The 563,741-nt window shown below is 37.5% G+C and overlaps 2 protein-coding genes across 2 annotated transcripts; both read left to right on the forward strand.

The window, feature by feature from the left end:
• Positions 1–11,065: 11,065 nt before the first annotated feature.
• Lrrk (Leucine-rich repeat kinase) lies at positions 11,066–442,540 on the forward strand. The gene is made up of 34 exons (XM_090380151.1): positions 11,066–11,167; positions 25,723–25,825; positions 31,811–31,851; positions 42,518–42,683; positions 74,584–74,619; positions 97,310–97,433; positions 101,668–101,812; positions 116,630–118,333; positions 138,847–139,192; positions 157,579–157,793; positions 161,725–161,996; positions 170,433–170,553; positions 172,906–173,073; positions 182,386–182,508; positions 190,683–190,932; positions 213,491–213,620; positions 240,062–240,156; positions 268,138–268,260; positions 268,605–268,801; positions 271,770–271,775; positions 278,864–279,888; positions 295,654–295,801; positions 311,678–311,791; positions 321,712–321,804; positions 325,787–326,038; positions 340,359–340,613; positions 353,243–353,365; positions 368,532–368,733; positions 387,671–387,756; positions 395,501–395,595; positions 404,349–404,639; positions 422,192–422,373; positions 438,969–439,088; positions 442,197–442,540. The coding sequence occupies exons 1-34, from the start codon at positions 11,066–11,068 to the stop codon at positions 442,538–442,540; spliced, it is 7,797 nt and encodes a 2,598-aa protein (XP_090236277.1).
• A 46,621-nt stretch (positions 442,541–489,161) lies between these two features.
• Positions 489,162–489,752, forward strand: LOC150081304 (general transcription factor II-I repeat domain-containing protein 2A-like). The gene has a single exon (XM_090380152.1). It carries the CDS (start codon positions 489,162–489,164, stop codon positions 489,750–489,752), a length of 591 nt encoding a protein of 196 aa, XP_090236278.1.
• Positions 489,753–563,741: the final 73,989 nt, after the last annotated feature.

The raw sequence follows: 563,741 nt of genomic DNA on the forward strand, positions 1-563,741 counted from the left end.
GGGTCTAAAAATCAATTTTAGCAAGACCGAAATGTTGTCTTCAGGATCAGGACACACTCTAAATATTGATGGTTTTAAAACCAAACAAGTTGATATATTCAAAAATTTGGGATCAATCTTACAAAGTGATGGATCATCCCAAGCAGAGATCAATAAGAGAACTGCAGATGGCAGAAAGGCTATTGGCATGTTAAATTCTGTTCTATGGAGCAGAAATATTCTAAATAAAACAAAGAAACATATATTTCAAACGATCGTACAAAGTCTTTTATTGTATGGAGTGGAAACCTGGATGTCGAATAGGCGAGGGGAAAACAAATTGCTCTCCACAGAAATGGATTTTTGGAAATGCTCAGCAAGAACTTCTAGAAGAGACAGAAAACAGAATGAAAACATAAGAGAGAAAATGGAAGTGAAAAAGAATATTATTGATACTATCAAAGAAAAGCGTCTAACATGGTATGGATGTGTAAAATGGATGCAAGAAACCAGATATTCAAAGGCTGTTCTGGAATGGATACCTCCAGGAAAAAGAAGAGGAAGACCTGGGAAGTTATGGATGGACGGAGTATGGGAATGCAAAATAGCCTGAAGTTTAACTGACAATACACCTTGAACTGCACTTTATGGCGGGAAAAAATTCCTACCAAAAAATAACTTGTAGGCTGAGGAAACTCATTGTAAATGGAAACATAAACGACATTGATGAAGGGATAGAGGGCGTGATGTCTAAATTTGCAGATGATGTTAAAATTGGTAGAGTAGTTAATGATCACTGTAAAGCTGAGCTTTTTCAGAGAGACCTAGATAGACTTCAGGAATGGTCAGAAAAATGGCAGCTATGCTTTAATCCAACAAAGTGTAAGGTATTACACCTGGGAAGCAGTAATCCCAAAATAACTTATTTACTTGGCGGAGTTCAACTAAACCCAGTACTGGAGGAAAGGGACTTGGGTGTTACGATACAGTCAGACATGAAATTCTCTGAGCATTGTAAACAGGTTGCAAGGAAGGCCCACGGTGTCCTATCGATGATCTATCGAACTTTTGCAAGTAGAGATAGGGACGTGATAATTCCATTATATAAGGCTTTGTTAGACCACACTTGGAATACTGTGTTCAAGTATGGAGACTGCACCTAACCTAAAGAAAGACATCAAGTTTCTTGAAAGGGTGCAAAGATGGGTAACTCGCCTGGTGAGATCGGCAAAAGGGCGTCCTTATGAAGAAAGACTTTGAATATGTGGGTTGCAGAGTTTGGAAACTAGACATCTTAGAGGAGATTTGATTGAGGTGTTTAAGGCTCTGAGAGGCATCAGTAAAATGAATGAGGATGAAATTTTCAAGATTATAAATGATGCTAGAACTAGGGGACATAAATTCAAGATATGGGGGGAGATGTTTAGATTGGACTGCAGGAAGTTTTATTTTAGCCAGCGAGTTGTGAATTACTGGAATAAGTTGCCTACACAGGTGGTAGAGGCTGACAGTTTGGGGAAATTCAAATGTCATCTGGATAGTACCTTCGGGTGAGGGAAGCGCATAGGATGATAGGTTTAATTTCCTTTTCTTTTATTAATAATTATTATTTATTTATTATTATTTTTTTTATCATTGTTTTATTTGATTTATTTATTTTTTTTTTTTGGCTGGTGCAGCATAAGCCATAGTTTTTCTTGCACCATGCGGCCATTACTAATACTAATAAGAAGAAGATATCTGCATTTATGTTGTCTATAATGATTGCTTTATAGAACATTTAATACTTGCTCACCCATTCCATCTCACAAATTTGATTGGATACTATAATATGGTTACAAAGGAGTTGGATGCAAAAAATAATTTTGATATAATATACTTGGATTTTAGGAAAGCTTTTGATACTGTTGCACCTGGAAGACTAGCGTACAAGTTGGAGCAGTATGACGTTAAGGGCAAATTGCTACAATGGATAAAAGGATGGTTGAGTGGGAGAAGATAGAGTGTGGTAATCAGTGGACACTGCTCTTCATGGACTAACGTTATTAGTGGAGTCCTCCAGGGTTCGGTTTTGGGCTCATTGTTGTTTTCTGTATTTATCAATAATATTGATGAAGGTATATCAGAGTTAATGTTCAAGTTTGAAGATGATACGAAGGTTGGCAGGGTTGTTGATGACAGTAATGATAGTACACTACTGCAACAGGATCTAGAAAAGTTGAGCAGATGGGTTGAGAGGGGAACAACTGAAGTTTAACATTGACAAATGTAAAGTACTGCATATGGGTAGCAGTAATCCCAGAGTGACATACCAACTGGGCGGTACTACACTCAGGGTAGAGGAGAATGAAAAGGACCTGGAGGCAATTGAGCAGTGCAGACAAGCTGCAAGAGTAGCTCATGGTGTCTTATCAATGATATACAGGAATTTTGCTAGCAGGGATATGGAGGTGATTGCCCTTGTTTAAGGTAAGGCAATGGTCAGGCCACACCTGAGTTCTGCATACAGGTCTGGCAGCCTCATTTTAGGAAGGATGTAGAGCTGCTGGAACAAGTACAGAGAAGGGCAATGAGATTGGTGAGTGGAACAAAGGGTTACTGTTACCAAGAAAGGCTAAGTTCTGTAAATTGCAGAATCTGGAAACTAGGCACCTGCGAGGTGATCTAATTGAGTTGTATAAGGATTGAATGCTTTGGGCAAGCTCAGTACTGATGGGACTCTTTCTCTTGCTCAGATTACTCACCTGAGGGAACATAAATTTAAATTGAGGAAAGACAATTGTAGAGTGGATGTGCAGAAATTTTCTTTTAGCCAGTTGATGGTTGGAACAGGCTTCCATCTGTTAATGGAGGTCAACAACTTAAATAAGTTCAAGACAGAACTAGACAAACATTTGTAGTGAATGGATAGGTGAAATGGGAAGGTTTTTTTTTTTTTTTTTTTGGGCTGATATTATATAAGCTTGCTTCCTTGCATCATATGCCTCTACTAATGCTAATGTTATGCTAAATCTGCATGTAGATTCCCTCATAATACTCTTCAAAACCTTTTGATTTGTGGCATATCCCCATTCCTTATTTAATTTAGTTTCCTATTATCTGGCACCACAGACGTTTGCTAGCATGCATAGGTTCTGAATCTGGGGAAGCCTTCATCGTGTTCAGGCTGCTTTTGATAAGAAGCATACCCTCTCCACCCCAGTCCCTTCTATTTTGTCCTATGCTTCCTAACTACATAATACTTAGCACAATGAGTCTTATTATTCCTTATTTCTGGATGATACCATGTTTTCACTAGTATTAGATTGAAGTCATCCATATGGGTGACTTTTGATGTCAATCTGCTCCTAATTGATTGGAATAAGTTGAGGGAAACTCACAATGGGAGACAAAATTTTTAAATAAACTAGTTGATTATTTGTACTGGCATGTTAGAGAAAATACTAAGGGTAAGAATATTCTTAACCTCATCATTACTCATGAATCAGATTATCACAATGCTTAAAGTAAAGGGACCATTGGCCAGTAGTGATCACACAGTTGTTAGCTGGAAGGTGAAGAAAGATGTTTTGGTAACAGTTAAAGATAAAGAGATGGCTTTTAATTTCAGAAAAGGGGCATGACAGTTTAAGGCTCTACACGACGTCTATTAATTAGGCAGATTGTAGAGGGTGCGGGTATGTAAGAATCATGGAATACCTTTAGAGAAATAATCACATCAGGCACGAACCCATATATACTGTTAAGAAAATATAGCATGAGCAGGATGCTTAAATGGATGAATACACAGTTGTCAAGTCTAATAGAGAAAAAAGAGATAGCATGGGAAAGTTACAGAGTGAAGAAAAGTGTGAAGTCTACAACAGCTACAAGTTGATGTGTAATAGCACCACAGATAAGGTTAAGGAGGCCAAGACTGAATAAGAGAAAGCACTGGCTAGAACAGCAAAGAATGGAGACAAGGAGTTTTTCATGTATGTGAATACAAAAGGAGGAAACAATCAGATTGGACCCTTGTGTACTGTGTGCAGGGAAAGTCTTAGATAACCCAGCTTGTGGTGCTGGTGAATTGAATAAGTATTTTTCTTCGGTCTTTAATGATGAAAGGCCCTTCGAACTGAGGAAAGGCTGTGCTAGTGAGGCTTAGCCATATGAAATTAGTGATTTCAAAATTACAGATGACTGTTCATTAGAAAAACTTTCGAGCCTAAAGGAAAGTAAGGCTTTAAGAGTTGATGGCATATACCCAATAATTTTGAGAGAGGTGGCCAGAGAGTGTGTTGAACTACTGGGGCCAATTATGAGGGCATCATTGGATGTGGGAAAGATTCTTTTGGATTGGAGAAGTGTGAATGTATTGCACTAAATAAAAGATGGTTCTAAGAATGAAATCAGTAAGTACATATTGACTAGTCTTATTGCAATAGTAGGGAAAATATTAGAAGAAATGGTTCAGAGTTTATTCTGAAGGACACATTTTAAGGACTTTTTTTTTTTTTTTTTTTTTTAGCTAACCCTGCTAATTAATCTACTAACCTTGTAAATTTTTTTTAACCAACCTGTTAAGCTATTTTGATACAGTTACTCATAAGCTAGATGTAGAGAACTACAAACTGGTTAGTCGGATTTCAGTGTTAAGGAAAGTCTTAGATGAAATGATAAGAGCACAATCCAGTGACATTTAAATAGAAATGGCATGCTGAAGGACATAAAACATTGTTTTTTTTAGAGAGAAAATCTTGTATAACTAACCTGGTAAGCTATTTTGACACAGTTACTCATAAGCTGGATGTGGAAATAATTTCAACATAGTTTATTTGGATTTTAGCAAAACGTTTGACTCAGTCCCTCTTGAGAAGTTACTGTATAAGCTGAAATAATGTTAAATTACTAGAAAGATTCTAAAGTGGATTTCAGGGTGACTGCAGGGCAGAAGGCAGAGGCTGTGATCAATGGATATTCTTCAGTTTGCGTAATGTCAGAGGTGAAGTCCTCCCATGGATTGGTTCTTGGATCACTGTTGTTTCTGATTTTCACAAATAAAATCAATGAAGGGGTAAAGGGCATGATGTCAAAATTTGTGGACTATGTACAGATTGGGAGAGCCATTAAGGATCAGTGCCAAGCAATACTCCTTCAGGATGACTTGAACAGTCTTCAGTAATGATCAGAAAAGTGGCAGTTGTGTTTTAATGCAGCAAAATGCAAGGTCTTGCACTTGGGGAATATTAACTCCAAATAATGTGAGTACAACAAACATCTGTACAGAGAAATAGTGCTCCACCAAATCAGAATGTCTTATAATGGGGGATTTTAACTTTTCAGATGTTGACTGGAACTTGTCAGTTGGTCATTCACACACTAGCAAGACTGTTGTGGATTTATTGGATGACTGTTTTCTATGGCAGTGTGTTAAAGAGGCAACGAGAGAGAGAGAGAGAGAGAGAGAGAGAGAGAGAGAGAGAGAGAGAGAGAGAACAATACTCTTTATCTGATTATCAGCAGTGATTTTTCATGTGTTCAGAATCTGCAAATAAAAGAACCACTTTGTGGCAGTGATCACAGTGAATTGATGTATGAATTATTTAATGATGTAACTACCATCAAGGGTAAGAGAAAGTATTTTTGCTTTTATAAAGGAGACTACCAGTGGTCAAGACTGTTTTTAAATTCTGTACAGAGGGGAGCAACTAGTGTTGTTGCCAACAGCACATTCCAAATGGGAAGTATTCAGGGAAATAATCATATAAGCTGCTAGGCTTTTCATATGATCTAAGAAACACAGTTCAAGGCTTAGACCTAAATGGCTGTCAGGTTTCAGGCGGTCATGAGTTTCAGGTATTGAAACTTATGGCAGAGAAGAAAAATGTGTGGGATGCATATAAATTATCAGGTGATACAGAAGCCTATGGTAGATATAAACCAGTCTGCAATCAGAGTTACAAAAAAAGGTTAGGCAAGCCAAGGCAGACTATGAGAAGTCTCTGGCAAAGAATGCCAAAAAAGCAGCAAAGACTTCTTATTTTAACAGTAGGAGGATGGGGCTGAATCACATTCATCCGCTCGATGTTGATGCTTTCACTGTTGATGACCCTGCTCAGGTTTCTGACAGGCTGAATAGGTTTTTGCATCTACATTCACACAAGGAATTCTTTAGGGGGTGGGGATGCCAGATGTTTGTCAAACTCTAATAACAAGCTAAATGATTTTGTAAAAATTGAGAAGAAATTGGAAGAGAAATTGTTGAAGTTGTACATAAAAAAAGCACCTGGAGTGAATGGGATCTATCCAATTATATTAAGGGAGGCAACAAAGGAGGTAAGCAAACCCATAGCTATAATTATGAGAGCATATTTGGATTCAGGAGAGGTCCCTGTGGAGTGGAGATGTGCTAATGTATCCCTAATTTGCAAAGGAGAAATCAAAGGGTGACATGAGCAATTGCAGACCTGTTAGCCTAATTTCTGTTCTAGTGTAGTTACTGGTTTAAGAAGTAATGCAGGATCCTCTAGTAAGGAGTGTAGTTATATTTCAGTCACAGCATGGGTTTGTTAAGAGATCTTGTCTGACTAATTTGATTGGATGCTATGATGCAATGACAAAGGAACTGAATGCAAAAAATAATTTTGATATTATACACAGTACTTAGATTTCAGGAAAGCTTTTGATACACATAAAAGACTGCTATACAAATTGTAGTGGTATGGTATTAATGGAAAGTTACTGTTATTGGATGGTTATCAGTGGATACTGCTCTTTGTGGACTGATGTTATTAATTGAGTCCAAGGGTTCAGTGCTGGGCCTATTGTTGTTTTTTGTATTTATTAATGATATTGATACTCAGGGTAGTTGTGCCATTTGATATGAAATTATTTGAGCAGTGCAGACAGTCTGACAGGACAGCTTATGGGGTTTTGTGAATGATATACAGGAACCTTGTTAGTAGACATAAGGAGACCTATTGTACAAGGCAATGGTTAGGCCAAATCTTGAGTTCTGCATATAGATCTGGAAGCCTCATTTCAGGATGAATGTATATCTACTGGATTGGGTGCAGAGAGAGGCAGCAAGATTGGTGAAGAGAGCAAAAGGGTGTGGTCTTACTAAGGAAGGCTTCACTTTCTGTAACATTTGGAGACCAGGCACGTGTGAGGTGATTTGATTGAGGTATTTTAGGGTTTGAATGGATTGAGCAAGCTGATGGAATTCTTTCTCTTGCTCAGACTATACAAATGAAAGAGTATAAATTCAAATTGAGGAAGAATTGTTGCAGGACAGATGTGTGGGAGTTTGTCTTTAGCCAGCAGGTGGTTGATCATTGGGAAAAAAAAAAAACTTACATTATTTTTGTGGAAGTAGGCAGTTTGAATAAATTCAAGGAAGACCTAGAGAAAATCTTGGAGAGGATGGATGAGTGAGGTGGATAGTTTTTTTTTTTTTTTTTTTTTGGCTGATTCTCTTTAAGCTTGCTTTTTTACATCATTTGCCACTATTTTTGGAAAGTTGGTAGGGTTGAATTAAAAACATTAGAGAAAGAAAGGGATCTAGGAGTTATGATACGGGCAGATACAATGTTTTCTGAACAGTGTAAAGAGGCGGCTAGGAAAGCTCATGGCATCCTATTGATAAGTGGGGGTCGTAATCCCATTGTATAAGGCAGTTGTAAGACCACATTGGGGGCTTGGAGGGAAACAGGCATTCTGTGTGTTATCAGACACTTAGTCTAAAACATTAATGGATCTAATATCTTTCTATTTTAGAAGATTTAGGAGAAATCCAGTTGGCCTGCCTCCCTAAAATCCACTCTTGCACACCTTGTTGGTAAGCCCTGTTATGTCACTTTGGTGGCAGCGAATGTGTAGAGTGGTTTCTCTTCAAGATGCCTGGTTAGAGTGAACAGGAAAATACCAAATGCTCCAGAAATTTATTAAATATGACAACACAACAAAACAAATGGCCCTCAGTTCCCAGTGGCTTTCACTCTCCCTCTTATGGCAGCAAGAGGATCGAAGTGGAAGCAGAGGGTCCAAAGAATCGCTGTGTTTGACCAGGCTGCCATGCACAGAAACTGAACTTGGCATGTTACAATGTAATATTGCTCATCGGTGAAGAGAAGATGTTAGAGCTAGAAAAGGAGTTAGAAAATGTGAATTGGAATATCATCAGCTTGGCTGAAACAAGAAGAAATGAATCACTTATAAGTTTATCAAGTGGAAATCTGTTGTGCACCAATGGAAACAGTGAAAAGAGTGAAGGTGGAGTTAGCTTTATAGTCCATAAAGGTATAAAAAACATCATTTTGGAATTCAAAAGTATATCACCTAAGGTGTCAAGATTACTACTTAGGATTTCTAATAGGAACAAACTAAAGGTTATAATGATATATGCACAAACATCGAGCCATGATGATGAAGAGGTTGAAGAAATGTACACTGAAATTGAGAGATTTCTAGATGAACAGAAAACTCACTACACGATCATTGTGGGAACTTCAATGCTAAGGTTGGAAAGAGACAAAACAGCAAAAGGGGATGAATCAGATTGGTCCACTTGATATTGATGGGTCAACTGTTGATGATCCTGCTCAGGTAGCTAACAAACTAAATGAATATTTTGCATCGACATTCACACATGAGGAGTTATTCAGCGAGGGGAATGCCAGAGGTGTATTCAACTCTAGCAGTAAGCTACAGAATCTTGAAATAACTGGGAGTAAAGTGGAGGAGAAATTGTTGAAGATAAACACAAGAAAGGCACCCGGGGTGGATGGGATCTATCCAGTTATATTAAAGGAGGCAGCAAAGGAAGTAAGCAAACCCTTAGCCATAATTATGAGAGCTTCCTTGGACTCAGGGGAGGTACCCACAGACTGGAGATGTGCAAATGTGACCCCAATTCACAAAGGAGGATCAAAGGCTGACACAAGTAATTATAGACCTGTGAGTTTAACTTCTGTTCCAGGAAAATTAATGGAAGCACTAGTTAAAGAAGCACTGCAGGATCATCTAGACAAGACTTCAGTTATACCCAGCATGGTTTTGTTAAGGGGAAGTCTTGCCTGACCAATTTGATTGGATACTATGATGCAGTCCAAAAGAACTGGATGCAGGGAATAACTTTAATATTATATACTTGGATCTTAGAAAGGCTTTTGATACTGTTGCACATGGAAGACTGCTGCACAAATTGGAGCAGTGTGGCATTATAGGCAAATTGCTGCTATGGATAAAGGGGTGGTTGAGGGGGAGAAGACAGAGAGTGGTAATCAATGGACACTGCTCATCGTGGACTAATGTTATTAGTGGAGTCCCTCAGGGTTCAGTGTTGGGGCCATTATTGTTTTCTGTATTTATAAATGATATTGATGATGGTATATCAAGCTTAATGTCCAAGTTTGCAGATGATACGAAGGTTGGCAGGGTTGTCAAGGACACTACTGAAACTATGCTGCTGCAACAGGATCTGGAAAGGTTGAGCAGATGGGCTGAGAGGTGGCAAATGAAGTTTAACATTGACAAATGTAAAATACTACATATGGGAAACAGCAACCCCAGAGCAACGTATCAACTATGTGGTACTACACTGACAGTGGTAGAGAATGAAAGGGACCTGGGGGTGGTTGTTCAGGCAGATATGAAGTTCTCTGAGCAGTGCAGATGGGCTGCAAGGGTAGCTTATGGTGTATTGTCAATGATATATAGGAATGTTTCTAGCAGGGATAAGGAGGTGATTATTCCCTTGTATAAGGCAATGGTCAGGTCACACCTAGAGTACTGTATACAGGTCTGGAGGCCTCATTTCAAGAAGGATGTAGAGCTGCTGGAACGAGTACAGAGAAGGGCAACAAGATTAGTGAATGGAACAAAAGGGTGCTCTTACAAAGAAAGGCTTAAGTTTTGCAAATTACAGTGTCTGGAAACTAGGCACCGACGAGTTGATCTGATAGAAGTGTATAAAACCTTGAATGGTTTGAGCATGCTCAATGCTGATGGGATTCTGCCCTCTTGCTCCGAATAATCACCTGAGAGGGCATAAATTGAAATTCAGGAAAGACAGATGTAGGATAGGTGTGCGGAAATAAATACAATAATGCCTTTAGCCAGCGGGTGGTTGGTTGGTGGAACAGACTTACATCCCTTGTTGTGGAAGTTGATAACCTAAATAAGTTGAAGGCTCAAGTTGGACAGGTATTTTGAACGAACAGAGGGGTGAAGTGGAAGTGTTTTTTTTTTTTTTTTTTTTTTGGCTGATGCTGCTTTCTTGCATCAAATGCCTCTATTAATGCTAATGCTAACACAGAAATGGAAATGATAGGAAATGTTGGAATTGATGAAAGAGGTGAAAGACTTGTGGAATTTTCAGAATCTCGAGGAATGAACACCTTTTTTCAAGAAAGTGGACATGGAAGAGCCCAAATAGATTAACAACTAATGAAATTGACTAGCAAAAGATATATTATGAATGACGTTATTGTTCTCAACAAGGTAAATGTTGGAAGTGATCGCAGAATGGTCACGTTGCTAATGCTCCTAAAAAAAACCAAATAACAATAACCTCTGACCGTTTGGTCGTCCCGGAGTGTAAACAGTAAATTTTTTTTTTTTTTTTTATAAGGTAATTCCCTTTATTTTATTATGAAAGTAGCAGATATTTTGGTGGGAATTTGGCTCCTTGAATGAGGGGTCACGTGTTTGCATTGCTGAAGGTGAGTCTTATTTGTATTATTTTATTTTATTTTAAACATTATGGTGGCATGGTACTCAGGCAACAGAAACACCTCTTGCCAAGCATAACTTTGTGCATCAATTTGCTTATTTGGTTCATGGTAATTAGTTTTTTAATTTATACAATAGTTTCTGTTGGTGATTTATGCTTCCTTATTCTTGTGAGGAAGGATGAAATCAGTATTATAACTAATGTAAATAAAGTCCAAATAACAAAGTTAAAAAGTCAACAATATAAAATGCATGTAGTTTTTTTACTCTCTGCTTTAAATTTGTGTGCATATATGTGTGTGAATATAAATTTAAAGCAAAAAGCAAGAATAATATATTTTGCAATGAAAATTATATTCTTTGCAGAAAGATGTCTGAAGAAAATGATGAAGATTTTCCTGGAAGACTTTTGCACCAGGCAGCTCTATGGGGAAATGCCGAACTTTTAGAAGATCTTCTTCATGGTGAAATGGTAATTATTTTCACAGTTGTCTTGGGATAATATTTTTGTTTATTATATTGCACAGATAAGTTATTTTTGTCCAAGATTAGAAAAGACATTGTAGGAAAGGTAGTACTTTTCCTGCAGGTTCCTTCATTTTGCTTGGAGTAGTTTGGCTGTTAGACTGAAAGCAACATATAATGGCTAATGATTAATTTATTTAATCTATAAACTTTATTCCTGCTGATAGGTTTTCTTATTTATATCACTCTTCAATTTTTTTCTGTCTTAAGTGGAAAAAATTTTAATGTCTACCGTCAGGCTTGATTATGTATTTTAAGAAACAATGGCGATGTACAACACTCATTTATCAGCTGTGCTGCTCATTCATTGCCTAAACTACTTAATATATATATATATTTTTTTTGATTTGTTTACCTCTGTTACCATGTTAAACTGGTGAAATGGCTGTATTGGGCAATGTAGTGACAAAAGTGATTATAGAATTATGTAATTTTTTAAATTAAAAATTAATTTATTCTGGTTAATAACATAAACTCATTTTCCTGTCAGGATTATTATAATGATATACAGTATTTGATAGTATGAACGAGAGCTATAATGCTCAATACATTCAATACGTTGATATCAATATTTGTAAAAGAATAAGAGAAGTTTACCTCAATAGAATACGTAGAACACTTCCGTATGATACTCTCCAGAAATTAAAACAAAATCGAAAATCTTACTTAAAGTAAGAAATAATTAACAATAATTAAAAATCAAATGAACACAATTAAAAATCAATGTAACACAATTAAAAATCAATGTAACACAATTAAAAATTAAGTAAAAAATTAATTTAATGAAAAAAAATTGCAAAACGATGTTACATTGTTATATATGAATGTAAACGTTGAATACACATTAGATATTCTTTGGGATATGTTAAATAATAACTCGATACAGATTAATTATATGAAGCTTCCTATTAAGGAAATTTTTCACTTAATTAAACTCTTAGTTGAAGCCAACTATATCACCTTTTGAGACAAAGTATACAAACAAATTTTTGGTTTGCCAATGGGATTAAGCCTGAGTGGCCTAATATCGGAGATATTAGGCCACTCAGGTATTATCCAAGACATTTTACATTCGTTTAATAATATTCATTCTAGACTCAAATTTACATTGGAGAGGGAGAATATGGATACTAAATCATTAAATTTTCTAAATTTCACGCTTACTCGGGATGCGAATAAAATCCAATTTAACATATATCATAAATCTACAAACACTGGTATGCTTCTGCATTATAACAGCTATCACCTGTTCACCTACAAAAGATCGATTATCTTTAATCAATTTCTCAATGAAATATTCAACGACGGAATCCGCTTTGGGCTCAGAAATACAAATATTAACCAGCAGATTCTTAAACAGGGGTTACCCACTTGCTACAATAGACAGAATTAGGGTACAAGCTAAGGATAGAATACAAAAAATACACCAACCAACAATAATAATATCAAAAAATACTTTATTTCTGTCCCATATGTTGAACAGTGGCACAAACAACTTAACAGATTCTTTAAAGATACTGAATTTAAAATTGTAGCCAGGCCAATACGGAAATTACGCACTCTATACTGAACAATCACTCAATCCTTTCCTCATTCGCAACACAAATAACTGACCTAGTATACAACATTTCTTGTGGTGATTGCGACTCGTCTTCTCAGGGTTCTACGCGGTTCCTCTGAATTTTCATGTTAATCAACACGCAGCCTCAGTTCATGCTTCTCGTTTAGCAGCATCAAAATTAGCCTTTTATGCTGTTAATGAAAAACATTTTTTTATTTAACGAGGCCAAAATACTTAGTGTCCACTGTAATTATATGGGACTATTAATTGCTGAAATCGCTGAAATTAAATTACATGAGAATTCTGTTAATGTTCGCCGGCCATATCTAATCTTTGACTCGTGGTCCTTTACATGCATGCGCGAAGACAAATAATCCCTATTTAATTTTCATTCCTGTGATCACGACATACAGTCAAAAAGCATTGTCAGCTTCAGGAAGGAAAATCGCTTTGCAATTTTTTTCCAGACATTAAGAGTGTTACATACAGCTAAATGCCAGAGAGGCAGAGCTCTCACCCTTTTGGGGGAAAAAAAATTAGCTGATATTCCTCAGTTCACATAATTCTCTCAAGGTCAAGATAGATTATTCCATTAATCAGCATTTTCAGAAGGAAAAAATGAATGAATAATGTGATTGTGATGAAGCCCGTACCACATATTGACCTTCAGACTATCACCCATTTTTTTATAGACTGCATGTGGATTCTCAGACCCCCCCCCCCCCATATGCAAATGTTGTGTCAATTTACGTGTCCTGAGACATGAAAAGTTGCTTCATCAGGCAAGCACACTTTTTGTAGGAAACTGTTGTCTTCAATTAACTGCAACATTGTAGTGGCAAACAAGTCACATGCTGGCCTCTCTGTTAGTAATAACTGCTGCACCATTTGAAGGGACAAATATAGTCAAATTATAGACAAATAATTATGTAAAATATATATATATATATATATATATAATATTATTAGTATAAAATACAATAAGTAGTGTTTATGCATAGAAATAAACTAATGAAAATACGGTGTACCCTGGAAGTGATATACATTGTGAACGAAGGGGAGAAGAAAGGAACCGGAAAAAATAATTGTAACAATAGAAAAGTAAACCAAATGAATTTTTTGAAGAAACGACCAAGGTGGAGATAGCATTGCAGAGTCTTTCATAATTTTTGTGTCTTCATCAGAGGTCATCCACCAAAATCATGAAAAAGACAGCAATGCTCTTACTTCTGTTTCCGACATGCTCTGTATGTCAAAGTACACGTGCGAAAGTCCACGTGGTAATATCAATTTTAAATTTTGAATAAAATTTTAATAAAATTATACCAAGTTTGCAATTACATAATGTGTTAATAAGGTATTGCATACAGAACACGGATGACCTTACAGAAGTAAGTGGAACGCTATGAAAGTAGAAAAAGCAAAGACAAAGGCAAGGAAAATCCGAATGACAAGAACTTACCGCTATAGGCCAGACTGACAGAATTCGCTCCCAGGGTACACCGTATTTTCATTAGTTTATTTCTATGCATAAACACTACTTACTGTATTTTATACTAATAATATTTTATATATACATTATGGCTGTAGGGTACTTTTGCGATAGCAGTGACCCTGATCCATAATTCATGTTATTGTAATTCTTAATTTTCTTCCCCCCTATAGCATATAACTTCTCTATTGCATTATTCTTGATGAATATATATACAGTGCTTTTTTTTTGGGACGGCACCTTTATTAGCAGTGACGTATGGCATTTGGATGCAATGCACTTCGAAATTTGTAATACTGTATTCTGTAAATTTTTTTCACGTTTACCTACTATTCAAATAAGCTTAAAATTATTTAACTAAATTTGCATTTTTTACTGTCTATTGTTAAGATATTTATTATATAAAACTGTATAACCATTTTTATAATTCTAAATTACTGAGTCGGACCTCTGTTTAACAAAGTCCTTTTATTGTGAATTATTTTGAATTCCCCTTGGAAGTTACATTTAAAAAAAAAAGTTTTCGTTGAGCGAAGAAAATTTTCATATAGCGAACGGATTAGGAGAGAATTAACTCGGTACGCACTGTTCGCATTTCTGGCAATTTTATATAATAAATATCTTAACTGTCTATTGTTAAGATATTTATTATATAAAACTGTATAACCATTTTTATAATTCTAAATTACTGAGTCGGACCTCTGTTTAACAAAGTCCTTTTATTGTGAATTATTTTGAATTCCCCTTGGAAGTTACATTTAAAAAAAAAAGTTTTCGTTGAGCGAAGAAAATTTTCATATAGCGAACGGATTAGGAGCGAATTAACTCGGTACGCACTGTTCGCATTTCTGGCAATTAGTGCTGCTCCACGAATTAAGAGAGCTAAAGGGATTACCATTCTACAACTTGGTGGTACCTGGTAAAACCTATCCAACTACCTGTCCCACATACGGAGAAGCTGGTCAAGAGTGAGCAGTTCAAGGTGTATTCCCAATGGGCTCTGGCCCACCTTCTACTGCAGTGGTGTTCAACCTTTTCCTGTACAGTGGCCATATTCAAAAAAATTATCATACCTTTTTCCATCAACTCATAAAAAGTTGAACACTTGGTGAATCCTTCCTATCTTTTAATAATAAGACAATTATGTTGAACCCGAATCGGGGAATTTGTAGCAGCAAGCCACAAAACACATTACATTTTCTCTTGAACAGTAGTCATTTTGTTTTATGACATACTACAGCATTTCCACCAATGATCTATGCAATACATGGAAAACAAACTTTTTGAGTTATTCTTTGTAATGAATAAAACTACATCTATTATTTCATATCAGGTCAAAAGTAATGTACATTTATAATAATGACGACACCCTGTATTTACACTGTATTTTTCAGACATCCTGTATTAAGTATATTTCAAAGCACATCACTTTACCAACAATCACAATTAGGTATAATTATGTCTTTTATATAAGAAAATACTGATGGATCAGAGGAGGGGGTGCACAAAAAATTCTCGAACTTGGGTGGTACATACCCTTGGCAAATTTATGACTTTAACCCTGCAGTGAGTATGGCAAAAAAAAGTCACACGAATGAGAATGCCATTTCATTGCATGCAACACTCAATATTTTTGGGAAAAAGTCAAGACAGTTTAAAATGATGCACTTTAAAATTTCATTTCTTATTGTGACACTGCATTGGATAAATAAGAACAAATAATATTTGGCACATATTAAAATTCATACTGACATAATTCTAATTGATAATTTAATATTTAATACACAGTGGTGGTGGTGTTCAGTATGCAACCCCACATCTGACGATGTTACCAACAGTAAATTCTAAGTGGGAAACATTCAAGGAATAAATCGTGGAAGATACTAAAAGTTTCATACCTATTAAGAAATATTGTTCAAGGTTTAGCCCTCAATGGTTATCAAATGAACTAATGAGACTCTTGACAGAGAAGAAAAATGCATGGGATGCATATAAATTATCAAGTGACTCAGAAGCCTATGGCAGATATAAGCTAGTCTGTATTCAGGTCATAAAGGAGGTTAGGCAGGCAAAGGCAGATTACGAGAAATCTTTGGCAAAGGATGCTAAGAAAAACAGCAAGGATTTCTTTACTTATATAAACTCTAAAAGGAAGGGGATGAATCTGATTGGTCCACTTGATATCAATGGTTCGACTGTTGATGATCCTGCTCAGATAGAAAATAAACTGAATGAGTATTTTGCATCTACATTCACACATGAGGAGTTATTAAGGTTTGAAAATGGCAGAAGGTTATCAAATTTGTAGCAGGGTGCTTAATGATTTTGTAATAACTGAGAGCAAAGTGGAAGAGAAATTGTTGAAGTTAAACGTAAGAAAGGCACCTGGGGTGGATGGGATCTATCCAGTTATATTAAAGGAGGCAGCAAAGGAAGTAAGCAAACCCTTAGCCATAATTATGAGAGCATCCTTGGCCCACCTGGCTATGGAGGGGCCAGGTGGGCAGGAGCAGTAGTGCATAGCACACACTTCTTGATTAGACCGGGGTTCGAGCCTGTGACCAACAAATACGGAGGATGCGGAACGGTCAGAGAATGACCACCGCATATCCCCTGAGCAATATGGCCTTAGTTGCTAATGCTCCTAAAAACCAAACAACAACAACAACAACAACAACATCAGGGGAGGTCCCCACGGACCACAGATGTGAAAATGTATCCCCAATTCACAAAGGAGGATCGAAGGGTGACACGAGTAATTACAGATTGGTTAGTTTAACTTCTGTTCCAGGTAAAATGATGGAGTCACTAGTTAAAAAGATGAATTGCAGGATCATCTAGACAAGAATGCAGCAATTTTTTTTTTTTTACAGTGCTTGCTAGGCAATTTTCTGCTGCATATTTGCAAAGTGGCCAGTCGTACAACACCATCACGATGTTAAACACACAATACTGTATACATTGTGTTTGGCATAAAGGTCTTCTAAACAGGCTTCCATCTTATGGTTTGCCAACTGTTTTTAGTAATTGGTTATCCAGTTTTCTCTCTGATCGCTCACTGAGGGTGATGGTAGATGGCTCTCTGTCTTCTAACTTCTCCACTAATGCCGGTGTCCCCCAAGGTTCAGTTCTTTCCCCAGTCTTTTCCTCTTGTATATTAATGACCTTCTTCCATTGACTGGAAATCCTATCCATAGTTTTGCCGAGGATAGCACATTGCATTCCACTTTCCATTTTGAGAAACTTTGTCCTGCTCAATCAGCTTCAACTTCTCGAAAATCTGCTACCAATTCCTTAAATGCCAATCTTCAGGTAATTCTCCAGTGGGGCAAAGACAACTTAGTTGATTTCAACCCTTCTAAAACTCAGTCTTGTCTTATATCTCGCAGAAAGGATTCTTCTGCTCCTATGCTTATCTTTAGTGACACTCCGATTTCTAGGCAAAATGATATATCTCTTTTGGGGATTACCCTGACTTCTAATCTCTCTTGGCTTATATTGCTTCCTCTGCATCTAAACAACTTGGTTTTCTCTTTCGCTCTTGGCGTTACTTTTCTTCCAAACAGCTGCTCACTCTGTATAAATCTCAAATCCGCCCTGCCATGGAATATTGTTCCCACATCTGGGGTGGTGCCCCCAAAACTTCTCTCAGGCTTCTTGATTCCATTCAGAAGAGGGCAGTTAGGTTAATTAATGATTCATCTCTAACAGAGTCTCTCCACTCGCTTTCTCATAGACGTACTGTTTCTGCTGCATGCCTCTTCTACAGATACTTCCATGCGCACTGTTCTTCTGAAATGGCTTCTATAATTCCCGCTCTCTCTTTTAAAACAGTCCGAACACGTGCTGCCACCAGCCAACATCCATTTACTGTCCAACTTCAAACCCACAGAACCAACTTTTCATCTTCCTCATTTATTCATTCAACTGCCATTTTCTGGAACAACCTTCCTTCATACATATTTCCTGAAAATTACAATCTACAGAAGTTCAAGTTCAATGTCAACAAATATCTTCTTTCGTCTTCTCAACCTCCAACCCAAGCACGGTACTAAGTACTATAGGTTCTAATACCTCTCGTGTTTGGGGTTCACATAAAAAAAAAAAAAAAAAAAACATGACTGACTGCAAAGATTGATGTGGATTTTAGAGTGATCTAGGGAATCACCTAGATAGAAATGCATACACCACACTCCATGTGTAGAGCAGTGCTGTATTATCAAATTTTTGTTAAAAGAGAAAGTGAAACCAGTTGAAGTTCTTTCCAGTTTATGTATACACATTTTAAAAATTTATATTTAATGAACATATATACAAATGTAAATTTTTTTTGATATTTTGAAGACAAAAAACATTAATTTTTATTACAATAAAACTTTAATTGTTCAAAATGCCCTCCACAAATTCCTCCAATAGTTGCGGTTTGTGACTGTAAACCCAGTTTTTTAAGTATCCCCAAGAAAAAAATCTAAAGGGGTACGATCTGGCGACCTCGGAGAATATTCAAAAGCACTCCCTCGACTACCTATCCAGTGATCATGAAATTCATTGTCAAGATAATTGCACACAGCTGTATGATAATGTGGAGGTGCACCATCTTGTTGAAAATACACCAATGTATCTGCAAACACGTCTCTGATTTTTGGTACGGCACAATCAGTTAATATATCCATATCATTTTTTCCATTAACAGTGCCATTGAATCAATAGGGACCAATTATTCCACACGAAGAGGCGACTCCGTAGCCAGGTGGACAGGAGCAGCAGTGCATAGCACACGCTTCTTGATTAGACCGGGGTTCGAGCCCATGACCACCAAATACGGAGGATGCAGAAAGGTCAGGGAATGACCACCGCATATCCCCGGAGCAATATGGCCTTAGTTGCTAATGCTCCTAAAAAAAAAACCAAACAACCACATGAAGAGAGCCCCCATCCACACAGTAATGCCTGGTAGATTATCTTTCTGCAGAATGAAGTGTGGATTTTCAGTGGTCCAGTAAACACAATTGTGACAATTTATATGGCCATTCATTTTAAATGTGGGATCATCTGACCACAGTATTGTATCCTGAAAAGCACGTTTTTCACCATTTTTTTTAATGTACTGCTCACAAAATTGCATTTGTCAATCCAGATCACATTGTTGGATTGCATGCACTAATCGAAGTATAAATGACTTAAAGTTTAATTCCTTCATCATTCTAAAAACACTTGTATGGTTTAAACTTAGCTCTTGTGAACACTGTCTTGTTGGTTTTCTTGGGGTGTACAAGATTGCATTTCGTACAGCTTCAACGTTTTCATTACTTCTGGATGTCCTCTTCTTGCCACATGCTAAGTTATTGATATTTTGAATGGTTCTATGCTTTTCAGATTTATCCTGCAAATGCGTAATTGTTAAATATGTGGGCTCTTTTGTTCCCTATCGTGATTTCGAAGCATGCTGAACTTCATTGCCATATTAATATTTCCAATACCATTTTATAATTGCCTTTCTTTCTTCAAAACCTAATTGGATACTCTCCATTGTTTTAGAAGTATTTATAAAATAAAAAAAAAATTAAATCATTGTAAAAAAATTGTCTATTTTTAAGCTACAAAATGAGTTTAAGAAAATTAAATTGGTGCATATTATTCATTAAATATAAATTTTTACTGAGTCAGCAATTTTTCGTAAAACAATTAGGTGCCGAGGAATCGTTCTGCAGATCCAAGAATTTATTCTGTACTTCATCAGGAATGCTGGCTACATTCAGGGAAGTAGAGAATGGGTTTTGTACCAGTGCAGCTTCTTCTGTAAGTTCAGGGAAGTACTGCTGAAATTCCTTTTCAAGGGATTCAAGGTACCCAGTAATCTCCTCCTTCAGATTCTCATCCAGTTCACCTTCAGATTCCTCTACTACACTGCAGAGTTTTTCAAATATGGCAATGTTTCCAAGATTTACTTTCCGGCACCAGTTTTGCAGCTTGGATACAAATGCCTGAAGATTGTTTTGAAATTGGATAATGTATGTTTCCTTTCCCTGAAGTTTCAGGTTCAGCTTATTTGGCTGGTAAAAAATGTCTGCTAAGTAAGCAATCTTTTCTTCCAAGCTTCATCATTAAAGTAAGCCACAAAGTCATGTTTCCCTTGCACTTCCAGGAACAACTTGATTTCATCTTTCAACTCAAAAGACACGATTGACAATATTTCCTTTCGACAGCAGTGTAGCAGCAGTGTATAAAAGAAGAACCTCGTGATCAGAATTCATGTCTTTACAGAGTTCTTTAAACAGATGGGTGTTGAGGGCTCCAGATTTTATGTAATTCACAATTTTGATTAGTGAATCAAGTGGGGAGCAAGTTCTTTCAAGTTCTTTTTTGAAAGCCCGACTTTGACTCTAGCATAGCTGGTGCTCCATCTGTACAAACCCCACAGATGTTTTTCCACTGTAGTCCTCCAGTTTCAAAAAAAAGTATTTATCTTCTCCATAATATCTTCACCTTTTGTAGTAGTTTCAAGTGCACTACAAAACAGGAACTCTTCTTTGATGTCATCTGAATGAATATATTTCACGAAGACAAGCAACTGAGAACATGAACTTACGTCCTCTGATTCATCAACTTGAAAAGAAAACAATGGAGAAACTTTGATTTCATTCAAAACCTGCTCTTTCACATCTACAGATATATCTGAAATGCGCCTCTGAATAGTATTATTGGATAGAGATATTTGTCGCATCTCTATCTCGCTGGCTTCCCCAAGAATTAACTTCACCATCTTCAACATACAGGGTTTGATGACCGTTTCTTCAATCGTGTAAGGTTTTTTTTTTGTTTGGCAATTTCCAATGCAACTTCATATGATGCTGCTGTGCTCTGTTGCTGAAAACTTCCTGTAGGATCAAGTCTGTGATGTCTGAGATCAGTTTCATGGGGTTGAAAGAACTCCAAATCCTTTTTAGTATATTCTGAATGCTTTGTCTCTAAGTAACGTTTCAGTTTTGAAGGTTTCATAGATTCAGCATTGAGAATGACATTGCACAAAATGCATTGTGGCTTCTCTATGCCATTGCTGATCAAGGTGGTAAAGCCAAATTTTATATAGTCTTCTGAATATTTAAATTTTTTCTCCATGGGTACGGATTTAGCACGGACAGATGACGACCTACCAACGCTCTTTAGATTTTAGAAAATGCAAGCAGTAGCTAACCCGCGCTCGACAACAAGTGGCTGGTTTCTATCATGGTGCCAAATAAAGGTGGTTGGCTATTGGTGAACTAAGTTCACGCCGGTTAAGAGAGCAACTCGCCTTTATTCGACGGTCCGTATTCGACAGTCTGTTATTCACACATCGAGACACTGATTAAAAATGAATTTTGATATTGAATTCTGCATCATGGTAAATATTTTTTTCAGTTTACTATTTGTAACATAGAATTTTATTCTAATGATAACACTGCATTTGTATATTTTATTTTTAGGGAGTGAATCAAGGTCCGCCACGGCGGAAATTTGAAAAAATATTAAAGGCCCGCCATAGCAAATTTTTAAAATAATGTAAAATGTTTAATATGTATGAACATGGCTGGCTTTCAATATTTTTTAAGTATCTGCTGTGGTGGACCTTAAGTCACTTCCTTTCATTTATCAAAAATTTGTGTTACAACCACTAGTAGAATATTGCAGTGTAGCCATATTGAAAATATGGCTACACTGCAATATAAAAATAATTCCTATAAAAATAATTGCAACTAAAAATAACCACGGCAACCCCCCCCCCCCCCCCCCCCCGAAAACACTTTGCAACCCAGAGGTTGGGAACCCGGGGCTGTATTAGGGAAGAGTTGTTGTTGTAGGATTTTAGACATATCACTGACCCAGAGTAACTTGTGGGAGCCCTATTTACTCTGTCTGAGACAGTTAACTCCAGCTTTGATTGAAGAGGACTTAGATAAGAATACATAGATAGGAAGTGAATCTAAATTTCTTCAAATGAGCAAGTGACAAAACCACTATATTGGAGGCCTATGGGGAAGAGACCTTGTCATGGCATGAATTTACTGTATATTTGTATGCAGCTGATTTTGGAACACAGATGACCTGTTGTGCATGTTATTGCAAAGAGAGTGTCATAGCTGCCAACCCCCTCTGGATTTACAGCGGGGCGCCTCCGTAGCCAGGTGGGCAGGAGCAGCAGTGCGTAGCACACGCTTCTTGATTAGACCGGGGTTCGAGCCCGTCATCACCAAATATGGAGGATGCGGAAAGGTCAGGGAATGACCACCGCATATCCCGGAGCAATATGGCCTTAGTTGCTAATGCTCCTAAAAACCAAATAACAAACAACAAACAAATTTACAGCGGAGAATCTATCCTTTTCATTTGATTTTGATCCCTTTTCTGTCTTGTCATCATAGCATAGTTTCCCTCTGTATTTTGCACCAATGTTACTCCAGTCTGCAAAGGGAATGTGAAAGACACAATAGGCAACTATAGACTAGTGAGTTTGACTTCGGTGGTGAAAAAGAATAGGGTCATTAATGGATCACAGCATGGGTTCGTGAAGGGGAAAGCTTTTGATATGATTCCTCATGAAAGTCTATTATACAGACCGGAAAAAATTGGGATTATTAGTAAGGTCATTCATTGGTCAAGGGCTTGCTAAAAGACAGGAGATAGAATGTTATTATAAATGGACATTATTCAGGATGAACCAGTATAGTAAATGGAGTCCATCAGGGATCAGTATTGGGACCACTTCTGTTTCTTATTTTCCTTAATGAAATTGATATGGAATACAGGGGAAGTTCTCAAAAGTTTGATGATGATTTAAAGTTTGGAAGGGTGGTTAATGACCACCCTTCCAAAGGTCAGTATTGGGTCCATTATTATTTTCTGTATTTATAAATGATATTGATGCTGGTATATCAAGCTTAATGTCCAAGTTTACAGACGATACGAAGGTTGGCAGGGTTGTCAAGGACACTACTGACACTATGCTACTGCAACAGGTCTGGAAAGGTTGAGCAGATGGGCTGAGAGGTAGCAAATGAAGTTTAACATTGACAAATGTAAAGTACTACATATGGGAAACAGCAACCCCAGAGCAACGTATCAACTCTGTGGTACTACACTGACAGTGGTAGAGAATGAAAGGGACCTGGGGATAGTTGTGTAGGCAGATATGAAGTTTTCTGAGCAGTGCAGACAGGCTGCAAAAGTAGCTCATGGTGTATTGTCGATGATATATAGGAATTTTTCTAGCAGGGATAAGGAGGTGATTATTCCCTTGTATAAGGCAATGGTCAGACCACACCTAGAGTACTGTATACAGGTCTGGAGGCCTCATTTCAAGAAGGATGTAGAGATGTTGGAACGAGTACAGAGAAGGGCAACAAGATTAGTGAATGGAACAAAGGGGTGCTCTTACGAAGAAAGGCTTAAGTTTTGCAAATTACAGTGTCTGGAGACTAGGCACCGGCGAGGTGTATAAAGCATTGAATGGTTTGAGCATACTCAATGCTGATGGGATTCTTCCTCTTGCTCAGAATAATCACCTGAGAGGGCATAAATTCAAATTGAGAAAAGGCAGATATAGGATAGACATGAGGAAATTTGCCTTTAGCCAGCGGGTGGTTGGTTGGTGGAATAGACTGCCATCCCTTGTTGTGGAAGTTGATAACCTAAATAAGTTTAAGGCTCAGCTGGACAGGTATTTCGAACGAACGGAGGGGTGAAGTGGAAGTAGTTATTTTTTATTTATTTATTTTTTTTTTTTTTATTTATTTATTATTATTTTTTTTTTTGGCTGATGGTGCATAAGCTTGCTTTCTTGCATCAAATGCCTCTGCTAATGCTAATGACCAGAAGAAAACCATTTTGTTTCAGAATGGCCTAGCTTGATTACACAACAGTTGCCACATTTGTGTAACTGAGTAGGTGAAAAGTGGCAGCTCAGCTTTAAAGTTTATATGAACATTGGGGAACAGAAATCCAGGAGTTGCTTATAAGTGGAGAAGGAGTGCGTTAAAAGTGGTTTGGGATGAAAAGATTTGGGAATTGCAATTCAGTCAGACATGAAATATTTTATGCAGTATAAACAAGTGGCTAGGAAGACATACTGTCCTGTCTGTGATAAATAGCACCTTCACAAATGAAGGTGCTATTTATCACAGACAGGACAGGAAAAGGGATGTCATTGTTCCATTATATAAGATGATGGTGAGATTGCAACTTGAAGAAAGACATTGAGCTTCTTGAAGGGGATTCAAAGGGCAACCACATTAGTGAAGGGTGCTGATCGATTACACATAAAGAATGGTTTAGCTGTGGGCTGCAAAGTTTGGCAAGCAGACCTCTTAGGGATCTCACAGAAGTTATTAGGCCCTAAAGGGAATTGATAAAACACACAAGGAAGGTATATTTTTACTGGTAGAAAAGAGAAGAACCAGCAGATACAAACTTTTGGGAAGTAACAGAAGGCTGGATCTCATGAAGTTTACTTTTGGGTTATGTGTTGCAATCCATCGGAATGAAATGCCTAGTTTGGTAAAGTTCAAAGCAAAATTGAATTGACACTTTTTGGCAACAGGAAGGTACAAGTGATAGAGCATTTTTACTTTTTTTTTTTTTTTTTTTTTTTGAAAGTAAATTTTTTATACTTACACCAATATCCTTAATGGATATTAAAAATAGTAAGGGACCCAACACCAAACTGTGAAGCACTACTAACATTAGTCCATGAAGAGCAGTGGCCAATAGAACCAGACTTGGTTCTGCCACTCAACCATTTCTTTGTCTATAGTTGTAACTTGCCCCCCTGTCTCTCACACTGCTGATATTGAATATATCAAAAGCTTTGCTGAAATTTAGAAATGTGATGTCAGAATTATTTTTTGCATCCATTTCCTTTTGTAACCATCTCATAGTTGTTAATTGGACTAATAAATTCATGCTGTGAATTTGTGAATTAACTGCATTCTTATCAAGTGATCTTATGTTGTTTCTGTCATCAGTGACTCTATTATTTTCTATGGTTGAGAAGACAGGTTTACAGGTAATTTCTCATTTTGTCCTTTTATCACTATTCCCTCCCCTTTTTGAATAGGAGAGACATTAGCCACATCTCCAATCTTCCTTGATTTGGAGATGTGCCTTGGATCATTCATCATCCTTGGATTCAGGGAGAAGGGTCCCTGAATCCAAGGATAATGAATATTTAATAATTAAGGCTAAAGGTTTTTTATTGTCTTTTCTACTTTTTATAATCTAATTGGATAGATTCCATCAGCCAAGGTGCCTTATTTACTTTTCGTTTCAACAATTTCTCTTTTTGCTTCATTTCAGTTATCATTAAATCATTAATGCAGACACTTTGGGTATTCTCATCCCTTGAAACTTCTGCATTTATTTTTTAACTGTCAGTATATTTTTTGTGTCTGATAGCCTAACTTTTCTTTTGTAGCTCCAGCACTTGAACGTTGCTGATTCTCAGGGCAGAACTGTTCTTCATGCTGCAGCAACAAATGATAGTGATACTTGCACAAGAATCCTTTTGCAAGCAGGAGGTATGTATTTGCACATATAACTGTTATATATATACAGGGTGTCTTAAAAATACACAGCATAACTTCAGGAATGAGTTTCTCATATGTAGACAATAAAAATATTTTATATCAATATAGTTCCGGAAATGCTTGGTTCCTGAGTTATTAACCGGAATGTCTTATCTCCCGCAGGTGATAAGACATTCCGATGATGAATTTCTTCATCACAAGGTACTGACAGAATCTGGTGGTTTTCCATTCCGACCATGTACTCAAATCAGGAGCACGCAGCTATGCACTTTATGTACAGTTTGGCGATGGCAATGCTCTGGAGGCTCGTCATTTGTACCACAAAAAGTTCCCAGAACAAAGATGTCCAGACAGGAAAACGTTTGAAGGTATCCATTGCCACCTTTGTGAACATGGGACCTTTACACCTCGTGCTGCCTACAGAGGACGATAAGATCTATGACTCCTGAAGTAGCGGGTTGGACCAACTGCCTGGCCTCCACGCTCACTTGATTTAAACCCACTAGATTTCTTCTTGTGGGCCATTTAAAGTCATTGGTGTATTCCACTCCAGTAGCTGATATGGAAACTCTCCACAATTGAATTGTGCCAGGCTGTGAGACAATACGAAACATGCCAGGAATTTGGCATCGTCTTCACAAGTCCATGAGACGTCGATGTGAGACCTGTATTCAGGCAGAAGGTGGACATTTTGAACAATTACTATAAGGTGATGTGAACAGTTTAAGTGCCATAGACAGACCTTCAAAACTCAGAAACCAAGAATTTCAGGAACTATGTTGATATAAAATATTTTTGTCTACATATGAGGAACTCATTCCTGAAGTTATGCCGTGTATTTTTGAAACACCCTGTATATATGCAATTATTTTAGAATACTGTATATACAAAATTATCATTTCATTGATATTCTAAATATCATTTAAAAATTATTAAAAAAAATTATTAAATGATTACTTCATAAAGCTTTGCTTACTCAAATAATTAGAGTACTTACTCAAGATGTGAAGATACATAAAACCTTCCTCAAGTTATGAAGAAACATTTTAAAATGTGAAGAAAAACTTGTTTAATGTGCACTAATTCAGAATGACTGCAGATAAATAGATAATTTATGCTTTACTATTGTCAACATGTTGCAACAATTTGCAACTTGCTATGAATTGCGATTTCAAGAAACAAAGCCAGGCCTGAACTTTTTTGATTACACCTCATATACATGTATATACATTTCTAAGTGTTTGGGTTCTGTGGAATCTATATGTTAATGCAGTAATATCCTCTTCATGACTTTTTTTTTTATTTATCACTTGTTTCCATTTCATCAATTTCTGGATCTGAATTACAGAGAATTTTTTTTTTTAGGCATAAATCAGACAATAGGGACCATGGATATGATTTCCCTCCTCTTAGTTTCAAAGCTACTTTCATGCTACCACCTATTAAAAATGTGTGTTATTAGTTGGAAACACAGATAAGAGATAACAGCATGTATTTTAAGATATCAGGGCAATTTGTATGTTAACAGACACATTGTTTGAAAATGTATTTGAAACAACTTTGAAAAATGTAAATATATGTATATACTCCAGAAAAGGTTAGTATGAGATGGAAGAATTCTCAATAGTGTAAGAGTTGACAATTGGCAGACAGAAAGAGCTTTGGGGGAAAAAATGAATTAAATTCAGTATGTCAGTAATTGTGATTTTTCATCCCTTTTATGAACTATCTGAATACAAGCAAATTTCCATGCAGAAGGAAAAACATCAGTGGATTAAGAGTGTAAAAAGGTGACACAAAACAGCAGTTAATGCTGGAGTGCAGTTTGAATAATGAGTGGGGAAATAACATAAGGACCTGGAAATTTCCCAGTATAAGTTTCTTTGTGACAGTATAGTGGTTTTACCACTTCTCACTCATTTGAAAGGTCTAGGTTCACCTTATTGCAGCCTGGAGGAATTCTTAACCTGGCACTAGTGATGAGGGACATCTCACAGGTGCCTCTTGATAATACTATTCCAATGGTAACCATTAATCAATGATTAAAAATCTAAAATTTTTTCTACATTCCTAAATACATAGTGTATATAATGTTTGGAGTCAGGTGCCAATGGTGGTTCCCCACATCTGCACCATAAGTAGTTAGGTACTTTGTGAAGAAGTACAGTACCACTGTAAATTCCAGAAAAAGTTTTATGTATGTATATAGTATTGGGTTGTGTTGTTGTGTTTTGGCTTTTGGCTGCAGGGTCCCTAGTGGGACTCCAAGTTTCCCATTCAGACTGCTGGGAGGTAAAACCAGGCTGCCCATTATTCTCTGGCTGGTCTCCACCAGGGTCACCTGAGCTTCCTGGATCAAGTTAAAATGAATAACCCTGAAGTTGTCAATATTGGCAACTTCAGGGTTATGCATGATTGTGTCAGCCTCCTCCCTGATAGGCATCTCGATTATGATGCCAGGATTCCTGGTCTTGCAAATGCTCTTTATCCTGATGATTTTGAACTGTGGAGCTAAGTTTCTTAATAACTGTATCTATAACTGCTTCACCACTCGTTTCAAGTTTAGTTTCATTTGTCAGCCGGATCACAATGAGGTTAGGCTGCTTCAGGCAGGTCTTCCTTGGAGTAGGTGCAGATGCAGTTTCAGTATGAGTCTTCAGCGCTTCAGAATATGAGTGGGGGCACTGTGACATTTGGTTTCCACTATGAGAAAGTCAATTTGAGCTTTATAGTGCTCATTATCTATATGTAGATTTAGAATGATGGTCTCCATTTTGCTCCAGATGTTTATTATGTTTCTTCTGGTTGCAGATATATGTTTGTTCTGGCTGCCCATTAGTTTGTTGGGTGGTAAAGTCCTTCATTTCAGCTCTGATGTGCGTGACCTGAGTCAAATCTGCATACCATCAAGTATGCAGATTTCTTTATCCTCTGTGTGTAATTTTGTTAAGTCAGAGATGACAAAATGGGAGATTTGAGAGGAAGAAGTACAACAGTCGATTTGGATGTCTCATAAATGGTAAACCCCAAGAATAGATAACATTCACAGCTATTGCTACAAGAAGTTCAGCTGCACACACACAGGCACATAGTTCAGCAGTTCACCCAGATAATAAGACTTCTTGACAAAATCCCAAAGTACCTGGCTCAAGGAATCACTTACCTGAAGGCTAAGGACAAAGACACCACAAACCCGGCAAAGCACAGACCAATCACCTCTCTCCCAACAATGTACAAGATCCTGACCAGCTGCTTAACTAAGAATATATCACACCACTTAGAGAGCAATAACATCATGGCTGAGCAGCAGAAGGGATGTAAGCAGATGAGCAAAGGATGCAAAGAGCAATTGACCATTGACACGACAGTTGTGGAATGTGCCGACAAGAAGCTCAGCAACCTGTATACAGCCTACGTCAGCTACCACAATGTCTTTGACTCCATGCCCCATGGCTGGCTGATAGTGACAGTGAAGATGTACAAAGTCAACATGACACTCGTACACTTCCTGATCACTATCAGAAGAGGAACCTATCAGGGAGATGCTCTGAGCTCACTGTGGTTCTGTCTAGCAATCAACCCACTGTCGACCATGCTCAACAACAGCAAGTACAGATATACCCTAAAAGAAGGGAAGAACCTGTATACCCACCCCTTCTCTCCTGAACTACTTAGATAATGTCAAACTCAACGCCACAAACGAGAATCAACTCCAACAGCTACTCTGGATCACTGAAGAGTTAAGCACTGATATCAGGATGACAAATGCAACAAAGACAAAAAGATGAGCAAAGAAGGCACTCCATGGCAGACACTGCAATGACTTCCATCAAGTCTACATAGATAAGATGGCTTCAAACGCATGGCTCACGAGCAGGAGGCTCTTCCCTGACACAAAAGGATTCATGCTCACCATCCATGGTCAGGTAATCAACACCAGGAGCTACAGGAAATACATTGAAAAGGACCCCGAGTGGCAGATGTCATCTGTCACTCAGGTTGATCACCCAGAAGGAGTATACTCACTGTCACGACCGGACCACCAGGATAATACATCAGAAGCTAGAGCAAAAATACTAGTTGATCAAAGAAAGTATACTGTGTTATAAGTACAAACCTCAGGCTATACTAGAGACTCCTACTTACAAACTATATTGGGATCATGCCATAATAACAGATAAGATGATCCCATACAACAGACCAGACATAACCCTCATCAACAAGAAGGAAAGGGCTACCTACCTGATTGACATTGCAGTGCCCAACACTAGCAACCCCCAGAAAACCTACAAGGGAAAGATCAGGAAGTACAAAGACATATGACAGGAAGTCAAAGAAATGTGGCATATGGAATAAGTAATGACCATCCCAATCACTGTGGAAACCACTGGCATGGTTCCAAAGAGCCTAGCAGCAGTAGGTCTCACAGAGAGTACTTGAATGGAACTCTAGAAAGCCACGATCCTTGAATACTCATAGGATAGTCAGAGAGTTCCTCAACCTACATGGACATAACAACCACTCCACGCACCTGGTACCAGTACCCATCATGGGATGGAAAAAAGCCATTAGGAGAAGAAAGTGATAATAATAATGATAACTGTTGGATTTCAAGGATAAAAATCTGTAGGTGAAGAGGGAAGTGAAGGAAAACAAGAATAAAGGAAAAAATAAAAAGTTAAATTACATGAAGGCAGAAGTTGTCTTAATATGCTTATTAAATTTGCTAATTCTGATGTGAATTTCAAATAATATTTCTACATTCAAAGAGAAATGAAGAGTGTTGCTATGAAGCAGCAAAACAATAGGACCTTTATTTACTTAAAATAACATTTCTGATTTTTTCAAAAAATGATAGCATGACTGGGCAGGGACTGCACGTGTCTGATTAAATTTATAGTTATTAACGTTAACACACTTTTCACAAGTTTATTGTTTTAAAAAATTTGTCTGTTTAATTTTAACTCTATATATTTTGTTTTAAATATCAACATTTTCATAAAGTATTCTTTTTTCTTTTTCATATTTCTGCTTTAATACCATCCAAATTAATAAACATAGGTTGCAATTGGAAATAAATTTGCTTGAAAATATATATTTATAATTATATAATTTGGACTACTCCCCTCCTTATTAGTCTAAATTAGAAGCTCTGAGCTACTATATGATTTCGAATTTGGCACATCACTCTACATCCAAAGAGTTAAATCCAAACTCTACACAGTTTTGATCAAAAAAATCCTGCAAATTCTGTGTGTTAAAAATAAATATCATTCTTTGCTGTTATTTTATTCTTTTACACTATTTTAGTGCCGAGTTTTAGTTCCAGTGTGCAATTTATAGTTCAATTTTAAGGCACATTCGCTTACATAGGCATAAGTGCCTGTGTATACAAAGAAAAGTTACATCTACAACAATTTCAAAGAAGTTTTAGATCCAATTCAAATTCAATAAAGTTCATAGCATGTTGGGATGAGAATAGTATACAATTCTCATCTTACAGAATGGTATACAATTCTACCCAACACATCATGAGAATAGTATACAGTTCTACCCAACACATCATGAGAATAGTATACAGTTCTACCCAACACACCATGAACATCATTTGGCCAGGTTTTGTTAAACACTTCTTAGAGAAGGTTTAATCACATTATTTGATAATCAGTTGCTTACAAATATTAGCTAACTCTCGTTAATTTTTTTTTTATTAATGAATGCGTACCACAAAGTATCTTCCCTCATAATCATGACTTGCATTACTATGCCTTTGATGACCATATTACATATAATATTTTTATTATTAAAAATAATGTTTATAATTTCAGTTTTAGTTTGCAATTCTAAATATAGAAATTAAATGATATTTAATTTTAATACTTAAGAGTTGCAAAATTTTATCATAGAGATTTAACTGAATTGTTTCTTTTCTAATTTATAATTAATTGTCTTAATGATATTCTCCTTTCACCCCAGCTGATCCAAATGTTGTTTGCGGTCCAAAAGGCCACAATAAGGTAAGTGTTGCTTATGTATTCTAGTATTTTTGTTGATGTTTAGTTTATTTTCATTTTGGTATGGAAAATTATTGGACTTTAATTTTATATGCCGATATACTGATGCAAGTAATGTATTTGAGTTGCTGAGAAATGAGCACTTTTCATACAGACAAATGAAATTGGGAACTTGTCAGGGACTGAAGTATCTAGTGATCTATAAAGTGATGCCCTTCCATTGGCTTGCTCCCCCCCCAAACCAGAATAGTTAAGTGCATACTGATCTGGTTTAAGATTTAGTTTTATTAGAAACTCCATTATCAAGGAAATGGGTAGAATTGTTTTTATAAGAAAAGGTGGACCAGAACCAAGGTGTGTTTGCCAGGAGTAACATTTGATGATGTTATCAACAAATTGTCAAATTTTAAGGAGGATAAAAAGAGCATTATTATTAATGTAGGGACTAATACATACATGTATGTGTTTGCAAATCTTCCTAGGCACGAGAAGAGGAATTGTTTGCATGAAAGCCTTGTGGATTAACTCTAGATTTGAGGGACTCAGCAAGGTTTTTTTGGGAGAAATGGAATTTGTGAGGGAATTATTTATTTGGGGGGAATTATTAGTGTGTTCTTAGGTAATCTCTGAGCAGCATGATGCATATATAAACTGTGTTATTTGATTAATAAAGCACTCAAACCTATGTCGGTGTAATTATGTTTATTTCGGATTTGGAAATATGTACATAATGGAAAATACCACGAAAACTTTTTCGTGGTATTTTCCAAATAGGAAATAAACATAATTAAACCAATGTAGATTGACATGCTTTATTATCTTCAAATTATTAGTGTGGCTTGCACTTATAAGAAGGAATCTTTTATTGTAGAGACAGAATGCATTTCAACAAAGGTGGTTCAATGTCATTCAGGGAAACTGCTAGTTAGATGAGACAGGGGTAATACGATATGCACACATCTTTTGTTTGTTCTTGTTCTTGTTTGTTGCCGCAACTTAATATTGGCAAGATGTATCAAGGGTAGCAATATTTCTAACAAATGGGAAGCTTGTGCTAGGGAAACAAACAAATAACTTCAAGGAGTTTGTCATAAAAATATACCTGACAAAAAAAAAAAAAAGACTGACTTAGTCTTAACTGTGTTTACATTAATATCAGGATTGTCATCAATAAAATGAGTGAATTTGAACTCCTGGTTAGGATAACTAACACTGATATAATTGGGCTAATGAAAAGGTGGTGTCATCCAGAAGTAGGAGAGTTTCACTATGGTATATATATACAATGTATTTGTAAATAATAAGAGAAGTTTACCTCAATATAATATGTAGAACACTTCCATATGATACTCTCCAGCAATTAAAATGAAAAAAATCAAAAATCTTATATTACAGTAAAAAATAATTAAAAATCATTTGAACACAATTAACAATCAATCTAATGCAATTAAAAATTAAATTAATTAAAAGAAATTTAACAAAAAAATTGCAAAATATTTTCTTCCTGAAAATCCTTATTAGAAAATAGAAAAATTCGTTCCTGTGATCACGACATATGGTCGAAAAGCGTTGTCAGTTTCAGGAAGGAAAATCGTTTTGCAATTTTTTCGTATATCAAATACAATGTATTTATAAAAAAAAGACAGAAGGGATGCAGAGTCATGCTTTTTATCAAAAAAAGCCCGAGCACATAAAAAGCTTTTGCTGATTCAGAAGTTACACCTGTCAGCATAAAAACTGTGTGGTGTAAAGTAGTTGGATGCAAAGGTAAAATGAGAGTGGAAGTTTGCTACTGTGGCAGTGTGAATATCTTATCATGAGTGATTTCAATTTCAATTTGTCCCTTATTGATTGGAACAAGCAAATGTAAGAGAAATCCCCACCACTGCAGGGGACAAAATTTTAAAATAAATTGATTATTATTATTATTTGTATCTTTATGGATACAAATAATAATAATCATCTAGTTAATACTAACAATAAGCACATTAGAGAATATATTTGAGTCACTCTCTGAATGCCAGAATTGGTAGGTAATAATGTCCAAATTTGCAGACGATATGAAGGTTGGCAGGGTTGTTAAGGGCACTAATGACAGTACGCTGCTGCAACAGGATCTAGAAAAGTTGAGCAGATGGGCTGAGAGGTGGCAAATTAAGTTTAACATTGACATATGGGAAGCAGTGACCCCAGAGTAATGTATCAACTCTGTGGTACTACACTGACAATGGTAGAGAATGAAAAGAACCCAGGGGTAATTGTGCAGACAGATATGAAGTTTTCTGAGCAGTGCAGATGGTCTGCAAGAGTAGCTCATGGTGTCTTGTCAATGATATACAGGAATTTTTCTAGCAGGGATAAGGAGGTGATTATCCCCTTGTATAAGGCAGTGGTCAGGCCACACCTTGAGTACTGTATACAGGTTTGGAGACCTCATTTTAAGAAGGATGTAGAGCTGTTGGAATGCGTACAGAGAAGGGCAACAAGATTAGTGAATGGAACGAAGGGTTAAGCCTTAAGCCTTTCTTCGTAAGAAGAAAGGCTTAAGTTTTGCAGAATACAGTGTCTGGAGACTAGGCACCTGCAAGGTGATCTGATTGAGGTGTATAGAGTCTTGAATGGTTTGAGTATGCTCATTGCTGATGAGATTCTTCCTCTTGCTCAGAATAATCACCTGAGAGGGCATAAATTCAAATTAAGGAAAGACAATTATAAGATAGCTGTGCGGAAGTTTTCCTTTAGCCAGGGTAGTTGATTAGTGGAACAGACTTACATCTTTTGTTCTGGAAGTTGATAGCCTAAATAAATTTAAGGTTGAGCTGGACAGATATTTGGAACGAATGGAGGGGTGAAATGGGAGTGTTTTTTTTTGGCTGATGCTGCATAAGCATGCTTTCTTGAATTATATGCCTCTACTAATGCTAACTCTTCAGATACAGCATTGGACATCTTCTGAACAACCTGAAAGCATTTAGTATTCCTTCAAAAATTGTCTGGCACTAAGTATTGATAATATGTCCGTTGTGGTATGCCTAAAAACTGGAGTAGCATCAGAAGGTGGTGTTACTCTTGTTTTTAGATTAATTAAAAGAGGAGTTGAGCAATTACTTAGTTCAGTTATTAGTTAGAATTGAGCAATTTATTATGAATCGCATCAACTGGTGAAATACCACCACTTTGCTTATTGGAGGCTTGAAGTGGTGAAACCCATGTTTAATTTAAATGAACTTGGATAACTCGTACATCGGGAAACCGCAACAGGAGACGATAAGTCATAAAGGCACATCTTCCTTGTGTGTAAAATTGTGGAATCTGGCATCCAGAGTACAGGCTTGTTGACAGAGGTGGAGGTGTCTTGTAAAAGAGATAGGGCTTTTGCTTCACAGTTGGAATGGTTTAAAACAACCATTTGATGTCCCTTATCTGCTGGTAAAATGACTATGGAATAATCCTATTTTAATGCATTGAGGGCAGAGATTTGACGTCGGTTTAGATTAGAGTTGACAAGAAGGGTATGCTTTAGGATTGCCGTAGTTTTCAGGCTAATCGCATTTGCAGTTTCTTCGGGTAAACATGCCAATGACACCTCAACACCCATGGAAGCTCTGTGATTGGGGGACTGCGTGGGAGAACGGCAAACTTCATTCCTAGGGTGAGTAGCTCTGTCGAGAAACGGTGCCTTAATATGGCGAGAGAGTTTGCGTACGTTAAAGAAACTGAAAGCTATACTGTCGGGAGCTATATGCTCCCAGAAGGGCCTCCCATGGTGGAAAGGTTTCAGTGGAGACATCAGACGAAACCCGTTTCAAAAGGTCCACACACGACCTTTTCAACTAAATTGTGATCCAAGAAAGCAACGGGAAACTACTTGGATTATCCTTCCCTTGAAAATTTCAATGATAGCAAGCAAAATAAACCACGGCCCCGAGTTTCGTTGTCCCTTGAATGGGACAGGGGTGCTAAGAATCTCCGAACTTGCGTCGAAGAATTTTCTGAAACTAGCTACATGGAACGTTAGAAGCCTACTACAACCAGGAAAACTAGCCAATGCTTTACAAGAAATGGAACGCATTAACATCAACATACTTGGGCTAAGTGAAACCAAATGGCCTGGAACAAAGAAGTTTATATCAAACGACCGGAGGAGAAGAGAACACCAAGCAGACGTACGGTGTCGCTTTCGTTGTCCACAAACAACTGGCCAACAAAGTCACCAGTTTCACCCCAATATCTGAACGAATTGCACTACTACAGTTAGCAGGTAACAAGATCAACCTGAATGTGCTCCAGGTCTACGCACCAACAGCGGACAAAGACGATCAAGAAATTGAATTGTTCTACGACAAGCTAAGCAACACTTTAAAGTCGCTGAAGAACCACGACATTACGGTCATCCTCGGTGACTTTAATGCCAAAATTGGTCAAGGAAAGCTACAAAACATTGTCGGAGAACATGGCTTGGGGACACGGAATGAACGAGGCAACAGACTCGTCCAGTTCTGCCAAGAAGAAAAATTTAGCATTGCCAACACTTGGTTTAAACTACCACCTCGACAACTATACACCTGGACCTCACCACAAGACTCTGACAACAATATCGTCAGGAACCAAATTGACTACATCTTAATCAACATCAGATATAAGTCAAGTGTCCTCAAGGCAAAAACTTACCCTGGAGCTGACATATCATCAGACCATAACCCAGTAATAGCAACACTACATATCAAACTACGAGCAGTCAAACGCACAAGCACAACAAAAAGAATGGACCTGGAGAAACTGAAGAACAATGCCAACAGGCGACAAGTACAGCTTCATCTCAACACTACAATCAGATCGATCGAAGCAGTAACAACAGATGTGCAAGCGTTCGGGTGTTCACTCAAACAGTGCATCAATGAAACAGCAGAAACCCTGCTAGGACATCAGGTGTTGAAAAAGAAACAACGGTGGATGACCCAGCACATACTAGACCTAATGGATGAACGGAGAACATTCAAAAGCAACAACAACCGGGAAAAATACAAAGAAATACAACAAAAGATCAAACAGGAAATCCGGAAGGTGAAGGAAAAATGGATGGAAGATCAGTGAGCAGAAATCGAAGACCCAATCAAGAAAAATAACAACTATAACCTGCACAAGAAGCTTAAAGAAGCTGGAAACATCTACAAACCGGCTCCTATCCCAAGCTTATATACGGACAGCAATCAACCTATACTAAGCAAACAAGCCAAACTCGACACCTGGAAGAGCTATATATACAATCTGTTCGGCACCAACAGAAAACCGGCAGAAACGCAACAACAAACACAGGAAGACAATCTCCACATATTAACATCTGAAGTGGAACATGCCATCCGAATAACAAAGCCAGGCAGGGCCTGTGGACCTGATCAGATTCATGTGGAACTGCTGAAACAACCAAACTACAGCAACATCCAACAACTAACGAAATGGTTCAATCAAATCTACAACAACAACGACATTCCATCCGAATGGCTCCAATCCATCTTCGTGTCCCTACCAAAAAAGGCTACCAGCCGGAAATGCGAAGACTTCAGGCTGATCAGTCTAATGAGCCAGGTGCTAAAAGTCTTCCTCAAGGTGATTCAGCAAAGGATAAGATGTAAGTGCGAAAGTGCACTAGGAAACACAGTTCGGATTCGACAGGGGACTAGGCACCAGAGAAGCAATTTTCTGTTTACAAATATTGCTACAAAGGTGCTATGAACATCAAAAAGACATTTATATATGTTTTATTGATTACGAGAAAGCCTTCGATTCAGTAGACCACGACCGTCTAATTGACCGACTGAGAAAACTTGGGCGTGAAAACAACGATATTAACTTTATTACAACTCTCTACTGGAATCAAACAGCCCGGCTTCGCTATGACAACGACCTGACAGACCCAATTCCAATAAAAAAAGGCGTCCGGCAAGGCTGCCCATTATCTCCCATTCTTTTTAACATCTATTCGGAAATGATCTTCGACCAAACACTGGCTGACAAGACCATCGGCATAAAAGTTAACGGACACTACATCAATAACTTAAGATATGCTGATGACACAGCACTAATAGCGGATTCAGAACAAGATTTACAGACCATCTTGAAAGAAGTGGAAATAGAAAGCCAAGCATGGGGGCTACGAATCAACAAAAAGAAAACAAAGGTGATGAAGGTCAGCAGGACTGCAAGCAAAATCACGATCAAACTAAACAATGAAAAATTAGAGCAAATACACCGCTTCAAGTATCTCGGAGTACTCATTGATGACCAGCTGAACCATGAGGCCGAAATCAAAAGTAGAATTGAACAAGCCAGGCAGGCATTCACCAAGTGGAAAACCCTCCTCACCGACAGAAGCTTGAACATCATGCTCAAATTACACACATTGAAATGCTACATCTGGCCAATACTACTCTACGGTGTAGAAACCTGGACTCTAACATCAGCCACTACAAAAAAGCTCCAGGCCTTCGAAATGTGGCTCTACCGAACAATGCTGAAAATCCCATGGACAGCCAAGATAACCAACATAAAGGTCCTGCAGGACATGCACACGGAACGGGACCTGCTCAAAACCATCATCAGCAGGAAATGCAAATACCTAGGTCACATCGCTAGGAACCAACAAAAATACCTACTACCACTCATCCTGGAGCGAAAGATCGAAGGCAAGAAACGCCCAGGCAAACCGAAAATGGCATGGCTAGATAACATCAACACCTGGCTTCACATGACAACAGCACAAATTCTACACGCAGCGCTAGACAGAGAACAATATCAAAACGAAGTCGCAAACGCCATTTGGCAGCATTAAAGAAGAAGAAGAAGAAGAAGGGTGAGTAGATCCAATTGCTCAGTAGACAAGCGTTTGTGACTTAAATTCAGCATTAATAGTCTACTGATGGGTTGTTTTGCTGGTGACTGGTGTTACGGGCCTTCCAAACTAATTTGTAAAATTTACTTTGCTGTCGAGAGCGATAACACTTGGATTCCCAAACTGCTTGAAAACAAAGTCCGGATCACTTTGGAATAAATGGAGATGGGAACTAGACTCCCAAGTTCGAGCATGGGGACAGCTTTGCTGCTGGAAGCTCCCTGTAGGTCATGGTGGAGGTAGTTAATCCAGATGTTTAAAGTCCTGAAATGGAAGTTCTGATAGGCACGTTGCATACCTCATTTGGAAATGGAGCTCTGTAGAGAAAATCCTTTGGGATGATGTAGTGAGTCTTGCACTGGTGAGCAAACCAGAGATGTTGGTTACCCCATGCTATAAAGATGAAGTGTTTCTGTAGCTTTACAACTACGCTGTAAGTGTGTTGGCTAAAAACAGTTCGTATTAATGAAAATAGGCCTATGGTTTAAGGGTTCGTATTAAAGATATAATAATGCAGTATTGCTGAGAAAATGTATAAAATAAAACAGGTTTGAAGAAACCTGTTTGAAAAAAAATTTTCTTTAATAAACTTGGGAGCAAGTTAAAATAAGATAAAAGTAATAAATCACAATAGCTTCGATAGAAGACATCCTTCTTCAGTTTTAAACATTATTACAAAAAGTACAGGTTGTCATGCTCAGCTATGGTGGTCATGTGAGGTGAAAACCGCGTGATACAGGTGTAAGCTACAATTAGTTGTTGGAAATAGAGGCTTGCGGTTATAGCTGCAACACTTGGCTAAGCTGTGTGTGTGCCAACGTTTGTTATTTTGGAGGATGGCTGCCTCAGTGATGGGATGGATGCAGCCTCCTCTGTTCTGGTTAAAGGAATCGCTACAATACAAGATGTGGAGCTATTCCAACCAGACACGGCAATGGTAGCAGCAGGATCAGTCGATAATCTCAACATCGTGGTGTGGGTTGATGTCATGCTGTGTGGACTAGAAGTGCTCAGCGATTGCTGAATGTTCCATGTCCGCAGAACGCATTGCTCATTATGATTTATTACTTTTATCTTATTTTATTTTAACTTGTTCCCAAGTTTATTAAAGAAAATTTCTACTTCAAACATGTTTTATTTTATCCATTTTCTCAGCGATACTGCATTATTATATCTTTAATATGAATTCTGAAGCCATAGACCTATTTCCATTTAATAAAAATTCAAAAGGAAAAATCTGTCTGTATGTAGAAAGGTATGGAAAATCACAGATTTTTATCTTTAGCCAACAGTTAAATGGGCCTGTTATTTTCAAGTTTCACCTCACAAGTCACCATGACTAGAGGGTTAAATACAGTTTATTTCATTTCATAAAGATAAGTATAATTTTCACATTGATTTATATGACTTGCATAACTTATTAATATTAATTTGGTGAAAATGTTTCCATATCTATCATTGATGTGTTTGTAAACTCAGTTTTCTATATAAAAGTATTACCCTTTGAAGAAAATATTCAATGTACATGTGCTGGCATACAAAGTGCATGTTTGTTTAAGTTGAGTGGATGCTGAAAAATTTTCCAAAAGCATACCTGCAGTGTTTTTCAATTTTTTTTTTGTGCAGTAGAACACTTTGGCATGGGTTAAAAATCAGAACACCATACCATATGTGCAACATTTTAAATATAAGCTTTGATTCATTCATTCACTTTCAATACAAAAACCTGTCTTCATGACTAGAAACAAAATAATTTGAATTACATCACTAGAATTTTTTTATATAATATGGTTTAGTATTAGCAGTGTCAAAGGATGCAAGAAAGCAAGCTAATAAAGCATCAACAAAAAAAAAAAATTTCCCACATCAGTCTATCTCCTCCAAAAATTTGTCTTTTAATATACATATACTGAGTATATTTTAAAGATTAAAATAATGATAATAATAATAAAAACACTTATACCACATGAAACTAGGATTAAGAATTTTTATTGAGAAACATCTCAGTACATACCCCTTAATGCTTAGAAGAGTATGTTTAAAGACAGTAACTATGTCTTATCTTCAGCCCTAATGATTGTGGAAAGCTTGCAGTTTTAAATCTGTTTTAAAAACCGGACCAGGTGTAATATAATAGATTTCATTGAAATTTGGCCAATTTTCACTGGTCTGACCAACTGCAGCTTTCTAATAAGCAATGTGGTAGGACTAGGCAATGGGAAATATCTATTACCTAGCACCCTAGAGGATTTGCCATTCCTCTGTGGAATATAAGCACATCATCTTAATTTAGTGCCCACATTATTTGCACTCAAGTGTAAATGATGTGGGTACCCAAGTGCACTTCGATGATCATTTGGAATTTTTTTTATTTATTAAAGAAGGTGGTCCCAGCCAGCTTTCCTGGCAACCTCACCATCTGTCGCAACACTATACAGGTAATTTCTAGCATAACATATACTACCACTAGTTGGTTATCATTTGGAAATTCTGCTCATATATGAGCAGAATTTCCAAATGAGGGTTTAGTGTCAAACAACGTTAACTACAAAATTGCATTTTCTTTTTGTGATAACTTTAGTTTTACTTTATGCAATTAACAATGTATATCATGTTATAGAACTGTATTTCTCTCTAGTACTTTACAAGTTAGCTTAAGCTGTGAGTACATTTCTTGTAAAGTGACAAAATGTCAAATGACTTTTTTTTTGGTTAATTACAAAAACATCAACTACAAAATGATTTTGTTGTTTGACACGTAACCCTTGATATCTACCTGAATATCATTATTTTATACTTCCAAGTACTTTGGAATTGTGATATGCTCAAGCCGCCTCTTCAGTAGAGAAAATTCTCCAAACAACTTATGGAAGCAACGTACTTTCATTATGTTACTTCTATAAATTGCCCTGTTGTGCAATTGTGAGGGTCTACTTAAGATATGATTCTTCTCTTAAGTGGATCTTAAGAAAATTCTCCTTTTCCTTTCTTCATAAAGAATTCCATCATACATACAACTGTTCCAATGATTATTGCTTAAAAGAAAAGTTTGTTTCCCTATGCCAGTTTCATACAATAGCCTTTGAAGTGTAAGAAAGTTATGCAAGAACTGAAACACAATTCAATATTGTAAACAGTACCTTGGTAAAGGGTGGATTTTCATCCTCTTAAATTGTCATTAAATTTGTTACTAAGCTTTAAATCAGTTTTAACTTTAGAAATGTCTGACTTTTGACAAAAATTGATATGGGATCACCAATACAGTTAAAAAAAATATAAAAATACTATTTAATGCTTGGTAAAACTGTTTGGTAAAATTTTAGTTATCGTCAAAATTACTTCCATCTACTGTTTAAATAACTTTAAAGTGAACATTTGATTTTATTGTTACATGGTTGATTCTTTTTAATTTTTTGGAATCCTTTTTACATTCACTAATTTAATTGCCTATTAACTGCCACATATTGTCATTATTACTGAATCTAGATTATGACCTAACTTAAAAGTACTGAAAGTACTGCTCATCAAAAATCAATTACAAGAAATTTGAACTATTTTTAAATTTTTTGTGGTCTGAGAGATGCAGTTTTATGGTTAATGGTTAAAAGGAAAAAAATTAGAGAACTGTTTGGAATCTCTCCATATCTGATTATTCTGTTTAAGTCAAAGCACTGTGTGTGGCCAGTAGTTATTTTAAATAGAATTAAACTGATATAAACCATATACTGTCAAGCTCTAATTCTTCCACAGTTCTTCTCATCAAGAATTTTGTATTTTCAGACTCCTTTACACATAGCAGCTGAAAGTGGACATGAAAAAATTGCTGGATTATTAATAGAATACCAGGCTGATCTTTTGGCTAAAGATAGCAATGGCTTGACTGCATTGGATCTAGCAGAAATGTCTAACCACAATCAAGTCATGGACATGTTACGTCATGCAGCAGGTGAGGCTACTTAGAAATACATGTTTGAAGTGGAATTAATTATAAATTTTTAATACTCATTCCCTTAAATTTAATTAGAAAAGCTATAAGCCCAGTCCTATAAAATAGACAATTTATAACTTAAAGTAAGTTATAAGTTGTCTGTTTTGTAAATTCTCTACTTTTTTTGCTTATGAAGTTAAAATACTCTTCTAAGATTCTTATTTAGAAAAGCAGAGAAATAAGCCCTGTGACGTACATATCCTCCTACCCTTCCTCCAAAAATACAGTTTGTTAAAGTCAAGTTTACCAAAATTGCTGCCGACCGGTTTAGCCGGGTGGGTAAAGTGCCTGCTTGGCAACCCAAAGGTCGCAGGTTGGAATCCTGCCTCGGGCTTGGATCACAGTACTGCAAAAACCTTGGGAGGTGCATTATGGCCACAGAGGCCGATGCGACAACAACTAACTAAAAAAAAAAAATTGCTAATATTCTTTTAATCTTTTAAACTTTTTTTTTTTTCGTTGACCCGTTAGTCAACTAAACATTAAACTTTTTATCCCTTGCATTTCTGCTAAACATTCTCCTGGTTAATACTGCCATTTTACTGTTCTGAATATTTAAAAATTTTTTTTCTAATACTTTGTCCACTCCACTAATTATTTTTGAAGTCAGTATGCCATTATGCAGGTCAGATATAAACTTTGGATTACCCTGTGACTGTTTAAATTTCCTTTCCATTATGCCGGTTATTTTTCTAGATTTAATTGACTTTCCTTATTTTGTATACTCTAATTAAATGTAATTTTAAAATTTTAGAAATTTAAATAGAATGACATTATTATATTAATTCAAAATATTACATTGTGTGCTGTATAAAAAATGTTTGCTAGCAAAAATTTAGACTTCTGAAAAAAAAAAAAAAAATGCCACTCTCATAGTCTCATATTTTGAACTATTTCCTTATAATCAACCTCATTACTGTCCCTTTTTTGAAGAGATTTCTTCTGAAAGAACATTGACACTTTTTATTTTACACACCCAAAGTTGAAACTTTTTCAGTTGATAATAAAGTAAATCAAGATCTGGAAAGTTGTCTGTTTTATTGTCATCTGTTTTCAGAAAAGGAAACAAGAAAAATTCACAAATCCACTCAACATGCTTGGTTTGGTTTGGGGTTTAGTGTCACATGGATTACATGTGTTTTGATGTGTTTACTTTGTTTGTTCCTTTTTATCTGTTCTATTTTATCTGTTCTTTTTATCTGTTTTATCTGATTAAATTGTTCCTTTTAATCTGATTCGTACTTCATTGGGTTAGTCTGTTGCTTATGTTTACTTCCTTAGAGGAGGTGTCAACGTGTTTGGAAAAGTATAGAACTATATGAAAATGTAAGAATACAGTAGTTACTTTGCTAATATTTTCATACTGTTCATGGTGAATATGCTCAGCATGTTGCTGATAGTCAGAGGGTTAAAATCACTCTCTGACTTGAAAAGAAAAATTAGGTATTTAATCTTACTTTGTATATGTTATATATATAATTAGGGTGAGATTAATATCTCATTATTTTAGCTAATGCTGTCTTTAGGTTTTTATTCCAAATATTTTTATAATCATTATTATAATTATTTTAATATTTAAAAAAAAAAAAGAAAAAAGTTATATCTTATGATTATGATCTGGAAAAATTGCCTGTGGGTCCGTAGGATGTAAAGATTAAGTTTGTATTTTGTGAGTGGAGCATAACCCTATGATGGTGGATCTTAGTCTTTTGTCTGATGAGTCACTCTTGGTGTTAAAAATACCAAAATATGTACCACCCATGAAGAACGATTATCACTGACTTGAATAGAAATTTCTCCTGATATGCCTTCATCAATATAGTAGTAGTAGTGGCATGTGATGCAAGAAAGCAAGTGTATGAGCTTATGCAGCATCAGCCAAAAAAAAAAAAAAAAAAATCACACCATTCCCTCCAAATGCCTGTCCAGTTCCTCCTTAAATTTATTCAACCTATCAACGTCTACAACGACAGATGGAAGTTTGTTCTGGCAATTAACCACCCGCTGGCTAAAGGCAAATTTCCACACATCTATTCTACATCTGTCCTTTCTTAATTTGAATTTATGCCCCCTTAGGTTCGTAATCTGAACAAGTGGAAGGATCCCATCAGAATTCAGCATGCTGAACCCATTCAAGGCCTTATACACCTTGAATCTGGAGAATAACAACAGGCCAAACTGAACCCTGAGGAACCCCACTAATAACATTAGTCCAAGAAGAGCAGTGCCCATTGATAACCACTCTATTTTCTCCCCATTCAACGTTAGCCTTAGGAATAACTTGCCCTTAATGCCACACTGCTCCAATTTATGTAGCAGTCTTTTATGCAACAGTATCAAAAACTTTTCTGAAATCTATAAGTATATAATCTAAAAATTATTTTTTTACATTCAGTTCCTATGTTACTGTATCATAGTATCCACTCAGATTGATTGCACAAGAAACTGCATTCTGTAAAAATAAACATGCATTATTTCTTTGATTGCTGACTCCATTATTTTCCTGGGAACAGAAGTCAACTTATAGTTCTGTAATTTCTCACTTCTCCCTTTGATTCCCCCCTTTATGAATGGGGGAGATATTTGCATCGCCAATCTGTAAGGGCTTCCCCGAATCCCAGGATGTTCATCAGCAGTTATGCTATTCATATCTATTGGACCAATTCCTTTCCTTCTGACATTAACATAAACAAAGCATAAGTACTCTATACTACTTTTTTTATTATTCTTACCCAAAGACTTCAGGTGCCTCCGTAGCCAGGTGGGAAGGAGCAGCAGTGCGTAGCACACGCTTCTTGATTAGACCGGGGTTCGAGCCCGTCACCACCAAATACGGAGGATGCGGAAAGGTCAGGAATGACCACCGCATATTCACGGAGCAATATGGCCTTAGTTGCTAATGCTCCTAAAAACCAAACAACAACAACAACCCAAAGACTTCTCATAATCTGCCTTAGCTTGCCTAATAGCCCTCCCCCTTTGTGACTTGATTGCAGACTAGTTGTGTACTTGCTGTATGTTTTTGTGCCCTCTGATAATTTATAATTACCCCATGCATTTTTATTTTTTATTCTCTGCCATGTGTCTCAATAGTTCATCTGACATCCATTTAGGTCTAAGCTTTGGACAGTATTTCTTAGTTGAATTTATTGTTGGTAATAACATTAGTTGGCCCCACTCTACAGAATTCAAAAACTGTCTGAGACCACTGTAGTCTCCTGTAGAAAAGCAAAAATCTTTCCCCTTACCTTTGATGGTAGTTACCTCTCTTGAGTAAATCCCACATCAATGCACTGTGATCAGTGCCACCTAGTGGTTCTTTTATCAGAAGATTCTTAATGCGTTGGGTCACTGCTGATAATCAGATCAAGAGTTTTGCTTTCCTTTGTTGCCTTTCCAACATGCTTGGCAGGGTTGTTAATAACAGTAATGACAATATGCTGCCGCAACAGGATCTGGAAAAGTTGGGCAGATGGGCTGAGAAGTGGCAACTGAAATTTAACCTTGACAAATGCAAAGTACTGCATATGGGTAGCAGTAACCTGAGAGAAATGTACCAACTGGGGTGTAACACTCCAGGTAGTAGAGAATTAAAAAGACCTGGGAGTAATTGTGCAGTCAGGTATGAAGTTTTCTGAGTAGTGCAGACAAACTGCCAGAATAGGTCATGAGGTCTTGTCAATGATATATAGGAATTTTGCAAGCAGGGATAGGGAGGTGATTATCCCCTTGTATATGGTCAGGCCTTATAAAAGGGGATAATCACCTCCAATGCTGCATACAATTCTGGAAGCCTCATTTTAGGAAGGATGTAGAGTTGCTAGAATGAGTACAGAGAAGGGCAACAAGACTGGCGAGGGGAACTAAGGGGTGCTCTTATGAAGAAATGCTTAAGTTCTGCAAATTGCAGCTTCTGGAGACTAGGCACCTGCGAGGCGATCTGATCGAGGTGTATAAGGCCTTGAATGGATTAAGCAGGCTCATGCTGATGGGATTCTTCCTCTTGCTCAGATTACAAACTTGAGGGGACATAGATTCAAACTGAGGAAAGACAGTTGTAGAATAGATATGCAGAAATTTGCCTTTAGCCAGCGAGTAGTTGATTGCTGGAACAAACTTCCATCTGTTGTTGTGGAAGTTGATAGCTTAAATAAATTCAAGGCAGAACTAGACAAACATTTGGAACGAATGGATCAATGAAATGGGAAGGGTTTTTTTTTTTTTTTTTTTTGGCTGATGCTACATAAGCTTGCTTTTCTTGCATCATATGCCTCTACTATTGCTAACTAATAGAAAGCAGTCAGCCAATAAATCCTGAAAGGTTCTGCTAGTGTGGAGACTGGTCAGTCTCCAAGTTTCAGTCAATATCTTAGTCTCCCGTAGCCGAGTGGTCAGGAGCGGGAGTGCATAGCACACGCTCTTTGAGTAGACCGGGGTTCAAGCCCCTGACTGCCGAATACGGTCGGTCTGCCAACCCGCACTGGACCAGCGTGGCAGATTATGGTCCATTTTCCCTCAGCATGAATTGTTGAGGAGGCTTCCATCCTGCAGTGGGTTGATAATGGCTGCACTTTACCTTTACCTTAGTCTCCCATTATAAGACATTCTGATTTACTGGCCCATGCTGTTTGTCTATATAACTCTTCATTATACTCATCACCATCATTTGGCCTGTTGTGTAACTATACTCCTACCCTCATTTTTGTTTTTCCAGTGCTTATGTCACACCAAGCTGACTGAACACCACACTGTCTACCTATATGAATCTGTGCACTACCTTAGAGTCTGTATGCTTCTTAACCAAAAGCATAACTCTTCTCCCTCCCCCTCCACCATCACCATGTTTCTGGTAGCCATTTGATGTCCCTAACACCAGTACTTCATATTCCTCAAATTTAGCCATTAGTGTACAATCAAGTTGTGTTTCTGCTCTTAGTAACCCTAATACAGCCCATGTATTTTCTTGTCCCACGAGGACCCTTAGCAGAACTTGCAATCCTCCACACCTTGTTTTTCTGGCTACTATATGCCAAAAACAGCCTCTCCTGTAAACAAGAACAGACGACGCTGTGAAAAATTCTATTCCGTGAATCTTGTGTGGTTTCTCCCCACCTGAAATGATTAATGTGGCTCTTATCATGTTCTCCTTCCTATTGTATGTGTGTGGGCACAATTGCAAACACTTTCAAATTTAATCCTAACTAGTGACTTTTCCTCAGCATTGCCCTATACCAGTTAAGTAAAATTGCAGATCTTCTATTCTTAATATGATTGGAGTCAATATATATTATAACACAGTTACTTTTTTTGGGCTCTTAAAAGATGATAACTGCTCTACAACATCATTAACTTTTGCCCCTACAGACTTACCCTGTTTCTATTCCACCTTTTTGCACAATATATTTCCTGTTTGTCTGACAAGTAGAGACACCAACAGTAGCTACCTCCTGTGGTGCCAGCTCTCTCTGGCTTTGGGATTGTCACTATGTTGATTGATGCTGGAGTGTAAGCTCTGGTATTGGGATGGAAAACTGAGAGTTTGATGGGTCACCCATTTTAATACTTTTGAGGACATCAGCCCTGTTCTTCATGCTCTCCTAAGCTCCCATCAGAATGCAGAGTTCATGCTTAATTTCTTTGTGCTCTTTACACCAAATGTGCATGTAAAGATATAATTTTTTGGCTGCAGATAGCCCACAAACATTGAACAAGTAGCACACTTCATGAAGCTGTTATTCACAGGAGAACTATCCTCTTTCCCCCCTCAAGCCATACCACCCCAATCAAGAGATCTTTGCTTTTCTGCTCTACCCTGAGGCATGATTTCCATCTAATTTACATTAAATTTAATTTGAGAATACCACACTAAACTGAGAGATATCTAAGTGTAATAATAATGCTATAATATTCACAGGTTGTGCAGCATTACCATATGTGTTATGCTGCAACATTAGGTTATAACATAATTTTAACTGTTATACAGTTACATTCATAATGTTATAAACTTAGTTTATAGCCTTAGTAAAAACACTTCTAATATTAATTATGCTCCTATAGAACTACAAAAAAAGGAATATGAAATGTTGATATGATTAACATTGCCAGTAATGGTAGAATTCCCTCTTATTCTGACTCTTGTTTTTATGAAATTTTGTGGGCCAAGTAAGAAATAATTTCACTTACTTTATCAAATAAACACATAATAATTGCTCTACTAATTTTAAACAAAAATATAGCAAAGAACAATAATTTAAATAATAAAATGTCTGCTTAGTGTAGTTCAAATAATGGTATCCACTTGGTTGTCACTAGTAAAGTAATTACATTGTGAGGTATGTGCAGTGTTGCAAAAACAATTATTTTATATATTATATTATTAGTAATTTGTATTTTATTTATTATTAGCAATTGATAACAGGATAATTAGTTATTTACTTTTCACTTCTATTAATTACAAAAAAAAAAGAAGTTAATTTGAGCAATAAAAATAATGTGCCTGAAATGTAACATGCTGTATACATACCCAACTTCTTTGCCTCACTGTTGGCTTGTGAAGGTTAGAATTAGCATTAGGAGAGGCATATGATGCAAGAAAGCAAGCTTATGCAGCCCCACTCCCATTTCACCCCTCCGTTCGTTTGAAATACCTGTTCAGCTGAGCCTTAAATTTATTTAAGCTATCAACTTCCACAACAAGGGATGGAAGTCTGTTCCACCAACCAACTACCTGCTGGCTAAAGGCAAATTTCCGCACATCTATCCTACATCTGTCTTTCCTCAATTTGAATTTATGCCCTCTTAGGTGATTATTCTGTGCAAGAGGAAGAATCCCATCGGCATTGAGCATGCTCAAACCATTCAAAGCTTTATACACCTCAATAAGATCACCTTGCCAGTGCCTAGTTTCCAGACACTGTAATTTGCAAAACTTAAGCCTTTCTTTATAAGAGCAACCCTTTGTTCCATTCACTAATCTTGTTGCCCTTCTCTGTACTCGTTCCAGCAGCTCTACATCTTTCTTGAAATGAGGCCTCCAGACCTGTATACAGTACTCTAGGTGTGACCTGACCATTGCCTTATACAAGGGAATAATCACCTCCTTATCCCTGCTAGAAACATTCCTATATATCATTGACAATACACCATAAGCTACTCTTGCAGCCCATCTGCACTGCTCAGAGAACTTCATATCTGCCTGAACAACCACCCCCAGGTCCCTTTCATTCTCTACCAACTGTCAGTGTAGTACCACAGAGTTGATACGTTGCTCTGGGGTTGCTGTTTCCCATATGTAGTATTTTACATTTGTCAATGTTCAACTTCATTTGCCACCTCTCAGCCCATCTGCTCAACCTTTCCAGATCCTGTTGCAGCAGCATAGTTTCAGTAGTGTCCTTGACAACCCTGCCAACCTTTGTATCATCTGCAAACTTGGACATTAAGCTTGATATACCATCATCAATATCATTTATAAATACAGAAAACAATAATGGCCCCAACACTGAACCCTGAGGGACTCCACTAATAACATTAGTCCACGATGAGCAGTGTCCATTGATTACCACTCTCTGTCTTTTCCCCCTCAACCACCCCTTTATCCATAGCAGCAATTTGCCTATAATGCCACACTGCTCCAATTTGTGCAGCAGTCTTCCATGTGCAACAGTATCAAAAGCCTTTCTAAGATCCAAGTATATAATATTAAAGTTATTCCCTGCATCCAGTTCTTTGGACTGCATCATAGTATCCAATCCAATTGGTCAGGCAAGACTTCCCCTTAACAAAACCATGCTGTGTCCGAGCTATAACTGAAGTCTTGTCTAGATGATCCTGCAGTGCTTCTTTAACTAGTGCTTCCATTAATTTTCCTGGAACAGAAATTAAACTCACAGGTCTATAATTACTTGTGTCAGCCTTTGATCCTCCTTTGTGAATTGGGGTCACATTTGCACATCTCCAGTCTATGGGTAGCTCCCCCGAGTCCAAAGAAGCTCTCATAATTATGGCTAAGGGTTTGCTTACTTCCTTTGCTGCCTCCTTTAATATAACTGAATAGATCCCATCCACTCCGGGTGCCTTTTTTATGTTTATCCTCAACAATTTCTCCTCCACTTTCCTCTCAGTTATTACAAAATTATCTAGCTCACTGCCAGAGTTTACTTCACCTCTGGCATTGCTCTTCCTGAATAACTCCTCAAGTGTGAATGTAGATGCAAAATACCCGTTTAGTTTGTTAGCCACCTGAGCAAGATCCTCAACTGTTGAACCATCAATATCCAGTGGACCAATCTGATTCATCTCTTTCCTTCTAGAGTTTACATAGGTAAAGAACTCTTTTCTGTTTTTCTTTGCATCCTTTGCCAAGGATTTCTCATAATCTGCCTTTACCTGCCTAATCTCCTTTGTGACTTTGTTACAGACCAGCTTATATCTATCGTAGGCTTCCATGTCACCCATTAATTCATATGTATCCCATGCATTTTTCTTCTCTGCCATATGTCTTTAGTTCATGTGATATCCATTTTGGCCTAAACCTTGAACAATATTTCTTAGTTGGTATGTAAAGCCTAGTAGCTTCCAAGATAAGTTCTTTGAATGCTTTCCATTTTGAATTTGCTGTTGGTAACATCATCAGTTGGTCCCACTGTATAGAATTGAAATACTGTCTCAGACCATCGTAGTTGCCTTTATGAAAGCAAAAATCCTTCCCTTTACCTCTGATGGTAGTTACCTCTTGAGTAAATTCCACTTCAGCACACTGTGATCACTGCCACCTAGTGGTTCCTTTTTCTGCAGATTCTTAATGCATGAAGAATCACTACTGATAATCACATGAAGAGTATTACTCTCTCTAGTTGCCTCCCGAATATGCTGATGTAGAAAACAATTATCCAATAAATCCACAAAAGCCTTGCTAGTGTGTTACAGCAAAGGACAGTAATCACTGAAGAAGCAGAGGAGGAACACCTGCAAAACATCTGATGCACAAAATTCTTGTAATATTTATATTCTAGAATGAGACAGAATTAAAAATATAAACAAAATTCAAATAGAGATTAAAGAAGGCTCCATTATATATAATTCAGCAAACATTGCTTTAAACAAAAAACGAAATGCAGATTAACAAGATATGATATCACATTCTAAAAATTGAGCCAAAACCAAACATGGTTATGGCTCGATTATGGCCATAATTTCGAACCAAACAATTCATAAAAATAGGAAATTAAATTTTGGTTATCAGTGAGCAAAGATATTGTTTATTGATACTATCAATTTTCACTTGTGTAATGCAATGTGCGGTACAATACTCATTGTTTCATCATTAATGAATGCTGCAGAATTGTGCCTGACACATTTTTCAGCACAATTCCATCTTCATTTGAGGAATATTTTGTGGTGCGTGTGCAGATGCATGAAAAGTTACACAGAAAAAGAAGTGTTTGTGAAAGTAGAAATGATTTACTGTTATAGTTACATCCTGGAAAAGAAGTGCTGACTATGAATATCATTTATGAGAAAAAGTCTTTTATATAGGTTTAACTGGATTTGAAAATGTCTGGTAGGCTAACTGAGACAGGACATTGTGATTGCTTAAACTGATCACTTATGAATTTTCCTGGCAAATCAATACAAATATGGTCAGCAGAACTTATCATACTGAGTGAGTTGAGAAACATTGATATGGACAGCAGACAACACTTTGTCTGCTTTGTTACACTTCAGGGTGCTTTCCACAACAGATCTTAACGTGTTATACTGTATCCCGATTAATAGAAAATTTATCTGGGACAAACTTTTGGGCAGATCACTGATAATCCTCCACATGTAAAGTGATGAGCTGGCATAACCAGCTAGTTTGTAATGTGATCTTACTTCTTTCCAAGTGGTGAAATTAACAGTGAAAAATATCTAGATATGTTGTTTTGAAATTTCTGAATTGTATAAGAATTCTCAATGAAATCGAATTACATGATGAAGTGCCAGTAAGTACAGTTTGGGAGTTTTTATCATTCACCTTTTGAGTACATCAGAAAATCTGGACCATTTTAGTGGCAGTCGTGGAGCCCTAATTTGATTTGTGGTCTTTGTCAGTGAGAATCTGTTTTAAATCAAGTGTTTTCACAAATAACTTGTAGAATGTTATTTGTTAACTTATTGAACTCTGTAACTGAATTGGCACAGCTTGACATTGTAATGAGTTAAAGGTGTGGTCTATAAAATATATGCATGTAAACTGAAATTTTGTTTCCTTTTTAGGTGATTTGGGACTTAAGGCCTACACTATTGGTAGTGAGATAAAAGTGAAGGCTAAACTGCATTTCACTCAGGTGTATTTTTAGTTAGTAGCTATTTTGAACAGGACAGAACATTGTTTCCAACATTTCTCATGCTGTAGAACATTCAGCATGAGAAGTGTCGCTTGACTTGATTTACTTTGTTGTGTAACGTCAAACTTAACATCTTCCACTGCGATAGACTTTTTTCATACTATGGCATACCAAAGTTATGGTTTCTAAATTTTTTTCTTTCTGCATTCACCTGAGAGACTTTCATATAGTGTTATTACATTTTTATTATAGAAGCCAATAAATTTAAAAAAAAAAAAGAGATTTAAAACATTTTCCTTTTGTAATTCCACATAGATTTGCACATCCTCTCACAAAGACATCAGTAGTCAGATCAGGACTGTGTAGCAAACATTAATTAAATTTTTTTTTTCATACTAATAACCCTATTTGATAGCTACCAAAAATTGTCATTAATATCTGGAGTATGACTATGGAATGATGAAGTGCTGCATCGCACTTGTTGAGAATCTCTAAAGCAAGAGTGGAGGAAGTCAGGAGTGGACAGAAGAGATGCTTTATGGTTCTTGATTTACTGAACACTTGTTTTGCCTTTACTTTTGCAGCAGTTACATGTTATTGTTTGATATTTAACTTCTACCTGAAAAGGGAGAGGCAATGTACAAATGTGAGTTTCATTAACCTGTGACACCAGTCCTTGGACTGGTGTCACAGGTTAACCACAAATTGCAATTATTACAGTTAGATTAACTCATCAGCAGTCATGAAATGGATTGTTCAGAATCCAAGAATACATGGCCACTTCAGACCAATGCACCTACATTTGAAAAATCAGCAGAAAAAAAAATATATTCACAATTGTTCACTTTTTTTGATTCTACTTTTATTTTCAATCTTTTCTGAACTCTTTCACTTCTTCTCTTTGAAACTTGACTTTCCCCAGTCCAGCTTTCCTAATAGTAAGATAATTTTCCTTGGTGATTTTAATGTTCACAACTCCAGCTGGCTTCCGTTTTCAGTCACACGGACCCAGCTGGTTGAGATGCTGAGGCTTTTGCAATTACTAATGACCTTGAACAGATTGTTCATTTACATACCAGAATACCAGACAATCTTAAACACAGAGCCAACACGCTAGATCTTTTTCTCACAAACAACCCTTCTAAGTACATAGTCAAGGTGAGTGGTCCTCTAGGGATCTCAGATCACAACTTGGTGATGGTTTCTTCTCCAATGGAGCCTTTCTCTTGTGACCATTCTCAACCTCGCGTTGTTTGGCATTACAATAATGCAACATGGGATGAACTGTGAGATTTCATTCCTTCTTTTCCTTGGTTGGATTACTGTTTCAAATCTTCTGATGCAAATGTTTGCTCAGATCGTGTCAGCAAAATTATTCTTGTAGGGATGACATCCTTTATTCCACACTCCACTTTAAAATCTGATCCCTTATCTAAACCTTGGTTTTCCAATAAATGTGCTAGGGCTATTCAAGAGAAGAATGTTTCATATTGTAATTGGCTTGTATCCAAATCTCCAGGTTCATTTTCTGCCTACACTAAAGCTTGCAACAATTGTAAAGCAGTTATTAATCAGTCCAAGCTAGATTTCAAACAAGCTAAGAGTACAAAACTTGCTTCTTGTCCAAATGGGAGTTGAGCATTCTAGTCTCTTGCCAAATCCACAACTTTTGCCCATCTCTATTCCCACCTGTGTCAAAACCAGATGGTTCTACAGTCTGTCCTCGTATAGCACGATAGTTGTGTTCTTAGAAACTCTCGTGCAATATAAACAACAGGCCCTATGGGAAAAGTGGGGTTATGTGCCGACCACCCAAGATTGAACACACATTTGGAACCAAAACATTACCAAACACAATAAATAATCGGGTAATTTTAATCGTTATAAAATACTTACGTATTTTATAACGATTAAAATACGTAATAAAAAATATAATATATTTTTTATTATAATATAATAAATAATAAAAAATGAATATTTTTTATTATATTATAATAAAGTATTTTTAGTATTTTTTAATACAAAAAAGTATTTTTTACGAATAAAATATGTATTTTATTCGTAAAAAATTATTATATTAAATAAAATAGTCGTAATAAAATACTTACGTATTTTATAATACGTAAGTATAAATTATAATACGTAAGTCATAATAAAATGCTTATGTATTTTATTACGACTATTACGTAATAAAATATTGCTAATGCTTTTGCTTCTATCGTAAGCAAACTTCTTTTTTGTTTGATTTTCTATCCAAACAGATGACAGCCGTTCCATCCCTTCCAATTCTTGTGTCTTAATCTAATGGATTTTAATTACACTTTGAGTTGTTCCCGCTATGAAAGTTGTTTTTATTTTCTCCGCATTCTTTGTAATTCTCGGCGTTGCCTCATTTAGGTCTGCAGCACGTGCAATATCACACAGTCTTTCATTTTGCTCAAAGCGTTTCACAATTTCATATTTTTTTTCTCTATCGACAGAGGCGGACTGGCCATAAGCCTTACCCGGGAAATCCCGGTGGGCCGGAAGCCGGTGTGATTTTGGCCATAAACCATAGTAGTATGAGGCCACTATAAATTTTCCCGGGTAAGAATTTTTGATCCAGTCCGCCTTTGTTTATCGATATTGCTTTTTTTTTTTTTTCTCTGAAATCTGCAGTGTCTTCACCAAGACGCTTTCTTTTCACACCTTTTAAGTATTTTACTAATTTTTAGGGAATAAAGCACAATTACAAAATGAGGAGGCACGCTTGATACACATAAACAAAGCTGTGCGCGGGTAGCAACTGAATAAACAACACCGTAAAGGCCGAGATACACTATTAACACCCCACATTTTACTAAAGCAAATTTCTGGGGGTTACTACCATAAAACAATAAAAACAATTTCCAGTTTTGTTTCTGCTAGTGGAATCTGTTATAAACTGGTAGTAAACTCCATCTAATTGCATTTGCGATTATACTGATAGCTGGAATTGTGTTGGTTTTTACGTTATTATGGTGAAATGTGTTTCCCCTTCACTGATATAAAACACATAAATACATTTTCAGAATCTTCTTCATTCCTATCGTGTTGCTTTCTGTTGGGGTGATTCTGCGTTCGACTGCCATTTCTTGTAAACACAAAGGCGAATCGTGCATAAGCGAATTCGGTTCGTGTTATATAAGATAACGTTCCCCTATTTATAAATCGTGTATGATCGAATTCCTGTAATGTAAACACGTGTTATACGAGGACCGACTGTATTGCATATTTAGTAAAAGATAAAGCTGACTTGCTACAATCCTACTTTTCTTCTAACTTGTGGATTGATGATCTTGGTAAACCACTTCTTACCATTCCCAGTACACTCCATTCAATGCCTCCTGTGGTCTTCCATCAAAAGGATGTCAGAAGGATTTTGACAAATCTTGATGCTAAGAAAGCTCCAGGTCCTGATGGTATTTCTCCACTTGTTCTCAAAACCTGTGCTCTTGAACTTACACCTGTTCTTTGCCGCCTTTTTTCACTTTCTTATTCCAAAGGTGTTTTTCCTTCTCCTTGGAAATTTGCCCATAACCAGCCAGTTCCTAAAAAGGGTGACAAATCCCTCCCATCCAATTATCATCCCATTGCACTGCTACTCTTTCTAAAGTAATGGATAATTTAATTAACCATGAACTTTTAAACTATCTAGAAACCTTCCATTTGATTGATGATCACCAGTATGGATTCCATCAGTATCGATCCACTTGTGATATTCTGGCTTATGTTACCCATTTATGGACAAATTCAATGGAAAAGTTTGGTGAAATTCAAGCAGTTACTCTTGACATTTCAAAGGGGTTTTTGATGTGTTTGGCATAAAGGTCTTCTATATAAGCTTGGAAGCTTCTGTTTTTTGTAATTGGGGTATCAAATTTTCTCTCTGTCACTGTGGGTAATGATAGCTTTCTTTCATTCTTCTAACTTCTCCACTAATGCTGCTGTTTCCCAAGGTTTGGTTCTTTCTCCCACTCTTTTCCTCTTGTATATTAATGCCCTTCCATTGACCAGAAATCCTATCCATAGTTTTCCTTATGATAGCACATTGCATTCCACCTTCCAGTTTGGCCCTACACAAACAGCTTCATCTTTTCCAATATCCACTACCAATTCCTTAAATGCTGATCTCCAGGTAATTCTGTAGTGGGGCAAAGATAACTTATTTGGTTTTAATCCTTCCAAAACTCAGTCCTGTCTTATATCTCGGGAAAAGGATTCTTCCACTCCTATGCTAATCTTTGATGACACTCTGATTTCTAGGCAAGATTATATATCTCTATTGGGGATTACCCTGACTTCTAATCTCATTTGGCATAAGCACATTACAAATATTGCTTCCTCTGCATCTAAAAAACTTTATTTTCTCTTTCGCTCTCAGTGTTACTTTTCTTACAAACAGCTGTTCACTCTGTACAAATTGTAAATCCATCCTACCATGCAATATTGTTCCCACATCTGGGGCGATGCCCCCAAAACCTCTCTCAGATTCCATTCAAAAGAGGGCAGTTAAGTTAATGAATGATTCATCTCTAACAAAGTCTCTGCACTCTCTGTCTAATAGATGTTCTGTTTCTGCTGCATGCCTTTTCATAGATACTTCCATGGACACTGTTCTTCTAAATTGTCTTCTATAATTCCTACTCTGTCTTCCAAACTAGTGGAACACATGCCACAACCAGTCAACATCCTTTTACTGTCCAACTTCAAAATCACAGAACCAACTTTTCTTCTTCCTCATTTATTAATTCAACTTCTGTTTTCTGGAACAACCTGCCTCAATGCGTATTTCCTGAAAATTACAACATATAGAAATTCTGTTCTAATGTTAACAAGTAATTTTTATCTTCTCAACCTTCCACCCACGCACAGTGCTAAGTACTATAGGTTCTAATACCTCTCATGCTTGGGGTTTTCATAAAAAAAAGAATAATAAATTTACATATTCTACTTGGTCATTGGTAATTAGATTAAATTTATGAATTGTAAGAATTTATTAATATAGTAGAAAATTGTTTATCTGAAATTCCAAACGGCAAAATAAATTATGACTGATATCAGTTTTAGTTTTGAGTGGCTCTCTAATTAACCACATATGTGTAATGGGTGCTATCAAATATATATACAGTGGACTCCCACTTTATGATTGGTTCACTGTATGATCAAATCACTTTACAATGGACTCTCCATAATAAAATACCACTCACCATATGATATGTGGTAAGCGCCGGTCATTGTGATTACGTTTGCGAATTGAATTTTAATTCGATTCTAATAAGCGAAAATAGGAGGAATATTATCCACAGGCTATACAAGTGAGGATATAAAGCACAAAATTTACACTTTATTACCTTACCAATTAACAAAAATGACACATGAAAATCGGAATTGGAAGAATATTTTCCACAGGTTAGCAAAATAAAAAGTAATTTACACTTATGTACATATCTTAATCAATACTTATTGTAATATGTACATACTAATTGATATTTCTGTTCACTGACTTTTTTTTTTTTTTTTTTGGGTTGTAAAATTTAAAATAGTATAAAAGATAAGCAATCAGTAAAAAGGCACACAGTGCACACAAACTGTAACCGACATGATATGTGCAAGTGAGATACGGAGTAACCAGTTTATGAAGCTTAAAAATTAGGGAAGAGAAGATTCTGAAAATTTATTTGTTTTTTATATGATTGAAGCTTTCATGGAAGGGGAAACACATTCACTAAATAATGTAAAAACTCACATAATTCCAGCTATCGGTATTACCGCAAATGGAATAAGATTGAGTTTGCCATCTGTTTATAATAGATTGCACTAACAGAAAAGCCCAATAAACCAGAAACTGCAAATTGTTTTATGGTTGTGACCTCCAGAAATGTGCTTTAGAAAAATAATACAAAGGCATTCAAAATTGATTCTTATAACCGAACATATCACTGGCACCACACCAAAACCACGAATGTGCAAATTTGGCACTTTTTACCTACATGCATTCTTGAGGTTATTTCTTGGTCAATTACATCCTGCCAAAGTCACGTATGGGCATTTCAAGGCCAAGTGGTTGAAAATATTACATGCATTTTCACTTATCTGTGAAAAAAACACTTCTTACCATGCAGATTCACGAATGTGGCACTTGCATTAGTTTGGCATGGTAAATACTGACAGAGTAATTCGTGAAAGTACCACTTTTGTGTTTTTGGCATATACAGTAGGGGGGGGAAGGCCAGCTCATGCATGCTGTTACATGTATGGTTTTGTTTGTCTCAGTTTGCCAATCAGTATTACTGTTTAGTTGTCCTTTGTAACATCTAGTAGTTGTTGGTGACTCTATTGTCAGGGAAACGGAAAACATGCTTTGTAAAAAGGATAGGTGGAATAGGACCAGGGTATGTCTGCCAGGGGCAAAGGTTGATGACGTTGTAGAGCGGATATCATCTTTTAAGGGCACAAAAGGTGATATAGTTGTACACGTTGGCACTAATGATATTAAGAGTAGGAGACCGGCGGAATTACTTAGCAAGTACAGGTCACTGTTGAAAAAAAGCCGTGAATTAGGGTTGAATTTGAAAGTGTCTGCAATTCTGCCCAGACACGATAGGAGGGAGTATATGATGAGAGCCTTGTCGATCAATTCGGCCCTGGAGGGATTGTGCAAGGCTCAAGGGGTAGAATTTTTTTCAGCCTGGACTGTACTTGTTAACAGGAGAGATTGCTTCTACAGGGATGGGATAGACTTAAATAGAAAGGGTGCAAGAATTTTTGCTGATGCTGTCGAGGCAATGTTAGGAGGGTCGGAAAACTGCTAGTTGGGGGGAATACAAGGACTAATAAATTAACAGTAGCCACTGGCAGAGGTGGAAGTGATTCTTGCACTGCTTCTATTGAAATGAGCAGAAGCCTGAAAAACAAGATGCAGGATATTTCAGAGACTGCTGGGAGTCATTGCGGTACAAGTAAACACATGGGTTGTGTTAGTGTAGCTAGGAATAGAAACAGGTGCATGTATACCTGCGTGTACACCAATGCTAGTAGTTTGGTAAATAAATTTGATGAATTTGAGGTATTGCTCAAAACATCAAAGGCAGATATTGTTGGGATATCAGAGACGTGGTGTCGCACAGATATAAGGGAGGCAGAACTGGAATTTGGGGAGTACAACGTCTACAGAAAGGATAGACAGGATAGGAAGGGGGGAGGGGTTATGCTATTAGTTAAGAAACACATAAAATCCAAGGAAGTGAAGCCAGTCAACATCGATGGACAGGGCAGTGTCGAGTCAGTTTGGTGTGACATAAGCATAGGGAAATCAAAATTAAGAGTAGGAGTGTGCTATAGGCCTAATGACTCTGATGAATATAATAAGATATTGTACAGGGAAATAGAGTGGGCCAGTAAATCAGAGAGAGTCTTATAATGGGGGATTTTAATTTCCCAGATATTGACTGGAATTTGTGGGTTGGTCACTCACACACTAGCAAGGCTTTTGTGGATTTATTGGATGATTGTTTTCTACATCAGCATGTTCGTGCGGCAACAAGAGGGAGCGATACTCTTGATCTGATTATCAGTAGTGATTCTTCATGCATTAAGAATCTGCAGATAAATGAACCACTAGGTGGCAGTGATCACAGTGTGTTGAAGTGGGATTTACTCAAGGAGGTAACTACCATCAGAGGTAAAGGGAAGGGTTTTTGTTTTCGTAAAGGCGACTATGATGGTCTGAGACAGTATTTCAATTCTATACAGTGGGACCAACTGATGATGTTACCAACAGCAAACTCAAAATGGGAAGCATTTAAGGAACTAATCTTGGAAGCTACCAGGCTTTACATACCAACTAAGAAATATTGTTCAAGGTTTAGGCCTAAATGGTTGTCAGATGAACTAATGAGACATGTGGCAGAGAAGAAAAATGCATGGAATACATACAAATTAATGGGTAACATGGAAGCCTATGATAGATATAAGTTGGTCTGTAACCAAGTCACAAAGGAGATTAGGTAGGCAAAGGCAGACTACGAAAAATCCTTGGCAAAGGATGCAAAGAAAAACAGAAAAGAGTTCTTTACCTATTTAAACTCAAGAAGGAAAGGGATGAATCAGATTGGTCCACTGGATATTGATGGTTCAACAGTTGAGGATCCTGCTCAGGTGGCTAACAATCTAAACAAGTATTTTGCATCTACATTCACGCATGAGGAGTTATTCAGGAAGGAGAATGACGTAGGTAAAGTAACCATTGGCAGTGAGCTAGATGATTTTGTAATAACTGAGAGGAAAGTGGAGGAGAGATTGTTGAGGATAAACATAAAAAAGGCACCTGGGGTGGATGGGATTTATCAAGTTATATTAAAGGAGGCAGCAAAGGAAGTAAGCAAACCCTTAGCCATAATATGAGGGCTTCCTTGGACTCAGGGGAAGTAACCATGGACTGGAGATGTGCAAATGTAACCCCAATTCACAAAGGAGGATCAAAGGCTGACACAAGTAATTATAGACCTGTTAATTTAACTTCTGTTCCAGGTAAATTAATGGAGGCACTGGTTAAAGAAGCACTGCAGGATCATCTAGACAAGAATTCAGTTATAGCTCAGACGCAGCATGGTTTTGTTAAGGGCAGGTCTTGCTTGACCAATTTGATTGGATACTATGATGCAGGGAATAACTTTGATATTATATATTTGGATCTTAGAAAGGCTTTTGATACTGTTGCACGTGGAAGACTGCTGCACAAATTGGAGCAATGTGGCATTGGAGGCAAATTGCTGCTGTGGATAAGGGGATGGTTGAGTGGCAGAAGACAGAGAGTGGTAATCAATGGACACTGCTCAACGTGGACTAATGTTATTAGTGGAGTTCCTCAGGGTTCAGTGTTGGGTCTGTTGTTGTTTTCGGTGTTTATGAATGATATTGATGATGGTAAATCAAGTTTAATGTCCAAGTTTGCAGATGATACAAAGGTTGGCAGGGTTGTTAAGAACACTTCTGACGCTATGCTGCTGCAACAGGATCTGGAAAGTTTGAACAGATGGGCTGAGAGGTGGCAAATGAAGTTTAACATTGACAAATGTAAAGTACTACATATGGGAAACAGTAACCACAGAGCAACGTATCAACTCTGCGGTACTACACTGACAGTGGTGGAGAATGAAAAGGACCTGGGGGTAATTGTGCAGGCAGATATGAAGTTCTCTGATCAGTGCAGACGAGCTGCAAGAGTAGCTCATGGTGTCTTGTCAATGATATACAGTAATTTTTGTAGCAGGGATAAGGAGGTGATTATTCCCTTGTATAAGGCAATGGTTAGGCCACATCTTGAGTACTGTATACAGGTCCGGAGGCCTCATTTCAAGAAGGATGTAGAGCTGCTGGAACGGGTTCAGAGAAGGGCAACAAGATTAGTGAATGGAACAAAGAGTTGCTCTTACGAAGAAAGGCTTAAGTTTTGCAAATTACAGAGACTAGGCACCGGCGAGGTGATCTGATAGAGGTGTATAAGGCTTTGAATGGTTTGAGCATGCTCAATGCTGATGGGATTCTTCCTCTCGCTCAGAATAATCACCTGGGAGGGCATAAATTCGAATTGAGGAAAGACAGATGTAGGATAGACGTGCGGAAATTTGCCTTTAGCCAGCGGATGGTTGGTTGGTTGGTGGAACAGACTTCCATCCCTTGTCATGGAAGTTGATAGCCTAAATAAGTTTAAGGCTCAGCTGGACAGGTATTTTGAATGAACAGAGGGGTGAAGTGGAAGTGGTTTTTTTTTTTTTTTTTTTGGCTGATGCTGCTTAAGCTTGCTTTCTTGCATCAAATGCCTCTACTAATGCTAATGCTAAAAGTGTTCAGAATTGCAGCTTTCTAATGTTCCATGTAAGTATTCTCTGGGAGGCCTGTTGCTGCTAGGTTCTCATGGAGACTCTTTGGTACCATGCCAGCAGTTGACAGTGATCAGGATGGCCATTACTTGTTCCATATGCCACATTTCTCTGACTTCCTGTCTTAGGTCTAGGTACTTCCTGATCTTTTATTCGTAGGTTTTTCTGGAGGTTGCCAGTGTTGAGTACCACTATGTCAATCAGGTGGGTAGCCCTTTCGTTCTTGTTGATGAGGGATATGCCTGGTCTGTTGTGTGGGATCATCTTGTCCATTATTATGGCATAGTCCCAGTATAGTTTGTGAATAGGGGTCTCTAGGATGGGCTGAGGTCAGGAGCAAGAGTGCATAGCACGCGTTCCTTGAGTGGACCGGGATTCAAGCCCGTGACTACTAAATACGATAAATATTTGTATTGACGATTTATTGTAAACTCTACTAACTTGGTTGTTGTGCCGGAGTATAAACAGAAAATTTATTTTATTTATTTACTTGTAATATGGTATTTTCTTTGATCAGCTGGTATATTTGCACTAGCTTCTGATGTATTATCCTCACAATCTGGTCATGTCTGTGAGTGTACTCTGTGTGATCACCCTGCATCCTGTGGTATGCTGGATTGTTTCTAGGGCCAGGTGACATATGTCATCTGTTATTCTGGAGTCCTTGGTGATATATTTTGTAATATTACTGGTGTTGATTACCTGGTCTTGGGTGGCAAGCATGGATCCTTCAGTCTCTGGAAAGAGCTCATCTTTCTTGGAAGCCATCTTATCTGTGTTGTCTTGATGGAGGTCATTTTAGTGTGTGCCATGCAGTGCCTTCTTCGCCCACATTTCTGTCTCTGTTTGAGTGAGATCTTGTTAAGGTTGAGCAGTGTGTGCCATTTGTCTCTCTTTCTTATAGCTTGGTGCTGTGTTTTCCTGGAAGTAATCATACAGGTTCTTAATCAACGTCTTCTCTTGTTAAATGAGGTCAGTTAATCCCCTCCCTCCTCCTTTACTGGCTATGGTCAGTCTCTTGATGGCTGACTTCAGGTGGGGTTAATGTCTCTTTGTCATCATTATCCTGGTTAATCTCCTTCAGCTTGGTGTTGGTCCAATCTGTGATCCCAAAGACATATGTTAGTACTGGGACAGCATAGGTGTTTATGGCTGTGACCATGTTCCCACTATTCAGCTTTGATTTCAGCAGACTTCTCAGTCTCTGATAATATTTCTCAGTCAGGTGGGCCTTGATCTCCTTGTGTTTTAACTGGTGAGCCTGCATCATCCTCAGATATTTGGTCTTTCCCCTCTGTCATGGCTTCAATCTTTTCACCAGTCTTCAGGTAGTAGTTTCGGCTGACTGGATGCCCTTGATGCAATCGCTGGATCTTGCATTTGTCTAGGCCAAATTGCATCCAGATGTCAATGCTGAACTCTTCAGTGATCTGGAGTTGATTCTCAGTTTGTGGCATAGAGTTTGATGTCATCTAGGTACCTCGGGTGAGTAAGATTGTAGAGGTATAGCTTCTTATTCCCTTCTTTTAGGGTATATCTATACTTATTGAGCACGGTGGATAGGTGGCTTGAGTAGACACAACCATACTGGGCTCAGAATATTTCCCTGGACAATTTCTCTTCTGATGGGGATCGCTGGTCATGATGATCTCAACCTTGATGGTAATCCTCCATTTTACCGTAGTTGCTTCTAGGAATTGGGCTCACATCTGGTGAGTATGGGCTTGGCACACCCAGGGTCCTGAGCTGGATATCATCATTCTTCTCTTTCTTGGTGATTCCCTTCTACTTCTGAGTCTTCTCTCTCTCTCTCTCTCTCTCTCTCTCTCAGGGTAACTCCAGAATTATTTTTTTTTTGGCTGGTGCAGCATAAGCCTCTGGCTTCCTTGCACCATATAGCTAATAATAATAACAATTGTCAGTGTAGGGTTGACTTGGTAGATCTTCAGTGTCTTTATCAGCCAGCTATGGGACATGGAGTCAAAGACCTTGCAGTGGTTGATGTAGGCTGCGTACAGGTTGTGGTACTTCTTGTAGGCTTGCTCCATAGCTGCAGTGTGAATGGTCAGTTGCCCTTTGCATCCTTTGCTCATTTCTTTACATCCCTTCTGCTGCTTGGCCGTGATGTTCTGGATCTCCAAGTGGTCTGATACCTTCTTAGTTATGTAGCTGGTCAGGACCTTGTACATTGTTGGGAGACAGGTGATTGGTCTGTACTTTGTCAGGTTTGTGATGTCTTTGTCCTTAGCCTTCAGGTAGATGATTCCGTGAGTCAGGTGCTCTGAGATTGTGTCAGGGTGCCGTATCTGGGTGAACTGCTCTGCTATGTTCCTGTGTGTGCAACTGAACTTCTTGTAGCAGTAATTGTGGATGTTATCTGTTCCTGGGGTTTGCTAGTTGTGGGCCTACCTATTCAACTGTTGTAGTTCTTCCTTCTGAACCTTCCATTCTGTCTTGTCATCCCTTGTATGTCCTTGGTTTTCTTCCATCCTAGATCTATCCAGGGGGAAGGATGGTCATTATGGCTATCATTGCTGCTTCACAGGTTACTCCAAAACTTCTCGAGTGCCTCCTGGTCAGAGGGGGGTCCACTGTCCTCCTCCATTAGACTCTCTGGTTTTAATCAGAGGTGTAAACCTTATCATCATCATCTTATGTATCCTTTATTATTATTATATATCCATTTTTCACTTTATTCTGTAACCAATTTATGTTATTTAGTTCGGACATGTTAAGGCATGGTGCATTTTTGCCAGTATGGGAAATTGTGTTGTCTAATGTACTACACCACAATAAAGATTTATTTATTTATTAGTATCCACATACATACTAATAAATAAATGGCTTTCCTACACCACTTTCTAAAGAGGACATAATTTGGTTCCCTTATGATATAAATTTGGTTTGAATCTGACTAAATGCATATATGAGCAGTTAATTCATAATTTGAGTTGTGACTATCTTGAAAGAATATGGAAGATTTGGCAGATTCAAATAAAAGTTCCTTTCACCTGGGTAACCAGGTACAGTAGACTCTCGATTTTCCAGGATAGATGGTAAAAAAATATTCCCGGTTAATCCAAAAATACCGTAAGTCCCTGACATACGTAAGAGATACGTTCCAGGACTTCTTACGTAAGTCGAGGTTTGCATATTAGCATTAGCATTAGTAGAGGCATATGATGCAAGAAAGCAAGCTTATGCAGCATCAGCCAAAAAAAAACAAAAAAAACCCCACTTCCATTTCATCCCTCCGTTCGTTCGAAATACCTGTCCAGCTGAGCCTTAAATTTATTTAGGCTATCAACTTCCACGACAAGGGATGGAAGTCTGTTCCACCAACCAACTACCCGCTGGCTAAAGGCAAATTTCTGCACGTCTATCCTACATCTGTCTTTCCTCAATTTGAATTTATGCCCTCTCAGGTGATTATTTTGAGCAAGAGGAAGAATCCCATCAGCATTGAGCATGCTCACTCTGGTATGCATGCTGGGGAATGACTAATAAAATATTGCTGCTATATCCCTGATATGCCAAAATTACAAAACCACATAATATCCTCAGAATAATGAAGAAAAATAGTTATATATTTTTAATTAGTTCAATTAAAAACTTTATTTGGGGACAGCAGTGAAGTAGCCAGAGTGGCACATAAGAAAAGAAAACATAAAAGGAACAAAAATGCATGTTATTGTACAGTACTATAAAAACTGGTATGTATTTTGTAGCCTTGGTTATTATTATAGTTGACCTTTGTTGGTGCCAACCGCTTCTCGTATTCTGTCTTCCTCCTTTATTGTATTCACCATTGCCACTGACAAATCTTAGGGGCTCACATCTGGTGAGTATGGGCTTGGCACATCCAGGGTTCTGAGCTGGATATCATCATTCTTCTCTTTCTTTCTTGGTGATTCCTCTCTTGCTCTCTCTCAGGATAACTCTGGAATTTTTTTTGGCTGGTGCAGCATAAACCTCAGGCTTCCTTGCATCATATGGCTAATAATAACAATAATAATAATCTGAATTCCGTGCGATACTTGTTAATGTTTGGTGGCCATTTTCATACATCCTTATTATTTTAATTTTCTGACTCAAATCAATCGCTCTCCTTTTCTTGATAGACTTACTAGTACCGCTGCCACTTATTCTCTTAGTCGGCACCATGATAACGATCAAAACGAAAATTTCTGAAAAGAACATTATTATTATTAGCTACATGGTGCAAGGCAGCCTGAGGCTTATGCTGCACCAGCCAAAAAAAAAAAAAAAAATCCCGAGTTACCCTGAGAGAGTCAAAAGTCGAAGGGAATCCCCAAGAAAGAGAAGAATGATGATATCCAGCTCAGGACCTTGGGTGTGCCAAGCCCATACTCACCAAATGTGAGCCCCAACTTCACAGGGTTATGCTATGTTCCTACGTAAGTTGGGGACTTGCCGTATCAAAAAACGTTCTGCAACCTACGGAAAAAGTATGGCGATAGATAAAGAACTTACCACGCTATTATTATCACTCCACGCAAGCCCACATTTTACTAAAGCATTTTTCTGGAGGTCACTGCCATAAAACAATAAAAACAATTTGCATTTTCTGGGCTTTTCTGTTAGTGCAGTTGATTATAAACGGGTAGTAAACTCGATCTTATTGCATTTGCGATAATACCGATAGCTGGAATTCCGTGAGTTGTTACATTATGGTGAAATCACTTGAAATCTTCAGTCATATAAAAAAAATTATAAATAACATAATGTAAGTCCGAAGCTACGTAAGGCGGGGACTTGCTGTATCAAAAAACGTTCTGCAACCTACGTAAAAAGTATGGCGATAGATAAAGAACTTACCACGCTCTACTCGCGTGTGCAATACGATGCTTCCCTTTATTTTTTACATTGTCGCGTATGGTTTGGTCACCAACATTATAATGGTTCTTTAGAGATTTAATGGATGCACCGTTTTCAAACTTGTGAATAATTTCAAGTTTTTGTTTAAATAAAAGCACAACTCTTGCGTTTGCCCACGTTTTCACGATTTCTGAACAAAAAAAAAAAAAAAAAAAGTTACTATAAAAAAAAAAAAAAAAGTTCTGACATGCATAACGAAACAAAATTTGTCCTTTTGCGGTGCGATGGAACACAACAGTCGACGCGACGCACTAAACATTTGGTCTTCTATTTTTTGAGCGGCTGGTGCGAAGACAAGATAATAGGCACACTAATCTCCTAATGACGCCGCTTGTTGCTTATTTACGACTTGCAAAACATTTGTTTATACCTATTCTAGTTATTACTTGAATTTTACGATTTCTGGTTGATTTTTTTTTTTTTTTTTTATAAATTTGGAATATTGAAGTGTCCCAGTTAATCCGATCCCGGTAAATCGAGAGTCTGCTGTACTGTATTTCTCTCTTCCCCATATGTCAGTTTACAGAGAAATAATTATACAGTTGTCAAATCTTGAAGTCAATTTTCGTGCCTATTTTACTTTATTAATACAGTATTATATTAAATTATTTATGACATTTAAATAAATTGTTCAGATTATTTTTGGTTAATTGCATCTCTTGGTAACTGACATATGTCTAATTGGTAATCTGGCGAGGGGAGGGCTAGCTAAGAGACGGAGGAATTGAGGGTTTACAATACCTAAGCTTGTAATTCTTCAAGGGGGGGCGGAGGACTTGGCCAAGACCTTAATGTTACATTTTTAAGTGATTAAATTCATTTTTAATAATCAGCAAAAAAATTCCACAAACTTAAAATAATAAAAGTGTTTTTATTTTACTAATTTATTACAATGTTTGAATTGAATTGCCGACCGGGCTAGCCGGGTGGGTAAAGTGCCTGCCTGGCAACCCAAAGGTCGCGGGTTCGAATCCCGCCTCGGGCTTGAATCAAAGTACTGCAAAAACCTTGGGAGGTGCATTATGGCCACAGAAGCCGATGCGCCAACAACTACAAAAAAAAAAAAAAAAACATGTTTGAATTGACTAGTTGCTTTTTAACCCTCACATCTAAATATTTGTAAATGTGTGCTCACATCTAAATGTGGCGCCCCCGTAGCCAGGTGGGAAAGAGCAGCAGTGCGTAGCACATGCTTCTTGATTAGACCGGGGTTCAAGCCCGTGACCACCAAATACGGAGGATGCTGAAAGGTCAGGGAATGACCACCGCATATCCCGGAGCAATATGGCCTTAGTTGCTAATGCTCCTAAAAACCAAATAACAACAACATCTAAATGTGAGCACACATTTACAAACACAACCGCATAGCTCAGTCACCCCTGGTCGTTGTTCACATATTTTTATAGGCCCCAAAAGTAGGAATGTGAGAGAGGTCCCTGAGCCAACATCAATTGCATTTGGCCAGGTTCTCCAGTACTCCATTACTTTGGAGTACTGGGTATCATCATTCTTCTCTTTCTTGGTGATTCCCCTTCTACTTTTAACTCTCTCTCAGGGTAACTCCTGAATTTTTTTTTTTTTTTTTTTTTGGCTGGTGCAGCATAAGCCTCAGGCTTCCTTGCACCATATAGCTAAACGGCGCCTCCGTAGCCAGGTGGGAAGGAGCAGCAGTGCGCAGCACACGCTTCTTGATTAGACCGGGGTTCGAGCCCGTCAGCACCAAATACGGAGGATGCGGAAAGGTCAAGGAATGACCACCGCATATCCCGGAGCAATATGGCCTTAGTTGCTAATGCTCCGAAAAACCAACCAAACAAACAAATATAGCACCATATAGCTAATAATAATAATAATTACTGCGCCACCGCACATTGGTATATCCAGCCTCGCTTATGGCCTACCTTGTGTGTGTTTGTGTGCGCCCGCGCGCACACATGCCATCCCACATGAGATATTGTAAAGTTATGTGCATAGGTCACATGGGCACTTTCTGATAAATTTTTTTATTTTTTTTATTAGCACATGTCAAGGATGGTAAGTAAATTGAAGGAATGCCATGGACAAAATGGCTAATGAAGGAGGTATTTCGGTTATTCTGAGACATACCCCGGGGGATCACGTCCGGTGAGTATGGGCTTGGCACACCCAGGGTTCTGAGCTGGATATCATCATTCTTCTCTTTCTTGGTGATTCTCTTCTACTTTTCTCTCTCTCTCAGGGTAACTAGAGAATTTTTTTTTTTTTGGCTGTTGCAGCATAAGCCTCAGGCTTCCTTGCACCATATAGCTAATAATAATAATAATAATAATATTAAGTTGACAACTTCCTAATACTATTTTTAAGCAGTTTCTGACTTTGAATTGTAAGGAGACTAATTAAATCGAAAAGGTCCGGAAATATCCATATTTTCACCGTTACTGTCAGCATGCATCTTAGATTTCATAATTTTTTTTTAATATCATGTAGAGAATTATTTCCATAAATTCACTTGCCTAGAAGGCGAACTTAGGAATAATAGTTTTTTTTTTTTTTTTTAGTATGGCTTTTTCACGAATTCATAGATGCGTGTCGGCAACTGGTTCGGCTGGTTCTGTTTATAATCCCTCAGATATCTTTTGGACCATGACGATTTGTCCCAGATTTCACCTAGTTACGTTTTCATTGTTTTTAACTTGCGCATCACAAAATGCCTTATTATGTCAGGTTGGTGTAGTTTTATTTCAAAGTTTACATTCAAAAGGTAGGAAGGTGATAACTCATATAACAACTGAGTTGACAAAAAAAAATATTTAATAACCTCCGACGTTGGTATCGTGATATTTTTACTGGTCCATCTGTTCTATATTCACGTAAATTTAATCCGTATTTATTTAAATATTTCATGTTTTAATAAATAATATCTTGTTTACATTGTATCAGACTCCGATGTTTTACTGCAGTTTGTGGTTTCTTTCGTTCAGATACGGTATTACTCGTGTCATTTGATTCACACTGCCTTCCGCATTCTTCATTGAATTGTTCTTCGAAATATTCGTCCAATTAACGTTTGCTTACATTTAATAGTTACGGTTTTATGCCGTTATATATTTGCCCAATATTTTCGTAGTTCTTTTATAATTCCGCCGATGTTTCAAAGCTGTTTTTTTTTTTTTCTTTCAATTCCACGAAATTGTTATTTATATGAATAAATTTGTCGGCCAAGATTAATTTCACATATTCTCCCCACCTAAAGCATTTTTTTCTTTGTATCCAGACAATTGCAGCAATATTTGTTATTCTAAAGAAAACGCAATTTGCCTTTTTTTAAAGATATTTACAATGGCTTAAAAAATGCAAATATTTTCTTTCCTAAGTGGAGCCAACCATACAAAGAAAAAAGGAAAAATAGCAACTCAATTTTCTATTTAATTAAGGAATTATTAAAAATAATGTGAATATTTTTTAATTCTAGCCCCCCCCCCCTTGATGGGTGCTAAAATTAAAAAAGCACCAGTAGCAGTCCTTAGGGAGGGTACAGCAGCTATGGTGCACTTGATTTCCAGATTGAAAATGGCCCTAAATATCAGCAAGGGGGCCCAGTCTATTATGCAGAGTGGGGCTTCCTTGCTGCTCTTTTCCCCAACATTGTCTAATTTTATCATTGTCATTGTGTTATGTGATCATCTTTTCATGTAAACCCCTGGCTTGTAACTGTAAAGGGTATTGTGTATGGTGATGCATCTTATGTATGTAATAAAGCGTTCTTCTTTTAATTCTTGCACCCCTGAACTCCTAGGATTGGTTGTGCTCTCCATACCCCACACTATAATCAGTGAAAGCCTTTATGATGCAGTTTTGTTTTATTGAGTGAAAAATTATGTTTAAGGAACCTTGGATAATAGTTAGAATTGTAAGTTCATTTTCAATGGCATTTGCAGTTCAAAGTTTCAAGCTTACTGTTTACTTTTTACACCAGGATTGAATACTATGCAAAGGTTTTGAATTATAAGTGAGAGCAGGTGAATCAAAAATAATATATAATTTTCATGAACAATGTTTGTTGATTACTTAGGAATGTACAGCATTATTTAGTTAGTACAACATATACTGTTTAGCAGTTTTAACTTTAGAGTATACTTTTTTTTTTTTGTTTGCAACAAGAAAAAAGTGTGCAACATACAAATAGACTGACAGAGGAGGTATTTTTTACATAACATCTTGAAAAAATGCCTACATAAAAAAAAAACAAAAAAAAAAAAAAAGAGGCAAGTTTCAACATTTTAGGTTTCCGATATTTTTATTATCATTTCAACCTTGGAATTAAAAGGTTATCCATAATGGGCCTCCGTAGCCGAGTAGTCACGAGCGGGAATGCAATAGCACATGCTCTTTGAGTAGACCGGGGTTCAAGCCCCTGACTTGAACCCCAGTTGATCTGCCAACCTGCACTGGACCAGCATGGCAGATTATATTCCATTTCCGTCAACATGAATTGTTGAGGAGGCTTTCATCCTGCAGTGGGTTGGTAATGGCTGAAGTTTACCTTTTTTTACCCATAACATTAATATAGTCTAACTATTTCAATGCATTAACATTACATAAAAAATGCCTCCTCTGCTCTGTGTATCAACTCTCAGAGTTTCTCTTTCTCGTGAATGCAACATACAAGTCCAGACTATACACAAGGTATTGAATCCCCTCTCCTTCAAAGCATCTTTTTGAATCAAGGTTGGACATGTGATATAATGAAACAGTGGGATTGGTCATTTGGGCCAGCTGCAGCCCAGTATTTAGTCTATGTGACTACAAGTTAAGATGTTGTGGGTTTCCTGTTAAAAGTTTCAGGTTTACTGTTCTGAGTTAATGTTGGCATTGGGGTCTATTAGATTTAAACAGGAAAAGAGCATAGCAGTCAAAAAAATGGTTACATAACTTCATCTTCAGAAATCTGAGATTGATATTTATTCACTTGTGCAGAATAAGGATGCTTTCTGTGTATGCTGGAAAGCTAAGATTCTGGTTCAAAATGATGAAATGGAATCAGTACATGCTGATATGTTTTGGCTGCACTAGTATGCATAATAGCACACCAGTGGCACTATTTAGAGAAATATATTAAATATTTTCACACATTTTCCCTCTGTACACAATCTGATAATAATCAACATTTATGAAAGTTTGTATAAGTTATGAATTTCATATAAATTTTATATTAGTCTATCTTGTGTATCACCATTTACCATTATTCTTCTACATTTAATACAGTTAACCTGTGAAAGTTGACAACACTTGGTGGGGAAGCACAACAAACATCAGAGAGCCATAGGCTGCTAGCTTGATATGCCTGCTCTATACTCTACCAAAATTTGACTGTATACTGTGTGGTATATCGTAATATTTAGACAAGATCAAGCTCCTTCCCTCCCCATGCTTTTTCACCACTCCTTCACTTAACTGAATAGCATCACCACAAAACATGTGACTGCTCCATAGCATATGAACCACCATTCTGTTGTTCTCCTCCAAATAGCAATTTAAAATGAGTTAATGCTTGTGAAGTGGTTTTTTATTGCTATTATCTTCAAAGAAGTAACTCCTTCCAGATTTCACCATTAAGTAAATTAAATTCAGCTATAATCGGTGTTATTTAGGTTTTAAAAAACAGATATATTTTGACTGAAATGCATTCCAGGATGAATAAGGTCAGTTTTCAAATTCTTTCATCTATACTTTCATGATCATTTAACCAAACAGATACTGAGGTAAGTTATTTAAAAAATCGCTCCTGCTATTTTTAATATTAGATTAGTAAAACACAGTAACTAGAAGTCATTGGGCTATAATTAATGTCAATTCTTGTTTATCTAATATTATTGCTGTTATCTTTGTTATGCCTTTTGCGATTTTGATCTTATTAGTATATTAGTTAGAGTATTATATTCTTTTTATTACATATGAAGTGCATGCTGCTTATTATGATTACAAATAATGTTATCACTTTTATGAAGTCCCAATCAAATTTATACTAATACACACATAATACATCAGCACTTTTGTTTATGTTATTTCTTTTTTCCCTTATGAATGTTTACGCTTGTGTAGTGGAAGTGATTATGTAACATCCCAATTTGTTCTTGAACTCTAACATGTTTCACTTCTAATTACTGCTGTTCCTTCTTATGGTTATTGGTGTCCTTACTCTGCAAAAGTACCGTATCTGTATTCCTACCAATCTGACTGTTTTATAGTAGAGCATTAACCCTTTTTTAATTCTTGATTTTAATATTTTATTTATGTGTTTTTAATGATTTGTGAGAATTTCCAGAACATTATGAGATTTTTATTTTTGCAGATGCATTATTTCTTGAAGAAATAATGCATCTGCAAAATACTTTAATTTGATTGTCCATTATTTCTTGAAGAAATAATGGACAATCAAATTAAAGTATTTTATATTGCTTGATTTTCATGTTTTCTTTGTCCACTTCCACCTTTTTATATATATATTTCTGCTCCAAATCAATAAGCAGTGCCAAACAGCTGCATTCTTATTTCATCTATTTTGAATTAAGCTGTATCCCAAAGTGATCACAATAAGCAGCATCCACTATATTGATTTTTTTTTTTGTTATTTGAGTGCTTGTTAATTTTTTAAATATTTAATATAGCAGAGCCACCGCTATTATGTACCACAGACAAATGTAAAACTATTCTGTATGTTAATTTTTAAAATTATTTTATTTATAGATGAACGAGAACTGAAACGACAAGAATTATATGTTGGTACGTATTTTGTACATGTATTTTCTTCATACTATAGATTTTATGAAAATATGAATTAAACATTGTTAAATTTTATTTCATAAATAATTTGTATTCCCTGTTATTACATAAAATTAATTACTAAAATTTTTGATGCATTCCAATTTTTATTTAATTGGAATAAATAAAAATTAATATTTACATAAAATTAATTATTAGAATCATAAGATTAATTATTGAAATTTTTTTGTGCACTGCAATTTTGATTTGCTTGTTTTCATCTGAATAGCCATTTACACTTCATGATATTGAATACCAGTACCACTGGTGGTGTGCACACTATTGAATAGTGGTAAGAGATGAAAATAAGCAACATTAACATTATTTACCCTATATACTAAAAAAAGAAAAGGTAGTATAAGAAAATTGTATTTTGAAGTTGTGGTAAAATAAATTTATATTTTTTCAATATTGTTCACAAATATCTTCAGAATAAGGATGCAGAAAACCAAGTCGCTTGCTCGAGGTGCAATGAAGCTAGGAGTGTAACAGTCCAAAAAATATATAGTGAGGAGCTTTCTTTGCATCATAATCATTCAAAATTCTTCTGACATCATTGTGACAGAAGACTCCAGGAGTCACTGTGTGGCAGGAGGTGGTTTATTAAGATCCTCAACACAAAAATAGAAGAAAAGTAGATGCTAGCAGGTCAGCTTTATCTCTAGCTGAGGTAGCAATAGAACCATCAGATTTTAAAAGAGGTGGAAGTACAAATAGGAAACAGTTGTGGCCAACAACTCTGGAAAGAGGCCAGAATATTTGACTACTGATGGACAAGAAGCAAATTTTCTACTCTTAGCCTGTTCAAATTCTAGTTGGACTGATTAATAACTGCTTTACAATTGTTGTGAGCTTTGATGTAGGCAGAAAATGAAGCTGGAGATTTATATGCAAGCCAGTTGCGATATGCAATATTCTTATCTTGAATAGCATTAGCACATTTATTGGGAAACTAAGGTTTAGATAAAGAATGATATTTTAAGGTGGAGTGTGGAATAAATGATTTCATCCCTGCAAGAATAATTTTTGACATGATATGAGCAAACTTGGATATCAGAACATTTAAAACAGTAATCCAGCCAAGGAAAAGAAGAATAGAAATCTCCCAGCTCATTCCATTTTGCATTCTTGTAATGGCAAACAACAGGAGACTGAGAATGGTCAAGAGAGAAAGGCTCCATTGGAGAAGAGACCATCACTAAGTTATGATCTGATGTGCCCTGAAGAACTCACATCGACCGTGTACTTGGAAGGGTTGTTTTTGAGAAAAGATCAAGAGTATTGGCTCTGTGGTTAGGATTTGGGTATTCTGGTAGAAGAATAAACAAACTGTGTGAGGTCATTAGTAATTACAAAATCTTCTGCATCTTGATCAGCTGGGTCTGTGTGACTTAAAAATGAGAGCCAGCTGGAGTTGTGAATATTAAAATCACCAAGGAAAATTACCTCACTGTTAGGAAAGTTGGACTGTTTTCAAAGAAAGCAAGTTCAAGAGTTCAAGTGATTAGTAGAGTTTGGAGGATGGCAGAAGGTACAGGGATTTTAAGTCAGGGAAGATTGAAAAGCGGAGACTCCAAATTACTAAGTGTCTGACAGGGAATATCATAGTGGACATGTGCACAAGTACCAACTTTGAACTAAAGACAGTTTTGGGATAGAGCCTGAAACTATGGAAAGATTCACTAAATGGACATGTTAGTGCAAACACACACACAGAAGAGTGTCACTCCTCTGTGTGTTGTAGATTCCCTTGCTTACATTGGTTCACAACTGGGTGGTCACTTCCAGTATACTAGATGTCTTATTTCAGGACTTGCACATTGGGGTTATACCCATCATTACTAATTCTTACCATTGTGAAGTTGCAAGCAGAGGATTTGGCTGCCACAAAGTGGCTGGACTTCGCCAAAATTTAGTCCAGTTGACTCAAGTGTCACTTAAATATCAGTTCTGTCAGTGTTTTAGACTCCCATGCAACAATCCCAGCTTGTCACAGCTTAAGAATGTGTGTGACAACTTCATTGTTTACTTAATGTCTTCTTAGCATGCATATGCAACACTTTGGTGTGCAATACAGTTTGTTAATTTATTTATTTAATATTTTGAAATTGTACCTTGTTACTACAGTATTTTCTTGGTAGAGAAACTGGTTTTTGCAATATTTATTACAGTGCAGTATACCATTATTACAACTGGGAATTATCTGAAAAGGCATAAATTTAAAATAAATAAATAAATATAGTCTGAAATCCATCAGTCTTGGATCAGGCTATTTAATGGATTGCAAAATGAAATTTATTGAGTAGTCTCTCATTGTATGACGTGATTTATGGATTTTTATTGCGATCTGTGATGTTATACAAAATATATAAAGCTAAAGCACAATGAATGCATCAGTGATACTGCAAAAAAAAACCAAAAAACACTTTAAGATCCTTCTATTGTATTTGTATTATGTATATGGTAAATGTACTTTCATTTTTCAAACTACTTTCAAGAATGTGTGGCGCAAATAATTTGGAAGCTCACTGTAATGAATTAATTTTGTGGGAATGCTAGCTGTTAATGGCTGCCTTTTTGTTTTATTGCCAATATATTAAATGAAAGTTTTACATTTACTTTATTATTTCCATTATGGTGTTAGATCGTTCACACAGTCAGTAGTACTAGACTTCTCTTTTCTTCTATAATTGACATATTTTGCTGACTGCTAACAAGAGTTGTATACTCTTGTTAATTCCTGAACCTAACTTCTTGCTGAATTCTGAATTGATACAGGATGATTCAAAATTCATGCAGCCAAAAGTATAAGTGTTAATTTATCATTAATAATTTGCTGGAATTTGATTCTAAATTGCTATAGTAGCAGAATTGATCATCCATAGATGTCCAAAAGTTGTTATATATTAGCTTTCAGTCATTAATGAGCAGCATTTATTTATAGTGAAGGCAGATCATCATTTTCCCAGGCACAACAACAACGTGTTCATGCTTGAACCTCTATGACCTCTGGATTTTTATCCTTTGGACTACTTAAAAGGAGTGGTACTGTATGTATTAACAACCTTCATGTGTTTAAAGAATTAAAAGTCATTGTTGAATCATAAATTTCAATGATAGCTATTCAAATGCTATGTAAAGGCTCATCAAACATGGTGAAAATGAGAAAGTTGCACAAGAAGTAAATTTTTTTGTGCCAAGGCCCAACCTTGTGAAGATACAGTACATCACTGATTATAGATTAATACTGATGTGTGAGTTGAAATTCTTTAATTGGTGGGTTTTTTTGTGTCTGTATTTATTATTAATGTTGTAAGTATCATAAAGGTCATCACTTGGGTTTGCATGCAATACTTCTCAGGAACAAACCAGTGGGAACTCCATTCAAGATAGAAGGCTACCAGCAGTAGGTATTAGTATTCCTTAGGTCAGGGGTCGGCAACCTGCGGCTCTTTAACTTTTAGCCCACATGTACGACAAGCACAGCTAGAGGCGGCGTGAATATAGCATTAGTTTCAACACAAGCCACAAACACTTCTCAGTTTAGTTTGCCTGCACGTTGCGAGCAGAGCACATGTATTGCAAGGTGTCGAAGGTTAATCGTTGTAGTGATGGCGAATATAAAATAGCTAAAACAGGAACAAAATAATATCCATCTGTACGTAGTGTTTGTGATAGGTACAGGAATTCATATTATGAATCACTTGACTTTTTAAATCAGTGATGTGGTATTATTAAACAAGTGAAATAAGAGGACAATAAAATTGCTATCATTTTTAAAATGTCAACACAAAAGAGAAAGCAAGAAAACCTGAAATTTAAGAAGGAATGGACTGAGTAGACACAATTCGAAATGGAGTTAAGAGGACATAAAAATCAAGGACATGTGGAGTGCAAGACTAAAATTGCTTAAAACTGAAATTGAGATTTTAGAGAGGCAAAAGTCTGCCCTTGCAATTCTTCACAAATGGACAGATATAGATGAGTTGAAAAAGCAAGACCAAATTGTGTTTGATGCGTGGAGTAACTTACTGGACACGTATATAAATTTGAAAATATTTGCGTTTGGATTTCTCTCAATTTTTGGTTCGATGGATTTCTGCGAGCAATTATTTTTGAACATGAACTATATTAAAAATAAATCAAGAAACCATCTGAACAATGCGAGTCTCAGCATGTTTAATGAAAATTACAGCATACTTTCCTGATGTTGAGAGACTCATTCAAGAAGTTCAGCAGCAAAAGGCACATTAATTCGTATAATTCGTACCTAATTGGATGTTTGTTACATTTTTTCAGTATTAATAATAATATTTCAAAATACATGTATATATATTATTTAATAAAGCGCCTTCCCACTCCGTTCCATTTCTTAAAAAACTCCCCCCCCCTTAGCTTGAGCTTAGGTGCATCTCTTTGGATTTTTTTTTTTTTTTTCAATTAGATCAAAAATGGTTCTTCAAAAAAAGGTTGCCGATCCCTGCGTTAGGTATTAGTATTCCTTCCCTTATCTATATCTCAAGTCAGTTGTATGTGAACCCACTAAGCTGGATTTGGCAGCTGATGTGTTTTTTATTTTAAAATAACTCCTGCTATGGCTGTAGAGGAGTTTAGTTGAAAATGTTCAGCCATATAATCCCCCACCATACGAATATTATGTATCTTGTGGTTTATATTTAACTTTTGTTCAAAATTTTATGCTAAAATTTTGAGCTGATTGAGCTGTTATCTCTATTTTATTTTAATAAATCAGTTAGTTTTCCTGCAGAGTAGCATTTGGGCATATTACTTGGCTACTGTTAGTTTTTAACTACAGAAGCATGATATTTTTGTTATTTCCACCACATTGATGTAATTTGCTCATTCTGTCTATTAATCATATACTTCATTTTGCTTCTGAACTTTCTTGTTTTGATTAACTTCAAAAATAATAAAATAACACTATACTCCCCAAATTAACCAGTTTATTGAAACCTAAAAGTGGGGATTATTCCACACCCATTTTCATCCAGTAACTAATTTGCTGACTAATGATTCTGGAAATGAGGCTATTCTGAGGCAGATGTTCATTAGCTTCCTCATAAATTCAGGGCTTTTTTTTGTGATAATTTGAGGGTTTTTTCCCCACTAAACAATCATAATCTGTAGTAAAGGAATCACTTTACTTACACAGATTTATTTATTTTTGTATTTACTAAAATATTTAGAAAGTTAAACATAAAGTGAAGTTGCCAGCATGAATTTTACAATATCACAGTAGTGGAAAGTTTGTAAACAGAATCAGTGGATAAGTATAATTCTTTTGTGACATTCTATGATCATATATTTAATATTGTAGTGTTCTTTAAATTTTATGGTATACCTATATAGCCACTCCTCGACTTACGTAAGGGTTGTGTTCCACGCAACTCTACATAAGTCGGAATTTCCCTAAATGCTTATGCAGCAAGTGCAAATTTGATTGAAGCAAAAAAAGAAATGTTCGACAAACATTTAAATAGAATTATTTATTCAATTTTTTTATCTCATGCACAGGAAAAATTACAAAATTTCAAAAGAGAGAGGAGACAGGCATAACGTCAGCAAGTTTTACCTTTCGAGCATCATTGCCAGAATTAATTGTCCAGCTGATAAGCATGCCACTGCAGAAGTTGAGGGTTGTGGAGATTTAGAAGGGGTTTTCCAACACATCACAAAATTTCTCTGCAGCCGCAGAATCAGCACTGGCTACTTCACTGCATACTTTAATGTTTTGGAAACCAGCGCAATGCTTGAACCTATTAAACCACCCGTTGCTTGCCACGAACTTGGCTTGGGGTTTGCCCTACCTATCCTGATATCTTCATAAATACTTCTTGCTTTTGCTTGAATGGCCATTGGACTCAGGGGCACTTGCTTCTGAATATGATTTTCCATCCATATTATTAATAGCTTTTCCATCTTCGATATAGCACCTGAACTGTTTTGTGATCACTGTTGATCTTAAATTGGTTGATTCTTTAACATGTTTTTTTATAAGCATACTGTCCTTTGAAATAGCATTCACTGTTGAAGCAGTGAGACTTAATTCCCATGCAATAGATGACAAACTTTGTCTTGCTTTGTACTTCTTAATTAATCATCTTCATTTCCAAATCGATTTTGTTTCGTTTCCTAGCACTGCCAGCACTTGCACTTTCCATTGATCCCTTTCCCTTCACCATTGTAATAAGTAAATAGGAATGAAGAGAAGATTCTGAAAATTTGTTTTTTATATGATTGAAGATTTCAGTGAAGGGTAACTCATTTCACCATAATACCATAACGTAAAAACCCACACAATTCCAGTTATTGGTATTATCGCAAATGCTATAACATCAATTTTACTATCCTTATATAATAGATTGCACTAACAGAAAAGCCCAATAAACAGGAAGGTGCAAATTGTTTTTATTGTTTTATAGTAGTGACCTTCAGAAGTAGCAAAAATTTCTACTTCCAAGGTCTTGGAACGAATTACCAAAAAAAAAAAAAAAAAAAAAAAAATGCGTTATTGGGTTTACATTACTATATTTTCACAGTACCTCCATTTATTCCTATGGGAGGTAAAATACGTTTCCATGATTTTTTTTAAGTTTGCACCGGCTGGCAAAAACTTACGTAAAGTCAAATTTCCATAAGTTGAGTATTACATTAGCCGGGGAGTAGCTGTATATTTCTATCGTTGCTGGGAATAGTGTAATATTATTACTGCTGTACTAGCATATCACATAGCATTAATGCAATAATATTCAAGTTTAGTGCTGTGGGTCTAATTCACTCTTTTAATTGAAATTATGCCTCGGACTAGGATGGCAAAGCAACATGATCCAGAGCAGTGGAGATGCTTGGCTTGGTGGGGGGGAGGAGAGAGAGAGAGAGAGAGAGAGAGAGAGAGAGAGAGAGAGAATCAACAAAGGTAGTACAGATCAAAGCCTTATCACTTGCACTATAATATAGTTTGCACACCTGACTGTAGCTGGACATATTGCCACTGGAGATGTCTGTGTAGGCCAGGTACAGAGGGGAAGGGGGATTAAATGGAAATTTAGTATTTTGTTGGACAAATTTAAGTGCTTGAAGAAAAGGATCATTACCTGGGAAGGAATTAAATCAGGGGGCTAATCAAACACTCAGCTGCCCACTGTAGTGTTAGAGCCCACCCTCATCTATCTGGCTGAACAGTGGGATCACCACGAGCAGGATGCACTGGTCCACAGGAGTGATTATTCTCGGTGAGTGATTCTATTGTCAGGGAAGTGGGGAATATTTTGTAATAATGATAGGTGAGTAGGACCAGAATTTGTCTGCCAGGGGCAAAAGTTGGTGATATTGGAGAACAGTTATCTTTTAAAGACATAAAATGTGATAATGCTACTAATGATCTTGGCATTGTTTACTTAAACATACAAATATGAGATATGTTGAGAAAAAAACTGGTAGTTATGGCAGAATTTGAAAGTGTCTGGGATTTTGCTGAGAGGGGGGGCAGGAGGAGGGAGTTTATGATGGGAGCTTTGTTAGTCAGTTCTAGAGATTGTGCAAGACTTTTTTCTCAGCATGACCAGTGCTTGTTAACAGACAGACGTTTTTTTCTCCAGAGATGCAATAAATACACTTAAATAGAAGGGATGTTTGCTGATGCTATCAGAGCAGCGTTAGGCGGATTGGAAAACTGTTAGTTAGGAGGGATACACAGACATAAATTTAATGATAGCCAGAAGCAGAAGTTAAGTTGATCCTTCTATTTTGTTACTATTTTGACGTGCATTAGCCTGAAAGGCAGAAGAAGGGGGACCTTACATGGCCTACTGGTGGTCCACGTGAGACCAGCAATTACCCGGGTTGTGTAAGAGTTATTAAAAAGTACCAACATGCATATGTACTTACTTATGCACTAATGCTAAAAGTATAGTAAATAAATCTGATTAATTTTAAATATTGGTTGAGTTATCAAATGCCAGCATTATAAGTATAACAGAAACATGGTGTCACTCTGATATCAGAGGTTCAGGATTTGAATATGGTGATTATAATGTGTACAGAAAGGACACAACATGATGTGGGGGCATCTTTTTTTTTTTTTAAGATGCACATAAACTGAAGGGTACAGCCAGTAGACACAGGTTGCAATTGAAATAGCAATTTTTCCAGTGTGCGAAAAAAACAGTTAAAGCTGACCTATGCTTGTTAACAGATAGGACACAGGACAATTATATAGATAAAACAGTGGGCCAGCAAATTAATGGTCCTTTAAGTTTGTTGCAGACATTCTCTCAGGTATGACAAGCTAAGGCTTGGTACCTTGAAGTCCAAAACACTGGCGGAATTCATATTTAGGTGACATTTGTAAGTTAAAAGGACTGAAGTCCGGCTGGTCTGCACAACCAGATCCTCTGCTTGCACCTTCACAATGGTATGACTGTTCATAACCCTGGATGTAACCCCCATGTGGAAGTCCTGAAATACAGCCCCTCGTATACTGGGAGTGACCATCCAGGTGTAAATCAATGTAAGCCAAGGTCGAGGGGGTGTTGTCCAAACTGCACAGAGGAATGCCACCCCTCTGTGTTACCAGGCAATATTAGGTACTAGATGATGCTCATCAACTGGTGCAATATTCCTCTTTGCTTATTGGAGACTTGAAATGGTGAAACCCATGTTTACTCTCCAGAACAAAGCTCTGGCAACCCTTCACCTCTTCCATCATGCAGTATGAATGACATTTTTTGAGGTTATGTTGTGTATCATGGCAAGATCCAATCTTCCTTACGTTCCTAGGGTACAGCTTTAATATGATGTTTGCTCTAGACAGCACATTGGACTGAACCCATTAGTAGCTCTAGGAGGCTTCTGGATCAGCTAGTGTGTAATCTCACTGCCTCTGCTCTACCTGGCAGTAATTAGAGGGAGTCCAAGTGGGGGGGAGGTGCATTATAAAGGCCATGTTATGTCAAGGAGCTGGGTATATTCTTGCTGTGTGTGTGTGTGTGTGTGTGTGTGTGTGTGTGTGTGTGTGTGTGTGTGTGTGTGTGTGTGTGTGTGTGTGTCATATTCAAAATTTATACTACTGAACACATCATGAATAGTCATACTGATGGGAAAACTTAACTGCAGAAATTCCAAACCTCCCAGAAACTTCCTAATTCATTTCACAAATATATGTGGTCTCAGTTCAGATCTCAGTGATTTACATTCCTACTTGCAGTCTGTAAAGTAGTAGTAGTAGTAGTAGTAGTAGTGGCACTTGATGCAAGAAAGCAGGTGTAGGAGCTTATGCAGCATCAGCCAAAAAAAAAAAAAAAAAAAAAAAAAATCACACCATACCCTCCAATTGCCTGTCCAGTTCCTCCTTAAATTTATTTAACCTATCAACTTCCACAACGACAGATGGAAGTTTGTTCCAGCAATTAACCACCCGTTGGCTAAAGGCAAATTTCCGCACATCTATTCTACATCTATCCTTTCTTAATTTGAACTTATGTCCCCGTAGGTTCGTATTCTGAACAAGTGGGAGGATCCCATCAGAATTCAGCGTGCTCAACCCATTCAAGGCCTTATAGACCTCAATCAGATCACCGCGCAGGTGCCTAGTCTCCAGCCACTGCAATTTGCAGAACTTAAGCCTCTCTTGGTAAGAGGATCCCTTCATTCCCCTCACCAATCGTGTTGCTCTTCTCTGTACACGCTCAAGCAAATCTACATCCTTCCTAAAATGAGGCCTCCAGACCTGTACGCAGTACTCAAGGCGTGGCCTGACCATTGCCTTATACAGAGGGACAATCACCTCCTTTTCCCTGCTAGCAAAATTCCTATATGTCATTGACAAAACCCCATGACCTGCCCTAGCAGCCTGTCTACATTGCTCAGAAAACTTCATATCTGACTGCACAATTACTCCCAGGTCTTTTTCATTTTCTACCACCTTAAGTGTAGTACCACACAGTTGGTACGTTTCTCTGGGGTTACTTCTACCCATATGCAGTACTTTGCATTTGTCAAGGTTAAACTTCAGTTGCCACTTCTTAGTCCAAATTATCTAGATCCTGTTGCAGTAGCACACTGCCATTACTGTCATTAACAACCCTGCCAACCTTCGTGTCATCTGCAAACTTCGACATTAAGCCTGATATACCTTCATCAATATCATTGATAAATATACAAAACAACAGTGGACCCAACACCGAACCCTGTGGGACTCCACTAATAACATTAGTCCACGAAGAGCAGCACCCATTGATTACCACCCTCTGTCTTCTCCCACTTAACCATCCTTTTATCCATTGTAGCAACTTACCCTTAATACCATTCTGCTCCAATTTGTACAGTAGTCTTCCATGCGCAACAGTGTCAAAAGCTTTCCTGAAATCCAAGTATATGATATCAAAATTATTTTTTGCATCCAGTTCCTTTGTGACCACATCATAATAACCAATCAAATTTGTCAGACAAGACTTTCCCTTAACAAACCCATGCTGTGTCTGAATTATTGCTGCAGTCTTGTCTAGATGATCCTGCAATGCATCTTTAACCAGTGACTCCATTATTTTACCCGGAACAGAAGTTAAACTAACTGGTCTGTAATTATTCGTGTCACCCTTCAAACCTCCTTTGTGAATTGGGGATACATTTGCACATCTCCAGTCCGTGGGAACCTCCCCTGAATCCAAGGATGCTCTCATAATTATGGCTAAGGGTTTGCTTAGTTGCTTTGCCGCCTCCTTTAATATAACTGGATAGATCCCATCCGCCCCAGGTGCCTTTCTTATGTTTAACTTCAACAATTTCTCCTCCACTTTGCTCTCAGTTATTACAAAATCATTAAGCACACTGCTACAATTTGATAACCTTCTTCCATTTTCAAACTGTAATAATTCCTCACGTGTGAATGTAGATGCAAAATACTCATTCAGTTTGTTTGCTATCTGAGCAGGATCATCAACAGTCGAACCATCGATGTCTGGTAAAGCCCCACATACTTTTACTGACAGCCCAATTATCGGTTGCCTCAACCACTGCTCATTTCATTATCCAAATTATTATTCACTGCTTGATTATTTTTGCTTCAAAGGTGGCACTTGTGCTCTGATAATCTCTGTCAGAGACTTAGTGATTTGCAACCTCTCTCTTTGAACTTCTGTGACTTAAAATCTCTCTACCCCAATTCAGTCTGTTGCTTCTATTGTTCACTCAACTCCACTAATCACTTGGAACTCTAACTTCCTTTCTTGAAACTCTACTTTTTCCAGTCCAGCTTTTCTGATAAGATAATTTTGCTTAGTGATTTTCATGTTCCCAACTCCAGCTGGCTTCCAATTTTTAAGTCACACAGACCCAGCTGGTCAAGATGCAGAGGGTTTTGCAATTACTAACGACCTCACACAGTTTATTCGTTTTCCTACCAGTATACCTGACAGTCCTAATCACACAGTCAACACTCTTGGTCTTTTTCTCCAAAACAACCCTTTAAGTGGTTGTTTTTGAGAACATCAGATTGCAACTTAGTGATAGACCATCAGTGGAACTTTTCTTTCTTGACTATTCTCAGTCTCCTGTTTGGCATTACAAGAATGCAAAATGTGATGAAGCTGGGAGAGTTCAATTTTTCTTTTCCTTGGATGGATTACTGTTTTAAACGTTGTGATGTCAGTGTTTACTCAGATCATGTCAGTGAAATTAATCTTGTAGGGATGAAATCCTTTATTCCACACTCCACCTTAAAATCTCATCCTTTATTTTTATACAAAGGACAAGATATACCCTTTATATAACCTTGATTTTCAAATAAATGTGCTAATGCTGTTGAAGATAATGATGTTGCATATAGCAATTAGCTTGCAATCAAATCTATCTCCTGGTTAATTTTCTGCCTACACCAAAGCTCACAACAATTGTAAAGAAGTTATTAATCAATGCAAACTAGAATTTGAGCAGGCTAAAAGTAGAAAACTTGCTTCTTATCTAATCGGTGTCAAGCATTCTGGCCTCTTGGTAAAACTTTTAAGGGCACAAAAGGTGATATAGTTGTACACGTTGGCACTAATGATATCAAAAGTAGGAGACGCAGAATTGCTTAACAAGTACAGGTCACTGTAGAAAAAAAGCTGTGAAATAGGGTTGAATTTGAAAGTGTCTGCAATTCTGCCCAGACACGATAGGAGGGAGTATATGACGAGAGCCTTGTCGATCAATTCGGCCCTGGAAAGATTGTGCAAGGCTCAAGGGGTAGAATTTTTTTCAGCCTGGACTGTACTTGTTAACAGGAGAGATTGCTTCTACAGGGATGGGATACACTTAAATAGAAAGGGTGCAAGAATATTTGCTGATGCTATTGAGGCAGTGTTAGGTGGGTCGGAAAACTGCTAGCTTGGGGGGAGACAAAGATGAATAGATCAACAGTAGCCAATGGCAGAGGTGAAAGAGATTCTTGCACTGCTTCTATTGGAATGAGCAGAAGCCTGAAAAACAAGATGCAGGATATTTCAGAGACTGCCGGGAGTCATTGCGGTACAAGTAAACACATGGGTTGTGTTAGAGTAGCTAAGAATAGAAATAGGTGCATGTATACTTGCGTGTACACCAATTCTAGGAGTTTAGTAAATAAATTTGATGAATTTGAGGTATTGCTCAAAACATCAAAGGCAGATATTGTTGGGCTATCAGAGACGTGGTTTCACACAGATATAAGGAATGCAGAACTGGAATTTGGGGAGTACAACGGGAGTCTACAGAAAGGATAGACTGGATAGGAAGGGAGGAGGGGTTATGCTATTAGTTAAGAAATACATAAAATCCAAGGAAGTGAAGCCAGTGGACATCGCTGGACAGTGCAGTGTCGAGTCAGTTTGGTGTGACATAAGCATTGGGAGATAAAAATTGAGAGTAGGAGTGTGCTATAGGCTTAATGACTCTGATGAGCATAATAAGAAACTGTACAGGGAAATAGAGTGGGCCAGTAAATCAGAGTGTCTTATAATGGGAGATTTTAATTTTTCAGATATTGACTGGAATTTGGGGGCTGGTCACTCACACACTAGCAAGGCTTTTGTGGATTTATTGGATGATTGTTTTCTACATCAGCATGTTCAGGAGGCAACTAGAGGGAGGAATACTCTTGATTTGATTATTAGCAGTGATTCTTCCTGCATTAAGAATCTGCAGATAAAATAACCACTAGGTGGCAGTGATCACAGTGTGCTGAAGTGGGATTTACTCAAAGAGATAACTACCATTAGGGGTAAAGGGAAGGGTTATTGCTTTCGTAAAGGCGACTACGATGGACTGAGAGAGTATTTAAATTCTATACAGTGGGACCAACTGATGATGTTACCAACAGCAAATGCAAAATGGGAAGCATTCAAAGAACTTATCTTGGAAGCTACTAGGCTTTGCATACCAACTAAGAAATATTGTTCAAGGTTTAGGCCTAAATGGATGTCAGATGATCTGATGAGGCATATGGCAGAGAAGAAACATGCATGGGATACATACAAATTAACACATGACACAGAAGCCTATGATAGATACAAGTTGATCTGTAACCAAGTTACAAAGGAGGTTAGTCAGGCGAAGAGATTACGAGAAATCTTTAGCAAGGGATGCAAAGAAAAACAGCAAGGAGTTCTTTACTTATGTAAACTCTAGAAGGAAGGGGATGAATCAGATTGGTCCGCTTGATATCGATGGGTCAACTTTTGATGATCCTGCTCAGGTAGCTAACAAACTAAATGAATATTTTGCATCGACATTCACACATGAGGAGTTATTTAGCGAGGGGAAAGCCAGAGGTGTATTCAACTCTAGCAGTAAGCTAGAGAATCTTGTAATAACTGAGAGTAAAGTAGAGGAGAAATTGTTGAAGATAAACACAAGAAAGGCACTCGGGGTGGATGGGATCTATCCAGTTATATTAAAGGAGGCAGCAAAGGAAGTAAGCAAACCCTTAGCCATAATTATGAGAGCTTCCTTGGACTCAGGGGAGGTACCCACAGACTGGAGATATGCAAATGTCACCCCAATTCACAAAGGAGGATCAAAGGCTGACACAAGTAATTATAGACCTGTGAGTTTAACTTCTGTTCCAGGAAAAGTAATGGAGGTACTAGTTAAAGAAGCACTGCAGGATCATTTAGACAAGACTTCAGCTATAGCTCGGATGTTGTTATTTGGTTATTTGGTTTTTAGGAGCATTAGCAACTAAGGCCATATTGCTCCGGGATATGCGGTGGTCATTCCCTGACCTTTCCGCATCCTCCGTATTTGGTGGTGACGGGTTCGAACCCCGGTCTAATCAAGAAGCGTGTGCTACGCACTGCTGCTCCTTCCCACCTGGCTACGGAGGCGCCCTATAGCTCGGACACAGCATGGTTTTGTTAAGGGGAAGTCTTGCCTGACCAATTTGATTGGATACTGTGATGCAGTCACAAAGGAACTGGATGCAGGGAATAACTTTGATATTATATACTTGGATCTTAGAAAGGCTTTTGATACCGTTGCACCTGGAAGACTGCTGCACAAATTGGAGCGGTGTGGCATTGGAGGCAAATTGCTGCTGTGGATAAAGGGGTGGCTGAGGGGGAGAAGACAGAGAGTGGTAATCAATGGACACTGCTCGTCGTGGACTAATGTTATTAGTGGAGTCCCTCGGGCTCAGTGTTGGTCCATTATTGTTTTCTGTATTCATAAATGATATTGATGAGGGTATATCAAGCTTAATGTCGAAGTTTGCAGACGATACAAAGGTAAGCAGGGTTGTCAAGGACACTATGCTGCTGGAACAGGATCTGGAAAGGTTGAACAAATGGGCTGAGAGGTGGCAAATGAAGTTTAACATTGACAAATGTAAAGTACTACACATGGGAAACAGCAACCCCAGAGCAACGTATCAACCGCCGCCTCCGTAGCCAGGTGGGAAGGAGCGGCAGTGCGTAGCACACGCTTCTTGATTAGACCGGGGTTCGAGCCCGTCATCACCAAATACGGAGGATGAGGAAAGGTCAGGGAATGACCACCGCATATCCAGGAGCAATATGGCCTTAGTTGCTAATGCTCCTAAAAAAAAAAAAAAAAACGTATCAACTCTGTGGTACTACACTGACAGTGGTAGAGAATGAAAGGGACCTGGGGTGATTGTGCAGGCAGATATGAAGTTCTCTGAACAGTGCAGATGGGCTGCAAGAGTAGCTCATGGTGTATTATCAATGATATATAGGAATTTTTCTAGCAGGGATAAGGAGGTGATTATTCCCTTGTATAAGGCAGTGGTCAGGCCACACCTAGAGTACTGTATACAGGTCTGAAGGCCTCATTTCAAGAAGGATGTAGAGCTGCTGGAACGAATACAGAGAAGGGCAACAAGATTAGTGAATGGAACAAAGGGGTGCTCTTACAAAGAAAGGCTTAAGATTTGCAAATTACAGTGTCTGGAGACTAGGCACCAGCGAGGTGATCTGATAGAGGTGTATAAAGCCTTGAATGGTTTGAGCATGCTCAATGCTGATGGGATTCTTCCTCTCGCTCAGAATAATCACCTGAGAGGGCATAAATTCAAATTGAGGAAAGACAGATGTAGGATAGACGTGCGGAAATTTGCCTTTAGCCAGCGGGTGGTTGGTTGGTGGAACAAACTTCCATCCTTTGTCGTGGAAGTTGATAGCCTAAATAAGTTTAAGGCTCAGCTGGATTATGCCTTCTCTGCTGTTTATGAGTACACCATCGCTATTCTTCAGTTTCAGTATCATTTGTCTTTCTGTATTACTGCTCATGGCTGCTGATTTAAATCCTTTGTTTTCCCTTAATGCTTGTTTTACTTTTCTTGTGTTAAATTTTCTTATGTCCTCTCTGAGTCTCTTTCTAATGGCTTTGCATAACTCAGTATACTCAATTTTCTCCCTGTAGGTGTTTTTCTTGCTCCATTTGTCGTCTTCCGTTCATCATGACAAGTGTTTCTTGACTAATTTTTTCTTCTTTGGATTTCTTTTTACGTATAGGTTTCTTGGGCTTTATCACTTTCAGAAAGTTGTAATATTCCTCATCGATATCTTGGTCCTGACCAGTCTGCAGAAGCTCAATCTTGTTCTTAAAAAGACATACTGCTTTTCTCCTCTTCTGTTATTCAAAGACCTTTGTATTATTTACTCGAGTCATTTTTTTCCTTTCTTTTGTTATATCTATATTAAGTGTGCATCTTACCATTCTGTGATCACTTCCAACATTTACCTTGTTCAGGACAGTAACATCATTCACGATATATATTCTGTTAGTTGTTAATCCATCATTAGCTATCCATCATTTCATTAGTTGTTAATCCATCTAGGCTCTTCCATGTCCACTTTCTGTTCACGCTTTTCTTGAAAAAAGTGTTCATTACTGACAATCCTTGAGATTCTGCAAATTCCACAAGTCTTTCACCTCTTTCATTTCTTTCACCAATTCCAAAATTTCCTATAGTTCCCATTTCTGCGCTGTTTTGTCTCTTTCCAACCTTAGCATTGAAGTCCCCAATAATGATAGTGTAGTGAGTTTTCTGTTCATCTAGAAGACTCAATTTCAGTGTACATTTCTTCAACCTCTTCATCATCATGGCTCGATGTTGATGCATAAATCATTATAACCTTCACTCCTTTCACTGTTTCCATTAGTGTACAGCAGATTTCCACTTGATAAACTTATGATTCATTTCTTCTTATTCAAGCCAAACCGATGATATTCTAATTCACATTAGAATATCATCGTCCTGTCGTCACCGATGAGCGATCTTACGTTGTAACAGGCCAAGTTCAGGGGCGCCTCCGTAGCCAGGTGGGAAGGAGCAGCAGTGAGTAGCACACACTTCTTGATTAGACCAGGGTTCGAGCCTGTCACCACCAAATACGGAGGATGCGGAAAGGTCAGGGAATGATCACCGCATATCCCGGAGCAATATGGCCTTAGTTGCTAATGCTCCTAAAAACCAAATAACCAACCAAAACCAGCCAAGTTCAGTTTCCGTGCATGGCAGCCTGGTCGTACCCATAGATTCTAAGCACCCTCTGCTTCCACTCTGATCCTCTTGCTGCCATAAGAGGAGGAGTGAAAGCCGCTGGGGACTGAGGGCCATTTGTTTCATCTTACTGTCATGTGCTGGAGGGTTTGGTCTTTTATTCTTCACGCTGACCAGGTGTCTTGAAGAGAACCACTCTACATGTTCGTTGCCACCTGTGACATAACAGGGCTTACCATTGAGAAGGTTTGCATGAGTGGATTTTAGGGAGGCAGGCCAACTGGATTTCTCCTAAATCTTCTGAAATAGAAAGATATTGGATCCATCAGTGTTTTAGACTGAGTGTCTGATAACACACAAAATGCCTGTTCCCCTCTAAGAGAAAACCTTGAAGACAACAACGGAGATGGACTAATGAAATTCATGAGTATGTGGGTAGTAAATGGATGGCCATTGCACAAAACAGAAGGAACTGGAAAGTTGCTGGCGAGGCCTTCATCCTGCTGTGGATTGAAAATGGCTGATGATGGTGATGATGATACTTATCTCTTCTCTTTCCAAGATAATGGAGAAATCCTTTTAACTGCCAACTCTTAAAATATCTTGACCTTCCATGTGATCATTGACCACCAATATGAATTCCATTTTATAAAGTTTTCCATATTGACTTCCTGCTTTTAACTACTCTTTTTCTTCCCCCTGCATAAGGTCAAGGTGGTTATCACTAATTTCCATGCTTTTTGCCACATTAGCATTAGCATTAGTAGAGGCATTTGATGCAAGAAAGCAAGCTTATGCAGCATCAGCCAAAAAAAAAAAAAAAAAAACCCACTTCCACTTCACCCCTCTGTTCGTTCAAAATACCTGTCCAGCTGAGCCTTAAACTGATTTAGGCTATCAACCTCCACCACAAGGGATGGAAGTCTGTTCCACCAACCAACCACCCGCTGGCTAAAGGCAAATTTCCGCACATCTATCCTACATCTGTCTTTCTTCAATTTGAATTTATGCCCTCTCAGGTGATTTTTCTGAGCTAGAGGAAGAATCCCATCAGCATTGAGCATGCTTAAACCATTCAAGGCTTTATACACCTCTATCAGATCACCTCACTGGTGCCTAGTCTCCAGACACTGTAATTTGCAAAACTTAAGCCTTTCTTCGTAAGAGCACCCCTTTGTTCCATTCACTAATCTTGTTGCCCTTCTCTGTACTCGTTCCAGCAGCTCTACATCCTTCTTGAAATGAGGCCTCCAGACCTGTATACAGTACTCTAGGTGTGGCCTGACCATCGCCTTATACAATGGAATAATCACCTCCTTATCCCTGCTGGAAAAATTCCTGTATATCATTGACAATACTCCATGAGCTACTCTTGCAGCCCGTCTGCACTGCTCAGAGAATTTCATATCTGCCTGCACAACCACCCCCAAGTCCCTTTCATTCTCTACCACTGTCAGTGTAGTACCACAGAGTTGATACGTTGCTCTGGGGTTGCTGTTTCCCATGTGTAGTACTTTACATTTGTCAATGTTAAACTTCATTTGCCACCTCTCAGCCCATCTGCTCAACCTTTCCAGATCCTGTTGCAGCAGCATAGTGTCAGTAGTGTCCTTGACAACCCTGCCAACCTTTGTATCGTCTGCAAACTTGGACATTAATCCCGATATACCATCATCAATATCATTTATAAATACAGAAAACAATAATGGACCCAACACTGAGCCCTGAGGGACTCCACTAATAACATCAGTCCACGATGAGCAGTGTCCATTGATTACCACTCTCTGTCTTCTCCCCCTCAACCACCCCTTTATCCATAGCAGCAATTTGCCTCCAATGTCACACTGCTCCAATTTGTGTAGCAGTCTTCCATGTAGGGTGACTAGCTCTGATTCATAATTTGCAGATCATCCTGAAATCTTTCACCCTATACATTCTTCCATTTCCCATCTGGTCTTTTATTATGAAATTCTCTACAGCCTGTGATATCCATTTAATATTTCCTTCTATGCTCAAGGCAGAAGCTCAACACCAAGCTTTAGTTCTGATAGCTGTTTTTTTTGGCTGGAAAAATCTACTTTTTGAACACCTGAGATTTTATCCATTGAAGAATTCCCTCTGTGTCTACCAGAGTGTCATCCCCTTTTCCTGTCCATCCTCTATTGAAGATCACTAAATTTGACTTTGTGTTCTTTGACCATGCTACTGTGCTAACAAATATTAGCTGGATTTTTATTTGAATTTCTTTTATAACCCTTATAAATGGACAATATCAAACTTAAAGTGAGTTTTTGCTTTTTTTCCCCCCTCTATCTTTATTTGCTATTGGTATTTGCTATTGGTAATGAATGCACCTGTTAGGTGAATTCATTCTTATCCATATTTGATCTTGTCTCTCAGATTATTGCTGTCTCTTTGTCAGCAGTGAAGAATTTAGAAGAATGGGATTTTTTCCCCCCCATTCTTCCCTTTTTTCCCATTATTCACGTTATGTGAGGCCCATTGCTAACTGTTGCACTGATTTTTCAGCCAGTAAAGTAGGTACAATGAAGTCAGGAACTGTCTTATTCTTATGTGGCGGAATATAAACTGTCTGAGTGGATTATAAAATATAAGATAATATAAAATTATAATATAATATAATCTTATATTAAATTGCATATAATATAAAAATGTGGAATATAAACTGATTTTTTTATGCTTCCATTCCTAATTATTAAATTAGACGAGGAAGCAGAGTAGTTAAGAAGATGTTTTAAAGTAAGAAATTTAATTTAAAACTTCTTGTAACTGAGTGTATTTTCCTAAAGGAGAAACTTTGTACTTTAATGTTAGCTCTTCTCTTGAGTTGCATTTCATTGTTTTTGCCATCATTATTTGTATTATTATTATTTTTTTTTTTTGGAATTAGTTTTAGTGTTAGCCATATAGTGCACAGAGGCTTGAGGCTTTTTCTGCAACAGCAAAAAATAAAAATTAAATTAAATTAAACACACTACCTGTTTCACTTCCTCATTACAAATTACCTGTTCCATTGACTTTTGAGTTACTTTATGACAAATATTGATAAGTTCTTATATAAATACAGGTGTTCATTTTAAAATGCAACTGGAGTTTCACTTCATAATTTTTATTATAAATACAATGAAATATGTAAAACACAATTGCTTAAATAAAGTTCATGCAATATGCTGGAAGTGCCCACCATTCTGCTGGATGCAAGCATTCACTTATTTCACTATATTTTGTGCCACTCGATTAAGAATTGTTTGATGTGTTCCTACAGTAGCCTCTGCGATGTTCATTTTCAGTTTTATAGTGTTGGGGTTAAAGTTATAAACAACTCCTTTGAGATGTACCCATAGAAAGAAATCTGGTGGAGATAGATCAGGAGAACTGGGGGGGGGGGGGGCATAAGTCTGTGAAATCAATCATTCTCGAAAAAAATCTCACAATAATTCCATTGTTGTTTGTACAGTATTGGCAAGTGGCTCCATCTTGCTGAAACCAGGAATACCTCTCATCAGCCTCAAGCAAAGTGATAAAACTGCATTAAAATATTTTGATAATGTTCTGATGCCACAGTGTCCTCAGAGAATATTGGACCAATAATCCTGCACTGTGAGTGCACACCAAACAGCAATTTTAATCAAATGCAATGGACTTTCATGATATGCATGAGGATTGTCCAAACTCCATAATTAATCATTCTGACTATTAACATAGCTGCTCAGATGAAACCACACTTCATGGGGAAAAAAAAGTTTTGTCTAACACTTGAATGTTGTTATGAACAAAGGCCCTAAACCAATTACAGTAACAGAGCTTAGCAGCATGATTGGTAGGCCACAATTTACTCATGGCATGGATGTGATATGCTCTCAGGTGCAGCAAATATGCACTACCTAAACAGATTATGTGCACTACCTAAAGACGTTCTTTTGTTGGGACAGTTTTCATGAAACCGAGCCTAACATCTTCTGACACATCGTTGTTTATGATTGTGTGCCTGCAATTATACTTTTGATTACACACAGACCCTATCTCTTTTATCTCTTGATAAAAAGGCAGTAAATTGTGGTTTTGTTTGGTACCTCCACTTCTCGGAACACTTGTTGGAAATCTTCTTGGCACAACACAACTGTGCAGGCAGATATGAAGTTCTCTGAGCAGTGCAGACAGGCTGCAAGAGTAGCTCATGGAGTATTGTCAATGATATACAGGAATTTTTCCAGCAGGGATAAGGAGGTGATTATTCCATTGTATAAGGCAATGGTCAGGCCACACCTAGAGTACTGTATACAGGTCTGGAGGCCTCATTTCAAGAAGGATGTAGAGCTGCTGGAACGAGTACAGAGAAGGGCAACGAGATTAGTGAATGGAACAAAGGGGTGCTCTTACGAAGAAAGGCTTAAGTTTTGCAAATTACAGTGTCTGGAGACTAGGCACCAGCGAGGTGATCTGATAGAGGTGTATAAAGCTTTGAATGGTTTAAGCATGCTCAATGCTGATGGGATTCTTCCTCTAGCTCAGAAAAATCACCTGAGAGGGCATAAATTCAAATTGAGGAAAGACAGATGTAGGATAGACGTGCGGAAATTTGCCTTTAGCCAGCGGGTGGTTGGTTGGTGGAACAGACTGCCATCCCTTGTGGTGGAGGTTGATAGCCTAAATAAGTTTAAGGCTCAGCTGGACAGGTATTTTGAACGAACAGAGGGGTGAAGTGGAAGTGGGTTTTTTTTTTTTTTTTTGGCTGATGCTGCATAAGCTTGCTTTCTTGCATCAAATGCCTCTACTAATGCTAATGCTAATGCTAACACATATGATTTCTTACCAAAACTTTGCTTTACCAAAAATTTTGTTCAAGAATCAGAACCATTTTTTTTTAAATCCAAAATTTGCATTTTTCTCTTACACAATACACCAACACACATCAATATTCCATGTTCCCAACAGCTCACTTGCTCACTGGTTAAACTCAGTCAGCTCTCTCTACCAATAACCAATAAAATCTTGCGCAAACAATGTTCGGAAACTGACAATTATGGGTTGCATTTTAAAATGAACATCCTGTATTTTCTTGAATTTAGAACAGAAGAGAAAACATTTTATATACAATAATATATAAGAATTTTATACAATAATACATAATAATTTACACCATTTATATTTACACATATAGGATGTTTCATAACATGTGGGCTGTGTTTTCAGCCCCCATGTTATTTCAGGTCCTGAACTGATCCTGAAAGCACAGCCCCCCCCCCCCCAATGTGAATTTTGAAAAATGGCACTATGAAGTTTTCAATAATAAAAAAAATAATAATAAATAAATAAATAAAACAAGAATAAGAAAATGTGTACCATGTACAAATAGCATTTTACTAGGTATGTATCTCATGTTCTTATTATTTTTATTATTTTTTTTTTATAGCTGAAAATGCCATAGCCATTTTTTAAAATTAAAAGCAGCCATGCTCTGTAGAATCAGATATATGTTTATATGAATATTTCTCATTGTTTTCGATCCTGAAAACACAGCCCACATGTTGTTTAACACCCTGTATATTTAAATATTTTGTGCAATAATGACAAAGTAAAATAATTCATGTTTATGACATTTAGTTTGATAACTGAAAATTTGTTTTTTAGCTTTATGGGAAGTGTGCAGCAAAGGAGATGCCAGTCGTTCCAGGAATATAATTCAACAGTTAGGAAAAGATGCAGAGACAGTTATCAATAGTACTCCAAATGGATGTAGTACACTCCTTTTCAAGTAAGCTGTATACTTTTTTGTAGTTTTAAAAAGTAATTTATTTTTCCAGTATGAATATTTTCTGTAGGGTTTTGTGTAGCTTGCTTATCTTGATTTCATTTCATCATAGACAGTTTAATAAAAAATGCTTTCATGGATTAATTTGTGTGATTATACAGTAAACTTCCAGTTATCTTGACAAATAGTGGGAGAGCATGGATCATACTGTCCAAGAAAGGTTTTGCCACACAAATAAAAATAATTGCTTCTCATAGAGATTTGACACTGAATCCAGAACCATCACTAATTTTTTTTTTTTTTTTTAAATTTTGTTTCAAAAATATTTGATATAATGTAATGTAACAGTGCTGCTGAAGGGATTATCTGTCTGATAAATGGCAGCATAATACATAAAATTAAATGAAGTTTGAAGGTGATACATACAATCTAATATGTCTAATATGCATGTGTAGTTACACTGTACTAGCATGTCAACAATTTCTTTTTTTTGTTTCGCATTTTTGTTACATTCCATTGTTAGGTTCCCCCAACAACTGCATATGTTGTTTCAATTACAAGGTTGGGTACCTCAATCGGCTCTGTTTTCCAGAGACATTTAGGTATGTTGCAATCACAAGCATATGTCTCTTACTTTAGTTATCATAAATCCATTGTATCTTGTCTTCCAGAAATTATGGAAATTTGTGAATGATCAATAAAATATTTACAATACAACACCTTTTATTTCGTAATCAATATATACAAATCAAAATACCTTAAAGAAACACAAAGAAAGGATATTTCACATAAAACCATCTACTGCGCCCCCCCCTTTAATGAAAACATCAAATATGGAAGGTATTAGAATTTATTTGTACTGTGTATGGATGTCTGAGAATACAGAAGATACTTTTTTACATTAAACTTAAAGATATTTGTTTTAGACTTACAAAAGTTGAAGGGATGAAAGAGGAAGAGTTGGTTTTATGAGTTTGCAGTTAGACAGTGGATGGATGCTGACTCATTGCACCGATATGAGTGGTTTCTGGAGCTTTGCTCTTTGTCTAAACATGGGTTTCAAGACTCCAGGCAAAGTGGGTTTTGCATTGGATACTGAGAGTCATCTATTGCCTAGTAATAAAGAAATTAAAAAGCTAAGCAAAATTATTTTGCTTTCAGTTCCTTTCTTATTGCATCATGGTATCCATTTTTTGTTGGTTAGACAAGATGTTGTTCCACCTGTGAGGTTTAGTGTAGGTATTGTCAGTGTCTGGGATGTTCCTTGGATCATTAGTCCTCTTTCCTTTCAGCATGCTAGTGCACTTTGTTCTGCATGTCCTATAGTGATGTGGTTTTAAGGCATGAACATTCAACTGCTTCATTAACCTGCTCATAGTTCAGTGGTGAACTAAATCCCCCCCTCCCCCAGATAACTAAACAACTGTATCAAACCAGCCATCTAACTTCTTTGGCTCCTTGCAGTGGCAGAACTGGTGGTATGGTAGTTCTGCCAATGTGAATAGCTCCAACCTTAATCTTCTGAACACTCTTGGAATGAAGTGGATTATCAGTTTCATGACAGGATTATTCGTTTCATATCAATTTTTGATAGCGGGAAGACAGTGTTAATTAATAGCAGTTTAATCCTTAATGAAACTTGGAAGGGAAGTAAGGGAAGTAATTTTCATTTCATAATAAAGCATTTCATAAATATTCAAAAAAAAAAAAAAAAAAAAAAAAAGAGGGACACTTGATTTACCCTTGGAGGTTAGTGTATCCTAGTTCTAAGAAGAGAAACAAACTCCTGATAAACTTTATAGACAGATGTCAGATGAACTAATTAGACACGTGACAGAGAAAAAAAATGCATGTGATACATATAAATTAACATGTGACACAGAAGCCTATGATAGATATAAGCTGGTCTGTAACCAAGTTACAAAGGAGGTTAGGCAGGCAAAGGCAGATTACGAGAAATCTTTGGCAAAGGATGCAAAGAAAAACAGCAAAGTGTTCTTTACTTATGTAAATTCTAGAAGGAAGGGGATGAATCAGATTGGTCCACTTGATATCGATGGGTCAACTGTTGATGATTCTACTCAGGTAGCTAACAAACTAAATGAATGTTTTGCATCGACATTCTCACATGAGGAGTTATTCAGAGAGGGGAATGCTAGGGGTATATTCAACTCTGGCAGTAAGCTAGATAATCTTGTAATAACTGAGAGTAAAGTGGAGGAGAAATTGTTCAAGGTAAACACAAGAAAGGCACCTGAGGTGGATGGGATCTATCCAGTTATATTAAAGGAAGTAAGCAAACCCTTAGCCATAATTATGAGAGCTTCCTTGGACTCAGTTTGCACATCTCCAGTCCATGGGTACCTCAGGGGAGGTACCCATGGACTGGAGATGTGCAAATGTGACCCCAATCCACAAAGGAGTATCAAAGGGAGACACAGGTAATTACAGACCTGTTAGTTTAACTTCTGTTCCAGGGAAATTAATGGAGGCACTGGTTAAAGAAGCACTGCAGGATCATCTAGACAAGACTTCAGTTATAGCTCGGACACAGCATGGGTTTGTTAAGGGGAAGTCTTGTCTGACTAATTTGATTGGATACTATGATATAGTCACAAAGGAACTGGATGCAAAGAATAACCTTGATATGATATATTTGGATCTTAGAAAAGCCTTTGATACTGTTGCACATGGAAGACTGCTGCACAAATTGGAGCAGTGTGGCATTGGAGGCAAATTGCTGCTATGGATAAAGGGATGGTTGAATGGGAGAAGACAGAGAGTGGTAATCAATGGACACTGCTCTTCGTGGACTAATGTTATTAGTGGAGTCCCTCAGGGTTCAGTGTTGTGTCCATTGTTGTTTTCTGTATTTATAAATGAAATTGATGATGATATATCAGGCTTAATGTCCAAGTTTGCAGACGATACAAAGGTTGGCAGGGTTGTTAATGACACAAATGAGAGTACACCGATGCAACAGGATCTAGAAAAGTTGAGCAGATGGGCTGAGAGGTGGCAAAGGAAATTTAACATTGACAAATGTAAAGTTCTACATATGGGAAGCAGTAATCCCAGAGTAACGTATCGACTCTGTGGTACCACACTGACAGTGGTAGAGAATGAAAAGGATCTGGGGGTAATCGTACAGGCAGATATGAATTTTACTGAGCAGTGCAGACGGTCTGCAAGAGTAGCTCATGGTGTCTTGTCAATGATATATAGGAATTTTTCTATCAGGATAAGGAGGTGATTATCCCCTTGTATAAGGCAATGGTTGGGCCACACCTCGAGTACTATATACATGTCTGGAGGCCTCATTTTAAGAAAGATATAGAGCTGTTGGAACGAGTATAGAGAAGGGCAACAATATTAGTGAATGGAACAAAGGGTTGCTCTTACGAAGAAAGGCTTAAGTTTTGCAAATTACAGTGTCTGGAGACTAGGCACCTGCGAGGTGATCTGATTAATGTGAAGAATCCCATCTGCATTGAATGTGCTGAATGCAGATGGGATTCTTCCTCTTGCTTAGAATAATCGCCTGAGAAGGCATAAATTCAAATTGAGCAAAGACTGCGGAAGTTTGCCTTTAGCTAGCGGGTGGTTGATTGCTGGAACAAACTTCCATCTGTTGTTGTAGAAGTTGATAGCTTAAATAGATTCAAGGCAGAACTTGACAAATATTTGGAGCAAGTGGATGGGTGAAATAAGGGTTTTTTTTAGCTTTCTTGCCTCATGTGCCTTTGCTAATGCTAAATGCTAATGGAACAGAATAAATGGATCTTGTAGTAATAACAAAGATAATGTAGAGTAATGAGCACATCTGGATATGTAAATATGCGCATGGAATACTTAATGCACACTGTTAATCCAGTGTTGATGGGTGGTTGTTTTACGATCTATGCTTATTTCATGTGGTTTGTCCTAAATCCATTGGTCGTGTTTGAAATCATGAATGCCGAAATCTACCATGATATTCTGGATATTTCTTCCCTACTGAATTGTAGAAATTCTGTGGAAAAGGATTCTGCCTGTTTTAACATAAAACAGTGCCTCATTCACACAATCAGATATTAAATTTTGATTTAATATCTGATTCAGTGTCGCTATACGTGTTGGAGGTGTGTATTTTTAGTTAAATAGCTCTGCATGATTTCAGTTGGAATGCTGTTAGACACAAATTTATAACCTTGATGCTTTACAGCATAATATATTTACCATATAATTTATCTTCCAGGGCATGTGAAGAAGGGCAGAAAAGTATTGTGAAATTGCTACTTGAGAATGGGGCAGATGGTAGGATACATCCAGTTACCAAGTATTCTCCATTATATATTTCTTGTTATTATGGCAGAAAGGACATAGTGGAGATTCTTCTTAAGGTATATAATCTGTTAAGTAATATTACAGTATTTTTATACATTACTAATCTTTTGCATCACTGGAAAATAAAAAAAAAGAAATAAACAAAATAATGTGTCAAAATTTAATATTGAACATCATGTCTTGTATCACTATTTTTAGTGAGTGCCTTTACTTCCCCCATCTATAGGTTACCTGTAGGTTATTTTTCCCATCTTTAAAACTTTGCATTTGATAGCCGGTTACATTTGTGTGCGTGCATGCTATGGGGGTTTAGGGGTGCATAAGCTGCTGGGACTATATTGCGCCTAGTTACATTTGATTGCAGGTTATTGATAACTGTAATTCCATTAACAGTAATTCCTTCTTTAGGCCCTTGTATTGGGTTTATAATGGTTTCGGCATAGAGATTTACAGGATAAAAGACAACACGCCTCCTTGCCTCACTCCTTTTTGGATTTGTACCCTGTCTGTGTTTTCTCCCTCTACTGTTGATTGCCACTTCGTGCTCTCAAGAATGTACCAACTGTGTGGTATTACACTTAGGGTGGTAGAAAATGTAAAAGACCTGGGAGTAATTGTGCAGTCAGATATGAAGTCCCTTTGTATAAGGCAATGGTCCGGCCATGCCTTGAGTACTGCATAGAGGTCTGGAGGCCTCATTTTAAGAAGGATGTAGAGTTGCTTGAGGGTGTACAGAGAAGGGCAGGACAACAAGATTGGTTAGGGGAATGAAGGGGTCCTCTTACCAAAAAAGGCTTAAGTTCTGCAGATTGCAGTGGCTGGAGACTAGGCACCTGCGAGGTAGTAGTAGTAGTGGCATGTGATCATCATCATCAGCCATTTTCAATCCACTGTAGGATGAAGGACTCTCCAACAACTTTCCTGTTCCTTCTGTTTTGTGGCATGTGATGCAAGAAAGCAAGTGTATGAGTTTATGCAGCATCAGCCAAAAAATAAAAAATAAATAAAAAAAATCACACCATTCCCTCCAAATGCCTGTCCAGTTCCTCCTTAAATTTATTCAACCTATCAACTTCCACAACGACAGATGGAAGTTTGTTCCAGCAATTAACAACCCGCTGGCTAAAGGCAAATTTCCGCACATCTGTTCTACCTCTGTCCTTTCTTAATTTGAATTTATGCCCCCTTAGGTTCGTAATCTGAACAAGTGGAAGGATCCCATCAGAATTCAGCGTGCTGAACCCATTCAAGGCCTTATACACCTCAATCAGATCACCGCGCAGGTGCCTAGTCTCCAGCCACTGCAATTTGCAGAACTTAAGCCTCTCTTGGTAAGAGGATCCCTTCATTCCCCTCACCAATCTTGTTGCCCTTCTCTGTACACGCTCAAGTAAATCTGCATCCTTCCTAAAATGAGGCCTCTAGACCTGTACGCAGTACTCAAGGCGTGGCCTGACCATTGCCTTATCCCTGCTAGCAAAATTCCTATATATCATTGACAAAACCCCATGGCCCCGGGTGCCAAGCGTATTTCGAGGCCAAGCGATATTCTGGTGATATATAGAGCGCTCTTCTAAAGTGATTGAAGTTATTTCCTTTTAAGTTCCTACGTTTCTACCAAAAGCCTTTCTTTTATAACTAGTTCTATACTTGAAAACCACAAGTTAGAACACAGAAAGGAAACACACCTTTCTTTTTCCTATATTTCTTGTTCTATTAACCAACTAACACTTCAACCGCTTGGCCTCCGAGCGGCACTGCTCCTGCCTCCCCGTGGCGGGGCCGGTAATCTGGGGGAAAAGTTATCCCCCAGGGCTAAAAGGAGCAACGATGGATAAAAATGAATATCCACCTCTAGAGCCTTCGAACTCAAGGCTAGACAAACCTAATGATGAAGACGTGAACCAAGCAAAAAGGCTCCGAAGAGAAGTTCAGTGCAATGAAATGCCAAACTTTCTGGTCATACACTCTCTCTCCAACCAACCTGTAGGCAAATTATCACCATTCGTCATCCAAAGATTTCTGGAATCGATTGCTGGAACACCAAAAATGGTTAAACGACTGCAATCTGGAGACCTATTAATTGAAACAGCCAACTCCAAACATTCCGAGTGGCTGCTCAAAACAACTACATTCGGTGGCCTGCCAGTATCTATTACTCCACACAACACCTTAAATTCCTCGAAAGGCGTTATAACCGAATGGGACCTACTTACAATATCAGAAGAGGAATTAGTTAAAGAACTGAGTAATCAAAAAGTAACCAACGCCAAACGCATAATGACCAAAAAAGATGGAAATCTCGTCCCAACTAGGTCAATCATTTTAACCTTCAGTACCCCAGATTTGCCATCCTCAGTAAAAGCTGGCTATTTAAACTGCCGAATTCGGGCTTATATTCCTAACCCGATTCGTTGTTTTAAATGCCAAAAATATGGACATTCCCAACAAGCATGCAGAGGAGAAGCTATTTGTCCTATTTGTGGTTCCAAGGAACATACACAAGCAGACTGTTCAGCATCAAGTCCCATTTGCCCTAACTGCAAAGAAAGTCACCCAGCATTTTCAAAATCCTGTGAAATGTGGAAAACAGGGAAGAAAATTCAAAAGTATAAAATTGAACACAAAGTCACATACCCTGAGGCACGCAGACAGGTTATGTTGACCATGCCCAGTCGTTCATATGCGTCTCACACTCGAAGCTTTATTTCAACAGCAGTACAAACAGATGTATCAATACCCCCTAGCACATCTATGGCTAATTGGGTTAAAAATACACTATCTAATTCAGGAAAAGACACACATCAAACTAAAACCAGTGAATCGACCAACACTCCAATCAGCATCCCAACTGATACTCGGACAGTCTCGCATGATAAAGAAAAATTAAAAACTACCAAAGACAACAAGAAACCTGAATCATCCACCAATAGTATGGAAGTAGATGTACACTCAGATCTTGAGGAACCCATACTAGAACTTCATGCAAATGACACTATGGATACTGGGCGCCCCAGCTTCCCAAAAAAAGACCGGAAAAAGTGCTCAAACAAAAAACAGTCTGATGAATCATCCTCAACTAAACCTAAATGAACCACAGTATCTTACAATGGAATTGCAGAGGTTTTCGTTGCAACACCGACGATATTCAATACTTAATTAACCGATATTCTCCAGCTGCCTTCTGTCTACAGGAAACTTACCTGACCTCACAAATTTCTCCTTCGATAAAGAACTATTGCCTTTATCGAAGAGATCGAAATACCGCTAATGCTGCCCATGGTGGTGTAGCAATCCTAGTAAACTCGAAGATCCCAACTAGACATATCCCAATCCAAACTGAAATAGAAGCTGTTGCTGTTCGCATAACTCTCCATAGTGCAATAACACTTATCTCAATCTACCTACCACCAAACCGTTCTTACTCTTTAAGAGATCTTGAAGACCTGTTTATACAGATACCTCCACCTCTCTGTATATTAGGGGACTTTAACGGGCACCACCCATTATGGGGTTCTCCCAAATTGGATAGACGTGGCCGACTAATTGAAAGCTTTTTAGAGGCACTAAATTTCAGTATACTCAATACTGGTGCACCGACACACGTACAGCTCCCAGCAGGACACACATCAGCAATAGACCTCACAATTTGTTCACCAGTACTAGTCCCAACCATAGAGTGGAATGTAATAAATGATCCCATGGGCAGTGACCACTTTCCAATAGTATGCAACTTTCTGATAGCAAAGACTCCTTCAATTCAACCGTGCAGAAAGTGGAAATTTGTCCGAGCAGACTGGGCAAAATTTCAATCGTCAATTGACCTTGATGAGGAAAAAATCCGCCTCCAACATATTGATGATGCCACAGATTACATCACGTCGCATCTTCTAAATGTGGCTAAAAATACAATACCACTATCAAATCCCCCGGGCCGAAAGCATCATAATTACTGGTGGAATGACAAATGCACCACAGCAAAGAGAGCAAAAAATAAAGCTTGGAATTTGTTTCGGCAATGTCCGAGCACAGTCAATCTTATTAACTATAAGAAGTTAAGGGCAAAAGCACGCTTCATACAAAAGCAAGCAAAGAAAGAATCCTGGATCCGTTTTGCCTCTAGTTTTCACAGAAATACTGATTCCAAAATAATATGGAAAAAAATTAGACAGCTGTCTGGTAAGTTTCCTACCATACCTTCTCCAATCCTCTCTTGGAATGGGAAAGATCTCTCTAATCCAGTAGATATAGCTAATGCTTTGGGAAATACTTTTGCCGAAATTTCAGCAGCAACAGCCTATCCTACCTCATTCCAAAGAATTAAAAACACTGAAGAAAAGCATGCTATTCATTTTCAAACTGCCCGTCTTCTCCCATATAACAAACCTCTGCAATATTCTGAACTTTTACATGTCATTAAAACTGCCCGCAATGGTGCTGCCGGGCCAGATGGGATTTATTATGTCATGCTACAACATCTTGATGACAAAGCTTTGCGCTGCCTCCTGGTCCTTTACAATCGCATATTTTTAGAAAATGTTTTTCCAGCTTCTTGGCATCACTGTACAGTTTTGGCATTCCTGAAACCTGGAAAAGATCCATCCAACCCGAATAGCTATAGACCCATATCTCTCTCAAGCTGCCTCAGCAAAATTCTTGAGAAAATTATCCACAGAAGACTCGTCTGGATCATAGAGTCGGAACAGTTAATGAGCCATAGTCAATATGGCTTTCGTCAAAACAGGTCATGCCTAGACCTTATGGTCAAGGCTGAATTTGCCATCCGTAATGCTTTTGTCAAACATGAACATCTAGTAATGGTTTCAATAGACATAGAGAAGGCTTTTGATACCACTTGGCGGTATGGTATACTTAGTGATCTTTACCTTCTAGGACTACGAGGCAACCTTCCTATATTTATTGAGAACTTCTTACATACTAGATCATTTCAAGTTCGATACCAACATGCCCTTTCCACAACTTTCATCCAGGAGGAAGGTGTTCCACAGGGATCAGTACTGAGTGCCACTCTTTTTGCTCTGAGAATAGATTCTATCACTAAGCAGCTTCCAAATACAGTTGAGACTTACCTTTATGCAGATGACCTTTCCATCTCCTGTCATTCTCAAAATATGAGGTCTGTTGAAAGACAGCTTCAGATATCACTTAATAAAATTCAACAATGGGCAAGCCTCAACGGCTATCGGCTCTCGCAGCAAAAAACAGTTGCCATCCACTTCTGTAGACAACGCAAACTCCATCCAGATCCTGAACTTCAAATTTCTAACATCGTTGTCCCAGTCACCAGCAACATCAGGTTTCTTGGATTAATCCTTGACAACAAGTTAAATTTCCTAGACCATATTAAAAATGTACGGACGTCATGTCTAAAAAAGTTAAACATACTCAGAGCTTTATCCGCCCAAACATGGGGTGCAGATCGTACCTCGCTTCTTCGTTTATACAGGGCATTAATCAGATCCCGTCTCGATTATGGTGCTCCTGTCTATGATTCTGCCAGAAAGAGTGTATTACGCTGGCTTGATCCAATTCAGCACAGTGCTTTGAGAATTGCAATTGGTGCATTCAGAACGTCGCCAGCACATAGTCTCTACATTGATGCTCATGAGCCCCCACTAGCTTTACGCAGGAAAACACTGTTACTCAAATATGCTGTAAAGATACAAAGTTGTGCCTCTCATCCCGTTCAGTCATACCTTTTCAACCCACCATTTGAAATCTTATACAGAAACAAACCTAGCATAGTAAAGCCAGCTGGTCTTCGCCTTCTTGAATTGGAGCAAGTTTGGAATATTTCCGTCCATTCCGTACAACAAGTAGCCACATGTACTCAGCCACCATGGACTCCTCCTCCTCTTCCAACCTGTGACTCTTACCTCTGTCAATGGAGAAAGAATACTTTGCAAGCATCAAATGTCAAACAAATTCATGCAGTTCACACTCAAAGATATACTGACTTCTCCCCAATCTATACAGATGGCTCTAAATCTAATTCAAATGTTGGAGCAGCTGCAGTGTTTCCGAATACAACTGTATCAGTTTCCCTTCCATCAGAATTTAGTATATTTTCTGCTGAATTATATGCAATCAAATTAGCTTTAGAAAATCTCTGTTCAGACAGTTCCTTCAAATCAGTTATTTACACTGATTCCCTCAGCTCAATCATGTCGTTATGTAATTCCTCAGATGAAGTCCACCCTATTCTTAATGAAATCAGAAGCTTATTACTGCAAATTAAAGAACGCAACCAACTGGTCACTTTTTGCTGGATTCCATCCCATTCTGGTATTTTAGGCAATGAACTGGCCGATAAAGCTGCAAAAAATCCAACTACTTTTGATTTAACCAATATCCCTGTTCCAGCATCAGATTATGCACTAACTGTTCATGCTGCTTGCATATCACAATGGACAGCACTCTGGCACTCTCAGACTAATAATAAACTCTTTCAGTTTAAACATGATCCAAAAATCTGGCACTCCAGTATCCGTACATCGAGACAAGAAGAAGTAGTCCTTTCAAGGGCAAGAATAGGACATACCCATCTGACCCACCTTCATTTACTCACAGGAGATGATCCACCACAATGTACACATTGTTCTAATAATTTGACAGTAAAACATATTCTTATTGGCTGCCCCTATTATAAACAAGCCAGAACTTCATCCTTGATCTCACTGGTTAATCTCCATAAACCAATAACTCTTGAAAATCTCATTGGTGATAAGGCAAATATTTCTGAATTTTTTGACTTTCTCAGGCAAACTGGGCTTTTCAATTATTTCTGATTTCAGATTTTCTTTTGATTTAGGGAAAACTCATGTTTTAATATAATAAGTGAATAGGCACATTATAGCCTTAGCAGCTTATGTGCCATTAAGCCTCCAGAACAACAACAACAACAAAACCCCATGACCTGCCCTGGCAGCCTGTCTGCATTGCTCAGAAAACTTAATATCTGACTGCATAATTACTCCCAGGTCTTTTTCATTTTCTACCACCTTATGTGTTGTACCACACAGTTGGTACGTTTCTCTGGGGTTACTTCTACCAATATGCAGTACTTTGCATTTGTCAAGGTTAAACTTCAGTTGCCACTTCTTAGCCCATCTTCCCAAATTACCTAGATCCTGTTGCGGTAGCACACTGCCATTACTGTCATTAACAACCCTGCCAACCTTTGTATCATCTGCGAACTTCGACATTAAGCCTGATATACCTTCATCAGTATCATTGATAAATATACAAAACAACAGTGGACCCAACACCGAACCCTGTGGGACTCCACTAATAACATTAGTCCACGAAGAGCAGCACCCATTGATTACCACCCTCTGTCTTCTCCCACTTAACCATCCTTTTATCCATTGTAGCAACTCACCCTTAATACCATTCTGCTCCAATTTGTACAATAGTCTTACCAGGGTACCTGCCCACCCACTGATGATCGGCCAATAGCCGTGAAACAGTGCTGTCTGGGTGGTGGTACTCAACTGAGAATAAGTAACAATAGCCTTCTCTATTAGTGAAGAGTTACTTATTCGAAGTAGTGCAATATCATGGCAACTCGTCGTGAAGGCAGAGCACAATATGAGAAAGAGCAAATGATGCCTACCACAACTACTTTGTAGTTCATTAAGAGTTATCTATGGTGTATTTAAACACCGATATTATATAGATACCAAAACTCTTAAAGTATTATGCCTTGTGCATTTATTTATTTTAAATATTGACATCTACACCTCTTGGCATCTCTCATATTGTGTGATTAACTTCACAACTGTGTCGTCATGGCTGCATTACCAGGGTACCTGCCCACCCACTGATGATCGGCCAATAGCCGTGAAACAGTGCTGTCTGGGTGGTGGTACTCAACTGAGAATAAGTAACAATAGCCTTCTCTATTAGTGAAGAGTTACTTATTCGAAGTAGTGCAATATCATGGCAACTCGTCGTGAAGGCAGAGCACAATATGAGAAAGAGCAAATGATGCCTACCACAACTACTTTGTAGTTTATTAAGAGTTATCTATGGTGTATTTAAACACCGATATTATATAGATACCAAAACTCTTAAAGTATTATGCCTTGTGCATTTATTTATTTTAAATATTGACATCTACACCTCTTGGCATCTCTCATATTGTGTGATTAACTTCAAAACTGGGTCGTCATGGCTGCATTACCAGGGTACCTGCCCACCCACTGATGATCGGCCAATAGCCGTGAAACAGTGCTGTCTGGGTGGTGGTACTCAACTGAGAATAAGTAACAATAGCCTTCTCTATTAGTGAAGAGTTACTTATTCGAAGTAGTGCAATATCATGGCAACTCGTCGTGAAGGCAGAGCACAATATGAGAAAGAGCAAATGATGCCTACCACAACTACTTTGTAGTTCATTAAGAGTTATCTATGGTGTATTTAAACACCGATATTATATAGATACCAAAACTCTTAAAGTATTATGCCTTGTGCATTTATTTATTTTAAATATTGACATCTACACCTCTTGGCATCTCTCATATTGTGTGATTAACTTCACAACTGTGTCGTCATGGCTGCATTACCAGGGTACCTGCCCACCCACTGATGATCGGCCAATAGCTGTGAAACAGTGCTGTCTGGGTGGTGGTACTCAACTGAGAATAAGTAACAATAGCCTTCTCTATTAGTGAAGAGTTACTTATTCGAAGTAGTGCAATATCATGGCAACTCGTTGTGAAGGCAGAGCACAATATGAGAAAGAGCAAATGATGCCTACCACAACTACTTTGTAGTTTATTAAGAGTTATCTATGGTGTATTTAAACACCGATATTATATAGATACCAAAACTCTTAAAGTATTATGCCTTGTGCATTTATTTATTTTAAATATTGACATCTACACCTCTTGGCATCTCTCATATTGTGTGATTAACTTCAAAACTGGGTCGTCATGGCTGCATTACCAGGGTACCTGCCCACCCACTGATGATCGGCCAATAGCCGTGAAACAGTGCTGTCTGGGTGGTGGTACTCAACTGAGAATAAGTAACAATAGCCTTCTCTATTAGTGAAGAGTTACTTATTCGAAGTAGTGCAATATCATGGCAACTCGTCGTGAAGGCAGAGCACAATATGAGAAAGAGCAAATGATGCCTACCACAACTACTTTGTAGTTTATTAAGAGTTATCTATGGTGTATTTAAACACCGATATTATATAAATAGTCTTCCATACGCAAGAGTGTCAAAAGCTTTCCTGAAATCCAAATATATGGTATCAAAATTATTTTTTGCATCCAGTTACTTTGTAACCACATCATAATATCCTATCAAATTTGTCAGACAAGACTTTCCCTTAACAAACCCATGCTGTGTCTGAATTATTGCTGCAGTCTTGTCTAGATGATCCTGCAATGCATCTTTAACCAGTGGCTCCGTTATTTTACCCGGAACAGAAGTTAAACTAACTGGTCTGTAATTGCTCATGTCACCCTTCGATCCCCCTTTGTGAATTGGGGATACATTTGCACATCTCCAGTCCGTGGGAACCTCCCCTGAGTCCAAGGATGCTCTCATAATTAATGCTAAGGATTTGCTTAGTTGCTTTGCCGCCTCCTTTAATATAACTGGATAGATCCCATCCACCCCAGGTGCTTTTCTTATGTTTAACTTCAACAATTTCTCCTCCACTTTGCTCTCAGTTATTACAAAATCTGATCTGATTGAGGTGTATAAGGCCTTGAATGGGTTGAGCATGCTGAATTCTGATGGGATTCTTCCTCCTGCTCAGATTACGAACCTGAGGGGCCATAAATTCAAATTGAAGAAATATAGTTGTAGAATAGATGTGCAGAAATTTGCCTTTAGCCAGTGGGTGGTTAATTGCTGGAACAAACTTCCATCTGTTGTTGTGGAAGTTGATAGCTTAAATAAATTCAAGGAGGAACTGGACAAACTTTTAGAGGGAATGGTTGTGTGAACAATTTTTTTTTTTAGCTGATGTTACATAAGCTCATATACTTGCTTTCTTGCATCACATGCCTCTATTACTATTACTGAGATATAGTAACCATAGTATCCTTAGTTCCTTGAGATCAATATTTAGTTTGTTCAAGAGCTGGAATAGGATATCATGTCTCAAGCAATTGAATGCTTTGTTAAAGTCAATGAAGCAGACAAATGTTTTGCTGGTGTTCAATTGCTCTTCCTGCCAGAATATTCAGAGCAAATATTGTTTCTCTTGTGCACCCCCTTTTTAAAATCTATCTGATCTTTTCCAATTTGCTCTTGTATCTTGCCTTCAATTCTGCATTGAATCATCTTCAAGAAAACTTTCATGGCTTATTGTTCAGTGACCTGTGCATTCTGCTACTCTTGTCTTTTTTTTGGTATAGGAATAAAGATGGATCACAGATAGTCAAGGGGTAGTTTTGCTACATTGAGAATATCATTGAAAATATTGAGGAGCTGTTATTTTCCTCTTGTTCTGAGATACCTGATCATTTCGACTGGGGTATTGTCAATCCCAGTTGCTTTGTTATTGTTCATTTACTTAATCACTTGCTCCAATTCTTCCATCAGAAAGTCTTGGTGCTCACCATCTGTTTGGGTGCTATAATTTCTTAGTTGTCTGTCCTCATCGCAGTATAGTTCTCTCAGATATTTTTGCCTTCTGTCCTTTTGCTATTGCTTGTTTATAATTTCTCTGTTATTTATCTAGAATATGGCCTCTTGCATGGTTTTTCTTGATGTTGCATAGTTCCTTCACTTCTTTGTGGACTAGATGTTCCTTATGTTCATTCTACAGATATTCAATCCTTTCACATATTCTCCTCCATCCTTATCTGTTTTGAATTCCTTATTTCCTTTCTATTAAAACTGTAATACATCTTATATTTTTCTTTATCTTTGTTCTTAAAGTTTTTCCTGTGCTCCATTAGATCTAGTATTTCACTTGTCATCCATTGCTGTTAGCTTACATAACTTGGTTAAATGGTTATTTCTGCACCACACACATTCAATTTGCCTCAGGATTACATTACTACAATACATACATATGTATGTATGCCATACCTCTCCAATTTGTACTGCTGTACAAATTGGAGAGGCATAGCATTAAGGGTAATCTGCTAAAATACATAAAGGGATGGTTAGTGGAAGATGACAGAGAGTGGTAATCAATGGACACTGCTCTTCGGGGACAAATGTTATTAGCGGAGTTCCCCATGGTTCGGTGTTGAGCACATTTTTGTTTTGTATATTTATCAATGATATTGATGAAGGTATATCAGGTTTAATATACAAGTTTGCAGATGATACAAAGGTTGGCAGGGTTGTTAACAACAGTAAAGACATTATTCTACTCCAACTGGATCTAGATAAGTTGGGCAAATGGGCTGAGTAGTGGCAACTGAAGTTTAACATTGACAAATGCAAAGTAATGCATATGGGTAGCAATAACCCAAGAAAAACGTACTGACTGTGTGGTACTGCACTCAGAGAAGTGGAAAGTGAAAAAGATCTGGGGGTAATTGTGCAGTCAAATATGAAGTTCGCTGAACAGTGCAGACAGGCTGCCAGGGCAGGCCATAGAGCCTTGTCAATGATATATAGGAATTTTGCTAGCAGGGACAAGGAGGTGGTTATCCCATTGTACAAGGCAGGCCACACCTAGAGTACTGTGTACAGGTCTGGAGGCCTCATTTTAGGAAGGATGTAGAGTCGCTAGAATGAGTACAAAGAAGGGCAACAAAATTGGTGATGGGAACAAAGGGTTGTTCTTACCAAGAAAGGCTTAAGTTCTGCAAATTGCAGCGCCTGAAGAGTAGGCACCTGTGAGGTGATCTGATTGAGGTGTTTAAAGCCTTGAGCAAGCTGAATGCCGATGGGATTCTTCCTCTTGCTCAGATTAAGAACCTGAGGGGGGGAGGCATAGATTCAAATTGAGGAAAGAAAGTTGTAGAATAGATGTGTGGAAATTTGCCTTTAGCCAGCGGGTTAGTTGATTGGTCGAATAAACTTCCATATTTTGTTGTGGAAGTCGATAGCCTAAATAAATTTATGGCTGAGCTGGATAGGCATTTGGAACAAATGGAGGGGTGAAATGAGAGGTTTTTATTTTTTTTTGCTGATGCTGTATAAGCTTGCTTTCTTGTATCGTATGCTTCTACTAATGCTAATGTGTGTGTATGCACACATGCGTGCGCACTCACACACACAATATTCTGGGATCTATTCTAGAATTCAAAATAAAAAAACTCAAACTTCTAGTTCTGAATGGTTATCAAACTATTGTTTGAATTTGAATTTTAAAATATGGCTATGGATTTTTGAATGGTAAAAAATAATAATAATGTATTTATTTTTTTTATACTGAATAAAGATGTGTGTGTGTATATATATATATATATATATATATATATATATATATATATATTAATGTATTTAGAGGCATGTGATGCAGGAAAGCAAGCTTATGCAGCATCAACCAAAAAAAAAAAAACCCGCTCCCATTTCACCCCTTTGTTCGTTCCAAATACCTGTCCATCTCAGCCTTAAATTTATTTAGGCTATCAACTTCCACAACAAAGGATGGAAGTCTGTTCCACCAATCTACTACCCACTGGCTAAAGGCAAAATTCCGCACATCTATCCTACATCTGTCTTTCTTCAATTTGAATTTATGCCCTCTCAGGTGATTATTCTGTGCAAGAGAAAGAATCTCATCAGCATCGAGCATGCTCAAACCATTCAAGGCTTTATACACCTCAATCAGATCACCTTGCAGGTGCCTAGTCTCCAGACACTGTATTTTGCAAAACTTAATCCTTTCTTTGTAAGAGCAACCCTTCGTTCCATTCACTAATCTTGTTGCCCTTCTCTGTACTCTTTCCAACAGCTCTATTTCCTTCTTAAACTGAGGTCTGCAGACCTGTATACAGTACTCAAGGTGTATACTGACCATTGCCTTATACAAGCGGATAATCACCTCCTTATCCCTGCTTGAAAAATTCCTGTATATCAATGACAAGACACCATGAGCTACTCTTGCAGACCATCTGCACTGCTCAGAAAACACACAATTACCCCCGGGTCCTTTTCATTCTCTACCACTGTCAGTGTAGTACCACAGAGTTGATACATTACTCTGGGGTTACTGCTTCCCATATGTAGTACTTTACATTTGTCAGTGTTAAACTTCATTTGCCACCTCTCAGCCTATCTGTTCAACTTTTCTAGATCCTGTTGCAGTAGTGTACTGTCATTAGTGTCCTTAACAACCCTGTCAAACTTCGTATCATCTGCAAACTTGTACATTAAGCTTGATATACCATCATCAATATCATTTATAAATACAGAAACCAACAATGGACCCACACTGAATCCTGACGGTCTCCACTAATAACATTAATCCACGATGAGCAGTGTCCATTTATTACCACTCTTTGTCTTCTCCCACTCAACCATCCTTTTATCCATAGCAGCAATTTGCCTCCAATGCCGCACTGCTCCAATTTGTTCAGCAGTCTTCCATGTGCAACAGTTTATTTATGAAACTATTTGTATGTGCTTCACAAACTTTAAATTTTTATAAAAGTCAGCTATTCTTGATAAGTATTAAATCAAGTGTGAAGCTTGATAAATTTATTTAAATGTCATATATTTTGATCAGTATTGATGCTGTAATTTCTAACTTGAACCGTTAGAATGTAATAGAAATCAGAGGTCTATAAAAAATTTCTGAGACTAACTCAAATAACATATAACTAGAATTACTTATACAGTATCCCCTTTAAAGAAACCACCTTGCAGCTAAGTAACTTCATTTTGACAATCTTATCATTTATTGAGGCATACCAGGAAATTTTCTTTAGGAATGGCTTTCAACATTCTCATGATTTCAGTAATGCCCTCTTTGTTGGCAAATTTTTCTTATACTTTAAGTTTTCAGTGACAGAAATTATGGGGGGGGACACAATTCTGGGGATTAAGGAAGATATAGTACCACAGAGACATTGTATTTTGGCAGATATTCAACTATACATCGGACTGTATGGAGATGTAGATAATTGCCCTCTTTGTTGGCAAATTTTTCTTATACTTTAAGTTTTCAGTGACAGAAATTATGGGGGGGGACACAATTCTGGGGATTAAGGAAGATATAGTACCACAGAGACATTGTATTTTGGCAGATATTCAACTATACATTGCACTGTATGGAGATGTAGATAATTGCAATGGAGCCAGGTGCAATTTTCCCATTGTTATTAGCATTTCCTTCTGACCAGTCATGTATACAGGCTAAACCTCTTGATAGAATATATACATGACTGGTGCATTTTATATCTAAAATTTATTTGTGTGTGTCAAATTTGGTGTTAAACTCAAGAAAATTACTCTAGGACTGAGAAGACCAAGTTCACTCAAGTTTAATCTGAGAAGACCAAGTGAACTTGGTCTTCTCAGATTAAAAATGCCCAACATCTCTCTCTCTCTCTCTCTCTCTCTCTCTCTCTCTCTCTTTCTCTCTCTCTCTCTCTCACACACACACACACACACACACACACACACTGTTACATGTGAAATTCTTGCTACTACCACCAAAATGGTAAACACATGACTGAATGCTGATTGTATTACCACTTCATTCAAGATTTGCAGCTATTTGTAACACTTTAATAAAACATCAGTTTCAGAACTTTTTGATAGGCCCTTGTATTACCCATAAAGTTTCCTCTCCCTTTAATTTCTCTCTTACTGTATATGAGTTCCCTTCTTAATTAAGAATTATTAATTATTCAAAAATAATTGAACTTTCACAGAATTTACTTTAAAGTATTTCATTGTTTTTTTATTTTCCCCCCTAGAAATTTCCTCACTTGGTGCAAGTAACAACAGTGGAAAAATGGTTGCCTTTCCATGCAGCAGTTATTAATGGCCATGTACATGTACTGGATTTGCTTCTAAAATTTCCATACCCTATTGATGTGATGCATAATTATATTGATAGAACTGGGCAATGGGAATATTCCTTTCCATTTGATATTAATGCAAAAGATGTCACAGAGCAATCTGCCCTTTATGTTGCTTGTTATGTTGGAAATCAAAGAATTGTGGATATGTTATTAAAATTTAGAGTTCAGGCTAGAAGAATTATTTCTGTTTCTGATAAAGAAGCAAAAAGTAATTCAAAAGAAGAAATGAGAACAAATTTGGTAAGTCCAAAGCGACAGATTGCAAGTGGACTTCAACTTGTTATGGCAAAATTGAGCTTGAAGAACAATACTGAATACAGTGAAGAAAGGATAGAATCCAGCATTAGTCCTATTGATTTAGATGTTTATTGCAATAACAATACAGAAACAGCCCTTCATGTTGCTGTAAAAAACAAACATCATAACATTGTTTCTGTTTTGCTCCAGAATGGAGCTAATCCTAATCTTTGTATTAAGCCATCACAAGAAGATATTAATCAGGCTCAGCAAGATGAATATGCTAGCACTGTTTCTACAGGTCTTGTAGAAGCATGCAAAAATAGAGATGGAAGCATGGTGGACTTTTTGATAAGATATGGAGCTCGGGATGATCACTGCAAGGCTCTCAGGGTTGCAAGTCGTTATAAAGATGAACACATTGTTTCCAGATTACTAACAATAAAAGCTCATCAAGATCCTGAGTTTAAAATAAACAAAAAAGCCTTAGATATAATACCATCAACTCATCTTGGTGGTTTACTAGGAAGTGTAACATTCAGCTCTATGTTTCCAACTACAGCAGTAATGATAAACTGGCATGGGCAAAAATGTCTTCATTACATAAGAGAAGAATGGTTAATCAATGCTAGTTTAGTTCATAATGTTAAACTAAAGTTGACACCACGCAATCAGAGTACAGCATTAGTTGCAATTACTCGCCTTGATATATCTAACAATCAGCTCACAGAACTGCCACTATGTATATTTCAAATGCCATCCTTAAGGATACTGAATGCTGCACAGAACAAAATATTTAGACTTCCAAAAGATGAACAAAAGATCCCTAGCTCACCAAAGATTAAGCAACAAGATGTTTTGCAGAAAACATCTGGCTGGTGCTGCACTGTTTTAGAAGAAATTCATTTACACGATAATCGTCTTGACAGTGTACCATCGTGTTTGTTTGAATTGTCTTCTCTTGTACTTTTAGATTTATCCAATAATAAGTTACAAACATTACCTTTCAAAATGTGGACTGCTCCGAAATTACGTGAATTAAATTTATCTCTCAATATTCTTCATGATCTTCCATCATTTCCTCCTCCTCCTGTTCGTTCATCATCATCAACAAAACTTGCATCATGTTCTTCTGAAGAACAGATTGCTACCTCAGCAGAATCCAGCCCTTGTCACCTAAGTAGTGAAACTACACCTGTAGATAATTTGGTATCATCTACCCCAAGGATAAGTTCTCCTCCTCCACCTCCTTTGCCTCCAGTTGTGGGAAGTGGCGTACAGATATCTAGTGACCAAGCTAGTTGTGTAAATGCTCAACAAGAACTTCGGCACCATAATATGTGGAGCCATACTGTTAAGGTAAGCCTAAAAAAATCATTTACTGAATTTAGATTTTTTTTTTCCCCTCTAATTTTTACTTCCTTGTTTAGGTATCTGGGGACTATTCAGATGTAAACTAAAGTGTTGCCATTGATAAATACAGTTACTAATACAATCATCATTAGGGCAGGCTGGGGTTCTGAAGCAACATGTGGACACTGGCACACACACACACTGAAAAATCAAGAACCTGTATGCTGCCATAAAACCTGCATGGTCCATTGTTAACTGTTATTGTGGTTTAGCTGCTGCAATACAGCAGTGAAATTGTAAACTCCTCTGGCTATAGTGAATATACAGTGTATAAATATAAATTTTAGTCACTGAACAAATGAGTGCTTTCCCTAGAAACAAATGTAACTGGGAGCTCATTGGGGACTCAAGTATCTTATAACCTGTCAAGTGATGCCCCCCAAATAAGAATAGTCAAGTGCATACCGCAATGGTTGAAAGTGATCTAGTTTTATTGGGAGACCAGAATCAGGATGTGTTTGCCAGGAACAACAATTGATGACATTATCAACAGATTGTCAGATTTTAAGAGGGGTAAAGAGAGCATTATTATTCATGTGGGGGGCTAATAATATTAAACAAACACAACTTGGCCATTTTTTGGATAAATATAGGACCGTGCTGAAAAAATGCCACGAGTTAGGTTAGAATGTGTATGTGTCTGCAATTCTGCCCATACACGATAGATAGGATTATATGCTGAAAGCCTTGTGGATTAATTCAAGACTTGAGGGAATCTGCAAGACTCGGGGGGGGGGGGGAATTTTTATCGGCGTGGTTCACACTTTTATGTAGAAGTAATCTATTTTGTAGAGATGGTATTCACTTGAACAAAGGTAGTGCAAGGATTTTTGCCAGTCTCATTGAGGATACCTTAAAGGTTTAGGAAAATGCTAGTTGGGTGGGATTGAGAAGGACAATATAGATCCGCATTTATATGAAGGCACCTCCATAGCAAGGTGGGAAGGAGCAGCAGTGCATAGCACACGCTTCTTGATTAGACCGGGGTTCGAGCCTGTCACCACCAAATACGGAGGATGCGGAAAGGTCAGGGAATGACCACTGCGCATATCCTGGAGCAATATGGCCTTAGTTGCTAATGCTCCTAAAAAAACCAAACAAACAAACAACAAGCATTTATCTGATGATATGGGTCAAAGTAATGGTTGCATTCACCTCAAGAATTCTTATTTGTTGCCACAACAGCCAATGTACGCAAGGTGTTCTGAATGTAGCAAAGTTTCAAATGAGTGGGATGTGAAAGATAGGGAAACAAGCCTAAATAACTTCAAGGCATGTATCAGGGTAGTAAACTATAGAAGAATACTTAGTCTTCACTGTCTCTAAAACAATGTCAGGAGTGTTGTCAATAAAATGGCTGAATTTGAACTCCTGGTTAGGACATCTAATGCTGACATAATAAGGCTAACTGAAACTTGGTGTCACCTGGAAATTGGGGATAACCAGTTCCACTACAGTACATATAATATATTTAGGAAAGTTATAAGGGGTGGAGGGGTCATGCTTCTTATCAAAAGCAGCCCGAGCATGAAAAGAGCATTTGCTGTGTCTGACGTTACATCTGCTAGCATAGAATCTGTGTGGTGTGAGTTAGTTGGACGCAAGGGTATAATGAGAATGGGAGTAATCTATAGACCAGAATATTGTGAAGAATATGAAGAGAAGCTCTACATGCAGATGGAATGGACAAGTAACTTCAAATATGTTATTAATGGTGACTTAAATCTGCCCCAGATTGATTGGAATAATAAGTGGGAAAGAAACTCACCTTGGGGAAAAATTTTTCTAAATAAGATAGATGATTATTTGTACCAGCACATCAGAGATAATACTAGTGGTGAGAATATTCTTGATCTCATCATTACACATCAATTAAATGACATAAATTAAAATACAAGAACCATTAGCAGGTAGCAACCGTGCAGTTATCAGTTGGAAGATGATGAAAGATGTAGCAGTAGTTAAAGGTAAATGTTTTAATTTCAGAAGAGGGGACTTGGACAGTTTAATAGATGCCCAATTAATGAAATCTATTAATTGGGCAGAGTGAGGGCGAATACACTTGAATTATGAAACACCTTTAAAGTGTAAGAACTTTTTTAAGTCTTACAGATTTATTTCTCTTAGTAAGAATAGTGTGTAGAAGTAAAGTACTTAAAGGAATACAGAAAACATCATTATGGAAATATTTCCATTAGTGGGAGCAGGCCTGCTGTAGGACACTTAAGGAATGTGGTATACAACTGTATGGTCAGGTGTGGAAGGGTTAAAATTAAAAGCTTTGGAACAATAGTTTAATCCCTTTATTACACCGCTACTCAAGGACACAACACTTAGTATATTTTGGGAAAGGACGTCGGTATGGAGCAGTTCAAAGGCATGTATCAGGAATGGAGCAGTTCCGTGTTATGTGAAAACCTGCTGATTGAGGTATAATTATAATGGGTTTTAATTGAATGCATACCAGAGAAACAGTCTATAAATCAGTGGGTGATCTAGAGGTAAAAGATGAAAGAGTTCCGTTGTGTGGGAAAAACAGAATGTGAGTTACTCACATGTGAGGAGAATGAGTTTAAAGAATAACACCGTGATTGGGTCAGATTAAAATTAGATAGGAAATAAATAAGATTTTTGTGCAAAAAGTTGGGGGTTGAGGTTGCTGTTGTAGTTCTGGGTTAAGCTTGTGGGTCCAGTCCTGGAAAAGTCTCACTATGTAGTGAAGAGTTCCGCCATGCACTACAGAGCCTGTTTTAGTAGCTTGTTGTGGGGGGGGGGGTAAAGAAAAGTTTCAGTGTTAGGAGAGAACATATCAAAAAGAGTAAAATAAAATGTTACCTGTCTTGTCCAGTTACTCCTTAAGCAGTAACATTATTAGGGACTGTTTAGCTTATCTGTTATCAGGCATGTTCCTATGCTAGAAGTTACTCTGGAAGCTGAGTAACAGGCCAGTCAGATAGTGGCCCTGACTTCAACTACTGATCTAGAGGTAAAAGATGATATGGTAATTTCCATCAGTATTAACAGAAAACTGTTCCAGAAATAAGGCAGTACAAGAGCTATATGGCAGACTTCAACTAAGAAGAGATACTTCACCTTGTTCCATGGAAGGAATATGCACAAGAAACCCCACCATGAAAGAGAAATAATGTAAGTCCTCCTCTGAACTGTGTTGTATTAGAAATGGTGCTTAGATAAACTTGTAGATTATTTTAGAGTAAGATTAAAGTTAAAAATATTAAGAGAAATTTAAGGAAATGTTTAGTATTGAGTTGGTTTACTGGTTGAAATTGTAAGGAATATTGATATTGCTAAATTAAGAAAGATATATGGAATTGGTAGTTAGCTTGATTTTTGTGAAAAGAATTGATATTGTTGATTAAGGGAAATATGAAGAAGTGACTTAGTTTAGTGTTTGTAGCGAGAGAGAGAGAGAGAGAGAGAGAGATTTTACATGTTAAATGAGTAGATTAAATGTAAATGAATGCCAGTTATGTATATACTTGTAAGTACAGCAATACCTCGCATAGCACTGATAATTGGTACCAAAACTGTTCTGTGTTATGTGAAACCCTGCTGATTGAGGTATACTTATAATGGGTTTTAATTGAATGTATACCAGAGAAACAGTCTATAAACAAATTATAAATCTATAAACAATTTGCGGTTGTTAGCCAATTAAAAGGATTTGAAATTAAAAATATTGCAAAAATTTTATTAATGAAAGGTAACATCATAAGAGATGAGAAAAAAGCTTTATTGTTTATTTAGGTATTTCAATACAAAGTCCAGTGAAGTCGTCTCTTCTTTTTCTCGGTGTACAAGTTTTTGACTGCACCTTAAGGTGCAGTCAAAAACTTGTACGCCGAGAAAAAGAAGCATCGAAACCCATCTTGTAAAATTTGCCATATCTTGATGCTACGTTCAACATCCGGATCTCCATTCATAATTGCCTTGTAGGCCATCTCACCCCCCTCCCCCACCGCCAAAAAACTTTCTCCAATTCTTCTGTTGAAAATTTTTTTGGTGCCACTTCAGAATTGTTTTCCTCTTCTTCATATGCAGTTTGCTCGTCAATTTCAAGGAGAGTTGTTGTTGTTTTGGTTTTTAGGAGCATTAGCAAGCTCCGGGATATGCTGTGGTCATTCCCTGACCTTTCCGCATTTTCTGTATTTGGTGGTGACGGGCTCGAACCCCGGTCTAATCAAGAAGCATGTGATACGCACTACTGCTCCTTCCCACCTGGCTATGGAGGCGCCCAAGGAGAGTTGCATCATCTAAGTCGTTTGCATGTGAGTCAGTGCAGTCATGTACATTGGCAGTGTCAAAAAGTTTAAAATCCCAAGTCTCTTCCGATCTTCACAATGTCTTTGGCAATTGTCTGAATTCGAATTTGTAATTCAAAACCAGTGAAATAATTTTCCAAATGGGGCAAAACATGCTGCCAAACAGAATGCATGTTGTTGTCAGCAGTTTCTAGCCAAGATGCAAATATATTTTTGATCGTATTTAAAGGAGTAAAAAGTAAATTGTGAAATGAAAAGCTATCACGTAGTCTTGTCATGATGGAATTAAAAATACTGAACACTGTTGCACTTTGCTAGTGACTTCCTGAGGGAAGCTATTGGCACATGTGCATGTGAGACAATAGAGTTGGCACTGCAGCATATATGTATGCATTCCTAAATTACAACAATGCAGCATATATGTAGAGTACACGTCTAGGCTATTGAATGAATTTTAATATGTACAGTAAATTTTTGACTTAAACTTAATTGAAAACCATGTTATAGTGAAACCCGTGCTGTTTGAAGCCGTGCTAAGCGAGTTATTGCTGTAGTCAGTTTTGTATAATAAATGACTTTTATAAATTTTGTGTCACTGCTCATGAGAAACTGACAGCTCACACACTTATCTATGCTTACATCCTTATATATATATATATATATATATATATATATATATATATATATATATAGTAACGAATAATGGTACTAAGAAGCTAATTAATATAGGGGGGAAGTGCCTGTACAAAAAGGATAATAATAATAGTAGTAAAATAGTAATATAGGTTATGGATCAGGGACACTGCAATAGCAAAACGTACCCTACAGCCATAATGTGTATATATACAATATTGTAAGTAGAACGCGTAAAGTAGATTTAATTGGTTTAAGTCTAATGAAAATACGGTATACACTGGGAGCGATATGTGGAATGAAAAAAAGGAAGAAATGGACAGGAGAATAAAATAAAGATAAGTGAAAAAGCGACCAAAATGAAATAACATTGCGGTGTCTTTCACAATTTCAGTGTCATCATCAGAGGTCATCCACCGAAATTATGAAAAAGACAGCAATGTTCTTGCTTCTGTTTTCGACATGACCTGTATGCTGAAGTGCACATGCGTAGTTGTCACGTGCTGTGAAGGCAAATTTTGATATGAATTTTGCATTAATAAATTTATAAGGGATGTGCCAATAAAAGTAGTTATAATACATAGTGCATACAGATCATGGATGACCTTACAGAAGCAAGTGAAAAGAATTGAAAAAACTGGATAAACTATAATAAAGAATATCAGTATAGGCCGGAAGAAAGGGACTTACCGTTACTTTGTAAGACTGACCAAAAGAACAGTATGGCGGGGTGCCGGTTTATTTATGTGGGGGAATGCTAGCGGCTTCTAGCGTTTCTTAGCGTTAGGTGTGGGGAAAAAAAAAAAAATTATGGTGTCTGTATAAATAGGAATGATATGAAATAAGGTAAAATTAAATATGATTACAATCTATACATGTTTAATACACTGTGTTAGGCCAATTAGTGGGTACAAGTTTTCTAGACTGTAAGACACCACAGAGGCCTAGTATATTGTATGTACGCTATATACATACTTGTTGTGTATGGGTTTAGTTATTAATTAAAGATTATGCTGTATAATTTAATGTCCTATAGTTTTTTATGCTTTAAGATGTTAAGGGCTTTACAGAAGTGATAGCGAAGATATGATTTAGGAAAATTGTTGTTAATTAGTTTATTGCATAGTATCTGGATGTTATCGATAGTAGTTTCTTTGTTTGCTGTAAATGGTAGCTATTCTGATGCTTTGCGTTAGTATAACGTTGGCATGTACTCCTCTAGAAATATTGGAGTTCCACTGTGTGAGGTTGACTATATTAAAGTTGAATTCGTCACGTTTGTTGTATAGGTTGATGGCAGCTTTGTTGTTTATTAATGCAATATCTAGATCTAGGAAATGGGCTGTAGTATCATTGTCCATTTCTTCCTCTTTTTCATTCCATATATATCGCTCCCAGTGTATACCGTATTTTCATTAGACTTAAACCAATTAAATCTACTTTACGCGTTCTACTTACAATATTATATATATATATATAATTTGTATTAATATTAAATTAAATTAAGTAAGTATAAATGGATGTGAAAGTTGCACAAGGTGCCTCACAAATTGGCTTTGCAATTCAGCCCATAATTTACTTAATTCATCATAACCTCTAGGATATTAACATTTTTTCACTTTCACTAATCTACTTCTCTTCTTTTTTTTCTTTCCTCACCCTTATAGTTACTGGCACCTTATGTAACTTTCATATCCATTTATACTTATTTAATTTAATTTAATATTAATACAAATTACATATACTCTTGCATCCTTTAATGCTGCTTTGCACTTTTAGGTGCATCTGTCAGCCCTATTTTATTGAAAAAAATAGGGCTCCACATATCTGTTGTATTACTTGTACAACGAACTTAAGGCTGTGTTTATATGGCAAGCTGAGAGCATTACCTTTTGTCGTCTCCATGGTGTGGCGCGAGCCGAAGAATCATTTCGATGATGGCTATTTCTGCATGACAAAAATAAAAGGTATTTCCAAAAAGAGTAAGCACTGCATCAAATATCCCATCAGCAATTAGGCCAGTGCCACATGGCCTAATTGCTGATGGGATATCTGGTTGCTGATGGGATATCAAAGAACTGCCACTACCTGTGCCACCAAAATCTTGGGGTATTGGAAGTAGTGATGAAGGTACAGAAGAAATCGTTTTACCAGATGTTGTGGAACCATGTACTTCACATATTTGGACTACGAGCCAGAAAAAGAAAAGGCCCCACACTACATTGAACCAGAAGAATTAAACAACTTAATCAGAGACTTGGGCTTACCCAAAGAGAAGGCGGAATTACTCGGATCCAGACTACAACAGTGGAACTTGCCAAAGGTACAAACATTACAATATACCTTAAGCGAAATGAAGAGTTTCAAAATATTTTGCAATGGAAAACAATATGTGTGTCTGCAAAGACGTCATTGGTCTTATGCATGAACTGAACATTGATCACAGTACCTCTGAGTGGTGTTTGTTCATTGATGCATCAAAGCTAAGTTTGAAAGCAGTATTGCTTCATAATGGAAATAATCATGCAACAGCCAAACACCACGTCGTACAACACTGGGACAAGAGAGATGAATATATTCCCGGCAAAAGAGATGTAAAGTATGTTCCATTGGTTGATCCACAAAAGGTTTTTCTTCTCCCTTTACACATCAAGCTTGGACTGATTAAGAATTTCAATAAGGCACTGGATAAAGAAAGCAGAGGATTTGCATATTTACTGAAAATGTTTTCAAATTTATCTCATGCAAAGCTGAAGGAAGGGGGGAATTTTCATAGGTCCTCAAATAAGAAAGCTCCTAAAAGATGAAGAATTTCAAAGAAACCTGAACAGCTGTGATACAAGGATTCCTTGGATACAGAAAAGAAGAGAATGAGCAACTGGTGACAAACTTGCTGAAATGTTACAAGAACATGGGGTGCTGAATGTCATTGAAAATGCATTTTCTTCATTCCCATCCGGATTTCTTTCCTGAAAACTTAGCAGATGTCAGTGCTGAACAAGGAAAGTGCTTCCACCAGGATGTATCTGCAACGGAAAAATGATACCAAGGTTGCTGGGACTCTGCCATGATGGGAGATTACTATTGGTTCCTTAAACGGGAAAGCAATCGGTAGTATAAAAGGAAATCATTGAGTGGGAAACATGTCTAAGTAACATATACTGTGTGTAATAATTACAACCATGTATGCTGATATTGTATAAAAACAAGAATTTAAAAAATGCTTTTGTCTTTTGATGTAGACATGACAGAAGTAAAAGATTGATATTTTCATAATCAGGACATTAATTTTGTTCAGAATAACCAACTTTCGTTCCAGAGGTATGAATAAAAAGAAAATTTGTTGGGCAGTGTTATCAATAATTAGCTGCATAATCATTATTTTATTTTATTTTATTTTATATTTTTTTTTTGCTAATTATATGTTTATTTCTAGGGTATAGCAATGTCTTTATAGGTTCTTATGGCCTGCTGAGTACTTTTATGCCAATATTTTAATACACTGAATACCTGTATAGTACCAATTATACTTTTACAATAGTAATTATATATATATAATATAAATTGAAATACCTGATCATGTATCAAGTTTTACTTTCTGTCATCAGATTTAATTGCATATTTAAATAGGATACATGTCAGATAAGGGCAGGCAAATTTGAATTATAGCCAAATTTGCCTGCCCTTATCTGATGCCAGTGACCGCTACTTGTATTTTTCATTCTTATTTAATAATTTTTTACAGGTCACTTCTTTTTAATAGTCTTTGTGATACCTGCATTGGTGCCTCCGTAGCCAGGTGGGCAGGCAAGAGCAGCAGTGCATAGCACATGCTTCTTGATTAGACCGGGGTTCTAGTCTGTGACCACCGCATATCCCCGGAGCAATATGGCCTTAGTTGATAATGCTCCTAAAAACCAAATAACAAACAAACTACCTGTATTTTTCTCTCTGCTTTTGCCATTCTGTGTAACTTACACTTCCATCTTCACATTTAACTGTTATATTTCTTGCAATATGCATGTATTTATATATATATATATTAAATGTCATTTAAAGTCAGAATTACAGTTGATGGAAAAATAGAAATAAAAAACAAAAAACAAAAATGAATAAACAAGGTATGACAAATGCACCAAAATGCACAAAGCAGCAGTAAAGGATACAAAAGTATATAAAAAGTAAGCATAGATGGAGGTGAGAATTACACAAAGTGCCAAGGACTAGAAGGGTAAGGCTAGTAGAAAAAAGAAGTAATGTAGATTTGAAAAAGGAAAGGCAATGTTAATATCCTAAAAGTTATGATGAATTATTAAAATTATGGGCTGAACTGCAAAGCCAATTTGGAGGTGAAGGAACTGTAAAGTAAAATTATTAAAACCAAATGATTAAACAAAATAAAGTAAAATCAAATAAAATAAAAGGTGGTAGAGCTGTCATCAGATATGGGTGGGCGAATTTAGATATAAGTCGAATACAGAGCAGGCAAAAATGCAGTCTGATGTCAGCAGAAGTAAAAATTGATACATGGTTAGGTAATTCATCAGGGGACTACACACAACCATGTATCAGGAACTACATTTCTATACTTGTAGAAGAATTGTGAAATTAACAGTAGAAGAATTGTGAAATTAAGCCAGAAAAAAAGAAAAAAAAATCAGCACATTCTTTTTCAATATGAACAAGGTAGTCCCAACGCAGTGTCAATGATATGAAAATTATTAAGGTCAAGTAAGGGTAAGGCTAAAAAATATATAATTAAGTGTTTTCAGAGTGGAAAAGAGGTTTTTAAAAATTGAATTACCTAATTATGTATCAATTTTTACTTCTGCTGACATCAGACTGCATTTTTTCCTGCCATGTATTCATCTTATAACTAAATTTGCCTACCCAGTTATGACATAGTTTATTTGGATTTTAGCAAAGCATTTGACTCAGTCCCTCATGAAAGTTTACTGTATAAGCTAGAACATGTTGGGATTATTGGAAAGATTCTATGACAGCTCAACCAAAACTCTACCACCTTTTATTTTATTTGATTTTACTTTATTTTGTTTAACAAAATAAAGTAAAAAATAAAAAAAAACAGAAGGAACTGGAAAGTTGCTGGAGAGGCCTTCATCCTGCAGTGGATTGAAAATGGCTGATGATGATGACTTTATTTTGTTTAATCATTTGGTTTTAATAATTGTACTTTACAGTTCCTTCACCTCCAAATTGGCTTTGCAATTCAGCCCATAATTTTATTAATTCATCATAAGTTTTAGGATATTAACATTCTTTTACCTTTTTCAAATCTACATTGTCTTTTTTTTACTATCCCTACCCTTCTAGTCCTTGGCACTTTGTGTAATTCTCACCTCCATCTATGCAAACTTTATCAAATCTTTATCAGACTTATGTATGCTTACATACATACATATATAATTGACAGTTCAAAATCCCTCAGCTGGAAATTGATATTTTAATGCAGTCAGATAGCTTGTGGACCTTAGTGCTTGAGAAGAGCTGTTGTACTAAAATAATAACAACAATTGCCACTGACTGCAATACTAAGGTAGAGGGAAAATAAATAATAAAAAGAGAAGACACCCCCTCCCACAAAAGCAAAATTCACAGAAGCCATGAATGCAAATGTACCATTAAGAAAATATTGCAGGAGGAGGATCCCGAAATGGGTATATGCAGAACTGGCCAGTCAGACAGATAGAGCAAAAAAAGATAGCATGAGATAGTTACAGAGCATTGAATAGTACTGAAGCCTATAACAGCTACAAGTTGATTTGTAATAGTACCACAGATAAAGTTGGAGAAGGCTGTATATATGCAAGCACTGGCCAAGAGAGCAAATAATGGGGATAAGGAATTTTTTATGTATGTTAATACAAGAAAGAAAAAAGTGAATCAGATTGGACCCTTGTGCACTGGGTGTGGGAGTCTTAGACAATCCAGCTGATGTTGCAGATGAATTGAACAGGTCTTTGCATCTGTCTTTATTGAAGAAACACCCTTCATGCTGAGAGGAGGCTGTGAAAGTGAGGCCGAGGCATATGAAATTGGTGATTTCAAAATTACAGATGACTGTTTATTAGAAAAACTTTCAAGCATAAAGGCAAGTAAGGCTCGGTGGGCTGATGGCATATACCCAGTAATTTTGAGGGAGGCCACCAGGGAGTGTATTGAACTGTTGAAGTTAGTTATGAGGGCATCTTTGGACTCAGGAGAGATTCCTTTGAATTGGAGAAGCACCAATACATAAAAGCGGTTCTAGGAGCAAAGTTGGTAACTACAGACCAGTTAGTCTGATTTCAATTGTAAGGAAAATCTCAGTACAGTAATTAGATAGATTTAGATAGATTAGGCATTCTGAAGGACACACAACATGGTTTTGTAAATAAAAAATCATGTTTAACTAAGGAAGTAGGCTATTTCAGCACAGTTACTCATGAGCTGGATGTAAGGAACAGTTATGACATAGTTTATTTGGATTTTAGCAAAGCATTTGACTCAGTCCCTCATGAAAGTTTACTGTATAAGCTAGAACACGTTGGGGTTATTGGAAATATTCTAAGATAGATTTCTGGGCGGCTGCATGGCAGAAGGCAGAAGATTTTGATTAATAGATATTCTTCAGACTCGTGTAAAGTCGGACATGGGGTCTCCCAGGGATTGGTTCTTGGACCACTGTTGTTTCTAATTTTCATAAACATCACTCGTGGAATAGTAATTTACACTTACCCTTGTGGAATAGCAATCCCAAAATAAATTACACACTCAGTGGGGTTGAAAATTAAAAGCAGTAGAGGAAGAAAGGAATCTGGGAGTTTTAATACTGCCAGATATGAAGTTTTCTGAGCAATGTATGTAAACAAGCAGCCAGGGAAGCCTGTGGTGTTCTATTGATGATTTATTGAACCTCATCCTGTCATAGTCCATTGTATAATGCAATTGTAAGGCCACATTTGGAATACTCTGTTCAAGTATGGAGATTTCATTCGAAAAAAAAAAAAAAAAGACATTGACCTTCTTGAAAGGGTCCAAGGTGAGATCTGCAAACGGGCACCATATGAGAGAAAGACTCTGAATATGTGTGCTACAGAGCTTGGCAACCAGGCACCTCAGAGGTGACCTGATTGAGGTTTATAAAGCTCTACAAGGGGTCAGAGCTCTCTCAGAAAAATTAGTAAAATGAATGAAGACAGAATTTTCACTGTTATAGAGAATTTCAGTACTCGTGGGCATAAATTCAAATTACAGGGAAAGACGTTTAGACTAGATTGTAGGAATTTTTTTTTTAGCCAGCAAGTCATTGATCACTGGAACAGGTTGCCTTCATGGGTAGTTGAGGCTGACAATTTGAATAAATTCAAAAGTCAGCTGGATAGTTACCTATGTGAGGTGGGAAGTAAATAATTTGCATTTTCATATTTATTTGTTTTTTTTTTCTTTGGCCAATGCAGCAAAAGCCTCTGGCTTCCTTGCACTGTATGGCTATTGCTATTACTAGTATTACTATTAATAAGCTTCCATCTTATGGTTTTCCAACTAGTGTTTGTAATTGTGTATCTAGTTTTCTCTCTGACTGCTCACTGCAGATGATAGTAGACAACTCTCTGTCTTCTAATTTATCCACTAATGTTGGTGTTTGCCAAGCTCAATTCTTTCTCTCACTCTTTTTCTCTTGTAATGAATGGCCTTCTTCTGGAAATTCCCTCATAGTTTTGCTAATGATAGCCCATTGCATTCTACCTTCCAGTTTGAGAAACCTTGCCCTGCACAAACAGCTTCACCTTGTAGAATATTCACTACCAATTCCTTAAATGCTGATCTCTAGATATTTCTGTGTAGGAATCATACTGATACTAGCTTTTTTTCTTTTTTTCTTTTTTTTTAGTATTAAATACTGAGATGTGTGGTGCATGCATGTGTGTGCTTGTTCTGACATTCTTAAATAATCATAATGTGCTCTTATAATCCCTACCTCCCTCTTCATTCAACATTGATGTATATAAAAAATGTATGCTTTTGTTTTAATGTGGATCAGCGGTAGTTATCATTTTTTTAATGACATTTTTAATACATCTTTAATGACCCTTCTACTCCCTTAATATTTTTGAAGACCCTTGTACCTTTCATATATTTTAAATTAAGCTAAACTAAAACACCATATGCAGGCAGTTCCTGCTGTAACAAATTAGTTGGTTTCAGAATACCATTTGTTAATTAAGTCTCCAAGAATAAAATAATAAGAATAAATAAGCTTGAAAGAAAAGAATAATGTAAGAAAAATTTGTTTATTTTTTTCTGAAATATATTATTTTATTATATATAATATATGCAGGTTGTCCTTGAAATTGACATCGATATTTATTAAGGTAATTGGTTCATTAAAATACAAGAAGAAGAGTCCACACTCAGTTTGAAGTAGGCACAATGGTTTTTGAGTTAATGTTAAACAGATTAGTGATGTCGTTTCCGCTTCTATCATTTTGCAAACATTGCGAAGTGGAGATGCAAATCAGATTGCTGAACAGAATGTTATGTAAACTTTTGTACTGTATTTACACGTGATGACAATGTAAGGCTGCAGCAAACAGATTGTTGCTCTAGTGCAGTAACTTCATTGCATGTATGGCAAGGAGAAGATCATTAATGTTAGCAGAATGTGCAGACATTCACTTTGTGTATATGAATGAAATGCTAAAGCTGTTGCCACTGAATACCAGCATCATTTTCCAACAAGGTGATACCCTAATTGGCATGTGTCTGTCAATGCCCAGTGTAATTTGGGGGAATGGGATGCAGTGTGAAAGGGCATCACGAGCGAGGCCAGCCCCGATCATATTCTACACAAGCAGAGGAAGAGGTGGTGGATATCATGACATTAGATCCCTCCACCAGCAAGAAGAGTTGCTGCAAGAATGGGTCATTCCAAAATCTTTGTTTGGCACGCATACTGCCCGTGTTCAGGCAGTGTGAGTCCTTCATGCCGATAGCCACCGCATACGTTTCCTACTATCCGGGTTTAACCGAGCGTATAGCTCGTATACTAAGGAATTATTAGACGCGCTGTGTGCAGCTCCCAGGTCAGAAGCTGCACACGGTCGTGTCACAGGTGAAAGACCCCATCTCACACGAAAATATAAGTGGGGTTGTATATAGCATCAAGTGCCCAGAGTGTGGGGAGTGTTATGTGGGGGAAACAAAACGGCGCCTCAAAGATCGTCTGGGGGAGCACACAAATGCGATAAGAAATGCGGATTATGGTAAATTCGCCGTATGGTAAAAGCAGTCATCACTGATCGGGCGCATAAATTTTGGGACCGCAAGTGGCTTGAGAGCCTACGAATTAGTTCTATTGAGAATAATATAAATAGAGACAGGGGTACATGCATTCATCCCCTCTTTGAGGCGGTAATCCTTGGAGGGGATGAACGTTTTCGCCTGAAACGCTCCCGAGCCGCTTCCGGTTCCAACATGTACGGGAACAGTACACGTTTACGTGAGACGCACCGTGAACCTGCTGGTATTTAATGAGGCACCGCAGAATAGAAGTGCACTGTTGAGGAAGAAGGCAGAAGCCTTTGAAAGCTTCAGTTATTTTAGCGCTTTTAATCTAGTATATTTTAATTCAGTATTTCGTTATCATTTTATTTGTACATTCACTGTAAACTACATTTGTTTTATCCTATCTTAATTCAGTATTTTATTATCAGTAATATTTTATTTGTATAATCACACTTATTTTGTTTTGTTTGATCTACTGTAAATTTAAATATAAAGTTTTTTAAGATTTTGGTTTTCGTTTTTACTTCAGTGGTTGGTGAGAAACGCTAAAAATCATAGTATTAAGAACAATACAGTGCTATTTGCAGATATATGGGATTCCTTCTCATGCAGTGTTGAAGCCTGTTTCCTGTCACTGTACTCATTTTAAACATCTTTTGTAATATTTCTTTTGATCTTGCTTCAGTTTGATTGCAGTACTAATAAAATTCATTTACTCCTGCTGTGTAATGATATTGATTTTCTGAGTGGTTTTCAATTCATAACTAAATTTTAATCAATGAACATTTATTGTTCTGGATTTATTGATAAAAATGTTGTGACATAAATAAAATGTTTCTAATTAAAGTAAGCTTTTTCTATGTGTATTTTAGTGCAATTGCATCATTTATACACAGCTAAATATAGATTAGCAAATTTTCAATAACGGCATCGTTTAAGTTACATCTCACATTGTGAATACCTTCACGACGAGTTGCCATGACATTGCACTACTTTGAATAAGTAACACTTCACCCGAAGGAGAAGACTGTTGTTACTTATTCTCAGTGGATACCACCACCCAGACGGCACCGTTTCAGGGCTGTTTTGTATTTGTGTGGGATAATAACTCGGCTATCCAGTTGTCCCTATTAGACTTAGAAAAGCAAAAAGATAGAGGGAAAGTAATAGTAGTGGAAGAGGAAAAGAAACGGTGTAGAAGAATGAAAGGGACAGTAACTCCTTCAACTCACACCACTCAAAAACTCATAAACTCCTCGAATAGGCAATGCTTCCCCAATGTTGTCTGGAAACTCCGGACATCATCAGGGGGAGCCTGATGATGTCCTTATATCATACACCATCAGGCATCTCTCATATTGTGAAGATATACTTCACAACTGTTTTGCCATCATTACATCACTTGGGTACCTACCCACCCACCCACCGAAGAAGGGCCAAATAGCCCTGAAACGGCACCAGGTGGGGCCTGATGATGTCTGGAGTTTCCAAGAATAGGTTGTTGTTGTTGTTGTTGTTTGGTTTTTAGGAGCATTAGCAACTAAGGCCATATTGCTCCAGGATATGCGGTGGTCATTCCTTAACCTTTCCGCATCCTCCGTATTTGGTGGTGACGGGCTCGAACCCCGGTCTAATCAAGAAGCGTGTGCTACGCACTGCTGCTCCTTCCCACCTGGCTACGGAGGCGCCCCAAGAATAGGTAACAACAGCCTTCTCCACTGGGGAAGCGTTGCCTATTCGAGGAGTTTATGAGTTTTTGAGTGGTGTGAGTTGAAGGAGTTACTGTCCCTTTCATTCTTCTACACCGTTTCTTTTCCTCTTCCACTCCTACTATTACTTTCTCTCTACCTTTTTGCTTTTCTAAGTCTAATAGGGATAACTGGATAGTCGAGTTATTATCCCACACAAATACAAATTAGCCCTGGAACAGTGCTGTCTGGGTGGTGGTATCCACTGAGAATAAGTAACAACAGTCTTCTCCTTCGGGTGAAGTGTTACTTATTCGAAGTAGTGCAATGTCATGGCAACTCGTCGTGAAGGTATTCACAATATGAGATGTAACTTAAACAATGCCGCTATTGCAGATTTGCTAATCTATATTTAGCTGTGTATAAATTATGCAATTGCACTAAAATACACGTAGTTCAATCTCTTTCGCAGCTTGAGGCTTTAAGCCGTAATGCATTAGAGTAAGCTTTTTCATAATGATTGCTTTCATAAATTTACAATTATATGTGAAACACTAGAATCAGAAATGATGTCACTAATCTGTTTAAAACTGTAACTGAAAACCCATTTTTCTTACTTCAAATTGTATGTAAACTTTTCTTCTTTTATTTTAATGAAGTTTTTTAGTAAATATTGACATTCCTTTAGTAAATATTGACATCGATTTTAGAACACCCTGCATAGTATATATTAATTTATTTGTTCTTGAAACATCAGTTACAGAACTTTTTGATAGGCACTTGTGTTACACAGTAGTTTCCTCTCCCTTCAAATTCTCTCTTTCTGTATATATAAGTTCCCTTCTTAATGAAATAATTGAACTTTCACAGAATTACTTACTTCTTTTTTCCCCTGGAGATTTCCTCACTTAGTGCAAGTAAGAACAATGGAAAAATGGTTGCCTTTTCATTCATCAGTTATTAATGACCATGTATATGTACTGGACTTGCTTCTAAAATTTCCATACCCTATCGATGTGATACATAATTATACTGTTAGAACTGGGCAATGGAAATATTCCTTTCCATTTGACATTAATGCAAAAGGTGTCACAGAGCAATCTGCACTTTATGTTCCTTGTTATGTTGGAAATCAAAGAATTATGGATATGTTGCTATAATTTAGAATTTAAGAGAAGAAATGAGAACAAATTTGTAAGTCCAAAGCAGCCGATTGCAAGTGGGCTTCAACTTGTTATGGCAGAATTGAGCTTGGAGAACAGTACTGAATACAGTGAAGAAAGGATAGAAACCAGCATTAGTCCTATTGATTTAGATGTGTATTGCAATAATTTCTGTATTGCAATAACAATGGTGCCTCTGTAGCCAGGTGGGAAGCAGCAGCAGTGCGTTGCACACGCTTCTTGATTAGACTGGGGTTCGAGCCCGTCACCAGCAAATACGGAGGATGCAGAAAGGTCAGGGAATGACCACCGCATTTCCTGGAGCAATATGGCCTTAGTTGCAAATGCTCCTAAAAACCAAATAAAACAAAAACAAGCAATAACAATACAGAAACAGTCCTTCATGTTGCTCTGAAAAACAAACCATAGAATAGAATGGTTTGTGTTTAGTTCCATAATGGAGCTAATCCTAATCTTTGTATTAAGTTATCACAAAAAGATATTAATCAAGCTCAGTAAGATGAATATACCAGCACTGTTTCTACAGCCCTTGTAGAAGCAAGCAAAAATAGAGATGGAAGCATGGTGGATTTTTTGATAAGATATGGAGCTTGAGATGATCACTGCAATATTTTTTCTATAAATTATAGAAAAATATAGAAAAAATCACAGTAAGAACATATATATTAATATTATAAACATAAAAACAAATCTTAACTTTCTTAAAAAAGTGTGAATGCTTCATTTAATTCTGTTGCCATAAGAGTGCATATTGCAGGACTTAACTGGTAGTAGTTCTGTAAGCTCGTCATTCCTCAATTTTTTGGCATAAGAATTTAGCTCATGCTGAAGAATTGGGGGAGGGAACTACATCTTAAAGCTCCACTTCTAAGTAATTATTTAGCAATCACTATAACCTCGGCTGCCACTGCTACCTGATTGGGTTCAGTGTTTCATAATTCACTTGTGAAAGTCAGACAGTTATTTTTTGTAATTCATTTGTATTGCTCTCCTTGATGTAAGACCATATAATAATCTTTATTGCATCCAGCACTTTGAATTCTCTCCATAATTTCCATAAGATTGGTGCATTTTCCCCATCAGATTCTGCTACTGCCTTCATAAATGTCCTCTTCAAATTGGGGGTTGGTTAGAATCCACCAACCCTCTCTCACTTATAGTAGTTGAAGTCCTGGATGGTCATATATACTTTTGCCGATTGTGTCATTCATACTGTCTCCTTGTGATAATAATGTGAAAAGCATTTTTCCACTTTTAAAAAGTATTTCTAGTTGCAATGTGTGTCACCATTATTGTTTGATGTGTCATTTGAAGTCCTTTCTACACTTCAGTCGTTATTGGCAATGTTGGTGCTGGGATCACACTTTCCATGTGTATAATCATGGCCTCAGTTCTCTTGAGGTTTCTCCATGACATGCCTCTTAGTAATAATTTACGGTATTTGTTTTAGGTTATTCATAATTCAGATGTTTAGGAAAGAACTTAGAAAAAAATCACAGGTTACGAATTATTGCAACTTCCATCCAAGGTTCTGAACTTTTTTGGTCATTCTTTCTTTACTTTACTGAAATCATTCTTTACTGAACAGCCAAGGATGATTTTTTTTATTTATTTATTTTTTTTACAACATACCCTTATTAATCATCCATATTTTGATGGTCCTTTTCAAAGTAGTCCCCATTTGATGAAATGCACTTACTCCAACGTTTCTGCCATTCTTCAAAACATGGTAGAAACCATTTTTGGACATACTTTTGAGAATTTCCTCTGACGTCTTTACAACTTCTTCTGATGACTGGAAACATTTTCATCACAGCTCTTTCTTTAACTTTGGGGGAAAAAAAAAATTGTAGGATGCAAGGTCAGGGCTTGTAGGACGGATGAGGAACCAAATTTCTGAGTTACCGTGTGTGTGGGGGGGGGAGGGGAATCACCAAGAAAGAGAAGAATAATGATATCCAGCTCAGGACCCTGGGTGTGCCAAGCCCATATGCACCAGATATGAGCCCCTGTGCTGGCTAAGTACTCGATGACAGTGCCGTCTTGGTCATTTGTGACAAATGTGATCCTGCAGATTGTGCAGCACAGTTCTCTAATAAGGTCCTGTAACAGTCATATGATGTGGCATAATATGCTGGTAAACCAGTCATTGAATATCAAAAAAGAGATGACCATAATCTTTCCTGCAGAAGCCACAACTTTTGCTTTTTTCAGTGTTGGTGATGACATAGACTTCCAAATGGAGCTTGTTGCTTACTCTCTGGGTCCAAATGATAATGTCTTGTGTTATCTGCTGTTATAATCTTGTGCAGAACCTCACTATTTTCAATTATCATCCATTGCAGCTCCTAACAAACCTCCATGCGAACTTTCTGTTGCTCAGGTGTGAGTAGTATCAGAACCTAGCATGCACAAGCATGTGTCATGTGCAAATGGTCACAGAGAATACTGTGCATGCTTCCTAATATTATTCTCAACATCTCTGCCAGTTTCCTTACTGTTATACAACAATCTTCTCTCATGATCACAGAAGCAGTGTTTATGATTTATGTGGCAACAGCAGTGGTTGAAGCTCTAGGACTGCTGATTTGTGATTGAATCATGGCCATCTTTAAACATTCTAAACTACCTGCAAGGATAGATGCAAAAATTTGCTTTCAGCCATAGAATGTTTGATTGTTGAAACAGACTTTCATCTGTTGTTGTGGAGGTGGGTATTTTGAATAAATTTAAGAATTAGTCAAATTATTAGAGGGGATGGACAGATGAGGTGGGTAGTTAAGGGTTTTTTGCTTGATGCTGGACAGATGAGGTGGGTAGTTAAGGGTTTTTTTTTTGCTTGATGCTGTATAAGCTCACTTCTTTTGATCATTACCTTGTATCACTACTAATACTACTAATTAAAAAATAATCAGTGATGCAGATTAAAACTGAAGGAATACTGAAATTCAAACTGATATAATTGTAAAAGATATGTTATTATTTTATTTATTTATTTATTTTTTAAATTTTAATTGTAAGATATTACAATATGTCCAAGCTGGTAAGTTTACTTGCCAACTTGATATCTGTAAATGCCGCCTTATATTGTGCTTGGAAAGCATCTTCAATCAATCTCCAAAACTGTTATAAGAAAATAATAAATTTTTTTATTTTGATTTATTTTAACATTACTGTAGATTTTAACTCTGTTTTATAACTTCTTAACTAAATAGCAGTAACTGAACATTCTTGTTTGAACTATTGTGAAAGCATTTTATACCAATGTTAGAATTAACCTAATTTTATTGTTTGCTGAAAGAAGACTTCTTGGAGTAGATTTAACATTTTATGATTAAGAATAATTGCTATATGGATATGATAATTTAAGTTCTTCCTTAAAGGTAATTGAAGGATCATTGGAAGAGGACTTGAATAAAGATCATCGGTGTCAATTAACAACGTTAAATCTTGCCCATAATGCTTATGAAGCTGTGCCACATATATTAGCATGTTTTGCAATTAATCTGTCTCGCCTAAATCTGAGCTATAATAGGCTTATAGACATGGGATCAGTAAGTAGTTTTCCTGCTGGCTTAAAGCATCTTGACCTGTCTCATAACCATATTCAGTCATGGCCTACTTTGAGAAAATTAGATCCTGAGATTACCCCAGACAGCATGACATGTTATAATCAGCATGAGGGCACTGTACCTGTCCCTACTAAGCCATCTTCTGGATTATCAACAGGTATTAGCTTTAATTTATTTTAAAGCTAATATTTTATTAGCTTTAAAATAAATAATAAATTTTTTATTTTCATAATTCTGTATTTTATTGATATGTTTTTGATGTTGTTATTGTAAAATTTATAATATGAATTGTCTAATTATAAATTGAACTTTTGTCACAAAAAACATAATTTCTAGATCGTACGTATAGCTTAGCTTAATTTTCAGCACTCACCTCATAGTAATCCGCTTAGCTGGTGGAGAGTTTTAAATAAATAAATAAATAATCTTTATTGTGTACAAAGGATGTATGCAATTTTACCCTTCACGGCAGGAATGCCAGGGGCTTCACATTGGCTGGTGTACAAAGGCCTTGAGGACGGGGCCCACATCGAAGTTCGGGTTCATCCCCCAGGGCCAACAATATAATACGTTTCAGTTAACTTATTCACAATATTCATAAAAATGTTATACAGTATTTTTGACATTATGTACAATATTATACAGACATCATTTTTACATTTATTATACTGCCACATTACTGTGCAGTTTGCCTGATTGGGTGTAGGTCATCAAGGATCTCCCTCCGGTATTTGCGGTCCTTGACAAATTTGTAGAGGTCGCCTTTGATTGCTTGTACTGTGATAAGCATCTGCTTGGGGAGGAAGCGGTTGCTGAGGGCTAGTCTGTTATGGTTGGCTATAAGGGTCGGAGCTGATCTCAGTCCGGGTTGAGGGATCCTCCAGCTGCACAGTTCCCATATGTTTGGCTCCGAGATTATTCCAGTGGTCATTTTGACAGTTAGGGCGAGGCGTCTTTCCATTATAAGATTTGGCAGTCGGGCAAAATTCAGTGCGGTTGCCATCGCAGTTGTTCTTTGCTGGGGTGGACGATGATGTTTATGTGTGACCCAACGAAGGAGCCAGTATTTGGAGGAGTACACACGCTTGATATTCGTGGGGGCTGCAGATGCCCATATTTCTGAGGCGTATAACACGACGGAGTATACAGAGGTGTATATGTACCGCCGAGTCACATCCAGATCCTTAACGTGAAGTAGTTGTTGTTTGGTAGTCCACCGCATTTTGCAGAATTTTGTTATGAGCTTGTCGATGTGGGGCTTGAAGGTCAGTTTGCAATCGAAAACTACTCCCAAGTCTGTTTGTGTATTTACCACTGGAAGGAGAATGCCATTTAGAGAAACTTGGACGTCAGTGGGTTGGTGCTTCAACGAAAAGACAATTTGGGCTGATTTTGCCGGATTAATAAGTAGTCCAAATTGATGGAGATAGGATTCTAAGTCGTGTAGCTTTCGATTGATCTTTTCATTAATTTTTGAGATATGTTCCTCCGGGTTGATCTGGGTGTGTAGCTTAATATCGTCAGCATAGCAGATTATGTCTTCTCTCTCTTGAACAAACGGAATAATGACTGCAGTAAATAATGCTCCGGAGAGGACTCCGCCTTGGGGAACTCCTGCAGTGATTTTTCTTGAGATTATATTTTGATCCGCTGTAAGGACAATGATTCTGTCTGATAGCAGGGTTGTGATAAACCACAACAAGTCGCCTGTTATATGGAAGTAATTTTCTAGGAGGTGAACGAGTGAGGGAATGCTGATTGAGTCGAAGGCAGCTTCCAGGTCGACATATGTAACGGCAAGTTCTGCTTTAGCTTCTAGTGCACTGAGAATGGTGCTGGTTATAGAAGTTAAATTGGTGACTGTGGATCTTCCGGGAATGGCATAGTGAATTTGTGGGGGTTTGTGAGGCATGATTTGATTGGTGATGGTTGAGAGTAATGCCTTCTCCATAAGTTTCAAGAGGCTGGAAGAGCGAGAGATTGGCCTGAACTGTTTAATGAGGGATGCAGATTGGCATTTAGGATGTGGCCTCACAGCATATCTGTTCCAGAGAGGGGGAAAGTAGTGCTGCATTAAGATACGGTTAAAAATTGAGAGTAGTGGATCGATGATAAACGTGCTGAGACACTTGATCATGAATTGTGGCACAAGGTCAGGGCCTGCAGTTGCGGTGGGTGGCAATCTATTCATAGCAGTTATAAGCTGCTTCCTGGTGATGCTAACGGTGGCGAGCATATCCGTTGGGATGTTGTTGACAGGTAAGTTGCCTGGATATGTTGGGGCCACATTGTTCGAGAACCGTGCAATGTAGTCCATCCATAGTTCAAGATCCAGTGTTTTAGGGATTCCTGTATGCCGAGAGTCGTAAAATGGTTTGCCTTTTTGTAGGGTTGCTTTTAGATGTTTTTTGATTGCAGATGATTTCTGGCGGTTGAACACTGCCCTTGCTCTGGAGAAGGCAATCCGATCTTGTGCAGTGCCTGACTCTTTCCATCTCTTATGCAGATTTTGTTTTTCTTGGAAGGTTTTGTTCAGTGGAGGCGTCCACCAAGCTCTTGAACGGGGAGTGATGCAGACAGTCCTTGTCGCTCCGTAGTTGGCAATGGTCCGGATCCACCTGGTCATGAGGTCCACAGCCAACTGGAGATCGCAATTGTTGAGAACTTCCCAAGGGATGGAGGATGCGGCTTCGAGACATCGTGGTGGATCAATGAATTTGGGAGATGTTATTATTTTTTTCTTTTTTGGGCCTTGAATATTGAAGTTAGGTGCGGCTAAGTGCAGGAGTATGGCAATGGGTTCGTGATCGGATCGAAAGAGATCGTGAGGGTTGTCTAAGAGGTCGCATGGTGCTGAGGAGAATACCAAATCTAAGAGATTGAGTCCTCTCGTGGGGTGGCAGTTGAGAAGGCTGATACCCAGTGAATCCATACTGCTAACGAGCATCCTACTAAGATGTGCGAGAGTAGGAGGAAGATTGAAATCTCCACAGACAATGTGCTTAGCAGAGGCGTGGAGGTGATTCACTAGCCAATGGATTACATCTTCAATGATATCACTGTTTGGACCTGGTGGAATATATACTGTTGCTATGTCTATCAAGTAGGTGTTAAGATTGAGGGACACCATGGCGGCTTCAAATGCAGGGGATTGGCTTACCACAGAATGTACCAATGAAAAGAGGGTGGTATTGTAGAGTATTGCGACTCCCCCTCCTCTACGATCTACTCTAGAGGAGCAGAGCATCTGGTAACCAGCCTGAGGTGCACAGGCAATGGAGTCCTGGCCATTCTCAAGCCACGTTTCAGCGATACAGAGGACATCCAGGGTTTTCGAGAGTAGAAGCTGTTCGACAGTGTCTAGCTTGTTACAGATACTTCTTGCATTTTGAAAGACAATTCGAATGGTGGTAGCCTTAGCAATCGGAGTTCGTACAGGTGGTAGGTTTCTTTTTTGGGGCCGCACTGGTCTATTGTGCGTTGTGATATGTACAGGGATATTAGAGACAGGTTTGCAGCCTTGGGAATCGACATCATAAACGGCTGGTAGTTGGATTGATTGATATGTGGACATATTGTTTCCCATAGTAGTTTTGTTCTCAATAGAATCATTTGAATTCTTCTGTGTTTCTATGGCTTGGCAGCTTGATAGTTTTAATTGCTATTGTATTTGTTGATGATTTTGGTGATTTATTGCGGTTCTTGGCGTCTGATCTAGGAAGGGTTTGACGAGAGTTCCAGGGGGCCATAGCCTTGGATCCAACACGAAGCTCATCATCTCTGGGTGGCAGGTAAGGATGAAAGATGCGTAAGTTGGGTACCTAGTTCTTCTCTGTCTCACATCAATATTTATACTGTGACGTTCTGCAAACATGGCCTTAATGCTGCCTGGTTTAGTAGTTGGTTCCAGTCGAGAAACAAAGATTTGCCCACGGGTCTGGACCGCTGTGATATTGTACGAATATGAGTGATTCCCCTTAATGGAGTGTTGTGTGCCACCTGTTTTCCCTCTTGGCTTCCACGTTCCATATTTTGATGGGTTGAATATATGATCCCGGTTTCTTTTGAGGGAACCTGTTGATCGGAGAAAAGAGACTTGGGCAGGGAGTGCATGCAGTTTGTAAGCCTTGCTGTTGGCATCTTTTGGATTTTATGATCGTCTTTTTGGCTGGTGACTACTTCTGCAAATGCGGGTATTAATGGACTCTTTCCAGTTTGAATTGTCTGCTCTAACATTTTAGGTTTGGTATTATTTAGGGTCGATACTGTAGAGCGGGCCACCTGAGAGATCTTCGAGTGGCTATCTCCGGTGATGTTAAATGCAGGTTTGGTAGAGTTATCTTCACTGAAATCTGCATCTTTCCTGTTGAGCTGATTAGTGGATTGTTCTCTTTTGCTATTTTGAAGGTTGGGTTCTGTGGTAGAAGGCTGGTTCACTACAGTGAATTTATTTGCAGCTACTTGTGCCTTGAGTTGTTGTACTTCTTCAAGTAGGCTTGAGTTTTGGGCTTTGATTTGCTTAATCTCATTAATAAGCATATTCAGCTGCGTGTTTATGAGCATTACATAATCATCACTTATCTGCAGGCAGTTTTCCCTGTGCATCAAAGTTGTTACCGTTTGGCAGCACTTTGTGGCCGAGGTAGCTACATCATATATTACTCCTCCAGGGAGTCGTGGAACGGCTGTGCTTTGCAACAGAGACGTGGAGGTAGCGCTGTCATCTGTGGGGGAATGATTGTCGGCATCGGCGATTTGTATCTGCTGATCGGAAGTTTCCGGTGTGGTGCTTATGCTGGGGTGTGGTAGGATGGCTTTATTTTTCTGTGCGGATGATGTAGTTTTGGTTGATGTGCAGGGTATCTCAGTACGTTGGGGAGGTGCCCTTGATGCACCGTTGAGGGAGTCACTGTCAGGTATTTCCTTGCAAGAAAGACATGAAAAATTGCGTCTCCGTTGCTTGTTCATCTTTTTTAAATCAATTTTGAGGCATGATCCACAAAACGAAGCGTAGCACATAACACAAATAATGCATAGGTCAGTGTTTAATTTGCATAATTTACATTCAGCTGTGGTGAAGACTTCATTTAACTCTGTCATATTTGGATATCTGATGGGAAATGCTCGTGTTTGAAGGTTTAACCGGCTGAATTAGTGGTACAGTATTTAGTTCAGAAAGCTTGTCACCGACTTTAGGAATGCAGTTAATCTGTTTCCGGGGGAGGGGGTGAATTTCCAGGAATTAGTAATTGACGCGTATCGCCAGGGCAACTGATCGCAAGTACTGTACTAACTTACAGCAGTGGAGTCTGACCTTGATCTGTAGCCGGCAGCGGTAAGTGGTGCTGGTCAATTTTCCGAGCGTTAATACAGCTTGATCATGTCCGATTATGAGATTCTGTAATATGAAAAGGAACTGCAAATAATAAATACCTGGGTGTCTTGGTCGCCTTGAAGTTGGTGTCTTCTTCTTCAGAGTCACTTGAGGAGTATAACGATACTAAAATCACCTTATAAACTAAGGCATAACTTCATTAATTTTAATGATTATTGAGAGCAACACACATACGTGACTGTACGGTCCGGCGCCACCTATACTGTGTTTTACCACATACATAGTGGTTACGGGATTCTAATAACGTACAGGGATTATGGGTTTAAAACTAAGTTGTGGGTTATAAAAAATTTTTTAAGAAAGGAAAGTGCACCTTCCATTCCAAGGTTGCCTAATTAAATTAAATTAAATGAAGAAAAAAATAGAAGCTAATAGTCGTGCACGAGCGGCTTTCGAGATTCCTCGTCTTCAGTTTGCTATAGTGGGAGGAAAAGGAGAGCGCGCTTGAGTTATGTACGGGTTGGGTTCCCGAAATGCATTTCAGTGCACGTGGAAACTTAATGTGTGCTAAATTCCAAATGGGGGAGAAATTGGCGGGAACCTTTTTGTTTAACACGTTGAGTGATGTATGGCGCTTAAACCATTCGATGCAGTACAACAGCAAAATTCGGGACATCAAAAATTTCCAACACGCGTGCATACTACCACTTTATCTTGAAACAGGCCTATGGGACTGGGAATTTCCATACTATAATAATTAATGATAGACACCAGCCAGGAATTAAACTAAAAATTTACTATACAATGAAATAATATACAATGAAATATGATGCAAATAAAATAAAACACTGATTAAATTATAGTTAAAATATAGTTAAAAACAATAAAATTAATTAAAATAAACTAGGTTAAAAGCGATAAAACAATACAATCTGGAGCTTTCGGAGAACTGCCGTCTCCTTCTTCAGCATACTACCAGTGCTACAACACATCCTTAAGTAGCCGGTCCATGGCACTCATGCACGTGATCATCAGACACATGATCTACATTCTCCATGCGCGTATCGGAAATGGAAGTGGCTCGGGAGCGTGTCAAACAGAAACGGTCATCCCTTCTGAGGACAACTGCCTCAAACAGGGGGTGTAAACGGATCCCCCTGTCCCTATTAATAGTATTGTGACTGGATGAACCGATTCGCAAGCTCTCGAGCCACTTGCGTTCCCAAAATCCATGGGCGCGGTCGGTAATGACCGCGTCTTCAGGGGAGATCCGATGCTGCTTTTCCCAGAAATGCTCTGCCACAGCAGACCTCGCATAGTTAGCAGTCTTGATAGCGGTCGTGTGTTCCCCCAGACGGGCCTTTAAACGTCGGCCCGTTTCCCCCACATAACACTCCTCACAATCCGGGCACTTAATCTCGTAGACCACATTGCTAGTATGGTCCTGGGCTACGGGATCTTTAACTTGGGATATCACTGTGTGCAACCTCCGACCCGGAAGTTGCACACAGCGAGTCTGGCACTCCCGCAATGCCCGTACAATACGTTCTGAAAGGCCCGGATAGTAAGGAATGTATGCAGTAGCCACAGGGGCAGGCCACTCCCTACGATTGGACTCAACCCTATGAATATATTTGTCCAAGACCCTCTGGGGGTATCCACATTTCCTGAGGTCTGCCGTGACTTTGCAAATTTCTATTTCCTTTTCTTCAGGGGTACTACAGTGGGTCCCCACCCTATTCAACAATGCCCTGGCTACACTGTTCTTATGATGACAAGCCTGTGCTGAGCTATAATGAACAAATTGGCCACGGCACATAGGCTTTCTATAGATCGTTGTTTTTAATCTAGATCCATCTCTGCTCACCAAGACATCCAGAAACGGGAGGGACCCAGCTTCTTCCACCTCCGAGGTAAATTGTATAAATGTGGAAAAGCTGTTGAGCATATTGAGCACCTCATCTTCCTTTCCCTTTTTTAAAATAGTGAAGGTATCGTCCACATATCTCCTCCACTCGTTCATGGGGAAATTCAACTGATGAAACACCCTAGTTTCCAGTTCCTCCATTGCCAAATTAGCCACAATGGCACTGATGGGGGAACCCATGGCCGTGCCATGGACCTGCTTATACATAACTTTTTGAAACACCATGGTAGTGCTTGCGAGGCAAAATTCCACACCTTTACAAATATCATCAATGCTTAGTAAAGATCTAGCACTAAAGCAATCATCTCGTTCCAAGGCCGATCTTACACAATGCACCCCATGTTCAATGGGGATACATGTGAACAAGGATACCACATCAAACGAAATCATGAGTTCGTCTTCACCTATAGATTGGCTTCTTATAAATTTTATAGATTGTTAGAGGAATCCGTGGTGGTGCGTAACAGGGATACTGGCAACTTTATTCATAATCTTAGTGGCAAACAATTTACCAGAGAACAGGAGGAAGTATTGAGCCTGGGTCCAAAGTTTGCTTTGGTTCCTGCCAGACCTCCCATTGCAGAGATAGCTATGGGAGTGGAAAAAGCCATCAACAAGTTACCTGTTACCCAAGCTGATGAGATACGGGTTAGGGTTGCGGCTATTTTGAGTCAGACCAGGACAGCACATTCTAATCTCAGTCATAAACATGAAAGAGCATTAAGACAACTCAGAAAAGATGAGGATATCATAATGTTACCTGCCGACAAAGGCAGATCCACAGTGGTACTGAATAAGGATGATTATTGTGCAAAAGCTCTGGATCTTTTACAGGACAGCAACATATATAAAGTTACCCATCGAAATCCGTTAGCTGGTTTGGAGAGACAAGTCAACAACATTATACAGGGATGGCATAAGGCTGGTAAAATAACCAAAGAAGTTTATTGGTCTCTTCATGCCTCAGGTTGTCGATTACCTCGGTTTTATGGCCTCCCAAAGACGCACAAGGTGGGCATTCCGTTGAGACCTATAGTATCATTTGTGGGTAGTCCCACTTATGCTTTATCTGGATTTTTAGCTGGAGTCATCTCTCCTATGGTGGGACGCTCCAGTTTAGTAATCAGAAACAGCAAGGAATTTGTGAACTTTATAAGAAGCCAATCTATAGGTGAAGACGAACTCATGATTTCGTTTGATGTGGTATCCTTGTTCACATGTATCCCCATTGAACATGGGGTGCATTGTGTAAGATCGGCCTTGGAACGAGATGATTGCTTTAGTGCTAGATCTTTACTAAGCATTGATGATATTTGTAAAGGTGTGGAATTTTGCCTCGCAAGCACTACCATGGTGTTTCAAAAAGTTATGTATAAGCAGGTCCATGGCACGGCCATGGGTTCCCCCATCAGTGCCATTGTGGCTAATTTGGCAATGGAGGAACTGGAAACTAGGGTGTTTCATCAGTTGAATTTCCCCATGCGCGAGTGGAGGAGATATGTGGACGATACCTTCACTATTTTAAAAAAGGGAAAGGAAGATGAGGTGCTCAATATGCTCAACAGCTTTTCCACATTTATACAATTTACCTCGGAGGTGGAAGAAGCTGGGTCCCTCCCGTTTCTGGATGTCTTGGTGAGCAGAGATGGATCTAGATTAAAAACAACGATCTATAGAAAGCCTATGTGCCGTGGCCAATTTGTTCATTATAGCTCAGCACAGGCTTGTCATCATAAGAACAGTGTAGCCAGGGCATTGTTGAATAGGGTGGGGACCCACTGTAGTACCCCTGAAGAAAAGGAAATAGAAATTTGCAAAGTCACGGCAGACCTCAGGAAATGTGGATACCCCCAGAGGGTCTTGGACAAATATATTCATAGGGTTGAGTCCAATCGTAGGGAGTGGCCTGCCCCTGTGGCTACTGCATACATTCCTTACTATCCGGGCCTTTCAGAACGTATTGTACGGGCATTGCGGGAGTGCCAGACTCGCTGTGTGCAACTTCCGGGTCGGAGGTTGCACACAGTGATATCCCAAGTTAAAGATCCCGTAGCCCAGGACCATACTAGCAATGTGGTCTACGAGATTAAGTGCCCGGATTGTGAGGAGTGTTATGTGGGGGAAACGGGCCGACGTTTAAAGGCCCGTCTGGGGGAACACACGACCGCTATCAAGACTGCTAACTATGCGAGGTCTGCTGTGGCAGAGCATTTCTGGGAAAAGCAGCATCGGATCTCCCCTGAAGACGCGGTCATTACCGACCGCGCCCATGGATTTTGGGAACGCAAGTGGCTCGAGAGCTTGCGAATCGGTTCATCCAGTCACAATACTATTAATAGGGACAGGGGGATCCGTTTACACCCCCTGTTTGAGGCAGTTGTCCTCAGAAGGGATGACCGTTTCTGTTTGACACGCTCCCGAGCCACTTCCATTTCCGATACGCGCATGGAGAATGTAGATCATGTGTCTGATGATCACGTGCATGAGTGCCATGGACCGGCTACTTAAGGATGTGTTGTAGCACTGGTAGTATGCTGAAGAAGGAGACGGCAGTTCTCCGAAAGCTCCAGATTGTATTGTTTTATCGCTTTTAACCTAGTTTATTTTAATTAATTTTATTGTTTTTAACTATATTTTAACTATAATTTAATCAGTGTTTTATTTTATTTGCATCATATTTCATTGTATATTATTTCATTGTATAGTAAATTTTTAGTTTAATTCCTGGCTGGTGTCTATCATTAATTATTATAGTACTACCACTTTAATAGCTTCAAAACTAATTCAGCAAGTACAGAACTAACACAACACATCCAATCTCAAAATCACAACCCACTCATCGATTCGGCCATCACAGTAGTTAAATTAAATTCTAGCTACAAAATCCTTGAAAACGAAGCCCTCGTCATCGAATGGTTTAAGCGCCATACATCACTCAACGTGTTAAACAAAAAGATTCCCACCAATTTCTTCCCCATTTGGAATTTAGCATGCATTAAGTTTCCACGTGCACTGAAATGCATTTCGGGAACCCAACCCATATATAACACAAGCGCGCTCTCCTTTTCCCCCCCGCTATAGCTAACTGAAGACAAGGAATCTCGAAAGCCGCTCGTGCGCAACTGTTAGCTTCTATTTTTTTCTTCATTTAATTTAATTTAATTAGGCAACCTTGGAATGGAAGGTGCACTTTCCTTTCTTAAAAAATTTTTTATAACCCATAACTTAGTTTTAAACCCATAATCCCTGTAAGTTATTAGAATCCCATAACCACTATGTATGTGGTAAAACTCTCCACCAGCTAAGCGGATTACTATGAGGTGAGTGCTGAAAATTAAGCTAAGCTATACGTACGATGTAGTTATTACATTACAGCACATAAGGACTCCTTAAAAAATCAAAAAACATAATTTCATATTTAAATTTTTAGCATTAGCATTAGTAGAGGTATATGATGCATAAAAGCAAGCTTATACGGCATCAGCCAAAAAAAAAAAAAAAAAAACCTTCCCATTTCACCATTCACTCCAAAAGTTTGTCTAGTTGTGCCTTGAGTTTATTTAAGCAGTGAACTTCCACAACGACAAATGGAAGTTTGTCCCAGAAACCATCCACTGGCTAAAGGCAAATTTCCTCACATCTATTCTACAACTGTCTTTCCTTAATTTGAATCTATGTCCCTTCAGGTTCATAATCTGGGCAAGAGGAAGAAACCCATCAGCTTTGAGCTTTCTCAATGCTGATGGGATTCTTCATTCAAGGCCTTATACACCTCATTTAGATCACCTCGCACGTGCCTAGTCTCCAGATGCTGCAATTTGCAGAAATTAAGCATTTCTAGGTAAGGGCAACCTTTTATTCCACTCACCAATCTTGTTGCCCTTCTCTGTACTCATTCCAACTTCTCTACATAAAATGAGGCTTCCAGACCTGTGTGGCCTTATCATTTCAAGGATACAAGGATATAATCACCTCCTTCTCCCTGCTAGCAAAATTCCTGTATATCATTGACCCCATGAGCTACTCTTTCAGCCCATCTGCACTGCTTAGAAAACTTCACATCTGACTGCACAATTACGCCCAGGTCTTTTTAATTCTCCACTATCCTGAGTGTAGTACCACACAGTTGGCACGTTACTCTGGGGTTACTGCTACCCATATGCAGTACTTTGCATTTGTCAATGTTAAACTTCAGTTGCCACAACTCAGCAGCCCATCTGCTCAACTTTTCAAGATCCTGTTGCAGTAGCGTACTGTCATTAACAACCTTACCAACCTTCATATTTTCTGCAAACTTGGGCACTAAGCCTGATATAGCTTCATCAATATCATTGATAAATACAGAACACGGCAATGGGCCCAACACGGAACCCTGGGGGACTCCACTAATAACATTAGTCCATGAAGAGCAGTTTCCATTAATTACCGCTCTCTGTCATCTCCCATTCAACCATCTTTTATCCCTAATAGAAACTTGCCCTTAATGTCATACTGCTCCAATTTGTACAGTAGTCTTCCATGTGCAACAGTATCAAAAGCTTTCCTAAAATCCAAGTATATGATACCAAAATTAATTTTTGCATTCAGTTCCTTTGTGACCACATCATAGTATGCAATCAAATTGGACAGACAAGACATCCCCTTAACAAACCCATGCTCTGTCTGAACAATAGCTGCAGTCTTGTCTAGATGATCCTGCATGCTTCTTTAATCATTGACTCCATTATTTTCCCCATAACAGAAGTTAAATTAACAGGTCTAACATACAAATTTGTGCAATAGCATCATGTTAATATGCAGCAAACTCTGAAATAGCTGAGAACGGCATCATTTTAGGTGTATCTCATATTGTGATGTGAATATCTTCACAACGATTTGCCATGATATTGCATTACAGATGGAACAAACTTCCATTTGTTGTTGTGGAAGTTGATGTTGATAGCTTAAATAAATTCAAGGAGGAACTGGACAAACTTTTAGAGGGAATGGTTGTGTGAAATTTTTTTTTTTTTTAGCTGATGCTACATAAGCTCATACACTTGTTTTCTTGCATCACATGCTTCTATTACTATTACCATAAGTAACATTTCACCAATGGAGAAGACTATTGTCACTTATTCTCAGCGGATACTACCACCCAGATGGCACCATTTCAAGGCTATTTGGCCTATCCTTGGTGGGTGTGTAGGTACCCTGGTGATGTAATGATGGTGTATGAAGTGAATCAAACTAAAACGCTTTTAGGGCTTAAGCCTTAGGCTGTGTGAAAGTTTAACTGACATACAAGTTTGTGCAATAGCATCAGTATGCAGCAAACTCTAAAATAGCTGAGAACGGCATCATTTTAGACTAGTTTTAGTTTAGACTAACAGGTCTGTAATTATTCTGGTCACTTTTTGATCACTTTGTGAATTGGGCATATATTTGCACATCTCCAGTCCATGGGGACCTCTTCTGAGTCCAAGGATGCTCTCATAATCATAGCTTAGGGTTTGCTTACTTCCTTTGCTTCCTCCTCTAATATAACTGGATAGCTCCCATCCACCCCGGGTGTCTTTCTTATGTTTAACTTTAACAATTTATCCTCCACTTTTCTCTCAGTTATTACAAAATCATTTGGCTCCCTGTTAAAGTTTGATATTCTGGCCTGCACTTTCCTACAGAATTCCTTATGTAGATGCAACTACTCATTCAGTTTGCCAGCTAACTGAGCAGAATCATCATCAATTGAACCATCAATATTAAGTGGACCAATCTGATTCATCCCCTTCCTTCTAGAGTTTACATAAGTAAAGAAGTCTTTGCTGCTTTTCTTTGCCAAAGATTTCTTGTAATCTGCCTTCACTTGCCTAACCTCCTGTGTTACTTGATTACAGACTAGCTTATATCTACCATAGGCATCTGTGTCTCCTAATAATTTTTACGTATCCCATGCATTTTTCTTCTCCGCCATGAATCTCATTAGTTCACCTGACATCCATTTAGGCCTAAGCCTTAAACAATATTTCCTAGTAGCTTCCACGATTACTTCCGTGAATGCTTCCCATTTATAATTTGCTGTTGGTAACATCTTTAGTTGGTCCCAAAGGAGAGAAACCCTAGCTTAATTATGTATCATGTAGACAACACTATCAGCAAAGTGGACCTTATTACTGAGATTTTTGCCAGAAACCCTTTCTCTGTTATGACCAGATCCAAGAAAAATCTCAACTGAATTGTGGAGACCACCCCAAAATTAGAAACATCCTTGACAATCAGAACAGATTGTTTGTTAGCTGGGCTTCACACTGCTTCAGACATTTTATTCCAGTGATGAAATGTTTTAATTATCTTGGCTTTGACCATGCTAGAAGCAATCCTCCTGCAAGAATCGTGCTGTCATTAGTCACATCTGTAAGGACTGGTAAAATCAACCTGCAGTATGTGCAAATTGTAAAATAGTGAACAATCCATGCATCCATTCTGTAAGAGATGGCACCTACACTATGTATAAACAAGCAGCCAATAACCTCCACTCTCAGACCAGTTATGGATCACAATCTTAAGCAATACACTAATAAGCTGCAGTTAGCACATATCAGTGCACAACATTCAGTATCAGTGGCTAATCATTTGACACGTTATGAGGGAAATGGATCTGAACCACTTGCTTCAGGAACCATATTGTGTTATGGGAAAGACAATTGGATAACTTCACTCTTTCTGGAAGATCCGAACTATGGATCTTACCTATAAGGGTGCCATCATTAGTCAGAATCCTGACCTGGTTGTTATGAGATTACAATCCTTTGTACCTTTCACAGCCTGTGTTATGATTAAAAGGGTGCATTGGCTGCTTGACATTACCATTGTCCTACTTCCAATACAGTGAAGAACTACAACCTTACATTGCTCAGCTGGAAAATGCTTATGACTTACTGGGCATAGGCATTCTTCTCATTGCGATGGATTTCACTGTCAGGTCTACACATTGGCATAATGAAACAACTAATCATCATGGCCACCTCTTGAAGGAGTTTATTGCCTTTGCTAGTCATCTTGATATTCTTAATGAACCCAGAAACCCTACAACACACGCTTCTGCCATTGAAGAATCCAATTCAGACATCACCTTTGTTTACTTCAGCACTGACTAGGCTAGAAGGATCTTGGATTGGAAAGTTCACAAATTGCAAACCAATAGTGAATATGCTTAGTCTCTCTTTTGTGATTGCAAACACCAGTACTCCTCCCCACCACTGCAGCCTTTAGGATGACAGATTTACTACCAGATCAGCTAAATGAGGCAAACTTGATTGTGTTATCTTAGAAAGAATCCATGTACTGCCCCCTCAGTATTATACCAGCTGAACAGGTTACAGAAAGCAGACTTTAACCAAGACCTCAAGTAGGCTTATAGCCTAACCATGAAAAAAAAAACCTGCCTACCCAGTAGCATGTCCTGGTGGACGCCCTGAGTTTGTGATCTTGAATGTCTGACTTCAAGCATGCCTGAAGGCATATCAGAGGAATTACAGGACCTTCACTTGTAGTAGTAATAGTAGTTGCGGCATGTGATGCAAGAATGCAAATGTATGAGCTTATGCAGCATCAGCCAAAAAAAAAAAAAATCACACCATTCCCTCCAAATGCCTGTCCAGTTCCTCCTTAAATTTATTCAACCTATCAACTTCCACAACGACAGATGAAAGTTTGTTCCAGCAATTAACCACCCGCTGGCTAAAGGCAAATTTCCACACATCTATTCTACATCTGTCTTTTCTTAATTTGAATTTATGTCCCCTTAGGTTCGTAATCTGAACAAGTGGAAGGATCCCATCAGAATTCAACCCATTCAAGGCCTTATATACCTCAATAAGATCACCGCGCAGGTGCCTAGTCTCCAGCCACTGCAATTTGCAGAACTTAAGCCTCTCTTGGTAAGAGGATCCCTTCATTCCCCTCACCAATCTTGTTGCCCTTCTCTGTACACGCTCAAGTAAATCTACATCCTTCCTAAAATGAGGCCTCCAGACCTGTACGCAGTACTCAAGGCGTGGCCTGACCATTGCCTTATACAGAGGGACAATCACCTCCTTTTCCCTGCTAGCAAAATTCCTATATATCATTGACAAAACCCCATGACCTGCCCTGGCAGCCTGTCTGCATTGCTCAGAAAACTTCATATCTGCCTGCACAATTACTCCCAGGTCTTTTTCATTTTCTACCACCTTAAGTGTAGTACCACACAGTTGGTACGTTTCTCTGGGGTTACTTCTACCCATATGCAGTACTTTGCATTTGTCAAGGTTAAACTTCAGTTGCCACTTCTTAGTCCAAATTATCTAGATCCTGTTGCAGTAGCACACTGCCATTACTGTCATTAACAACCCTGCCAACCTTTGTATCATCTGCAAACTTCGACATTAAGCCTGATATACCTTCATCAATATCATTGATAAATATACAAAACAACAGTGGACCTAACACCGAACCCTGTGGGACTCCACTAATAACATTAGTCCAAGAAGAGCAGCACCCATTGATTACTACCCTCTGTCTTCTCGCACGTAACCATCCTTTTATCCATTGTAGCAACTTACCCTTAATGCCATTTTGCTCCAATTTGTACAAGTCTTCCATGCGCAACAGTGTCAAAAGCTTTCCTGAAATCCAAATATATGATATCAAAATTATTTTTTGCATCCAGTTCCTTTGTAACCACATCATAATATCCTATCAAATTTGTCAGACAAGACTTTCCCTTAACAAACCCATGCTGTGTCTGAATTATTGCTGCAGTCTTGTCTAGATGATCCTGCAATGCATCTTTAACCAGCGACTCCATTATTTTACCTGGAACAGAAGTTAAACTAACTGGTCTGTAATTACTCGTGTCACCCTTCGATCCCCCTTTGTGAATTGGGGATACATTTGCACATCTCCAGTCCGTGGGAACCTCCCCTGAGTCCCAGGATCTCTCATAATTATGGCTAAGGGTTTGCTTAGTTCCTTTGCCGCCTCCTTTAAAATAACTGGATAGATCCCATCCACCCCAGGTGCTTTTCTTACGTTTAACTTCAACAATTTCTTTTCCACTTTGCTCTCAGTTATTACAAAATCATTAAGTATCTTGCTACAATTTGATAACCTTCTGCCATTTTCAAACCTTAATAATTCCTCATGTGTGAATGTAGATGCAAAATACTCATTCAGTTTGTTTGCTATCTGAGCAGGATCATCAACAGTCGAACCATCTATGTCAAGTGGACCAATCAGATTCATCCCCTTCCTTTTAGAGTTTATATAAGCAAAGAAATCCTTGCTGTTTTTCTTAGAATCTTTTGCCAAGGATTTCTGGTAATCTGCCTTCGCCTGCCGAACCTCCTTTGTGACCTGATTACAAATTAACTTATATCTGCCATAGGCTTCTGAGTCGCTTGATAATTTATATGCATCCAAATAAGTTTTTGTCTTCAAATAAGTTTTTAAGATGACTATAAATGGGTATATTAACATAATCTAACATGAAAAACAAAAGGCATGGTGTCACTTTATCCTTGGGGGAGTGATACATAAAATGGTGTGCAACGAGCTGTCAACCAGTGCCATTATCAACTCTATAATGGACAGTGGATCTCTTAAAACCACAAATTGGAATGACACCATGGAAAAGATTCCAGGTGCAATTGTCATCAAGGTTGACCTAATATTGGGAAGCACCCAACAACACATAATCATCACAGACAATGTAGATCACGCTCCTCCATTCATGGAATATCCTCACATCTCAAAAGATGAAGTTGACCTAGGCATTCAAAGGGTCAAGAATGACACTTCTCAGCTAGACCCCACTGAGAACAGATTCTCTTCTATGATCTTCTCACTGAACTCTTTAACTCTCTTGCTTTCAAGAAGACGACTTTCCTCTGTGTTGGAAGCACAGAGTCCTCCATTTTATCCCCAAGGATCATCCCACCCAGCTGTCTCAGAGGCATATCGGCCAGTTGCTTCCCTACCCATTCTGGGTAAGGTCTTTGAGCACTTGATCATCTCCCTGCTCGAGCAACCTTTTGAAGAAAAGAAAAGACCATGACCAGCTGCCATCAGTTTGGCATTAAAAGAGAAAAAATTCAATGATTGTACTTTCCTATATTCTACACATTCTACACACAGTTAATAACTTGGCAGAGCAGGCAGTATGTCTGTGCTGTTTTCATGACCAGTGAATCCAGCTGCTTCAAAGAAGTTTACAGCCAAGTTGCAACTCCCTCCTCAGTTACTGCTACAGGAAACTCACTATTTAGACCCTATATTATTGGCATACTAGATCTATTTATAGAGATTGCTTGCCATGTTCCATCAGTAGGCCCACTGCTAGAAAATATAGTTCTAGGTGAATGGCTTGCCTGCTCCTTTCCGGGCACTATGTGTGTTCCTGTGCTGCTGACGTGGTCCTCCTGTTCAAGGACTCCACTCTAGTTCTGCCCTGGTTGTTCATGCCACTGCTGTGCTCAGTGCACTGAATGAATAAACCAGTAGTGTAGATCTAGAGGGAGACCCTTGCATTAGTCTATGTACAACAAAAGCAGAACCATAATGCTAAAGGTTAAACTGGATGTACATAGACCCTCAAATGTCTGTCGACTGTGTCAAGTATCTGGGCATTATTCTGGATGACAGGCTGTCTTTTTTTTTAATTTTTTATACCAAATCTGAAATATGTGAAGGATAAATTCAAGGACTTCATCCCTATGATATCACACATCATAGGCACGGCACAATTGGGGGGGCCTTGAAGAGAGGTCACTCCAACTAATGTAAAAGCCTATTTCTTATTTATTATCTACAGGGCTGCCATCTCATTTGAGTAAACTAAGTTCTAGGGGAATTTACACTTAGTTACATACACAAGGGATCATAAATATAAATCAAGAGGGAATAATTGTAGACTGAATGTCCAAAAATTTTCCTTTAGTCAAAGGATCATTGACTGTGGCAATAAACTTTCACTTACTTTGTGGAGGCTGGAAATTTATCCAAATTTAAGGAAGAATTTGATTAATACTTGAAAGGAACAGGTAAATGAAGTGAGGGAAAAAATGATATTAGTTACTTTAGTTTTTAATTTAAATTTGTATTTATTTTATTTATTTTTGGCTGGTGCTACCTAAGCTTGCTTCCTTACATCATTTTGCTAAAACTAATATTAAAATTCATATTTAAAATAAAACATTATTTTAAAAAAATATTATTTTCATACATTTTGTATTTTAAAATAATTTTTAAATCATTTTCACAGTTCGCAATTCATCTCCTGGGCTTCACTCTTGGGGCTCAATGAAGTCACTTAGTAGTTCTCTTTGCATACATCGAAGGCACACAAGGCTAGAAAATTTACGAACCCTCATCTTAGCTGATAACAGACTTGACCGGCTTGTTCTTACAGTGGATGACGAGGAGGAAGAAGAAACAAAATCTCAAGATTCCTTAGATTCCAGTTCAACTTCAGGAAGAGTAAGTCACTACTTCTTTAAAAATAATAATAGCATGTAGAGTTTATTTTTTCTATAGCACAATATATATGAGGTGTGGCAATAAAGTTCTCAAACTGGTACAATAAAAAAGAACACAAAGTTAAGGAGCTCAAAAATGTTTTGTTTTTATTCAAAGTAATCATCAGGATTGAATGCTCTTATTACACCATTCTGAAAGTTTCTGAGAAGAATCAATGAAGGCATCCAAAGCGATGATGTTCAGTTTAGCAGTTATGTTTTCCTATGTCCTCAAAATCCAGAAATCTTCTTCCTTTAAGAGCAGATTTCACCTTTGGAAAGAGGAATATGTCCACTGATGCCTGATGGGAAGAGTAGGGTGGATGGTTGATCTGTACAGCACCATGTTTCATCAGAAATGTCTTCACGACAAGTGTGGAAAGGGCAAAAGCATTGTCGTGCAACAAGAACCAGCTACCTTTCTCTCAAGATTGTGACCTTACCCGAGAAATGTGTTTCTATAGTCTTTGACACATCTGTACTTAAATGCAGCATCGACTCTCTCTTTCTGGGTATAAATGCCTTGTGAATCATGCCATTTATCGAAAAAAATGATCAGCATTATCTTGATACTGGACTTCTGTAAACAAAACTTACGGGCCTTGGTGATGATTTTTGAAGTCCACTGCATGCTCTGACATTTTGTCTCTGGGTCATACTGAAACGCCCAACACTCATCTCCAGTGACAGTACAGTCGAAGAAATTAGAATTGTCTTGACAAGTCTGGATGAAGTCTTTGTGCGATGATACTCTTTGTTGCTTCTGCTCATCTTTGAGGCTGTGTGGCATAAATTTTCAATCTTTTGCTACAATATCCTGAACTTTTGTAACTCTGTCCTGATTTCGAGAGGTTGACAAATGCCTATTTCTTGGGTCATCGTAAACATCCTCACTTCCATCTTTGAACCATTTATACCATTGAAGCACACAGGTATAACTTAACCTTTCATCACCATAAGCAGTTTTTAACAGGTTAGATATTTCTGTTACGGATTTTCCCAGTTTAAAGCAAATTTTGTTATTCTTTTGTTGCTCCATTGCAAAATTATAACACAGAACATTAACCTACTAACAAAACTAGTTGTTACTTGCAACCTGTCAGTCTACTAGACATTCTCTGTGTCACCATCTGTTGGAGGAAGTTTGAACTACAACATACCATTTCCATTTATATTAAAACTTATCAAATGTGACTGCAATAGCACCAGTCCAGGTACTTTATTGCAACAACTCATGTATATGTAAAGTTTGGATAATTGAGTTAAAGTAACTTATACAATATGGAGATAGCAGTTTATAACAATTTTATAACATATAACAATTATGTAAAAAAATTATATGCCAAATGCACCTAAATGCGCTTAGCAGCTGCAGAGAATACAAAAGTATATATTTAAGGTTAAAGTAATTAAGCGAGAGATAGAGCTAACATATGGAATTGTAAAGAACACAGGGTGCTAAAACTAGTAGGGAAAGGATAGAGAGAGAGAGAGAGAGAGAGAGAGAGAGAGAGAGAGAGAGAGAGAGAGAGAGAAGTATTAAAGGTGGATGATAAGGAAAGAATGCGAAAAAACCTAAATGATATATTGAATTATAAGAAATTAAAGGCTAAATTAGAAAGCCAATTAGAAAGCAAGAAGGAATGAAGCTATAAAGCAAAAATAAATGATTAAAATAATTGCAAAGAAATAGCAAAAATCAAATAGAAGGTGGATAAATATATTTTAATGTTATAAAAATCTAAATATAAGAGAAATAAAAATTAAAATATTTGAAATATTTGATGCATGCTATAATAGATTGATACATAATGCAGGTATTTCATTGGGGGACTACACCCGATTTCAAATATTTGAAATAACATGAAGAAAGATTTTTTGATCTGGTGATTTATTAATATAAAGAATCTGTAAATGAGCCATAGTAGATTTACTTCATTCTGCAATGTGAAAGTGTAAATATACAAGATTATGTTTATACTCTGTGCACTAATTAAAAAAGTGATGGGAATGCACTGTGGATATATGCTGTGATCTGATTTGTGGATATATGCTGTGATCTGATTGAGGCATATAAGACCTTGAACGGGTTCAGCAAGCTGAATGCTGATGGGATTCTTCCTCTTGCTGAGATTAAGAACCTGAGGAGGCTTAGATTCAAATTAAGGAAAGACGGTTGTAGAATAGATGCACAAAAATTTGCCTTAGGCAGTGGGTAGTTCATTGGTGGAACAGACTTCCATCTCTTGTTGTGGAAGTTAATAGCCTAAATAAATTTAAGGCTGAGCTGGACAGGCATTTGGAATGAATGGAGGGGTGAAATGGGAGGTTTTTTTTTGGCTGATGCTGCATAAGGCTTGCTTTCTTGCATCGTATGCCTCTACTAATTCTAATGCTAAGAACATACATCTTCTTTTGATGCCGTCTCCTTATTGGAGGTTGGCGATCACCATGCTGTACCTCTCTGTCTTGGCAAGATGAAAAAGATCCTCAGCTTATCTACCAGTCCAGTTGCAGGTTTCTCAGCCCTGAAAGTTTCCTCCTCCCCATTCCTCCCTTTCCCTCTGTTTTCTCCTCTGTTATTACTTGGAGCAGTTTATATTTCTCATTTCTAAGGATGTGTCCCAGGTAGGCAGTTTTCTTTCTCTTCACTAAACTCAACAGTTCATGTTTTCTTCCAGCTCTTTTCAAGGCTTCAATGTTGGTGATTCTGTCTAACCAAGATATTTTTAGCATGAGTCTGTAGATCCATTCGTAGGCATCTATTTTGTTCATGCTAAATGTTTTCAGAATCCGGCTTTCAACTCCATGTAATAGTATGGACCACACATGGCATATAACAAATTTCAGTCTGATTGACAGATCTAAAGCTTTGTTACACAACATTATTCTATATTTTGTGAAGGCAACCTCTTGCAATTTCTTGCAACCTCTATTCTCATCTTTATTTCTGCTTCTGAATCTAGATCAGCATTTAGCCAACTACCAAGGTATTAACAAACTTAAATACACAGAAATCCAGGCCACAAGATATTCTGGTGTCATTTGATATTAAATTGATGTTTACAACAATCATCTATAAGATGCCAAGAACTGCCTCAAAAAAGAATTTAAGAAGACATCCATTTAGAATACATAAAACCTCTGTCCATCAATGATGTGTTTGTGGGAGAGTCATTTTAAATTCCAAGATTTTTTATGTGAGCAAAGATATTTTATGTGAGCAATTGTTTTTAATATAACCATTTATGTGATCAATTTTAATAGCCCACATTGTTTTGACATGAAATAGTTGATGACTCTGAGCACACTCCTCATTCAGTAAGTGATGCCTATTTTCCAGTGTTGTTATAAAAATCATTTATTACATTTTTTTTTAAATAGTGGCATGCTGTAAAATTTGTATCCAGGTTCAGAATTAACATAAAAGAATTAATTTAAAAAGTTACTTTCCTTTTATTTTGCAAAAATCAAAATAAAACCAGTATTATTAATATTATTAATTTTTAAAAAAGGTTCCAAAATACTTTCTTAACAAAATTTCTAGCAGAATAGCTGATCTATACAAGCTTTATGGATTTATATTTCTGTTTCTCAAAATTTCCTGTTGAAATCACCATAAATAAGTAAATTATTGGTTTTTAGAGGTCAAACCTTTTATAACAGCTGTGTGCACTTTTATCTTTGGTGTCAAATTGTTACACCAAATTGTATAACTCATTATAAACTTTATAAACTAACACATTTTTATAAAATAAGAGAAAGCTAATTATAATATTAAATCAGGCTGGATTAAAATGATTGTTTTTTTATTATTAACTAATTCACATATTTAATATATTTTTAATTATGGTCGCACCTTCTAGGAGAGTCAGACTATGATCCGAAGCAAGATCTTATTTCCCAATTTATCTATGTTGGATGTCAGTAATAACAATATCAGAGACGTTCCACTATCTGTTGCCGAGCTGTCTAACTTATCAGTTTTAAATGTTAGTGGTAATGCAGAAGTGTGCTGTTTACCACCTGAAATGGGACTTCTTAATAAGCTCTGGAATCTTAATACCCGAGGCTGCAGTCTCAGCGAACCTCTGAAAAGTATGATCGATAATAAAAAATATAAAACAATGGATGTAATAGGTTACTTGAAATCCATCCTAGAAGAGTGAGTAATTTTTAAATCCTTTTTTTATCTTACGTTTTAGGAAATATCTGGAAATTGCATATTTATTTTTCATAAGTCTTAGATTTATTTTATTTCTCTTATGTCCTTATGTATAATATGTACCTAAGTATAAGATGAGGTGAAATGTTGTATTATATTAGCATTTCATAAAGAGTCTCTCAACTGATCTCCTACACACACACACACACACACACACACACACACACACACACACACACACACACACACACACACACACACACACACACACACACACACACACACACACTTTATTTACCCATAGATCTGTATCAATCGAAAACAAGTTTATTAAATTAATTTTGAGATTTCGAGAAATACATTAATCTTGTAATTCAAAGGTTACTTTGTTAGAAGTAAAAAAAAAAAAAAAAAAAAAAACCAGCTTTTTTTTTTTTTTTTTTTTTTTGTATTCCTGTATTTGATTATTCATTTATAGCAGCATATTAGATTATTATATGGCCTATGATTATGTGGCTGAGTTATTACTTATTTCCTATTTATGTAGTGCACCGTAAATTAGATTCCCTGTAAACATGTCTCATTTGGAATTATGGAATCTGTATAAGAAATAGAATTTTAAAATTTTATTTTTTAAGTATTTGAACATTGCTGTTTATTACAATATTTTTACTCTAAAGTACAGCATTATTTAAAAAAAAAACAGGATAGTAATGCCGCATTTGCCATTTAAAATGTTTAACCTGTTTCATCCACTGACAATAGAATTGGAAAACTAAAAGCTAAAAAAAAAGTAAGAAAATTTGCTTGTGAAAAAACTGGTTAAATTTTGTTTTTGGCTTATAACATGCTTCGATTAAAATCCAGGTGTTAAAGTTTTCCTCTTATATCTTTGTTATATTGCAGTTGCACCATACGTTCTCTTTTGTGTGGTTTAAATTTACTTCTTTTGTAAAAGTCAAAACCCTCATTTTATTCTAACCTTATTTATAGCATATTTACCATTAGGAACACTTTACTAAATTATATTAATTTAGTGATCATTTATAAGCCAGTATATAGAACCACCAGTGGTATTTTATTGTTAATGGTCTACCAGTTGGAGCATCAACACAGAATGTGCTTTTTGAGAAGCTAGCACCATAAAGAATAGAGAAGAATTGACCCATCTTGTCAATGGGTAGCCATCTTTTTTGGATATTTGCCATTTTGTAAAAGACTTTCTGTTAGGTTTTTCCAAAAACAGTAATTTTTTGAATCAATGAAGTCCAAATGCCTTTAACATATACATTATGATTTAATTTTTATCAAATCCATTTCCATACTTTACACTCATATTTAATCACCAACATAGAGATGATTTACATTTTATGCACCATATTTATTTTATTTTTTCTTCAAGGAGGAAAAAATTTTCAGAACTATCTTAAATGAAACTACATTGCATTAGATTTGAAGACTAGTATTGACACCCATTCTTTGGGGGGTTAAAGTAGTTTCTTCTTGATGATATGCAAGGGTTCCAGTGTTCCCAACAAGCATCAGTGGAACTCTTCATCTGTGACCCATTTAAGTTCTGCTGTCATATTCTGTTCAGTTGGTGGAGTGTCATCAAATCTTTATCCTTTTCAGCTTTATTTTTAGTTTGAGAAAGAGAAAAGAATGTGTAAGCCAGATGAATATGGAGAATAGAGTATTATAGAAATGATTCCCCCCCCCCTTTTGGCTAAAAATTCTTACATGGAAAGTGCCGTGCGTGCAGGAGCAGTGCCATAGAAAAATCAACTACCATTTTCAAACAGCTGATTAGCATAAGCATTAGCATTAGTAGAGGCATTTCATGCAAGAAAGCAAGCTTATGCAGCATCAGCCAAAAAAAAAAAAACCCACTTCCACTTCACCCCTCTTGTTCGTTCAAAATAACTGTCCAGCTGAGCCTTAAACTTATTTAGGTTATCAACCTCCACTACAAGGGACGGAAGTCTGTTCCACCAACCAACCACCCGCTGGCTAAAGGCAAATTTCCGCACGTCTATCCTACATCTGTCTTTCCTCAATTTGAATTTATGCCCTCTCAGGTGATTATTCTGAGCTAGAGGAGGAATCCCATCAGCATTGAGCATGCTCAAACCATTCAAGGCTTTATACACCTCTATCAGATCACCTCGCTGGTGCCTAGTCTCCAGACACTGTAATTTGCAAAACTTAAGCCTTTCTTCGTAAGAGCACCCCTTTGTTCCATTCACTAATCTTGTTGCCCTTCTCTGTACTCGTTCCAGCAGCGCTACATCCTTCTTGAAATGAGGCCTCCAGGCCTGTATACAGTACTGTAGGTGTGGCCTGACCATTGCCTTATACAAGGGAATAATCACCTCCTTATCCCTGCTGGAAAAATTCCTGTATATCATTGACAATACTCCATGAGCTACTCTTGCAGCCCGTCTGCACTGCTCAGAGAACTTCATATCTGCCTGCACAACCACCTCCAAGTCCCTTTCATTCTCTACCACTGTCAGTGTAGTACCACAGAGTTGATACATTGCTCTGGGGTTGCTGTTTCCCATGTGTAGTACTTTACATTTGTCAATGTTAAACTTCATTTGCCACCTCTCAGCCCATCTGCTCAACCTTTCCAGATCCTGTTGCAGCAGCATAGTGTCAGTAGTGTCCTTGACAACCCTGCCAACCTTTGTATCGTCTGCAAACTTGGACATTAAGCTTGATATACCATCATCAATATCATTTATAAATACAGAAAACAATAATGGACCCAACACTGAGCCCTGAGGGACTCCACTAATAACATTAGTCCACGATGAGCAGTGTCCATTGATTACCACTCTCTGTCTTCTCCCCCTCAACCACCCCTTTATCCATAGCAGCAATTTGCCTCCAATGTCACACTGCTCCAATTTGTGTAGCAGTCTTCCATGTGCAATAATATCAAAAGTCTTTCTAAGATCCAAGTATATAATATCAAAGCTATTCCCTGCATCCAGTTCTTTTGTGACTGCATCATAATATCCAATCAAATTGGTCAGGCAAGACTTCCCCTTAACAAAACCATGCTGTGTCCGAGCTATAACTGAAGTCTTGTCTAAATGATCCTGCAGTGCTTCTTTAACCAGTGCCTCCATTAATTTTCCTGGAACAGAAGTTAAGCCCACAGGTCTATAATTACTTGTGTCAGCCTTTGATCCTCCTTTGTGAATTGGGGTCACATTTGCACATTTCCAGTCTATGGGTACCTCCCCTGAGTCCAAGGAAGCTCTCATAATTATGGCTAAGGGTTTGCTTACTTCCTTTGCTGCCTCCTTTAATATAACTGGATAGATCCCATCCACCCTAGGTGCCTTTCTTGTGTTTATCTTCAACAGTTTCTCCTCCACTTTACTCCCAGTTATTTCAAGATTCTGTAGCTTACTGCTAGAGTTGAATGCACCTCTGGCATTCCCCTCGCTGAATAACTCCTCATGTGTGACTGTCGATGCAAAATATTCATTTAGTTTGTTAGCTACCTGAGCAGGGTCATCAAGAGTTGACCCGTCAATATCAAGTGGACCAATCTGATTCATTCCCTTCCTTCTAGAGTTTACATAAGTAAAGAACTCTTTGCTGTTTTTCTTTGCATCCCTTGCCAAGGATTTCTCGTAATCTGCCTTCGCCTGCCTAACCTCCTTTGTAAATTGGTTGCATATCAACTTGTATCTATCACAGGCTTCTGTGTCATGTGTTAATTTGTAAGTATCCCATGCATTTTTCTTCTCTGCCATATGCCTCATTAGTTCATCTGACATCCATTTTGGCCTAAACCTTGAACAATATTTCTTAGTTGGTATGTAAAGCCTAGTAGCTTCCAAGATAAGTTCTTTTAATGCTTCCCATTTTGAATTTGCTGTTGGTATCATCATCAGTTGGTCCCACTGTATAGAATTTAAATACTGTCTCAGTCCATCGTAGTCGCCTTTACGGAAGCAATATCCCTTCCCTTTACCCCTAATGGTAGTTACCTCTTTGAGTAAATCCCACTTCACCACACTGTGATCACTGCCACCTAGTGGTTCATTTATCTGCAGATTCTTAATGCATGAAGAATCACTGCTGATAATCAAATCAAGAGTATTACTCCCTCTAGTTGCCTCCCGAACATGCTGATGTAGAAAACAATCATCCAATAAATCCACAAAAGTCCTGCTAGTGTGTGAGTGACCAGTCCCCATATTCCAGTCAATATCTGGGAAATTAAAATCTCCCATTATAAGACTCTCTGATTTACTGGCCCACTCTATTTCCCTGTACAGTTTCTTATTATACTCATCAGAGTCATTAGGCCTATAGCACACTCCTACTCTCAATTTTGATCTCCCAATGCTTATGTCACACCAAACTGACTCAACACTGCACTGTCCAGCGATGTCGACTGGCTTCACTTCCTTGGTTTTTATGTGTTTCTTAACTAATAGCATAACCCCTCCCCCCTTCCTATCCTGTCTATCCTTTCTGTAGACGTTGTACTCCCCAAATTCCAGTTCTGCATCCCTTATATCTGTGTGATACCACGTCTCTACTATCCCAACAATATCTGCCTTTGATGTTTTGAGCAATACCTCAAATTCATCAAATTTATTTACTAAACTCCTAGCATTGGTGTACACGCAAGTATACCTGCACCTGTTTCTATTCTTAGCTACCCTAACACAACCCATGTGTTTACTTGTACCGCAATGACTCCCAGCAGTCTCTGAAATATCATGCATCTTGTTTTTCAGGCTTCTGCTCATTCTAATAGGAGCAGTGCAAGAATCTCTTTCACCTCTGCCAGTGGCTACTGTCAATCTATTGGTCTTTGTCTCCCCCAAGCTAGCAGTTTTCCGACCCACCTAACACTGCCTGATGGTGTTGTTTTCATAACTTTTTCTCCCTGTCATATCAGAATCTCTTTATAATGGACCTAGTTTACCATTTGACTATTTTGAATAAGTTCACCAGGAATAATACTTGAATGGCAAAAAACAAGTTCACCAGGAATAATACTTGAATGGCAAAAAACAAGCAGCATTGTTTTCACATTTGACCAAACCCATTGTGCTTTTTTTTTTTTTTTTAGTGTGGTGACTTCCACTGAGATGGCTAGAATTTCATTTCCAGGTCATAGCCTTAAACTTCCTCCTCATCTCCTTCAACCCATGCACAGTACTAAGTACTATAGGTTTTGATACCTTTCATGTTTTAGGCTTTCATTCAAAAAATGCTTATCTTTCATCATCAGTAACAGCACACTTGGTGAAATTAGTGTCCATTTCCAACCTTCTTTTCAGCTATTCTCACAGTTCACAACAGGTAACATTTTGGTTATTATTCAACATCTTGGAACATATTTTGCTGACAGTCAGTGACTGTTAGTAAAATATGTTGATCCACAAGTAGAGTTGGTAAACTCCCCCCACACTTGTTCACTATTATGGTCTTCCCCCCCTCTCTCTCTGCTACCTCTTTTATAATAAATGAAATCTTAGAACTTTTTGATCAGACTTTTATATAGGTCAATTAATATCATTGAAGAATGAAGAAATGGCAGAAAAAGAAATGGTTTCTTTTATTTTAGTAGCTTATGGTGCAGATCCTTACTGAAAATGTTTGCTTGAACACAATCTCACTGTTAGATGTACTGATTATATATTGAACCATTATTTGAAAGGTATTCCTGCATATTCAAAATAAGATCACAAGTATGGAGCCAGGAGAATGGGTTCATCCATTCGAAACTAGTTGCAAAGAAGACTCATTCCACTTCCATTGAAGTAGGGAGATGATGAAGAGAGCATCGGGCAGGAGGTTTAGGTTATCCATTTGTTTATTGTGTGATTCAGGAAAATAAATTTTGTTAGTGGCATTTTCTTATGTATGGATAGGATAGTCACGTCATGTCACGTCACATCTCCTTTGCTGATTGTATTTTTTCATTGGCAATATTCAGTATCTTAACTGTTGTTAATTAACCAGTGTGGTTCATAGTGAGATTTATTCCATTTACAGAATAATGAAAATTGTAAAATTCTGAATTGAGATTTTTAATATTAAGAAAATCGCTACTTAAAAATTCATATTTTCAGTCTATTCAGATTGAATTCTGTTGAATTTTTATGTTTGTGCACATAAAGATAATTAAATTTTCTTTGGTACTTTGTCCAAATGATTTATTTTTCTAACCATGATATGCAAGTATAGAATCATATGAAAATTTGCCTCACTCCCTAAGTTGTGTATGGTGTGCATTTAATGGAGCAGTTGAAATAATACACTAAATTTAAATTTAACACTAAACGTTACTACTCTATTGGGAAAGTTCTCATGAGTGACTAAATTATATTTACAAAGGGGCTATCTATATGATGATTATAATAATACAGGCTTCAGAGCACACTAAATCAATCTATGTTAAGTGAAGGAGATTTATCCATAGAAATGTATATAATTTTAACTGGTTGACATGACCAGTGTTTCTGACTGATATTAAGATACCATTTCTTTATATAATATTAAATGTAGCATAAACATTTAAACCTTTAAATATAAACTAAAAATACTTAAATAAAATATAAATGCTCAAGGCATAATATATTATGAGTTTAAAATACACTATAAAATATCGGTGTTTTTCATTATGAGTTCACCCTAGTGAACTCATAATGAAAAACTACATAAGTAGTGTTAAAGGCATCGATTTAATTGTATCTCATGTTGTGACTACCTTGAATAAGTAATGCTTCACTAATAGAGAAGACTATTGTCTTCTCTATTGTGTGTATGTATTTTAAACTCATAAAATATTATGCCTTGAGCATTTATATTTTATTTAAATATAATCTTGCACTCCTTTTGGCATCTCTCTCATATTGTGGGAATAACTTCCCAACTGGGTTGGCATGATTGCAACACCAGGGTACCTGCCCGCCCACTGAGGATAGGCCAATAAGTGTTGAAATGGTGCTGTCTGGGTGGTGGTGCCCACTGAAAATAAGACTATTGTTTTTCTGTTAGTGAAGTATTACTTATTTGAGGTAGTGCAATACATGGTAACTTGTTAAGGTAGTCACAATATGAGATATACAATTAAATCGATGCAGCTGCTCATCAGACCACCCAAAATTGGATGGTCTGATGAACAGCTGCGGATTTATTTTGAGCAGCTGTGTATTCATTCTTTAAAAAAACACTCTCAGTACAAGGAGTTCCTTCCCCCCCATCCAGTTGAAAAATTAGCGATATAAAGCAAAACAGTATTGCTCGTGTATGTTTTATTTTAATAAGATTTAATTAATAACCTTTGAGTTTTAATATGTTATTTACCAGTCATAGTGTAAAGTATTGATTTTTCTTTTTAGTGATTTATGGATTCATTCCTTTTATCACTGATTGTTATATGGAAATGCACATACACAGAACCATTTTTTCAGAACATGTGTTACACATTATATCAAGATGAGCTGTCAGTATATGTTCAAGAAAACTTGCCTTAAAGTTATAGAATCTTTTATACATACTTTTAGTTTTCAGATTACTTAAAATTATTAAATGTAGTTTAAGAGTTTGAAAATGGGCAGGAATATTTTCTCACTAGGTCTCTGCTACAGCAGTAGATATTGAAGACTTGACTTTCTTTAGAGATGAAGTTCTCCAGAGAGTTATAGCTTGGCTTTCTTCTTGTTATTGATTATCCTGTAACAGCTCATAGCATTTTCAACTGTTTTACATACATTGAGGCATCTCTCTGTATCCACATTATTATGCGGTAGGAAAGGCACTCATTAGGCTTCTGGTAAGCCTCAGCTATGCTTTTAGTGATCTTGGTTGAGGGTGGGGACAAGTTCTTCCTTTCCAGTGTGCTCAAGGGTTGTCTCTTGTTCAATAGTCACTTCCATGATTTCTGCATTGCTTAAGTTTTCTTTCTGGTTCTCACCAAACTCACTTGTCTTCAGATTCTGTATCATCCAACGCAATATCCTTGCCAAGCTCTACCACATTGTTTTTAACCTTGATATCAATGTTGTGGAGCTTTCAGCACAGCCTTTTCAAAGCATTTTACACACTCCATTCACTGATTTTTGTTGCACCTCCCACCAGGTACTTACAGTTAGTGATGTGTAAGTGATGTTATTCCAGATTGCTGTGCTTATGGAGCAATTTGGAATAATGCCTCAAAGTCCTTTCTTCAAGAGAAATACTGGGATTTCATTTTGTTAGTTATTTACACACTCTATTTTCTTGACTTTTTTACCCAAGTAGGACTATAAATATTTATAGTTTCTTATTCACATTTTCTTTTTTGTTTCTAATTGAAATAGAGTGATGACTTTACCAATATTTTTCATTTGTACATCCCATTTTGATATTCCTTTAAAAACACATCAGGTTTTTTTTTTTTTTTATTTCCAGTGCTAAACCTTATGCAAGAATGAAATTAATGATAGTTGGAATTGAAGGCATTGGGAAGACGTCATTATTGGAACAGTTGAGACAAGAAGGAAGTGGAGCATATCGCAAAAAACCTCCAGAAGTTAGTAATATTCTTTATTTTTTTTTATATATAAATAAATAATTTAGAATTATTATTAATTAAATAGTAATGAGTTGGCACTATTCTGGATAGAACAGAGTGCAACCCTGGGGAGGATATGAAGAAATACAGAACACTATAGCTGGGGACAACTCTTACTACTCAGGTTCAACAGATTTTTAATATAACAGAAGAGACCTCAGACTTCAAGGTATACTCATATTGATAAATATTGCAACCACTGACTTGAACATTAAATAATTTAATTTAAAAATAAAAATACATAGGCATTAAAATAAAATAAACAATTAAGATTAATTACTATATTTAATAACCACTAATATACCACTTGAAATTAATAATATAATTTGTTAAGCTAATCACCCAAACATCTCACTATACAATTAAGGTGACGTTTCAGGCATCTTATTGATATCCATTGACGATGGGTACTGGTAAGATGCCTGAAACGTCACCTTAATTGTATAGCAAGATGTTTGGGCGATTAGCTTAATAAACTATATTATTAATTTCACGTGGTATATTAGTGGTTATTAAATATAGTAATTAATCTTCATGGAAAACGACCACAACGTCCTTCCCTAACTAAAATGAACAATTCTATTACGAACATAAAAGATATTAAAAGTGAATAAATAAAATCAAATAAAAGAAATAAAATACACGGTAAAGCAATTAAAAGCGATAAGAATAAATATATGCAAAACAGCAAATAGAATAAAAGCAATAAAATAAACAACATGCAAGGGATCTTTCGAGGCGTACAGGCCTCTTTCATAACCTACACTGAAGCAATGACAACAGCCATTCTTATACCCCAGAAGTTACAACCGAATGTATGACAATATGTGCATCGAGCCTGTGGAGATGGATGGAAAGGAAGGAAGGAAGGGAAGCCGATTTTAGCAGCACTGTGATCTTAACTCCCAGATGAAACATTGAAATATTGGATGTGGCTCATAATACACACCATTTATCATCATTAGAAGCCCTCCATATAGCTTGGATCTCATTATTAATCGTAATTCTAGAACCTGCATGCATCCTATTATGGAGGCCTTTATTCTGCATAATGATGAGAGATGGCAGGTAGATAATCGAATGAGCAGTTAGCGAGTACTGTGTTCAGAGACTGATGATTGGATGGCTGAGGAATGTTGACCTACTTTAGTTGACTTCTTCTTCTTCCCTTTCTTTCTTTTCCCCTTTTTTTTTTTTTTGCCAGGATCGACGTGCATATTGTTGTATTATCCAGTTGTAACTTCTGGGATGTAAGAATGGCTGTTGTCATTGCTTCAGTGTAGATTGAAAAAGAGGCCCACTCCTCAAAAGCTTCCTTGTTTATTTTATCACTTTTATTCTATTTGCTGTATCACATATTTATTCTTATTGCTTTTAATTGCTGTACCGCATATTTTATTTATTTTATTTGATTTTATTTATTCGCTTTTAATATCTTTTATGTTTGTAATGGTATTGTTTTTTATTTTAATTCCTGTATATTTTTAAATTAAATTATTTAACTTTAAAGTCAGTAGTTGCAATATTTTATCAATAGGGCTTGAATATATGAGGTGCCATGAATCCCATACTCTTCAGACTGCTGAAATCTCAGCAGAATTCTTAATTTTATTTATATTTCATGATCACTACACCTCTACCCTCCTCCTGTATATTTTTAGTTTTTATTTCTTTTAGTACTATTTTTTTTTAAAATTGATATACCGGTATGTATATACATTTTCAAGGTTGATTTAAGTACTTTTCAAATAACAAGTACACTACAAATCTTCCAATAAGTGCTACCATCTCTTATCTGTGTTTCCAAGTAATTGTAGACATGGTTTATAATAGAGGCAGCATGAAAATAGATTTTAAAATTGGAGGAGGAAGTTATGTCACACTTGTCATTTATTGTCGACTGATTTTAGCTTACAAAAGCAAAAATTCTCTGGAATTTGGTTCCAGAAGTTGATGATACTGAACCAAGCAATACATTAATAGATGTACAAGATAATATTACATCAACAAAAAAGAATGATTGTTTAATGAATTTTTACAATCATAAAAAAAATTCTTTTATGATTTTTTTAATTTTTTGGTTTAAAAAAAAAACTAATCTGAAAAAGGTTAAAGGAAGAAACACACTCACATGATGACTACTTTCCATACGACTGCTAACAAAAAAAAAAATTAAATTAACAAAAGGAATAACAAGAAAAAAAGACTGAAAATAGTAGGTATTTTTTTACAAACCCTTGCATTTTTTTTTTTTTTTTTTTTTATTATTATTATTTTTATATATAATTCTTTGAATAACTATTCTTTCAGCATTGGGCCAAAAGAATGGGTAATAAGAATATAAACTTAAAGACTGCAAAAGGTATTACTATTTCCACTGTGGGAGTAGATGTTGGAGATTGGACTTATGAAAAAAAGATTCGAGGACAATCCAGTCATGGACCTGTTACATTCAGAACTTGGGATTTTGGAGGACAGGTAAGTGTGCATGAATTTTACTAAAAAAAAAATAATAATAAATTATATGCATAATTACATATCAATTAATATAAAATTCTCTGCCATTATCAGTGATGTTCATATCATCAGTGTTGAATAATTTTAGCTGTTGGCTATTTAATTAAGTTACTGTATGTTGTAAGCTGCTTTTAATTATGTTTTTCATAGAAAACTGCAAATTTTGTTGGCTGGTTATAACAGTTAACTTGCTAATAAATTCATGTCGCTTGTGTGCTGCGATCAATAAATTAATAATAAATTATATTAATGCTAAGAAGATACTATTAAATCATATGCAATATTAAATAAGTTTATTTAAATGGTTACACGAGAACTAACTAACTACATTTCGAAACTCACCTGAATAACAAAGTTAGAATGAAAAATTACAATTTACAATAATAAATTACAAAATAAACTTATAATTAAGGTTTTAAATTGCATTAGGATTGAATAAAAGTATTTTAATTCAGAAGCAAAATAGTGTATTATAAGTTGCTAAAAAGCTGTATTACAATTATTACAAAGATACATTACAAAATTACAAGTAGAGGTAACATAATCGAAACTTTCATAGATGATCAACAACTGAATTTACTGAATACCGGATCTCACACTTATATCAGTTTGGGTACAGGTATCACCTCTGCAATAGACTTAACAATATGTTCTCCATCAATTTATCCTAGTATAGAATGGTTCGTGTTGAATGATCCTTACAACAGTGATCATTTTCCGATAGTATGTTCCATACGGGCACAATCAACTCTTACAGAAGGAACCAGAACAGTATGGAATTTTAAAAAAGCTAATTGGAATAAATATATGCAATTAATCGAACTGGATAAGCAATTAATAGAAACCCTGCCAATAGGTGATGCTGTCTTATATATCAATGATCAACTGCTAGAAGCTTCCAAAGCTACAATACCTCAAATAAGTAAGGCAAGGCAGGCACGTTACAACTCTTGGTGGAATGCAGAATGTGCAACAGCAAAAACAAAACAAAATCATGCATGGAATAGATTCCGGCAATATCCAACTATCGCCAATTTAATTGCATATAAAAAAGCCAAAGCTGAAGCGAGGGGAATTCAGAAAAAACCAAAGAAAAAGTCTTGGATCGTGTTCGCTTCCACACTTACTAGGAACTCAAATCCTGGTTTGGTGTGGAAAAAAATTTGGATTTTAAGTGGAAGATATCCAATTACACAATCTCCAATCTTCCATTGGAAAGGGCAGGACGTTTTTACAACAGACCAGATATCAGAAATTTTGGCTGACTCTTTCGCTTCCATATCAGCAGTTACAAGCTACAGCACTGACTTTCAAAAATATAAAGAGCAAGCTGAATGGAATAAGTTGAATTTCTCTACCAAGATATCTCATTCCTATAATCTACCATTTCTAAAAGAGGAATTACTTACAACCATTACAAAATTGCCTAATAGCGCACCAGGTCCCGATGGCATTTAGTATACTATGATACAACACCTAAACTCTGATTGTCTGGAAATCCTGTTAGCTCTATATAATAGAATTTTTCTGAACAACCTATATCCATCCATATGGCGGCATGCAATTGTCCTTGCATTTCCCAAACCTGGAAAAGATCCTTCCTATACATATAATTATCGCTCGATTTCACTGACCAGCTGCTTAGGAAAAATCCTTGAACGAATGGTGCATAATAGACTTACATGGTTGCTGGAAAAAGAGAATGTTTTATCACCCCACCAATTTGGATTTAGGAAAAATAGATCAACACTTGACTTACATGTCAAAGTGGAAACAAATATTAGAAACTCATTTATAAGAAAGCAGCATATGGTGATGGTAAATCTAGATCTTGAAAAAGCCTTTGACACAACATGGAGATTCGGAATTCTACGAGATCTATTTCAGTTAGGATACAGAGGACAACTTCCACAATTTATAGAAAAATTTCTTGCAGACAGAACATTTCAGGTACAATATAAAGGCTGTTTATCTACAATCTATATACAACAGGAAGGGGTTCCCCAGGGCTCAGTATTAAGTGCAACCCTGTTTGCACTGCAGGTGAACAATATCACAAAGGTTATACCACCATCATTGGAATATATATGTATGCAGATGATCTTTCCATTTCATTTCAATCACAAAGCATGAACACAATTGAACGACAGCTGCAATTATCCATAAACAAAATAGAAGTATGGACTCAAAATAATGGATATAGAATATCTGAGAAAAAATCAGTTGTTATACACTTTTGTAAAATGCATGGTCTTCATCCTGAACCGGTCTTATACTTAAATAAAATTGCTCTACCTATTGTTCAAAATTTCTCCTTTTTGGGCTTAACAATAGATAGAAAACTAAACTTTCATGAACATATATTAAGACTTCGAACTAGTTGCCTCTTAAAACTTAACATCTTGCGCACAGTATCTTCAATGGCCTGGGGAGCCGACTGGTCCACATTATTACTATTACATAAAATTTTGATTGGATCTCGTTTAGATTATGGATCTCCTATATATGCTTCAGCATGAAGGAGCATCTTACGTCGTCTAGATACCATTCACCATAATGCTCTCCGCATAGCTCTAGGAGCATTTAGAACTTCACCAATCTACAGCCTGTATGCAGATGCTTTGGAACCCCCGCTGCATCTTTGACGAGATTATCTACTGTGCATGTATGTGGAAAAAATATACAGTCAGCCACCGCATTCAATTTGGTCCATTATTCATGATCCACCATGGACGAGTAATTATGATTGCAAGCCAAATGAAAATAAACCAGTAGGACTGCGCCTCAGACACTTAGCTCAAGTTTGGGAAATACATTTCCAGCACATTTCTGCAGACCTCCTTGGATTCCGACTGTGCCTTTATCCATATCACATCTTACAAACAGGAATAAAAAAGAGATCTCTCCAATCGTTATACAGAAGCACCATGCACTGCACAGTTTTGAAAATAGAAACAGTCATCAGATTTACACGGATGGTTCAAAATCGAACAACTCAGTAGGTGCCACAGTAGTTTTACCGGAATATATTATATCTGTCTCCTTGCCTCTTGTTTGCAGTATTTTCACAGCAGAATTATATGCTATTAAACTAGCACTGGATGATATTACCCAGCATCAACTTCTACCTGCTCTAATCTATACTGACTCCCTTAGTGCAGTAGCAGCTTTACAGAACAGCAAATATTCCTCAAATTCCTTGATTCAGCATATCAAAAAACAACTCGGAGTTTTGCATAAAGCAAGAAAACAAGTGTCTATCTGTTGGATTTCCAGCCATGCTGGAATTCCAGGAAATAATCATGCAGACCAAGCCGCAAAAAATCCAGATCTTAATATACAAGATAACTTTCAGTTTGTACCATTTACGGATTATAGGGATGTATTTTGTACCAAATATACTTCCATCTGGAAACAACTTTGGAGGGACCAATCATGCGATAAACTTCGCAGAATAAAAAAAGATCTATGTTTGTGGCGATCTAGCTCACATACAAATAGACAGGAGGAAGTTATATTAACAAGACTGCACATTGGGCATACCTTCCTCACTCACAAACATTTACTTTTAAGAGAAGATCCACCGCTCTGCTCTGTCTGTCAGATACAACTTACAGTAAGGCACATCCTGATTGATTGTCCATCCTATTCAGCCGTTCGAACCACATCCTTCCAATCATTAGCAAACTTGCAAGCTCCTCTAACCATATAACCCTCTCTCATGTACTTGGTGACAAAGCAAACCTAAGTGAGCTCTTTATATATATTAAACATCTAGGAATAATAAATACACTCTGATATATCCATCCTAAATCATTAAAATGAATGTAATGACGCTGACAGACACATATTGGCCACAGTTGCCCTTGTGTCGTGAAACTTTCATACCAACAACAGCAGAAGTACAGTTATTATAAAGATATTAGAAAAGTGTAGTATTTTACAAACATACAATGCTGAAAGTAAAAATAAGCTAAGAAGAAGTTATTGTTGAAACACAACAGAAGTGAACACACAAACCCCAGATAGGTGACTTTATTTTAATAAAGGTCACTATCATGAATTTTTAATGAAGTACCTTAATTTATATCAAATGTTTTATTCATTTTAAAAGATGTCTGTGAAATTCTAGAAGTTGTGTTTTATAGATTTTGATCCACGTATTTTGCTTACCAACTATTTTTGGATGGATCTTCCCCAAAGTAGCCTCCTTGACACCATATATATTGATTTCTGCCAAAAAAAAAAAACCCCGAATAAAACAATGATAAAAAAATAATAATAATAATTAATAAAAGAAAAGGAAATTAAACCTATCATCCTATGCATTTCTCTCACCCGAAGGTACTATCCAGAAATCCTTTGAATTTCCCCAAACTGTTAGCCTCTACCACCCATGTAGGGAACTTATTCCAGTAATTTATAACTCGCTGGCTAAAATAAAACTTCCTGCAGTCCAATCTAAACATCTCCACCCCCTTCCCCCCCCCCCCCCGTAACTTGAATTCATGTCCCCTAGTTCTAGCATCATTTATAATCTTGAAAATTTTGTCCTCATTCATTTTACTGATGCCTCTCAGAACTCCTCAATCAAATCTCCTCTAAGGTGTCTAGTTTCCAAACTCTGCAACCCACATATTTGAAGTCTTTCTTCATAAGGATGCCCTTTTGCTGATCTCACCAGGTGAGTTACATGTCTTTGCACCCTTTCAAGAAGCTCAATGTCTTTCTTTAGGTGCGGTCTCCATACTTGAACACAGTATTCCAAGTGTGGTCTAACAAAAGCCTTATATAATGGGATTATCATGGCCCTATCTTTACTTGCAAAAGTTCAATAGATCATCGATAGGACACCATGAGCCTTCCTTGCAACCTGTTTTGCTCAGAGAATTTCATGTCTGACCATATCGTAACACCCAAGTCCCTTTCCTCCAGTACTGGGTTTAGTTGAACTCCACCAAGTGAATAAGTTATTTTGGGATTGCTGTTTCTCAGGAGTTGGATTAAAGCACAGCTGCCATTTTTCTGACCATTCCTGAAGGCTATCTAGGTCTCTCTGAAGAAGTTCAGCTTGACAGTGATCATTAACTACTCTACCAATTTTAACATCATCTGCAAATTTATCAATGTCATTTATGAAAATTAAAAACAACAGTGGTCCTAATACTGATCCTTGGGGAACCCCGCTTCGTACATCAACCCAATCTGAGGAATAGCCATTTATCACAACCCTCTGCCTCCTGCCCTGAAGCCATCCTGCTATCGATCTAAGAATTTTCCCAGTGATTCCAACCTGTTCCAGCTTATAAAGCAAGCACTCATGTGGGACTGAGTCAAAAGCTTTGCTGAAAGCTAAATAAACAATGTCGAAATTATTCCCTAAATCCAGCTCATGAGTGACCCTTTTAAAATAGCGAACCAGATTTGTTAAACATGATTTTCCCTTTACAAAACCATGCTGAGTATCCCTGAGAATTTCAGTTCTATCCAAATGATCCTGAATTCCACCCTTGATCATTGCCTCCGTACCACTGAAGTCAGACTGACAGGTCGATAATTTCCCACTTCACTCTTAGAACCACCCTTACATATGGGAGATACATTGGCACTTTTACAATCCAATGGAATCACCCCAGAGTCTAGTGATGCTTGCATAATTATCCTCAATGGTTCAATGCACTCACCTGCCGCCTCCCTTAAGATTATAGGGTATATTCCATCAATCCCAGGAGCCTTACTGGCCTGTAGGCTCAATAGTTTTTTCATTAAATAATCTTGCAAAATTTCAATATCATTAATTACATATATTTAAATTTCCCATTGCCACAAAAGGTTTTTCATCTGCAAATATCGATGCAAAATAACCGTTGAGTTCATCTGCAACAGCATCTGATGTATTTAATACTATCCCCTTTCCCTTACGTAAAGGTCTGATCTGGTTTGTCCTGCTCTTCTTAGCATTTATATATGTGAAGAATTCCTTATCCCCCCCCCCCCCTTTGCTCTGTTTGCTAGCGATTTCTCATAAACTGCAGATCATCTTGTAACTGTTATAGGCTTCAGTACTTTTTATTGCTCTGTAACTTTTCCATGCCACCTTTTTCTGCTCAAGTAATGTGGCAACTTCACTATTCATCCAATTTGGAACCCTCCTCGTGGAGTATTTTTTTAAAGGTAAATGCATTCAAGGCATCTGTGATTAATGTTTTAAAAGCATACCACAGTTCAATTGTATTCATTCTCTGTGCGATATCTACCCAGTTAATAGAGGCCATGTAGCACATTAAGGCATCATAATTTCCTTTGAAATAACCTTTGAAATTACATTGAAATAATATCAGAATTTACAAATAAAATTCTCCAGTTGCATCTGTAGAATAGTAAATTTTTAAATGAGATACAGGTAGTTCTCAACTTTACGAGTTAATTCGTTCCTTGCGTACTCTCTTAAAGCGGGAATTTATTTCCCATAGACAATGTTAAAAATAGGAATTACGTTATCAACAATGAAATTAGTTAGCTAATTAGTTTATGTTTAAACAATGATTGATTTATCCAAAGAAATGAAAATGTAGCCTGTAAAATCAAGCAAATTATAATAATAGAGAAATTATTCTTCATCATCATCATTGACTAAATGCACATTCGTTGATCACTCATTATTGGCTCGGCACAAGTTTGTGCTGAGCCAATAATGAGTGATCAACAAATTGAGCCAAACTTGACTCCTTATGTAACAAACTCGTTGGTTTGTTACACAAGGAGTCGTCTTCTTCAGAAATGCTTCGAGGCATTTATTTCCAAGACAATCTTCTCTTTTCTTTATAAATTTCAATAGCATGCATAAGCACTTTTTAATGGAATGCACAAATTGCGACTAACACGATTTGCGTGGAGTAACAAGTTTACGAAGCTTAAAAAAAAAGGAAGAGAAGATTCTGAAAAGTTGTTTATGTTTTTTATACGATTGAAGATTTCGGTAAAGGGCAAACACATTTCACAATGATATACAGGAATTTTGCTATCAGGGATAAGAAGGTAATTATACCACTGTATAAGGCAATGGTCAGGGCACATCTTGTGTACTAGAGTCTCGAGGCCGTATTTTAGGGAGGATGTAGAGCTGCTGGAACGAGTAACCCTAGGGGTTCACATCTGGTTAGTATGGGCTTGGCACACCGAGGATCCTGAGCTGGATATCATCATTCTTTTCCTTCTTGGTGATTCTCTTCTACTTCTCTCTCCCTCTAGGGTAATTCTGTTTTTTTTTTTTTTTCCGTTGGTGCAGCATAAGCCTCAGGCTTCTTTGCACCGTATGGCTAATAATAATAATAATAATAACCTAAAAACCTACACAATTCTAGCTATCGGTATTTTCACAAATCCAATAACATTGAGTTTACTTCTCAGTTTATAATTGCTTGCAGTAACAGAAAAATAAACCGGCCCAATAAACCGGAAAGTGCAAATTGTTTTTATTGGTTTATGGTCGTGACCTCGAACATTGTGCTTTAGAAAAATGTCACAAAGGCGTTCAAAATTGGTTCTAATAACATATGATAATGATGAAAGTGTAGTGCGTTTAATGATTTGAGTTGGTAACTAATACAATTTACACTATAAAAACGACCTTTTAGAGAGTTATATAGCGAAAATTTGAACTTCCGAGGTCGTGGAATGAATTACCAAAAAACAATGTGTTATTACCATATTTTCACGATACAATGGTAATCGATTAATATCGTAAACCGGGGTACACTGTATTGTATAGCTACACACATGGTTTGAAATGTGGTATTTATGAACTTTAACATTCATTTTTTGCATTAATGTTCATATTTTTGATTTTGTTCATACTTGAAGAAAACAAAAACTCGTGAAAGGGCTCTGCCTGTATATGAAATTTCTGAGCAATCTTAGATTAAAAATAAGACCACTATTTATTAGATATTCAGTGAATTCCTCCCTGTGTGTCTTAATATTTTTGCAATGGTTTATAGTTGTTAGAGTTTAAAATAATGAAAAGAAGTTTATCATTCTGTTTGTTATCTGTGATGAGTTTTATGAATGATTTTTAGTTGATCTTTTATAGTTTGGGAAGGATGTCTATGGATAGAGAATCCTTAACCTGTAGATTATTAATGAGATTGATACTGGACATAGTTGGGCTGACTGCCCATGAGCAGAGCACATTCTGAGTCCTTTATGGAGAAAACCCATGTCTGTATTAGATATATAATGATGCTTAATCTTCAGAATATTGTTATGAAACAATGGCAAAAAAGATCAGATCTTACCTCAGTATATATATATATGTATATATTTATGTATGGGAGACGGTTGCTGGAGGAGAATTGATAGTGGAGCAAGAAATTTGTGATCTATATTATATAAATCAAGAGCAGCCAACTTTTCTTGTGGCATGCCACGTAATTTGTTGGATATGCCTTATGCACCACCTAGGAGCAGATCTAGAAGCTACCAAAAATAATATCCCCCATTGAACAATGCTTAGCACCACTAAATGGTTTTGGTAACCATCTAAATGAATTTTGTGCTAAGCACTTGTAATAAAAAAAAAAAAATTAAAACAGTTTTATGTATATAAAATAAATTTAATATAGATTAACAAATCACTGTTCACTCATACAGAATCAATGTTTACAAGGAGCTTGCTAACTCTCCCTTCTTACCTGCACTAAATTAATGCTAAAGATCAGGGGTGGCCAACGAGTCGATCGCAATCTACCAGTCGATCGCGGATTTAATTTCGTTCGATCACAACGAATTTTAAATATACAGACATCCCTCGATTTGTGCACCTTGTGCAATGTAATTTTTGAGATGGTAGATCGTGGCACATTTTGAAGGAGAAAAGTAGATCGCATCACAAATTAAGTAGGCTACTCCTGCTAAAGATGATAAATTTCATGAGCTTAGGTTCCTATCACCAAAAATTAAAAAAAAAAAAAAAAATCTAAAATTTTTTTTTTTACTGCTAGAAATTATAATCTAGTTCTTTTACACTTAGATCTTAATTTCTGGTTTTTTTAAAATCAACTTTATGAGTTTTTGTTATTTTTTGAAAGGTGAGCAACAGACAACAGTTGTGTGGGCCATTTGTGGCAAGCATGCTACAGGTTGGCCTCCCCAAATATAAATATATAATATGAGTACATAATAAATAAATATATTTCTATATATATAATATTTTAAATTTCTTTTAAACCTTCTTTACAAATTTATAAGAATGTCTTAATTTACATATTTTAGAAAGAGTATTATGCTACACATCAGTATTTCCTTTCAAAACGATCTCTGTATTTAGTATTATGGAGAATTACTGATGGTGAGAGAGGGGTTGATGGTATACAGCAGTGGTTAGTTAATATACAGGTAAGAAATAACTTGTATTTATTTTTTATTTGTGTGTGTGTGTGTGTGTGTGTGTGTGTGTGTGTGTGTGTGTGTGTGTGTGTGTGTGTGTGTGTGTGTAAAATTTATATATGAGGTGTTCAAAAATTTCTGGGACTAAACTTATATTTGGAAAATGAAGCTTACCAACTATTTTTTGGATGGATCTTCCACAAAGTAGCCTAGCACTTTGTGGAATTCAGCACTTTTGCAACTGCAGGAAACATTTCTGATATTATTCTTTTGGAAGTGCAGTTTCAGTGTTGAGTGCTGAATAATTTCCACAATCATTGCAAATCTGTTAGTCTTCAAGGTGGATTTAAGCTTTGGGAGGGAAGAGGAATCAAAGGAAACTAAATCTGAAGAGTATGGCAGATAGGAAACCACAGTAATAGAGTGCTTCACAAGAAATTCTTGCAAGAAATGTGCTGCTAGGCTGTTGTCATGATGCAAGCATCAGTTCTGTGGAGCCCAATTTTCCAGCTGTTTTCTCCAAACAGCATTCCACAATCACCTTAAAACTCTTTCATAGTATTCTTGGTTCACTGTTGATGAGCCAGGACAAAAATACAAAAAGCACTATCTTTGCATTTCATCAAGATTGCCTTGCTTTTTTCTGGTCCTCAAATAAGAAACTCTTAGGAATAGTTTCTCATTGAAACTATTCCTAAGAGTAGTCCATGCCATCTGAGTGCAGTGAAGGATCTAATATACAGTGGTGGGCAAAAAAACTGCATCACTTGTGAATTTTACAAATAATGTCTTGCGCTGCATTGTTACAGAAATGTTCGAAATGCATTTCTTAGAAATCCAATAAAAAGACTCCACCTGATATACCTAATTGCCATAAATATCGTCCCAAAGAATAAAATACATAATTAATGGAAATATGACAATCGTGACAACTAAACATACATTTTATTGCATTACGTGTACAAACTGAAATGACAAGTTAATGTAATAGTATTATGTACTGTAAATCAGCAAAATAAGTCCTCAATATTTTGTTGTTTCTCCTCGAGCTGCAATTACAGCCTTGGAGCGATCTGGCATAGAGTTAATCAACTTCTGGATGTGCAGTTTCCCAATTTCATGGTATCACACCCCTTGAGTGCTTTCCTGCAGCTGAATATTACTTGTTGGCTTCTTCTGAGCAATTTTAGATAACATTATGTACCTACCAGCAATTTTCATTAGGATTCAAATCTGGACTGCTTCTGGGCCAGTTCAACACTGTAATGCCAACATCTCTGAGGTATGATTGCACCTTAAGGAAGAAAAATGGGGAAAAATATTGGAGTAAGTATGTTTTAAGCCTTGTGAGATGAGAAGACAAACTCATTGCTAAATCTAAATAGCATAGAACTTACCAATTTTGCTGTGTGGCAAGGTGCTGAACCCTGTTGAAAAATGCAGTTTTGGACCTCTGTGTGGTAATCCTAATAGCAGGTTTCAGGCATTCCTCAAAGGTAGCAGTGTAGCTTTCTGCATTCACCGTTCTGTTAATAAACTTAATTTGCCTCACACCTTTGCTTGTTATCCATCCCCGGACCATCTGACTGGCACGGAACTTTACAGTCGGTGTTATGCAGTCATGATGGTATGCCTCTGATTTTCGCCTTCTAACATATCACTTCCCATCTGAGCCATGCAGGTTGAATTTCAATTCGCCAGAAAAGATGATGGTGTCCCATTGCTCCTTTGTACATGAAACATGCGTTTTAGCCCAAGCAAGTTGCTTCTTCCTCATTTGTTGGGTCAACAAAGGCTTCTTCTTGGGCCAATAGGCATGCAGACCACATTCTGAAAGCTGTCTTTGAATAGTTCATGCACTTGTTTCCACACCAGAGACCATCTCATAGTCCAGTTTTACTGTAGATCAAGAGCAATAATGAGCGTGTATACCCTTCCAATGCCGTATTTATATAAATAGCTGATGCAATACCTTGCAATTACTGTCTGATGAAATAGAAGTGTTATCTGATGAATACCTTTGCTTTGCGACAAATAAAATGACTGTAATCAAACAATATCTTATACATTTCACTACAAATGTTACTTTTTTTTAAGGTGATACAGTTTTTTTGTCCACCACTGTAGAAATCCTTACTGTACTAGCTTTCTTTGTTTTCATAGCAAACAACACTTCACAGAACTTTTTTTTCTCTTAGCTTTTTACTATTCTCATTATTTTGTTAAAAGTAGGTGAATCTTTTTCATAAGGTTCTGCAACTATGGGTGAGGTATGTGTTACTGTATGTCCACTAGAAATTTGGTACATTGGGAATTTTGTTGAAGAGTGAAAGTGGGGAGAAGGGAATAGAGGAATTGTCTTAATCCTTTTGCAGTAATGAACTTCAATTAGATTTTATACTTCGCTGTTACATTTGGAGGAGGGATTATCCTTTTCTAGGATGGGAGAAATCCCTACCCCCATTGGAGGTGGTTGTTTTATACTCTGGCATTGTTTTAGAGTTGGCTCTAATACATCCAAATTGCCCTCAGAATCTGGCCCTTTAAGTTGCTCATTTGGATGATTAGGTAGATATGAGACAGCACAATTCCTAGTGTACCAAATTTCTTATTGGAGATGAAGTCGGACATGTATTGGCCAGAGTGGCAGATACACACACACACACACACAAAAAAGTGGAAAAAAAAAAAAAAAAAATGTGATAAACATATGGTAACCCTTCCACGTATGTGGGAGGGTTTCCTCAACTGTACCTGAAACAGGCCACTCCTTGGAATTCCAACAGCCCTTTACCTGTCCAAGCACAGTGCATTATCTACAGACTTCCCATCACTGTCATGCGATCTCCCTTAAGATTCACCTCTTTATGCCAGCTTTCCTTGTTCTTTGCAGCAAATACTCTGTTAGCTTTTTTATTTTGTTAATAGTAAGTGATCAGCTTAAGTTTTTATTAATATTTCACTGATGAAGCAAGCAGGAATGATTATTAATGCTTTATATACCAGTTAAATATATGCATTTCCAGAATACAGTCACTCCCCGATTTATGTAAGGGTTGCGTTCCACAGCACTCGCAACTATGCTCGCTGAATTTCATTGAAACAAAAAAAAAAAAAAAAAAATGTTCAACAAACATGTAATTAGAATTATTTATTCAATTTTTTTATCTTATGTGTGGGAAAAATTACAAAAATGTACAAAATTATAAAATTACAAAAAGAGAGGAGTCAGGCATAATATCAGCAAGTTTTACCTTTTGAGCATCGTTGCCAGAATCAGCATCTCCAGCTGATAAGCATGCCGCTGCAGAAGTTGAGAGCTATGGAGATTTAGAAGGGGTTTTTTCCAATACATCACACAATTTCTCTGCAGCTGCAGAATCGGCACTGCCAACTTCACCGCATACTTTAATGTTTTGGAAACCAGCATGATGCTTGAACCTATTAAACCACCTGTTGCTTATCACGAACTTGGCTTGGGGTTCGCCATACTTATCCTTAATATCTTCATAAATATTTCTTGCTTTTGTTTGAATGGCTATTGGACTCAGGGGCACTTGCTTCTGAATCTGATTTTACATCCATATTATTAATAGCTTTCCATCTTCAATATATAGCACCTGAACGCTGTTTTGTGTTGATCTTAAATGCATTGATCCTTTTAACATGTTCTTTTATACATGCACTGTCCCTTAAAATAGTATTCAATGTTGAAGCAGCGAGACCTAATTCCATGCAATAGATGACAAACTTTGTCCTACTTCGTACTTCTTAATTAATCATCTTCATTTCTAAATCAATTTTGTTTCATTTCCTAGCACTGCCACTTTCCCTTCACCATTGTAATAAGAAATAGGAATGAAGAGAAGATACTGAAAATTTATTTATGTTTTTTATATGATTGAAGATTTCCGTGAAGGGGAACTCATTTCGCCATAATACTGTAACGTAAAAACCCACACAATTCCAGTTATCAGTATTATCGCAAATGCAATAAGATCGAGTTTACTACCCGTTTATAATAGATTGTGCTAACAGAAAAGCTCAATAACTTGGAAAGTGCAAAACTTGTTTTTAATGTTTTATGGTAGTGACCTCCAGAAATGTGTTTTAGAAAAATATCACAAAGGCATTCAAAATTGATTCTTATAATGGAACATATGATAACAATGAAAGTGAAGTGCAATTTCCATTATAAAATGACCTTTTAGAGAGATAAATAGCTTAGTTATATAGTGAAAATTTCAACTTCTGAGGTCTTGGAGCAAATTACCAAAAAAAAACAATGTGTTATTGGGTTCACATTACAATATTTTCATGATAGCTCCATTTATTCCTGCAGGATACAAAATACGTTTCCACGATTTTTTTAAGTTTGCACCGGCTGGCAAAAACGTACGTAAAGTTGAATTTCTGTAAGTCGAGTATTGTATAAGCCGGGGAGTGGCTGTAATTCTCTGGATGCATGCGCTCCAAATAAAATTCATCTCTAACACATAGTTGAGGGTGTGATAATTCCCTCCAAACTTGTTAGAACCAGTGATGCTGTGTAATCTGTCTACAGGCAAGTGTTTTTTCAAAATTTAGTTGGACACTGGACACATGGGGATGAAAGTCATCCCATGAACCCAGTGGAATTCAAAAAACTGCCAGTGAATGATGTCTGTTATTGAACCTGCAAACTTAATTATCACTAAAAATTTTGTTCATGTAGCCCAGAGACCAAAAGCTACCAAACAGTTTGTTGCAGTTCTCATATTTAGCATAGAGAACTGTCTACACTAAGCAGTGATCTAGTAAGATAACATACTTTCAGACCATAGGTTTTCAAATTGGGTCCATGAGATTTTTAATGAGAGAAGTGAATTTTTTTTTTTTTTTTTGAAAGAAAGAATGGCAGATAATGCAGAAAAAAAATCTGGCATAAAGGCTTTTGAGATATAATTACAATATTTTAATATGGATTAAGAAGTATTCAAGATTTAGAATTATCTAGAACAGTGGTTTTCTAAGAGTGTTCCATGAAACCCTAGGGTTCTTCTACAAAGGTACTGCAAATGTTCCTTTAAATTTTTATTTAATATGTATACACATATTACTGCTTTTAATTTGCTGTTAATTATTGTTGTTTTTCAAGATATTAGTGTTCCACAGAAAATTTAGATTTGCAAAGGGCTTTATGGAAAACAGATATTCCAAAAGGCTCCACAGCAAAAAAAAAAAAAAAAAAAAGTTTTAAAAGCCTTGTTTTAAGCAGTAGTGATATTTTCTTTTCTGGTATTCATTTGTGCCCTTTGTACACTTGTCTAGTTTTTCTCATATTTTTAGATAATTCTCATAATTATTTTTCTCTTTAAAAAAATATTGGGAACATGCAGTTTGAGTTATTTTATGTAAATGTTGGATTGAGTTATTTTATGTAAATGTTGTTTTATCCAAATGTACAAGGTTTTACACATGTGCTTCAGAACAAAAAAAAAAAAAAAATTCTTCCATTCCACATTGGAGAAAGTACTCTTTGTTTTTTATTCAGGGTGTTTTTTTACCATATGATTTTTATGATGTGTGTGTGAAAGTTAGCTTACCATTGCATTACTTCAAATACAAACAATAATGCCAGCTGAAAGAACCAAAAAGCTGTATTTTCAAGAATTAAACCAAATAGAATTCAGATTATCCAAATCGTATAGAATGTCACACTCTAATTTCAGTTTTAAAATGCAGATGCCAATAAAAGCTAGTTCTCACAAGCTTACCTTTGAGATTGTATGTGAGTCTTGTTGTAAGATCTGGAGCTCATCTTTTGACGGGTTGTGACAAAAGAAAAGTTATATCCTTGGGAATTGCTTGTGGTACACTTCTTTGTGAACTTTTGTTCCTTCACTAATGAAAAAAAAATAAAATTCTGCTGCTGCTTGAGGTCATTCATGGCCAAACCATAACAGAAGTCCATTTCTGCAATTATGTAACTATACAACTAATAGAATTTGTAGCTGTGATATTTGTTGATCGTATATTGACATTCTGGGTGTCAAAAGTCTGTTCAGTTGTGATCTTAGAAAGGAGGGGGGGGGGAAATGTGTGCACTTTTCTTATGCAGAAAGGCAGAGAAGTGCTTTTGCCCTTTTGAATAAATGAAGAGTTATTTTATCTATGAAGAACAATTGTACTTTTTTTGGAGCTTTTAAGGCTTGAACTGATATTCCTTTTTGGCTGTGTAGTGGACTGTTACGCCATTGACACTTATGCTAACTTTCTGAGTAACTGATGAAAATTTTCATGTTGGTCATTGTTTGTTCAAAATATATTATAATACTAATTTATGATAACAATGGAAGTGGATAATTAAATTTTCTTTAATTTAATTAGGACCAAACATTGCAATTCTTCTGTAAGTCTTCATGAGTGGCTAAAAATATTTACAAGGACCTTTTTCATGCTGATTAACTATATGTTATCTATAAATTAGTTTCATGATATGGTGCCTCCATAGCCAGGTGGGCAGGAGCAGCAGTGCGTAGCACACGCTTCTTGATTAGACCGGGGTTCGAGCCCGTGACCACCAAATACGGAGGGTGCAGAAAGGTCAGAGAATGACCACCGCATATCCCTGGAGCAATATGGCCTTAGTTGCTAATGCTCATAAAAACCAAATAACAAACAACAACAATAGCTCCTTATTTGTCAAACCTGTTTAACAGTAAAAAGTTTCAATGAAATCAGATCAGTAATGATATACAAAAATCAAGGTTTAAAAAATAACAAAAAAAGTGAAATACAATACACTGAGTGATCACTGAATTATGACCACCTACCTAATACTTCATAGGTCTTCCTTTTGCCTTCAGTACAGCAGCTATCCGATGTGGCATTGATTCAACAAGATGTCAGAAGCGTTTGGGAGGTATGGCCAACCATACAAGCTGTGTGTAATGTGGTCAGCAATGCAGGTATGGAGGTGATTGGTGTATCCAGACGCCAGATATGCCTTTCCATAGTGTCCCACAAGTGCTCTATGGGATTGATATCGGAGAAGTTCGGAGGCCAGTCAGTATGCTGAAGTCAGAACTGTGTTCCTCAAACCATTCCTGCACAAGTGCCCAATGGCTAGGCACATTGTCATCTTGGAAGACACCATCGCCATTCAAGAAAAAGTGTAACATAGTGGGGTGTACACAGTCAGCAAGCAGTTGATAATAGTGGAGACCACTGATACGTTGTTCCACATGCGCCAGGGGTCCAAGTTCCTGCCAGTGAAACGTGCCCCACACCATACAACCGCCTCCACCAGCCTGCACTTTTGATACCATGCATGATGGATCAAGAGCCTCATGTTGTTGACACTAAATCTGTATACGACCATCCACGGTGTGGAGTAAATAACGTGACTCATCTGACCAGCACACCCTCTTCTAGTCTTCTAACATCCAACTCGCATGTTCTTTGCACCAGGCGAGTCTTTTACACTGATGAACCTTGGTTAGGAGAGGATGGCATAGGGGTCGTCTGCTGGTATAGCCCATACGTGTGAGTGTGCGATGAATGGTCATGCCAGATATGGTTCTGGGTTGGCCCTTGTTGTATTGGGTGATCAACTCTTTAACGGTGCTGTGCCTGTTCGCCTGTACGCGTTGTCAGACCCATCTCTCCCCTCTAACATCAACCTTTCGCTGACCTTTGCAGTTTTGCCGTCGGGTCATTGTTTGACTATTTTGACACCAGTCCTGGTACACTTTAAAAACGGTGGCTCTCGAACACCCCACCAGTTCAGCCGTTTGGGAAATCGAGGCACCAGCATGTCGAGCACCCACAGTCTGTCCTTTATCAAAGTCCGATGAATCTTTCCTTTTTATCCATCACGCTCGGAATTTTACTACCGAATGAACCACTGACACCTTATCTACATATATCGATAAGGTGTCAATTGACCTTATCTATATATATATATATAGATAAAGTCAACTAACTCCGCACTCTCGTACTTCACGTGGTCAACGGGTCACATTCAGTTTTCATAGGGGTGGTCATAATTCAGTGATAACTCAGTGTATCTTTAAAAAAAAAAATTTTGCGTTTGTGTGGGTGTGTGTGTTTTTATTTACTTCTCTCAGTGAGTATACTTTGTTATATTTTCCTGTATGTATAAAGTGGCTTAGTAATCTACAAGTGCAACTTTTTTTTAGGCTCGTGCTCCCAATGCTCCCGTTATCATTGTGGGGACACATTATGACCTAGTTAAGGAGCGATTTCCACCAGCATACTCTGAAGATTTGCAGCAATTGATTAGAGAAAAATTTATTAATATAGTTGATGCTGATAAATGTGGTCTGCCTAGAGTATTGGATACAATTGAAATAAGCTGTCGTACTCGGCATAATATCAAGTTGCTATGTAATCTTCTGTATGATTTAGTCTTTGATCTTAAATGTCCCGGTAAGTATGGGTATCAGTTATAATAGAAATAAGACTTTTTTGAGTTGTATACAAATAGCTCCTTTTTATTATATAGTTTTTCCATTTAATATGCAATTTTTTTTTTTTTTTCTTTAAATGAAAACCCCAAACACAAAAGGTATTAGAACCTATAGTATTTAGGACCTTGTATGGGTTGAAGGCTGAGAAGATGAGAGAAGTTACTTATTGACATTAGACTTGAATTTCTGTGGCTTGTAATTTTCAAGAAATGCATATGAAGGGAGGTTGTTCCAGAAAACAGAAGTTGAAGGAATAAATGAAGAAGAAAAGTTGGTTCTGCGAGTTTGATTTTGGACAGTAAGAAGATGCTGACTAGCTGTGGCATACGTTCAAGCTGATTTCAAAGAGAGAGGAGACAAACGTGATCAAAAGCCGTTGAAATGTCAAAAGCAACTGTTTGAGTTTCGCAAAACTTTTCCATTGAATTTGTCCATAAATGGGTAACATAAGCCAGTATATTCCCAGTGGATTGATAAGATGGAAGGATTCTAGATAGTTTAGGAGTTAGCAGATAGAGTTCTCCGTTGCTTTAGAAAGAATAGAAGTAAGTTCAGTGGGACAATAATGGGATGGGAGAAATTTGTCACCCTTTTTAGCAACTGACTGGGTGAGGAAATTTCCAAGCAGAAGGAAAAACCCCAGTGGAATAAGAAAGTGTAAAAAGGTGACAGAGAACAGGAGTTAGAACAGGAACACAGGTTTTGAGAACAAGTGGAGAAATGCCATCAGGACGTAGTACTTTCTTGCCATGAAGACTGCTCATAATTCTTGTGACATCCTTTTGATGGAAGACCACAGGAGGCATTGAATGGAGTGTGCTGGACATGGTAGAAATTGGTTTGCCATGATCATCAATACAAGAATTAGAAGAAAAGTTGAATGCTAGTATGTCAGCTTTTGTCTTTAACTGAAGTGGCAATAGAACTATCAGAGTTTAACAGAAGTGGTAGTACAGATGGGCAAAAGTTGCATCCTATAGCTTTGGCAAGAGACCAAAATGCTTGACTACTGTTTGGACTTGAAGCAAGTTTTCTGCTCTTAGCCTGTTCAAAAATCTAGTTTGAGCTGAATAATAATTGCTTTACAATTGTTGTGAGCTTTGATATAGGCAGAAAATGAATCAGAAGATTTTGATTCAAGCCAGTTGCAATATGCAACTTTCTTATCTTGAACAGACAGTCTTAGCACTTTTATTGGAAAACCAAGATTTAGATAAAGGACAAGATTTTAAGGTGGAGCGTAGAATAAAGGATTTCATCTCTACAAGAATAATTTTACTGACATGATCTGAGCAAACACTGACATCAGTAGATTTAAAACAGCAATCTAACCAAGGAAAAGAAGATTAGAAATCTCACAGATCCTCCCATTTTGCATTCTTATTATGCCAAACAACAAGAGGCTGAGAATGGCCACAAGAGAAAGACCATCACCAAGTTGTGATCTTAAGTGCCTAGAGGACCACTCATTTCAACTGTGTACTTGGAAGAATTGTTCATGAGAAAAAGATCAAAAATGTTGGCTGTGTGATTAGGATTGTTTGGTATTCTGGTATGTAAATGAACAGTCATAAGCAAAAGCCTCACCATCTTGAACAGCTGAGTCCATGAGACTAGAAAATGGGAGCCAGCTGGAGTTGTGAACATTAAAATCACCAAGCTAAATTACCTCACTGTTAGGAAATTTGGACTGGAGAAAGTTAAATTTAAAGAGAGGAAGTCGAAGAGTTGTAGGTGATGAGCAGAGTTGGGAGAATGACAGAAGTAAAAGATGAATTTGACAGAATGGGTTAGAGAGATTTTAAGCCAGAGAAGATTGAAAACAGGAGATTCCAGATTGCTAAGTCTCTGACGGAACATCAGAGCTGACATATGCACTAATACCACCGTTGAAGCAAAAGGATTCATACCGCCAATAATTAGGACAACTGAGATGAGCAGTGGTTGAATCAACCAACAATTGGGATTCTGTCAGAAAAAGTAAGTGGGACTTGGCAGACTTGTAAGTGGAAATGGACATCATTGAGATTGGAAAACTGAGACTACATATATTTGTGAAATGAACAAGGATGTGTGTGTGTGGGGGGGGGGGTTAGATCAGCTGCTGCTTGACAGAATATGACCTTGACAATGTCCCCTGCATACATGCTACCCGACTGTTGACAACGACCTTGACAACGACCCCTGCATACATACTATCCAAACTTCTTCCAGTCACTGTCTGTCATAGTAGTGGCAGTGAGATTATACACTAGCTGATCCAGATGCCTCCTAGAGCGTTAACAATAGGTTCTGTCTAGTGGCCAGCCTGCAAACATCATTTTAGAGCTGTACCCTCAAAATGTAAGGGAGATTAGATCTTGCATGATGCCCATCATAATCTGAAAAGACATCAACCATACTGCATGATGAAAGAAATCAGTTGGGAGGAGGTTGCCAGAGCTTTGCCCTGGAGGTTAAACATGAGTTTCACCACAACGTCTAATAAGCAAAGTGGTGATATTGTACCGGTTGATAAGAGAGTCATCTACCACCTAGTATTTCTATCCCTGCTTAGGTTGGTTCACACTTGGGGATCTGTTATTATATTATATTTCTGATATGCTAACAGAAATATTTTTGAGACACATAGTTGACACTGATTTGTTTTTATTTTCCCAGTTAAAGTAATGATCCAATTTAATTTACATTTTTGCTTAATGTAACCAGTAGCGCATGTGAATATGTAGTCCCCATTGCTTCACCAACAGATAGAAAATTGAATGCCGTCAAACAGTCTTTTTCTTGGAATATGCTATCGAGTTGTTTCCTTGTCTTTATTTAAACTAAGAAGTTTAAATTTGATTAAGAAATCAAGCCTAATGTCATTTGAAGTTCAACATGTTAGCAGTCACATACAATCATATTACGCTCACAGGCATGGGAAGGCAAGGGCTTAATCCCAAAATTAGATGCTTTGTAGTATAGGTATTTATGAATATCTTTTGCATATTTTTTTTATTCTCCAATAATACTAAATTGGGGCTTAGAGGGGAACAGGTATCCTGTGTGTTATCAGACACTCAGCCTAAAACACTGATGGATCCAATATCTCTCTATTACAGAAGATTTAGGAGAAGTCCGGTTGGCCTGCCTCCCTAAAATCCACTCATGCACACCTTCTCGATGGTAAGCCCTGTTACGTCACTTAGGTGGCAACGAACGTGTAGAGTGGTTCTCTTCAAGACGCCTGGTCAGCGTGAAGAGGAAAAGACCAAACCCTCCAGCAATGAGAGCACAACAATACAAATGGCCCTCAGTCCCCAGCAGCTTTCACTCTCCCTCTTACGGCAGCGAGAGGATCAGAGTGGAAGCAGAGGGTGCTAAGAATCTCTGGGTACGACCAGGCTGCCATGCACGGAAATTGAACTTGGCCTGTTATAACGTAAGAACACTCATCGGTGAAGACAGGATATTAGAGCTGGAAAAGGAATTAGAAAATGTGAATTGGAATATCATCGGTTTGGCTGAAACAAGAAGAAGAAATGAATCACTTATAAGTTTATCAAGTGGAAATCTGCTGTACACCAATGGAAACAGTGAAAGGAGTGAAGGTGGAATTGGGTTTCTGGTCCATAAAGATTTTAAAAACAACATTTTGGAATTCAAAAGTACATCACCAAGAGTGTCAAGACTAATACTCAAGATTTCTAAGAGATACAAGCTAAAGATTATAATGATTTATGCACCAACATCGAGCCATGATGATGAAGAGGTTGAAGAAATGTACACTGAAATTGAGACTCTTCTAGATGAGCAGAAAACCCACTACACTATTATTATGGGAGACTTCAATGCTAAGGTTGGAAAAAGACAAAACAGCACAGAAAGGGGAACTATAGGAAATTTTGGAATTGGTGAAAGAAATGAAAGAGGTGAAAGACTTGTGGAATTTGCAGAATCTCAAGGACTGTCAGTAATGAACACTTTTTTCAAGAAACGGGTGAACAGAAAGTGGACATGGAAGAGTCCAAATGGATTAACTACTAATGAAATCGACTTCATCCTCACTAACAGAAGATATATTGTGAATGATGTTACCGTCCTGAATAAGGTAAATGTTGGAAGTGATCACAGAATGGTAAGATGTACACTTGATATAGATGTAGGAAAGGAAAGGAAAAAACTGACTCGAGTAAATAATACAAAGGTCTTTGAAATAACAGAGGAGGAGAAAAAGCAGTATGTACTGGAACTTAAGAACAAGTTTGAGCTTCTGCAGACTGCTGAGGACCAAGATATCGACGAGGAATATTACAACTTTTTGAAAGTGATAAAGCCCAAGAAACCTATAGGGAAAAAGAAATCCAAAGAAGAAAAAATTAGTCAAGAAACACTTGTCATGATGAACCGAAGACGACAAATGAAAAGCAAGAAAAACACTGACAGGGAGAAAATCGAGTATACTGAGTTACGCAAAGCCATTAGAAAGAGACTCAGAGAGGACATAAGAAGATTTAACACAAGAAAAGTAGAACAAGCATTAAGGGAAAACAAAGGATTTAAATCAGCAGCCATGAGCAGTAATACAGAAAGACAAATGATACTGAAACTGAAGAATAGCGATGGTGTACTTATAAACAGCAGAGAAGGCATAATTCAAATAGCAGAAGACTACTATAGAGAATTATACAAGGAGCAGGGGAATGATGCCAGCAGTGGGGAAGATGGATTGCAAAGTAGCAACACGTACGACATACCCAATATTCTTCCTGATGAGGTAGAGCATGCATTGAAGAAAATGAAGAATCAGAAAGCCCCGGGGGAAGATGAAGTTACTGTAGAGTTGTTAAAATTGGGAGGAAGAGACATAACACAAAAACTGGCAAGGTTCTTCACAAAGTGCATTAGAAAAGGTGTGACGCCTAAGCAGTGGAATAATGCAATCATAGTTTTGCTGCATAAGAAAGGAGATAAATCAGAAATTGGAAATTATAGACCAATTAGCTTGCTATCCCACATCTACAAGTTGTTCACAAGGGTCATTACTAACAGATTAGAAAGAATACTGGATGAGAATCAACCGAAAGAGCAAGCTGGCTTTAGGACAGGATTCTCAACTATGGATCACCTTCATGTAATATCACAGCTAATGGAGAAAGCAAATGAATATAAAATACCATTATGCCTGGCATTTGTGGATTATGAAAAGGCATTTGACTCCATACAGCATAAGGCAATGTTTCGGGCACTGGAAAGACAAGGCATTGATACCCCATATATTATGATTTTGAAGAAAATATACGAGAGTGCTACCTCCTTTATTAGACTAGACAAAGACAGTAGGAAATTTAAAATTGAGAAAGGAGTTCGACAAGGAGACACAATATCTCCGAAGCTGTTTACTGCTGCCCTTGAGGAAGCTTTCAGAAGATTAGACTGGTCGCAGAAAGGAGTCAATGTGAATGGAGAGTACCTAAACCATTTACGATTTGCAGATGACATTGTGGTCATAAGCCATGATCCCAAAGAATTAGAGGAAAATCTTAATCAGTTATGCACAGCTAGTAAGGATTTTGGACTAAAGATGAATATGGCTAAAACAAAAGTAATGATGAACAAGTATGCCACAGAAAGGGAAATAATGATTGAAGGAGCAGTAATTGAAAAGGTGGAGTCATATACTTATCTGGGACAAGTTATTAGCTGTAATAATGATAAATGGCTGGAAGTCAAGAGAAGAATAAATTTTGGATGGATAGCATTCAGGAAATATAGTCACATACTGAAGAGCAATATCCCAGTTTGTCTGAAACGTAAAATAATGGACCAATGTATACTCCCCATCATGACTTATGGAAGTGAAACTTGGGCACTCACCAAAAGAATGGAAGAGAAGCTGAGAACTACACAGCGAAGAATGGAACGAATCATATTGGGAATAAGACTGTTAGATAAGAAGAGAAACACATGGATTAGGCAACAAACTCAAGTAAAGGACATTCTTATCAAAACTAAAGAACTAAAATGGTCTTGGGCAGGACACATAGCTCGAAGACATGATGACAGATGGACTAAGAAAATAACAGAATGGTATCCAAGAGGAGCTAGAAGAAAACCTGGAAGACAAAGGCGGAGATGGATAGATGAAATTCATGAGTTTGTGGGTAGTAAATGGATGTCCAGTGCTCAAAACAGAAGGAACTGGAAAGTTGCTGGAGAGGCCTTCATCCTGCAGTGGATTGAAAATGGCTGATGATGATGATGATGATGAATACTAAATTTGCTCTAAAAATGAAATATCATATTTGTAATGGCAATGAATATTATTATTATTATCACAAAAAGCAGCTTTTGGTATACCAGCTGTCTATTTAGATTTTTATATACTAGCTATCTATTTATTGCTGAAACATATGCTTTTAAAAAACTTATGGTTCAGCAGTAAATGGATAGTTCACTTTTTTTTCCTTTTTTTTTTTTTTTTTCAATACATGGGGAAGAATTCTATATAGCAGTATTATTTTCAAAATTAACCCTGTTAATTTTGAAAATAATTTAAAAGAAGTACAAAAGTAGAATTTTTTTTTTAGGACATTTATAAATATTTCAGAATTTCTCCCTCCATTACTTTATTTTGAGTAACTTACCCATTCTCCCATGTTATACAATTGCTTAACTATTGTGATGAAAAGGACACTTCATTGCATTAATTAAAGTAATTTATTTTGGAAAAAAAACTTAACTGAAACCTAACATTAAAGGTGGATCAAATTATTTTGTTATTATTCTGCTTACCTTCATCAGTTGGTAATTAACAGTATAAAGTTTTAGTTAACCAGTAATGTCTGCATTGCTTGTAAAATCTTACATGCTGGTACCTGGAAATGCTAAGAAACAAAGGATCTACATAAATCTAAAATTTCTTGCATGCATCTGTCCTGAAGGCTGGAACATTTAAAATTGTATATCTGGAGACTGTTCTGGAGTCCCCAGAGGAAAGGATGGAGAGAAGCTTGCCTATCATTAGGGATTATGGAAGTGATGTCAGCAGGTAGAGTGTTCATTGGCTGAGATGCTGGAGTGGAATGATTGGCTGTGAGCCAGTTGCCCTGCCACTAGTCATGTTTAATACCTTCCTTTCTACAGTACCAAAAACTATTTCCTCTAACTGCACCAAAATTGCTTTCCCCTGTTGGCACCCCAATTTATCAAAAAAAATACCTTTAGACGTGAATAAATTTGCATTTATTAATACTCTGATAACTTCTCTAGTATATTCTATATTATTGTCTACCTTAAACTTGTTCTTGACTCCAAAGTTAAGTCATTTTGTAGCATTAATCTTATAGACTGTGTGACTACTATGTTGGGTCCATGAAGGTTTTAGCTATACACAACCACCCATACAAAAATATGTAAATCAAAAATGTTACGTGGTGTATGATATCTAGAAAAGGGCATAAAACTGTATTGACCTGACTAATGCCAAAATTCATCAACGGGGGAATGGGCTGAATCTCTGACTTCTAAATAGATATGATTTCCTATGTGGTATAGCAAAGACAATGGCTGCACTAGTTGTGGTATCATTTGAGCCTCTAAGGATTGTAAAAATGTAGAAAACATCTGTGAATAGACACAGTTGCACCTAAAAATGTAAAGTAATACAGAGAGAGAGAGAGAGAGAGAGAGAGAGAGAGAGAGAGAGAGTGTAGTGCATCCAATGATCCAGAGGAGTAGACTAAGGCATTAATTGTACCAGTATATAAAAGAGAAGTAAAGCCAAATGTGGATATTACAGAGGGATTTCACTACTTAACTGCACCAGTTAAAATCCGTATAAGTGTAGAGAAGAAGGCCTAAAGTATTATTAAATGTAACTTGGGTTAGAACAGTCAGGTTTCAAGATGTAACTTTACATTTTCAGGGGATGCCAGGATCAAATATGCACACTGACAAAAATAGGTTATGGGAGCATAACAGGAACCTGTATTTAAGAGTTTTTAATAAGAGAGTATCTCTTATTAAAAACTCTTAAAAGAGCAGATTATCACAGTATCTGTGATAATCTGCTCTTTCAAATTTTAGAAAAATTGGTTGCAAGGATAATTATTTTAAGAGAAATAAAAAATATTGGAAAATGACTTAAGGTTAGCATTAGCAAGGGCACATGATGCATGCAAGAAATTTCACCATAATACCATAATGTAAAAACCTTCTCATTTCACCCATCCACTCACTCCAAATGTTTGTCTAGTTCTGCCTTGAATCTGTTTAAGCTATCAACTTCTACAACAACAGATGGAAGCTTGTTCCAGCAATCAACCACCGCTGGCTAAAGGCAAACTTCCGCACATCTATCCTACAACTGTCTTCCTCAATTTGAATTTATGCCCTCTCAGGTGATTATTAAACATGGAATGAGTTAGTACTTTATCATCACTTCTTTTTTATAATTTTTATGTATCATATAGCAAAAGATACAAGTTATTAGCAAAGTTTAGCATGAAGATGCAAAAATTTTGATCATAATTGTATGCAGATGATATTGTGCTGTTGAATAGTAACCTATATTGTCTTTAATTAATAATCTCTGAATAAAATAGATGAAAATTATAGAGAATATGGCATGAAAATTAGTTACACAAAAAAAAGTTATGAAAGACAAGGAAAATTAGGTTGTGAGTAATAACCAAAAACTGAAACAATTTAGTAATTCTGTGCATATAATTCTGAATCTAGGAACAGTTTTTAATGAAAGGTGGAAGATTAGACAATGATATAAAAAGTCTAATAAGTAAAGTAGAAAGTATAAGCCAGTTAAACAAACAAATTCAATCAGAGCAAAAGTGAAATTAGTATTAGTTGTGGCAGAAGTAAGAAAGCAAACTTATACAGCATGGCAAAAAAAAGTCCATTTTGTTTGTCTATCCATTCTGATATTTTGGTGTTATAATTCTAATAGTGTAATGCCAATAATCTGGTGTGGAAGTGGATAATTTGAACAAATTTAAGGAGAAATTAGACAAATTATTAGAGGGGGTTGGACTGGTGATGCAGGAAATGTTTTTTTTTTTTTTTTTTTGCTGATGCCGTGTAAGCTTGTTTCATTGCATTTGTCAGTCCTAATATTAATTTGTCCAGTCCTACTTTAATACCCACTTCCACAACAATTCTAACAATCAATTGTATTTGACTAAATATGAATTTTATCACTTCTAGTCCAAACACAGCCACTCCCCAGCTTACGTAATACTCTACTTATGGAAATTCGGCTTTACATAAGTTTTTGCCAGCCGGTGCAAGCTTACAAAAAATCGTGGAAACGTATTTTGCCTCCTGTAGGAATAAATGGAGGTATCGTGAAAATATTGTAATGTGAACCCAATAACACATTGTGTTTTTTTTTTTTTTTTTTTTTTTTTGGTAATTTGTTCCAAGACCTCGGAAGTTGAAATTTTCGCTATATAACTAAGCTATTTATCTCTCTAAAAGATCGTTTTTATAATGGAAATTGCATTATACTTTCATCGTTATCATACATTCTGTTATAAGAATCAATTTTGAATGCCTTTGTGGTATTTTTCTAAAACACATTTCTGAAGATCACTACAATAAAACAATAAAAAACTATTTTCACTTTCCGGGTTATTGGGCTTTTCTGTTAGCACAGTCTGTTATAAATGGATAGTAAACTCGATATTATTGCATATGCGATATAACTGATAATTGGGATTGTGTAGGTTTTTACATTATGGTATTATGGTGAAATGATTTCCCCTTCACTGAAATCTTCAATCATATAAAAAACTTCTCTTCATTCCTATTTAGTTATTACAATGGTGAAGGGAAAGGGACTAATGGAAACTGCAAGTGCTGGCAGTGCTAGAAAACAAAATAAAATTGATTTAGAAATGAAGATGATTAATTAAGAAGTACAAAGCAGGACAAAGTTTGTCATCTATTGCACAGAATTTGGTCTCACTGCTTCAACAATGAATACTATTTTAAGGGACAGTGCATGTATAAAAGAACATGTTAAAGGATCAACGCATTTAAGATCAACAATGATCACAAAACAGTTTTCAGGTGTTATATATATCGAAGATGGAAAAACTATTAATAATATGGATGGAAAATCAGATTCAGAAGCAAATGCCCCTTGAGTCCAATGGCCATTCAAGCAAAAGCAAGAAATATTTATGAAGATATTAAGGATAAATATGGCGAACCCTAAGCCAAGTTCGTGGAAAGCAACAGGTGGTTTAATAGGTTCAAGCATCGCGCTGGTTTCCAAAACATTAAAGTATGCAGTGAAGTCGCCATTGCCGACTTCACCTTCTGCAGCTGCAGAGAAATCTTGTGATCTGTTCGAAAAAATCCGTTTTAAATCTGCACAGCCATCAACTTCTGCAGCGGCATGCTTATCAGCTGGAGAGTTAATTCTGGCAATGATGCTCAAAAGGTAAAACTTGCTGACATTATGCCTGTCTCCTCTCTCATATTGTAATTTTATAATTTTGAAATTTTTGTAATTTTTGTAATTTTGTACACCTTTGTAATTTTTCCTGTGCATGAGATAAAAAAATTTGAATAAATAATTCTATTTACATGTTCGTCGAACATTTCTTTTTTGCTTCAATCAAATTCTGTCAAATTTGCTTCGATCAAATTTGGAAGTGCTGCATAAGCATTTAGGGAAATTCCGACTTATGTATAGTTCCGTGGAACGCAACCCTTACATAAGTCGGGGAGTGGCTGTATTTTTCAATTTATGTCCCCTTGTATGTAGTCATTCAAGAAAGTGGAAGGAGGCAATCAGCATATAGTTTACTCAACCCATTCAAAGCTTTAAGCACTTCAATTAGCTTACCTAGATTTCTTACTTTCAGATGCTGCAGTTTAAAGAATCCAGTCATTGTTGGTAAGAATATTCTTTTGTATCCCCCAGTTAATTGCTTCTCTGCACCCTCTCCAACGGATCTATGTTCTTCCTGAAATGAGGTTTCTAAACCTGTGCAATATTCTAGATGTGTCCTAACCATGGCTTTATATAATGGGATAGTGATTTCTTTCTTCTTTGGCATAGTTGTATATCATTGACAGAACTTAATGAACTGTTTCAGCAGCCTGTCAGCACTGCTTGAAGAACTTCACATTGCACTGTACACTTACCTCAGTCTTCTTCTTTTTCAGCCACCTTGAGTTTGGAGTTTGGTTTCATTTATTTAACTTATTTTTTTGTGTGTGTTTTTTGGCTCTGCTTTAGAATCTGTTTGTCAAAATAGACCTTAAAGCTGCTTTATATATGTTTGTTTTTGTTTCTTTTCTTAGGTTCTTATTGTTCCTGATGGTAGTATTTAAGCAATCATCTATTTTGTTACCATTATGTGCCACGGCCTCCATAGCCGAGTGGTCAGGAGCGGGAGTGCAATAGCACACGCTCTTTGAGTAGACCGGTGTTAAAGCCCCTGACTGCTGAATACGGTCGATCTACCAACCCACACTGGACCAGCATGGCAGATTATGGTCCATTTCCCTCAGCATGAATTGTTGAGGAGACTTCCATCCTGCAGTGGGTTGATAATGGCTGCACTTTACTTTTTTTTTTTTTTTTTTATGTGCCTGGTTTATGACTTTGGCCACTATTCTATTGCTGGTTTTATGTTCAAATTATGAAAATATTAATTTTCATATTTGCAATAATTTGAAATTCTTTCAAGATGATTTTCTGTTTTCTATAAAACAGGTAATACAGACATAAAAACTGATTATCTTTATTTTTTATTTTCAAAATAGTTTTTTTACTTTTAATACTTCTAAGTCAACATATGAAAATCCTCCTAAAGGATTATAAGATATAAATAACATGCACCATAGCACCATATGTAACCTACCCAGAAGCATGAATAGTTGCTAGACCCATTCTCCATTCCATTTCAACAAAAAATGTTTTATAATATTTATTTAAATTAGTTCCTGCTAAAATTCTACTTTATGATACTTTGCAATACATTTACAATACTTTGAAATGAAAATACATCATATTTATGTTTTTTACTGATTTAACTTGTTAATTTTATATTAACTTTAAAATTCATTTGCTCCAAAGTTTCTTTTATTTTTTTTATTAATTTTTTTTTTTTTTTTATAAGAATGCCATTGAATCTAAATCTTTACAATTTCTAGGAAGACATGTTTTTAATCTACCTTCATAAGCTTATGTCTTGGGGTTCATCATCATTACTATCTATGGAATCTTTATGTATATAATTTTCATTGTATTCATTAGCACTATTAGGGTTATATGTTTTACCTATTTCACATTCTGCAAGTTATACAAATTTATTTGTTTTTGTTTCATTTTCTTTTTACTTTATTCTTTCTTCAAATTTTCTTTGTCTGTCTTTCAGTTCTTTTAACATTTTCATTTTATTTATTTTTCGCTTTCATTTGTTATAAATTCAATTAAACTTTCATTTCTTCTTATTCTTGTGCAACCTCAAAATCAACTACAATAATTTTTCAATTCACTGATGCTTTTATTTTTGAGATACTTTTATTTTGATATTATATACATTTATGATGCTTTTATTCTTGCTTATACGGCAGCACAACCACTAAGTCAGAGGAGTTTACAATTAATTATTTTGATAGTGAATACAATCATTATTCTGTAATCAGGTCACAAAAGAGGTTAGGCAGGGCGCCTCCGTAGCCAGGTGGGAAGGAGCAGCAGGGCATAGCACACGCTTCTTGATTAGACCGGGGTTCGAGCCCGTCGCCACCAAATATGGAGGATGCGGAAAGGTCAGGGAATGACCACCGCATATCCCGGAGCAATATGGCCTTAGTTGCTAATGCTCCTAAAAACCAAACAACAAACAAACAGGTTAGGCAGACGAAGGCAGATTACGAGAAATCCTTGGCAAAAGATGCTAAGAAAAACAGCAAGGATTTCTTTAATTATATAAACTCTAAAAGGAAGGGGATGAATCTGATTGGTCCACTTGACATCGATGGTTCGAGTGTTGATGATCCTGCTCAGATAGCAAACAAACTGAATGAGTATTTTGCATCTACATTCACACATGAGGAGTTATTAAGGTTTGAAAATGGCAGAAGGTTATCAAATTGTAGCAGGATACTTAATGATTTTGTAATAACTGAGAGCAAAGTGGAGGAGAAATTGTTGAAGTTAAACATAAGAAAAGCACCTGGGGTGGATGGGATCTATCCAATTATATTAAAGGAGGCGGCAAAGCAACTAAGCAAACCCTTAGCCATAATTATGAGAGCATCCTTGGACTCAGGGGAGGTTCCCACGGTCTGGAGATGTGCAAATGTATCCCCAATTCACAAATGGGGATCGAAGGGGGACACGAGTAATTACAGACCAGTTAGTTTAACTTCTGTTCCGGGTAAAATAATGGAGCCACTGGTTAAAGATGCATTGCAGGATCATCTAGACAAGACTGCAGCAATAATTCAGACACAGCATGAGTTTGTTAAGGGAAAGTCTCGTCTGACAAATTTGATAGGATATTATGATGTGGTTACAAAGGAACTGGATGCAAAAAATAATTTTGATATCATATATTTGGATTTCAGGAGAGCTTTTGACACTGTTGCGCATGGCAGACTATTGTACAAATTGGAGCAGAATAGTATTAAGGGTAAGTTGCTAAAATGGATAAAAGGGTGGTTAAGTGGGAGAAGACAGAGGGTGGTAATCAATGGGTGCTGCTCTTCGTGAACTAATGTTATTAGTGGAGTCCCACAGGGTTCGGTGTTAGGTCCACTGTTGTTTTGTATATTTATCAGTGATATTGATGTAGGTATATCAGGCTTAATGTCGAAGTTTCCAGATGATACAAAGGTTGGCAGGGTTGTTAATGACAGTAATGGCAGTGTGCTACTGCAACAGGATCTAGATAATTTGGGCAGATGGGCTAAGAAGTGGCAACTGAAGTTTAACCTTGACAAATGCAAAGTACTGCATATGGGTAGCAGTAAACCCAGAGAAACGTACCAACTATGTGGTACTATGCTGTGTGGTGGTAGAAAATGAAAAAGACCTGGGAGTAATTGTGCAGTCAGATATGAAGTTTTCTGAGCAATGCAGACAGGCTGCCAGGGCAGCCTGTCTTGGGGTTTTGGTCATGGGGTTTTGTCAATGATATATAGGAATTTTGTTAGCAGGGAAAAGGAGGTGATTACCCCTCTGTATAAGGCAATGGTCAGGCCACACCTTGAGTACTGCGTACAGGTCTGGAGTCCTCATTTTAGGAAGGATGTAGATTTACTTGAGCGTGTACAGAGAAGGGCAACAAGATTGGTGAGGGGAATGAAGGGATCCTCTTACCAAGAGAGGCTTAAGTTCTGCAAATTGCAGTGGCTGGAGACTAGGCACCTGCGCGGTGATCTGATTGAGGTGTATAAGGCCTTGAATGGGTTGAGCACACTAAATTCTGATGGGATCCTTCCACTTGTTCAGATTACAAACCTAAGGGGGCATAAATTCAAATTAAGAAAAGACAGATGTAGAATAGATGTGCGGAAATTTGCCTTTAGCCAGCGGGTGGTTAATTGCTGGAACAAACTTCCATCTGTCGTTGTGGAAGTTGATAGGTTGAATAAATTTAAGGAGGAACTGGACAGGCATTTGGAGGAAATGGTGTGATTTTTTTTTTTTTGGCTGATGCTGCATAAGCTCATACACTTGCTTTCTTGCATCGCATGCCACTACTACTACTATTAACTGTATTTAGCATCTGTTTACAGACTTCAACCATGGTCCACTCAAATGTGTGTGAATTACTGCACTCTTACACTTAATCATTTGACTGTGTCAGCCCTCAATATCTACATGTGATTTTCTCTCATTTTTTATCAACAAAATTATTAAAATTCAAAATTACTCAAATTACTCGTGATTTTCTCATATTTTTTAAATAATAAAAATATTTATTTATTAATATTCTATTCATTAATAAAAATTAATTACTCATGGTTTTTCTAATTTTTTAAGAATTTCTAAGCTTTTTTCTGAGATTTTATATAATTGTGTATGCTTAATCTTTGAACTTTTAAGCGGTCACATTCTCCCTCATAATTATGTTTACTAAGGAGATAATTTTTTGCGTATACAGTGTGCACACTGTATGCTACCATCATCCTTTGAATATATGGGCAGAATTGTCCATCCTATGACACTGTAAAATAATGGAAATGGGAGTTCCAGTGCGATCGTACAAGTTTCTTTGACGAGCCAAGAGAAGGAAGGCCATTAACATCCACAGACAGTGAAACGGTTGCAAAGATTGAGCAGCTGATGCTGAGTGACAGATGTGTGACAATTCATTTCATCAGAAATGCAGTGGGAATAAGTTATGGATCTGTCCACGGCATTTTACATAACCATCTGCACACGTCTATGGTTTCCGCATGATGGGTTCCAAGATTGCTGATGCTTTTGCGGAAGCAGTGTCGAATGCAATGTTCTTGCCAACTGTTGGATTTGTGTAATGTGGATGTTGAGAATGTTTTTGATCGGTTGGGGACAAATGATGAATGCTAGGTGTACCAGTATGATCTGGAAACTAAAGACATATCAAAGCAGTGGAAGCAAACCTCCTCCCCACCTCACAAAAAGGCAGAGACCACTCCATCTGCAAAGAAGGTGATGTCCATGTTTTGGGACAGAAAAGTGGTTATCCTGAAAGATTACCTACCTCGTGGTTCCACACTTACAGGAGAATACTACAGAAATCTTTTGAAAAAGTTACTTGATGCTTTGAAGGTGAAAAGGCATGGAATGTTAACCAAATGTGTTCGTCTTCTGTCAGACAGTGAACCGGCTCACATGACCATTGCCACCACCAACTTTGTTGCCCAGTGCGGCTTTGAACTACTGTAGCACCCATCCTGTTCTCCTGACCTAACACCATCAGAACTTCTTGTTTCAAGAAATGAAGAAACCATGTCTTTGTGTGTGCGCGATGTAAGGAGTGTAAGGAAATCAGGCGACAACTCAGCGTTGTTATTCATTTTGGGCCTATATGAGAGTTTGAGGGACAGGGTGGATGCCCTCGAAGGAAATAAATTGAGGGGCCCATCAAGCTCTCAGCTGCCCACATCAACGCCAGAGCTTGCACTTGGTCATCGCGCAACACAGCGGCAAACCCCAAGGCAGAATGCGCTGGTCCCACAGGAACTATTAGTTGTTGGTGACTCTATTGTCAGGGAAACGGGGAACATGCTATGTAAAAAGGATAGGTGGAACAGGACCAGGGTATGTCTGCCAGGGGCAAAGGTTGATGACGTTGTAGAGCGAATATCATCTTTTAAGGGCACAAAAGGTGATATAGTTGTACACGTTGGCACTAATGATATTAAGAGTAGGAGACCGGCAGAATTACTTAACAAGTACAGGTCACTGTTGAAAAAAAGCCGAGAATTAGGGTTGAATTTGAAAGTGTCTGCAATTCTGCCCAGACACGATAGGAGGGAGTATATGATGAGAGCCTTGTCGATCAATTCGGCCCTGGAAAGATTGTGCAAGGCTCAAGGGGTAGAATTTTTTTCAGCCTGGACTGTACTTGTTAACAGGAGAGATTGCTTCTACAGGGATGGGATACACTTAAATAGAAAGGGTGCAAGAATATTTGCTGATGCTATCGAGGCAGTGTTAGGTGGGTCGGAAAACTGCTAGCTTGGGGGGATACAAAGACTAATAGTTTAACAGTAACCGCAGGCAGAGGTGAAGGTGATTCTTGCACAACTTCTATTAGAATAAGAAGCGACCTGGAGCGAGGGGTGTTGGGGGTTTCAGGGACGGATGGCAGTCATCCTGGAATAGTTGGGTATATGGGATGTGTTAGGGTAACAAGGAATAGGCATAGGAGCATGTATGCTTGCATGTATACCAATGCTAGAAGTATAGTAAATAAATTTGATGAATTTGAAGTGTTGGTCAAGACATCAAAGGCGGATATTGTTGGGATAGCAGAGACGTGGTGTCACAAAGATATAAGGAATGCAGAACTGGAATTTGGGGAGTACAATGTGTACAGAAAGGATAGACAGGACAGAAAGGGAGGAGGTGTTATGCTGTTAATTAAGAAAAACATAAAATCAAAAGAAGTGCATCCAGTTGATATAGATGGACAGTGCACTGTTGAGTCAGTTTGGTGTGACATAAGCACTGCGAAAGCAAAAATAAGAGTAGGAGTGTGTTATAGGCCTAATGACTCGAATGAGTACAATGAACAATTGTACAGAGAAATAGAGTGGGCCAGTAAATCAGAATGTCTTATAATGGGGGATTTTAACTTCCCAGATATTGACTGGAACTTGTGGGTTGGTCACTCACACACTAGTCAGACTTTTGTGGATTTATTGGATGATTGTTTTCTGCAGCAGCATGTTCGAGAGGCAACCAGAGAAAGTAATACTCTTGATCTGGTTATCAGCAGTGATCATTCGTGTATTAAGAATTTGCAGATAAAGGAACCACTAGGTGGCAGTGATCACAGTGTGCTGAAGTGGGATTTACTCAAAGAGGTAACTACCGTCAGGGGTAAAGGAAAGGGTTTTTGCTTCCGTAAAGGGGAGTACAGTGGTCTCAGACAGTTTTTAAATTCTGTACAGTGGGATCAACTGACGATGTTACAAACAGTAAATTCTAAGTGGGAAGCATTCAAGGAATTAATCGTGGAAGCTACTAGCCTTTTCATACCGATGAAGAAATATTGTTCAAGGTTTAGGCCTAAATGGTTATCAAATGAACTAATGAGACTCGTGACAGAGAAGAAAAATGCATGGGATGCATATAAATTATCAGGCGACGCAGAAGCCTGTAGCAGATATAAGCTAGTCTGTAATCAGGTCACAAAGGAGGTTCGGCAGGCAAAGGCGGATTACGAGAAATCTTTGGCAAAAGATGCTAAGAAAAACAGCAAGGATTTCTTTACTTATATAAACTCTAAAAGGAAGGGGATGAATATGATTGGTCCACTTGACATCGATGGTTCGACTGTTGATGATCCTGCTCAGATAGCAAACAAACTGAATGAGTATTTTGCATCTACATTCACACGTGAGGAATTATTACAGTTTGAAAATGGAAGAAGGTTATCAAAGGGGAGTACAGTGGTCTCAGACAGTTTTTAAATTCTGTACAGTGGGATCAACTGACGATGTTACAAACAGTAAATTCTAAGTGGAAAGCATTCAAGGAATTAATCGTGGAAGCTACTAGCCTTTTCATACCGATGAAGAAATATTGTTCAAGGTTTAGGCCTAAATGGTTATCAAATGAACTAATGAGACTCGTGACAGAGAAGAAAAATGCATGGGATGCATATAAATTATCAGGCGACGCAGAAGCCTGTAGCAGATATAAGCTAGTCTGTAATCAGGTCACAAAGGAGGTTCGGCAGGCAAAGGCGGATTACGAGAAATCTTTGGCAAAAGATGCTAAGAAAAACAGCAAGGATTTCTTTACTTATATAAACTCTAAAAGGAAGGGGATGAATATGATTGGTCCACTTGACATCGATGGTTCGACTGTTGATGATCCTGCTCAGATAGCAAACGAACTGAATGAGTATTTTGCATCTCCATTCACACGTGAGGAATTATTACAGTTTGAAAATGGAAGAAGGTTATCAAATTGTAGCAGTGTGCTTAATGATTTTGTAATAACTGAGAGCAAAGTGGAGGAGAAATTGTTGAAGTTAAACATAAGAAAGGCACCTGGGGTGGATGGGATCTATCCAGTTATATTAAAGGAGGCGGCAAAGCAACTAAGCAAACCCTTAGCCATAATTATGAGAGCATCCTTGGATTCAGGGGAGGTTCCCACGGACTGGAGATGTGCAAATGTATCCCCAATTCACAAAGGAGGTTCGAAGGGTGACACGAATAATTACAGACCAGTTAGTTTAACTTCTGTTCCGGGTAAAATAATGGAGTCACTGGTTAAAGATGCATTGCAGGATCATCTAGACAAGACTGCAGCAATAATTCAGACACAGCATGGGTTTGTTAAGGGAAAGTCTTGTCTGACAAATTTGATTGGTTATTATGATGTGGTCACAAAGGAACTGGATGCAAAAAATAATTTTGATATCATATACTTGGATTTCAGGAAAGCTTTTGACACTGTTGCGCATGGAAGACTACTGTACAAATTGGAGCAGAATGGTATTAAGGGTAAGTTGCTACAATGGATAAAAGGATGGTTAAGTGGGAGAAGACAGAGGGTGGTAATCAATGGGTGCTGCTCTTCGTGGACTAATGTTATTAGTGGAGTCCCACAGGGTTCGGTGTTGGGTCCACTGTTGTTTTGTATATTTATCAATGATATTGATGAAGGTATATCAGGCTTAATGTCGAAGTTTGCAGATGACACGAAGGTTGGCAGGGTTGTTAATGACAGTAATGGCAGTGTGCTACTGCAACAGGATCTAGATAATTTGGGCAGATGGGCTAAGAAGTGGCAACTGAAGTTTAACCTTGACAAATGCAAAGTACTGCATATGGGTAGAAGTAACCCCAGAGAAACGTACCAACTGTGTGGTACTACACTTAAGGTGGTAGAAAATGAAAAAGACCTGGGAGTAATTGTGCAGTCAGATATGAAGTTTTCTGAGCAATGTAGACAGGCTGCTAGGGCAGGTCATGGGGTTTTGTCAATGATATATAGGAATTTTGCTAGCAGGGAAAAGGAGGTGATTGTCCCTCTGTATAAGGCAATGGTCAGGCCACGCCTTGAGTACTGCATACAGGTCTGGAGGCCTCATTTTAGGAAGGATGTAGATTTGCTTGAGCGTGTACAGAGAAGAGCAACACGATTGGTGAGGGGAATGAAGGGATCCTCTTACCAAGAGAGGCATAAGTTCTGCAAATTGCAGTGGCTGGAGACTAGGCACCTGCGCGGTGATCTGATTGAGGTCTATAAGGCCTTGAATGGGTTGAGCACGCTGAATTCTGATGGGATCCTCCCACTTGTTCAGAATACGAACCTACGGGGACATAAGTTCAAATTAAGAAAGGATAGATGTAGAATAGATGTGCGGAAATTTGCCTTTAGCCAGCGGGTGGTTAATTGCTGGAACAAACTTCTATCTGTCGTTGTGGAAGTTGATAGGTTAAATAAATTTAAGGAGGAACTGGACAGGCATTTGGAGGGTATGGTGTTATTTTTTTTATTTTTTTGGCTGATGCTGCATAAGCTCCTACACTTGCTTTCTTGCATCAAGTGCCACTACTACTACTACTACTACTACATTGTGTGGACGCCGCTTTAATTTATCTTAGGAAGTCATCAGTGAAGTGGAATTGTGGTTTCAGGCAAAAAGTGCAGACTTCTATGATCAAGGCATTAAACAACTGATTCATAGATGGGATAAATGCATTACTATACATGGAGAGTACATAGAAAAGGATTAAAGTTCCTGTGATGTTTCACCTTATCTAGGGCTATTATTTCTAGATAAGGATATGAACTTTTTGATACCCCCTTGTATTTTTAATTCTGAATAAGTTTTTGATTTTGGAATTTATTACATACCTTCATTCCTTTTATTCCCATTAAACTTCTTACATATAAATTTGACTTTCTATGTATCTTCAAATAAACTGATTGTACTTTTCTTTCACATCCACATAAAACGGTTTTTCTATATTCATCTAACTTTTATGTCAATATTTTTATCAATTTATTCTTTTAACAATATGGATTAAATATACTGAATTCACTGCCATCTTTTTTTCTTACATTTATTACAGGTTGTTATCATATTTATAAGCATAGGATTTAGGGCTAAAAAGCCTCAAACTGCAAGAAGAGTTTATTATCATATAAATTAGTGCAATAGCAACATTTTCATATACAGCAAACCAACCAAAGTTGTGCAGTGGCATCATTATGTAACATCTCATATTGTGAATTCCTTTACAATGACTTGCTTATCTCCTTATACCTTGAATAAGTAATGCTTCCTCAGTAGAGAAGTGGGAGCCACCACATGGATGGTTGTTTTAGAGCTATTTGGCCTCTAATTAGTGAGTGGGTAGGTGACCTGATGATATAACAGCTGAAAACTCAGTTGTGAATTAAATTGCATATAAGTTGAAAGCATAGAAATGATGCTTTTACGCTAACTTATATGACAATAAATTCTTCTTGTAGTCTGAGGCCTCTTAACACTAAATCCTGTATGTATCAAACTACACTCCACTTGGCATTTCTCATATTGTAAAATTAATTTACAACTGGGTTTGTCAGCTGTTAAACCCTCAGGGTATTTGGTCCTTCATTGGTGAAGGACCAAATAGCTCTGAAACAGCCATTTGGTTGGTGGTATCCACTGAGAATAAGTAATGGTGCTCTTTTCTACTGGAGAAGCATTACATAGAAATGATGCTATTGCACTAGCTTATATGCCATTTATAAGATAAAGGCCGACCGGGCTAGCCGAGTGGGTAAAGTACCTGCCCGGCAACCCAAAGGTCGCGGGTTCGATTCCCGCCTCGGGCTTGGATCAAAGTACTGCAAAAACCTTGGGAGGTGCAATATGGCCACAGAAGCCGATGCGCCAACAACTACCAAATCAAAAAAAAAAAAAAAAATAAGATAAAGATTTTTTATAAAATTCATTTTCATAATGTGTACAAATAAAACATTTGGAGTTGTTTTATTTGTACACATTATTTAAGTGTAAAAATAAAACAATTGAACATAAATTTTATAAAATATTAAGGTGTCTAAAATGAATAAAGTTTTTATGTTTGTTTAAATAAATAATTTATATTTCCTTACCACATTCACATAATGATAGTTCTTTATAATCATTTAACTTTTTATGATTATTAATCATTAAAAATTATTAATAAATGGAAATTCTTAATTTCATAATTAATGGAAACATATGATCCTTTATTGATTAATTTACCTCTTTTAACATTTAAAAATGTGAAAATAATATTGCAGTTTTTGATGCCGAAGATGTTAAATTTCTTTTTTGTGTAACAAGAGATCAGTTTGATATACTACTCTTAAATTTATTTCATGACATAACAGTATAATATTATTGTTATTCTGGAGATTCCAGAAGAAACTACTTTTGAAGTTCTGTTTAAAATTAAACTATTGGTAGTACTGACATATATGGTTTTTTTTTTTTTTTTTTTTGCATAATTCTATGTAAAATATCATAAGAAAAAAGGAAATCTCACTTTTTTCATGTTTAGGTCAAATTCAGTTTATAATGATTCAAATTATGCACTTGGTTCTGATATTTCCATATTCTGTAGCATAAGTGTATTTATGTAAAGTGTGGAGACTGATCAGTAACTGTGTATTATACATATGTATATTCATAATATACTTTGTTTCACAATAATGTTTGTTATTGCAATATATTGGGATGAAATTTTCTGCCCCATTTATAACATAAATAATTTTTACTTTTGGATTAATTAAATTATTTCTTTATTCTGTGGAATTATTTTATCCATCCTTATAGGAAGTAAAGAGAGACTTTTGGAACAGAAAATTCCAGCAACATATCTTGCTTTAGAAGATGTTGTTGGACATCTTTCAGTAGAAAGACATCTCCAGGGAAAAGATCCTGTATTAAGAGCAGAACAGTATAGGTATGGCTTAATATTTTTCTTCTAAGAATTTTTGTTATTTAGTCATTTAATAAGTATATAACAATTAATAAAATCACATTACATTATAGTAGTTTCAGCTTTCAGTTTTATACCAAATTAGAAGCATTTCAGATATTCCTATTGTAATGAGTTTTAAGAACATGTTAAGATCTTATTCCCTATGTAGTTGCTTGAAAATATGGATCTGATACTGAATATTTTTTATAGGAATAAATGATTTTTTTTTTTTTTTTTTCAGAATTAAGTTCATTTGTTAATAGTAATTTGTTGGAAGATATTTCTTAAATATACCCTGGGTCAAAAAGCTGAATGTAGTTGGCAATCAAACCACTTTATTTTGCTTCACGTGAATTTTGATTGCAAGATTTGATTTACAACTTGCCCATCTTAAATGGGGAGGAATAGATCCCTAAGGAAGTTTTAGTCATGGTTGCTTTTTTTTTTTTTGGCCAGTGCAGCAAAAGCCTCTTGCTTCCTTGCACTATATGGCTAATACTAAATACTAAGTGCAGTTTATAAAATAAGAAAAATTTTAGAACTTTTTTTTTTTTTTTCATAAGAAAAGTGTTACTGTTTCATGAAATACTAGTTATTTTGTCAACTTTGCTTATTCATCCTTTAAATGGCCTATTTACGGTCTTCAGTATTGCTAAATATTTTTTAATTTTTAATCCTGTTTTAAAATATGTCTGTCTGTTAATTTTCACTCTAAATAAAATGTTACAATGCCTGTCCAGAAAGCATGGCACCAATTATTTTTTATTATTTTTTTTTTATCAGTCAAAATTTCTTCAAATAATGTGAAACGTGCAAATAAGGTAAACAGGATGTATTTTTATACTGTTTTTTTTTTTCATCTACATCTATGACTTTATGTCAGCAAAGAGCTAAGACATGTCTTGTCATGCTCACATAACCATACCCTCACAAATTATGGCATCATTGTACTTAAACAGCATGCCATGGATTGCATCTTTCTGTGCTCCTAGTAGACAGTTGTAAGGAGCAAGATCTGTGCTGTGGGGTGGATAGAACAGCATTGTCTATTAGCTGTTGAGATTACTTTCTGAGTCCTCAAATTTGTATGATGTTGCACTGTCCTATCATTTTGAAGTGAGAGCTTGGAAGACTTTTGTGATTACAGACTCACCTGAAACACTTGTTAAGTTTCTACAATGTATCATTCTAGGATTCCAAGTTTATAGCATGCCCTCTTGGCATCACACCCACCAAATTCACCTCTTCACAGTCCTAAAGCATAGATCATGATCTTTCAGCCGAGGGATTCTTCTTAAATTTCTTTGTGTAAAAATATAATGATGCCAGTGCCCAAACACTCTCTGGCTGAAACTAGTTAATCTAGGATTCATCTCCTATAACAGTCCTGGTCCTCCTTGAGGTTGTCGCAGACATTCTCTCAGATATGCTAGCCAAGCTGTACTTGCTACCTGGGAGTCTAAAACACTGATGGAACTGATATTCGGGTGATATTCACGTTAAGTGGACCTTCATGATGGTGGGACTGTTAATAATCATGGGTATAACCTCCATGCACAAGCACACTGTGGGTGACCACTAAGGTATGAACCAACGTGAGCAGGGGTTGAGGTGTGGCACCCACCCCTCTGTGTTACCAGGCAATACTGGGTGGTATATGACTCTCATCAACCAGTGCAGTACCACCACTTTGCTTATTGGAGGCTTGAAGTGGTGGAACCCATGTTTAGTCTCTAGAGCTAAGTTCCGGTCAACTCTTCCCCATCTTTTCCCTCATGCGGTACGACTGATGACTTTTGAAGTTATGGTGAACATCATGGTGAGATCCAATCTTCCTTACATTTCGAGGGTACAGCTCTAAAACGGTGTTCGCAGGCCGGCCGCTAGTTAGTACACCGGACCGAACCTATTGGTAACTCTTTAGGAGGCTTCCGGATCAGCTAGTGTATAATCTTGCTACCTATATTCTGCCAGACAGTGACTGGAGGGAGTCCGAGTAGTGTGTATGCGGGGGGCCATTGTTGAGGCCACGTTTTGTCAAGGATTTGGGTATATTCTTACCAAGTGTACACCATATCCAAAAATTTCATTACTTCATACAGCATGCCCCCCCCCCCCAATTTTTCTTACTATTGAATACACCATGAATTGTCAAACTAATAGAGTAAACTTATCTGCGAAAACATCTAAACCTCCCAAACACATCCTAGTTCAGTTCACAAATATACGTGGTCTCAATTCTAATCTCAATGATGTCCATTTCTACTTGCAGTCTGCCAAACCCTATAACTGAGATTTTTGACCAAATCTCAGTTATTGGCTGATTCAACTACTGCTCATCTTAGTTGCCCAAATTATTCGCTAATCCATGGCTATTCCCAACCTCCTACGATTCCTTTCGCTTCAAAGGTGGTACTTGTACATATGTCCGCTCTGATATTCCCTGTCACAGACTTAGTAATAGGGACTCCCCTCTTTTCAATCTTCTCTGGCTTAAAATCTCTCTACCTCATTGTGTCAAATTCATTTGTTGTCTCTACCGTTCTCCCAACTCCACTAATCATTTGGAGCTCTTCGACTTCCTCTCTTTGCAGCTTGACTTTCTCCAGTCCAACTTTCCTAACAGCGAGGTAATTTTCCTTGGTGATTTTAATGTTCACAACTCTACCTGGCTTCCATTCTCTAGTCACACTGATCTGGCTGGTCAAGATGCTGAGGCTTTTGCAATTACTAATGACCTTGCACAGATTGTTCATTTACCTACAAGAAAGAATCCCGGACAATCCTAACCATACAGCCAACACGCTTGATCTTTTTCTCACAAACAACCCTTCTAAGTACACGGTCGAAGTGAGTGGTCCTTTAGGCAGCTCAGACCACAACTTGGATCCCATTTTTCTTCCAACTCACATATCAATGATCTTGGTAAAACACCTCCCACCATTCCCAACACGCTCCATGCAATGCCTCCTGTGGTCTTCCGTCAGAAGGATTTTGACGAATCTCGATGCTAAGAAATCTCCAGGTCCTGATGGTATTTCTCCACTTGTTCTCAAAACCTGTGCTCCTGAACTTACTCCTGTTTTTTGCTGCCTTTTTTCACTTTCTTATTCCAAAGGTGTTTTTCCTTCTGCTTTGAAATTTTCTTATAACCAGCCAGTTCCTAAAAAGAGTGACAAATCTCTCCCATCCAATTATCGTCCCATTGCAATTACTTCTACTCTTTCTAAAGTAATGGAGAAATCAATTAACCGCCAACTTTTAAACTACCTAGAAACCTTCCATCTCATCAACGGTTACCAGTATGGATTCCACCAGTGCCGATCCACTGGTGATATTCTGGTTTATGTTACCCATTTATGAACAATTCAATGGAAAAGTTCGGTGAAATGCAAGCAGTTGCTCTTGACATCTCAAAGGCTTTTGATCGTGTTTGGCATAAAGGTCTTTTAAACAAGCTTCCATCTTATGGTTTGTCAACTGTTTTTTGTAATTGGTTATCCAGTTTTCTCTCTAATCGCTCACTGAGGGTGATGGTAGATGGCTCTCTGTCTTCTAACTTCTCCACTAATGCTGGTGTCTCCCAAGGTTCAGTTCTTTCCCCCACTCTTTTCCTCTTGTATATTAATGACCTTCCTTTGACTGTAAATCCTATCCATAGTTTTGCTGATGATAGCACATTGCATTCCACTTTCCATTTTGAGAAACCTTGCCCTGCTCAATCAGCTTCAGTCAGCTCAATAAACCTTCATATGAATATCCGCTACCAATTCCTTAAATGCTGATCTCCAGGTAATTCTCTGGTTTGGCAAAGACAACTTTGTTGATTTCAATCCTTCTAAAACTAGCGCCTCCATAGCCAGGTGGGAAGGAGCAGCAGTGCATAGCATACACTTCTTAATTAGACCGGGGTTCGAGCCTGTCACCACCAAATACGGAGGATGTGGGAAGGTCAGAGAATGACTACCGCATATCCCGGAGCAATATGGCCTTAGTTGCTAACTAATGCTCCTAACCAAATACCAACCAACCTTCTAAAACTCAGTGTTGTCTTATATCTCACAAAAAGGATTCCTCTGTTCCTATGCTTGTCTTTGGTGACACTCTGATTTCTAGACAAGGTGATATATCTCTTTTGGGGATAACCCTGACTTCTAATCTCTCTTGGCACAAGAACATTAGAAATATTGCTTCCTCTGCATCTAAAAAACTCAGTTTTCTCTTTGCTTTCTCGGCTTTACTTTTCTTCCAAACAGCTGTTCACTCTGTACAAATCGCAAATCCACCCCACCATGGAATATTGTTCTCACATCTGGGGTGATGCCCCCAAAACCTTGGGGGCATCACCGCAGATGTGGGCTCTAGGCTTCTAGATTCCATTCAGAAGAGGGCAATTAGGTTAATTAATGACTATTCTCTAACAGAGTCTCTCCACTTGCTGCTGTCTCATAGATGTACTGTTTCTGCTGCATGCCTTTTCTACAGATACTTCCATGGGCACTGTTCTTCTGAATTGGCTTCTATAATTCCCGCTCTCTCTTTCAAAACAGTCCAAACACATTCTGCCGCCAGCCAACATCCATTTACTATCCAACTTCAAACTCACAGAACCAACTTTTCATCTTCCTCGTTTATTCATTCAGCTGCCATTTTCTGGAACAACCTTCCTTCATATGTATTTCCTGAAAATTACAGTCTACAGAAGTTCGAGTCTAATGTCCACAAATATCTTCTTTCGTCTTCTCAACCTCCAACCCAAGCATGGTACTAAGTACTATAGGTTCTAGTACCTCTCGTGTTTGGGGTTTTCATAAAAAAAAAAAAAAAGTTCAGGACAATAAGGCTTCCCTCTCAGCTTTTTAATGTTTCTGCAAATCTGAACAAATGTCTTTGTATGGTTTTCTGCATGCCCTTACATGAGGTTTTACAGGACATCTCTCACACGTCTTTGAATAACTGATCTCAAAGTTTGTATAATCATGGTGATACTTCCTTTGCTTATTGATGCTTGCACATCAGCTGCCTCTTTGTTTGTTTGTTTGTTTGTTTAGTTGGTTTTTAGGAGCATTAGCAACTAAGGCCATATTGTTCCAGGATATGCGGTGGTCATTCCTTGACCTTTCCGCATCCTCCGTATTTGGTGGTGACGGGCTCGAACCCCGGTCTAATCAAGAAGCGTGTGCTGCGCACTGCTGCTCCTTCCCACCTGGCTACGGAGGCGCCTGCCTCTTTGTAATGCATCGATCCCTTAGAATATCATTGGCATATTGAAAAACCATCAAAATGACAGATTTAAGTTATTTTTATTTTTTTTTATTTTAATTTAAGTCTGCTGTATCCCAGTCTAAGTGGAAAATGACAAATCTACTAGTATTTCAGACTAATATTATCTGCTTACTCTCCCCTCTCAAACTATACTTTCCACAAATCAGCATCTTAAACAGGAAATTATATTGAAAAAGAAAAGGAAATTTTACTTTTATTAATTATAATTATGACCCACTAAGTGAAAAGTGACACTGTTCAGCATTCCAGTTTTTGTTTAATGTGCCATCCTAGGTGTCATTTTACTTGCTCTGAATTTTTTTAAATTGCTTCTCTTTGCTTTTTCCATAGCTTTTCACTTCTTCTGCATTACGCTAACTCCAGACTGTTTAAGGTACAACTTTTGCTAGTTGCCTATAATCATTCCTCAGCCAGTTAACAGCAATTTGTTTGTGTTTGATTAAATTTCAACAATAGCAATTGCTGGCAAGAAATGTTGAGATGCAGGCACCAGTCTCATTGATTGAAAAAAATGTGACCACTTAGGACTTTTTGGCAATATTTTGTATTTAAGTGCTTTGACTTTTATAAATTTTTAAATTTATAAAAATTAAAAATTTTTCTAAATTAAAAAATTTGATGTCACCTCATTTTTCAGATGCAGTTATGTATGAAAACTCTTAAAAAAATATTTTTTCAGTCATATTCTTGAAATGTAGGAAAGGAAAAAGTTGAGATTAAAGCAGATTGCTAGCAACTTGAAATGTGAAACACAGATTTATGAATATCTAAAAGACAAAATAAGCTTTTAAAAAAAAGTATTTAGAAGTAAAGCTTATTGTGATCCTTCATTATAAATGAATATTTGTAAAAGAATAAGAGAAGTTTACCTCAATATGATATGTAGAACACTTCCACATGGTACTCTTCAGAAATTAAAACGAAAACAATTAAAAAAAAAAAAAAAACGAAAATCTTTCCTTACAGTAAGAAATAATTAACAATAATTAAAAATCAAATGCAATTAAAAATTAAGTAAGAAATTAATTTAACGAAAAAAATGCAAAACGATTTTCCTTCCTGAAGCTGACAGTGATTTTTGACCGTATGTCGTGATCACAGAAATGCGAGCATGGAACTTAAATAGGGATTATTTGTCTTTTTGCATGTGCGTAAAGGACCACGAGTCGAAGATTAGATATGGCCGGCGAACATTAACAGATTTCTCATGTAATTTAATTTCAACAGTTTCAGCAATTAATAGTCTCGTATAATTACATTAGACACTAAATATTTTGGCACCGTTAAATAAAAAAAGTATGCTTTTCATTAATGGAATGAAAGGCTAATTCTGATGCTGCTGAACAAGAAGCATGAACTGAGGCCGCATGTTGATTAACATGAAAATTCAGAGGAAACCACGTAGAACCCTGATAAGATGAGTTGCAATCACTGCAGGAAATGTATAATAGGTCATTTATTTGTGTTGCAAATGAGGAAAGGACAGTGATTGTTCAGTACAGTGTGTAATTTCCGTATTGGCCTGGCTACAATTTTAAATTCGGTATCTTTAAAGAATCTGTTAATTTGTTTGTGCCACTATTCAACCTATGGGAATAGTGGTTCCGCTATTCAACCTATGGAAATAACGTAATTTTTGATATGACTATTGTTGATCGGTGTATTTTTTCGTATTCATTTGTTTCCTACAGAAACTCTGCATTTTCATCCTTGGCCACACATGTATATAGCATAATAAAATCCTTTAGAACAGGCGATACATTTTGGGATTAAAAACTACGATACACTATTTAATAACCTATTAATACACTATTTAATGAAAAAGACCTGGGAGTAATTGTGCAGGCAGATATGAAGTTTTCTGAGCAATGCAGACAGGCTGCCAGGGCAGGTCATGCGGTTTTGTCAATGATATATAGGAATTTTGTTAGCAGGGAAAAGGAGGTGATTATCCCTCTGTATAAGGCAATGGTCAGGCCACGCCTTGAGTACTGCGTACAGGTCTAGAGGCCTCATTTTAGGAAGGATGTAGATTTACTTGAGCGTGTACAGAGAAGGGCAACAAGATTGGTGAGGGGAATGAAGGGATCCTCTTAAAAAGAGAGGCTTAAGTTCTGCAAATTGCCAGTGGCTGGAGACTAGGCACCTGTGCAGTGATCTGATTGAGGTATATAAGGCCTTGAATGGGTTGAGCACGCTGAATTCTGATGGGATCCTTCCACTTTTTCAGATTACGAACCTAAGGAGGCATAAATTCAAATTAAGAAAAGACAGATGTAGAATAGATGTGCGGAAATTTGCCTTTAGCCAGCGGGTGGTTAATTGCTGGAACAAACTTCCATCTGTCGTTATGGAAGTTGATAGGTTGAATAAATTTAAGGAGGAACTGGACAGGCATTTGGAGAGAATGGTGTTTTTTTTTTTTTTTTTTTGTTGGCTGATGCTGCATAAGCTCATACATTTGCTTTCTTGCATCACATGCCACTACTACTGCTACCTTAAGGTTATGTTGTTATTTGGTGTTTTAGGAGCATTAGCAACTAAGGTCATATTGCTCCGGGATATGCGGTGGTCATTCCCTGACCTTTCCGTATTTGGTGGTGATGGGCTCGAACCCCGGTCTAATCAAGAAGCGTGTGCTACGCACTGCTGCTCCTTCCCACCTGGCTACGGAGGCGCCACTACCTTAAGGACTGTAGATTTGGTGGTAATGATAATTTATTTTCACTAGATGTTACCTTGTTATATATGAATGTAAACAATGAATACACATTAGATCTTCTAAGAATACAAAAAAATACACCAATCAACAATAGTAATATCAAAAAATGTTTTATTTCTGTCCCATATATTGGATGCAATATTTGGATACAAAATTAATTTTTGACATTGTATATATAAGATATCAGTCAAAATTTTGATACCATTACACATGAATGACCGCTGTACAAATTAGAACAGTGTGGCATTAGGGTAGATTACTGCTATGAAAAACGGGATGAACAAGTGGCAGGAGATATTAAGATTTAGGTTAAAAGTGATCCACATTAGAGCTTGAAAAATCAGTTCAGAAATATTGTTATTTTTATTTTTTGCTCTTGATGCAAACATCAGACATAATACATAAAAGGCAAAAATCATCGAATATACAGATTAATGGCATCATAAATGATGCCATTAAGCTGTATGTTTGATGGTTATTGTGATTTATTCATTTGTAAATACAGTAAACCCCCGCTATTCGCGGTATCTGTATTCGCGGTTTCGCGTTTTCGCGATCGCCGATTTAATATAAAATGAAACCTAAAAAATGTGAATTTTAAAGCGCCGTGAATATTTTCCGCCATAAAAAACATGGGCGTGGCTAAAATTATCTTTCCCGGTCAAAACAGCGCTCAGTGGGTGGGGGGAGAGGGGTGACAAAATTGCGAGCGTGGATGTTTCTCGCTAATCCTTGTTCAATATGTGTTATGCGCTTGTTATGGAAGGTTTCGTCGTTTGCTTTTAATTTATATGCTTATAAATTGAATAAATTTATAAATTGATATGCTTACAAAAGTGATAAATCTACCGTTTTGCAGTGTAAAACAGACTTTTTCGAGTGTGTTAACGGAAGAAAGTGACTTGATTGTGGACAAGTTCTTTCTAACCCCTACAAAAATATGACTACGAATAACAGGAGAAATGTGAAAATATCAAAGAAGGTGATGACGTTAGCGAATAAAATTGAGTTATTAGATAAAATTTCTAATGGTGAAAGTGTCTCCTCAGTGGCAAAACATTATAAAATCAATGAGTCAACGGTACGATCAATCAAAAAATCGGAAGAAAAAATGCGCCGTAGTGTCCGTGAAAATGCGCTAATTGCTTCAAAAATTTGCTCTGTAACTCGTGATGTTTAATTAGAAAAAATGGAAAAAGCTTTAAATCTCTGGATAGAAGACCGAACTCAAAATAAAATTCCGTTAAGTTCACTCATCATTCATGAAAACGCAAAACTCCTTATCAACGCTTTAGCGAAACTGGTGATAGCACTGGCGGGATAGGTTTTTTAGCTAGCAAAGACGCTGGTTTGAAAGATTTGTTTGAAATTTCTAATAAATATTACATTTAATATTAAATTGTTTCTTATTTTCATTTCGATGCCATATGCTTGCATTTCACTATGTACTGTCTATGTACATAGTCATATTATGAAGGTACATATAATACATACATTGACAAAATTTTAGACTAGTTTTTCTTATATACTTTGGAACGGAACCCCTTTATTACTATGGGAGCCATAACTCAGTATTCGCGTTTTCGGCATTCGCGGCATTTCTCAGGAACGTAACCCCCGCGAATAGCGGGGGTTTACTGTAGTATGAACCAGAGCTATAACGCTGAATAAGTTGTACATTGATATCAATATTTGTAAAAGAATAAAAGAAGTTTACCTCAATATGATACGTGGAACACTTCCGTATGGTACTCTCCAGAAATTAAAATGAAAACAATTTTAAAAAATTCCTTTTTTTTTTTACTGCATCATAGTATCTAATTAGATTGGTCAGACTAGAATTGCCCCTTATTAAATTCAAGCTGTGACTACATAACTTATAACTGTATTCCTTTCTAGAAGGTCCTGCATTACTTCTTTAACCAGTGACTCAATTATTTTCATTGAACAGGTCAGGAGAAACATTGCACATCTCCAATCCACAGGGACCTCCCCTGAATCCACATGTACTTTCACAGTTATGGCTAAAGATTTTCTTACCTCCTTTACTGCCTCTTAATATAATTGGGTAGATTTCATCCACCCAGGTGCCTTATTCAGTTTAGTTTCAACAATGTCTCTTCTACTTTCCTCTCAGTATCACAAAATCATTTGGCTCTCTGTTAGCATTTGATATACTTCTGGCATCCCTTTCTTAAAAAATTCCTCGTGCGGTTGTAGATGCAAAATATCTATGGAGTTTTTCAGCAACCTGAGCAGAATCATTTAGAGGACATTCAAAGAAATGTGACATGAAGAATTTGTGTTGGTCAAGTGCATTAAATAAGTATTTCCTACAACTCTACAAGTAATCTTTTTTTTTTTTTTCTTTTTTCTTTTTTATATTTTTTATATTCTCGTGTTTGTTAACCCCAAACACGAGAGGTATTAGAACCTATAGTACTTAGTACCGTGCTTGGGTTGGAGGTTGAGAAGAGGAAAGAAGATATTTGTTGACATTGGACTTGAACTACTGTAGATTGTAATTTTCAGGAAATACGTATGAAGGAAGGTTGTACCAGAAAACGGCAGTTGAATGAATAAATGAGGAAAATGAAAAGTTGGTTCTGTGGGTTTGAAGTTGGACAGTAAATGGATGTTGGCTGGTGGCGGCACGTGTTCGGACTGTTTTGAAAGAGAGAGCGGGAATTATAAAAGCCAATTCAGAAGAACAGTGCTGATGGAAGTATCTGTAGAAGAGGCATGCAGCAGAAACAGTACGTCTATGAGAAAGCGTGTGGAGAAACTCTATTAGAGATGAATCATTAATTAACCTAACTGCCCTCTTCTGAATGGAATCAAGAAGCCTGAGAGAAGTTTTGGGGGCACCACCCCAGATGTGGGGGTGGTGCCCCCAAAATACAGATTTATACAGAGTGAGCAGCTGTTTGGAAGAAAAGTAACACAGATAGCGAAAGAGAAAACCAAGTTTTTTAGATGCATAGGAAGCAATATAAGCCAAGAGAGATTAGAAGTTTAGAGATTAGAAATCAGAGTGTCACTAAAGATAAGCATAGGAGCAGAAGAATCCTTTTTGCGAGATATAAGACAAGACTGAGTTTTAGAAGGGTTGAAATCAACTAAGTTGTCTTTGCCCCACTGGAAAATTACCTGAAGATTGGCATTTAAGGAATTGGTAGCAGATTTTCGAGAAGTTGAAGCTGATTGAGCACGGCAAGGTTTCTCAAAATGGAAAGTGGAATGCAATGTGCTATCATCGGCAAAAGTATGAATAGGATTTCTAGTCAATGGAAGAAGGTCATTAATATACAATAAGAAGAGTGGGAGAAAGAACTGAACCTTGGGGGACACCGGCATTAATGGAGAAGTTAGAAGACAGAGAGCCATCTACCATCACTCTCAGTGAGCTATCAGAGAGAAAACTGGATAACCAATTACTAAAAACAGTTGGCAAACCATAAGATGGAAGCTTGTTTAGAAGACCTTTATGCCAAACACGATCAAAAGCCTTTGAGATGTCAAGAGCAACTACTTGTGTTTCACCGAACCATTCCATTGAATTAGTCCATAAATGGGTAAAATAAGCGAGAATATCACCAGTGGATCGACACTGACGGAATCCATACTGGCGATCACTGATCAGACTGAAGGTTTCTAGGTAGTTTAAGAGTTGGCAGTTAATTGATTTCTCCATTACTTTAGAAAGAGTAGAAGTAATTGCAATGGGATGATAATTGGATGGGAGGGATTTGTCACCCTTTTTAGGAACTGGCTGGATATGAGCAAATTTCCAAGCAGAAGGAAAAACGCCTGTGGAATAAGAAAGTGAAAAAAGGCGGAGTAAGTTCAGGAGCACTGGTTTTGAGAACAAGTGGAGAAATACCATCAGGACCTGGAGCTTTCTTAGCATCAAGATTCATCGAAATCTTTCTGATATCCTTTTGACAGAAGACCACAGGAGGCATTGAATGGAGGCGTGTGTGTGTAGTGACTGAAGGAGATTATTTTGAAAATATTAAAATCTTTTTTCATTGTAACATCTGTTTTTCATTTCTGGAACTTAAATTATTAATCTGTGTATTAAATCACTGGAAACTTTAATACAATAGGAATCCAATAACCTGAATATTGCTGAATTATCAGATATTCTGGATTATTAGATATATATCCAAAAATACTTTGGAGGTTTTCGGGTAATCTAAAATCTTTGGTGTGTTTGTATCTATTTATTTTATATTTTATCTACCTTAAATAAGAAAAGGTTACATAAAACTGTGAAGCAGAGTCAGAAATAACAGTGAAACAGCCTTCAGTTTTTTAATTGATTTCAGTTTACACTTTAGTGTCGCACATAATAGAAAAGTTAAACTGTGTTAAACTCAGCTGTGAATAATTAAACAATTCTTATATGGTTCTATGGTGCTTGGAAAATTTTGCTTGTGAAGCAACATGTTTGCTGATGCCGATAAAATTGGCGCTATGGTATGGTTCAATGGGTCACTGATAAATTCTGTGAAAATTAAAATGTTTAAATTTTTTTATGCAGTTAACCTTCATTCTATATGCTAATATGATTAAAGAGGCCTGTGCGCTCTGGATTCATTATTATAGAATAAAATAATGACAGGAAGATAGATAGAATAAATAATGACAAGTTTAATACTAATTGTAAAACACACATATATTAAATATTAAATACATACAAAAGCTTTCGGTTATTATGGTAACCTTCATCAGTCAAACTGATGAAGGTAATAGTGTGGAACATGAAGGCATGTACTGCCAGTCGTGTATATGAAACTGCATGGCTAATTGTTTGATATTGAAGTCTGTGGCTGTGACGTATGTGAATGTTGCCAACGTTTGTCATTCATCAAAATGATTGCTTCAATAATAGGGTGGACACAACATCCACTGCTTCTGTTGACCGAGTATGTATTAGACTGACTATGTATTAGAGCATGTGATATTCAACGACTCCAACCAAGCACGTCGCCGGTAGTGGTTGGACCTATCTACAATCACGACATCGCATTGCAAGTCAATGTCGTGGCGGGCTGACCAGCAGTGTTCAGCAATGGCCGAGTGTTCTATGTCTGCTAAGCAGATGGCTCTTTTGGATTATTGTGTTCCGAAAGACGCTTCCGAGCCGTCTCCTAGTTTCCCTGATGTAGCAGCTAGTGCAGTCACGGCAAGAGATGCGGTAGACTAGACGACTTTATAGTAAGGTTGGAACCGGTGTTTTCACTTTAGAGATGAGGGATCGCAACTTTCTGCCTGGGAGCTGTACGCACTTTATCCCATGTGATTTTAGGACCCTAGAAACCTCTTGTGATAGGTTTGGGTAGTACGGGATAAAGGCACTCGCAGTTGAGTCATTACCTTGGATGTCATGTTGGTCGCTACGTGTTCATGTGTCTGTAGGTCACACCTGTCTGTCAACGGTACATGGTGGGATAGCCACGCCTCGCAAGATCTGCCTTGACTTTAGCAATCTCTGTGCGCCTCTCATCTACAGAACTAGAGTGGGTCCAGGCACGGGTTAACAAGGTCCGTGCAGTGCCAAGAAGATGGCTGCGCACGTTTGTTGACCAAAAGTTTGTATATGGTAGACAGTTGTCTTCAAGCGTGTGCCTTTGTGTCGGACAAGGGTGTCTAAGTATGGTAGGGTATTGTCTGATTCTAGTTTGATGCTGAATTTTTTGAAAGGTGACAAAGAATTGAGTTGGCCTAAGAGCCAGTCGCCCGAATCTCTGTGGATAACCACAAAAACATCATCCACATAGCGACACCAAAAGGTGATGGGATCTGGTACATTCGTAAATGTACAACCCTCTGATTCTTCCATCGCGATATTTGCCGTGACTGAACTAACTGGGGAACTAACTGGGGAACCTGTGGGTGTTTCCCCAGTTGAAGCACGGAGATGACTGTGTGTGTGTGGATTCCATTATTTTCTTCTTTTTAAACCAACCGTCGACAAGGATGTTTACTTTCAACTCCCATTGTTCCAAGGCTTTGATGGGAGGAACGGTTAAGGGTTGGTAAACAGAAGTGTTCTGCAGGAGCAACAGGGCTTTTGTCTAATAATCTGTGTGATTCAATACGACTGTTCAACGTCCTTTATCCACTGGTAGAATGACGATGGATGAGTCTGGTTTCAATGCTTTAACACATTCTCTTAAGAAGTAGTGGCAAACACAATTTGCCGGAAAACTGCAGCAATTTTACATCATGCTCACCTCGCTTCTTCCAGTCTCAACCACAAACGAATCTCTGCCCTTGAAGCATTGAAACAAGTCTCATCCATTGTCATCCTACTGGCGGATAAAGGACATCGAACAGTCATATTGAATTGCACAGATTACGAGACGAAAGCCCTGTTGCTCTTGCAGGACACTTCTGTTTACCAACCCTTAGCCGTTCCTCCCATCAAAGCCTTGGAATGATGTGAGTTGAAAGTAAATATCCTTGTCAACAGATGGTTTAGATTTTACATGGATTTTAAATTTTACATTTACTAATTACATGGACATGATAAGATAAGATTGATTGCAATATCACAGAAGAAAATAACAGAATCCACACGTAGTCGCCACCGTACTTCTGGCTGCCAGATTCCGCAATTTTACGGACTACCAAAAGTTCACAAAGAAGATATACCGTTAAGACCCATTGTCTCCTGTTGTGGCTCACCAAGTTATGAGTTGGAAAAGTGTGCTCAGGGCTCCTTTTTCCCCTAGTAGGCAAGACCACCAACACCGTCTCCAACAGTAGTGAATTTATAGAACAGATCTGAACCCTCTCCATCTCAGAAGATCAAATCATGGCATCATTTGATGTAGCATCACTTTTCACCTCCATCCCAGTGGAACTTGCCATCACATGTGCAAAGGAACTCTTGGATAACGACCAAACCCTTTGCAGCAGGACCGAACTAATGCCAGATGATATATTGCCACCGCCCTCAGCCTGTGCTTAACAGGTGGTGCAATTAGGTTCAACGACTCCATTTACCAACGGATGATCGGCACAGCCATGGGTTCCCCAGTTAGTTCAGTCATGACAAATATCGTCATGACTTAGAGGGTCGTGCATTTACCAATGTACCAGATCCCATCATCTTTTGGTGTCGCTATGTAGATGATGTGTTTGTGATTATCCCCAGAGATTCGGGTGACCGGCTCTTACACCACCTCAATTCTCTGTCGCCTTTCATAAAATTCAGCATCGAACTAGAATTGTACAATATCCTACCATACTTAGACACTCTTGTCTGACGCGAGGGCACGTGCTCGAAGACAACTGTCTACCATAAACCAATGTGTGCTGGCCAATTTACCACCTTTCGGTCAGCACACGCACACAGCCATCTTCTTGGCACTGCACGGACCTTGTTAACCTGTGCCTGGACCAGTCTAGTTCTGTAGATGAGAGACGCACTGTGATTACTAAAGTCAGGGCGGATCTTGCGAAGTGTGGCTATCCCACCAGTATCCTTGACAGGTGTGACCTACAGACACGACCACATAGTTACCAACAGGAACATCCAAGACAATTACTCAACCGCGAGCGCCTTTATCCCATACTACCCAAACCTATCACAACAGGTTTCTAGTGCTAAAATCACATGGGAAAAAATGTATACAGCTCCCAAGCAGAAAGTTGCGATCCCTCATCTCTAGAGTGAAAACACTGGTTCCACCTTACTACAAAGTGGTCTACTCTACCGCAACTCTTGCTGTGACTGCACCACTAACTGCTACATCGGGGAAACTGGGAGACAGCTCTGCAAAATTCTTTCGGAACACAAAAGAGCCATCCATTTTGCATTAGTAGAGGCATAAGATGTAAGAGAGTAAGCTTATGCATCATCAGCCAAAAAAAAAAAAAAAAAAAAAAAGAACCACTCCCATTTCAACCCTCCGTTCATTCCAAATACCTGTCCAGCTCAGCATTAAATTTATTTAGGCTATTAACTTCCACAACAAAAGATGAAAGTCTGTTCCACGACTCAACTACCGGCTGTCTAAAGGCAAACTTCCGCACATCTATCCTATAATTGTCTTTCCTTAATTTGAATTTATGCCCTCTCAGGTGATTATTCAGAGCAAGAGGAAGAATCCCATCAGCATTGCGCATGCTCAAACCAGTCAAGGCTTTATAAACCTCAATCAGATCACCTCGCAGGTGCCTAGTCTCCAGACAGTAATCTGCAAAACTTAAGCCTTTCTTCGTAAGAGCAACCTTTCATTCCAGTCACTAATCTTGTTGCCCTACTCTGTACTCGTTCCAACAGCTCTACATTCTTCTTAAAATGAGGCCTCCAGACCTATATACAGTACTCAAGGTGTGGCCTGACCATTGCCTTATACAAGCGGATAATCACCTCCTTATCCCTGCTAGAAAAATTCCTGTATATCATTGACAAGACACCATGAGCTACTCTTGCAGACTGTCTACATTGCTTAGAAAACTTCATATCTGCCTGCACAATTATCCCATTCTCTACCACTGTCAGTCTAGTACCACAGAGTTGATACATTACTCTGGGGTTACTGCTTCCCATATGTAGCACTTTACATTTGTCAATGTTAAACTTCATTTGCCACCTCTCAGCCCATCTGCTCAACTTTTCTGGATCCTGTTGCAGCAGCGTACTGTCATTGCCGACCGGGCTAGCCAGGTGGGTAAAGTGCCTGTCTGGCAAACCAAAGTCACAGGTTCGAATTCCGCCTCGGACTTGGGTCAGAGTAAAATGCAAAAACTTTTGGAGGTGCCTTATGGCCACAGATGCTGAAGCACCAACAACTAACAAAAAAAGTACTGTCATTAGTGTCCTTAACAACTCTGCCAACCTTCATATCATCTGCAAACTTGGACATTAAGCCTGATATACCATCATCAACATCATTTATAAATACAGAAAACAACAATGGACCCAGCACTGAAACCTGAGGGAACTCCACTAATAACATTAGTCTACGAAGCACAGTGTCCATTGATTACCACTCTATCTTCTCCCACTCAACCGTCCCTTTATCCATAGCAGCAATTTGCCTCCAATGCCACACCATTCCAATTTGTGCAGCAGTCTTCCATGTGCAACAGTATCAAAAGCCTTTCTAAGATCCAAATATATGATATCAAAGTTATTTGCTGCATCCAGTTCCTTTGTGACCACATCATAGTATCCAATCAAATTGGTCAGACAAGACTTCCCCTTAACAAAACCATCCTGTGTTCGAGATATAACAAGTCTTGTCTTGATGATCCTGCAGTGTTTCTTTAACTGGTGCCTCCATTAATTTCCCTGGAACAGAAGTTAAACTAACAGGTTTATAATTACTTGTGTCGCCCTTTGATCCTCCTTTGTGATTGGGGTCACATTTACACATCTCCAGCCCATGGGTACCTCCCCTGAGTCCAAAGAAGCTCTCATAATTATGGCTAAAGGTTTGCTTACTTCCTTTGCTGCCTCCTTTAATATAACTGGATAGATCCCATCCATCCCGGGTGCCTTTTTTATGTTTATCTTCAACAATTTATAATCCACTTTCCTCAAGCGCCTCCGTAGCCAGGTGAGAAGGAGCAACAGTGTGTAGCACACACTTCTTGATTAGACCGGGGTTCAAGCCCATCACCACCAAATACGGAGGATGCGGAAAGGTCAGGGAATGACCACCGCATATTCCCGGATCAATATGGCCTTAGTTGCTAATGCTCCTAAAAACCAAACAACAACCACTTTCCTCTCAGTTATTACAAGGTCGTGTAGCTCACTGCCAGAGTTTAATTCATCTCTGGCATTCCCCTCCCTGAATAACTCCTCATGTGTGAATGTAGATGCAAAATACAGTAAACCCCCGCTATTCGCGGGGGTTACGTTCCTGAGAAATGTCGCAAATACCGAAAACGCGAATACTGAGTTATGGCTCCCATAGTAATAAAGGGGTTCCATTCCAAAGTATGAAATATATAAGAAAAACTAGTCTAAAATTTTGTCTATGTATGTATTATATGTACCTTCATAATATGACTATGTACATAGACAGTACATAGTGAAATGCAAGCATATGGCATCGAAATGAAAATAAGAAACAGTATAATATTAAATTTAATATTTATTAGAAATTTCAAACAAATCTTTCAAACCAGCGCCTTTGCTTGTTAGCAAAAAAAAACATCCCGCCAGTGCTATCACCAGTTTCGCTAAAGTGTTGATAGAGGAGTTTTGCCTTTTCGCAAATGATGAGTGAACTTAACGGAATTTTATTTTGGGATCGGTCTTCTATCCACAGATTTAAAGCTTTTTCCATTTTTTCGAATTTAACATCACGAGTTACAGAGCAAATTTTTGAAGCAATTAGCGCGTTTTCACAGACACTAGGGTGGATTTTTTCTTCCGATTTTTTGATTGATCGTACCATTGACTCATTGATTTTATAATGTTTTGCCACTGAGGAGACACTTTCACCATTAGAAATTTTGTCTAATAACTCAATTTTATTCGCTAATGTCATCACCTTCTTTGATACTTTCACATTTCTCTTTTTATTCGTAGCCATATTTTTGTAGGGGTTAGAAAGAACTTGTCCACAATAAAGTAACTTTCTTCCGTTAACACACTCGAAAAAGTCTGTTTTACACTGCAAAATGGTAGATTTATCATTTTTGTAAGCATATCAATTTATAAATTGATAAATTTATTCAATTTATAAACATATAAATTAAAAGCAAACGACGAAAACCTTCCATGACAAACGCATAACACATACTGAACAAGGTTTAGCGAGAAACATCCACGCTCGCGATTTCGTCACCCCTCACCCCCCACCTACTGACCGCTGTTTTGACCGGGATATATAATTTTAGCCACGCCCATGTTTTTTATGGCGGAAAATATTCACGGCGCTTTAAAATTCACATTTTTTTAGGTTTCATTTTATATTAAATCTGCGATCGCGAATACGCGAAACCGCAAATAGCGGGGGTTTACTGTACTCATTTAGTTTGCTAGCCACCTGAGTAGGATCATCAACAATTGAACCATCAATATCCAGTGGACCAATCTGATTCATTCCTTTACTTCTAGAATTTACATAGGTAAAGAACTCTTGCTGTTTTTCTTTGCATCCTTTGCCAACAATTTCTCATAATCTGCCTTCGCCTGCCCAATCTCCTTTGTGACTTGGTTATAGACCAGCTTATATCTATCATAGGCTTCCATATCACCCATTAATTTATATATATCCAATGCATTTTTCTTCTCTGCTACATGTCTCATTAGTTCATCTGACATTCATTTAGGCCTAAACCTTGAACAGTATTTATTAGTGGGAACAAAATGCCTAGTAGCTTCAAAGATTACTTCTTTTAATGCTTCCCATTTTGAATTTGCTGTTGGTAACATCATCAGTTGATCCCACTGTATAGAATTTGAATATTGTCTCAGACCTCCATAATAGCCTTTACGAAAGCAAAAACCCTTCCATTTCCCCCTGATGGTAGTTACCTCTGAGTAAATTCCACTTGAGCACACTGTGATCACTGCCACCTAGTGGTTCCTTTATTTGCGGATTCTTAATGCATGAAAAATCACTACTGATAATCTGATCATTGAGTATTACTCCCTCTAGTTGCCTCCCGAAGATGCTGATGTAGAAAGCAATCATCCAATAAATCCACAAAAGCCTTGCTAGTGTGTGAGTAACCAATGCACAAATTCCAGTCATTATCCGGGAAATTAAAATCCCCATTATAAAAGTCTCTGATTTAGTGGCCCACTCTCTTTCCCTGTACAGTTCTTTATTATACTAATCAGAGTCATTATAATACCTCAGTCAACAGAAGCAGTGGATGTTGTGTGCACCCTATTATTGAAGTAACCATTTTGATGAATGACAAATGTTGGCAACTTTCACATATGTCACAGCGACAGGCTTCAACATCAAACAATTAACCAAATCTGTTTCATATACATGACAGTGGTCTCAGAAAGTTTTTAAATTCTGTACAGTGGGATAAACTGACCATGTTACCAACAGTAAATTCAAAGTGGGAAGCATTTAAGGAATTAGTCATTGATGCTACTAAAAGTTTCATACCTATTAAGAAATATTGTTCAAGGTTTAGGACTAAATGGTTATCAAATGAACTAATGAGACTCGTAACAGAGAAGAAAAATGCATGGGATGCATATAAATTATCAAGCGATTCAGAAGCCTATGGCAGATATAAGCTAGTCTGTAATCAGGTCACAAAGGAGGTTAGGCAGGCGAAGGCAGATTATGAGAAATCCTTGGCAAAAGATACTAAGAAAAACAGCAAGGATTTCTTTACTTATATAAATAAACTCTAAAAGGAAGGGGATGAATCTGATTGGTCCACTTGACATTGATGGTTCGACTGTTGATGATCCTGCTCAGAAAGCAAACAAACTGAATGAGTATTTTGCATCTACATTCACACATGAGGAATTATTAAGGATTGAAAATGGCAGAAGGTTATCAAATTGTGGCAGAGTGCTTAATGATTTTGTAATAACTGAGAGCAAAGTGGAGGAGAAATTGTTGAAGTTAAACATAAGAAAAGCACCTGGGGTGGATGGGATCTATCCAGTTATATTAAAGGAGGCGGCAAAGCAACTAAGCAAACCCTTAGCCATAATTATGAGAGCATCCTTGGACTCAGGGGAGGTTCCCACGGACTGTAGATGTGCAAATGTATCCCCAATTCACAAAGGGAGATCGAAGGGTTACACGAGTAATTACAGACCAGTTAGTTTAACTTCTGTTCCAGGTAAAATAATGGTGCCACTGGTTAAAGATGCATTGCAGGATCATCTAGACAAGACTGCAGCAATAATTCAGACACAGCATGGGTTTGTTAAGGGAAAGTCTTGTCTGACAAATTTGATAGGATATTATGATATGGTTACAAAGGAACTGGATGCAAAAAATAATTTTGATATCATATATTTGGATTTCAGGAAAGCTTTTGATGCTGTTGCGCATGAAAGACTATTGTACAAATTGGAGCAGAATGGTATTAAGGATAAGTTGCTACAATGGATAAAAGGATGGTTAAGTGGGAGAAGACAGAGGGTGGTAATCAATGGGTGCTGCTCTTTGGGGACTAATGTTATTAGTGAAGTCCCACAGGGTTCGGTGTTGGGTCCACTGTTGTTTTGTATATTTATCAATGATATTGATGAAGGTATATCAGGCTTAATGTCGAAGTTTGCAGATGATACAAAGGTTGGCAGGGTTGTTGATGTCAGTAATGGCAGTGTGCTACTGCAACAGAATCTAGATAATTTGGGCAGATGGGCTAAGAAGTGGCAACTGAAGTTTAACCTTGACAAATGCAAAGTACTGCATATGGGTAGAAGTAACCCCAGAGAAACGTACCAACTATGTGGTACTACACTTAAGCTGGTAGAAAATGAAAAAGACCTGGGAGTGATTGTGCAGTCAGATATGAAGTTTTCTGAGCAAAGCAGACAGGCTGTCAGGGCAGATCATGGGGTTTTGTCAATGATATATAGGAATTTTGCTAGCAGGAAAAAGGAGGTGATTATCCCTCTGTATAAGGCAATGGTCAGGCCACGCCTTGAGTACTGCGTACAGGTCTGGAGTACTCATTTTAGGAAGGATGTAGATTTACTTGAGCGATTACAGAGAAGGCCAACAAGATTGGTGAGGGGAATGAAGCGATCCTCTTACCAAGAGCGGCTTAAGTTCTTCAAATTGCAGTGGCTGGAGACTAGGCACCTGCGCGATGATCTGATTGAGGTTATAAGGCCTTGAATGGGTTGAGCACGCTGAATTCTGATGGGATCCTTCCACTTGTTCAGATTACGAACCTAAGGGGGCATAACTTCAAATTAAGAAAAGGCAGATGTAGAATAGATGTGCGGAAATTTGCCTTTAGCCAGCGGGTGGTTAATTGCTGGAACAAACTTCCATCTGTCGTTGTGGAAGTTGATAGCTTGAATAAATTTAAGGAAGAACTGGACAGGCTTTTGGAAGGAATGGTGTGATTTTTTTTTTTTTTTTTCCCTTTGGCTGATGCTGCATAAGCTCATACACATGCTTTCTTGCATCACATGCCACTACTACTACTGCTACTACTACTGCTGGCTTTACACGCCCTCATGTTCCACACTCTTAACTGTTAGTTTGACTGATGAAGGTTACCATAATAACCGAAAGCTTTTGTATGTATTTAATATATGTGTGTTTTGCAATTAGTATTAAACTTGTCATTATTTATTCTGTCTTCCATTTTGCTGTGTGGCACACAATAATCCACAATAATACTATATGCTAAGTTAATTATAAGTGATAAATTATTTATTGCCGGCATATCAAAGCAACACTAAATGCAAAATATGAAAATTAACAATTTTAATAAAAAATGCAAAATATGAAAATAAACAAAATTAACAATGGATGAAATAAGCTGCATCAGTCTTGTTTACAAACATGATAATTTGATGTAGGGCCTTACATAGCTGAGTGGTCAGCGTTGTTGAAGGTGCAGTATCATACAATTTTGACTTACAATGGTTCAAGCTCTTGTGACTGCCAAATATTGTAATTTCTTGTATTGTCTATCTTTTAAACTTTTCTGGTCCTATGTGTCCTCCTTTTTAAATGTAACATTATAACAAAAGGCCATCCTGCAATATAAACAGAAAATTTATCTTTAATTTTATTTTAATTTATTTGCTGGAGAGTGTCATTATGAAGTGTTGTACGTATCATATTGAGGTAAATTTCTCTTATTCTTCTACAAATATAGATTATATAATATCGGTGTAAATACACCATAGTTAACCCATAGATTTGAGCTACGATTGTAGCGTAGAAGGCATCGTTTTAATTGTATCACATAATGTGGTTGCCTTCACAACAAGATAGCTACTATTGAATTACTTCAAATAAATAACGCTTCTCTAGTAGAGAAGACTACTGTTATTTATTTTCAGCGTACCACCACCCAGATGATCGTTTCGAAGCTTTTTGGCTTCGTCATCAGTAGGCGGGTAGGTAATACAACAAGCCATCTCAGTTGCGAAGATATATCCACATTATGAGAGATGCCCGAAGGGTGTCGTGGTAATGTATTTGGAAAATTAAATGCACTAGGCATAGTCCTTATGGGTTTTGATAATTAACTATATAATATCGGTGTAAATACACCATAGTTAACCCGCCCACTGATGACGAAGCCAAGAAGCTTCGAAACGATCGTCTGGGTGGTGGTACGCTGAAAATAAATAACAGTAGTCTTCTCTACTAGAGAAGCGTTATTTATTTGAAGTAATTCAATAGTAGCTATATTGTTGTGAAGGCAACCACATTATGAGATACAATTAAAACGATGCCTTCTACGCTACAATCGTAGCTCAAATCTATGGGTTAACTATGGTGTATTTACACCGATATTATATAGTTCATTATCAAAACCCATAAGGATTATGCCTAGTGCATTTAATTTTCCAAATACATTACCACCACACCCTTCGGGCATCTCTCATAATGTGGATATAACTTCGCAACTGAGATGGCTTGTTGTATTCCCTACCCGCCCACTGATGACGAAGCCAAAAAGCTTCGAAACGATCGTCTGGGTGGTGGTACGCTGAAAATAAATAACAGTAGTCTTCTCTACTAGAGAAGCATTATTTATTTGAAGTAATTGAATAGTAGCTATCTTGTTGTGAAGGCAACCACATTATGAGATACAATTAAAACGATGCCTTCTACGCTACAATCGTAGCTCAAATCTATGGGTTAACTATGGTGTATTTACACCGATATTATATAGTTAATTATCAAAACCCATAAGGATTATGCCTAGTGCATTTAATTTTCCAAATACAAATATTGATATACAACATAAAATGTATTGAGCATCATAGCTCTGTTTTATACTAATTACAAATCTCAAGAAGTGGTGTTCCTGCTTTGATAAATGGATGTCTCTTAGTTCAAGTTTACGCGAGTCAAGAAAGGAGTCTTGATTTCACCTGAGTGTTATCCAATAATTTAACTATTGTAAACATTTCACCTGAGCGTTATCCAATAATTTAACCATTGTAAACACTTAAGTAGCTTTTAACAGCCCTTCACAATTTATTTATGCTTCAGATATAATTCATTTTCATTTAAATTGGTATATCATTATTTAGTTGCATAAAATGCATTGTTGTACCCTTTTAAATTGTTACAATGGAATGATGAAGTCATTATAAAATTTACTTAATTTATATAGATGTAATAATTGTTTGTGGCAAGTTTCACAACTGAATTATCATGCTGTGGGATATAAAGGATAAAAATTAGAAACGTTATATTGTCATTGAATGTCAATGGACTTAGTGTCTCAAAATGCAAACAAACAAAAAAAAAAAAAAAAACCCTGTGGTCTCATTTATATCACAGTAAGCCATTTAACAAATAAGTCTCTGGATGAAGTACAGTACAAATAGTGTTGTGGGTCAACATACTTGATGAATTCATGTTTTAACATTTCCCAAACATCTGTGATGAATAAGGGGATGATGAAGTTTTATATTCTGTAAAGTTAGCATAAAAAAGGGCAGTTCAGTTCTAACTTTAATTTTATTAGCAGTGCTTCCTGCATTTTTGTTATTACTGACAGCCTTCTTTAGTAATTGATTGGGAATTGCATGTACAAGGGGTTATAATTTAATTTGTGGAACTGGTGCAATATCCTATCTTAATTGTCATCATCCGAATCTTCTGTGGATTTCCCCTTCTTGAAATACTCTCCCTTGAACTTTACACACTTTTGCCACTGTTGTACCCATGCATTAAATGCTTCTTGCGAGCCGTTTTTCGAAAGACTGCGAAGTGTATCCATTGTGGCTCTGCCAGCATCATTGTGTCGGATGTGAAATGCTTGCCTTTCAGAGCTTTCTTCAGATGTGGAAAGCCCCATGTGATTTCTTCCTTTTTCCTTTTGAAGGAAACGGGAAGAAATCATATGGGGCTAAATCTGGTGAACAAGGGGGATGTAGCAGAATCTCGGCACCTATGACAGTGAACACTGCCTGCACAATATTAGCCTTATGGGACCTGGCATTATCTTGATGGAGAAACCACTTCACACCAGAAAGTTCAGTCACACTGGAATATGGCCGTCTTAACAAGACACTCATTACCATACATGTCATTCATCTATTTAATTGTTTCTGATGCATTTAAGCCCCATCTGACACAATAACAAATCACATATCGCCGTTCAATATATACATCCGACGTGATACTTGCTTCAAAATGATCGTCAGTGACACACAGCTAAAAAAACTCTCTTCACGCAACAATAGCTCAACAAGTACTGGTACACGACAAGAACACACAGAATCTGCTCAGTAGTGATTGAGGGGAGCATCTCTAGCCGCAGTTATGGAAAGTTCACATGATAAACATAAAATTTTGCACCAGTCCATGAATTAAATGATCACCCTTGTATTTTATGGATTTTTATAAAATTACAATTAATATAAAATTACCATGCTTCTGTTTTTCACAAATTTTATTTTGGACTCCCAGGAGTTTTTTCCTGTGGTATTTCATTCTTTTCCACATTTGCAGAACTTTTCTGAAAAAGCTTTTTAAAGAATTGGACAGAATAAATAAATAAAATTTCTGTTTATATTCCAAAACAGCCACACAGTAGTTCATGAGAGAGAGAGAGAGAGAGAGAGAGAGAGAGAGAGAGAGAGAGAGAGAGAGAGAGAGAGAGAGAGAGTACAAGAAATACACTGTATTTAGCAGTCAAATGGCTTGAACCATGGTCATTTAAAAAGAGTATTTATGTATCCTTATGCTAAACTATTCAGATGACAGGTATGTGGTTTACTAGCTCAAAATCAATTCTGTTGTAGCTTTTGAACCAACTTGTGAACCGTTTGCTGTTTTAAGAACTACACGACCCAAACATAAATTTAGCAGCAAGATGGGTTAGTGATGAACAGATTGTCATCCTGTTTGATACTTCTATACCTGTAGATGGTACAACTGTGATGTAGGGCCTGAAATCACAGTGCAAATAGTTTCAGCATGCTTCTTTCTAGTTTTTTACCCACAAAATATATAATAATTATGTATCTTGACCCGCGTAAATTTGATGTTATGAACTTAATATGTTTTATCACTTAATTTTGATCCCATGTAAGACTGGGTATAAAATGTGATATTTTAATCTACATATTTTTAAATTAGTTCATAAAAGGGAAGATGGAGATTAAAATGAGAAGGATTGGCTAAGTTTACTGATGAACGATTTTTTTCTGACTAGATATGGATTAGTTTTTGTGTATTATATATGTATATAAACTGAAAAAATCAGTTATCTCTCCTTGGATTTTTTTTTTTAGGATGTTGGTGATGCATGAAATGCAACAGAGATTCAATATTGCATTTAGAGATATGGCTGAACTTAATCAAGCAACTACTTTTCTGCATGAAAATGGTAATGTTTTTTAACATTTAGCATAGAATAAGTGAACAATATAAGATGTTTCTGTTAAAAGGCCCTGAGATCTATATCTTATTTTTAGATTTAAACTATCTTTTTCATAATTGGGCTGAAATTTTTCAATTCATTGTTAAAATTGCAGTAAGTATGCATTTAGATTTCGAGCTTTAAGTGTACATTTTGCCTGACCAATTGCTTTTTTCCTCATTGAGAAAGTTGTTCCATATCCTTGATTTAGTCTGAAAACATTATTGGTGTACCTTTTAACACAAACATAAATTGATTTAATTTTGGTGGGGACAGTTGTAGCCTTAGGAGAATTTGCTCATAACTGCATTTGAAGTCGGCTGTTCAAAGTTAAGCTCATGTACTGAAGAGCAAACATCATGTAAAACTGTTGTGTTTGTATTGTTTTTATTATCAAATAAAATTGTTTTATGTTTAGTTCAGAAGTACATGATGACTTTTGCAGAATAAACCAAAAAGAGGGGCAACAGCTTTCTCATTGAGGAAACACTGTTGATTAGGTAAAATTTAAATATAGAAATCACAAAATCTAAATTGTAATACTTAGTCCAATTTTAACATACAATTCAAAAATTTCAGCCCAAATACAACAAAAAAAATCCAGATGACACAACCTAAAAAGTTAAAAGACTAAACCAAAAAATAAGTGAAATAAACAGCAGTGCCTTTTAATTGAAATATCCTATATAATTTACTAACATTACATAACTAATAATTTTTAATGCATCCAGAATTTAATTTTTGGCTTTGTTTGAAGTATTTTTAATGAAACCATTTTAAATGTTGTTTGACTTTGTCTTGAAGTTTCTAACAAATTGTACTCAGTAAGTATTTATATATGCATGTTTACATGTGTATACTCACACATATTACTTTTATTTTTGCAGCTCTCTCTCTCTCTCTCTCTCTCTCTCTCTCCCCCACCCCCCTCCCTCCCTCCATGTTGATTATCACTATCAATTTTAGTGTGGCTTTCTCTGTTAAATGAAAAGATTTGATTTTGAATCCTCTCAATAGCAAGAATTTTCTGTAAATTTATCACCCAATACTAACTTAAATTCTAGTTTTTCACCATGCAGAACAGCAAATAACCTTCAAAATATATGCATTTTGTATATGCAATACAAACCATCATCATTTAAAGTAACAAAAAACTAAAATAATACTGAATTTGTCATTCTCTCCATTTATGTCATCCTCATAGTATTATTATGTATGCATGCCCACGTACTCATTTACCATAGTAATTTACTTTTGATTGCTAGTGAGTAGATTATTAACTTCAACTACTACAAATTTAAGATTAATAAACAAATAATTTTAAGCTTCTGATTTAGGTTTCAATATAAATGCAAACTACATATTCATAAAATGGCATGTTGTTTGTTCAGGATTATCTCATCTGATTTCATTCTCAAAGCCATCCTTTGTTAAATTTCAGCCTTCATTTCATGGTACCAAATCTCCCAGTAGTCAACCAGTTGGGTGCTGGCACTTAGTCACATTCAACTTCTCTCAATATATAACATTATGCAATGCTTGTATAACATTTTAAAATTGATTATTCAATGCACATTGATGTATTCTTGGATGTTTTTTCCTTATACTGGCAAATTTATCAGAATAGTGTGTTGGGGATTAGTATCAGTAATGGTAAGGAAGCAAATTTATACAGCCAAAAAATGTACCCCACCTCATCTTGCTGTTCCCCCAAATAATTTGTATAACTTAAATTTATTCAAATTGTCCAGTAATCAGTCACTCTGGCTGAAAGCAAATTTTCATACATTTGTCCTTAAACCATCCTTTTTTTTTTTTTAATTTATGCCCCTTATGCATGTTGTCTGAGAAAGATTTCTTGGCAAATCAACTACTTTGATCAGTGTGCATCAGATTTTTTTTTTTTTTTAATGAAAACCCCAAACATGAGAGGTATTAAAACCTATAGTACTTAGTACTGTGCATGGGTTAAAGGGCGAGAAGATGAAAGAGGATACTTGTTGACATAATTGAACTTCTGTAAATTTTCTTTCTTATAATTTTCAGGAAATACATATGAAGGTTGTTCCAGAAAATTGAAGTTGAAGGAATAAAATAGATGTAACCTTTATTCCTTATTATTTGACCACACCATATATAGTGGAATTTTATATTATTATTATTTTTATTTATTTTTTTTTTTTTTTGCATCAAAAACCATTGTAGCACTAAGTTATTATGTGACACTCCTAGTGTATTATATATTCTTTCTTGCTCAAATTTGTGTAGGAACTTTACAAACCAATGTAAATTTGTCATGTTATATTGTAAAATCATAATACAGCTTGCTTGACATTACAAAGAAACCAATTAAGTCAATAAAATATTCTTGCATTCTCTAAGTATAATGAAATAAAATAAATAGCCAGTACTGTAAATATTACTATAATATAAAAATGAAATATAATGTGTACATTATAAGCAATTAAAATAAAATTTAGACTAAGGCGCATTTAGGGCTAGAGCCTCAAGCTGCGAACAAATTTAGACTATGTATATAAAGTGCTTAGCATCATAATACACAGCCATTTCTGAATAAACAGAAAATTTTTAAGGTGGCATCGTTTTAGGTTATATCTCATATTGTGAATACCTTCACAACGAGTTGCCATGATATTGCACTACTTCGAATAAGTAACGCTTCACCTAAGGAGAAGACTAATGTTACTTATTCTCAGATAGGTACCACCACCCAGACAGCACTGTTTCAGGGCTATTTGGCCCTTCTTCAGTGAGTGGGTAGGTACCCAAGTGATGCAATGATGGCAAAAACAGTTATGAAGTATAACTCCACAATATATGTAACATTAGTCTTCTCCTTAGGTGAAGCGTTACTTATTCGAAGTAGTGCAATATCATGGCAACTCGTTGTGAAGGTATTCACAATATGAGATATAACCTAAAACGATGCCACCTTAAAAATTTTCTGTTTATTCAGAAATGGCTGTGTATTATGATGCTAAGCACTTTATATACATAATAAAATTTAGATTATTTTATTTGGAATTTCAATATTTTATTTTATTACTATGTATACAAGATATGACAAAGTTCCCAGATTGGCTTTACAGTTTAGATTTAGGTTGCTCAAGTGCTCAATACAGTTGTGCTTGCTTATGCTGCAGTTGTAAAACAGTTATGTTAAATGTTAATCCTTATGAAGCAGGTGAATTGATAATAAGAGAGTGTTTCTCAGTCCTTTCATAAAAAAAATGAGTGATTGTCAACAAATAATAGTTTTATATAGTGCAAGTGCAGCTCTGGAAATATTATTAGCAGTTGTTGCAACAGTGAGAGGGCAAGTGTTTTTCTGGTGGCATAAACAGTCCCTGAGAAAAAGATCCTTTGGAAATTCACAGAACTGTTTGAAATGTGAAAGGAGTACAGACTTTGGTTTGGTCAGACAGATGCTTAAATGCATGAATAATGGATTAATTTTAAACAGAAACAGTGAAAACGTTTTTCTTCATCAGACTTGCCATATGATTTTCAAATTGTTTTCTTTAATGTTCTTCTGATTCCAAAGTAGAGGTGAAATTCTTATGGGTCATCTTGGAATCAATACTCTCATTTAAAAATGTTTTAAATGTTAAAAATTTTTGACTCCTTTGCCTAGATTTTCTGTTTGTCAATAACCCTCTTATTTTAGTTAGTTCCTTTGTTTTGTCTCCCTTCTTTATGCCTCTGATTGGTCAGGTGCTTACTCATCATTCATAAAACCCTATATTAATTTAGAATACTAGGTAGTCAGATGGATAAGCAAAAAAATGCCAGTTTCTTATTTTTATTTCTTAAGATCAACTATTATTAGTAATCTGCATATTCTACCTTTAATTAATAGAATTTTGTTTTTTTTAAGCCATATATCAATTTCTTGTCAGAGAATATGATTTCTTGGACATTTTATCAGTTGTCTGAAATATTCCAAAATTTGCATTCAAACCTTGTTTCTCTGCTGAAAAACAAGAATGAAATTTTTGGATTGCTTTTTCCCCATTCTAATGTGGAAAAAGCAATCCAAAAAGTAAGTTAAGAATAGGTTCATTATGATTAACTTACTTTTCAGTAAGTTAAGCATAATCTTTAAGATAAACATTTTAGAGTTAAAATTCCAAAACTGCAATATTTATAACAATTTCTAGCTGTAAAACCCCCCTTTCACTGGTGGTTATAATTCATATATAGTATTAGCCATATAGTGTAAGGAAACCTTCCAGGTGGTGTAAGGTAGCCTTCCTTGTAGCAAAAAGCTGGAAGGCTTTTTGCTACACTAGCTGAACAAATAATAATAGATAAAATAGACAAATAAAAATAAACTATACTTGTGTTTCTCTCTTCACACATATACTAATCCAGCTGATCTTTGAATTTCTCTGAGCTGTCAGCCTCAACTGCTGCCCATGGATGTAATTTATCCCAGTAATTAACAATTTGTTAGTTAAAAGAAAATGTCCTTCTTTGTAAGAATAACTCTAACTCATTATCCTTACAAAGAAGGAAGTTATAGATCTGCTGATTAGACTTCCGTGGGAGAGGGAAAATGCGTGGTGGGGCTATAGGTATGGGACACCATTAAGAAGCACAGTCTCCCTGTGGCACCCTTCAATAGAATGTGGTATTCTTAATACTGCCATTATTGAACATAATATAACCAAAGGTGAAGGGATATTAAAAAAGGAGAGAAACTTGGAAAAAAAGGACATAATGATAAAAAGAACACCAGTCTTTTCAGATACATTGTTATTTATCATGTAGATACCCTAGAAGCGTGTACCTAAAATTTTAGATAATAAAGAAAACTTCTTATAATCCAGTCTAAAACTCTTTCCTTGTAATTATATTTACAAATGAAGGAATATTAGCATTATTATTTTACTTTTACATTAAATTATCCTATATTAAAGATTACACCAAGTCAACATGTATTTTTCATTGGAAAAAAAAAGTATATGCACTAGATTAAATCTTTGGATGCTGATTCCAAATCTGTTTTCGCTTTTCTTCTAGCACATCTAGTTTTTTTGCTAAGACCAATTACATGGACATGATGAGACTGATTGCAATATCACATACCTATTCAGCCAACCTACATCAATTTGATTATTATTTCTCTCTATACATTAAAAAGTTTTCCTCCTAATATTTATTCGAGTGAATGGGAGAAGAGAGCGAGGCATTTACATCACTACAAATGCAATTAATAACTGACAGCTGTGAACATAACGTTCACCAACCTCGTACATGTGCTTCGCTGTCTAACATCTTAGTTAATGAATATTGTATATTTGTACAAATAGTTTAGTAATTTGTAAATATTTTAAATATTTATATAGTTTGTAGTTTAGTTAGTTAAATGAATCCCATAATTTGTAGTTTAGTTAAATGTTTTAGTCCTGCTCTTTCGGATGCAACAATATTCCTCATGCATTATGGGAACCCAAAGAAAAGGGCCTTTTCCTAAATGACCTATGTGAATGCAGGTAAATAATTACATAGTGATATTTATTCGACCTTGAAAATGCCGCACACTACAAATGCACAGGTAAATAATTACATAGGTCATTTCCTGATTAGATGTCAATCACAGTGACATAGTGTTTTTTTGTCTTGTGGCACTGGGGGTCTCTCCCAACTCTGTGTAGAATACAATACTCTGCATAAGGCCAGGGTGTGTGTTTTGTGAAGTATTATATTTGTGAAGTGTGGATTGTGTTGTTGCTCTGGCCACTTAGCCTGGGGGGGGGACTGTGGAGAGCCACTAACAACCCCAATTTCTCTCACCGCCACAGGGAAGTGGGCCAGGACACATTAAGAGAGAAGAAAGCTCTGGCAGGGTGAACCTTCTGGTAGCCTAAGCATCCAAGGAGAGCCCAAAAAAAAAAAAAAAAAAATTATTGGAGAGGAGATAATGGGGAGATAGAAAGAGAGTGGGATAAAAGGGGTAGAGAACAGAGGGGGGCAGTGTTGAGGCACTTGCCTGATTTAAATGGGGAGACAGTAAAGGGACCCCTGGTACAGGATGCTCATCTTGGGGCGCCTTCGTAGCCAGGTGGGAAGGAGCAACAGTGCGTAGCACACGCTTCTTGATTAGACCGGGGTTCGAGCCCGTCACCACCAAATACGGAGGATGCGGAAAGGTCATGGAATGACCACCGCACATCCCCGAGCAATATGGCCTTAGTTGCTAATGCTCCTAAAAACCAAACAACAAACAAACAGCTCATCTTGGTCCAGAGGGTAGGAGTTGAAATTGGTTGGTGGGGTGAGCCACCAGGCAAAAGGGGGTAGGGACCACACAGGGTGGGGGGAAGGGGATTGGGGGAAAGAGACCCAACCACCCCAGGTGGTAGGAATAAAAGAACGTAGGGAAAGAGATTCCTACGGTGGACTGTGCTTTTTGCAGTTCTGTCCCACGCTGGCCTGGGGATTACCCTAATGGCCAATGTCAGCATCTCAGATGGTGTCAGCTTGGATAACCATGAGGCCCCTGAGGGCATGCATAGCCATCAGTCTGGCTGGTGAAGAGGCTAAGATAGAATATGCAATTAATAATAACTTTCATTCATTTAACATTCATACAGTTTTATTTTTTATAGTTTTTTCTTACACTTTCTATTTTCTTTTATATATTAGATTAGATATCGATCAGTTTATTTCAACAGATGTATTTTACGTAGAAAAGATTTGACTTACTCCATCATACCTCTACATATTACGTAGAAAAACGCACAGTGGTTGGCAAGCAAAGCGAGCAGGGGTGGTGCCCCCTAGAATTTATTATTGTTTATATATTCATATTTATGTAATTGTTCGAATATATCTATATCCTTGTTATAGATATATTTATTTCATAATTTAATTATTACTTTAATTATTATACCTATTTGAGGCTGTCATGCCTCAAAAGTGTAAAAATCACTCCAGCAACTGCTGTGTGTGTGTGTGTGTGTGTGTGTGTGTGTGTGTGTGTGTGTGTGTGTGTGTGTGTGTGTGTGTGTGTGTGTGTGTGTGTGTGTGTGTGTGTGTGTGCGTGCGTGCGTGCGTGTGTGTGTGCGTGCGTGTGTGCGTGCGTGCAGCTCTTTCTTAACTAAATCACAATGGTATACAATCACAACAGATATTCAGAGCTTGCCCCTCTAGGTGACAAGAATTTGAATCTATTTGTTTGAATGGATTGTGTGACTAATAGAGGAAAAGGTCAATGCTGTTTGCCCTATCTATGATATGGAGGAAGCCAAAAGACTACATTGGTGATTGTTACTTTTGTAATATGAATGTAACTGGACTCTTAGCAAAGAATAAAGACAAATTGACACTAATCCCTCACAATGACAGTATGACAATTCCAGTACCTCCACAACCTGGAAGTACACACCCAACAAAGGGTTATTGTTTACCCAAGATGATTCGAATGACTTCATTACAGCTTTGCTTAGAAACCATCATCTTTTCACTAAAACAATACCCATCTGAAATTTAGTTTTAATCACCATTTAGACATGTGCTGCTCATGAGCTACCTAACTTAAGTGGCTGTGGAAGCAGCATTGTTAAGTACATAGTAATATTAATAGTATTCGTGGTGAATACTATAAATCAAGAATACATGTAGTGCAAGGAAGCCACAGGCTTTTGCTGCTCTGGCAGAAAAAAAAAAAAGACCCAAGTAGATAAGAAAATACAAATTATTTGCTTCCCTCCACACTCCGTTTGGCCTTTGACATTATTCAAACTGTCAGCCTCAACTACATGCGAGGGAAACTTGTTCCAATGATCGATGGCTCGCTGGCTAAAAGAAAACTTCCTACAATCTAATTTAAACCACAACCCCTGTAATTTGAATTTATAGCCTCCAATTTCTGGAATTCTTTATAACAGTGGGAATTCCACCTTCATTCATTTACTAATCCATCTGAGGTGCCTGTTTGCCAAGCTCTGTAGCTCACATAACTCTGGTCAACACCAAAAATGTTTCTGGCTTAAAAATAGTCAGTTCTTCTTAATTCAGCATGAGAAAAACGAATATACCATTTAAAACTCTTAGTTAGTTCTTGGTTCTACGATATAGCCCCTCTTATGATTTAGGGGAATATTGATGAATACTAGGGAATTTTGGAATCTAGAGAATAGCTAGGTTGGTAACACTGAAACAGGAACCGATACGGCATGTTTTTTTTTTTTTTTTTGTTTGTGTATTTGTATTTCTGTGTATCATTTACCTTGCAAGTGATGTTATGAGTGATGTTTTTTTTTTTTTTTTTTTTTTCAGGTTTATGGACAAAAATTACGTTAAAAGCCAGGATGTCACGTAAATATGTTACCAGTATTGACAATTTTTGTTATGTGTGTGGTAATGTGACATTTTTCACTCAGAAATGCCAATTGACTCCACTTGTGAAGACAGCCTGTCACCATTAATTTGGCTATAAGGTAGGGAATGAAGACAACCCCTGGGCACCTCATATTTGCTGCAACATGTGCTGTAAATCTCCATGGATGGTTGAATAACAAAGGACGCTCAATGCCTTTTTCCATCCCAGTGATTTGGAAGGAGCCTTAAAATGTAAATGACTGTTATTTCTGCATTGTGCCTCCTCTTCAGCATGTCATGTCATGTCAAAAAAAAAGGAAGTGGACTATGGAATACCCCAACATCCCATCAGCTATCCGACTAGTGGTACATGGGGATGGTCTGCCTGTACCTCACCCTCCAGAAGAGGTCTGATGAAGATGGGGACAGTGTGAGGAATGAAGGTCAACCTGAGCCTTCAACGTCGCAGGATCATGATTTTGTGCCAGAACCTGAGTCACACAGAATCACTCAAGGTGAACTAAGTTATCTAATTCGAGACCTAGATCTATTGAAAGATAAAGTAGAGCTTCTGGGATCAAGGCTCCACAGTGGAATCTTCTGCCACCAAATGTCAAGGTGTCCATGTACAGGAGTAGGCAGAATGCTTTGACTCCATATTTTAAAAGTGAAAAAAAACCTTTTTGCCTGCTGTGATGTCAATGATTTGATGACATCTTTGAATGTATAGCACAACCCACAGGACTGGAGGCTATTCATAAACTCATCAAAGCTAAGTTTAAAAGCTGTTTTGCTCCACAATGGCATTTCTCTTCCTTCAATTCCTCTAGGCCATGCTGTCCACACGAAGGAACTTTATCCCATATTAATTATATATCAGAGAAAGTGAAGAAATTTATTGCAGTGATCTCAAGAATAACACGGGTTGAATGGGGGATAAAGGTGAAAGCACTCCATTTGATATATGATTGCATTTTTCTGCCGATTGTTATGTATGGTGCATCAATCTGGGTTGGCCATGCAATCAAAGTAAACAACACCAGAAAGCTCTATTCTATACATCGAGTTATGTTACTCAAAGTGGTGATGACCTGCAGAATGGTTTCCACAGAAGCGTTTTAAGTGTTAGCCAAATTCCACTTGATTTGCAGTTAGTGTTTAGAAGCCTATCCTTTTATTTCAGAAGAGGTATAAAATCAGAGTTGCTGGGCATTGAAATTAACACTTTAAATGATTTGAGAAACGAAAAGAAGAGGATTTGGGAGCTCCTTCACAAAAATGGCAAAACAGAGGGAATTGTTTGGAAAAAGAATAACATTAAAATTTTTCCCTTATGTTAATGGTGTGAATTGTATTAAACCAATCTAGTACTGTATTGTAAACTTACAATTATTTACAGTACAGTATCTGTTTAGTACTGTATTATAAATAATTGTAGACTGTACTATACATATTTCTATATGTATGGTGGATTTGCCAGATTTTTTTTGGCTAGGGGCTGCTTTACTCAATAAATGAAAAAAAAATGAATGTCCACATGAAGGAGACATATGAGAATATGAAATTAATTCTGGAAGCAATGAAGTACAAAGATCACCAATGGCAGATCTGTAGGGACCTGAAGGTGATTGCAATACTGCTGGGCATGCAGTTGGGATACACAAAGTACTGCTGTTTCTTGTGTGAGTGGGACAGCCGGGCTAGGTCCTCATGCCACAAGAGAAAAGTCTGGCCTCTAAGGGAAAATCTGTATCCCGGGGGAAAAAAATTTCCCCCGGGATACAGATTCTGCTGGTTGCTTCGATCAACCAGCAGAATCCTCTGGTTGATCGAAGCAAAATTCTTCTACCCCCTTTACACATCAAACTGGGACTCATAAAGAACTTTGTTAAGGGGATGAACCAGGATGGAGAAGCTTTCAAGTACCTGAGAGAACAATTTCCACTGTTGAGTGAGGCTAAGGTTAAGGAAGGAATCCTTCTTGGTCCACAAATTCGTGAACTTTTAAAGGATGAAAACTTTGAGCAAGTCCTCCAGGATAATGAAAATGCAGCTTGGGAAGCCTTTAAAAGTGTTGTGCATGACTACCTGGGAAAACGAGGAGAGAAGTGTTTTAAACTATGTTGAGACTGTGAACAACCTACTAGAAAAGTATCAATTAGGCTGCAACATGTCACTGAAAAGCCGCATTACACTCGACTCTCATCTGGACTTCTTCCCTGACAACTGTGATGCAGTGAGTGACGAGCACAGTGAGCGATTCCACCAAGACATTTCAGCAATGGAAAGAAGATATCAAGGTAGGTGGAACACTTCTATGCTTGCTGACTACTGTTGGATAGTAACAAGAGATGCCCCGGAAGTGGCATACAAGTGACAAGCGAAAAGAAGGCGCTGCTGTTAATAGGCCACATTTTGAGAAAGTACTTTCGGTTCCTATGCAGTTTCCTTGTGTTCTTGTTTTTTTACATTTTAATTGAAAACAACTGTGATTTACGTTGTATCAAGAAAATGTAAATATGAGATTGTTTTAATATTACTTTTCACTCTGACCACTGCTGAAATTACTTTATTCTTAGACAATAGTACTGTATCTCAAAAACTAGAGGTAATAAAAAATTTCTGAAGTCATATTTGTTTTTCTCGACCCAAAATTAGTAAAGTTTGCCTATTTTAAAAAAGGAAACAAATTCAAAGAATTTTTTTTGTTGAACACTAGTAAGAGCCGTTGTTCATATAGTCACACCTTTTCAATCTCAGCATATGAATGTCTTCGTTGTGAATACTATAAATCAAGAATACATGTAGTGTAAGGAAGCCACGGGTGTTTGCTGCACTGGCAAAAAAAAAAAAAAAAGACCCAAGTAGATATGAAAATGCAAATTATTTGCTTCCCTCCACACTTCATTTGGCCTTTCAAGAAGCTAAATGTTCTTTTTTCATCTGAAAAAAGACAATGAACAGAATATTCCAAATATGGTCTTACAATTGCCTTGTACAGTGGGATTATGATCTCTAATCTCTACAGTATAACATTCAATAAATCATCTCTAGGACACCATGGGCTTTCCTGACTGCCTGTTTACACTGTTCATAAAACTTAATATCTGCCCAGATTGTAACTCCCAGATGTGTAATTTATTTGTGGGTTGCTATTCCTCAAGTGTAAGACCTTGTATTTAGCTGCTTTAAAACACTTCTCTGACCATCTTTGAAGTCTTTTCAAGTCATCTTGAAGGGTAACTTGCTTGGTACCGTTCATTAATGACTCTGCTAATTTTTACGTCATCTGAAACTTTTTACATCCATCCTTTCTATCCCTTCATCGTCGTCATTTATGAAAATAAGAAACAACAGTGGTCCATGAACAGATCCTTGAGGGACCCCACTCCTGACATTACACCAATCTGAAGAATATCCATTAATCACAACTCTCTGCCCTGAAGCCACCCAGCAATCCGTCGTAGAATCTTACCAATAATGCCAACCTGTTCAAGCTTATATAATAACCTCTCATGAGGGACCAAGTCAAATGCTTTGCTAAAATCCAAATAAACTATGTGGAAACTCTTCCCTAAATCCAGCTGATGAGTAACTGTGTCAAAATAGCCTGCTAAGTTAATTAAACACTATTTTCTCCATAACAAAGTCATGTTTTGTGTCCTTCAAAATGCCATATCTTTCTAAATGTCTCTGGATTGCACTCTTAGTCATTGCCTCTAAAATTTTTCATACCACTGAAGTCAAGAATAACTGATCTGTAGTTACCAACTTCACTCTTAGAACTGGTTTTATGTATTGGTGATACATTGGCACAAGAGCCAACCGGGATAGCCAGGTGGGTAAAGTGCCTGCCTGGCAACGCAAAGGTCGTGGGTTCGAACCTGCCTCTGGCTTGAATCAGAGTAAAATGCAAAAACTTTGGGAGGTGCATTATGGCCACAGAAGCCGATGCGCCAACAACTAAAAAAAAAAAAAAAAAAAAACATTGGCACTTCTCCAATCCAGAGGGATCTTCCCCCCCACCCCAAAGATGTCCTCATAATTAACTTCAGTGGTTCAATGCACTCCCTCTCCCTCAAAACTACAGGGTATATGCCATCAACTCCAGGAGTCTTACCTGCCTTTATGCTCAAAAGTTTTTCTAATAAACAGTCATCTGTAATTGCGACATCACTAATTTCATATGTCTCAGCCTCAATCACACAACCTCTTCTCAGCATGAAAGGTCTTTCGTCAGTAAAGATAGATGCACAATACCTGTTCAATTCATCGACAACGTCAGCTGGATCTAAGACTTTGTCTTACTCAGTACACAAGGGTCAAATCTGATTAGCTTTCTTCTTTATTGTATTCACTTACATGAAAAATTCCTTGTCCCCCATTCTTTGCTCTCTTAGCCAGTGCTTTCTCACATGCAGCCTTGGCCTCCATGACCTTATTTGAGGTACTCTTACAGATCAACTTGTACTTGTAGAATAGATGTGTGGAAATTTGCCTTTAGCCAGCGGGTGGTTAATTGCTGGAACAAACTTCCATCTGTCATTGTGGAAGTTGATAGGTTAAATAAATTTTTTAACTAGGAACTGGACAAACATTTAGTGGGAGTTGTTTTGTAATTTTTTTTTTTTTTTTGTCTGGTGCTGCATAAGCTCATACACTTGCTTTCTTGCATCACATGCCACTACTACTGCTACTTGTTGTAGACTCCAGTACTTTTCATTGCTCTGTAACTGTCACATGCTATCTTTTTCTGCTCTGTTTGACCAGCCAGCTCCACAGTCATCCATTTCAGCATTCTCCACCTGCAATATTTTCTTAAAGGTAAACATCATCAGTTGTTGTTCCTGGAAAACTCTGGTTCTGGACCAACTATCTTTATTACAAAAAAGTTACCTGTTTTCCCAACAATAGAATCTTCCAATAAAACTAGATCACCTTCGACCATAGCAGTGTGCACTTGACTATTCTTTTCTGGGACCCGATTCAGGGGTGCATTACTTGGCAGATCAGCGGATACTCAAGTCCCTGATGAGCTCCCAGTTAAATTTGTTTTTAGGGCACGCACTTGTTTCTTCAATGACTCAAATTCTTCTCATAATGCACCAAGTTGTAATTCCAGATAAATACACTCCTTACGTCGGTTGCAAAGAAAAGAATTGTCAGTTGAGCTAGGTCTGTACATTAGACCAACCTTAGAATACATGTCACAGACTATACAAATGACAAAGTTTGTATAGCCTCGACTCATGCCAGAAATACCTGCAAGCATTTCCTTTTTAATTCTGGTACCCTTGGACTTTGTATTGTAAGTGGATCTTGTAACAACCATAATTTAAGTAAAATTTTTGAACTTTAGAAAGATTATGAAATTTAAATTTACAATATATTACAGAATTTATGTTAATAAAATATTGCAGAAATTAAACTGTTGATAAAACTTTTAACCACCAGTGAAATTCAATTTAAGCTACCCAACAAAAGTTACGAAGTTAAAAGCTAACAAAGGAAAAAGCCACCAGAAGTTAAAAGCTACCAAAGGAAAATTGCAAATTTCCCACCAAAATATTGATAACAAAAGCTATCTAAATATTATAATGTAGTTTTCCTAATACTTTACAATTTAAAATTACATTACATTATAGAATTTAAATTAACAGAGTATTGCAAAAATTATACTGCTGACAAAACTTTTAACCACCAGTGAAATTGAATTTAAGCTATCCAACAAAAGTTACGAAGTTTTCACCAAAATATCCAAAGCAAAGACTATCTGAATATTAAGCTGTAGCTCTCTAAATACAAAAATAAACTAACCTACATGACTATAGGAATTCAAACTATATATTGACTACAGTTCAATATATAAAAATAAAAAACCCTCAAAATTATCAAACAGTAACTTGCAATGAAGAGCTTTGGAAATACACGGTCATATGCTATAGCCTTGATTCCACATATCCAAACATCGAAACCATTGTCCCATCACTATTGTATGCACCAGAAACATGAGCATCACTCTGCCTCTGTGATCACCATTATTCACCTCTAACTATTTATTTCCTTGAATCGGCTCTCTGCCACCTTACATTACCTTACCAGCTCTAAACTACAGCCACTCTCAACACCATCAACATTCGGAGGTTCCTATGACTTATTGAAGATAGATGACTCCCATTAACAGTTAAACTTCTAGATGACTTAATTTCCTGGCCAACTCGACAACTGTTCCATCTTTATGCATGCTTTACTTGTTCAATCTTTTTCTCCCACAGCAAATTTTACTGTGCATCCAGGATCTTTTTTTTTTTTTATATGAAAACCCCAAACACAAGAGGTATTAGAGCCTATAGTACTTAGTACCATGCTTGGGTTGGAGGTTGAGAAGACGAAAGAAGATTTGTTGACATTAAACTTGAACTTCTGTAGACTGTAATTTTCAGGAAATATGTATGAAGGATGGTTGTTCCAGAAAACGGCAGTTGAATGAATAAATGAGGAAGATGAAAAGTTGGTTCTGTGAGTTTGAAGTTGGACAGTAAATGGATGTTGGCTGGTGGCGGAACGTGTTTGGACTGTTTTGAAAGTGAGAGCGGGAATTGTAGAAGCCAATTCAGAAGAACAGTGCCCATGGAAGTATCTGTAGAAAAGGCATGCAGCAGAAACAATACATCTATGAGACAGCGAGTGGAGAGACTCTTTTAGAGAGGAGTCATTAATTAACCTAACTGCCCTCTTCTGAATGGAATCTAGAAGCCTAACAGAGGTTTTGGGGACACCGCCCCAGATGTGGGAACAATATTCCATGGTAGGGCGGATTTGCGATTTGTACAGAGTGAACAGCTGTTTGGAAGAAACGTAACACTGAGAGCGAGTGGAGAGACTGTTTTTTAGATGAATCCTTTTTTGCGAGAAAAAAGACAAGACTGAGATTTAGAAGGATTGAAATCAACTAAGTTGTCATTGCCCCACTGGAGAATTACCTGGAGATCGACATTTAAGGAATTGGTAGCAGGTATTCAAGAAGTTGAAGCTGATTGAGCAGGGCAAGGTTTCTCAAAATGGAAAGTGAGTGGATTGCAATGTGCTATCATCGGCAAAACTATGGATAGGATTTCCAGTCATTGGAAGAAAGTCATTAATGTACAAGTGGAAAAGAGTGGGGGAAAAACTAAACCTTGGGGATCCTCAGCATTAGTGGAGAAGTTAGAAGATAGACAGCCATCTACCATCATCCTCAGTTCGCGATCAGAGAGAAAACTTGATAACTAATTACAAAAAAACAAAAAAGCTTGTTTAGAAGACCTTTTACCAAACACAATGAAATCCTTTGAGATGTCAAGAGCAACTGCTTGTGTTTCACTGAACTTATCCATTGAATTTGTCCAAAAATGGGTAACATAAACCAGAATATCACCAGTGGATCAACACTAACGGAATCCATGCTGGCGATCGTTGATTAGACGAAGGTTTCTAGATATTTTAAGAGTTGCCAGTTAATTGATTTCTCCATTACTTTAGAAAGAGTAGAAGTAATTGCAATGGGACGATAATTGGATGGGAGGGATTTGTCACACTTTTTAGGAACTGGCTGGATATGAGCAAATTTCCAAGCAGAAGGAAAAAGACCTTTCCAATAAGAAAGTGAAAAAAGGTGGCAAAGAACAGGAGTAAGTTCAAGAGCACAGGTTTTGAGAACAAGTGGAGAAATGCCATCAGGACCTGGAGTTTTCTAAGCATCATGATTCGTCAAAATCCTTTTGACGTGACAACAAAACCAGATGGTTCTGTTGTCACTTCAGCCAAGGATAAAGCTGACCACAGGAAGCATGTTGGGAATGGTGGGAGGTATTTTATCAAGATCATTAATACATGAGTTGGAAGAAAAATGGGATGGTAGTAGGTCAGCTTTATCCTTGGCTGAAGTGACAACAGAACCATCTGGTTTTGACAGAGGTGGGAGCAGAGATGGGCAAATGTTGTGGCCAATAGCTTTGGCAAGAGACCAAAATATTCAGCTACCATTAGGGCAAAAGGCAAGATTTCTACTCTTAGCTTGTTAAAATTCTAGTTTGAAACGATTAATAAATTGCTTTACAATTGTTGCAGCTTTGGTGTAGGCAGAAAATGAAATTGAAGAATTGGAAACAAGCCAATTACGATATGCAACATTCTTCTGCTGAATGGCCTTAGCACATTTATTGGAATACCAAGTTTTAGATAAAGGATGAGATTTTAAAGTGGAGTTTGGGATAAAGGATTTCATTCCTACAAGAATAATTTCACTGACACGATCTGAGCAAACATTGACATCAGAAATTTTGAAACAGTAGTCCGACCAAGGAAAAGAAGAAAAGAAATCTCGCAGGTTATCACATTTTGAGGTTGGGAATAGCCATGAGATAAAGGCTCCATTGGAGAGGAGACAATCACCAAGTTGTGATCTGAGGTGCCTAAAGGACCACTCACTTTGACCGTGTACTTAGAAGGGTTGTTTGTGAGAAAAAGATCAAGTGTTGGCTGTATGGTTGGGATTGTCTGGTATTCTTGTAGGTAAATGAACAATCTGTGCAAATTCATTAGTAATTACAAAAGCCCCAGCATCTGACCTCAGCATCTGGGTCAGTGTGACTAGAAAACGGAAGCCAGCTGGAGTTGTGAACCACCAAGGAAAATTACCTCACTGTTAAGAAAGTTGGAGAAAGTCAAAGTGAGGAAGTCAAAGAGCTCCAAGTGATTAGTGGAGTTGCGAGAACGGTAGTGACAACAGATGAATTCGACACAATGAGGTAGAGAGATTTTAAGCCAGAGAAGATCGAAAAGAGGAGATTCCAAATTACCAAGTCTCTGACAGGGAATATCAGAACGGACATATGCCCAAGTACCACCTTTGAGGCAAAAGGAATCATACAGCGAATAATTTGGGCAAGTGAGATAACTGATAACTGAGATTCTCTCAGAAAAAGTACATGGGGTTTGGCAGACTGCAAGTGAAAATGGACATCGTTGAGATTAGAATTGAGACCATGTATATTTGTGAAATGAACTAGGAAGTGTTTGGGAGGTTTAGATCTTTTCACAGATAAGCTTACTCTATTAGTTTGAAAATTCATGGTGTATTCGACAGTAAGAAAAAGTGGTGGGGGGGGACATGCTGTATGAAGTAATGAAATTTTTGGATATGACGTACACATGGTAAGAATATACCCAGATTCTTGACATAACGTGGCCTCGACAATGCCCCCCCCCCCATACACACTACTCCGACTCCCTCCAGTCACTATCTGGCAGAGTAGAGGTAGCAAAATTATACACTAGCTGATCCGAAAGCCTCCTAAAGAGTTACCAAAAGGTTCAGTCTGGTGTACTAACTAGTGGGCGGCCTATGAACACTGTTTTAGAGCTCTACCCTCGAAATGTAAGGAAGATTGGATTTCGCCATGATGTGACGAGATCCAATCTTCTTAACCTCAGAAGTCATCAGTCATACTGCATGATGGAAGTAATGGAGAAGGGTTGATTGGAACTTAGCTCTGGCGACTAAACAAGGGTTCCACCACTTCAAGCCCTCTAATAAGCAAAGTGGTGGTATTGCACCGGTTGATGAGAGTCATCTACCACCTAGTATTGCCTGGTAATACAGAGGAGTGGCATTCTTCCATGTGGTTTTGGCACCACACCTCAACCCCTGCTTACATTGGTTAACACCTGGGTGGTCACCCACAGTGTGCTTACGCATGGAGGTTATACCCAAGATTACTAAAAGTCCCACCATCGTGAAGGTGCAAGCAGAGGATTTGGCTGTTGCTGACCATCTGAATATTGCCGAAATTAGGTCCACTTGACTTGAATGTCACCCGAATACCAGTTCCATCAGTATTTTAGACTTCCACATAGCAAGTACAGCTTGTCTGGCATATCTGAGAGAATGTCTGTGACAACTCCAAGAATCTGAATATTGACCTGAAGAAGTATCGTCAGGACCATGTATAGACAAAACTTCCCCATGACCATTAATTGATACCACAACAGTCATTCATTGTGGCTTAATGATTTACATTCCCAGCCTATTTGTTAGGAAGGTCCATGCACCAACTGTTTCTTCATGGAGTATTATGTTGATGCATAATACTGTTTCTCAGCCAGCTAGTTGACTGGGCTATTGTAACATGCAGTTTATCTATCATATTTCCTTATATGATACTATAAAGTTTCTCTCGCTCTTGCTCTCTCTCTCTCTCTCTCTCTCTCTCTCTCTCTCTCTCTCTCTCTCTCTCTCTCGTCTTTTAACTTTTAGAGACATGGTGTCATACAGATATAAGCAGTGCACAATTGAAATTTGGGAGTACAATGTGTGCATAAAGGATAGGAAGGGAGAAGGGGTTATTCTGTTAATTAAGAAAAACATAAAATCAAAGGAAGTGCATCCAGTTGACATAGATGGACAGTGCAATGTTGAGCCAGTTTAGTATGACATAAGCACTGGGAAAGAAAAATGACAGTAAGAGTGTGTTATGGGCCTAATGACTCTGAGTACAACGAACAGTTGTGCAGAGAAATAGAGATGAGCTAGTAAATCAGAGAGTTCTTATAATGGGGGATTTTAACTTCCCAGATATTGACTGGAACCTGTGGGTTGGTTACTAGCACACTAGCAAGAATTTTGTGGATTTATTGAATGATTGTTTTCTGCAGCAGCATGTTCGAGAGGTAACCAGAGGGAGTAATACTCTTGATCTGGTTATCAGCAGTGATTATTCATGTATAAAGAATTTGCAGAGAAAGGAACCATTAGGCGGCAGTGATCACAGTGTACTGATATGGGATTTACTTAAAGATATAAATACCATCAGGGGTAAATGGAAGGGTTTTTACTTCCGTAAAGGTGACTACAATGGTCTCAGACAGTTATTAAATTCTGTACTGTGGGACCAACTGATGATGTCACCAACAGCAAATTCTGTTGAATGTCAGATGAACTAATGAGACTCGTGGCAGAGAAGAACAATGCATGGGGTGCATATAAATTATCAGGTGACACAGAAGCCTATGGCAGATACAGGAACTCCCTGACTTATGTAATACTCGACTTACGGAAATTCGACTTTACGTGAGTTTTTGCCAGCCAGTGCAAACTTAAAAAATACGTGGAATCGTATTCTGCATCCCGTAGGAATAAATGGAGGTATCGTTAAAATATCTTAACGTGAACCCAATAACACTGGTTTTTTTTTTTTTTTATTCGTTCCAAGTCCTTGGAAGTTGAAAATTTCACATTATTACTAAGCTATTTATCACTCTAAAAGGCCATATTTATAATGGAAATTGCACTACCCTTTCATTGTTATCATATGTTCCCATTACAAGAATCAATTTTGAATACCTTTGTCATATTTTTCTAAAGCACGTTTCTGATGGTCACAACCAAAAAACAATAAAACCAATTTGCACTTTCCGATTTATTGGGCTTTTCTCTTAATGCATCTAATTATAAATGGGTAGTAAACTCAATCTTATTGCATTTGCGATAATACCGATAATTGCAATTGTGTGTTTTTATGCTGTTATGATGAAATCTTCAATCATATAAAAAACAAATTTCCAGAAACTTCTCTTCGTTCCTATTTACGTATCACAATGATGAAGGGAAAGCATCCAATGAAAACTGCAAGTGGTGGTAATGCCAAGAAACGAAACAAAATTGATTTAGAAATGAAGATGAAAATGATTAAGTAGTATGAAGCAGGACAAAGTTTGTCATCTATTGCAAGGGAATTAGGTCTTGCTGCTTCAACATAATACTATTTGTGCGCGTATAAAAGAACATGTCAAAGGAACAACACACTTAAGATCAACAGTGATCACAAAACAGCCAGATGCTATATCGAAGATGGAACAGCTGTTAATAATATGGATGGAAAATCAGATTCAGAAGCAAGTGCCCCTGAGTCTTATGACCATTCAAGCAAAAGCAACAAGTATTTATAAAGATATTAAGGATAAGTACGGCAAACCCTAACCCAAGTCCGTGGCAAGCAACGAGCTGTTTAATACGTTCAAGCATCGCGCTGGTTTCCACAATGTTAAAGTATTCTGTGAAGTCACCAGTGCCAATTCTGCAGCTGGAGAGAAATTTTGTGATGTGTTGGAAAAAATTATTCATGAAGGCAGATATTGAACGCAGCAAATTTTTAATGTTAATGAGACTGTTCTGTATTGGAAAAAAATGCCAGATCGAACATACATTGCCAAAGAGGAAAATACAATGCCAGGTTTCAAGGCATCAAAAGATAGGGTCACGCTCTTGCTTGGGGCTGATGCAGCGGGAGATTACAGATTAATACCATTGCCTGTGTACCATTCTGGAAATCCTCATGCATTTAAGGGCATCAATAAAGCCACCCTACCTGTGCATTTCCGATCGAACCTGAGAGCATAGATAACAATATCTCCCTTTGAGGATTTGTTTAAATGCTGCTTCATTCCTGAGGTTGAAAAATATTGTAAAGACAATGACATTCCTTTAAAGATTTTTCTTCTATTAGATAATGCTCCTGGACATCCTACGCATCTAAATGATTTCAATTCAAACGTGAGAGTTATATTTCTACCTTCACTCATCCAACCTAGGGATCAGGGTGTTATTTTGAATTTAAAAGAATATTATTTACGCACAACATTTGCTCAGGCATTGCCTGCAGTAGACGAGAAAAATATTACGTTGAGAGACTTTTGGAAATCTTACAATATTTACCATGCCATCTTAAACATTAATAAGGCCTCGGTGGAAATTACTAAAAGTTGTTTAAATGGCGCATGGAAGAAAATATGACCACAGCACGTAAGAGGCTACAGAGGATTTTAAAAAGATGAATCATATGAAGAGGTTACAGATAAGATTTAAAGGTTGCAGAGCTACTTCAGTTGAAGGTTGATGCCAAAGTCGTGGAGGAGTTAATAGAGGAAGAAGAGAAGGAATCATCTAATGAATAACATATTGATTTGCAGGTAGCAATAGTAAAAGAAGAAAATGCTGACAAAGCTCAAGATGAACCAAATGAGCAGCTGAGACGCTTCATCGCCAGAGAGATGGCAATGGCGAGGTTTGAGAAGATGGATCCTGACAGCGAACGATTCTTAAAAGTTAACAGAGGGGTGAATGATATGCTTGCTTGCTACAAAGAAATCTACGATGAAAAGAAAAAAGCTACTGTCCAGTCATCCATTAGTACGTTCTTTCGTAAGGTTGAGCGGCCGACCCCTTCTAAATCTCCACAACCCTCAGCCTTCACAGTGGCATACTTATCAGCTGAAGACATTGATTCTGGCAACGATGCTCGAGAGGTAAAACTTACTGACGTTATACCTCTCTCCTCTCTTTTTTCGTAATTTTATAATTTTTAAATTTTTTAAATTGCACGCTTTTGTAATTTTTCCTGCGTTTGAGATAAAAAAATTGAATAAATACAATAAATAATTCTAGTTACATGTTCGTTGAACATTTATTTTTTGATTCAATCAATTCAGTGAGCACAGTTTCGAATGCTGCACAAGCATGGCGGAAATTCCCCGACTTACGTGAAATTCGACTTATGTAACGTTCCGTGGAACACAACCCTTGCTTAAGTCGAGGAACTCCTGTATAAGGTAGTCTCTAATCAAGTCACAAATGAGGTTAGGCAGGCAAAGGCATATTACGAAAAATCTTTGGCAAAGGATGCTAAGAAAAACAGCAAGAACTTCTTTACTTATATAAACTCTAGAAGGAGGGAGATGAATCAGATTGGTCCACTTAGAATCGATGGTTCAGCTGTAGATGATACTCCTCAGATAGCTGATAATCTGAATGAGTATTTTGCATCTACATTCACACATGAGGAGTTATTAAGGGAGGAAAATGCCAGAAGTTTATCAAACTGTAAAAGGTTGCTTAATGATTTTGTAATAATTGAGAGCAAAGTGGAGGAGAAATTGTTGAAGTTAAACATAAGAAAGGCACCTGGGGTGGATGCGATCTATCCAGTTATAGTAAAGGAGGCGGTAAAGGAAGTAAACAAACCCTTAGCCATAGTTATGAGAGCACCAGTGGATTCAGGGGAGGTACCCACGGACTGGAGATGTGCAAATGTATCCCCAATTCACAAAGAGGGATCTAAAGGTGACACAAGTAATTACAGACCAGTTAGTTTAACTTCTATACCGGGGGAAATAATGGAGTCACTGGTTAAAATTGCATTGCAGGATCATCTAGACAAGACTGCACTAATAATTCAGACACAACATGGGTTTGTTAAGGGAAAATCTCGTTTGACAAATTTGATTGGATACTACGATGTGGAACTGGATGCAAAAAATAATTTTGATATCATATACTTGGATTTCAGGAAGGCTTTTGACACTGTTGCACATGGAAGACTACTGTACAAATTGGAGCCACATGGTATTAAGGGTAATTTGCTACAGTGGATAAAAGAGTAGTTGAGTGGAAGAAAACAGAGAATGGTAATGGATAGGATGTTGCTCTTTGTGGACTAATGTTATTAGTGGAGTTCCCACGCTTCGGTGTTGGGCCCACTGTTGTTTTGTATATTTATCAATGATATTGATGAATATCATTGATAAATATACTAAGCCTGATATAAGTATATCATCCATCAGGCTTAGTGTCGAAGTTTGCAGATGATACAAAGGTTGGCAGGGTTGTTAATGACAGTAATGGCAGTGTGCTACTGCAACAGGATCTTGAAAATTTGGGCAGATGGGATGAGAAGTGGCAACTGAAGTTTAACATTGACAAATGCAAAGTTCTACGTATGGGTAGAAGTAACCCCATAGAAACGTGCCAACTGTGTGGTTACTACACTAAGGGTGGTAGAAAATGAAAAAGATCTTGGAGTAATTGTGCAGGCAGATATGAAGTTTTCTGAGCAACGCAGAGAGTCTGCCAGTTCAGGTCATGAGGTATTTTCAGTGATATCTTACAGGAATATTGTTAGTAGGGAAAAGGAGGTGATTATCCGTTTGTATAAGGCAGTGGTCAGGCCATGCACTGAGTACTGCGTCCAGGTCTGGAGGCCTCATTTTAGGAAGGATGTAGAGTTGCTTGAGCCTGTACAGATAAGTGCAACAAGATTGGTGAGGGGAAACGAAGGGTTTCTCTTACCAGGAAAGGCTGAAGTTCTGCAAATTGCAGCGGCTGGTGACTAGGCACCTGCGCGATGATCTGTTTGAGGTGTATAAGGCCTTGAATGGGTTAAGCGTACTGAATTCTGGTGGGATACTTCCACTTGTTCAGATTACGAACCTGAGGGGCCATAAATTCAAATTGAGGAAAGACAGTTATAGAATAGATGTGTGGAAATTTGCCTTTAGCCAGTTGGTGGTTAATTGCTGGAATAAATTTCCATCTCTTGTTGTGGAAGTAGATAGCTTAAATAAATTCAGGCAGTAACTGGGCAAACTTTTAGAGGAAATTAATGTGTTAAATTGTTTTTTTTTTTGGCTTATGCAGCATCAGTAGTAGTAAATAATAATAATAATACAATTGTTTATTCATAGAAATGTAGGACACGACTCCCACTACAGGCAACCAGAGGAATCTTACAGTTAACTGTCAACATTACATTCAGTACATAAAAAACTATGTGGATACACAGCAAATACATAGAATACAGACAGTGCAATATACACAGCTAATATTGCATTAAATAGATTTTATAGTTATTATAATAGATTGATTAATCAGAGCTTATATTGCATTACAGTATATAGGTTTTATACTTATTATATACAAGCTTCAACACAGTGAGACAGTCTGGAAACTTTCACTTGGGAGTTATTCCTCTGACAATTGCAGGAATGCTGACTGCACTTCACTACAGATTTGCACTTTTCTCTTCTGTAGGCAGAATCTGTGGACCACACATCCAAATCAATGTTTGTAGAGTTCAGTTTGCCAATGATGCTGTTCAGAAAGTGCCGCTTAAAGGTCGAGAGCTTCTGCAGGTTAGAACAGAGCACTGGACAATTTCTGAGTGCTCTACCAGGGATTTTCCAGCCTACGATTTCCCAGATATTAACAAAATCAAGAGCAGCGGAGCACAGATTAAGTGCCATTATGAGCTTCTTCGCATATGCCGGGTGCTGGGCTGGGGTGTATCTGAGATTTATGTAGAGCTGTGATTTTGATGTTGTATAGGGTAGGTGAGCCGAATTGTTGGCCCACTTTAGGACCCAGAATTCCAGACCTCAGAGTATCTTCAGACTGGACATGGGAGCAGCGGACGAATGGAGGCATTACATGCCTCCATTACTACTACTACTACTTCAGTAATACTCTTTAGAGGGTTTTGTTTCGTTTTTTTACTTAGTAGTGTTTGTGTAAACAGATTTAAAAATAATCAGTGTGTTGTAGTTTTGCTGAGGTGAGAATTATAAATATCAGTCTTAGAAAAGTTATTTATGTTAGTGAAAGATCTAAAGTTGCAACTTCAAATATGTTAGTAAAGTTCTAAGAACATTTGTTTCATCAAGCTTTACTAAAAACATTTGGTTTACCCAGCTTTAAATGCACTACAGGTTCTTTCTGGAAGCAGTAAACAAGAAATTAAGCATAAGAGGAATAAAACTGTGGCAAGTATTATGTGATTACAGAAGGTATTTCAAATCAGCAATTGAGGGGGTAAGGCAATTATTTATTCCTTTCTACATTCATTCACTTTGAATTTAAAACGATCTACAAATTTCATAAAAGTAATTTAACTTTCCGAATGCTGTTATCTTATATAAGCTATGTCTAGCACATTTTAAAAAGCTAAAGCTATGAGGTTATCCATGTGTTGGACAAGATTTGCAGCTCCAGCAAACACTAAGTTTTTTTATAAATATTTAGCCATTTTATTGACTTAATTGTCATATTAAAAAAATTTCTAGAAGTAGCTTTATAGTCCTAGTCATGCTCCTTGGTTTATTTTGAATTTAGATAGCGTCCATAGATTTTACCATTCATAATTTGCTGGCATTATTATAGTATTTTAGTTCGATACGGAATAATGTAATGTAATCCCAAACTTGATAGCATAGGGTTTAATGTAAAACTACATAGTGTAATATGTAGCACTGTATTAGAAATCTGTTAGCCTAGTATAGTATTATCAATTAATTAGTAAAATTTATTAATCTTATTAAATTCCATCGTTAATTAAATTGTACTTAAACAGAATCATGACCCAGACTAGAGCAACAAAGCAACAAGCACAAAGTAGCAGAAGTGCTGTGGCTCGTGGGAGAACTGAAGGAGGGCAATTCTTCAATGCATCACAGTCTAAAAAAATGTGCAAAAAATGTCAGAAATCTAGGGACTCACCTTGCACTGACCTTAGTCATCCCCCAATTTTCATCACGACTGTTATAACTGCTCCTTCAGATTTGTCATATTCCCTAGAGATTTGGGACACCTTTAAACATCTGTCATTCAGTACAATCACAGCTTGGCACATTTCTGGAGTAGTCGCTGTCACAGGCCTTCCTGGACGTGGATCATCTTCGATGGACTCTACCCGACTTCAGTTGTTTTGACCAGAATTTCACTTGGTACTCTAAAGGTCTGCTGTTGCCTTACCAGCCACCATCCTTTCATGAATGGCCTTTGGCCCATTGGCGAGAAACTTGATGACTGAACAATGCTCCAATTTCAGCAAATACATAATTTGATACAGATGTCTTCCTTCTTTCTGTTACAGCAGCACAACCTAAAAACATAGTGGGATCAAAATTAGTATGATTCAAGTTGTGGTATGTAGAAATATGATAAATCATGAATCATTGAAATATAACTGTTGGAAGTACCTTAGGTAGATAATTTATTGAATGTCCCTCATAAAATTTTGTTGTAAAAATAAAATACACTGACAACTGTAGAGTTAAAAGTGTCTTGATAAAGGAGGTGGTCACCTTTGAAAGCTATGGTTTTTATCACTTTTAATTTGTAATATTTTGTATATTTTAATTTTATCTATCGTTTTATCTCTTTTAACTGTACAGTTGTCAATGTATTTTATTTTTACAACAAAATTTTATTATTATTCTATTTTAATTTATGTTAATGAAGTTTCAGTCATATACAGTTGATATATTCCATTGCAGTTGTTATGAGTCATACATTTTTTGATTTGTACGTTTGTACGTTGATGTTTAAAAGTTCTAAATGTAAAATTATTTGACTTATTTGACAAAAACATAAGATTGGATGAATGTGCATATCTTTGTCTATCCTGGAATATCACAGAAAATGGCCAGAATGCTTAATACAACATTCAGTGTAGACAACTACCATGTAGAAGTTACATACTATACTTTCCCCTCTTAAATTTCACACTCAAAAAATATTCAGGAGTGGTGCCATTTATAAAATTAACTGTTTAGAATTCAAGGTGAGCTACATTGATAAGGCAAAGTGGTAGTTTAAGGACCAGTTAGAAAACCACATAGATGCTGTACACAATATAGATTTCAGTTATGCAGTAGCCTAGCATGTGTGACAAAGAGGACCCAATATAAACCCATCTGACAACTACCATTGTATGTCGGCACCTCCGTAGCCAGGTGGGCAGGAGCAGCAGTGCATAGCACACGCTTCTTGATTAGACCCGGGTTTGAGCCTGTGACCACCAAATACGGCGGATGCAGAAAGGTCAGGGAATTACCACTGCATTTCCTCAGAGCAATAAAAACCTACTCCTAAAAACCAAATAACAACAACAAACAACCATTGTATATCAGAATTACCACATTGCCTGCACATACTAGGAGGTAGCCAGGCTTGCCATTATTCTCTGGCTGGTGTCCACCAGGGTCACCTGAGCTTCTTCGACGGAGACCAAGCAAAGGTGTGAGAGGTGTGGATAGAGCAAGAGTGGGAGTTATTAAAGTTGGGAGGAAGCTAGGATGGGGAAGGAATGCGTCATTCGGAAGAAAAAGGTGGGAGGGAGAAGAGCTGGAAATCCCCAGCCCAGTGAGCCCACCCAGGGCTGGGGGAAGCAAAGATGAAAATATTGCTGAGCTAGAGTGCCAGAAAAGTAGGGTCACCATTTGGCACTTGACAACACAAAGATAATATTCATGCTGCCATATATTAGAACTGGGACTACTATTAGTTGGAAACACAGATAAGAGATGGAAGCACATTACAAGCCCAAACACGAAAAATGGAGATCTATGTACATACTTTGAAAAGCTTAATACCATAAAAAATGATATGCCATGATAAGTAAGTGATGCATCAAAAATTCCCACAAACATACAAAATAAGAAACAAGCCTTTTTGATGTCCATATCTTTGGCCTCTAAAAAAAAAAGAAGCAATTGAGGAACATTAGTGAGATATTGATGATTTAGTAAGATGGAGGAATTTTTTTGCAGAAAGTATCTTGCATGTGTGGAAACAGCGGGATACTATCTAACTGGTATAGGTAACTTTGCCTGAATTAATCTAAGAAGATGACAGACTGTACCCTTGAATAATTTTCTTTTGAACCTAGTAACTATTGATGATAGCATCAATAGTTACTTATATGATAAGTTTTCATTATATATCTGTAGGTATCCTCCTACATTATGAAGATGCAACTCTAAAAGATTTGTACTTTTTGGATCCCCAGTGGCTTTGTGATATGTTGGCTCATGTGGTGACAATCAGAGAGATTAATCCCTTTGCTAGAAATGGTGAGTAATTTTTCTCAATAAAGTGTGGATAATAGTGGAGAATAAATTCTTTTTTTGAAGTGGATGCAAAGTTAATAGTAGAAAATAAACTATTTTTGAAGACTGGATGTAATATTTCTGGTTTCTTAAATATAAAAATTAGTTTTTCATTAAAATTAAAAAAAAATAAATAAATAAAAAATAAGAAATTGTTGTTAACGACTTAATTTTTCCCTTAAAAATAGTTATATTCATAAAATTTAGCTGTTTTAATGTAATTAATAATTAAATTGAGTGATTAAATGTTTACTGGTATCAAGGATTGGTATGATATTTTAAATACTTGTACTTGTTTAACTGTTCAGGTATAATGAAAATTGAAGATCTGAAGCATGTATTTAAGTCATCTCAGTGTGCTCCAACTGATGCACAGACTTACATCCTTAATCTTTTGAATAAGTTTGAGGTGGCTTTGACATGGGATAACAGAACCTTAATCATTCCCAGTTTATTGCCAACAGAAGAACAAATAAGGGCAGGATTTCCAGGTTGCGATGTTAGAGTAAGTATTTTAAACCCTTTGTAGTGACAATAATTTTCAGCTTATGCAAGATATTTTTATCACTGGGCATGAACCCAATGATTTTTTCATTGAGTGATTAAATCGAGTGATTAAATGTTAGAATACATTTAATCTTGTCCTTTGAATAAACTCCATAATCAGTTTCACTCAGGACTGGTTAAATATGTCAACAATGTATGCAATCTCTTAGACATGAAAGCTATCAGCAGGTCTGAGAGACCTGCTGATAGCTTTCATGAATGTTACAAGACTACCTTACATCACGATTTCAGTAGACTTAGTGATATTGATGAGAATCATATCAATTTCTTATACCTTTGTGTAATTGTAATCAGAATAAAACAACTCCTCTTCTCCTTTTTCCGCCTTTTTTTAAATCTGTATATCTACTAGAAGACATAATAATTGTTATGGCACTTTTTTCACATAGAACATTTATCCTGACCATTCGGTTGAAGTGCTAAGAATATGAAATACTTAAGTAGTTCTGCAGATTAGGGAATATATTAAATTAATGAAACACTTGTTTTTGGTATGTAGAGTATGTTTAGTGTCAAACGGCAACAGGGTTCCCCCATCTCCGCATAGTATACATTGTGGGTGTGAAACAGAACACTGTAAATGCCAGAGATTTAAAGGTGTATGGATTTTGTATATGTGTAGTGTCGTTTTTGGTATGCTTAACAGAAAAAATTTAATTTTGCAGCTTGTTTTTTTTAACAACATTGGTCCTTGAGGGTGTCGCAGACATTCTCTCAGATATGCCAAACTGTGCTTGCTACGTGGGAGTCTAAAACACTGATGGAACTAATATTCGGGTGACTCAAGTCAAGTGGACCTAATTTCCGTGAAGTCCGGTCAGTCTGTGACAATCAAATCCTCTGCTTACACCTTCATGATGGTAGGACTGTTAGTAACCTAACCCTGGGTATAACCCTCATGTGCAAGTCCTGATATACAGCACCTAGCACACTGCGAGTGACCACCCAGATGTGACCCAACGTGAGCAGCTTCTCACGTTGGTTCTCACTGTTACCAGGCAAAACTAATGATAGATGACTCATCAACTGGTGCAGTACCACTATTTTGCTTTTTGGAGGCTTGAAGTGTGGAACCCATGTTGTCTCCAGAGCAAAGCTCCAGTAACCCCACCCATCTCTTCCATCATGCAGTATGATTGATGAGATTATGATGGACATCATGGCAAGATCCAGTCTTCCTTACATTTCGAGGGTGCAGCTCTAAAAGGTATTCACAGGCCAGCCGCTGGTTAGTATACCGGACCAAACCTATTGGTAACTCTCTAGGAGGCTTCTGGATCAGCTAGTGTATAATCTCACTGCCTCTACTCTGCCAGATAGTGGCTGGAGGTAGTCCACGTAGTGTGTATGTAGGGGCATTGTCGAGTCCATGCTATGCCAAGGAGCTGGGTAGGTTCTTACCATGTGTGTACACCATATTCAAAAATTTCCTTACTTCATACTCATTTCTCCCCTACCTTTCTTACTACTGAATACACCATGAATTGTTACTAGTAGAGCGAACTTATCTGTGAAAAGATCTAAACCTCCCAAACACTTTCTAGTTCATTTCACAAATATACATGGTCTTAGTTCTAATCTCAATTATGTCTATTTCCACTTACAGTCTGCCAAACCCCATGTGCTTTTTCTGACAGAATTTCAGTTATATCGGTTGATTCAACCACTGCTCATCTCAGTTGTCTAAATTATTCACTGTATGATTCCTTTCACTTCAAAGGTGGTACTTATGCATTATGTCCATTCTGATATTCCCTGTCAGAGACTTAGTAATTTAGAATCTTCTGTTTTCAATCTTCTCTAGCTTAAAATCTCTCTACCCCATTCTGTCAAATTCATCTTTTTCTTCTGTTGTTTTGCCAACTCTGCTAATCATTGGAACTCTTTGACTTCCTCTCTTTGAAACTTGACTTTCTCCAGTCCAACGTTCCTATCAGTGAGGTAATTTTCATTGATGATTTTAATGTTCACAACTCCAGCTGGCTGCCATTTTCTAGTCACACGGACCCAGCTGAGATGTTGAGGATTTTGCAATTACTAATGACCTCGCACAGATTGTTCATTTATCTACAAGAATACCAGACAATCCTAACCACACAGCCAACATGCTTGATCTTTTTCTCACAAACAACCCTTCTAAGTAAATGATTGAGGTGAGTGGTCCTCTAGGAACCTCAGCTCACAACTTGGTGATGATCTCTTCTCCAATGGAACCTTTCTCTCATGGCCATTCCCAACCTTTTGTTGTTTGGCATTGCATCTGCTAGATTTCTTTTCTTCTTTTACTTGGTCAGATTACTGTTTCAAAACTGATGTCAACATTTGCTCAGCTCATGACAGTGAAATTATTCTTGTAGGGAATTATCCTTTATGCTTGTAGAGAATTATCCTTTATTGTGGACTCCTTTGTTCAACACTCCACCTTAAAATCTCGTCCTTTATCTAAATCTTGATTTTCAGGTAAATGTGTTAGGGCTGCTCAAGAGAAGAATGTTGCATGTCGTCATTGGCTTGATTCCAAATCTTCAGTTTCATTTTCTGCCTACACCAAAGCTTGCAACTATTGTAAACCAGTTATTGATCACTCCAAGCTAAATTTATAATAGGCTAAGAATAGAAAACTTGCTTCTTGTCCAAATGAAGCCGAACATTCTGGTCTCTTTCCGAAGCTATTGGCTGCAACTTTTGCCCATTCTCTATTCCTGCCTCTGTCAAAACCAGATGGTTCTATTGCCAAGGATATAGCTGACCTTCTAGCATCCTATTTTTCTTCCAACTTGTGTATTAATGATCTTGGTAAAACACATCCCACCATTTCCAGTATTCTCCATTCAATACCTTGCTTCCTGTGGTCTTCTGTGAAAAGGATGTCAGAAGAATTTTGACAAATCTTGATGCTAACAAAGCTCCAGGTCCTGATGGTATTTCTCCACTTGTTCTCAAAAACTATGCTCCTGAACTACTGCTGTTCTGTGTCACCTTTTTTCATTTTCTTATTTCAAAGTTGTTTTTCCTTCTACTTGGAAATTTGCTCATATCCAGCCACTTCCTAAAAAAGCTGACAAATCCCTCCCAGTGCAATCATCTCTACTCTTTCCAAAGTAATGGAGAAAAACAATAACTCTAACTATCTAGAAACCTTCCATCTGATTAATGATCCCCAGTGTGAACTCTGTCAATGTTAATCCACTGGTGATATTCTAGCTTACGTTTGGACAAATTCGTGGAAAAGTTTGGTGAAACTCGAGCAGTTGCTCTTGACATTTCAAATACTTTTGATCGTGTTTGCTGTAAAGGCCTTCTAAATAAGCTTCCATCTTATGGTTTACCAATTGTTTTTTGTAGTTGGTATCCAGTTTTTTCTCACCGCTGGTGATGGTAGATGGCTCTGTCTTCTAACTTCTCCACTAATGCTGGTGTTTCCCAAGGTTCATTTCTTTCTCCCACTCTCTTCCTCTTGTATATTAATGACCTTTTATTGACTGGAAATCCTATCCATAGTTTTCCTGATGATAGCACATTGCATTCCACCTTCCGATTTGTGAAACCTTGCCCTGCTCAAGCAGCTTCATCCTCTTGAATATCCACTACCAATTACTTAAATGCTGGTCTCCAGGTAATTCTCCAGTTTGCCAGAGATAACTTAGTTGATTTCATTCCTTCTAAAACTCAGTCCTGTCTTATATCTCACGAAAAGGATTTTTCTGCTCCTATGCTTATCTTCGATGACACTCCGATTTCCAGGCAAGATCATATATTTCTATTAGGGATTACCCTGACTTCTAATCTCTCTCTTGGCATAAGCACATTACAAATATTGCTTCCTCTGCATCTAAAAAACTGGGTTTCTCTTTCACTCTCAGCATTACTTTTCTTCCAAACAGCTGTTCACACTGTACAAATCACACCCTTGCCATGGAATATTGTTCCCAGATCTGGGGCAGTGTCCCCAAAACCTCTCTACAGAAGTTCAAGTCTAATATCAGCAAATATCTTCTTTCACCTTCTCAACCTCTGATCCATGCACGATACTAAGTACTATCAGTTCTAATACCTCTCATGTTTGGGGTTTTCATTTAAAAAAAAAAAAATGCAATATAGTGCACTACATTAAAGGGTAACAGCTGGAATTTTGCTATACGACCATGTGCTTTATAGTTTAGAAGATTCAGAAAGTATCAATAGTTATAAAATATGTTTTCTCTCAAAAGATAGAGAACAAATAGGATACTGTGTAAACAATTTATTTGTCAAAAGGAAGACTAAACATTCTTATGAGGTACTGATCTCTACAACATAGCGCATCCTCAGTATGAGTGAACCTGGTATATGACTGAAAATAAACTACTCCCTTTCAAGAATTATTTTTGCTATTTACTGCTAATGTTGTGCCACCACCTTCACAATGATATTTCTGTCTCTTCAGAGCATGAACAAGCACTAGTTGGTACCAATCATAATGACTCTGAAGATTTAAACTGCAAGATACCAAATTACATTGTTATTTATGATGTTAAATACACATTCAACCAATGGATACCCCCCAGCCTGATTAGCCAAGGGTTTTCCACACCAATTATGCAAGGGTCCATTCTGATTCATTCTTTCTTTGCATTCACATACATATTTCATTTCTTAAATGTTTTCTATTCCTATTTATATTTTGTTGTTTTATATTCCTATTTGCATGAAAATATGGAGCCACCACCTTTACGATGACAATTGCTGTCCCTTCAGAGCATGAGCGGGCACCACTCAATGCCATCTTACAGTCCAGTGAAGATTTGGGCTACAAAATGAGATATACCAAACTACATCATTATATAAGTACAGTCAGTTCTACTATAACGCGGTACGTGTTCCTAAAAATCTCCATATTATGGTATTTTGCGCATTAAAAACAACAGGGCTTATGGGGCAGAGCACTCAAAAAAAAATGTTCAATCTGGTAAGTAAAACACTAAAAAAAGTTAGAAACCCAATAAAATTGCTAACGCAGGTTTAAACATCTTAAATTTCTAATAAATAAATTAATATTACAGTAAATGTAGCACTTTACGTTGACAAAATATGAAGTTTCTTTGATTGATATTTCTGTTCACTGACATTTTCTTTTTATTTTTTGAATTGTAAAATTTAAAACAGTAAAAAAAAAGATAAGCAGTTAACAACGACGAACATAGGACACACAAATTGCATAAGTGAGACAAGTTTACTATGAAGCTTAAAAAGTAGGAATGAAGAAAAGATTCTGAAAATTTATTTATGTTTTTTGTATGATTGAAGTAGTAATTTGGAAGGGGAGACACATTTCACCATAATAAAGTAAAAATCCACAGAATTCCAGCTACTGGTATTATCACAAATATCATGTTTGTTATTTGGTTTTTAGGAGCATTAGCAACTAAGGCCATATTCCTTCGGGGATATGCGATGGTCATTCGCTGACCTTTTCGAATCCTCCGTATGTGGTGGTCATGGGCTCGAACCCCGGTCTAATCAAGAAGCATGTGCTATGCACTGCTGCTCCTGCCCACCTGGCTACGGAGGCGCCACACACACAATATCGTGTTATGTTGTGAATACAGTGAATGACAACAGTGTGTCTCTGACTAACTCTAACAACTACAGTAAATGGGAAATATAGCTCTCACACATTTGACATTTAACATTTTTTAAACTTTATAAGCTTGTATGTATTGCTGCACAGGTTGCTACATTCAGCTTGGTGCCTAGTTTTGCTTTCACTTAGTGTTAGTTGCAGACAAAATCACACATGAGCCAACGCAAAAATCACATTATACTCGCATTATTCCTTAACATACGCATTCCTTAACATATTCCTAAAAAATGCATGTTATAGCAGAACTGACTGTACAATAAAACAAATTTTCAGATCATAGCAAAAGCCACATGGACTTGTGATTTTTGTTGACGCTTTTGGTCAGATAATAACATTCATTAGATGATGATAAAACTTTTTCCCTCAAGTTTTGTGTGATTGAAATGCTGGTTTAGTTTACATTCAAGTAAAGTTTACTTTTATTTATTTTTTTTGTTCATCATGCAAAAAAAAGCAAGCAGAGGATCAGGCTGTGAAACTAAAGAAATACTTTTTCTTTTTATAAATGCTTTTTCCCTGATTGGGACTATTTCGGTCGACAACTATGAAATGAAAAAAGGTTATGAAAAAAAACACAAAACTATGATGCATTTTTGAAAAGCACAAGTCGTGAAGATGTCACCTTGTGGTATGTGATGGATGCAGTGGTGACCACTGCATCCACCACATACCAGAAGGTTGAACCTGTTTTTGTCTGTTTACAGGATTAATAACAAAAACAAAATTAGTAGTATTATTATATGCAGTCTGCACACTACTCAACTATTTATAGATGCATATTGGATAACATGGATATGAATGTGAAATTAAATTTCCCTCCTTGTTCATCGTTGATTTGTCCAAGACTTTTGGGAAAATCATAAAATAGGAATGCAAAAAATTAATTTTTAATGACCTGTTGCATCCCATTATCCTGTAGGCCAGCGGTTCCCAACCTTTTTTAACTCATGAACCCCCTTCAACATAATATTTTTAAAGTGAACCACTAAGCCTGTATTCTCTGAAATCGTATATTTCTGAATTTTTATTACAAAATATTCCCAGTACTACGTTTTTATAAGCAACATAGCATAATAATAATCTTTATTATTAAGTATCATTTATACTTTGTAAAGCAGTTATTAATCAGTCCAAATTGCAACCAATAGTTTTGGCAAGAGACCATTCTGGTCTCTTGCCGAAACTATTGGTTGCAATTTTTACTAATCTGTGTTCCCACTTCTGTCAAAACCAGATGGTTCTGTTGCCACATCAGCCAAAGACAAAGCTGACCTGCTGGCATCCTATTATTCTTCCAACTCGTATATTTGATGACCTTGGTAAATCACCTCAAACCATTCACAATACACTAAATTCACTGCCTCTTGTGGCCTTCGTTCAAAAGGATGTCAGAAGGATTTTGATGCTAAGAAAGCTCCAGGTCCTGATGGTATTTCTCCACTTGTTCTCAAAAACTGAGCTCCTGAACTTCTATTCTTTGCCTCCTTTTTTCACTTTCTTATTGGAAAGGTGTTTTTCCTTCTGCTTGGAAATTTGCTCATATCCACCCAGTTCCTAAAAAGGGTGACAAATCCCTCCCATCCAATTATCGTCCCATTGCAATTACTTCTACTTTTTCTAAAGTAATGGAGAAATCAATTAACCGCCAACTTAGACTATTCTAGAAACATTCCATCTGATCAACGATTGCCAGTATGGATTCCATCAGTGTTGATCCACTGGTGATATTCTGACTTATGTTACCCATCTATGGACAAATTCAATGGAAAAGTTGGGTGAAACGCAAGCAGTTGCTCTTGACATCTCTAAGGCTTTCGTTCGTGTTTGGCATAAAGGTCTTCTAAATAAGCTTCCATCCTATGGTTTGCCAGCTGGTTTTTGTAATTGAGTATCCAGTTTTATCTCTGACCGCTCACTGGTTAATGGTAGATGGCTCTCTGTCTTCTAACTTCTCCATTAATGCTGATGTTCTCCAAGATTCACTTCTTTCTTCCACTCTTTTCTTCTTGTATATTAATGACCTTCTTCCATTGACTGTAAATCCTATCCATAGTTTTGCTGACGATAGCACATTGCATCCCACCTTCCAGTTTGAGAAACTTTGTCCTGCTCAAACAGCTTCAACTTCTCAAATTCTTATTTTCTTAAATGCTGATCTCCAGTGAGGCAAAGATAACTTAATTTCAATCCTTCTAAAACTTAGTCCTCTTTTATATCTCCCAAAAAGGCTTCTTCTGCTCCTATGTTTATCTTCGATGATGCTCTGATTTCTAGGCAAGATCTTGAGGATTACCCTTTCTAATCTCTCCTGGCATCTCTCCTGACTTCTAATCTCTCCTGGCATAAAGCACATTACAAATATTGCTTCTTCAGCATCTAAAAAAGTCAGTTTTCTCTTTTGCTCTCGGCGTTACTTTTCTTCAAAACACTAAACAGCTGTTCACTCTGTACAAATCGCAAATCCACCCTACCATGGAATATTGTTTCCACATCTGGGGCGGTGCCCCCAAAACCTCTCCCAGGCTTCTAGATTCCATTCGAAAGAGGGCAGTTAGGTTAATTAATGGTCTCATCTCTAACAAAAAAAAAAAAAAAAAAATTATCTGATATTAGGGTCACCCGTAAATGATCCATATATTTATTGCGTCTGAAACCGACTAGCTCAGCCACGAAATGAAAAAAACCCAATAAAATTCCTCGTGTCATCGGCGGATTTGAACCCGGGCCTTTTCCACCCAGTGTTGGGAGGACGGTGACGATACCACTGTGCTACCGTGCAACAGTCATCTCTAACAGAGTCTCTCTACTCTGTCTCATGGACCTTTGTATAGATACTTCCACAGGCACTGTTCTGAATTGGCTTCTATAATTCCCACTCTCTCTTTCAAAGCAGTCCGAACACATGCTGCAACCAGTCAACATCTTTTTACTGTCCAACTTCAAACTCACAGAACCAACTTTTTATCTTCCTCATTTATTCATTCAATTTCCATTTTCTGGAGCAACCTTCCTTCATATGTATTTCCTGAAAATTACAATCAACAGAAGTTCAAGTCTAATGTCAACAAGTATCTTCTTTCAACTTTTCAACCTTCAACCCATGCACGGTACTAAGTACTACAAGTTCTTAAAAAAAAAGTACCTCTACATAACAGTGGTGCTTGAGAATCAAAAAAAAAAAATTTGTATGGAAAACACATTTATTTAACATGATATACTGTAAGATAGTAAACTAATAAGGAATTGTGGGAAATGTGGTTTCTTTCTTTGGCAATTCTTTACTTTTTATTTAATTTGATTTTACTTTATTGTTTATTATTAGTTATATTTTGTAGTTTACAATAATATACTTATGCAAATATAAGCAGATTCCATTATAGAATTTTTAGTGCAAACCCCTGGGGAACCGCTGTGTAGGCTGTCAACATTTTTTCATTTAATTGATTTTATAGTTGTTTTTTTTTTTTTTGTTTTTTTTTTCAGAAAATTTTTTTTATATTCTTTAAAGTAATTTGCATTACTTCACAGGATTTCATCTGGCCCGCAGCGATTCAGGTAAATATATACAGATGTACCCAACTTTTTTCTTGTAACATCCTTTAGATGAGGAATTAAAGATAATCAAAGAAGCTGTTCCTTGACATTATAAAATGAATTTTTATTCTAGCTGTTCTGCTCACATAAAAATGGCAGTATATATTTTCTGTAGCCCAGTGATTTGCTGGATAAAATGTTAAGAACTTTCAGATCATTAGAAATCTGCTGGTTGTGCTTAGCAATATGTATGTCTTTTAAATACTTGATTTTATTTATATGAATAAAATAATATTCGTATGAAATGCATAGGAAAATTAATTAAAATAAAGAATTTCATATCTTTCATGTGAATTGCATGTACAAAAAGTGTTGATAACTATTGTTTACATTATGTTAATAAGGGAAATATTTTTCTGAAGGTATTTTTTATCAGCCAACAAAATAACTTTTAAACTTCATATTGATAAACTGTTGATTTATCAGTTTTAGGAGTGTATCATATATTTGTAATCTTAAGATTGGACATTTTTTTCTTTTTTTCCCCCACTATGTACCACAATCATTTGTTACATTACCTTTTTATTCAAATCACATTTGTTTTAGTGCAGTCATCATTAACTATACTTTTTGTATGAAATTAAAAAATAATTAGTTACTGTATCAGGAAAAGCATCAGGAAAAGGAATGGAAGGATAAGTTTTAAATGATAGATGTTTATTGACAAAATGAGCCTTTTTATAATTATTGTTGTCTGTTTATTGTTTATTTGTTTTTTTTTTTCCCCAGGAATAAAATTAAAGCACAAATACTTATATTTTTATTTATGTATATTTATTACAGATACCTGTGAGATCGAGGAGCTGGGCTCTCAGAAAAACCTATGCAAGTACTCGATATCTCAACACAACTCCTTTTACTTTGAAACTTGCTTCTACTACCACTACAGAAAGACCACTTCGTCAGTTAAGCGAAGGTTCTATAGAACATGTCAGTAGTCCTAAAGTGAGTGATCCTCTGGATTATGAACAAGATGAAAATCAGTCATCTACATGCTTTATTACCCACCAGACACAACAACAAAATGTCATACGAAGATTGTTGCTTATGTCATATTTTCCAAGTGGATTTTGGTCTAGGTTAATGACAAGAATGCTTGCAGATGATGCAATTGTGGAAATTATCCGTTCATATTTTATTTTGACTAAAGATTTGCAAATGGATCCTGTAGTAGTTTCCATACTAAACCAAAAGGCAGAATGGATGTGTTGGCAGACAGGAATGGAACTTCGCTACTTGAATACCACATTATTTCGTATGAAAGAATTGCTTCCACATATAAGTAATTTGCCTTGTGATTATCGGCATATGAAATTCCTTGTTCAACAAGAAGGCATTTGGAATGATATTGAAATTAATAATTCAGCCATTTTAGAGATCCTACTTCCTAATCAGTCTGTAATTATTCAAAAGCCAGTTTCTGACCATTCTGATACAGGTACTGAAATAATTACTTATGAAACTATTGAGCTACATCCCAGTATAGAGTGTGTAGCAAAATTGTTATCATTGGCAGTTGACCATATTGATACATTACTTGAGGACTGGTATCCCACACTAGGTACCAGATTTGTTCATACATCAGAAGGCAAGTTTTTGGTAACTAGACTGGTTCCCTGCATTCAGTGTATTGTTTCTTACCTTCAGGAAGAAATGGGCAGTGTAGACAGAAATTTATTTTCTGTAACAGACTCTCACCTGGAAAAAGATTCATGGCAGCTAAGTGATATGTCACCCAGAAATGGAGATGCATGGTCTTTACACTCAACTTCAGTAAGCGGAAACAGCTGGATTTCTGGCAGCGGAAGGTTATCAGAGAGAGGACGAATAGAGTGCTATTCCCCAGGCCTTCTTCGACGAAACAGGGGATCACATAATAGCACTGTTTCACATGATAGTGACAGTGGAGTGGGTCCTGATAGCAATAGTTCAAGGTAATTATTTTTTAGTTTTCAAATTAGTACATAATGATTAAAATTTTTTTTTTTTCCATTTTGAAAAACATTAATTTTACCATCCAATAGCTTTTTATTTAATTTTATTATCAGTTATTTCTTGTGTATTTTACAATGCTGGTGATGAAAATTCATCTATTGTTGAGAAATTTTGGGTCTTTTATTGGCCAAAAGTGCTTTTAAGAAAAAAAAATTTTGTAAATTAAATTTGAAAATTCATCTTGCAAAAAAGTTGACAGAACTTGTTAGCTTTTAATTCATGCAGATTGATGCAATTACTGCATTCTGCCTTATAGCTATGCCTGCTCCTGATATAATCTTCTAATAGATGCTCATGCATATATGCTGCAGTCAACATAACTACAATGTTTTGTTTTGTTTTTTTTTTTATGCTATGAGGGTGGGTGTATTTTTTTGATATGTACTTCATTCACTCTGTAATGCTTCATCATGCTGCTCTGTTTATGAATAGTTACTTTTAACACATTCCCATTCACCTAAATTTGAGAGAATATGTTCAGTGTGCCATAATTTTTGGAATGTTGAGGAAAAACACCACTCTGAAATCCTCAACATTCTGAAATTTGTAAATATTGGTTTAAAAGTAAATCTGGAATTCATAGCTAAAAGCAAAAAGCACTTACATTTTGGCTGAGCTGTAAATAAATAATAAAAACCTCAAAACAAGCAAAAATTCAAATAAAACTTGTACCATACTATAAACAAATACTAAGCATTGCTGCTAATAGCCCAGAGTTCAGTGTGCTGACAGAATTAAGCCGTTTCACGTACCTTTATTTTTACAGCACTTGTTTATTGAATGCCTAAGAATGACCATCCATATGTGTTAGGTATTTAGTCTTTTGAATGCTTATTGCATAACAGCACATCATTTATAATGCTGTTTGATGTTTATATGCATCAGAAACAGAAAACATTTTAATTCACATGTTTTTAATTTTCTTAATTTCCAGTTTTGTTTCAATTAGATATGTATGCATATAATAATGGGATGACTTGAATTATTGCATTGCTGTGAGAAAGTTACAACTTATAAAAAATTTCTGTTACACGTGATATATATGCAGCTCAGCAGTACAACTGAAATCCTCTGGTTAAAAAGTTTTTAATATGTACTTCATCTATAAAATAAGAGGTCAAGATGAATTCTAGGCACATATACTTGATATACACATTTTTCAGATACTGAAAGAATGAATAAAAGGAAAAAATAAATCTCTACTTTCAGTAGCAATCATCTGGCAAGAATGAAAAGTTCATTTTTAAGATTGTTATTTTTGTAAATTTAATTAAGAACACTGGTTTTTCCTCTAAAAGTCTTTTGAAAGTTCAGTACTTAAAAACAGGCAACTCGAATGGTGAAATCAGCAAAAGGACGACCGTATGAGGAAATACTCCGATTATATGAGCTGCTGAGCTTGGCACCTCAGAAGTGACCTGATTTGAGGTTTTGAGGCTCTGTGGTGGATTATTAAACTTAAGGAAGGTGGAATTTTCTTAGTTATAAATAATTCCAGAACTAGGGGCCATAAATTCCAATTACAAGAGTTGAAGTTTAGGTTAGATTATAAGAAGTTTTCTTTTAGCCATTGATTGCTGGAACAAGTTGCCCTTGCAAGTAGTTGAGGCTGACAGTTTGTATAAATTCAAAGGTCAACTGGATAGTTACCTATGTGAGGAGGGAAGTATGTAATTGTATTTTCTTATCTACTTGGTGCTTTTTTTTTTTTTTTGCCAGTGCAGCAAAACTGTTGCTTCCTTGCACTGTATGGTGAATACTATTAATACTACTACTTCAGTATACAGTAATACCCCGACTTACGCTACCCCGACTTACGCGAACTCGGAGTTACGCGGTTCTTGATTTTTTCGTTTGGCAACGCTGCCGCCCACTATCTTCAAGGTCGTTTTTCATATGTTATCGATATACGGTGCGACGGCGGAGAATGAGAGCGAAAGATGAACAAAATTCAGCTTTGCTGCTTTTATGTTTTTTATATCAGTGAAGGGGAAACACATTTCACCATAATAACGTAAAAACCAACACAATTCTAGCTATCGGTATAATCGCAAATGCAATTAGATCGAGTTTACTACCAGTTTATAACAGATTTCACTAGCAGAAACCAACTGGATTTTTATTGTTTTATGGTAGTAACCCCTAGAAATGTGAGGTGTTAATAGCGTATCTCTGCCTTTATGGTGTTGTTTATTCAGTTGCTACATGCGCGCAGCTTTGTTTATGCGTATCAAGCGTGCCTCCTCGTTTTGTAATTGTGCTTTATTCCCTAAAAATGAGTAAAATACTTAATTAAAAGGAGTGAAAAGGAAGCATCCTGGTGAAGACACTGCAGATTCAGAGAGAAAAAGAAAAGCAATTATCGATAAACAGAGGCGGACTGGGTCAAAAATTCTTACCCGGGAAAATTTATAGTGGCCTCATGCTATGGTTTATGGCCAAAATCACACTGGCCCACTGGGGTTTCCCCGGTAAGGCTTATGGCCAGTCCGCCTCTGTCGATAGAGAAAAAATATGAAATTGTGAAACGCTTTGAGCGAAATGAAAGACACCATGCGATATTGCACGTGCTACAGGCCTAAATGAAGCAACGGCGGAAAGCACATAACAATTGCAAACTTGACAGGTTGAAAATTGAAAAGGGCTCAATTGTAAAGGGCTTAAAAATTTTAGAAAACATAGACTCCAACGAAGAACGCGTTATAGCTACAAAGCAAGGAATAAAAAAATTATTAGCTTGCTACGAAGAAATTCTGCGTGAAAAAAAGAACGCGCTGTGTCGTCAGACGAATTTGTTAGATTTTATGAAGCCATCGACATTGAAATAACTTTTTAACGTAAGTCATTTGTTTTTTTAATACATATTTTGTATTAATATGTATAAAGAACTGCAATTTTATTAATATTTTTCTTCTAAACTAGTGTTTTTGTTAGTCCTTGGTCCCAATTAAGCAAAATTTATATGTATTTATATGCAAAGTTGTACCCCGACTTACGCAAATTCGACTTACGCGATTTTCGTCGGACCCACCTATCGCGTAACTTCGGGGTATTACTGTACTACAATTTGTCTTCTACAATGCCATGTGATCACGTAGGCCTCTCAGAAAATGTGCCAGTTATTTCCCGTCTTCCAAAAAATTGGAGCGTCAGTAAAGTTTCGGTATTTTATAAAAATGAACCAATGGATTTGCCAGATAAAGATGAAGAATATACTCGTGTACAATCCCAAGAAAAATAGCCTCTGGCTTCCTTACAAGATTAATATTAATATTAACTTGAGCTAAACTGAGTGATATAGTTTGCTAATTTGAGGATGGAAATTATTAGTCAAGCAAAACTATTTGGATCCAGATTATAAGGATAGAACTTTCTCACGAAGGATAAAAGCATATCTGTTTATTGCAGGTACAAGAAGGATGGCTTCTGGTACTTGCAATAAATAGATATGCTTTTTCTCTGTGGCAGGACATTTTTAGCTGTGTTAGCATTTCTACATAAAGTGCCTGTTTTCTTTAACAACATGTAACAACTCGACTTCTAATGGATGGACTATCATCAAAAATTTTTTATTTGGCTCTTTTAGAAAGATCTGTTGAGACATCTCAAATTTCATTAAAATAGGAATGATACAAATCCAGCAATTATTATTTTTCTTTTTAATACACATCACATAGGCTATCCATATACTATATGTTGTAGCAGAAACGTTGGATATTATGTTTGTTGACATGTTCTGATTGGTGGAATGAATGGCAATATGGAGGATGTGCAGAAGTGAAATGTTCTCAGTTCATTCATAAAAGTCATTGCTTTTCACTCATGTTTTTTTCCTTTTTCTTTTCTTTTTTTGTTATAAATTATGAATTATTACTATTTGCTACTCTTCCTGAAATGTAACATCCTGCATACATTAACTAACATGCTTTCTTTGCAGGCAACATTGCTTATTTGATGTTGGCTCTTGGTCACAAACATAGCCCGTAATGGTGGTGACTCTTCATCATCTTGTCAAAACATAGTTCATAATGCTGTCACCTTACATAATGGTGGAAATGCCTATATGTTTGTCCAGTTCTTCTTCAAAGAACTTGGACAAACTTTTGAAGCAAAGGGGAAGGGTTTTTTTTTTTTTTTTTTTGGTGGATGCTGTATAACTTGCTTTCTTGCATCATATGCCACTACTAATGCTAATGTGTGAGTTCATCTTGGACATGCTATACATATGATGGAAATGTATGAAAATATACAATTTCTTCTCAGTGAAATAAATTACAAATGATACGTGTTGGCTGATCTGTGGAATCTTAAGGTGATTAATGTACCTTTACTTGGTTTACAATCTGGTTATATGAAAATATTGTCTCTATAAGTGAAGCAGCAGAAAAAATTCTCTTTATACTAATAAAAAAGTGGCCATCTTGAGATAAGCATTCTTTGATGAAAAAAATTTGAACATTGTCACTTAGTCACCTCTGAAAAAAATTGATCAGAATAGGTTTAATGAAAAATTGTCAAAATCATGGACAAAGAGAGCAGTAAACAGTATTGAGAACATTGGGAGTGGGAGAGAATGAATTGCCTAATAATGAACTGGTTGATCACATTCTTCAAACACTTGGATTTTTTTCCTGTTGCACCTTGAGGACATTATTGATTTCATAAAGATATTTGTGCAGAAACAAAAGCAGAACAAGTAGAATTCCACTGTTCTAGCCAGTTATCTGCTGGACACTAAGGAGGAATGCTTTTGATGCTATGTGCGAGTGTAAATTTTAATAAGTTAAAAATCATATCTGTAAAGACCTACTTGAAAGAATTTATTAATGTAATTAATATTGATTTTCTTGATTTCCAATGTTATTGGTATTTGTCTTCCTTCCTATTCTCAATTGTCTAACTTTATAATTTTTCTATAAGCAACAGTTTACCATTCATTTCAGACATTAGCATTGGTAGAGGCACACGATGCAAGAAAGCAAGCTTATATAGCATCAGCCAAAAAAAAAAAAAAAAACATTCCCATTTCACTGATCCGTTCATTCCAAATGTTTGTCTAGTTCTACCTGGAATTTATTTAAGATATCAACTTCCACAACAACAGATGGAAATTTGTTCCAAGCAATCAACGACCCACTGGCTAAAGGCAAATTTATGCACATCTATTCTACAACTGTCTTTCCTCAGTTTGAATCTGTGCCCCCTCATGTTTGTAATCTGAGCAAGAGGAAGAATCCCATCAGCATTAAGCCTGCTCGATCCATTCAAGGCCTTATACACCTTAGTCATTTCGCCTCGCAGGTGCCTAGTCTCCTGCGAGGAGAAAGGCTCTGCTCTTATGAAGAAAGGCTTAAGTTCTGCAAATTGCAGAACTTAAGCCTTTCTTCATAAGAGCACCCCTTTGTTCCCTTCACCAGTCTTGTTGTCCTTTTCTGTACTTGTTCTAGCAAATCTACATCCTTTCTAAAATGATGCTTCCAGACCTGTACGCAACACACTACTCAAGGTGTGGCCTGACCATTGCCTTAAACAAGGGGATAATCATCTCCTTAATCCATTCTCACAAAATTCCTGTATATCATTGACAAGACCCCATGACAGAAAGGCTGCTCTGGCAGCCTGTCTGCACTGCTCAGAAAACTTCATATCTGACTGCACAATTACCCCAAAGTCTCTTTCATTTTCCACTACCCTGAGTGTAACACCACATAGTTGGTACATTTCTCTGGGGTTACTGCTCCCCATATGCAGTACTTTACATTTGTCAATGTTAAACTGCAGTTGCCACTTCTCAGCCCATCTGCCCAACTATTCCAGATCCTGTTGCAACAGCATATTGTCATTACTGTTATTAACAACCCTGCCAACCTTTGTATCATCTGCAAACTTTGACATCAAGCTTGATATACCTTCATCAATATCATTTATAAATATACAAAACAACAATGGGCCCAACACCAAACCCTGAGGTACACCACTAATAACATTAGTCCACATAGAGCATCATCCATTGACCACCACTCTGTCTTCTTCCATTCAACCATCCTTTTATCCATTGTAGCAACTTGTCCTTGATGCCATACTGCTCCAATTTGTAATAGTCTTCCATGTGCAATATTTTATCAAAGGCTTTCCTGAAATCCAAGTATATGATATCAAAATTATTTTTTGCATTCAGTTCATTTGTAACCACATCATAGTATCCAATCAAATTGGTCAGACAAGACTTCCCATTAATAAATTCATGCTGTGTCTTAATTATTGCTGCAGTCATGTCTAAATAATTCTACAATGCTTCTTTTACCAGTGACTCCATTATTTTCATTTTCCCTGGAACAGAAGTCAAACTAACAGGTCTGTAATTACTTGTGTCATGATTTGATCCTCCTTTGTGAATTGGATATACATTTGCACATCTCCAGTCTGTGGGGACTTTCCCCAAGTCCCAGGATGCTCTCATAATTATGGCTAAGAGTTTGCTTACTTCCTTTGCTGCCTCCTTTAATATAACTGGATAGATCCCATCCACCCCAGATGCCTTTCTTATGTTTAACTTCACTTCTCCTCCACTTTGCTCTCAATTATTATAAAATCATTCAACTTCCCCTCAAAGTCTGATAAACATCTGGCTCTCTCCTCCTTGAATAACTCCTCATATGTGAATGTAGATGCATAATACTCATTTACTTCAGCAGCTATCTGAGAATGATCATCTACAGTTAAACCATTGATATTAAGTGGACCAATCAGATTCATCCCCTTCCTTTTAGAGTTTATATAAGTAAAGAAGTCTGCTGTTTTTCTTTGCATCCTTTGCCAAAAAATTTTCATAATCTGCCTTTGCTTGCCTAACCTCCTTTGTGACTTGATTTCAGTCTAGCTTGTATCTACCATAGGCTTCTGTCGCCTGACAATTTATGTGAATCCCATGCAGTTTTTTTTCTCTGCTACTAGTCTCATTAGTTCATCTGACATCCATTTGGGCCTGAACCTAGAGCAGTATTTCTTAGTTGGAACAAAAAGCCTAGTAGCTTCCAAGATTACTTCCTTGAATGCTTCCCATTTAGAATTTGCTGTTGGTAACATCATCAGTTGGTCCCACTGTATAGAACCTAAAAAATCTCTGAGACCGCTGTAGTAAGATTGCACCTTTATGAAAGCCAAAACTCTTCCCTTTACACCTGATGGTAGTTACATCTTTAAGTAAATCCCACATCAGTACACTGTGATCACTGCTACCTAGTGGTTCCTTTATCTGTAAATTCTTAATGCATAAATAATCACTGCTGATAATCAGATCAAGAATGTTACTCCCTCTTGTTGCCTCTCTAACATGCTACTGTAGAAAACAATCATCCAATAAATCCACAAAAGCCTTGCTAGTGTGCGAGTGACCAATTCACAAGTTCCCGTCTATATCTGGGAAGTTAAAAATGAACCGTAGAATAAAAGAATTAGCAAACCACAAAGGGAGACTTGCCATATTTAGATGTTAAGTATTTTGATCCACTTTATTTACCTAAAACTTGATTTGTTTATCCTCCTACCATGTTTGATATTTCTCATTCTTTGTAATGTATCATCTTTAATGGAAATAACAAAACAATTTATAAACATGAAATAACTTGCATGGCCCAGATGTATATCACATCCTACTCTGCTAACATAAGAAATAAGATTATAATGTGGGTGTCTTGCATTTGTGTCGGATAAACTCGATCTTCTGTTGGACAGCCTGCCTTGCGCTACTGTTGTTGTAGTAGTGTGATGATATCATACAGACTGCTCCATGAATTGTATAAGGCCTGCTGGAATTCTTATTGGTGTTTCTCTTCCATCTGCTTTTATGCTTATTTGGATGGGATGGTGAACCTCTAGGATGTGGCTGTAATTCTTACAGATTTTTAAAAATTTTATTGCTTCTGTGGGGTCCCCCTGTGAGGGGGAGGAGAAGGTTGATGCTCTATTAGCTACTTTTTGAAAGTGCATTACACTTGCAACAAATCTGGTTCTCTCTAGGGAGGGGAGATTTACTTTGTATCTGCTGAATCTGGCCCCTGAATTAGATTTGCCTGTATCATTCAGGCTTCAATAAATTCTCATCTGTGATTGTTATTGACAGAGAAAATGCCAGGATGTTGTAGATGAAACTATATATATATATATATTTTTTTTTTTTTTTTTTTGGTAATAGTATGAAAGGCTATACTGCTATATTCTCCAGTGTGTTCCTTCAACCTTGACTAATTCTAAAACTAATTCTGGTATGACCCTATGTAGTGTTTGCCATATTGACAATTGTTACACAGGTGTTTCAACTGGGGTTCATTGGGAGGTATCCGTTATTATGCCAGGCTGGTTTTATCTCTTAGCATACACCATACAATATGCTCACGTCTCAGGGACGGTTTGGAGGCTGAGAAATCTTAATTGAAGTATGTTCCCAAAAACACCAGTGTACTTACGTAACTGCCTAGTGGCTTTTATAGTAGGACAATGGTCTCGAGCCCTAAAAGATCTATTCAGCCGCATAGGGAATAGAACCTGCAGCTCTGACCAGCGTTGTGTTTTTCACTACAAGACTCTGTTGATTATAGTCAGATCTTGAAGTGCCGCAATACTAGTTCTTTATTCTAAAACTTCTATTATGGTTGTCGTGTAGCAAGAGAATAGGTCCGAGGCAGGGATACTTAAACAAAACATAGTTTATTATCGATTTATACTGAACTATTATACACACAAACATAAGTGCCGAACAACTTGACTTCAGTAAACAATAGAAAGACAACTTATGTCCCTGTAGTTAGTGATGTAGGTTGTGTATACGTTCTTCATGTAGTTCTTCCACAGATGGCTCATCTCTAGCCCATGTTCCACGTCCTGGTGATTATAGAGCCATGTAACAATTTGTGTAGCCACATTAAGGATAAGCTAGTCAGGTCTACAGACAATGTATCATAATGAATAACAACAATAGTTATCACGACATTAACAGTAAAGTAGTTAAGTTAAATCTACAGACAATGTATCCTGATGTATTACAACACTAATTATCGTGACATTTAAAACAATACTATTAGGCTATCCTCTAATTTACTGACAATAAGGTATCATAATAATAATTATATGACTGAGGAGGAATGCTTATGTACTTAAAAGAGGTAAGAGTAAACATAATTTACCAATATGGGGAATGATGCGTTCTGCAGTACAACAGATTCTGCTGGGAAATTCAGGGTGGTACCTGCTTGCTCTTTTCCGTCTATTCTCTCTCTCTGCCTTTTTTCCTCGTCTTTCTGCCTCATATATATTGCTCTTATCATATGAACTTCCATTGATCCGGTGCTCAATTGTGTGTGTGTGGGGGGCTGATAACTGGGGACCAAAACAGAGAAGTTGCGCCCATAGAGAGTGAAACTCATATTTGTTCGGACTTGCAAACCTAACTACTTCGAAAGAAACTAGTATCTGGGGTCGAATCAACAACGAAAAGGGAAAGTGGCACCTGTGTGAGGACGAAACTCATATTTGTTCAGGGCGCGGGTTCGAAAATTCCAAACTCAGGAATCGTGTTTCTGCAAAAAGAGCTGATAGTACAGTGTACCCTATAGTTATCAGATTGGTTAATAGTTATAGTTTCTTATAGTTTCTTTTATAAGATGATAAAAACACCTCTTTTCCCAAACAGGTATAGTAGAGGGACAAAAGTATAGGGATGGAGGCGGATTAACAGGTAAAATGCAGGCATATTATACAATCCTTGGTTCACTGTCACAGACTTTCTGGTTGTTAAAGTTATTCATACCCTGTGTTTTTCCACCAGACCTTAAAAACATACTGAACTAGCTAGAAATAATTTATACAGGAGAAATTTTAAAATCTTTATGGCACAGTCACTAATTTATGCATAGATTACTAAATCATATTAACTATCCTTTGAATGACTTAAAACAAAAATAAGTACATTGAGAAGATAAAGTCTAACTCCTCCTCCTCCCCCCAAATATTCAGTGTGATTTGTTGGTTATATTTTCCTGCATGTGAAGAAATGTCTTTTTTTTTTTTTTTCTTTTTTAAATTCTGATTATAAATATGTAGGAGTGTGCAGACACTAGACTGAATGAATCAGCAGTGGCTGCCATTCACTACCTGTAACATAATGCTACAGTTAGCATGCAGAACAGAAACAAGGAAAAAATTAAACAAATGCAGTAACTCTCTGATTAGAAAGGGCAACACCTGTTTCTTGTCAGGATAATTAAAAATGCTTATTAGCATTTCATACTTGATCCTAAATTTTTGTTATTTGTACAGTAACTAATAGAGATTTCTGAAATTTTAAATAGGGAAATCAAAGAAAACACCTTTGTTGACAACTATTGGGAGTTTCAGTGGTGTGAACAGAGCAGATGAACAACATGAAATCTCTGAAATTTGATCTGGGTCTCTTTTGACCCACTCGAACCTATAGCCAATTAAATTGTTTCTACTATGATTCTTTAAACAACGAAGGAAAATGAAGAACTGAATTCAGGATTGTTGAATTTCAAGTAAGCACTGTATGTCATTTGTTGGGTTGGTGGCTATTCTCACAGTTTTTCACAGCTGTATTCCGGTTCCTGATTATGGTTGTGATAAAGCTGTATCATCATCATAAAGACTAGGGTTAGAATAATGCAGTAGTATCTTGGAGATGTTTAACCATGCTGTTCTACTTGGTGGTGGTGGATGATGTGAGCTGCAGGAACTTTGCTATTCTCTGAGCACTTCAGATTTACAACACAAAAATCCTTAAAGGCATTACTCTATTAATAATATACTACAGTTAATAATATAATACCGTGGGGCAAGTTAATGGTTATCACTTTTTTTAATAATATGCAAGGTTGAAAATTGCTCGTATTTCCCTGTTACACAAATAATTGGGCTTCTTAAAAATATTTTCTAAAGCACTGCTTGACATTTTACTAGCAAAATGTAGATCTAACTCAATGTATCTTCTTTCATTTAAAGAACTGCTTTCATATAATTTGATGGACGTCTATGAGAGCTTGAGGTGTAAAGTAGATGCCCTTGAAGAAATTAATATGAGGGTCCCATTAAGCTCTCAGCTGCCCAACTCAATGCCAGAGCTCACTCTTGTGCATCAGGCAATACAGTGGCCATCTCCAAGGCAAAATGCTCTGGTCCCACAGGAGTTAGTTATCATTGGTGACTCTATTGTCAGGGTAATATATTGTGTAAAAAGGATAGATGGAATAGGACCAGGTATGTCTCAAAGGTGGATATTGTTGAGATATCAGAGACGTGGTGTCATACAGATATTAGGAATGCAGAATTGGAATTTTGGGGAGTACAATGTGTACAGAAAGGATAGATGGAATAGGATGGGAGAGGGGGTTATCCTGTTAATTAAGAAAAACATTAAATCAAAGAAAGTGCATCCAGTTGACGTAAATGGACAGTGCAATTTTGAGCCAGTTTGGTGTGACATAAGCACTGGGAAAGCAAAAATGACAGTAAGAGTGTGTTATGGGCCTAATGACTCTGAGTACAACGAACAGTTGTACCCAGAGTCATTAGGCCCTGAGTGAGTCGTTAGTGAACAATTGTACTCAGTCATTAGGCCCATCAGAGTGAGCTAGTAAATCAGAATGTCTTCTATTGGGGGATTTTAACTTCCCAGATATTGACTGGAACTTGTGGGTTGGTTACTAGCACACTAGCAAGATTTTGTGGATTTAATGAATGATTGTTTTCTGCAGCAACATGTTTGAGAGGCAACCAGAGGGAGTAATACTCTTGATCTGGGTTTAAAGAATTTGCAGATAAAGGAACCACTAGGCAGCAGTGATCACAGTGTACTCATGTGGGACTTACTTAAAGGTATAAATACCATCAGGGGTAAAGGGATGGGTTTTTGCTTCTGTAAAGGTGACTGCAATGGTCTCAGATAGTTTTTAACTTCTGTACTGTGGGACCAACTGATGATGTCACCAACAGAAAATTACAAGTGGGAAGCATTCAAGGGACTAATTGTGGAAGCTACTAGGATTTTCTTACTGATTAAAAAATATTGTTCGAGGTTTAGGCCTAAATGAATGTCAGATGAACTAATGAGACTTGTGATAGAGAAGAAAAATGCATGGGGTGCATATAAATTATCAGGTGACACAGAAGTGTGTGTCAGATATAAGTTAGTCTGTAATAAAGTCACAAAGGAGATTAGGAAAGTGAAGGCAGATTACGAGAAATCTTTGGCAAAGGATGCTAAGAAAAACAGCAAGGATTTCTTTACTTACATAAACTCTAAAATGAAGGGGATGAATCAGATTGTCCACTTGGTATCGATGGTTCGACTGTCGATGAACCTGTTGAGATAGCTGATAATCTCAATGAGTATTTTGCATCTACATTTACATATGAGGAGTTTTTCAGGGAGGAAAACGCCAGAGGCGAATTAAATTTGCAATGAGCTAGATGATTTTGTAATAACTGAGAACAAAGTGGAGGAGAAATTGTTGAAGTTAAACATAAGAAAGGTACCTGGGGTGGATGGGGGTCTATCCAGTTATATTAAAGGAGGTGGCAAAGAAACTAAGCAAACCCTTAGCCATGATTATGAGAGCATCCTTGGACTCGGGAAAGGTCCCCACGGACTATCCCCAATTCACAATGGGGGATCAAAGGGTGACAGCAGTAATTATAGACCAGTTAGTTTAACGTCTGTTCCAGGTAAAATAATGGAGTCACTGGTTAAAGTTGCATTGCAGGATCATCTAGACAAGACTGCAGCAATAATTCAGACACAGCATGGGTTTGTTAAGGGAAAGTCTTGTCTGACCAATTTGATTGGATAGATTATGTTGTTACAAAGGAACTGGATGCAAAAAATAATTTTGATATCATATACTTGGATTTCAGGAAAGCTTTTGGCACTGTTGCGCATGGAAGAGTACTGTACAAATTGGAGCAGAATGCTATTAAGGGTAAGTTGCTACAATGGATAAAAGGTTGGTTGAGTGGGAGAAGACAGAGGGTGGTAATCAATGGACACTGCTCTTTGTAGACTAATGTTATTAATGGAATCCCACAGGGTTCAGTGTTGGGCTCACTGTTGTTTTGTATATTTATCAATGATATTGAAGAAAGTATATCAGGCTTAGTGTTGAAGTTTGCAGATGATACAAAGGTTGGCAGGGTTGTTAATGACAGTAATGGCAGTGTGCTACTGCAACAGGATCTAGAAAATTTGGGCAGATGGGCTGAGAAGTGGCAACTGAAGTTTAACATTGACAAATGTAACGTACTGCATATTGGTAGAAGTAACCCCAGAGTAACATATCAACTGTGTGGTACTACACTCAGGGTGGTATAGAATGAAAAGGACCTGGGAGTAATTGTACAGTCAGATATGAAGTTTTCTGACCAGTGCAGACAGTCTTCTAGAATAGCTCATTGTGTCTTTCAATGATATACAAGAATTTTTCTAGCAGTGATAAGGAGTTGATTATCTCCTTGCATAAAACAATGGTCAGGCCACATCTTGAGTACTGTATACAGGTCTGGAGGAGGTGTCATTTTAGGAAGGATGTAGATTTGAAGAAATGCTTATGATGAAAGGCTTAAGTGCTGCAAATTGCAGCCTCTTGAGACTAGACACCTGGATGATCTAATTGAGGTGTATTTTTGGGCCTTGTATGGGTTGAGCACGCTGAATTCTGATGGGATTCTTCTGCTTGCTCTGATCACGAACCTAAGGGGGCATAAATTCAAATTGCGGAAAGACAGCTGTAGAATAGATGTGCGGAAATTTGTCTTTAGCCAGCGTGTGTTTAATTGCTGGAATAAATTTCCATCTGTTGTTGTGGAAGTTGGTAGCTTAAATAAATGCAAGGAGGAACTGTACAAAATTTTAGAGGGAATGATTGTGTGAGTTTTTTTTTTTTTTTTTTTTGGCTGATGCTACATAAGCTGATACGCTTGCTTTCTTGCATCACATGCCACTATTACTATAATAGCACTAACTGGTCCATTCCAGTACCAAGTGGAAGTTACATTGAATACAGCTGTCCTCTGCCATAGCACAGTTCACTCAGCACTTCTTCACTGTAGTGCTCTATATATTTTGATACCCTCCCTCAGAGTTGCACCCCATTCCCCCAGAATAGTTATTTGCTCATCTATGAGGCTGTGCAGCACAAATTTTGCACAGACCTTCCTTTTCCCTAAAATCTTCATGCACAATTTCACAAATCATCTCCTTATTCATATCTAACTCATCAGCCCTTATTCTGAGGGTCAAACAATGATCTCTTGCCAATAATTTCCCAAACGTTTTCAAATCTCCTCATTTCGAGAAGTTGATGGCTGCCCACTTCTTGGGTTGTTGCGAACGTTCCCACATCCACCTTTGAATTGCTTATACCATTCAAACACACTGGTATAGCTTAACGTTTCACTACCATAAAGAGGTTTTAACCTTTCATACATTTCTGTTGCAGATTTGACCAGTTTATTTTATATTCGTTCGTTGCTCCATTGCAAAATTGTGACACAAACGTTAATGCTACAAACAAAACTGGTTGTTACTTGCAACCTGTCAGCTGATCGGTGGAATGAATGATTGGTGGTTTCTCTGTACTATCATCTGTTGGAGGAAGTTTGAACTACATCATACCACTTTGTTTATTTTCAGACTCATAAAATGTGACCGCAACAGCACCAGTCCAGTTATTTATTGCCGTACCTTATATTTATGTTTTATCGCATAACTTAAATTTAAAGGTTTAAATGTTTCTACTACGTTTAATATTGTTATATAGAGAAATGTTACCTTAAAATCAGCTAGAAATACTGGTTACACCAACCATTTAAAATTTACATTATTTCCTATGGATAAATCTCCCCACGTAACACAGATTCACTTAGCATTGTATTGTCTAACCTCTTTTCCATATGCATTTCTTATTATAAATTAACCTTTAGCAGATTAATTTATGTTCTATGATGAGAAATGCCATGGTCCAAAATTAGACCACAGTATTTCTCATTATACATAGAAATACACAATAGAAAGACTTCTTATGATCACTATTGAGGATGTTTCCTTTAACCAAGATTAGATCTGTGTGCATTTTTAATGTTTGTTATTTTAGAAAAATATTTAAAAATGTATAAATTGTATCTTCATTCTTTTATTGCCTTATGTGTTATGTATTTATGTGCATATGCCAGTCTCGTATACATATTCTCCATCAGTATTATAAAATAAATCAGTTAATTGTTTCTAAATTAAGTATAACTAGCTTTTTGTTTGGATGGAAAAACACACACAAAGTGAGTTTTATATGTATTGGAAAGATTAAACTGTGTAAAATAATTAGGGTTTTTTATTTTCATGTAACTCTCATTGTTTTATACCCATTAATTAATTTTAGACTGTTCTGTTATCCAGTTTTAAATTAGAAAGATCTTACATATTATAGAACATATTTTAAAAATGATTTCAGTCGCAAAGCATCTGCAGAAGGGAGACAAGAAGGAGAACCACTGTCTTCCCAGGATCAAAGAATGAGTTACCCGAATTCTTGTGGTGGCGTTATTTCAGAGTGCCTCACATATAGTTTTATGGTTGAAGAATGTATTTTAACAGCTTATGAAGAATGTAATCTCCAGTGTCCTATACATGGAAGTCAGCCATTATCAGAGATTGCACCTGATGTTGTAAGTCTTGTATATGGTTTTCACTTATAGAAGTATTTCTGAATTAAGTATATTCCTTTGTCAGAGACTCCAAATAAATCAAAACTGATAATTCCTAATTAACACATCATCAGATGTACATAGTATATTCAAAAATTTTCTGGAATCATGCTGGTATTTAAATGGGTTGTGCTATGGCCGTAAGGTTTCATAGAGCATTGACATTGATCTTGGTGCACACGCATGCCAAGTGGGAACTGGCTTGACCACTTCACTTGCAATCTGGCAAATTGTTGCAGTTTCAACAGCATGCTAACATCAAGTTCTTCTTTAAACTTGGGGAAAAGTGCTACAGAGACACTGCAAGCATTACAGAAAGTTTATGGAGATGATGCTTTGAAGAAAACGGTCACAAAAGTTATAGTCACAAACTACTTTGAGTCTCTTCACTACTCCTATTCGAGTTTCCATTTCTTCCTGAGAAGGATTATGGACCGTAGGTAACAACACTATATCTTTTTTATCTTTCCAACATAAGGCCATGATTTTCCCTCTTTGAAAAGCAGCAATCTCTTGCCTTTTCAGCTTTTCCTTCTTCGGCATTTTGGGCATTTCCTTTCGGTTTAGTCTCACTGTACCATAAACATCAATTTTCTTTGTGATGAGAATATCAGCTAATTGGGGACTGGTATAATAATTGTCAACTGTGAGGCAATATCCTTTTCCAAACAGAGGCTTTATGAGAGTCAAACCACTTGTGTAGACATTGGAAGACCAATAAAGTCTGGATCCATTTCTGTACCTTTTCTTACATATATTATGAAAGTCCAAACAGCCATTTTTGGATTCACACAGTATATAATGCTTTATGCCAAACCTTGAGCGCTTTGATGGCATGTGCTGCACCCAACCGAGTCTTCGTTTGTACAGCATCAAGCTTTCATCTATTATTATGTCTCTTTTAGGAACATAGAGACTTCTAAATTTATTTTCTAAGAAGCAGTAGACATCATAAATCTTGTTTAGTTTTGGATTTGGGTGTGTATTTGCATCACATGACTCATTATCTGAGAAATGAAAGTATTGTTTTATCTTTTTATAATGCCTAAGAGCCATTGTAGTTCCAAACACTGGTGTCTCAAGTAATGGCTTTTTTGACCAGTGCATATATTCTTCAGGCTTTTTCACAATACCTTGCAGCATTTTCAGAGTAAAAAATACTCTCAATTCAGCATGCATCACTGGAGTCAAACTAGAATCACGAGCTCGACTTTGTTCTGCAAATTTATTAGTCTCAGAGCACACTAGTTTGATTAGTTCTTCATCAAAAAATAAAGCAAAAAAAAGTCTGTGGGAGTCATTTCATCTGTATTGCTTTCAATGTGCAAACCTGGTTGTGCAGCAAAGGAAATCTTGGAAGTGGAAGCGGGGGGAGGTCTTTAGTGCAGTCAATTTTGAACCACTGTCTAGAATCTAAAACACACATCACCATCTTCTTTATCTGAATCAAAACCTGAAACAGATTCATCAGAATCGGATTCACCAGAAGTTTCCAATTCACTATATGAATCGTCACTAATCTCTTCTTCACTACTCATTATATAAATAAATTTAAAAAATCAAGCGGAACACACACAGTAACCTCCCAATAATCATGAACTAACTAAATTCTGACATTGCTGTACAATATAAGTAAAATGAAAGCCAGTCGTCTGCTGCCAGGCGTAAGAAAATCCTGAGAACTCTCTGGATTTTCTGCCTAATGCAAAATTTGCCAGATAAATGCCCGAGAAAATACGTTTCAGTCCTAAATTTGGAGGTATTATTCTTTGCTTTTATCCCGTGATATCTTGTGTAGTTCCAAATAACTTTTAAAACTAAAAATGAGATATCTTGGGATAATCCATGAAGGGATTAAATGGATTGAATAAACTGGATGCTGAAGACAGCCTTACTCTTTCTTGGCCAGCATACATAAGGGAATATTCAAACTTAAATTGAAAAGGATGCCTGCTGTGAAATTTTTTTTTTAGCCAGGGTGTAATTGATTGTTGGAAGAAACTTCCATCTGGTGTTGTAGAAGTGGGTAGTTTGAGTAAATTGAACAGATTATTGTTCAATTTACTCAAAGAATTGAACAGATTATTTTGGGGGATGGACAGGTGAAGTCGGTAGTTTTTTTTTTTTTTTTTTTGTGGCTAATGCTAGATAAGCTTGTTTCCTTGCATCACTTCCTAATACTAATTGTAGGCATATCTTCAGACTGATATACACTATGGAGTATTCTGCTTTTGACTGATTTATCATTATCCACAATGAGGTTTAAATGGGGATTAGAGCATTCATACATAGTATCTTTATCACTTGCAATTTATTTGGCAAGGGATGATGTTGAAAAAGCTTGAATAATTTTAAGAATAAATCAGTGTAGTAAAGAGTAAATGAATACTTAGTTTGAAATGTATCTACAGCACTATCAGGAGTATTTAGAGTAAATTGTGAGTTAGTCTGAACTCCTGGATAAGCATTCAATTCTGACATAATACAGTTCATACAATTTTTCTGTCTTTCAGAAATAGGAGACAATGAGTTTCACTCTGGCATATATAGGATTATTATTAATAGTGCCAAATGATGCAAGAAAGCAAGCTTATACAGCAGCAGCAACAACAAAAAAAAACCAAAAAAAAATCCCATTTCACTTATCCATGTCCTCAAGAGTTTGTCTAGTTCTTCCTTGTATTATTCAAATTGTCCACTTCCACAACACTAGATGATAGCTTGTTTCAGCAATCAATCACCCATTGGCTGAAGGCAAACTTCCACACATCTGTCTGCAACCATCCTTCCTCAATTTAAATATATGCCTCTTCATGTGCATAGTCTGAGCAAGAGGTAGGTTTCCATCAACATTCAATTTGCCCAAACTATTCAAAGCTTTAAACACCTCAATCAGATCACCTTGCAGGTTCTAGTCTCCAGATGCTGCCTTTCTTGGGAAGTGTTCCCTTTGTTCCTCTCACCAAGCTCATTCCCATTCTCTGTACCCATTCCAGCAGCTCTACATCCTTCCTATAATGAACCCCTGCAGATCTGTATGCAGTACTCAAGATGTGGCCTGACCATTGCCTTGTACAATGGGATAATCATCTCATTATCCCTGCTAGCAAAATTCCTGTATATCAGTGACAAAACTTCATGAGCTATCCTGGCCACCTGTTTGCACTGCTCAGTGAACTTCAAATCAAACTGCACAAAAATTACCCCAGATCATTTTCACTTTCTGCTATAATCTGAGGTAATACCACACAGTTGGCGCCTCCGTAGCCAGGTGGGAAGGAGCAGCAGTGCGTAGCACACGCTTCTTGATTAGAGGGTTCGAGCCCGTCACCACCAAATATGGAGGATGCGGAAAGGTCAGGGAATGACCACCGCATATCCCGGAGCAATATGGCCTTAGTTGCTAATGCTCCTAAAAAAAAACCAAACAACAAACAAACAACAACAAACCACACAGTTGATACATTACTCTAGGATTACCTCCACCCTTATACAGTATCCTTGCATTTGTCAGTGTTAAACTTCACTTGCCATTTCTGAGCCCATTTCCCCAATTTTTCTAGACCTTGTTGCCCCAGCATACCTTGAATACTGTCATTAACCACCCTGCCAATCTTTATCATCTTCAACCTTAGACATTACACCTGATATGTCTTCATTAGTATCTCATTAATTAATGCAGAAAACAACAATGGGCCCAGCACCACACCCTGTAGGACTCCACTAATAACATTATTCCACAAAGACTAATAACTGACTAAATGACTGTGAGGTGATCTGATTGAGGTATATAAGGCCTTGAATGGGTTGAGCAGGCTCAATGCTGATGGGATTCTTCCTCTTGCTCAGATTACGAACCTGAGGGGGACATAAATTCAAATTGAGGAAAGAGAGTTATAGAATAGATGTGTGGAAATTTTTGTTTAGCCAGTGGGTAGTTGATTGCTGGAAAAAGTTTTGCCTGTTCTTGTGGAAGTTGATAGCTTAAATAAATTCAAGGAACAACTGGACAAACTTTAAGAGTGAACGGTTGTGTGAAATGGGATTTATTTATTTATTATTTATTTTTTTTTGGCTGATGCTATATATAAGCTTGCTTTCTTGCATCATATGCCTCTATTAATGCTAATGTTAAGAGCAGTGCCAATTGATAACCTACTCTCTAGCTTCTCCCACTCAACCATTCCTTTACCTATAGCAGTAGTTTTCCCTTAATGCCACACTGCTTCTATTTGTATAGCAGTCTTTTATTAGTAAATTAATAAGAGGAGTTTACCTCAATATAGTATTACAGCTCTGTTTCATACTAGCAGTCTTTTATGTGCAACAGTATCATAAGCTTTCTTGATCCAATTATATGATATCAAAATTTTTCATGTGAAAACATCTCTGGCGGCAACTACTACATTTTCGGACTGAAGAAAAACTAAATGGTAACGAAAATTTTAGATGGAAATGACATGAATGACATCATTTCCTAAATGGCAGTAATGATGCCAACTCAGTCACTAACATTTATTCGGTAGAGTAAGTAGCTGGTGTGAGAATAAAACTTTACATCATTCATAAGAAACATAAGAAAAGCACCTGGGGTGGATGGGATCTATCCAGTTATATTAAAGGAGGCGGCAAAGCAACTAAGCAAACCCTTAGCCATAATTATGAGAGTATCCTTGGACTCAGGAGAGGTTCCCAGGGACTGGAGATGTGCAAATGTATCCCCAATTCACAAAGGGGATCGAAGGGTGACACGAGTAATTACAGACCAGTTAGTTTAACTTCTTTTTTCCGGGTAAAATAATGGAGTCACTGGTTAAAGATGCATTGCAGGATCATCTAGACAAGACTGCAGCAATAATTGAGACACAGCATGGGTTTGTTAAGGGAAAGTCTTGTCTGACAAATTTGATAGGATATTATGATGTGGTTACAAAGGAACTGGATGCAAAAAATAATTTTGATATCATATATTTGGATTTCAGGAAAGCTTTTGACACTGTTGTGCATGGAAGACTATTGTACAAATTGGAGCAGAATGGTATTAAGGGTAAGTTGCTACAATGGATAAAAGGATGGTTAAGTGGGAGAAGACAGGGTGGTAATCAATGGGTGCTGCTCTTTTGGACTAATGTTATTAGTGGAGTCCCACAGGGTTCGGTGTTGGGTCCACTGTTGTTTTGTATATTTATCAATGATATTGATGAAGGTATATCAGGCTTAATGTCGAAGTTTGCAGATGATACAAAGGTTGGCAGGGTTGTTAATGACAGTAATGGCAGTGTGCTACTGCAACAGGATCTAGATAATTTGGGCAGATGGGCTAAGAAGTGGCAACTGAAGTTTAACCTTGACAAATGCAAAGTACTTCATATGGGTAGAAGTAACCCCAGAGAAACGTACCAACTGTGTGGTACTACACTTAAGGTGGTAGAAAATGAAAAAGACCTGGGAGTAATTGTGCAGGCAGATATGAAGTTTTCTGAGCAATGCAGACAGGCTGCCAGGGCAGGTCATGGGGTTTTGTTAATGATATATAGGAATTTTGCTAGCAGGGAAAAGGAGGTGATTATCCCTCTGTATAAGGCAATGGTCAGGCCACGCCTTGAGTACAGGTCTGGAGGCCTCATTTTAGGAAGGATGTAGATTTACTTGAGCGTGTACAGAGAAGGGCAACAAGATTGGTTAGGGGAATGAAGGGATCCTCTTACCAAGAGAGGCTTAAGTTCTGCAAATTGCAGTGGCTGGAGACTAGGCACCTGCGCGGTGATCTGATTGAGGTGTATAAGGCCTTGAATGGGTTGAGCACGCTGAATTCTGATGGGATCCTTCCACTTGTTCAGATTACGAACCTAAGGGGGCATAAATTCAAATTAAGAAAAGACAGATGTAGATTAGATGTGCAGAAATTTGCCTTTAGCCAGTGGGTGGTTAATTGCTGGAACAAACTTCCATCTGTCGTTGTGGAATTTGATAGGTTGAATAAATTTAAGGAGGAACTGGACAGGCATTTGGAGGGAATGGTGTGATTTTTTTTTTTTTTTTTTTTTGGCTGATGCTGCGTGAGCTCATACACTTGCTTTCTTGCATCAAATGCCACTGCTACTACTACTACTACATACTGAGAGATGGAAATGACGTAACTTCCTAAATGACGCTAACTCAGTCACTAACGTCGATGCTGTACAGTAAGTAGAGGGTAGTAATATTATGCCAGAATAAAAGCTTCAAAGTTACCAAAGAAGCCTCCCATGTCGACAGAAGAATGAGTTCAAAAGCATAGAGAATGAAAAAAAATGCAGTGTTTAATAAAATCTACTTTTCAAAATTTTGCTCAACATCAATCTTCTACATCGACTTCTCATCAAGAAGCTGGACTCTCAACATCATGAAATTATATTGAAGAACTTCCTGAAAGATTTCGATCCAGAAAATATGAGTTCAAATGAATTGCCTGAGGATTTTCAATTGATTCCTGAACTTGCTGGATAGAGTATACTGCAACAACCAGCTTTGATTGCATCATCCAAAAAGAAACAAAATCATATTTCAGCTTAACCACATGTTGTAGACACTCCACAAATTTCAACAGTAGTTGAAACTTGGGGAGGGTCTACAACATGCGGTTACAGTCATGTTTGACAAGAATGTCAAACATGACTGTAACTCTTAAAGAATTTGAACAAAAATTTCTGGGAAATACATTTGGAGCTGTTTGTTATATTTGTGACTGATTATGATATGAAAATTATGTAAAATTGTGCACTCTAGGAAGTTATCCATTACTTCTCTTAGAATTTCCAACTGCAGACGTCACGACTGTGAAGGCCCAACTCTATAACCTCACCAAGCCAAGGATGTTTTCGCATAAAATAAAACATCTTTTGTGCGTACAGAGTACACATGCTGTTTTTTGCATCCAGTTCTTTGTCAATGCATCATAATATCCAATCAGATTGGTCAGACAAGATCTCCCCTTAACAAATCCATGCTGTGATTGAAGTATAACTGCCCTCCTGTGTTGATGTTCCTACATTACTTCTTTTTTCTGAATTGGCGATATATTCATACATTTCCAGTCTGCAGGGTCTTCTCCTGAATCCAAAAATGCTCTCATAATTATGGCTAAGGGTTTTCTTATCTCCTTTGCTGCCTTTTGCTTGCCTCCTTTGCTCCCTTAATATAACTGGATAGATCCCAACCATTCCAGATACCTTTCTTATGTTTAACTTCCACAATTTCTCTTCCATTTTCATCTCAGTTATTACAAAATCATTTAGCTCTCTGTTATAAACTTCTCTTATCCACTACTCTAAAGTATTTCTCATGTGTAGGTGCAAAATACTTATTCAGTTTGTCAACAACCTGAGCAGGATCATCAACAGTTGAGCCATCGATGTCAAGTGGACCAATTTGATTTCATTAGCATTAGCAGAGGCATTTGATGCAAGAAAGCAAGCTTATGCGGCATCAGCCAAAAAATTAAAAAAATAATAATAATAATAAAATAAAATAAATAAATAAATAAAAAAAATAAAAAAATAACCACTTCCACTTCACCCCTCTGTTCGTTTGAAATACCTGTCCAGCTGAGCCTTAAACTTATTTAGGCTATCAACTTCCACGACAAGGGATGGAAGTCTGTTCCACTAACCAACCACCCGCTGGCTAAAGGCAAATTTCCGCACATCTATCCTACATCTGTCTTTCCTCAATTTGAATTTATGCCTTCTTAGGTGATTATTCTGAGCAAGAGGAAGAATCCCATCAGCATTGAGCATGCTCAAACCATTCAAGGCTTTATACACCTTATCAGATCACCTCGCTTGTGCCTAGTTGTTGTTGGTATGAAAGTTTCACGACACAAGTGCAACTGTGGCCAATATGTGTCTGTCAGCTTGCTTGTGCCTAGTCTCCAGACACTGTAATTTGCAAAACTTAAGCCTTTCTTCGTAAGAGCACCCCTTTGTTCCATTCACTACTCTTTTTGCCCTTCTCTGTACTCGTTCCAGCAGCTCTACATCCTTCTTGAAATGAGGCCTCCAGGCCTGTATACAGTACTCTAGGTGTGGCCTGACCACTGCCTTATACAAGGGAATAATCACCTCCTTATCCCTGCTAGAAAAATTCCTATATATCATTGAAAATACACCATGAGCTACTCTTGCAGCCCGTCTGCACTGCTCAGAGAACTTCATATCTGCCTGCACAACCACCCCCAGGTCCTTTTCATTCTCTACCACTGCCAGTGTAGTATCACAGAGTTGATATGTTGCTCTGGGGTTGCTGTTTCTCATATGTAATATTTTACATTTGTCAGTGTTAAACTTCATTTGCCACCTCACAGCCCATCTGCTCAACCTTTCTAGATCCTGTTGCAGCAGCATAGTGTCAGTAGTGTCCTTGACAACCCTGCCAACCTTTGTATCGTCTGCAAACTTGGACATTAAGCCCGATATACCATCATCAATATCATTTATAAATACAGAAAACAATAATGGACCCAACACTGAGCCCTGAGGGACTCCACTAATAACATCAGTCCACGATGAGCAGTGTCCATTGATTACCACTCTCTGTCTTCTCCCCCTCAACCACCCCTTTATCCATAGCAGCAATTTGCCTCCAATGTCACACTGCTCCAATTTGTGTAGCAGTCTTCCATGTGCAACAGTATCAAAAGCCTTTCTAAGATCCAAGTATATAATATCAAAGTTATTCCCTGCATCCAGTTCTTTTGTGACTGCATCATAGTATCCAATCAAATTGGTCAGGCAAGACTTCCCCTTAACAAAACCATGCTGTGTCCGAGCTATAACTGAGGTCTTGTCTAGATAATCCTGCAGTGCTCCTTTAACCAGTGCCTCCATTAATTTTCCGGGAACAGAAGTTAAACTCACAGGTCTATAATTACTTGTGTCAGCCTCTGTTCCTCCTTAGTGAATTGGGATCACATTGGCACATCTCCAGTCCATGAGTACCTCCCCTGAATCCAAGGAAGCTCTCATAATTATGGCTAAGGGTTTGCTTACTTCCTTTGCTGCCTCCTTTAATATAACTGGATAGATCCCATCCACCCCGGGTGATCAAGATCAAGATATTGCTCCATCTGGTTGCCCCTCGAACAGCTGCTGTAGAAAACAATCATCCAATAAATCTACAAAAGCCTTCCAGTGTGCGAATGACCAACCCACAAGTTCCAACAGTCTGAAAAATGAAATCAACACTGGAAGAGTGGTCATTGGAGTATCAAAGAATTGCTGTATTATGCAAACATGGGAAACATCCACAGCACACACATTTTAAACAATGCTAATTTGTACTGGCTTTCTCTATTTCTCTGCACAGGCGCCTCTGTAGCCAGATGGGCAGGAGCAGTATTGCGTAGCACACGCTTCTTGATTAGACTGGGGTTCGAGCCCATGACTACCAAATACGGAGGATGCAGAAAGTCAGGGAATGATCACCGCATATCCCCAGCCTGGATAAAGAGTGAGGGTTGGCATCAGGAAGGGCATCCTGCCGTAAAATTGCATGCCAAGACAATTAAAAAAAAAAAAAAAAAAAAAAAAAAAAAGCTGAAATAATGGGAAAAAGTGAGGACAAAAAAAAAAAGAAACTATTTCTCTGCACAGTTGTTTGTTGTACTCATCAGAGTCATTTGGCCACTGTAGTCACCTTTATGAAAGCAAAAATCCTTCCTTTTACTCTTGATGGTAGTTACTTCTTTAAGTAAATCCCACATCAGTACACTGTGATCACTGTCACCTAGTGGTTCTTTTATCTGCAGATTCTAAATGCATGAAAAATCACTGCAGATACTCAGATCAAGGGTATTGCGTGCGCGCTCTCTCTCTCTCTCTCTCTCTCTCTCTCTCTCCCTCCCCCCCTCTCCCTCTCTCTCTCTCTCTCTCACACACACACATGCTGCTGTAGAAAACAGTAGTACACAAAAGACCTGCTATTATGTAAATAACCAACCTATTAGTTCCAATCAATATCTGGAAAGTTGAAAACTCCCCATTATGAGACATTCTAATTTACTGGCCCACTCTATTTCTCTGTTCGTTGTATTCATCAGAGTCATTAGGCCTAACACACCCCAACTCTCAATTTTGCTTTCCCATTGCTTATGTTGCACCAAACTGGCTCATCATTGCACTAGCCATCCATGTTGACTGGATGCACTGCCTTAGATTTTATGCGCTTCTTAACTAAGAGTATAATCCCGCCACCCCCCCTTCTGTTCTGTCCTTTCTGGACAAATGGTACTTCCTATATTCAAATTCTGCATCCCTCATATCTGAGCAATATGATGCCTCTGATATCCCAATAATGTCTGCATTTGATGAACTTGACAAGCACTTCAAATTCATCAAATTTTTTTACTATGCTACTAGAATTGGTGTTCATGCAAGTATACATGCACTTGGTCTCAATCTTAGTAACCCTAGCACAGCCCTTGTATTTACTTGTCCCATGATGACTCACACCAGGCCTTGAAATCCCCAGCACCTTGCTTTCCATGCTGCTGCACGTTCCAATAGAAGCAGTGCAAGAATCACTTTCACCTCTCTGCTTACCACAATTGTTAATCTATTAGTCTGTCCCTCTCCCTAAAATAGCAATTCAGTGTCGATCCACTGGTGATATTCTGGCTTATGTTACTCATTTATGGACTAATTCAATGGAAAGGTTTGGTGAAACACAAGTAGTTGCTCTTGACATCTCAAAGGCTTTTGATCGTGTTTGGCATAAAGGTCTTCTAAACAAGCTTCCATCTTATGGTTTGCCAACTGTTTTTAGTAATTGGTTATCCAGTTTTCTCTCTGATCGTTCACTGAGGGTGATGGTAGATGGCTCTCTGTCTTCTAACTTCTCAACTAATGCCGGTGTTCCCCAAGGTTCAGTTCTTTTCCTCTTGTATATTAATGACCTTCTTCCATTGACTGGAAATCCTATCCATAGTTTTGCCGATGATAGCACATTGCATTCCACTTTCCACTTTGAGAAACCTTGCCCTGCTCAATCAGCTTCAACTTCTTGAAAATCTGCTACCAATTCCTTAAATGATGATCTTCAGGTAATTCTCCAGTGGGGCAAAGACAACTTAGTTGATTTCAACCCTTCTAAAACTCAGTCTTGTCTTATATCTCACAAAAAGGATTGCTCCTATGCTTATCTTTAGTGACACTCCGATTTCTAGGCAAAATGATATATCTCTTTTGGGGATTACCCTGACTTCTAATCTCTCTTGGCACAAGCACATTACAAATATTGCTTCCTCTGCATCTAAAAAACTTGGTTTTCTCTTTCGGTCTCGGCGTTACTTTTCTTCCAAACAGCTGCTCACTCTGTATAAATCGCAAATCCGCCCTGCCATGGAATATTGTTCCCACATCTGGGGTGGTGCCCCCAAAACCTCTCTCAGGCTTCTTGATTCCATTCAGAAGAGGGCAGTTAGGTTAATTAATGATTCATCTCTAACCGAGTCTCTCCACTCGCTTTCTCATAGACATACTGTTTCTGCTGCATGCCTCTTCTACAGATACTTCCATGGGCACTGTTCTTCTGAATTGGCTTCTATAATTCCCGCTCTCTCTTTCAAAACAGTCCGAACACGTGCCACCACCAGCCAACATCCATTTACTGTCCAACTTCAAACCCACAGAACCAACTTTTCAACTTCCTCGTTTATTGATTCAACTGCCATTTTCTGGAACAACCTTCCTTCATATGTATTTCCTGAAAATTAGAGTCTACAGAAGTTCAAGTCCAATGTCAACAAATATCTTCTTTCGTCTTCTCAACCTCCAACCCAAGCACGGTACTAAGTACTATAGGTTCTAATACCTCTCATGTTTGGGGTTTACATAAGAAAAAAAAAAAATTTTTTTTCTAATCAACCTAACATGATCCACATGCGAAACAGTAAAGCTGCATTCTACATACCATATTGAAGCAGATCTGCCATTCATTAATTCCCCTACCAACCAATACCATTAAGGATCTTATAAACATAAACATATTAATTTTATTTGATAGTTGGGTGATGGAGCAGCACTAGTGGATTCTCTTCAGTATCATGCATGTGAAAATGCAGCCTGAACAATGCAATCATCTTTAATTTTATTTGATAGTTGGGTGATGGAGCAGCACTGGTGGATTCTCTTCAGTATCATGCATGTGAAAATGCAGCCTGAACAGTGCAATCAGTCATAATTACTAGTATTAGTATTCATTCAATTCACCTTACTGTTACCTTCAAGAATGCATAGCCCTTCTATAAATTAGTGAGTCACTGGTGGAGAGAAAAAAAACATTTTGTGCAGTATGATAGTTTTAATTTGTTATAAATCTGTAATCCTGGCAAAATAGATAACACAAGTAGAAGAGGTTTTCATACACTGTTGGCTTCAAATCAAAGCTGTTAAATTACGCCAAAGAACATGACAGCTGAAAGATATTTCAGTTCTGCTCCAACTAAGAAAAAGATGCGAAAATCTGCGTTCATCTTATCTTCTGGAAAAATAGTTTTATTTTTTATTTGTGCGTGTGTGTGTGTGTGTGTGTGTGTGTGTGTGTGTGTGTGTGTGTGTGTGTGTGTGTGTGTGTGTGTGTGTGTGTGTGTGTGTGTGTGTGTGAGTGAGCGGTGTGTGTGTGTGTGAGCAAGCGTGTGCGTGCGAGATGTTAGGATGTAGCAGCAATTGCACCCACAGTAAGTGAACTTCTTTTAATGTAATCCAGATGGTGCCCGTTTTTGTTATACACTGGTGTTCAAAGAAAGTGCATCATCCCTTAAAATTGTACTTGTCATCCAAATAACGTAAGTATATGGCAATATTTCTTACAAATTGCATCATATAAGATTGACACGTGTAGATGATGACGTAATATTGCATCAGCTGTTACTTTCAGCTATATAAGCACACTCTGCAAGAGTTGCAGTCATTCCTTGCTTGTATCAGGATGGCAACTTATGTGCAGTTGATGCCACGAAGAAAGAGTGCTATTGTTGCTTTACCTGAGGAAGGATGTTCTTTCTGTCATATTGCTTATAGACTGTCTTGTAATCAGTCAACAGTGAATAGATTTCTTTCCAAACTCAACAATACTGGTTCTACTGATAGGAAAAAAGGAATCGGACACAAACGAGTCTCTAGGCCAAAACAGGACCGCGTTTTGAAGCGCTTATGAAAAGAGAATGGGAAGAACATACAGGAGAGGTAGCAAGTGCAGTAACAGGCAGAAGATGACTCTTCAAAAATGGACTTGTAGCCCGTTGTCCTCAGAAGTCCCTCCTCACACAAAAAATGAAAAAGGCCCGATTAATTTGGTGTAAGGAGCATATCAAATGGACCCCCGAGCAGTGGAAGTCAGTTATATTCTCAGATGAAAAGAAATTCAACCTGCATTGCTCTGATGGGAGACAAATGATTTGCCGCAGACGTGGTGAAGAATACCATCCAGACTGTATGTTGTCTACAGTGAAATTCCCTACCAGCCAAATGATATGGGGGGTGCATTTCGTATTGCGGAGTAGGTCACAGCTGCAGTTTATAAAAGGTTCCGTAAATACCAATGGATACCTGGCTATATTGGAAGGCAAATTGCTGCCAACCATTCGAGACCATTTAAACCTGCCAAGTAACTGCATCTTTCAGGACAACTCTGCTCCTTGTCATCGGGCAAAAAGTGTAAGTAGGCATTTCTGTCGTTACTTTAGCTTCATAGGTTCGACAGTGATGTGTTTATAATTGTTACAGGTGAAAAAATGGTTGGAAGAACGGGCCATTACAACTCTTAACTGGCCAGGAAACATCCGTGACCTGAATCCTATAGAGAACTGTTGGCAATGTGTGGAATCTGCAGTTGCCAAAAATAAACCAAAGACCCTTTGTGAACATGCCATAATTCATGTTTGGAACCACAAACTATCAGTTGTTATCTTCAGAAATTGATCTTGTCAGTTCCTCGATGGTGTGCTGCTGTCATCAGGGCCAGATGCTGTTCAACTAAATATTAGTTTGCACCTAGTGAACTTTTCATTGTTTTCCATTTAAAATAATAAACTGAAGCAAATTGAGGGCTTCTGATAACATTTCAGCCATAATTGTCGTGTTTACCAAAACTGTTGTAGGGTTAAAATTGTGCTTAGCAGATGCTCATTTTGGAATATTTTGAGAACACCTATCAAATATTACTTAGCTTTGCTTTAACTATTAATAAATATCTTTTGTTTATATTTCTGTTTGTGATAAAAGTAAAAAAAAAGTAAAGTGCAGCCATTATCAACCCACTGCAGGATGGAAGCCTCCTCAACAATTCATGTTGAGGGAAATGGACCATAATCTGCCACGCTGGTCCAGTGCGGGTTGGCAGATCAACCGTATTCAGCAGTCAGGGGCTTGAACCCCGGTCTACTCAAAGAGCGTGTGCTACTGCACTCCCGCTCCTGCCCACTCGGCTACGGAGGCTGTCCCTGTTTGTGATGCTAGTCATTAATGTAACATACCATCCCGAAAAAGTATTAGAAATGTGAAATTCCTAGGTGATGCATGCACTTTCTTTGAACACCAGTATGTGTATATATATATATACACACAAGGTGTCTCAAAAATATTGGTACAAACGTTTAGGGGAGGTAGGTAACATCTAAAGGAATGTGAATCGCATAGAAACCATAACCGGAAACGTCACGGTAAAGTAGTAGCAGAGGCACAAGAAACAGAAATTACATAAGACAGTAATTAGTGGCAAACATTTATTTGACATAATATTAACAATGGAGTACAAGATGGATGCATTTCATGATGTTGCAACAGATGCTCGAAGGTTCCACCATGAGACACAATGCATGTGTAACACCGACGCAGCATGGATTGCCGGACACGGTCGAACACACCTGGAGTTTCTTTGACAGTAGCAGCAGCGCAGACGAGATCCATTTCTGTCTCCACAGGCGATTCATACACGATAGATTTGAGGGCCCCCACAGAAAGAAATCAAGGCTCGATAAATCAGGTGAGTGTGGGGGCCAGGCAATGAGTCCACCATGGCCAATCCATCGATGCCCAAAACACCTGTTCAAATGGTCACAAACACACCTTCCATAATGGGCAGGCACCCTGTCATGTTGAAACCAAATGTTGCGTCTCACATTTGCTGGAACATCATCAAGTAACTCTGGTTTGTTATTGTTATTTGGTTTTTAGGAGCATTAGCAACTCAGGCCATATTGCTCCGGGATATGCAGTGGTCATTCCCTGACCTTTCCGCATCCTCTGTAATTGGTGGTGACGGGCTCGAACCCCGGTCTAATCAAGAAGCGCGTGCTACGCTCTGCTGCGCCTTCCCACCTGGCTACGGAGGCGCCAGTAACCCTGGTAGAACTTGTTCAAGAAAGATCCAATATTTAGCGGAGTTCATGCGGAATGGTAGCAGAAATGGGCCGACTAAGCAGTCACCGACCATACCTGCCCACACATTTATTACGAAGCGATGTTGTGCCGCCTGGGGGCGCACACCGTGTGGGTTGTCGTGAGCCCACACATGAGCATTGTGCTGATTGAATAAGCCTTGCCGAGTGAAATAAGCCTCATCCGTGAACAAAACATAGGCTGGAAAATTCAAGTCTTGAACACTTTCTTGGAGAAACCGTCTACCGACTTACGATGGCGTTTCCGGTTATGGGTTCCTATACGATTCACATTCCTTTACATGTTACCTACTTCCCCTAAACGTTTGTACCAATATTTTTGAGACACCCTGTATATATATATATGTATATATATATGTGTGTGTGTGTGTGTATGTATTCAATGCATTTGTTTCTTTAAGGTATTTAGCGACTTGGGAGATAGATTCCTTATACCTCCAGATGGTGTTCGTAGAGGAAAAATGCTAGGAAGAGGAGCATTTGGCTTTGTTTTTAAAGCTACAGTCAAGCACAGAGTAAGAACATTTATTCTTATTTATATAATAATGACAGTAGTGCATTTAAGGTATTATAAAGTAGCAAATTTTAACAGAGTTTATTGAATTATTTTGTTGAATATTCTACGGAAATTAGTCTAGTTAGTTTTGGGTTTTCTCTTTAAGTGCACTTTTTTTTAATTTAAATGCTTAGAGGCTTCTTAACATGGCAGTGATGGCATCAAAAATTGTAACAATAATGGGTCTGAGACCCCAAATTTCTTCTTTTTTTTTTTTTTTTTTTTTAATTTTATGTGCATGGTATCAATTAATGGATTGGTATCCCCACATAAAAACCAATTAAAATTGGTTTTTATTTAATTAATTAATGGATTGTGGTACTTATTTCATGTAATATGAAGGGAAAAGAAATATTTGGGTGTCCAGAAAAAATGTATACACACTTTGATTATTAATAACTTCTCTGTTTATTCTCATAAATTCAATTTTACAATTTTATAATGAAGAAAAAATGTGAGGAAAAAAAATATATGCATTAATGCAAGTGTTTCAATTGTCCTCCATTCTCATCCAGGCATTGTTCATCATCCAGAAACTGAATTGCATACATCACTTAAGATATCTCTTGATATTGCCACTAGGTGGCAATGATCACAGTGTACTGATGTGGGATTTACTTAGATATAATTACCATCAGAGGTAAAGGGAAGGGTTTTTGCTTCCATAAAGGTGACTACAGTGGTCTCAGACAATTTTTAAATTCTGTACATTGGTACCAACTGATGATGCTAACAACAGCAAATTCTAAGTGGCAAGTGAAGTTTAACATTGACAAATGCAAAGTACTGCATATGGTAGAAGTAACCCCAGAGGAATGTACCAACTGTGTGGTACTACACTTAGGCTGCTAGAGAATGAAAAAGACCTGAGAGTAATTGTGCAGTCAGATATGAAGTTTTCTGACCAATGCAGACAGGTCTGACCAATCCAGACCAGCCAGAGCAGGTCATGGGGTTTTGTCAATGATATACAAGAATTTTTCTAGCAGGGAAAAGGAGGTGATTATCTCCTTGTATAAGGCAATGGTCAGGCCATGCCTTGAGTACTGAGTACAGGTCTGGAGGCCTCATTTTAGGAAGGATGTAGATTTGCTTGCTTGTGTACAGAGAAGGGCAACGAGATTGGTGAGGTGAACAAAGGGGTCTTCTTACCAAGAGAGGCTTAAGTTCTGCAAATTGCAGTGGCTAGAGACTAGGCACCTGCGAGGTCATCTGATTGAGGTGTATTAGGCCTTGTGTGGGTTGAGCACGCTGAATTCTGATGGGATTCTTCCACTTGCTCAGATTACGAACCTAAGGGGGCATAAATTCAAATTGTGGAAAGACAGTTGTAGAATAGATGTGTGGAAATTTGTCTTTAGCCAGCATGTGTTTAATTGCTGGAACAAACTTCCAGCCGACCGGGCTAGCCGGGTGGATAAAGTGCCTGCCTGGCAACCCAAAGGTCGCGGGTTCGATTCCAGCCTCGGGCTTGGATCAAAGTACTGCAAAAACCTTGGGAGGTGCATTATGGCCACAGAAGCCTATGCACCAAAAACTACCAAAAAAAAAAAAAAAAAAAAACTTCCATCTATCATTGTGGAAGTTGATAACTTAAATAAATTCGAGGAACTTTACAAACTTTTAGAGGGAATGATTGTGTGAATTTTTTTGTAATGCCTGGTAAATTCAAATGTTTCTCAGTAACATGTGGATTCTCGGTTGCCCTGTATGAACAATTGTGGCGATTAATTGTACCATTAAACTTGAATGTTACCTCATCATTCCATATGATCTTATTGGCAAACAAAGCGTTCTCTGCAGATTTTCTTAAAAACCACTCAGAAAATTCAACCCTATGATCAGGATCATCTTCATTCAGGGCCTGCATTAATCTTGGATGTACCTTTTCCATTTTGCACACTTTAAAATGTTATGCACACACACTGGGTTTGGGGATTGCCATTTCACGAGCAGCTTGTCAGACAGGTTCCCTTGGTGTTTGTCGGAAAAGTTCCAGCACCTCTTGTGATCTTGTGGAGCTCATGGATTTGCGAGGTCTTCCTGATCATTGCCTGTGTACATTTTGCATGGTGCCACCGCTTCAAACTTATCACAAATATGCAAAATTGTGAGACGTGTTGGTGGTTCAGTGTGTGGTATTCACTCCTAAACTGTTTCTGGACTTCTTTGATATTTTCCGACTTCCAATACCACTTCAACACATTTTTGCTGTTCAAATGTGTGTAGTCTTCTCCATTATTACCACCAACTTGCAACTGAGAAAGAAAAAAGGTTACTGAGTTATGGGCTGATAAAGTGTGTATACATTTTTTTGGACATCCTGTAGGTAATTATGCTAAAAAAAAATTTCAATTACAATCATAAAATAAAACAAACTATCAGTCTTTTCCATTTTAAAGTGTATAAAATTATTAACTTGAAAATGGAAGAGACAGACTGAAATAGGAAAAGGATATTTTTTTTTTCTTTACAACAGTTTTCTTTTTAGTTTTTTTAATTAGTGCATGTACATTTTTTTTTTTTTTTTTTTTAATTTTAAAAAACATCAAAGCTTCTTAACCCATCATTAGTGGCACCAAAAATGGTAATAATAATGGGATGTGAGTCTGATGGACTTGCATCCCATAACAAAGAAGACTTCGATCTTCTTTGTTATTTCTGAATGTGTAGTCATTTAATTAACAATGGATTGTAGCATGTAATTTTGCATTCTTTAACAAAAATTTGCTTTTTTTTTTGTATCTTAGTTTCAGTGAAGCAAACTTTTAATTCTGTTGAACACAAATAAAGTACATAAAATATAAAAATGAAACTATCAGTCTCTTCCATTTTAAACTTTATAAAATAATTAAGTACATGAAAATTTTCTTAGTTTTCAAAAGGTTTTATTTATTAAAAACTTTTTTAAAAACTGTTAAAAAATTTTATGTATTAAAAACTTTCTCAGTTATTAAAAGTTTTTATTTATTAAAAATTGGTAAACAAGTTGATTCTTTTAATCAACTTGTTTACCAATTTTTATTAAAATATTTTCTGTTATGCATAAAAATTAAAAAAGCTGAAATAATATTTAAGCAATTTTTAGAATATTTGTAAATATTCAAGAAAGGTGTAGAAGTTTCCTGAATGTAGTAGAGCATTAGTAGAGGCATCGATGCAAGAAACCAAAAAAAAAAAAAAAAAAAACCCTTCCCATTTCAGCCATCCATTCATTCTAAATGTTTGTCTAGTTCTGCCATGATTTTATTTAAGTAAAATCCACAACGACAGATGGAAGTTTATTCCAGCAATCAACTACCCGCTGGCTAGAGGAAAATTTCTGCACATCTAATCGCCAAATGTCTTTCCTCAATTTCAGTTTGTCCCCTCAGGTTTTCAATCTGAGCAAGAAGAAGAATCCTATCAGCATTGAGCCTGCTCAATCCATTCGAGGCCTTATACACCTCATCAGATCACCTCGCAGATACCTAATCTCCAGATGCTGCAATTTGCAGAACTTAAGCCTTTCTTTGTAAGAGCACCCCTTTGTTCCCCTCACCAGTCTTGTTGCTCTTCTCTGTACTCGTTCTAGCAACTCTACATCCTTCCTAAAATGAGGTGTCCAGACCTGTATGCAGTACTCAAGCTGTGGCTTGACCATTGCCTTATACAAGGGGATAATCATCTCCTTATCCCTGCTCACAAAATTCCTGTATATCATTGACAGGAACCTATGATCTACTCTGGCAGCCTGTCTGCACTGCTCAGAAAACTTTATATCTGACTGCACAACTACCCCCAGCTCTTTTTCATTCTCCTAAGTGTAACACCACTCAGTTAGTACATTTCTATGAGTTTACTGCTACTCATATGCAGTACTTTGCATTTGTCAATGTTAAACTTCAGTTGCCACTTTTCAGCCCATCTGCCCAACTTTTCCAGATCCTGTTGCAGCAGCATACTCTGTGGGCAGAGAAGGGCAACAAGATAAGTTGGAAGTACAAAAGGGTATTCTTACCAAGAATGAATGGGGTTCCATAAATTGCAATGTCTAGAAATTAGACATTTTCATGGTGACCTAAATGACCTGAGCTTTAATTTGTAGGTTGAGTAAACTAAATGCTGATGGCATCCTTACTCTTTCTTGAATAACAGATACAAGGAGACAAACTGGCTAATGGTAATTGCAGAAAAGACATGTAGAAATTTGCTTTCCACCTGAGGAATAAACTCCCACCTGAGGTATTATGGAATTGGTTAGATTTGGGTAGAATCAGAAAGGGTGGAACTTTAATTATTTATTTTTGTCTGATGCTATATAAGCTTGCTTTCTTTTATTATTATTTTTTTTTTTACTTATATCATTGGCAGATGCATGAGCAGTCATAAATAAAAATATATATTCATATAAAAGATTTAAGAGATTTTCTCTTTACTCATCCTATTCTTATTTAATCTTAGAAAATAATTTTTTAAACTTATCCTCTGTATACTTGAAATGTTCATAAAAGGTTAGCATTCTTATTCAGGACACACCAAGGTACTTTATTCTGTGAATGTGGGGAACAGAAATTCCTTTACTTCAAACTTAACACAACATTAACTCAACTCAACACTTCATTTACTTGATTTTAAAATTTTTTATAGTTTCCACTTTAAAACCAGTAAGCCATTTGCAAATGATACAGAAGTGATATCAGCTATGAGGGAGAGTCAGTAAGTCAGTCACAAAAATAAACAAATAAGGGAGAAAAAAAAAGAAACTAGGGACTTGCCTGAACATCACATTTATTTTTTAACATAGTTACCAAAAACATTTATATACCTTTCCCATTCCTTTATTAAATTCTGGAAACCCACTGTTGTAACCAGTGATAAATCATTTTAAGCTTCCATATTTACAGAAAAATATTTGTCATTAATCCATTGCTTAAGTAGGCCAAACAAATGAAAATTGCTAAGGATTGAAGTCATGGCTGTAGAGAGGATGATCAAGAAGTTCCTACTCCCAAATCACTAGTGGTCCCTTGGGTTAAACATGCTGAATGCAACATTACATTGCCGTGTAACAGCAATGGTCCACATCTCAGTAGCCTAGGCTATTTTCTGTGAATTGGTTCCCTTGGTTCTTCTGAAAGGACCAAAGGAGTCAGCTTCCTTCATTCTTTAAATATTCAAATTTAAAACTTCTGATATGTATATATAGGATATAACATATATAACATGGAAGCCAAGGACATCAGAGATGGGACATTGTGAATTATTCCAGAATAAATAGAATGGTTTTCGAGTGAAATTCAGAGTGATATATAAAAGGAGTATGGGCAGAAGTACCCCACACCCACAAAATTACAAATTAACAACAACTGGTTAATTTGTACACATTTCTGTTTTAAAAGATACTGGGGTTCAGCAGAAATTTTGTTTTCTGACTGTATCCAGAAAAAAAGGTTGAAAAGCACTTTCTTAGATTTTATGTATTTTTGAAATTATCCAATAATTTGTTTGTAATACATAAAAAGTGTTTAGAGACTTTAATGTCAGTTCTTGCAGAACTCAAGTCCTGCTTGTGTCATCTGAAAATTTTGTATTTAGGACTCTGTTTATTATTTAACTATTGTATGAATCCGAATAAAATTTTGTTGAATAAAAAGATACCAAAAAGACCATTTGCAAAAAGTCTTCTTGTTTTGGATAGCAAGTTTTCAAAGTAGCAAGTTTCTTGCATTCATTTTATTGGAATAATCCTCAAATCTTTCAGGTTGATTGCTATAGTTTTCATCAGGTGGTGAGCCAGTCATAAGGCAGCTTTTGTTTCAATCACTGACATCTATCTCATATATATTTCATTCTGATTCTACTTTTTCACTATCACAAAAAAAGCACTAGACATACAGGTGTGACATGAATAGTATAATTTTACATGGATCTTTCATTTTATACTTTTAATGGTAGAAATTATTATTTTAAAAACTGCAGCATAAATCAATTATATATTATCAAAACCATTCTTGAATATCTTTTGGTTTGTAATATTAACCTTGGGTTTTGCATCTACAAAGATAAATTAGGTATCATCTGAAAAGTCTCAACCAAGAAACAAGTTTATGACATTAACCCAGATTTAATGAGTTAATTTTAAATACAAAATGATATAACTGATGCATTTTTCACAAATAACCAACTGATATTGTAAATCAGGATATTATAAGCACAACAATAACAGTTGAACCAGTAGTGTAACAGATAGAAGTATTCATGTGTGTTTTCATTACTTTAAGTATACTTGATCAAGTGTAGTAGTAGTAGTGGCATGTGTTGCAAGAAAGCTAGTGTATCAGCTTATGCAGCATCAGCCAAAAAAAAAAAAATCACACCATTCCCTCGAAATGCCTGTCCAGTTCCTCCTTAATTTATTTATCCTATCAACTTCCACAACGACAGATGGAAGTTTGTTCCAGCAATTAACGTTGGTACGTTTCTCTGGGGTTGCTTCTACCATTATGCAGTACTTTGCATTTGTCAAGGTTACACTTCAGTTGCCACTTCTTAGCCCATCTGCCCAAATTTTCTAGATCCTGTTGTAGTAGCACACTGCCATTACTTTCATTAACAATCCTGCCAACCTTTGTATCATCTGAAAACTTCGACACTGAGCCTGATATACCTTCATCAATATCATTGATAAATATACAAAACAACAGTGGACCCAACACTGAACCCTGTGGGACTCCACTAATAACATTAGTCCACGAAAAGCAGCACCCATTGATTACCACCCTCTGTCTTCTCCCACTCAACCATCCTTTTATCCATTGTAGCAACTTACCCTTAATACCATTCTGCTCCAATTTGTACAATAGTCTTCCATGTGCAACAGTGTCAAAAGCTTTCCTGAAATCCAAATACACGTGTTTACTACATGAATTCAATCATACACGATTTATAAATAGGGTAACGATATCGTATATAACACAAACCGAATTCGCTTATGCACGATTCGCCTTTGTGTTTACAAGAAATGGCAGTCGGACGCGGAATAACCCCAACCAAATGGAACACGATAGGAATGAAGAGAAGATTCTGAAAATGTATTTATGCATTTTATATCAGTGAAGGGGAAACACATTTCACTATAATAACATAAAATTCCAACTATTGGTATTATCGTAAATGCAATTAGATCGAGTTTACTACCAGTTTATAGCAGATTCCACTAGCAGGAACACAAATGGAAATTGTTTTTATTGTTTTATGGTAGTAACCCCGAGAAATGTGCTTTAGTAAAATGTGAGCTAGTGAGGTGTTAATAGAGTTGTCTTTGCCTTTACGGTGTTGTTTATTCAGCTGCTATATGTGCACAGCTTTATGTGAATCAAGCATGCCTCCTCATTTTGTAATTGTGCTTTATTCCCTAAAAATGAGTAAAATACTTAAAAGGTGTGAAAAGGAAGCATCCTGGTGAAGACACTACAGATTCAGAGAGAAAAAGAAAAGCAATATCGATAAACAGAGGCGGACTGGGTCAAAAATTCTTACCCGGGAAAATTTGTAGTGGCCTCACACTAGCGTTTATGGCCAAAATCACACCGGCTCCTGGCCCACTGGGGTTTCCCTGATAAGGCCTATGGCCAGTCTGCCTCTGTCGATAGAGAAAAAAATATGAAATTGTGAAATACTTTGAGCGAAATGAAAGACCATGTGATATTGCATGTGCTACAGGCCTAAATGAGGCAATGCTGAGAATTACAAAGAATGCAGAGAAAATAAAAACTTTCATAGCAGCAAAAACTCAAAGGGTAATCAAAATCCATTAGATTAAGACACCAAGAATTGGAAGAGAGATGCAATGGCTGTCATCTGTTTGGATAGAAAATCAAACAAAAAACAAGTTTGCTTACGATAGAAGCAAAAGCATTAGCAATATTTTATTACGTAATAGTCGTAATAAAATACTTATGTATTTTATTACGATTATTTATTGTGTGTTTGGTAATGTTTTGGTTACAAATGTGTGTTCAATCTTGGGTGGTCGGCACCTAACCCTATTTTTCCCATAGGGCCTGTTGTTTATATTGCACGAGAGTTTCTAGGAACACAACTATCGTGCTATACTAGGACTGACTGTATATGATATCAAAATTATTTTTTGCATCCAGTTCCTTTGTAACCACATCATATCCTATCAAATTTGTCAGACAAGACTTTCCCTTAACAAACCCATGCTGTGTCTGAATTATTACTGCAGTCTTGTCTAGATGATCCTGCAATGCATCTGGAATAAGTTGCCTTCATGGGTGGTAGAGGCCGACAGTTTGGGGAAATTCAAAGGTCATCTGGATAGTACTTTCGGGTAAGGGAAGCACATAGGATGATAGGTTTAATTTCCTTTTTATTTATTTTTTATTTTATTAATTATTATTATTTAGTTATTTATTTATTTATTTTATTTATTTTTTTTTTTGTTTTTATCATTGTTTTGTTCGGATTTATATATTTTTTTATTTTTATTTTTTTTTTTTTTGGCTGGTGCAGCATAAGCCATAGGCTTTCTTGCACCATGCGGCCGTTACTAATACTAATACTAATACTAATCTTTAACCAGTGACTCCATTATTTTACCCGGAAAAAAGAAGTTAAACTAACTGATCTGTAATTACTCGTGTCACCTTTCGATCCCCCTTTGTGAATTGGGGATACATATTTGCATGTCTCCGGTCCGTGGGGACCTCACCTGAGTCCAAGGATGCTCTCATAATTATGGCTAAGGGTTTGCTTAGTTGCTTTGCCGCCTCCTTTAATATAACTAGATAGATCCCATCCACCCCAGGTGCCTTTCTTATGTTTAGCTTCAACAATTTCTCCTCCACTTTGCTCTCAGTTATTACAAAATCATTAAGCACCCTGCTACAATTTGATAACCTTCTGCTATTTTCAAACCTTAATAACTCCTCATGTGTGAATGTAGATGCAAAATACTCATTCAGTTTGTTTGCTATCTGAGCAGGATCATCAACAGTCGAACCATCAATATCAAGTGGACCAATCAGATTCATCCCCTTCCTTTTAGAGTTTATATAAGTAAAGAAATCCTTGCTGTTTTTCTTAGCATCCTTTGCCAAAGATTTCTCGTAATCTGCCTTCGCCTACCTAATCTCCTTTGTGACCTGATTATATCTGCCATAGGCTTCTGAGTCGCTTGATAATTTATATGCATCCCATGCATTTTTCTTCTCTGTCAAGAGTTTCATTAGTTCATTTGATAACCATTTAGGCCTAAACCTTGAACAATATTTCTTAATAGGTATGAAACTTTTAGTAGCTTCCACGATTAATTCCTTGAATGCTTCCCACTTAGAATTTACTGTTGGTAACATCGTCAGTTGATCCCACTGTACAGAATTTAAAAACTGTCTGAGACCACTGTAGATATAGGCATAAAGAAGAAAATCTCTCTCTCTCTCTCTCTCTCTCTCTCTCTCTCTCTCTCTCTCTCTCTCTCTCTCTCTATTCTTTGATTCTTCCTTTTGATAAACAAAATTATATAAATGAGAAGATACATTGTTTTTAAAAAAAAAAAACATTTCACCTGGAAGGGAATTTACTGAATTGAAATACACTAACTACTGACCATTAAATTGGATCCTTATTTTTTACCTCTATATTATTCACATATTTAATTTGATAATAAAATATTTTTGAAAATTTGGCTTTATTGAAAGATATTTAAGAATATGTAAACATTAGGAGTTAGCACTCTAATTATAAGCTTAGTATTTAAAAAAAAAAACAACCATATGCAATGCAATATTTTTAATCTTACTTAGTGGTATGACAGGTTAGGTCAGCTTGTGTTTTATATGTTTTTGAATTGTATATAGTATATTGTTTTTGTAGGGTTCCAGCACTTTCACAGAAGTTGCCATGAAAATGTTACAGCCAGTTGATCCAGGATATGGAGCAAGGCAGTCTGACACTGTGGCCTATAAAGTAAATATTTTTATATTCTATTGCCTGAATATTAAATTTAATTTCTGTTTTATTTATTTTTATTTTTTTGGTAATTATGTAGATTAATAAAGGAGAAATAGAGTAATAAAGTTAAATTATTTTTTTATTATTATATTTTTTTAATAGTGGACTAAGAACCATTTTACGTAGTGTGCTTCCTCATAATAGATTTTATTTTATTATAGATTTGTTGACTACAAAAAAATTTCGGTGAAAAATACACTCTTGAGCCAAAACATTATGACCACCTACCTAATAGTATGTTGGGCCACCTTTTTCCACGATAATTACTTGCACCTGGCATGCCATCAACTCCTTCAGACCATGGTATCCTCAAGTATCCTGGACCAGCTGAACAGAATGATGTCCCAGAATTCAGCAATGGTATGAGACACTGGCATGGACTGGTGAATGCTGTATTCCTCCACATTATACAAATGTTCAGTGCGATTAATGTCAGGGAAATTTGGTGACCAGGGAAACACATGAAATGCCTGGACATGATCCTCAAACCATTCCAGCACAGTGCATTCTTTGTGACATGGAGCATCATCTTGTTGAAAGAGTCCAGTGATATCTGGATACATGATCACCACGTAGGCTGAAACTTGGTTTGAAATGCCAAGGTAGGATCTGGTATCGAGGGTGTGTTCAATGGGAGATGACGGGATCCAGTGATTTCCATGAAAACATTCCCCAAACCACGATACCACTGCCGCCGGTCTATTTTCATCCAACCATGCTGTCCGGTTGCAGCTGTTCACCTGCTTGCCCTTGAATATACATCCATCCATTAGTACGATGGAACTGGAACCTTGATTCATGAGACCAGGCAACTTTCCCAGCCATCCAGTGTCCAGAACTGCTCCCATGCTCACTGCAGATGGAGTTGTTTGTTATTATTTGTTATTTGGTTTTTAGGAGCATTAGCAACTAAGGCCATATTGCTCCATGAATATGCGGTGGTCATTCCTGACCTTTCCGCATCCTCTGTATTTGGTGGTAACGGGCTCGAACCCCGGTCTAATCAAGAAGCGTGTGCTACACACTTAAACACTGCTGCTCCTTCCCACCTGGCTACGGAGGCACAATGGAGTTGTCAATGATGGTCAGCTAACATGAGCACATGAACAGGTCATCTATTGCATAGGCCTATCAGCAAGAGCATCTGCTGGTGGTGTGCTCAGAAATGTTACTGTGTGCAGTGGTTGTAGTCTGCCATTAATTGAGGGATTTGAACCATCTGTTGTCCTGGATAGCACATGCCAACTGCCATTCACCTCAACTATCAACCAATGGTGGTCTCCCCATTTCTGCCTGTGGGGTGGTTCTGTGTCGCTCTTTGGACCATTCCTGCCACACCTTCAGTACAGCAGCTCTCAAACAGCTAACAATGCCCTGGGCTGCTGAAATGCTAGCCCCTGCCTTCCTAGTGCTGCAGATCATTCCCTGTTCAAACTCCAGGGCCTTCCCTTTTCCCATTGCACATGCTTCGTACTGACAAACTGACAGGCAGGTCAGTGATATCATCACTCCTAGGTGCTGTGGGATGTGTTCACTTGTGGAGATGGATGGTCATAATGTTTCAGCTCATTAGTATGTATATATTTGTTGCTATGTTATAAGTTTTCAAAAGTTTGGGTGCAAAACTAATTCAATGCTGACTGTGTAAAGTCAGCAACAGTTTTTATATAAAAAAAGAAATTATTGCCATTATGTGATAATTTATCATATACAGTAAACCCCCGCTATTCGTGGTTTTGCATATTTGCGGTCGCTGATTTAATATAAAATGAAACCTGAAAAAATATGAATTTTAAACCGCCGTGAACATTTTCCGCCATAAAAAAAAAAAACATGGGCATGGCTAAAATTATCTTTCCCGGTCAAAACAGCACGCAGCGGGTGGGGGAGAGGGGGTGACAAAAACCCGAGCGTGGATGTTTCTCGCTAATCCTTGTTCAGTATGTTTTATGCGCTTGTCATGGAAGGTTTCGTCGTTTGCTTTTAATTTATATGCTTATAAATTGAATAAATTTATAAATTGGTATGCTTACAAAAGTGATAAATCTACCTTTTCGCAGTGTAAAACAGACTTTTTCAAGTGTGTTAACGGAAGAAAGTGACTTTATTGTGGGCAAGTTCTTTCTAACCCCTACAAAAATATGGCTACAAATAACAAGGGAAATTTGAAAAGATCAAAGGTGATGATATTAGCAAATAAAATTGAGTTATTAGACAAAATTTCTAATGGTGAAAGTGTCTCCTCAGTGGCAAAACATTATAAAATCAATGAGTCAACGGTGCGATTAATCAAGAAATCGGAAGAAAAAATCCGCCGTAGTGTCCGTGAAAACGCGCTAATTGCTTCAAAAATTTGTTCTGTAACTCGTGATGTTTAAATTAGAAAAAATGGAAAAGGCTTTAAATCTGTGGATAGAAGACCGAACTCAAAATAAAATTCCGTTAAATTCACTCATCATTCATGAAAAGGTAAAACTCCTTTATCAACACTTTGGCGAAACTAGTGTAGCACTGCCGGGATAAGTTTTTTAGCTAGCAAAGACGCTGGTTTGAAAGATTTGTTTGAAATTTCTAATAAATATTACATTTAATATTAAATTGTTTCTTATTTTCATTTCGATGCCATATGCTTGCATTTCACTATGTACTCTCTGTGTACATAGTCATATTATGAAGGTACATATAATACATACATAGACAAAATTTTAGACTAGTTTTTCTTATATATTTCATACTTTGGAATGGAACCCCCTTATTACTATGGGAGCCATAATTCAGTATTCGCGTTTTCGGTATTTGCGGAATTTCTCAGGAACGTAATCCCCGCGAATAGCTGGGGTTTACTGTAATGACAATAATTGTAATGTAACGCATTGTCATAATGACAATAATTGTAATGTAATGAAATCTTGTTGATGACAAAGAACCTTTCCAATATTGATTAGTCTCGGTAGAGACTAATGAATACTAGACTAGTGTCTGGATTAGTCTCTACCGAGACTAATCAATATCACCACACCACATAGTTTAATGTATGGTGCAATTAGCCTTAGCCAGTGCAGATATAATAAAATGTCTTTATTATATTTGTTTTCTCTCTTTCACATTACTTTCATTATTTTAAATTCTTTTCGAAAAAAGTTTATAATATGTATATGTGTTTCTATATGCATAAATTTTAATTTTCAAGGCCTTTAAATACTTAACCTAATAAAATATAAAAAGGCAATTTTCCATGTTGACAATTATTCTGTATTTTCTGAGAGGCAATTTGCTATTTTATGACCCTATTTAATGTTTACATTCATAGCTATACTTTTTCATCACAGCATCTTTTAAACTAACAGTTTTATTTTGTGCTTATTTGCTGTATACACAGTACATTTAACAACACCATCACCTGAGGATAGTTCTCCATGACAGTATAGGGGTTTGCCACCTGTCGCTTGTTTGGATGGGTCTAGGTTTGAGTCTTGTTGATGATGAGAGGAATTTCTAAAGGTCTCTTTAGTTATGGCTTATGGCTGTAGTTACCTAAACTCTGCAGGTTTTTTCAGTTTACACAACATGCAGAATTGACTGTGCAGACATAAGTCACAAAGGCAGCAATAAGTTCCAAGTTGCTGATGCACCTTTAAACCAAACGAACAACAACCTGAGGATACTTACTCCTTCTATGCCCTCTTGATTAAGAAGGAGACATGCCTTTTGAAAAGAGCTCAGATGACTGTATCACTCTGTGTACTCTGTAGGTAATGTATATATATGTGTGCAGAAAATATATTAATTTGTGGTTTATACAAAGAAAAGTGTATCACTGTGAACAAATTATTTCTTATGTGAGAAGTCTTTTAATCATTCTTCGATAATCTAAAAGTACCAATAAATCTTGTAGTTGTGAAAAGTATAAATTATAAAAAAATTATTTTTTTTATAGGCAGCTTGGAACAAGTGGCAGAGGGATCCTTTACAGTATGCTTGCAAGGCTTATTGTACTGCACGCCAAGAACTCAATATCTTGCTCTCACTAAGGCATTCTAATATTGTACCACTGGTTGGTGTTTGTACACAGCCACTTTCTCTAGTTTTACACCTTGCACCCCAAGGAGCTTTGGATTCAATTTTAAAAAACTACCGACGTTCTGGTGCACGTATCGATGTTTTTGTATTACAGAAAGTGATTACACAGGTAGTTTTTATATTTATTAGAAGTTTTTTGGTTATTATACTGATCGTCTTTCTTATTCATGTTGTTTAATTTTTTCTTTTCACTAAAATTTTTTTGAGTCAAACTTCAGCAATTTGCATAATTGAAATGGTTTACTTTATATGAACTTGTGAACTTTATTTCAGAAGTCAGTGGGTTATACACTGAAAGGACAGAATTCATGGGTTTCTGGGCAATACGATGCTGTCATCCCCCTCTCACTAGTGGACAAATCCACTACTTGACAGGTATATAGGTACACTGCATTCATGTAAATGGTAATTCGATGTCAGTATGGATAAACATCGTGAGTTAACTGACTTTGAAAGAGGGGTGATAGTAGGTACCCGACACATGGGCCTCTCTATCGTGGAGATGATACAGAAATTGCACCATCCCCGTTCGACAGTATCAAGAGTGTATCAGGAATACAGTCAGTCCTCGTATAGCACGATAATTGTGTTCCTAGAAACCCTTGTGCAAGGCAAAATCGTGCAATATAAACAACAGGCCCTATGGGAAAAATAAGGTTAGGTGCCGACCACCCAAGATTGAACACACATTTGTAACCAAAACATTACCAAACACAATAAATAATCATAATAAAATATTGCTAATGCGTTTGCTTCTATCGTAAGCAGACTTGTTTTTCGTTTGATTTTCTTTCCAAACAGATAACAGCCATTCCATCTCTTCCAATTCTTTGTGTCTTAATCTAATGGATTTTAATTACACTTTGAGTTGTTTTTATTTTCTCTAAATTCTTTGTAATTCTTGGCATTGCCTCATTTAGGCCTGTAGCACATGCAATATCACATGGCCTTTCATTTCGCTCAAAGCGTTTCACAATTTCATATTTTTTCTCTATTGACAGAGGCGGACTGGCCATAAGCCTTACCGGGGAAACCCCGGTGGGCCGGAGGCCGGTGTGATTTTGGCCACTATAAATTTTCCCGGGTAAGATTTTTTTGACCCAGTCCACCTCCGTTTATCGATATTGCTTTTCTTTTTCTCTCTGAATCTGCAGTGTCTTCACCAGGATGCTTCCTTTTCACACCTTTTAAGTATTTTACTCATTTTTAGGGAATAAAGCACAATTACAAAACGAGGAGGCACGCTTGATACACATAAACAAAGCTGCGTGCGTGTAGCAACTGAATAAACAACACCGTAAAAGCAGAGATACACTATTAACACCTCACATTTTACTAAAGCACATTTCTAGGGGTTACTACCATAAAACAATAAAAACAATTTCCAGTTGCGTTTCTGCTAGTGGAACCTGTTATAAACTGGTAGTAAACTATCTAATTGCATTTGCGATTATACCGATAGCTGGAATTGTGTTGGTTTTTATGTTATTATGGTGAAGTGTGTTTCTCTTCACTGAAATAAAAAACATAAATACATTTTCAGAATCTTCTCTTCATTCCTATCGTATTGCGTTTGACTGCCATTTCTTGTAAACACAAAGGCGAATCATGCATAAGCGAATTCGGTTTGTGCTATATAAGATATAGCACAAACCGATATATAGATATCGTTCCCCTATTTATAAATCATGTATGATCAAATTCATGTAAAGTAAACACATGTTATACGAGGACTGACTGTACGCCATTTCGGGAATCATTAGGTGGCTCCATTGTCGGGGAAATGGGAAATATATTTTGTAATAAGGATAGGTGGACTAGAACCAGGGTATGTCTGCTGGGAGAAACTCTTAATGATGTCACCAACAAACTGTCAGATTTTAAGGGGGTAAAGAGAATATTATTATTCATGTGGGGACTAATGACATTAAGCTTACACAATCTGATGATTTGTTAGACAAATACAAGACCTTGCTGAAGAAGTGCTGCTAGTTAGGTCACAATGTGTATGTGTCTGCAATTCTGCCCAGGCACAATAGGAGGGATTATATGCTAAAAGTGTTGTGGATTAACTCAAGACTTGAAGGACTGTGCAAGGCTTTTGGGGGGGGGGAGAATTTCTATCAGCTTGGCCTGCACTTGTAGGTAGAAGGAATATGTTTTGTAGAGACGGAATACGTTTAAACAAAGGTGGTGCAAGAGTTTTTCCCAGTATTATTGAGGATACCTTAAAAGTTCAGGGAAACTACTAGTTTGGGGGAACAAGGGTAATATAGTTACATGTTTATCTGATAATATTGGTCAAAGTAACACTTGCACATACCTCAAGAGTTCTTGTTTGTTGCTGCAACAGAACATCTTGCTAATATGTTCTTGCTAATAACATCTTTCAAATGAGCGGGCAGCTAATGCCAAGGAAGTGAGCTTAAATAATTTTAAGGGCTGTGTCAGGGTAGTTAACTATACAAGAACACTAAGTCTTAATTGTTTATACAGTAATGTCAGAAGTGTCGTCAATAAAATGAGTGAATTCAAACTGCTGGTTAGGACAAGTAACGTTAACATAATAGGGCTTACAGAAACGTGGTGCCACCCGGAGATAGGGGATGATGAGTTTCGGTAAGGTATGTATAATGTATTTAGGAAGGATTGGGAAGATAGAAGGGGTGGTGCGGTCATGCTTCTTATCAAAAGCAGTCTGAGCATGACGAAAGATTTCCTGGATTCAGACGTTTCGCATGCTAGTGTAGAATCTGTATGAGGTGAGATTGTTAGAAGCAAAGGTTTATACCTTTGAGAGTGGGAGTTATCTACAGACCAGGTGATTGTGAAGATTTTGATGAGAGCCTCTACGTGCAAATGGAATGGGCAAATAAGCATGAATGTCTTATTATGAGTGATTTTAATTTGTCTCTAATTGATTGGAGCAAATGGGAAGGAAACTCCACATGGGGGACAAAATTTTTAAATCAACTAGATGATTACTATTTGTATCAACATGTAAGGGAAAGTACTAGGGAAAAGAATACTCTAGACCTCATCTTCACCCATGAACCAGATGACATAATAGGGCTGACAATACAAGAACCAGTAGCAGGAAGTGATCACAGAGTTCTACAGTAGACGATGAGGAGAGAGAGAGGTAGCAGTAGGTAAAGGCAAAAGAATGGGTTATAATTTCACGAAAGGAAATTACGCTGATTTAAGATACTTCGTGGCCTCAGTTAACTGGATAGATATCTCATAGAGAGCGAATACAACTGAATTATCGTATACCTTTAAAACATTAATTACAGAGCCTTGAATAGTAGTAGTAATAGAGGCATGTGATGCAATCAATCAAGTGTATGAGCTTATGTAGCATCAGCCAAAAAAAAACAATTTCACACAACCATTCCCTCCAAAAGTTTATCCAGCTCCTCCTTGAATTCATTTAAGCTATCAACTTCCACAATGACAGATGAAAATTGCTTACATACCATTAAAAAAAGTATTCCACGAGGAGGGTTCCAAGTTGGATTAATAATGAAGTTGTTAGCTTACTTGAGCAGAAAAATACAGCATGGAAAAGTTACAAAGAAATGAAAAGTACTGGAGCCTACAATAGCTACAAAATGATCTGTAATAGTGCCACAGAAAAGGTTAGGCTGGCAAAGATAGATTGAGAAATTGCTGGCAAAGAGAGCAAAGAAGGGGGGTAAGGAATTCTTCACATATATAAATGCAAAGAAGAAAAGGACAAACCAGATCAGACCCTTATGTAATGGACGTGGGATAGTATTAGATATCCCAGTTGAAGTTGCAGATGATCTCAACAGTTACTTTGCTTCAGTATTTCAGAAGAAAAACCCCTTACGTCAATGAGAAATTATGGGGGTGAAGTTGAAATTTTACAAATTTATTTAATGAAAAAACTTTTAAGCCTACAGGCCAGTAAGGCTCCTGGAGTTGATGGCATATACCCTATAATCTTAAGGGAGGCAGCAAGTGAGTGCATCGAACCATTGAGGCTATGGACTCAGGAGTGATTCTGTTGAATTGGAAAAGTGCCAGTTTATCTCCAATACATAAGGGTGGTTCTAAGAGTGAAGTGGAAAATTACCGGCCGGTTAGTCTAACTTCAACTTCTGTAGTAGGGAAAATCATGAGACAGTGATCAAGGGTGGAATTCAGGATCATTTAGATAGAAATGGAATTGTGAAACATACACAGGATAGTTTGTTAAAGGGAAAATAATGTTTAACAAATCTGATTAGCTATTTTGACAGGGTCAGTGAAGAGCTGGATTTAGGGAATAATTTTGACATTGTTTATTTGGATTGCAGCAAAACATTTGACTCAGTTCCACATGAGCGGTTACTTTATAAGCTGGAACAGGTTGGAATCACAGGGAAAATCCTTAAATGGATAGCTGGATGGCTTCAAGACAGGAGGCAGAGGGTTGTGATAAATGGTTATTCCTCAGATTGGGTTGATGTAAGAAGTGGGAGTTCCCTAAAGATCAGTATTAGGACTGTTGTGTTTTTGATTTTCATAAATGACATCGATGAAGGGATAGAGGGCGTGATGTCTAAATTTGAAGATGATGTAAAGATTGGTAGAGTAGTCAATGATCACTGCCAAGCAGAGCTTCTTCAGAGTGACCTAGATAGACTTCATGAATGGTCAGAAAAATGGCAGCTCTGCTTTAATCCAGCAAAGTGTAAGGTATTGCACATGGGGAACAGTAACCCCAAAATATACCATTATACACTTGGCAGAGTTGAACTAAAGCCGGTGGTGGAGGAAAGGGACTTTGGTATTACGATATAGTCAGACATGAAGTTCTCCGAGCACTATAGACTGGTTGCAAGGAAGGCCCGTGCCGTCCTATCAATGATTTATCGAACAATTGTGAGTAGAGATAAGGACATCATAATTCCTTGTATAAGGCTGTTGTTGGACCATACTTGAAATACTGTGTTCAAGTATGGAGACTGCACCTAAAGAAAGACATGCTTCTTGAAAGGGTCCAAAGATGGGGAACTCGCCTGGTGAGATCAGCAAAAGGAGGAAATATGTCCATACGAGGAAAGACTTCGAATATGTGGGTTACAGAGCTTGGAAACTAGAAAACTTGATTGAGGCTCTGAGAGACATAAGCAGAATGAATGAGGACGAAATTTTCACGGTTATAAATAATTCTAGAACAAGGTGCCATAATTTCAAGTTACGGAGGGAGATGTTTAGACTGGATTGCAGGAAGTTTTATTTTAGCCGGCGAGTTATAAATTACTGGAATAAGTTACCTATATGGGTGGTAGAGGCTGACAATTTGAGGAAATTCAAAGGTAAACTGGATAATTACCTAAGAGATGAGGGAAGGCTGTCCATGTTTCCTTTTCTCTTATTAATTATTATTATTTTAATTTTCTTCTTATTATTATTATTTTGTTTTATTTTTTTTTATTATTATTTTGTTTTATTTTTTTTATTATTATTTTTTTGTCTGGTGCAGCATAAGCCATAGGCTTCCTTGCACTATGTGGCCATTGCTAATACTAATACCATCTCATCTTGGACAAAACTGTGAGCAGAGAAAGGTGGTGGATGAATGTAGCCGTTGATGTCTGTCTCTCATTGTATCAGCTAACTGGAGAGCGACAGTGGCACAAATCACTGCAGACTTCAATGAGGGAGATGCCAGAAACTTCTCTACCAAGACCATCAGGTGATCATTAGCTGCAATGGGTTATGGGAGCCACCGACCCCCCAGAGTCCCATTGCTAACACCACGACACAGGACTCTGTCTCAACTGGGCAAAAGAACATCGGCATTGGACCTTAGGTGATTGGAGACAGGTCTCCAGGTCCGTTGAGTCCCGTTCCCAGTTACTTTGAGCAGACGGGTGGGTGCGTATCTGATGGAAACTGCATGAAGCCATGCGCCCGTCATGTCAAAAAAGGAACTGTTGGCAGGTGGACAGTCGGTAATGGTCTGGGTGCATGTTCAACTGGTACACATTGGGACCTCTGGTACGTCTAGACACATCGCTGAATGGTCCAGGTTATGTGTCCATCCTTGCAGACTATCTGCATCCCTTTATGGTCATCATGCACCCACAGGGCAACGGTCTCTTGCAGCAGGACAGTGCACCTCCCCACAGAGCCGTCGTGACTAGAACATTGTTCGAAGAGCATTCTGCAGATTTTACCACCGTGGAATGGCCTCCCCTTTCCACAGCATCTCTGCTGTGGAAAGGGCCTTTTGAACCTTGGATCTTCCACCCAGGGATGCGACAGAATTATGGACAGCAGTGTAGTGTAGCAAGCATGGATGGAAATACTGTGGAATGCTTTCCTGAACTAGTGTACTCAATGCCTCACCGTATAACTGCCCTTATCCGGGCAAAAGGTGGGCCTACCAATTACTAGGTAGGTATCCCATGATTTCTATCCACTCAGTGTTTATATATATAGGTATAATATCAAAGGCAGTCTTCCATTTGGAAATTTGTGCAATTTCTTTTGAGATATCAAGTATTAGAGAACACAGTAATACACTAAGGTAGTATTGTGTTCTCTAATGTTCAGAATAATACACTGCCAAACTGTAGAATTATGCTGAAACCTTACTACTGTATGAAGTGATTTACTGAAAAAAAAAAGAGAAAAAAAAAAAGATTATACCTAATCAAGCTCATTTGTTCTTGTGGTATGTATTCTGTTCTTTGCAATTGGGTAGGCAAATTTCTTCCTTCCCTTTGTTCTTAAAAACTAACTTCTGCAGCATATTGCATTGTATAACAAAGTGCAGAATTATCAGTTTGTTGTTCGGTAATGGACTTGTTTGATGATGATGCTGCTGCTGTCTTTCTCTCTAAAAGTTCTTTTAATGATACATTTCATCTTTCTTGAAAAGTTATCAAGTATATTCCTTGCTCACTGTATTTGATGATGGATAGCTCCTTACACCTTAAAACTTTTAATTTATACTGGAGTCATCATTATGCTTTTATCCCCAAAACTCCCAAGACTATGAGGCATCAACATATTGTGGTTTCAAATTACATTTTGTTCTGTGGTCTGTTTTTCTGGTTGAAAAATCCAACTTTCCAAGAGGGGATTTGTGATTCCTCGCTAAAAGCTGACTCTGCCATGCATTAAAAAAAAAAATAAATAAATAAATAAAGATTCCTGCCATCTTGATGGAATTTGAATTCAGTGTGGGAGGATAACTATTGTGTAATAATAATTAATAAAATAAATTTATAATAGCTGTAAAGAAGGAATAATATACTTATAGTTAATATAATAATATACTATAAGTTGGAGAGAAAATAATCATATATTATAGCCAATATGTAATGGCCTTTAACAACAAATGAGGAATTTTGAAATTAGTGATGAAAGCAATGAATGTAACACCTTTTGTGAAAAACTGATATGATAGTGGTAGTGGCAAACTTTGTGAACTCTGATTGTTCACTGGTCTGTATCCTAAACTTGAAAGGGCTGTGTGCTTGGGGATTTCCACTTCCAACTTGCCAGCTGTGCCAGGCCATGGTTTGTCTTGAGACCTGTTTTTTCTAAAGTACAATATTAATTGCAATAAATTTGCAAGAAGGATGAGGTGTTGAGACACTAGTTGTTCTTGAATGGCTCCAGAGGTTGACCCCCAATGCCACTTAAGGTCTCTGTGAATATTTTGAAAAATTCTGCTAAGCCAGTCAGTGTGTCCATTGTCTTGTGTGCATTGATGTGTGGGCTATGTTGTTCTGACTGGCCACTCTTACTGGGAGGGGCCCTTGCCAGGAGAGCTCCTTCCAGCATCCATCCTTGGGGAAAGGACCCAAGCCATCTACTACTGTCTCAGGCAGGGACATTCAGTAGCCCATGGAAGGAAGAAGAAAAAGAAGATATACAAACTCAATCTGTCAGCCAATTTGATCATTCCTAAAAAAAAAAAAAGGAAAATTTTTCATTTATGCAGGTAGACCATGTACATTAGCATTAGTAAAGGCACATGATGCAAGAAAGAAAGCTTATATAGCATCAGCCAAAAAACAAAAACGCCTCCCTTCTAATTTCACCCATCCACTAGCTCCAAATGTTTGTCTACTTCAGCCTTGAATCTATTTAAGCTATCAACTTCTACAACGACAGATGGAAGTTTGTTCCAGCAATCAACCACCCGCCAGCTAAAGGCAAATTTCTGCACGTCTATCCTACAACTGTCTTTCCTCAATTTGAATTTAAGTCCTCTCAGGTGATTATTCTGAGCAAGAGGAAGAATCCCATCAGCACTGAGTATGCTCAAACCATTCAAGGCTTTATAAACCTCAATGAGATCACCTCGCAGGTGCCTAGTCTCCAGACCCTGTAATTTACAAAACTTAAGCCTTTCTTCTTAAGAGCTGTTGTTGTTGTTGTTTGGTTTTTAGGAGCATTAGCAACTAAGGCCATATTGCTCCGGGAATATGCGGTGGCATTCCCTGACCTTTTCGCATCCTCCATATTTGGTGGTGACGGGCTCGAACCCCGGTCTAATCAAGAAGCGTGTGCTATGCACTGCTGCTCCTTCCCACCTGGCTACGGAGGTGCGTCCTTCTTAAGAGCAACCCTTTGTTCCATTCACTAATCTTGTTGCCCTTCTCTGTATTCATTCCAGCAGTTCTACATCCTTCTTAAAATGAGGCCTCCAGACCTGTATACAGTACTCAAGGTGTGACCTGACCATTGCCTTATACAAGCAGATAATCACCTCCTTATCCATGTTAGAAAAATTCCTGTGTATCTTTGATAAGACACAATGAGCAATTCTTGCAGACCGTCTGCACTGCTCAGAAAACTTCATATCTGTCTGTACAATTACCCCCCGGTCCTTTTCATTCTCTACTACTGTCAGTGTAGTCCCAAACAGTTGCCGCCTCCATAGACAGGTCGCAAGGAGCAGCAGTGCATAGCACATGCTTCTTGATTAGACCGGAGTTCGAGCCCGTCACCACCAAATACGGAGGATGCGGAAAGGTCAGGGAATGATCACCGCATATCCCGGAGCAATATGGCCTTAGTTGCTAATGCTCCTAAAAACCAAATAAACAAACAAAAACAAATCCCACACAGTTGATACGTTACTCTGGGGTTACTGCTTCCCATATGCAGTACTTTATATTTGTCAATGTTAAACTTCAGTTGCCACCTCTCAGCCCATCTGCTCAACTTTTCTAGATCCTGTTGCAGCAGTGTACTGTCATTAGTGTCATTAACAACTCTGTCGACCTTCGTATCGTCTGCAAACTTGGACATTAAGCCTGATATACCATCATCAATATCATTAATAAATATAGAAAACAACAATGGATCCAACACTGAACCCATGAGACTCCAGGTATTAATCACTAATAACATTAGTCCACGAAGAGTGTCCATTGATTACCACTCTCTGTCTTCTCCCATTCAACCATCCCTTTATCCATTGTAGCAATTTGCCTTCAGTGCCACACTGCTCCGATTTCTGCAGCAGTCTTCCATGTACAATAGTATCAAAAGCCTTTCTAAGATCGAAATATATGATATCGAAATTATTCTTTGTATACAGTTCCTTTGTGACCACATCATAGTATCCAATCAAATTGGTTAGACAAGACTTCCCCTTAACAAACTCATGCTGTATTCAAGCTTTAACTGAAGTCTTGTCTAGATGATTCTGCAGTGCCTCTTTAACCATTGCCTTCATTAATTTCCCTGGAACAGAAGTTAAACTAACAGGTCTATAATTACTTATGTTGTCCTTTGTGAATTGTGGTTACATTTGCACATCTCCAGTCTATAGGTACCTCCCCTTAGTCCAAAGAAGCTCTCATAATTATGGCTAAGGGTTTGCTTACTTCCTTTGCTGCCTCCTTTAATATAACTGGATAGATCCCATCCACCCAGGTGCATTTCTTGTGTTTACATTCAACAATTTCTTCCCTACCTTGCTCACAGTTATTACAAAATCATCTAGCTCATTGCGAGTTTAATTCACCTCTGGAATTCCCTTTCCTGAATAACTCCTCGTGTGTGAATGTAGATGCAATATACTCATTTAGTTTGTTAGCTACCTGACTAGGATCATCAACAGCTGAACCATCAGTATCAAGTAGACCAATCTGATTTATTCCCTTTTTCTAGAGTTTACATAAGTAAAGAACTCTTTGCTTGTTTTTCTTTGCATCCTTTGCCAAGGATTTCTTGTAATCTGCCTTGGCCTGCCTAACCTCCTTTGTGACTTGGTTACAGACCAGCTTATATCTATCATAGACTTTTGTGTTACCTGTTAATTTATATGTATCTCATGCATTTTTCTTCTCTGCCATGATTCTCTTTAATCCATTTGACATACATTTAGGCCTAAACCTTGAACAATATTTCTTAGTTGATATGAAAGGCCGAGTACAGTGGTTTTTAACCTTTTTTTAATAACGGCACCCCTTACTCATTTATTTTATTTTGCGGCACCCCTACTCAATTTTCTGCCTGTTAGATCCGATTCTCTCTGTGTATATATATATATGATAGTTATTATATATATATATATATATATATATATATATATATATATATATAATTATAAAAATTACATTTCATAATACAAATTATATATATACAAAGGGTACTAGGAAAGTTTTGCAATATGACGCAACAATGAATCACAGGAAGCTGCATGTTGAGACATATTCATACGTGCATAGTAGCCGCCGCGCCAAGTCGATGGGCTCGGTTATTCATTAGTAGTGAGAGTGTAAAGTGCTTGCGATGGCATCGTGGTCACGAAATGAGATAAGGTCAGTTTTGCGGTATAATTTCGTGCGTGGTTTAACCATAGACCAGTGCTTAGAAGAAATGACTCTTGCACTAGATGATGATTGTCCACATCGTACAACGATATTCAGGTGGTATAGAGAATTCCAAAGGGGAAATTTCACTCTGGAGGATTCTGAGACGCCGGGAAGGCCACGAACGTCAGTTACGGAGGAAAACGTTACTGCTGTGAGGAAAATGCTTGACGAAAACAGGCGAGTTACCTACCAACAGATAGAGGATACTTTGGGCCTAAATGCACCAGCAATTCGTTCGATTCTGCAAGATCATTTGCACATGAAGAAACTTTGTTCTCTTTGGGTGCCGCATCAACTGACTGAAGAGCAGATGACACGACGTGTGACTTGGTGCCGGGAGATGTTAAAAAAGTTTGATAAGGGACAATCTCGGTATGTGAACAACATCGTGACAGGTGACGAGACTTGGCTGTACTATTACGATCTGCCGACCAAGGCTCAAAACAAAGTTTGGGTCTTTGATGATGACGACACACCCGTAATTGTCAGAAAATCCCGATCTGTAAAGAAGAAAATGATAGCTGTATTTTTCAAATCAAGTGGAATTGTGGAACGTGTCGTTTTGGACACGCAGAAGACAGTCACAGCTAAGTGGTATACTGAACAATGCCTGCCTAAAGTCATTGGATCTATGAAGAACCTGCGGCCAAAATCAAGAATGGACACCTGGTACCTCCATCACGAAAATGCTCCAGCTCACCGCGCCAAAGCCTGCACCGAATATTTGACCACGACAGGACTGAAACTTCTCGAGCACCCTCCCTACAGTCCAGACCATGCTCCCTGCGACTTTGCACTGTTCCCGCATGTGAAAATGAAGCTAAAAGGGAGGCGGTTTTCCAGTGATGAGGACCTTCTACGGGCTTGGGACAACGAGTGTGCTTTACTCCCTAGTGAAACTTGGCAGAACTGGTTTAAAGATTGGTTTCGGAGGATGGAGAGGTGTATTGAATGTAGAGGAAATTACTTTGAAAAAATTAAATAAACAAAGCTGTATTGCAAAACTTTCCTAGTACCCTTTGTATATATATATATATACAGTATATAATAATTTTATTCTTTATATAGAGGTACTAAATAAACATATAAATTAAAAAAATAATAAGTTTAAGTAACTTAAACCAAAATTACGTGACACCCCTGGAATGTTGTTGTGGCACCTTAGGGTGCTGCAGCACCCCGAATGAAAACCACTGGCCTAGTAGCTTCCAAGATTAATTCTTTGAATGCTTTCTGTTTTCAATTTGCTGTTGGTAACGTCATCAGTTGGTCTCACCATATAGAATTTAAATACTGTCTCAGACCACCGTAGTCACCTTTACAAAAGCAAAATCCTTCCCTTTACTCCTGATGGTAGTTATCTCTTTGAGTAAATCCACTTCAGCACACTGATCACTGCCACCTACTGGTTCCTTTATCTGCAGATTCTTAATGCACGAAGAATCACTACTGATAATCAGATTAAGAGTATTACTCCCTCTAATTGCCTCCCAAACATTCTGCTTTAGAAAACAATCATCCAATAAATCCACAAAAGCCTTGCTAGTGTATGAGTGACCTACCCACAAATTCCAGTTAATATCTGGGAAATTAAAATCCCCAGTTGCAAGACACTCTGATTTACTGGCCCACTCTATTTCTTTGTACAGTTGTTTATTATACTCATCAGAGTCACTGCACTGTCCAGCCATATCCGACTGCCTTTACTTCCTTGGATTTTATATGTTTCTTAACTAATAGCGTATTTGAAAACGAAATGCACAAGGTATAATCCTTGTGGCTTTTGGTAATTAACTATATAATATCAGTGTAGATACACCATAGTTAACCATAAATTAACATCACAGTTAACCCATAAATTAACTATATGTAGCGTAAAAGGCATCGTTTTAATGATATCTCATATTGTGGTTGCCTTCACAGTGAGATAGTTGGTATTGCACTACTTCAAATAAATAACACTTCTCTAATAGAGAAGACTACTGTTATTTATTTTCGGAGGATACCACCACCCCAACGATCATTTCGAGGCTAATATGGGCGGGCAGATACCCTGGTAGTGCAACATGGCATCACAGTTGCGAAGTTATATCCACAATATGAGAGATGCTAAAGGGTGTTGGTAATAATGTATTTGAAAATGAAATGCACAAGGCATAATCCTTATGGGTTTTGGTAATTAACTATATAATATCAGTGTAGATACAACATAGTTAACCCATAAATTTGAACTACGTATGTAGTGTAAAAGGCATCGTTTTAATAGTATCTCATATTGTGGTTGCCTTCACAACGAGATAGCTGGTATTGCACTACTTCAAATAAATAACGCTTCTCTTAAATAAATAACAGTAGAAGACTACTGTTATTTATTTTCAGAGGATACCACCACCCAGACGATCATTCTTCTCTACTAGAGAAGAGTTATTTATTTGAAGTAGTGCAATACTTGGTATCTCATTGTGAAGGCAACCACAATATGAGATATCATTAAAACGATGCCTTTTACACTACATACGTAGTTCAAATTTATGGGTTAACTATGGTGTATCTACACCGATGTTATATAGTTAACTAATAACATAACCCCTCCTCCCTTCCTATCCTGTCTATCCTTCCTGCACATGCTGTATTCCCCAAATTTCAGTTTTGCATTCCATGCGACACCACATCTCTGATATCCTAACAATATCTGCCTTTGATGTTTTGACCAACACCTCATCAAATTTATTTACCAAGCTCCTATCATTGGTGTACACGCAAGTATACGTGCACCTGTTCCTATTTTTACCTACCCTAACACAGTACATGTATTTACTCGTTCTGCAATGACTTCCAGCAGACTTTGAAATCCTCTGCACCTTGTTTTCCAGACTGCTGCTGCTCATTCCAGTAGAAGCAGTGCAAGAATCACTTTCACCTCTGCCAGCAGCTACTGTTAATCTATTAGTCTGTGTATCCCCCCCCCAAGCTAGCAGTTTTCCAACCCACCTAACACTGCCTTGATAGCGTCAGCAAATATTTTTGTGCACCCTTTCTATTTAAGTTTATTCCATCTCTGTAGAATCAGTCTCTCCTGTTAACATGGTATTGTAATATGTAAAGTACGTGGTAAAGCTAAGTGGTGCTCTTGTTGGACAATTTAGTGAGATGGTCTTAGGGGATAGACGAGGAGTACCTCCATTAATAACGGAAATTTCTCATTCTTTTTATTGTGGACAAATACAAAGTTTACACACAGAATAGAAATGATCACAAATGAAAATTATGCATTTTTTAATTTAATTATAACTTCCCAATACAGCTCCCAACATTTAAGATATGTTGGGAGCTGTATTATAGATGATGAAAATCAAGGATTTATCTTGCTGAACTCTGGTAGTAAGTGAATGATGACTTCAGTGGTTTGAAATATCACTGAGATAACACATTTCCAAGGGTTACTCATAACAAATTATTGTATAGCAAAACCGCAGTTGTTTCCATTTGATTCACTCTTATATGTCTCAAAAATAATGTTAATACAATGTAATTGTTTTTTTATTATTATTATCATTATTATTATAGATTGCAAAAGCCTTAGAATATCTTCATCAACAGCACATTATTTATCGTGACCTGAAGTCTGAAAATGTACTGGTTTGGGAGATTCCCCCACCTTTTCATTCCCTTATTCCCCTTCCTCCTGTAGAAGTTAAGTTGGCTGATTATGGAATAAGTAGATCAACACTTCCAACAGGGACTAAAGGGTTTGGTGGGACAGAAGGTTTCATGGCTCCTGAAATCATGAGGTATAATGGAGAAGAAGAATATACAGAAAAAGTATGAAATTTAAATAGTTTTTCTTTTTTTCATGTTTCATTATTGTTTTTAATTACATATAAATGAAATATATTGTATTGTTAACTTATATTAACACTATCCATTATAAAAGTAGCTTAAATTTTAAACAATGTATCTTTAAGCCGTTTTTGATATAACCAAGTGGAGACTACAGTACTATGCATGTTTGAGTTGATCATGGTTCAAGCTCACATGGCCACTAAAAACGATTAATGATAATATTCTTGTCAAATAACTACTTGTAAACTCCTCTGACCTATGTGGTCTTGTCAGCATATAAACAGAAAGTTCATTGTATAAGGTATTTAAAATGATCTTTCCACGTTCCAAAATTTATTGTGAGAAAACTAATAATTATTTATTGAAAAGCAAATTACATTTAAGATATGCAACAAAATATTTTTTCAAGTTATTAAAGCTTGACTGCTTTTTACCATGTGAGTGTACCCATCTTTGAGGTGGCATCTTAACCTTAGAGAGCATTCTATGTAATTACCTTTTGCACAATGAAGTTGGTTGACAATGATAATTTTGGAAGAAGCAGGAAAAGAGTACTCCATCCATTTGTGGTAAGTCACCAATTGCCTTCTGCAGTGGTGAAGTAACACAGGATGGTATGCTATTAATGCAGCAACATTTGAGTGTCTTTGTAATTCATAGGCTAAGAAACTCTGCATATTTTTTTTTTTAAGTCAACCCCAAACACAAGAGGTATTAGAACCTATAGTACTTAGTACCGTGCTTGGGTTGGAGATTGAGAAGAGGAAAGAAGATATTTGTTGACATTGGACTTGAACTACTGTAGATTGTAATTTTCAGGAAATACGTATGAAGGAAGGTTGTTCCCAAAAATGGCAGTTGAATGAATAAATGAGGAAGATGAAAAGTTGGTTCTGTGGGTTTGAAGTTGGACAGTAAATGGATGTTGGCTGGTGGCGGCACATGTTCAGACTGTTTTGAAAGAGAGAGCGGGAATTATAGAAGCCAATTCAGAAGAACAGTGCCCGTGGAAGTATCTGTAGAAGAGGCATGCAGCAGAAACAGTACGTCTATGAGAAAGCGAGTGGAGAGACTCAGTTAGAGATAAATCATTAATTAACCTAACTGCCTTCTTCTGAATCGAATCAAGAAGCCTGAGAGAGGTTTTGGGGGCACCACCCCAAATGTGGGAACAATATTCCATGGCAGGGTGGATTTGCGATTTATACAGAGTGAGCAGCTGTTTGGAAGAAAAGTAACGCCGAGAGCGAAAGAGAAAACCAAGTTTTTTAGATGCAGAGGAAGCAATATTTGTAATGTGCTTGTGCCAAGAGAGATTAGAAGTCAGGGTAATCCCCAAAAAAGATATATCATTTTGCCTAGAAATCGAAGTGTCACTAAAGATAAGCATAGGAGCAGAAGAATCCTTTTTGCGAGATATAAGACAAGACTGAGTTTTAGATGTCAACCAAGACAACTTAGTTGAAATCAACTAAGTTGTCTTTGCCCCCACTGGAGAATTACCTGAAGATCGGCATTTAAGGAATTGGTAGCAGATTTTCGAGAAGTTGAAACTGATTGGGCAGGGCAAGGTTTCTCAAAATGGAAAGTGGAATGCAGTGTGTTATCAGTGACAAAACTATAAATAGGATTTCCAGCCAATGGAAGAAGGTCATTAATATACAAGAGGAAAAGAGTGGGGGAAAGAACTGAACCTTGGGGGACATCGGCATTAGTGGAGAAGTTAGAAGACAGAGTGCCATCTACCATCACCCTGAGTGAGCGATCAGAGAGAAAACTGGATAACCAATTACTAAAAACAGGCAAACCATAAGATGGAAGCTTGTTTAGAAGACCTTTTTGCCAAACACGATCAAAAGCCTTTGAGATGTCAAGAGCAACTACTTGTGTTTCCCCGAACGTTTCCATTCAATTAGTCCATAAATGGGTAACATAAGCCAGAATATCACCAGTGGATCGACACTGACGGAATCCATACTGGAGATAGTTGATCAAACGGAAGGTTTCTAGGTAGTTTAAGAGTTGGCGGTTAATTGATTTCTCCATTACTTTAGAAAGGGTAGCAGTAATTGCAATGGGATGATAATTGGATGGAAGGGATTTGTCACCCTTTTTAGGAACTGGCTGGATATGAGCAAATTTCCAAGCAGAAGGAAAAACATCTTTGGAATAAGAAAGTGAAAAAAGGCGGCAAAGAATAGGAGTAAGTTCAGGACCACAGGTTTTGAGAACAAGTGGAGAAATACCATCAGGACCTGGAGCTTTCTTAGCATCGAGATTTATCAAAATCCTTCTGACATCCTTTTGACGGAAGACCCCAGGAGGTATTGAATGGAGCGTGTTGGGAATGGTGGGAGGTGTTTTACCAAGATCATTAATACATGAGCTGGAAGAAAAATGGGATGCTAGCAGGTCAGCTTTATCCTTGGCTGAAGTGACAACAGAACCATCTGGTTTGTACAGAGGTGGGAGCAGAGATGGACAAAAGTTGCGGCCAATAGCTTTGGCAAGAGACCAGAATGCTCGGCTACCATTAGGGCAAGAAGCAAGTTTTCTACGCTTAGCCTGTTGAAACTCTAGTTTGGACTGATTAATAACTGCTTTATAATTGTTGCGAGCTTTGGTGTAGGCAGAAAATGAAACTGAAGAATTAGAAACAAGCCAATTACGATATGCAACATTCTTCTCTTGAACAGCCTTAGCACATTTATTGGAAAACCAAGGTTTAGGTAAAGGACAAGGTTTTAAAGTGGAGTGTGGGATAAAGGATTCCATTCCTGCAAGAATAATTTCACTGACATGATCTGAGTAAACGTTGACATCAGAAGTTTTGAAACAGTAATCCGACCATGGAAAAGAAGAAATGAAGTCTCACAGGTCATCCCATTTTGCTTTCTTGTAATGCCAAACAACATGAGGTTGGGAATAGCCATGAGATAAAGGTTCCATTGGAGAAGAGACAATCACCAAGTTGTGATCTGAAGTGCCTAAAGGACCTCTCACTTCGACCGTGTACTTAGAAGGGTTGTTTGTGAGAAAAAGATCAAGCGTATTGGCTGTATGATTAGGATTGTCCGTTATTCTTGTAGGTAAATGAACAATCTGTGCTGGGTCGGTGTGACTAGAAAACGGAAGCCAGCTGAGTTGCGAACATTAAAATCACCAAGGAAAATTACCTCACTGTTAGGAAAGTTGTACTGGAGAAAGTCAAGTTGCAAAGAGAGGAAGTCAAAGAGCTCCAAGTGATTAGTGGAACTGGGAGAATGGTAGAGACAACAGATGAATTTGACACAGTGAGGTAGAGAGATTTTAAGCTAGAGAAGATCAAAGAGAGGAGATTCCAAAAATGCCAAGTCTCTGACAGGGAATATCAGAACGGACATATGCACAAGTACCACCTTTGAGACGAAAGGAATCATATGGTGAATAATTTGGGCATCTGAGATGAGCAGTAGTTGAATCAACCGATAACTGAGATTCTGTCAGAAAAAGTACATGGGGTTTGGAAGACTGCAAGTGGAAATGGACATCATTGAGATTAGAATTGAGACCACGTATATTTGTGAAATGAATTAGGAAGCGCTTGCAACTATTATGAACTGAGGGTCCCGCAAACAGCTGTGTGGAGAGTTCTGAGGAATTTCCTGTCCTTTGTCCTTAAAAACTAACTGCTGCAGCATATCACAGTTTATAGCAAAGTGCAACATTATCAATTTGTTCTTGGATAATCGACCTGCTTTGATGGTGATATTTGTTTTCTCATTAAAACAAAAGTTGTTTTAATGAGAAAACATTCCATCTTTTTGGAAAGTTTAACAGGCATGTTTTTTGAATATGGGAAAGCAAAAATTCGCATACTAATGTTGAACATATTAGGGATGTTTAGTGCCAACAATCTAGACAAACTGTATGGCCTTTCTATTTATCCAGATGAATTGTTACTGGTATGATTACCCTAACATGTTAGTTCTGTGGTTGATATCCAGCTGTCAGAAGACAAATCACGTTTTTTAAGATGAAGAACCACTGTATCCCAATAAATTCTTTGGAGATATATGAAAACTTAGGTTTATGTTTCACCACCACTACCATTAACTATGGATATTTTAAAAGAAAGGATATGTGAGGGTGATGCAGGAGTGCAGTATGATATTTTGTGAAATTTAATGAGATAACGTTCCATCCTTCTGGAAAGGTTAACAGGCATATGACCTTGTGGGTAGCACAGTTGGTAGAATCACCATCCTTCCCATACCGGATGGAAAAGACTTGAGTTTGAGTCCTGTCATTAATGTGAGAAATTATTATGGGCCCTTTTCACAACGTGACTGAGTTGGTTGGTCTCAGGCGAGGATAGCATGGTTTTTTTTTTTTTTTTTACTACAGAGAACTTGGGTTTTTCATCAAACAGAAAATTGAGCACACACAAAACACATGCAATTTACAGACAGTATACACAGAGCAATATGGCCTTAGTCGCTGATGCTCCTAAAACCCCACTACAACAACAGGCATATTTTTATAAAGAAATGATAAAGAAAAATATCTGCAGAGCTATTTCATAAAATATAATGCATAATTATATATTTGCTCAGAAAAAACTTTTTTTTTTATTTTAGTAAATTTTGTTAAAATTGGACAAAATCACTTTTATTTGCCATCTGCTTCATTGCATAGATACCTTTGTTATTTTTTCTCTTTATTCCAACTTATTTTTGGAATAAAAGATGTTTACATTGCAAGTGGTGAACAAAAGTGTAATGTAAATTCGGTATACAGAGTGTCTCAGAAATACACGGCATAACTTCAGGAATGAGTTCCTCATATGTAGACAATAAAAATATTTTATATCAATATAGTTCCGGAAATGCTTGGTTCCCAGGTTATTAACCGGAATGTCTTATTTCCCGCGGGTGATTTCCTTCATAACAAGGTACTGACATAATCTGGTGGTTGTCCATTCCAACCATGTACTGAAATCAGGAGCAAGCGGATATGCACTTTATGTACGGTTTGGCGGACAGCAATGCTCTCGAGGCCCATCGTTTGTACCACGAAAGGTTCCCAAAACGAAGATGTTCAGACAGGAAAACGTTTGAAGGTATCCATCGCCGCCTTTGTGAACATGGGACCTTTACACCTTGTGCCGTTGGCAGAGGACAACCAAGATCTACAACTCCTGAAGTAGAGGGGTGGACCAACTGCCTGGCCTCCACGCTCACCTGATTTAAACCCACTAGATTTCTTCTTGTACATATTCTTACCATATGTACGCCATCAACTGGTGCAATACCACCATTTAAAGTTATTGGTGTATTTGACTCCGGTAGCTGATGTGGAAACTCTCTGAAATCAAATTGTGGAAGGTTGTGAAACAATACGAAACATGCCAGGAATTTGTCATCGTCTTCGCGAGTCCATGAGACGTCGATGTGAGGCCTGTATTCAGGCAGAAGGTGGATATTTTGAACAATTACTATAAGGTGATGTGAACAGTTAAGTGTCATAGACAGACCTTGAAAACTCGGAAACCAAGCATTTCCGGAACTATGTTGATATAAAATATGTTTATTGTCTACATATGAGGAACTCATTCCTGAAGTGTATTTTTGAGACACCCTGTATATTGCAAAATGAAATTCTGCATATTTATTTTCAAGCTAGGAGTATGGTCTTTTATGATAGGTTATAAAATGCATAGTTTTCTTTGTTAAGTCTAAAAGACTAAGAAATAATATTCCTTGCAGATATTCATACATCACCAGTAATAAAAATAGTCACTTACTGTCTGTGCACACACACACTATGCAAAATTCACATTTAATAAAAGTTATTGCTGCTTTTTTCATATGATAGTTTTATATTTTAAATTAATCATGGATAATTAAATGTAAATTTAAATTTATAATTTTAATTACCTATTAACTGTTAAATTTCATGCTGTAACGAAGTGAATGAGTTAATATTAAACATTGTCCTGTAAATATCTGCTCTTTCTTTTGGAATCCACAGGGTAAAGAGAATTTGGAAATCCTCTTAAGTTATTTCAGGCTTTTCAGCCCCTTCGAACATACCAATTATCTATGAATTCACCCTGTACAGACATAATATACATGAGAAACTTGTAAACTTGGGTGCCATAAGAATTAGCTCACTGTGGGCTGGTTCATTGGTGCATCATAACTCCCAACAACAAGAAAGCCACAGACATCATCGTCATCAGTATTTTACATTTGTCAATTTTAAACTTCACTTGCCACTTCTCAGCCCACTGCCTAATATTTCTAATGTTGTTGCAGAAGCATACCCTGATTACTGTCATTAACTTCCTTGCCAACCTTCATATCACGACAAACATAGATATTAAGTCTGATATGCCTTAACGAGTATCATCAATCACAGAAAACAGCAGTAGTCCATCATTGAGTCCTGGATCCAGGATATTAGAAACCATTGAAACATGCTGGGATAAATAGCAGTCATCCAGTTTGTTCATCCTGTTACCATATTGGTCCTTGAGGTTGTCACAGACATTCTCTCAGATATGCCAGACAAGCTGTACTTGCTACCTGGGAGTCTAGAACACTGATGGAACTGATATTCGGGTGACACTCAAGTCAAGTGGACCCAATTTCGGCGAAGTCTGGACGGTCTGTGACAGCCAAATCCTCTGCTTGCACCTTCACAATGGTGGGACTGTTAGTAATCCTGGGTATAACCTCCATGCACAAGTACATGGTGGGCGACCACCCAGATGTGAACCAACGTAAGCAGGGGTCGAGGGGGTGGCGCCCACACCACATGGAGGAATGCTGGCCCTCTATGTTACCAGGCAGTACTAGGTGGTAGATGACTCTCATCAACCGGTGCAATACCACCACTTTGCTTATTGGAGGCTTGAAGTGGTGGAACCCATGTTTAGTCTCTAGAGCTAAGTTCCGGTCAACCCTTCCCTGTCTCTTCCATCATGCAGTATGAGTGATGACTTTTGAGGTTATGATGAACATCGTGGCGAGATCCATTATTCCTTGCATTTCGAGGGTACAGCTCTATAACAGTGTTCGCAGGCCGGCCGCTAGTTAGTACACTGGACCGAACCTATAGGCAACTCTCTAGGAGGCTTCCGGATCAGCTAGTGTATAATCTTGCTACCTCTACTCTGCCAGATAGTGACCGGAGGGAGTCCTAGTAGTGTGTATGCAGAGAGCATTGTCGAGGCCACATGTGAAGTTTCTGGGTATATTCTTACCATATGTACCCCCATATCCAAAAATTTCATTACTTCATACAGCATGTCCCACCAACTTTTTCTTACTATTGAATACACCGTGAATTGTCAAACTAATAGAGCAAGCTTATCTGCGAAAAGATCTAAACCTCCCAAGCACTTCCTAATTCATTTCACAAATATACGTGGTCTCAATTCTAATCTCAACGATGTCCATTTCTACTTGCAGTCTTCCAAACCCCATGTACTTTTTCTGACAGAATCTCAGTTATCGGTTGATTCAACTACTGCTCATCTCAGATGCCCAAATTATTCGCCATATGATTCCTTTCCCCTGAAAGGTGGTACTTGTGCATATGTCCGTTCTGATATTCCCTGTCAGAGACTTGGCAATTTGGAATCTCCTCTCTTTGATCTTCTCTAGCTTAAAATCTCTCTACCTCATTGTGTCAAATTCATCTGTTGTCTCTACCATTCTCCCAGTTCCACTAATCACTTGGAGCTCTTTGACTTCCTCTCTTTGCAACTTGACTTTCTCCAGTACAACTTTCCTAACAGTGAGGTAATTTTCCTTGGTGATTTTAATGTTTGCAACTCAGCTGGCTTCCGTTTTCTAGTCACACCGAGCCAGCTGGTCGAGATGCTGAGGCTTTTGCAATTACTAATGACCTTGCGCAGATTGTTCATTTACCTACAAGAATACCGGACAATCCTAATCATACAGCCAATACGCTTGATCTTTTTCTCACAAACAACCCTTCTAAGTACACAGTTGAAGTGAGAGGTCCTTTAGGCACTTCAGATCACAACTTGGTGATTGTCTCTTCTCCAATGGAACCTTTATCTCATGGCTATTCCCAACCTCGTGTTGTTTGGCATTACAAGAATGCAAAATGAGATGATCTGCGAGACTTCTTTTCTTCTTTTCCATGGTCGGATTACTGTTTCAAAACTTCTGATGTCAACGTTTGCTCAGATCGTGTCAGTGAAATTATTCTTGCAGGAATGGAATCTTTTATCCCACACTCCACTTTAAAATCTCGTCCTTTATCTAAACCTTGGTTTTCCAATAAATGTGCTAAGGCTGTTCAAGAGAAGAATGTTGCATATCGTAATTGGCTTCTTTCTAATTCTCCAGTTTCATTTTCTGCCGAAACCAAATCTCACAACAATTGTAAAACAATTATTAATCAGTCCAAACTAGAGTTTCAACAGGCTAAGAGTAGAAAACTTGCTTCTTGCCCTAATGGTAGCTGAGCATTCTGGTCTCTTGCCAAAGCTATTGGCTGCAACTTTTCCCCATCTCTGCTCCCACCTCTGTCCAAACCAGATGGTTCTGTTGTCACTTCAGCCAAGGATAAAGCTGACCTGCTAGCATCCCATTTTTCTTCCAGCTCATGTATTAATGATCTTGGTAAAACAACTCCCACCATTCCCAACACATTCCATTCAATGCCTCCTGTGGTCTTCTGTCAAAAGGATGTCAGAAGGATTTTGAAGAATCTAGATGCTAAGAAAGCTCCAGGTCCCAATGGTATTTCTCCACTTGTTCTCAAAACCAGTGCTCCTGAACTTACTCCTATTCTTTGCTGCCTTTTTTCACTTTCTTATTCCAAAGGTGTTTTTCCTTCTGCTTGGAAATTTGCTCATATCCAGCCAGTTCCTAAAAAGGGTGACAAATCCCTCCCATCCAATTATCGTCCCATTGCAATTACTTCTACTCTATCTAAAGTAATAGAGGAATCAATTAACTTCCATCTCTTAAACTACCTAGAAACCTTCCGTCTGATCAGTGATCGCCAGTATGGATTCCGTCAGTGTCGATCCACTGGTGATATCCTGGCTTATGTTATCCATTTATGGACTAATTCAATGGAAAGGTTTGGTGAAACACAAGTAGTTGCTCTTGACATCTCAAAGGCTTTTGATCGTATTTGGCATAAAGGTCTTCTAAACAAGCTTCCATCTTATGGTTTGCCAACTGTTTTTAGTAATTGGTTATCCAGTTTTCTCTCTGATCGCTCACTGAGGGTGATGGTAGATGGCACTCTGTCTTCTAACTTCTCCACTAATGCCGATGTCCCCCAAAGTTCAGTTCTTTCCCCCACTCTTTTCCTCTTGTATATTAACGACCTTCTTCCATTGACTGGAAATCCTATCCATAGTTTTGCTGATGATAGCACATTGCATTCCGCTTTACATTTTGAGAAACCTTGCCCTGCTCAATCAGCTTCAACTTATCGAAAATCTACTACCAATTCCGTAAATGATGATCTTCAGGTAATTCTCCAGTGGGGCAAAGACAACTTAGTTGATTTTAACCCTTCTAAAACTCAGTCTTGTCTTATATCTCGCAAAAAGGATTGCTCCTATGCTTATCTTTAGTGACACTCCGATTTCTAGGCAAAATGATATATCTCTTTTGGGGATTACCCTGACTTCTAATCTCTCTTGGCACAAGCACATTACAAATATTGCTTCCTCTGCATCTAAAAAACTTGGTTTTCTCTTTCGGTCTCGGCGTTACTTTTCTTCCAAACAGCTGCTCACTCTGTATAAATCGCAAATCCGCCCTGCCATGGAATATTGTTCCCACATCTGGGGTGGTGCCCCCTAAACCTCTCTCAGGCTTCTTGATTCAATTCAGAAGAGGGCAGTTAGGTTAATTAATGATTCATCTCTAACAGGGTCTCTCCACTCGCTTTCTCATAGACGTACTGTTTCTGCTGCATGCCTCTTCTACAGATACTTCCATCGGCACTGTTCTTCTGAATTGGCTTTTATAATTCCCGCTCTCTCTTTCAAAACATTCCGAACACGTGCCACCACCAGCCAACATCCATTTACTGTCCAACTTTTCATCTTTCTCGTTTATTCATTCAACTGGTGTTTTCTGGAACAACCTTCCTTCATACGTGTTTCCTGAAAATTACAGTCTACAGAAGTTCAAGTCCAGTGTCAACAAATATCTCCTTTTGTCTTCTCAACCCCAACTCAAGCACGGTACTAAGTACTATAGGTTCTAATACCTCTCGTCTTTGGGGTTTACATAAAAAAATATATATATCTAGTGTATTTCAAGTCCATGTATTCGAGTCTATAATAAATAGGTTGGAGTTTCCCATGAACTAGCAGTTATTGATGTATCCTCAGTGGCATTAGCAAAAACTCTTCACTGTCTCTGTGTTCCTATGAATGGCAGCATATGTCAAAACAATGTAACTCTAATAAATTTATTACAATTGTACATACTCGTATATATGTTGTAGAGAACAGGTGTATTTCTGTGGTTAAATTTTTGTATTTGCTAAGTTATATTTAAGCTTTGCATAACTACTCATTAAGAATATTGAACAAATCAGTATTAAAATAAAGCAATAAAAATATTCATGAACTTATTATACTGTATACATAGGCATTTTTATTTACATACTGTATTAGTCATACTAAATTATTCAGTTTTAAGGAGCCAAGGATACAAGTCTGAACAGAATTATGTACAAAACAGACTTGTAAACAGTTTTCTATACAGTTTGTTATAACAGGGCTAAAGATTGCTGAATATTTGATTGAACTTGCAGCTGCATTCCATGTTTGAGTCATATTCAGCAAGAGTGGATATCCCTGTTTTGACATTCTTTTTGTCATAAGCTGTGAAGGCTGTTCAATAATGATGATAATTTTTTTTTTCCCAACATACCTTTATTAATCATCCATATTTTGATGGTCCTTTTCGAAGTAGGCCCCATTTGATGAAATACATATACTCCAACATTTCTGCCATTCTTCAAAAACATGGTGAAAGTCATTTTTTGACATGCACTTGAGAATCGCCTCTGATGTCTACAACTTCTGATAACTGGAAACATTTTCCTCCTAGTTCCTGCTTTAACTTTTGAAATTAAAAAAAAAATTGCAAGGCCAGGGCTGTAAGGCATATGAGGAACATATTTAACATTAATGATGGCTAAGTACTCAATAACAGTATGAACAATGTGGTCTCACATTATTATGATGCAGCATTCACCCACTTGCATGCAGTCATTTGCGACAAATGTATCCTGCAAAGTGTACAGTACATTTCTGTAGTAAGATCCCATAACAGTCATATGATGTGGCACAACATGCTGGTAAACCATTCCTTGAATGTCAAAAAAAAAAAAAAAAAGATAACCATAACCTTTCCTGCAGAAGCCACAACTTTTGCTTTTTTCAGTGAAGGAATCAAGTAGATTTCCAAACAGATCTTTGTTGCTTTCCCTCTAGTTTGAAATGAAGCGAAGTTTCATCCACTATGATCACCTCATGCAGAACCTCACCGTCTTCAGTAATCATATGTTGCAGCTCCTGACAAACCTCCATGTGAACTTGCTGTTTCTTGGGTGTGAGCAGTCTTGGAAGCCATTCTGGTAAACTATTCCTTGAATGTCAAAAAAAGAGATAACCATAACCTTTCCTGCAAAAGCCACAATTTTTGCTTTTTTCGGTGTTGGCGATGACAACCAAAATGAGCTCTCTTTGCTTACTCTTTAGGTCGAAATGAAGCTGAGTTTCATCAACCATTATCACCTCATGCAGAACCTCACTATCTTCAGTGTCCATACATTGCAGCTCCTGACAAACCTGCATGTGAACTTGCTGTTGCTCAGGTGTGAGTAGTCTTGGAACCCAATGTGCACGAACACGTCATATGCAAATGATAATACCATGCATGCTTCCTACTGATATTCTCAACATCGCTGCCATTTGCCATACTGTTATATGACAATATTCTCTCATGATGACAGAAACAGTGTTTATGGTTTATGTGGTGACAGCACATAATTACTTAAAGCAAAGATTTTTCCCATGGACTTAAAGCTAGTCCTTGGTAACAGGACTATACAGCATAATACACTGCCATCTGCCACTTGTTTGGGGAGGCCTAGGTTCAAATCCCATTGATGACTGGAGCAATTTCTAAAGTCCTCTTCAGTTGAAGGGGTGCTAAATTCAAAGTACAGTTGGATGGTTATCTTGTTTTGGGAATAGTGTGAACATTTTGTTTTACTTTATTATTTTATTTTATTTTTATTTTTATTTATTTTTTTATTTTTTTGGCTGTTACAGAAGAAGTCTCCTTCCTTGCATCATTTAGCCTTACTAATACTTATATTAACAACATTTTATTATGCATTCTACAATTTTGCAACCATTCCCCCTCACTCACCCTCACGCACATACATGGTACATATATGCAACTGCTATCATTAACTCCTGTATAGCATATTAGTGTATCCTATTTTTGTTGTTACCAACCGATTCAATTTTCTTCTCACAGTTTAATGATATCTGCTAATGCCAAATATCCATTATTAAAATACCAGAATTACTCTTTCAGGTGGATTGTTTCTCATTTGGAATGTTCATGTATGAACTTGTAACTCTTCACTTGCCATTTGAAGGTCAAGAATGTGTGAAAGATCACATTCTAGAAGGAGGAAGACCTTTTATAACCCAAAGAGTAAGTCATTAAGATTCCGATAAATAATTAAGTATCAAAAATAACACATCATTATATTTTTCCAATTTTCTGATTTCATATTTTTTACTTTTCACAAATGTACTTTAGAATTTTAACTTAGAATTAAAATTATAATACTATTTCACTTTTAAGTTAATTGATGGTTATCATGCAGAAATAATATTACTATATAGGGTACTTTGTAAATATATGATGCAATTAAGGAAAGCCTATTCCTTAGTTGAAAACAAGTTAGCCCCTGGCATGTTGCCATCATGGGTATTATATACTTTGTACTTCCTATATCGATAAGTAATGTAGAAGCCCTCTTAACTGACACTACACACTCCCTTTTTACAACATACTGTCTGATGCCCACGGTACATTGCAGTGTGACAAGGACACTAGTCTAGTATGCTTGTGGCTAGTGTAGTGCACCAGACCTACCTGTTGAGTTGTGGGCTTCCTGAGAGGTCAGTTGTGTATTTGTTCCAAACCATGTTTGTACTAGTAAAATTATCTGTTATTGTAATTACAGTAGTAATTTAATTAATGTTACTTAAATTAATGAAATAGGGGTGAGAAAAGAAAGAGAGGTATTGTTTCTATGACAGCCAAATTGGATTCCCTGGAAAAAGCTCAATAAAGGTGGGTCAAAAAAAAAATAATTCTTGTTAAATTAATTGTGGATGAGCCAATTGTAGAATATTGGAAAAATCATAAAAATCTAGAAGGATTTTGCACTCACTTTGTTTCACAAGGATCATTAAGTTCTTGCTCTGCCTTAAAGAAAAAAACAAATTTGGAGATAATAGACAGTGCATTATGGCTGTTGTTTTTGCAAGAAAGAAACATGGAACTCCAATCAGCAGACTCATAAAAGCAGAATCAAAGGAAAGGCCTTGTCTTTACATCAAAATATTTATGGTGTAGAAAGTTTTACAAGTGAGTGACAGATGGCTTGAACAGTAGAAAAACTGTTATTCATACTGTATATTCAGTATTATCAGGGAGGGATTATCCACTGATCAGCCTGCTGCTCAAAAACAGATTTAAAGTCAGTTATCAACAGAAAAATTAACTGGAGAGAAGCTCTACAATATGGATAAAACAGGCCGAAATTATAAGATGTTACCTACAAAAACTATGAAAAAAAAATGGAGGCTACAACACCAGGATATAAAAAATCCAAAGAGAGAGAGAGAATAACAACAGTTGGAGCAAGGCAACTGGAACTCACAAATTGCTGTCTTTTATTGTAGGCAAATCAGCCAACAATAAAACTCCTTCACACCCTGGTTTTGATGAACTTAAAGAAAGGGACATAAGAGCCATGTTGCCACCACCAAAAATAACAACTTTGTTCCTGCCTATTGATCAAGAGGTTCTAGAATGTTAAAAGAGATGGTATAGGTGAAAGTGTTTGAGTTCAATTTTTTAAAAAATAGAGATAGAAATATGTCTTATGGAATTGTTAACACTCTACTGCTGACTTTCTAATGACAGTTTTGACAAAGAATTGAAAACCACAGTCTGTATTGGAAGGGCAGAAACATTTTTGGCCTTTCTTCTCACTGTGACTGAATTAGTCAGTCTCTGGTGAAGGTTGCTTGACAAAAATATTCAGTTTTTCTTCTTTCAAATTGGAAGAAAGAGTTCTAAAAGGAGGGCAGTTTCCCCTCCAAGTGGATTAAAATCCGAAATTGCATATTTGCATTCTGGAAGCAGTGAACATGTTAAAAGTCATCAGCACCAAAGATGTGTTTACTATGCAGCAGTAGAAGACTTTGAATCAGGTGTGTACCTATTGGCATTTTTGGGTAAATAGGCTAGTTAAAGAAGAGGTTTTAAGGTGGTGACAAAAGCCATATGAGCACTTTTTGGAATAACCAAACTGATCACTGATTAGTGGTACTCACAAGTCCAAATTATTCGTGATTCACAAGAAGATCTGAAAGAAGTCAAATTAATGAACTTATCAAGAAAAAGAAGTTCTGAATTGTAACCTTCTGATGAAAGTAATCTGAAACAGTCTGATCAAGCTTGATAACCCTAGAAAGGTTATCCTCACCTTTGTGGAAAATCTGTTATGGCAAAAATGCTGCTGTCTTCTAGTTTTGATAAAACAATTTCCTTGTTTCTTTTAAATGTTATGCAAGTGTTTGAAAATTCAAACATAGCTTTTCAATCCAACATACCTCACATCCATTTACCGAGGCCATTACACTTAGATATGTTGAAGAATGTGACGTGTAAATTTGTTATACCAACAGATTTTAAATCTCTCACTGCCATTTGGGAAGTAGATTACCAAATTGGATAGAAACAGAAAGATGATTCTGACTTAGCCATATGCATTTCTACTTCCAGGGTCATGATCAGTCTGAAACAAGAGACAATTCTGTTGTTTCCTTAGTGAGGAAGTACTTTATTGCTAAATGTGTCTACATTTTGCACAAATTCCAAATGAAAAATGTTCTTGTATATGCAGCAGTGGCAAAAATTTCATCAATTGGCAGTGCATTATTTTCAAATATGAATTTGAATTTTTTGTGGACAAATTTCTGTTACTTTTCATTATCAATAAAGATAAGAAATAGATGATTTGTAGTATCAGTTGTGTTAGGGTTGAATTTGAAAGTGTCTGCAATTCTGCCCAGACACGATAGGAGGGAGTATATGATGAGAGCCCTGTCGATCAATTCGGCCCTGGAAACATTGTGCAGGGCTCAAGGGGTAGAATTTTTTTCAGCCTGGTCTGTACTTGTTAACAGGAGAGACTGCTTCTACAGGGATGGGATGCACTTAAATAGAAAGGGTGCAAGAATGTTTGCTGATGCTATCGAGGCAGTGTTAGGTGGGTCGGAAAACTGCTAGATTGAAGGGATACAAGGACTAATAGATTAACAGTAGCCGCTGGCAGAAGAGAAAGTGATTCTTGCACTGCTTCTATTGGAATGAGCAGCAGCCTGGAAAATAAGATGCAGGATATTTCAGAGACTGCTGAGAATCATGGGGGTACAAGTAAACACATAGGTTGTGTTAGGGTGGCTAAGAGTAAGAGCAGGTGCATGTATATTTGCGTGTACACCAATGCTAGGAGTTTAGTAAATAAATTTGATGAATTTGAGGTATTGCTCAAAACATCAAAGGCAGATATTGTTGGGATTTCAGAGACGTGGTGTCACACAGATATAAGGAATGCAGAACTGGAATTTGGGGAGTACAATGTCTACAGAAAGGATAGGAAGGGAGGAGGGGTTATGCTATTAGTTAAGAAACACATAAAATCTAAGGAAGTGAAGCCAGTCGACATCGCTGGACAGTGCAGTGTCGAGTCAGTTTGGTGTGACATAAGCATTGGGAGATCAAAATTGAGAATAGGAGTGTACTATAGGCCTAATGACTCTGATGAGTATAATAAGAAACTGTACAGAGAAATAGAGTGCGCCAGTAAATCAGAGAGTTCTTATAATGGGGGATTTTAATTTCCCAGATATTGACTGGTATTTGGGGGCTGGTCACTCACACACTAGCAAGGCTTTTGTGGATTTATTGGATGATTCTTTTCTACATCAGCATGTTCGGGAGGCAACTAGAGGGAGTAATACTCTTGATTTGATTATCAGTAGTGATTCTTCATGCATTAAGAATCTGCAGATAAATGAACCACTAGGTGGCAGTGATCACAGTGTGCTGAAGTGGGATTTACTCAAAGAGGTAACTACCATTAGGGGTAAAGGGAAGGGGTATTGCTTTCGTAAAGGCGACTACGATGGACTGAGACAGTAGTTAAATTCTATACAGTGGGATCAACTGATGATGTTACCAACAGCAAATTCAAAATGGGAAGCATTCAAAGAACTTATCTTGGAAGCTGCTAGGCTTTACATACCAACTAAGAAATATTGTTCAAGGTTTAGGCCTAAATGGATGTCAGTGAACTAATGAGGCATATGGCAGAGAAGAAAAATGCATGGGATACATACAAATTAACACGTGACACAGAAGCCTATGATAGATACAAGTTGATCTGTAACCAAGTTACAAAAGAGGTTAGGCACGCGAAGGCAGATTACGAGAAATCCTTGGCAAGGGATGCGAAGAAAAACAGCAAAGAGTTCTTTACTTATGTAAACTATAGAAGGAAGGGGATGAATCAGATTGGTCCACTTGATATCGATGGGTCAACTGTTGATGATCCTGCTCAGGTAGCTAACAAACTAAATGAATATTTTGCATCCACATTCACACATGAGGAGTTATTCAGCAAGGGGAATGCCAGAGGTGTATTCAACTCTGGCAGTAAGCTAGAGAATCTTGTAATAACTGAGAGTAAAGTGGAGGAGAAATTGTTGAAGATAAACACAAGAAAGGCACCTGGGGTGGATGGGATCTATCCAGTTATATTAAAGGAGGCAGCAAAGGAAGTAAGCAAACCCTTAGCCATAATTATGAGAGCTTCTTGTCTCAGGGGAGGTGCCCATGGACTGGAGATGTGCAAATGTGATCCCAATTCACAAAGGAGGATCAAAGGCTGACACAATAATTATAGACCTGTGAGTTTAACTTCTGTTCCCGGAAAATTAATGGAGGCACTGGTTAAAGAAGCACTGCAGGATCATCTAGACAAGACTTCAGTTATAGCTCGGACACAGCATGGTTTTGTTAAGGGGAAGTCTTTCCTGACCAATTTGATTGGATACTATGATGCAGTCACAAAAGAACTGGATGCAGGGAATAACTTTGATATTATATACTTGGATCTTAGAAAGGCTTTTGATACTGTTGCACATGGAAGACTGCTGCACAAATTGGAGCAGTGTGGCATTGGAGGCAAATTGCTGCTATGGATAAAGGGGTGGTTGAGGGGAAGAAGACAGAGAGTGGTAATCAATGGACACTGCTCATCGTGGACTAATGTTATTAGTGGAGTCCCTCAGGGTTCAGTATTGGGTCCTTTATTGTTTTCTGTATTTATAAATGATATTGATCATGGTATATCAAGCTTAATGTCCAAGTTTGCAGATGATACGAAGGTTTTCAGGGTTGTCAAGGACACTACTGACACGATGCTGCTGCAACAGGATCTGGAAAGGTTGAGCAGATGGGCTGAGAGGTGGCAAATGAAGTTTAACATTGACAAATGTAAAGTACTACATATGGGAAACAGCAAGCCCAGAGCAACGTATCAACTCTGTGGTACTACACTGACAGTGGTAGAGAATGAAACGGACCAGGAGGTGGTTGTGCAGGCAGATATGAAATTCTCTCAGCAGTGCAGACGGGCTGCAAGAGTAGCTCATGGTGTATTGTCAATGATATATAGGAATTTTTCTGGAAGGGATAAGGAGGTGATTATTCCCTTGTATAAGGCAATGGTCAGGCCACACCTAGAGTACTGTATACAGGCCTGGAGGCCTCATTTCAAGAAGGATGTAGAGCTGCTGGAACGAGTACAGAGAAGGGCAACAAGATTAGTGAATGGAACAAAGGGGTGCTCTTACGAAGAAAGGCTTAAGTTTTGCAAATTACAGTGTCTGGAGACTAGGCACCAGCGAGGTGATCTGATAGAGGTGCACAAAGCCTTGAATGGTTTGAGCATGCTCAATGCTGATGGGATTCTTCCTCTTGCTCAGAATAATCAGCTGAGAGGGCATAAATTCAAATTGAGGAAAGACAGATGTAGAATAGATGTGTGGAAATTTGCCTTTAGCCAGCGGGTGGTTGGTAGGTGGAACAGACTTCCATCCCTTGTCGTGGAAGTTGATAGCCTAAATAAGTTTAAGGCTCAGCTGGACAGGTATTTCGAACGAACAGAGGGGTGAAGTGGAAGTGGTTAATTTTTATTTATTTATTTTACTTTATTTTTTTTGGCTGATGCTGCATAAGCTTGCTTTCTTGCATCAAATGCCTCTACTAATGCTATGCTAATGAAAAATGTTCTTGTATATGCAGAAGTGGCAAAAATTTCATCAATTGGCAGTGCATTATTTTGAAATATGAATTTGAATTTTTTGTGGACATGTTTCTGTTACTTTTCATTATCAATAAAGATAAGAAATAGATGATTTGTAGTATCAGTTGTGGCAATTTCAATGTAAGAGTCTACCAGAATGAATTAATGTATAATGGTCCTTGTTTGGGGAACTGATAAGTGCACAAGGAAGTTGGAAAATATAACTAATTGTTTGAAACATGCTTGGCATTTTGGCAATTCTTCATCTGTGTCTTACATTCAGCACTGCCATTCATCTGAATGGCAGTGCTGAATGTAAGACACATATGAATGGCAGTGCTGAATGTAAGAGGATATTCAAACAGGTGAAAAACACAGAAACTGAGTTTAGATTTGTTTCTGGTGAATCTTTGGAAATGCCCTTAATAGTGAAGTGTATTCAGCTGGGCATTTGTTACAAACAAAACTTTGACTCAATATTTCTAATAATACAAAGTCTGTATCTTTCTTGAAGCAGGTAAGCTAATGTTTTAATTTCTAATTCAATTTGGACATTAGAATATCTCCTGCTTTTTCCAAAAAAACTCTTCCTGTTTACAGTTACCTAATCTCCAGTTTTTTCAAAAGTCGGAGTTGGCAGCTTGAATCTTCCTTAGTTCATCTCCCTTCTTGAGTAACTTAGGAAAAATATATAGATAAACTGAAGCCTGAAAGGAATTACAAGAAGTAGAGGAGGGATGGGAAGGATTTAAAAAGCTTTTGGCTGTGACTCCAAAGGAATTGTGTGGAAAACAAGTTTAAAAATAGAGAGATGATTGCAAGATCTACAGGATATTAATAATGGGAAAAAGATGTATGCATTATTGAAGAATAAGGGGGGAATTGGGAGGAACAATATTACTTTTATAGTGGAGTAGGAAGAATAATTACAGATGAATAAATAAGAAAGAGGTGGAAATATCATTTTAGAAGGCTATCGAAAAAGAGAAGGTACAGTGGGAGAAGATGTAAGAGAAGGAAAGGAGGAGAAGAGAAGAGAGAGAGAGAGAGAGAGAGAGAGAGAGAGAGAGAGAGAGAGATATCAAGAAGAGAAGTGGAGGTTTCAATGAAAAAAATGAAAAGAGGTAAATTACCAGGGTGCAGTGTAGTAACTATAGAGATGGGTAAGATGTGTGGGAGAAGAAAAGGATACTAGGGAAATGAAAAAAGGTGGAATGTGCCTATACATAAAAGGAGATAAGAAAAAAGTGTGATAATTATAGAGGGATCACTCTGACTAGTCACATAGGGAAAGTGTATGAAAGTATATCAGAGAAAAGAGTACAAGAAAAGGTTGAAAGGGAGATGAAGGAATAGCAGAGTGGCTGCAGAAGTAGATTGACTACAGACCTAACTTTTGCTGTGAAACAAATTATGAAAAAACGAGTATAGAAGGGATCTGAGCATGGCCTTTTTGGATATAGAAAAGCATATAATAGCAAAGAGAAGGAAAATACAGGAAGTGTTAAGAAAACGGAGTAGGGAAAGAGCTGATAGTTGGAGAGTATTATAAGTCTATACAGATGAACAGAAAGCTGTATGAAAAAACATGGTTGGGAACACAGGCTGATTTGAAATTAATAATGGATTGAGACAGGGAGGTCATAATCCCAATGTATAAGGCAGTTGTAAGACCACACTTGGAATTCTGGTTCAGATGTGGATCCCACACCTAAAAAAAAACGACACCAAGCTTCTTGTAAGGGCACAAAGTCAGGTAATGCATTTGGTGAGATTGGCAGAAGGATGGCAATATCAGGAAAAAGTTGGAATGTGATATGCAGAGCTTGGTAACTAGGCACCTTAGAGGAGACCTAATTGAGGTGTATAAGATTCTGAGAGGAGAAAGTAAAATGAATGAGGATGAAATTTTCATTGTTACAAATGATTCCAGAACTAAGGGCTACAAATAAAAATTATGAGGGATGAGGTTTAAGACTGGATTGCAAGAAATTTTTTTTTAGTCTGTGTAGGTTAGCTAGCTAGGTACTTAGTGAGGAGGAAGTCAGATGGATGGTTTATTTTATTTTACCATTTATTTAATTATTATTTTATTTATTTATTTTTTTTGGTTGGTGTAGCAAAAGCTTGAGGCTTCCTTGCACCATGAGACTAATATTAACTTGATTACAATCCAGTTTTTATATTCTATATTCAACAATCTCTTGATAAAAGCTGTATATTCCAAGCTACCTTCTCTTCTGATTAATTTTAACAAAATTATATCTTTTTTTTTTTTTTTTTTTTGGTAGTTGTTGGCGCATCGGCTTCTGTGGCCATATTGCACCTCCCAAGGTTTTTGCAGTACTTTGATCCAAGCCCGAGGCGGGAATCGAACCCGCGACCTTTGGGTTGCCGGGCAGGTACTTTACCCACTCGTCTAGCCCAGTCGGCTATATCTTTATACTTGCTCATATTGGAACTTTGTGAACTTGTGTAAAGGTGTCTTCTTTTAATAAACATTTTCTGAGATATCCCAACTGCTTTATCATTCATCACTTCTGTTTACCACTTAAGGTATGTAAAGTGTTGACAGATGTATATAATACTTTGGCCAACATGTCTGGTTGTTAAATGTAGGAAAAACAACTTTAAATTTCTTGTATTGTGTAGTTGTGTTTTTTTATATGTGAAAACATCTTTGGCGGTACCTACTAAATCTCAGACAGTAGTAAAACCAATTTGTCATAATTTTGTGGCATGGAAAAGAGGTCATTTGAGGCTATTTTTGCTTTGTCCATTTGATTGACAAACCGGAAATAGCGATTTTGCAACACAGAAATGATGTGCCGCAGAACAGTGAATTCCAAGGGGACGAAAGAGGTGTAAATCAGAGATGCCAATGAAGGAAATGATGATTTTGTCAATTTGAAGCACCATTCATGTGACAAGGCATGGATGGTCCTACAAATCGACACATCTGTCATTTATCTGGCATTATTTTCTTGTAACACGAGTATGTTTGTGAGTTTGAAGCTTGATGCTCCCGAGCCTCACTAGCGGAGACAGACACTAACATGTCGATCATTGCAATAACATGTTCTTTGTTCTCGCCCAAAGGATCTTTGGAAGCGTTATTTAGCCACAGCAAAATGTGTGCGTATGGACTACTGCAATGTTGAAATTCTGTTTTCATACTAAATATTTCAGACTGAAGTATGATGCTGATGTCACTAACATAGATTTGTTAGACTAAGTAGCGGCCGTAAGAATAAAACTTTACATCATTAATGTCTTCATTCACTAGCGTCACCTTCTGTATGATGTCCGTGTCACTCGCATCATCCTCACTAATGATGCACCCCTTATTCTGTAACTTGTACAAAAGCTGAAGCAAGCACAGCCAACCAATTTCATTGGCTCTAAGAGTCAAGAACATTGTAGATTAACCAAGCTGTCTAATCATAGATAATAAATCGCATTTATGTTGGACCCAGTAGTAGGTAGAGTTTGGAATTGTCCATGGTATAGCCAAATTGTTTTCGCTACAGCTGGTAGGGTATTCTCTGGATTGAACTTGCTCGTGGTCAGTTTTGTATCTTTACCTGTGTATTTGAAAGCCACCATCAAAGAGTCTCTCATTCTCAATCACATTATCTTCATTGCTAGGTAAAGGAGATGATATGGAGTAACACCGCATCGGTCAGATCATCTGAGCTTGCACGTTGCCATCAACAGCAGAGTCACACGTAAATTCCCTCTGAACATTCTGAATTGGCCAAGATAAATGCTGGGAAAAGACAGTTCCTCTGCGTGCTCATCAAACAGAAAGCTCTGCGGTAGGTTAGTTTCTCCTGGAGCAATTCTGAGATATTTATCTTTGCTCCACAACAACATTTGCTGTCGTGTGATGAGACGTTGCTCAGTTGGAATTGCTTTGCTTATGTCGTCTTTAGCCAAATTAATTTCCATGTGACTGTCATCAAAGAATGACTGATTTGTCATGATTTGATACACTCAACCAAATATGTCAACCAAATATTGAAGCCATGCTTTAGCAACTCGCTTTCTTACTAACCTGATCAAATAGCTGGGCTTGTGTATTTTCCTACGTTTATATGCATGTTTATACAATGATCATCGTCAGTCGCTGTATGATTCCTTTCGCCTCAAAGGTGGTACTTGTGCATATGTCCGTTCTGATATTCCCTGTCAGAGACTTGGCAATTTGGAATCTCCTCTCTTTGATCTTCTCTCGCTTAAAATCTCTCTACCTCATTGTATCAAATTCATCTGTTGTCTATCGTTCTCCCAACTCCACTAATCACTTGGAGCTCTTTGACTTCCTCTCTTTGCAACTTGAATTTCTCCAGTCCAACTTTCCTAACAGTGAGGTAATTTTACTTGGTGATTTTAATGTTCACAACTCCAGCTGGCTTCCGTTTTCTAGTCACACCGACCCAGCTGGTCAAGATGCTGAGGCTTTTGCAATTACTAATGACCTAGCACAGATTGTTCATTTACCTACAAGAATACCGGACAATCCTAATCATACAGCCAATACGCTTGATCTTTTTCTCACAATCAACCCTTCTAAGTACACGGTCGAATTGAGAAGTCCTTTAGGCACTTCAGATCACAACTTGGTGATTGTCTCTTCTCCAATGGAACCTTTATCTCATGGCTATTCCCAACCTCGTGTTGTTTGGCATCACAAGAATGCAAAATGGGATGACCTGCGAGACTTCTTTTCTTATTTTCCTTGGTCGGATTACTGTTTCAAAACTTCTGATGTCAATGTTTGCTCAGATCGTATCAGTGAAATTATTCTTTCAGGAATGGAATCCTTTATCCCAAACTCCACTATAAAATCTCGTCCTTTATCTAAACCTTGGTTTTCCAATAAATGTGCTAAGGCTGTTCAAGAGAAGAATGTTGCATATCGTAATTGGCTTGTTTCTAATTCTTCAGTTTCATTTTCTGCCTACACCAAAGCTCACAACAATTGTAAAGCAGTTATTAATCAGTCCAAACTAGAGTTTGAACAGGCTAAAAGTAGAAAACTTGCTTCTTACCCTAATGGTAGCCGAGCATTCTGGTCTCTTGCCAAAGCTATTGGCTGCAACTTTTGCCCATCTCTGCTCCCACCTCTGTCCAAATCAGATGGTTCTGTTGTCACTTCAGCCAAGGATAAAGCTGACCTGCTAGCATCCCATTTTTCTTCCAGCTCATGTATTAATGATCTTGGTAAAACACCTCCCACCATTCTCAACACGCTCCATTCAATGCCTCCTGTGGTCTTCTGTCAAAAGGATATCAGAAGGATTTTGATGAATCTTGATGCTAAGAAAGCTCCAGGTCCTGATAGTATTTCTCCACTTGTTCTCAAAACCAGTGCTCCTGAACTTACTCCTATTCTTTGCCGCCTTTTTTCACTTTCTTATTCCAAAGATGTTTTTCCTTCTGCTTGGAAATTTGCTCATATCCAGCCAGTTCCTAAAAAGGGTGACAAATCCCTCCCATCCAATTATCGTCCCATTGCAATTACTTCTACTCTTTCTAAAGTAATGGAGAAATCAATTAACTGCCAACTCTTAAACTACCTAGAAACCTTCCGTCTGATCAGTGATCGCCAGTATGGATTCCGTCAGTGTCGATCCACTGGTGATATGCTGGCTTATGTTATCCATTTATGGACTAATTCAATGGAAAGGTTCGGCGAAACACAAGTAGTTGCTCTTGACATCTCAAAGGCTTTTGATCGTGTTTGACATAAAGGTCTTCTAAACAAGCTTCCATCTTATGGTTTGCCAACTGTTTTTAGTAATTGGTTATCCAGTTTTCTCTCTGATCGCTCACTGAGGGTGATGGTAGATGGCTCTCTGTCTTCTAACTTCCTCACTAATGCCGGTGTCCCCCAAGGTTCAGTTCTTTCCCCCACTCTTTTCCTTTTGTATATTAATGACCTTCTTCCATTGACTGGAAATCCTATCCATAGTTTTGCCGATAATAGCACATTGCATTCCACTTTCCATTTTGAGAAACCTTGTCCTGCTCAATCAGCTTCAACTTCTCGAAAATCTGCTACCAATTCCTTGAATGCCGATCTTCAGGTAATTCTCCAGTGGGGCAAAGACAACTTAGTTGATTTCAACCCTTCTAAAACTCAGTCTTGTCTTATATCTCGCAAAAAGGATTCTTCTGCTCCTATGCTTATCTTTAGTGACACTCCGATTTCTAGGCAAAATGATATATCTTTTTTGGGGATTACCCTGACTTCTAATCTCTCTTGACACAAATATTGCTTCCTCTGCATCTAAAAAACTTGGTTTTCTCTTTCGCTCTCGGCGTTACTTTTTTTCCAAACAGCTGCTCACTCTGTATAAATCGCAAATCCACCCTGCCATGGAATATTGTTCCCACATCTGGGGTGGTGCCCCCAAAACCTCTCTCGGGCTTCTTGATTCCATTCAGAAGAGGGCAGTTAGGTTAATTAATGATTCATCTCTAATAGAGTCTCTCCACTCGCTTTCTCATAGACGTACTGTTTCTGCTGCATGCCTCTTCTACAGATACTTCCATCGGCACTGTTCTTCTGAATTGGCTTCTATAATTCCCGCTCTCTCTTTCAAAAGAGTCCGAACACGTGTCGTCACCAGCCAACATCCATTTACTGTCCAACTTCAAACCCACAGAACCAACTTTTCATCTTCCTCATTTATTCATTCAACTGCCGTTTTCTGGAACAACCTTCCTTCATACGTATTTCCTGAAAATTACAATCTACAGAAGTTCAAGTCCAATGTTAACAAATATCTTCTTTCATCTTCTCAACCTCCAACCCAAGCACGGTACTAAGTACTATAAGTTCTAATACCTCTCGTGTTTGGGGTTCACATAAAAAAAAAAAAAAAAAAGTCTCCCTTGGCAAGCGATGAACCATCGTGTTGACTGAAACAGGCACATTGATCACTTTTTTTTTTTTTCTTTCAAAACCTATAATACTTAGTACCGTGCATGGGTTAGTTGAAGGAGAAGTATGGGAGATGCCGGAATTTGACCTAGAATGCTGTATTGTCGATATGCATGTCTCAGTTGCCTTATTTGAAGGAACTGTAAGCAAGGAGGAATAAGTCTCTCTGTCACTAGATCCAACTTCGTTAAATGCGATGGAATTTCTGGTAGACAAAGCCGTTTCACTTAGATAGCGCTGGAATGGTGTTGTTCTTAAGTGATCATCTGCAACTATTACACATAAGGATCCCGTCGACGTGAATATATGGAAATGCAGTGTGTATCAATGATGCATCTTTAGCAGCTGGTTTCTTTGTGTCATTTTCGAACTGTAGACAATTGCAAATGTAGCATACAGACCACAAATCATTTTTCATAAATATCCTTTCAACTCTCAGTGCACATTCTTATGTAAATAGTAGTCAGTTAAGGGGGACACACGGACTAATAGATTAACAGTAGACACTGGCAGAGGTGAAAGTGATTCTTGAACTGCTTCTATTGGAATGAGCAGCAGCCTGGAAAACAAGATGCAGGGAATTTCAGAGACTGCTGGGAGTCATTACGGTACAAGTAAACACATGGGTTGTGTTAGGGTAGTTAAGAATAGAAACAGGTGCGTGTATACTTTGCGTATACACCAATACTAGGAATTGGGTAAATAAATTTGAGGTGTTGGTCAAAACATCAAAGGCAGATATTGTTGGGATATCAGAGACTTCATGTCACACAGATATAAGGAATGCAGAACTGGAATTTGGGGAGTACAATGCGTACAGGAAGGATAGGAAGGAAGGAAGGAGGGGTTATGCTATTAGTGGTGAGGTTATGCTATTAGGTTATACTATTAAGGAGGTGATTATCCCCTTATATAAGGCAATGGTCAGGCCACACCTTAAGTACTGTATACAGGTCTGGAGGCCTCATTTTAAGAAGGATGTAGAGCTGTTGGAACGAGTACAGAGAAGGGCAACAAGATTAGTGAATGGAACGAAGGGTTGCTCTTACGAAGAAAGGCTTAAGTTTTGCAGATTACAGTGTCTGAAAACTAGGCTACTGTGAGGTGATCTGATTGAGGTGTACAAAGCCTTGAATAGTTTGAACATGCTCAATGCTGATGGGATTCTTCCTCTTGCTCAGAATGATCATCTGAGAGGGCATAAATTCAAAATGAGGAAAGACAGTTGTAGGATAGATGTGTGGAAGTTTGCCTTTAGCCAGTGGGTAGTTGATTGGTGGAACAGGCTTCCATCTTTTGTTGTGGAAGTTGATAGTCTAAATAAATTTAAGGCTGAGCTGGACAGGTATTTGGAACGAACGGAGGGGTGAAATGGGTGCAGGTTTTTTTTTTTTTTTTTTTTGGCTGATGCTGCATAAGCTTGCTTTCTTGCATCGTATGCCTATGCTAATGCTAAAGGTAAAGGAGTTTGATCATTTAAACTCATCTGCTCCACAGTTGGAGAAATGTTCCATTGTACATAATTAATACTCATTTCGGGGTCATCATTGTTAGTTGGAGCAGCATTACGCACTTATTGCTATCTCGATCTTTATTTTTTTAGGTTGGTTTGTTCGATACTCTCGACAACACTACATATGACTTCAGCATCATTGAGCATTAAGGATATAACAGTGTGGCATTCATTTCACTGCTCAGAAAATTGTTGACTTGAAAACAGCTATGGTGGCACCTAACAATGAAATGTAATAAAAATGTGGATTGCAACAATACAAGTATTTGTATTGTTGCAATCATACTATCCAACAAATGGATACAATCAAATGGTTAATTAGGCTTGGATTTCGCTAACCTCTTCCAAACGTTGCTTCAGTAGATTAAGTGTAGTGGGTATGTGTGTAAAACAATAAAATCATTCATACTAAATATTTCGGACTGAAGTATGATGCTAGTGTCACTAACATAGATTTAGTAGACCAATAATGGGCATAAGCATAAAACTTTACATTGTTTGTGACTTCGGTTCTAACTTTGTTCAATTTTTAAAACTATTCTGATTTTTGTCAAAGATGTTTTCACATAAAACACCTTTTGTCCTTACAGGGTACACACACACGGGTTTTTTTATTATGATTTGTATCAATATTAGTTTTAATGGCAGTATAATTGTAATGCTTATATCTTTATCTGTATTTTATGGTAAAGCTAATTTAATATATATGTTTTTTTCCTATTGTGGTGATTGAAACATTTAGGATATGCTGTATCCCACATACATATTGGATCTTATGACCCTCTGTTGGTCTCAGCAGCCGAAAGACCGCCCTTCTGCTAGTCAAATAGTTTCAATAGCCACAGCACCAGAGTTTACTCATCTTCTTGATGTTGTATCTTTGCATGACCAAATGGCAGTTCTTAGTGCCGCAGTGACAAATGTACCAACAACTGATGGACAAGGTAATCTCTCTCTCTCTCTCTCTCTCTCTCTCTCTCTCTCTCTCTCTCTCTCTCTCTCTCTCTCTCTCTCTCTCTCTCTCACATAACAATACTGCTATTCCTCCCAAAATTCAGTGCTGGCTTATCTATCAGTTAGGAGCACTCTCTTGTGAATGATTTTCCAAGCACTGCTTAGAATATGTTTTATGTGTGTGTGTGTGCTTTTTCTGTTTCCAGTAGGTTATTCTCAGTATGATGATTTATTTCTAGTATGTAGATGCCCATCTCAGTAGTTCTGTATCGATATAAGAATGATATAAATGCAATTTAGTAGTCTATGTAATCCTGTAGGAGTATAGGTTAATATTTGAAGTGTTTTTATTAAATCCATAAGCTATAAATTTGTTAGATAGTATGAATCAGAGCTGTACTACTCGATATGTTCTACGTTGATAATAATATTAGTAAAATAATAAGAGGAGTTTACCTCAATATAGTACATAAAACACTTCCGTATGATACCCTCCAGAAATTAAAACGGAAAAAACGAAAAAATCGACAACTTACCAGTATATTAGATTAAAATATAAATAATTAAATAATCAATTTAACACAATTTAAAACAATTAAAAATCAAATAAACGCAATTAAAAGAATCTAACGAAAATATTCAAAACGATTTTCCTTCCTGAAGCTGACAACGCTTTTCAACCGTATGTCATGATCACAGGAATGAAAATTACCGAATCGGGTTAAACCTGATACTTAAATAGAGATTATTTGTCTTTGCGCATGCGCGTAAAGGTCCACGCATCGGAGATCAAATATGGCCGCCGAACATTAACAGAATTCTCGTGTAATTTAATTTCAACGGTTTCTGCAATTAATAGTCATGTATAGTTACGTTGAACGTTAAGTATTTTGGCCTTGTTAAATAAAAAAGTGTTTTTCGTTAATGGCATGAAAGGCTATTTCTGACGCTGCTGAACGAGAAACACGAACTGAGGCTTCATGTTGATTTACACGAATATTAAGCGAAAATCGGGTCGAACCTTGGTAAGACGAGTCGCAATCACCGCAAGATATGTTGTATACCAGATCATTAATTTGTGTTGCGAACGCTGAAAGAACCAAGCGATTGTTCAGTATAGTGTGTAACTTCCGTATTGGCCTACCTACAATTTTAAATTCGGTATCTTTAAAGAATCTGTTGAGGTGTTTGTGCCACTGTTCAACATATGGGACAGAAAAAAGTATTTTTTGATATTACTATTGTTGATTGGTGTAGTATTTTGTATCCTATGCTTAGCTTGTACCCTAATTTGGTTTATTGCGGTAATGGAATAACCCCTGTTTAAGAATCTGCTAGTTAATATTTGTATTTCTGAGTCCAAAGCAGATTCCGTCGTTGAATATTTATAGGCATTAAGAAATTGATTAAAGATAATCGATCTTTTGTAGGTGAACGGGTGAGAGCTATTATAATGTAGAAGCATACCGGTGTTTGTAGGTTTTCGATAGATGCTAAATTGTATTTTATTCGAGTCCCGGGTAAGTGTGAAATTTAGAAAGTTTAATGACTTTGTATCCGTATCCTCCCTTTCCAATGTAAATTTGAGTCTAGAATGAATATTATTAAACGAATGTAAAATGTCTTGGATAGTACTACTATCGGTAATAACTAGAACATCGTCTGAATACCTCCCATAGTATGTGATACGGGTTCAAAGAGGTGTCAAATGTATCCGCTCAATCGTTGAGAGATAGATCTCTGACATTAAGCCACTCAAGCTCAAACCCATTGGTAATCCAAAAATTTGTTTGTACACCTTGTCTCGAAAGGTGATGTAGTTAGCCTCAACTAAAAGTTTAATTAAGTGAAAAATTTCCTTAATAGGTAGCTTCGTATAATTAATCGGTGTTGAGTTTTTATTTAACATATCCCAAATAATATCTAATGTGTATTCAACGTTTACATTCGTATATAATGAGGTAACATCTAGTGAGAATAAATTTTCATTGTCGCCGAGTAATGTACCGGTAAGTTGTCGATTTTTTCGTTTTTTCCGTTTTAATTTCTGGAGGGTATCATACGGAAGTGTTCTATGTACTATATTGAGCTATAAATTTATAGAAATGCAAATGCAATTTCATAATTTAACTATGTCATATAGCAAAAACACAGTAAAATAGTAACTTAAAATAGTATAGTAAATACTGCTGCTGAATAATCTGATATAGTGTAGCATTATTACACTTGTATCCCTTACCTTAATGTGGTATTCTTAAATTAAATTTAGACTTAGAATCATTCTGCACACTAGAGCAGTAAAGCAAAGGTTTCAATCCAGCAGGAATGCTTTTGCTCAGGAGAGAACTGCCAATGGCAATTCTCTTACTAATCAGGAACTGGATACAAACAGTAATTTTGACATGATATATTTAAATTTCAGTAAAGCTTTTGACACTTTACTCCTATGGATAAAGAGATAGTTGGGTGGCACAAGACAGGCTGATTATAAATGGGCACTGCTCTTATGGGACTAATATTATTAGTGGAATCCTTCAAGGTTCAGTACTGGGCCACTTACTGTTTTCAGTATTTATTAATGATATTGCTGAAGGCATATCAAGCTTATTGTCTAAGTTAGCAGAGGACAGAAGTGGCAGTTAAGGTTTAAGATTGATAAATGTAACATACTGCATATGAGCATTTTTTCGCTTTATTCATTTGTTGATTGGTGGACCCCAGGGTTTCCCCCATTAGCCGCAGTTTAGCATCATGTGGAGATAACAGAGTAACTATGTAACTACACAAAATTATCTACAGAACAATCAACAATATCTGTAGTTCTGTATACAATTTCTAACAGGTTAACACTCATAAAATGCAAGAAGGATCATCTTAAGTAAACAACTTAACTAGCCAGTAGAATGGCTAAAATATATTTAAATACATCTTCAGGTCGAACACAAGGTAGAGCAAGAAGTTAAAAATAGAGTATATTACTCAAATCTCAATAACAACTTTATCGCAACACTCTCAGTGTGATTAGACACCAGAACATCAAATCTAATTAAACATAACTGTCAAATACATTATAAAAGCATATACAGCACTATTAATTAGTTTAAGTATGCAAATATCACACTCAAACCTTACAAGAAAAGCATAAGGCTACAGTAATAATAACAGTGACATTACCAGCAGAATAATTTACTAAACCAAAGAATGATTGACCTTAGGATTAAGTGACAGCAGAGGAACTACATCAACCTCCAACTAATATCCAGGAATTTAAAATTGAATCTTCACAGTCGACTTGCAACTTCCAGAAGTGAAAGTTTGCAAATAAAAGACTCACTTATGTCTTCCAGAATGAAAGTTCATAAGAAACCAGACATTAATGATTATACATATTTGACACTTAATCCAGTAAGGGCATAAGCTCTAGACCAACCAAACAGTATATACACTATACAACTATACATTAAGTCCAGCTCTCAGGGACCAATAACAATTACAAATACACCATATTCCTGTGGTTTCCAACAAGGCAAAAGTTCACAAGCACGAGTTTCCCAAGCAGTAAGTTAAAACCAAAACTCTCTTCTTTTGAAATCTCTGCCAGCAAAAGAGTTTAAGATGATAAAAACATTTTCCGATTGCACCAAGGCCCTTTTCACAGCCGGGGAAAAGTTTGGAACTGATGACTCCAGTTCAGTACTAAGACCACAATAAGATGGACAATCAAAGAGAACGTGGTCAGCAAATTCAACAGCTCCACAAAGACAAAGGGGAGTGTCAGAGAGACCAAATTTAAACTTCTTATTTAAACTACCATGTTCTGTTAGAAGAAACATTCCATACAGACTCGGTGACATCCAGAATAGATCCTTTTTGAGAAACTCTTTCACTGCAGGAAAAAATTCTCTCGTTACAGAGCCGACTGAAGAAGAAGACCAGTTCTGTTGCCACAAGGAGACAAAATGAGTATGCAGTCTCTTCTTTTCACTATTTAAACTTTCCTCTAGGTTTAACTGAACACCACCAAAGGATAGAGGGATATTCCTTCTCAAATGAAAAAGAAGGTATCTGTATTGTATCTCGTACTGAATTGGGAGTTTTTCAAGTAGGACCTGTAAGGCAGCAGTGGACGTAGTTTTACAAGCCCGTGACATCAAAAGAAGAGCAGATCTTTGAGCCTGCTGCGGTTTATTAATAATCACAACTTTGTTAGCGTGAAACCCCCAAGTTCCAGCATCATAGGAAATAATTGCCAAGAAGATGCAGTTATAGTAGAGATGCAACGTGTGTCCTTTAATTTCCCAATCTCGTTTTGCAATCTGCCTTAGTTTTACTATCAGAACCTTACATTTATCTTTGACATACTTCACATGTGGTAGGAAACTTCGATGGTCATCCACTAGTATGCCCAAATATTTAACCGTAGAACTATAGTGAATTACATTTCCATTATATTTGATTGCAGGGGGATGATTAGATGCCAACCTTCCTTTCAGAAGCATCGGGAACGTTTTGGCAGACAAAATTTGAAGTTTATGAGCTAAGGTTCAGTTGGATAATTCCACTAATATCGAGTTTGCAGTGTCCTCCAATTGTTTTCTAGAATTTCCGCTGACCAAGATAGGTCGTCAGCATATGCTACCATTCGAACATTAGAGAAAGTTTTACTCAGCCATTTATCAAAAACTATGTTCCAACACAGGGGCTCAAGAATGGACCCCTGTGAGCAACCTCTGGCCCCTCTACTGAACTACCCCTCGAGAGTTGTTACCAGCCTCTGGTAACAACTGTCGAGGTCTCATTTAAGCCACAACTTACTTTGATGAGACGGTCAGAAAAGTAACTCCTGAAAGTACAGAATAAGGGCATAGAAACGTAGGCCTCTCAAGGACACTTTGCCACCAAAGAGTGTCAAAGGCCCCCTTGAAGTCCACAAAGAGACCCAGCAGGTATTTAGAGGATGTCTGGTCACAGTGTTTAAGCAATTTATGTATCAATATGCTCTGATGATGGTTCCGAAGCACTCTCTTGGGTTGAGTCAATAAATAAGATATTGGATGTCACCATACATCAAGATGATGGCTTAATTGTTAATACAGAACAGTCTACTATTATAGAGGAGAACTTGAATTATTCTGGCCCCTCTACTGAAAAACTGGCTAACGATCCTCTCTCCCCTACAGGCCAATAGCCTTGTTGCCTGTTATGGGAAAAGCCTTTGAAAAACTCATTGCCAGAAGACTTATTGCTACTTATTCGTCTAGAGGACTTTCTTCTTGTCAGTATCGGTTTGTGAAGGGACGTGGAACCAAAGATGCCAACAGAATACTATGACAAGGACACCTTCTAGCCCTCTGGAATTCTCTTCTGGTGGAACGAGTAAGCAACTTCAGATTTGTAAGTTGATCAGACCAATGGGACATGACAAGACTTCCGTTTCCTATAAGGAATGAATTCATCTCATGCCTGCAATATAGTACCCTGTACATAAGAAATTACTGTCCACAGGATGACAAGGCCTTTCCAACATGGGCGCATCAGTTCAAAGAAAGTTTTGGCTGAGGTTTTATGGTTGTAGCCGGTTTTTATTTTAATGGAAAATTTGATTTGCATAGAGTAGCTAAAAACATGAAAGTCAACTCAGTGTGTTACCAGACTGAAGTTCTTCAGCCATTGTTTGAACGTGAAAAACACATTGTGCAGTTCTGACGCTGAAAAGGTCTGGGCGTACCAGGATAATGCGTCCAGCCACGTGTCACGTTCCATCCGCACTTTTTTGCGAAGAATGGCAGCGGCAACAGGTATTCGTTCAATCCCATTTGAAGATAAACCTGTTAAATTACCTGACACCTCACCCATGGATTTTTGCACATTCGGACTTTTGAAAAGAGCTCACGGAAACAACCATCCCAGAACTGTTGAAGGTTTGAGGAAAGTCTGCCAGCAGGAAACTTGGGTCAAGATTGATTTGACTGTTTTGCAGCGCACTTTACTTCAATGGAAATTGCGATGCCATGAGCAGGGAAAACAAATAGAACACAACTAGTGGCGGCAGTATGGAATTTCATAGTTTTAAATGACTGTCAAAATCGTTATCAAAAGGCTGAATCAATCCTCTGTATAAGCTAATCTCTAATCAAGTCGCAAAGGAGGTTAGGCTGGCAAAGGCAGATTACAAGAAATCTTTGGCAAGGGGTGCAAAAGAAAAACAGCAGAGTTCTTTATTTATGTAAACTCTAGAAGCAAAGGAATGAATCAGATTGGTCTACTTGATATCGATGGTTCAACCTTTGATGATCCTGTTCAGATAGCTAGCAAACTGAATGAGTAGTAACGAATGGGCCTGGTGTACTGGGGTCCATGGTTTTTTTTTAATAACATACACGTATAAGTTATAAATCCAGTTTAATGTAAGAATACAAATATATACTAACAGTAGCTTTTGAGACGCGTGTCTCTTCATCAACTGACATTTAAATACAAAAATACAACCACGGACTGGTCAGTTTTGGCAAGCCGGATTGCTCTGTCATGTTCCGTAAGGCAATCTTGGAGACGCCTTACGGAATTAAACTGGATTTATAACTTATACGTGTATGTTATTAAAAAAAACTGAATGAGTATTTTGCATCTACATTTACACATGAGGAGTTATTCAGGGAGGGGAATGCCAGAGGTGTATTAAACTCTGGCAGTGAGCTATATGATTTTGTAATAACTAAGAGCAAAGTGGAACAGAAACTGTTGAAAATAAACAAAAGAAAGGCACCTGGGGTAGATGGGATCTATCCAGTTATATTAAAAGAAGCAGCAAAGGAAGTAAGCAAACCCTTAGCCATAATTATGAGAGCTTCTTTGGACTCAGGGGAGGTACCCATAGACTGGAGATGTGCACATGTAACCCCAGTTCACAAAGGACAACATAAGTAATTATAGACCTGTTAGTTTAACTTCTGTTCCGGAGAAATTAATGGAGGCATTGGGCAAAGAAGCACTGCAGGATCATCTAGACAAGAGTGCAGCAATAATTCATACACAGCATGGGTTTGTTAAGGGAAAGTCTTGTCTGATCAGTATGATTGGATACTATGATGTGGTCACAAAGGAACTGGATGCAAACAATTTTGATATCATATACTTGGATCTCAGGAAGGCTTTTGATACTGCTGCACAAATTGGAGCAGTGTGGCATTGGAGGCAAACTGCTGCTATGGATAAAGGGATGGTTGAGTGGGAGAAGACAGAGAGTGGTAATCAATGGACACTGCTCTTCGTGGACTAATGTTATTAGTGGATTCCCCCAGGGTTCATTGTTGGGTCCATTGTTGTTTTCTGTATTCATTAATGATATTGATGGTGGTATATCAGGCTTAATATATCTAAGTTTGCAGACGATACGAAGGTCAGTAGGGTTGTTAATGACACCAATGACAGTACGCTACTGCAACAGGATCTAGAAAAGTTGAGCAGAAGGGCTGAGAGGTGGCAACTGAAGTTTAACATTGACAAATGTAAAGTACTGCATATGGGTAGTGTTACCCCCCAGAGTAACATACCAACTTTGTGGTACTACAGAGATTACCACTCTCTGTCTTCTCCCACTCAGGGTGGTAAAGAATGAAAAGCACCTGAGGGTAATTCTGCATTCATATATGAAATTTTCTTTATAACCCATAAGTTTAACTACATACGTAGTGCAGCAGCATCATTTAGATTTTATCTCATATTGTGGCTACCTTCACAATGAGATACCAAGTATTGCACTACTTCAAATAAATAACTCATCTCTAGTAGAGGAGACTACTGTTATTTATTCTCAGTGGGCACCACCACCACCCAGATGCTTTTTTGGAGCTTGTTGGCTCACTCATCAGTGGGTGGGCAGGTGCCCTGGTAATGCAGACATGCCATCACGGTTGCGAAGTTAATTCCACAATATGAGAGATGCCGAACAGTGAAGATAATAATAATATTTTGAAGACTAATTTCTCAAGGCATAATACGTTATGAATTGAGATTAACTTTATAAAGTTATAAGCATTATAGCAAAGTAGCTTATGCACCATGAAACCCCCCATAAAGTTATAAAGTTAATCTCAACTCATAACATATTATGCCTAGAGCATTTAGTCTTCAAAATTAAATTGTCTGAACAGTGCAGGCAGTCTGCAAGAGTAGCTCATGGTGTCTTGCCAATGATATCCAGGAATTTTTCTAGTAGGGATAAGGAGCTGATTATCCCTTTGTATAAGGAAATAGTTAGACCACACCTTGATACAGGTCTGGAGGCTTCATTTTAAGAAGGATGTAGAATTGCTGGAATGAGTACAGAGAAGGGCAACAAGATTAGTGAATGGAACAAAGGGTTGCTCTTACGAAGAAAGGCTTAGGTTTTTCAAATTACAGTGTCTGGAGACTAGACACCTGTGAGGTGATCTGATTGAGGTGTATAATGCCTCGAATGGTTTGAGCACGCTCAGTGCTGATGGGATTCTTCCTCTTGTCTAGATTAATTGCCTGAGGAGACATAAATTCAAATTGAGGAAAGACAGTTGTAGAAAAGATGTGCAAAAATTTGCCTTTAGCCAGTGGGTGGTTGATTTCTGGAACAAACTTCCATCTGTTGTTGTAAATGTGGACAGCTTAAATAAATTCAAGGCAGAACTAGACAAACATTTGGAGTGACTTGATGGGTGAAATGGGAAGTAGTTTTTTTTTTGGGGCGATGCTGTATAAGCTTGCTTTCTTGCATCATATACCTCTACTAATGCTAATAATAATAACGTTCAGAGGTATCAAAAAAAGGGAAAAGAGATCGAAAAGGACATGATACTGTTTTGATATTATTTTTGAACCTTAATATTTTGTTCAAAACAATTATATCTAACTGGTTGAATTTAGAAGCAATGTTATGCAGTCTTCTTATAAAGCATTATTAATGCATTTTCAAAATATTATATGAAAATTATAGCAAATTCATACATTTTGTAGAATCAGTATTTAAATCCCATTTAATAATAATACTACTATGTAGAAATTATCAATAATTGAATACACATGTTTAAAATTTGCTTGCTTGTTTATTTATTTATTATTATTATTTTTTATTTTTTTCTGGTAACTCCAAAACACAAAAGATTATTTTAACATATAGAAGGCTACCATTTTGGTTTTAGAAGATAGAAGGTACTTGTTACATTGGACTTCAATTTCTATACACAGTAGAACTTCAATTATCAGTCAGCGTACGGGACCAAGACCATAATGGATAATCGAATAGACAGATAATAGAATATGCACATTAAAATCATTATACATATAATAGACCGGGTCATCTAACTTGTTTATTTCATTACATAATACATAAATTAATGAAATTTAATTAAATTTTAATTGTTGTTTAATTTTTACCTGGTCATCAAAAAATCATAGTACAGATACTACATACATACCTATTTCTAATATTTTGACTTACATTGGTCTAGTAATGACAAAAAATTTAAAAGAAAACATTATTACATACAGTACATACTAATGTCATTAAAGAAATTTAAAAGAAAATAATATTACATAATTAAATTTCTTTTCTAAAAAAGTCAGTCAATTTCTTTTGTTTCATTGCCCCTCAAGTCTTTTGGGAGGCAATGTTATCAATTTTATGGAAAAGTAACACCTGCATAGCATCTGCTTCTTCTTGTACCTTGAACCACTCAATGCACTTTGACAACATAATTTCATCTTCACAGTGGCTAATTATGTTTGTTGTCCCATCACCAGCAGCTTTTTCTTCTTCAGTTTCAGAATCACCCAAAATTGTCATCACTCTTTCCACAATTTCATTGTTGTCTAAAATTTCGCATCCGACATCTATTTTGTCCATATCCAGCCAATCATTTACTTCCCCCATTGAAATATTTTTAAAACCAGGAACATTCGAACATAACTGCAAAATTTCAGTTCAGTTTCTTTTGTAATCGTTTCTGTATCAGTTGAATATATTTCTGGCCACAACTTATTCCAGCTTCTTTGTATTGTTTGAATTGGAACGTCATTCCAGGCATCAGCGACATTGAAAATTGTATCTTTTATGTGTAGCTTTTCCAAAACTCTATCACATCTAATTTATTTTCTGCTGAAACAAATTTTTGAATGAACATTTTGCGATAACAACGTTATTATTGTTATTTGGGTTTTTTTAGGAGCATTAGCAACTAAGGCCATATTGCTCCGGGGATATGCGGTGGTCATTTCCTGACATTTCCGCATCCTCCATATTTGGTGGTCATGGGCTCGAACCCCGGTCTGATCAAGAAGTGTGTGCTACGCACTGCTGCTCCTGCCCACCTGGCTACGGAGGCGCCGCCTTTACTTAGATGATTGATTATTTCAATTTGTTGTGATAATCCTGATACTACTCACTTAAGTTTCTATGTCATTTCAATGGGTTTACTAAATAAAAAAATTATTAAACTATGAAACAAGAGGTTAAAGTACAAACGTATACAGTGAGTTGTAAACAAAGACTGGTGACACGTGGCACTAATATCACAGTGCATTATGGCATAGTAGGGTTAAGTGGCTATTAACAGAGACTGAGGGTAAATAGGGTGACAGACAATCAAAATTTTACTATATTGCAATTTTCAAGAAATACATCAGAAGGAAGGTTGTTCCAGGGAACAGAAGGGTTAAAGAAAGAGGAAGTAAGGTAGTTTGGTGAGAGTGAAGATGAACTGAAAATGGATATATAAATGATGAATTAAATGGGTACCTTACATCAGTCTTTATAGATGAAAATCCCTTTGCAGTGAAGAGAAACTATGCTAGTGAACCTGAGCAATGTAAAATGAGTGGTATATAAATTACAATGTAATAGCAAAACACTTGAAAGCCTAACAGCAAATAAGGGCCCTAGGGTAGTTGCATACACCCAATATTTTAAAGGAAGTGGCAAGGGTAAGCATTAAGCCATTAAATCTAATTATATGGGTAAATCTGATTATGTGGGCTTCAGCAGACTCAGGGTGAGCCTTGAATTGGTAAAGTGCTATATATTTCACCAATCCAATGAAGTGGGTAATTACAGATCATTCAGTTTGGTTTCGTTGGTTGAGAAAATCATGGAAACAGTGATTAAGAGTGAAATATAGATTCACACAGGAAATAGTTTTTCTACAGAACTCAACATGATCTTGTAGAGAGGAAAGTTTGTTTTATTAACCTTATACACTACAAGAGCTGTTCATTAAAAAATTATCATAACTTTTCATGAACAGCCATACTGTTTGCTATTTCTAGCTTAGCTGCTGAATTTAAGACCAAAACAAACTGCATCACATAGCAACTGTGTAGTTGATTCGTGCAGACCATGCGACTTTAGCAGTCAGTCAAGTTTATGCCTGTTCAGTTTTGCCTATGTATCGGTGATGGATGTGGCAGGTGAGGAAACAGTATGTTGCTCTCAAATTTTGTTTCCCTCTCAAGAAAACATCAGCTGAAGCATATGAAATGTGAAAAGAGGCTTGTGGTTAATCTACGCTACCATATAGCATAATTCACAGGTGGTTTAGAATGTTTAAAGACAAATGCGATTCAGTCACAAAAATTGGTGGTCCTGAAGCTCCAGTCATGCTGGAGCTTCAGGACCACCTTGCTTCAAACATTGCTTCTGTAATCATGAGCAAAGATCATTATGTAACAGTAAGACAAATAGCAGAGATGTTGGGAATATCAGTAGGAAGCAAGCATGGTATTCCCCATGGCCATTTGCATATGACACATGTTTATGCAGATTGGATTCCAAGACTATTCACACCTGAGCAACAGCAAGTTCACATGGAGGCTTGTCAACAGCTGCAATGTATAGTTACTGAAGATGGTGGGGTTTTGCACAATGTAATAATGGCAGATGAGATGGCTTCATTTTGAACCAGAGAATAAGCAACAAAGCTCTGTGGAAGTCTGTCATCACCAACACAAAAAAGAAAAAAAGCAAAACTTGTTGCTTCTACAGGAAAGATTATGGTCATCCTTTTTTTTTTTTTTTTTTTTTTGATATTCAAGGAATGGTTTACCAGCACGTTGTGCCACATCACACAACTGTTATTGCACACTTTGTGGGATCACATTTGTCACAAATGGCCACAACTGCACCCAGGTGGGTGGATGCTGCATCATGACAATGTGAGACCTCACATTGCTCATACTGTTATTGAGTACTTAGCCAGCATTAATGTCAAATGCATTCCTCATCTGTCCTACAACCCTGACCTCGTATCCGGCAATTTTTTTTTTATTTCCGAAGTTAAAGAAGAAGCTGCAAGATAAATGTTTTCAGGCATCAGAAGAAGTTGTAAAAACATTGGAGACAATTCTCAAATTCTTGTCAAAAAATGGCTTCCACCAGGTTTTTGAAAAATTGCAGAAACAGAGTAAGTGCATTTCATCAAATAGGAACTACTTTGAAAAGACCCATCAAAATATGGATAATTAATAAAGGTATGTTGTAAAAAAAATTATGGTCATTCCTTATTGAACAGCCCTCATATTATGGCTCATGAGTTGAATGTAGGAAATAACTTTGATGTTATTTATTTGGACTTTAGCAGAGTAGTTTACTTTTTGGTCTTACATGAGAGATTGCTCTGTAAGCTGGAACATATTGGATCATTGGGTATGATTCTGAAATTATTATGTGATGTTTGTACAAGAAGAAAATAGTTGTAATTAATAGTTATTCTTCAGAAGGCCTAAGGTCATTCAGAAGGAAACTAAATGTATAAAAGTTCATAATTGATGTTTATCCATTACTTTGGCAAGAATTGAGTGAAATTGGGCAATAATTAGAAATGGGAGCTTTGTCACCTCTTTTAGGAATTGGCTGGAAATGAGCAAATTCCATGAAGGAGGAAAAACGCCAGCTGAGAAGCGACCATGAAGGTGTGATCCGTTATACCTCAGATATACACGGAGGAGAGCTAACATTACCTCTGTACTCTGAAGAGTTATTAATGAGAAAAAAATTGTAAGGGTTTGTTACCTCTCTCTGTAATATAACTGCATTTATTAGTATTAGTAATGGCCATATTGGTACAAGGAGCCCTAAGGCTTATGCTGCACCAGCCAAAAAAAAAAAAAAGTAAAATAATAATAATAATAATAAAATTAAATAATTAATAAAAGAAAAGGAAATAGACAACCTATGCATTTCCCTCCTCCTGTAGATAACTATCCAGCTGACCTTTGAATTTCCACAAACTGCCAGCCTCAACCACTCATGTAGGTAACTTATTCCAGTAATTTATAACTCACTGACTAAAATAAAACTTCCTGTAATCCAGTCTAAACATCTCCCCCCCCCCCGGTAACTTGAATTTATGGCCCTAGTTCTACAATTATTTATAACCGCGAAAATTTCATCCTCATTCATTTTACTTTTGCCTCTCAGAGCCTTAAATACCTCAATCAAGTCTCCTTTAAGGTGCCTAGTTTCCAAGCTGTAGGACTCACATATTCAAAGTCTTTCCTCATATGGATGCCCTTTTTCCAATCTCACCAGGCAAGTTACCCATCTCTGGACCCTTTCAAGAAGCTCGATTTCTTTTTTTAGGTGCAGTCTTCATACTTGAACAAAGTATTCCTAGCGTGGTCTAACAATAGCCTTATATAATAAGATTTCTCTACTAGCATGTGTTTGATAAATCATCGATAGGACACCATCGGCCTTCCTTGCAACCTGTCTGCAATGCTCAGAGAACTTCATGTCTGACCATATCGTATCTCCCAAGTCCCTTTCTTCCACTACTGACTTTAGTTCAACTCCACCAAGTGTATAAGTTGTTTTGAGGTTACTATCTCCCATTTGCTCCAATCAATTAGAGGCAAATTAAAATAACCCTTAATAATACATTCACTCTTACCTGCCCATTCCATTTGCATCTAGAGGATCTCATCATAATCTTCACAATCACCTGGCCTGCAGATTATTCCCACTCTCATTATACCTTTTCTTCCAACTACTCACACCATACAGATTCTGTACTAGCATGCGAAACATCTGAATCCAGGAAAACTTTCATTGCACTCAGGCTACTTTTGATAAGAAGCATGACCCCACCACTCCTTCTATCTGCTCTGTCCTTCCTGAATTCATTGTACATACCTTACTGAAACTCATCATCCCCTATTTCCTGGTGGCATCACGTTTCCGCAATCACTATTATGTTATTATGTCAGTGTTACTCGTCTTAGGATGACCAACAGTTCAAATTTGCTCATTTTATTGACAACACTTCTGACATTACTGTATAAACAGTTAAACCTTAGTGTTCTTGTATAGTTACCCTGACATACCCCTTGCTTCCCTGGCATTAGCTACCCACTCATTTGAAATGTTTCTACCCTCAGAACATCTTGCTAATATGATCTGTTGTGGTAACAAACAAGAACTCTTGAGGTATATGCAAGCGTTACTTTGACCAATATCATCAGATAAATGCATATCTGTATTACCCGTGTCCCCCAAACTAGCAGTTTCCCTGAACCTTTAAGTTATCCCCAATGATACTGGCAAAAACCTTTGCACCATCTTTGTTTAAATGTATCCCGTCTCTACAAAACGGATTCCTTCTACCTACAAGTGTGGGTCAAGCTGATAAAAATTCCCTCCCAAAAGCCTTTAAGTCTTGAGTTAATTCACAAGTCTTTCAGCATGTAATCCCTCCCATCATGTCTGTACAGAATTGCAGACACATAGACACGCTTGCTTGAAATTGAAAAATCACATCTATATACAGTATATATATAGATGTGATGTTTTATCAGTACATCTACATACAAAGCAAATGTGTTACCTTTTTCCAATTTTAGAATGAATATTTTCAATGGGGAATCTTGTATACAAGTAACCCTCATATAACACGGTAGTTTGGTTCCTGCAAAATCTCGTCTAATGCGAAACCATATTATACGGGACTGAGAACCAGTACAGAAAGGTGGGGGGGGGGTTATGTTCTAAAAGCTAACAAAAATACACCATTTTTTTATAACTATTGGAAACTAAAAAATATTTAAGGGCAAAGGCCTCATGCTACAAGGTAGAATGACTAACATGTAGTTTAGTGCAAAAGCATCATTTTAACATCTACCAAAGTACAGCAGGCCCCCGTTATAACGCGGTTCGCTTTACGCTGATTCGCTATAATGCTGTTCTTATATTATAACCCATATCTGACTATAACCCTGTCACAGATCACTATAGCGCTCTTTTACAGATTGCATTTTTGGCATATTTAACAAAATCGTTTCATTTGATGGAGTCGATGGCTTGAAAATGAATAGCAAAACAGCATTAAAACACTTCCCACGCTCAGTGAAATTTTCTCGCACGCTAATTTAATTGTGCAGTACAGTGACTTGTTACGTAGTTCCGAGATCAACATTTAAAAAAATATATCAAGTATATTGCTTGTAATATTTGCGTTATATGCATTTATCTGAAGTCTAGTCATCACTCAGTACAGTATTAGACGTCGTGCGTAACGGACAGTTTACTCGAACATTGTATCATAATTAATGCAACCAACACAGTTACATTTTCGAAGAGTTAATAATGGCCAATAAGAATGAAAAAGCAGCAATGTCTGGGCGCAGTACGAGGACTATAAATAAATGTAAGAAAAAGACTGAATTTGACAATTAAATTGGACGTTTTGAAGCGAGTCGATTCCGGTCAACGACAAGCGGATGTGTGCCATAATTTAGGACTTGCAAGTTTAACTGTAAGAACAATTATAAAAAAATAAAGAATTAATTTAAGCAGCGGGAAAGATAGCTGTTCCACTGCAAGCAACTAGGGCTAGGCCGGCTATTAGGATTGAAATGGAAAGACTTTAACTAATTTTATTGAAGATAATATCCAATGCAGAATTCAGTTAAGTTAAATATTTAAAAAAAAAAAAAAAAAAAAAAAAGAGAGAGAGAGAGAGAGAAAGAGATTAGCTAATATGATGATCTGAAGAAAACTCTCCTAAAAAAAAAAAAAAAAAAAAAAAAAAGAGCCGAAACTTTCAAAAAAGAACTTAAAATTATTTTAAAATTACCGAAACTTTCAAAAAAAGAACTTAAAATTATTTTAAAATTATTGAAGAGGGGTATTATTGATCATGCTGAATTCTGATGGGATCCTTCCACTTGTTCAGATTACGAACCTAAGGGGACATAAATTCAAATTAAGAAAGGACAGATGTAGAATAGATGTGCGGAAATTTGCCTTTACCAGCAGGTGGTTAATTGCTGGAACAAACTTCCATCTGTCGTTGTGGAAGTTGATAGGTTGAATAAATTTAAGGAGGAACTGGACAGGCATTTGGAGGGAATGGTGTGATTTTTTTTTTTTTTTTTTGGCTGATGCTGCATAAGCTCATACACTTGCTTTCTTGCATCACATGCCACTACTACTACTTTATTGTTAGGTGGTAACGCTGCGGGGGATTTAAAATCAATACTCCTTTTAGTTTATTTGGAAGAGGGCCAAAGTTCAACCCAAAATCGACACATTTTTCATGATTTTAATTGGAATTTTAAGTTTAATTTTGATATGTAAGTAGTTACCACATAATTATATACGTATGTAATGCAGAATATTTTATATGTACAAATATTTGAATATTAAATATTTTGACCGACATTTGTGCATCTTTTCACAAAGGCATCATTTTGATGTAGCCATCTACCAAAGTAGTTAAAATGATATTTCATAACCTACATGTTAGTCATTCTACCTCGTAGCATGAGGCCTTTGCCCTTAAATATTTTTTAGTCTATATCACTGCACACCATCAGGCATCTCTCATATTGTGAAGTTATGCTTCATAACTGAGTTGTCACTATTGCAACACCAGGGTACCTGCCCACCCACCGAAGAGAAGCCAACAAGCTTTGAAACAGTGCCGTCTGGGTGGTGGTATCCACTGAGAATAAATAACAGTAGTCTTCTCCACAGGTGAAGTGTTATTTATTTGAGGTAGTACAAAACAATGGCAACTCGTTGTGAAGGCATTCACAATATGAGATATAACCAAAATGATGCTTTTGCACTATAACCTACATGTTAACTATTGGAAACTTAATTTTTATAATAGTAATAACTTAATATTTTAATTTTATTTTTATAATAGTAGTAACTTAAATAGTAAAAACTGAAGAAATGTCTTGCCTTACCAGCTGTGATACTTATGTCAGGTAATATACGTTTATTTAATTTTCTTTCTCTTCATCGCTGCTAAGCACAGTCTCATCTGCAGCACCTAAATTTCATGTACCCTCTGGATGCTTCGAAGTAGCAATTTTTTATGATCTCAAACAAGCACAAGTTTAATAGCACAGGGATCTCCCAACAAAATACAGTGCATCCCCACTTAAATATAAAACACAAATTTTACTTTATTACCTTACCAATTAAAAAATTAAATGATACGTGAAAATCGGAAGAATATTTTCCAGTTAGCAAAATAAAATAAAAAATGTATGCTTACATACATTAATACAGTATGTATTAATACTTAATTAATACGTACTGTAATATGTACATACTAACTAATTGATATTTCTGTTCACTGACTTTTTTTTGGTAAAATTTAAAACAGTAAAAATGATGAGCAAATAATACGCCACACACAAGTTGCAAAAAAACACGATATGCACAAGTTGCAAAAAACATGATACGCACAAGTGAGATACGGAATAATGAGTTTCTGAACATTTATTTATGTTTTTTTGTATGATTAAATATTTCATGAAAGGGGAACATATTTCATCATAATAAGGTGAAAACCCACAGAATTCCAGCTATCAGTACTAGCAAATGCAAGAAGATTGCGTTTATTCCCCGTTTATAATTGATTACACTAACAGAAAAGACCAATAAACTGAAAACTGCAAATTGTTTTTATTGTTTTATGGTAGTGACCTTCAGAAATGTGCTTTGGAAAAATACCATGAAGGTGATAATGACTAGTGAGTCAACAGCAGGGATTCACAAAAAGGAATGGAAACATTGAAATATAATTGCTAACATAATTGCAGGGTTTTCCCAGCACAAAAGTTCAAAAATGCTGTGTTATGCACGATTTCCCACAATTCTCAAACTGTGTTATATAAGTACTGTGTTGTGCGAGGATTGCCGCAATTCTTAAACCGTGTTGTAAAAGTATCATGTTATACAGGGGTTGGTTGCCTGTATATATCTTCTGAAGTTTTATGTTGATTTCTTTGGCATCTTACTGAAAGACATTGTTAGCTTTGCACTACACAGTTACTGATGAAACAATTTAACATAACCAAGAACAGTACTATTATTATATTTCTATTTTGCAATGTAGACTACCACAGCACACAATTTGTGAAATTTAAAAAAAAAACTTGTTTTAATGCAGTTTTGTTATTTTATTTCTTTTTTTTTTTTTTTTTTTTTTTGTGAAAAGAAGACAGAGAAAAATTTGTTTTTGCAAAAAGATGGGGAAACTCTCTCACCAACTGTTACAGTGGTGAGACAGAGAAGAATCAAATTGAGTAAAAAAGATGGATTCTCTGTTGGAAATTTGGAGAGTTTGGCAACCATACGTTTACTATATTTTTAATTACCTATACTTTATTCACTGTTTTTTATTTTTATTTTCTTTATGAATGAATAATGCAAATTACATATAAAGGAGCAATTTTTATATGTGCCACTCTTTGCATCATAATTAAAATGGCCTGCCTGTTTATTTCTCCCCTCCTTATTTTTCTCATGGAAATTATAGTGTTCTTGAAATTAAATCAGCATACCTAAATTTAAAGGTGTAATTTTTCATGATTGTGATAATACTAAAATGCTTTCATGAAAAATTTCTTTCTATGATAATTTAGGTAGTGAGCAATCTATAAAAGACCAACACTGGGAAGTGTGGTTGAGCCGGCTAGGTAAACAGATCGATGCCTTAACTTGCAGTCAGCAGTCTTGGATAGATTATAAGGTAAGGTTGATATTAAGGTTATTTTGAAACTTCTATGTTACATGATTATCAGCCAGTTAAAAAATTAAACAAAAAATGCTGTTACTGGCAACAGCAGTTTTGTTATTAATAACATTGACAATTTTGATTTGTATAATTTGTTTTCTTGTTTATGATGTTTGTTGTTAAGGCAGAAAAAATTTTGCATTTCACCAGCTACATCCCAACTTTTTAAATAAATGGACTGATAAAGGCATACAGTGTCATCCTATCATATATGCTATTGCCTGAGCATATGTAGCAGCACATTTAATGGCATATTCATGTAATTCCTTGGACTAGACAGTAGTCCAAGAGCCTCCCGTGTTTAGCTTGTAAGTTACATGTAGCTCACAGAACTATTCTAAGTGGTCCGCAGTCATCTGAATTATTTCCTCAAACTGCTTAAGTTTACCTACAGGTTACTCTCTTCTAAATGAGAAAGAAAAAATCTGTTATAGCTTTCAGTAGAAGTGAGTGGAGGGTGAAGTTCATAGGATGAACACTGTTATAATACAGTAAATAGCAGTTCTAAGAAATAAGAGAGAGATTGATATTTTAAAAAGTCCAAGAATGCTGTAATCATATGAATCAAAGTTTAAGTAAAAGATTTTTTACAATAATTTTCAGTGAAAATTTATATAATAACCCATATTTTTTGGGAGATTGTCAAATATTTAGAATTTTAAATATGGTTAACAGTCAACAAAAGGTTGGGGGCCACTACAGTAAGCAAGATATAATAACTTATTTTCAGCTATTGCAAGCTTCAGTACAGACAGGAAAGGAAGCTAAAGATTTTAATGTAAAGCAATTGATATATTATCTTAAAGCCTTATTTAAAGAAAATAAGTTAAAAACAGTGATCTTTCAATAAAGGATAAGCATTTAAATTGGAATGAGGATTAAGTTCCAGTGGAGGAAAGGAAGATTAGAAAATGAAAAGGTCATCTAACTTGCCATTTCATTTGCTTCCTTCCTAGGCAAATGAAATAGCCTGTGACATGCTGAAGCACAGACCTATAAGAAGAGTTATGGTATCTTAGCAGAGTCGTTAAAGGCTTGCCATGGAAAAAGTGGATGATATCAGAAAAATCACAAGAAGCATGGTTATAAATGTTCATGCCACAGGAGCACACAGGTAGTTGTTAAAGTTCACCCCCTATATCAATGCAGGCAGTGTTTAGGGTCTTCGGTTGGTGGCTGCTGTAGAGCAAAAACCTACAATTCTCGCTAGAAGATACACTACAACCAGGACTGTAGATATTTGGCCAACTATGTACACAAAAATTGGAAGACTGTGTTACAAACAGCCCTAAATCAATTTCCATCAGCACAGCATTCAGAAAGCATGAAACAATTGGGACAACTGTATTGCAATTTGAAAGTTTCTTGTATGTGAGCAGAACAAGCAAACAGATTTGCTTGTTCTGCTTGCACACAACAGACTTGGAAATGTGATAAGATGAATTGCAGTCACATTGTTTAGCACTGGCAGATGCACAAAGATGTGGAGGAAGCACTTTGCCCTTGTGCAGGCTGCTAGTTATACTCATATATAAACTGTTTTAGTAGTATAGCAATAGTCCTCTCATTGCAGGCAAGCAGGAGGTTAGCTGTCACTTGGAGGATATATAGGAATATTCTTATAGACCAAGTTCATCCCACAATAATAATGTACCCAGAAGAAAAATGCATGGGATGCATATAAATTATCAATCGACTCAGAAGCCTATGGCAGATATAAGCTAGTCTGTAATCAGGTGACAAAGGAGGTTAGGCAGGCGAAGGCAGATTACGAGAAATCCTTGGCAAAAAATGCTAACAAAAACAGCAAGGATTTCTTTACTTATATAAACTCTAAAAGGAAGGGGATGAATCTGATTGGTCCACTTGACATTGATGGTTCGACTGTTGATGATCCTGCTCAAATAGCAAACAAACTGAATGAGTATTTTGCATCTACATTCACACATGAGGAATTATTAAGGTTAGAAAATGGCAGAAGGTTATCAAATTGTAGCAGGATACTTAATGATTTTGTAATAACTGAAAACAAAGTGGAGGAGAAATTGTTGAAGTTAAACATAAGAAAAGCACCTGGGGTGGATGGGATCTATCCAGTTATATTGAAGGAGGCAGCAAAGCAACTAAGCAAACACTTAGCCATAATTATGAGAGCGTCCTTGGATTCAGGGGAGGTTCCCACAGACTGGAGATGTGCAAATGTATCCCCAGTTCACAAAGGGGAATCGAAGGGTGACATGAGTAATTAGAGATCAGTTAGTTTAACTTCTGTTCCGGGTAAAATAATGGAGTCACTGGTTAAAGATGCATTGCAGGATCATCTAGACAAGACTGCAGCAATAATTCAGACACAGCATGGGTTTGTTAAAGGAAAGTCTTGTCTGACAAATTTGATAGGATATTATGATGTGGTTACAAAGGAACTGGATGCAAAAAATAATTTTGATATCATATATTTGGATTTCAGGAAAGCTTTTGACACTGTTGCGCATGGAAGACTATTGTACAAATTGGAGCAGAATGGTATTAAGGGTAAGTTGCTACAATGGATAAAAGGATGGTTAAGTGGGAGAAGATAGAGGGTGGTAATCAATGGGTGCTGCTCTTCTTGGACTAATGTTATTAGTGGAGTCCCACAGAGTTTGGTGTTAGGTCCACTGTTGTTTTGTATATTTATCAATGATATTGATGAAGGTATATCAGGCTTAATGTCGAAGTTTGCAGATGATACAAAGGTTGGCAGGGTTGTTAATGTCAGTAATGGCAGTGTGCTACTGCAACAGGATCTAGATAATTTGGGCAGATGGGCTAAGAAGTGGCAACTGAAGTTTAACCTTGACAAATGCAAAGTACTGCATATGGGTAGAAGTAACCCCAGAGAAACGTACCAACTGTGTGGTACTACACTTAAGGTGGTAGAAAATGAAAAAGACCTGGGAGTAATTGTGCAGTCAGATATGAAGTTTTCTGAGCAATGTAGACAGGCTGCCAAGGCAGGTCATGGGGTTTTGTCAATAATATATAGGAATTTTGCTAGCAGGAAAAAGGAGGTGATTATCCCACTCTGTATGGCAATGGTCAGGCCACGCCTTGAGTACTGCGTACAGGTCTGGAGGCCTCATTTTAGGAAGGATGTAGATTTACTTGAGCGTGTACAGAGAAGGGCAACAAGATTGGTGAGGGGAATGAAGGGATCCTCTTACCAAAAGAGGCTTAAGTTCTGCAAATTGCAGTGGCTGGAGACTAGGCACCTGCGCGGTGATCTGATTGAGGTATATAAGGCCTTGAATGGGTTTAGCACGCTGAATTCTGATGGGATCCTTCCACTTGTTCAGATTACGAATCTAAGGGGGCATAAATTCAAATTAAGAAAAGACAGATGTAGAATAGATGTGCGGAAATTTGCCTTTAGCCAGTGGGTGGTTAATTGCTGGAACAAACTTCCATCTGTCATTGTGGAAGTTGATAGGTTGAATAAATTTAAGGAGGAACTGGACATGCATTTGGAGGGAATGGTGTGATTTTTTTTTTTTTTTTTTTGGCTTGATGCTGCATAAGCTCATACACTTGCTTTCTTGCATCACATGCCACTGCTACTACTACTTCCAAGATAGCAATGGCATGGCTCACAGCAGCACAGTGACTAGACATTAATCCCATGAAGATCTATGAGATCATCTAGTACAGTGCATCCAAGATAAGGCTTAGCACTCAACAATGGATCTAATGGTCATTCTTGAGCTGGAATGGAATAACACTTCCACAGATGCCTGTGCACTCCTAACTGAATTTGTGCCACAGAGGGATTGACTCTCATTGCTATTAAAGTTGGATCTACATTCTGTTAGGTGTGTTCTTATATTTTAGTAGGGGAATACAAAATACAAGGCTGAGAATGACTGAATAAGGAGCACCACTGATACATTATTGACACATTGTTGTAATCTAAAGCACATTTCTCAATCTTTTTTATATTGCAAACCACCTAAACTGTAAAAAAAAAAAAATATATATATATATATACACACACACACACACACACGCACACACAGGTAAACCTCAATATATGCGTTTTCGATCAATGCGTGTTTCGGTTAATACGGTCACAAACATTTGTACTAAATTTCGAATAGTGCAGCTGATTATGAAACAAAAAAAATTTTAACAATTCAAAAAAAAGACTCCTGGAAACTGTCATCCATAAACAATGTTGCCAGATTGTGCTTCTGCTGCTCCACTATCGTACCATAAGCCCAGTTTGGCTTAGACAACCATCCAAAGCAGTCTCTTCCCATTACTGTATTTTACACTAAGTAATAATTAATATTTTGTAAAAGTTCACACCATGTCCAAAAGGAAAAGTGATGTATCAGTGGAATTTGATAAGAAGAAACATAAAGTTATATTACTCTGGATACGAAACATGACATTATTAAACGTTTGATAATGCACTAGGAACAGAAGTCTTATTTTGATTGAAATGGAGAATCTTTTAATAACTTGGCTGGAAGATTGCAATCAAAAACGGATTCCAATTGGTACCAACAGCATAATGGTAAAAGCACTTAGCCTGTTTTCATCACTCAAAGAAAACAAATTCAAAAGGGATACAATGATATTTTCTGCCAGCAGAGGGTGGTTTGAAAAGTTTAAAGCTTAAACTGGAATGTATAATGTCAAGTTAACAGGGGAAGCAGCAAGTGCCGATAAAGATGGAACTCCAAATTTCCTGCATGTTTTAAAAAAATAATTGAGGAAAATAATTACGATGACCTCCAAATTTTTAACATTGATGAAACTGGCCTTTATTAGAAGAAAATGCCGTCTAGAACTTTCTTAGCTAAAAAAGAAGAATCGCAAAGTTACAAAGTCTCCAAGGATCGCTTAACTCTTTTGTTGGGAATAAATGATGAAAGCAATTTCAAATTGAAACCTATACTTATTTATCATTCGCTAAATCCAAGGGCTTTAAGAGGTTGCAATAAAGCATAATTTCCTCTAATTTGGCAGACAAATAAAAAGTCACGGGACACACATTTTTTTTTGAAGACTGGTTTTAGAGTTATTTTTGTCCAGCAGTCGAAGCCCATTGCAAGCAAAATAATCTTATGTTTAAAGCCCTCTTAGTTCTTGACAATGCCCCTGTCCATCCTACTGTGCTGAACAACAGTGTGAAAATGTAAAAGTAGCATTTTTACCTACGAATACTACGTCTTTGCTACAGCCAGTGGACCAGGGCATAATTTCAACTTTCAAGGCCTATTATCTATGAAGAACTTTTGCGCAAGCAGTGCAAGCTACGACGGGGAAAGGTGCAATTTCATTGACTGAATTTTGGAAGAATTTTAACATTAGGCAAGGTATTGAAAATATTTATGAGTCATGGCAAGCAGTTACGGCTAGTACAATGAGGGCTGTGTGGAAATATTTTCTGCCTTACTGCGCAAACGAATTTTGTGACTTCAAAAATCGAGTTGATGCTGTTATTGAAGAAATTAGGGTCATTGGAAAGGATCTTGGCTTTGAATATGTTGATTCACATTCACTGACAGATCTTATAGAATTGGAGTAGCAGCATGCCTACGATGAGAAAGAAGCAATTGTGACTGAAGGAGAGAAGTGTGTCTCTGAGGAAATTTCATTAAAGGAACTTGAGCGAATATTTAAAAATTTGGAAACTGTTAAACAACAAATTATGGATTTAGATTTGAATGTGGAAAGAAGCATACTAGTTCGCCAAACCCTAGAAAATGGAATTAGCTGCTATCGTAAATTTTATGAAGAGAAAAAGAAGGCTACAACTATTCAAATTACACTAGAAAAATATGTTTCTAGAAAGTAGCATATCCATTTTTCACCAATATACGCCATATACAAATGACCTTATATCTTGAAGTTTTTGCCCTAATTGTAGCCATGTCTACTTTACTTACTGCATCATCTCACATTGTGGATTCTTGTATGTGTAAGCTATGGCCTTATATAACTTTCATAGCTTGAGGCTTTTGCCCTAGACATAACTGTGTCCACTATTTGTATTGTAATGGAACTTGACTGGTCATAACTATTTGTGGCATGTTATGACCTGTCACATAATAACAGGTATCACTTAAAGTTATTAATATTTCTTACCAAATTTTCAAATATAATTGTAATTTATTTACTGCTATCACATAAGTACAACTTTTAACATAAAATAATCAAAATTTTCAAAAATCTGACGCAATAGGAGTATTTTAAAGTAATCAGATAGAAAATGTGCATTAAAAGAAAAAGGTAGTACTTTAACAGAAAAAAATATGTTGTTAACAGTGTAATAGATACTTTACACATTTGCAAGAGCACCTAAAAAGGGTACAAGTTAGATTTATGAACATTAAAATCACCAAGGAAAGTGACTTTGCTTTTACAAAAGGTTAGAATTCAGAAAATTAAAATTTCATAAAAGAAAGTAAGAAGAGTTCAGAATACATTGCTCTTGTGATTGATATGGCTGTTTTTCCTTTTGAAAACCCAGTGTTCCATTGAGGGTAATGTGCAACCACACCTGAGGCTGACTGACTTAGCCATGGGTAAGCTTGTTCCATTAGTTTGGCTTTTCATGATTCTTTAAGTTAAAAGTTTAGAGGCATAAGAAATAACAAAATTTTTAGATGCAGTGTATGTGGAAAAGTGTATTCAATTCTTTTACAAACAGACTGAAGTTACATACTGAAGCTTCAGTAGCAGTCCTCACTTACAACTATGCAAATTGGATTCCTTCCAGCCATAAGATTAGAAAGTATGGCAGCAAGATTATTCCCTAGTGGGACACTGACCATTTAGATATGTAGAAATCAATTCTCTTCATAGAACTATGAAGAAAACATGAATAGCATTGTTAGGTCTCTGAATCCATTTGCATCTGTCATTGAGGCTAGACACATTTTTTTCATGGTTCCATATTTTTTATTTGTCTTTCAGTTTATGTCCATAGAGAAGACAGAGATTCTTTGGACTTTGTCTTCTTAATCTTTGATATATTAATAGTATTTTTGACATAGGTGTTTTTCAGTTGATAACTTTTAAAATTATACATGGTACATTGAAAAAATTCCTGAAAATGCATCCAAAAGCCCTAAAAGATGAATGGGTGCAAAACATATCACATCATACTCATTATTCCCATTAAAAATAATGTTTTGACATGTTTAGAACATCCACCAAATATGTCTCACCTTGCGACTTTTTTTTTTTTTTTTTCCCCTTTTTACAAGAATAATAAGAATTCCTGAAGGGATATCATTTCTGAGATATTAAATGGTCTTTGTTGTAAAGTACAAAGGTACTGGTGTAACCAAAGCACAGATTCTCTGCAGTGGAAGCACTAAAGATGGTGGTGTAAAATGGCTTTTTGGAAAGTTTCAAGCAGCTTTAAAATTACTGGCAAAAATGTGTTACCACTCAAGGACACTACTTTGAAGGATATGTTTAAAGTTATGCACACCTCACACATTTTCAAAAAGGTCATTCAGAGTTTTCTTTTTGTATGGGCTGCATAATGTATATAGCTAAAATATGTTTAATATGTTCATCATGTAAAAGTTTTGGTAACTTCATGTATATTGATTTATATATATTTTTTTTTAAATGCATATTTTTGAGTAACAGTATGTCTAAAAGTGATTTAAATTGCCTTTTGTTCTTCTTCTCTCAACAGACATTAACTCTTGACACAGTAACTGTAACATCTCTCTGTGTGGTGGAGAATTATATATGGCTAGGCGATTCACGAGCTCGGATTCATATCTATAGGTAAGTATTTAAGAACATGTAGCTATCATTTAACAAATGAAGGCGCCTCCGTAGCCAGGTGGGAAGGAGCACCAGTGCGTAGCACATGCTCCTTGATTAGACCGGGGTTCGAGCCCGTCACCACCAAATACGGAGGATGCGGAAAGGTCAGAGAATGACCACCGGAGCAATATGGCCTTAGTTGCTAATGCTCCTAAAAAAAAAACCAAATAACAAATAATTAACAAATGATTAAAGCACACATATTAAATAAATTCTCACCTAATAACTAAGTAACTGCTCACAGAAGCAGTTGTAAGAGAAAATGGATATTATAAGGGGGTAGGAAACCGTGCTCTAAGTCTGTCTTCATCTATTATATACATCTGGCCCTTCTATAATGGACAATATATGTTCTGAAAAAACAGCATGTAGTAGAAATATATATGATAGAATGTACATTTTCATATAATAGTTGGGTATAGGTTCCATAAAAGCCATAAATTATCATTACTTACTCTATTTTCACACTTGTAGTATCAAATGATGCAAGAAAGCAAGCTCGTATAGCATCAGCCAAAAAAAAAAAAAAAAACCACTAAACACTTCTCTCATCCATACCCTCGAAGAATTTGTCTAGTTCCTAGTTCCTCCTTGAATATATTCAAACCCATCCTTCCTCGACTTAAATTTATGCCCTCTGATGTGTGTAGTCTCAGCAAAAGGGAAGAATGCCATTCACATTTAGCTTACCCAATCCATTCAAAGCCTTAAACACCTCAATCAGATCATCCCACAGGTGCCTAGTCTCCAGAAGCTGCAATTTGCAGAACCGAAGCCTTTCTAGGCAAGCACACCCTTTTGTTCCCTTCACCAATCTGGTTGCCCTTCTCTGCACCCATTCTAGCAGAGCTACATCCTTCCTAAAGTGAGGCCTCCAGACCTGCATACAATACTCAAAGTACTGCTTAACCATGGCCTTGTACAATGGGATAATCACCTCCTTATCCCTGCTAGCAAAATTTCTGTATATCATTTACAAAACCCATGAGCTGTTCTGGCAGCATGTCTACACTGCTCAGAGAATTTCTTATCTGACTGCACAGATCTTTTTCATTCTCCATTTCCCTGATTGTAGTACCACATAGTTGATAAGTTACTCTGGGATTATTGCTACCCATATGCAGTACCTTGCATTTGTCAATGTTAAGCTTCAACTGCTATTTCTCAACTCATTGATCCAGTTTTCCTAGATCTTGTTGCAATAGCTCATCCCGATTACTGTTGTTAACTACCCTGCTAACCTTTGTATCTGCAAACTTAGATATTAAGCCTGATGTACCATGCGGCACCTCCATATTATAGGTGGTAGATGATTTTCATCAACCGGTGAAATACCACCACTTTGCTTATTGGAGGCTTGAAGTGGTGAAACCCATGTTTAGTCTCTAGAGCAAAGTTTCCGGCATCCCCTTCCCCCCCATACTTCTCCTTCAACCCATGCATGGTACTAAGTACTATAGGTTTTGATACCTTTCATGTTTGGGGTTTTTCATAAAAAAAAAAAAAAAAAAAAAAAATAGCCAGGTGGGAAGGAGCAGCAAGTGCATAGCACACGCTTCTTGATTAGACCGGGGTTCAAGCCCGTCATCACCAAATACGGAGGATGCGGAAAGGTCAGGGAATGACCACCGCATATCCCGGAGCAGTATGGCCTTAGTTGCTAATGCTCCTAAAAACCAAATAACAAACAAACCTGATATACCTTCATTAATGTCATTAATAAATATTTAAAATAACAGTGGGCACAGCACTGAACCCTGAGGAACTCCACTGATAATATTAGTCCACAAAGAGCAATGCCTATTGATAACCACTCTCTATCTTCTTCTTCTCGCTTAACCATCCCTTTATCCATAGCAGTAACTTACCCTTAATGCCACGTTGCTCCAGTTTATGCAGCAGTTATGTTTATGTACAACAGTATCAAAAGCCTTTCTGAAATCCAAGTATATGATATCAGAATTATTTTTTGCATCTAGTTCCTTGGTCATTGCATCATAGTACCTATCAAGTTGGTTAGACAAAACCATCCCTTTACATATCCATGCTGTGACTTCAATATAATTGCATTCCTGTCCAGATGGTTTTGCATTACTTCTTTAACCCATCTGCCTCTCTTAATATGATTGGATAGATTCAATCCCAGGTGTCTTTTTTATATCCATCCTCAACAATTTTTCTCCACTTCCCTTTTAATTATCTTGACTTGGTGCATTATGGCCTTAGCTGCCAATGCGCCATTAAAAACCAAATCAACCAATCAACCCTTTCAGTTATTACAAAGTCATTTAGCTCTTCATTAAAGTTTGATAAACTTCTGGCATCCCCTTCCCTCAAGAATTTCTCATGTGTGAATGTAAATGCAAAAATACCTATTCAATTTTTCACCTGAGCAGAGTCATCAACAGTTAACCCAAGATATCAAGCAGCCTAATATGATTCAACCCCTTCCTTCCATTGTTAATATAAGCATAGAAAATTGTTTCTTTTTTTTTTTTTTTTTTTGTATTGTTTGCTAGACTTTCCATAATCTGCCATAGCTTGCCTCCTTTGTAACTTAATTTCAGACTAATCTTTATTGATAATTTATATGCATTCCATGGACCTTTTTTTTTCAGCCACTTATCACAGTAGTTCATCTGACATCCATTTAAGTCTAAGCCTTGAAAAGTATTTCTTTGTTGCTATAGCTTAATTGCATAAAAGCTTAGTAGCTTCTATGATTACTTTGCCAAATGCTTCCCATTTAGAATTTTCTGTTGGTAATATCATCAGTTGGTCCCATTGAAATAATAAAAATTTATTGAAATGAAGCATGCATGTGCAATATTGTTTTGTTTTTGATGCGTAATTTTTCAAGTAGAGCAAGGAGTAACCTTAGTATTGTGCTAGATTTTATTTAAAGAATGAATGTAAAGAAGGTGGGTTGCCTAGCTGGCTGGCTTTTTTTTTGAATAAATCTGTAACTACTCATCAGAGTATCTTTTTTTAACATTTAGCTTCTTTCGATATCTGGATCTATGTCGAAAAGCATTTTCACCAAAACTTTAAATCTTCCATTTTTATATCAATATTTGATGCTTTCTCTTTTTTGAAATACTGTTCTCTTTTTTTTCACTTATTGTTTATAATACAGATATAATAAGAACATTTATATATAGGAATGTGTGTATTAAATTTTCACATATAAAACATAATTAGATAGTATGAATCAGAGCTGTAATAACTCAATATGTTCTACGTTGATAATAATATTAGTAAATAAATAAGAGGAGTTAACCTCAATATAGTACGTGGAACACTTCCGTATGATACCCTCCAGAAATTAAAACGAAAAAATCGACAACTTACCGGAACATTAAAGTAAAATATAAATAATTAAATAATCAATTTAACACAATTCAAAATCAATTTAAAACAATTAAAATTCAAATTAACGCAATTAAAAGAATCTAACGAAAATATTCAAAACGATTTTCCTTCCTGAAGCTGACAATGCTTTTCGACCGACTGTCGTGATCACAGGAACGAAAATTACCGAATCAGGCTAAACCTGCAACTTAAATAGTGATTATATGTCTTCGCGCATGCGCGTAAAGGTCCACGCATCGGAGATCAAATATGGCCGCCGAACATTAACAGAATTCTCATGTAATTTAATTTCAACGGTTTCTGCAATTAATAGTCGCGTATAATTACGTTGAACATTAAGTATTTTGGCCTCGTTAAATAAAAAAGTATGTTTTTCGTTAATGGCATGAAAGGCTAATTCTGACGCTGCTGAACGAGAAGCACGAACAGAGGCTTCGTGTTGATTAACACGGATATTAAGAGAAAACGGTCGAACCCTGGTAAGACGAGTCGCAATCACCGCAAGAAATTTTGTATACTAGATCATTGATTTGTGTTGCGAACGCGGAAAGAACCGAGCGATTGTTCAGTATAGTGTGTAACTTCCGTATGGGCCTAGCTATAATTTTAAATTCGGTATCTTTAAAGAATCTGTTAAGCTGTTTGTGCCACTGTTCAACATATGGGACAGAAATAAAGTATTTTTTGATATTTCTATTGTTGATTGGTGTAGTATTTTGTATCCTATCCTTAGCTTGTACCCTAATTCGATTTATTGTGTTAATGGGATAACCCCTGTTTAAGAATCTGCTAGTTAATATTTGTATTTCTGAGTCCAAAGCAGAATCCGTTGTTGAATATTTATAGGCATTTAGAAATTGATTAAAGATAATCGATCTTTTGTAGGTGAACGGGTGGTAGCTATTATAATGTAGAAGCATACCGGTGTTTGTGGGTTTTCGATAGATGCTAAATTGTATTTTGTTCGAGTCCCGGGTAAGCGTGAAATTTAGAAAGTTTAATGACTTTGTATCCGTATCTTCCCTTTCCAATGTAAATTTGAGTCTAGAATGAATATTATTAAACGAATGTAAAATGTCTTGGATAGTAGTACTATCGGTAATAACTAGAACATCGTCCAAATACCTCCCATAGTATGTGATACGGGGACGAAAAGGTGTCAAATGTATCTGTTCAATCGTTGAGAGATAGATCTCTGATATTAAGCCACTCAGGCTCAAACCCATTGGTAATCCAAAAATTTGTTTGTACACCTTGTCTCGAAAGGTGATGTAGTTAGCTTCAACTAACAGTTTAATTAAGTGAAAAATTTCCTTAATAGGCAGCTTCGTATAATTAATCGGTGTCGAGTTTTTATTTAACATATCCCAAATAATATCTAATGTGTATTCAACGTTTACATTCGTATATAATGAGGTAACATCTAATGAGAATAAATTGTCATTGTCGCCGAGTCTACAGTCTTTCAGATTATTAAATAATGTATCGTAATTCTTAATCCCAAATTGTATAACCTGTCTAAAAGGTTTTATAATGTTATATACATGTGTGGCTAAGGTTGAAAATGCCGAGTTCCTGTAGGAAACAATAGGTCGAATCGGAAATCGAGGCTTGTGTAATTTTACCTGACCGAAAAGTGCAGGAATATTGTATGTTCTGGACTTCAATTCCTTCAACTGAACCATAGTAATGTAGTCGTTTTTACGATATGTGGTTAACGTTTTATTGTATTGATTTACCAAATTGGTAAACAGTGCCTGGTCCACTTCACGATAAGTGGAGGTATCAGACACAACTGAATCTAACTTATTAATATAATCATGTTTATCTAGTATTACCACTGTATCTCCTTTATCTGCCCTCTGTATAATAATGTCCTTATTTTCTCGAAGTTCTCGTAAAGCTGAACTTTCATGTGTATTCAATTTAGGAAGTCGCGTTTCTTTTATGTTATTCACTACTTGGTTAACTTGTTGAATAAATACATCTTTTTGTGGAACGCTACGAAGTCCAAATTCAATATCAATTACGCATTGTTTTTTTGGCAGCTTTCGAGGTGGTAAATTATAATTTAATCCTTTGGATAAAAGTGAAATCTGGTCCTGCGATAGTGTACACGAGGAAAGATTTGTAACCTGTTGATATGTCGGTTCGTTGGATACTGGGTGAGGGGGTGTTCGTGAACTAGCCGACATATTCTGAGGTAGTGCGTTATGTGTCTGTGGGGGGGATGTCACCCAACTCGTGTGAACTTGGTCGCAGGCTTGCGACAATGTGTTAGAATTCGCATAAACGTGTCTTGAACTATTCGATAATGTTTGCAACTTATTAACGTGTCTGTTTTTTATTTCTGAGGCTTGTGCTTCCCGTCGCAAATCTATGGAGGTCTTCAATACAGACCAATCATTCGGGTGTAGATAATTTTTTACTTTATCGCGAAGCTTCCTAACCTGGGAAAGGTATTTTTGTTTATTCGAATATCTAGATTTTAAGGCAAGCTTAACAATATTACGTGATGTCGCCAGTGTTAGTTGTTTTATGCCTGAAATTTAGGGTACAAGCTAAGGATAGGATACAAAATACTACACCAATCAACAATAGAAATATCAAAAAATACTTTATTTCTGTCCCATATGTTGAACAGTGGCACAAACAGCTTAACAGATTCTTTAAAGATACCGAATTTAAAATTATAGCTAGGCCCATACGGAAGTTACACACTATACTGAACAATCGCTCGGTTCTTTCCGCGTTCGCAACACAAATCAATGATCTAGTATACAAAATTTCTTGCGGTGATTGCGACTCGTCTTACCAGGGTTCGACCCGGTTTTCTCTTAATATCCGTGTTAATCAACACGAAGCCTCTGTTCGTGCTTCTCGTTCAGCAGCGTCAGAATTAGCCTTTCATGCCATTAACGAAAAACATACTTTTTTATTTAACGAGGCCAAAATACTTAATGTTCAACGTAATTATACGCGACTATTAATTGCAGAAACCGTTGAAATTAAATTACATGAGAATTCTGTTAATGTTCGGCGGCCATATTTGATCTCCGATGCGTGGACCTTTACGCGCATGCGCGAAGACATATAATCACTATTTAAGTTGCAGGTTTAGCCTGATTCGGTAATTTTCGTTCCTGTGATCACGACAGTCGGTCGAAAAGCATTGTCAGCTTCAGGAAGGAAAATCGTTTTGAATATTTTCGTTAGATTCTTTTAATTGCGTTAATTTGAATTTTAATTGTTTTAAATTGATTTTGAATTGTGTTAAATTGATTATTTAATTATTTATATTTTACTTTAATGTTCCGGTAAGTTGTCGATTTTTTCGTTTTAATTTCTGGAGGGTATCATACGGAAGTGTTCCACGTACTATATTGAGGTTAACTCCTCTTATTTATTTACTAATAAAACATAATTAAATTATGCAATATGCAATCACAATCATAAACTGAAAGACACTAGTGGGAAAGAGTTATAGCATGTCCTGCTCTAAGCCATGGATTTATTGCATGAATTTTCATGCATGTAATTGTGGACATGGTGGGAAATACTTTAAAATGCATTTCAGCCTTGAAATACATTTTAAAGTATTTCAAGGCATGACAAAATGCATAACATTTCAAGTTACTCAAAATATGTAACTTAATGTTTTGTAAGATGGTGTGTTATAGCAAGATGAGCTGTATTCTCTTTTTTCACAGTTGGACAGTTAGCAAATAGCTTGAACCATGTGGCCTTTCAAAATCAGTTTCTAAATTTTACATTTGCTGTTGTTAATTTTACTGTTGTCATGTATGAAAATTCTAAGTTTATAACTGTAGGCCTCTGGATCTGATACTTAGTTATAAAACCCTGTTTTTCTTGAATGTAGTGCAGTGTTTTTCATTCCCATAATATATCCTTGCATAACAATGTTCTTCAACACTGATATCAAAAGTCTTTTTTTTTTTATTTATATATTTATCTCAATTTAACTGAAGATAGCAAAGAATATATGTAACAATGAACCGGTTTAATGAAGTCTTATAAATGAATAAAGTTTAAATTACTAAATAATAATAAAATCTGTTTATTATTAAGATTGCCCAAATATACTTGAAATAATATGCCAGGAGGGAATGAACAGTAGGGAAAATTGCTAAAAAAGAGCAGAATTTTCCTATTGCAGAGTGATTGTTCACTCAATGCTGCTGCTCGGTTGCTGTGTCAGATGTATGCAGACATTTTTAAATGTGTGGAGCAGTACAGTGTATGAGAAGAAGCTGGAAGTCAACAGCTGGTGGATTGATGGATTTCTCCATGATTTTGGAGAGAGTTGAAGTAAATGCAATAGAACAATAATTGAAAGGCAGGATTTGTTATCTTTTTAGAAATAGGCTGGATATGAGCAAATTGCCATGCAGCAGGAAATACACCAGTGAAATGAGAGAGAGAGAGAGAGAGAGAGAGAGAGTAAAATGACAACACCAATCAGCAGCAAATTCTGGAGTACAAGTTTTTAAAACTAGTAGAGAAATACCATCAGGACTTGGACTCCTCATGGCATGAAGGTTATCCAAAATTCTTCTAATCACTATCTGTCAGAAAATAAAAAGAAACATCACTGAATGGAATATATTAGGAGATTTGCCAAAATCATCAAGAGGGAAAGTAAGATGTTAATAAAATCTATTTTATTATTTAATCTAATTTATGTTTAGATAAAGATGCATTGCACTTGGAGCTAACAATTGAAGGCCATATCTAGTGAAACTAATTTACTCTGGGAAATAAAAATTTAAGTATGAAAACATTAAAAGGGGTTTGAATAATAAAATCTGACATTGATTAATCTTTGGTTAATATCCACATAGTTCTTATAATGTGAACAAATGCAATCAAATCATATAATAGCTATTGGTGAATTATCTGAGGGTAAACTGTATTTGCTGTTAATTTCTAACCCATCTTTTCCCTTCCATTTATATGAGAATAATATTCTAATATCACTCCACCCATCGCTGAAATTATGCCAAACAGGTGAGCCCTTCCCCTTTTTTTCATAATTTGCAGGATCTTTGACTCCATGCCCTACATCATTGTTGCTCATGTGAGGCATTAAATAAGAAGTGTGGCAATAAAGTTAATTTAATAAGCAAGTTCATTATAATTTTTTTGTAATATGTAATTTTTTTTCCATGACATTTTTTTTATTTTTGTACTACATTTGGTATTTCACTATAAAAAAATTTCAGGACAACAAATATATTTTGTTTGGACTGTATGAAATCATCACATTTAGAGTATTCATTAGTCAGAATATGCAAGTATATATCCTTTAATTCTTGTAGTGTCCCATCACATACAGAAATGTTCCAGTTTATCTTGGATCCAGTTGCCACAACACCATCAGCTATTCGGAGCATGCACTATCTGCCTGATCAGCTTTCTATTGCTATGGCAACAAGTGAAGGAAAACTTTGGATTTGTGATGCTAATATTAAGGATTTAAAAGCAGAGAGTACTACAGATGAAACCACTGGAAATCAAATTTGTATCACTGACACCCCAAAATCACAAGAACTTTGTAGCAGTGGAGGTCCAGTGTTCTGCATTACTGCTGTGTCACTAGCAAATGAAAGGTATATTGTCATTATTTAATATATTATTTAATCATCTACAATAACCATTTGTTATTTGTAATCTGTTTGTTAAAAAAAATGAAAAATTAACAAACCATAAAATTACAAGGCATGTGAATTCATGAATACACATAAAGTATACAAAATACAATAATGTTAATGTCTGTTTTACATATATATATATATAAATCAGCAAGCAATCTCTAATGCTATTGTAGTACAATTAAATTGTTAATTATTTAACAATCATATAATGATTGTTAAATAATAAAGTAGTTATAAATGTGCTGAGATTATGTAGAAAACTGAACACTGCAATGTTATTACAGTTGGAAAAAAGGAAACATTCAAACTAAAGTGAAAGGGACTCATTAGATGATGATACATAATAATACAAATAAAAATCTAATTACTAGCTCTGGTACATTTCTAGGACCAGCACCCATCAATGCACAAACAAGAGTATTTAAAATACTGCTAACATAGGCCTATGTAATTTCCCCTATGCATGCTATTTACCATTATTATGGTTAACATGCATGGGGGAAATTATATATATGTCATGAATAGTGGAAACAAACTAAATAATATGTGAATACTTACTGATCAGTGACCATTATGCATTAGGTATGTATATTTCAAACTAGTTGCTATGTACATACCTTCACACCTTCTATGGAATTAATTGTCTTTCACAATAGCACAGTGTTTTTGCCACTTGTCACTCATTTGGAGAGATCTATGTTCGATTTCTGACTGTGACTAGGAATTTCTAAAGTTCTCTGAATTCAGTCGAGGCTGTAGTTAACCAATATCAGGCAGTAGAAGTAGGGTTTTTTCCTTGTGAGTTATTCCAGATTTTTCAACTTGCTCAATTATGGTTAAGTCACTGATGTGCTGATATATATATATAAGAATATAAAACCTAAAACGATTTTGGATTTGAATAACAAAATTATACTCAAATTAAAATGAAATTTTAATTTCATTTCATGCAATCAGCCAAAATTTTCATTTTGAGTATTTTCATAATGAAATGCAATCAACTAAAAGATAAATAATTAATTCATAGTCTATAACAGTTTCATAGTTTCAATTAAATAATAAAATAGTTAAATTTTTTTTTTTTTTTTTTTAATGAAAACCCCAAACACGAGAGGTATTAGAACCTATAGTACAGTAATACCCCGACTTACGCGAACTCGGAGTTACGCGGTTCTTGATTTTTTCGTTTGGCAACACTGCCGCCCACTATCTTCAAGGTCGTTTTTCATATGTTATCGATATACGGTGCGACAGCGGAGAATGAGAGCGAAAGATGAACAAAATTCAACTTTGCTGCGCATGAGCTGCACATACATATACAAGAATTTGTATTCCAACTGTCGTATTTATGTGTGCGTTCGAATTCGTGCTCAACTTTTGTCTTAAATTACATCGTTTTCACGAGAGAAATGGATCACGTCGGTCGAGCCGTATACAGTCAGTCCTCGTATAACATGTATTTACACTACACGAATTCGATCATACACTGTATAAATACGGTAACGATATCTTATAATATAACACAAACCGAATTGGCTTATGCACGATTCGCCTTTGTGTTTACAAGAAATGGCAGTCGAACGCAGAATCACCCCAACCGAACGCAATACGATAGGAATGAAGAGAAGATTCAGAAAATGTATCGTATTTATGTTTTTTATATCAGTGAAGGGGAAACAGATTTCACCATAATATATAACGTAAAAACCAACACAATTCCAGCTATCGGTATGCAATTAGATCGAGTTTACTACCAGTTTATAACAGATTCCACTAGCAGAAATGCAACTGGATTTTTATTCAGTCTTGTTTATTCTGGATTTTTATTGTTTTATGGTAGTAACCCCTAGAAATTTGAGGTGCTAATAGTGTATCTCTGCCTTTATGGTGTTGTTTATTCAGTTGCTACATGCGCGCAGCTTTTTTTTATGCGTATCAAGCGTGCCTCCTCATTTTGTAATTGTGCTTTATTCCCTAAAAATGAGTAAAATACTTAAAAGGTGTGAAAAGGAAGCGTACTGGTGAAGACACTGCAGATTCAGAGAGAAAAAGAAAAGCAATTATCAATAAACAGAGGCGGACTGGGTCAAAAATTCTTACCCAAGAAAATTTATAGTGGCCTCATACTATGGTTTATGGCCAAAATCACACCGGCCCACCGGGGTTTCCCCGGTAAGGCTTATGGCCAGTCCGCCTCTGTCGATAGAGAAAAAATATGAAATTGTGAAACGCTTTGAGCGAAATGAAAGACCATGTGATATTGCACGTGCTACAGGCCTAAATGAAGCAATGGCAAAAAGCACATGACAATTGCAAACTTTACAGGTTGAAAATTGAAAAGGGCTCAAATGTAAAGGGCTTAAAAATTTTAGAAAACATAGACTCCAACGAAGAACGCGTTATAGCTACAAAGCAAAGAATAAAAAAAATTATTAGCTTGCTACAAAGAAATTCTGCGTGAAAAAAAAAGGCGCTGTGTCGTCAGACGAATTTGTTAGATTTTATGAAGCCATCGACATGGAAATAACTTTTTTACGTAAGTCATTTATTTTTTTAATACATATTTTGTATTAATATGTATAAAGAACTGCAATTTTATTAATATTTTTCTTCTAAACTAGTGTTTTTGTTAGTCCTTGGTCCCAATTAAACAAAATTTATATGTATTTATATGCAAAGTTGTACCCCCACTTACGCGAATTCAACTTAAGCGATTTTCGTCGGACCCACCTATCGCGTAACTTTGGGGTATTACTGTACTTAGTACCGTGCTTGGTTTGGAGATTGAGAAGACAAAAGAAGATATTTGTTGACATTGGATTTGAAATTCTGTATACTGTAATTTTCAGGAAATGCGTATGAAGGAAGGTTGTTCCAGAAAACAGCAGTTGAATGAATAAACGAGGAAGATGAAAAAAAAAGTTGGTTCTGTGAGTTTGAAGTTGGACTATAAATGGATATTGGCTGGTGGCAGCACATGTTCAGACTGTTTTGAAAGAGAGAGCAGGAATTATAGAAGCCAATTCAGAAGAACAGTACCCATGAAAGTATCTGTAGAAAAGGCATGCAGCAGAAACAGTACATCTATGAGACAGCGAGTGGAGAGACTCTGTTAGTAAATGTAGTGTGATTATAATTAAAACTGATCAATCTTCAACGTATACTGCAATGTTATGACATCAGTACTATGTAACCATTACATACTATCCATTAATGATAATTATATTAATTGCTTATCTTTTATCTGATTTTTATCACATTAATTGTGTTTTAATTTGAGCATTATTTGTACATTATTCTGTAGATTAATATTTTTTTTTTTTTATGAAAACCCCTAACACGAAAGGTATCAAAACCTGTAGTACTTAGTACAGTGCATGAGTTGAAGGAGAAGTATGGGGGGGGGGGGTTTGCCGGAAACTTTGCTCTAGAAACTAAACATGGGTCAAGCCTCCAATAAGCAAAGTGGTGGTATTGCACCGGTTGATGAGAGTCATCTGCCACCTAACAAATATATGTAGTGAATTGTGTTTTATTTATTATTCATTTAATTATTAATATGAGCATATTGTACCTAATCACTTATCCATTGGAAATAATTGCAATTTTAGATTAAATTAAGTGAATAGTCAATTCAGTCCTATTGAGGGATCAGATTCACTGATCGGTAAAAGTTCTTTAGTTTTTTTTTTTTTTTTTTTTTTTCTGTTGCCTGACCCTTTTATGCTAGGAAACAACAAAATTAATACTCCCTCCCCACCTTGGTGTATAATTTTTAATATATTTAATAATAATTTGTGATATATAAGCAACCCCGTATAACACGGTACTTCTACAACACGATTGATAAGTTGCAGAAATCCTTGCATAACATGGTTTCACTCTAACACAGTTGCGGTTAGAGAATTGCAGGAAACCTTGCATAACACTATTTTTGTCTTCTGTGCTGGGTAAACCCTGCTATTATGTCGGATGTAATTTTTCAATGTTCCATTCTTTTTTGTGAATCCTTGCTGTTGACTCGCTAGTCATTATTGCCTTTGTAATGTTTTTCTAAAGCACATTTCTGGAGGTCACTACCATAAAACAGTAAAAACAATTTGCACTTTCCGTTTTATTGGGCTTTTCTGTTCATGCAATCTAATTATTAAATGAGTAGTAAACTCGATCTTAATGCATTTGCGATAGTACCGATAGCTGGAATTCTGTAGGTTTTCATGTATTATGGTGAAATGTGTGTGTCTCCTTCCAGGAAATATTCAATCATATAAAAAACAAATTTTCAGAAACTCATTACTCCACATCTCACTTGTGCATATCGCATTTGTTGCAACTTGTGCAAGCTGTGTTCTTTGTTATTAATTGCTTATTTTTACTGTTTTAAATTTTATAACCAAAAAAAAAAAAAAAAAAAAATTTCAGTGAACAGAAATATCACTTAGTTTAAATTTAAATGAATTAGTATTAGTATTAGTATTAGCCGCATGGTGCAAGAAAGCCTATGGCTTTTGCTGCACCAGCTAAAAAAAAATCCAAACAAAACAATGATAAAAACAAAAAATATATATATATAATAATAATTAATAAAAAAAAGGAAATTAAACCTATCATCCTATGCGCTTCCCTTACCCAAAAGTACTATCCAGATGACCTTTGAATTTCCCCAAACTGTCGGCCTCTACCACCCATGAAGGCAACTTATTCCAGTAATTTATAACTCACTGGCTAAAATAAAACTTCCTGCAATCCATTCTAAACATTTCCCCCCCGTAACTTGAATTTATGTCCCCTAGTTCTAGCATCATTTGTAATCTTGAAAACTTCATCCTCATTCATTTTACTGATGCCTCTCAGAGCCTTAAATACCTCAATCAAATCTCCTCTAAGGTGTCTAGTTTCCAAACACTGCAACCCACATATTTGAAGTCTTTCTTCATAAGGACGCCCTTTTGCCAATATCACCAGGCGAGTTACCCGTCTTTGCACCCTTTCAAGAAGCTCGATGTCTTTCTTTAGGTGCTGTCTCCATACTTGAACACAGTATTCCAAGTGTGGTCTAACAAAAGCCTTATATAATGGGATTATCATGTCCCTATTTCTACATGCAAATGTTCGATAGATCCTCGATAGGACACCATGGGCCTTCCTTACAACCTGTTTACAATGCTCAGAGAATTTCATGTCTGACCGTATCGTAACACCCAAGTCCCTTTCCTCCAGTACTGGGTTTAGTTGAACTCCACCAAGTGAATAAGTTATTTTGGGATTACTGTTTCCCAGGTGTAATACCTTACACGTTGTTGGATTAAAGCATAGCTGCCATTTTTCTGACCATTCCTGAAGTCTATCTAGGTCTCTTTGAAGAAGCTCAGCTTGACAGTGATCATTAACTACTCTACCAATTTTAACATCATCTGCAAATTTAGACATCACGCCCTCTATCCCTTCATCAATGTCGTTTATGAAAATTAAAAACAACAGTGGTCCTAATACTGATCCTTGGGGAACACCACTTCTTACATCAACCCAATCTGAGGAATAGCCATTTATCACAACCCTCTGCCTCCTGCCCTGAAGCCATCCTTCTATCCATCTAAGGATTTTCCCAGTGATTCCAACCTGTTCCAGCTTATAAAGCAACCGCTCATGTGGGACTGAGTCAAAAGCTTTGCTGAAATCTAAATAAACAGTGTCGAAATTATTCCCTAAATCCCGCTCATGAGTGACTCTTTCGAAATAGCGAACCAGATTTGTTAAACATGATTTTTCCTTTACAAAACCATGCTGAGTATCTTTGAGAATTTCAATTCGATCCAAATGATCCTGAATTCCACCCTTGATCATTGCCTCCATGATTTTCCCTACTACTGAAGTCAGACTGACAGGTCGATAATTTCCAACTTCACTTTTAGAGCCACCCTTATGTATGGGAGATACATTTGCACTTTTCCAATCCAAGGGAATCTCCCCAGAGTCTAGTGATGCTCGCATAATTAGCCTCAATGGTTCAATGCACTCGCTTGCCGCCTCCCTTAAGATTATAGGGTATATTCCATCAACTCCAGGAGCCTTACTGGTCTGTAGGCTCAAAAGTTTTTTCATTAAATAATCTTGCAAAATTTCAATATCATTAATTACATATTTTTTACCTTCGCTCCCACAATTTCCCATTGCCACAAAAGGTTTTTCATTTGTAAATATCGATGCAAAATAACTGTTGAGTTCAACTGCAACGGTAGCTGGTGTATTTAATACTATCCCCTTTCCCTTACGTAAAGGTCCGATCTGGTTTGTCCTGCTCTTCTTGGCATTTATATATGTGAAGAATTCTTTATCCCCCCCCCCCCCCCCTCTGAAGCAACAATCCGGACCATAAAGAAAAATTAACAGAAAATTAGAATTTCTGTTGCTGCAGGATCTTTCATTTCCGCAAATTGAGAAAATGGCAAAAGCACTCATTATTTAGATTGACGATAGCAGTAAAAAACGGATCCTGTTAGACAGAAATGTAATTAAACAAAAGACACTAAAGATTTATAACCATTTAAAATAAAATTTTATAACCATATAAAATAAAACCCAGAGTTTGTTGACAGTAAAAGTTAGTTTGAGCGATTTAAAAACCGCTTGTCATTACATAACAAGAATTCAAGGGGAAAGTGTGTCAGCTGATAATAAAGCTGCCAAGAAGTATGCGGAGGAATTTCAAAAAATTATTGAAGAGCTCGAATATACACCACATCAAGTTTTCAGTGCTGATGAGATAGGGCTTTAGTAGAAATAAATGCCCAACAGAAAGTTTATATCAAAAAAACAAGAAAACAGTACCATCAAAAGATCGTGTAATGTATATGTGCAGTAATGCAACAGGAGATTACATGATAAAACCTATGGTGGTTTATAGATCCTCTAATCCTCGTGTAATGAAATAAAAATGCATACTGGTGTATTGGAAAGCAAATAAAAAAGCATGGGTAACTGCAGATTTGTTTAAAGAATGGTTTCTAACTTGTTTTGTGCCAGCTGTGGAAAAGTTTAAAGTGGAAAAAAATCTAGATCTATTACTAATGGATAATGCACCAGGCCATCCAAAAGGTTTAAGCCTTCCAAACATTGAAGTAATGTTCTTACCACCTAACACAACTTCTTTAATTCAGCCATTAGATCAAGGCAATGGATTTTGGAAATATTTATTCCGAATCTATCGAGGTGGTGATGGAGGCATAGAAACATTTTTCAGTTGTGGACTGTGTTGGAATCATAGCTTTATTTCTCAAAGAAATAAAACTGTCAACATTAAATGTATTAGAAAAATGTATGGCTAGAGTCAGTTCATTCAGCAAATATGGTAGAACCAGCAGAAAATGGAATCAGTGCGATAGTAGGAACTTCCTAAGTTAGTAGGAGGGGAAGGTTTTGATGATACAACTAGTGAAGACGTTCACGAATTATTGGTAGAAAAAGAAGCTGGTGAAGTGGATTTGGTGGAAGTGGCATCAGAGGTAAACTAAATCAATTCAAAGGATGATAGCGCAGTTGAAAATTCTGAATTTCCAAATTCTACACAAAAAAAAAAAAGCATATGGGAAGGCATAAACTTAGCCGAGCAATTAGAATCTTATTTTTTGAATGCAGATCCTTCGACTGAAAGGAGCACAAAGTGCTAAAAAATATTTAGCTCCATACCAAGAAATTTACAAAGCTCTATCAAGCAAAAGCAAACAAACCCAGATTACTGATTTTTTAAAGAGAGCAGAAGGGGAAGATATTCTGCAACAGAGAAAACATTCTCATTTGATTGTGCTTAGCAGTGAGGAAGAGGAAGAAAATTAAATGAACATACATTATCTGACATATGTGTATCACAGTTTGTAAGGTAAGATGTTTGTTTAGTTATTACTATTTAAAGTTACTACTACAGTGGATTCCGGTTAATCGGGACAAATCTTAAAAAACAGAAACCAATCGAGAAAATAGCCAGGGTTTACTTCGCTTAACACATTCGCTGCCGATCACGCACGTTGACTTGGCGCATTATGGCCTTAGCTGCCAATGCGCCATAAAAAACCAAATCAAATCAAAAAATCAAATCAAAAGCCGATCACGCACCAGCGCGTGATGTCACAGCAGTATTGAAGAGCCGATCACGCTCTGGCGCGGGATGTGGCATCATTACCCAGTAGCCAATCACGCGCGGGCGCGGGATTCACTAGACTTTTGTATGAAGTTGTCAACTTCAGTTGGCATTGTGTTTCTGCTGTTTATATTTGTTTTGGCGTCAAGTAAAGGGTTTAAGCTATATGTAGTTGTATGTGGTGTTGAATATTTTGTTACGTGACGTGAGGAAAAGCCTTGTAATATGAGTTGTGCAGATGACAGTTTAGCAGGCCAGTCGGGCCCAAAAAGAAGAAAAGTGCACTATAAAAAATCCCTTACAGATGAAGAAATTGCAAAAATATTGGAGGATTTATCTGACGTATATTCCAGTGACGTCAGTTACGACGATGATGAAGATTTTATCCCTCCAAAGGACGCTTCGGATTCGGAAAGTATAGATGAAGAAGGTATTGTGGAAGAGGCTACACTTTCACTGCAGGATCCCTGTAAGTTGGAAAACGTCGTGTGGGAAAATGACATAACATCGATGAAACAGTTTCGTTTCACAAAATCCGAGTCTTTGCTGCAACCCGTGCCAGGTGAGAATCCAATAGATTACTTTCGTCATTTATTAACCGACAATATCTTGGATGAAATAATTACACAAACAAATGTTTATGCTCATGAAATACTTCTTCCCAGAGAAAATGAAGAACATTCTCGAATAAATGCATGGAAGGACACCACTAGAGATGAAATGCTGGTATTTTTAGGATTAATTTTACATATGGGAACCATTCGACTGAACCGCATACAAGATTATTGGAAAACAGATAAGCTGTTCGGATTACATGTATTCGCAGACAACATGAGCAGGAATCGTTTTTTATTATTACTGCGGGCCTTGCATTTTGCAAAAAATCCAGAAAAGAAAGAGGTATGTCCACGGGATCGCCTATATAACATTCGGAAAATGGTGAATCTGTTCAATGAACGAATGTCGGAAATATATTATCCAGGACGTGAGATTAGCTTAGATGAGTCTATGATATTGTGGCGTGGAAGGCTTGTTTTTCGACAGTACATTCAAAACAAACGCCATAAGTACGGCATCAAGTTGTATATGATCACGCCTACTGGCATGGTTATCAAATTTCAAGTGTATACCGGTATGTTGGATGATTCTGGTGGAAAAGGACATGCACAAAAAGTCGTCATGAACTTACTTGATGGGATGTTAGATGTCGGGCATAGCATATTTATGGACAATTATTACAATAGCTATGAACTCGCTAAGTGTCTCGCTGACAGACAAACACATTGTACTGGGACAGTCAGAAGTAATAGGAAAACATTTCCGAAAGAGGTTCGAGAAAAAAAACTGAAGAAAGGAGAAACTTTATCAAGGTGTGCCCGTGGTGTAATGATTGCTAAGTGGAAGGATAGAAGAGATGTCAGTTACATATCTATATCTACAGAATACCAAAATGATATGGTGGAAATGCAGAACAAACGAGGTGAACTGAAATCAAAACCATTGCCTATAATTGAGTATAATAGGTTTATGTCAGGCATTGACAAGCAAGATCAAATGCTTGCCTATTATCCTTGCGAAAGGAAAACCATTAGGTGGCCTACAAAAATATTTATGCATATTTTGCAACTAATAATGATAAATGCACACCATATCTATAATAAATATTCACATAACAAGGTGCAACTTTATGACTTCCGTTTATCAGTGATCAGATCTTTATTAAAACAGCCATCTGATCTCCCTCATACTGTGCATCATGTACCTGAACTGGAACATGTGCTCAAACCACGGGAAGAAAGAAAAGGTGGAAAGATATTGAGGAAGCAATGCAAACGTTGCTATTCCGAAGGGAAACGTAAGGATACAATCTATATCTGCAGTGTTTGTGAAGGATCACCCGGCTATTGCTTAGATTGTGCGAAAATTATAAATAAGTAACATTCTGACACACAGTATTTATAATCTGTATTGGTTCGGTATGAAATAAAACGTATTTCTTAATGTTACCATGTTTTTTGTTTTATTATTTACAAACTATATTATTATGTTTTTATGTCATGCGCCAGCGCGTGATGCGGCATTTAAAGCCAAATTTGACCTCCAGTGCCTATCACGCGCTGGCGCGTGAATCTCAAAATCTTTTGGAAACTGCTTATACGACACTTAAATATTGATATGGTATACCGAACAATCCCTTATTACCAATTTTCAAGCTTTTTGGTTATGGAAACACAGTCGGCTTCTGGCGACAGTCTCCGCCTTCTGTGCCGCGCTATTGACGATAGCATGCTGACTGATGACCGGCAGCGAACGTGTTAATTGGGACAAAATGCCGTTTAATCGGGGCAGGAAATTACCCTACGATTGTCTCCGACGGTACCACGTGGTTCGGTCGAAATTCTGGAGGTCACAACCATAAAACAATAAAAACAATTAGCAGTCACCTGTTTATTGGGCTTTTCTGTTGTGAAATCTATCATAAACGGACAGTAAACTCGATCTTACTGAATTTGGGATAATACTGACAGCTGGAATTCTGTGGGGTGAAATGTGTTTACACTTCCATGAAATCTTCAATCATATAAAAAAATTAATTTTCAGATCTTCTCTTCATTCCTATTTTTAAAGCTTTGTAACTTGTTACTCCGTTCTCACTTGCACGTATTATGTTACTTGCAATTTGTGTGTGCCGTGTTCTTTGTTTTTGATTACTTATCTTTTAACTGTGTTAAATTTTAACCTCCGTCCACAAATGTCAGTGAAAAGAAATGTCAACTAGTTCGTATGTACACATTACAGTACGTATTAATTATTCCGATTATCACGTATATTCTTCCGATTTTCACGTATCATTTAATTTTTTAATTGGTGAGGTAATAAAGGCTAAATTTGTGCTTAATATATCTTTACTTTTATAGCCTGTGGATAATATTCCTCATATTTTCTCTAGTTAGAATCACTGTTTAATAGAATTAAAATTCAATTCACAAATGTGATCACAATGACTGGCACTTACTACACATCGTATAGTGAACGATACTTTACTATGGTGAGTTCGTCGTAACGTGATTTGATTGTACAGTGAACTAATTGTAAAGGTGGGGGGTGTTACATTGTATTTTTAACTATTTACATGAAACTTTGGATAATTGGGGCAGCCGCTTAATCGGGCCAAAATGCACTAGTCCCGATGTGTCCCAAATAACCGGAATGGACTGTATTATAAAAATAAAGTTAAAATATTAAGTTATTACTATTATAAAAATGAAGTTTCCGATAGTTATTTTAAAAAAATTGTGTATTTTTGTTAGCTTTTGGAACGTAACCCCCCACCACCTTTTTGTACTGGTTCTTAGTCCCATATAACACGGTTTCGCATTACACGAGATTTTATAGGAGCCAAACTACCTTGTTATACTGTGGCTACCTGTATATAATTTATCCAATGTATGCTATTACTGTTCTTATTAAGCCTACATTAAACAGCTATAAAAGGCACAGAAATAGTTAGTACTTTTCTAATTGCTCCTATTGTCATATTAATGGTACTAAATCCTAGAAATGGCATCCATTATTCGGCAGAACTAGTAACTGGAATTTTATCAGTTTTGTATCTTTTTGGTGTTATTATTTTTGTTTTGTTTTTAATTTTTTTTATTTGTATTATTATATCTCATCAGCTAATATTCCCTTTCACTTTAGCGTGAACATTTCTTTTTATTTTTCACTTGTCACAGCATTGTAGTGCATGCTAATGATCAGTTTTTATACAGGGTGGTCCTTAATTCATGGTACAACTGGCAAGAGGCTGATTCTTCATGAAAAAATAAGTCAAAATTGCAGAATAAAGTTTTTTCATATGAGGCTTCATTTTTGAGAAAAGCAACTTTAAATATTAGTTGAGTATGAGTGCACTTAACTAAGACACTGTTGAGCAGATCTCAATACCGACCACTATTTACTCTTCTGTTTGTATACAGTGTCACAGCTTGGCATGTTTGTGATACAATGTCATCATTTGTTATCATCAGTCTTAGTAACTTACTTATCATATTCACTATCAGTTTCTATCAACCCATTGATATGGCAAAGTACAGTAATCGCAAATACACAGACATGCTCCTTGCATGTGCTGGAAATGCTTCTACTGCAGCAAATTATTACAGAGAGAGAGATATCCCAATTGTCGTCATCAAGACAGGCAAGTAATTCAGAGTAGAGCAAATGCTCTCCGACTGTGGTTCGTTCAATTCTCTGCATCAAAATCGCAGACATTGTCGATGTCAGCCTAATCATACAGAAGAAGGACTTATGACGGATGTCAATAATAATCCTCGTCTTAGTATGAGAGATATCTTTCTTCTCAGTATAACATTAGTAAGTCTACAGTTATTTGCATACTACTTGAGAACAGAATGCATCCGTTTCATGTCCAGAGAGTGCATGGCCTAAGAGCTTGTGATTTTGTTCCATGAATGGCTTTGTGCCATTGGTTACTTATATAACATTAGTAAGTCTACAATTATTTGCATACTACTTGAGAACAGAATGCATCCGTTTCATGTCCAGAGAGTGCATGGCCTAAGAGCTTGTGATTTTGTTCCATGAATGGCTTTGTGCCATTGGTTACTTATGCATCCACAATTTTTATCATGAATTTTATGGACTGATGAGTCCAAATTTACACGACATGGAATTTTCAACTTACATAATACACATTGGTGTGCACTTGAAAATCCTCACGTTATTGTTGAAATGCATTTTCAAGAAAGCATGAATATCTGGGCTGGTATAATCAGTAACGAAATCGTAGGACCTTATTTCCTTCCAGATAATTTTAGGGGTGCATCGTACTTACACTTCTTATGCAATGAGTTACCCAGACTATTAGAAAATGTATCTCTGGATACTAGAAGAATTATGATTTTCCAACATGATGGTGCCCCAGCTCATTTTACTCGAGAAGTGAAGAACTTTTTGAATGAGCAATACAAATGTTGAATCAGTCACTTGGCCACCGCAGTCGCCGGATTTGACACCTTTGGACTTTTACTTATGGGGTCATATCAAAGCAGTCGTGTATTCTGAAGACATCATCACTCTTGTACAATTGAAGGAAAAGGTTGTACTGGCATTCGAAACACACTGGAAAGGCTTCAAGATAATCTAGTGAGAAGAGCCCAGCTTTGTATGCAACAGCAGAATGGGCAACATTTCCAACAATTCTGAAACTAATAAAAGGAAATATCATGTCTCATTTTAATTTACATATCCTATGTTAAAGTACACGCTGGACACTGTAAACAGAAGAGTAAATAGTGGTTGGTGTCGAGATCCCCTCAACGGTGTCTTAGTCAGTGCACGCATACTCAACTAATATTTAAAGTCGATTTTCTCAAAAACGTAGCCTCATATGAAAAAGTTTTATTCTGCAATTTCAACTTATTTTTTCATGAAGAATCAGCCTCTTGCCAGTTGTACCATGAATTACGGACCACCCTATATATAATCACCACATTTATAACTACTTTACATGTACAAGATATGATCAAAACATTTTTGGGGACTGACTTTTTTTATCTTGAAATTGTGGTGTCATAGTGACTTGGCATAACATGTTCAGTGACTCACCCAGACATAGTAATATATGAATTACCCATTTATTTGCAGTCAGTCTTGATCAGCACATGTTGAACTGAAGGTGTGTTGTGTTTAGTCATGTTTTAAAATGAATGATTTTACTAAGCAATGAATTTGCATGAAATTGGGGAAAAGCACAACAGACACAACCTTCATCTCCAGCATTGAGTAGCGACCAATCACCATCTGGTATCCACCTTCTAACATTGCCAACTCCATTTGTTGCCATCAGCAAGTCACTTTGCTCATGGTAAGGTGTACATTCCACATGTACACCTCACATTACCAAATTTCTTTCCTTGTTTAAAACCTCGAGTCTGCTGGTGAAGGCTGTAACATGTGAAAATTCCCCCCTCCAACTTATTGTCTCTTTATTGTCTATTTATTATTTATTGCTTACTAAGCGCTTCCATAGCCAGGTGGGCAGGAACAGCAGTGCACTTCTTGATTAGACCGGGGTTCGAGCCCGTTACCACCAAATACGGAGGATGCGGAAAGGTCAGGGAATAACCACCGCATATCCCCAGAGCAATATGGCCTTGGTTGCTAATGCTCCTAAATAACAACTAAAATGTTCAGAATGTACTACTTACTAATTACTATTTTTATTTTATTATTGTTTATGTACTAGTCTTTTATTGTATTCTTCATGCATTAACCTGAATGTTTTTCTAGCACTATTATTTTGCTTTTTGTACTTTGAGTAGCATCATCTGCTATTAAGTAAATTTTGTTCCAAAGTCACACAGGGGAGACAGGGGAGTAGTGTTCATTCATTCTAACCATGCAAGAAAGTTTATAATTCTTCCAGTTCCAAGTTGTTGAGAAAGAATTCTTGTGGATTTACAGAACTTTACAATGGGTACATATTGACAGCATGTGCAACGTTTTCTGTCATTCTGACTATTCTCTTTTTACCAACAGTACCCTTCTTATTATCCACCACCAACTGAATCATTTCAGACTTATTAATTAGTATGTTTATGGATCAGATTTGATTGGAACTTTCCTGAATTCACATTTTATTCAAAATTCACACTGAACTTGTATAACACTAGCAGTTTGGTAAAATCATTTTAATAAGACTGCACCCTGCTCAGTACTTTCATAAAGTTAAATAGGAAAATATGCTACTCCTTGAGGAGTAGCATATTCTCCTAAGACTGCTGAATTCAGAGGTGCTAAATATACATTAATGTATATCATATTCAGTGAAAATTAACAACTCTCTGATTATTTAAACTAAGAAATCTCAGTATTCTATATTTTTACTGCTCTATTACCTCCCCCCCCTCCAAATCCCCTTTGGCCCAGATTACTGCCATTTGAAGTCCTGCATGAAGTTTGTCATTAATAAGAGGTATCATTCTCGCTTCTATTATTGATTATTTTTAGATAAAAAATATTTGTGTATTTACAGTAATTATGATCAAGTAAGTGATGGTTAATATGCACAATTTTTTTCAAATGGCTCCTTGTTTCAAAGTTGGTGTATTTATGTAATTGTAAATTTGAACAGAAAGTCAACTGGGAATATAGTATTCCAGTAATGAAAGGTGTATTAACTCATTGTTGGTCACGAAATCATATACGTGATACTGCTCATTTTAAACATATTTTCATCCTATTTAATAGAGACTTCTTGGACTTTTAATAAAGAAACTATGGCAAGAAATAAAAAGCATTGTGAGTTACTCCAGAGTGAACAGAATAGTTTTTCATGAAAAACCAGAATGAAGTAGAGGGGGACAGAAATGTAGTGGGAGATCAAAATTAACCCCACAGTACCAACAGTGAATTAAAGTATTTGAAAAAGATCATATACACTATAAGAATTTAAAACCTTTGCAGGCCAGCATTATTTTCACTGTCTTCTCCATGCAGTCTAGCTTTATCAATGAAAAAAAAATACTATTTGCAATATGATGTCCAAAAATTATTTATTTTTGGGTTTACATGAGCTAATATATAAAACAGTTTAAAAGCTCTAATGCAATATTTTTTTTCCTGGAAGAAAATATTCACAAAAACTTAAATCCAAATAATTGATTTTTACTGTAGCCCAGACAATGTTTTTTACTGTAGCCCCCTTTACTTGTTTGTCCTTTTTGTGGGTTGGCAAAGATGCAACATCCAAAATATCTGCAGAAATCTCTTTCCGCCAAATAAATTCTTGAAAAATTTAATTGTCTGTCCATCTTGAGACCATATTTCTTTATATCAGTTTTTTTTTTATTTAGTCCCATGTTAAAACAGAAATCCAGTCATACCACATGGATCAGTTGGAAACTCTTATTTGTAAGAATGTCCTTCCCCCTTCAGTTTCTTCAGAAAGGTCTAACAATTTCTCAATTTTGCCATCAGAAAGGCCTTTACTAGATCTTGACATGTCTGAATACTTTATTCTGGCACAGAGTATGTTGCTTTGTCACTTCTACACTGAAAAAAACAATGCTGCCTGTTCTTAACAATTGAATATAAACATCAGTAAACATCCACTTAGTTTTACAGATCGTTTATATGAATTATAAATGGATGGCAATACAGGAAAACAAATTTTATAATTGGAAATGTCTCACCAGTTGCCATATTGCACTTGAGAAGGGCAGAAAAATAAAAACACCACCTGCCATTAACTATTGAATATAAACATTGATTTAATTAACTGATTTAATTTAATTTTATGAAGTATAAATAAATGGTAGTACCGTCAGTAATTGAGCCAGCACACCAGGAATATAAATTTCATAATCAGAAATGCTAACAGTTGCACCAGTTGAAACATTTGGATTTCAAAATTGCAAAAAAAAAAAAAAAAAACCACTGTCTGGTGTTACCAATTGAATATAAACAGATTTAGTTTTTCATATTTTTTTATGAAGTATAAATAGATGGCAGTATAAAAATTAAGCCACTACAGAGAGGGAAAACAAATTTTATAATCGGAAGTGCTAACATTCATGATACTGCAACATCTCACTGAAAAAAAGACTAAAAAAAAAAAAAAAAAAAAACGCCTGTGCTTAACAATTGAATATAAATGTCAATAAACATAGATTTAGATTTTCAGATTTTTTATATAAATTGTAATTAGACAGTAGTACAGTAATTACACCAGCACAGCAGGAAAACACATTTTGTAATCAGAAATACTGACAGGTATGCTGGACATGACATTGAACTGGAAGTGGAATTTTACAATGTTGCAGTGAGTGCAAAGTAGGACTTAAAAAAGGGTTAAAAATGCCTTACCCAATGTTTTCACTTACTGTTCACATTGCTGCTAGTTCTATAGCATTATCAGATATTAACCTTAACACCACACTGGGCTGACCTAGTAAATAGTGCCTAGAGAATAAGGATGTAACACAGAATTGACCTTCTTGATTTCCCCATGCCTCCCCAATTTATTTTTTAGGAAGATGCATTGTAACTTTACTTACCCCTTCCAGACATTTCCACAAACTTAGGACAATTCTAATCTGAAAATAGGGCTTCATTATTAAATGATAAGCTTCAGTGGTGGAGGGAAAGATTGTGCTGCATGAATTACCACAAGAGAAGTTTATACTCCATTTTAGCATACTTCGGGTAACTTGTTTAATTTAATTTATTGGCGGATGATTGTGTAAATTTGTATGTGTATTTCTTATCAAATCACATCTCATCTTAAATCTATATTAAAATATGATGAATATATTTTCAGATATTTTGTTTTTTGTGTTTATTTCAGGTGTGAACTCTGGTGTGGACAACCCCAAGGAAGAATAACTATCACTATTTTACAGAAAAAAGATGTTGTGTTACAAGAAATTGCCTTTCATTATGATCCTGTAGTAGACAATTTGGATGTCACACAATTAACATCGGGTTCTGATAATGGGAGATCATTTGTATGGTCATATGTCTATCCAGGTAATAAATAAATTTTAAAGAACTGTATATATATATGGCAGACAAAAAACTGCATCACTTGTGAATTTTGCAAATAATGTGTTTTGCACTGCATTGTGGGTTGCAGAAATGTTCAAAATGAATTTGTTAGATGGGATATATATTTCTGTGAATGAAATCCAATAAAAAGACTTCACCTGATATACCTAATTGCCATAAATATCTTCCCAAAGGGTAAAATGCATAATTAATGGAAATATGAGAAATCATACAAATGGCAATCATGACAACCAAACATACATTTTATTGCATTTAGATGTACAAACCGAAATATGACAAGTTAATGTAATAGTATTATGTACTGTAAATCAGCAAAATAAGTCCTCAATATTTTGTTGTTCCTCCTAAAGCTGCAATTACAGCCTTTTTTTTTTTTTTATCTTTTATCTTTTTTATCCTTTATATTTTTTTTTATCTATGTACAGAGCAGTTTTTTACTTCCACAGAAATTCTTCCATGTTCATTCCTCTCATAGCACACGCTGCATTCTCCCTTTCCCCCTTGATGCTTTGACATTGGTTTGTGTTGGTCACTTATTTTGGTGTTGTGCAGAAATGGATATTAACTTTTGTTTAAAACAAGGGAAAAGTGCTACAAAAGGTATAACCCAGTGGTTTTCGACCTTTTTTTAATAACGGCACCCCTAAGTAATTTATTTTATTTTGTGGCACCCCACTCAATTTTCTGCCTGTTAGATCCAATTCTCTCTCTCTCTCTCTCTCTCTCTCTCTCTCTCTGTGTGTGTGTGTGTGTGTGTGTGTGTGTGTGTGTGTGTGTGTGTGTGTGTGTGTGTGTGTGTTCATATACAATTCATAATACAAATTATATATACTTATATAATAATTTTATTCTTTATATAGAGGTACTAAATAAACATCAATTATAGATCACCACAAAATTAAAAAGATACCGTACACCTTTTTATAATGAAATAAATATATAAATTTTAAAAAAAGTTTAAGTAACTTAAACCCAAATTACGTGGCACCCTAGGGTGCTGCATCACCCTGGTTGAAAACTACTGGCATAACCTGTTGCAAGACACTTATAGTGATGAAGCTCTATCACATTTTTGAGTGGTGTGGTGATTTTTTCAATGGAAGGAGATATTTTAAAGGTGATCCCAAGTTGAGCTGCTCTTATACTGCATGTTTGAATTAAAACATAAACAGGGTTTACAAAGTTTAGATACATAGTTACCAAAGAACAGTTCAGATCATAAAAAGAAAAACAGTTGTCATTTTTGTAATTTGGGAATTTGGGGGAGGGGAATTGTGCACAAAGTTGATTCTGCACAGCCTGTCAACCACCAAAGAATGAGTGCCATTTACCTTCATTTCATCCATTATTCCTGGAGATGAAAGTTGGTACTTCCAGTATGACCAGACTAATACTGACCAAAACAAGCTGGCACAGAGATGTCACTGCACATGCTCAGTTCTCTATGCAGGGATGTGCATGGAAGTAGAGAAATGGGCCAACTTCATATATATATAAAAGAAATTAAATGAATAGCTACTGATTTAAAAAAAAAAAAAAAAAAAAAAAAATCTGGTACATCAAGAATATTTATGGAGAGGGATCAATAATACCTAGAGATAGGTATGTTTGAGAGTTAGCAGTGGTTTATTGATTTTACATTGCAAAGTGAGCACAATATACAGCTTTCCTAATGCCAGCAAGAGCCACTTGCAACTCATGAAATGCTTGCAGGTGGATAATATGACTAAGCTTGCAGTGGAAATAAGAAACTCACACAGTTGAGACATATTCTAAGGCTCAACTTAAAAATATATTGTAAAACTCTGCTTGCTTTTGAAGTTCATTGATTTCCCTAATCGTGAGCAGCATGATTAGAAAATCAGTGAGAGTGTAACTACTTTTATTACTAAAAACTGTCTAATGAGAATGCAGCTAAACTGTCCAATAATGAGATGCCACTTGACTAAGAAAAAGTTCCTGACTGACACACAGTTCTGATCTGGGCCTTGTGGAACATGTTTGAAATGAGCGGGAGGTCCACATCAGGGTACAGACTAGAAAACACTCCTGTTCAACTGTCTGGCTGTGAAGCCGAGTGGGGGGGGGAGGGCGAATAGAACAGTGCCATCATCAAGCAAATGTTGGGCCACACACATTATTGATTTAATATTTATCTGGCAAATAAACTTTTTTTTTTCCTCTTGAAAATTATCTAGATTATTTCTGAAATGAGAAAATGGAGGCTCAAAAGCTTCCCCCCCCCCCCATTTGCCTTTTTTTTTCCTCTTTTTTTTTTTTTTTTTTTTTACCTTATTTTATGAGTAAAAGGCTTGACGTAACTGAGTGGTCAGGAGCGAGAGTGCAATAGCATGCGCTTTTTGAGTTTGAGTGGACTGGGGTTCAACCCGTGACTGCTAAATACGAGTAATGTTTGTATTGATGATGTATTGTAAACTCCACCGACTTGGTGGTCATGCCGGAGTATAAACAAGATAACTGTACATCATTCTACTTCAGTGATGATGGTAAACCAAGGGATGCAAAGTCTTTTGGTAGTGGTCTTAAAATCTGCTATTGAACATCCATTTTCTGCCTCTTTATCTTCTCTTCCCCAAATAAATCATTTTTCTGTATGTTTACGTCTCCTCCCTAAATAAATCATCCTCACCTTCATTTAAATTGGGTTTTTTTTTGTGTGAAAGATGGCATGATTTTCTTTCTCTTTAGCTGGGTGCGGCTGGTCAGACCATTCACAGGTCCAAATGTTTTATGAATGGCTTACTTGTTGCTTTGAATTCAAATTATTTTTACATGATAACATAATATCACATCTTGCCATTTCATCAAGGGAATGAAAGAAAAGTAACATAGAATTATTTTGTGTTATGTTCTCAGAAACCTGTTAATGTTACTAAAGGAAGTTTTGGTGTAAAGCAGCATTACAATACAGAAAAACATAAACACAATAGTCAATTTAAGTAGGAACCTTCATCTTCATTTGAACAGTACAAAACATTTGTACTAATTTAGTGGTTGCAGTAGAGCTGTACACACCTTCAGTGTTTAGGATGCAGCTAACACAACTGAACTTATTTGGCTGATGAAACTTTGGCATCAAACATCTTTGGATTTATGAACTTTGATTGGGAATTAATATAAGGTGGTGTTTCTGGAAGGATTTTCACTTAGTCCTATGAAAGTTAGTTATGCATTGGCCCCATACTTATCAGAAGCTAGATTCTTATACACTGAAAGGAAAGAATTGAATTGAATTCCTCTCTCACTAGTGGATGAACCCACTGCTTGGCAGGTATATAGGTACACTGCATTCACGTAGACAGTAATTCAATGTCTGTATGGATAAACGTTGTGAGTTAACTGATGAAAGAGGGATGATAGTGGGTGCCCGACACATGGGTCACTCTATCATGGAGGTGGTACAGAAATTGCACTATCCCTGTTGAACAGTATCAAGAGTGTATCGGGAATATGCCATTTCCGGAATAACATCTCATCGTGGACAGCGCTGTGGGCAGAGGAAGGTGATGGGTGAACGTGGCTGTCAACGTCTGTCTCGCATTGTGTCAGCCAACTGTAGCGCGACAGTGTTACAAAACACTGCTAACTTCAACGAGGGAGATGCCAGAAACATCTCCACCAAGACCATCAGGTAATCATTAGTCACAATAGGTTATGAGAGCCGCTGACCACCAGATCCCATTGCTAACACCATGACACTGGATTCTACACCTCAACTGGGCAAAAGAACATCAGCACTGGACCTTGGATGATTGGAGGCTTGTTTCCTGGTCCGATGAGTTCTGTTTACAGTTATTTCGAGCAGACGGGAGGGTACATAACTGATGGAAACTGCACAAAGCTATGCACCTGTCATGGCAACAAAGGAACTGTTCAGGCAGGTGGATGGTCTTTAATGGTCTAGGGCGTGTTCAACTGGCACATGTTGTGACCTCTAGTACGTCTAGATGCATCTCTGAACAGTCCAGGTTACATGTCCATCCTTGCAGACCAACTGCATCCCTTCATGTTCATCATGCACCCACAGAACATGGTTCGAAGAGCATTCTGCAGATTTTACCACCATGGAATCGCCTCCCTGTTTGCCAGACATGAACCCTGTGGAGCATCTTTGGGATGCTGTAGAAAGGTCCGTTCAAGCTTTGAATCCTCCACCCAGGAATGTGGCAGAATTATGGACAGCGATGCAGCAAGCATGGATGGAAATACCTGTCAGGCACTGACTAATCTCATTTCTATAATACCACATCACTTGAGGAGTTTTGGAGTCATGCAACAGCTGAGGACTTGAAAGAACTATTTTCTTAGTTGTAAGGAATGGTGACGTGCCCCTATTTAAACTTCTTACAGATGCCAATGATGGTCTTAATGGGAGTTTTAAAAAAAAAAGTATTTTGTTTTTGAATGAAGAAGCTAAAAGTATTTCAGGTTTGGACATTGTAATGTGCAATGTATACATGATTTACACTGCTTTCAAAAAAAAGGACTTTAAGAATTGGGCAATGATCACAAGTCAACTCTCCTTTGGGAATTATATTTGTATTTTCTTGAAGAGTTTTAAATTTCCTACGTGTCAAAAAGTGCATCACGAGAGTATAAACTTAAACCTTTAAAACAACACGTATTCTCTGCCCATTCAATTGCCAACTGAAGATGTTATTATTTAATGAAAGTCTTTCATAATGACTATTGGCCTCATCGTATTATTTTATTCAAGCTTTCAAATTACTTCTTCCCTCTTCAATGACAACCAAGGATCGGATGTGTACACTTCTACCTCCTTGCACTTATTTTAAATTTTGTTTTTCTTCATTTTCCCCCTTAGTTTCTTAGCTAACAATTTAACCTAAATACTAACCACCTCTTCTCAATATACCACTGCAGATTTATTCAAGGTGAGTACCGTTTTTTAAGCAATTGCTATTCTATTATTAGTCCACCAATACGGTATTATAAGATTTCTAAACTTTTATATTTGTATTTTCTTTAATCCAGTTTACAAGTGATGAAGGTTCTAGCAAAAAGTCCTGTAGTGTATTACTGGATAATAAATGATTTTATTATTGTATTATAGAGCGGAGGTAATTTAAATCAGTCTTTTTTGTGCAGTGATGCATCACATTTAATAATTTTAGTGCATAGCTACTTCCATACATTGAAAGATTTCCAAGAAATTCAGAAGGAAATTACCAGAACATTTCTGTATACACATTTCTGTGGCAGTGGCTGACTCTTGAGCTAGTAATTCAACGTTTCTGGAAGGAGCAGCAGGAAGCTGTTAAAAGAATGCTTTCTTAAGCACATCTGATTTAAGGAGAAGTTGATGAATGTACAGCTGCAGCTATAAGGAAACTGTGTGCCTTCAGAAAAAACAATCAATGAAAGCTCAATTAAAAATTGTTGCATCGAGTGCTTTAATTTTAATCATGTTTACTGCAGTTATAAAAAAAAAAAAGAGTCACATTCACTCACATTTTATGTGAAGTACTGCAGTTGGTTTTACTCATATTACGAATAGAATTTACAAAGCTGAAAAAATTCAAGTATTCTCAAGAAAGATATTAATCCTTTTGAAGCAGGAAGTTCGATTATTGAAGACAAATGGGATCACTTTCTGTCATATCCTGTTATATATATATATATATATATCTTTTTGTTTGAAACCCACTGAAAGGCATAACTGTAGAAGTTTAAAAGATATCTCAAAATTAGCTGTTGTCATTTGATACTGAAGTGTTATTGACTGATGAAAACTTTTCCAGTTTTCATCAACCATTGAAAGTCAAAAACATCCAAAAGTTACCAAGGTTATGGAAGCTAGTGTTGCACTCTTCCATGGTAGTATACATAAAAAATTAAACAGGGTTTACTCATTCGGAAAGAGATATCACAAAATTGCAATTAAAGTTAGAAATTAAATTTAAAGGGGGTATCAAAAAGTTTTTCAGTAAAGGTTGAGATTTAGAGCATATATTAGTCCTCTATATAGTCACCACCCAGAGCAATACATTTCTCTTCTTTTTTTTTTTGAAGCACTTCGTTATGCCATTTTTGTAGGTCTCACTTTGCTCTTGAAATCATGCTTCTGTCACAGAAATTACCTCTGCATTGCCAAAAAAATGCTTTCCATGCAAAAATAATTTCAGCTTCAGAAAGAGGAAGAAGTTAGAAAGTGCCAAGTCAAGTGAATAACTGGGTGTGGCAAGATCAGTGGTTGCAACAGCAATGTGGGTTGGTACATTGTCATGAAGCAACAGCATGCCTTTGCTGATCATTCCTAATCACTTTTCCATAATTGCGACATGTAATTCCTTCAGTAAATTAATTAGGCGCCTCCGTAGCCAGGTGGGCAGGAGCAGCAGTGTGTGGCACATGCTTCTTGATTAGACCGGGGTTCGAGCCTGTGCCCACCAAATACAGAAAGGTCAGGGAGCAATATGGCCTTAGTGGCTAATGCTCCTAAAAACCAAATAACAAACAAACAGCTTCAGTAAATTGCTGCAGTAAAGGACATTGATGGTGGTAACCCTTTCCAGGTAATTTGTGAGAATAATGCTCTCTATCTCAGAAAACTGACAACAACACCTTCCCTGCAGATGGTTGCACTCTGTACATTTTGGGAGTTGGTGATGATAGATGTTTCCCATTTTTTTTTTTTTTTTTTTTTTGAAACCTGTTTTGTTTCTGGGTCAAAGCAATGTATCCACAATTCATTTGTAGTCACCAATTGGGAAAAATACATATCAGGAGCTGTTACACATGGTGATCAGCTCAGCAGAGCAGCTGCCCTTTTTCTTTCTGAAGACGTGAATAAGTGAGAAATCCATCATGCTGAGACCTTATTCATATTCAAATCATTGTGAATTATGATCTCCATTTATTCCAGTCTCAGCAACTATTAGTTTAATTGTTATCTGGCAGTCATTGAGGATAAGCTGTTGAATTTTCTCCATGAATTCAACAGTGAGGTATGGATGGCCACCCACTGCTTTCCTCATCATGGACACTCTCCCAGCCACGTTTGAATTGTCTCCACCAAACCAATGTTTTACAATGTACAGATATTGTAATGATGGACAGATATCCCCATACATCGTAGCCATCTCCTTGTGGATAGTCCTTGGCTGCTTGCCTTGCAAAAACAGGAATTTGATAATGAATCAATATTCAACTTTATCCATGATGACACTGTCAAACATTCAGCTCTGTAACAAAAGAAACATAAAAATTAGAGAAATGAAACTTCTGGCATTTATTTTTAGATAAACAAGCAATATCATCAATAAAATATAAAATTCATAGATTACACAGGAAGTCAGAGGAAAAACTTTTTGTATCCCCTTCATACATTAGAAATTCAGTATTTCAGTCTTGGTATTCTTATTAATTTTGTTGATTATTTTAACTTTTTATGAAGTTGTCTTTGCACAGCATTTTCTTTCATGCATTTCTGTATTACTATAGCAAAAGAGTAGGTGTGCATCAGTAGTGGAAAATGATGCAAAAAAAGCACGCTTGTACAGTGTCAGCCAAAAAAAAAAAAATAATAATAATCTTCCCTGTATGATTCCTCTTATAATTTGTCTAGTTCCTCCTTAAATTTATTGAAACTGTATGCTTCCACACTGCTAGATAGAAGTTTATTCCAGCAACCTGCTGGCTGAAAGAAAATTTCTGCACATTTGTCATGCAACCTGATGTGCCATCAACATTAGCTTACTCAACCATCCAAAGCCTTAAAACACTTAAATCATATCTCCTTGCAGGTTCTTAGTTTCCAGATATTGCAATTTGCAGAACCTGAAGCCTTTTTTGGTAAAAGTGCTTTTTGGTTCCCTTCACTGCACCTGTTCCGGCAGATCAGCATGCTTCCTAAAGTGAGGCTGCCTGTATGCAATACTCAATATGTGGCTTAAACTTTGCCTCATACAGTGAAATGATCACAATCCTAATCTCTGCTGGCAAAATTCTTGTATGGGGTGGGGAGGGTAAAAAGTTTGTGGCCTGGGTATGAAAGGGCAGTGGTACAGTGTTAAAAATTTCTGTACTTAAAAGTATACCACTTCAAATAGTAACCCACCAAGTTTCATCAGTTTCAGTAACATCTTTTTTAAAAAGTCCTGAAGTCAACAAAGTTGTGTGAATGGGGAAAGACTGACAAAATCAATCACCATGCATTCATCCAATATTTGAGAAAAAAGGAACTAACACCAAAGGCAATTCATGAGGATATATGCTTACAACATTGAAGAAAGATGACCCCACTGCATGATCTAGTGATGAATGATCAACAAGTGATAGTTCAGTACATTTTTACTGGCATCTAAATGTGTACCACATAATAACAGAGGATCTCATTTTGAAAAGGGTATCAGCACGATTGGTGCCAAAGTTGTTGACAGCAGATCAAAAACGAACAACTGTTGTCAAGTCAAGTGAACATTTATATTGCTTTCAGGCAAATCCAACAAATTTCCTTGCAAGGTTTGTGACCATGGATGAGGTGAGTTCATCACTTTCAGCCAGAGACAAAGAAGTAGTCAAAGGGGCATATTACGCAGACCTTGTGAGCCTCTTTCATGAAAACACCGAAGAAAAGTCAGCAAAGGAATTTTGTTGCACCAGGACAATATGCCTGCTCAAGTCTGTCACTGCCATGGTTGCACTGCATGAGTGTGGCTTGGAAACATTTGACCAACTCCCATATTCACCAGATCTAGCATCATCAGACTTTCACCTGTTTCCTAATTTGAAAAAAATTAACTGGCTGGCATCCACTTTCCCACCAACAGTGATATCATTGCTGCAGTGGCTGCATTTCTAGAGGCACAAGTGAAAACTTTCTTTGCAGCTGGAATCATTACATTGCAGCATTGATAGCAAAGGTGTATTAACTGCAAAGGGGATATGTTAACATGTCAGACTCCTCAAATAAACCGTTCAATACTCAGGCCATCAACTTTTCATATATCATTGACCAAACCCCACGAGTTATCCTAGCTGCCTGCCTGCACTGCTCAAAAAATTTCATATCAGACTGTACAGTTACTCCTAGGTCTCTTTTGTTCTCCACCACCTTAAATATAGTAGCACCATATTTAAGTTATTTTAGGATTACTGCTTCCCATATGCAGTACCTTGCATTTATCAATGTAAAAAATTAGTTGCCACTTCTCAGCCCCTCTGCCTAATTTTTCTAGATCTTGCTAGAGTATTATGCCTTGATTTCTGTCATTAACTTCCTTGGCAACCTTTGTAACATCTGCAAACTTAGAGAATAAGCTTGATATACCTTCATAAATATCATTAATAAACATAGAAAACAACATTGGGTACAACACTAAACCCTGGGGAACTCCATTAATAACATTAGTCCAAGAAGAGTAGCGCCTATCGATAACCACTCTGTCTTCTGCTGCTCAGCCATCCCTTTATCCATAGCAGCAACTTGCCCTTAATGACACACTGCTTAATCTGTACAGCAGTCTTTTATGTGGAACAGTGTCAGAAACTTTCCTGAAATCGATTATATTGAGTGAAGTGAATTGGGGATATATTCACACATCTTCAGTCCATAGGTAAATCCATGGTTGCTCTCATAAAAGTATGACTAAAGGTTTAATGACTCATTTGTTGCCTCTCTCAATATAGCTGGATTTACATTTAGCTTCAATAGTTCCACTTTCCTTTCAATTATCACAAAATCGTTTAGCTCCCTGTAATTTGATATATTCCAGCATTCACATTCCTAAAATATTCGTCAAATATCGATCAAATATGTCGTCAAATACGTGAACATAAATACAACATATCTATTCAGTTTTTCAGCAACCTGAACAGGATCATCAACTATTATACCATTCATATTTACTGGACCAATGTGATTTTGTCCTTTTCTTTGTATTCTCTGTCAGAGACTTCTTGTAATCTGCCTTAACAGTTTTATGACTTGATTGCAGATTAATTTATACCTACTGTATGTTTCTGTATCTCCTGATAATTTATAAGCATCCCATATATGTTTCTTCTCTGCCACTAGTCTCATCAGGTCATCTGACACACATTTAGATCTAAACTTTAAACATCTCTTAGTTGTTATAAAAAGCCTAGTATCTTCTATGATTACTTCCTAAATGCTTCCCATTTAGAATTTGCTGTTGGTAACATCATCAGTTTTTCCCACTGAATAGATTTTAAAACTTGTCTGAGACCATTGTAGTCACCTTAACAAAAGCAAAAATCCTTCCCTTTGCCTTAAACAGTAGTTACTTTTTTAAATAAATCCTACATCAATACACTGGTCACTGCTCTCTAGTGTTTCTTTTATGCAGATTTTTAATCCATGTAGAGTTGCTGCTGATAATCAGATCAAGAGTATTGCTTTCTCTCACTGCCTCTCTAACATGCTGGTTTAGAAAACACTCACCTAGTAAATCCACAAAGATCTTGTTGCAGTGTGAGTGACCAGCCCACAAGTTCCAGTTAATATCTGAAAAGCTGAAATCCCCATTTATAAGATAGTCTGATATAATGGCCAACTCTATTGTCTGCATAGTTGTTTGTTATACTCATCATTATTATTAGTCCTGTAACACACGGAGAGGCTGCTCGAAATGTTCAGTGCGGTCGCATTTTACTGTGCTCTGTGTTCAACATAGTTTTCTTGTCGGATCTAAATCGCCAACGGTGTTGAAAGATTGCCTATCGTGAGGACGCAATGTACACTTCATACAGTGTTAATCTCCATCCTCTAGGACAGATACAACAGGTAAAATCTTTAATAATTGCTTTCGAAAATTATGTTAATAAATGACTATATTCACATAGTCAGACTGTTCAAGGTACGCCGTCAAGGTCGCGAGCCTCGCAAGAAGGCTTGGAAGTGACCCCTGCAGGTTAATCCTTGCCTGAAGCTTCTTCACTGCCTTCACATAAATAAGGAATTTGAAACAGTATGGGAAAGACAATTGTAGTACATTCCTACTGTAAAACGAACCATGTCCGGATTAACATGCCATTCTGCATGTGGGCCAAGTAGCCTTACTCCAACTGATCTTACCTTGCTGGACTGATTGCAAGGACAAAGACTGTGACTGCTATACAGCGCGGCCAGAAATCGCTTAATCCTAATTCTTCTTGTGGACTGCTCCTGGTGTGAACGAAATCTCAAGGCTTACTGAACTAAATTAAAGTCAGGTGTTTCTTCCAGGTGTGGTTAAGTTTTAGTCACAGGAAAACCGTTAACCAGTGTAATGATGTCTGATGATTATTCTTTATCGGACATGCCTGGAGATCTAATATTAGCTCCAGACTTTTTAAATACTGGGTTGAAAGAACCTATAGACGAATTTATAGAAATGCTAGGGAAGGAATTGCCCCAACTGGGATCACCTGAATGTGCAGCTGACTCTCAGTCGGTAAATAACCCGGGTAATTTAGATTACTTAAGTGTTCTGAAAAATAATTTTCTAGATATTTTTAAGTCAGGATCCACCGTTACCCCCCTCATGGTGGTGGAAGCTGGTAAAATCTGGAACAGTATGGAACGATTGGTGATTGATCTCACCATCGACAATGAGAGGTTAAAAACAAATTTAGACTTAAGAGTTTTGCCTACGTCCACCCCTGTGGCCACTTATGCTAAGGTGGCTGCAGCGAGCCCAGGCATAAAGACTGCTGCTGAACTGATTCCCTCGGGAACTCGGTCAAAGCATGTAGTGTTGATTAAAGCTAGTGAAAAGTGTGAATTAAAAACGAGTGAAGAAGTTAAACAGGTGATTGCAACGAATTTTAAATCCGAACTTAAACGGATTAAAATAAAATCTATCACAAAAGTTAGAGAAAAAGGCGTTGCAATTGAAACTGCCACTGACGAAGACATTACTAAATTAAAGAACTGCCCGAAATTTGGGGAACACAAATTAATTGTAGACTCGCCCCGAAAACTAAACCCGACTGTGATAATCTATGACGTACAAAAAGATATGTCAGACCAAGAGTTCTTGGAGGATCTGTATGTCAAAAACCTGTGCGAGCACAATGTTAGTGAGGAAGATTTCAAAAAGGGGGTTAAGGTGAGATTTAAGATTAACGCTAAAAACAAAAACAACAAACACTGGATAATTGAAGTTCCTGCCTATATCAGGCGAATAATATTAAAAAATGCTCGCGTCTACCTGGGCTGGTCGGTTCACAACGTGAAGGATTTTATTATCGCTTCACGTTGTTTTAAGTGTCTGGCCTATGGGCATTCGGCTAGATATTGTAGACAGCAGGACTACACATGTGGGCATTGTGGACTGCAAGGTCACCAGTCGCAATCGTGTCCCACTCCTGAATCACCCGTTACATGCCCAAACTGCAAAATAAAAAAGAGGAAATCAGATCACTCATATCGTGACTCGAAGTGTCCCGAGTTCTTGCGAGCTCAGGAGGTCACCAAATCTCGCACAAATTACATTCAGTAAGATAAAAAATGTACAGCATGGTGAGAGATTAAAAATATTACAGTTAAACTGCCAGCGTTCTGCATCTGCAATGAGTGATATCTCCAAATTAATTACGGATCACAAAATTGACATTCTAGGACTTCAGGAATTATACTCCTACAAAGGCAAAGTTAAAGGATTACCAAACGGCTGTAGGGTGGTTCAATCTAATGTATCTGTTACAGGACAGGGTGCAAATGCTGTGTCAAGGGTGTGGGCAGCTCTCGTTATAGCGGACAAGCGGATCACGGTCACGAGGGTAAATGGTCTCTGCTCCGAGCATGCGGCATGTGCATGCTTGGAAGGCAGTTTTGGACAAATATTCTTCATCTCAATCTACATGCAGTGCTCACAGCATTCTCAACAAATTGAGCCTTATCTAAACTTCCTTGAGACAGCTTTAATTAGGTTATCAGGCAAAAAGATAGTTATAATGACCGACTCAAATGCTTCTTCCACCATGTGGAACAGCCCCATAACGAATAATAAAGGTGAATTACTGGAAGAATTAATAATAACTAACGGATTGATTGTCTGGAACACCCCTGGGCATTTGCCCACTTATTCATCCCCTTCTGGTCAGTCTTACATAGATGTCACTCTGTCGAATGCAACATTCGGGAGATCCATAGAAAACTGGACTGTTCACTCCTCTTGGTCGGTAAGCGACCACAATGTAATAACCTTTGACATAATATCTAATGAAAACGCAGCAGCTTTGAGGGGAACTCATGACTTCCCCAGATACAAAACTCGACAAATCAATTGGAATCCTTTTGAAAAACTACTTAAGGAAAAATTTACGGAGGAAAAACTGACAAATCTGACAGACCTTACTTTGGACCAGCATCTAAAAGAATTGATGGCAATCATCACCGAAATATGCGACGAGACGATTAAGAAGAAACAGAGAAGGCAAAATTCGGTTCCTTGGTGGTCCCAGAACCTTTCTACTCTAAGGAATCATACAAAGAGCGCAAGACGAGATGTTCAGAGAGCTAGGAGAGATGGTAGACCTGAAGACGAGATAAACCGATTGAATGAAATATACAAAAACGCGAGAAGGACATATTTCAACAATATTTACAAAGAAAAACGCTCCGCTTGGGAACGCTTAGTTAAACAAACTATGGACCAGGAGCCCTGGGGCTTGATTTACAAGCTGACTCTAGACAAAATTCATCCGGGGGAAATATTCTCCTCTGTACTTAGACCTGATAACTCCGAAACCCTGACATGGGCCGAGACTATGGAAACAATTTTGGATGAATTGATCATGCAGGATGAAACTGTACCAGAAAGTCCGGTACAAACAGGCATTCGTTTAGAACATCTTTCCTACATAGGCCAAAGCCACGAAGATGATTTTGACAGAAACGAAGTAGGCCTTGCTGTTGAGACTTTGCGTGATGGAAAATGCCCTGGACTGGACCTATTAGAAGTTACCATAATAAAAAGAATCTGGAGCACCTGTCCCCAACTGATGATGAACCTCTTTAATGCCTGCCTACAATATGGATCCTTCCCCTCTCCTTGGAAAAAAGCAAATCTTAAATTACTCATTAAGAATCCCAACAAAACAGCAAATCTGGCAAATTCATACCGCCCAATTGCTCTACTTCCGGTCTTCGGAAAAATACTAGAGAAGTTGATTGTAGCGAGATTCCAAAAGCACTATAGAGAAAGAAATCTAAACTACAAATATCAGTTTGGCTTCACTGCTGGGATGTCTACAGTGGATGCCATTAACCTAGTTATTAATAACGTCTCAGCCTCCAATAAAAAGTATGTCCTCGGCCTCCTTGTGGACTTCAAAGGGGCCTTTGACACTGTTTGGTGGCAAAGTGTCCTGGAGAGGTTCCGAGAGGCCGGGGTCTCCGTGCCTATTTACCGTCTCATCACGGATTATTTCCAGAATCGCTCACTTGTGGTCTCCAGTGGATCCTGCTCTGTTGCGAGACCTGTGACTCGCGGTTGCCCTCAGGGATCAGTTCTCGGACCAGTATGCTGGAATGTGGTCCTTGATGGGTGGCTGGCTACCGAACATAATTGCACTACTAAGATGGCCTACGCAGACGATTTAATTATCCTTGTTTCTGGAAACTCCAGACTACAACTTGAAATCCGTGCCAATGAAGTCCTATCAGACCTAGATGAGTGGTGTAGTACACATAAATTAACTATTTCTGTTCCCAAAACAAAACAAATTCTTCTCAAAGGAAAATTAGACCCAAATAGACCTCCATGTATTAAGATTAAAGAACAATCAATAAAATTAGTTAACTCGTACAAATACCTAGGAATTATGTTAGATAACAAACTTCAATTCATTACCCATGCTAAATACGTACTAAGCAAAATCAAGACTTTGACAGGCAAAATAATCAGAATTACCAAAGGTTCTTGGGGTCTGAAACCCTCTACTCTCAAGCTGTACTACAAATGTATATTTATTCCTATTGTCTGTTATGCTGCGGGCGCTTGGGGCCCCAGTATACGCAGAGTCATGGTGGAAAAAATCTTGACTCAAGCCCAGCGCTTCTTCCTGCTTGCAACTTCAAGAGCTTGTCGCACAATTTCAACGTCGGCATTACAGGTAATCAACGGCAAACTACCAATTAAATACGAAGTGCTGTACAATTACTTTCAGTATTGTAGAAGGAAGGGTATTGCGGCACAATTCAACCAGTTTTCTGTAAACCTAGACGTGCCAGTGAAAGAAGACAACACTAGATTAAGAAACCAGTTCCTCCAGGAATGGCAAAACGAATGGACTAATGCCAACACTGGAAGAATTACTACCCTTTTTATACCTCAAGTTTCCGAATTTGACAAAAAACATTGGCCCTGGTTTAACCCGGGTCTTCACCTAACTTTCCTTTTATCCGGGCATGGTAGCTTAAACTCAAAGTTATTTACTCTGGGTTTGGCTGCGTCTCCTCTCTGTAAATGTGGCTCAGAGGAGACAGTCCAACATATAATCTTAGAATGTCGATATTATGTAGACATTCGATTTGAACTTCAGGCATTGACCGAAGTTTACGATGTAAATAACTTCACCAAGTTTTTAGAATGTAAAGAAAATTATGAGGCACTGGCTAACTTTGCAGACAAGGCCTTCCGCAGAAGGAAAGGACTTGCCGGCTGAGAATAAATATGTAATGTAATAAGTGTACTACCACTGTATATAGTTGCCTCCTTGGTATTAATCGCATTGTTACAAGACCTCTGATGAGGAAATGTATTTGTATTTATTGCCGGAAGGCATTATTAGCATTCAGAATATATCAGTCGATGTGCCAGGATCACTGTTGGGTGGACGGTGTCCTGGGACTTCGGCTTGTAAAAAAAAAGGTACATAAATTGTAAATCTAAAATTGTATAAATTGTAAATCTTACATTGTATAAATTGTAAATCATAAATTGTATAAATTGTAAGATATACCGGACCTCATTGTAACCCAACTGGTAGGTCCTAACTATCTGTATAGTTGTATAAGTTGTGAAGGTTAATACAGAAATTGGTGCCTTCAACAAATTGTAATAACTTAGTTTCAAGTGTTAAGGTTATATAATATGTTTGTAATCATTCCTGTGAAGATGCTGGATCAAGATGTTTTGTAAAACCACAAATTGTAAATAATGTACAGTTACTCTTCAGCGGCGGATAGGGGAAACCCTGGAGCCCGCAGATAATAATAAAATACTTTGAATACTTTGAGTCCTGTAACACACTCCTACTCTCATCCCCCCAGTGCTTAAATCACTGGGAAAACAAAAATGTCTATGTTCTTATGTTTGAATGGTATAATGATTTATATGACAGAGGAGGAAATAATTCCACATTAATCATATTTTTATTCATAAGGGCTGAAGTATGACTTTTAATTATTAGTTTAAGTTAAACTGATAGTTCAAGTTATCTAACCTAGAGTTAAGGTGATTTATTGCATATGTATTGTAAAAAAATTATGTGCACACTTTCACAATAATTAATATTTATTACAATACATCATTAAAACCAAATTTTATTACATTATTGTGTAGGCTGTGTTGCTTATCAATGGGACACTGTTGGCCGCTCAATCCTCCATAAATTGGACTGTTCTAAACTGGCACCTTGTTCAGAAAGCCTTTTTTCAATTAGTATTGAAGAACATCTCAGTCGTAAGTAAATATGATATAATTTTGAAAAACTGTTTAAAAATATTTAATCTGTTTTACTATTTTAGTTTACAGAGTATTCTGAAAAATGTTTTTGACTTTTCTCGTTTTCAGTCACTGAGATTCATATAGTGATGCAAGAGGCTTTTAAAAAAATAAAATTTAAAAAAAACTGAGAATCCACAAAATGTGCCCTTTATATATTGAGGGTTTAGTGTCAGACAATGTTAACTACAAAATTGAATTTTCTTTTTGTGATAATTTTAGTTTTACTTTATACAAATAACAATGCATATCATGTCATAGAACTGTATTTCTCTAGTACTTTACAAGTTAACTTCTGTAAGTACATTTCCGGTAAACCAAGAAAATGTCAAATAACTTTTTTTTGGTTAATTACAAAAACATCAACTACAAAATGATTTTGTAGTTAATGTTGTTTGATACTAAACCCTCAATATGATAGTATTAAAATTTAGTGGTGTGTTTTTTTATATATATATATATATCAAACACTAATTTTGTTATCATATTGCTATTTAGTATTTTCTTATATAAAATATAGGTTGTTCAAATGAAGCATAGAAATAGCATATGTTTATTTTTCATTCCATTGCGCAAAAGGTCATAAAATTACCATGAGTAATTAGACATTTGTCCCAGCCTTGCACAAACATTCCCTTGACTTAGAATTCGGTTGATCGTTATTTAAATTATAAAGTTTTTTATTACTGTAGTTGTTATGAAAGCACTTATCTAAGTGCTTTCATATGGATTAAAAAATCTTTGAAAGATTTTTTTTAATGGACCAAAGATATTCTAATTATGTGGAGAAAGATTAAAACTTTGGAGATGATGCTTGAACACTTCCCATGGAAACTAAATCCATCCAGTGTAGACATGAAAAACATCTACTATTTAGTGGGGGAAGGGATTTCAATGCAATAATGAAATGCGTTTTAGTTATTATCCTTGTGCAATTTAGCAGCAGAAATTCTATAACAGTCCTGTGTACATAAAAAAAATGAGTGCAGACAATACAAATAACAGTGTTAGTTTGCCAAGGTTCTACAACAACTTGAACAAGTGCCTCGTGATTCAGTGCAACAATTTTGAAGGTAAGTGATGTTGAAGGCAAATTGCTGTGTAAAGCTTTATGAGAGTGAAATAGTGAAAGTGATGAACTCACTGTTTGTAATGTAGATCTTGCATGCAATATATTTTGAAGCACCAATGGTCCAAGCATGATCCCAGGGGCTCACATCTGATGAGTATGGGCTTGGCACACCCAGGGTCCTGAGCTTGGATATCATCATTCTTCTCTTTCTTGGTGATTTCCTTCTACTTCTCTCTCTCTCTCTCTCTCTCTCTCTCTCTCTCTCTCTCTCTCTCTCTCTCTCTCTCTCTCTCTCTCTCTCTCTCCCCCTGCATATAGATAATAATTATTATTATTGCTTATAGAACTTGCTAGAAATTTAGTTAAGTATGAAGATTGTTTTTACTTGTGTTTTCTGGGGAGGAAGAAGGACCTAAATTACTTTTACTATTTCGTATTCTTTTATTACAAATTTCTTTGATGATACAGTCAGTTGGGTTTGGCATTTTCCACCAATACAGAAAAACCTAATACTGAATTCCATCATTGATGGGAATGGGTAGAGATCCCCACCCTGACCTCAAGTGGATTTTGAATTAGATTCTCCCCCCCCCCCCCAGAAACTTGGATTTTTTGATTTTTTTTCCTACTTACAAAAAAGAAAAACCAAAAGACAAAAGATTGCAAAATATTGTATAAATTATCATAGTGAATTATCATTCTCTGAAAGTCTAGCCATAAAATTCCTTAGTTGTGTGGCTGTCCAAAAATACAAAATGAAATAAATATATTGAAAATGATTGCCACTGTCTCCCAACATTGTGTGGTGGATTTGAATAAGTATTATTTTGTTGAAATTAAGCAGTGTATGTTTGTTTAACTGTAGTACTTAAGTTTTCTACCATAGAGTGAAGAAAAAATTTTTTTTTCTTTAAAGCACCAATGTTTCACAATAATCATTTATTTTCTTTTTCCCACAACCTCAGAACTTTGTTGGAGGTAACCAATAAATGTTTCATTTGAAACTTTGGACACTTTCTTCTTCAAGGACTTAAGTTAGCAGTTTTTAAATGGATTTATTTTATTGGTCTGATTAATCTCATAAAATCCAAAGTGAACATTTCTACTTATAGAAAATTTCTATATAAATTCACAAAGGCTACAAGAATAAAACTAAAGATGAGTTTTATAGGATATGATTAAGCAAGGTTATGGTGACAAATCAACTTATATTTTGTAACCACCATACATGCTAGACCTTCCTCGTGTTGATTTATTTATTTTTTTATTTATTTATTTTTTTATTTATTTATTTTTTTTCCTATAATGAAATCAATCCTGAAGAAATGAAATTAATCCTTAACAGTGGTTCAGCCCACTTGGTGGAGCAGGTTGCATCACACTTTGGTGATAAAAATCAAGCCAGTCAGGGAGGGAGGGAGAGAGAGAGAAAGAGTTACTGAACTGATTTTAGCAACAATATAACTAAACAGAACTGTGTAGTAGTAGTAGTAGCAGAAGAGGTATTCTTTCAAGATGGTATGGTGTAAAACACTGCATCTTTTAAGGAGAATAAATAGTGCTGAAGCTTTGAAACTTTTGTTACTAAACTTTAGCTCTGAAGTTTTTACCTTTATTTTAGATTCACTAATTGGCTTAGTAAAGGAATGATCTAATAAGTTATAATTCTGAAGAGAGTTAAGTGTCGTTTCTAAGTCTGAAAGTCACAAAATTATTAAATTTAATTCCTTTTTTTTTTAAAATGATTCTAAATGTAAATTTTCAATGCAGATATGATCAGATCTTTTCTGATCTGTAATTAGGAAAAATTGTATCAGCCAATATAGTAAAAGAATCAAATCTTAGTTTATCTAGAAAACTGATTGGTTAAGCAGAAAAAAAAGATCTGAAAGTAGTGGCTTGTAATACTGTTTTTAAAAAAGAAAGAAATTTAATAATGTAGTTTTATTTTATTTATTTTTTATTTATTTATTTTATTTTTTATTTTTTTGTAGCTGGACGATGTCAGGTGACAGCTATGGCAGCTCTTGGTAGCACATTGTATATAGGAACTACATGGGGATGTATAGTTGTTGCAGAGGGTACAACAATGAGGCCGATCACCATTTTCCGTCCCTTTGAAGAGGAAGTGAAAGCCATTTTACCTCTTCATTTTCATCTCTCTGAAAAAGCTGAATCTCTTACCACTGATCCGGTTAATATTCCACATATAGCAGCTGTGGGAAAAGGTTACCGAGATTTAATTGGCAGGTACACATCTCTTCCAACTGACAATGTACAGTCTCATGACAGCATGTTTTTGATCCTGTGGAGAGCAGATAACTGGTCAACTGGGTGATTTAGCAATATTATATTTCTGTAGTTTTATAATTATGCTGCTGCTTTTTTTTTTTTTTTTTTTTGTATTTGTTAGGGTTGTTGAATGTGATTTCATTTTATACAAAGACTGAAGGCATTTATTAGAATACAGAATAGTGTATTGTTGATTTTTTAAATAATTTTTAATGTTTTTGCCTGAAACTGTAAAGGAAAGCAATTGTAATTGTAACTTTTATTTAAAAACTTTTAAATTGTATGAAAACATTTTCATATTTTTAACAGGATGTTTTAAATTGTTACATCACTGTAAATATTTTTTATAAGTTTGCCAAAAAATATCAGCGCTGTCACTGTAAGTGTAATAGCTGTCTTACATTTAAGAACAAAGTTCATTTTTTGTAGTATATATTTAAGTGACTGTGATTGCATGCATACTTGTATATAATTTTGCAAAGATTAATTATCTAGGACATAATAAGTTATCATATATACACTGCATCTTATTTAGCATTGTATGTAATTCATGTTTTTAATATTTCTTTTGTAAAATATGAATATATATTTAGTTATTTTTTAGAAGATACTTCAGGTTTAACTGAAGATTATATACATGCTAATATAGATATTAAGTAATGACGTACCACCCTTGTCCCATCCAAAAAAATAACTGAGCTTTAATCAACTGAATATTTTTAAAAATGTATATATAATTGTGTGTACATAGGTGACTTATTTATATCTATATATTAGATGACAGCCTCTTCCTTGAGGTTCTTAAGGGTGCTTAGTGCTAAGAAACAACAGACATAAAAATAATGTATATTTTTTCCATAAAATATTTCTTTTTAGTAGCTAAAACATAAAATACATTTTACAGTTAAAACCAAAGTTGAAGATGAAATACTTGTCTAATGTTTGTAGAAAATAATAGTGATGACATTTGATCATTTTAATTACTTCAAAAAAAAAAAAAAAAAAAATTCTGTAAATGTAGTTTGGTCTTTATATGGTCTTTCAAAGACATATCTTATATTAGTAATTTTCTAAATAGTAGTTTGAACATATTACTCCATAAAATATCATATATAATGCGTAAACCTTTTTTTTTTATTTACTTTATATAAAAATCATTCTGTATATAGCTGTCATGTCTGCAATGTGCTTATGGTTATTAAATTGACCACGGTAACAAAAAAACTGAATCAGGAATAAGGAATTTTGCAAATATCTTTCACATTTATAACTGAAAATAAAAGTCTTGTGTACTAATGGAAATGGTTTTCCCCAAGTATGCATGGAACAAGTTTGTATTTTTCTTTAGACAGAATGTATATGCATATAAATTTTTATTTCTTCTGAAAATATATGAAATCTCAATAGGTTTCATTCCATTCCTCATGTTATCGGTATATTTCCCCCACCCCCCACCCATTTTTGGGAAATTTTCGATGTCAGATGGTTGTGAAAATAAAACATGGTAGCTAATTAACTGCAGCATATGAAAACTAATAATTTTCATGCATAAAACCTTGCAGGCCTTCATAATTAAAAATTTTATTTTTGTGTACACATATAACTTTTGCTTCTTCAGTACAGTGAGAGCAGTAAAGGTACAGTAAATCCTCAATTTTATAGAATAATGGGGGAGGGATGTCATTTATTTCCAAATGGCTGTTAAATCAAATTTTTTGCAAGACCATTTATACCCCATATAATTAACAGTTTAAATAATTACCCTATATATGTGTGTATTAGAAGCAATGAAATAAAGTTAAACAATAAAAAGCAAGCTTTTATTTATCTTAACTTTAGAAATTGATACACGGTACATAGTTAGTAGAAAATAATTTACCATGATCATATAGTGGTGTCTGAAAAACTATTCAGAGTCAGAGCTAAGAAGCCGAAGTTGAGATACCGGTGAGTCAGACTTGGGAATAGAGTGTCTGGTGAATAGAGTCAGACCTGAGAAAAAGTATATCCTGGTGGGGAAGTGATGGCTGTTTACTGGTTGAATAATTGTGATGAAGTAGCAGTTTTCAAGAAACTATACAGTTTGTTTTTTTATTATACTTCTTTATGGTGATAGATCTGAACTGGCAAAAATGTTCAAAATAGGGCGGCATTACTTGGTCAGAAGGTGCAGCAATATAATCAATGATGTCATCTAGGCGTTCCTTGATGGCAAATAACTTCATCTTGGGCCTCACTCTTCTTGGACCTCTTCTTCACCTTTGTCATCCCTCAGCCACTGTGCAATATTGTCCTCGCTTGCCCATATCCCCAAACCTTTGTAAAAACATGGTGGAAAGCCTAACCTCATCTTCTTCGAAGTCTAAGTTGATGTTGTGGAGGATCTTCTTCCATCTATTGAACAGAGTCTGCTTTTTCACTTTGTTTCAGGCTGCAACAAAGTTGAAGATTGCATCACTCAAACTGTAATTTCTGTGATTCAGCAGCAACCATGTTCCCCACGTATCAGTTACAGCATCCTTTTCCTACTCCAGCGCAAGTATGATATTATCCAAAACTTGCTAATGTACAGGTGCTTGCAGGAAGTGATGATCTGCCAATCAATAGGGTAGATGAGAGATGTTATATTAACAGGAAGGTACAAACACTTATTGCTTCTGTCCTTGCCAGTTTTTTAGTATTATGATGTACTAGAGTAATACCAAATGGAAGGTAGGGCCTTGAATTCCTTGTGGGAAATCTTGAGGAAAATTACTCCATGTAGGGCTGAAATACATTCCTTACTTATCTTATGCCCTGTGGTAGACTTTCACGAGCATACACCTGAGATGTCTTGGGCATTACCCGACAAAATAGACTTTCATCAACATTATACACTTTCAATAAAACTAGTTCCTCCTTCACAAGTAATTTGTTCAGAAATTTTTTAAATAGCTTAACATCCTTTGCTGCTAAACTCAGTTATTCCTAACAGATCCTCTTATTAACAGTATATGGCATGTATGAAATTCCACTTTCCTGGAAGGATATTTGCATGCATTCAGCTAATTGGTTTCCAACTGAATGCAGTTCATCACTGTGCACACCTCTGCCAGCTGGGTGCCATTGTACAAACTACTTATAAGCTGTATCTTTGAGTTAATACTTGCTACACATGCTTTCTATTAACAGCCATTGAAACATTTCCATCAACACCATACGTGCGTGAAAAAGTTTAGCTTTGCTTTTTACAATATCTGACAGTTTGTTGTTTCATGCATCATCATCATCATTATCAGCCATCTTCAATCCACTGTAGGATGAAGGCCTCTCCAGCAACTTCCCAGTCCCTTCAGTTTTGTGCAATGGCCATCCATTTACTACCCACGAATTCTTGAATTTCATCTGTGCATCTCTATTGTTGTCTTCCAGATTTTCTTTTAGCTCCTCTTGGGTACCATCTGTTGTTTTCTTAGTCCATCTGTCATCATGTCTTCAAGCTATGTGTCCTGCCCAAGTCCATTTCAGTTCTTTAGTTTTGATAAGAATGTCCTTTACTTGAGTTTGCTGCCTAATCCATATGTTTCTCTTCTTATCCAACAGTCTGATTCCTAATATAGTTCATTCCATTCTTTGCTGTGTAGTTTCAGCTTCTCTTCCATTCTTTTGGTGAATGCCCAGGTTTCACTTCCATAGTCATGGTGGGGAGTATACCGTGGTTCCTTTTTTTTTTTACGTTTCAGACAAATTGAGATATTGTTCCTAGGTATGTGACTATATTTCCTGAATGCTATCCATCCAAGATTTATTTTTCTTTTGACTTTCAGCCATTTATCAATATTACATCTAATGTCTTGTCCTAGATAAATATATGAATCCACCTTTTCAATTTTTACTTCTTCAATGATTATATCTCTTGATAATGTTGCCCTTGAAGAAGCTTTCAGTAGATTGGACTGGTCGCACAATGTTGTCTGCAGATCATAAATGGTTTAGGTACTCTCCATTCACATTGACTCCTTTCTGCGACCAGTCCAATCTACTGAAAGCTTCTTCAAGGGCAACATTAAACAACTTTGGAGATATTGTGTCTCCCTGTCAAACTCCTTTCTCAATTTTAAATTTGCTACTGTCTTTATCTAGTCTAATAAAGGAGGTAACATTCTCATATAGTTTATCATAATGTATGGAATGTCTATGCCTTGTCTTTCCAGTGCCCAAAACATTGCCTTATGCTATATGGAGTTGAATGCCTTTCCATAATCTACAAATGCCAGGCATAATGTTGTTTTTTATTCATTTGCTTTCTCCATTAGCTGTGATAATACATGAAAGTGATCTTGCTTGCTCTTTCAGTTGATTCTCGTCAAGTATTTTTTCTAGCCTGTTAGTAATGACCTTTGCAAACAACTTGTGTATGTAGGACAACAAGCTAATTGGTCTATAATTTCCAACTTCTGATTTATCTCCTTTCTTCTGCAGCAGAATTACAATTGCATTTTTCCACTCCTTAGGCACCACACCTTTAGTGTATTTTGTGAAGAATCTTGCCAGTTTCTGTGTCATGTCTCTTCCTCCTAATTTTAACAACTTTTTAGTAACTATCTTCACCTGGGGCTTTTTGATTCTTCATTTTCTTTAATGCATGTTCTACCTCATCTGGAAGGATATCAGGTATGCTGTATGTGTTTAATGCCATATTCCTGAAAAATGTGGGAGACAGATGCACATCACTGTCTGAATTCTTTGACAGCTTTAATTTCTGCTGAACACTTATATGCACATGCTTTCTCTCTCTCTCTCTCTCTCTCTCTCTCTTTTACCAGTTTTCTTAGGGGCCATGATGTTATGCTTAAGTGAGGTTATAATTAAGAAACAGGGCACACCTGAGCACTCAATAATATGATAGCATACATATCCATGAACAGACTGGGACACCTACTGGTGGCTGCCGTTGAGTTCCTGGTTTTCCCTGTCATTTAGGCACACTCAAAATACACTCTGCCTCACAAGCCCCCACTAATGTTATGTAGGAAAACACTGTTACTAAAGTATGGTGTTAAGATACAAACTTGTGCCTCACATCCCATTCAGTCATACCTTTTCAACCCACCTTTAGAAAATCTCTACAGAAATAAACCTAGCATAGTAAAACCAGCTGGTATTTGCCTTCTTGAACTGTCACAGGCTTGGAATGTCTCCATCTATTCAACAGATAGCAACTTACTCTCAACCACTATGGGCTCTTCCTCCTCTACCAACCTGTGACACTTACCTCTGTCAATGAGGAAAGAATATTTTAAAATCATCAAATGTCAGACGACTTCATGCGGGTCACATTCAAAGATATATTGATTTTTCCAAAATTTATACAGATGGCTCTAAATCTAATGCAAATGTTGGAGCAACAGCAGTGTCTTCAAATATCATTATTTCAGCAACCCTTCCATCTGAATTCAGGATCTTCTCAGTTGAATTATATGCAATCAAACTAGCCTTAGAAAATCTGTTTTTTAAAATCTGTTATTTACACTAATTCCCTCAGCTCAATCATGGCACTATCTTATTCTTCAGATAAAGTTCACCCTGTTCTAGTTGAAATCAGAAGCTTATTGTTACAAATTGAAAAACACCATAAACTGGTCACCTTCTGTTGGATTCCAGCACATTCTGGTATTTTGGGCAATGAACTGGCTGATAAAGCTCCAAAAAATCCATCTACCTTAGATTTAACCAATAACCCTGTTCTGGCATCAGACTATGCACTAACCATTCAGGCTGCATGTCTGTCAGAATGGACAGCACTGGCACTTGCAGACTAATAATAAACTTTTTCAATTTAAACAAAATCCGAAAATTTGGCGCTCCAGTGGCCATACATCAAGACGAGAAAAAGTAGTCCTTTCAAGAGCAAGAATAGGTCATACCCATCTGACCCACCTCCATTTACTCACAGGAGATGATCCACCACAGTGTTCACATTGTTCTATAAATCTGACTGTGAAACATATTCTAATTGACCGCCCCTACTATAAAGAAGACAGAACTTTAACCTTGCTATCACTGGTTAATCTTTGTAAACCAATAACTCTAGAAAATCTCATTGGTAACAAGGCAAATATATCTGAATTTTTTAACTTCCTCAGGCGAACTGGACTTTTTAATCATTTCTGATTTCAGTTTTTTTCTGTCACAGATTAAAAATTTCTAATTTTTATATAATAAATGAATAGGCACATTATAGCCATAACAGCTTATGTGCCATTAAACCACCATAACAACAATACACTCTGATGCCGGTCACTTTTTTTTTTTTTATTCATCCATTAAATCGAAAGACCATTAAAATTACAGACATTTAATTTTAACAGATGAAAGACCATTAAAATTAAAATAACAACCATTCCAAGTATGCAGTCAAGGTGTGTGTGGTCCTCTGGGCTCCTCAGTTCACAACTTGTTGATGATCTCTTCTCCAGTGGAACCTTTCTCTTGTGGTCATCCTCAACCTCATGTTGTTTGGCATTACAAGAATGCAAAATAAGAAAATCTGTGAGATTTCTATTCTTTGACTTGATCAGATTACTGTTGTAAATCTTCTGGTGTCAATGTTTGCTCAGATTGTGTCAGCGAAATTATTCTTGTATGGATGAAATTCTTTATTCCACACTCCACCTTAAAAATCTGTTTCTTTATCTAAACCGTGGTTTTCCAATAAATGAGCTAAGGCTGTTCAAGATAAAAATGTTTCATAGTGCAATTGTCTTGCATCCAAATCTCCAGGTTCATTTTTTGCCTACACCAAAGTGTGCAACGATTGTAAAACAGTTATTAATCAGTCCAAACTAGATTTTGAACAGGCTGAGAGTGAAAAACTTACTTCTTGTCCAAATGGTAGTCAAACATTCTGGTCTCTTGTCAAAGCTATTGGCTGCAACTTTTGCCCATCTCTATTAAAACCTAGTGGTTCTATTGCCACCTCAGCTAAAGATAAAGCCAACCTGCTAGCATCCTATTTTTCTTCTAACTCTTGTATAGATGATTTCAGTAAATCACCTCCTACCATTCCCAGTACACTCTATTCAGCGCTTCCTATGGTCTCCATCAAAAGAATTTTCAAGTCTTGATACTAAGAAAGCACCAGGTCCTGATGGTATTTCTCCACTTGTTCCCAAAACCTGTGCTCCTGAGCTTACTCCTGTTCTGTGTTGCTTTTTTATTTTGTTGTTTTCTTATTCCACTGGTGTGTTTCCCTCTACTTGGAAATTTCCTCATATCCAGCCAGTTGCTAAAAAACATAACAAATCCCTCCCATCCAAGCATTGTTCCATTGAACTTCTATTCTTTCTAAAGTAATGGAGAAATCCATCAACTGCCAATTCCCAACCTCCTTAAAATCCTTCTATCTCATCACCAGTATGGATTCCATAAGTGTCGATCCACTGGGGATATACTGACTTATATTATCCATCTATGAACAAATTCAGTGGAAAAGTTTGGTAAAATTCAAGCAGTTGCTTTTGACATTTCAAAGGCTTTTTATTGTGTTTGGCATAAAGGTCTTCTAAAAAATCTTTCATTTTATGGATTGCCAACTTTTTTTTTTTTTTTTTGTGATTGGGTTTAGTATTCTCTCTGACTACTCACTGTGAGTGATGGTACATGGCTGTCTGTCTTCTGCTTCTCCAAGGTTCTGTTCTTTCTCCCACTCTTTTCCTCGTGTATATTAATGGCCTTCTTCCACTGCTCAGAAATTCAATCCATAGTTTTGCTGACAATAGCACATTACATTCCGCCTTCCAGTTTGAGAAACCTTGCCCTGCACCAGCAGCTTCAACTTCTCAAATATCTACTACCAGATTCCTTAAATGCTGATCTCCAGGCAATTCTCCTGTGGGGAAAAGATAACTTAGTTAATTTCAATCCTTCTGAAACTCAGTCCTGTCTTATATCTCGCAAAACGTTTTTTTCTGCTTCTATGCTTATCTTCCATGACACTCTGATTTCTAGGCAAGATCATATCTCTCTATTGAGGATTACCCTGACTTCTCTTTTGGCATAAGCACATTACAAATTAGCTTCCTCTGCAACTAAAAAAACTAGATTTTCTCTTTCGCTCTTGGTGTTACATTTCTTCTAAACAGTTACTGCCTCTGTACAAATCTCAAATCCTCCCTACCATGGAATATTGTTCCCACATTTGGGGCAGTGCCCCTATAACCTCTCTCTCTCTCTCAGGCTTCTAGACTCCATTAAAAAAAAAAAGGGGGGGCAGTTGGCTTAATTAAATGACCCATCTCTTACAAAGGCTCTCCACTCTCTATCTCAGATGTTCTGTTTCTGCCTTTTCTATAGGTACTTCTGTGGGCACTGTTCTGGATCAGCTTCTATAATCCTCCCTCTCTCATCCAAACACATGCCGCAACCCTTAGCATCCTTGTACTGTCCAACTTCAAATTCCGTTTTCTGGAACAATCTCTCTTCATACGTATTTCCCAAAAATTACAATCTACAGAAATTTAAGTCTAATATCAACAATTATCTTCTCAGCCTTCAACCATGCATGGTACCAAGTACTATAGGTTCTGATACCTTTCATGTTTGGGGATTAAAAAAAAAAAAAAAAAAAAAAATTAAGGCATATAAATAAAATAGAGGGTTTTCAAAAATTGTTTTTAATTTTGCATCATGTACATATAGTGTGTAGCCCAAACACTCCCCCCTTGCAATGTTTCTGCATTTAATTTGAAAATGAAGGATTCAAAATAGGTTTGAATAAGGTGCAGTTTAGAGCCAAAATTTAAAATTTTTTCGGTAATTTAAAATTGGTTGACTTACAGACAACCGGTTTACAAACTTTTGTGAACTGAACGGTTGTAATGACTTGACTTCAGTACTTCCATATATGCATATATATATTAAATAAATTATAATTTTAGACAATGCTATGTTAAGTCACCAGTTTTTGAATAATAATGTGCAGTGGGTTAAGTAAAGGTTAATGCAAATGAATTATAACTAATAACAAAGAAAATATATATGTAGTTAATGAATAAATAAATAAAAGATAATCATAAACCAAGTTACATGTTATCTTATCAAGACACCATAACATGACCATGGTTTATGAAAGCAAAAAGTATTTCGATTAGCCAGACAGTTTAGTGCAACTTCTGCAAAAAAAAATTAATTTTGGTAAGTTTTCCAATAAAATTGATGTACATCTAACCCGAATGGCAGTTCTCCTGAACCCATATAATTCTAAAAATTCTATTCCTATTTTATCACAGCAGCTAAAGCAGTAATATATATATATATATATATATATATATATATATATATAGTTTTATAAAGTAAGACATTGTAGTGGAACGTGTTTATTATAATCAAGTTTTTGTAGGTTCTTAATATTCTTTTTATTTATATTTCTCATTCTTTTCTTTTTCTTACTTTTCTTCTATTAGGCTCAGCACCTTGTGTTAAATACTTCTCCATCGTTTTGTATTTTCTGTTAATTCTTTCTAATTTCATATATATATATATATATATAGGTATATTTAAAAAGTAATAGAACCAAAATATTCCAGCAGAATCAGTGTTTGCAGCTTGGCAACTGCTTTTTTTTTCACTCATTTCTCGTACATCTTGTATGCTACTCTTTTATTTTTATATTTTTCATAATTTATATATCTATATTTATATATATAATATTAAGAAAATAATAGAGCCAAAGAGGAAATTATGGAACAGAAGTATAGAATTGTGAAATAGTAAATTTTTAAAGATAAATATAAGTTGCAAGGGATTGAAAAAAAAAAAATTCAGTCCTTGTAGCCCATGTTGCTGGTATCAATTAAATATATGAATGCATCCTCTTACTGCTAGGTGTCATTAAACACAATGGCTGTGGCTGGCAGATAAGTGGCAATTTAAAAGTCATTGATTGCAGGGAGGCTTTAAAAAATATTGGTGCTTACTTTGCCTTTGTAATAGCCATGCTAGTGGAAAACACTAATGTTAAAGAAAGGCCATAAAAAGAAATGTAATGCAATTTTTTTATGCAAATTTATGAGTTTGTTTCATTTAACTTACTATTTTTTCAGAAATACATGAATGAGATAAGCCTGTTTATTTTGTGAGTATACTTGCACTTGACTTTTAGCTGGAATAGCTCCTACCTCAGCAAGTTCAGAATTTCTGTTCTGATAAAAATGAAAGGTAACACGTTATCAGAGTTTTGGTTGAAGATAAACAGATGACAAGGCCAAGTCAAGAAACTGTCCATAGTGAAAACATTGTCTACTAAAAGTTTTATAAAGTAAGGCATTGTAGTGGAACGTGTTTATTATAATCAAATTAATTTAATGTGTATAGAAATGATGCTATTGGGGAGGTTGTTAAAATAGACTTATATGATAGTAATCAAATTAAACTAAGATTTGGGCATTTTATCATTTTATCCAAAAGTGTTGCTATTATCAATGTATTTTTAATTAACTTCTTTATTTTCTCGTATTTGTCAATAATTTTTCCCTCTCTTTATTTTGTAATAAAGTCAACTGCATTCAAAAATATTTTAGAATTAGTACTGGTAAATGTTAATGGCTGTTATAAAAGTGGGCCATAGCCCACTTTTATAACCTGAGTGGTATAGTGTCACCTGACAGGACAGCAATAACCTTAAATTTTGAGAATAGTATTTTGAATTGTGCATATACAGTAAACTCCCGCTATTTGCGGGGGGTTACGTTCCTGAGAAATGCCTTGAATACTGAGTTATGGTTCCCATAGTAATAAAGGGGTTCCGTTCCAAAGTATGAAATATATAAGAAAAACTAGTCTAAAATTTTGTCTATGTATGTATTATATGTACCTTCATAATATGACTATGTACATAGACAGTATGTAGTGAAATGCAAGCATAAGGCATCAAAATGGAAATAAGAAACAATTTAATATTAAATGTAATATTTATTAGAAATTTCAAACAAATCTTTCAATTCAGCGCCTTTGCTATAGCTAAAAAACTTATCCTGCCAGTGCTATCACCAGTTTCGCTAAAGTGTTGATAAAAGAGTTTTACCTTTTCACGAGTGATGAGTGAACTTAATGGAATTTTATTTTGAGTTCGGTCTTCTATCCACAGATTTAAAGCTTTTTCCATTTTTTCTAATTTAACATCATGAGTTACAGAGCAAATTTTTGAAGCAATTAGCGCGTTTTCACAGACACTACGGCGGATTTTTTTCTTTCGATTTCTTGATTGATCGTACCGTTGACTCATTGATTTTATAACGTTTTGCCACTGACGAGACACTTTCACCATTAAAAATTTGTCTAATAACTGAATTTTACTCACTAATGTCATCACCTTCTTTGATTTTTTCACAATTCCCTTGTTATTCGTAGCCATATTTTTGTAGGGGTTAGAAAAGAACTTGTCCACAATAAAGTCACTTTTTTCCGTTAACACACTCGAAAAAGTCTGTTTACACTAACACACTGCAAAACGGTAGATTTTTCACTTTTGTAAGCATATCAATTTATAAAATTAAAAGCAAACGACGAAACATTCCATGACAAGCGCATAACACATACTGAACAAGGATTAGAGAGAAACATCCACGCTCGCGATTTTGTCACCCCTCTCCCCCACCCACTGAGCACTGTTTTGACCGGGAAAGATGATTTTAGCCACGCCCATGTTTTTTTATGGCGGAAAATGTTCACGGCAATTTAAAATTCACGTTTTTTTAGGTTTCATTTTATATTAAATCAGCAACCGCGAATACAGATACCGTGAATAGCGGGGGTTTACTGTATTACACTAATGCTTGATCTTTTATCAATATACTGTAATACTCATTAAGTTTATTATTTGTTTTTTTAATAATTTTTTAACAGTTTTTTAAATGCTGTGTATTTTGGCCACTAGAAATACTCATCAGTTTTAATGAAACAAAATTTATTATGCTTAAATTTTTAAAAATAGGTTGGTACCATAAAATTGAAACATGATGCTATTAATTACTGAAAAATTTAAATTTGTAAAGACATTTATTGCACAAAACTTTGGCATTATTCTATCACTACAAATTAATCCAGAAAAACCTTAAAATTAACATTTTTCAATGAAAAATAAAATAATAAATTATTATTTATTTCCATGTTGAACTAAATTGTAAACTTGAAATAATTATATAAAACCATTCATCTCTATTCTTTTCAAGGTTCCTGTAAAATTCGGCAGCCACACGAGTGGTTTTTCTCTTCAGATCTTGACTGCCACAGTTGAAATCTGCAGGATAAAATCAATAAAAAAAGCTGCTTATGTGTGGCCTGCTATAAACAAAAAAAAATTAAGTTTTAATTTTCAGTTTTTAAAGTTATTAAATGCAGCAAGAATTTACTGCAATTATTAAAACAATAGTGGTCCAGATACAGTAAGTACCCCGACTTACATAAGTCTGACATAGCTACCATGTAGGCAGCCAAGGAAATTGCCTCCAGCTCCTTTAGAGGCCCGGCGTCTTTGGCTGCCTACTGTTTTTGCGATTTTCATTAATTAAATTGAGGCCCAGACATATTCTTTGCCTCCGGGCCCGAAAAAGGGTAGCTACGCTACTGAATCTGAGTTATGTAATTATGAATCTGAGTTATGTAATTATGAATCTGAGTTATTAGTATATTATGGACACATTTGACCATAATAACGTAAAAACCCACAGAATTCCAGCTATTGGTATTATTGCAAATTCAATAAGTTTATGACTTGTTTATAATAGATTGCATTAACAGAAAAGCCCAATAAACCAGAAACTGCAAGTTGTTTTTATTGTCTTATGATTTTATATATTTTACTAAAGCACATTTCTGGACCTCCAGAAATTGGCTTTAGTAAAATGTGAGCTTCCGTGAGGTGATAATAGTGTGTTTCTGCTTTAAGCCTGTGAAGTTCTTTAGAGAAAAGTTCATTTTGACTGTTATCATGGTGCCAACTAAAAGAATAAGTGAGAGCTGTCAATTAGTACTATTAAATCTACTAGTACTAAAGGAAAGCAATTGATATAGATCAGAAAATTAAAATAATAAGGATGTATGAAAATGGTCAAACATTAACAAGTATTGCACTAAAATTAGATTTTGTCAGTGTCAACAGTGAATGAACACAATAATAAAGAACGGAGACAGAATATGAGAAGCAGTGAAGGGATCGGCACCAATGAAGTCAACTATAATAACCAATGCCACGAAATACACATCAGTTTTTACAGTACAATAACATGCATTTTTCCTTCCTTTTATGTTTTCTTTTCTTAATAAACCAGAAACTGGTTTATTAAGAAAAGAAAACATAAAACTCCAGTACCACTCCGGCTATTCACCACTATCCCCAGATAAAGTTTTTAATTGAACTAATTAAAAATATATATCTATTTTTCTTAATTCTTCTGAAGATATTTTGTGGTTTTTGTAATTTTGGCATATTAGGGATATAGTAGCAATATTTTATTAGTCATTCCCAAGTTACATAAAACTCGACTTACTGTATGCAGGGGAAACCATTCATGTGTGGCACCGTCTATTTACTGCATGAAAATTAGTTATTATTTGTATAATAATAATAATAATAATAATAAAAAAGAAACAATCCATCTTAATGTAATAATTTAAACATAAAATTGAAAATGCATAACTCAGCATTGTGATGAAAGAATGAGTTCTACTAATGAAGAACAGTATGTGACCAGCCATAATGGGATAACATAAAGGGTATGGAAGCCTCTCACAAGGAATCACAGTTTATGCAAAGTGAACAATAATATAAATTACTCCAAACTACTGCAATACGGCGCCTCTGTAGCCAGGTGGGCTGGAGCAGCAGTGCGTAGCACACGCTTCTTGATTAGACCGGGGTTCAAGCCCGTGACCACCAAATACGGAGGATGCAGAAAGGTCAGGGAATGACCACTGCATATCCCCGGAGCAATATGGCCTTGGTTGCTAATACTCCTAAAAACCAAATAACAACAACTGCAAATACAAGGCTAAAGACAACAACAAGAAGGTGGTACACAAAGCTACAACTGCTAATACCCAACCAGTGAGTCACCAACAATAAATATTTTTGACTGGCCCTGTGCTAGGTTAATATATGTATGTAATTCACAGTTATTTTAATATTACCCAGTGGTATGCTAAGTTATGATCAAATTGTATAGCATAATACTATTTTTATTTTTTGTGTTTTACTTCAACATAATTTTATAACTTTTTGGTTATTTTTGATAGAATAATTAATTAGAATAACCAAGTGCACAGTGAATTATTATATCTTAAGTTTTTTAAAAATCATTAAATATTAATGATTTTCAATTAATACAAAAAAATATCTATTAAATACTATATCATTAACTCTATAATGAATATTAGTAGATATGCTTGTTAAGAAAAGTAAAGTTAAAGAATACCTGATGTTGTTTTTCCCAATAGTGCTCGGCAATGGCAGACTTATTGAGTTCTGTGGTCTGTATAGCTCTTGTATAGTATCCCCCTGAGAATGCTGTCATCCTTGACCAGACGCATAGATTCTGGGACCGCAAATGGCTGGAGAGTTTGTGGATTGGGTCATCTGGTAACAATAGTATGAATAGAGATGGGGGAGTTCGGCTCCACCCCCTTTTGGAGGCTGTGGTCCTTGCCAGAGACAAATGTTTTAATTTGCCAAGCTCCCAGACCATTTCTGGTTCCAGCACACGTGAAGAGAGTGTTGAACATGCGCTTGGTCAGACACGTGTGCCGTGAGCCTGATATTTAAGGTTGTGTCGCTTGAACTTCATTATTGTTGAGAAAGGAGGCGGATGCCCCCGAAAGCTTCAATGGTGTTTTATCGCTTTTAAATTTATAAATTTTTTAATGTATTTTAAATTCATCAATTCATTTTTATTTGTTTTAAAGTAAATCAGTTTTTGGTAAATTATTATTTTACAGTTTTTATTGTATTATTTCAGTATACTATTCAGTATTATTTTATCATTAAATCAGTTTATTTAAACGTTTGGTGTATTTGTCTGAACTTGTGGTCTTATTTGGTGTGTTATGAAGTGAGTAATTGAAGTTCTTAAAAACAGCTTTCTAATGTTCTTTATTTCAACTGTGCTTTAGTAATACAGGCAGTTCTCGCTTTATGAGTTCTCGGGTTTACGAGTTTTTTCCCTCAAGTATCAACAAAATCAAAAATATGAACATTAATTGCAAAAAATGTTAAACATTCATAAATACCGCATTCCAAACAACGTGCATAGCTATACAATACAGTGTACCCAGCTTTACGATAGTAATCCGTTCCAGAGACACCATCGTATTGTGAAAATATCGTAATGTGAACCCAATAACACATTGTTTTTTGGTTATCAGAAGTTGAAATTTTTGCTGTATAACAAGCTATTTATCTCTCTAAAATGTCATTTTTAAGGTCACGAGCGTGACCTTAAAAGGGGCCATATTAAATGTAGGTCGTGAGCATGGTTTGTAAATTGGATTAGTTACCAATTCAAATCGTTAAAATGCACTACACTTTCATGGTTATCATATATTCTGTTATAAGAATCAGTTTTAAACGCCTTTGTTGATATTACTAAAACACATTTCTGGAGGCCATTTCCACAAACCAATAAAAACAATTTTGCACTTTCTGGTTTATTGGACTTTTCTGTTACTGCAAGCAATTATAAACGGGTAGTAAACTCGATCTTATTGCATTTTCGAAAATACCGATAGCTGGAATTGTGTGGTTTTTTACGTTATTATGGTGAAATGTGTTTCCCCTTCACTGTAATCTTCGTAAACTTGTTACTCCTCGTGAATGATGTTAGTTTCGATTTGAGCATTCCGTTAAAAAATGCTTATGCATGCTATTGAAATTTATAAAGAAAAGAGAAGATTATCTTGGAAACAAACACCACTTGAAGCATTTCTGAAGACGACGACTCCTTGTGCAACAAACCAATGAGTGCCGAGCCAATAATGAGTGATCAACGAGTGTGCATTTAGTTGATGATGAAGAAGAAGAAACATTCTTTAACATTTGTAAGTCGAAAATAATTTCTCTATTATTATAATTTGCCTGATTTTACAGGCTACGTTTTCATTTCTTTGGATAAATCAATCATTGTTTAAACAAAAACTAATTAGCTAACTAATTTCACTAAGGCGCATTTAGGGCTAGAGCCTCAAGCTGCGAACAAATTTAGACTATGTATATAAAGTGCTTAGCATCATAATACACAGCCATTTCTGAATAAACAGAAAATTTTTAAGGTGGCATCGTTTTAGGTTATATCTCATATTGTGAATGCCTTCACAACGAGTTGCCATGATATTGCACTACTTCGAATAAGTAACGCTTCACCTAAGGAGAAGACTAGTGTTACTTATTCTCAGATAGGTACCACCACCCAGACAGCACTGTTTCAGGGCTATTTGGCCCTTCGTCAGTGAGTGGGTAGGTACCCAAGTGGTGCAATGATGGCAAAAATTATAACATTCTCTTTTCTACAAGAAAATGTTTTGTGTGTTTTGTATTTTTAATCATTGCTTCCATGACTTTCCCTACCACTGAAGACTGACTTGTCTGTACTTACTCATTTTGCTCCTAGAACCAGGGCCGTGCCGAGCCATTTTAGTACCTGAGGCAAGAATGAAAAATTGCACCCTACTGTTCATGATAACAACATTGGCAATTATTTAATTTTTCTTTTGATACCCCTTTCAGCTTTTAACCTGAGGCAAGAGCCTTGTTTGCCTCATCCTCAGCACAGCTCTGCCTAGAACTATCTTCATAGACACAATATGCTTTTTCCAATCCAGAAAAACCTCTTCTCATAATTAAATTAATGGTTCAATGCATTCTCTCGCACTGCCCTCAAAATTGTTGGATATGTGGTACAGCTTCACTCACACAGTTTCTCCTCTCTGTAAAGGGTCTTCATCTGTAAAGATCAATGTGAAGTCCCTGTTATATTTATCAGCAACATCAGCTGGGTTATATACCACTTTTCCATATCCATTAGAAATGGTCTGATTTGATTTGCTCTTTTCTTCTTTATGTTCACATACATGGAAAATAAAACCCTTGTTTTCATTTTTTTCTCTTATATAGTGATTTCTCATAATTATCCTTGTAATCATCAGTGCTCTTTTAACATTTTGGAAAACCTTTGGGAAGTTTCTTTAGAATAGAATGCTGTTCCAGGAATTTGGCCCTAATTTGAAAAGTGTTTTCCATTTATTTTATTTTATGAAACAAAGGGAACAGAAATATGAATTGTTTTAAAAGTAGAGCAGCAGAGGCTTTAGATGAGAAACTGAGCCTTCCATAACAGTAAAGTATTCACATGAATACTTTATATTGTTTCTTTTCTTAAAGTCTATTTTCTTCTTATTAAAGGATACCTAAACTCACAGAAATTTGTTAGCAGCTGCAAGCTTGTGGTCCCAACAGTCATGCCCAAGAAACAAGTTTGTTTTTAAGGCAGTCATTTCAACCATTGACACCTGCACACAATAGTAGCTACGGTTTTACTGGTGAGAGGTGCTTACCCATCCATCACACAGTCCTGGCTTTCATTCATGTGTTGTGCTGTCATTCATATATTTTTTCATTGTTTTCTAATTAACTGTCATTTTAACTTACTTTTCCTACTAATGTTATCTTACTTTTGAAACAATCGTAATTTATGAAAAGAACAAAAATTTTGATGAGTACACAAAGAACTGGGCAGGCTTATGAGAAACACTTGGCAAGTCCACATGCATCCACAGATGAAATTTTATTCAAGCTGCTCTAGAGATAATGTTTTGAAGAACAGTTTCTCACTGGCTATGTAAACAAAATGAAACTTTTTTTTTTTTGATAGAAGTATTGCCTTCATGTTGGCAAAAATGTATGGAAAAATAAGTTTACTACAGATATTTTTATACTTGTCTTCACCAGTGAATACTGTATTGTTGCATTTCAATCTCCAAAAAAAATTAAATTGGAATTATTAGGTTTTTTTTGGGGGGGGGGGGAAGGAGCCTCATTTGTATAAAATACCTAAGACTGTTATAAAGATGTGGTCAACTGTCAGCAGAAACACCACAGACATTCAGTATGCAACTAGCCACCTGAGACAGAGATAACAAAATGAAAGGTCAGTTTGCCTGTGAGCTATATCTACTAATATAGATTTAATATTTTGTGAATTTATATGTACAGTACAGTATTTGTTTTAGGAATTAGTGTGAGACTAAAAAAAAAAAAAAAATGCCATATAAAATATACATTCATTTTTTTAGTCATCTGTAATGTTTATATTAACATATATAATAATTATATTAAGTTTAATAAACATTAATTCAGTACGTTTTTAGATACTGTATGAAATACTTTGACTTTATTTTTGGAAGGTAGGAGGGGCTAGCACCATCAAGATTAAAACAGTAATTGTTTATGCTGCTTGCTGCATTTCATACTTTCTAGTTTGGTATAAAATAAATTATAATAATATGTTGAATAAAATCTTTGTGCTTGTTTAACAAGAAGTGTATATACATTTTGATTTAAAAACACATGTTTCTTTCTCTCTTATCCTTGTGGATGTTTAAACTGTGCAGTTTAAAAACTGTACAGGTCCAGTGATTTCAATTGAACTGTAATGCTGAAAAAGTTGAGTGTACTCTGTATAATGACATGGAATTCTAATTTATTCATAATTATTTTACATCTGTGTTTGTTATTAGTACAAAACTATTTTTGAATTTTTGACTCATTTTACAAAATGTTTTTATATTATTTGGAATTTTTTTATCTTACAAATGTAATGGTGTGTGCAATTTCAATTTGTATTCTTCTGTAATGTGTGATATGAAGAATCATAAAATTCTTAATAATTAATTGTCAGACTTACTTTTTATATATATAATAACTCCACAAACATGTCAGCTTTTTATGTTTGAATGCCACTTAGGCAAGTACGTGAGATGAGATGCTGTCAATAAAAGTGTAATTGGTATTTAACATACCAAAATTATCAATTCTAGATATGTATACATGTTTAAATCTTAAATTGTATATACCATCAACTTAATAAATTTAATTATGGTATAGATAAATGGTGTTGCATCTGTGTATGTCACAACTTGTTTTAGAAACATTTCTAAAACAGACATCGGATCAGAAGAAAGTGTCCGCAATACAGAGATATCCACTTTGCATAGGTCAGTGTAGCCAATTTCAATAATTCAGAAAAACTAAATTCACTTTATTTTGATAGTGATGAAACTACAATTCTGCCAGGTCCACCATTTGTTAGAGATGTGGGGACTGCTTGACATTCTGGTGGGGGGCAGTATTTATAGTTTTGTCTCTGTATTTTGAAGTTCTTAGCTTAAAGTATAATACTGTACTGGTATATTTTCTGCAGCAATTCATTATATATATACACTTTTTTTTTTGCTCATTATAACTGCTAAAAAGTCAGCACAGCATATAATTCACCAGTTATAAGTGAACTCTTACTCAGAGTTCTTCACCAATTAAAATTGTGTGTATCTGGTATATTCTCTGTTTCAGTTAATTAACTTTTAGTAAAAATAAATGTAATTTCCTTTGTTTACAGCAGGGTTCTTAACCTGTAGTCGACTGATGGGCTTCAGGGAGTCCAAAGACCCAGGAGCAAAAAAAAATTATTTTTTCTTCGTTCACAGCAGAACAAGCGATGCCTTCACAATGAGTAGCACAAGTATTGAACTACTTTCAAATGAATAGCCTTGCTGAAAAGTTAATCTCCCATTTATTAAACAACTATAGTCTAAAAACAAGTAAAACTTAAACAGAAAAAAAAAAAACAATTGCAAGCATTAGCATTAGTAGAGGCATGATGCAAGATGCAAGGAAGCAAGCTTATAGAGCATCAACTAAAAAAAAAAAAAAGAAAGAAAAAAATTCCCATTTCACACAACCATTCATTCTAAAAGTTTGTCCATTTCTTCCTTGAATTTATTTAAGCTATCGACTTCCACAATGACAGATGGAAGTTCCAGCAATCAACCACCCGCTGTCTAAAAGCAAATTTCCAAACATCTATTCTACAACTGTCCTTTAATTTGAATTTATGCTCCCTTAGATTTGTAATCTGATGAAGAATACCATCAGCATTGAGCCTGCTCAACCCACTCACGGCCTTATACACCTCAATCAGATAATGTCACAGGTGCCTAGTCTCCAGACACTGCAATTTGCAGAATTTAAGCCTTTCTTAGTAAGAGCCCCTTCATTCCCCTCATCAGTCTCATTGCCCTTCTCTGTACTCATTCCAGCAACTCTATATTCTTTCTAAAATAAGGCCTCCAGACCTGTACGCAGTTCTCAATGCATGGCCTGACTATTGCCTTATACAAAGGAATAATCACCTTCTCCCTACTATCAAAATTCCTGTATATCATTGACAAGACTAGTAAGTCATTAGATCACTTACTAGTTTTAGTCCACGTCAAAGTTAAGCCACTGGAACTAAGAATCAAGGAAATTAACACCATCCTGCTGGCCAAGTTTATCACCAGATCAACTGCAAAGCTCCTGCTGACGATTCACATAGTTGCCCACTTAAGAACAAACCTTGCAAGAATCCAACAGATGGATAAGCTCTTCCTCAACCCAGCATTATAACTCAAAAATCACTTCAAAATTGAATCTCTCCCCCCCCAAGCCAAGGCCATCTTTTCCATTAGACATAAGATATTAATGAATTTGCTAACAGAAAAAGCCAAAGGAAGAATTTATCTTAGCGATTTGTGTTTAAAAATTAGTTTGTACAATTTTACTGTTGGAATAAAATCATTGAATTCTATTTGAATTACGCTTTTTTTTTTTTTTTTTTTTTCTTTGGGCACTCTGCCTGGTTGATTTATAATGTAAAATTGAATGTTTTGTGCTGTGCTGACTTTAGAAACTAATTTTAGCAGTTATAGTGAGCAAAAAAAGAAAGTGTGTATATAATGAATTGCTGCAGAAAATATACCAATACAGTATTATACTTTAAGGTAAGAAATTCAAAATACAGAGACAAAACTATAAATACTGCCCCCCACCAGAATGTCAAACAGTCCCCACATCTCTAACAAATGGTGGACCTGGAAGAATGGTAGTTTCATCACTATCAAAATTAGAAGCTCAGTATACTGTTAGTAAAACTACGTCTTTATCAAATAAAAGTCATTACAACCTAGATCAGCATATAGTTTCCAAACATATTTTTGGTAAAAGGATAGTAGTGCATTTATGTATATTCACAGTAGACAAGTGCCCACTATTTCAGGGCACCCAAAATTTGATTTTTTTTTTTTTTTTTTTTTTTCATAATTTTATTAACACATTGCTGTTGCAAAGAAAAATATATATATACAGTATATAGAAAAAAAGGAATGTAGTATAAATTTTCTTACTATTTGCAGAAATTATTTTAAAAATGCCAGTCAGTAACATCCTCTCAATGTGATCTTAGTAAAATCACAATGTGTTTATCATTGGAAAATCTGAATTATTATTATTATTATTATTATAATTAGCTATATGGTACAAGGAAGCCTGAGGCTTTTGCTGCACAGCCAAAAAAAAAAAAAAAAAAATCTGATTTACCCCTGAGAAAGAGAGAGAGATTGTCAGCATAACATGAAAATAATTTTAAAAATATATAATAAATAGATAGAGTGGGCTGCTGCTTTTTGTAGGATTAAATAATTTAGATGTCAAAGGGATAACACTTTTTTTTGTAACTGTCTTTTTTTTTTTTTTTTTTTTTTTATGTAAACCCCAAACACGAGTGGTATTAGAACCTATAGTACTTAGTACCGTGCTTGGGTGGAGGTTGAGAAGACGAAAGAAGATATTTGTTGATTTTGGACTTGAACTTCTGTAGACTAATTTTCGGGAAATATGTATGAAGAAAGGTTGTTCCAGAAAACGGCAGTTGAATGAATAAACGAGGAAGATGAAAAGTTGGTTCTGTGAGTTTGAATTTGGACAGTAAATGGATGTTGGCGGGTGGCGGCACATGTTCAGACTGTTTTGAAAGAGAGAGCGGGAATTGTAGAAGCCAATTCAGAAGAACATTGCCCATGGAAGTATCTGTAGAAAAGGCATGCAGCAGAAACAGTACGTCTATGAGACAGCGAGTGCAGAGACTCTGTTAGAGATGAATCATTAATTAACCTAACTGCCCTCTTCTGAATGGAATCAAGAAGCCTGAGAGAGGTTTTGGGGGCATCACCCCAGATGTCTGAACGATATTCCATGGCAGGGTAGATTTGAGATGTCAAGAGCAACTACTTGTGTTTCACCAAACCTTTCCATTGAATTAGTCCATTAAGAATTTATTATAGTTACACACAGAGCGTACAAATAAAGAAGAAATATATGAGCTTTCGGCTATATGGTAGCCTTCATCAGAATTAAAAATTCATGAATGGCAGTTGGAATGAAGATGTGCACTGCCAGGTGCGTGAGACGCGAGGTTTAATTGTTTGTTGACGTCTGTGGCTGTGACGCATGATGACGTGGCCAGCGCTTGTCCAATGACAGAACTACTGATTCTGTGATCGGGTTGACTTGGCAACCACTGTTCCTGTTCAAGGATTTATCCGAAGATTTTATATTTAACGATTCCAACCAGGTACGTTTTAGGTAATGGTGGGATCTGTCTACCACCACGACATCGCGGTGTGGGTCGATGTCGTGGTGGGTTGTCCAGACATGTTCGGCGATAGCTGAGTGTTCTATATCCGCTAAACGGATCGCTCTTTTATGCTCCGAGAGACGCTTCTCGAGTCGACGTCCAGTCTCTCCAAAGTAGCAGCTAGTGCAGTCACGGCAAGAGATGCGGTAGACCAAACCGCTCTGCAGAAGGGTGGGGACAGGTGTTTTCACGTTGGAAATGAAAGAACGCAGTTTCTTGCCTGGGAGTTGGATGCACTTTATTCCGTGCGTTCTCAGGATTCTACCGATCTGTTGTGACAGGTTGGGGTAGTATGGGATGAATGCCCTCGTGGATGGCTCGTCACTGTTGGTGTTGTAGCTGGTCGTCACGATGTCACGTGTCTGTAGATCACACCTGTCGAGGACGTCAATGGGGTAGCCACACCTCGTAAGGTCTACTTTGACCCTAGTGACCTCTTTGCGTCTTTCATCAGCGGAGCTGGAGTGTGTCCAGGCGCGAGTAAGCAAGGTTCGGGCAGTGGAGAGGAGGTGGCCTCGCGCGTGTGCTGACCGGAAGTTGGTGAACTGGCCAGCACACATGGGCTTACGATAAACTAGTCCTCAGGTATGTGCCTTCACGTCGGACAAGTGTGTCTAAATATGGTAAGGAGTTGTTCGACTCCAGCTCAATCGTGAATTTTATGAAGGGCGATAGTGAGTTGAGGTATGATAGAAGTCGCTGACCTGAGTCTCTAGGGATGACCACGAACACATCGTCAACATAGCGACACCAAAAGGCGATGTGATCTGGTGCGTGTGCAAACGCACGTCCCTCTAACTCCTCCATCACGATGTTTGCTGTGACCGAGCTGACAGGGGAACCCATGGCCGTGCCATGTATCTGCTGGTAGACTGAGTCATTAAATATGATCGCACCCCCTGTTAAGCACAGTCTGAGGGCGGCGGAAATGTCATCGGGTGTGAGACCAGTTCTTTCGTTGAGGGTTCTATCATTGTCCAAGAGTTGTTTTGCACAAGAAATGGCAAGTTCCACAGGGATGGAGGTAAAGAGCGATATGACGTCGAACGATGCCATAACTTGATCCTGCGAGATGGATACAGTGCGAATCCTCTTTATGAATTCAACACTGTTGGAGACGGTGTGGGTTTCTGCCCTCAAGGCATTGAAACAGGATTCGTCCATCGTCATTCTACCGGCAGACAAAGGCCGCCGTACGGTTGTAATGGATCACACCGATTACATGGCGAAAGCGCTACTACTTTTACGGGATACTACCGTATACAAACCCCTGACCATCAACCCCAACAGAGTTTTAGAACGATGGGAATCAGAGGTGAATATCCTCATCAACAGTTGGCTGAAACAAGGGAAGATCACACAGTCAACCCGTAATCACCTCCGTGCCTCCGGATGTCAGATCCCACGGTTTTACGGCCTACCGAAAGTGCACAAAGAAGACACCACTGAGACCAATTGTATCCTGCTGTGGATCACCGACTTACGAGCTGTCTAAATTTGTCTCGAGACTTCTTTCTCCTCTAGTTGGCAAGACCACCCACACCGTCTCCAACAGTGTTGAATTCATAAAGAGGATTCGCACTGTATCCATCTCGCAGGATCAAGTTATGGCATCGTTCGACGTCATATCGCTCTTTACCTCCATCCCTGTGGAACTTGCCATTTTTTGTGCAAAACAACTCTTGGACAATGATAGAACCCTCAACGAAAGAACTGGTCTCACACCCGATGACATTTCCGCCGCCCTCAGACTGTGCTTAACAGGGGGTGCGATCATATTTAATGACTCAGTCTACCAGCAGATACATGGCACGGCCATGGGTTCCCCTGTCAGCTCGGTCACAGCAAACATCGTGATGGAGGAGTTAGAGGGACGTGCGTTTGCACACGCACCAGATCACATCGCCTTTTGGTGTCGCTATGTTGACGATGTGTTCGTGGTCATCCCTAGAGACTCAGGTCAGCGACTTCTATCATACCTCAACTCACTATCGCCCTTCATAAAATTCACGATTGAGCTGGAGTCGAACAACTCCTTACCATATTTAGACACACTTGTCCGACGTGAAGGCACATACCTGAGGACTACAGTTTATTGTAAGCCCATGTGTGCTGGCCAGTTCACCAACTTCCGGTCAGCACACGCGCGAGGCCACCTCCTCTCCACTGCCCGAACCTTGCTTACTCGCGCCTGGACACACTCCAGCTCCGCTGATGAAAGACGCAAAGAGGTCACTAGGGTCAAAGTAGACCTTACGAGGTGTGGCTACCCCATTGACGTCCTCGACAGGTGTGATCTACAGACACGTGACATCGTGACGACCAGCTACAACACCAACAGTGACGAGCCATCCACGAGGGCATTCATCCCATACTACCCCAACCTGTCACAACAGATCGGTAGAATCCTGAGAACGCACGGAATAAAGTGCATCCAACTCCCAGGCAAGAAACTGCGTTCTTTCATTTCCAACGTGAAAACACCTGTCCCCACCCTTCTGCAGAGCGGTTTGGTCTACCGCATCTCTTGCCGTGACTGCACTAGCTGCTACTTTGGAGAGACTGGACGTCGACTCGAGAAACGTCTCTCGGAGCACAAAAGAGCGATCCGTTTAGCGGATATAGAACACTCAGCTATCGCCGAACATGTCTGGACAACCCACCACGACATCGACCCACACCGCGATGTCGTGGTGGTAGACAGATCCCACCATTACCTAAAACGTACCTGGTTGGAATCGTTAAATATAAAATCTTCGGATAAATCCTTGAACAGGAACAGTGGTTGCCAAGTCAACCCGATCACAGAGTCAGTAGTTCTGTCATTGGACAAGCGCTGGCCACGTCATCATGCGTCACAGCCACAGACGTCAACAAACAATTAAACCTCGCGTCTCACGCACCTGGCAGTGCACATCTTCATTCCAACTGCCATTCATGTATTTTTAATTCTGATGAAGGCTACCATATAGCCGAAAGCTCATATATTTCTTCTTTATTTGTACGCTCTGTGTGTAACTATAATAAATTCTTAATGAATCCAGAGCGCGTAGGCCTGTTTCGTTATTGAATTAGTCCATAAATGGGTAACATAAGCCAGAATATCACCAGTGGATCGACACTGACAGAATCCATACTGGTGATCGTTGATCAGATGGAAGGTTTCTAGGTAGTTTAAGAGTTGGTGGTTAATTGATATCTCCATTACTTTAGGAAGAGTAGAAGTAATTGGATGGGAGGGATTTGTCACCCTTTTTTAGGAACTGGCTGGATATGAACAATTTCCAAGCAGAAGGAAAAACACCTTTGGAATAAGAAAGTGAAAAAAGGCAGCAAAGAATAGGAGTACGTTCAGGAGCACAGGTTTTGAGAACAAGTGGAGAAATACCATCAGGACCTGGAGCTTTCTTAGCATCAAGATTCGTCAAAATCCTTTTGATGGAAGACCACAGGAGGCATTGAATGGAGCATGGTGGGAGGTGTTTTACCAAGATCATTAATACATGAGTTGGAAGAAAAATGGGATGCTAGCAAGTCAGCTTTATCCTTGGCTGAAGTGACAACAGAACCATCTGGTTTAGACAGAGGTGGGAGCAGAGATGGGCAAAAGTTGCGGCCAATAGCTTTGGCAAGAGACCAGAATGCTCGGCTACCACTAGCGCAAGAAGCAAGTTTTCTACTCTTAGTCTATTCAAACTCTAGTTTGGACTGATTAATAACTACTTTACAATTGTTGCGAGCTTTGATGTACGCAGAAAATGAAACTGAAGAATGAGAAACAAGCCAATTACGATATGCAACATTCTTCTCTTGAACAGCCTTAGCACATTTATTGGAAAACCAAGGTTTAGATAAAGGATGAGATTTTAAAGAGGAGTGTGGGATAAGGGATTCCATTCCTGCAAGAATTTCACTGATGTGATCTGAGCAAACGTTAACATCAGAAGTTTTGAAACAGTAATCTGACCAATGAAAAAAAGAAAAGAAGTCTCGCAGGTCATCCCATTTTGCATTCTTGTAATGCCAAACAATACGAGGTTGGGAATAGCCATGAGATAAAGGTTCCATTGGAGACGAGACAATCAGTAAGTTGTGATCTGAAGTGTCTAAAGGACCTCTCACTTCGACCGTGTACTTAGAAGGGTTGTTTGTGAGAAAAAGATCAAGCGTATTGGCTGTATGATTAGGATTGTCCGGTATTCTTGTAGGTAAATGAACAATCTGTGCAAGGTCATTAGTAATTGCAAAAGCCTCAGCATCGCGACCAGCTGGGTCGGTGTGACTAAAAAACGGAAGCCAGCTGGAGTTGTGAACATTAAAATCACCAAGGAAAATTACCTCACTGTTTAGGAAAGTTGGACTGGGGAAAGTCAAGTTGCAAAGAGAGGAAGTCAAAGCGCTCCAAGTGATTAGTGGAGTTGGGAGAATGGTAAAGACAACAGATGAATTTCACACAATGAGGTAGAGAGATTTTAAGCAGAGAAGATTAAAAAGAGGAGATTCCAAATTACCAAGTCTCTGACGGAATATCGGAACGGACATATGCACAAGTACCACCTCTGAGGCGAAAGGAATCATACAGCAAATAATTTGGGCAAGTGGGATGAGCAGTAGTTGAATCAACCGATAACTGAAATTCTGTCAGAAAAAGTACAATGGGTTTGGCAGACTGCAAGTGGAAATGGATATTGTTGAGATTAGAATTGGGACGACGTATATTTGTGAATTGAATTAGGAAGTGCTTGGGAGGTTTAGATCTTTTTGCAGATAAGCTTGCTGTATTAGTTTGACAATTCATGGTGTATTCAATAGAAAGAAAGTGGGTGGGACATGCTGTACGAAGTAATGAAATTTTTGGATATGGCATACACGTAAGAATATACCGAGAACCTTGGCATAACGTGGCCTCGACAATGCTCCCCGCATACACACTATTCGGACTCCTCCAGTCACTATCTGGCAGAGTAGAGGTAGCAAGATTATACACTAGCTGATCCGGAAGCTGCCTAGAGAGTTACCAATAGGTTCAGTCCGGTGTACTAACTAGCGGCCGGCCTGCGAACACTGTTTTAGAGCTGTACCCTCGAAATGTAAGGAATATTGGATCTCGTCACGACATTCATCATAACCTCAAAAGTCATCAATCATACTGCATGATGGAAGAGATAGGGAAGGGTTGACCGGAACTTAGCTGTAGAGACTGAGCATGGGTTCCACCCCTTCAAGCCTCCAATAAGCAAAGTGGTGGTATTGCACCGGTTGATCGGAGTCATCTACCACCTAGTACTGCCTGGTGACATAGAGGGCCGCGCTCCTCCATGTGGTGTGGGTTCCACACCTCGATCCCTGCTTACATTGGTTCACACCTGAGTAGTCACCCACCATCTATTTGTGCGTGATTATACCCAGGATTACTAACAGTCCCACCATCATGAAGGTGCAAGCAGAGGATTTGGCTGTCACAGACCGTCCGGACTTCGCCTGAAATTGGGTCCACTTGACTTGAGTGTCTCCCGAATATCAGTTCCATCAGCGTTTTAGACTCCCAGGTAGCAAGTACAGCTTGCCTGACATATCTGAGAGAATGTCTGTGACAACCTCAAGGGACCAAGTGTCTGTGACTAATGCATTAATCTGAAGTAGAATTTTTAAACCTGAGACAGACTAACTCAGCCACATAGTGAAAAAAAGCCTATAAAAATTCCTTGTGTCATTGATGGGATTCAAACCCAAGCACTTTCAATCTGGTGTGGAGAGGGCAGTGATTATATTCACTGAGCTACCCTTGAGGGTAGTCAGTGAACATAATCACCATCCAGAATGCACCAACCCTTGATCCCTGATTGTCATCATTACCATTTATATTATAAACCACCCCTCCCCACTTTCTGCAATTATTTCAATTTAATTTGTTAGAGTTCCATTTTAAAAATTGACTTACCTGTTTTTTGTTGAATGAAAAACCTAGTTTCTGAGAGCAGAACATGTTTGTCTTTCACTAGAGTCTGACTAATATTGATACATGCACAGGGGCGGATCCAGAATCTTTCTAGAGGCAATATAACAGTGATGATATATATGATTGCCAGCAACTGAAAATATATTCATCTAAAATTTAACAAAATAATAATGATATATCAGATAATATGCACAAAAACACAAAATTTTTATGCAATAAAATACGTGAAAATCTGCACCAAAACACTTGTTATATGCAATAATACTCTTTAATTTTATTACCAGTTTAGTTATTAAAATGTGAAAACCAGTGTTCTTTTGTAAAACACTGTCAGATACTTAGTTTTTTCTCCTAATGTTCTAAGAACTTCAAATATCTCTTCAAACTTTCCCATTTTCAGTCCATTGCTGCGATTCTGTTATAGACTTAGATATCCAAGCAAAGTGAGGCTTGATGAACAGCAAATATTTTCTAACCAAAGAATTGCCTTAATGCCAACAGCTGTGACATCCATGGTATCCTAAAACATTGACACCTTTAGAATCAAAATTTTTAGCATAAAACAATGCTGCACATAATCATATTCCCTACCCCTTGTCAGAATATATGCAGGTCAGGTTGCATACAAATGCTTTGAGTGACCGTGATTCAAGCCCACATGCCTACAAAATATGCGGTTTCTTGTTTTCTAGTAGTCTTGCAAACTTCTGTGTTGGAATTTGAACAGAAAACTTATTTTATTTGTAGCGTCACCTCAAATTTCGTTAAAATCGGACCAATGGAAATCCCATTGTCAGTCCGTCCGCATGTAATAACTCGACACCCAGTGGATTGATTTTCATCAAATATTATTTTATATTTTGCTGTTTTAGAACGATTTGTCAGACTTGCCAAATTTCATTATAATTGGGCCAATTCAAATCTGACAGCTAATTCTTTGTTCTCATATAATAACTCATCACCCAGTACAGGGATTGTAATGAAATTTTATATTTGGGCCTTTCATAAAGATTTGTTATGCTATTCGAAATTTCATTTAAATAGAATCAGTAGAAATCTGGTAATTATTATTTATTTTATTTTATACATATATAGGCTATCCATATACAGTATATTGTAGCTGGCAGTACTGGATATTATGTTTGTTGCCATATGCTGGGTGGAATAATGAATAATGTAGCAGATGCCAGAAAGGAAATGTTTTTGGTTCACGTATAGAAATCGTTGCTTTTTGCTCTTTTTTTTTTTTTTTTTTTTTAAGTGCAAATTCTTTAGGCGGTGCCCCCAGGTAATTTTCACATGGGAGTAACTTGCATCCATGGATTGACAGAAATCGCCCCTTACCACTGTACCACTCAGGCATAAGTGATGCATGATGCAATCAGTACCCCTACAGCTGTTGCCACCGATTATGGTGGCAATGGCTGTAGGGGTACTGACTGCGCTACAGCGTGGCCACTGTGTAACTCGCATGCGTGTCATGTTTCAGTTTTAAATCGCTATATCTCAGCTTGTAGTAGTCCAATTTTAAACATCAAAATATTTATTTCGTCATTCTCTACCGTATTTCATAAACAAATTCCTGCAACAAAAGTTCAGTCTAACCATGAACAACAATCCGATGACTAGATCTGGAACAAGCACATATAAAAGTCATCGACTTAGCATTTCAGTGACACTTACAAACTTTGAAATCTGAAATGTATGCATCATAAGTCGATTGTATCAATGTTACCATATTAAATCTGTAAAAACTAATAAACTTGTAAAACAATTGCAAAATATTAAACCACTGTAACATTGAAATAATAAACGTTTCAAACGATTCTAAAGAAGTTTCACTTCACTTTCACTAGGCGTGTTCGGCACACAATTTTATTTTTCTTTTGTCATCAATCATGAATTATTACTATTTGCTAATGCACCTGAAATGTAATGCACTGCGCATAACTTGGTTCTTCTCTTGAGGTGCCTGATTTCATTAAAAGCAACTAAACTGGAAAATTTTCCTTGCATTTTTTTTTTTATTATTTTTTTTTTCCCTTTTGCTGTATTCATGTGTTGGTCGATTTTTTTCTGTATGATACATCCTACATCCTCTTTACAAATAACACAAGACAGTGCTGCCATTCGCTCCAAAATCTTTCCCGCTATAAATGGGAATTAATTACCGAAAGCTTGATGGGACTGTTTTTGTTTATACCATGTTCAAAGGGAAAGCGAACACGTGTTGAAAGCTGTATAGGACCAGGGTATGTCTGCCAGGGGCAAAGGTTTATGACTTTGTAGAGCGGATATCTTTTAAGGGCACAAAAGGTGCTATAGTTGTACACGATGGCACTAATGATATTAAGAGTAGGAGACCGGCAGAATTACTTAACAAGTACAGGTCACTGTTGAAAAAAAGCCGTGAATTAGGGTTGAATTTGAAAGTGTCTGCCATTCTGCCCAGACACGATAGGAGGAAGTACATGATGAGAGCCTTGTCGATCAATTCAGCCCTGGAAAGATTTTGCAAGGCTCAAGGGGTAGAATTTTTTTCAGCCTGGTCTGTACTTGTTAAGAATGCACTGCTTCTACAGGGATGGGATACACTTAAATAGAAAGGGTGCAAGAACATTTGCTGATGCTATCGAGGCAGTGTTAGGTGGGTGGGAAACTGCTAGCTTGTGGGGGGGATACAAAGGCTAATAGATTAACAGTAGCCACTGGCAGAGGTGAAAGTGATTCTTGCACTGCTATTGGAATGAGCAGAAGCCTGGAAAACAAGATGCAGGATATTTCAGAGACTGCTGGGAGTCACTGCGGTACAAATAAACGCATGGATTGTGTTAGGGTAGCTAAGAAAAAGAACAGGTGCATGTATACTTGCGTGTACACCAATGCTAGGAGTTTGGTAAATAAATTTGTGAATTTATATTGTTGGGATATCAGAGACGTGGTGTCACACAGATATACGGAATGCAGAACTGGAAAACGTCTACAGAAAGGATAGGAAGGGAGGAGGCGTTATGCTATTAGTTAAGAAACACATAAAATCTAAGGAAGTGAAGCCAGTCGACATCGCTGGACAGTGCAGTGTCGAGTCAGTTTGGTGTGACATAGCCATTGGGAGATCAAAATGGAGAGTAGGAGTGTGCTATAGGCCTAATGACACTGATGAGTATCATAAGTAACTGTACAAGGAAATAGAGTGGGCCAGTAAATCAGTCTTATAATGGGGGATTTTAATTTCCCAGATTTTGACTGGAATTTGTGGGTTGGTCATTCACACACTAGCAAGGCTTTTGTGGATTTATTGGATGATTGTTTTCTACATCATTCTTCATGCATTAAGAATCTGCAGATAGAGGAACCACTAGGTGGCAGTGATCACAGTGTGCTGAAGTGGGATTTACTCAAAGAGGTAACTACCATCAGGGGTAAAGGAAAGGATTATTGCTTTCGTAAAGGCGACTACGATGGTCTGAGACAGTATTTAAATTCTATACAGTGGGACCAACTGATGATGTTACCAACAGCAAATTCAAAATGGGAAGCATTCAAAGAACTTATCTTGGAAGCTATTAGGCTTTACATACCAACTAAGAATTATTGTTCAGGGTTTAGGTCGAAATGGATGTCACCTGAACTAATGAGACATATGGCAGAGAAGAAAAATGAATGGGATACATATAAATTAGCACGGGACATAGAAGCCTATGATAGATATAAGTTGATCTGTAACCACGTTACAATGGAGGTTAGGCAGGCGAAGGCAGATTACGAGAAATCTTTGGCAAGGGATGCGAAGAAAAACAGCAAAGAGTTCTTTACTTATGTAAACTCTAGAAGGAAGGGGATGAATCAGATTGGTCCCATTGATATCGATGGTTCAACTGTTGATGATCCTGCTCACGTTGCTAGCTAACACATTAAATGAATATTTTGCATCGACATTCACACATAAGGAGTTATTCAGCGAGGGGAATGCCAGAGGTGTATTAAACACTGGCAGTGAGCTATATGATTTTGTAATAACTGAGAGTAAAGTAGAGGAGAAATTGTTGAAGTTAAACATAAGAAAGGCACCTGGGGTGCATGGGATCTATCCAGTTATATTAAAGGAGGCAGCAAAGGAAGTAAGCAAACCTTTAGCCATAATTATGAGTGCTTCCTTGGACTCAGAGGAGGTACCCATAGACTGGAGATGGGCAAAAGTCACCCCAATTCACAAAGGAGGATCAAAGGCTGACACAAATAATTATAGACCTGTGAGTTTAACTTCGGTTCCAGGAAAATTAATGGAAGCACTGGTTAAAGAAGCACTGCAGGATCATCTAGACAAGACTTCAGTTATAGCTCGGACACAGCATGGTTTTGTTAATGGGAAGTCTTGTCTGACCAATTTAATTGGACACTATGATGCAGTCACAAAAGAACTGGATTCAAGGAATACCTTGATATTATATACTTGGATTTTAGAAAGGCTTTTGATACTGTTGTACATGGAAGACTGCTGCACAAATTGGAGCAGTGTGGAGGCAAATTGTTACTATGGATAAAGGGGTGGTTGAGGGGGAAAAGACAGAGAGTGGTATCAATGGACACTGCTCATCGTTAACTAATGTTATTAGTGGAGTCCCTCAGGGTTCAGTGTTGGGTCCATTATTGTTTTCTGTATTTCTAAATAATATTGATGATGGTATATCAAGCTTAATGTCCACGTTTGCAGACGATACAAAGGTTGGCACGGTTGTTAAGGACGCTACTGACGCTATGTTGCTGCATCAGGATCTGGAAAGGTTGAGCAGATGGGCTGAGAGGTGGCAAATGAAGTTTAACATTGAAACAGCAACCGCAAAGCAACGTATCAACTCTGTGGTACTACACTGACGGTTTTAGAGAATGAAAAGGACCTGGGGATAATTGTGCAGGCAGATATGGAGTTTTCTAAGCAGTGCAGACGGGCTGCAAGAGTAGCTCATGGTGTCTTGTCATGATATACATGAATTTTTCTAGCCGGGATATGGAGGTGATTATTCCCTTGTAAAAAAACCAATGGTCAGGCCACACTTTGAGTACTGTATACAGGTCTGGAGGCCTCATTTGAAGAAGGATGTAGAGCTGCTGGAACGATTACAGAGAAGGGCAACAAGATTAGTGAATGGAACAAAGAGTTGCTCTTACGAAGAGAGGCTTAAGTTTTGCAAATTACAGTGTCTGGATACTAGGCACCAGTGAGGTGATCTGATAGAGGTGTATAAAGCCTTGAATGGTTTGAGCATGCTCAATGCCAATGGGATTCTTCCTCTTGCTCAGAATAATCTCCTGAGAGGGCATAAATTCAAATTGAGGAAAGACAGATGTAGGATAGATGTGCGGAAATTTGCCTTTAGCCAGCGGGTAGTTGGTTGATGGAACAGACTTCCATCCCTTGTTGTGGAAGTTGATAGCCTAAATAAATTTAAGGCTCAGCTGGACAGGTATTTCGAACGAAGGGAGGGGTGAAGTGAAAGTTTTTTTTTTGCTGATGCTGCATAAGCTTGCTTTCTTGCATCATATGCCTCTACTAATATTAATGCTAATGCTAATATAGCCCCATTATGTTCCGTATTTCAAAAGCATATGGGGAGGGATGTGTACGTAGGAGAAAAAAGAGGTAGGATCAGGGCCGGATTTATAAGCCAGACAAGCTACAACTTAGGGCCTCACATTAAAAGGGACCTCTGTGTCGGTATAGAAAAATAATAATTTATAAATAATGAATATATACAAAAATATTAAATTTATTATTATACACTTCGTTCTTTCTTGCTTTTGCTTGTCATAAAAAACAATTTATCGCAATATACTTTTCGTTGCTTTTACAATGAGCACCTTTATTTATTTAAACAAAAATGAATGAAAACACATGTAATGTCTTTTATTTCATTATATTATTCATTTAATTGATATTGTTATTGTTAATAGTGTAAACAATATCTGTTATTTTTTTAAGAATTAATAAAAACCTATGTATTACTATGTACATAGCATTTCATATGCACCCTTTGATGACCATGAAACCCTATTAAACCTATAATTTGCTCAGCGAGGGGGGCCTCTTAAAAGTTATAACTTAGGGGCAACAACAACCATGGGCAAGATAGAAGGAAAATTCCCACTCCGTCGTATTTCACTAATAGTTTGGTAATTTGAAAATCTAGGTATGTAGAACAGCTTAAAGATCATTTAAAGGAAAGAATATGAAAGTAGCGGGTATCGATCAAACAAGTTGTTTGTCCAACATGTCCAGTAATGTTTCGAGACAACAAGATCCCCATAATGTTTTTATACAATGTCAATGTAAAATCTTTCATGATTGGCGAGCCACAATTCCATAACTTGAGCAACAAAATCTGATTTAAGACCTTGAACGAAAGCTCCAACAGCATATTCTGTATTATTTTATTTATTGTTTATCACTTTGGGCATTTAAAAAAACAAAGTTTACACTTTCTCCCATACTAATTTATTTAATAACATCACATTTTCGATCAGTGAAGTCACGTTTCCCAGTTCAACGTCTGAAAAACTATTGAAAGAACAGCGATGCAGTGCTGTTAGTAGCAGTCATGGTATTTGCAAATGCACATGTACAAAGCGTATAATCCTATTCTACTAATAAAATGAATTTGTTACTGCATGCGTGTGTTACATTTCAGGAGCATTAGCAAATACGTAGTAATGATTCATAAAAATAACTGCCAGAATTCAATTGGTCTCATTTTAATTAAATTAGAATGGATAGATGGACAAATCTTTTTACCAGGTCCAAATGAGTAGTATCGGGATAGGATTTGAACCGAATGCTTTTCAGTACATGTAATTGATTTGACCATTGTTTGAGGGAGTAAGGGAAAAAATGTTTATTTTTCTGGTGTTAGTTTGTTTTTCTCTAGTTGTAATTTCAGAATTTAATTTTCAGATAATTTTTTTTTTTTATTTTGGAGACCAGAGCGCGAAGTTTGATCGTTATCTGTGGCGAGGTTTGCTCGCGACTGTGCAGGTTCCCCCATTAGTTTTGGGTTAGATGTAGTCTTTGAATGTATCGATTGTGACACAGTGAATTTCTGTCAATAATTATGTGGTAATGCATTGTGGGTCTTAATTGGGAAGGTCTATTTTGGAGGTGGTTATGCTATGGGGAGAGCCACTGCCCACCCAGTACCGCCGCATCACAGACACGGCCTCTTTGTGTGCGGGATGAAAAACCTTTTTTTTCCCTGAAAGATAAAAATTCCTTGCTATTTCCATCTGATGCTGAGACCTGAAAATAAAACTATCTATATTCTTAAAGTTTTTGTTCCAAAGTTCCACCTGTTCTTGAAAAGCTGAAAAATTAAACCTATGTGCTTCCTTGAAGTTTAATCAGGTTTTGCAATGATCGTTATTTTCTCAAGTCTCTGTATATACTTGATGTGTGAAATCTATTTAAGATTTAAAATTAAACACTTAAAAGGTTATTTTTCTCTATAATACTAAAGAATCACACAGATATAGATAATATTTGCAGAAAATAATAATTTTTATTGGCTGAAAAAAATAAAAATTACAATGAGGGAGGAAGTGACATATTTTTAACAACTGTAAATTCGTCTGTTTCGTTCACACTTCTCTGTAACCGCTCCATCATATGTTATTTTCCTAAACTCTGTATATACTTGATGTGTAAAATATAGCGAAAACAGTCTGCTTGTATCTTTGAAACTTAACTGAGAAAGCAAGTAAAGCTATGAAGCGTTAGTACACCGCGCCTGCGTGTATCCTCAGGCTTCAGGAAGAAAAACCAGTTTCTGGGGGAAAATAATAAATAAAAAATAGGGCATACTTGCATTTTATGGTGTATATCAATGCGCCTGACGTCATTCTTACAAATCTAGGTTCAGTGTAACGTGTCACTTAGCTTTGCATGTTAGAAATATCGTGAGGAGCAGAGATTTGCTTAAGGGTATAAGGCACCCCTAAGGTCATATTGACTGATGGCACCCCCCCCTCTTGCCGATGGGAAGATTTTCATTTTTTAGAATGATTAATTTTTACCTTTCATTTACTTACGAAAAGTAAATGATACGCAATGTAACACTAAATTTAAAATAAAAAATAATATTCTTCACAAAAACTTCGAGGGTTAGGGAGAGTAGTGAACGAACCACCGCTTGGTAGGTATAGAGAGAAAATCTTTATTGCAACCTAAAAAAAAATGGTTACAGAGAACTTAGCGTTGCAACCAAACCATCACGGCATGCAGGCCAGGTTTTAACAATGCCAACACATACAAAGTGAAGTAAACAAAAAAAAAAAAAAAAAGAAACTCAGTCAAACTGATGTCATTGCATGGAACGCATCTACCCTCTTTCTATATCTTTATCATTTGCGAATTTGTTAAGATCAACATCAAATTTGTAGACCTGGGAGAGCATCTGAAAAGGGAAGAATGGATCTGTCAGGAAGAGTCTGGAATTCCAGACGGCTAATCTAAGAGTAGTCCGCAAGGCAGAGATAGGAATTTTCCAGCAGTATGTATTCCATATGGATGGCTCAGAGATAAGTCACACAATCATTTTTAATGTGACGGCCAACCTCCAGGAATCAATAAGCACGGAGGGACAGGAACCCCAATTGCATTTGTGAATGATGTTGTGCTAGCTTGTGATGGCAGATTGGATTTCCAATTGGCCCATTTGAGTAGCCAATCTTCAGATGCAATGAGAGACTTTTTAGTCGTTTGGGTGGCTGAGGCCCAGACTTCTGATACATACAGTAATGGTGGGTAGATAATCGTTCTGATGTATTTCCTGATTATTTTTGGATCTTTAATGTGCAACAGATTTTGTTTTGTTATCCAACGAACACTCGAAGCCCGTGCGGCGAGTTTATCTAACTGCATATTAAAATGGAGTTTAGGATCAAAAATTACACCTGTCAGAATGTGATGTAACAACAGGGATTTGGGTGTTTCCAAGAGTGGGAGCAATCACAGAAGGGCTGGTCTTCAGAGAGAACATTATCTTGGTCTTCCCAGGATTGATCGTCAGGCCAAAGTGCTGTAGAAAGGATGCCATTTCCAAAAGACTATTATTAATGTGGTTAGCGGTCGTGATGAGGTTGGGACTGTGCCCGATTGGGGTACAGTCCCAACCTCAAGGTCATCAACCTTAAGGTCAAGGAACCTTAAGGTCATCTGCGTAGACATCAAGGTCAAGGAACCTTAAGGTCATCTGCGTAGGAGATGATTTTTTGGTTATTCCGCACCAGTGTAGCAATAATTGCTGTGAACAATCCAGAGAGGATATCCTGCCCCTATGGTACTCCAGCGGTAACAATCCTCCAATACACTCTTCCTCCAGTGTCAGGTTGCAACAACTTCTTGCTAAGGAGAGCAAATAGAAAGCACAGCACGTTACAGTATGATCGTAAAGCCACAAAAGAGAAGGGACATTCACAGCATCAAATGCAGCCTCAATGTCTATGTAAGTCACATATGGGCAACCCCCGGTCCTCTACTTCTTTTGATCCGGTCCTAATCTATTTCAGCGAACTTTGTCTGATTCATGGTGGGAAAAAACATGGTGTGTTCTACTAACTCACATTAAGCTGACGTCATATGACTTGCGAAAAACACACCATGTTTTCTCCCACCGAGGTATCTTTCTCACTTTGACTAGCGGCGTGTGTGAACGTGTTACAACGTGTCAGTTTGGTGCCTGCGTTCATGTTGTGTTCTGTTCAGTGCCTGCGGTGTAGAAAGTTTGTTTGGCAGTTCTGAATATCGCTTATAAATTTGGGACAATGTCAGGGGTTATGTCAAAAAAAAAGAAAAGTAGATGCAGAGAATCGTCAATTTCAAGACAACTGGACGGAGGATTATTATTTTATTCTGAATAAAGGATTTCCTGTATGCTTGCTGTGCAAGGAATCAGTATCTGTCAACAAAGAATACAACTTGAAGAGACACTTTACTTTGAGACATGCGGATCACCAAAAAATTGATGGACAACTACGAAAAGATGGAATACAGAAGTTGAAGAACTTGGATACCCAGCAGCAAATGTTCAACAAGCAAAGAACGCAGCACCACAGCATTGTCAAAGCCAGCTTTGTGGTAAGCGAAAAAATCGCTAAGCATTCTAAGTCATTTGGTGAAGGAGAATTTATCAAAGAATGTCTTCTGGATGTTGCAAGTATAATATGTCCTGAAAAGAAAAAAGACTTCGGGAATATTGTCGAGACGTACTGTTGTTTGTCGAGACGTACTGTTGTCCGACGGATAGAAATTATGGCTGATGATATCAAAAAAAGTTTAAAAGAGAAGATCGCTAGATTGAAAGCATTTTCAATTGCTTTGGATAAGAGCGCAATTAGCAATATTTTTTCGAGGAGTTGATGCGGATTTCAACATCACAGAAGAATTATTGGCGCTTCGGCCGTTAAAAGGAACAACGGTGAAGATATATTTGAAACAGTCAACACAATCTTCGAGAGATTTGGGTTTAAATGGAGCCCCTGCAATGGTTAGTGCACGGGATTTATTGGAATTGTTCATGAAGGAGCAATAGAACTATAGATCCATCAGGAAAATTTAACAAATTTTCACTGCATTATCCACCAACAAAATCTGTAAGGTGTAAAGTGCGTTGGGGGTCTAACGGCTCCTGGGGTTTCCCCCCATCTCCGCGTATTTTCTATGTTTCAGGCAAGCCTGAGATTTTTTTAAAAAATATATATGGTTCATGAGCTATGTGGCGTGTTGTGCCCTTTGTTCATCCGGCCTATTAGCCGCCAGGCCCCTAGTGGGACCTGACGTTTCCACACCCTGCCACGGGGAGGCTGGCGAGGTGTACCCAATGAGGCTATTTTACTCTGGCGGGTCCTGCCACTTACTTTCCTGAGATTTCAGTGGCTAGGACCTAAAAACAAAAAAATATATATATATATAAAATAAAATAAATTGGAGAAGTCGCGAGCGTAGTTTAGTTAGTTAAGGTTCTTTTAAACATCGTTTGGGGTTTACACTGAAAGTCTGTAAGGCCTAAAAGGTCGGGCATAAATTTTGGTGTGTCTTAAATTTTTATGTTGGGCTGATCGCTATGTAAGATGACAATTTTGGGTGGGGAGGCAGAAGACTGGGGGTAGAAATAGGAAACAAAGGAGTTGATAGAGAAGATGAGCCCCCGTTTTTCAGTGGAGCATGCCCATGCCCCACCAGAGGGAAAGAAGGGTGGCAAGGGGAGAGAGAGAGAGAGGGTTCTCCCCCTGCAAAGAAATGGGGTTTAAGAGGCTCCTGCAGGTGCAGGATCTGAGCGCCAGATGGCGCTCTACTCTAGCTCTGGAACGCTTCAGTGTTGGTCTCTTTCAGGAATTTCGTCAGTGTGACGAGAATTTGTCTTGTCTGGGGTAGTTTTCCTCAAGATAGTTGTTTTTTCCTTTTTCTGTGAGTAACTTTGATTAGACGTTTAGGCACTAAAGGTGCATTTTTTTTATACTGTTGAATTTTCTTCTTTGATTCTGGTTTGTTTGAATTTCTCGTTGTTCTGATTCATCCATTCCTTCTAAGTTTAGGCTTTTATATTGAGTGTTGTTGTCCTGCTGGACAGGTTGTATTGCAATAATTGTTTTCCTTCTTGTAAATAGTTGAGTTTCAAAGTTGGTAAAAGCTACAAACTCTTCTTGTGCATTCAGGAGTCGGGATTCTTGGTGTAAGTGTAAGTGTAAGTGTAAGTGTATTTAGGGTCAAACGGCACAAGGGGTTCCCCCCATCTCCGCGTAGTTTACATTGTGGGTGAACCAGTTGACTGGAAAAGCCAGAGATTTAAAAGTGTATGGACTTTGTATATGTGTGATGCCTTGTACCGTTGTTCATCTGGTCATTTAGCCGCTGGGCCCCTACTGAGGCCCAACGTTGCCCCACTTACGCCCCGTGGAGGCAGACCAGGAACCCAGTAGTCTGTTTCACTCTGGCAGGTCCTGCCACTTAATTTCCTGAGATTTCGGCGGCTAGGACCTTAAAAAAAAAAAAAAAAAAAAGAAAAAAAAAGAGACAGAAACGCGTCGACGTAGGGGTAGAATCGCTTAGTTTTGCTAGGCCAAGTTATGGGCGTAAGGTAATTTAGATATGTTAGGTTTTTGGGTAGGGCTTTCGCTAGCTTATAGATAGAGAGGGGGGGAGGCAGAAGGCTGGGGGGAGAAAGACAGAAATATGGGGCCAATAGAGTAGGTAGCCCCAGTTTTCAGTGGGACATGCCCATGTCCCACCAGAGTAGAAGATATAGGGTGGAGAGGAGAGGAGGACGAAAATGTCCCCCCTCCCCCCAGGGAAGTAGGTTTAAAGGTGAAGGAGGCTAGAGTGCCCTCTTCAGATCGCCATATGGCTATTGGCAGCTATTGTTTCAAGTTTCTTTATTCATGGGGCAAGCTCCGTCCTTGTGCTTGTGTCCCTCATCTTTAGTTGCAGCCTTTACATTGTGCTGGCTGGTGTCTCATTAGTGGTACTTGATGTCAGTCATTGTAGATGGTGATTAATGTCCTTCTCCTGATGAAGAGGTCTTGTGCGAACTGGGATAATGCTCTATATTCATCCTCAGTATCTATGAAATGGGATTCCAATCCTTTTGGTAGGTATCTTATTTTTGTTATAAGTACTCCTCTGAGGTCTTCATATTGTGGGCACTCGTACACTATGTGATTCCAGCTTTCTGTCTCCCCGCACGTACAGTTTGGGTCCTCAGTGAGTCCGAATCCGTGCAGCTTCTCATTGTAGGGTCCGTGTCCTGTTATTAGAGATGTCAAATGGTACCCTGGGAAGTACCAGGTCGGCTGTTTTGGGTAGATTTTCTGGAGGTCAGGTAGATATCTTCTGGTTATCTCACCCTTGGTGGTCTCCGTCCATCTTCTCTGCCATAATTTTAGCAGGTGGTTCTGTAATCTAGTTTTTTCCGTTTTTAGGTTGTTCGCTGGGTCAGTTGTGTAGTCCAGATGTGTGGCCGCCACTCCCCTGGATAGCAAGTATAGCAGACCTGTGCGAACGACCTCCAGGTCCAAAGGAAGCGCTCCAGCGAGTACCTGTAGTGCTGGAGTACTCACTGTACTACACGCACGCGTCGTAGTTAAGAGTATGGTCCTTTGGATCATGTCCAGAATTCTTCTATTCACTGCCAGTGCAGTTTTTGGGAACCAAATTGCTGAGGCGTAAGTAATTGCTGGGAGAAACGTTGTCCTGTAATATAGCGTCAGGGCTCTTTTTTTGAGTCCCCAATCTTTCCTAGTAACTCTGGCTACCAGTGCAGAATAGCTCCTGATTTTTTTTCTTATGTACTTTAGGTGCAGCTGGAACGAGAGGTTGTTGTCCAGCACCACGCCTAGGTACTTAAGTTGGTTTACAAACTTAATGGTGACATTGTTAATTTTTATTTGCGGTGGTCGTCGCAATTGCAGGGTTCCTTTAAGCAGGATTGAAGAGGTCTTTGTGGGTGAAATTGTTAGCTGGTGTTTTGCGGCCCATTGCTGGAGTTGCTGCAGTGCTTGGTTTGCGTGGGTTTCCAACTGGGCCCGGGAATCCGCTCCCACGGTCAATATCAGATCATCAGCGAATGCTTGTGTCCTGACGGGTCCCAGATCCATCACTAAGAACTCATCTAACACCATATTCCACAGGAGTGGTCCCAGCACCGACCCCTGCGGACAGCCTCTGTGTACTTCTCTTGTGACCTTATGGTATTCTACATTGATCTCCACTCTTCTATGTGATAAATAGTTTTCCATGACCTTGAATAGGTTTGTTGGCACCCGTGCCTCCCTCAACCTTGCCAGGACGCTTGGCCACCAAAGTGAGTCAAACGCCCCAGCAAAGTCAACCGAGATGAGAAGCAGGTACTTGTTTCTACATTCTTGTACCGTCCTGAGTAGGTTTCCCAGTGCGTCCACTGTCGAGGTCCCTGGCTTGAAGCCATACTGATTCGCGGCATGGAGTCCAGCTTTTCCGTAGTGAGCAATTATTCTTCTGTGAAGTAGTCTTTCGAATACTTTACTTACCACCGAGAGCAGTGCGATGGGTCGATATGCATCTGGGCTTTCTGGGTTTTTTTGGGGTTTTTTTGGAATTAGTTTTAAGTTGGCCGTTTTCCATGCCTTTGGAAAGTGGCCGGCTTCCAGGCATCTGTTGTATAAGGTGAGCAATAGGTACGGTGCGTATTCAACAGTTTTCTTTAAGATTTCCGGCTCAATCATGTCGAGACCTGGGCATTTCTTGCTTCTTACTCGACTAGCTGCCACGCTGAGCTCGTCATTGGTAAAGGGGGGCTCCATTGCCTGATTGGTGTAACTGGCATTGCTCTCGCATATTTCTCTCTGTGCTGTTAGTATCGGCATCGCTGGTTTCTGGTAGATTGTGTCCAGTATATTGTCCATCGACTGCTCCCAGGTCGTGGTAAGGTTTCCCTGCCGGGTCCTGGTTGTGGCATTCACCTCCCCTCTGGGCATTTTGTTGGTGGTTACCTTATAGACTAGGCCCCAGGGGTTAGTGTTTCCTTCTGTGGATACTAAGAGCTCCCAAGAGCGTCTTTTGCTCTTCTTAATGGCATCAGTATAGCGGTTTCTTATCTCCCTATATTGTTGTCTCAGGACTTCGACTTCGTTTGCAGGCCATGATCTGCGGGCCCTCTGAAAGTCCTTCCTTGCTTTTATCGTTTGCCGCCGGAGCATGGCAATTTCTCGAGTCCACCAGGGTACTGCCCCCAGTTGGGGGTGTTTTTTTCTTATTGCTTGGTTACTGATAGTTGTCATCAGTTCCGTAGTAACTTTCTGCAGGTCGTCTGGGCTGTTCAATGGGTTCAGGGTTAGTGGGTTACTGTTGATCGCTGTGGTTAGTAGTTCTTTGAATAGCGGCCAGTCCGCTTTGGCAACTGCATATCTATGGCATCGTTGGTTGATTGTTGTTGCTCTTGTCATTGTTCTTGTTATTGTGCAAGTTATAACTCGGTGATCCGAGGTGGTCCAGGCTTCCTCCACCCTCCAGTCGGCCACGTGGTTCGCCAGGTTCCTAGTGGCTAAGGATATGTCGATTGTGGCCTCCCAGAGGGTGTTACAGAATGTCGGTAACTGGTGTGGCTGGTTTAGGACCGCTAACTGTGATCCTGTCAGGTAATTCTCAAGCTGCTGTCCGTTTGCTGTCCCTTTTCTATCATCTGTAGCGCTATACCATAGCGGGGAGCGGCAGTTTACATCCGCGCCTATTATGATTCTTTCGTTTGGCAGGATGTTCTGTAGGTAGCGTAGGTAGTTGATGGCGATCTCTATTTCTTGTCCCGGTCTACTGTATAGAGCCACCACGTAGAGGGAACCCAGTGCTGTGATGAGTTGGGCACAGGCTGCCCAAGCCGTGCATAGTTGCGTTATTCTTGTTGCGGTAATATTCTTGTTTCTGACCAATACCGCCGCCCACGGGGTGTCTTCTTCTGTGTGGATCACTTTATATTGTAATGGGTAGCCCGCCACCCGCCTTGCATGGACATACGGCTCCTGTAATATAATAACGTCTATGTTCTCTTCATCGGCCTTGACCCGAATCTGGTCAACCACCGCTTTTGCTCGCTGGGCATTTGTTTGTATTATTTTTATCATGGTTGTGTTATATTTCTTAATTTTTGTACCCATAATCGATTCTGTTTTGGTAGGTGCTCTTGGCTTTTATATAGATTGGGCAGTTAGGATCCCTGATTGAGTGTGTATATTCGAGTTTCATTGTTTTACAATTTGCGCATGTGGCTTCCTTGTCTTTGTGTGGGCATTCTTTATATTCATGTCCCTTTTCAGTGCAATGTCCGCATGTTGGGACTGTCTGGGAACAGACGTGGCTGGAGTGGCCGAACTTACAGCATCTAAAGCATTTCGGTACTGCCACCCGCTCACGAAAACGATAGCTTCCCCATTCTATGTAGACCCTTGTCCGGTCCTTTAGGACTTGCCACGCTTCCGGGATTAGTTCCACACTCCAGCTGTTTTTTAAGCCTCCTCTCGCCTCTATGTGGAACTTTGGTGTTATCACTTCTTGTGGCTGCTTGTCCGGGATCTCGCGTTGGAGGTTTCTGTGGTAAAGTTCTTCAGCTATCTGGGTGGCTGTAATTTCTGGGCTAACGTCATAAATTATTATATTTGGTCCCTTCCTTTTGGGCGGCTGGGCCGTTAATCCAAGGGCTTCAATCTTGGGGTTTTCAATGATGCTCTGGATTTCTTGCCTCGTCTCTGTCTCTATTACCAGCCCTACGTCTCTCATCTTTCTCATCCCTTTTATTCGTGTTAGCTTCAGATCCTCCTTCATGTTATTTATTACTTTTGCTTTGAGGTCTTCGCTTGTGGGAATTTTCCCTGTTTGTTTCGGTCTAAGTATCACCAGGTTTGGTGTTGGTAGTAGCGTCTTCCTCTTCTGGTGCGTTGTTATTGTCTGGTGCGTTGTTGTCTGTTGCGTTTCCGTTGGGGTCCTCAGCGCTTCTGTATATGTCGGGGCGCGCTGTGGCATTTGTCTTGCCCCGCATTCGATGTAGGCGTGTAGCCGTGTGATGGCTCTCTCGTTTTCAACATATGTGTCATGCAGGATTGTCTCCATCTTGTGAAAGATGGTGACAATCTGTGATCTCAGGCCAGACGATATCCTACTGGGATTCTCCTTAAAAATGGTTTCGAGGGCCGTTTTCAGAAAGAGAGTTTTCTCGTATACGGAGCCTTCTGGTATGGTATGGTCCAGACATAGTTCTTGTTGTTTTTCATCATTTCTTTCTTTTTGCGATGCATTGGCTTCTGGCTGTTCCTTTGTTTCAACCCGAGATCGTGTTTCGCGTTCCGGTTCGGGAACCAATCGCTTGCGGGTTTTCCGCTTGGTTGGGGGGGTCCCAGGTCGGGTGTCCTCTATATCCTCCAGTTGATCAATAATGATGGGATCATCATTTTGTGTCTCTGTCAGGGAATGTTTGTGCTTATCTTTCCCCTCCATATCCGTGGATTCCGGATTACCGGGACTGTTCGGTTAATCGGGTTCACAATGTTGGGGTTAGATGGTTTGTTAAAAATGATGGCGATTGATGCCAACCACAAGTTCGTGGGTGTATTTGAAGGCACACAATGGACTGTGAAAGTTTTGGGTCTCCCCACAGCACTTTGAGCGGGGGGAGGGGAACGCCGGATATATAAATTCTCCTAAAAGGACGGGATTACTTTCCCAGCGTGATATCTAGTAGCGGCGAAGACGTTCATGGCATTCAGGTTTCTGGTAGAAGCACAGGTGCGAAGATAGCCTCTCTCTCTCTCCGTGGAGAGTTTATGGTGGGGGGGGGGGGGAAACGCCGGATATAGAAATGCTCCTAAAAGGACGGGACTACTTTCCCAGCGGGATATCTAGTAGCGGCGAAGACGTTCATGGCAGTCAGATTTCTGGTAGAAGCACAGGTGCGAAGATAGCCTCTCTCTCTCTCCATGGAGAGTTTATGGTGGGGGGGGGGGACACATTAAATTCATATTTCTTTGGTGATATTATTCGGTAAAGGCACAGATTGATAGAGCACAACAACTGCTCAGTTTGCACTAGTTGGGGCACCTCCCCAGTCAAGGTGTCAGGTGGAAACGCGGCCGCCGTGTTATATCGGCAGCCTCTCTATAGCCCTGTTGTCAGCGACATGGTGACCATGCGGTCTGGCAACAAAGGATACAGATAAATAACGCTTCAACCTGACCAAATTCCCAATATATAGGCAAAATTTTCTCACCAAAGGAATCCAGTCCAGTTTGTCTTCAAGTGAGGATACATTTCATGGCACTGACAGAAGTAAAACACATATTTTAAACTGAAATTAGCGGAGCGATGAAACACACGTCTGTTCACAACGGCAGCCATATTGGCGATCGGATTCTTGGTGTGTGCACAATCGACTAAATTCACAAACGTTATGGAAGTTGTAGTAGCCAATATTAAATTTATTAAGTCACGTGCACTTAATCACCGCCAATTTAAGGAGTATTTGGTAGACCTATTTTCGGATTATGAAGGTGTGTCTTATTATTCTAAAGTGAGGTGGTTGAGTAAAGGTAAAATGTTAAAACGATTTTATGATCTGAGACAAGACATTGCAGATTTTATGGACATAAAAGGAAACACAATTAACCAAGTAAAAGATGATGAGTGTGATTTAGCATTTCTTGTAGATGTCACTCGATACCAAAACGAACTGAATCTCAAATTGCAAAAACAAAGACAATTGGTTCATGAACTGCATGGACAGGTCAAAGCTTTTTGTAATAAACTAAGATTGTTGGAAAGTCAGATAAGAGCTAAAAATTGTTATCATTTTTCCACTCTAGCAACTCATACAAATTTCCCTTATAATTGTTATGGAGAAGAACTGAAGGCACTAATAGAGCAATTTGATACAAGGTTTGCCGACTTCCAAAACAAAGACTCCACATTCGCTATATTTGCTTGTCCAATGGATGCTGAAGTAAATAATGTGCCAGAAAAACTTACAGATGGAACTTATTGAGCTTCAGGCTGATTTAGTGCTAAAATCACAATTTAACAACATTGCTTTGACGGATTTTAATAAATTTTATTTGGTGGAAGAAAAATATACAAATTTACGCGCCTTTTCAATAAAAATCATTTGTCTTTTCGGCAGCACATATATTTGTGAAGAGTTTTTTTCGAGGATAAAATACAATAAACCAAAAATTCGGAGAACAATAATGGACGAAAACCTCAAATTCTATGCGATTATCCTTAAGTAATATTAACGTCAATATTGATAGTCTCGTAGTTCAAGTACAAGGCCAATCTTCACATTAAATTGTTATGTCGTTCATTATATTATAAAATTTATGTAGAGCTTTATACCAAAGCATTATATTATAAATAAATGAAATATGAAGTAGCAACTTGTTTTAATTCATTTAATATTAATTTATTTTATTTTATAATTTGGTCCGGCCCTTGACTTGGAGACAGAATGATAATTTGGCCTCCGAAGTAGGAAAGGTTGCTCATGCCTGATGTAAGTTATGGCAAGTTTGTAATTGCTCTCGAACGCTGCTAGTATGCCATTTGTGGTTGCGAGGAGGTTTGTAGTCGTCGATCACGGTGAGAAAGCGTAGTGAATCTGGGGAGGCTTGTCTGCGAGTATTTGTTTGGCGAGGACTGGTAGCAGCATTTTTTCCAAAAGCTTCAGAAGTGTTGAGGCTTTAGAGATTGGGCGATGATGTTTAATTAGCGATGGGTTACGGATTTTGGCTATATGCCTGACAGTATAGCTGTTGCACTCAACTGGAAAGGAGCGAGTCTCCAGGATGTCATTATAGATAGACAACTTGAATAATAAAAGGGGCTGAGGCATTTAACGGTTAATTGGGTACCATTATCAGCTCCTGCAACAGCAGTGGGAACCATTGAGTTGATAGCTTTTATAAGTTGAGGTGAAGTTAAATTATAGCGCTGTGAAGGATATCCAGATAAGGCATGTGATCTTGGCATGTCAAGTTTTGGGGACAGGACACTTGATGGTTGAAATCTCGTAATGTGGACCATCCATTGGTCAGGGTCAACAAGGATTTGGTTGCTAAGGCACCTATGACGACAAAGAACTTTTCCCATATGAAGCTGAGCATTGAAGAAATTAGCAATCGCTGATGACTTGTCTGTTGAAATGGGCCCGTGCTTTTGAGTACGAAATTCAATCACGAACATCGTTTTGTTTCCTTCCAAATTTTGTGCAGTTGTTGTTTCAGTTGAAAAGCTGCAGTGTCTTTATTGTACTACGCCTTCCAGTGAGGGGGTGGGAGTGATTTTAACCTTCTTGGAGATGGAAAAGTTTGTGGTATTAATTCAGTTCGTAAGAATAGTTTTTGCAAGCTTGACCTCACACCTTTCGAGGACATGCCAAGGAACGAGTGTAGCAGCCATAAGGCATGTTTCAATATTTAGAAAATTGGGCTGATGATTGTCGACGTTTTACTCCTCTAATAAACAGATTCACATGACTTATGAACAGTTTCTTTGCATGGAGGCAGTAAAATTTGCGAAACAAGAGGGTCATGATCGGAGTTAAAAGATGTTTCCGGGAATCACATAATGTGCATTGTGTGGATGAGAACATAAGGTCGAGCTTGTTAGTTCCCCTAGTGTGCATGCCATTGACAAGGAGAATTTGAGCAGATTTCATATCTTCAATTAGGTGCTCCCTCAGAGATTCACATTGAGTTGATACGTTGAAATCGCCCATCAGAACATGAACTGCAGATGGGTGGAGGTGATCTGCAGATGTCAATAATGGCCGTATTGTGAGCTAGGGTTAAGATCAGTGCTTCAAAGCTGGACTTCTTATTAATTAAACTTAAACTTTGACTGATTAAAAAAGGTTGACACTCCACCACCCCGTCGAAGCTCTCTAGAAGTAAACACAACTTGAAATCTTGCAGGTGGAGCAATGCATGGGTCACTCTATCGAGGGGTGGTACAGAAATTGCACTGTCCCTGTTCGACGCTATCAAGAGTGTATCGGGAATACGCTATTTCCGGAATAACATCTCATCGCAGATAGCGCTGTGGGCAGAGAAGGGTGGCGGATGAAAGTGGCCGTTGATGTATCTCACATTGTTTCAGCCAACCGGAGAGCAACAGTGGCAAAAATCACTGCTGACTTCAACGAAAGATGTGTCAGAAACGTCTCCACCAAGACCATTAGGCAATCATTAGCTTCAATAGGTTATGGGAGCTGCTGACCCGCCAGAGTCCCATTACTTACACATGGACACAGGACTCTACGCCTCAACTGGGTGAAAGAACATCGGCACTGGGCGTTGAATGATTGTAGACGGGCCTCCCGGTCCGATGAGTCCGATTTAAAGTTATTTTGAGTGGATGGGATGGTGTGTATCTGGTGGAAACCGCATGAAGCTATGCAACCATCATGTCAACAAGGAACTGTTCAGGCAAATAGACAGTCGGTAATGGTCTGGGGTGGACCAACTTGCAGACCAACTGCATCCCAATATCCTGAAAGAGGCCTCTGAGGTCGGGAAAACTCATGTCTAAGAATATATAAATTCATACACCGACCATTGAATAAAATTTTAAATTTAATATGACTACAATCTTTACACAAAAAAAAAAAAAAAAAAAAAAAATATTTACAATAAACTATTACGGAATGCTAAAAACTGTAATAAAAGATCATTTACAATAAAATTTGCTAAAATATAAAACATTAAAAGCGCTAAAAATCTGAAGCTTTCGGGAGCGTCAGCTCCCTTCTTCAACAGTGATATGACCTCCTGCAACATCTCCTTAAGTAGCAGGCTCACGGTACCTCCACACGTGGTATTTCTCCACGTGGTTCAATCAGCACATGGTCAGAACTGGAAGCGGAAATGTCTAGGGAACGTGGCAAAGAAAATCGTTCATCCGACCTTAATATAACTGTTTCAAAGATAGGATTAATACGTATACCTCTATCTCTGTTTATTGTATTCCTACTGGATGAACTAATCCGTAAACCCTCGAGCCATTTACGCTCCCAGTATCCATGTGCACGATCCAAAATAATAGCGTCCTCCGGGGAGATTTGATGCTGCTTCTCCCAAAAATGTTCGGCCACAGCAGACTTGTTGTATTCAGCGGTTCTTATGCATTTAAATGTTCCCCCAGACGATCCCTGAGCCGTCGTTTTGTTTCCCCCACATAACACTCCCCACAATCCGGGCATTCTATTCTATAAACCACTCCACTACTAAGATCTTTTGGTACGCGGTCTTTGACCTGAGACACAGCTGTGCACAGCCTCCGCCCAGGAAGCTGTACACAGCGTGTCCCATAACCCCGTAAAATTCTTGCTAGATGTTCAGTAAGGCCCGGATAGTAGGGGATGTATGCGGTGGCTACCGGAACGAACGACTCCCTACGTTCGGACACTCCTCTACTATATCTATCCAGGATCCTCTGGGGGTATCTGCACTTTCTAAGTTCTGCCGTGGCACGATTAATTTCTTTTTCTTTATCCTCAGAAGTGGTACAGTGTGATCTTACTCTGTCAAATAAAGCTTTTGCAACACTATTCTTATATTGTCCAGCTTGTGCTGAATTGAAATGGGTGTATAAATAGGGTTAAGTTACCTTTCCAGGATGTTCGATTAGTACGGGCCACTGTGCGTTTTCAAAAGAGTATTATGAATGTTTGGATTCGTAAGCTGCATGAAGATCTCAGATTTACTAGACGACAAATTGGCATGTATTTAGGTAATATTGGTAGCAATGTTTCTTCTAGACACCTAGCTCTTATTAGAAGGTTAGTCTCGGATAAAGTTGTTAGGGTAGCAGAGTCATATAGACAAAGACAAATTATGAAGTTTAATAGGTTGGTGAGTGAAAATGTGGTACAGCGATATGATAATAGCACCCATTTTATACATAATTTGAGTAATAGACAGCTCACGAAAGAACAGGAGGCAGTCCTTAGTTTAGGCCCCAAGTTCACTCTGGTGTCTTCGAAACCCCCCATTGCGGAGATAGCAATGGGTATTGAACGGGCCATTAATAAGTTTCCTGAGCCTTTAGCTAATGAAATCCGGGTGAAGTCACCTGCAGTGTTGAGTCAGGTGAGGAAGGCACCCCCGAATCTCAGCCTTAGTCAAAAGAGAGCTCTAGAGGAATTGAGAAGAGACAAAGGAATAGTTGTTTTACCAGCAGATAAAGGGAGATCAACGGTGGTCCTGAATACAGATTATAATAAGATGGCATTGGATCTTCTGCAAGATAATAACACTTATAAGGTGATCCAGAGGAACCCGTTGGTGGGGCTGGAACGGCGAGTCAATAAACTGATACAATCCTGGTTGAACACGGAGAAGATTTCCAAGGAGACTTACTGGTCATTACACACTACAGGTAGTCAACTCCCGCGATTCTACGGACTGCCAAAAATTCATAAGGCAGAAGTGCCCTTGAGACCTATAGTTTCATTTATAGGGAGTCCTTCCTATGCGCTATCAGGGTACTTGGCTAAATTAATTGCGCCCATAGTGGGGCAGTCCGAATATGTTGTTAAAGACAGTAGAGAGTTTGTGAATTTTGTGGGGAATTTGACTATAAATGATGATGAGAGCATGATCTCTTTTGACGTTATATCTTTATTTACATGTATTCCTATTAGTCATGCAGTATATTGTGTAAAAATGGCATTGACCAGGGATGCCTCCCTTGGTAATAGATCACTTCTCGGTGTGGAAGACATTTGCACCGGGGTAGAATTATGTCTAGCTAGTACTACCATGTTGTTTCAAGGAACTATATATAAGCAGGTTCGCGGTACTGCCATGGGTTCACCCATTAGTGCCACCGTGGCCAATCTGGCCATGGAGGAGTTGGAAAGTAGGATTTTTAGTGGGTGTTCGTTTCCTATTAGGAATTGGAGAAGATATGTTGATGATACCTTTGCCCTGGTCCAGAAGGGGAGGGAGGATGATGCCGTTTGCTGGCTTAATAGCTTCTCCCAATTTATACAATTTACCTCAGAGGTGGAAACGGGTGGTACCCTGTCATTTTTGGATGTATTGATCTCCAGGGTGGGTTTTAGACTTAAGACGTCAGTTTTTAAAAAACCCATGTGTAGAGGTCAATACACCCATTTCAATTCAGCACAAGCTGGACAATATAAGAATAGTGTTGCAAAAGCTTTATTTGACAGAGTAAGATCACACTGTACCACTTCTGAGGATAAAGAAAAAGAAATTAATCGTGTCACGGCAGAACTTAGAAAGTGCGGATACCCCCAGAGGATCCTCGACAGATATAGTAGAGGAGTGTCCGAACGTAGGGAGTCGTTCGTTCCGGTAGCCACCGCATACATCCCCTACTATCCGGGCCTTACTGAACATCTAGCAAGAATTTTACGGGGTTATGGGACACGCTGTGTACAGCTTCCTGGGCGGAGGCTGTGCACAGCTGTGTCTCAGGTCAAAGACCGCGTACCAAAAGATCTTAGTAGTGGAGTGGTTTATAGAATAGAATGCCCGGATTGTGGGGAGTGTTATGTGGGGGAAACAAAACGACGGCTCAGGGATCGTCTGGGGGAACATTTAAATGCCATAAGAACCGCTGAATACAACAAGTCTGCTGTGGCCGAACATTTTTGGGAGAAGCAGCATCAAATCTCCCCGGAGGACGCTATTATTTTGGATCGTGCACATGGATACTGGGAGCGTAAATGGCTCGAGGGTTTACGGATTAGTTCATCCAGTAGGAATACAATAAACAGAGATAGAGGTATACGTATTAATCCTATCTTTGAAACAATTATATTAAGGTCGGATGAACGATTTTCTTTGCCACGTTCCCGAGACATTTCCGCTTCCAGTTCTGACCATGTGCCGATTGAACCACGTGGAGAAATACCACGTGTGGAGGTACCGTGAGCCTGCTACTTAAGGAGATGTTGCAGGAGGTCATATCACTGTTGAAGAAGGGAGCTGACGCTCCCGAAAGCTTCAGATTTTTAGCGCTTTTAATGTTTTATATTTTAGCAAATTTTATTGTAAATGATCTTTTATTACAGTTTTTAGCATTCCGTAATAGTTTATTGTAAATATTTTTTTTTTTTTTTTTTTTTTTGTGTAAAGATTGTAGTCATATTAAATTTTAAATTTTATTCAATGGTCGGTGTATGAATTTATATATTCTTAGACACAACTGCATCCCTTCATGGTCATCATGCACCCACAGGGCATTGGACTCTTCCAACAAGACAATGTGTCTCCCCACAGAGCCGTGTTGACTAGTAGTAGTAGTAGTGGCATGTGATGCAAGAAAGCAAGTGTATGAGCTTATGCAGCATCAGCCAAAAAAAAAAAAAAAAAAAAAAAAATCACACCATTCCCTCCAAATGCCTGTCCAGTTCCTCCTTAAATTTATTTAACCTATCAACTTCCACAACGACAGATGGAAGTTTGTTCCAACAATTAACCACCTGCTGGCTAAAGGCTAAAGGCAAATTTCCGCACATCTATTCTACATCTTTTAATTTGTTACATTTTCTACATTTCTTAATTTGAATTTATACCCCCTCAGGTTCGAAATCTGAACAAGTGGAAGGATCCCATCAGAATTCAGCGTGCTCAACCCATTCAAGGCCTTATACACCTCAAACTAGAACATGGTTCGAAGAGCGTTCCGCTTATTTTACCACCAGGGAATGGCCTCCCCGTTCGCCGGATCTGAACCCTATGGAGCATCTTTGGGACGCTATGGAAAGGTCGGTTCGAGCTTTGGATCCTCCATCCAGGAATGCGACCGAATTATGGACAGCGGTGGAGCAGGCTTGGATGGAAATAACTGTGGAACACATTCGTGAACTAGTGGACTGAATGCTTCACCGTGTGACTGCCCTTATCCAGGCGGAAGGTGGGCCTACTCGTTACTAGGTAGGCATCCCATGATTTCTGTCCACTTAGTGTACTGTATAAATGACATCATACACTAAACCTAGATTTGCAATAATGACGTCAGGCGCATTGATATACTTCGTAAAATGCAAGTATTCCAAAAGTAGTTTATGACTAATAATCGATGATATGCAAATTAACCGATTAAGAAATCGACAATGGAAAATAAACCAAGAGTTGAGAATTTCAAACAGAGAGAGAGGGCGCCCGATCGAGAAATAGTTCCTTTTGGTCAAATTCGTTATAGATTTTGTAATCGATTATTGTAGATTGTTGGCCATATTATAATCGATTATTAATCATTCCATTATGCCTATCACCAATTATTTCCTCCTTTGTAAATTTTATAAATAATCGAAATAGACGTCCTTATTAGTTGACCTATACATTTTTTTGTATATGTCAACATCTCATTGATAAGCTGAATCCAAAATTGAAGTTAGATATTGCACTCACATATTTAAGGAGAAATGCACTGTTACTGAAATGCAAGTTACTGTTATTTAAATATTTAATATAATTTTAACAAGTATTACCATAAGAGTACTCAATAATACTGAGCTTCCACTTTATGCGTATCATTTCTCCATAGTAAAAATACCTTTAAGAATTTTTAATGACACAGTTGCACCCGAGATTTTGGTGGGCTTGTAAAAAAAAAAAAAAAAAAAAAAAAAAAAATTCAATTAAAACTGTATATTTATCTGCTCTCTTGTTGCCCAAAACATGATCCTAAATTTCTTGAGGTATTTCCAAGCTTCCAGTTCCAAATGGTTTAATACTCTTATAAGTTGTTCGTCTTTACGCTAACTTTTTGATATGCGGACAGAGGAATACACCTTCGACATTGCTAATACATGGAAACTTTAGTTTCAATATTGAAAGCAATCTTTTTTCTCAAACATAAATGAAACCTTTTATTATTGCAACAGGCAAAACGAGAACATTTACAGATGTTATATGGTTTTATTATTATTACCATAAAAAACCCTGAAAGCTTGTAACGATGCTTCCAGTACTTTCTGAACTGTAAGATGTTGCTGAAATTTTCTTTTGTGTTCCTAATGCATTTGCATGCTTCTTATAAATGCTTACCTTTGTTTACATATTAAATAGGTGTAATTTCTAAGTGCCTCTTCAGCTTTATGGGTTTAATAATGCTCTCGTTGGTTAATATTTATAACAAATTACACACTGTAAACTTTTTAAATTTGTATATAGATTTATAATCTCCTTTTTTATTTGTATTTAAATTTAAAATCATATTATTTACCTTTTGAATAAAGAGATGTAAAATTCATGTAGAATACTGTAGAGATGTAGAATGCTTCGGCGACCAATATATATATATATATATATTTTTTTTTTTTTTGGTAATTTGAGCTGCTTCTTCATAACTCAACTGTCACTATCGCAATTATCATTTGAAGGTCAGCTGGCTGTCCAATTTTCGTATTAAGCTCTTTTATTAAACAAAAAGTACTGGAAAAGCCAAACGTGCTCATAACATTCCGAGTGAAAAAGCTAACGTCAGACGAACAATTTCTGAAAGAAGCCAACAGTAGCGCACCCTGATATTTTGCATACAGACAATCAAAAAAAAAAAAAAAAAAAAATACATTGGTAGCTTTCACAAAAAATATTATTATTATTATTATTATTATTAGCCATATGGTCCAAGGAAGCCTGAGGCTTACACTGCATCAGCCAAAAAAAAAAAAAAAAAAAAAAAAAAAAAAATTCCCGAGCTACCCCGAGAGAGAGAGAGAAAAGTAGAAAGGATTCACCAAGAAAGAGAAGGATGATGATAATATGTTCTCGAAGAGTTTTATTCTCCCTGCCGCCACCATGAATGCGCCTATGGGGATATATCGTAGATAAATACACAAAAATTTTGTGTGCAAAATTCAAGGAACAGTCACGTTTTCACCTGTAGCTTCTCATAGGAGTGGCCTGGATATGGGTAAAACATACCAAAGGAACCTCGTGAGGTACAGAAATGATGAAGAAAACAACACCGAAACAACAACGGAAACAAAATGGTACAGAGGGACTTTATTCAAAAATGGCAACACAGCACTGGCTGCTATGATGCAGCTGCATCACTGCCAAAGATGGAACAAAGGGAAGAGGTGGTCCTCAGTAGGAGATATGGCCACCCCTAATGTTGATGCAGGCTTTGCACCGCCTGTCCAAAATTAGAACAATGTTGTTGATAAGTTCTTGCGGTAACATCGTCCATTCTTCTGTCAGCGCTATCTTCAGCTGGTGAACATTTTCTGGTGGGTGTGGACGTGCCGCTGGCGTCTCCCCAGGGCGTCCCATGTGTGTTCGATGGGGTTTAGATCGCGGAACGGGCAGGCCAATCCATACGAACAATATCCTCATTTTCCAAAAGCATATCAACAGCTGCAGTGTGCGATGGGGTGTGGCGTTATCATCCATAAACACGAACTCGGGGCCAATGGCACCTCGAAACAGATGCACATGGGGAAGGATTACCTCAGTACAGTAGCGTGCACCAGTTACAGTACCTCCTTCCAGTATCTGGAGTTGTGTACGTCCATCCAAGATAACGTCTCCCCAGACGAGAACACCTCGACCGCTATATCGATCCCTTTCAGTGATGTTTGCTAGGTGATACCGTGTGCCAACCTCTCGCCAGATTAGCTGACGTCCAGAATCACTGCTGAGACTGAATCTATTCTTATCAGTAAAAAGTACCTTACGTAAAGATTTTGTGGTTGTAACCTTTAGAAATAGTGTTGGTCCTTAAGTTTTCCACCCCAATGTAAGTACACCTAGCCAATTTAAATAACTTGTGTTTGCAGTCCATTGAGTGATATACAGTGTTGGCTGAATGCTCATTCTCTGGGCCGTATATTTTGCGAATATGAATAAATTACATTGCCTATTTTCGAAAAACGGCAGTGAAATTTCTGGAACAGTCGATTGATGTGGTAGGAATGAAAGATCGTCAGTAGACAATAAGTACAAGAAGAGATGAAACAAACTACACAGTGGCAAACGGTAGCACACTGCCGATGCATTCACCGTGTAGCCATCAAAATCCGGTAAGGTCTGTAGCACGGAGTAGTAAGATATGTTACTACTCTGTGGTCTGTAGTGTGCTGCGGCAATGTCTGCAGCACGTGCGGTGGCTATAGTACTTAGTCCTAGAACACCCTATTCCTCTGATGACCAGGGACGGTGTTGAGAGAAAGAGGTCGACTCTCATTGGGCTACACAGCTGAACAAAATTAACAGAACAAAATGAGGTTAAATCCAGAACATGGGGGTTTCTTTTTTCCCGAGCTACCCCGAGAGAGAGAGAGAAAAGTAGAAAGGATTCACCAAGAAAGAGAAGGATGATGATAATATGTTCTCGAAGAGTTTTATTCTCCCTGCCGCCACCATGAATGCGCCTATGGGGATATATCGTAGATAAATACACAAAAATTTTGTGTGCAAAATTCAAGGAACAGTCACGTTTTCACCTGTAGCTTCTCAAAAAAAAGAAAAAGGCAGTGAACTCACTGCTTTCCCTCTCCCGTTCTCGTCCACACGTTTCAAGTGGATGTCACGTGACATCACAATACGTCAGAGCTGAAAGGCAGAAAAAGAAACGGCAATACGGAGAAAAAAAAATAGTTAAAAATTTTTTTTAAACAAATAGCAAAAATTAACACCAGACACAACCACTGATACATTCACCGGTACATTACTAAACGATTTCAAGTGCAGATGAGAATTGCTCATGCACGACATGAGCCCAAACCGCTCTTGTGAATATACGTTACTAGACGATTTCGAGTGCATTAATAATGAGAATTGTACATATACGTCAACAGAAATGCTCTTTGAGCGGGGGGACTCCTGTCCCTCAAACCCCCACTTTTGTAGGGGATACTGCCCCCACACCCCCTGCTATCAAGAGAATCTTATACTGTACTAACAATTAATACAATAACTGCGAAAACAATCAAAATTGTCAAAAAAACTACTTGAATACAAAAGAACTCACCCCATAAGTTCTGGCATGCTGGCTGGTACTGTTCACGAACTCCATTCAATTGCAGCCTTACATCCGTCTTTTTCCAAACCATACAACATTTTCGCAGTCACTCGCTCCACTGGGTTGAACACGGAATAACAAAAAAAAAAGCAAAGAATAAGTGACGGCAGCAGAGCAAAATATCCGATTGCAGCACAATGGCAACGACTAAACAACAACCGAGCACAATAACAACTAAACAACATGAAACAAAACAATAATTCTGCATTTACTGCTAAAATCAGAATCGAATTTGCATCCGATTGAATCAGACAAACAAATTCGCATTCACAATCAGTCAATCACAGAGCTTAACCGGACAATCGCTCCATCCTTCGGCCATGCCCACAACACTGTGACAAGGTGCACCCATATTCTGGAGATCAGTACAAAATGTCTTTCAAGAATATTTTGTGAACAATATTGCCGAAGGCGAATATTTGACACATGGGCATCCTGGCATGCAAATTCTGAGTATCCAATAGAAATCGATCTATCACCTTTACAGAGCCGCAAATTATTCAAATATTCATGCTTATAAAATCACAGGTTGCAACATGTCACTTCATTTTCATTTTTTGGCTTGCTGTGGACAGTCACATCTCCAGTAGTCAGAATAGTAAGTCATCATCGTTTAGATACTTTGAGATGGTAGGCCATCGGACGACTTGATGCTGAGCAGTCACAGGCAGCAGTAGGACATTGGCTTAACGCAGTATTTCTCAACCTTTTCATTGCTACAGCATACTTTTAAAGATGCTAAAATTTTGTGGCACACTTCAATCACTACTATACTCATATATTCACGAGCAGGAACTTCTGTTGGGCATATTACACTCATTATTTGTGTTGTATAGGTGAACAGAAGGAGTTCAAATCTTTGCAGCGTAAATAAAAGGATTTTTTGTTTGAATTAATTTTTATTATAAAACTTGGATTTATTAATTTTTTTAATTTGTATTTCCCGTGGCACACTTGAAGCATACTTGTGGCACACTAATGTGCCACGGCACAGGTTAAGAAACACTTGCTTAATGTGTCACGCAGTGTCGTCTTGCCACCATGAAAGCAGTTTCGGGAGGCAGGAACTATTGCAAGAAGAGCCCGAGAGTTACGTCAACCAGAACAGACTGCTTTCTGGCTCTAACAGCAAGACGAAACCCTATGATTTCCTGCCATCGACTGGCTCTTAGAGGTTCCTGCGGCCCCAGGTGAAAATATTTCCAATCGGACTGTGTTAAGAAGGCTCAGTTCAAGTGGACTCTACTCAAGGAAACCAGTGGTGTGTATCCCATTAACTTCAAACCACTGCAGAGCTTGTCAAAACTGGTGCCACGAACATGTGAGTTGGAGCCCTGCCAAATGGGATACAGTTGTTCTCTGATTAGTCCCGGAAATCTCCATTGTCTTCCTTTCCATGCTGCTGCGCATTCTAATAGAAGTAGTGCAAGAATCACTTTTGCCTCTGCCTAAGGCCACTGTTAACCGTTTAGTCTGTGTATTCCGCCAAAGCTAGCAGTTTTCCGGCCCACCTAACACTGCCTTGATAACATCAGCAAATATTCTTGCTCCCTTTCTATTTAATAATTAATATGCAGTCTGTAATATTAATCTAACTCTAATATTAATATTAATCTAATATTAATAGAGTTGACATTAACTGTATTATATAACAATTATTGGAATACAGTAAGTTAGGATGACGGTTTTATTGATTTGGAACATGAACATCCACTATATAATCTGTCTATTAGTCTTTGCGATCTGAGAACAGAATAGTTGTATTTGAGTAGACTGGAGAGAAAACTGTTATTTTTTGAAAATCTGTCCAACCATGTGAAAGTATAATTATTTGAAGCTTAAAATACTTTGATCAATATCCAAACAGGTTTTCTTTAATATGTGGTTGTGTCATTTTCTTTGTTTTCTCAAGGGTAAGAGGGGACTGATTCCTATTGAAATGAAAGTTCTTTGGGAACACCCCAGGCAGTTTTCACATGGGAGTAACCTGTGTCCATGTATTGAAAAAAATCGCAACGAAAATGCGACATGAAATTATTCATCGCCTCCTACCATTATCCCTATGGTGTAATTCGCACACATGTCACGTTTATGTTTTAAATCACTATATCTCAGCTTCTAGCAGTCCGATTTTAAAAATTTAAAAACCAAAACATTATACAAGCCTCCCGTTATATAAGGCTATTGTTAGACCACACTTGGAATACTGTGTTCAAGTATGGAGACCGCACATAAAGAGAAAGACATTGAGCTTCTTGAAAGGGTCAAAACACGGGTAACTCGCCTGATGAGATCGGCAAAAGGGCGTCCACGTGAGAAAAGACTTCGAATACGTGGGTTGTAGAGCTTGAAACTAGGCACCTTAGAGGGGACTTGGTTGAGGTGTTTAAGGCTCTGAGAGACAAAAGTAAAATGAATGAGGATGAAATTTTCATAGTTATAAATGATTCTAGAACTAGGGGCTATAAATTCAAGATATGGGGGGAGGTGTTTAGACTGGATTGCAGAAAGTTTTATTTTAGCCAGCGAGTTATAAATTACTTGAATAAGTTACTGGAACATTCGAGTGTTGGCATTCGAGGTGAGCGGACACGCTTCGTCAGGGCTCTTCAGTTCAGTGGATTGGATTACTGTCGTAATCCAATCCACTAAACTGAATTAATAATAAACTTTTATATATTTGATTTATTTTGTATATTGTTGGATTATTTTGTTTATAGGCTTTCCTGTAATAGTTTGATTTTTATATTATTATACATATCATTTTTTAAAGTTAATTTTCGTTGATACTTAGCTAATTTTATAATGGTAATTACAAGATCTGCTTTAAACACGTCACAGGGTATCATGACTCACACGGAAAGAGTCGATGGCGATTTACGTGTGAGTCATGGTTTAATCCGTTGCGGAGCCTGTGGAATGTTTTCCAAGGTCGACCTGGTGACTAATCATAGCTCACCTGGGGATTTTTTTTTTTTTTTTGTGATCGATGTAAGGAGTGCACCGATCTTAAATTACAATTTGGTATACTGATGGAACACTTTGAGTCACTGAAAAAACGGGTGCTTGCCCTCGAGAATAATGCATCTGGGAGCTCGTCAGGGACTCAAGACTCCAGCAATCTACCAAGTGATGCACTCCCGATTCGGGCCTCGAAACAGAAAATCCAAGTGCAAACTACTCTGGTTCAAAAGGACTTTGTTTTATTAGGAGACTCTATTGTCAGGGAAACGGAAAATATTTTTTGTAATAAAGATAGATGGAGTAGAACCAGGGTATGTCTGCCAGGAGCAACTATTAATGATGTCACCAACAGATTTTCAGATTTTAAGGGCGTAAAGAGAATATTATTATTCATGTAGGGACAAATGACATTAAACGTACACGATCTGACGATTTGTTGGAAAAATACAGGACCATGATGAGGAAATGCTGCGAGCTAGGCCACAATGTCTGTGTGTCGACAATTCTGCCCAGACACGATAGGAGGGATTATAGGTTAAAAGCCTTGTGGATTAACTCAAGACTTGAAGGACTCTGCAAGGCTTTTGGGGGAAAATTTCTATCAGCTTGGCCCACATTTGTAGATAGAAGGAATTTGTTTTGTAGAGATGGGATACACTTAAACAAAGGTGGTGCAAAAGATTTTGCCAATATTATTGAGAATACCTTAAAGGTTCAGGGAAACTACTAGTTAGGGGGATGTGGGTAATATTGACACACGTTTATCTGATAATATTGGTCAAAGTAACTCTTGCACATACTTCAAGAGTTCTTATCTGTTTCCCCAACTGGACATATTATCTAGATGTTCGGGGCAGAAACGTTCAAGTGAGCGGGTAGCTAATGCCAGGGAAGAGAGCCTAAAAAACTTCAAGGGTTGTGTTAGGGTTGTTAAATATACAACAGTAAGTCTTAATTGTTTATATAGTAATGTTAGAAGTGTCGTCAATAAATTGAGCGAATTCGAACTACTGGTTAAAACAAGTAATGCGGACATTATTATTAGTTATATGGTGCAAGTAAGCCTGAGGCTTATGCCGCACCAGCCAAAAAAAAAAAAAAAAAAAAAATGTTCCTGAGCCACCCTGAGAGAGAGAGAGACAAAAGGGAATCACCAAGGAAGAGAAGAATGATATCCAGCTCAGGACCCTTGGTGTGCCATAATAGGGCTTACGGAAACGTGGTGCCACCTGGAAATAGGGGATGATGAGTTTCAGTACGGCTTGTATAATGTATATAGGAAGGACAGGGTAGATAGAAGGGGTAGAGGGGTAATGCTTCTAATCAGAAGCAGCCTGTGTGCGACGATAGCTTTCCCGGAGTCAGACGTTTCACATGCTAGTATAGAATCTGTATGGTGTGAGATAGTTGGAAACAAAGGTATAATGCAAACAGGAGTAATCTACAGACCAAGTGATTGTGAAGATTATGACAAAAGCTTCTACATGCAAATAGAATGGGCAAGTAAGCGTCAATGTCTTATTATGGGTGATTTCAATTTGCCTCTAATTGATTGGAGAAAATGGGAAGGAAACTCGACATGGGGAGTCTCCTTCATGAAAGGGTCATTCATGAGCTGGATTTAGGGAATAAATTCGACATTGTTTATTTAGATTTCAGCAAAGCTGTTGAATCAGTCCCACATGAGCGGTTGCTTTATAAGCTGGAACAGGTTGAAATCACTGGAAAAATTCTGGATGGATATCAGGATGGCTTTAGGGCAGGAGGCAGAGGGTTGTGATAAATGGCTATTCCTCGGATTGGGTTGATATAAGAAGTAGGGTTCCCCAAGGATCAGTATTAGGACCACTGTTGTTTTTAATTTTCATAAAAGACATTAATGAAGGGATAGAGGGCGTGATGTCTAAATTTGCAGATGATGTTAAAATTGGTAGAGTAGTTAATGATCACTGTCAAGCTGAGTTTCTTCAGAGAGACCTAGATAGACTTCAGGAATGGTCAGAAAAATGGCAGCTATGCTTTAATCCAACAACGTGTAAGGTATTACACCTGTGAAACAGTAATCCCAAAATAACTTATTCACTTGGTGGAGTTCAACTAAACCAAGTACTTGAGGAAAGGGACTTGGGTGTTACGATACGGTCAGACATGAAATTCTCTGAGCATTATAAACAGGTTGTAAGGAAGGCCCATGGTGTCCTATCGATGATCTATCGAACTTTTCCATGTAGAAATAGTGACGTGATAATCCCATTATATAAGGCTTTTGTTAGACCACACTTGGAATACTGTGTTCAAGTATGGAGACAGCACCTAAAGATCGGCAAAAGGTGTCTTTATGAAGAAAGACTTCGAATATGTGGGTTGCAGAGTATGGAAACTAGACACCTTAAAAGAGATTTGATTGAGGTGTTTAAGGCTCTGAGAGGCATCAATAAAATGAATGAGGACGAAATTTTCAAGATTATAAATGATGCTAGAACTAGGGGACATAAATTCAAGTTAAGAGGGGAGATGTTTAGATTGGACTGCAGGAAGTTTTATTTTAAGCGAGTTATAAATTACTAGAATAAGTTGCCTACAGGTGGTAGAGGCTGACAGTTTGGGGAATTTCAAAGGTCATCTGGATAGTACCTTCGGGTGAGGGAAACGCATAGGATGATAAGTTTAATTTCCTTTTCTCTTATTAATTATTAGTTGTTGTTTTTTATTTATTTTGTTTTATTTTGTCATTGTTTTATTCGGTTTTTTTTTTTTGGCTGGTGCAGCATAAGCCATAGGCTTTCTTGCACCATGGGGCCATTACTAATACTAATACGAAGTTATCTACATGGGTAGTTTAGGCTGACAGTTTAGGGAAATTTAAAGCTCAGCTGGATAACCTATGGCAGAGCAAAATGCATAGGCTGTCTATTTCCTTTTCTTTTTCTTTTTTTTTCTAACTTGTGTAGCATAAGCCATAGGCTTTCTTGCACCATGAGGCCATTGCTAATACTATTTTTTTCGTCATTTTTTACCGTATTTCATAAAAAACTTTCAACGGAAAAAAATTTACAATTCAACATGCCGAAGATTAATAGTGGGCGTATAGAGCACGTATACGTGCAATGCGACCACATAAACTACCACCATTGAGTACAAAGAAGAGATCTGTAAAAACTTTGTAATAAACTTTTAAAACTACAAGTCAGTACCCCTACAGCGCGGCCACAGTGTAACTCGCACGCATGTCGCGTTCGTTTCAAATAGCTATATTTCAGCTTCTAGCAGTCCGATTTAAAAAATTTAAAAACCAAAATATTTCTTTCTTCATGCTCTACCGTATTTCATAAAAAAATTAGACGGAAAAAAATTTATAATTCAACGTGCCGAAGACTAACAGTCAGCGCTGTAAAGCGTATTGAGCACTATACGCACAATGCGACCACCGAAACCACCTCCATTCAGTACAAAGGTATAAACTTTGTAATAAACTTTTAAAAAATTGTAAAATTTTAAACCACTGTAACATTGAAATAAAGGTTTTAAAAAATTCAAAAGTTTCGCTTATGCGTGCTCACAGTGGCGTAGGGACGCCTTGGCATTGGGGCAGGTGCCAAGGGCACCACTGACAGATTACGTCAGTACAGTGTCAAGCTATTTCGACACCCGAGACGAGATGATGAAATGGCGCCCCTCGATTATGTCGAATCAAAGATAGCACAGGGAGAGTGAAAATTAATTTTCTCACGGTGATTCCAGCCTACATGCATCCTTACATCTGAGTACATACTGCATATCATCGTAGATCTATTTTCTGTCCAGAATGTAACTTTGAATGGACCAATTAGGCGATCGCTTCATCAGCGCATGACCGAATGCATAATAGTTCGCAATTCACTGTGTACAAACTGAATAAGTTATAGTGTTTTTGTGGTTGCTATATAAACAGGTAATGGTGAATGTTGCGATTTATAATTTAAATAAAACAATAAAGGCTAAATTAATTTTAGACATGCCACCAAAGAAAAAAGTGGAAAGACTGCATAAAGAGAAAATTAGAAAAAAACATTCCGCTAGTTTACAAAATTGGCTTACAATAAGCCACCCAAACCTGAAAAGAGAGAGGAAATGGTTATTTAATTGCAAAAAGAAAGATGCAATACATATATTATTTTCCGTGCCTCTTATTTGTATCTGGCACAAATAATGTTCCATTTTGCAGCTCAGATGGATTTAAGGATTGGAAACATCTAAATCCAAACGTTCTTTTTCATAATAATTCATTACAACACATAAACAATTTCACAAAATGGAAATTATTAGAAAAGGGTCTTCAAAAATGTGGACTAATTGATGAGGCTGCACAAGCAGCACTAAGAAGCGAAATTTCGAAATTGCATCATATATTGAAATAATATTGAAATGTATATTGTTATGTGCTGAAAATAATTTGGCATTTCGTGGACATGCTAGTAATATCGATACCAAAAAAAAAAAAAATTGTGGAGTATTTTTAAACTTGATAAAATTTGTCAGCCAATTTGACGTTGGTATGAAAAATGCTCTGGAATCACATATTAAACACCACACTAATTATTTATCTCCAGAAATTCTGAATGAATTTATTAATTTGTTAGTAACAAAAGTACGAAGTGAAATAATTTAAAATAACTAAATGCAACAAGGCATAATATGTTAAGAGTAAGAGTTTTATATCTATATAATATCGGTGTGGATACACCATAGATAACTCTTAAGAAAAAACTACGATGTGGGAGGCATCATTTTCTCTATATCTCATATTGTGCTCGATGGCAGGCCAATAGCTTTAAAACGGTGCCGTTTCACTTTCACGAAACAACAGATGACCGCTTGTTTGGATAAAGGGAAACAACTCTCTTCTAAATCTCTAACAGAGTGATTACAATAGAAGGTTGACCAGAGTCTATTGTCCGAATGTAGAATACACCTTGGTCTGTCCACTGGCTGTGGATACACAGAAAGTAGTTGACCAGCTCGACTTCTCGGTATGGGGACAGGTAGACGGATAGGTTTTACGGGTCCCAATGCGTTGCAGATGATCTCTTTATCTTTTAATTCGGGCGTAACAACAGCACTATTGCTTGCTTGAAGGCCATGGGTGCGAACGATGTGTACCCAGTTAAGTCTCGTAATGCAGTCGTTATACGGAAAAATTTCTTCTTTCTACGAACGAAAAAATTTTCGTTTCCATAAAACGAAGATATAAAAAAAAAAAATCGGTAAAGAATAAAATTCTATTTAGCGAATTCTAAAAGAATTCGGTAAAAAGAAAACATTTATCTCTAAATAGAAAAATTCGCTATAAAGAAGTTTGTTAAACAGAGGTCCGACTGTACTTATTATTTGTCTGCGTGGGTAGCACAGTGGTATCGTCACTGTCCTCCCCACATCTGGTGGAAAAGGCCCGGGTTCGAATCCCGTCGATGACGTGAGGAACTTTAATGGGCTTTTTTCACTCCGTGGCTGAGTTAGTCGGTCTCAGGCGTAGATAGCAAGGTTTTTTCCCCAGAAGCTGGGGTTTTTCGTCCATCAAAACAGGCAAATCGACCACAGAACACACGTAATTTACAGACATAACACATAAACGGGTATACGTAATCATTTACGGGAGACTCTAATATAACAATTTTTGTTCTTATTATTTATTATGATTTTACCAATTATCGAAAAAAAGGCGCGTAGCCACGAATTTGCCAAGGGCGTCGAAAACCTAGCAACGCCTCTGCGTGCTCAGCATACACACAATTTTTTTTTTTTTTTTTTTTTAGTTAGTCACAGAGCAGTATCTTACTATGCTGTGGTTAGAGCGAATCGTTTTTATTTCCTTTCCTTTCCTCTAGTGAGGAAAGGAAAGGAAATAAAAACGTACATAATAACGGATATGGCAATCCCGCACAACAGACCGGACATAACGCTTGTGGCAAGAAAGAAAAGACTACCTATCTGATTGACATAGCGGTACCCAACACTGGCAACCTGCTGAAAACCCATGGGGAAAAGATCAGGAAGTACACGAACCTAAGACAGGAAATCAAAGAGATGTAGCATATGCAACAAGTATTAGCATTAGCATTAGCATTAGTAGAGGCATTTGATGCAAGAAAGCAAGCTTATGTAGCATCAGCCAAAAAAAAAAAAAAAAAAAACCCACTTCCACTACACCCCTCTGTTCGTTCAAAATACCTGTCCAGCTGAGCCTTAAACTTATTTAGGCTATCAACCTCCACCACAAGGGATGGCAGTCTGTTCCACCAACCAACCACCCGCTGGCTAAAGGCAAATTTCCGCACGTCTATCCTAAATCTGTCTTTCTTCAATTTGAATTTATGCCCTCTCAGGTGATTTTTCTGAGCTAGAGGAAGAATCCCATCAGCATTGAGCATGCTTAAACCATTCAAGGCTTTATACACCTCTATCAGATCACCTCGCTGGTGCCTAGTCTCCAGACACTGTAATTTGCAAAACTTAAGCCTTTCTTCGTAAGAGCACCCCTTTGTTCCATTCACTAATCTTGTTGCCCTTCTCTGTACTCGTTCCAGCAGCTCTACATCCTTCTTGAAATGAGGCCTCCAGACCTGTATACAGTACTCTAGGTGTGGCCTGACCATTGCCTTATACAATGGAATAATCACCTCCTTATCCCTGCTGGAAAGTAACGACCATCACGATCATCGTGTCAACCAACCACAGGTATGGTGCCAAAGATCCTACATAACAGCCTAGGAGCAATAGGTCTCCCAGCGAACACCTACAAGGAACTCCAGAAAGTCGCAATCCTGAACACCTGTAGGATAGTCAGAGTGTTACCAACACTAACACCAGTAACAACAACGTGCATTTGGTAGCAATGCCCATCACGAGGTGGAACCTCAATCAGGGAGAAATAATATAAGAGCAATAATAATAATAATGGCGAAAATATCGCTGCTTTATTAAGCGCAGGAAATTATATATATAATTTGCTTGTGTCCATTTGTCAGCGACTCTTTGAACTTGAATAGGGTCAAAGAACTCTTTCAAGGTCCTGATAATTTTTGTGCAATAATTGTAATTTTTTAAAGGACGATATAGTTATACTGTATATGTAAAAAATTATCAATTTTCATTTTTTGTCATTTTATTACCCGAATCCGTCCCACTAACATTTAGATAAGGGAGCCCAAGTAAATGTTACGTCGATATATTATCTCAATGACAGTTGTTTCTGAGAAGACGAAATATTCGCCATTGGTATATATTCCAGTTAAAAATAAAGACGTTAACTACAGTATAAAAAATAAATTAATTCTTTCGGAATTTATAAAAATACGCAAATCTCTTGCGAAACAAGGATAAGCGAAAACTTGTACGCAAGCTGTAATAACAGGTTTTCATAACAGCGAGTCGAATGTAACAATACAGGGCCGGATTAAGAACGAAATAGACCCCGGCCATATTGAAATTTGAGGTCCCTTTAATATATATATGTATGTATAATACGCACATACCTATAAATATAAATACTATTTAGGTTTTTATATTTATATTGCGAATAATAATTCCTTGATAAAAATGTAAACTAAGAGGTCAAAAATTTTTTTTGTTTTTTGACTTGAAAAATAAAGTAATAATAAAAACAATTTTAATAGAAACTTTTAACTTATTTATTGTACAATAAAAAGGTACAAGAATAAATTTTAAACACTTAAAGTTAAGTTTAAGAATTATTATTATTATTATCTGTTTATTTCTCTTACGAATGCTATTATTACACGTTTACTTGGTTTATCATTATTATTAGAAATTTTTATCATTACTTTGGAAAATATTTACACTCAAAATGAGGTCCCCTCTTCGGGTGAGGCACCGGCCATGGCCGAAGTGTTAATGAGGCCAATACAAGGCTTTGCTGATGCACAAGGAATGTTGGAAGTTTACAATGCTAAATAAATTGTCGATGCTAAATAAATAAATAAATAAATAAATAAATAAATAAATAAACTGTCGTGTGTGGCTTGTAATGTGTTATTATTTTGCAAATAATTCAATATGGTTCCACTTGTCACTAGAATTGCTACATAGTGCTAGTCTTTGTTACCCCCCCGTACATAATTATTGCACTTTGTCCTACTTTCACAAGCCATTATGAGATCACTGGTCCTTGGAAATGGATTTATCTCTCGCGATGGCAATGAGAAGGTAAACATTATAAAATGTGAGCATGTGAGTCTTTGTCTGGAAACTGAAGACATTTAGAAGATTGAGACACCGTTTGTCAGCAAGGGTTTTGATTTCGACACGTAACACAAAGGTATATATAATCTTTTATAGACTTCTTTCCTTCTCACTTTCTTACTTCTGTGTTTTCTGAACGTGTGCAACTTTCAGGAGCAAAACCCGTTACAGGTAAAACTTTCTTTTTCACTCGCTAAAAAAGTACATAACTTTTTTTTTTTTTTTAAATGTGGTCGACGCGCAAATGCGAGTAACGTGTAAAGCTAAATATTAAATGGGAGCTACAGATAACACAGTGACTTGACCCACGGTCACGTAAGCGCATGTATTTTTATACCTTTGGTTACTGCAGCCGTTTATATTTGTTTCTTGGCTACAAGAAGAAACCAAGGAAACTTCGTACAATTTGCAGGATGAAGAACAGCTTGGTTGCCCACGAACATCAATCGCTGTTGTTAATGTTGCTGAAGCTGGATTATATTACAGCGATACCGGAATCGCATGCTGGTATTTAAAGGGTTTTCGCTACGTCCGTAAGGAGTCGTGGGGAGGAGAGGATTAACATTGGCCTTGATGCATAGGCATGCCAGGTGGGAACTGGCTTGACCATTTCACTCGTGTGTCACAGATGGCTAATTATGGAATGTCGCTGTTTCAACAGTGTGCCAACAGCAAGTTCTTTAACTTGAGAAAAGTACTACAGAGACGCTGCAAGCTTACAGAATGTTTATGGGGATGATGATGATATTAAGAAAACCAACAGTTTACAATTGGTTTAAATGGTTTGTAAACAGACAGGAAACAGTGGAACCCTTTGACATCACAAAAGCGAAGGAACTCGTGCGAAACGGTAGGCGAATGACTTATTGAGATTGCTCATGAAGTTGGAATGTCTGCATGCTTAATACACATAATCCTGACGCAAGATTTAAGCATGCATCGCATGTGTGCAGTTTATTCCACTCTTGCTGTCGGACAATCAAATGGACTGAAGGAAAGCCATCGCAAGCAATTTGTTCGAAAAATCTACGCAGGTTCCAAGCTGCCTAAGAAAACTGGTCACTGAGGATAAGAGTTGGATGTTCGCCTACGACCCCAACACCGAGGTGGAATCATTCTAATGGCATACAAAAATTTCCCCACGGCCCAAGAAGTCTCGTGGAACAAAATCTAACGTCAAAGTCATGCTGATCGCTTTTTTCGAAGAAGAGGGCATAGTGCACCACGTATTTGTGACTAGTGGTAGAAGCATTACTGATGCTTACCACGTTGAGGTTTTTGACATATTTGCGTGAAAATGGGAGACGAAGACGCCTCAAAAATGGAAGGATGGCTCTACCCTGCATCATGACAACGCGCTCAATCACACGGCCAGTACTGGCCTGAGCACCAGGCGATCGCCCGAGGAGGCGAATTTTTGAAGGCGCCATATGAATGTTTCATTCATCTTCTAAAAATTAATCCACGTGCGGGCGTTCCCTGTCACTGAGTACGACAGGCGCGGTACTCTTCGAGAATCTCCGAAACCTGGCTGTCTCTTATCTTACGAGGTTTAGTATTCCTTCCAGAAAGTCTATCGTATAAGGCAGTGTTGCCACTGCCTTGTATTGAACAGCTTTCGTTAACGATCAAATTTTTAGCCATTGATGAAATCAAATTACAAGAACATTTTTTTTTCTTTCTATCCACTCTCAGAAACAACAGGTGAAGGAATATATGAATCGATCACTAAAATGTAACAGCTTTTAAATTTGATTTAGGCAACCAGAGGCCTGAGTTATGACAATGATGCCAATATGAAAGGCAAAAACAAAGGTGTTCAGGCTAGAATTTTATGCCTTGTGGATGTCATTTAGTAATCGGGAACAATGTAGCAAGTTCAACATTTTCTAAGAGTTTTTTAGTGTACAGTAATACAAAAGATTTATATTGTTTTCAGCGGCTTATAGGTGGGAAAACACATTAAACGCTTGACCCCTAAACCTATATCTGACACTAAGTGGGAATGTACAGTTGATAGCGTTAAGGCTATTAAAAATGAATCGTTTTTAATAGCTTTAACGCTATCAACTCTACATTCCCACCTAGTGCCCATTTTAAATGGGCATCATTTTAGAATTAAGGAACGCCTTAACTGACATGGACATAGGTACTACAGCCATGCTTATAAAGAATTGTTTGTACTGAATTTCTAAAGAAATACAGAAACTCTGGTTATGTAAAGGCCTTGAGATCAGCAAAATGTTTGGCAGAAAGATTAAATGTAAAATGCGAATTTAGAAATAACCGATTCGCCATCTTAATGATTGTAATGGCCAATCACTACAAAGAAAGTGAAGAAAAAATATTTCAAAGCAATGTTTTTAATGTAATATTAGAGAACACAATCATGTCCTTGACAGAAAGATTTCGAGAAATGGAAGAGTTCTATGATAATTGATGCTTTTGTACGATGTCAAAAAAAAAAAAAAATATATATATATATATGTATATATATATATATATATATATGAGCCATGATGAATTATTAAAAAGGTGCAAAAAACTTGAAATAAAACTTGGTGATATCAAAGAACGTGAAGTAAATGGTGTAGAGTTATGCCAAGAAACTAAATCAACGAGGAATTGGATCAGCACTTTTCAATGATAGAAATAATATAAATACTAATAAAAAATAAATTTTCTCTTTATACTCCAGGACAATCACACGTCAGAAGGGTTCACAAGATTGAGAGAATACAAGAAACAGCACCGCATTTAGCACTCACGGTCACTCAAAGCACGTGGGGGAACTGCATTCACCTCTCCGTCTTCCCCAACATTTCAGTCTTGTGTGGATTGCCATTGTCCAAATTCATCCCCCTCCCTCCCACAGGGACTAATTCTTTCCACCCAAACTGGCTGTCTGCTTGGGTAGCAGAATGATTATAATCATCATCCTCCCCACACCGTGTGGAAAAGACCCTGGTTCGAATCTCATCAATAACGCGAGGAACTTCTGGCCTTTTTTTCGCTCCGTAGGTGAGTTGGTTTAAGGTGAGGATATAGCAAGTTCTTTGGGTTTTTGTCCTGCAAAACAAGCAAACTGACCAGAGAGAATACACGCAATTTACAGACATAATACACACGTTTAGATAAGATAATTCTCTGATAGCCATACTATGACTGTTTTTGTTGTTTTTTTTTTAACCGAAACTTGCTTATAATTTCAAAAAAATGTGTTCAAGGGTGGCCTTAGCCTCCTTATAGTGTGCTACATACTACGTCACAAGTTTTCCTACACAATTAATGCATGTTGCTTAAACTTCTATTCATATAATATATAAGGAAACTGTATTTGGATCAAAATAACAATACGGCTGTTGATCAAAGTTGAATGTTAGAGGAAGTTTTCGTCTGATAATTGTAGTGATTTCATCTGATAATTGTAGTGGTCCATTGGGCAGAGAAAGTTACGAAAGTTGTCAGGGAAGTTTTCTTAAGAAATCCAGGACTAATAATATGGGTATGACGCAACACATTCCTTCAGAATTACAGATGACAGACGTATATGACAGACGTGTGGACCTTGGTATGTGTTCTTGGTTTTTACCGGTGCAACCAGTATATGATGAAAAATGTTAACGAAGTTAAGAAAAGGTAAAGAAAAGGCATGAGTTAGTTATAGGATATCATACATGTTCAATGATAACTAGAAACAAATATGTAATAACCATTGATGAGGTAAGATTTGCCTCATGAAATACATTGGTTCCGTGGAGGAACAGTGAAGTCGAGTTGAGCAGATAATTTACATAATGATATCAGAGAAGAGTCTGTCTGTCCGAAAAGTTACTGTGGATCATTATATTATACTGAAAATGGCATTAAATGAGTGCATCCAACTATTAGTAATGTTAATGAAATCATTACACCCAGGAATTATTCTCTTGAAGTAGAGAAGTCCCAACAGCTCCCCAATTCATAGGGGAATAGGTAAAGAAGTGATGGGATATTATAGACCAGTAATTTTTAATTCTGTGGTTGGGAAGATTATGGAGTCATTTGTTAAACAAGCAATACTGGTCTCTTTCCGCAAAAAGGTCACAAATGCGTCCCAGCATCAGTGGCAGATCCAGAAAAAAAGGACAGGAGGGGCACCATTTTGTGCACTAGAATGGCGTTCACAGCATCCGTGTTGCCAACTCTAGTCAGTTGAAAATAGCTGAGACGCGTAAAAATTGATAAAAACCTATGTTAACAATGAAAAAAAAAAAAAAAAAATTTGTAGCTAAAGGGGAATTTAAACGATTGGTGTATATTCTCCGAAAAACGACAGAGGGCACACGTGCCCCTATCCTGAATCCGCAAGTGCCCAGAATACTTTCGTGAAGGAAATATCTTGCCTGAAAATTATTTTTCAATTACTATGACAAGATTATACAGCATTTGAATGCAGAAACAACTTTGACGTTATATTCGCCTCGATTAAAATTTGATTGTAATAACCGTTGTAAACTGTACTCAGTAAATTGTACTTCAGTAAACCTCTACATGCACCTTTGGTAGTGCATACAATGTCAAGACGGTAGTCGATTTCTTTCTAAGTGTTTTGAAATATCTCTTGAGAAATGGAAGTCACTGCCAGTTCAATCCGGTCTTTTAACTCAACTCTGTGGGTGTGATATCAGGAAGCCATGTAATGGGACTATCCCGACCGATCATCCGGTGAGGAAACTAAATTGGGCGCATGCAATCTCCAGTGTGGTGGTGGTTCCCCGTCTTGCAGATAGAACACATGTGGCTGAATATCTTCCAGCCGAGGTGAGTATACAATTCGAACATACTTAGGTCATTCATAGAGTTTTCGTGGAAGAAAAATAAACAAATCACCTGGCTGAAGGAAAGTGCGCAGCACACTTTTGCCTTCGGATTATCACGCTCATGTTCACAAAACTGAGTGGGGATTTTCAGATCCTCATGTGCGACTATTGTGTCTGTTAACTTTACAAGACAGGTAGAAAGTTGCTTAATAACTGAAAACAACGTTTACCAGAAAGTGCCCATCTTCGTCTATATGGTCGAGAATGTGAACAGCGAATTTTCTCTCGTTGTGGTTTATCGTGGGGCTTAATTTTCTGGACGAGTTGCACTTTATTAGCATAAAGTTTCAATCTCTTGCGAATCATCAGGTGCCAAGTTGCTCAAGGTATTTTCAGCGGAAAGCTTGCCCGGAGGATAAAATTTGTGGTACTTCTAGTAAACACTACCCGAATTTCAGAAACTTTATCTGCAGATACACTAGGCCTTCCTGCTCCTTTCTGGTACAGCATACAGAATATGCCCGCTAGGTGGCGGAGATGACAGACGTGTATGATTTGTGCTCCGTCTTTTTGTCTATTTTCAATTAAATTATTAGTCATTTACTAACTATAATTGATACTGATAGAAAGCTTACAAAATCCATACAGTTTTAAATCTTTGGCCTTTACAGTGAACTGTCACACCCACAATGAAAGCAACGCGGAGGTGGGGGAACTCCTGGTGCCGTTAGACACGAAAACACTATACACTACAGTTTAAGAGCTCCATAACAAATTTTCCGTGTCTACACTGCTCGACAGTCAAATATGCACTGTCACGTTCGAACCAAACCAAAATGGTGGTCATTATAAGTTTTAAAGTTTTTTTTTTTTTTGGCACCCTGTACATCTGATACAGTTGCTGTATATACATAACCTCCTGAGAGGTTATTATATAAATTATACAAGCCGGAATGGCAGGGAAGATCCATCGGTGGATTAATGATTGGTTACAGGATAGGAGATAGGGTGGTCATAAATGGATATTACTCAGAATGGAGGAGAGAAACAGATAGGTCCTTCAGGGATCACTGCTTAGATCTTCTTTGTTTCCCATCTTTCTAAATGATATTCATGAGGGAATACAGAGAACACTGTCAAAGTTTACTGATGACTGAAAAGGTGGGAAGGTGGAAAGGCGGTTAGTGATTACATAGGCTGTGCCGCTTCAAAAGAAATTGAACCGATTTCAAGTATAGTCTGATAAATAGTAGCTAAATTTGAACGTTACCGCCCAGAATGCTCTTCTAATTATATGTCACACGCATTGGTAATACCATGTACATACTTGATTATAATAAATTAGATATTTTATTAACGACTATTCCATGTTGTATAAATTTTCATTTCGACCCAATCTGCAGAGCTTAGCAATTAGCATTAGCATTAGTAGAGGCATATGATGCAAGAAAGCAAGCTTATGCAGCATCAGCCAAAGGGAAAAAAAAAAAAACTCCCATTTCATCTCTCCGTTCGTTCCAAATACCTGTCCAGCTCAGCCTTAAATTTATTTAGGCTATCAACTTCCACAACAAGGGATGGAAGTCTGTTCCACCAACCAACTACCCGCTGGCTAAAGGCAAACTTCAACACATCTATCCTACATTTGTCTTTTCTCAGTTTGAATTTATGCCCTCTTAGTTGATAATACTGAGCAAGAGGAAGGCTTTATACACCTCAATCAGATCACCTCGCAGGTGCCTAGTCTCCAGAAACTGTAATTTGCAAAACTTAAGCCTTTCTTCGTAAGAGCAACCCTTTGTTCCATTCACTAATCTTGTTGCCTTTCTCTGTACTCGTTTCAGCAGCTCTACATTCTTCTTGAAATCAGGCCTCCAGACCTGTATACAGTACTCAAAGTGTGGCCTGACCAGTGCCTTATACAAGAGGATCATCATCATCAGCCATTTTCAATCCACTGCAGGATGAAGGCCTCTCCAGCAACTTTCCAGTTCCTTCTAACGATCCTTCTATACAAGGGGATAATAACCTCCTTATCCCAGCTAAAAAAATTTCTGTATATCATTGACAAGACACCATGGACTACTCGTGCAGACCGTCTGCACTGCTCAGAAAACTTCATATCTGCTTGCACAATTACCCCCAGGTCCTTTTCACTCTCTACCACTGTCAGTGTAGTACCACAGAGTTGATAAGTTACTGTGGGGTTACTGTTTCCCATATGTAGTACTTTACATTTGTCAATGTTAAACTTCATTTGCCACCTCTCAGCCCATCTGCTCAACTTTTCTAGATTCTGTTGCAGCAGCGTAGTGTCCTTAACAACCCTGCCAACCTTCCTATCGTGTGCAAACTTGGACATTAAGCTTGATATACCATCATCAATATCATTTATAAATTCAGAAAACAACAATGGACCCAACACTGAACCCTGAGGGGCTCCACTAATAACATTAATCCACAATCAGCGGTGTCCATTTAATTACCACTCTCTGTCTTCTCCCTCTCAACCATCCCTTTATCAATGGCAGCAATTTGCCTCCAATGTCACACGCTCCAATTTATTCAGCAGTCTTCCATGTGCAACAGTATCAAAAGCCTTTCTAAGATCCAAATATATAATATCAAAGTTATTCCCTGCATCCAGTTCCTTTGTGACCACATCATAGTATCCAATCAAATTGGCCAGGCAAGACTTTCCCTTAACAAAACCATGCTGTGTCCGAGCTATAACTGAAGTCTTGTCTAGATGATTCTGCAGTGCTTCTTTAACCAGTGCCTCCATTAATTTTCCTGGAACAGAAGTTAAACTAATTACTTGTGTCGCCCTTTGATCCTCCTTTGTGAATTGGGGCGACCTTTGCACATCTCCAGTTCATGGGTACCTCCCGTGAGTCCAAAGAAGCTCTCATAATTATGGCTAAGGCTTACTTCCTTTGCTGCCTCCTTTAATATAACTGGAAATATCCCATCCACCCCGGGTGCCTTTTTTATGTTTATCTTCAACAATTTCTCCTCCATTTTCCTCTCAGTTAATTAGACAAGTTGTGGAGGGGGGGAAATTTGATTGAAGTGTACAAGTCCCTGAGCGGGACAAATTAGTAAAGTGAATGAGGGAGGGATATTCTCAACAATGAGAGAAAATCAGCACAACTCAAAAATCTTAGGAAACAACAGCAGTTAAATCCAGTTTATAAGATTTAAACTGGATTTAAGAAAGATTACTGTATCCTCTGATACAGTAATCTTTGAATTAGAAATATATTAGCCTAGATGAATTGGCGTGTTGAAAAGTTGGAATAAAAAAGTTATCAGGAAAGTGGAAATTTTGGAAAAATTCAAGGAGGAATTGAGTCAGTACTTTTCAATGACTGAAATAATACACCTGCACAGTGGTATCGTCACCGTCTTCCCCACACCCGTCGGAAAAGTCCCGGTTTCGAATGCCGTCGATCACGCGAGGAACTTTAATGGTCTTTTTTCACTCCGTGGCTCAGTTAGTTGGTCTCAGGTTTGTAGATAGCAAGATTTTTGAAAGACAACCTGCATTGAAAGACAACCTGCGCATTTTTAGTGACGTATTGTCTAGCTCTCCTCTCCCATTAGTTCGAATAAATATCACTAGAAGGAAAACTTTTTTAATGTATAGAGCGATACTAAAGTTCTCGTTGATAGCACAGCTGGTAGAATCGCCATCCTCTCCGCACGGGATGTAAAAGAGAGTTCGACTCCAGTCAAACTCTCTTTTCCTTCTCTTTTTATGGGTCTCATAACGTTAGAAGGTCATGTTAATTCCCATGAATATATTTTTGTTGTATGGGACAAATTTCACCCTGCAGTGCTTCATTTTTACCCGGATTGTGATGGATTCTTTTAAGACGACAACGCAACTATCCACTGTGCTAAAATTATGTCTGAATGGTTCGAGGAACGTAGTAGTAGTAGTAGTAGTAGTAGTGGCATGTGATGCAAGAAAGCAAGTGTATGAGCTAATGCAGCATCAGCCAAAAATAAAAATCACACCATTCCCCCCAAATGCCTGTCCAGTTCCTCCTTAAATTTATTTAACCTATCAACTTCCACAACGACAGATGGAAGTTTGTTCCAGCAATTAACCACCCTCTGGCTAAAGGCAAATTTCCGCACATCTATTCTGCATCTGTCTTTTCTTAATTTGAATTTATGCCCCCTTAGGTTCGTAATCTGAACAAGTAGAAGGATCCCATCAGAATTCAGTGTGTCCAACCCATTCAAGGCCTTATACACCTCAATCATATCACCGCGCAGGTGCCTAGTCTCCAGCCACTGCAATTTGCAGAACATAAGCCTCTCTTGGTAAGAGGATCCCTTCATTCCCCTCACCAATCTTGTTCCCTTCTCTGTACACGCTCAAGCACATCTACATCCTTCCTAAAATGAGGCCCAGACCTGTACGCAGCACTCAAGGCGTGGCCTGACTATTTCCTTATACAGAGGGACAATGACCTCCTTTTCCCTGCTAGCAAAATTCCTATATATCACTGACAAAACCCCATGACCTGCTCTAGCAGCCTGTCTGCATTGCTCAGAAAACTTCATATCTGACTGCACAATTACTCCCAGGTCTTTTTCATTTTCTACCACCTTAAGTGTAGTACCACACAGTTGGTACGTTTCTCTGGGGTTACTTCTGCCCATATTCAGTATTGTGCATTTGTCAAGGTTAAACTTCAGTTGCCACTTCTTAGCCCATCTACCCAAATTATCTAGATCCTTGCAGTAGCACACTGCCATTACTGTCATTAACAACCGTGCCAACCTTTGTATCGTCTGCAAACTTCGACACTAAGCCTGATATACCTTCATCAATATCATTGATAAATATACGAAACAACAGAGGACCCAACACCGAACCCTGTGGGACTCCACTAATAACATTAGTCCACGAAGAGCAGCACCCATTAATTACAACCCTCTGTCTTCTCGCACTCAACCATCCTTTTATCCATTGTAGCAACATACCCTTAAAACCATTCTGCTCCAATTTGTACAATAGTCTTCCATGCGCAACAGTGTCAAAATCTTTCCTGAAATCCAAGTATATGATATCAAAATTATTTTTTGCATCCAGTTCCTTTGTAACCACATCATAACATCCTATAAAATTTGTCAAACAAGACTTTCCCTTAACAAACCTGAATTATTGCTGCAGTCTTGTCTAGATGATCCTGCAATGCAGCTTTAACCAGTGACTCCATTTTTTTACCCGGAACATTAAGTTACAGACAACGAAATGGCCAGTAGACAACATCTGGATGACTTTGCCCGGGGTAGAATAATTTGGAAGCTAGGAAGGTCGAAGTGCGAGGAGTGTGGCTGCAGAGTTCGGTATCGCCCATTGCCTCGTCTCATGTGAGTGGTCGGCCTTCAGAACGATAGGTACTGCTGTTGGAAGGACAAGTCGTGGTCGCCCACAAAAAAACAACGCCCAATGATGACCGATATATACTCCTACAGGCGAAGGGGGACCGACACCAGACACCGGGATCCATTGCAAACCCGCTGCTCAAGAGCACAGGACGCAGGATATCGTGGTTTACTCTGGCCAGGCGACTCCACAAAGGTGGACTGTTTGACTGACGGCCACTAAGATGTGTCCCTTTAACAACTGCCGATAGATGGCACCGTTTACAGTGGTGCATCGAACACAAGGACTGGACAGCAGCGCAATGGGATAAGGTACTCTTTACTGATGAGAGTAGATTCAGTCTCAGCAGCGATTCTGGACGTCAGCTAATCTGGCGATAGGTTGGCACACGGTATCACCTAGCAAACATCACTGAAAGGGATTGGTATGGCGGTCGAGGTCTTCTCGTCTGGGGAGGCGTAATCTTTGGATGGAAGTACACAACTCCAGATATTGGAAGGCGGTACTGTAACTGGTGCACGCTACAGTACTGAGGTAATCCTTCTCTATGTTCGTCTGTTCCGAAGGTGCCATTAGCCCCGAGTTCGTGTTTATGGATGATAACACCACACCCCATCGCACTGCAGCTGTTGATATGCTTTTGGAAAGTAAGGACATCGTACGTATGGATTGGCCTGCCCGTTCGACAATCTAAACCTCATCGAACACATACGGTACGCTCTGGGGAGACGCCTAGCGGCACGTCTACACCTACCAGAAAAATGTTCACCAGTTGAAGATGGCACTGGATAGGCGGTGCCATCGACATTAGGGGTAACCATATCTCCTACTGAGGACCACCTCCTCCCTTTGTTGTATCTTTGGCAGTGATGCATATGTACCATTGCAGCCAGTGCTATGTTGCCATTTTTGAATAAAGTCCCTCTGTCCCGTTTGTTTCCGTTGTTGTGGTGTTGTTTCCTTCATCATTTCTGTACCTCACAAGGATCCTTTGGTATGCTTTTCTCATATCCAGGCAACTCCTATGAGAAGCTACAGGTGAAAACCTGACTGGTCCTTAAGTTTTGCACACTAGTGTATAAGCCATAAAAATATATTAAAATTAAACAACCTTTTCCCTATGAATTCCAATAAGGAAATTCGAATTAAAAGAAAGAGCCCAACTTAATCGGACAGGTTGTGTAAAAGCCCATAAAAATTTCCCGTGTCATTGACGGGATTCAACCTCTGACTTACTCCTCCAGAGACGGGAAGAATGGTGATTACACCAATTGTACTATCCTCGATGGCTTTCGTATACTGATTATAAGGCAAAAAAATCGTTCATAGATACGATCTATAGTTTTACAGTTATTAATCTTTAAAAGTGGGAAAAGACTTACATAACATCCTGTACGAGTCTTAATTAAAATTGTATATGAACTATAAGCTATAAAGATCCATTAAAATTAAAAATAAACTTTTGACACTAAGAATTCTAATAAAAAAAATTCGAATTAAAAGAAAGAAAAGCAAAGAACTGTGCCATAAATGTACACAGTTTTTGCATACAATTACGGATCTCCTTCAAAGCTTAGGACATTCCAAAAGGGGTCAGCTGCCATGGGTTCGAGCAGTATGGAGGACCTCCGGAATTGGAGTTCTCCCCCTGAGAAAGGTCCAGTGAAGTGTTTTCTCCATAGCTTTTGCTTGCTCGTGATGTCCCTGTTTTTCGACAATGTTCATTCTGCAAGTGGTCACACCGCTTTTAATATGGAGGCTGTCCTACACTTTTTTCCTTCGCAACTTGAGGAATTGTCCTTAAAACTAACTTTGGCAACTGATAATTTGAGAAACCGCAGCAGTTAGTGAAACTTATTTATTTTGCTAATGCAAAATTAGTCAATGTAACGGAGTGGTCAGGCTCAGGTATATGTAGATTTTTTTTAGGCGCATCAGCGACTTAGGTCATATTGCGCTGCATAATATATGTCGATAAATTATCTATTTCTGTGGTCGATTTGCCTGTTTGCTGGACGAAAGACCCTAGTTTCCAAGAAAATAAAACTGTGCTACCCTCGCCTGCGACCGACTAACTGAGCCAAGTTGTGAAAATGGCCCATAAAAATTCCTCACGTCATTAACGGGATTCGACTTCAGGTCTTTTTCATCCAATGCCGAAACGACGGCAACTCTGCCAACTGCATTTGTATTTTATTTGGCCATGATTGGAATATACGTAAGCAAAGTACAGTTAATGATAATATGACGTAATGACATTGGAAAGGGAAGAAATGAGTATACGCAATACATGTATTTGGTCCATCATGTACCAAAGGCAGATTTTCCGATACAAGACTACGATTATTTATTTATTTTTTTGTTCAAACTGCTCTTACGAAACCACGAGACCTTCAACAGCGCAATGGTTTTCCTTTTATGTAGTACTGAGAACTGAGAAGAATAACAACAAAAAAAAATACTATATATTTAATATTAAGACCAATCAGTTGGTGAGTGTCATTTGATTTACATAATTCACACCTTCTAAACGTGTTTTGCTTTTACAACCAAGCAACGGATCGTGACTGTTACTACAGGTAAAAACTTCCTTTTTCTTTAGTATCAACATCATAGAGTAGTACGATATCGTATTACTCTGTGATCAATATATATAAGCAATACAATAACGGTAATTTCAACAATTTCTGTTTTAATAATTTTTATAAAACTCGCACAAATGCCCCTTTAATATTATGGTTAATTTGAAATCGTATTATTAAAGAATAGTTGCAATACAAGATAACTTTTAATTATACACGTATTTACTTATATAACAATTTGAATAATGAACACTTGAAATACTCAGTTTTGAGAAATAGGATTTATAGAATGTAAATAATAAAATTAACTCTGAATTTTACAATTTAAGGACACAAAAATGGTTCAATTCTTTGGCGTAATCGTAGTAAAAAAAAAAAAAAATCTGCATTCGTTAAAAGATGACGAATAAGTTTGGTGACCAGTTTTCAGGACGCATCTGTCCTGAAAATCCATGGCTTTTCTGGGACATACTAATATTAGCAACTGTAATATTATTTTATAAAACAGTGCACAAAATGATTTACTCATGTAAAATTATCGATCACAAACTCCAAATCATTACAATTATCATGTTATATACAATTATCATGCTATATATATATATATTTATTTATTTATACATTGCACATGTATAAATTTAAATAAAAAACACCACAAATCAAGTGAAAATTATGGTTGGCACTCATTTTTCTGTATTATTTGTTTCAAAGTTGGGCTAGTTGTTTATTTTGCCTGTTTGCTGTTAAATTTAAATTTAAGTATAGATTGCCTTAATTTTTATTATTTGGACCTAGTTAAACAGGCAGATAACAATCAGAAATAGATAGCCTTGCTAAGTATTGATTAGACATATTGAATGGTGTTAGCCCTCGAAAAACTGCTATTCAATGTTTTCAATTATCAATAATTAGCCACATAATCATTATTTTATTCTATTTTATATCTTTATTTTATTGCTAATTATATGTTTAATTCTAGGTAACGAAGTAAACCGTGTTAAAAATTTAGCATAAAAGCACTAGGCGGGCCTAATGGCCTTCCTAGTGCTTTTATGCTAAATTTTTAACACACTTTGAGTACCAATATGCAATTATACTCTTACAGTAGTAATTAGATTACAGACTGATGTACTGTTTAATCTATAATTGATGGCATTAATCTGATCTAATACGCCTTTTACATTCATTCCATTATTTCATAATAGATTATATATATACAGTATATATATATATATATATATATATATATATATATATATATATATAATATTTATTTTTTACCAAAAAAAATTTTTTTTGGTAAAAAAAAATAGCAATACAACGGTAAACGTGTATTTAAAATCTTTATCAGTACAATATAAAAACAAAAATAATATTAAATTCTGTAAATATAAAATTGAAAAATAAATTATGAAAATTAAATGAAGTAATATAATTATTGACTTACGTAAATCAGAATGGTTTCCGTCTAGATTTACCATTGGCAAAATTATTAATTTAAAAACGTCCATTCTTGCGATTCTTATGCTAAGCAGCGCCACCGCTGATGGACGTTGTTGTCCCATGATATTTCTCAAAATAATTTTTAATTAAATTTAATTTCGAGAAAAACCGGTTGCTACAGTAATCGAATTGTCGAAATTAATATCTATAAGGAGCACACTTCCGTAAAACTAGCACTCATATCATAGTATTTTACTATGATAAATTATCTATGATATAAAAACTATTCTGAAAATTCGCGAATAGTTTTAATTTTTGCAATTTCACTTTTTAGCGACTCTACGCAAAGTAGTAATTGCTGCTGGGATGTACAAGGAAAAATATAAATTGGATGCGGCGGTCTTAACCTTTCCAAAGGGAGAGGTGAAGAAATGACTGGAGAATATATTTTCCTTTGGTCTGGTGTGGACCGACATGTAAGAAGTAAGGCTAGAGTGGTTGTGCTTATTCACAAGAATCTGAGAAAGTTTATTGAAAAATGGAGCTTTGTTGATGAACGAATCATGACACTTGAAATTAAAATATATGGAAAACAAATTACTATTATTGGGGTAAACGCCCCTAATAATGACTTGTTGATGAACGAATCATGACACTTGAAATTAAAATATATGGAAAACAAATTACTATTATTGGGGTAAACGCTCCTAATAATGACTCTCCTACAGATATTAAAGAAGATTTCTGGGAAAACCCGAAAGAAGTAATAGAAGCAATTCCACGGTGCAAAGATATAGTCATAATGGATTATTTGAACTCTTGAGTGGGACAAGCTGCGGACAATGAAACGGTGGGCAGACACGGATAAAGCGTAAAGAATGATAATGGAGAGCGACTCATAGAACTTAGCTCTCAATATAAGATAAGGATTAGTAACACCTTCCAACATACAGACATTCATAAGTTCACATGGTTCCAAGAAACAAAAGGACTAAAATCAATAATTGATTATGTGATCACAAAACAACAATGCACAATTTTTTTCTGTGATGTTAGGGTCCAGAGAGGAGAAAATTGTGGCTCTGATCACTTTGCCCCAATGCACTGCATCGGCATAGTTACTCCACTAGTGTGTGTGTGTGTTAAATATAAAATTAAATATCAGTGAGCCAAGATCAGGAGGAAAAGCAGAAAAATCAATTAAAGAATTAACTATCTGTTGCTTTGCGCGATGCTGTGCTTTAAATTACAGCTACTTCTGTTTTATATCTTTAGATAGTCTTGTTTGTTACCCATCCTGCCATACTTCTACATACTTTTAGTTTTAAATTTAGCATGCATTTTCTCATATTTCTGCTATCTCTTTCCTTTTGGCTTTTAGCATTTGTGTAACTTTCACTTCCAACTTCACACGGAACTACCTTGTCCAGTAATGAGTTATATTGCTTTCCCTTTTCTGTCTTATTTTCTTAAATTTCTTCTTTTTACACTGTTAAGGCCAAGTATAGAAACGCAGTCCTTTGATGCATGGTCAGATGTAATCTCCTGATCATGGATCAAAATTTTAATTCTGTGGTCATCAGATTTTATTGCATATTTGCTCTACTTTTCCTTTTTGAATTTTTGTATAACCAAATTTTTCCGCCCTTATCTGGAGTAACCAACGACTGTTACTTTTATTTTTATTACAGGTCACTCCTTTTTAATCATTTTAATCGTCTTTATGGTACTACGTAGATTTTCTTCTCGTCTCTTGGCATTCTGTGTAACTTACACTTTCATCTCTACATTTAACTATTTTCTACAATACATATATATATATATATATATATATATATATATATATATATAGCAGTTCTGCAGGTCTTATTTTTTTAGAAATTTTTCTGGTTTACAACGAAGTAAAAAATTTTGTATCAAATCTATTTGTAATCATTATTTGAAGAATGACTTTCGTGTGAAGGCTTCTATTCAATTGAGAATATCTGTCCAGTGCAAGTGGAAAAGAAAATATTTCCTTAACTTAATGTTAATAAATTAAAAAAAAAAAAAAAAGTAATCAATAAAAAAAAAATAATAAAAAACACATGGACACAGCTTCGAATACCGTCTCGATAGAAGGAACTATTACTATTAGTGCACTGGTGTGCAAAACTTAAGGGCCAACACTATTTCTAAAGGTTAAAACCACGAAACTAAACAAAACAGCCTGTGGCGATTTGCATAACTGGCCGTTCAGTAGAAAGCTGGAGCCCATGCAAAAATTTGATTGGTGATGAGAGGGCTCACATAAACAGATAAAAGCAGCAGTTCAGCAGTATAGTGCAAATTACCGAATGGTGAGCGCGATTGTTACAGATGTTCGATTGGTTTAAACAGTGCTACAGAAAACGAAATGGCTAAAAGACAACATCTGGATGACTTTACCCGAGGTCGAATAATTGGGACGAGGAAGGTCGAAGTGCGAGGAGTGTGGCTGCAGAGTTCGGTATCGCCCATAGCATCGTCTCACATGCGTGGTCGGCCTTTAGAACGACAGGTGCAGCTGTTCCAAGAACCAGTGGTGGTCGTCCACGAAAAACAACGCCCAATGAAGACCGCTATATACTCCTACAGGCCGAGAGGGACCGACACCAGACAGCGGGATCCATTGAAAACCAGCTGCACGGGTCGCAGGATTTGGCGGTTTACTGTGGACAGGCGACTCCACAAAGGTGTACTGTTTGCCTGACGGCCAGTGTGCTGTTTCCTTAACACCTGCCCATCGGCGACACCGTTTACAGTGGTGCATCGAACATAAGGACTGGACAGCAGTGCAATGGGGTAAAAAAAAAAGTAAAGTGCAGCCATTATCAACCCACTCCAGGATGGAAGCCTCCTCAACGATTCATGCTGAGGGAAATGGACCATAATTTGCCACACTGGTCCAGTGCGGGTTGGCAGATCGACCATATTCAGCAGTCAGGGGCTTGAACCCCGGTCTACTCAAAAAGCGTGTTGTTCCACAGGCTTTTCCGTCATATTATGCTCTTGCCTATCAATATACTCGTGAATCCTCGCTATAGCAAGTCAGCACAATATCATGTGAATTCCAGAAAAGCCTGGGTTTCGAATGATCTATCTAGTGGTTCAAATTAGGACAAAATCCTGCGCCCTCAAGTCTCACTCAACATGTCACAGTGAGCGTACTCGCAGCGACAGAATTGCGTTGTGTTTTTCATCCCGAAACAACTCTTAGCTAAGGGCTGGTTCGAAATGCCGCCATAAATGATTCTTAAAAATAATTATTGTTCAGTGAATTGTATGTAATTTAGAAAGAATGATCAGAACGCAAAATAATAACAAACAAAATAAGTTTATTTAACATATATGTATACAAATGAGTACAATATAACTGGTAAATAAGTTAGATTAATTGGTATTTAATTGTTAGACAAATTAATTGAATGCAAGCATTATCTTGCTGTTAGCTATATTACAATGTTGTAATATTCTTCATATGGTTTTTCCACTAATTCCTTAGCAAGTACAAAATAATTAGTGTTTGTCAGAGCATACCACTGTTCAAAATATGAAACAGGTAATTATATTATCTTAATAGTGTAATTAGTAATTGACAATTAAATTAATAAGTCGCATTATCATTAAAGTTGAATACTAAGAAAATAATACAGTTGTCGGGGTATATTTATGTGAGGAAAGGTGTCTTATAAATGCATTAAAACGTATGCAGGTAATAGGTTGGCTTTTGGGTGATTTAATACAGTTTGTTATTAAACAATAAGGGTTGACTTACCCGAAAATATTCTGCAACGCCTCGGGGGGGGGGGAAATCTGTATCAGACATCAATACGATTCTTTTCTCATCTTTTCCTATTAATTATTAATTTACCTCTTCTTCACATAATGACAAAAATCGGCCAAAACTATCACTACTCTTTCTTCAGTCATGTCTTGCACCAAGATCACTGTGTCTCTGTGTGTCCGTCTCTGTGTTTCTGTTCTTCCCCTTTCAAATATATCTATCCCTGCATCGCTTCGGGGGGGGGTGAGAAATAAATTGATACTGTACCATGCACGGCCTCGTAGTGACAATTAATATCTTTATAAAGGTCTTGTTATGCAAGACCTGCTGTGTCTTGTTCTGGTAATTTCTACTCATATCATATAACAATTTTCACCGTTCTTCGGACCTTTGCATTCGATCAACATTCTTGTCCGCTCAGGAGAACGGGTGACGTCACTGTGGTGTAGTATTACGGCGAGCGCACCCCTGGGGTGTTTGAATTCGAAAGTAAAAGCTTAGCTCAAGTGACGCTATCGTTATATAATTTAGTTGTATAGGCCGTGAAAAATATATCAGGCATTATTAGGCCAAATACCTCTTGAAAATAAGTGAAAGGGCTGAAAATGAAAAATATTTTTCACACACCTTCCCCCTACGGATAAGAAATTCTGAGCGCCGAGAATTTCACAAGCTCAAAATTTCTCAAGTTTTTTTTTTTTTTTTTTTTAAAAAAAACGTGTAACATGAATTCTACCGGTGTAAAAAAAATGAAGTGACAGACATCTTTCCTCTTAGAGAATTCGGATTGTTCTCCACTATGATAAATGGTACCCCAAACAAAAAGAAAAAATGTGTCTACATACTTTTCAAAATCTTCTGAGTCCTCTAATCCTACCTTGGATGAGCCAACAACTTGGTCTGCAGACCTTAAACAAAATCCCATATTAGCAAGTAAATTTTCACAAGAGGTGTTTATCATATATGCAATGTCTATATTGTAGCAATGTTTATTTTTGTATTAACACAAATTGTTGTAGTATGTTGCACTGAATGTTCTCTACACAAACGTCTGAACTGGACATTTGAAGCACTGGAATACTGATAGGATTGTTCATTGTTGGTCAGGGAAAAATACTGGAACTTCTTCTCAAAGAATTCTTTGGTAACATTTCCTTTATATCACCATTGCTCCACACAATAGTATTACATGCAACAAAAAAAAAATCAAAGAATCTGTATCTATTCTTTTTAACAAAATTAGTATAATATGACAGTAGATATACTATTCATTATGACAATTAACAACTGAGACAACACAACTATTCAATACATATGACATCCTTTTATAATGAATGTATTTAAAAATATATCAAGTAAACAGCAAAAAAAAAATATTCTTCTAACAGGTGAACATTTTTTTCTTATGCTATCTTATTTATTTATTTTTTTATTTTTTTACAAGAAAAACATAGCAAACATCAAACACTAAATGATTATATAATATAAATCCTCAAATATAATTGCACATTCTATATATTATTTGCAAGAAGAACAAAAAAATCAAAGAATACATTGAATAAATATGGCTGCAAGTACTAACTTATTCTTGCAAAGTTATAAGACTACAAACTGAACTGTAAAAAATTTAGGCAGTTATATCAACTGACCATTTGTATAGTTTTAACTGTTCAGCACCCTCTGATGGTGCAACCATCATCTGTGGAGAATATCTCACTAACTCTCCAGACATAGAGAGAGTTCTTGGGTCCACAAATCCTTAAAGTTTAAGGCCACTGAGTACACTTGTCAGCTGTGAAGACTGCATCATATTCCTTGAGTGATTTCATGGAGATAGTCCTTCACTATTAACTGGAACACCATGTCAGAGCATGAGAAAGACTAAATGTTCACTACAGTTCTGAATGGGAGAACTTTTTGCATGCCTTCAGAGGAAGGACAACCATCATGCACATAAAACTGATACATCCTAAAAAAATATCCTCTAAGCAACTGAGCAAGAAGATAGTAAAATGTTAAGTGGATCTCATTTTCTCTTTTTGTCTTTCTTTTTTTCTTTCTGGACAATTTGTTCAACTGATAGGTTCACAACCTTTATTCATCTTTTCAGATTTGTTTTGACTTGTAGGAGAGGGGGTGAGGTCTCATGCCATTTACCCTTCATCTATACACTTTCCACTCACTTTTCTTGTACTTGATCACACTCCAAAACTGTCACCTCCTTATTTCCTTTCATTTCTTTTCAATAAATGGATTTTTTTCTCTCTATTTTCAAAACAGAAGCACACAAGTTACTCATGACAGATAAACAAGATTCCCATAAAAGGAATTGGTAACCAATCTCTAAACTTGAAAAAATGAGCTCTGATCTGCTCAATCAGTGCACTATTTTAATCATCAGCTATTTGGATTATCAAAGGCAAGAGCACAAGATTGATACTTCAACAGTTTGCTTTCAGTTCCCTTTTCATTGTAGTTGATATTGACCAAGTATGAGTACTATTCAAACTCTCTTTACATTAATACAATATCATTAACCTTTCTAATGTCATGCATGATAAAGTTCCAATTGGTGGATAAATTTCTTTCCAAAAAAAAAATATTTGTGGAACTAGAACTCTGATTTATATGGTATCAAAACTTTAACTCAGGATGAGGCTGAGTATTCTTTTTCAAAATGGTACAAGGAAAGATTCTCTTATCTTCATCTAGAAACACAGGTGTTACTATTTATTACACTCTACTCTTCTCTTCGGAGGAACGACAAAACAAGCAGTAACTGGGCGGAACCAGCCGTCCTCAGGCCACTTATTTCATCCGATCTTCAAAAGAAAAAGCCTAAATATATATATAGACATATTTATATTTTTTTCCCAGAATCTTTTCTCTTGTAGTGAAATTTTAGTCAGCAATGAGAGAGGGAGAAAACAAAAGGAAACCAGGGGTGCACCCAAAAGGCCCAAGTATCCACTGTAACCTTCCTCTCTACATGGCCTATGATTGCAACATGTTTTGTGGAAGAGGACTATAATATAGATTCCATAAGAAAATATTTTCCTCAATGGTCAAATTTGAATAAGAGTTCTAGTATTTATCTTCTTTTACCTTCTCTCTTTTTTTTTTTTTAAAACAACTCCTGAAAATAACTCTTGTTTTTATTTGAAATCCAGATTCTCTTTCCATGTTCTCTACCTGTATCCTTTAATTCTCTGTGCTCACTACATCATCCCTAACATAACTGCTGATAAACACAATGATAGAGTTTGATGAGAACTAACCTTTCTGTTCCCTTTATAAGTGAAAACTTCATGGGTCTGATACTCTAATTAATCAGAAACTTCATTTAATGTATCTCTTAGCTTATAAGCAAATCATCTTCAACCGAATGCAATATTCATCTCATGCCACTATGCATCAATTTAGCATGATACTGGAATCATTATTCTTATATAACTTTCCCTCTCCAAGAACTGACTTCTTTTCTTTAAAGATGGAGGAAACACAATAACAAACTTTTCCTCATACTGTTTTCTCTTTCTCACAAATTTCAATTTTGCTTCTTTTTACTTTTAATCTCTCCACGCATCTCTGATAAGACCTGCAAAATCAAAACCCTTATCACTATTTTGTGAATCCAGTCTCGAAGCAAGTGGACCTAGCATCCACTGAATAGTCCTATCTAATCCACTGGGTTGATCAGCGTGATCAGCACTTCCATGTTCTTCTGCATTTTGATCAGGAGATTCGCCTCTCTGCATCTCTGTTTCATGAGAGGAGCTTCCATGTTCTGTTCCTACTCTACTGTCAGAAGCTGATTCGTGAATTCTCACTTCATTTTGTGACGGTGGATTGAGGGTTACCACATATGGTGTGTGAGTTACACGACTACGACTGCGCAAATTATAGTCATGTGTCTGTGCTGGCCTATGGGTAGATTCAACTGTCTCTTCAGACTGTTTTATCACTGACGGCCTATTTTGGTTCTCATTTGAAGATGTCGTCAAAGGTTCTGAAATAGGTGCAGTTCTGGTTGGCTGCAAATACACAGGTTGGGGGTCTATGGGTGGGATTAAATCACATTCTTCTATTATGGGGTCATCAAAGATCCATGTTTCTTTTGGCACTTTTGGCACTGTCTCTGTACCAGATTGATCTTGTATTTCACCATCTTCTGATTCTTCTGACTCTTCTACTCTAAGTTCAGGAAACACTTTCCTATTTACCACCTTTGTCAATCTGTCAACATGCACTAACTGCTTGTCCTTAGGTTTATTTATATTCTGTATTTCAAAATTGACTGGAGAGGTCTGATTGATCACACGGTAAGGTCCTGTACTCAATCGAGCCAGTTTCTTCGTGGTACCGGCTTTCACCTTAGGAGTGAAAAGGTAAACAAGACTTCCTACTCGAATATTCTTATCCACAGCCACTGCTGCTCTACGTTGTTCTTGTTTCTGCACTGCTTCCTCCAAATGTTCAGAGACCATTTCATAAGCTCTACGGAGTCGTGCACACATTTCTTCTGAATAGTTCTCTAAGGATGCGTAACTTGGCCTTAGTTTTGCATGCCATAAATCTGAAGGTAACACTAAATCTCTGCCATAGATTAAAAAGTTGAGTGTTTCTTGAGTAGAACTGTGAGTTGCAGCATGATATACAGCCACAGCCAATGGAATCATTTCGTCCCAGTCAGTCTGAGTCTGATTTATGACATGGGATAATATGTTCGCTAAGGTACGGTTTAACCGTTCCACCTTGGCATTGCACTGCGCATGAAACGGAGAGGTATGAATTTGGTGAATGTTCAATTTTTCACATACTTGTCGCAATAATGAGGACATGAAATTTGTACCTTGATCGGTGAGTATGTATTTAGGAATTCCATGTCTCGCTATCACATTGTTCATAAATGCGGTGGCTACTTCATCTGCCTTCTGAGTTTTGAGTGGAACTGCTTCAACATAACGCGTGAAATTATCCACTGTTAACAATAAATATTTGTGTCCTCTCAAGGACATAGGAAGTGGTCCTAGGATATCTAATGATACTCGCACCCAAGGTGAACTTTCACTGGGAACTCTCATCAGAGCTGCTTTAGATTTCGGATTGTACCCTTTTCGTTCCAAACACGATGGACATGACTCAATATAATTCTTAATGTCGCTGTAAATCCCAATCCAGAAAAAATTCTTTTTTACCTTCTCTACTGTCTTCTGTAGAGACCAATGGCCTCCGTTGTCGTGGCATGCTTTCAATACCTCTGTCTTTAGGCCAACGGGGACCACTAATTGTTCTGTTGGCTCTTCTCTTGTCGCTCCGGGGTCAGATAAAGTGTAATGATATAGTATTCCCTCTTTAGATAAATAGAAGGAATCTGGGATTTTTGCTGATGCCTGGGGTATTCCTTCCAATTGTTCAATTAACTTTTGTAAAACTGGATCTTCTCTTTGCAGGGTTTTAATTAAAGTTCTGGTTTGTTGCTGGGGCATCACCAATGACTCCATGGTTAAATCAGCTGATATGGGAGCTACTAACTCAGTTGTTTTAGCCTTTCTTAGCCCTTTTTTCTTTTCATCCTCTTCTAACACTGGCCTTGAAAGAAAGTCTGCGTTTGAATGTACTTTACCAGGACGGTACTGAATTTGGAAGTCGTATTCTTGTAAAAGCATACTCCATCTCGCTAAGCGGGGGGGAAGGATTCTTCAGATTGAGCAAATAACTCAAGGGTTGGTGATCTGTTATCAGGGTGAAATGATTGGACACTAAAAAAGGTCTGAACTTTGTTACTGCGAAAACAATAGCCAAAGCTTCTTTCTCTGTCGTACTATAATTCAATTCTGACTCCTTTAATAGCCTAGAAGCATAGGCAACTGGCTGTCTTGTATCTTCATCCATCTGAAGCTCGAGACAGGCCCCTACACAGTACGCTGAGGCATCAGTAGATAAGAGAAATGGTTTTGTAAAGTCAGGAAAAACCAACAGAGGTTCAGTTGTCAAGGCAGTTTTCAGTTGATCGAAAGCGTGCTGCGTGGAACAGTCCCAAACAAAAGGTTTTTCTTTTTTTGTTAGCGAAGTGAGAGGTCTTGCTATCTCTGCATAATTGGGAATAAATTTCCTATAGAAACCTGCCATTCCAAGAAATGATCGGACTTGTTTTACGGACCGGGGGGGGGCGTGCGTCTCGAACGGCGACTAAGTTTTCTCGATCCGGACGGATGCCTTCAGAACTAACTAAATGCCCAACATATTTAAACTGTTCTTTCAGGAACTCACATTTCTTAGGTTTTAGCTTAAGGTCGTATTCTCTCAGACGCTGGAAAACCTTTCGCAACCTCAAGAGATGCTCATTAAGGTTGGGCGATGCAATAATTATATGATCAAGGTAAGCGAAAATCGATTCTTCACCGAGTCCATGAAGCACTAATGATAAGGCTTTCAAGAATGACGAAAATCCATTCTTTAATCCATGTGGCATTCGAGAAAACTCAAATGAGGCTTCTCCAGTAGTGAAGGCGGTTTTGTGACGATCAGCTGGGTGCACCTCAATTTGATGGAATCCACTTCGCAAATCAAGTGAAGAGAAGTAGCGCGCTTTCCCTAAAAGTTGGAGAATTTCATTTAAATCTGGGACAGGATATGCATCTGAAACCGTTTTCGCATTCAATCTCCGAAAATCAATACACAGCCTATATGATTGGTCCTTTTTGCGCACCAAAACAATTGGCGCTGAATATGGGGAGTTGCTTGGTTGTATGATGTTGGATTCCAAAAGTTCATTTACCTGCCTTCGAACTTCATCTTTCAACAAGAAAGGAACTCTATAAGCTGACTGCTTAACCGGTATACTGTCCGTCAATTTAATTCTATGTTTATATACCTTTGAATTTCCTAGCTGAGCTGGACACTTGGCAAAAATGTCTCTATATTCATACAACAAGTCTGATAGTTTACGTTTCTGATCACCAGTCAAATGATCCAGATTAAAATCACTTAAAGTCACAGGAGATGTCTTATTGTCTTCTACTTCCTTACCTGCAAAAGTAACTGGATTAATTTCAACCCTTTCCAAACTAGCAATACCCATCCCCTTTGGAAGATATAAAGGCTCAGTTGACAAATTTGCCACCAGGACTGATACTAATCCATCGGCCTGTACTTTGTCCACTGAACAACGGACAGCTAAGTCCTCATGACCAAGGTTATAATTAGGCTCTGTTAACACCAGTTGTTCTGTGGAAACAGCAAGCTGGTTACAATAGGCTGTCAAAACCCTTTCGGACGATCCTGGTAGTACATGTTTACATGTGAGTTTTGCTACCACGGGTTTAGAACTCATAATTTGTTCCCTAACACCTACTTCTCTTAAACAAATATTCAATGGGATTGAGCGAACCATTTTTTTACCTAAGTCAATTATGAACGAAAAACGTCTCAAAACATTCAATCCTAATATAACATTATATTGTCCGGTGAAATTTCCATTAGCTACCAAAACATTATCTTGAAAACATGCATTATCTAGTTTAATGTTTACTGTAATTTCAGTATGGATCGGTACTACATATCCAGAGACACCCGTTACCGTCAAGTTTGGAGCTCTTGGATTTAGAGATTTATCTTTTTTAATTTTATTAAATAAATCTGTACTAATTAAAGTTACGCTAGCGCCTGAATCTACCAAAAATTTAGCCTCAACATTTTGAACTGATCCCATGATCAACGGCAATTGAGAATCGTTATCTAAAATATAAACTCCATGCTGCACATTTTTGTGGTTGGCATACAATTTAGCTCCTCTATAATAATTTTGACCTGGTAACACATTTCTATGACGCTGATAGTCCCTTCTATTTCCTTCAGACATCCGTTTATGTCAGAAATACCTATCTCTATCTTGTCTGTAACTTACATTATCTACCTGGTTAATTTGCCTACCAAAAATCGCTTTAGGGTGAGTTTGTACCTGATTAAACTTATTTCTAGGTATTTCTTTTGTTGCCCCTGTGTAAGAGTTCATATCTGTCCTATTTCGATTATTATAATACATTTGGTTTGCATTTTTCACCCCATTTCCATTAAAATTGCAACTTTGTGTATTAACATAAGGCGGCCGATATTTTGGTAACGCAGTGTATTCACGCGCTCCGCGACTCGGGCACGGACGGTTAGAATAAGTTGGCGTCGGTCGGGAGCTGCTCGGACGACGGCAAGCGGCATAGTGTCTTACTGCCTGTCTTGCTTCGTACGTAGGGTTACAGTATACATGCTTCCCAGCATAGCACGGAGCAGGAACGCGTCTCTCACTTCGGGCGAGTTCATTGCTACTGACACCTGAGGGCATAGCGTCTCTTCGTTCGTCAGACTGCGAATACGTAAAACTACTGGGCGCTCTGTTATTGTAGGAAGGAAAAAATGGATAAGCTGCAGTATCAAAATTTTGACATCGTTCCGTTTCGTAAATTGGCGTTTGTAAATTATTACAAGTCGCGTTACTTACAGCTAAGGCTTTAAACGATTGTTGTAAATCTAGTATTTCATCTTGTAAAGGTTTAATAAATTTTTCAAAATAATTTTCCTGCTGGCTACCAACTACTTCATTATTAGATTGACAATATATGGCATTAACTGGTTTGTGTTTCGTTTCTGTAAGAAGTTCATTCGTTTCCTCTCGTTTCGAAATAACAATTGCTTGATGGAAAGTGAGGGGGTTTTGTGACAAGACTATCCTTTTAATTTTATTTGAAACACCCCTAAGAAATTGGGCTAACATTGCCTGATCTAAAATCGACTTTGCTTCAGGGGTTTCATTTTGTATCTTAAACGCCTTTCTTGCCAGGTTTTGAATTCGGGCTCCAAAGCTGGTGACATTTTCGTCAGGTTTTTGCACAGTATTAGCAAATTCGCTTAAACAAGTGACTATGGGTTCCGTTTTTTCAAAGTGAGCTAAGAAAGCATTTTTGAACACGTTATAATTTTCTTCCTTACGCAATTCAGTGGATTGTGCTAGAAATTCTGATGCCAAAGAACGAAATTTAGATCTTGAAATGGCGATCATTTCTGAGCTTTCCCAAGCCGCTAATTTCCCTACGCTTTCTAAAGTTTCAAAAAAATATTGGACCGATGGGCCTTCGTCTGTACCAAAAAAAGTAGGCACCAAACTTAGGTAACCTGCGATATTAGCCACACGCAGTCTGTCAGATCCGGGAGGGGATTGCGTTTGTTGCGTATCAAACAATGGGGCAGAAAGGTCGGTTGAAGTTTGTGGGATTTGTTCTTCCATGTTGGATTTATAAGTGTCTATGTTAAATTAGGTGACTCTATTAATATTTGAGTAAAATTCGGGGGTGGGAAGGTCCCTCCAAAATAGTGTACTTACCTTTACGTAGCTGAAACAGAACTAAACAGTTAGTACTGAGCAATGCTAAAATCAAAATGAGTTTCTAACACATATAGCAACTAGAGGTTTTTTTTTTTTTTTTTTTAATTTGTTATTATTATTTGTTTTGACAAATCAATTAACTACTTCTAGTTGCAATGTGTTACTATTATGTATGTACTTGAGGACTATGTTATTTGTATTGCTGAAAAAGAAAAAAAAATTAATAAAATGTCTCTAACCATTCTCTGTATACACACAAAATCACTAGTGTTAGACATTTCCCTTTTATTCTATTACCACATTAATCCCTTATTTGTCTTCTATTCACTAGTTACTCTTGTTGTGCTTTGCTCTTCAGTTTACAGTAATCCTCATAACTCACAAGCTTTCATATATATAAAAAAAAAAGAGGTTTTTCATCCCGCAAAAGCACATTTCATCCTGGTCACGATTAGCAACCAGTGTTCCACAGGCTTTTCCGTCATATTATGCTCTTGCCTATCAATATACTCGTGAATCCTCGCTATAGCAAGTCAGCACAATATCATGTGAATTCCAGAAAAGCCTGGGTTTCGAATGATCTATCTAGTGGTTCAAATTAGGACAAAATCCTGCGCCCTCAAGTCTCACTCAACATGTCACAGTGAGCGTACTCGCAGCGACAGAATTGCGTTGTGTTTTTCATCCCGAAACAACTCTTAGCTAAGGGCTGGTTCGAAATGCCGCCATAAATGATTCTTAAAAATAATTATTGTTCAGTGAATTGTATGTAATTTAGAAAGAATGATCAGAACGCAAAATAATAACAAACAAAATAAGTTTATTTAACATATATGTATACAAATGAGTACAATATAACTGGTAAATAAGTTAGATTAATTGGTATTTAATTGTTAGACAAATTAATTGAATGCAAGCATTATCTTGCTGTTAGCTATATTACAATGTTGTAATATTCTTCATATGGTTTTTCCACTAATTCCTTAGCAAGTACAAAATAATTAGTGTTTGTCAGAGCATACCACTGTTCAAAATATGAAACAGGTAATTATATTATCTTAATAGTGTAATTAGTAATTGACAATTAAATTAATAAGTCGCATTATCATTAAAGTTGAATACTAAGAAAATAATACAGTTGTCGGGGTATATTTATGTGAGGAAAGGTGTCTTATAAATGCATTAAAACGTATGCAGGTAATAGGTTGGCTTTTGGGTGATTTAATACAGTTTGTTATTAAACAATAAGGGTTGACTTACCCGAAAATATTCTGCAACGCCTCGGGGGGGGGGGGGGGAAATCTGTATCAGACATCAATACGATTCTTTTCTCATCTTTTCCTATTAATTATTAATTTACCTCTTCTTCACATAATGACAAAAATCGGCCAAAACTATCACTACTCTTTCTTCAGTCATGTCTTGCACCAAGATCACTGTGTCTCTGTGTGTCCGTCTCTGTGTTTCTGTTCTTCCCCTTTCAAATATATCTATCCCTGCATCGCTTCGGGGGGGGGGGTGAGAAATAAATTGATACTGTACCATGCACGGCCTCGTAGTGACAATTAATATCTTTATAAAGGTCTTGTTATGCAAGACCTGCTGTGTCTTGTTCTGGTAATTTCTACTCATATCATATAACAATTTTCACCGTTCTTCGGACCTTTGCATTCGATCAACATTCTTGTCCGCTCAGGAGAACGGGTGACGTCACTGTGGTGTAGTATTACGGCGAGCGCACCCCTGGGGTGTTTGAATTCGAAAGTAAAAGCTTAGCTCAAGTGACGCTATCGTTATATAATTTAGTTGTATAGGCCGTGAAAAATATATCAGGCATTATTAGGCCAAATACCTCTTGAAAATAAGTGAAAGGGCTGAAAATGAAAAATATTTTTCACAGTGTGCTACTGCACTCCCGCTCCTGCCTACTCGGCTACGGAGGCCTCTTTACTGATGAGAGTAGCGATTCTGGAAGTAAGCTAATCTGGCGAGAGATTGGAACACAATATCACCCCGCAAACATCACTGAAAGGGATCGATATGGCGGTCGAGGTGTTCTCGTCTGGGGAGGCGTTATCTTGGATGGACGTACACAGCTACAAATACTGGAAGGCTGTACTGCAGCTGGTGCACGCTACTGTACTGAGGTAATCCTTCCCCATGTGCGTCTGTTCTGAATTGCCATTGGCCTCGAGTTCGTGTTTATGGATGATAACGCCACACCCCTTCGCACTGCAGCTGTTATACTTTTGGAAAGTGAGGACACTGTTCATATGGATTGGCCTACCCATTCCATTGATCTAAATCCCATCGAACACATATGGGACGCTATGGGGAGACGGCACGTCCACACCCACCAGAAATGTTCACCAGCTGAAGATGGCGCTGACAGAGGAATGAAAGATGTTATCGCAAGAACTTATCAACAACATTGTTCTAAGAATAGACAGGCAGTGCAAAGTCTGCATCGACATTAGGGATGGCCATGTCTCCTATTGAGAGCCACCTCTTCCCTTTGTTTCATCTTTGGCAGTGATGCATCTGTATCGTGGCAGGCAGTGCTATGTTGCCATTTTTGAATCAAGTCCCCCTGTACTGTTTTGTGTGTCGGTGTTGTTTCCTTCATCATTTCTGTACCTCATGAGGTTCGTTTGGTATGCTTGGTATACCCATATCCAGGCCACTACTATGAGAAGCTACAGGTGAAAACCTAATTGGTCTTTAAGTTTTGCACACCAGTGTATTAGCAATGGCCACATGGTGCAAGGAAGCCTGTGGCTTATGCTGCACCATCCAAAAAAAAAAATAAAAATAATAATAAAAGAAAATATTAACAAAATTAATAATTAATAAGAGAAAAGAAACAGATAATTTATGCGTTTCCCTCCTCCCATAGGTAATTATCCAGCTAACCTTTGAATTTCCCCAAACTGTGAGCCTCTACCAAGGTAACTTATTCCAGTAATTTATAACTTGCTGGCTAAAATAACACTTCTTCAATCCAATTTAAACATCTATCTCTCGTAACTTGAAAATATGGCCCCTATTTCTAGAATCATTTTATTTATAACAATAATTTATAACTCGCTGGCTAAAATAACACTTCCTGCAATCCAGTCTAAACATTTCCCCGTCGTAACCTGAAATTTTTAGCATTTTAGCACTATTAAAGGCACATGATGCAAGAAAGCAAACTTATATAGCATCAGCCAAAAGAAAAAAATAAATAATAAATAAAGCCTTTTTTATTCATTTATTATTATTTGTGGTCCCTATTTGTGGTTCTACCATAGAACCATTTATAACCGTGAAAATTTCGTCCTCATTCATTTTACTTCTGCCTCTGAGAGCCTTAAACACTTCACTCAAGTCTCCTCTAAGGAGCCTAGTCTCCAAGCTTTGTAACCAACGCATTCGAAGTCCTTCCTCATGCGGAAACCATTTTGCCGATCTCACCAGGCGACTTACCCGTCTTTGAACCCTTTCAAGAAGCTCAATGTCTTTCTCTTTAGGTGTGATCTCCATACTTGAAAACAGTAGTCCAAGTGTGGTCTAACAACAGCCTTATATCTCTACTAGCAAATGTTTGATAAATCATCGATAGGACCCATGGACCTTCCTTACAACCTGTCTGCAATGCTCCAAGAAGTTCATGTCTGACCGTATTTTAACACCCAAGTCACTTTCCTCCACTACTGGCTTTAGTTCAACTCTACCAAGTGTATAAGTTATTTTGGGGTGACAGTTCCCCAGGTGTATTACCTTCCACTTTGCTGGATTAAAGCATGGCTGCCATTTTTCTGACAATCTCTGAGGTCTATCTAGGTCACACTGAAGAAGCTCTGCTTGGCAGTGATCATTAACTACTCTAAAAATCTTTACATCATCTGCAAATTTAGACATCATATCCTCTATCTGTTTATCGATGACATTTATGAAAATTAAAACAACAGTGGTTTTAAGACTGAACCTTGGAGAGCACCATTTCTTACATCAACCCAATCTGAGGAATAACCATTTACACAACCCTCTGGCTCCTGCCCTGAAGCCATTCAGCTATCCATCTCATCTAAGGATTCCTTTGATTCTAACCTGTTCCAGCTCATAAAGTAACCGCTCATGTGGGACTGAGTCAAATGCTTTGCTGAAATCCAGATAAACAATGTCGAAATTATTCCCTAAATCCAGTTCTTGAGTGACCCTGTCAAAACAGCTAACCGGATTAGTTTAACATGATTTTCCCTTTACAAAACCATGTTGAATATCTTTCAGAATTTCATTTCTGTCTAAATGAGTCTGAATTTCAACCTTGATCATTCTCTCAATGATTTTCCCTACTAATAAAGATCATTCGAAGTTATCAACTTCTTTAATAAAGTGGCCGAGTTAGTCAGTCTTGTGCCTTGTGTACGACTTTGTTATCCGGAAATTTTAGATTTCTGTTCAGCTGAAGCAATCCAGCCGTAGTATACGTTCTATTACAAGCATAACACGCTGATGTTTCATAGCATTATTTTCACATGTACTGAAGCATGCTACCATTTTTTGGTAGCATGCTTCAGTATTGCGTTTTTTGATCAAAATTTTTATTTATTTATTTTTTTAAGAATTTCTTTCAGCAACGACCATAAATTGAGCGACAAAAGCTTTACAGCTCTTCATTTTCATTAATCATTCGAATGTTGTTCAGTAAAAAATATACATATACAGTGGTGGACAAAAACTGCATCACCTTGAAAAAAGTAACATTTATAGTGAAACGTATAAGATATTATTTGATTACAATCATTTTGTTCGTTGTAAAGAAACGTATTGCTTCGGATAACGCTGCTATTGCATCAGACAGTAGTAGTAGTAGTGGCATGTGATACAAGAAAGCAAGTATATGAGCGTATGCAGGATCAGCCAAAAAAAAATTAACAACCCTGCCAAAATTTGTATCATATGCAACTTCGACACTAAGCCTGATATACCTTCATCAATATCATTGATAAGTATACAAAGCAACAGTGGACCCAACACCGAACCCTGTGGGACTCCACTAATAACATTAGTCAACGAAGAGCAGCACCCATTGATTACCACCCTCTGTCTTCTCCCACTCAACCATCCTTTTATCCATTGTAGCAATTTACTCTTAATACCATTCTGCTCCAATTTGTACATTAGTCTTCCATGTGCAACAGTGTCAAAAGCTTTCCTGAAATCCAAGTATATGATATCAAAATTATTTTTTACACCCAGTTCCTTTGAAACCACATCATAATATCCAATCAAATTTGTCAGACAAGACTTTCCTTTAACAAACCCATGCTGTGTCTGAATCATTGCTGCAGCCTTGTCTAGATGAACCTGCAATGCATCTTTAACCAATGACTCCATTATTTTACCCGTAACAGAAGCTAAACTAACTGGTCTGTAATTACTGGTGTCAGCCTTCGATCCTCCTTTGTGAATTGGGGATACATTTGCACATCTCCAGTCCGTGGGGATTTTTCCCTGAGTCCAAGGATGCCTCCTAATTATGGCTAAGGGTTTGCTTACTTTCTTTGCTGCCTCCTTTAATTCACCTCCACTTTGTTCTCAGTCATTACAAAATCATTATGCACCCTTCTAAAATTTGGTATCCTTCTGGCATTTTCAAACCTTAATAACTCATGTGTGAATGTAGATGCAAAATACTCATTCAGTTTGTTTGCTATCTGAGCAGGATCATCAACAGTCGAACCATCGATATCAATTGGACCAATCAGATTCATCCCGTTCCTTTTAGAGTTTATATACGTAAAGAAATTCTTGCTGTTTTTCTTAGCATCCTTTGTCAAAGTTTTCTCGTAATCTGCCTTCGCCTGCCTAACCTCCTTTGTGACTTGATTACAGACTAGCATAGCTTATATCTTCTGTGTCACCTGATAATTTATATGCATCCCATGCATTTTTCTTGTCTATCACGAGTCTCATTAGTTCATTTCATAACCATTTAGGCCTAAACCTTGAACAATATTTCTTAATAGGTATACGAAACTTTTAGTGACTTCCACGATTAATTCCTTGAATGCTTCCACTTAGAATTTGCTGTTGGTAACATCATCAGTTGATCCCACTGTACAGAATTGAAAAACTGTCTGAGACCACTGTACTCACCTTTACGGAAGTCAAAAACCCTTTCCTTTACCCCTGATGGTAATTATATCTTTAAGTAAATCCCACATCAGTACACTGTGATCACTGCCACCTAGTGGTTCATTTATCTGCAAATTCTTAATACACGAATGATCACTGCTTATAACCAGATCAAGAGTATTACCCTCTCTGGTTGCCCCTCGAACATGCTGCTGCAGAAAACATTCATCCAATAAATCCCCAAATGTCTTACTAGTGTGCGAGTGGCCAAGCCACAAGTTCCAGTAAATATCTGGGAAGTTAAATTCTCCTATTATAAGACATTCTGATTTACTAGCCCACTCTGTTTCTCTGTACAATTGTTCATTGTACTCATTCGAGTCATTTAGGCCTATAATACACTCCTACTCTTATTTTTGTGTTCGTAGTGCTTATGTCTCAACAGTGCACTGCTCATCTATATCAACTGGATGCACTTCTTTTGATTTTATGTTTTTCTTAATTAACAGCATAACACCTCCTCTCTTCCTATCCTGTCTGTCCTTTCTGTACACATTGTACTCCCCAAATTGCAATTCTGCATTCCTAATATCTGTGTGACACCATCTCTCTGATATCCCAACAAAATCCGCCTTTGATGTCTTGACAAACACTTCAAATTTACAAATTTATTAACTACAAGTAAATAAATTTGAAATACCTTGCAGTAGCTGCAAGGTATTTATCAGCCATTTCTATAAATACGGTATTGGAAGGGTATACATGTTCATTAGTAGTCTGTTTTGCTGAGCTGTAAGCAGTGCTCCATATGTTCAGTTGACACCAAGGAAAAAAGTGTAGTTGTTGCTCTATCCCAGGCAGGGCTTTCTACGCGTGGTCTCGCTGAGAAAATAGGCTGTCACCGGTCAACAGTATCCCGGGTGCTGAAATTAAAGCGTGAAACCGATGATGTGAAAAGAAGACCTGGATCAGGCCGCAAGAGAGTGACTACGCCCTCCCAAGTTAGATATTTGAAACGGCGATGCTTTCCTAATCGCAATGCTAGTGTTCCTGATCTAAAACCTGTCTTGGAGATGGCCCATGGTGTTCCAACAAAGAAGGCTTTCGGAATGTTGTCTGCATGCCTATCGGCCCAAGAACAAGCCTTTGTTGATCCAACAAATGAGGAAGAAGCAACTTGCTTGGGCTAAAAAACATGTTTCATGGACAAAAGATCAATGGGACACCGTCATCTTTTCCGACGAATCGAAATTCAACCTGCATGGCTCGGATGGGAAACGATATGTCACATCAAGTGCCCGAGCCGTCGGTCACTTTATGTGCAGGAATGGATTGAGGAACACAGTTCTGACTTCCAGCATATCGATTGGCCTCCGAACTCCCTTCGATATCGATCCCATAGAGCACTTGTGGGATACTATGGAAAGGCATATCAGTCGTCTGGATACACCAATCACCTCCGTAACTACATTGCTGACCGCATTATACAAGCTTGGTTGACCATACCTCCCGATCCCCGGGGGTTCACATCTGGTGAGTATTGGCTTGGCACACCCAGGGTCCTGAGCTGGATATCATCATTCTTCTCTTTCTTGGTGATTCCCTTCTAGTTCTCTCTCTCCTTTCTCAGGGTAACTCGGGGAATTTTTTTTTTTTTTTTTTTGGCTGGTGTAGCATAAGCTTCAGGCTTCCTTGCAACCATGTAGCTAATAATAATGATAATAATAATAAACGCTTCCGACATCTTGTTGAATCAATACCACATCGGATAGCTGCTGTACTGAGGGCAAAAGGAGGATCTACAAAGTATTAGGTAGGTGGTCATAATTCCGTGATCACTCAGTGTATATCCCAATCTAAGAAATGCATTTCGAACATATTTGCAACCCACAATGCAGTGCAAAATACATTATTTGCAAAATTCACAAGTGCTGCAGTTTTTTTTTTTTTTTTTTTTGTCCGCCACTGTATATACAAGAATATACACTCCAGCCTAAACGTTTAGAATCATATCATTTTCTTAATTTTCAAAGTTTTTATTAAAATAGAACCAACTCGTTTACCAATTTTTATTAAAATTTTCTATTTTGTACAAAAACAAAAAACCTAAAGCATATTATACATTTCTAGGATGTATTCCAGAGAGGCATAGAAGAATCCTGAAAGTTGTAGATTCTGGACTATCCTAGAAAGTACGAGTATTGTTTCAATATTATAGAAGATTGTATATGATTCTAGACTGTTTTTCAATAATATAAATTGAGGAGTTAAGGCTGTCACTTATAAAATCGAACACCCGTCATTCAGTGAAGGGATTTTGGTGAAAGTTTTGTGTATTTAGTAATAAACATAGAAAGGTATAAGGAAGTGTTGGAAAAAGAAGTGGTATCATAACTCTGTACGAAGACAGTCGTTCCATGAGAACTATTAGTAAAAAACTAGTTCTGTTTCATTTAAAGGGGTACAAACCACCATTCGATTCAAGGTAACTGTCAGTTTAAATGTGAAACCACGATCAGAATCATCGCGAGTAACAAGGGAAGCACAAAATAAGACCATAACACTGATTTCTAAATGCAGTCGACTACTTACTGCACCTGAAATCCGAGCTGAGTTTAGTAGCAACAGAGAAATTCCCGTATCTACATCCACCGCAAAACTTCTTAAACAAGTAAGACTTCATGGTCGTGTAGCAGTCCGAAAACCTTCATTGAAATTGTAAAAATCGATAGACAAGGGTGAAATTGTCCAACGTTGACAACTAAGAGCCTTCAATATTGGACAATTGAAGACTGGACAAACATACTGTGAACGGATGAATCCAAACTTGACATTTTTGGATTCATGCATAGAGTCTATTTGAGATGCTAGCATATAAGCCCGAGGGGCTCACAACTGGTGAGTATGGGCTTGGCACACCCAGGGTCTGGAGCTGGATATCATCATTCGTCTCTTTCTTGGTGATTCCTTTCTACTTCTCTCTTTCTCTCTCTCTCAGGGTAACTCAAGAATTTTTTTTTTTTCGCTGGTGCAACATAAGTCTCAGGCTTTCTTTCACCATACGGCTAATAATAATAATAAAGGCAGTAAAGCTCCCGGAGATGATGGCATATACCCTGTAGTTTTGTGGGAGAGCGCAAGGGAAAAAAAACAATAATAATAATTTTTAGGCCACCCCAATAATTAAATTCATCTGGCGTGCATCGTGTCCGTAAATTGCGTGTGTTCTATGGTCGATTTGCCTGTTTTGCTGGACAAAAAACCGGAGTTGCCGGGGGGGGTGAAACCTTGCTATCTACGCCTCAGACCGACTAACTCAGCCACGGAGTGAAAAATGCTGATTAAAGTTTCTCTGTCATCGACAAGATTTGAACACGGGCCTTTCCATCCGGTGGATTGAAGACAGTGACGACACCACTGCTTTACATGTGCAGACAGAATGCGAGGGTGTGTGTTCTTATATCGGGGTGGCTCCTAGGCCTTAGCCCATTTCCACCTTTGTACTCTGTTATGCAGGAGCGGATTAAGGTCGGTTGAGGCCCCGGGTGCAGAAGAAAATATTGGGCCTCTTAAAAAAACGAGAGAGACAGGGAAAATAAAAATACATGTTAACCATTTTTTTAAATAAATAAAAAATATTATGTACTATTAATGTTTTATTTCCAATAAAATTTGAATATAATATATGTATAATATAATTAATAATAGCATAATAATAATCACAAAGTTTTGAACTAATAGTTGAACATATTAGTTCAACTATTAGTTGAACTATGTTCAACTAATTTGTTGGGGTTTTGTGTGGGCCCTTCAGAAGTCGGGGCCCAGGGTGCGCGCCCGGTGCGCCCGCCGTTAAATCTGCCTCTGCTGTTTTTGGTGCATTAAACTCTGCATAATGTGCCTGAAAAGTGTCAGTATATGTGTGCAATATTAATGTGTGTTGTTTTGTTTGTGTCAGGCTATTATGCCACCAGGGTGCAGCCAATGTAAGGGCAGCTGCTGCCTGGTGCTCATCCCTAGCACCGGGCCTAGGTCAACAGTAATCCTGTACCGGTGTGATTACCACTGAAAATTTCGTACCCGCAAGAGATAGTGCAATACTTGCGAGTGCCTGCAATCCCACGCCCAGGTTGCCCTTACCCGAGAGCCAGCAAAAAAAAAAAAAAAAAAAAAACTAGTAGTTAAATACATTTATGGTCTGAGTATCTGGATCAAACACTCCTGTTCTTTAGGAGATATGTAATTTTGGTCCCGAGTCACCAAGACCAACCACTCCAAGGCTAGGAGGATGTTCTAGCAAAACTATTGTAACAATTATATTAACATATATACATGATTTCCTAGTCTTAGTCTTTTTCACCACAGTTCAGAATGAGAGGGAGTGTATAGAACCACTGAGGCTAATTACGAAGGCATCTTTGGACTGGGTGGAGATTCCTTTGGATTGGAGACGTGACTTTTGTGTATTGGAGATCCAATACACAAAAGCGGTTCTAAGAGTGAAGTTGATAACTACAGAGATCGGTTAGTCCGAATTCAGTGGTAGAAAAAACCTTAGAGACAATGATTAAGAGCACTAGCGTAGATACCCTTTTTCGGGCCTGGAGGCAAAGAACATGTTTTGGCCCCTACTTTATTAATGAAAATTGCAAAAACAGGAGACAGCCAAAGACGTCGGGCCCCTAGAGGGCCGGGGCCCGGAGGCAATTGCCTTGCCTGCCTACATGGTAGCTACACCACTGATTAAGAGTGTAATCCAGGAACATTTAGATAGATGTGACATTCTGAAGGACACACACAACATGGCTTTGTTAAGGTAAATTAGTAGGCTGTTTTGACGCAATTACTCATGAGCTGGATTGAAGGAACAATTTCGACATTGCTTATTCGAATTAGAGATTACTGTATAAGCTTGAACAGGTTGGGATTACTGGCAAGATACTAAGATGATTGCTGGGTGGCTGCAAGACAGAAGGCAGAGGGTTGTCTGTTCTCGGACCACTGTTGTTTCTCATTTTCATAATTAACATCTACATAGGGATAGAAGGCGTGATGTCAAAATTTTCAGTTGATGTAAAGAATGGCAGAGTCATTAATGATCAGTGCCAAGCAGGCTCCTTCAGGGTGACTTGAACAAACTTCAAAGAACCTCCGGGGCTCACATCTGGTGAGTATGTGCTTGGCGCACCCAGGGTCCTGAGCTGGATATTATCATTCTTCTCTTCTTGGTGATTTCCGTTTACTTCTGACTTGTTTTCTCTCTCTCTCTCTCTCTCTCTCTCTCTCTCTCTCTCTAATAATAATAATAATAATAATATTAATAATATAATAGTCAGAAAAGTGGCAGCTATATTTTAATACAACAAATGCCAGTTCTTACAGTTTGAGAACAGCAATTCCTAAATAAATTATACAGTTGGTGGGGTTGAATTAAAAACAAGTTGGAGGAAGGAAGATATCTGCGAGTTACAATACGGAGAGATATGAAGTTTTATGAACAGTGTAACTAGGCAGCCAGAAAAGCCCATGGTGTCCTATCAAAGATTCGAACGTTATCCTGTAGAGATAGGGAGAGCATATTCTAATGTAGGCAATTGTAAGACCAAATTTGGAATACTCTGTTTGTTCAGGTATGGAAAACTAATCTCAAAAGAGACATTGAGCTTCTCGAAAGGGCCCAAAGATGGGCAACTCGAATGGTGAGGATGACCGTATGATGGGAAATACTCCGATTATGTGGGCTACAGAGTTTGGCAACCAGGCACCTCCAAGGTGACCTGATTGAGGTTTGCAAGGCTCTGAGCGGGATTAGTAAAATGAGTGAAGGTGGAATTCTCACTGTTATGAAGATTTTCCAGAACTAGGGGTCATAAATTCAAATTACAGGGTTTGAGGCTTAGTTCATATTAGATTGTAGCAAGTTTTCTTTTAGCCAGCGAGTCGTTGATTGTTGGAACAAGTTGCCCTCGCAACTTGTTCCAACAATCAGTTGAGGATTACAATTTGAATAAATTCAAAGATCAACTGGATAGTTAACTGTGTGAGGAGGGAAACATACAATCATGAACGGTGGGTTTCTTCACGATCTGTGGCTGCTTCTGTTTTTCTGGAGTGGCTGACATCGTGAGAAATGAAGGAATTTTAAGAAAAGAAAGCTATAAAAACATTGTTGGACATGACATAACATTGCATTTGTCCAAACATTGTTTTGACAAATGCAAAGTACTGCATATGGGTAAAAGTAACCCGAGAGAAAAGTACAACTGTGTGGTACTATACTTAAGGTGGTAGAAAATGAAAAAGACCTGGGAGTAATTGTGCAGTCAGATATGAAGTTTTCTGAGCAATGCAGACAGGCTGCCAAGGGAAAGTCATGGGGTTTTGTCAATGATATATAGGAATTTTGCTAGCAGGGAGAAGGAGGTGATTGTCCCTCTGTATAAGGCAATGGTCAGGCCACGCCTTGAGTACTGCGTACAGGTCTGGAGGCTTCATTTTAGGAAGGATGTCGATTTGCTTGAGCGTGTACAGAGAAGGGCAACAAGATTGGTGAGGGGAATAAAGGGATCCTCTTACCAAGAGAGGCTTAAGTTCTGCATATTGCAGTCGCTGGAGACTAGGCACCTGCACGGTGATCTGACTGAGGTGTATAAGGCCTTGAATGGGTTGAGCACGCTGAATTCTGATGGGATCCTTCTACTTGTTGTTCAGATTACGAACCTAAGCGGGCATAAATTCAATTTAAGGAAAGACAGATGTAGAATAGATGTGCGGAAATTTGCCTTTAGCCAGCGGGTGGTTAATTGCTGGAACAAACTTTCATCATGTCGTTGTGGAAGTTGATAGGTTGAATAAATTTAAGGAGGAACTGGACAGGCATTTGGAGGGAATGGTGTGATATATTTTTTTTTTGGCTGATGCTGCATTAGCTCATACACTTGCTTTCGTGCATCACATGCCACTACTACTACTATAATGCAATACCATCTGGACTACGACTTTGTGAGAGAAATTTTATATTACAACAAAACAATGCCACGACGCACAGCTCTAAGCTGTGCCTGTACTTTCTAGCAAAATAACAGTGGAAGGAGCAGCTATTGAAATTATGATGTGGCCATCCCAGTTGTTGATTTAAACCCAATAGAGCTTTTATAGGATCATCTAGACCATGAAATCCGTGAAGTGTGCCCATATTTACAAAACTTATGGGAAATGTTGCGGATCGTTTGAAATAATGCTAGTGAAGACACTATTATCAAATTAATTGGCAGAATGCCATGTCTATCGTCTGTTTAAGGAAATGATTTAATATCGTGAGGGATATTTTGATTAAAAAATAAGCATAGTTGTTAATATTAATCATTTCAATATTTTTTGGTATAAATTTTTAAATGCTTAATAAAAAATTTTAAAATAATTTGTAGTATATATATATCTATATATATATATATATATATATATATATATATATATATATATTATACCTTACAGTATTATAGCTAATTTAAAAAAAAAATGAACGAAAAGTGTTTTTAATGCAATGTGATTCCAAACTTGTAGCCGGCAGTGTGTAAATAAATAAATAATAAGCGGTTCACTTTGAATAGCTCCAGGGACTCATATGAAGTGAGTATGAGCTTGGCACACCCAGGGTCCTCAGCTGGATATCATCATTCTTCTCTTTCTTGTTGATTCCCTTCTACTTCTGAGTCTTCTCTCTCTCCCTCTCTCTCTCTCAACTCAGAAATTTTTTTTTTATTTTGGGTGGTGCAGCAAAAGCCTCAGGCTTTCTTGCACTGTGTGGCTAATAATAATAATAATAATAATAATAATAAGAAGAAGAATCTGATGTCAGAGCCGGAAAAATATTAGTTTTAAGAAAAGGTGAATTTCAGTTAAATGCCCACCACATCAAAAAACATTTTGGCTGAATTCTAGTATAGCGTACACTGATGAAAGCGAGGAAAGAAGGCGGTGACTGACAGGTGCAGGCAACTCCCACTGATTGGCGGTCAAGTGCTGTGATTATTGCGGAGGCGTTTTCTTTCTAGTTTTGTGCCGTCGAGTGGGTGTTTGATTCCCCCTCCTACCGTTTTTTAATTGGAAAATGAGTTCACGACCTAAAAACAGTGGCAAGTGGGGGGAAAACACCCTAGGCATATCAACCTAGAAGGACAGTAGGTGGAGTCACGAATTGTCAATCACTGCTTTCCCACTCCCCTCGACGTGGGCACCTGTACGTGGTGAGGGGACCTCCCAGTGACGCTGCTGGACTTCCAGACTAGCATCACTGGGATCCAACGCCCACAGCCCAGGTTCCAGGCTTACATCAATGGAATCCGGCGTGTTTGCCGTGCGCTGCGACCCGTGGAAATTCGGAAAGGGGGATCCTGGTGGTTGAGGGGCCCAGCTTCAATACACCACTTTGGCCCCTGCTTCCACAAGACGGGTGGTCCTGGAAGGCCCGGCTAGGATCAATCGGCTAGTAGGCTCGCCTGCGAGGGTCAACCGTGTCAATGCCACGCCCCTACCCTCATGGTCCGAGGGACGGGATTCAGGCTGGCGGCGGTGCGGGTATAGTCTCTGGGTAGCCCTGGCGTTCCACTCCCGAGCGCATTTATTGCATGCCGGGTAGTGGGCGTCCCTTTGGGCTCCGTGGTGGATGGGGAGCCCGGGCACTGAACAATATAAAAAACTCAATGAATCCTGATAAACTTATTTCTTCAGGGGCCCCAACCCGGTCCCTATCTGAAAGCATAGAGAAAGATTCAGATAGCATTATTGCTAAAAAGAGGCAGCGAACTGAAGTACCATCAGGGCCTGTTCCAAGGTTCCTAATTATACACTCCACAGGAGAAAAGCCGATTGGTAAAATGTCGCCCTTTTTAATTCAAAAAGGGTTAGATGGGTTAGCAGGTTCACCCAAATCAGTTAAGAGGCTTCGTTCTGGGGATCTCTTGATTGAATCTAAAAATGACAGGCAATCAGAACATCTCCTCCGAGTAACATCAATCGGAGGAATACCTATAACAGTGACACCACACAGAACACTCAATTCATCGAGAGGTGTCATTTCGGAGTGGGACCTTCTCGACGTAACCGAGGAGGAAATCTGCTCCGAATTAAAACCACAGGGAGTTATTGCCGTCAAGAGAATTACTGCCCGAAGGGATGGAAAAATTGTTAAAACCAGGAGCGTTATCCTGACTTTTAACTCTCCTAAACCTCCTGACAAGATTAAAGCTGGATACATCAATTGTTCAGTGCGTCCATACATTCCGAACCCTTTATGGTGTTTTAAATGCCAGAAGTATGGACATTCTCAAATGGCCTGCCGTGGAGTCCTTGCATGCGCTCGATGCGGTGCAAAGGACCACGAAACAACAGCATGTTCAGCCGCAAAACCCACCTGTATTAACTGTGAAGGCGAACACCCGGCCTACTCACGAGCATGCCAGAGGTGGAAAGAAGAAAAAGAAATTCAACGGCTGAAGGCAGAGCTAAACATATTATACCAGGAGGCAAGGAAATCGGTGAAACCCCTAAATATCAACAGACCTACCTACGCCCAGAAGGTAGCAGGGAGATGTTCCGTCGGAACTCAGACGGACATGACCATTCCTCCAAAGGAGTCTTTCACTCCCATCGCGCGTTATCTCTTAAGTTCTCAAAAACCTGCACACAAGGACCAATCAGCTGCCACTCCTATATCGGTACCTCCTAATGCTCCACAAATAACAAAGGTAATTATGAAAGAAAAGAATAAGAAAGGGGAAGTCTCCCCTACTACCCAAGTAAAAATGGATGTTGAGCAGAAGGAGATACACGAAGATTCAGTCTTGGAACTCTTTGCGGAGGAAGAAATGGACACAGGACAGCGTCCATTCTTCCCCAAAAAAGATAAACCCAAGACTGATAAAAGTAAGCCCTCAGCACCTCGGAAGCCGCCTGAAGGACCCACCAAGCCAAAATAATGGCTAAATTCCTACAATGGAATTGTCGTGGATTCCGGCGAAATATTGATGACATCAAGGCCCTCCTGCAAAAGCACGAGTCAGTTTGCTTTTGCTTGCAGGAGACATATCTAAAGGCAAATGATGATCCCACCATGCACAACATCACATTTTTTCGAAAGGATAGAATTGCGGATGGCTCTGTACATGGGGGAGTGGCTATCCTTGTGGGTAACCAGACCCCAGTGCAGCCCTTGCTAATTACAACTAGCATAGAAGCTGTTGCAATTCGCCTTACGGTGGGATTTTTATTAACCGTCTGCTCTATTTGCCACCTGGGACTGACATCTCCCAGGAAGACTTTGATGACCTTCTAACGCAGTTGCCTCCCCCTTTCTTACTTCTCGGGGATTTTAATGGACATAACACCCTGTGGGGTAGTGCTAACATCAATGGAAGGGGACGAGTCATAGAGCATATGCTAAATGACAATGACCTTTCCCTTCTAAATACTGGAACAAATACCTTCTTCCACATGCCTACCCGTACTTTTTCTGCCATTGATCTCTCTATCTGCTCCCCTTCTCTACTCCCTTCACTCACTTGGGAAGTGGAGGAGAATCCATACGGAAGTGATCATTTCCCTGTGATAACCTCGTTACACAGTGGGAGACCATGTCTTTCCTTCAGGTTACCACGGTGGAAGATTGATCAGGCTGACTGGACTGCCTTCCAACATCAGACAAATTTTGATCTTAGCACAGTCAGTCAAGAGTCTATCAATGAAGCAGTTAAGTACATCACAGAAAATATTGTCCAAGCAGCTGCGAATGCTGTTCCAAAAACATCTGCCCGGTTTCCACCATTTCCCAAACCTTGGTGGAATTCACAATGCACAGCAGCAAAAAAGGCTCAAAACAAAGCGTGGGGGATATTCCGCCGATATCCTACCACGACCAACCATATAGCCTTTAAACGTGCACGAGCCAAAGCACGATATATCCGCCGTCAGAGTCAAAATGAATCGTGGATCCGTTTTACATCATCTATTAACCAGTCTACCAACTCTAAGGTAGTCTGGGATAAAATCCGGAAAATGAAGGGAAAATATACATCCCACCCTTCTTCAATCCTAGATTATAATGGATGCGCTATTGCAGATCCAACTGCAATAGCCAATTCTCTTGGGGAAACATTCTCTAACATCTCTGCAACATCTTCGTATTCCCCAGAGTTCCTGGTCCTGAAATATAAAATTGAAAAACAGGCACTTAACTTTAAATCTAAGAGCATTTATCCCTACAACGGGGATTTCACTATTCAGGAACTGAAAAGAGCCTTCGCTCTTTCCAAAGCAAGTGCCGTTGGACCAGATGGCATCCATTATGAAATGGTTAAACATCTTTCACCAAAATCTATGGATTGTCTGCTCCTTCTGTATAACAGAATCTTTACTGAAGGGCAGTTTCCGGACTCCTGGCGAAAGGCAATCGTTCTTGCCTTTCCTTAGCCAGGAAAGGATCCAAAAGTCACCACCAATTATCGTCCTATTGCTCTGACTAGCTGTCTGTGCAAAATCCTGGAGAGAATGGTTAATTCCCGTTTAATATGGTATCTCGAAACAAATGACCTTCTCTCCAACATCCAGTGCGGCTTCCGAAGGAACCAGTCCACTTTGGACCATCTTATTAGATTGGAAGCATCCATCCGGGATGCTTTCCTAAAACGCGAACACTTGGTGTCGGTGTTCTTTTACATGGAGAAAGCGTATGACACAACTTGGAGATTTGGCATCTTAAAAGATCTGCATAGCCTTGGCCTTAGGGGGCAACTGCCCATTTTTATTAAAAACTTTTTAGCCAATCGATCTTTCGAAGTTCGTGTGGGATCCTCACTCTCTCGTTCCTTCAGCCAAGAGGAGGGAGTACCACAAGGATCAGTATTAAGTGTCACGCTTTTTGGTATCAAAGTCAATTCCATCACAGAACAACTTCCTCCAACTGTAAACTGTGCCCTCTATGTTGATGACTTTAGTATATTTTGTCAGTCATGCAACATGAGGGTTATTGAAAGACAACTGCAGAAAGCCATTGATTGCCTTAATTCCTGGACACTTGCTAATGGCTTCAGGTTCTTGCCGGAGAAGACCGTTTGCGTACACATTTGTCGCAAGCGTAATCTTCATCCTGAACCTGAATTAAGGCTCGGACAAAATGTTTTTCCAGTAGTGTCAGACACAAAATTCTTGGGACTTGGTTCGATAAAAAGTTGACCTTTCTCGAACATATTCGTCAACTTCGTACAAAATGCACAAGGGGACTAAATATTCTCTGCTCTCTCTCCTCCACGCATTGGGGAGCAGATCGATGCACCCTACTACGGCTTTACCGTGCAATTGTACGACCCAAATTAGACTACGGGGCCCAGGTATACTCCTCAGCCAGAGACAGTGCCCTTCGATGGCTTGACCCTGTCCATCATCAGGCCATCCGTATCGCTACTGGCGCATATCGCACATCTCCTGTCCAGAGCTTATACGTCGAAGCAAACGAACCATCATTATCCCTTCGACGTAAGCAGTTGTCTTTAAACTATGCTTTAAAGTTGAAATCCCTGCCAGACCATCCTACGTGGACATCCGTTTTTGAGCCACGTTGGGAAAACTTGTACAATACCCGTAAGACTGCCAACCGACCTTTTGGCATTCGTGTCCAAGAGCTACTCAGAGAGTTTAACATCATGGTAGACAAGGTTGCACAAACACGAAAAGAAATTCTTCCACCTTGGCATGCTCATCGCCCACCGTGCGACTTTTCCCTTAAGAAATGGGTAAAGTCTGAGACCTCATCATCTGTCTACCAGCAGCTCTACTCTGCACACCAAGCTGAGCACTCAGACTTCCTGCCCATTTACACAGACGGCTCGAAGTCTGAATCTTGCGTAGGATCTGCTGCTGTCTTTCCGGACACTATATCTCAGCAGATTCCTCCTGAATCCAGCATATACACTGCAGAGCTGTATGCTATAGAGCTAGCCTTGGATCACATTCGAACTTGTCAATTCCAAAGGTCAATAATATATTCTGACTCTTTGAGTGTATTACAGACTTTATTATCTCTGAGACACAATTCTCATCCAGTTCTTTGTCGGGTTCAGCAGAAGATACATTCTCTTCATGAATACAAGTTTGATATCCGCTTCTGCTGGATTCCTAGCCACATTGGGATAAAGGGAAATGATTTGGCTGACGCTGCAGCCAAATCAGCAACACCCACTCATAATCGTTGCCTGTCAGTCCCCTATAAACGTGGTCTGTAACCAAGTCACAAAGGAGATTAGGCAGGCAAAGGCAGACTACGAAAAATCCTTGGCAAAGGATGCAAAGAAAAAGAGAAAAGAGTTCTTTACCTATTTAAACTCAAGAAGGAAAGGGATGAATCAGATTGATCCACTGGATATTGATGATTCAACGGTTGAGGATCCTGCTCAGGTGGCTAACAATCTAAACGAGTATTTTGCATCTACATTCACGCATGAGGAGTTATTCAGGAAGGAGAATGATGTAGGTAAACATTGGCAGTGAGCTGGATGATTTTGTAATAACTGAGAGGAAAGTGGAGAAGAGATTGTTGAGGATAAACATAAAAAAGGCACCTGGGGTGGATGGGATCTATCCAGTTATATTAAAGGAGGCAGCAAAGGAAGTAAGCAAAGCCCTAGCCATAATTATGAGAGCTTCTTTGGACTCAGCGGAGGTACCCATAGACTGGAGATGTGCAAATGTAACCCCCAATTCACAAAGGAGGATCAAAGGCTGACACAAGTAATTATAGACCTGTTAGTTTAACTTCTGTTCCAGGTAAATTAATGGAGGCACTGGTTAAAGAAGCACTGCAGGATCATCTAGACAAGAATTCAGTTATAGCTCAGACGAAGCATGGTTTTGTTAAGGGCAGGTCTTGCCTGACCAATTTGATTGGATACTATGATGTAGTCACAAAAGAACTGGATGCAGGGAATAACTTTGATATTATATATTTGGATCGTAGAAAGGCTTTTGATACTGTTGCACATGGAAGACTGCGGCACAAATTGGAGCAGTGGGGCATTGGAGGCAAATTGCTGCTATGGATAAGGGGATGGTTGAGTGGCAGAAGACAGAGAGTGGTAATCAATGGACACTGCTCAACGTGGACTAATGTTATTAGTGGAGTTCCTCAGGGTTCAGTGTTGGGTCCGTTGTTGTTTTCGGTGTTTATGAATGATATTGATGATGGGATATCAAGTTTAATGTCCAAGTTTGCAGATGATACAAAGGTTGGCAGGGTTGTTAAGGACACCACTGACGCTATGCTGCTGCAACAGGATCTGGAAAGGTTGAACAGATGGGCTGAGAGGTGGCAAATGAAGTTTAACATTGACAAATGTAAAGTACTACATATGGGAAACAGTAACCCCAGAGCAACGTATCAACTCTGCAGTACTACACTGACAGTGGTGGAGAATGAAAAGGACCTGGGGGTAATTGTGCAGGCAGATATGAAGTTCTCTGAGCAGTGCAGACGAGCTGCAAGAGTAGCTCATGGTGTCTTGCCAATGATATACAGGAATTTTTCTAGCAGGGATAAGGAGGTGATTATTCCCTTGTATAAGGCAATGGTTAGGCCACATCTTGAGTACTGTATACAGGTCTGGAGGCCTCATTTCAAGAAGGATGTAGAGCTGCTGGAACGGGTACAGAGAAGGGCAACAAGATTAGTGAATGGAACAAAGGGTTGCTCTTACGAAGAAAGGCTTAAGTTTTGCAAATTACAGTCTGGAGACTAGGCACCGGCGAGGTGATCTGATAGAGGTGTATAAGGCTTTGAATGGTTTGAGCATGCTCAATGCCAATGGGATTCTTCATCTTGCTGAGAATAATCAGTTCAGAGGGCATAAATTCAAATTGAGGAAGGACGGATGTCGGATAGATGTGCGGAAATTTGCCTTTGTCCAGCGGGTGGTTGGTTGGTGGAACCGACTTCCATCACTTGTTGTTGAAGTTGATAGCCTAAACAAATTTAAGGCTCAACTGGACAGGTATTTCGAGCGAAAGGAGGGGTGAAATGGGAGTGTTTTTTTTTTTTTTTTTTTTGGCTGATGCTGCATAAGCTTGCTTTCTTGCATCATATGCCTCTACTAATGCTAATGCTAAACAGACTACAGGCAAATAATACGCAACAAGATATATTCCCAATGGCAAGAACTATGGCACAGACAGAGAACAAATAAATTATATCAAATAAAGCCTGTAATAGAAACATGGCAGTCTAGTCTGCGCAGGAATCGGAGCGAGGAAGTTGTTCTTGCTCGACTCCGCATAGGACACAGTCATTTGACACATTCTTTTCTGCTGAGGGCGGATGACACTCCTATGTGCGAGTCTTGCGACACTATTTTAACTCTAAAGCATATTTTAATAGATTGCGTTCATTTTACCCATGTTCGCAATATACATTGCGAACATGGGTAAAATGAGCCTTATACACTCAGTCAGAATTTATCAGACAATGACCACGTGTCGGCAGTTTTTAAATTTTTACAAGCTATTAATATATACACACATATATAAATAACAATTTGACGAGGTAACCTTTTTAAAGGTTACCAGAATTTATCTTTGATGATATTTTAATCGTTTCCTGGCGCAGTATAACCTTGGTTGTTTTTGCGCCAATAAAACCAAAATCAATTCAAATCAAATAAGCTTTCCCACTGTTTTCCTAGCCACCATGTTGGACTGGGTACCCTAATCTGATGTTTCACCAATGTTTTCACTAAATGAATATACCAGATGGTTAATAAGTTTCCCTATTCAGGAGATCCTAGTATCAAAACGGTTAGAGTTAGCACTGTGGAAATCGGTGGGTATGTCATTTAGGGTATGGGGAAGCGATTAGCATTAGTTGAGGCATTTGATGCAAGAAAGCAAGCTTATACAGCATCAGCCAAAAAAAAACAAAAAAAAACAAGATGGAGGTCTCTTCCAGTTGTTGCTTCGGGAAGTTGGCTAAAGGCAAAGTTCTGCACATCTATTCTACAACTGTCTGTCTTTACTCACTTTGAATCTATGCCTCCTCAGGTTCTTAATCTGAGCAAGCAGAAGTATCATGTCAGCATTGAGCCTGCTAAAACCATTCAATCAGATCATCTCGCAGGTGCCTAGTCTCCAGATGCTGCAACTTGCAGAACTTAAACCTCTCTTCGTAAGCACACCGCTTTTTCCCTTCCACCAATCTTGTTGCCCTTCTCTGTATTTGTTCTAGACAGTGGCGTATCCAGGTGTCATCATAAGGGGGGGGGGGGCATGACGACCAGACTTTTGAGTTTTTTTTTTTAGAACACCTGAGTTCTTTTTTTTTTGTTTCAAATTATTGGTTAAGGGGGGCACATGCCCCTTCTGCCCACCCCTGAATACGCCCCTGGTTCTAGCAACTCTACATCCTTCATGAAATGAGGCCGCCAGACCTGTATGCAGTACTCAAGGTATCCCCATATATAAGGCAATATCATTGCCTTATACAAGGGGATAACAGCTCCTGCCTCTGCTAGCAAAATTCCTACGTATTATTGACAAAACTCCATGACCTGCTCTGGCAGCCCGTCTGCATTGATCAGAGAACTTCATATCTGAATCAGTAGTGCTGCATTCCTATGTGCCGCTAGTAAAAAAAATAAAATTTGCCTTCCTAAATGCTGAATACTGATAAGTGTTAGCTAATAAGAAAACAATATCGAAAAAAATTTTGGCGCCCTCTTGAACTGCCGCCCATAAGTGATGATTACCTTGCCTACCCACTTGCGGCGGCCCTGATCTGACTGCACAATCCCCCCCCCCCAGGTCTTTTTTTCCACCTCCTGAGTGTAGCACCACACAGTTGGTATGTTTCTCTTGGGTTACTGCTACCTATAGCAGTATTCTGCATTTGTCAATGTTAAACTTCAGTTGCCACTTCTCAGCCCATCTGCCTAACTTTTCTAGATCCTGTTGCAGTAGCATACTGTCTTTACTGTTATTAACAACCCTGCCAACCTTTGCTTCATCTGCAAACTTGGACATTAAGCCTGATACACAAAATAACAATGGGCCCAGCACTGGACCCTGAGGGCCTCCACTAATAACATTAGTCTACGTAGAGCAGTGTCCATTTATTACCACTCTCTGCCGTCTCCTACTCAACCATCCCTTTATCCATTGCAGCAACTTGCCCTTAATGCCATACTGCTCCAATTTGTACAGCAGTCTTCCATTTGCAACAGTATCAAAAGCTTTCCTGAAATACAAGTACAGTATATGATATGAAAATTATTTTTTGCATTCATTTCCTTTGTGACCACATTGTAGTAGCCAATCAAATTAGTCAGAGAAGACTTCCCCTTAACAAACCCATGCTATGTCTGAACTATTACCGCGTCTTGTCTAGGTGATGTTTTTTATATTATTTGGCATATTTTTATGATAATATTATAACACTACTGACTTAAAGAGATGAAGCATATGCTGAGACCTAATTTCCAGGGTCTTACTTCAGGTACGGTTTTGCAACCCCGGTCTGCCCGAGCACCACAGTAAACCTTACATTTCAGAAGTTTAATACTTCTGAAATGTAAGGTTTATGCATTTGGTGAACAGAAATTCTGGAGTCAATAAGCTGGTGGGATGAAAGAGAAGCTAAAAGTGGTTCAGGATGGAAAAAGGCTCAGGTCTTACAGTGTAAACAGGTAGCTAAGAAGTGTAAACAGGTAGCTAAGAAGGCACACTGGTGTTCTGTCTGTGACCTGTAGAACCTTTGCTAGTACTGAGAAAGACATCATTATATATAATGACATTTATACAAGACAATGGTTAGACTATATACCGCTGTAAATCGCATATATATATATACAGGACTATGGTTAGATTGCACTGAAAAGGACAGAACTGCTAGAAAGGATTCAAAGAAGGGCAACCAGATTAGACTGCAAATTGATGCACATATGAAGAACTGTTTAGAAGGTGTGGCTGGATGGAAAACTCATCAGTGGTACAATGAATTTTTGTGGGCTTTTTTCACAATGTGACTGAGTTAGTCTGTCTCAGGCAAGGGTTGTGTGGTTCAATCTTCAAGAACCTTAGGCAACAGGTAAATCGACCGCAAAAAAAAAAAAAAATGTACAGATGCAATATAGTGGTACCTCAGCCTTAAGTGTGCTTTTGTGTTTAATACACACATACAATAAGATATCAAAGTGC

This window comes from Mastigoproctus giganteus, chromosome 8 (assembly GCF_048544385.1).
Source record: "Mastigoproctus giganteus isolate SK-2022 chromosome 8, ASM4854438v1, whole genome shotgun sequence".
Lineage (NCBI taxonomy): Eukaryota > Metazoa > Arthropoda > Arachnida > Uropygi > Thelyphonidae > Mastigoproctus > Mastigoproctus giganteus.

Excerpts from the sequence above, each read along its gene's own strand:
- LOC150081304 (XM_090380152.1), top strand. The coding sequence starts at position 489,162 with ATGGAAGTTGTAGTAGCCAATATTAAATTTATTAAGTCACGTGCACTT.
- Lrrk (XM_090380151.1), top strand. The coding sequence starts at position 11,066 with ATGTCTGAAGAAAATGATGAAGATTTTCCTGGAAGACTTTTGCACCAG. Across the intron at positions 157,794-161,724 it reads CCAGTTCAACTTCAGGAAGA|ATCTTATTTCCCAATTTATC; the intron begins GTAAGTCACTAC and ends ATCCGAAGCAAG. Across the intron at positions 368,734-387,670 it reads ACCAACAACTGATGGACAAG|ACCAACACTGGGAAGTGTGG; the intron begins GTAATCTCTCTC and ends AATCTATAAAAG.